Below are 537969 nucleotides of genomic sequence, written 5' to 3' on the forward strand. Positions count from 1 at the left end.
AGCAGCCAAGCCCAGAGGAATCAGCCACAAACTGTGATTTGCTTTTAGCTCAAAAAGGCTGCTGAGGGCCACATGTGGACCCCACCTGACATTGGCTTACACCAGACTGAGACATCAGAGTCGTATCCAAAGGGAGAAACCAGGAGGCAAGCACTAAACTCTGCTGAGACAAAAGCACTTGGTTCTTTCTGCATTATTTTTCCTTTTTCATTGCCTTTATATATAGCCTTTTATTTTTATATATGTTTTTTTTTCTTTTTAATCTACTTTGGGTGTTCAATTTTCTATTTCATATCTTTTGTTATACTCTAACATTTGATTATTCCATTGTTCCCTTCTTCTTACCTTTCATTCTTTTTCTTCTTCCTTTTCTGTGTTTCTTCTCCCCATTTTCCTCTTTCAAATCATTACTAGTATTAGTTATTTTCCCTTTTCTCATAATCACTTTTCTTTCTTTTGGTATTCTCATATTCTTTTTCCTTTCCCCTGTCTCTACTGATCCATTTCTCTTTCTGCTTGTCTTATTTTAACCCTTTTGTCATTGATATTGCTGTTATGGGTAGGGTGGGTTTGTTTGTCTTGGTGTTGGTTTTGTGTCATTTTGCTTTGTTCTGCCAGCACCTATACGCCATTGTACAGGACAGAATATGGGTTGAGCCTCTTAGTCAGCCAAGGGGAGTTCCCACCAACAAATGGGCCAAAAACAATTGGGACCCAAATACAACAGGAGAGTTCACATAGACACACAGAAGACATTCCTAGACTACCCAGATCAGGAGACTGCACCACTGGATCAAATAGAATCCCTACCATGTAAGGCCACACCACAAGACAGAGAGGTAAAGCAGATCAATCTAATACATAGAAACAAACACAAAGAAACAACTAAAATGGGAGACAAAGAGACAACCCAAAAACAAAAGAAAAAGAGGAATCTCCAGAAAAAGAACTAAATAAAATTGAAGCAAGCAATTTATCAGACATAGAATTTAAAGTAATGGTTGAAGGGATGCTCAAAGAACTTAGTAAGAACTACAAGTAACTTAATGGGAGCTATATCAGCATAAAAAGGACACAGAAACTATAAATAAAAACCAGGTGGAAATGAAAAATAAAATATTTCAAATGAAGAACATACTAGAAGGAATTGAAAACAGGCTAGATGAAGCAGAGAATTGAATTAGTGAATTGGAACACAGGTAGAAAAAACACACAGGACAACAAAATGAAAAAAGATTTGAAAAAAATGAGATAGTTTAAGGGAACTTTAGGACAACATGAAACATGACAATATTCACATAATAGGGATACCAGAAGAAAAAGAAAGAGAGCAAGGGCTAGAAAGTATGTTTGAAAAAATAATGACAGAAAATTTCCCTAACTTACTGAAAAAAAGACGTCACACAAGTTCAAGAAGCACCGAGAGTCCCAATCAAGATGAACCCAAAATGGCCCACTGCAAGATATCACCATTAAAATGGCAAAATTTAAAGACAAAGAGAGAATATTAAAAGCAGCAAGGGAGAAATAGCTAGTAACATAAAAGGGAGTGCCATAAGACTAGCAGCTGACTTCTCAACAGAAACATTACAAGCCAGAAGTGACTGGCACAAAATATTCCAAGTAATGAAAAGCAAGGACCTGCAACCAAGACCACTCTATCCAGTAAGGTTCTCATTTAAAATGGGAGGCAAAGTAAAAAGCTTCCCTGGTAACAAACAAACAAAAAGGCTAAAAGAGTACATCTCCACCAAACCAGCACTCCAAGAGATGCTAGAGGGACTGCTTTAAAAAAGAATTAGAGAGAAAGGAACTCTGGTACAAAGGGAAAAGTGGCAATGAATAAGTACCTATCAATAATCAAATGAAGTGTAAATGGATTAAATGCTCCAATCAAAGAACGGTTAGCTGAACGGTTAAGAAAACCCAACCTGCATATATGCCTAAGCGCTGTCTACAAGAGACCCACCTCAGAACAAAAGACATATACAGGCTGAAAGTGAAGGGATGTAAAAAAAAATATACTGTGCAAATGGACATGAAAAAAGAAAGCTGGAGTAGCAACATATATCAGATAAAATTGACTTTAAAACAAAGGCCATAACAAGAGACACAGAGGATCACTACATAATACTTAAGGGGATATTCCAACAAGAGGATGTCACTCTTGTAGACATATATGCACCCAATATAGGAGCACCTAAATATATGAAGAAAACATTGGAGAAATAGATAGCAATACAGTCATTGTAGGGGTTTTTAAAACCTCACTGTCAACAATGGATAGATCTTCCAAGCAAAAAATCAACAAAACTATTGCAGTATTGAGTGACACTCTATGTCAATTGGATTTAATTGATATTTACAGAATATTTCACTTCAAAGAAGAAAAATATACATTCTTCTCTAACACACATGGATCATTCTCAAAGATAGACCACATGGTAGGACACAAAGCAAACCTTAACAAATTCAAGAAAGTAGAAATTATATCAAACATGTGTTCAGATCACAATGGATTGAAACGAGAAACCAACCTCAAAGAAAAAACTCAAAACATTCAAATACATGGAGGCTGAATAACATTTTATTAAATAATGAATGGGTTAACAATGAGATGAAGAAAGAAATCAGAAAGAAACAAACGAAGACGAACACAAAACAAGCCAAAACCTATGGGACACAGTGAAGTTAATCCTGAGGGGAGTTAATAGCAACAACAAGCCTACCTAAAGAAGATAGACAAATCTCAAATAAACAACCTAAACTTACATCTCAAAGAACTAGAGGGACAACAACAAACAAAGCCCAGAGCAAGCAGAATTAAGAAAACAAGATGAAAACAGAATTAAATGACATAGACACTAAAAAATGAATTCAAAGGATCAATGAATCCAAGGGCTGGATCTTTGAAAAGATAAACGATAGATACAGAGAACGCATTTGATCAAATCCAGCACCCATTCATGATAAAAACACTCAGCAAAGTGGGAGTAGAGAAAGCATACCTCAACATAATAAAGGCCATATATGAAAAACTTATTGCCAACATCATACTGAATAAGCAAAAACTAAAAGCATTTTCCTTAAGATGAGGAACAAGAGAAGGGTGTCCACTTTCAGCACTCATATTCCACATAGTACTGAAAGTCATAGCCTCAGTGATCAGACAAGAAGAAATAAAAGGCGTCCAAATTGGAAAGGAGAAAGTAAACTATCATTATCCATAGACAACATGATAGTGTACATAGAAAACCCTGTAGTCGTCATAAAACAACAACAACAACAACAAAAACTCAACCCAATAAGTGAATTTGGCAATGCAGTAGGATACAAATTCATTATTCAGAATATGGTGGCATTTTTGTACAGCAAAAATGAACTATCAGAAATAGAAACTAGAAAATAATTCTACATTTACTATAGCAAAAAGTAACATAAAATACCTATGAATAAATTTAACCAGGGAGGTAAAACACTTGTACTCAGAAAACTATAGAACACCAAGAAAGAAACTGAAGAAGATACAAATAAATGGAAGCATATACCATGTTGATGGATTGAAACAATTAATATCATTAAAATGTCCATATTACCCAAAGCCATCTATAGATTCTATGTAATTCCTATTAAAATACCAAAGGCATACTTCACCAATCTAGAACAAATATTCCAAAAATTTATATGGAACCAAAAAAGACCATGAATAGCTTCAGCAATCTTGAGAAAAAAGAACAAAGTTGGAGGGATCACAATACCTGATATTGAACTATAGTACAAAGCAACTGTAATCAAAACATTCTAGTACTGGCATAAGAACAGACACATCGATCAATAGAACAGAAGAGAGAGCCCCCAAATAAACCCATGTCTTTATGGTCAATTAACATTTGACACAGCGGTCATGAGCATGCAGTGGAGCAAAGACAGCCTCTTCAATAAATGGTGTTAGGAAAACTGGACTGGTACATGGAAAAAAATGAAACTAGACCACCAACTTACATCATACACCAGAACAAAACTCAAAATGGATAAAAGATTAAATATAAGTCAGGATACTATAAAAATCCTAGTGGAAAACATAGGCAGTAAAATTTCAGATATCGCACATAGCAATATTTTTGTCACTATATATCCCAGGGCAAGGAAAATAACAGAAAATAAACAAATGGGACTACATCAAATTAAAAACTTTGCATGGCTAAAGAAACCATCATCAAAATGAAAAGGGAACCAACAGTGAGAGAACATATTTGCCAACAACACATCAGACAAGGTTTTAAACTCCAAAATATATAAAGAACCCATTCCACACAACACCAGGAAAATAAACAATCTAGTTAAAATGTGGGCAAAGGACCTAAACAAACACTTCTCTAAGGAGGACACACAGAGGGCCCAGAGACATATGAAAAGATGCTCAACATCACTAGCCGTCAAAGAGATGCAAATCAAAACCACAATGAGATATCACCTCACACCTGTCAGAATGGTATCATTAATAAATCAACAAACATCAAGTGCTGGAGAGGATGAAGAGAAAAGGGAACTCTAGTGCATTGTTGGTGGGAATGCAGACTGGTGTAGCCACTGTGGAAAACAGTATGGAATCTTCAAAATATTAAAAATAGAACTGCCTTTTGACTGAGCAATTAAACTGCTAAGAATATACCTGAACAACCCTGAAATACCAATTCAAAAGAATTTATACACCCTATGTTCATAGCTGCACTATTCACAATAGGCAAGATTTGCAAACAGCCTGTGTCTCCATCAGTAGATGAGTGGATTAAAATAAACTGTGGTAGATTTATACAATGGTATGATATACACCAGAAAATTAAAGGAATTCCTACCTTTGGCAACAGCATGGATGGAACTGGAAACTATTATGCTAAGTAAAATAAGCCAGTTGGTAAAAGACAAGTACCATACGATTTCACTTGCAAGAAGATTCTGATGAACAAAATAAACTAATGAGCAAAACAGAACCAGAAGCATAGAGTCATAGAATAGATTGACAGCAGTAAGAGGGGAGGGGTAAAGTGGTAAAAGGATTAGTCAAAAAACATACAAGAAGTCCCATGGATATGTACAAAGGTGAGACGATTGACTATGGAAGTGGGGGGTAGGCTGAGGAGAGGTGGGTAACGGGGAAAAAATTGGGACAATGGTAATAGTATAAACAATAAAATGTTAAAATCTAAACAAAAGTCAATGATTTAAATACCCAGGTTAAAAAGTTAAAAAAAAGATCAGTACATTTATTGCAAAGTCACTAATGACAAAAATCCAATACAAAAGCGGGAATGGACAAAGCTACAATGTTGGTTTTTGAAAGAACACAAAGTAATTTCCATATCATTTTATGAAAACTACATATTTTGATCATAATCTGGTAAGAACAGTATTCTATGTTGGGAAGGTTTTGTTGTTGTTGTTGTTTTGCTTTTTATTTTCTGTTTTTAAGGCCCAAATGTAATATATCCCTGTTAATGATCATTTGGTTAGTTCTATTGTTTGGGTGTTATTTAACCTCTAAAGATACATCTTTTCTTTTAATAAATTTATTTTTTATTGTTGTTAAGTTACAGTTGTCTTGCCTTTTCCCCATTGCTCTCCCTTACCCCCCCACCACCACTCCCACAGTCAATCTCCCCCATTGCCCTTGCCCATGGATTCTCTATTCCTGGCCTTTACTTGTCCCTTCCCCTTCTTTCTCCCATTACCCACCCCTGCTCTGGCCACTGTCAGTTTGATCTTTATTTCCAAGTCTCTAGTTCCATTTTGCTCACTTGTTTGATTTGTTCATTAGGTTCCACTTCTAGGTGAAATCATATGGTGTTTATCTTTCACCTCCTAGCTTATTTCACTTAGCATAATGCTTTCTAGTTCCATCCATGCTGTCACAAAGGGTAGGAGCTCCTTCTTGCTTTCTGCTGCACAGTATTCCATCATGTAAATGTACCAGAGTTTTTTGACCCATTCATTTACTGATGGGCACTTAGGCTGTTTCCAGTCTTTGGCTATTGTAAATAACCCTGCTAACTTAATTTTTGTTTAAAATAAAAAATATCAATCATTACTATTTCCTTTGCAATGGTAGTTCTATGAATATATTAGTTATACACGTCACATTTGACTTATCTGGAAACTTCATAAACATGTATTAAAATGCTGACTAAAATATCAGATGATTAATATATGTTTTTAATTTATTGATACATTTAAATATTTATAATTTTATGGCTTGAGTTGCATACAAATGTATTTAATATATAAATTTTTGATATATGAATTTATATATATTTATATAAATATATAAATGTGTTTATATATTTATATATATGATTTATATATATAAATTGTTGTATATATTGTTGATGTATAAAAGTTGTTGATATATAAATGCCCTCTAAATGTGAGATAATTATCTTTCTGTTTGAATATTCCAACTGAATAGCAGTACAGCATAGAGATAAAGAGGTTTAGATTGAAAGCCAGACTGAGATGGATTAAATCCCACCTGTGCTACCTCCTGACCTCAGGAAATCAGGCAAGTTACTTAAACTCCCTGTGCCTAGCTGACTTTATCTATAAAAAGAGATAATCATGGTACATGCTTCAAACTGTTGTTGTGAAGATTCAATAGTATAACATATATAGATTTATCAGACTACAATTGTGCAGTATAACTGTTCTCCCTTGTATCCAGTAAATGCTCACTAAGTGCTCCATAGTAGTTATTATTTGGTAAACACATTCAGATGAAAAGAAAACCTGCTGAAACTAAGAGACTCAATAATATAGTGGCTTAAGAACATAAAATTGAATTATCTTTCATACACCTTTTCCCAGGTAAGTGGCCCAACCTGGTCAGGACATGTAGAGACCCAGGTGCTTCTCACCATGTTGCTTTGCCACTTGTTAAGGCCTTATTTTTGTCTGTGAGGTCAAGCAAGGTCACAGACATGGACATGTTCCAGCTGTGAGAGACAAGAGTGCATGGGGAGTATGCCTTCAGGGCATTAAGTCTCACAATTAGAAGGATTCATAGCATATCCTTTTACATTCCATGGCCAAAAAATGTTACATCACCACATCTAGCTCTAGAGGAGTCTGGTAAATGCAGTCAATTACTCTCTTACTCAAGAAGAAAGGGAGAGTGAATTTGGGTGAAATCAAGCAGCTTTGGTCATACTTGGTACATACAATATGAGGTTGTTTCCCTTGGATGGTTATAATGGGTAGTATCAATTGATATAAGAAAATGTTCTGACAACTTTTCCCTCTGGCCCCCATTTTCCGTTCCCACCTTCCCTCTGGTTACTTTCCATTTGTTCTTAATTTCAATGTCTCTGGTTATATTTTGCTTGCTTGTTTGTTTTGTTGGTTAGATTCCACTTACAGGTGAGATCATATGGTATTTGTCTTTCACCACCTGGCTTATTTTGCTTAGCACAATGCTCTCCAGATCCATTCATGCTGTAGCAAAGGGTGGGAGTTCCTTCTTTTTTTCTGCTGTTTAGTATTCCATCATGTAAATATACCATAGTTTTTTGATCCATTCATTAGCTGATGGTCACTTAGGTTGCTTCTAGCACTTGGCTATTGTAAATTGTGCTTCTGTGAACATTGGGGTGCATAGGTTCTTTTGAATTGGTGTTTCAGGATTCTTAGCGTATAGTCCCAGCAGTGGAATTGCTGGGTCAAGAAGCAGCTCCATTTTTAGTTTTCTAAATTCCATACTGTTTTCCACAGTGGCTGCACCAGTCTGAATTCCCACCAACAGTGTACTAGTGTTCCCTTTTCTCCACAACCTGGCCAGTAGTTGTTGTTTGTTGATTTATGATGGCCATTCTGACTGGTGTAAGGTGGTATCTAGTTGTGGTTTTAATTTGCATCTCTCTGATGGCTAGTGATACTGAGCATGGGGGTGGGGGTAGGATGGAGAATGGGAGGTGGGGGTGGCTGGGGTAGCGGGAAAATGGAGACTACTGTACTTGAACAACAATTTTAAAAAAAATTTTAACATAAAAAAATAAAAATTAACAGTATACTCAAATGATAAAAAAAAAGCAAATGTCTCCCTAAGCAAGTATTTCCCAGATCACCAATACTTAAGAAAATCTTTATAAAAATAAGAGGTATATAGGAGAGATGCAGCCCAAGGTCAAATGCAATTAATATCAGTCTGTGCACAGTAAGGTACTGAAAAAATAGAAAAAACACCTACCATATAGACAAAATCTTAACAGGTGTTTAAGAAATGATAAAACACAATTTCCTCAAATTTACATAAATAAGAAACCTTTCTCCAAAACTTATTAATAAGCTCCACAACTGGGATTTTTATGGAACATATTTCAGAAACCTGCTCTTAGTTACTGCCCTGCTTTCCAATGCCTTTTTTTTTAGTTTTATTTAGGTATACTTTATTACTGCTTTTCTAATATGTATTAATATATTTGACATATAACATTGTATAAATTTAAAGTGTACATGTTGATACATTTATATGTTATAATATGATTGTCATTGTATAATTAATATAAAAATACACATATTTAAGTATACAATTTGATGAGTTTAAATAAATGCACACACCTTTAATACCATCACCACAATAAAGGCAATGAACATATCTGTCATCTTCAAAAGAGTTCTTGTGTCCCTTTGCCGGTTTCTTGTTTGTTTGTTTGATTGATTGATAAGAAAACTTAATATAAGTTTTACCCTCTTACGTTTGTAGGCGCCCAGCATGCAGGGGTCAGACACAGGCCCTGTGTTGTGCAGCAGGTGCCTAGAACTTAATTCTTCTCACACAACTCTGACGTTCCCCTATTGAGCAATTCCTCTCCCTTTATTTTTGCTGCATTCTAGAATTCTCCCCAGAATAGCAGGGAACTCAAGTCAGCCCCTGCAGTTTCTAGAGCCTGCTGCAGAATGTGCTTGATTGCATTTTATACCTCACCAGGGAAAGAACATATATTTATGTCTGACATGGGCTGCTTTGAAGATAGACTCCACGTACAGGCGCACACATATCTAGTATGGGTTTATAACACTTACTAGGTTCTGTATTTTATGCTGTTGTAAATTTGTAGAAGCCTTGTGACCTTTAAAAATCGAGTTTTCATCCAGAGCACATAGGCTAGAGGAAAAAATAAAGCTGTTTGTTGTTGTAATTGTCTGGGTTTAGGTTATTACTCATGGGAGCACAAGCAGCAGCAAGGAAAGATGGAAAGGGGATACTGACAGAAGAAACCAGCAAGACATCAGAACTCCCTCAGTGACTAAGTTAACCTGGGTTCACCACAGAGGTATCTTAACAGCAGATCTCTGTGCTATAAAGAAAGGTTGCCAGTGGCTTAAAACAGGCTATCTTTACATTAGTTCACATTTAATCATAGGATTGCATCCAAAATAAAATAATGTCAAGGATATTTTATAATAGTGATTTTAAATTGTTTTAATTATTTTTGTTTGAGGATGTATAAATTTGCAAATTTGGACTTTATTAAAATTAATTGCTTCTGATGACATTTTAATTAAGAAATTTTTTTGAAAGTTAATTATTAACGCATGTCATTGTTAATGATATTTCATATCAAAATATAATACAATATAGGGTTATTGTTTTCCTCTGACCTGAAAAGATGCAATGTTCTATTTTTTCCCTTAGGAAATATCTTAATGTCTACCTTTAAGGTGATTAATTAATGTTAACATTATCTAATCTAAGTTGTATTCATGATTAAAACTAAACTCTTTAAATTCTCAGTGAGTAAAGAATTAGGAATATGAATAGAAACTAGTGCTGACTGGGGAAGGTTGTGGACTGGAAGCTGAGATATGGTATTTCCCATTTCTAATTTTCTGAAGTTAAATTTGGAACTCAGATATGTTTTGTGACCTCAGAAATTTCAGTAACATTGTGGCAACTGTGCATTTGGCAGGAAGTTGTTCTAATGTTTTTTTTTTTTTTTTCCTGCAATGCTAAAGTTAATTTAAGTATAGCAATCGAAAATGGTGAACTTTATACTAAAAAAATAAAATTGCCACAGAAGTTCCCATAGAAAAGGTTAAAAGCAAGGCCAGCGCTAGACACAGCAGTGGCCTAGCAATGAGCTACCAAAAGAGATCTGCCCATGAATAACAGCATCTGCTTTATCTCAAACAGCAACTGTTTCTTTCATAAACGATACACTTTCCTGGGCGGAACAGCCTCTGAATTTAAATTTACATAACTGGTGACATAACATGAAATGTTTTTACCCCAAAGACGAAATGATATGATTAAGCTCACATGCATTCCCGTTATAAATTTTGCAGTGAAAATATTTAAAAACTCATACCACCTTTCTTAATATAAGAATTATTCATATTTTATTAAAATTCATTAAGAGTGTAAAAGCTGAGCTTTTGAAAACTGAACATGGAAGTAAATTAGTCCATTAAAAATGCAAGTAATTGATCTTGAACAAACAGATACAATGGGCAAATTTAGAGCATCCAGGAAAGGGGTTGATTTGGGGGATGGTTTCAGTTTCATTAACAATTGCTAGGTATACGGACTTGGGAGTTTCCAGAAAAGCAGTAGAAGGAGAACAAATTATTTCTTTTCCTTTTTTATAGCTTCTGGTCCCCAAAACTTGGGGGACAGCTTGGGTGACGAGTACAAGGATTTCACAGAAGTCTCACTTTCCAGAACAATTGAGAGAACTGAAGCACGTGCCCTGTGGGTCAGAGTGCTTCAACGGGGAAAGTTCGTCAGGGTTCACTTCCATCTTCTCTTTTCCTCAGGGTTCTGGTGTGTGGCTGCCTTTCTTGGAAACTTAGAAAAAAAAAATGTATAAGGTGAAACACCTACAAAAAGGGAAATTAATTACTAGAAAAATTTTAGGACAGAAATATCCTAAAATTATATTTCAGATATGTGTGCTTTTGAAATTATATATTAATCAATCTTTTAAAGCATTATTTACCTTTAGTGATGTTTACAAAACTACGAGCCAAATACATAAAGGATTCCCAAGAGGCAAATCTGAGGACAAATTAGGTAAGCTAATTATCACACTTAAATATAATGACTAATACTGCACCAAAAGGCTTTCTCTGGATCTAAAAATATTGCTTTAGGAAAAAAATATATATGTATATGGAAAATCAGATATTAATGCTTTGTTAATTGATAAAAACCCAAATACTCATACATTAAAATAACAGGTTTCTTGTTTACATGGCTTTTTAAGAGCAGTTATGATACATACATTTAAACAATTACTCTCAAACCAAATAGTGCTTATCTCACAGCCTCATAGCACATCAGTTCTGGAATGCTCAGAACACAAATTGGAACGCTCTTCAAGATGCAAAACTGTATGTATGTAAAATGTAAAAATGCATATGCACCTTTAAAAAATGCTTGACCTATAAAACAAGGTGTATAACTCAGGAAAAAGCTGAGTCACTGATGCCTTTCATAATCTATTTTGGGACATAGCACTGTATATACTGCTGCTGTGACAAAATACATAATTTCTCTATCAATCACTTACATATTCAAATGAATATAGACTTTCTCTGCAGCTATTTACTTGGATTAATCATCCTCATCATTGAAGCCGCACTCCCAGGGACACACGTGAATATGTTTCCCACAATGTGAAAGCATTATTTCATTTTGATTTAAAAACAATTAAGCAACTATAAAATAATGTAAGAAAGCAGACTTGGAACCAGAGCCCTGTTATGTGATCTTGGATATGAACATAACCTTCCTGAGCCAAATTTCCCTCATCTATAGAAATGGAATGCCAGTACCAATATTTATCTCATTGAACATAAATGTTTATAAGGATTAGGTAAGATAATATAGGTGAGCCCAACTTTCAATTTTAAAAAGACTGCATAAGGTAATAGCAATAATTGTTACAATTATCATTAAAATAACACCAACTCCCTTCAAACCCTGAAGTTCTTATGTAAGGCATCAAAATTTACAATCAGTAGTGTTCTTTGATGATGAGAACAATGGCACTGAGCCAGCTGTGTTAAATATTACTCAAATTTAGGAAGGCAATTGCCCTGGCCATTGCTACTGATTCAGAGACTTTCTATGGCCATCACCTGTTTGGATGAAGATCAGACCAAAATCTGACTTAAGTTTAAGGGTTGCATCACCAGTTCAATACACCGTCCTGCCAGGTGTCTTAGGCAAACAGAACTGTCTAGGAATGAGTGAAGTCCTGAGGCTTCAGATAGGGATATTTGTGCAGACAAGATGGTGTTAAAATCTTTGAACTCCATAAATCTCCTTGTACCTATTTTGCCAGCAGAAGCAACCCCTCTCTACCCTGAAGTAATTAATCTTCCCTTACATCAAAACTTGGCAATGAAGTCACCTGGAGAATTATCCTCAGTCAACGTATTGATTCCCTTCAGGATTCACCCTTAATGACAGTAAGATCCAGTGGAGCCCAGACAGAAAAGATTGAGTGAAGCTCTCGGAAGGGAGGCTACACACCGCAGGCATTGCAAGACCTTACCATATTTGTGTGAAATAAGTATCCAGTTTTCTATCACTAGCAATGTCCATTAGGTATGTCATACCCAAAATTTTAGTTACTAATAAGTAAGTAAAAATAATCCAGAATGATATACATGTCTATATTTTTCCTTCCATGCTCAGAGTTAAGTACCACTCACTGTAGTGCTTTATAAAGTTCTAATTACTTGATGCTAAGTGTTTAGAAACCTCTTTTGAGGTTTATTACTTAATAGTTAAAGACAGAAACCCATATACATTGGAGAAACATTTATTTTTTCTGCTGCAGTAGAAGCACCTGAAAGAGTATATTGAAACATAATGCCTTTCTTTCTCAACCAAGAATGTTGGAAATCTCATAGAAAACAGTATTAAAAGTATGAAAAACAAGTATTAAAAACACACAAAGTGAAATGTTGATATACAATTGAATGAACATATAGGCATTTGTAACATCACTTTGGTTATTATACCTACTAGAATCTACTTCAACAATGAGAATAAAAACAAATTGTGTGTGTTTGTGACCCAGCCAATCACACCAGGTTGAATGACATGCACCAGGTAAAGCACACACCAGTTTTAGAACATCATTTACTGGGAAAAACCTATAAAGGCAGAAGTAGCAGGTACAGAGTTCCCCTTTTGCCTGTTTTACTTTGAAATAATGGAATGAATTGTAGCAAAGCTGGATGTCAGATTTTGGTAGAATGACCCTGGTATTTGAACTATGGAATTTATAAAACCTGTGTTTGGAGAAGCACCAGATCCTCTCTCAACAGTAATTAGAGGTTACAATACATCATACATTTTTGCTGGATAGTGAGAATATTGGCTTGTTTACCTCTTCAGCATCTTTACCCCCCCCTTCTGGTAGTATAATCAGAGAATAGGTCCCAAACCATCTAGATGAAGCTGTATAATATGGTAAACCAGTGTTTTCAAGACCTGATCCACCACCTACCTCATCATCATATTAGGACTAATTACCTCAAGCACTAATTGTGGCCAATTATAAGGGAGAGGATTTTAGCTCGTAAATAAATGGTTCTACCAAAGAGATGGCTAACTCCTTCTGTGAGAGGGCAGAACGTAGGGCCTCAATATTGGGCACGTTAACCTCTCAGGGAGACAAAAGGAAAAATTTACGCAGAAAATGTACACTCGACATTAAATTACTTCCTTAATTTAAAGAAAAATGTTTTGTGGTAAAACTTTTTTCTCCATTGATGGACCAGCTCCTTTAACTGAATCAAAAATGATGAAGGTGAGAAACTTAGGATTCTGGTCCAGATGGAGGCACAGGCAAATGTGGTAATCATGTTCTCCCACAACCACATCAAAATTACAGCCAAACTAAAGAACAACCATTATTCAGAGCTGCCCAAAACAGAGCTGAATAGAGGAACTGCAAGTAAAAATATAAAACAGAAGCCATATTTAGACTGATAGAATGGGCAGACACAGAGGGTTCCACACTCATCTGCGGTGGTTAAAAATCAGGAGAGTTATCTCACCCTTAGAGGTTTCTTGTGATGAGCTAGGGGTCTCAGCCCCATACCGGGCCACCCAGCATAAGGTTCCAGTTCTGACAAGTCCTCATAATTTCTGGCTGTAAAAAACAGAAGCAGGGATTATGGCTGAGTGAGAGGAAAGGTTGCTAAAGTCCCGGGTAATCCTCTTAAAGGGCCTGCAATTAGATTTACTTAGACTCACTTGCTGTCAGTTACAGTGCACGGCAGCAGCTCAAAAGGCACCAGAAACATACAGGAAGAAACTGAGCAGTCTGGCATTGAGGTGATAGCTGGATGGGTAGCTTTCTCCCAGATGGAAGTTCTGGCAGAGGCCATTGTTCCTTTTCTGGGCCCTGCCTCCAAAGAGCCAGACAACTGGAGCCGTATCTGACTCTACATCAACCTGGCTAACATTGCTGGCCCCACCTTGGTGATCCCCTGAGACCTGCCCACTGAACTTGAGGGCACACTCAAGTCATTTCCAGTGGCTTTTCCATAATAATGGTCTGTCTGGTCTCATCCTTCAGACTTTTCTAAAATTTGTCAAACAAGCAACATCTGGTCTCAGAGTACCCTGTGCCCCTTGTTAAGTGACCCTAGGCCTATCATAAGCAGCAGCCAGCCTTGGTTCTCAGGTTGGCCTCTCCTAGGGACCACTTAGCCCAGTACAACCAGAATCTACAGATTGCTTTGTAGCTCATTCTGGGTGTCCTTAGACAGAGAATATGAAATAGCAGAAATTTCATACCTCCTGGGAGGCCTAGGGCCAATGCACCCAGTGGACAACTTCAGATAATGTTGAAGCACCACCTAACCACCTCCACAATGACATAGTCAAGTGAACTCACCAGGCAGCAGAGACCTGGTGAAGTAAGCACTGCTTGTGGGGTCAGCCCATGCACAACTGATCCTCCACAATGGTTGCAGCCAGTCCTCACAGACAATCAGCCTCAGGGTAAGTTGTTCCCATTGAGGTGGCAACAGTGATAGAAACTCAACTACAACAGGAGCCCTAACAGGAGGCCTACCAGCGGTGCCCAGCTAGGGTGATCAGGGGGGCTGTGCCACAGGACTCTACAGGACACCTACTACATAAGGCCTCTCTAACAAGCACAAGAAATGTAGCAGCTCTTTCAAAACATAGAAACAAACACTGAGAGGCCACCAAATGAGGAGACAAAAAAAATGTGTCCCAAATGAAAGGACAGGACAAACTTCAAAAAGGAACTAAACAAAATGAAGAGAAGCAAACTACTAGATGCAGATATAAATGCTGGTTATAAGGTGTTAAATGGACTTAGAGGAAGACTAGAGGAACTTAGTGAGAACTTCAACAAAGAGATAGGAAACATAAAAACAAAACTAGAAAACATAAAAAAGAACCAGACAAAGATGAAAAATAAACTAACTTAAAATATACATTACAGGGAATCAGCAATGAGGTAGATAAAACCGAGGATCAAATCAGAGATTTAGAAGAAAAGAAAGAAGAAAACACCCAATCAGAACAGCAAAAAGAACAATAGTGTCCACCAAAAAGGAGGGTAGTATAAGGAGTCTCTGAGACTACTTCAAACATAGCAATATTTACACAATAGGGATGCCAGAAAGACAAGAGAGAGCAAGGAAATGAAAACCTATGTAAAAAAAAATAATGAAAATGATGAAAAACTTTCCTATCCTGGTGAAGAAAATAGACATAGAAATCCAGGAAGTGCAGAGAGTCTAAAAAAAGATGAACCCAAATAGGCCCAGACAAGACACATAATTAAAATGCCAAAGGTGAAAGGCAAAGAGACAATCTTAAAGGCAGCAAGAGAAAAGCAGAGTTACCTGCAAGGGAGCTCCCATAAAACTATCAGCTGATTTCACAACAGAAACTTTGAAGGCCAGAAAAGACTGGCATGAGATTTTTTTTTTTTCACATTTTCTACCAAATTTTATACACTAACTTTCATATAGTATCTCCAAAAAATAGACAAATCACTTCTTCTAGTTTACAAAGAGATGTTAGAACAAGTAGACAATATGTTTTTTTAAGGTTCTTTTTTTTATTCTTTTTTAAATTTTTATTTATTTATTTTTATTCAGTTACAATTGTCTGCCTTTTCTCCCCATCCCTCCACCCCACCCCAGCCAGTCCCACCTCCCTCCCCCACCAAATATTTAAAATGATGAAAAACAAGGACCTACAACCAATATTACTCTATCCAGCAAAGCTGTCATCTAGAATGAAGAACAGATAAAGAGATTCCCAGATAAGAAAAAAGATAATGGAGTTCATCGCCACAAAACCAGAATTACAAGAGATGTCAAAACATCTACTGTAAGAAAAAATATAAATAATAAAAGGGCAACAAATATGTATCAACAACTACTTGAAATGCAAATAGATTAAATGCTCTAATCAAAAGACATATGGAGGCTGTATGGATAACAAAACAGGACCCTTACACATGTTGTCATAAGAGACTTACTTCAGATCAAAAGATACACAGAGATTGAAAGAAAATGGATAGAAAAAGGTATTTCGTGAAAATGGGAACAACGAAACAAATAGCTGGGGTAGCAATATCTACAGCAGGCAAAATGGATTTAAAACAAAGGCTATATAACAAGATACAAAGAGGGACCCACCAATTCCACAGCTGGGTACTTATTTGAAGCAACCCAAAATGCTAAATCAAAAAGGTATATACATCCATATGTTCATTGCAGCATTATTTACAATAGCCAATATATTGAAGCAACATAAGTCCCTGTCAATAGATGAAGAAGTGGTGCATATATACAATGGAATATGACTAAGTCAAAGAGGGGGGAAAAAGCAATAAACTTGCCATCTGCAACAACATGGATGGACCTAGAGGGTATTGTGCTGAGTACAGTAAGTCAGGCAGAGAAAGACAAATGTCATATGATCTCACTTACATGTAGAATCTAACAAACAAAATAAACAAACAAGCAGAGCAGAGTCAGACTCAAAGATACAGAGAACATTTTAATGGTTGACAGATAGGAATGGGTTTGGGGTGAAGGGTGAAAACGGTGATGGGATTAGAAGTACAAATTGGTAGGTACAGAATTGTAGTGGGATATAAAGTACAGCATAGGGAATATAGTCAGTAACACTGTAATGACTATGTACGGTGTCACATGGGTACTAGATTTAACAGGGTGATCACTTAGTTATGTGTTTAATTACTAGATTATACAATATTATATTATGTGTAACTATAACTGAAAAATTAAAAAATTACTTTAAAAAGATATGAAAATAAGTCAAAGTATTTTGTTTAAGCCAATTAAAAATAAGTAATTTAGCACCTATAGACAATTTCTATTTCAACATCTACTTCAGTCCCTTCAAAATTAATTATTTAGCTATTGTATTGTCTATAATGACATTCTGACTTATTTTTAATAAAATTTAATATAAGAGAAGTATAACAAATATTTGTAACAAGGTAGATAAATATAAATAAATACTAATTATTTTGTGCCACACAATATTTGCTGGTTTTCTTTACCAAATGCTTAAAGCTCATGTTTATATATTTTCCGTCTTCAAAAAAGAAAAGTTCAAATTTTTTAGCTTTATACACAATAAACAGTGATTGAAAATAGTATATTAGTTGATTGTTTAAGAAAACTAAGCAATCATGCAAATATATGTTAAAATAAATATTAATTATAAAATATGTAAGTGCATAGATACTTTTTGAAAATAAGTTTAGAAAAAACATATTAAAAGCATTTCTATTTTCATATCTTTTCTGAAAAAATATATCAACCTATAAAAATTCACAAGTGTACATTTCAAACAAACTACTTATAAATGACTTCAAACCATACACAATTACCTCATACAATATGAAATTAATGCAAAATGAAGCATAGATATAATTACATAAAAGAAAATTATAAAATTGCTAGAATAAATTACTGGAGAAAATCTTTGTAACGTTAGGTCAGGAATGATTTCTTAGCTCTAACACCAAAAGCATAATATCAAAGAATATAATAATTGATTGTACTTCTTTTGAATTATTTTTTGTTTTCAAAAGATTCAATTGAGAAAATGTAAAGATAAATTACAGAATGGAAGAAAATATTTTCATATCATCTATGTTTTAAAATAATTGCATCCAGAATACAAGACAATAATATGGAGACTACAACCAGATATTTACAATTGGCAGACATTTTAAATAAACATTTTATAGAAAGGTGTACACAAAGAGCTAATATAAACATGAAAAGAGGCTCAACATTATTAGATATATGATAAATACAAATTATAATGACACCGCCAAATAGCTATAATCAAAAGTTTGATAATATCAAGTGGTTACCAAGGATATAGAAAAACTGAAACACTCTTTCCCTGTTGGTGGGACTGAGGTGGCATATTGACTTTTGAAAACAGTTGGCAGCTTCTTAAAAAGTTAAAAATATAAACAAAAGTTCAAACACGTATATCCAGCCATGGGAAAGGAGGATATCCTGACATTTGCAACAAGGTGTTTGGACCTTGAGCACATTATGCTAAGCTAGATAAGAGAGAGAAGGATAACTACTGTCCAATGATGGTTTATTAGAGGATAGGGGTGGAGGGAAAAGATTGATGTTGCTTAAGGATACACATTTGCAATGAGTAGTAAATAAGCCACAGTGATCTAATACATGGTATTAATGAATATAAATAATAATATACTACAATTGTGTAATGTAATAAGTATTGCTACAACAGTAACCATACTGTTAACCACAAAAGTGGGGTTCAGCTTTCCACCACCCAACACAGGCATATTCTGAAAGCAAAGGTTGATGGGGAAAGAAAAAGGTCTTTGTTAAAATGTTGCACAGGAAGAACCCAAGATGGTGGAGTAGGTGGAAGCAACACTAACCTGCTCCCAGGACCAAACTGGAATTACAACTAAATTATAGAAAACTCATCCTGAATAATCAACCAAAAACTAATTGGAGTTTGCAGTCTTATAACCAAGGACAAATGGAAGAAAACACTTCACCACAACGAGCCTGGTAGGAAGTGTATTGGAGGCACAAGAGGGTTGGCAGGGTGCACAAGAGTGGCTCTGAAGTTCTGGTGGGATATTTCAGAGGCCATAGGGGGGGTTTCCTGAGACTTGTGAGGTCTAAACCCTAAGATGGGATTCCCAGCCAGAAGTACCAGAACCAGGAAAAGAACCCAAATAACATCCTGCTGTGAAAAGTAGTGGGGTTTCTCTCAGCAAGGGAGAGAGGGCTAGAGATGCAGAGAGCCTCTTAAAAGCCCAATGAACAGAATTTAATTTGTAGCCACTTACCCTGGAATCTGTCAGAACGAGGGCAGAGTAGACTAGAGTGTAAGGAGAGTCCGGGGTTGGTGGCTCTGGGGATAGAGCTGAAGGAATAGCTGCCAGGATCCCTGTGCTTAGTCATTCCCATATGCAGAGGCCATCTCTCTCAGGCAGAGCACTCCTCTCCAAGTGACATCAGCTTGAGGGGAAGCAATGGCCCCACCCACAGGAATATCTCTCACCCCACCCTGTGGAGTTTAAGCCAGACTGCTGAGTACAGCTGGTGGCTATCTCAATGACAAATTCTAACAGCAAAATTGGATCTCTGGGAGTTCTGAGACTAGCTGATGCTCCCACAAGCCCAGTGCTGATAAAAGCCAGCCTTCGGGCAAAGCTCAGTCCTTTCTGCACACACCCAACCCCAGAAGAAGTAGCCACAAGCTTTGGATGACTGATAGCTCCAAGCAGGTTGCTCATGGCAAGTCACAGGCAGCGTCTGAAATAGGCCTGCACCGGAGTATTTGCAGATCTAATATACAGGAAGCAAACACTAGGAGAAAGACAAAATGGGAAGACAGAGAAACAGACCCCAAAAGAAAGAACAAAAAAATACTCCAGAAGAAGAACTAAATAAAATGGAGGGAAACAATTTGTCAGACATAGAGTTTAGACTAGTGACTATCCATAAAGATACTCAATTGCAAAAACACAGACATAGAAACCATAAAAAAGGGCAAATCAGAAACAAAGATTGCAATATCTGAAAAAATAATACACTGGGGAAAAAAAGTAGGCTAGGTGAAGCAAAGGATCAAATCAGAGATTTTAAAGACAAGGTAGAAAAAACTACCCAAGCAGAGCAGAAAAAAGAAAAGTACATTTTTAAAAAGGAAGAGAATCTTTTGTGACAACATGAAGTACAACAACATCCAAATCATGGGAATACCAGAAGGAGAAGAGAGTGAGCCAGGGACTGAGAACCTATTTGAAGAAATTATGACTGAAAACTTCCATAGTTTAGTGAATGGAAATGAGTCTCAAACAAATGGACCCAAAGAGGCCTATACTGAGACACATTATAACTAAAATGGCAACGGTTAAAGATAAGGAGAAAATTTAAAAACCCACATGAGAAAAACAGTTAGTTACCTACAAAGGAGCTCCAATAAGACTGTCATCTGATTCCTAAACAGAAACATTTCAGGCCTAAAGAGATCAGTATGAAATATTGAAGGTAATGTAAAGCAAGAACCTACAACAAAGGCAAATTTAATCAGCAAAGCTATCATTTAAAATTGAAAGAGAATTAGAGCTTCCCAGACAAGAAAAAGCTAGCTGATTTTTACCACCAAACCAGTATTGCAACAAATATCAAAGGGCTTGCTTTAAGAAGAAGAAAAAAAGGGGGGGGGAGCAGAGGAAAATAGTTAAATTAATAAAATGGCAATAAATATGTATCTATCAATAATCACCATAAATATAAATGTCTTAAATGATCCAACTAAATGACATAAGGTAGCTAAATAGATGAGAAAATAAAACTCATATATATGCTGTCTCCAGGAGACATATCTCATATTGAAAGATAAATAATGACTAAATAAAAAGGGATGGAAAATGATATTTCATACAAATGGAAAGGAAAAGAAGCTGGGGTAGCAATACTTATATCTGGCAAAATTGACTTTAAAACCAAGACTATATTAAGAGACAAAGAAAGACACTACCTAGTGATAAAGGGAACAATCCAACAAGAGAATTAACCCTAGTAGACATTTATACACACAACATAGGAGTACCTCATATGTAAAGCAAACCTTGATGGACATTAAGGGAGAGTTCCACAGAAATGCAAGGGATTTCAGTACTCCATTGACTTCAATGTATAGATCTTCCAGGCAGAAAACCAACAATGAGACAGTGAACTTAAATGACACTCTGAATCAGGATCCAAGATGGCGGAGGAGTAAGCGAAAGCTGTACTAACCTCCTCCCAGGACCAATCTGGAATTATAACTAAATCGTAGAGAAAGCGTCCTGAATAACCAGCTGACCACTAGCTGGAGAGAAGCCTTACAACCATGGACAGACTGAAGAAAATACTTCATCACAACATACTGGTAGAGAGTGTGGAGGAGACACAAGAGGGCAGGCTGTGCTACCATGGGTGGCAGCTGAAGTGCTGGAGGAATATGTCAGCACCCAGGGGGTTCCCCCCGAGAATACGGGATGATCTAAACCCCAAGCTGGGCTCCCCAGTCTACAGCACCAGAGACAGAAAGGAACACAGATAACATCCAGCTGTGAAGAGCAGCAGGGGTTCTGTTGGCCAAGGAGAGACAGCTAGAGAAACAGAGATCCTTTTAAAGAGCCAAAGCACAAAATTTTGTTTGTAGACACTTACCCTGGGAGCTGGCAAAGGAAGGGGAGAGTGGAGTAAAGACACTTGAGGAGAGTCTGTGGTTGGTGGCTCTGGGGAGATAACTGAGGGAACAGCCTCCAAGACCCATGTGCTGAGTCATTCACCAAACTGCAAGATCCATCTCTCTCAGGCTGAGCATTCTTCGCTGAATGGCATCAGCCTGAGAGGAAGCAATAGTCCAGCCTGAAGGAATTGCTCTGCCCTATGCAGTGGTGCTTAAGCGTTACTGCTGATATTACAGATCGATTAGATTAACAAATGATCAGTGTAACTGCTGATTAGTTTAACATCTAAGGAAGGAAATACAAAAAAGCAGCCATAATGGGAGGACAAAGAAATAGGCCTCAAATTAAAGAACAAGAGATTTTCCAGAAGAAATAGATGAAATGGAAGTAAGCAATTTATCAGATAGAGAGTTTAGGGTAATGATTATAAGGATACTCAGCAGCATGAAAAAAACATAGAAACCATAAAAAAGGATCAGTCAAAAATAAAGAATGCAATATCTGAGATACATAATACACTGGAAGGAATCAACAGTAGGTAGATGAAGAAAGGATCGAATCAGTGTTTTCAAGGAAGAAAAAAAATGACACACTAGATCAAATCGATTTAATTGATATCTTCAGATCATTTCATCCCAGAGCAGAAGAATATACATTTTTTTTTCAAATGTGCATGGAACATTTGCTAGGTTAGATCACATCAGGACACAAAACAAGCCTAAATAAATTTAAGCAAATTAAAATCATATCAAGCATCTTCTCTGACCACAATGCTATTGAACTAGAAACTAATCACAAGAACACTGAAAAATACACAAAGATATGAAAATAAATAACATGTTATGAAACAATGAATGAGGCAACAATGAGATCAAGGAAGAAATCAAAAGATACCTTGAAACAAATGAAAATGAGGAAACAACAACCCAAAATCTTGAGATACAAGAAAGGCAAGTCAAAGAGGGAAATTTATAGCACTCCAGGACTATCTCAAGAAACAAGAAAAAGCTCAAATAAACAATCTAATTTTACACATAAAGGAACTTGGAAAATAAATACAAAGAAAGCTCAAAGTGAGTAGAAGGAAGGAAATATTAAAGATCAAAACTGAAATAAATGAAATCAATCCAAAAATTAATAAAAAGATCACTGAATCCAACAGCTAGTTCTTTGAAAAGATAAACAAGATTGACAAACCTATAACTGTCGGGGGGCTTTAACGCAGCCCCCCCCCCCCCCCCCCCCCCCGTCCACCACGGATGAAGAAAAAGACTACCAAGACATGATCTGCTTGGGGAGGAAAGGTGGCCGATCTCTCAAAGGAGAAGGGCCTTGATCCTTTCCCTCCATGGGCTTTTATTAGGTTCATTCACATAGGAATGCAGATAAAGCTCATCAATCATTGTCAGCCAGTAAGGGTTAAACAATACAGGATTTACAGAGAACTTTGAGGGCTTATTCTGAGTTACAGCCAATTAGTTAGAGGGCCATAAAACTTTAGGCACCAGACTCATCTCAGGTCTCCACCCTTATCTCTTAAACTGAGGGTACAAATTAAGTAGGTTTCACAGGAATGTACTTATTTTTCTTAGGCCTGATTCCCCAGGGAATCCGCCCCTCCCAGCACAGGACTGCACTGCCCTCTGTTATTGCTTCAGGCTCAAGTCAGACAGGGAAGTAAAGCAACCAAGAGATTAGGAGACTTCTTGCAGACTGAATGAGGACTCAGGCTAATTCAAAGCCGAGGGGCGAGGGTCCATCACCCCCTTTTTCCACAGCCCCCCGAGTCCTTCCCTGCGAGCTTATCCCTGGTGACCAGAGCCTGTCTTAGGTTGATCCTCCCTTGAGGATTCTTACCCGTCATTGGCCAGCTGGCCAAGCTCAGGGCCAAGCAGGGTGAAGTGGCAGAGGTGGCACTTCTGCCAGGGAGATAAGCTTTGTCTCCTTAGTGGCTTATGGTCCCAACTCTGACTCAGCCTTAACCATGGGGGGTTACAGCCTCTGAAACCAGGCAGGGTGGTTCCCAACAGAACTCCTCACTTCTGTAGAGTGGGGTGTATATAGAAACTTCTTTTCAAAGAATACAGCATGGAAACGTGGGGGTAGAGGATGTAATTTTACAGTGGAGTTACCTGGCAAATACTAGCTCGCCCAGGTGATAAAGGTCAACATCAACAGATATAAATCACGTTGATAGTATGTACCCTTGACACGAAGTGATGAAAATGGCACTTTATCTCTATGACCTTCTTCTCAAAACTGATAACCCCTATTAATTATAAAAGAAAAAAAAAACATACCTGCCCAGTGCTCCTAAAAATTGTCACTGTCATCAAAAACAAAGTCTGAGAAACTGTCACAGTTAAGAGGAGCTTAAAGAGAAATAAATGCTAAAGCTAATGACGTAATCTGGACAGAGAAAGACACTAGGAAAAAACTAATGATATCTAAATAAATTATGAATTTAAGTTAACGTAACAGATAACTATCAGGTAATTGCAACACACGTAGCAAATTAACATAAGCCAGAACTAACAGGGGGAGACAGTGTGCAGGACTTATGGGAACTTTCTGTACTATGTTTGCAGTTTTTCTGTAAATTCAAAGCCTTCCTAAAAGTAAAAGATATTAAAATTTGTCCAAAATAAAAATTAACCAAAAAATAAATACAACCCATTAAATATGTATTAAACATAATGAAAAATATCATCTATAATCTCACCATCCAGGTAGAACCACTGCTAATGTCCCCATGTGTTTCCTTCACAATCCTTTATTCACAAACAGGTGTAATTTGTTTCAATTTGGATCATGTGTCCAATGCGTAAAACTGAGCATCTTACTTTTGCATAAAACTTTATATTTTAGGTATTTTACCATGCCATTGCATAGTCTTTAAAACAAAATCTTAAGTGCATAACACTGGTTGGGCTCATGTATTATAGCTGATTTAAAACAAACACTATCAGACAAGAGAAAATTTTCTAATTTTAATTAATTTTAAGAGGATAATTATTATTCCAGTACAAAGATGTTTACCTAATCTACAATTACTTCTTCAGTACAAATTCTGACAGTAGGTTACTACATCAAAGAGTAATAACATTCGACATTTGATAGCCATTGCCAAATTTCTTCCCAGAAGGTTTATTTCTCCATTTACGCTTGCCATTTATGAGCTTTGTGTCCTTATTTTTGCAGTTTTTACTAGTGAGATAGTTAAATAGCAATATCATATAGGTTTAATTTTTATTTATTTGCTTATTAGTAATGTTAAGTAATTTTTTTATTTCCCCTGTGGAAATTACCTGTACAAGTTCTTCGTCTCTGTTCTTTTTGTTTCTAACTAAAAATTGGCGTTTTTCTGAGTTTTTAATAATCTTTTATGTAGTAAAGACCTTAACTTCTTGAAATTCATGTTTATTTCTAGCATCCGATCATAAATATTTTAATTAAATTTATTATTAAATTTGTATGTAGTAAAATCTAACAGTGTTTTCCACTTCTACTATATCCATAAATTTTGTATTAAGTTATTTTCATCATAAATTTTCATAAATATTTATTTTATACTTTTCTTTTCTGCTTCACTTATTTTCTATTTGTCATTTATTCTTTTTTCTGTTTGTTGATTTGTTTATTTGAAAGTGAGAACTAAAGTATTAAGTTTTATGTAGCTTTTTGTTTGTTTGTTTAGAGAATCCAGACCTAGTTCAGAATGGACAGTTTTTGCTAGCTAGCTGAATTAATGTTGTGTAAAGAAGTTCAAGGGAGAAAATATTAAACTTAGGTGGACAACTTTCTGTGGGTTGTCATTATTTGTAAGAATTGGCTTAGTCCTCTGGAAGGAGTCCGTGAAGCTTCCGATTACACTCTGTCAAAAAGAGAACTAAAGGGCTTGAGGTGAGAAAAGTCATGTATTTTTTAAATCATTTTTTATTGTTACTCTATTGTCTCAATTTTCCCCCTTTGCCCTCCTCTGCCAATCCCACCCCTGCATCCTGTCCCATGCTTATTCATCTAAAACTTGTAAATTCCCCAATCTTCTTGGCAAAAAGCAGAATTTTTGCATCAAAAATTTGCATCAAATTCTCCTATTGGATGTAGCCTTTTCATTCATTCACTTGTTCTTCCAAGACAGGATGGGCAGAAATTTCTCCAGCCACAAGAAACTTCCAGTTTTCCTTTATATGATTTTCGGCCTCTGACCTAAATTCTGAAGCAATATTTCAAACTTGGAAGATCCTCTCAGCATTAAATTTTGGTTTCTGCGATCTTCTACCACACATTCATCTCTTTGATTTCATCCCACTCCTGCGTTACTTGCAGTTGGGTCCTAGGACACAGAATACCTGTATCTTCAGTCACAAACTCCAGTCTTATCATTCTCTGATTAGGACCTACCATGCTAGCTGAGGACCTACCTGTACTTTAATTAGTGGGAATTATACCTGGTTTTTGTAAAGGAGAGACTGCTTAAAAAAAATTGATATAACATTACATTTGACATTCTCTTATTTTTATAATTTCTTTAATTTAAAAAAAAATTTTATTGTTCAATTAAAGTTGTACCCCTTTTCCCCCCATTACTCCCCCTGCCCTATCCACCCCAACCTCCCACATTCAATCTTCCCCCCACTCCTGTTGTCTTTGTCCATGTGTCCTTTATACATGTTCCTTGACCCTTCCCCTTCTTTCCCTTTATCCCCTCCCACCTCCCCTCTGGTCCCTGTCAATTTGTTCTTTATTTCCATATCTCTGGTTCTATTTGCTTGCTGTTTGTTTTGCTGATTAGGTTCCACTTATAGGTGAGATCATATGGTAATTGTCTTTTACTGCCTGGCTCATTTCATTTGGCATAACACTCAGGAAGAAAAGTGAGGGAAACTCAGACAAACTGATTTTAGAAGTTCATTTTGAATTTTGAAAATATTCAATACATATTTGCATAAGTAATTTTGTGTATATAAATGACACTGACATTTCAATATTGTATAAAAATTGAAATATTTCTATACATGATATTTGGAAACGTACACTATCATGATGTTAACAAATTAAAACCTGAAAGTTATAAAAGATTCATAGACGAGCAATCCAATAAAACATTGTTATAAACACTATAAGTACCCCAATTAGTTTCTCAGCCATATTAAAAAAAAGGACAACTTAGAATAAAATCTAGAGCTGTTTTAAAGAATGAAAAAAATGACATAAATTTACCACTATTTGATCCTTTTCAATGTGTTCTTTTATGTCTGAAGTCTGACCCATGGACAGGGCAATAAGGTGGGGATTGAATACGGGAGCCAGGGATGGACGGGACAGGGGAAAGTGATGAGGGAAAAATTGGGGCAACTGTAATTGAACAACAATAAAAAAATTAATGAGTTACCCTCAAAAATATATAAATTAAATTAATTTTTTAAAAAGAACATACAAAGACTGTTTTATTGATCTTGATGCTGTTGATGCAGTATTAAGTCATCTTATGCAAAATATGTTGCTAAGTAGTAATGTTATGTCTCATCTTAAAGGAGTTGATCTTTGACAAGTTCTAATGAACTGTAATGTATTTGAACCAGTTGGAATGAAGCTAATCAAAAATAAGAAGGAATTGGAATTTGAAGATTTAAACAACAGTCTTGTCAGGTTTCTAGGCAATAGATCATCTTATGTTTTTTACAAAAGTAAAAAAGATGCTCAGAATGAGTTAACACAGGAAATAAATGCAAAGGAATCTTTAAGGTTAGTATTAATTGAGATACTGTAATGCATTGTGTTTAGATGCTGGCAGAAGAGTTATCATTGAGTTAAACTTGAATGTTATGCTTTCAGTTTTTTTCAGAAGTCAATAAAAAATACCTTTGTAAATTTTTTTAAAAAGAGAAAGAAAGTATAAAATAATGAATACTTCTGATAAAAATCCTATTTTTTAATTCATAAGGATATTCTTGAATACAATATTATAAACTCACATGTCCTTCATGCCCCTTGATACTGTCTATGACATTAAATACTCCTGTTGTCTATTCAAGAAATGAAGAAAATGTGACCTACTGCTCATAAGTGACACTTTCTAAAAGACATAAAACCAAATTATTTTTTTGAGTTAGTATTTGATCTATATTTCTATACATTTCTTAAGATTAACCTAGACTACTTGGGCAACCCTGTATAACCTATTATTTCTTATCACTCCTTAATTATCAGTAGGCATTTGTATAGAATGACCCTGTCTAGGAAGATTCTCTCTCTTTCACCTTTGAAAGTTCTGCATATTAAACATGCCTATACGCATCAGTTTTGTTGGCAGAGAATGTCATTTACAGCACTCACCCTCTGAAAAATTTCCGATTTTCTTTTAAAATTCAATTTAAAAGTCATCTCTTCTGAAAAATTTCCTTGTAATATCTTCCCAACACATTTAATCACTTCTCCTCTTTCCCGTCCTTGTAATACACATGCATCCAATATTGCATTCATTATATTGTGTTGCAGTTTATAACTACACATCTGTATTCTCTCTACTAGCCACACCTTTAAAAAAGTACTATGTCCTTTTTTTTCTGTTTCTCTGAAGTTTAACATACATTCCAGAAGAACACTGGGTATCTCATCTTTCTGGTGGGTAAGGCATCTTGGGATAAGAAATTGTAAATCACAAGATTCTTTCTTGATGAACAGAAAGCTAGAGACTCCTTGAGACAGATCTACCTGTCTGAAGCCTTAAATTAGTAATCCAGAATCAGAAAATTTCTTTCTGAATAGTGCTTAATAAGTTGGAACAATTCCTTGATTAAAATCATCATTTTCTAGACTTTTAGAAGATCCTGTCCAATTTGTTAACAAATTATTATCCTAAGAATTTATTTACAAGATAACTTATGCATTTATAGAGGTTTCTTTTTACACACATTGTATTCTTTAATTTGTTTATTTTTAGAGAGGGGAAGGGAGGGAGAAAAAGAGGGAGAGAAACATCAATGCGTTAATGCTTCTCGTGCATGCCCTCTTGGGGACCTGGCCTGCAACCCAGGCAGGTGCTCTAGACTGGGAATCTAACAGGCGACTCTTTGATTCACAGGCCTACACTCAACCATTGAGCCATACCAGCTAGTGCTGTTTCATTTATTTTTTTTACTCATACCCATTATATTCGTTTAAGAAATTGTGCTATCTGGATTAGATTAGGAACAGATTTAGTCTTCATATTGAATTCAGGAATCTTGTCCTTAATGGAGGTTTCTTATCAAGTATAAACAGATATAAAGTATCTATTTATATTGTGGGTTGGTTTGTTCTTTCTTGATTGGTAGAATAATGTTCATTTTCGATTATTGCAAAGACATAAAAATAAACACACGTAACGTTATCACACTAGACCAACCACTTTTAGCACTGTGGTAGCTTTATTTCCTGTCTCTTTTTTTCTTATGCACTTTATTTTTATTTGTGATCTAATTATCCAATTCTCTTTTTGAAAAATCTCAACATTATATAATAACTACTTTTACATCATTAAGAATCATAAATAGAATTTCAAAGGCTTCCTATTATTGACTTAAATTGACATGTAGTAATTTCCCTATCCATTAAGCATTAGGTAATTTTTTACAATATATTTTTATCACAAATAAAACAGAAAAATATTTTCACATATTATTTATATTGACTTTGATTATTTATTTACTGTAAAAGAGAACGGGGATCACACAAAGATTATAACCAATTGATTAATTAGGAAAGTTATACTGGTTACATTCTCTCATCATATATTTATCTCATCACAAAATAACCAGTATTGAATATTAAATCTAAAAGATGTGCCAATTTAAGAGCATTAAACAACTCTGTTTGGCCTTTATTTCTTTGATTACTAGTGAAACAAAACACCTTTATGAATGTATTTTTATAAAATTGTGTTACATATGTATATGTGCCATTAGGGCAACATGGTTAATTACCTATATAAGTTCTCTATATATTTTAATTTCCTGTTCTCCAGTTTGTAAGTATTTTTCTCCAGAGACTATTTCTTATAGAATTTCTTATTTCTTGTTTTTCTTATTTCTTATATGATTGTTTTATTATGATTGATTGATCTTGTCTATATTATGCTAATGATATAAAAGATGTTGATCTTCCATATTCTTGTACTAATGTTTCCTTAACATGTTTCCAAAATGAAACAGCACTGTCAGGAAGTTGATTATAGTATTCTAAGGACTATTTATTATAAACTTCTAATATAAATTTTGATTGACTTATCAGACAATTCTAGTAATCCTTTGCAACTTAATGGAATCATATGCCTTCCTTACAACCCCCCTAACACTGTCTTACACATCTAAAAAAGATGCCAAAATTACTATAGTGTATTCTCCTATTAGTGAAATAAAATAAATATATTAATTATAATTTCTAATAAATTGAATTAAGCTAATAACTATAAAGTTAAAGATAAATAATCGGAACAGGATTTTAAAATGACAAATACATTTTGGTTTACTATTACTGGGTGATAATTTTAGTACATAACCATGCATACATCCAATATATAAATAAATATTTCAGGAAAGTACATGGCATTATTCCTGCTTTGGGAATATACCCTAAGAACCCTGAATCACCAATTCAAAAAAACTTATGCACCCCAATGTTCATAGTGGCACAATTTACATTAGCCAAGTGCTGGAAAGAGCCTAAGTGCCCATTGTAAATGAGTGGATCAAAAATCTGTGCTACATTTACACAATGGAATAGTATACACCAGAAAGAAAGAAGGAGCTCCTACCCTTTGCTACGGCATGGATGGAACTGGAGAGCATTGTGCTAAATGTAATAAACTAGTTGGTGAAAGACAAATACCATATGATCTCACCTATAAGTGGAATCTAATGAACAAAATAAACTAATGAACAAAATAGAACCACAGATATGGAAACATGGAACAGACTGAAAGTGACCAGATAGGAAGGGAGAGGGGGACAATGGTGGAAAGAAGAAGGGAGTAGACAAAGAACATGTATGAATGACCCAGGAACACGGACAACAGTGTGGGAATGGACTACAGGAATGAGGTGGTGGGATGGGTGGAGAAGGGAAAAGGGGGGGAAATGGGAACAACTGTAATAGAATGACAATAAAAAATGATACAAAATAAAGTAAAATGAATTTGTATTTCTTTTTCTTTAATTTCAAAAAATTTGAAAAGTATTGCTAATAATTCTTCAAATGTTTGGTAGAACTCACCTGTGAAGACATTTGGTCCTGGATTTCTTTTATTCAGAAGGTTTTTGATTACGGATTCAATCTCTTTGCTCATAATTGGTCTGTTCAGATTTTCTATTACTTCATGATTCAGTCTTGGTAAGTTGTATGTGTCTAGGAATTTATCATTTTTTCTAAGTTATTTCATCTGTTGGCATATTATTATTCATAGTAGTCTCTGATGATCCTTTCTATTTCTGTGATATAACTTGTAGTGTCTTTTTATTTATTTATAATTTTATTATTTTCAGTCATCTCTTCTTTCTTCATGTAGCTCAGCAATTCTAAACAGGTGAGACACAAGAATGTTTAAAATGTGCAACACTTGACTGTTTTGTCAGGGGCACTGAGCTCTTTTTTGTTAGCTGGTCAAATAAAACAAATGACAACAGCCAACACAACAATAGCCATCTTGTGTGAATACTCTGTCTTGAACCATAAATATATAGATCATATAATAGAGTCGTATCTTATTTTGTCACATAATATAATAAGGTGCATCTGATTGGTTAATTTTTGGTATCAAAAACGCTTATAGACAAGTATAGGCTCCTAATTTTTTAAAAAGTCACTTAGGAACAAAAAGGATAGGTGGTTACTCATTTTTTTAATCAATGGAAATTATACCTATTTTTTAAGATTAGCAAAAATATATATTTTGGTGTACCTCAGAATTTTAGTCATTAGTTTATGTGTTCCATGAGATAAAAAGAATGTAAATCATTTGTCTAGCTAAAGATTTGCCATTTTCTTTATCTTTTCAAAAACCAACTCCCAGTTTTGTTGTTATTTTCTATTGCTTTTCTGGTCTCCATTTAATTTATGTCTGCACTAATCTTTATTATTTCCTTCCTTCTAAAAAGTTTGGACCTAGTCTATTTTTCTTTTTTCTATGTCCTTGAGATGTAAGGATAAATTGTACATTTGAGATCTTTTTTCTTAAGGAAGGCATTGTCATTATAAACCCCCTTCTTAAAACCATTTTTGTTTTATCCTATAAGTTTTAGTGTATTTCCATTTTTGTTTGTGTCAAGACTTTTTAAAAATTTCCCTTTGTGACCCATTGGCTGTTTAGAAATGTGGTAATTTCCCCATATTTGTGAATTTTCCAGTTTTCCTAGTGTTATTGATTTCTAGTTTAATATCATTGTTGTTTGAAAAGATAATTGATATGATTTCAGCTTTTTAAAATTGTTAAGTCTTGCTTTGTAATGTTGATGTATCCTGGAGAAAAGTGTGTATTCTACTGTCACTAGACGGGATGTTCTTTGTATGTCAGGTCTATTTGATCTGAAGTATAGTTGAAGACCATTATATCCATATTAGTTTTCTGTCTGAATGATCTATCCATTGTTGAGAGTGGGGTATTGAACTTCCCTGATATTATTGCATTGTTGTCCATTTTTGCTTTCAGATCTAACTCATTTTACATGTCCAGCATTACCCTGATAACAAAACCAGATAAGGACACTGCAAAAAAAAAAGTACAGACCAGTATTCTTGATGAACATAAATGCAGAAATCCTCAATAAAATGCTAGAAAATAAAATTTAAGAGCACATTAAAAAGATTACACATCAAAATCAGATGGAATTTAACCTTGTGATGCAAGAATGAATCAACACATGCAAATCAATCAAAGTGATACAGCACATCGACAGTATGAAAGATGCAAATCATACAATCACCTTAATAGATGCAGAAAAGCATTGGAGAAAACACAACATTATTTTATAATAAAAACTCTCAACAAATTGGGTGTAGAGGAAATGTACCTCACATAATCAAGGCCATAGATTGAAAACACCACAACTAATATCAAACTTAACAGTGAGAAGTCAAAAGTCTTTTTTCTAAGATCAAGAAGAAGACAAGGATGCCCACTCTTACCATTTTTACCAAACATACTACTGAAAGTCTTAGCCATAACAATCAGGCAAGGAAAAAAATACCAAAATTGAATCATAAAACTATCTCTGTTTGCAAGTGATATAACCTTGTATATAGAAAGCCCAAAAGAATCCACCAAAAAAAAACTGTTAAAACGAATGAAGGATTTTAGTAATATTGCAGGACACACAATAAATATGCAAAACCAGTTATGCTCCATGAATTAAGAAAAAACTATCTGGAAAAGCAATTAAGAAAGCAATCTCACTTATAATAGTAATGAAAACAATTAAACACTTAGGAATAAATTGAACCAAAATGGTAAAAGACCTATCCAAAGAAATTGAAGAAGACACAAATCAATGGTTAATATTTCATGTTCTTGGATTAGAAGAATTAAAATTGTGAAAATGTCCATACCACCAAAAGTGATCTACAGATCAGTATAACCTGTATCAAAATTCCAATAGCATTTTTCACAGAAATAGAAATAAAACTATCCTAAAATTTGTATGAAACTCCAAAGACTCTGAGTAGGCAAAACAATCTTCAGAAAGAAGAGCAAAGCTGAAGGCATCACGCTTTCTGATTTTAACCTAGTTTATAAAGGTTTAGCCATTAAAACTCTATGGCATTGCCATAAACACAGACACATAAACTAATGGAACAGAACAGAGAGCCCAGATATAAACCCACATATAGACAGTTAATATGCAGTCAGTACACAGGATTTTGACAAGGGTGCCAAGAACACACATTAGGAAATAAATAGTTTATTCAATAAAAGGTGCAGAGAGAACAGGAGATCCACATACAAAATAGTGAAATAGGACTCATATCTTATCCACTCACAAAAATTAAATTGAAATGAATCAAAGACCTGAAACTGAAAACTTATGTAAATCGCTCCTTGACATTGGTCTTGACGGTGGTTTCTTGGGCAAGTCACCCACACCCACAGCTAAAATGAATCAGTGGGAGTACATCAAACTAAAAAGCTTCACTACAACAAAAGAAACAATCATTTAATTGAAAGGACAAACTACAGAATGGGAGAAAATATTTGCAAACCATATATATATGTATATACATATGAAATATATATTTGATATCACTTTTATGCTCTAAATATATAAAGTTATTTGTCCATTACTCATCAGTAAACTTGGAATACATAAATTAATAAAGCATATCACATATAATATAGTATATCACATATAATAATTTGAAAATTCAAATTAGTTACCCTAGCAATGGTTAAGTCTCTCAGCTCTTATTATTGAGATCACCTCTCATGTTCATTTGGTATATCTGAAATCTTAAACCCTTAAGTACCTAAACCTTTATCATCAACACTGTTGGGAACTGCCCTGCCTGGTTTCAGAAGCTGTAACCCCCCAAGGTTAAGGCTGAGTCAGAGTTGGGACCATAAACCACTAAGGAGACAAAGCTTATCTCCCTGGCAGAAGTGCCACCTCTGCCCACTTCACCCTGCTTGGCCCTGAGCTTGGCCAGTTAGCCAATGATGGGTAAGAATCCTCAAGGGAAGATCAACCTAAGACAGGCTCTGGTCACCAGGGATAAGCTCGCAGGGAAGGACTCGGGGGGCTGTGGAAAAAGGGGGTAATGGATCCCCTCGGCTTTGAAATAGCCTGAGTCCTCATTCTGTCTACAAGGAGTCTCCTAATCTCTTGGCTGCTTTACTTCCCTGTCTGACTTGAGCCTGAAGCAATAACAGAGGGCAGTGCAGTCCTGTGCTGGGAGGGGTGGATTCCCTGGGGAATCAGGCCTAAGGAAAATACATACATTCCTGTGAAACCTACTTAATTTGTACCCTCAGTTTAAGAGATAAGGGTCCAGACGTGAGATGAGTCTGGCGCCTAAAGTTTTATGGCCCTCTAGCTGATTGGCTGTAGCTCAGAATAAGCCCTCAAAGTTCTCTGTAAATCCTGTATTGTTTAACCCTTACTGGCTGACAATGATTGATGAGCTTTATCTGCATTCCTATGAGAATGAACCTAATAAAAGCCCATGGAGGGAAAGGATCAAGGCCCTTCTCCTTTGAGAGATAGGCCACCTTTCCTCCCCAAGCAGGTCATGTCTTGGTAGTCTTATTCTTCATCCGTGGCGGATGGGGGGGCTACGTAAAAGGCCCCCCCCCGACGTCGCGCCTTCACAGGGACCTGCGTGGACCAGAGGCTTCAAGCCACCATCGCCATGGATGGCCTTCATCCGTGGCGGACCGGGGGGCTGTGTTAAAGCCCCCCGACACAACACCTCATTTAAGATGCCTTAAAAAGGGAAACTTGAACTAGAAAAAAATAGCATTCTAACCATTAATCCATTTGTACATCAAATTATAAAATTGTGTAATTAATTGAATCACTTTGTTTTTAATGTCTGATAAATAAAATACTAATCAAGAAAGTTCTTACTATCAATTTTGCAAGGATCTAAACTGGAAGGAAGACCTCCAATTGCATGAGGATTTGATCCTAACACTTCTTTAGAGAATTTTGAAGGACATCTTGAAATAGTTTAATAATCTTAATAAAATAGCTTTAGTATAAATGGAATATTTCCAAATTAGATAAATTCTTATCTTAGTTGTTTCTTTTATTTATCAATTAAAATTCAAACCAACTTATTTGCAAGTGAGTTTTTGAGTGAAATATTCATATATAAATATACCTAGTATGATAATGCATCTTATATAGGAATGCAATTTTAATTGTGATTTTAATTATTGACCTCTAAAAGTGTAAAATTTTAATGACAGTAGATAGCTCAGATAATATTTAAAAGATAATAATGCAGCCAACATCAGAAAACAAAACCTCAAAATATGGCAACTTTCCACACTTAAATCCAACTTACTGACAAAATAATTATCCACCTTATTTTCAAGTATCTCAAATAATTGAAAGGCCAGTACTTCTCAAGGCAGGACACTTTTTCCTGGATGGTTCTGCACATAGAAATAAACATTCCCACACTCAGTGAAACTGTCTTCCTGAAGCATTTGGCACACTGATCATTTTCCTAGAACGTGGTGGCTGCATTCAGTAAAATTTCTCTTCTTCATGACAGCCCGTCCAGATTACTTGCTTCTCCTCTCCCACAGTAATTCTTCTGGACTAAACATTACTTAGTCTGTATTTGTTCCTATTTCTAGAGTAATCACCACCTCAATTGCTCTTTCAGTACGGCTAGCTTATCTACATAGATCTTAAAATGTGGGGCCCAGAACTGGAGACAATATCTCTTGCAATGCAATCACATGGGTTATTACATCCCTCAGATAAGATACTTCTTTATGGATTGAATGTTTATATCCTCCCCAAATTCATATGTTGAAAGCCCACTTACTATTGTAATAATATTTAGAGATAGGAATTTTATGGAGGTGATTAAGGTTAAATGAGATGAATGGGGCACTAATCTCCTAGGATTAGTGTCCTTATAAGACCATACAGAAGAGAGCTCCCCCTGTTTCCTTCCTCTACATGAGGCCACAGCAGGAAGGCAGCATCTGCAAGCCCAGAACAGCCCACACAAGGATCCAAATTGCCAATACCCTGATCTTGCTTTTCCCCATTTCCAGAACTGTGAAAACAAAACTAAATTAAATTCTGTTGTTTAAGGCATCTAGTCTGTAATATTTTGTTATGGTAGCTTGAGCAGATTAAGATAATATATTTCTTCTTTACCTAAAGTGTCAAAAGAATATACTGAGTTTTTGGTAATCATATTATCTAGTTATACCTATCAAATTAGCAATCACATAAAACCTTTATGCCTGATCCATACATGTTATTACTAAGGTGTGTGTTCTCTATTCTAGATTGATACTTGTTTATTTTCCATGGAGATCTTCTGAGTACTGACCTATCATCCTGTATTTTTGAAAACTCTTATTCACAGCTAATGAGTATTCCTTTACTTCTTCATCCAATTAATTTGTAAACATGTTCAATATACTTGAGAACAGAGATTCCTGGAATATAAGTAGAAAGTATCCAACAGGTAGGCATGAACTTATTAATAAAATTTTAAATTAGTAGTATCAAGAAGATTTTCATGGCTTATAGGCCTTTAAAATTTTGTTTATTTTTAGCCAGTTTTATACTGTTTTGGGTCATGGTAGGAAGATGCTGCTGCGCTCCTGCTGCTGTGGCGGTTACTATTGGTAACTGCAGAATGCCTTAGCAAAGCTTCTCTATGGGTATTAAACATCTAAGAATAAGAACATAATTTGTTAACTCTTAAATTTACAGTGTCCAGAACACCATGACATATAATAATAAGTGCTCATTAACTATTTTTGAAATTCAACTATGTGTTGGATATCTCTAATGATTCCACAGTAACAATCTAATTGGAGGAATTAGTACTTATTAATATAAACACACAATGTGGATAATGGTAGAAGTGCCCACAATTGTTTCTTAAGCACTTTGAGGTAATATTTTTATTTTGAAGTTTCACTAATATGTAGTCGTCTTTACCTGCTATCATTTTACTGGAAGTTCAGTGAATCATTAAAAATGGAAAATTTAATTTGTCTTTACTATTTATTTTATTCCACATATTTCAAAAATGATTAAGATGGTTTACAAGAATGCAAGTAACTCAGAAAGACATAATGTACATTTAACATAAATATGAAAAATGAGGCAACGGAAACACAAAATTTGCAAAAGTAATGGAACTAGAAATGAGGTCGATATACTAAATGCATACTTTCAGTCAAATACTTTTTGGACCTGTGCCACAGTTTGTCTCTGATATTGGAGCAATCGACAGAAACAGGAAACTTGATTCACAATACAGTTCTTATCAACCAATGCTCAAATATTTCCTGTCTCAGGATTTGGCACCAACCACCCATCCAGTATGATAAAACTGGCACGGGAGGAGGTACTTATTGTAGTACCTCTGTTACACTCCATATCTAATCCATCCCCCAGCCCTCTAAAATATCAGTCTGGGTAGTGTCCTCTCCCTAAACATCGCTTTCTAACCTGGACAAATGCAATAGCCTTGCAACTGATTTCCTCACACCCGTGGTGACCCGATCCCCAACCCCGCTCTTACGCACTTTTCATGTTTCAGCTGCAGTGAATTTTTAAAATTTTATTGCTCTCAAGATAAAGCCTCAATAAGGCATGAAAAGTCTTAAATAATATGCCTCCCCAATGTTGAACCTATGTCAGGCAACCATTTTTGTGGGGGATGGGAGTTAGCTAAATGGACCTTAGTTTAGTTCCACAAAGTTACCCCCGTTCTTCCCAACTCAGACCCTTTGCACTTGCTGTTCCCTCTGCTTGACTGTTTGTTTGTTTCACTAGACAAACATCATACATTTACTGGCATCCAGAATCATTTCAGGTAAACAGATACCAGAACATTCATCTACGGCAGTGACTTTCAACCTTTTTTGTCTCTTGGCATGCATAAGTTAATTACTAAAATTCTGTGGCACATCAAAAATTATATATTATTTGCTAATCTTACAAAAAAGGTACAATGTTGATTGATTTACAAAAAATAATAATAATAATAATAGTAATTACCTACACCTTTTGCTCCAAAGCAACTTTTTAAAAAATTAGGTGCTTATATTTGTATACAAGGATTTCTGGTACCAAGAATTAACCAATTAGATGCAACTTTATTATGTACCATGACAAATAACATGCAACTCTGTTATGTCACCTACATGTATTTAAAGTTCAAGACAGAACATTCACACAAGATGGCTATTGTGTTGACTGTTGTCATTTTTTAATTTGAGTCACAAATTTTATTTTAAAAAAATTCTTGCCAGCACATCAGTTGAAAATCACTGATTTATGGTTTACATTCAGTTGCTTACATGCTATACAACATATATATCTTAAAACAAAGAAATAATTTTTAATATGTAGGATAATTTTTTATAAATGTATAAATAGTTCATATTGACTAGGCTGTCTAAATAATGCTAACACTTCAGAACTGTTAGTTTAACTCTACATTATCAACTCAAAAAGTTTCTCTTTTTCCTTAGTGTAAAAAAAAATGTTCTGCATTACAAATTACTACTTAGCCTAATAAAAATATCATGCTTACATATCATAATTATGAAATTTTGAATGCTGAAATAATAGTGGAAACAAAAATATTAAGAATTCAAAAACTGATTTTGGACATACAGAAAAATCTGACATTCTATAAAAGTAAAATTTATTTAACAATCGCTTTTCCTACTGCTTATTCTATAGACCTATAATTTAAACTTCCTATTTTATGTCTTTCACCTTTATGAAGTAATCATCTAAAGATGCTTTGGGGAAGACAGACTATAAAGTCTCTGAGCTCCACTCAAACAACCCTATAAAACTCAAGGTAAATCTACTTCTAGTCGCCACGCCGAAATGACATGTAGGAAACACAGGCGCTAACAGCCCATTGTCTTTCACAGAGATGGTTACAATTGTTAGTAATGGTCACCCTTCTAAAGTTGTATTTCTTAAACTATTTAGTAAAAAGGTAGTAACAGTAATAAACTATGATTTTTGTTACTACTTTTACAATGAAAAATGTATTGTACCATAACGACATGATGTTTTAAAAGCACAAAGTCAGGGGAAAATGTAGAGTTTGCAAGCTTTTTTTTACAGATGGAAAGGGAATACCACTTCAAAATCAAATGTTAAACACAATGGATTTAATAGTCTTATTATCATATTTTATTCTACAAGAGAATTTTCTTGAAAATTGGGTTCCTGATCGATTTACACAGTCTAAGTAATGTTATACCAGTCAATATTAAAGAAGACCAATTAAATGTACACTAGAAAATTATCAAAAATGTGAATAAGTTTTGGAGTTTGAAAGGTGTACAGGAGGAATGGAGGAAAGTAAGAGAATGAAATTAGCAGTAGTTATCAGTGCTCAAAGAAAACATTTGTATACAGTCGGAAGGCCATATCAAACTTGATTACTGGATCTTGGCAACTGTGGTTTGTCCGGGGGACTTTAACGCAGCCCTCCAGTCTGCCATGGATGAAGAAAAAGACTACCAAGACATGATCTGCTTAGGGAGGAAAGGTGGCCATTTCTCTCAAAGGAGAAGGGCCCAGAGCCTCTCTCTCCAGGGGCTTTTATTAGGTTCATTCGCATAGGAATATGGATAAAGCTCATCAATCATTGTCAGCCAGTAAGGGTTAAACAATACATGATTTACAGAGAACTTTGAGGGCTTATTCTGAGTTACAGCCAATTAGTTAGAGGGTCATAAAACTTTAGGCGCCAGACTCATCTCAGGTCTGGACCCTTATCTTTTAAGCTGAGGGTACAAATTAAGTAGGTTTCACAGGAATGTATGTATTTTTCTTAGGCCTGATTCCCCAGGGAATCCGCCCCTCCCAGCACAGGACTGCACTGCCCTCTGTTATTGCTTCAGGCTTAAGTCAGGCAAGGGAAGTAAGGCAGCCAAGAGATTAGGAGACTTCTTGCAGACAGAATGAGGACTCAGGCTATTTCAAAGCCGAGGGGCGAGGGTCCATCACCCCCTTTTTCCACAGACCCCTGAGTCCTTCCCTGTGGGCCTCTTCAGTGACCATGCCTGTCTTAGGTTGATCCTCCCTTGAGGATTCTTACCCGTCATTGGCTAACTGGCCAAGCTCAGGGCCAAGCAGGGTGAAGTGGGCAAAGGTGGCACACCTGCCAGGGAGATAAGCTTTGTCTCCTTAGTGGCTCATAGTCCCAACTCTGACTCAGCCTTAACCATGAGGGGTTACAGCCTCTGAAACCAGGCAGGGCGGTTCCCAACAGTTGTTGTTGATACCAGTATGTGATCAAAAGCCACTCTTGATCAAAATAAGAAGACAAGTCATCTAACAGTAGACGGTGGATTTGCATTTGAAAGTACTAAGTGAGCATGGTAAAAATAATTGTACACACACAGAAGCACACATGTGTTAGAGATCTTTAATCACAAAATTTTTGTCTGTATGTTAATGAACCTTGTATTATTTCACTTAGCTCACCGATATTTGTATTATAGCATTAGCTGGAGAAAAACAATGCAAAATAAACAGAAGTTGCTCAGAATGGATATGTGAATATTGATCACATATTTTACTGCTATATTAGCAGGAAACATCTCCTAAGCCATTTCATTAGCCAGAAAATGATCCCATTCATGTAAATCAAGAGTTGGAGAAGAATTAAGTAAGGAGCTGTGGTCAGGTAGGCAGTGCTGGCTTTCTCTGCTATTGTTTCCAGCTGCTGCTTTGCCCCCTTCAGTTCCTCTCTTCAACAGTCCATTATTTTAACCATGCTTAGTGTGTGTAATCTACACCAGCCCAAAGGGAACTCCACAGAAATCCAAAATAATGACAGCAGAATATTTAAAAGTTGCACTAGTTATAATGATCATAGAAATATTTAAAATAATATACAGAAGTGAGTATTTCTCTGTTAGGATAGTAATATTAGGGTGGCTTTTTTCTATTTCCAGAACATAATATTATTACATCACAATTTCAGCACACGTAAATAAAATGACTATGTGAATTCACCATTGCTTGGATTATTCCTAGGGTTTCACTCCATTAGATAATTCCATTTAGACATCTCTGACATCAGATAATTAATAAGAGTGGGGAACACTTAGCAGAAGTATGGTGACTTTAATGTATGTATGCAGGAATTAACAGATTACATTTAAGAAAAAAAGGTATCCAAATCTGAATAAAATGAGATTTTTACTGCTTGGCATTATAAACAACTTGTTGTTTTTACCATTGATGCTTGTGTTCTTTATTCTATGCCTTAGGTTTATCTGTTTCTTTTTTTTTCCCACATTTTTTATTGTTGCTCAAGTATCTGTTTCTTAATTGTTCTCTGCTCCACAGGGTCTCCAGTGAATCCCTGAATAACTGAAAACATTTATGCCCCCCGTGTGAGCTCTAGTCACTGCGGAACTGAAGCAGCTCAGTACACTGGTCGTTGTTTTCAGGTAAAGGTGTCAGATTTTAAGATGGATGGCACAGCATCGACGCTGTGACCTCCTTTGACTTGAGATAATTACTTTAAATCATTTTTATGCCATGGTTTTTGTCTCTAGTGATAGTTATGATAAGTTAGGCATTAAAATCTGACATAGATCTGATGTGGTGTCATAGTAATAATTCTATCTCCCCAAATACAGAAGTCCTCAATTTAACCCCTAAATAATACTATGTAACTAAAAATAGATGGATTATTTTAAAATGTACCGTTGCCAATAGGATGATCATAGAGCAGAATTTTAAAGGAAGGAGGTGAAACGAAATATTATTAATCAGAATCAGGAGTCTAGCAATGATATTTGTATGATAGGATTAAACACTACAACAGGCTAAAGCTAGAAGACAGAAAAATAGCCAATTATATATCCATGTGCACTTCTATTTTCAAAGATAATGTCTTTAGGACACTATGCAGACCTTTCCCTAGAAATAAGAAACCTTTAAAATATTTGTTTATCTTATTTTATCTCTGTAATAAAAAGAGTTATAAAATTGAAATATACTTTAAAGTAGAGAGTTGACTTTCTAAAGTTTGCACTTAAGCTAGGTGGAATCTAGCTCTATTTCACTTGTTTTAAACTTTGAAGAAGATTAATGGCTAATTTTTCTTTCTGAATTCTTTAACATATACAATTAAGGCTCAGGCAAATAAGAAGCTTAAATTATGGAAATAACTACCACTTTAGAAGTATCAGAAATTAATTGTTTAAAGTCAGAAAATCTATATCAGAATGTTAAAATGTCATTGAATAGACAGAAGAACCCAAACAGAAGGAAAATAGAAAGATTCAATTTTTTAATTTTTCAATCATAAAACAGCTGTTACTATTAATCAGTTATCAGTAAAACCTTGGCCATGTAATCTGAAGGTTAAAAATATTATTAAAAATAGCTATAGAAATCAAGGTACAATTCAAACTGTAGTGGAATTAAATTAATTGTAAATGGATTAAATTATAGTTCACATAATTGATTATAATTTTATGATTAAAATAACATTTAAAAATTACAAAATAATTTTTGTAAAAAAATTTATACAACATAAAATATAAGAAAAAAGTTTTAAAATCACTTTTAAAATTTAATTACTCCTGAGATAATAGTCAAAACTTTAGTGAACATCCTTTCATAAATCTATTTATGAATTATATATAACTGCATAAATTTAAGTATATGTCATATGTTCTGTTCTTATAAGGGACAACTATATTTTGCTTTTTCCCTTTCCTCTCCCTTCCCCACCTCCCATGCTCTACACTTCCAACTACACTCCAGGTTACAACGGTAAATAACCTGGTGTGAATCCTTCTATCTTCTCTCTAAATATGCATTTTATCACAAATATACATGCATATATATGTTATATATAAACTGTATGTGTGTGTATGCATGTGCAGTATATAATATATACACACAATATGCATATTAATCTACATGTCTATATATGTGTGTGTATACACACACACAGGCCTTTTTCAGAGTTTGTATTACAGAAATTAAATAATTGTATATTAATGTCTCTGAATGTTGATTTTCTGGTTCTAGAAAGAAGAGGCTAGAAACCCCTCTATATTTGTCATTCCATTGTATGGAAGTGCCACAATTCATGTAACCATTCATTTTCTTTACAGCCAGCCTTTCTTTCCCTCCATTCCTTTCTTTATTATCCCCTTCCTGTTTGTTAACACTAAAAATGCTACAATCAATATTTTCCCATATATAATTTATGCACTTTTTCTTACTGGGTGCTAGCATAGGACTTGGATTGCTGCACCAAATTATATAGGAGCTTTTGTTGTAATAGATGCAGCCAGATTGCTGTTGAGTATAGTTGCAGCGATACCTAATTTCACAATTGATGTATGAGTGTCATTTTTTTTTCAGTACAGTTAGTACTCTATAATTTATGTAGTACATAGTGTTATTATTTTTTTAATTTTTGTGTTGGCTTGCAAACTAAGGAGCTTCCCAGATGAAATGGACACTGCCCCCCCCCCCATGCATGTAGGCAAGGAGAAACCTCTAAAGGTAGGACTCCCCGTCGGTAGGTGGCAGGTTTAACGAGTGAGGGAACTTAGGAGGATTGTCTCTGCAGATGTGAGATAGAAGATCTCTGCACCTACTCAACAGAATCTTAAAAGTTTATGTAGAGGTTTTAACTGGATTCAGCCTCATATTCAGTCCAGATGATCCCAATAGCTTATTTCTTGCTCAAGGCTGAACCTTTGAATATGGATCCCACTGAAGGAAGGGCGGTGGGGGCAGAGGAAGAACATACATTCCAAGGACAAGGGAGGAGTGAGGTGCTAGATTGCAAGTTATCTGGCAATGTCGTTATTATTTTCTTCAACATTTTGTCAAACTACCAAATGTGAATGTTACCCTATAAGGTCACATCTATTCATCACTTTAATTTGTATTTGCTCCAGAAGTGGAGCACCTCACTATATATTTTGCACCATTTTATTTTTTCCTGAATCGTCTATTCTTAGCATTTTCTTGTTGCTCTGTTAGAATAATCAATTATAAGAACTTTTTAAAATTATATTTGTATGTATCCTTTAAGTAACATGTAAACATTGTAATTTATTTAGTTTCACTTTGTTTATAGAATTTTGATATAACATTTGATATATAAACATCTATCTTTTATATATTAGTTTTACTAAGTTGAAAGTTCTTTCTAAACCATAGATAGTAAAATAGATTATCATAAATTATTTTAATTGACCTAAATACCCCAATTATAGATGGAGTTGTCAGAGTGGATTTAAAGAAAAAAAAAAAGGATGAAACCACATGTTGTGCTGCTTATAAGAACCCAGATTAAAAGTAATGGGATAGAGAGAGATACTAGGCCAGCACTAGTCAAAACAAAGCAAGGTTTGATATTTAATATTCATATTTAGATAAGCTGTACATGGAAAAATCGTAATATTGGATTTCAGTTTTTTAACGCAGAAAACATTAAGTAAATTTTTTATTTATTTTAGAGATAGAGAGGAAGGATTGGTTGATTCTTGTATGTGCCTGACAGGGGATCAAACCCACAACCTTAGTGTATCTAGATGACACTCAACCAGCTAGGCTACCCTGCCAGGGCTGAAATTATTTTTTAAATGTTTTTTTTTTTAATTTTTAAGTTACAGTTGGCTTATATTATATCAGTTTTATGTGTACAACCACAAAATTAAAGTTATATAACTTACAAAGTGATCACGTTGATAAGTCTAGTACCCATCTGACACCATACACAGCTATTACACTATTATTGACTGTCTCTTGTGCTGTGCTTCACATCCCATGACAATTCTGTAACCGCCACTTTGTCCTTCTAAATCCTTTCCTCTTTTTCACCCACCCTCCCCAAGCCCCCCTCCCTCCTGGCAACCTTCAGAACGTTTTCTGCATCTGTGAGACTTTTCAGTTTTTCTTGTTTGTTTATTTTGTCTTTTAGGTCCCACATGTAAGTGAAATCTTACAGTATTTGTCTTTCCCTGTCTGGCTTATTTCACTCAGCACAGGACTCTCTAGGTTCATCCACGCTGTTGCACATGGTGAGGTTTCATTCTTTATTTTTTTTAGAGCTGAATCATATTTCATTGTATATATGCACCACTGCTTCTCTGTTGATAGGCACTTAGTAGATTCCATCTTAACTATTGTAAATAATGCTGCAATGAAAATACAGATGCATTGCCTTTTCCATCCAGTGTTTTGAGTTTCTTCAGATAAATATCCAGCAGTGGAATTGCTGGGTCCTTTTTTGACCATTGTTTTAAAGTCTATTTTGTCTAGTATAAGAATAGCTACCCTAGCTTTTTTGTTTGTTTCCATTTTCATGAAGTATAATTTCCATCACTTTACTTTCAGTCTGTGTGTCTTTTGATGAAGTGAGTCTCTTGTAAAACAGCATATGCAAATGTATTGTCTTGTTATCCATTCATCCACCATATGCTTCTTAATTAGAACAGTTAAACCATTTGTATTTAAATTAGTTGTCAATAGATATGTATTTATTCCCAATTTTATCATTCATACTTTTTAATCTCTTCTTTTTCTTAAAGAAGACCCTTTAACATTTCTTGTAATATTGGTTTTGTGGTGATGAATCTCTTTAGCTTTTTCTTGTCTGGGAAGTTCTTTATCTGACCATCAATATTAGATGTCAGCTTTGCTGGACAGAGTGATCTTGGTTGTAGGTCCTTACTTATTATCACTTTGAATATTTTGTGACAATCCCTTCTGGCCTGCAAAGTTTCTGTTGAGAAATCAACTGACAGTCTTATGGAAGCTCCCTTGTAGATAAGTAACTACTTTTCTCTTGCTGCTTTTAAAATTTTCTTTTTGTGTTTGAATTTTGGCATTTGGATTATGTGTTTTGGTGTGGGTACATTTCAAATAAGTTTTCAATTTCTTGCTCTCTCTTGTCTTCTTTGGGCATTCCCATGACGTGAGTGTTGCTATGTTTGAAGTTGTCGCAGAGGCTCCTTAAAATATGCTTGTCTGACTGAGCCTGTTCTGTTTCCTTATCTTCTAAATCACTGATTTGATTTTCTGCATCATCTTCTCTACTGTTGATTTTCTGTAATGTATTCTGTATTTGAATTATTATATTTTTTTATTTCTGATTGGTTCTTTTTTGTGTTTTCTAGTTCTGTTTTTATTTTTATGTTTCCTATCTCTTTGTTGAAGGTCTTAATAGTTTCCTCTCCCCGTATGTTCATGGAGCATAATCATAACCAATCTTTTGAAATCTGCATCTGAAAGATTGTTTTTCTTCCATTTTGTTTAGTTATTTACGTGGAGTTTTGTTCTGTTCTTTCATTTAGGAAGTGTTTCATTGTTCCCTTATGCGACTGCCTATTTGTGTTTGTTTCTATGCATTAGGAAGAACTGTTATGTCTCCCAGTCTTGGCAGAATGCTTTTTGTAGTAGGTGTCCTGTAGAGCTCAGTGGCACAGACTCCCCAGTCAGCCGAACAGGTCACTCCAAGTGCGCCCCACATATGGACTGTGTGCACGCTCCTGTTGTAGTTGAAACTCCCCTGGAATGGATTTTCTCCCAGGTTGATTGACTGCAAGGATTGGCTGGCACCACTGTGTAGGACCTGCCGTCCAGGGCTGACCCCACAACACAGGATTTGCTTCAGTGGAGCTCTGGTGACCTCGAAGTACACACATTAAGTATGTTGCTTATGGAGTCTAAATCTCTCCACCAGGTATACTCTGAGGCCTCTTTGGAGGTGCAGATCAAGGTCAGTGGCTACCTATGCCCTGCCCAGAGTCACATAGAATGAGGTACAAAGTGATCTGCAGATGGCTTTTACTTGTACTGGGCTTGAGGTGCCCATGAGTGGCTAAGCTCTAGACCAAAGCAGGCTGCTGCTAATGCTAGACCTGGGGCCACTCAACAAGAAGTACAGCACACACTGAAGCCAGATGCTGCTTATTTGAGAGATTTTAGGAAAGCCTGAAGCTAAGACAGGCTGTTTGTATGGAAAAGCCACTGGAAGTGGCTCGAGTGGGCCCATAAGTTTGGTGGAGTTGCTCCTCAGGGAATCACCAAGGCAGGGTGAACAGAATTAGCCAGGTTGATTAGCCAGGAGACTCAGATACGGCGTCCATCTATCAAGTCTGTGGCGAGAGGACTTATTGGAAGAACAATGACCTCTGCCAGTAGTTCTGTCTGGGAGAAAGCTGTCCCCCCAGCTCTTGCCCTGATGCCAGATGATTCATTCCCTCCCCTTATATCCCTGACACTTTTAGAACTGCCCCGGTGCTGGAGTTCAGAGAGAGTGAATCTGAGTAAGTCTCCGTATTGGCCCTTTAAGTGGATCACTTGGAACTCCAGCAGCCTTTTATCTCGCTCAGCCACAATCTCCCTAGTTTACACAGCTAAAAGTCCCTGGGAACCTCTCTTCCTGGCTCTGGAACCCTGGGCTGCAGAGCCTGGGACAGGGCTGGAACCCCTCGCTCCCTGGGGTGTGACCTCTGTAGCTGAGATACTTCTCTCATTTTTTTTTTTAAAGTTGTGTTTACTTTTATTTTTTTAGAGAGAAGGGAAGGGAGGGAGAAAGAGAAGAAGAGAAACATCATGCACTCTGACCAGGAATCGAACTGGCCAACTTTCAGTTTGCAGGCCAGCACTCAATCCATGGAGCCACACCATCCAGGGCACCCTCCCTCTTTTTAAACAACACAGGTGGTGTAGGCCAGCCCAGTTGGAGTCTGCCTTTCATATCATCTCCATGTGGTTTCTGCTTTATTTCCTTAGTTATAGAACTTCTTTTCAGCTAGATTCTAGGTGGTTCTCAATGATGGTTATTCTGTAGTTCAGTTGTAACTTTGTGTGGTTGTGGAAGGATGCAAATACTGCGTTTACCAAAATGCCATCTTGATCACAGGCTAAAAATTTTTAATCTGTTAAATATATAGGAAGAAAAGTAATTAAGTTACAAGATATAAAATATCACATTTTATATTAGCAAATATATCTAACTAGAAAAGCAGATAATCTGACTACATCAAATGTTATATTTTGTTATTATGAAATACATTTTAACACTTAATATATTATTTAACTATAAATAAAATGAATAATCTGACAAAATATTTGTAGTATCTTTATTATAGTTCTTAATTTTTCTCTTAATTCTTTTCTTTTTTAAAAAATATTTATTTGTTGTTCAATTACAGTTTTCCCACTTTCCCCCCATTAGTCTCCCCTGCCCTACCCACCCCCCACCTCCCACACCCCCATGGGTCCCTTATGTATGTTCCTTGACTTGACCCTTCCCCTTCTTTTCCCTGTTATCCCCCCCCTCCTCTGTGGTCACCATAGGTTTGTTCTTTATTTCCATGTCTCTGGTTTTATCTTCAGGCTTTTTTTTAACAGATTTTAAAAAATATTTTATTTACTTATTTATTTTTAGAGAGGCGGAAAGAAAGGGAGAGAGAGAGAGAAGCATCAGTGTGTGGTTGCCTCTCATGCATCCCCAAATGGGGACCTGGCCCACAACCCAGGCATGTGCCCTGACTGGGAATCCAAACTGGTGACCTTTGGTTCACAGGCCAGTGCTCAATCCACTGAGCCACACCACCCAGAGCTCTTAATAGAATTTTTAAAAATTAATATCAACATTCATTACAGGTAACAGGTAGTTTCATGAATATCAAATGCTACTGTGAAGTATAATGAAGGATTTAATGTTGACTATTAAAATGAATTCAACAACAAGAAAAAAATCATTTCATAAAGGGTCACCTAACAGATCAAATTTTTATTGAGGCAATAGGAAATCAGTCAATAATCTGTTTTATAAAATGGTAATATAAATATTTTATGACAAAAGTCAATGTTCTCCTTCTGACAAATGACAATGTCATTGTAACATGTGCTTAGATCTAAGTTCGAGGGAATATGTGGCTTAAAGTTTACCTGATTTCAATATGAAGAATTTTGAGTCAATTTCCTAGTCCTTCATGCAGACAGCACAAGTTAGTATTATCTTTCTGTAAAAATAATTTAACATTTAGTAACACAGGCAATATTTTATATTCTAACACGAGATGAGTCTTCTTAGAATACTTTGAGTATGTGAATTATTGAACAATCTCAATTTTGGCATACTTTTACAATCCAGTCAGAACAAGAACTGAGAATGGTTTTATAAAGGAGACATATATTATTGTTATTCCCAGAGTGTTACCAAATTAGTGAATATCATCAAAAGATGTCTTTGATGTTTTCTTTCTGAACCAGAAAGAAAATGACATTATATATTTTTTTAATTTTTAAAAAGATTTTGTTTACTTATTTTTAGAGAGTGGAAGAGAGGGAGAGAGAGAATCATCAATGTGTGGTTGCCTCTCGTGTGCTCCCTACTGGGCACCTGACCCACAACCCAGGCTTATGTGGCCAAGGCTGGGAATCAAACCAGCAACCTTTTGGTTTGCAGGTCGCTGCTCAATCCACTGAGCCACATCAGCCAAGGCAGAACACCACATTATATTTTTAATTTTAGGTATTCCTTTACTGTCATTTATATTTTGTAAACAAGTATGTAGGCTTTTTAAAAATTAGCAAACTGGATATTGTTGTGTAAAATATGAGGAAACCATCATTTGAAACTCTCACTTTATATAAAGTGTTTGATACGTATTTTAAATGATTTAATTGCTGTGGAAATAGAATAAATAGTCTTAACTGCATCCTCACAGCACTGAGTTCTTACCTTCATTGTGTTTACTGTACTGTATCTTGTACCACAGATACACAAGACATGTATGTCTCTCAGCAGAGCTGTTTTATACATTTTGAAATTCTCCCCAAAACACAGCATCCTATATTATAGGTGTCTAATAATGATTTGTAACTGTATGACAATGGCTGTCACTCTTTCTCCTTTAGGTCACAGTCTTTATGAAGAGGCTCCTGAATTCTGTTTTGGATAGTGTGTGTTTTGCATCTAGCTACCGAGACAACTCGTGAATTCTTCCTTCACTTTCCATCCCTTTCTTCATCTATGAATAAGATATTTTGCTACGTGCTATAAAGCAGAGCTTCTCAATAGCTCAATGTTGCTCTGTGAAAGACATAGATATGTCCTAAGATACTGACTTCAGTCCTGGAGATGGACAAGTAGGGCTTAGAAATTTCCAGAAACTCCTTGGACAGCATTTCCAGATTAAAGTACACTGGCCCCTGACTTCTCTGATGAAGACTGGGAATATACTATCAAACTAAACTATGCTTATAGGCTGTGAGCATATTGAAGATAATGAGTACTCACTGCTCAGCTACAAACACTGAAGGTACTGAAGACAAACACCAAGGTGTTCTTCCACATGGCTGTTGCCTTAGCAGCCAGCTGCACAACACACACTATCTACTACAGAAGGGGGCCTTTGGAATTTCTCAAAGAATCCTCTTCCCAGTCCCCATGGAGCTTATCCCTCAGCCCAAAGTACTGACAATGGGGGACCAGAGATCATGGAAGTAAAATGTGGCTCCTGACAGGTGACTCTTCAGGTGGCCATTCCCAAATTTTAAGATTACATATACTGGACACTTTTGTCCCTTTGCAGTTAATGTGTCTTGCACTTGGCTGTGGAGTGGCTTCTCCAACAATGCATGGGCATTCTGTAAATCAAGAATTACTATTTTTAAATGGTAGGTGGAAAATAGGGGGAGGGTAAGAATAGTACAGGAAATGTAGAAGCCAAAGAACTTATATGTGTGACCCATGGACATGAACTATAGGGGGGAATGTGGGAGGGAGGGGGTGGGCAGGATGGAGTGGAGTGAAGGGGGAGAAATGGGACAACTGTAATAACATAATCAATAAATATATTTAAAAAAGAATTACTATTTTGAAATGAAAATCTTTCAAAACTTTTATGTTTTATTTAACATGAAAAACTTTGATTATATCTAAAATCCATACCCATGGTTACAAGAAAGTTCAATATAAAGTTAATTAAGAAGACTTAAGTTATCTAATAACATCAACTTGGGAAAAGTATTAAATTATTATTAAATAAACAGCTCATGTTTTTTATCATCGACCTCTAAACAAAGTGTCTCAAAGATGAGATCTAACAAAACTGTAAAGAGATCACAACTAAAAGTTGTGAAAAATTGCATTTAGCCATTCAATGCATAAAACATGTTTTTCTTTAAAAAACAATGTTTGCAAGAGATCAAGTTTCTCCTTTACGTAGAAAATACTATTTTGAAGTTTGATATAATTCATTATTTACTATTTTCTTTACTACTCTGTAGTTAATTACTCTTTTTTTTAAAGATTTTATTTATTTATTTTCAGAGAGAGGGGAAGGGAAGGAGAAAGAGAGGGAGAGAAACATCAGTGTGTGGTTGCATCTCTCGAGCCCCCTACTGGGGACCTGGCCCTGACTGGGCATGGAAACAGTGACCCTTTGGTTCACAGGCGGGTGCTCAATCCACTAGGCTACAACAGCCCAAGATAATTATTCTTATAATTATTTAACTTATTGAACAGTTGATTTGCCCTTTACCAAGTCTACTATAGACACCTTCAAAAGGTGAGAGGGCCTGGTTCAATGACACAGAATCAATCATAGGTGCACCACTAGCTTTGATGGACCTTCACCTTTCAAAAATTATGCAAACATAAACGGAAATGTCTGCAAAAAGGTGTGAAGCTAGAAGTACCTGGGTGCTATAGAGATTCAGACAACTGAGTGATGACATTTAGGGTGGGAATCAGGAAAAGGGTGAGGATAAGGGGACAAAAGTCAAGGGAAAAGACAAATACAGAAGAAGAAAAAGAGCCTGCTTTCAATTTTGTAAAAAATGATGTAGTTAAAAACAAAGAAGTGGGCGTTACTTTGTCCATTTCCACTGATTTTCATGCCCTCGTATTTTATTTCCTCTCAACCCACCGAGACGGGTTTCTGTCACTCACTGACAAGCTAAAACTTCTTTTGGAACTTTATTAATAGTTTTTCACTTCTAATGAACAATTTTCAGACTGCAAAATTTTTTTTATCTCTGTAGCATGTGGCACAGTTATTATTATCTTTTTTTTACTGGAAATCCATGACACCATTTTCTCCTGGCTGTCCTCTTAGTCTGAGTTGTCTTTATCTTCCATGGGCTTTTTTTCTTTCCGCACTCTGTCTCTCCAAACTAGGTTCTCGGTCCTCTTTTCCCTCTATACACCCTATCCTTGAGTTTCCTTGTCCCTCCTATCGTAAGAAATATCATAGTTAGGCTATTTTCCCCTCAATTTCCAAGTCTGATACAGATCTCTCAGCTGCGCCTCACATCCACTACACCATATTCTATTGCCAAGTGAACATCTCCATTATGCACCCCTCAAGGTAATCAACAAGTCACACATTTTTCATTTTTTAATTCTTACGTTGAAACACAGTCATAAACCCATTCACTCAATCCAACAGACATCTTTTTTTTTCCCTCTTGATCTCTAATTTCTATTCCCTCAGTTCAGCTTGTTTTTCAGTCCTACCAATATTATCTCTGAAATTTGTTTCTCTGTGCCACTTCAATACTAAAAATGAGAAAAATCAGTTTATAGAAGTTTAATATGTGGACATATCCAGAGGGTGAAAACACAATCAATATGCTAGCTGGCCATATGTCCATTCATATTGCATGTTATTTTTTTTTTAAAAAATAGTGGGATTTGTAGAGTCTCAAAGGGTGATGGATCACTACTAGTGATGCCATGAGCCCTTGCTTTGTTCTAAGCATTTTTGAGTAGCTTACATGTGATAAAAATCTTTCAAGGTGGTCAGTTTTATAAAAACAAATTCTTTAAATAGAATATTTACAGTTCTTTGTAATGGGAAAATGACTGCCTATACAAATATTTATTATGTCACAGAGGTTTTGTTATTTATTTAGAGCAAATTACTTTAAAGGATTGGAAAACATTTTTTTTTAAAGGAAGTGCTCAGAATGTGCTGAGCCATTAAATCAATTGTCGTCATAGGATATTACATAGCAGATTTTTAAAAAATATTTTTGCCAAATATTTAGACACAATTTGTCCCTTAAAGTATAGATGATACTTTTGCCCTAGAAAAAAGCAACTGCTTTTTGAAAAAAACTACACTATAGAAATATAATTTAGAAAATTAATGCTTTAGAGTGTTTTCATGTGGGTTGCTGCAAAATGTGCCTGGGTCTCCTACAAGTCCAATTCACACATTTGAAAAAACTCAGGAATATAATATTCAAATAAACAGTCTCCATATATTTTAAATCTCTTGTAAAGCAAGACTTCTACTAGAATATAATTTAATAAAAGATTTCAAGACATAAACTTTGAATAATTAGTGAATTGGATCCAAAACTAAATGTGGAGATTTATTTTTTTGTGACTTGTTTATCCATCTGTACCTGTATGTCTTTATGGTGCATCCTCAACTTTGGTAGCCATGAAAACCGGAACCAAAGCAAACCAAAAGTATAAGCAGATCTTAAAATACATGCATCATAAAGTATTAAAGCAAAATTTCAAGACTAATAAAGCATATTTGATCACACTGCTCTCACAAAAAGTCAATTAAAAATACAATAATATAATGCACATAATGTTATTAGAAATTTATTAACAGTATAAAAATGGTGTTATAGGGAAAATTGAAATATTTAATTGATCAAAATAAAATACACTAGAAATATTTACATCTTATCTTTTTTTGATCTTTATTGTTATTCAATTACAGTTGTGTGCCTTTTCTCCCCATCCCTCCACCCCACCCCAGCTGAACCCACCTCCCTCCCCCATCTCCACCCTCCCCCTTGCTTTTGTCCATGTGTCCTTTATAGTAGTTCCTATAATCCCCTCTCCTCACTGTCCCCTCCCCACTCACCCCTGCCCATTGTTAGATTGCTCTTAACTTCAATGTCTCTGGTTATATTTTGTTTGCTTTTTTCTTCTGTTGATTATCTTCCAGTTAAAGGTGAGATCATATGGTATTTGTCCCTCACCGTCTGGCTTATTTCACTTAGCATAATGCTCTCCAGTTGCATCCATGCTGTTGCAAAGGGTATAAGCTCCTTCTTTCTCCCTGCTATGTAGTATTCCATTGTGTAAATGTACCATTGTTTTTTGATCCATTCATTTGCTTATAGGCACTTAGGTTGCTTCCAGTACTTGGCTATTGTGAATTATGCTACTATGAATATTGGGGTGCATAGGTTCTTTTGGATTGGTGTTTCAGGGTTCTTAGGGTATAATCCCAGCAGCAGAATCGCTGGGTCAAAGGGCAGTTCCATTGTTAGTTTTCTGAGGAAATTCCATACTGTTTTCCGCAGTGGCCTCACCAGTCTGCATTCCCACCAACAGTGCACTAGGGTGCCCTTTTCTCCTCATCCACTCCAACATTTGTTTGTTGATTTGTTTATGTTGACCACTCTGACTGGTGTGAGATGGTACCTCATTGTGGTTTTAATTTGCATCTTTCTGATGGCTAGTGGTGCTGAGCATCTTTTCATGTGTCTCTGGGCCCTCTGTATGTCTTCCTTGGAGAAGTGTCTGTTCAAGTCCTTTGCCCACTTTTTAATTGAGTTGTTTCTCTTCCTGGAGTGGAGTCGTGTGAGTTCTTTATATATTTTGGAGATCAGGCCCTTGTCTGAGGTATCATTGGGAAATATGTTTTCCCATACTGTTGGTTCTCTTTGTAATTTGGTGCTGTTTTCTTTACCCTTCCAGAAACTTTTTATTTTGATGAGGTCCCATTTGTTTATTCTTTCCTTTATGTCCTTTCCTTTAGGGGATGTGACTGTGAGGATGTTGCTGTGTGGAATGTCTGAGATTTTCCTGCCAACGTTTTCCTCTAGGACTTTTATGGTGTTACGACTTATATTTAAGTCTTTTATCCATCTTGAGTTTATTTTTGTGTATGGTGTAAGTTGGTGATCAAGTCTCATTTTTTTTGCATGTGGCTGTCCAGATCTCCCAAAACCATCTGTAGAAGAGGCTGTTTTTGCTCCATTTTATGCTCCTGCCTCCTTTGTCAAATATTAATTGACCATAGAGACTTGGGTTTATTTCTGGGCTCTCTGTTCTCTTCCATTGGTCTATGTGCCTGTTTTTATGCCAGTACCAGGCTGTTTTGATTACAGTGGCCTTGTAATACAGTTTGATATCAGGTATTGTGATCCCTCCTGCTTTGTTCTTTCTCAAAATTGCTGCAGCTATTCAGGGTCATTTATGGTTCCATATGAATTTCTGAAATGTTTGTTCTCTATCTGTGAAATATGTCATGGGTACTCTAATAGGGATTGCACTGAATCTATAAATTGCTTTTGGTAGCATGGCCACTTTGATAATGTTAATTATTCCAATCCATGAGCATGGTACATTTTTCCATTTGTTTGTGTCTTCCTTAATTTCTTTCTTCAATGTTGTGTAGTTTTCTGAGTACAGGTCCTTTACCTCCTTGGTTAAGTTGATTCCTAGGTACTTTATTTTTCTTGTTGCTATATCAAATGGGATTTTTTCCCTGATTTCTGTTTCTGCAGTTTCATTGTTGGTATACAGGAATGCATTTGATTTCTGAGTATTGACTTTGTATCCAGCTGTTTTGCCAAATTCATTTATTAGGTCGAGTAGTTTTTTGGTGGAGTCTATAGGGTTTTCCATGTACACTATCATGTCATCTGCAAACAGTGACAGTTTCATTTCCTCCTTTCCAATTTGGATGCCTTTTATTGCTTTTTCTTCTCTGATTACTGTGGCTAGGAGTTCCAATACTATGTTGAATAGGAGTGGTGAGAGAGGACATCTTTGTCTTGTTCCTGATCTTAGTGGGAAAGCTCTAAGTTTTTGTCCATTGAGTATGATGTTGGCTGTAGGTCTCTCATATATGGCCTTTATGATGTTGAGGAATGCTCCCTCTATTCCCACTTTGCTGAGTGTTTTTATCAGAAAGTATCTTATCAAATGCCTTTTCTGCATCTATTGATATGATCATGTGATTTTTGTCTTTGCTTTTGTTTATGTGGTGTATGATGTTTATTGATTTGTGAATACTGTACCATCCTTGCATCCCTGGGATGAATCCCAGTTGGTCATGGTGGATGATCTTTTTAATGTATTGCTGGGTGCCATTTGCCCATATTTGGTTGAGGATTTTAGCGTTTATGTTCATCAGCAATATTGGCCTGAAGTTTTCTTTCTTCATTGTGTCTTTATCTGGTTTTGGGATTAGGATGATGCTGGCTTCATAAAAAGAGTTTGGGAGTCTTCCATCAGTTTGGATTTTTTCGAATAGTCTGTGAAGGATAGGGGTTAGTTCTTCCTTAAATGCTTTGTAGAAATCTCCTGTGAAACCATCTGGTCCAGGGCTTTTGTGTGATGGGAGTTTCTTGATGACAGCTTCAATTTCCTTTGCTGATATTGATTGGTCTGTTCAGGTTTTCTGCTTTTTCTTCAGTCAGTTTTGGAAGATTATATTTTTCTAGAAATGTGTTCATTTCACCTAGGTTTTCAAATTTGTTAGCATACAGTTCTTTGTAGTAATTTCTTACAATCCTTAGTATTTCTGTGGTATCATTTGTAATCTCTCCTCTTTCTTTTCTGATTGTGTTCATTTGGATCCTCTCTCTTTTTTTCTTCATGAGCCTACTTAAAGGCTTGTCGGTTTTATTTATCTTTTCAAAGAACCAGCTCCTGGATTCATTGATCCTTACAATTGTGCTTTCAGTCTCTATGTCATTTAATTCTGCTCTGATCTTGGCTATTTCCTTCCTTCTGCTTGCTCTGGGCTGTCTTTGTTGTTGTTCCTCGAGTTCTTGTAGGTGTAGGGTGAGGTTGTTTGTTTGAAATGTTTCTATCTTTTGAAGGTAGGCCTGTATTGCTATGAACTTCCCTCTCAGGACTGCCTTTGCTGTGTCCCATACGTTTTGGGTTGTTGTAAATTCATTTTCATTTGTTTCCAGAAAGTTTTTGATTTCTTCCCTAATCTGGTTCTTGACCCATTCATTGTTTAATAGCATGCTATTCAGTCTCCATGATTTTGAGTGTTCTGGGTTTTTTCTTTGGGGTTGGTTTTTAGTTTCAGTCCCTTGTGGTCAGAGAAAATGCTTGGTATGATTTCAATTTTCTTGAATTTGTTGAGGCTTGCTTTGTATCCTATCATGTGGTCTATCTTTGAAAATGTTCCATGTACACTTGAAAAGAATGTGTATTTTGCTTCTTTGGGATGAAAAGCTCTATATTTATCAGTTAAGTCCATTTCCTCTAGGGTGTTGTTAAGTGGCACAATATCCTTCTTGATATTTTGTTTGGAAGACCTGTCCATTTTTGACAGTGGGGTGTTAAAGTCCCCTGCTATAATTGTGTTGCTGTCAATATCTTTCTTGAAGTCCTCCAAGATTTTCTTTATGTATTTGGGTGCTCCTATGTTGGGTGCATACATATTTACAATGTTTATGTCTTCCTGGTTGAATCTTCCTTTGAGTATTATGAAGTGACCTTCTGGGTCTCTCTTTATGGCCCTTCTTTGGAAGTCTATTTTGTCTGATATGAGTATTGCTACCTCTGCTTTTTTTTCCTGTCTGTTTCCTTGGAAAATTTGTTTCCAGCCCTTCACTTTCAGTCTGTGTAGGTCTTTTGTCCTGAGATGGGTTTCTTGTAGGCAGCATATGTGTGGGTCATGTTTTCTTATCCATTCAGCTATTCTATGTCTTTTGATTGGATCATTGAATCCATTTACGTGTAAGGTTATTGTCGATAAGTAGTTATTCATTGCCATTTTTTCGTACCTGTGATCCACTCTCTTTCTCTTTTCCTTCTTTTCCTTAAAGCAGTCCCTTTAGCATCTCTTGCAGAGCTGGTTTGGTGGAGGTGTATTCTTTTAGACTTCTTTTGTCTGGGAAACTCTTTATTTGGCCTTCTATCTTAATTGAGAGCCGTGATGGGTAAAATAGTCTTGGTTGCAGGCCTCTGGTTCTCATTACTTGGAATATTTTGTGCCATTCTCTTCTGGCTTGGAGCGTTTCCATTGAGAAGTCAGTTGCTAACCTCATTGGGGCTCCCTTGTATGTTACTTCTGGTTTCTCCCTTGCTGCCTTTAAGATCCTCTCTTTGTCTTGGAATTTTGCCATTTTAATTATGATGTGTCTTTCATTTGGCCTCTTTGGGTTCCTCTTGCTTGGGACTCTCTGTGTTTCCTGGATTTGGGTGACTTTTTCTCTCCTCAGATTAGGGAAATTTTCCATAATTACTTTTTCAAACACGTTTTCTATCCCTTGCTCTTCTTCTCCTTCTGGTATTCCTATTATACGGATATTGTTACGTTTCATGTTGTCCTGCATCTCCCTTAATCCCTCTTCATTCTTTCTAAGCCTCTTTTCCTGTTTTTGCTCTTTCTGGGTATTTTTTTCTACTTTGTCCTCCAGTTTGCTGATCCGATCCTCTGCTTCATCAAGTCTGCTTTTGATTCCTTCTACTGTGTTTGTCAGTTCAGAAATTGTATTCTTCATTTCCTCTTGGCCCTTGTTGATAGTTTCTATTTCCTTTTTCATGTTGATATAGTTTGCAGTGAGTTCATTGTTGTTTCCCTGTAGTTTCTGGTAGTTCTCTGTGAGCTCAGTGATCTTCCTGATAAGTGTTGCTTTGAACTCAGTATCTGATAGTTGACATGCTTCTTTTTCAGTTAGCATTCTTTCTGAGGCTTCCTCCTTTCCTTTCACTTGTGGATTGTTTCTTTATCTTCTCATTGTTTGTGAGACTCTTCTTGTTAGCCTCTGCTTCTTAAATTGATCTGTTCTGACCCCCTGGGTTTATGGCATAAACTTCTATGGTAGAATGCCAATGGGATTCAGTGGTGCCGTGTCCTTAATCTCCTGTGCTCACTGGTCTTGAGCTGACGTTTATGGGTCTAACACAGTCTAACTCTGGTCTTTTCAGCACTCTACGTTTTATTGTCTCACCTGTGGGAAAAAGAGAAAGAAGGAAAAGAGAAAAAAAAGGAGAAGGGAAGGAGGGAAAAAGGCTATAGAAAAGGAATGGAAGGAAGAAGGAATAAAAAAAGATTGGAGGAAAGATAAGAAGGAATTTTAACAAAAATTATAACAAAAAAATAAATAAAAGAAGGCAGGAAGAAGGAATAAGAAAGGTAAAGGATGGAAGGAAGAAGGAATAAAAAAAGAAAGAAGGACAGAAAGGAAAAAGGAACTTAGGGGGAAAGGAGGAAAAAGAAAAAAAAAGGAAAGAAAAAAAAAGTCTTCTGCTGGCTTTAAATCAGTCAGGTTAGTTCTCCTGGTCTTCCTGTCTGTGAAACGGGAGAAGGTGGTTGGAGGGATTGGTTTCACTTTTCTCCCTTCCTGAGCCACAGTCTTTGCTGTTTTTCAGCCTCCAGTCCAGTTCCTCAGGGTCCTTCTGCTCCCCACTAGGTCTTTAGTTCACCAGTTGTGCTGTCCTTGAGTTGCACCAACTAAGGGCAACTCACACTCCACCTTCTTGCTCTTTGCTGTCTTAGATGCTAGGGGCTCTCGGCGCTTCTATGGGGTAGTTCATTCCCCTACTGGATCAAGTCTTTCCGGGGACTGCAGTCTCCCCTAGTCCTGCAGCTCCCCTCTGCTGGGCGTTCTGCCTTCCTCCTAGAGATCCAGTAGGCCCTGCAGGGCTCTGTGTGCAGGGGCTAGGTGGGAGTTGTTCAGAACCAGTGCTTTTAAGTGTGGTCACTTGCAGGCAGCCAGGCCGTTGATTAGGTTGTGCTGCCAATCTGTGGCTTTGGGCCTGTGTGTGGGGCAGCCAGCCACTGATACAGGTGCACACCCACCCGAGGTTACAAGTGTGGGCGCCCAGGCCACTGATGGAGGTGCACACCCACCCAGGCACTTTGTGCCTGTGCACCCAGGCAGCTGGGCTACTATCAGGGTGTGCGCCCACCTGTGGTTACAGTTGTGGGCGCCCAGTCCGCTGATCTTGGTGCACACCAACCAGGCTTCAGGTGAGCGCCGTAGCTGCTTATCCCGGGTTCACAGTCCAGGGGCTGAGAGGGAAGGGGTGGCAGAGGCCACGGCTGCTGCGGAGAGTTCTCTAACTAGCCACTGAGTGCCTCTATTTTCTCTTTTTCTTTTCAAGAAATTCTTCTTATTCAAGCCTCTCTGGTCCAAACAAGCACCTGGCCTCTCACACAGCCCAGCCTGGCTCTCTCCCAAGAATCCTGCAGCAGACCCTGCACTCAGGCCGGGCCTTCAGCCGCCCTGGTCCCCGTGCTGATCCCAGGGGCCTTATTGTCCTTAAGCACTCTTCTTACCGTCAGATCTTTCAATGTCCTCTATCTTTGGTCTCTGATCTTCATATACACTGGAATACCGTTGGCTGTTCGCTCTGTTTCTCAGGTCAACTAGGTGTTTCACTGGTGCCGAGGGGAAGTGGACTCAGCTCCCACCTATCTCGCCACCATCTTCTGTTCTCCACATCTTATCTTTTAACTTCTATATTTTCATGGTTTAATGCCCAAATGCATTAATATGTTGGGGTGATAATAGTAAATAATTTATAAATTCTACTAAATATATATTTCAGTGTATGATGACTTTTATTTTACTAAGAAGGGTACATAAAAATTTGCATACCACTATCATGTCTATGCAATGTTAAAAATCTCTCATAAGGTAGAGGGATACCCAGGATAATTGTGGCTTCTTTTGCTACATTCTACCTCACCCAAGTTCCAGCTTACACTGTGCACATAGAATAAACAGCCTAAAGGACATAAAGTCTACCATTAGAAAACATACAACTACTTGAACTCATTTTTATAGCCCAGCTGATCCTCAAATGTTTCCACTCATCTGATGTGTTCCTCCAATGTCTGTCTTACGAGAGATTTCACTTATTTGATATGGATTCTGCTCCAGCCAAGACATGCTGCATGCTTTTATGTTTCCTTTCGATGTGTTTTGGCTTGTTTAATTTTGTACACTTTATTTCCTCCAGTTACAAAGCAAATTTCATTTTCTCCACTAATCTATTAATCTTTACATAGGGTGTGAAGTGATTTTATATATTATATACATAGTTTTTATTTTCTTAGAAGGTATTTCATCTTCACTTACTTGTGGCTTTATGAAAGGATCTCCCAAGTAAAATTTTACACTGTACAGAACAATCAAGTATTTTACTTTTGTATAGTACATATCTCTACCAACAAAATCCCTATGAGAAATCTAGGTTTGAATTTAATTTGTAGCTACACTCCACTATTTCAGATAGTAAATAAAGGAACAGTAGATATTATTAATCTATTTTCTCATAAAAATACATAAAAGTGTAACAAATTTGATATAGTATTAATGTGCAGGAGTAAATAAGGCAAAGATTTTTACCCCTGTGATTTGAAAATGATGTTTTTATGCTTACAAAAAAAAGCAGCACAGACCAATTTTTTAAAACTTAGAAGTACATAGATGTGGGAGGGGACAATGGGGTTAAGGTGGAATGGTTTTCAGGAACATGTGTAAAGGACACATGGACAAACCAAAGGGGTGTGGGATCAGGGAAGGGAGGTGAGGATGGCTGGGGCGAGGAAGAATGGCGAGGGGGAAATGGAGACAACTGTACTTGAACAACAATAAAAAAAAGTTAAAAAATAAAAATTAAAAAATGCAAATTACATATTATCTCACATTCCACAAATAATGATGAATAATACTGTTGTGGAGATCCATCTAATTTTATATGCAAAATTATATTATATATGATGTTATAATATGTACTTTCCTACTAATACTATTTTTGTATTCTTCTAGAATAAAATAAAGATATTTAATAATCAACTTGAACAATACGTCTGGAGGTGGTAGTGGTAAAGCCATAAAAGTTCACCTATCATTTCTGCACTGTACTAAGAGTTGTGCTTGGTTGGCAGCACACGTTGCACAAGAAAGCACACAAGGTTTGTGAGCAGAGTCGTCTGGAAAGGAAAGTTATTATAGCTCCATGTTATTTTGTTAAACATGTATGCAAAATATATTGTCACAGCCAAGGATATTTTCTTTCTTTAATTTTTATTGTTATTCAATTACAGTTGTATGCCTTTTCTGAAGGCAGTTGGATAGTATATGATGAAATACATACCACTTAATCCTCTTAGGTGCTAAGAAAGGAAGGAAAAAATCAGAAAACAGGAGAGAGGATGTCCAGTTGAGGACTTCAACCAACACACTGGGATACATGTGATTAATAATGGGGGAGAGGGTAACTCTAGTGTCAATAATTTGAGTTGTTTTCAGTATCAGCTGGTCACATAGCTGAGTTAGACACCTGTACTTCCCTATTTTTAGATTTTCTCCTTCCTAAACAAACAAATATATCTACTTGTTAAATGAAAGAAATTAATGATATTGGTCTAATTTTGCTACCATGGCATTTGTGTTAAATTAGTCAATACTAACATTTCTACAAATATGCAAATGTACTTAATATTTATTTCATTACTGGTGTATAAGCTTCAGCATAAGTCAGAGCCCAGGCAAAGATAACAGGTGCAAATCAACTAAAGGAAATTAAATAGAATAGTCATGAGAGCACAGGCTTTAAGCCAGAATGATGTTGCTTTGAGCCCTGCTGCACCGTTACTGGCTGTGTGACATTGGGCTGTTCACTTCACCCAAGCTTCATCTTCTCATCTCTGAAACAATGCTAGTACAAGTTAAATTGAAGGACTGTTTTAAGAACTAAAAATTACATTTATATCATAGTAGCTTCATAAAGGACTATTATAACTATCGCTATTAAATTGTGCAAGGCTGAATTAAATTTTAAAATATCAAATATGTATTTTATTAATGTGCTTAGTGTAGATGCTTAAGCTGTAAAGCCCAGTATAATATCAATTTATACAACCTAAAATATCATTTTTGAAGGGTGCGATTATTCAAGAAATTTCATAAATTCTTCAAAAACTACCTATACATGCTTGAACTTAGGCAAAATTGATTGTGATTTCATTATTAGAATAAATACAATAGTATTTGTTAATAAATAAGGTGCAGGGGATATGTGTATCTCAAAACTCCATTTTTGTATCACTTGCTAATTTATTTACCAGATATTTATTTAATGTTTACACGCACCAGGCTCTTTACTGTCTGGTTTTATTCAAACTTCTGAGCTTTACTAGCTACTAACTCACATTATGATTCCTATCTCTGGGCTACTCATTGCTCCTAACGCACATCCACTTCTTCCCTGCCTAGAATGCTCTTAACTAGTGAAAACCTTCCAGTGTTTTAAAATGAAGCTCATATATTTCCCATCATGCTTTACATGGCCATTCCTATCCCAGAACTAGCACTGGGGTAGGGTAAATCAGTGATTCCTGCCTTGAAGATCACAGGGTTTGCAACATACTTTTTGTACTCACTTGTATGTATGTGTTTATGTACATGTGCCTGTGTTTGCAATTCTTTAAATGTAAGGAACAAAGACCATAATAGATAAAACACTTTTTTATTCCCTTATGATAGATATCATGATCCCTAGTAAATGCTCTACGAATACAGGGTGAATGAATGAATGAGTGAATGAGGGAAAGACTGCCAGGTCCTACTTGGCACCTCCTTTCAATTACAGTGACCCCAGAGAGGAATGAGGAACATAAAACAAGGAAAGTAATCTTTTTGGTAATGAGGATTCTGTCCTCCTAGAAGAGAGAATTTATCAGCATTGAAGTCACACACAGCATCAGTTTCATGGAAGGACCGTGTTGGGTAGATAGATGACAAAAGATTAGTCAAGCAGTTGCCACAGGGCAAGATTAGTGTGCTGATTTCAAGGTTGACAGACTAAAAAGGTAAAGTAAGGCACTCCATGAGGCACTAGGGTATTCTTCCCACTGCTGGAAAGTGCAGGAAAATGTGAAAATTTTAAAAAGTATCAGTTCAACTGGGGAAAACACAAATACATTGAAAAAAACTAGGTCCTGCCAAGAAACGTTTTAGCTAATAAACACATAAACAAATGTATTAAATCACTGATACTATTCTGGATAATGCACTGGTCTCTTATAGGGCAAACGCCGTAAGTACTGTCATCTCTGTATACGAATGTCTGTATGGAAGCCACTGTTTTCCAGGCATGCGGATAGTTAACAACAGACATGGCTTTTCAGGAATCCCCAGCAGGTGAAAACAAAAATATGGGATAAACGATTCAAACATTTTTGGAAAACTTAAAGGCTGACACCATAAATAAGTGTATTTTACTTGATTATGGGAGAACCAAGTTTACCACTGTTGGAGAGAAATCATGAGTTGTTCTCATTACATGAAGGAGAGCAATAGGGCTTCTATCTATATTTTTAAAATCATCATTGTGATGGCATAAGTTTAACAATGACGTTTTCTAACACAGTGCAGCTATTCCTCCTTTTGATACCTAAAAAGATAAGCAAGAAAGGAGGCTAGAATTAATTTTGTAGTGCAGAATTTGAGTTGCAGTTATCGGTATGAACTCATGCTTAGTTGAATACATACACAGACAGAGAAACAATACAGACATGTATATATACATAGGTTAGTACCCTATGTTTGTCTTATGTGAGAACCTGGGAGCAATGACAACCCAGTAACAATGAACACACACATTTTCCAGATTTTGATTTTTAAATGACACTCTCCAGCAAAAGGAAACAGGACTTCTTTAAGTGTCACACTAAGGCTAAAACAGAAAATGCACATGATGACCATACTTCATGACTCACTAATAGCGATACTTCGTAACACATTTTAACCAATAGATGGGTGTTATCATGACTGATGTCCATGAAAATAACATGGATCCCCTTGGACTTAGGTGAAAAAGACATTTAACTTTTACGACATTATTATCAAAAATTCATAACCTCAGTCTAAGCATGAAGAAAGAATCTAGCAAATTTAAATTGGGAGACATTCTGCAAAACATCTGACCAATATTCACCCAACTGTCAAGGTCATGAAAACAAAGATGATGAAACTGCTGCCGGACAGAGGAGACCAAGGAGCCATGACAACCGAATGCAGGGAAGTGTCCCGAGTTGGGTCCTGGAACAGAAAAATGTGCAAATGAAAGAAGTGGTGAAATCCAAATAAAGTTCACAGTCAAGTTGATAGGAACATGCTAGTATTGGTTTCTTGGTTTCAACAAATGCATCAGAGTGATGTGAGATGATAACATTCAGGGAATTTGAAATTAGGGAGAGTATGCAGAGACAATCTGTGGTATCTCTGAAAACCTTCTGCAAATCAAAACTTATTCCAAAATGAATTTTACTTTAAAAACATTATGATTTGGTTTATTAGCATATAAATGAGACCAAAGGGGCTTCTGTCTTTTCCAAATGATCATTTTGATGACATGGATTTAATAGTGACTGGTAATAATATAATACAGGTATTATTCCTTTCGCTACCTTAATTTTCTCAACTTCAGCCAATCTTCTAGTTGGCTCCTGAAAACTTTTGACATAATCTTAGTACTTATAATAGCTTTCTTGCTTTCTGTTATTACCAAAAATTTTCCAGGGGTACCTTACAATTTCCTTCCTTGAGTTGGAATGAGTAATTTTTCCAAGGAACTCTGGTGTCTTTCAGTAGAAAATGGTATTAGATACTATCAACTGTACATGCAGTGCTTATTTTAAATACATTACTAATTTTTTCTAAGTCTTTAATGTATAGATCCAAGGAATACATATTTTATGGAATATATTAAATATACTAAAACTTCCAGTTCAAATTCAGAATTAGCAGGCTTTTTATTTATCTTTTTCAATCTCAAGATATATCATCTTCCTCTAATGTTTTTTCCAATAAAGAAAGCATAATAATTTACTTGATTTACACAACAATATATACCTAACAATCTCAAAATAACAATATTAATATGAGCATCAACAATATGATTAGTGAAGTCGGTGTAAGTTGTGTTTTTTTGTGATTATTTTTGTCTTTAGGAGCTATCCCACTTGGGAGGATAAGCCAAAATTTTATTTTTTTAAGTAAATTAAATAGTGCAACTCTGAATAGCTACGGAATGTTTGATTCTTTTTGCCACTCTGATTTTCTGTTCCTCGAGGAAATACTTCTCCTTTTAGATAAATGCTACTGTGCCACGCTCTTGTCTCTGCCTTGCTTTTTCTCCCCTAGCATGTCCTGGAGATCAGCCTGTTGTGGTATCCAGAGGCACTCCTTTTTCCGTAAATAACTAACTATACAACATCCCACTCTGTAGATACACCATAGCTTAGCAAGAGAGCCTCCTCTCGATGAATGTTCGGGTTGTTTTGTGTTTTGCTATAATAAATTGTACTGTAATAAAAAGCTTTGTGCATGCACTTTCATAATTCTGCTAGTGTATATTTAGGATAGAAACCTACAAGTATGATTTTAGGGTCAAATAACTTTTATTATTATTTTCTTCACATAGTCATTTTTAACCTAGACTAATTTCTGCAGTTTCCATATTTCTTTTCCTGTCTCCAACCTCATTGTATATCACTTACCACACTTACGCCAAGATTTTGGCTCTAAAATAAAAATCTGATCATTTTACCCCATTGCTTATAGACTTTCGTGATTTCTCCATCCCTGTGAGACGAAGACCAAACTGCTGAGTGAGACAGATCATAACCGTCTCTCTTTGCTTTCTAGCCACACTTCCAGCACTTCCCCATACAACTTTAACTCCAGTTTTACCAAACTTTTATGAACTCCTAGAAACTCCCAAATATTTTATACATATTTTTCTCTCCCTCATAATGTCTATACACCAATAAAAATTTAGCTCAACTTTCTCTTTGTGAGTTCTTCCTGAATTCTCTCAAAATCAGCATTAAACTTCTTATTTTGCTCATATGGCACTCTGCACCTCCCTCTACTGGAGCCTCGATCACATTTTTAGCAACTCATTATTAAACAGAATTGTCTATGATATGCCAGAGCTGAGCTGAAGGTTTACACATATATATATTCTATCAGAACAAAAAAATTAAGTAACATATGCAGGGTACAATAGCAAGGAAGGCAAGAGCCTGTACAATCTGAACCCATTTGTTATTTTTTTTAAAGCTTGAGACCTTTCTAGTAGACCACACCACTTTTCTAAATGTTGTGGATTTTTCCAGTTTATTTTTCAGCTTCCAGACCCCTCACTGCACCTTCACCTCATTAACTCAGCAGATGTTAATTAAAGACAGTATAGTCTCTGGAATCACACAGGCCTGAGTTTTATCCCTAGCTCTTAACTCTAACGTTTGCTAATAATAAAATCACGAGCAACAATTTTAACCTTTAGATGTATTTCTTATTCAACATAATAGTACCTACATTTTTCTGTAGCTCAAGTGATATATGTAAGACCTTAGTGTAATTCTTGGCACATTAATGAGGGTTCATAAACATCAGGGAACTTTTAATAATAACAGGGATTTTTGCTTTGTTCACTTTTATATCTTAAGCATTTGGACAGTAATCACAGATGGTAGGTGGTCAGTATATAACTGTCTGTGTGTAATTTAATTTAAAAAAACTCCACAAAACTATTCCCCAGCAAACTTGCTCTTCTTCCTAAGTTCTTTTTCCTAATTGAATATATCTCCAACCTTCTGATCACTGCAACTTCTATCCAGAAAATTCAACTTTCAAATGTGGAGATAACACAGACCCTAAATATGACTACACTCCCCCACGCCCCCCCGCCCCGAATTAGCTGGTGAGTGCGCCCTGTCCATTTTGTCTCAGCAATGATTTCTCTCTCTGTCTCCCTCATCTTGTTTCTTTTCTATGTCCTACTCCAGTCTCCAGTCCAGTCCCATATCACCTGCTTTTCTGAAAGTTCTGCCTATAAATTAGTCTTGGATCCTGCCTTTCCTGGTCTATGTCACCAGCTCCTCCCCCTACCTCCACTAACAAAAAAATGTTCCCTTTTAAATACGTGGACTTTCCGTCAAGATGAAAGCATAGGTAGACACTCCTCACACAACCACAAGAAGAATCACAACTAACCTCAAAACAAAAAGCACCCAGAACTGTCAGAACATCAAACTGTATAGAAGTCAGACAACCAAGGGTTTAAAGAAGCCATATTCATCCAGATTGGCAGGAGGGCTGGAGCTGGGGAGCCAGGGTGGAGAGGAAGCGCTGTGGCACCAGAGGGGTGGCGGTAGCAGTGGAACAGGCAGTCCCACATTCATATGTGGTGAAAAAGATTGGGGGGATACCTTGGGAGTGAGGGGTGCCAGCCCCAGGCCAGACTATGCAGCCCAGGGTTCCAGTGCTGGGAAAATAAAGCATCGTAGCTTCTGACTGTAAGGGCTAGTGGGGGTTGGGGTGGTGGAAGAAACTGCCAGTCTCTCATGAGAGTCTGTTAAAAGGGCCTAGGCAATCTTGGAATGTATCCCAACCCACCCACTCTGGGGCACACCACCAGGGCTACAGCTGGAAGGGCACCGGTTGCATACTGGAAGTGGGTGAAGTGACTAGAAATGGGGCCAGTACCAGGCTGACCTCCAGAAGCCAAGCAGTGGTATTGTCCCTGTTCTGACCCCTCTGCCACACACAAAGCCATAGAGTAGTGAAGCAGTTTGTCCTGTCTTGGCAAATACCTAGGGCTCTGCCCCTAACAACTTAACAGGTGTGCTAAGACAGGGAGTCAAAGCAACTCTACCTAAAACACAGAAACAAACACAGGGAAACACCACATTGAGGAGACAAAGAAATATGGCCCAAGTGAAATAGCAGAGCAAAACCTCAGAAAAAGAACTAAATGAAACATAAATATAGCCAACCTATCAGATGCAAAGTTCAAAACACTGGTAATCAGGATGCTCGGAGAACTCACTGAGTACAGCAAAAACATAAGGGAAGACATAAAGGTTACCTTAAGTGAAATAAAGAAAAATCCACAGGGGACCAACAGTGAAGGGAAGGAAGCCAGGATTCAGATTAATGATTTGGAATATAAGAAAGAAATAAACATTCAACCAGAACAGAATGAGGAAACGAGAATTTAAACAAACAAACAAACAAACAAAACAATGAGAGTGTAAGGAGAATCTGGGACATCTCCAATAGAGCAAATATCTAAATCATAAGGATGCCAGAAGGAGAAGAGGAAGAGAAAGACATTGAAGACATTTGAAGAAATAATGAAAGAAAAATTTGGCAAAGGAAAGAGACATACAAGTCCAGGAAGCACAGAGAGTACCAAACAAGTTGGAACCAAAGAGAACCATACCAGGACACATCATAAGTAAAATGCCAAAGGTTAAAGATAAAGAGAAAATCTTAAAAGCACCAAGAGAAAAGCAGAGTTACCTACAAAAAACTTCCCATAAGACTGTCAGCTGACTTCTCAAAAGAAATTTTTCAGACAAGAAGGGACTGGCAAGAAGTATTCAAAGTGATGAAAAGCAAGGGCCTACAACCAAGATTACTCTGTCCAGCAAAGCTATCATTTAGAATTGAAGGGCAGATAAAGTGCTTCCCAGATAAGGTAAAGCTAAGGGAGTTTACCATCGCCAATCCCTTATTACATGAAATATTAAATGGAGTTATCTGAGGAAAAGAAGATTAAAACTCTGAGCAGTAAAATGACAACAAACGCAATTATTAACAATTGCATTTTAAAAACATACAAAAACAGGAACAGAATCATAGATAAGAAGATCATTTGGAGGGTTATCAGGTGGGAGGGGAAGGAGGAGAATGGGGGAAAAGGTACAGGGAATAAGAAGCATAATTGGTAGGTACGGAATAGACAGGGCTATGTTAAAAATAGTACAGGAGATGGAGAAACCAAAGAACTTACATTCATGACCCATGGACATGAGCTAAGGTAGGTGCGGTTGCTAGAGGGAAGGGGGTTGCTAGGCAGAGGCAGCAGGAGGGAAGAATTAGTACAACTCTAATAGCATAATCAATACAATATACTTAAAAAATAAAAAAACCAAGAAGTATCATACCTGATTATACTATTAACCTCTAATATATATCAGACAGTTAACAAAACACGGTTCAATATCCTAAGCACTTTTTTCAATTTGCTTCATAATGGTCCAACCTGACTTCCTGTTCTTATCACCCTCCACATGCTCAAGTTTGCACTCTAGAACACACTAGCAGCATGTACTTTATACTTTCAGGCCCTTGGACACCTTTTTTCCTCCTAGAAATCTCTTTCTCTCTCTCTCTCTGTCCTCTATCTTTTCTTTCTGAAAAATCTAGACAAAGCCTTCTCTGGTGCATTCCACGTGCTGTTTCTCCTCTGCTTCTTGACAGTGATTCATTGACTCTGTGTGATCATATTCTGCTAACTACGTGAGAATTTTGAGTCCGAGGTTGTGGCATGTTCCTTACAGAAGCCCCGCAGCATTTGAGCCTTTCCCATTGCAAAACTGCCAAATGCTGGCTGAACTGACTTCACAAGATCAGAGGTTTGAGGAGTTCTAAGGGATCTTAGAAATTTCTGGTATGATAACTTCATTTAATATATAAGAAATTTGCAGTTCAGAAAATTGTGAAAATATTCACTTAGAATAACACAACAGCAATAAAATAAAATATATATATGTCCTTGGTTTTCCCAGCTAGGAATAATTCTTTGAATTTTTATACTTATGTAGCATGAACTCTTACCTCTCCCTTTACAAATGCTCCAAAGAGAGGCTCAGGTCATTGCTTTCTATATGTAAATTCACAGTTGAGGATAATAAGAGGTCACAAGTCATATTTATAAAATGGTTCAGAGGACCATACACTCAGGATTAAAAGTCCAGATGTTTCTTGTACCACTACTACTCCTAGTCACAGTTTTATTCTTCACTGTTTTGTCTTCAGCATTGTTTATTATTTGTTCTGTTATTTATGATTGCATATAATCTACCACCAGCCTCCACTTGTCTTCCTCAGTACTCCAGCTCCAAAACTGTGTCATTTTTGGTGTATGTAAAAGACAGGTATGACATGAGGAGATTTCTATACAGATATTCAGAGAAAGGTAACAGATTCATAAAGTAAAATGGAGGTTTTAATTAAATGGAAAAATGGAAATTCCAAAAACCAGATTACTGTCTTAGAAAAATACAGTTGTGCCATTCGTGGTCATATTAGCTGAGGTGCTATCATGGCAATTAGATGAAAAATAAAACGTGTCTTGCATTTGTTTCGATGGTGGCATTACACCGTATGAAAACTCAAAGCTTTCAGTTTGGAGAAGAGTAAAAGGTAATAATTACCTCTGTGCATTAGGCAGAACTTCACTGCTGCTCAACTAGGTGATGAGTTTAATGATTTGGTGGGTTTTGAAATTTTAATTCAACTTAAATTCAACTTGGGTTTTATGTGGCCTATTGTATTTGTTATTTTATTAAAAAATAGAATGACATTTCCAGCCTTAGTCTTTACACTGACAAAAAAGACAAAAAGAAGACATTTCAAGTCCCACTTGACTTGCAAGACTAAACTGTTATAAGCTGAAATGACAAATGTATGATTTGTGTAATCCAATTACTCACAATTAGGTTGTTTTTTGTCATAACGATCTGTGGTGAAATGTAACAGGAAAGTGGATAAACAACAAAAAAAGATGTGATTTTAAGAGCAAAATTCAGAACTTGGAAAAACTCTCTGAGGAAAAACACCCTGAAGTTTTAGTGGGGAATATTAAGTATCATCTACAACTACAAATGCATGTGATATCTAATTAAAGGAGGCTTGACGGAGTAAAGGTAATATATGTTTCAAAAAAAAAGTCTTTATCAGATCAGGCACATGTAAGACTTCCACATTAATTGAACCATTGTCCACCTTGTTCAAATGTTACATCACATGAACATAAGCACTAGCTGTCTTCCCCCTCTAATGATTCCTCAGAAGCTTTTGTTAAACTGATGCAACCCAAGGTTCTGGGCTTTAAAATGGCTTGATGCAACCAATGACACCCAAAGAACTGTAAAGATTTAAAACACTTTCTCTCTCATAGTTGAATGAAATTGAGGACTTGTAGCTACCGTCTAAAGCAAGAGAGCTCAAACGGTAGAGAGGTATAGAAACCTGTCATTCATTGCTACCACAGTCAGGTCACTCTGCTTTCGGACTCCATCCAACAGTCAGGTGAAATGAGGTCGTAAATGTGACCTGGAGAGGATGTGACATCATAGCTCCAAAACTTGCTAGCATAATTAATATTATTCTGCCCAGTCAGAACAACTAGTGACATTAATGTGTTGCTTAAGACTTCTGGGAGGGGTGTGGAGTAGAGTATTCCAGAGGCCCAGCTAGCAAAAAATGTGTGCAGAAAAAAATACCCTGCTTTTTCTATCAGACTCTATGCCTACTGTCTCAAGCACTAGCCATCCTCCTTCCTCAGCCCCTGAACTGAGTCCCCAGACTCCTGAAGTGGGCCACAGCAGTAGAGAAAATTTGTCCTGAATGGAGACTGGAAAGAGGAGTCTTCAGTTACTCTTTCTGCTTGACACTTCACACTGTTCTTAATTATACTTGTGCTTCATGTCTATCAAAGAATATGTTACAGGACCTCAGTTTTCATTTCTCAGGTTCTTCTTTCACATCCTGTTCATTTCCCTAAACTTTGCTATTTCAATTAATTTTTTCTTCCTTCCTCCCTCTCTTCCCTAGGATGTTTCAACTTCTCTGGTTGTCTTCTCTGGCCTTATCTCCTCCAATTCTTTCCTCCCGGGTACCAGACCCTTAGACCTGCCCGGGCTGCTTTTTGCCGCCTTTTCTCCTCCTCTCCTTTCCTGATCCCATTCACCTCATCCGTTCCGGTTTCAGGCTCTCCAGCTCTCCAGATTCTCGGGCTGTTTGCTGATGAGAAATCTGCTGCAGCGCGGACCTGAGTCCCCCGCGCGCAGCCCAGTGGCAGAAGAGGGCGAGGCTGAGAGACAGGAGAGGGCTGTAGGGGAGGGAGGCAGCCGGTCCTCCCCGCGAGCCTACGAGAATGCAGCAGGGGGCCGGGGGCCTGGGAGGCACGAACTCCCCGCGCCCCTGAGCCGGGCTGCAGACCTGGCCCGCGGGCCAGTTTCCTGCCAAGTGCAGTCGAGAGGCAGAGGCGCCGGGAAAGCAAAGAGAGGGGCGCTGAGAGTGTTCGTCCCCAGAGCAGGCCCTTCTTCGGACAGGGGAAGAAGAGAGGAAGGAGCCAGCGAGTGGTAAGGAGACCCAAAAACCCTTTTCCAGAATGGTTCACGGGCGTCGGGAGAATAGGGCACCTCGATGAGCACCCAGAGGTGCAGCCGGCCGAGCGGCGTGCGAGGGGCGCGCGAAGGGAGAGCGGCGCGCTCGGGGAGGGGACGCGAGGAGCACGGCGATGCTCGGGGCTGCTGCAGGCTTGGTGGGCACGCGAGGCGGTGCGAGCGGGGGAGCGCGTGCGGCGGCCCCGGCGCCAGCGTCCGTGTGTTTGTGAGAAAACGAGGGGCGAGCGCGAGTGCGAGAGAGGCAAAGAGAGAGCGCATGTCTCATCCCTGCAAGCAGCCACTAGACGCTCCACCACCATCTTTTGCATGTTCAACATTTGCAGCCGGACAGCAAACCTCTCCCAGAGCTATGGAGACTGCGGGAAAAACCTGGCAGCTCGCGATGGATTGCTAAAGGGAAAGAGTCAGAATTAGAAACCACCCAAACCTCTCTCCTTACCCCCCCTTTTTTTGTTATTGTTTTTAATTTTAGCGCCATCGTCTTCAATGCCTCTCTGAACAGCGTTTAGGAAGAGTGCGAGAGAAAGAGCGCGCGCCAAGGAGAGGAGACAAGAAGATGAGGATTATTTGCAGACAGATTGTCTTGTTATTTTCTGGATTTTGGGGACTCGCCATGGGAGCCTTTCCAAGCAGCGTGCAAATAGGTAAGCTCTGCCCCGATGGGGTGTGCCTGTGGGTGGCTGTAGGAGATATCCAAAAGTGAGTTAAATGAGTTGCTGATAAGCAATTCAGGGGAACCTTCAGCGGTTCCTTTCCCCTCTGCTCCTCTTTTCTCCCCTTTACAAGGAAAAAAAAAAACCCTGCCTTTTTGGTTCAGGTTCAATTGAAATATACACAGAACTGCCCACCTTCCATCCTTTCAGTCCGTGCTCTCCATTTCTACCTTTGGTTCAAGTCACTTAAGTAGAATTGGAATAAGTTGGAAAAAACCTCCACGGTATATGATTACATTTTATGTGATTTTTTTTCATCCATTTCTATAGAGCATGAAGGGATGTCGAGTTTGTTTTTAAAAATACACTTCTTCTCATGCTGGACTCCGCATCTTTCTCTCTATTATAGAAAGAGACTGTTCCGGGGAAGAAAAAGCGTTTCCACCTGCAACCCCTGCCTTTGCTTGCTACCGGTTAACCTAACCAAAGTTAGATCTCTTCCCCCGAATTTTCTCTCATTTTATTTTGTTTTCTTCTTGTATCTTTTGACCTTATTCCTGCATCTCAACTCTGCTCCTGGTGAACTATCCATCTTTGGCTTTCTTGCTTTTCTCTCCTGTCTTAATGGGACGCAGCTATTGAATTCCTTCCAGCTAAACCCAGCCTCAACACTGCATCATTTCTCGTGGACTGTGCACAAAACGGAGCTGAGCAGGCTGAGTCCACCAGCTGCAGAAAAACAAAGTTCACGTCTCCTTTCTGATTTCCCTCTTCCCTGAATGACACCACATCCTTTCATTTCTGTATTTTAATGCAAATCCTCTTTTCTGTTCATCTGCATGCATCTTCCAGAGAAATACCCCAAGCTGGCTGATGTAGCAGTGTGCTGGGAATCATGGGGAGGGTGAGAGAGAAAAAGGAAAACACACTAAATGGTCTCAGAGGTCATTGTGATCATGACAAATTGGGACAGGGAAAAGCTGAGCTGTCCTAAAGACTAAAATACATGCTTAGTATTTTAGTCTTTAGTCTTTAGGACCTCAGGGACAAAGGCCAGTCTCCCAAGATGTGTCAGGGATAGGTCCTTAATCGGATGTGCTGGGGAATGGCAGTGCATTTGACAGTGCGTGGGGCAGCAATGGCATTTATAAGAGGAAACATTGAATGTGCTTTTCTTGTTTTTAATAGGTGGTCTCTTCATCCGAAACACAGATCAGGAATATACTGCTTTTCGATTAGCAATTTTTCTTCATAACACCAGCCCCAATGCGTCGGAAGCACCTTTTAATTTGGTACCTCATGTGGACAACATTGAGACAGCCAACAGTTTTGCTGTAACAAATGCTTGTAAGTAAAACATAAATTGTGGATAAATCAGAAGAGAACTAAAATGAAGCAATTGAGTGCCTTTTCTCTTTATTATTGTTATTTAATTTTTTTTTTGGAAAGAAATTCAAGCATCCCCCGTATGGCTGGTTCCAGAGTAAATCAGAGTTAAAATCAAGATTTTTTCTTGAGATATTAAAATCACTCTTCCTTCCTTTCTCTCTCTCTCTTCCTTCCTTCCTTCCTTCCTTCCTTCCTTCCTTCCTTCCTTCCTTCCTTCCTCCCTTCCTCCCTTCTTTTTTTTTTTTAATTTCTTGTCTGGATAATTCAAGTTAATTTCTCCTTTAACATTCAGTGTTATTTTTTACACGTGAATGTCAAGTCAGTGAAAATTGTACTCAGTCTAGTTTTAGTTCTGTTCCTTTGGTTTTTCTTATTTGTTCACTTGAGTAAGCATATAGCTTGCTGTTAAAGTAGACATATCCTCTCTTACACTGCTGAAAGCAATGGAAGGTTTGCTAACAGTGAGAAAGAGAGGGAAGCAGTGATATGGAGGGTATATATTCTCGAGGGTTGGCTGACGCTGCAGATAATCTGGTGATGTCACTGGAGGCTGTCCTGCCCTTATATTCTGGGTTGTAAATGTCTCTTACTATCACGTAATGCACATATCCTGTGGGTATAACTCCGTGAATCCTTACCTTGGTGCCAAATCACGTTAGTTTCCAATCCATCTGAATTCACAAAACACGTTGAAACTTTAATGGGTGACCTCACCTAATGCTGTAACGAAAGAGTTGTACAGTGCTCCCCTACCAAAATACTGTATAACTTAATGTAATAAAATTATAATCAACTGTTGGTTAATCGAAAACTCTTTAAAATATGATCAGTCAATATAACATTTACATTGCATTTTCACTGTTGAAGGAAATACATGTTTGAAATATCTCCTCAGCTTCACATGCCAATTTACTAACTGCTCAAAATCTCTGTATTGAGATAATGGTTATATATTACATAAGACATTTAGGAACAGTTCCTACATAAAATTTTGCACAAAGGCATTAAAATGTTTAATCTGATGTAGAGTATTTTTATTATATCAAGTTGGTGTATTTTAATTTTCAAAGCTTTCTCTCAGTTCAAGAAATTGTACTAAACAAATAAGTGAAATTGAAAGCGAAGTTTTTAAATGTTTGGAGGATATCTGTTTAATTTATTTTAATTCATATTTATTTGCCATTAATTCATTTAACTGATAGTGTGATCAATTGTTTTCTTAATTTTTGGCACCTAACCATTACTTTATTTTAGAATTTGGTTTCATAAGGAGGTCAAAGCATTTGATATTTTGTAAAGTGACAAACTTGTATTATTTTGCAGGAATGCTATAGCTCCTATGAACACAACTTAAAATCATTTCCTATTTCATGATAAAATCAATATTACATTATAGAAGGAGGGAGTTATTTTTAAGCATAAATGCACATAAATTAGACCTAGGTTTGTGGATTTTCATTTTTGCAAATTTTACAAGTTACTAGTTTTGTTTTGAAAGGGATGTCAACAATTCAAATAATTCTAGGTATAAAGCATTCTCCTTTGTATATCAACATTATGTGTTTATTTAAAATTTTTTCTCATGTTTTCCTGATATTCTATGGAGAAAAAAAATTACTAACTTTGAAAACAATTCATGAGCCCAGTATATGTAAAGGGATTTTGTCAACAGTAAATTGCTATTTAAACATTAATTTTTTGTTATTTTTTGAGAGACTTTCTTAAAATGATAAATATATTAGTTTTGTTTTGCTTTTACAAACTAAGTATTTAAGTAACCTAGAATTTGTATTTTGTCTTTCAGCTATATAAACCATAAAGTAATAATCCTTTTTTCCTCCTTATCATTTTTAATCTCATTAAGGATAATTTTAATTAAAATTATTCTATTTATGTATTGAATATATTATGTAAAATGAAGTGTTACTACTAACACTTGATAGAAAGCTGCACACAGAATTAAAAAGGTATAAAATATAAATAATATGCTACTCTTTCACATTTAAGGTTGAGAAAATTGAAACTAAGTAAACTTTGTTTGCTTATTTTGAATTCAATTGTAATACAATGTTAGGGATGCCATATTTTTTCATAATCACATTAATTGATTTTGCACACAAATTTAAACTACCTTTTTAAAGATGCATAAATTTTAAGAGGACAAAATATATTTTCTACTGATAAAAATGAATTTTGGGGGTGAAATGGGCATGCTGAATGTTTGTAAGGCAAACCTAAGGTGAATTTGGGAAAAGTCAGTTATCAGAGAACATGGGTCAGGTGACTTGTGTTTGTTGAATGGGCTGCCCCTGAGCATATACAGCCTGATTTTCCGGTCTCCTTAATGGGGAAATGTAAGCAGTAAGTATGAGACATTTTTATTCCTTTGGGTACAAAAGGATAAAAATAGTATTCTGGAAAATTAACATGGCAGTTATTCTTCACAGTGATACAGACTGGGTTTTTAGATTTTTTAATGTTGTATTAAATATAAACATATAATATGTGACTGGCCAGGTTTCCTTGAATTGGGATTTCCCTGCAATGGATTCTTGTAAAACTGCAGGATCTAGTCTGTCTGAGAATTAAGACCATTAAAAAGGATATGTTTATTTTATGGAATGAATAATCAAAGACAAATAGCAGGTTAAAGGATAAAAATTATTGGTTATCTATTGGACAGATATAATTTAATGCTTGTTCTTCTGTCTCACAATCAATTTAACACTCTCATATTACTTCAGGCCATCTAAACATACTGTGATAGAGTTTATACACTGCTCAAGACTAAACCTGATTAACACAAATTTACCACTTTTGGTATAATTTCTCAGAATCTAAGGGAGAAAAAACAATTTTAGTTTATTGTTTTAATTTAGTTTTAACAATATTTGTATAAGATTAAATTCAAATATTTTAAAAATCATTTACATTGTTGGAAAGTCACACTTTGCTCAACGTAAAACTGAAATGATAGGAAATACAGAGAATATAAAATTATGACCTATTTTAATAGCAAAAATAGGTAGCTGAAGTGTTAAAATTTCAAGGTGTAATTAAAGGTATACATTTATTTGCTGTGATATATCCAAAGATGGAGAATAGAAAAATGGATATTTTAAAAAGAAATTCAATATGGTCAATATTCTTCAATAAAATATACAATTGACCCAAGATAGCTGCCTTTGCAAACAAACATGTTAGTTCAATTGGTCTGCAAAATATTTGAGACAACCTGAAAGCAGACTGTTTTCTTATAATTTTCCAATAGTTAATTAATGGAGATTTTTTTGGAGGACAATGTATATTAAATTTGACCAGAAGGAAAAAAAAACAAAATACTAAAGTAATCTATCACCAAATTTTCTAAAAGATAAAAATATTAGAGATGTTGAAATTATCAGTTTATTACACTTACATTAGAAATCTGTAAAAGAATTAGCCCTTTAATAAGGCAGTCCTTCACAATATAAACACAAATATTCAGTTTCTGAAATAGCTTTTCTAAATCTCAGAGGAGCAATAGCATATACATAATGAAGCAGATTAATTAGTAACATGTTGTCACTTTGGTGAAATAATAGAAGCATTTTATGGAATATTTCCATTTTTTTAACTTGAATAGGAAGATCCACATAATTAATAATTGTGTTTTTAATGGTGTTTTTTCCTTTTCTTTTCTATCAAAAATCTGTCAAATCAGTGGTTTAAAAGATGATGAGTTGGAAAGTTGTAACAATAACAAAGAGACTGGAGATTGGATATTATATCCTAGTAAAGATGAAAAGTTTTGTTTTGTTTTTTAAGTTAAATATCAGTTCTATCTGTGGTCAATTTACTTGTCAACTCTAAGTATTCAAGATGACTGTTACATGTACGAGTAAGTTGTTTAGTAAATCTAAATACACTGAAACTGTGACACTGTATCAGTAGGTTCTGCTCATTTTCCCACTTACATACTTAGTAAAATCTCCTTGAGTATAATGGTGCTAAATGTTAATAATCTTCTGGCTTTGATTCAAAAATATTTAAGCATTGTACATACTCTCTTTCAGAGACACAAAGCCAAAAAAAGACATTCTAAAAGTTAACATGGCTAATATAATAATTTTAAACATGCTAAAAATAAAATTCTGATGGTTTCACTTGCAAAGCTATTAGAGATACATTAGAATAAATATTGTTTTGTTTTTGACTATTTTTAGGAAAATAAGTGTTGTAACTCTACTATAACTCTCATTAGGCTTCCTTATTTTAAATAGATAGCAAGATTCTATGTTAATTGAAATAATTCTTTAGTTTTATAATATTCTTTCTCTTTGTTTTATTTTCCATTGTGAAATTAGTGACAAAGATGAGTCATAATCCTGTGCTTTTTTCCTTTCTAAAATGGTAGGGTGATCTATAATTTGCATTGATCTATTTCAGAATTATCACAGGATTATTACATCTTCCTAAAACTATTAGAAAAACTCCCTAAACATTTTTTTTAATCTGGATTTTTCCGAGTGGTATTAATTCCTAAAGAGGAAAATTTTTACTTTCTGATGTAAATTAGAAAATATTATGTATCTTATTTACAGAATTTTATTTTTGTTCAGGAATTTAAACTGAAAGATAAATATACCTTACATTTATGACAAGATGTAGTTTTTAAATGCTTTCATATGCATTTTGTTATTTGACCTCAAACTGATCTTGCATTACGACAGTCTGAGAAGAAAGTCATTATTTTGTAGTGCAGCCGATTTTGGTTCAAAGGACTTATTTAACGTGCCCGGGATTGTATGGCTAATAAGCTGCAGAGTCAGGGTTTGAACCCACGTCTTCTATTTTCCTAGCACTTTTACCAGTAGGCCATTGGGTGTGGAAAACACATCCATATTGATATTACTTGAATTAAGAAAGAAAAAAGCAGAGTTGTCATTAATCTTTTCTTCTAATTTAATTGCAGCATTTTGAACAAAATAGAACAAGACTTTTCTGGGCAACTTATTCATTAATCATATGACATTGAGTGATATAGCAAGGACTGAATTCATATTACTTAATGAATTTACCCATTCATTCACTAGATTAGATAATGAATGTATCCATTAATCATTAAACACACTTATTAAGGGTATTTAAGACAGTATGCTAGAGATGAGAATCCAAAAACTCATAAGAATAGTTGCTGCCCTCAGGAGCTGATAGTCCAGTGGAAAAGATAGACAAGTTAGTTATTCCAAGCACAGTAAGGTTAAGTGCTATGACAGAGAAGCAGAGTGCTATGACTAAGATGCACACAGGAAGGATAATAATGACAAACTTGGCATGACCTCTTAGGGGAGATGACGCCTGATCTGGGTATTAAGGATCTAGTTGAGCAATTCAAAAAAGAGAGAAGGAAGGCATGCTTAACCAAAACAGCAACATATGACAGGCACCGAGGTGTGGGAAGGCCAGGTGTGTCTGAGCCACTGGTGTCTGAGCCACTAAGAAAGATTTAGTTTGGTTGTAGATTGAGTATAAGAAGAAGGAGAGGTGTGTTAAGGGGTGAAGCTTTGCAGATACCCAGAGTGTTGTAGCTGCTGTAAGGAGACTCCTGAATTTAAAAAAGGGGCCCGCAAATAATTTAAACACAACAGTGATGTGATCAGATTTATATAATAAGATGAACAGGCTGGTTGCAAAAAGGAGAATGAATAGGAAGGGAACAAAACAGGAAGAAAAGGACCAATTAGATGAGTTTTGAAGTAATGCAATTTAGGGTGATAGGCGCTTAAAAGTAGAAGCATGGAAGAGAGAGAAAATCACCTAGATACAAGAATGCAGAACTGTTGTCAGAACTTGACGATGGATGTGATGTCTGTGTGGGAGGGTGGGAAAGAAGTGTAACAAGAACAAAAGATGATTTCTCACCTGGACAAATGATAGTGATTGCACTGATTAGGAAGGGTCACACAGGAGAAGGGGCAGATTTGAGTGGGGAAGGTGACTGTAGTGTGAATATACTGCTTTTGAGTTAAGAGCCATCCCAATGTACATATGCAGTGTAGAGAGTTGGACATGTGTATCTGGAGCTCTGGGGCCCGGTTTGAACTAAAGACAGACATATGGTGGTGATTGAAGCCATGGATGTGCATGCGATAGCCCGGAGAAAGAAAGAACTGTGAAAAAACTGTTGAGGACAAAATCCTAGGAAATACTGTAACTTGAGAGGCAGAGAGAGAGAAAACAAGACTAAGGGAAAATGGGTCTGGGAGTTCAGAGTAAAATAAGGCAAGAGTAATTTCACAGGACCAGGAGGTGGGGAGAATTTCAAGTAAATAGTGATCAACCTTGCAAAGGCTGCAAAATTTAAAAAAATGAATGCAAGGATAATTGTAACATCTTTAACAATCATTTCTTCTCTTTTCTTCTCTTTTCTTTAGAGTGTTCTTTTGTGTTTTGACCAGGGAGGGGAAACAGTATTGATTAATCCCACATGGATGCTATGAATATATACTCTTGTGTATATTTTGGCTTGGAATATTCTTATCTTTTTATGTAAGGGTAGGAAGATGGAGTCTTTTTTGTACTTTTGAAAGAGGTGGTCTTGAATTTATAATACAATTGGTGGATAAGTCACTTAATACATTCAAAACTCAGTTTCTTCATCTTTTAACCCGGGGAAATAATACCTACCACACATGAACTTTATGAATATCAGAAAAGTGTTTGGAATGTATTCAGCATACAATTAGAATTCAATTAAATTCAGTTGTGTTACATTTTCTGTGTCATATGGAATATTTATTTCTGAGTCAGTCTTAACATTTCAAGAGTTATTTTTATTTTCTGCTTGTGTTTTTAAAGGTAATTTATGTTTTGAATAAATACATTTTGTTGGTATTTCATAGGAACTTTCTTGACCTCTCACTGAGTTTTTAACTTTATGTGCATGAGTCTAAATTCATATTTGTTGAAATTATTTCTAATCCTAAAAGAGGATAACTTTATCTGGGATTTATGGGCCATTCAGGGAAGATTGTTTCATGAACAAATTAAGGAGGTTGGTGACTTCTACCTCTATGCAAAATTTGCTGCGTGTGTCTGTGTGCTTACAGAGATGGTCTAAACTTGTAAAGGGCTACCCCATGAATTGCAATCACACAAAAAGGCCCCCTACCACAGCCCTAAAGAAGCTACACCTAAGTTAGATAAACAAACAGCACTTCATTCACTAACTTCATTTTAATAGAAGCCAATTGAATTTTTTCCTTGTAACCAACCAGGAATTTTTACATAAAACCCATCTTCACTGGCTTCAGTGTGTCCTAGCTGGCAAAATCCTTGGCTTGGCCCTCTGCCTCTCAAATTGTAATGTTATTATATGTATCCCTTCTCTTAATATCAGATGTTCTACGTATTCCACATCAGCTAATTCTATTTTCATCATAATTACCTTTTCCCTTTCCACCACCTCTCCTGGAATGTTGTGTTCTTGAAGGTCACCAGTGACTTAAAAATTAGTAAATCCAATTGTTCCTTAGTCCTCATGACATTTTCATAGTTTGCAGGATTTGAAATTGCTAACAAATCCCTGTTCCCTGAAACTTATTTCTTCTCTAATAATAATAATAGTAAGAGCTACTAAAATGGGGGACTAACTACGTGCCAGGGATGCTTCATCACCTCAATTCTCACCCCACTCTAAGCAGCCGACATTCTTCTTATTTTATGTGTGGAAAAAGTGAAGATGTGTCATTAAGAAAATTTGTATAACCATAAATTGTCCAGGCCATCAGACCCTAAAGTCAGATTTGTCTGCCATTCTGCAGAATTTTGGTTAGTACTGGATCCACAGGATACCCATCACGTGGAGTGACAGCAGCTAGGGAACTCTTAATCTAAACAGAAAGATGTTTTACTCAAAGCTATCTCTTTAACGCTTTTCGTGTATGCATAGCATTTTACATTGGATATCAGTTCTTCTATGTGCTTTGTAATGCAGCACAGAAATTTAAGAATTCCAAACAATGACACTCCCATCACTTTATATTGCCAAATTCTTGTCATATATACCACCATGTGGAAAAATGACTAAGTGACTTTTTTAAATGTTATGCAAACAGCAATGGATAGTTCATTAGTTGGCCAACTCACATATTTGTTATAGAAATATTATTTGATTTCAGAATGACTACAGCTATTTGTAACAAATTTCCCTAAATCCTTTACTTTAAGATTTGCTTGGCTGTCAATCAGTCTCTTTCACATTCCCTTTAAGAAGTTTTTAAATTGGTGTTTCAAGATTCTTAGGGTATACTCCCAGCAGTGGAATTGCCGGGTTAAACGGCAGTTCCATTTTTAGTTTTCTTGAGGAAATTCCATACTGTTTTCCACAGTGGCCTCACCAGTCTGCATCCCCAACAATGTTCTAGGGTTCCCTTTTCTCCACAACCTCACCAGCACTTGTTTGTTGATTTGTTTATGATGGCCACTCTGACCCATGTGAAGTGGTGTCTCATGGGGGGGTGATGGGGACAACTATAATTGAAGGACAATAAAAAAATTAAAATTAAAATAAAATTTAAAATATAAATTTTTGGATTCCAAATAAACATAGTAATGACTGCTTTAAAGAGCACCACCTTCAGTAAAAATTGCTCTAGTCTTTAGAGTGTCGTCACTTGCCTCCAAACTTAACACAACTAATGGTGTCATCAGTTAATAGTTCAATGTTATCTTAGAAACCAAGGGGGAAAGTTGAAATTTAATACTTTCTTTGAATAAGTCTCAATATTTCTGAAGATACAGCAAAAATCACACCAGAAGCTGTAATCAGTGTTTGCTTATTTTGTTGCTCATATGCCTATTCCAAAATGAGGAGTGTTTTATCAGTGACTTTAAATATTTTATGCAATGTGTTCTTTCCATTTTTCATATTTTTATATTTAAAAAATTAGAATACTTGTGAAAACTTCAAATAATTCATAAATCTTAACAAGTCAAAATAGTCTGCAACCCCACATTTTAGAGCTAATCATAGTCAGCATGGTCTATAGATCTTTTTAGACTTTTTAAAAAATCTATATAGACCTAGATAAAGAGTACTATAAACATAAGATGCTAGTGTACATTGAGAAATAAAAGCATTTAATAAAACTTCCCTGGCCAGGTCGCTCAGTTGGTTAGAGCATTATCCCAATATGCCAAGCTGGTGGGTACCATCCGCAGTCAGGGAACCTACAAGAATCAACCAACGAATACATAAATAACTAGAACAACAATCCGATCTTTCTTTCTCTCTCACACAAAAAAATCAATCAATAAAAAGTATTCAATAAAACTAATACTCAAAACCTATATTATATCAATGTTTTGTTACACATTTTCCATAAAAAGTTTTCTGCTGGTATATAAGAGCTATCTCATTTTCTTCTTCTACCACTTATTATGTCACTGTGCAAAGGAATTATAATAAATATACTCAATACCCTCTTGATCAACATTTAGGTAGTTTCCACATTTTGAATATTACAAAGAAAATAGCAGTAAAACTACTTGTGTACCTGTGTGAATACTCCTGTAGAAGTAATTTCCAGGGAACAAAATAACCATATCAAATAATGCAGATTTCTCCTATTAATAGATATTGTGAAATTTTTCTCAAAGAAATAATATATACAAATACCAGGATGTGAGAATAATTGTTTTTCTATGACCTGACAACACTAGCCATTATCAGTCTCTTGAATCTTCACTTGTCCTAATGGGTGAAAAAGGCATCTAATTGCTACTTTAATTTGCATATTTTTGATTAATAATGAAGCTGAGAATATTTTCTTATATTTTTAAGATCAGTGTTCTTTATTTTCTGTGAACTGTCATTTCTTTTCCTTTACCAATATTTTCTTCCTTATTTCTGAAATGTTTTATATGCTATAGAAATTAACCCTTTGTCATCTATATTGGAAATTATTTTTCCATTTTGCCTTTGGCTTCCAGCTTCATTTATGATGTCTTTTGTTGTATGGATACCTTATGTAGTGAAATCTATGAGTCATTTTTATGGCTTCTGAGTTTTGTGCTATGCTTATAAAGATATCCTTATTCTTAAAACTATAAAAAATATCCCATAATCTTAATACTTTTAGGATTTTTAATTTTATATTTATAACACTATCTCTTTTGACAATGTATTTTCTTATGGTATAAGAATTAATGTTTTGCTTGCGTGTACCCACTATTTATTTGAATAAGCTGCTCTCTTACAAGTGCTTTGAACTGATAATGTGAACTGATAAGTTCTGCCCTTCCTTAGCTGAATTTGGTCTTGGGCAGAAATTCCTCATTTGATTTTTCCAATATTCTCCTATTTGCTGTTCTTCATCTACCTTTTTCTGACAGTCCCTCGTGGATATGCTACTAGTTTTTACATTTCTATTATCTGCTTTCTTATTCCTTCTGTTACTTTCTAAAAATTTTTCCTTAGTGTCACACACCATCTGACCAAGTTCTCTTTTTTCAGCTCCAAAGTACATCACACATATTGCCACCATTCTAGATTTTTTACCCCACCATTCTCGTTCAAGTCAATTGTACCTTTCTAATAACTTAATGATTAATTTCCTGCTTCTACTTATCACCTCTCTCCATCCATTTTATATACTGAAACTTAGGGCATCGCTCTGAATATGTAAATCAGAGACTGACGCTTCCTTACTTAAAACCCTCCAATGGTTTTTCATTCTCTTTAACATGGTCCTTCCTGACGTGACTCTAGCCCACCTCTTTGCCCTTGCACAACCTAGAGTCTGCAAGGTCTTTTTGATTCCCGAACATGCTTAACCCTTTCTTTTCTCTATGTCTTTGTTGTTGACATCCCCTTTTGTTGGACTCCTCCAATCCAGCTATTGGTTTGCCTAGCTTTCTCTCACACAGGTAAACGTCATCGCCTCAGTAAAACGTTTCTAGCCAACCCTACTAAAATAAGCCCTTCCACCCCTAACACTAATGATTTTACCAACCCCATGATCCTCTTAGCTTTTATCATAATTTGTGATTATTAGTTTAAGTATTTTACTTATTTATCATATATATTTCTCACTAGAATATAAACTTCCGGAACATAGAGCATTGTTTGTCTTGTTAAACAGTATATTCTCATGACCTCACAAAATGTCTGGTACAAAGTAAGAATCAGTAACTATGTTTGTATGATGAGCTAGCAGTATATGATGAGTTTTCACTCATTTGGGGGGGCATCCTTAGGACAGTTAACACCTTTTATGTGTTGTCTTAAATAAAATCGAAGAGAGGCTATGGAGACAATGAGGTAGTGTATCCAAAATAAACGCTATGTAATTTTATCTTAAGCATGTTTTATTCTCATTTGTTTTTGTTAGATTCAACTTACAGGATGGGCTAAGTAAGGGAGAAAATAAGCCCTGCAATGAAGAAGGTGGAACTGTTAATGCAATTGGTATGCATTGTCCTGGCCAAATCGCTCTTTGGTAAATTTAAATCTGATAGGAGAGAACTTCTAGGTGCTTATAACATGTGTTGTCTGCCAACAAAAGAACTAGAAAATGCTGACACAGCACACTTTCAAAGTAGGAAAAAGCCCATTTGAGAAGCCCAGGTGAATTAGTAAGCACAGTCAAGAGAAGCCCGTCTGTTCGGACATTGACTGCTTCCTTAGCACTTCTTAAAGTTCGTGGAACTAGAAGAATTGTGAAAAAGGGAAGTTGGAGTCAAATGTACCATGTTATTCCTGTCAGTTCTTGAGTTTTTACAGCGCACTACCTTCTATAGCAAATTTCACAAACAATTTGTGAGTTTTTATGACCCTTTATCCTTCTCTCTTTTGAAAGTAGATTATATTTGCTTAAAATACTTAATTCAGCTACATATACAGTCTTACCTAGGCAGGTTTGCCAGGCATTTTACCACTCTTTGCTTCAAATGTTAAAATCAAGAGAAATATTGTATTTTATTTCTTGGAAAAATACTTATGCTTCCTTCGTTTTTAATGGAAAACTTGTAAATCAAATTGTTTCCCTATTTGTTCCAATAGCCAGAGGTCTCAAGTCCATATTTACTATTCAGTAACAAATTATTTCCCTTTTTAAACATTTTATATTGTTTTTATGTCCATGATTTTTCTAAAATTATATGTAATATAAATATATTATGTAAATACTATGTATTACATAAACATACCTTATAAGACTGCACATCATTTCAGGACACTGGCTCCGAATAAAAAGTCTAGATGATGTTTCAGTGAGCACAGATGTTAGTCAGCTTTTGCTTGAATAGCCAGATTTCTTGTTTAGTATTTCCCGTATGTTATATATACCCTGGAAGGTGATAAGCAGATAGATAGATGATAGATAGATAGATAATCTGTCCACTCCATTAGACTGTGAGCTCCTTGAAGACACAGATGATACTTTATTAGTACTTCTACTCGGGGGCCTATCGCGGTGCCTGGAACATTTATGTTCCACACTCAATAAATGTTTGCTGACTGATTGAGAGAAAGGAGAGCAGAAACCCATTTTTTGGTTGGGTATTTATAACAAGTAATTCTTAGCCAGAATTGAATAAAACAACACTAATCTAGTTTATTTTCTAAATGATTCAACCCCTTCATATTTTTTGAAAATACTTATTACATGTCCCCTTTGTGTGTTTCTAAGCTAAATAACACTCATTTTCTTATGCAACATAGTTTCTAAAACTTTTAACATCCAAGTTCTAGCATTCTAAATATCCTTTGGATACAAATTTACCCCATATTCTTGTCATGATCGGTACAAAATTAAACTTCATTAAACTTCACATTGATGACACTCAAGACCATGATCTGGCGTGACCTGTCCTGGTGAGAACAGCAATTCCAATGACTTAAACAGTATACACTGTAATTTGTCAGTTATATCGCTCTGTTTGTTCATGTTAAGTTCATAGTTAATTAAAACTTAACACTTAGCTATTTTTTCCCACAGGAACTGCTACTAATCAACCACTTCACAGAGCCCATAGACTGTTTTATTTTTTTAATTCAAAATGAGAGATTTTTACATGTACGCGAATTTCTACTTGTTTGGAAACATCAAGACTATTTTAATTCATTTAGTTACAAACTATTTTCAGTTCCAAGTAACTACTACAGGATTATCCGTATTGATTATTACAATTAAGAACAGGCTGTGAAAGTTTAGATACAGGATGACACCAGGTCACAAACCAATACTTTTTATGTATTTGGTCAGTTAAACGTGCATTCTGCTAAAATATTTTGTTTGAACAAATTTCCCCATATTGTTCATGCAGATTGTCATTTCATAGCATTTTCACTTTTTTAATAGTAAAAGAAACTCAGAAGTTATCAATTCTTGAGAAACTGTCTTATGGAACTATACTGGAGAAAGAACACATGCACCTACACACACACACACGTGTGTCACTGAGACGGAAAAGAAAGGACAAAAGATATGCAACAGAAAATTCATATTGGAGAAAAATCTAGTAAACAAAATGTAAAATATATTTAATCAGAGAAAAACAAATTAAAAAGAGGTATACAGTTTTACATAATAAATTAGCATGTTGGCAGTAAAGATAAAGAGAATTTTATTTTATTTTATTTTATTTTAATTTTTATTGTTATTCACTTACAGTTATCTGCATTTTCTCCCCATCCCTCCACCTCACCCCAGCCAAACCCACCTCCCTCCCCAACCTCCACCCTCCCCCTTGATTTTGTCCTTGTGTCCTTTATAGTAGTTCCTGTAATCCCCTCTCCTCACTGTCCCCTCCCTACTCCCCTCTGGCTATTGTTAGATTGTTCTTAACTTCATTGCCTCTGGTTGTATTTTGTTTGCTTTTTTCTTTTGTTGATTATCTTCCAGTTAAAGGTGAGATCATATGGTATTTGTCCCTCACCATCTGGCTTATTTGACTAACATAATGCTCTCCAGTTCCATCCATGTTGTTGCAAAGGGTATAAGCTCCTTCTTTCTCTCTGCTGCATAGAATTCCATTGTGTAAATGTACCATAGATTTTTGATCCATTTGCTGATGGGCACTTAGGTTGCTTCCAGTACTTGGCTATTGTAAATTGTGCTGCTATGAACCTTGGGGTGCATAGGTTCTTTTGGATTGGTGTTTCAGGGTTCTTAGGGTATAATCCCAGTAGCAGAATTGCTGGGTCAAAAGGCAGTTCCATTTTTAGTTTTCTGAGGAAAGTCCATACTGTTTTCCACAGTGGCCTCACCAGTCTCCATTCCCACCAACAGTGCACTAGGGTTCCCTTTTCTCCTCATCCTCTCCAACATTTGTTTGTGGATTTGTTTATGTTGGCCACTCTGACTGGTGTGAGATGGTACCTCATTGTGGTTTTAATTTGCATCTCTCTGATGGCTAGTGATGTTGAACATCTTTTCATATGTCTCTGGGCTCTCTGTATGTCTTCCTTGGAGCAGTGTCTGTTCAAGTCCTTTGCCCATTTTTTAATTGGGTTGTTTCTCTTCCTGGAGTGTAGTCGTGTGAGTTCTTTATATATATTTTGGAGATCAGGCCCTTGTCTGAGGTATCATTGGCAAATATGTTTTCCCATACTGTTGGTTCTCTTTTTATTTTAATTCTGTTTTCTTTAGCCATGCAGAAGCTTTTTTATTTTGATGAGGTCCCATTTGTTTATTCTTTCCTTTATGTCCCTTGCTGTAGGGGACATGTCTGTGAGGATGTTGCTGTGTGGAATGTCTGAGATTTTCCTGCCAACGTTTTCCTCTAGGACTTTTATGGTGTTATGACTTATATTTAAGTCTTTAATCCACTTTGAATTTATTTTTGTGTATAGCATAAGTTGGTGATCGAGTTTCATTTTTTTGCACTTTTTTTGCATTTTTGTAGCTGTCCAGATCTCCCAACACCATTTGTTGAAGAGGCTGTTTTTGCTCCATTTAATGCTCCTGCTTCCTTTGTCAAATATTAATTGACTGTAAAGACTTGGATTTATTTCTGGGCTCTCTGTTCTGTTCCATTGGTCTATGTGCCTGTTTTTATGCCAGTACCAGGCTGTTTTGATTACAGTGGTCTTGTAATACAGTTTGATATCAGGTATTGTGATCCTTCCTGCTTTGTTCTTCTTTCTCAAAATTGCTGCAGCTATTTGGGGTCGTTTATGGTTCCATATGAATTTCTGAAATGTTTGTTCTATATCTTTGAAATAGGTCATCGGTACTTTAATAGGGATTGCATTGAATCTATAAATCGCTTTGGGTTGTATGACCATTTTGATGATGTTAATTCTTCCAAACCATGAGCATGGTACATGCTTTCATTTGTTTGTGTCTTCCTTAATTTCTTTCTTCAATGTTGTGTAGTTTTCTGAGTAGAGGTCATTTACCTCCTTGGTTAGGTTTATTCCTAGGTACTTTATTTTTCTTGTTGCTATATCAAATGGGACTTTTTTCCTGATTTCTGTTTCTGCTATTTCATTGTTGCTATACAGGAATGCCTTTGATTTCTGAGTGTTGAATTTGTATCCAGCTGTTTTGCCAAATTCATTCATTAGGGCGAGTAGTTTTTTGGTGGAGTCTATAGGATTTTCCATGTACACTATCATGTCATCTGCAAACAGTGACAGTTTCATTTCCTCCTTTCCAATTTGGATGCCTTTTATTGCTTTTTCTTGTCTCATTGATGTGGCTAGGAGTTCCAATACTATGTTGAATAGGAGTGGTGAGAGAGGGCATCCTTGTCTTGTTCCTGATCTTAGTGGGAAAGCTCTAAGTTTTTGTCCATTGAGTATGATGTTGGCTGTAGGTCTCTCATATATGGCCTTTATGATGTTGAGGAATGCTCCCTCTATTCCCACTTTGCTGAGTGTTTTTATCAGAAATGGGTGCTGTATCTTATCAAATGCCTTTTCTGCATCTATTGATATGATCATGTGATTTTTGTCTTTGCTGTTGTTGATGTGATGTATGATGTTTATTGATTTGCGAATACTGTACCATCATTGCATCCCTGGGATGAATCCCACTTGGTCATGGTGGATGATCTTTTTAATGTACTGCTGGATGCGGTTTCCCAATATTTTGTTGAGGATTTTAGTGTCTGTGTTCATCAGTGATATTGGCCTGAAGTTTTCTTTCTTCGTTGTGTCTTTATCTGGTTTTGGGATTAGGATGATGCTGGCTTCATAAAAAGAGTTTGGGAGTCTTCCATCAGTTTGGATTTTTTCGAATAGTCTGTGAAGGATAGGGGTTAGTTCTTCCTTAAATGCTTTGTAGAAATGTCCTGTGAAACCATCTGGTCCAGGGCTTTTGTGTGATGGGAGTTTCTTGATGACTGCTTCAATTTCCTTTGCTGATATTGGTCTGTTCAGGTTTTCTGCTTTTTCTTCAGTCAGTTTTGGAAGATTATATTTTTCTAGAAATGTGTCCATTTCACCTAGGTTTTCAAATTTCTTGGCATACAGTTCTGCATAGTAATTTCTTACAATCCTTTGTATATCTGTGGTATCATTTGTAATCTCTCCTCTTTCTTTCCTGATTGTGTTCATTTGGATCCTCTCTCTTTTTTTCTTCATGAGCCTACTTAAAGGCTTGTCGGTTTTATTTATCTTTTCAAAGAACCAGCTCCTGGATCCATTGATCCTTGGAATTGTGCTTTCAGTCTCTATGTCATTTAACTCTGCTCTGATCTTGGTTATTTCCTTCCTTCTGCTTGCTCTGGGCTGTCTTTGTTGTTGTTCCTCCAGTTCTTGTAGGTGTAGGCTGTGGTTGTTTGTTTGAAATGTTTCTATCTTTTTAAGGTAGGCCTGTATTGCAATGAACTTCCCTCTCAAGACTGCCTTTGCTGTGTCCTATAAGTTCGGGGTTGTTGTGAGTTCGTTTTCATTTGTTTCCAGAAAGTTTTTGATTTCTTCCCTATTCTCGTTCTTGACCCATTCATTGTTTAATAGCATGCTATTCAGTCTCCATGATTTTGAGTGTTCTGGGTTTTTTCTTTGGGGTTGGTTTCTAGTTTCAGTCCCTTGTGGTCAGAGAAAATGCTTGCTATGATTTCAATTTTCTTGAACTTGTTGAGGCTTGTTTTGTGTCTTATCATGTGGTCTATGTTTGAAAATCTTCCATGTGCATTTGAAAAGAATGTGTATTTTGCTTCTTTGAGATGAAAGGCTATATATATATCAGTTAAGTCCATTTCATCTGGGGAGTTTATCAGTGCCACAATATCTTTGTTGATATTTTGTTTGGAAGATCTGTCCATCTTTGACAGTGGGGTGTTAAAGTCCCCTACTATAATTGTGTTGCTGTCAATATCTTTGTTGAAGTCCTCCAAGATTTTCTTCATATATTTGGGTGGTCCTATGTTGGGAGCATATATATTTACAATATTTATGTCTTCTTGGTGGATTCTTCCTTTGAGTATTATGAAGTGACCTTCTGGGTCTCTCTCTATGGCCCTGTTTTTGAAGTCTATTGTGTCTGACATGACTACTGCTACCCCTGCTTTTTTTTTCCTGTCCGTTTGCTTGGAAAATTTTTTTCCAGCCCTTCACTTTCAATCTGTGTAGGTCTTTTGTCCTGAGTTGGGTCTGATAAAGAGAATTTTAAATCACTACAGGGATAAAGCATTTAAAATTGATACAATGTTTATGAAAATCAATTTTTTTATGATTTATCAAAAATCAAAAAAGGTGAATAATTTGAATTCATGAAAATACTCATTGAAATATTACTTAATCATATTTAATTGTGGAATGGTTAAATTCATAATGCTCAGCTTGATTGTTTAAGAAGGAATGTCAAACATGACAGTCCTCTAGCTGATGTATGCTAACAGTTCTGAGGTAAAGGAGTTTCTTCTATGTATCTTAAGACTCTTTTTATTTTCTCTTCTTATTTTTTGTTATGTCTTTTTTTTTTTTGGCAGAAAAGCAGTGTCATAATAGGGGGAAAAGGTGTCTAGTAAAATGTAAAAGAAAACAAAAGATGTCCTCAAAATGTTATAGTAATTTATGGAGTCGATAGAGCTAGTTGAGTGATTTTTTTAAAGAATTCATTGTTTAGAGGAGCTTGAATTTCCCACAGCAGTCCTGGCTCATAGTCAGGTAAAGAGAGCCACTGATGGTAGTACACTGCAGGATTCTGTGTAGATACTTGGAAATTCTAGTCAGTAAATGATATGGGAAATCACTGTTGTCGATTTTGCCCCAACCTCTTCTCTATGCCTTCCCTTTACCTCGCATCCTCCCAAGCACAGGTGTTTTAGGAAGATTAGGATAATGTGATAATCCATGTGAGTCTTAAAAGATGCATGAGATTTTGCCCTGTTCTAAAAAGAGATAAAAATATTACAGGCAAATAAAAGAGCATCATAAGAAAAATGTAAAGGTGTGCAGACGACTTTGGGGATCAGTAGTGCCACAGGAAAACGGAGGCAGAGATGGGGCTTGGGGGTCTGTAAAGTGGAGGACTGAGGGGGAGGGGTGAGCACACTACAGAGGCACGGGGAGCCTTGCAAACGGCCTTGTAAGCCAGGATAAGGATTTTGCATTTTATTCTGGGCCAGAAAACAGGAATCATTTTAAGCAGTTTATGAAATAATTATGTTTATGTTTTAGGAAGAATTCTAGCACCACTGCTCATCATTCACACATATAACAAACCGTGGTTCCTTTCCCACACCAAACACACTAAGAAACCATTTTCTAGATAAGAAATGCCATTTGCTACTTCATTGCTGTTTGTGGAACCCATTATTGTATGTAATTCAGCTCACTGTTTTCCTTTGGAGTGGTTCCTTCCAGCAAAAAATACTCAGTTTATCATCCCAACCACATTTCTTAAGACTAAAAACAAGGTCTTTTATGATAACAAACAGGTCGGAAAAGAGCTGGTATTGGTGGCAGAAAATAAGTAAATAAACAAACATCTTTATAATATCTATAAAGGCAATTACATTTTCTTACAGATTAGTATCATTGCTGGCAGAACACTACATATTTTATTCTGAAATAAATTTCAGATTATCACTTTTTAAAGTTATTGCTCTTGGTAGAAGTTTAAATTATTTAATTTAGTTGGCACAAATAAACATGTATATTAAAATTGTGACTTTCCACTCAATTATGTAGTATAGAGTAGTAAGAACTAGTTTAATAAAAGTGAGTGAGTTCAACAACTGTAATACTAGAATAATAATTAGTACAACTACCATCGTATGTACGTATGTATGTGTGTATGTATGTATATAGACAAATAGATACATAGATGCATACACACACCAACACACATGACTGTATACACAGACTTTACCAAAGGAAAAATACAATGAAAAAGTAGAATATATAATTTGTGGGGTATGGTGTTTTCTTGCCTTCAAAATACTGAAGTATGAACTTTCATGTACATACTTTTTCCCAGTACTACTTACATATTTATTTATTTTTGAAAATTAAAAAAGCAGCAAATATATATACCAGAATAACTTTGTAAATAAATTTATATTTGTTAGTTATATAATACAGTGCATAATTTAGAATCTGTTTTATCCATATTGAATATACATATGCATTCACCCATGCCTTTAATATTGATCTTGCTGTTTTCACAAGATTTGGTAATCATAGCATGTTATGGAAACAAGTGACTCTGAAAATAAGCTTTGTTTTACAGAAATGATTAAAAACCAAGTGTGAATATTTTATTGAGAGAGGAATTTTGCTGAAATGTTTTTATTTTCAAAGTAATAATGTGTTCACCTCTCCTATACTTTTACTTTACCTGTTTATTTCAAAGAGAAATTATTCATTTAGTGTTAGTAATATCATGCTTTTTAATCATTGTACTACAACCAATGTACTATCTCTCTGGAAGAATAGTATTTAACTATAAAACATCATGATTTAGAGACTTTTAATATACAAGAAATATATAAGATATGCTGGTGAGAGAAGAAAAGATAGGTTGTCTTTTGATTTTAATTTTATAAGAACTCTAATATATGAAAGAGATTGAAGAGACTATATATCAAAATTCTGATAGTGATTATTTTTCTTTAGTATCATGCAGAATTTTTATTTTAATTGACGTATTTCTGAGTTTTTTACATATTTCCAAAAAGTGTATATTTGTACTTTGCTTATTAACAATATCTAAAGAAAAGAAAATATAGTAATATTTTTCATTGAATTTACTGAAATGACATTGCTTAACAAAACCATATAGGTTTTGAGAGCACAAGTCAATAAAACATCATCTGCACACTGTATCATGCTCCATGCAAAGTCAAGTCTCTTTCCATCCCCATGATCTCCCCTTTGCCCTCTTCCATCTCCTCCCACCCCCTTTCCGTCTGGCTATCACCATACTGTTGTCTCTGTGTGTGTGTGTGTGCGTGCATATATATATTTATTTTTTTGCTTAATCTTTCACTTTTTTTCACCCAACCCCTCCCCCCAACTCTGAGAGCTGTCTTTCTGTTCTTTGTATGTATGCTTCTGTTTATATTTTGTTTGTTAAATTATTTTGCTCAAAATGTAGTAATCTCACCACCATTGAGTTTGTCTTGATCTTTCCAAATGGGACAGATTGGAGATCTTTAGACATCTGAGCCAATATCAGGACTTGTTGTCAGAATATCATGTCCACTTAGCAGTTGTCATGTTTGATCTCTTTGCTTACATACTTTCATTATTTTAAAATGAAAATATCAACTTTAATTAAAAGTATTAAATTGAGTCATTTTATTTATGTAGTATAGCTCACCTAAAGGAGCCAAGAGAATGACTGGTAATGACAAGCATTTTTCATTGCCAATTGAAATATATAACTTACCAACTCTGATTGCACACATTAATTTTAATTTTGTAGAAAGCATATAGCTGCAGAAGGGAGTTGGTGGCTCTTGGATATCTGGTCACTGTCTCTGGAGTCTTTTACGACCACCTTAAGCTGGCTTAAGCTCTGCTTTGCCATGATCCGTGGCACCCTGAGCTTACCTTGTCAATAATAGTATCACATGTTTGCCTGGGATGCGAGCTCCTGGATGACTGGATGCCGTTGAATCTGTGAGCAAATCCCTAGTGCTTGGCTCATGGCGCAATGCCTGACACTAAATTAACATCTGCTGAGTATATATGAATATCAGAATGGAGGAATTTTGGAATTGATGGTTAGATATTAGTTTTAATTAATATTTTGAGCATCCACTAAACAACTTGTTTTAGATTCCTTATTAGTGACTGTTGAAACTATAAAAATAAAAAAACCAATTTTTACGGACTTCATATGAGTAGGTGACTGATAAGGATTGTAAAGAGTATTGCTCATTAAAACACATGCCTTCGGGGCTTAGAGGCTAAAAGTCCAGTCATGAGAGTCTCTGGGTGAGAAAGGACAGTCATACAAGCTGCCTTCCATCCTTCCTCTCAGTTCAATGTCTCATGAGGATTATGTCACCTGAATGGTGACGCTGCCAGGATGCTAGCCCCTGAATAGGGATGCCACAGCTCTCCATTTAAAATTCTAATTCAAGCATCAACATTTCTCACTTCTACCCCCAACCTTGTCTTTTTTATTTTATTTTTTTTATTGTTATTCAATTACAGTTGTATGCCTTTTCTCCCCATCCCTCTACCCCACCCCAGGCGAACCCCCCTCCCTCCCCCACCTCCACCCTCCCCCTTGGTTTTGTCCATGTGTCCTTTATAGTACTTCCTGTAATCCCCTCTACCCACTGTCCCCGCCCCCACCCCCCACCCCCGCCCTGGCTATTGTTAGATTGTTCTTCAATGTCTTCAACTTCAATGTCTCTGCCCAACCTTGTCTTTTACAGAGCAACTAGACCCACTAAAATCCTTTTATTTTTATCTAGTTGCAAAGGCCATTTTTGTATGTCTACAGTGCCAAGTAGTATTCCACTCTGGGGACAGAAGCCTCTTTGTTCTTAATCAGCACACTACCCAGTGATGACTGCCGAAAATCTTAGTGCAATGTGGCAACTGCTATGGATATATTGGGGAGGAGGCAACTATCTGCCTGTGTTAGTGTCTTTATAATGCACTTCCAAAAGCATTTTCTTTTTGCTGTCCGCAAGAGCCAGAAAGACTGTTTGATTATCTCTTATAAGGCCAAGATAATAGGTTAAAGAAAAGGACTCTACATTACCCAGACTAATTTGATTAATAAAATATGATTGGGTTAATTTCCTTAGATGCTGAATTTATATGTAAATAATGAAAAATAAATCCTTTGTCAGACTCTGGTTAGACTCAACATTTATGAATTGAATCACTCAGAGAAATCCAATTAATTATCATTTGTATATTCTATATTCCTTAAGCATCTATGTGTTTGTTACTAAGTTATTCGGCTCCTACTAAAATCAGCTTTTAAAGTGTTCCATTGTCACTTTAGTTAATTGAATTCTCATTTGGCAACTGACTTGCTACCTTTATTGTGTCACACATTTTGTTGAAAAGAAATATTAGATGTGATGTTGCACGTTTAAAAGCTTATAATCTGGTAGAAATGCAGAAGTCATTTAATATGAAATAAGAGAATAAGTTTTAAATTAGAAGGTATAGTGTAATCACCAAAGAATGAGTATCAGAAGAGACTACAGTTCATAAACATAAACCTTAATAAAGTAGAATTTAATTTTGTCATAAAAGGAATGGAGTGGAAAGGAAGAGGCATAAAGAGAGTTGCACAGAGCAAGCATAAGCACTAACCTAGAAAATGGGGTGGGATGGCACAGCTAAGTATCTCATTGGATCTGAGAAGAATTTGAGTGAGGGGAAGCTGGTATAGGGAAGACTTTTATAAATTCAGGACTATACAAGCCAATAAAATAATTTGATAACTAGGAGCATTTGAAAGTTTAGGTAGGGGACTACTATTATGAAAAATAGAAGTCAAGGGCCATTATTCTGGCATCAGTATGAAGGATCGACTTTGAGAGAAAAGAGGGCAGATGCAAAAATACAAAATGAACCCCACCAAAGTCCCACTCATCTCTCATTATGTCTCATTGTTCTGCATTCTTTTTGTCTATAGTTTTAACTGATGTCTCATCTCTTCAGAAGATGAGCTCTTTATTTATTAAAGATCGGCTCTTTATTTATACTTCTCACTTTCTAGCCTCTGCTGTTTCTCACACCCAGTTTCAAAGATAACAGCACTGCTCTTGCTGGGTGGCTCAGTTGGTTGGAGCGTTGTTCCACAAACCAAAAAGTTGTGGGTTTGATTCCCAGTCAGGGCACCCACCTAGGTGTAGGTTTGGAACCTGGTTGGGGCACACATGGGAGACAACCAATCAATGTTTCTCACATCGATGGGTGTTTTTTTTCTCTCTGTCTTTTTCTCTTTCCCCCTTCTTCTTTCCAAAATCAAGAAACATATCCTCTGGTGAGCATAACAAAAATGATAGCACTGCTTTGAGCATCTTCCCACCTTCTCTCCACATGTAGAAATACTTCCATTCTTCCAAACTGAGCTCATTGGTGAAAGGAGAGAACACAGGCTGTGGAGATAGACCCAGATTCAATTCCCAGGTTTGTTGCTCACTAGTTATGTGAATTTTTGGCAGGTTAATGAAATCCTTTGTGTTTTAGGAGACTAAATTATACATTGGAGAGGAAAATACTTAGCTTGATCTTAATTCAAAATATGTAAAACAATATGCATTAAAATACATCATATAAAGTGTTTAGATATTGTCCTCTGAAAATTAGTGTAACCATAGTAATCATGGATATAATTAAATAAATCATTCACTCAGCCTCAAGTGTACAAAATAAAATGCAGATTTTTATGGCTGACGGAAGAGAAGAGAAGGATGTCTCTAGAATTGTGACTTAAAACACAGTGGAGTGTGTGTTATAAAGATATGGAAGGAAGATGGAATAAGAAGCCCTAAAGCAGTATTATGCATTCATTTTAGATCTAATTTTGTCAGAAATTTCTGTCTAGTGAATTTCTATACTCAGTTGAGTATTCAAGTTGCTGTAGAAATATCTGGGATGAAGGTGTGGCTTTTGGAATTATCAGCGTGTAGATGACAGTTAAAACAATGAACAAGAAGATTGTCAGAATATATACATTTCACATTAAAAAGTAAGATTTCTGGGGAAGATAACATCATGGCAAGGAAACTACAAAAACTGTGTATTGTTTGTTCCACAAGACTTTAAAAAATTAATTTATTTCCCTCCTAAAAATTGGTAGCTTGTACATAAAATTTTGGATTTCTGACTTTTCTAGAAAATTAGAAAATCCTTATTACAATGAATCAGAATTTCCTAATGGCAGCAACTGGTTGGAGCTTAGTAGGTGGCCCGGAGTTAATACACAATGGAATACTACACGGCAGGAAGAAAGAAGGAACTCCTCCCTTTTGGGACAGCATGGATGGAACTGCAGAGTATTATGTTAAGTGAAATAAGCCAGGTGGCAAAAGATAAATATCATGTTATCTCACCTATAAGAGGAACCTAATGAACAAAACAAACAAATGAACAAAATAAAATCAGAGGCATGGAAACAAGGAACAGACTGACAGCCATCAGAGGGGGAGGGGAAAGGGATAAGCAGGGAAAGAAGAGGAAAGGCCTAGTCAAGGAACAGGGGAACAGGTATAAATGACACATGGACATTGACAAGAGGGTGGGGATTGACTGTGGAACTGGGGGTGGGGGTTAGTGGGTGGGTGGCACAGGGGAGAACAACGGGGAAAATTGGAACAAGTGTAATAGAACAACAATAAAAAAGTCATCAATAAACAAATAAATAAGGTCTGCTTTCTCTAGCTGGGTCTTAGAAACCCGAGGCCTACTTGCAGTATTTTTATTTTCTATTTAGGCTTGTAAGCATTTGACTTTGTGATCCCTGACAAAAAGAACAAATTAATCAAAGGATACTTTTTCAGAAGTCACCAGAGAACACATGACTCTGGAATATGCCTCAGACAGGGGTGGGGGGTAAGGACTAAAGTATCTTTGATTAGCGGGAGATTTCTCAGCTTTTAAGATATTTGCTGAGACAACATCCCACTAACACCTTGCAGTATTTCAAACAAATCAGAATATAAACATAGAAGCTCCATGAGGATAGTAACCCCGCAATGTTCTGTCTTATATTTTCAGTATTATGAGGAACTTTTCCATAGTTGCTTAAAGATGACTAAATGACCTTAATAAATTGATACACTTTAAATAGAGGAACTTTACTATTCCACTTATATGTACTTCTGTTTGAAGTAGGCCTTAAACTTAAGATTTTTTATGAACACGCTTTTCACAACTGACAATATTGTCATCTATTTGAAGTTTTATATATATATATATATCCATCTAAAGTATTGTTTTTTCTCACAGTCAAATCCAAAGTATCTGACTTTAAAGTATAAGGTTACAAATTATCCATAAATTGCAAATCTGCTCAGTAGACTATAAGCAAGCTTCTTAAGGACATAGTCTCCACCTATTTTCCTTGCATCCCCTGAACATAGAACACAGCATCAGTTAAATCATAATAAACTCTGAGTAAATGTTTCTGGATGTACATGTGCATTACCATCCAAGCTGTGAACCCACAGGTCAAGTGTAACGGCACTGGCATTGAGACACTATTAGGAAAAACAAACTTCTCTGCCATGACAATGCTTTCTTAGGAGTGGTCTCCAGATATCACTTATGGAACCAATTGAAGCCAGTAATTGCAAATCTCTTGGGCCACAGAAATCCAGATTCTACAAGTCAAAAGAGTCATATTTCACACCTAGTTCAGTAATAAAATTAGAATCCCAGACCTGGAAGGCACTTTTGGAAATCACATAAATAACAACCAGTTTATCATTTACAAAACCTTGGATAATAACCTATGTGATTTGATTCTCAATACAATCCTGAGAAATAACTAGAAATATTAGGTTGGAACTCATGATTCTAGCAATAGCCTGGTGCTTTACGTCCTTAGGTCACAGATGGATTCTGCCACATCCTAGACATCATGATCCCAGGCAGGTTATTCTGAGAACCTTTCTGAGTGTCAGTTGTCAGAAATGCAAAACAGGGACAACAGTAGTAAACCAAAGGGCTGCTCTGAGCTTTGTTCGAGATCTAGCCTGTGAGGTGTCTAGCACAGTGCCTGCTTCGTATATCAATCAGGCTATCACTCGGGCTGCTTTGCTACTTGCCCAATGTCCCTCAGCCAGGAAGGAACTTCAAATTCAAATGTTCTTTACTTCAGTTTCCAGGCCGTTTTCCCTATTTCATAATAGACTACACATGCTTAATAGTTGCTACTTCTTAGTGTCTCAGATTCTGACATTCCCAAAATTTCCTAGGTGGCCTATATTGACTTACTATGTAATATATGGGCAGTATCTTCTGGACTGGCTGCATGATTGTGATAATAAAAACTTCTCAGTTATAGTCTTTGTATAAATGAATGTTGGAAATGGGTTTTTTAAATCCGTTATTAGAAAGTACACACACTGTAGAGTATGCATCAGTATATATTAAATGATTTTAGAGTGTGCAGTTTGGGGAGGGATTTGACAAGTATGAATGCCTTTGTCTGTATACCTATGATAATAATCCCTCACACACATACAGTGTTTCAAAAATGGGACGTTAAGAAATTAGATGACATATAGGGTTGCTGATGTGTCCTGATAGTTAAAACTATAATTCGTCTCTTTTTTTTAATCTGCAATCAAATATAGGACTCTTATATTGTAATATTCTCTAAAATAATGGTATCAGAGATATCAGAAATAAATTATTTTTAATTTTCTTTAGAATGCAAAATAGAACTGGAGAAATTAACCTATTAACCTCTCTGTAGAAAATTAACCGCATAAAGGTAAAATAAAAATGTTAGTATTTGAATTACAATCACACTAAGAAAGTTCAGTGTAAATATGTAGTTTATGACTTGGGAGCAAGCGCCAGTATTTGAAAAGGGGAAGGCAATACAAAGATCTGTCCCAGTGCCGAAAAATGACAGTTCCACGGTAAGTGTCAAGCACAGAATATATGTGATAAATTTCATTGATTTTATTTTAAGAGAAGTGACTAAGTAAACTTGATACTGGAATTGTGGAAATTACATTTTTGACAAAGGAAAACACTATGAAGGACATTTTTTAATTTCTGCGAGGCTCACAGGGGTGAGTCTTGTCCTGGATTCATGCCATTTCACAGATCATTAGACGCACTAGAAGACACTGCTCCTTCTCCCCATGAAAAGCCTCCCAGCCACATGGTCCCCTCGAGTGACCCGCACTATCACTGCACTTGAAATTGTGTCATGGCTAAGAGAAGACTTTGACCTTGAATAAGGACCAGTATTAACTAATTCTCATATTTTAATTTATAATTTAATTATCACAGTAAAATCTAACCTTATTTATTTCCATTATTCTGCATAAACTCAAATCCTAAAGAAAAAACATATATATATGAGCATATACTCGTGTGAGCACATATATGAGCAAGGTAGTTTAGAAACAGGAAGGTATTGAAGACAATCTCTGTAGTCTGACAGGGGACGTTGCCAGAAGACCCAGCAGTTAAGTATTCGCATCAACCCAGAGGCAGCTACTCCTCGCACTTCTGTTACTACGCATGTGTGTTGATTTAACAAACCGCTTTTAATTATTGAGTATATTTATAATCCATTACATGTGAATCAGCTTTAGAATACAACCCGAGCAGCTTCCAGTGCAAAGGAAACAAAAGACAAGTGCCTTCTTGCTTTTCATCAATTCAGTTTTTATTCATGTTTCCCCATATAGAATGCTTAATAGTATAAAGTCTTCATGTTACTAAAGGCAGGCAAAAATATTCAAGAAATGTACATATTAAGACAATGGTGAACCAAATTTGCAAAAGTGTAGATAGTACAATTTTTATGTCTTTCTTATAATTTCCTGTTCTTATCCCTCAAGGATTCTTTGCCATTTTTTCTTTTTTTTTTGAAGTTTAGTCTTTTAAAGTTCAAAGTCACTTTTCATTGAGTCCCATTTTCTTTTGTTACCCCACCTGACCCACATGCCAAATCAAAACATCCTATGATTTCTTCCATTTCCCTTCTCCATAGACATAATACATAACAAACCCCCGCATTACCAAGGCTAACATGGAAAAGGCTAAGGCCCCCATTTTCCCTAGTATCCCCAGGATTCAGAAGTCCATGATTACAGTCTAACCCCATTCAGTGCATGGGGTGATGCTTCCTCACTGTTATGATGTCACTGTAAACATATGCTTTAGGAAAAATGATGCTTATTTAATCCACGAACTCTGTAAAGAGCAATCCTAAAACAATGACAGTATCTCTCCACAATGAATCACATCAAATAAAGCACAGAGGCAGCGGTGCATCCTTCTAACTGAACGTGGCTAAAATTGAATCAGGACACTATCTGTCACAGCCATCAAACCATCCCCTTCCTCTCGGGCTGATGTATTTGAATCTTACCACACGATGATTCAGTTTCTTGACTTCTCAGCTGGTATTACTATAACAGTGACCTCAGCATGTATTAATACAAAACAATGGTTTTTTAATGTGAAATCTTAAGTGTAGAGACGGAGAAGAGTTTAGAGCATTTTTAAGATTAAAAACTGTACAAAATGCTATTTAACTGATATTTGTACTCCCTACTATTGTAGAGAATATAATCGACCATTTGGAAATATTTTCCATGAAGCTAGCTAATCTTAATGGTATGAAGAATAAAGAGAGCTTTGTTGTCCATAATGTTAGAAATGGAGATACATATTTAATTTTAACGCATGTTTTAACAATAGTATTCTACACCTGTGACTTTTAACAATCCGTTTGCTTACAACAGCATAATATAAAAACATTTATTTTAATATCATTGCTATTTTAAAAGTAAATCTTTTAAGGTGGACTGAATTTCTCTGGGGAACATCTCTGCATTTTGCACATATCATATAATATGAATCATCTCAGAAAAATATGCATTTGTTAACACAATTACTTATAAATAGTTACTGAATGTCTACCAAATATATCATTCCATAGTAGGCGCTGTGGAAGATTCAAAGAAAACCAGATTCACTGCCCTCATGAAGTTCAAAGTCTGAGAGGAGAGATAAAATATGTGAATAGGTGACCATCATATAAACTAGACAGCAGGAAGCACCACAGTGTGCTCTAAGGTTCTAAGGACGGAAAAAAAATTCCAGCCAGGAGAATAAGGCACTTGTCTAAAACCTAACAGGTTTTTAACAACTCATATTTGAGTGTTATTATAGCATATGGTTTATTCTAGAATGTAGGTAAAATAAAATGCAGCTTTAACATGAAGTTTCTTAAAAGCTAATCCACATGAAAATGATCATGAAGGAAATGGTTCATCACCAATGAAGTACTAGTTCCAATTAATGTGGATATCTGAGATTCTGAATTCTTATAAAGGTTTAGTTTTGCTACCATCATGCAAGTTTGAACTAATTTTTCTGTGTCACTTGATAGATGATATTGATTGCCTCTTCTGAAAGAACTATAGTAGCTCTTAGGCTGAGTTCTTATGCAAGAGTGAACTTGTGAAGAGCTTCCCCCAAAGAAATCCTGCAGTTGTCCATTGAAACACTAATGAAAGCTGTGCAACACTGACAGTGATTGATGTGAAACCAGAGCAGCAGAAAGATCATGCTGCTATGAACAGGCCGAGATGCTGTGGAAGACATGGATTGAAACATTGTGTTAACTACCGGCTATCAAGCCCCGGGCACCTGCAAACAATACCCAAGAAACAGAGTGTATGCGCAGCTACCTTGAATCTCCTGAATACCTGTTGCTCTAAATCACATTTTTCTATTCCATCAATAATACATATAGCCATTTTTAAGTAAATTTGAAAAGTATATAGTAGTGATGTTATCAAATACTTTTCAGGAGTCTGTACTTTTGAGGATGTGTTTTTCACCCATGATTTGTTAGTGCATATTATTTGTACCCCTTTTTAAATAACATGTTTGATAATATAGCCTGTTTTTAAATTAAAAATCATTATTCTTGCCCTGGTCAGTGGAGCTCAGTTGAAAGAAGTGTCATCCCCTAGACGGAAAAGATGTGGGTTTGATTCCCAGTCAGGGACATACCCAGATATGAGAAGAAAACCGATTGATGTTTCTCTCTTCTCTCTTCTCTCTTTCTCTCTTTCTCTCCCCACCCCTCCTCTCTCTCTAGAAGCAATAAAAAAGAAATCTTGGGTGAGGATTTTTAAAAACCACTATTCTTACCCTAATATTTCATAGTGTCTTTATTGAACTTGGGTTTTTTTACACTTTTACCCCCATTAGATACCTTATGTTTATGTCCTTTAGAGAATCGCTCCTTTCCTTTGTTCATCTTTCTTTGAATTATTAGAACTCACTTTCTTCTTCTAACTTTGCAGGATAATATTCATGCTTCCTTTCCTTGTCCTGTCATCTTCAACCTTTTTTATTAAGTGAAGCTGTCTCTATATCCTTTTCTACTATCTATTCTCAGTTTTCAAATCAGTGTAGTGCACATGGTAGATAATGAACAAATGTTTACATAGACTCAATATTTCACTATTTTCTCTTAAAACGGTAAACCTACCAAGAAAACAAGCACATCAAAAATCAATATAAACAAATCAGTAAATACATCTCATCTCCCTCTTACTTGGGAAGGGAATGCTCATTTAGTCTTATTAAGTCCACGGGAGGAGGGAAAGTTGCGCCCTGCTAAACGTAATTTAGTGTTCACTCTCTGTCTCCAAGTTGAGTACTGCTGCATTCATTAAGTTCATTGATTAGCTTTAGAAGAAAAGTTTTTTTCAAGTTTATTAATGGAACAAGTACCTGAATAAATAAAAAAGTATATTTTTGAATTCTGTTTAAACAGATGTTACTAGTTGTATGGATGAAGTGCACTTATGGCATCTTTCAGTGGCTGTAAAATGGACCAGAGGCCCTTAGTCCTATGGAGGTCTCAGCATCATGTCACAGTCATATGTCCTGTTGATGGCTGGACTCAACGATTTCTGTGCTTGACAGTATTTATGAAAGGAAGCAAAATAATATCATATGAAATAATTCAAAGCAATTCACCTTAGAAAAATTGAGGACATCCCTCAGTATTTTACTTCAAAGTTGTATAGTGTATAGTTTTAATTCATAATCATGGAACCATCATATTTTCCACAATATAACCATGATAATCCAAAGCCATTAAATTGAAAGGGAACTATTAAATGAGGCAGTTTCTTTTAGCAGGAAAGCTAAGTGAACTTCGTAAAGTCACATGCCTCCTGTATGATGCAGCTGGGACTGTTCGTCCCTGTCTCTTCAGTTGATTCCAAACGTCCCCCACTGTTCCGCAGTAACTTACTAATATAAAGATAACAACAAATCATAACGTTTGAAGATAGCTATTGGATTATGCTTTCTGTGCCCTTCAGTTTACAGACTGCATCTTAGTCTTCACTTAAGTATGAAGAAGAAAATGAGCGCATGTTTCCTGTATTCGTGCGCGGCTTTCATCGTAGGCAGCATTTGTCCCCATTGGACCTAATTCCACTAACAATGGCTACAGGTGTGAAATGTTTAACATTTCATAATTTTAAAAATGATAGAACTATTGCAATAAATGATTCGTGGAGAATATAGGTAGATAATTCTTTTTATTATTATGAGAATTTCGACATTATATTAGTAAAGAACATGTTTCAGCTTTTGCAATGTACTCGGAGGTTTATCTGTGATGAAAGGTCTGGTGCAAATTGTTCCCTAACGTTCAGGAAAGGTAAGACATTTGCTTTTACTTAAGAAGTTGGATGTTTCATAAGAATTTCAAAATGATAGAAATGCAAAATATAATTTACACTATCCTCGTATTCTCACAATTCCTTAGCAACACATTTATAGTTGGTGCTCTATCTTGACAAATATTTTAATCGCCAAGGTTATGTGACTGGCAGGCAATTTGAAAAATATACTTAGACTAAACTGTTAAAATCACAGTAATCTTGCCACTGAATAAAGACATATATATACTAGTTTTACTTTTATAAAAACACTTATTTTTAACATTTTTGTGCTGTTTTGGGTTAACATTTTATTTTAGGCATTTTCCCAATAATTGTTAAAAATACTATTTTAATTTTCTATGTAATAATTAAGTTTATGGATGTTAATAATTTAGTAAATTATTTTTAATTGTTTTTGGTTTTTCTGGTGTTTAACAGTTGTAAATAATGATTTTATTATATTTTTACTTATCTCCATTGGATATGTTTCTAGGAGAATTCCTGGATGAGGGGGCGGGGGTGTTTTAAAGGCTGCTGCCATACTCTGTGACACTGCTTTCCAAATAAGCATACATAGCCATCGGTAGCGAGAGATGACGCCCTTTTCACCACACTTTGTACTAACTTTTATTCACTTTTAATTAGATTGATGACTAGTCACAGCTAATTGTTTTCATTTTGTTTTGCTTTCTTTCTAACATGTCTTAAAATTATATTTCTTTTACTTATTTTTTACTTTTCTATTCATTTAACACGTAAAAAGCCCCAAACAGAACATGTTTTGTAGCATTATTCTTCCCTTAGTTGTTATATTCACTGTAAATTCTATGTTTAAAATCATGAACATTGCTTTGTAAGATTTTAATGAGCACTTACAAATGTTTATGAGTGTTAATTTATCCAATATCTGTTATGATAATACTGAATTAAGTAAAAGTAAAATAAAATATGACTTTAATTTACCATTTCAATCTGAAACTTTATTAGCACTTAATGAATAAGTAATACAAAAATAATTATTACTTCTATACATTTAATAAAATTCTGAATTTAGCAACAATATTAACTTTTAATCTGTGAGTTATAGAGTTTAGATCTAGTGGTAGTTTAACCTAAATTGCTCTATTATATTAGTCTTTTCCTCTCTACTCACCCTAGTCATTATCCTTTCTTCAGATTTTGTTGCCCAGCTCAGGCTTGTCATTGGTGTGCATTTTAGAACATACTTGAGCAGAAAATTGAGAAGAATATTTTTGTTTAATGATTTAACTAAGACTAGTATAGACAGCATTTAAATGGCAACAGACTTGGTAGGTAAGACATTTCTGATTTTGGAGATTTTTTTTGATCTCTCAAGAATCCTTCAATGTAACAAGATAGAGAGTGTTTTCAAACATATGGGCAACCATATGATATCATTCTACGTCATTCCTAATTTTGGTCATGTGAATCCCAAGGGACCTTTCATGCCATTCATCACTTTCACTGATAGCCCAGGCCACTGTAGCCACCTCTCTATCCTCCAGTACCTTGTAGGAGGAAAAATGTTCTCCAGTCCATGTTAAGCAGTGTTACCTATGGTCTGTTTCCTACGAGACATAAAACTACCCTTTCCAACCCTTCTTCTGAATCCGCATTTGAGGGAGGAGAAGTGGGCCGGAAACACACTGAGAACACACAGCTGAGTCACTCATGGAAACTCACTATTCATGAAACAAACTGTTCACCTGAACTCTGTTAAATATTATGGTGACACTCTATCCATGCAGTTGGGTCACACCCAATCCTACTTGGAAAGATAAGGGGCGGCCCTTATTCCTAAGACTTGACAGTCATGTAAAAGTGGCAAAGGCATTAACAGGACTACCACCAACATAGCCATTCTTCTGCAGATATCTAACTGGTACTGGAAGCCTTTCTCCCCTTTCCACCCAACCACTAAAGTTTTAAGGAAAAAAAAATGTCTAAAGTACCTGGACCACATGTCCTAGATCCTAAGGAGATATCGTAAGAGCACAATGGCATAAGATAAACATAAAATAAAGAATTTTTTGTGCTGAAATAAGGAAATGGTAGCCCATACAACAGGACCATGACATGCTGCAGGTATTGCTTTACCCAGGCAAAAGAGGATGAATGCAGCCCTTGACGCATGTCACCCAAATTGATAGGAAGCTGAAATGTATAAGAAACATGAAATTGTTTCTAGGAGCCTCTACTAACAAAATCTATGTAGATGTAAGTAAGGCCTGGGGGTTAAGCAATGGGTGGCCCCCAAAAGAAACAAGACACTCTTCGCTTAAGACTTACACTCTACGCCAGCCAGAGAATTTCAGGTGCAGCAGAGCTGAAAGGAGGCAATGTAGTTATACTATTTTGGTTTGCAGATTCAGCTTCTTAATCAGGAACTATGGCATGAAGGCAAAGCTGAACCAGAAAAGATACAGACAAAAAGAAGCAAGGCAATAAAACTTTGTAGCTGCAAAAAAGAGGACTGCACAAGTCCAGTTAAAGAGGATTTTGTGACATAATATCTTCCTTGATTTGCTAACTGTGCCAAAGCTGAAGGATGAAAACAATCCAGTTATGCTCCTGTCAGATGAGTCAACCGATTGGGGAAGAGTATGGGCAGAAGTAACAACTGGAATGCAGCTGTCCTTTGCCTCAAGCCCTGCTTCAAGCAACGGGGTAACTAAGCAAATCCCCAAGTTGAAAGAATAAGGGAGAGATTCCAAGAACATTTGTTTAAAAAGGGAGCAGAAATAAATGACAACCCATCAAAGCTACTTTGGGACAATTAACAGTATTGGGTGGAACTTCCCAGATTCAGAAGTAAAGAATACAAAAACAACAAAGGCAAAAAAAAAATCATGGTAAATCTAAATTTTTTGGTTAAAAATACATAAAAGGGAATATAGCACATAAAAGACAAATGAAGAGTATGTACTTAAATGTATATCCTAAAAAATTAGAAAATATTATAAAAGCAGGTTTTTGACTTTTTAAGAAAATCACAGACCATGAATTCTGCACAATGGATTACAAACAGAAACAAGAGACTTCCAGAGATGAAAGGAAGCAGGCAAAATTAAGTAAAGCATTTGATGAGAAAAGTAAAATCATTTCAAAGTTTAACCCACATTAGCAACATCAGTGAGTAGATTAGCATTTTTAAAAAGCTAAATAAAATATAAAGAGAATAGAGTGGAGAAAATAGCACACACTATAGAGCTACTGAACCTAAGTAATGATAGAGTAGGTATTATAGCTTTGAAAGATAACGTTGATTGAATACATAAATAAAATAAATGTCATTTCTGAATGCAGGGAAAAATGCAATAATTGGAATAAGAAACTGTATCTGGGACAATATTCCTAAGAAACTATCTATGTAAAGAGTTTGTTTTTTAAAATATATTTTATCAATAATGCTATTATAGTTGTCTCAATCTTTTTCCCCTTGACCCCTCCACCTAGTACCTCCCATTCCCTCTGGCAATGCCCCCTCCTTCATCCATGTCCATGGGTCATGCATACAAGTTTTTGGCTACTTCATTTCCTATACTGTTCTTAACATCCCCCTGCCTATTCTGTACCTAGGTATTTGTGCTTCTTAATCCCTGTACTTTTCTCCCATTCTCCCCCTTCTCCCTCCCAAATGGTAACTATCCAAATGATTCTGTTTCTGTTTGTCTTGTTTGGTCAGATTGGTTTTTAGATTCAATTGCTGATAGTTGTGAATTTATTGCCATTTTAATATTCATAGTTTTGATCTTTGTCTTAAATAAGTCCCTTTAACATTTCATATAATAATGACTTGGTGATGATGAACTCCTTTTGCTTTACCTTTACCTTGTCTAGGAAGCACTTTATCTGCCCTTTGATACTAAATGATAGCTTCACTGGATAGAGTAATCTAGGTTGTAGGTCCTTGCTTTTCATCACTTTGAATACTTCTTGCCAGTACTTTCTAGCCTGCAAAGTTCCTTTTGAGAAATCAGCTGACAGTCTCATGGGAACTCCTCTATAGTCAATTATTTGCTTTTCTCTTCCTGCTTTTAAGATTCTCTCTTTACCTTTAACCTTTGGCATTTTATTTATGATGTGTCTTGGTGTGGGCCTCTACATCCATGTTGTTTGGATTTTCTATGCTTCCTGGGCTTGTATGTCTATTTCCGTTGCCAAATTAGGGAATTTTTCTTTCATTATTTTTTTCAAATAAGTTTTCAATTTCTTACTCTTTCTCTTCTGGCAATCCTGTGATTCAAGTGTTGGTATGTTTGCAGTTATCCCAGAGGCTCCTTAGCCTATCCTCATTTTTTTTTTTTATTCCTTTTTCTTCTTGCTGTCCTGATTGAATTCTTTTCTTCCTTGTATTCCAATTCATTTATTTGATTCTTGGCTTCGTCCATTCCACTGTTGATCCCCTATAATTTTTTCTTTATTTCACTTAGTGTAACCTTTATTTCTGCCTGGGTCTTTTTTTATGTTGTTGAAGTACACAATGCGTTCCTTGAGCATCCTAATAACCAGTGTTTTGAACTCTGCATCTGATAGATTGCTTATCTCCATTTTTTTAGTTCTTTTTCTGAAGTTTTGATCTGTTCTTTTATTTGGGCCATATATCTTTGTCTCTTTATTTGGACAGCCTCCTGTTTTCCTTTCTATGTATTAGGTAGAGCGATCTTGACTCCCTATCTTAATAGCATGGCCTCAGGTAGAAAAGTGCACCTTTAAGTTGAAGGAGGTGGAGCCTTAGGTAATTGCTGGGGAAGGGAAACCCATGTGAACCAGGAGATGGAGCCTCAGATATGGTGTTTCTGCTCTGTGTGTGGGAGGGCCCAGAGAAGGGACAATGGTTGCTGCCTAGCCTCTGGAGTTTTTTCTGGGAGGGAGCTGCTTCCCCAGCACTCACCCTAATGCCAAATACTTTAGTTTCTCCCCATATGCCACTGGGGACCTTCCAGCTGCTGCCATGGTGCTGGAGCCCAGAGGGAGTAGGTCTGTATAAGTCCTAAGTTTGTTGAAGACCCTTTAAGAGGAAACTCCTAAGAATCTCACAGTTTCTTCCACTTCCACAACCCCCACTGATGTTTACAGCCAGAAGTTATGGGGATTTATCTTCCTGGCACTGGAACCCTGGACTGGGGGTCTGGTGTGGGGTTAAGATCCCTCACTCCCAAGATATCCCTACCAATTTTTATCCACCACATATGGGTGTGGGGATTCCCATTCCACATCTTGGTGTTTTTGCCCCTCCCACCTATCTGAGTGAATGTGATTTCTTTAATTCCTTGGTTGTTAGACTTCCATACAGCTCAATTTTCTGATGATTCTGGGTGATAGTTGTTTTGTAGTTTAGTTGTAATTTTTCCTGTGGTTTTGAGGGGAGGTAAGCCATGTTTACCTACACCTCCATCTTGACTGGAAGTCCAGGAGTTTGTTATAATTTAAGCAAATTTAATAGAGAGTGGCTGAGGCATACTCTGGTCAACAGTTTGAAGCTGGGGTAAAGAAATATTCCTGTCAGCCATGAGGAAAAATGAGGGAGGTTATCTATAAGGAAAAAAGTATCCCAGATTAGTCTCAGACATCTTCTTACCTATATTAGCTAAGAGAAAGCATTGTGACACAATCTACAGGTATTGAGGGAAAAACTGTTAGTTAAGCATGTGTTACCAAGCTATGTGGTTACTTCGATATACAAAGCATATCAAACATGCAATAATTTGGGACATAAATGACCAGTTAGCTCTTCCTAAAAATAATATCGGAAAATAAATTTCAATAAAACTTTATCAAATATTTAGACTTAGTAGGAAACTTATGGTATTGAAGATATGTAGGTAAATATAATTATTTAAATAATATTAGTCATGAAGCTCTAATAATTAGTGTTGAGAATGGAAACAAGTTTAATCCTTGAAATATGGTATAAATTAATATTAAAGATATCTCACTATTGCAAAAAGATAATATGTTTACAAAAATGGACAACAGAAAGGAAATGACAGAGTGAAGTACGATAATAGACACTGTTAATAACTGAAGTCAATACACTGAGAAATAAGCATATTATGTGGAGTTACAAAGGTAATGACCAGTTCATATTTCCTCCAGGTTACTAGTCAGGAAAAGGCTAGAGAGTATGTAAATCATAAAAAATATAGAAAATATTAAGAAAATCAAGGAAATAAGAATATGGCAATATAAACTGGACATTTTCATAATAAAATATTATATAAGCTGTTTTATACAATGTATAAAAATAGTGCTTTATACTCTGCATAAGACAATGTATTCAAATACCTCAGAGAGTTTAGAAAGATAATACTTGAAAACGTATCAGGAGATGCAAAGAGAAGCCAAGAAAGGGACGATGGAGGGAGAGAGTAAAGGATTCTGGAAAAGAAAAGGAGGAGAAGTAAGGAGGGTGGGAGGGAAAAAATTATAAATTATAACAAGGAAAACCAGCATGGATGCATCACTTTTGTAAGCTTTCAGCCTGTGCCTGATAGCTCATTTACTTTTTTTTACCCCTTGAATAGGGACTATTATCATTGGCATCTTACACACTGCAGAATAGAGAGCTAACGGATTTGCCCAGGGTGTCGCAGCTAATGGAAGGCGGGGCTGAGGTCCAGTTTAGGCATCCTGATCCACCCCCCATGCTCTTCACTGCCATGCTTACACTATGATGGTTATCAGACAGAGTCGATGTTATTGCAAAACAGCATTTAATAAGATAAGAAAGGTCCAGTGAGCTCCATCAGAGGTGGGAGCAGAAAGCAGACCCAGAGAGCCCTGACCCATTGCACCAACCATCAAACTTGGAGAGGATCCGCCGCCCAAGCTGGTTAGAGTCACCATGACCGCAACAATGAGCAGCTAAGTTGGGACCCAGCAGCAGCACACCCTCCAACCTCCGCACCCGCACAACCCCACCCTCAGCAATGCAGACACCAAGCCGTGTACCTGTGGACAGCAGAAATGGATTGGAGGCCAGGAGGGCTCATATACCTCGTATGTGGCACCTGCCAGGATTACAAGGGAGTGAGAGAAACAAGATGTTCATTGAAAGGCAGGATTTGGGAACAGTAAAATGGTTTCATGTAAGAAACAGATATGATTTCATCAACAGGAATGACATTAAGATGTATTTCTACACCAGCTGCCATAAAGGAGAACAATCCCAGAAAGTACCTTGTAATGTAGCAGATGGAGAGACTATGGAGTTTGATGTTGTTGAAGGAGGAAAGGGTGGAGGCAACAGATTACAGGCCCCGATGGAGGTAGAGTACAGGGCAGTACATATGCAGCAGAACGTAACCCTTATAGACACTATGCATGTCTGCAGGGGTCCTCCTCCCAATTACCAGTAGAATTATAAGAATTTGAGAGTGGGGAAAAGAATGAGGGTTTGGAGAGTGCTCCAGAAGCCCTGGCGGAACTGTGTCAGCCCTCAGCAAGTGAGGGTTCCCACCTTACTACATGTGGAGACCCTGCGGGTGTCCCCCACAGTATTCCAACCATCCTGTGCAGGCAGAAGTAATGGAGGGTGCTGACAACCAGGGTGCAAGAGTACAAGGTAGACCAGTGAGACCATACATGTATGGGGCTATGGACCAGGTTCCACAGGGGCCCTCCTCACCAAAGACAGCCTAGAGGGGATGACAGTGAAGAACGTAAGAAAAAGGAGATGAGGCCCAAGGTCAGCAGCCACCTCAATGTCAGTAGCATGACAACTTCAATTACCGAAGCAAACCCCCAGTGCAGAAAATCAAACCACAAGATGGCAGAAAGACAAAAGCAGTTGATCCACAAGCTGAAAATTCATCCTTTCCCCAGGCTGAGCAAGGTGGGGCCGAGTGAATGCCGGCTTACCATCTCTACCATTACCCAGTTTAGTCACCCAACAAGAAGAAAGTACTATGAAATCCAGCAACAGGAAATTAACAAAAGATTGGAGCAGAAGGCTTTGAGTGCTTGCTTTTTGCCCATTGACCAGGTAACTAGAATTATCTGCATTATGTTTGCAGCATGAGGTTTTTTTTTATTTTTTATATGAAAACGTCTCTTTTGGGCAATGACATTTTGTTTTAAGGCCTGCTTTTTCTCAATGCACCTTTAAAAAATGTAAAATTGTTCCACATCTGGTCAAGTTCAGATTTTTAATAACCTTATTTTTAACTTGTAATAAAAGATTACAATTTGATTTTTTTTAAAGTGAGCAAACTTCAAGCACCTGTTAATAATTCTTTTTTAAAAAGATAAGAAAGGTCACTTGCTGATTAGAACTGTATAATTATAAGTCACAGTGAAGTTCTTCTCAATCTTCATACACCAAACATATTATTGGCATATATAAGGCAAATAACTATAAAATAGATTAGAAAGAAATTAATATAAATGCATTAGTAATAGTAAACCATAATAAATTAGAAAAAGAATAAAGCTTTAATGTATTTATATATATATATGTGTGTGTATATATATATGCTAGATATCTCTGAGACCATTTAGCATTTTCATTTATAAGGTCTTTGAAAAATTCAGAATAGAACTTAAATTCACTTAGAAATCAGTGTGTGTCATTAGAATTATTTCACCCAATTCTTAGCCTCTGATTGTATTTTAGTAGTGTTTATTATTCCATTGGCCTGACAGTTCTATTTGACAGACAAGGTTTAGGATAGAAAGAAAGTGCTTTGGCTTTCTTTTTGTTATACATTAACATTAGCCCATGAATGCGACCTTTATTTTTTGTCACATAACTAAAAATAGCCTGTGAAAAGGCACATGCCTATTTATAACAAATTAACTAAATCCAAAAAAGACTGTACACTAAGGCTTGTGAGGTATCATACATTGGCTTTATCATGCACTAATAGGGGAAGTTTAAATTAGTTTTAGCTTTCTGAAAAACAATTTTATTTATCAAGAAATTTTAAATATCCATAACCTTTGCAAATAAATTACTACATACTTCAGCAACATGGAAGTAGATTTCCGCATTATCTATAATATTGAAAATTTGAATGCAACCTAAAGGTCCAAATATAGCAGAATTACTGTTAAAATAATGAATCACCCACACAGTCAATTCATATGAAAACACTGAAAGGATGATACCAATAATTTTGTATTATCTAAGAAAATAGCTGTTAGAGAAAATATTAAAATAAATATGAAACTCCAAAAAATGTATATAACATTGTCTCAACTATATAAATGATTACATGAGGAGAAGCCATTTAGGAAAAAATGAAAAATTATTCACTTAGTTTTTCTGAATGTTAGGACTGTAAGTAAATGATGTTTCATTAAACTATTCTACAAATGTTAGAAAATTGTAATTTGAATATAGTGGAAATATTTTCTTTTGTGTTTGTAAGTTTTACCTTTCTGGAGAGAGGGACTGATTTTCAGATTAAATGAAGCAGATTGTTCTATTTCCATGCAGTGAAAATTCCAAGCATCTACAGTGCCTTTTAGGCTTCCTTATATTTAAAGTAATTGCTGAGAGTGGAAAATAGGACACCAATTATGAAAATGTATAAGATTTTAAATATTTTATTATGTAACAACCAAAAAGTATAAAACAAGTTTCCATTATTGAAAAAGACAACAACATAAAACTCTCAAACATCAAGACAAATAAAAACTTTATAGTCTGAGCAAAGAGTTTCAACTTTTAGTAAACTTAAGAATCTGTGGATGGAGTGGAAAGACACTTTTCAATACTATGAATTCCTCAGCTTAGCCTCAGATACATTGATTCAGCTGGTCTGGGATAGGGCCCAGGGACTAGAATTTTTAATAAGTATTTAGGCCACTTATTCAGATGGTGCATGAAGCACATTTACTTTAAACTTTCAAATTTCAAGCTTGTTTTTCTTGTAGAAATCTCAAAAAAAAAGAATATTGTATATAAATATCTCACTAAAATTAGACACTGTGTGAATAATACACAAATTATCTTCATCATACCTCTTGAATAGCAAAATCATTATCAGTCAGTAAGAGAGACACAATCTGGAAAAATGGATGGCTATTAGAGCAAAAATTTTGCAATTTAACTGACTGAAACCAGAAATTTATAAGAAATCCAAATCTTATGACTTTTATATTTTAAAAATGAAGTTTCATTTCATTTTTAATGAAAATGAATTAGTAAATACAAGTAGGCAGGTCAGTAAATACAAGTAGGAAAAAATATTTGCATTGGTAGACACACAAATTCACAAAATATGAATTTTCATGCTTAGCTAATAGTCAATGAAAATACTATTCAGCAAAGGCGATCAATGTAAATACTTCAAATACTACTTTCTTTAGATGCCACTCTTTGAATCAGCCGCGCGCCTTTGCAGCGCAGCTACACTGAGTGAACTGAGGCATGCATAGCGTGCACTTACATTCTAAATTTGCGGTTCCCAAACCTGCTTCACAGTCACCTGCGATATTGATACAAATACACAGATACATCAATTCAGAAACGTTGGCGAGGAAGTGGATGGAAGGAAGGAGAAGGACACAAAAATTTCAACTCCTTTTTAGAAAAACTTCCAGATAATTTGGGTGATTGGTCATGTTTGAGGACCACTTTTCTAGATTTAACTTGCTGGGATGTACTTGATCCATTTAAGTCCGTCCCTAATGAAGACTCACATTTTGGCTTCGTACAGTAGAGAGTTTATCAAATTGTTTATGACACCTGATAACACTTTATATCGTCCCCATGTCACTGCAGTGTTTTCCTCAGCTCACTTCTGTTTGGGGCTGCATCAATTTGGCTCAATACATAGTAACAATTTTAGTAGCCTGTTGTCATTTATCATTCCCATATCAGCTTCTCTGTAATGTGAATTGCTACAATGCCAAAAGAATGATTAATGCTAGTCCCTGAGCTAATTAATGGGAGTGTCACTTTGAGTCCAATATAGTAATTAAGTATTGCTGATGAAACAGCTCCAGATTTCACACACAAAGCGGGCCATTTTACCAACCTTTAACTTAATTTGGATCTTCAAATAATATTGATGCCGGTTCCACAAAGGAGGGATTAACTGTCTTGATTGTTTACAGTTATTATTAGGCATAAAGATTCCTTTTCTGTAAGGGACACTAAGACAATTACTGAAAAATTCTATGCCCTTAAAAATGAATTGAAATTTAATGATATTTTAAGAGATACATTCAACATCTCATTGTATTGAGAACTCAATGTTTTTTTTTTAATTTTTTATCCTAATTCTTTTTTTATTATTGTATTTTTCCATTACTACTTAGTTGCCTTATAAAATGCGCCCCCCGCCCCCGAAATCACCACACTGTTGTCCATGTCCATGGTCCTTTTCCCTTTTTGCTCAGTCCCTCCACCCTTTAACTTTCCTCCACCCTTAGCTGTCATCTTGCTCTCCATCCATGAGTCTGTCTCTATTTTGCTTGTTAGTTCAGTTTGTTGGGTAGATTCCACATATGAGTGAAATCATGTGGTGTTTGTCTCTGTTTGGCAGGCTAATTTCACTTACCATAATGTTCTCAATGGTTTTTTTAAATCAATAACAACAAGCATATAGCACATAATGACACTTCAGATCACTCTGAGTTGAACTAGGAAAGAAGAGAAGAAAAAAGGAAAATGGAATGATTGAATGACAGCATTCCTGGGAAGACACAAACAACTGAGAGAGTATCGCTAGGGCCTCATCAGGCTCCTTATCTAGGCTGTGCTTCTCAAGAACTTAATTTATGTCTAGGTGTTTTCCATTTTAATATAGGCTTCCAGTGTAACTAGTAATACGAGGACACCCGCTCCTAACTCTGAGGGATTCTTTTAAGTATATGTTTCTTTACTTGTACTTAAACTGAATGAGAAGAGGAATGGGCTACCCACTCAACAGTTTTAGAAAATTGGTTCTCCAGGTAATGTAAAGCCTCCTCAATTCTGAGAAGTTCAGAGAAAAGAAGCGGGCTACTTTTTAATACAATATTAGGTCATGTTTATTCGTTTGTGAATCCACAGTATGGATTCATTCAACATTATGCTATACTGACAGATCAACCGGGTCATAGTCAGCTGAATGTCCATGAGGATTTTCCCAAAAAACCTTCCTGGGTGAGCCTAGTACAGCCAGTGCTGGGATAGAAAGGTATCCAGGACATGAAAATGCTTGGATGGAGGAAGAAAAGGTAGGAAGCATGATGTCAGGCAAAGCATCCTAGAGGTAATATATTTAAGTCTTGGGGAATGAGTAAAAACAAGTGGGTTGAATAGGTGGTGAGTTAGAAGTGTTTTGAATTGCTCTTTGTTTTTATTCCATTTTCATGTGTTCATTTCCATTTGTAGAAAAAACAATGGTTTGAAAACAATAAGAATAGTATGAACAATAATGTTATGTGTTAACAAAAGATTATAAACTATATTGTTCACAGTGCTAACTTCTTTCTCTACTTATTCTAGCTTTTGGGGGGTGGATTTAGCAGTCAATTATGACATCAACTTGGCAAAATTGCCCATCACCCAACTCACACATCCCCAATGTCCTAGTCCGGGTTTTCTTCTGTGCAAGAGTGACCACCAGATAAACCAGCGTGGACTGTGTACCTTTCTTACAAGGACTGAGAAAACCCTCAGGAGAAGTGACGGGTCTGAATATCTAGTAAATGCCTGAAGAGCAAGGCTCAGTACAGACACGTAAATCCAAGCTCAGGAGCACTGCCGTTTGTCCTTGTCTCTTGTCCCACTCACAACCCCCTGACAGACTCCTCTTCTGTCCTCTCCAAGGTGGAACTACCTAGATCGTTTATACTTCCTTCCCTAATATATTTATTTAACTTGCACTTGGCTTTTCTGTTTCTAATGTCATTAATAAAAGGATGGGTGCTTGAACATGGCAACCAGCAGGGGGTTTGTGCAACCAAACTTTGTAGAAATCTTTTTCCCAATTGCGACAAGGGCAATATTCACATTATTTAGTTCTCTGGTTATTCTGTCCACATTACTATCACTCTTTTCCCTTTCTAAATAGGGTTTTATTAATAATAGAAGTATAATTTACAAAAGACTTCTTTTTATACATACAACTATAATTATTCTTTTAATACAAGAGTATTCTTGACTATTTGTATATTACCACAAGGGAAATAACTGTGTAAATAACAGGAATTATTGTGACAGGAATTTCTGCATTACTAAGACTTTGGTAGTCACATCTGTTCTTTTGTACAGTAAGAGACAATTTCTTTAATACTTTTAGATTTTATGTTTGTGTTATTTCCCTCAAAGTCAAAGTGTTTCCAATTAATGTAGGTATTGAGATTCCTCATTGCAATTAGTTTATCAGAAATAGGTGTGTGTTTACTGTTTGTGATGTTTTCTTTAAAAAATAATATCCATGTGTGTTTTATATTCTTAATCATCCAAAGAGGAAACAACCTGATTTACAAAGAAAAAAATTATATGCTGGATTGAATTGGTGGTGGAAGATTCTCTATCAGAAAATACGTGCTTATTAATTCAATAATGAACCGGAGAGAAGAATGTATACGCTAAGGGTTCACTGATAATTGAATAAAATGGTTAGAGTCCTGAGTATAAACTACCATTTGATCTGTACATTTAAGAAAATAGGTTTCTATATGCAGGAATAAAAAAAGCAATATAAATTAATGAAGTGCAGGCTTTAAATCCTAAAGGCTAACAAAGGCTGTAGAAAATGTACAGAGAAGCGAGGAAACAAGACTGGTGGGTGTGACCACCCTCAGTTCCAGAGCTTAAGTCCAAAATAAACAAGTCTACCCTAAGAAAATAATTATTAGTTAGTGTAAGCTTAAGTTTTTCCATCTCTCTTATTTGCAAGAATTATATTATTAAAAAATATTTTACAGCTCCGGCTGGTGAGGCTCAGTGGATTGAGTGCCAGCCTGCAAACCAAATGGTCGCTGGTTCAATTCCCAGTCAGGACACATACCTGTGTTGTGGGACAGGTCCCCAGTTGAGGGCACATGAGAAGCAACCACACATTGATATTTCTCTTCCTCTTTCCTTCCCTTCCCCTCTCTGTAAAAAGAAATAAACAAAAAGTCTTTAAAAAATATTTTACAAATATTGAGATGCATTTTTCTTTTCCTTAGTTAACAAAGGAATAATGTGGTTCTTAGATGTATCATTGGCCCTCTGTTTATTTGCCCTTCGTATTATTGGTTAAGAACTGCTAACCCTGATGTTAGAAATGATCACAAAACCCGGAGAACAGGTGCAGGGTCTCATCTATAATGCTGCTGGAAACAGCCATTACTAAGGCCTCTTTATTTACTATTAAATCATCTTTCCAAATCCCTTGGAAAATCAGCTCAGATGTGCCTCAGAGTATTCTGATTGCTGCAACACTTTCCAGGTATACAATCAGCCACCCACTAATGACATCCAGCAACGTTTCTAGTTCCCATCAGACTGCCTGAGACATAAAGTTTGTGATCATATCCTGCCCTGAAATGTATCAGGTAGATGCAACAATCTGAAATCTGACTCTAATACTATAAGTATAAAATCTTAAAAATGTATTTTATTTATTTAGGAGATATCTAGCACATTATCATAGTGGCATTATTGACATTGTCCATCAATTTGACATGACATTTTTATTATGAACTTGTAAGAGTCAAAAGTCTTCACATTTTGACTTTGACGATTTGTTTGCATGACTAAGAGAATTCAGAGTGAGTAGGACTGTGTTCCACTGTTTCTGTCCATTTTTTGCTTTTGTTTGTCTTTATAAGGATCTATTTCTTACAACTTTGATATATTCTTGAGACTTTCCACCAAATAGTAATTCATAATTTCAGAAAATTAATCCACTGATTCCAATCAACAATAGTTTTATCTTTCATTGGAACAATGGAACCCTGTCACCCAAGTGACTCACTGGCTATGTGAACTGAGAACTAGAATTAGGAAAAATATATCTCATGTTCGATACATACAACACAGTTCTCTTCTTCAAGAAAGAGAAAGATTTCATTTGATTATTTATGTTCTTTTCAGCAGTTTTCTCCTAGACGTGTAAGTATATTTGGAGAGCAAAGTAGCTGCTTTGTCTGTTTACAATGTGTAAATACTGACATTTTGTCACATAGAGTTACTTCATATTCTGTTTTGTAAAATTCACATTGAGAAGGTATGGTATATTCTAAATGAATGTGTGTGTATATATATGTACATATATATGTGTGTATATATATGTATATGTGTATATATGTGTATGTGTGTGTATATGTACATATGTGTGTATGTGTGTATATGTATATATGTGTATATATGTATGTATGTGTGTGTGTGTATATGTGTGTGTGTGTGTGTGTGTATATATATATCACATTGTAATTATAACACTTCAGTGTGTTTTGGACAGCCACAAAGTAGAGGACAGTGAAAAGCAAGAAGCAATGAATTAGGGAAAATACAGAAATATATGGACTTTATTTTGATGAGTACTAGAACCTAGTTATTGTTTACTGTTGTAAAACTCTTCATCTATAGGGAACGTTTACCTTCAAAGGCTTTGACTTAGAACCACAGTTAAGGAATAAATGATCAAGTAGTGGCACGTATATTATGTAGTGGGTGAACAACATATGTGGGTTCATATTAGACCTTCTAACTGAGGTTTGGCATGAGCATCAATTTATTTAAGTCTAAATCAGAGCAGTGTACCTGAAAGGAATATGTTTTTTTGTATATGAAAAAATTATGGCAACAAATATGAAAAGAAAAAATAAGATTCAGATATTAAAAGAAAGTATAAATAGAAGTCATTTTCTTTTTCATCAAAAAAAATTTTAGATTTTTATTGTCTTCTAAGACAATTATCTTTGTTTACAACTATCTTAATAGTTTCTCATTTTAAATATTATTTTAGACAAAATGCTACCTAGCATATTTCATAAATATAGTAGAATATAAAAAGTTAAAGAATATTAATGTGAATGTCACATAATCTCAACTTTAAAAATGTTTGAGTATCTTGTCTTTCCTAGTTTCCAAGTAGTAAGTAGTATTATTGGAATATGCATAGAAATCAATATGATACATTTCAACATACAAATTATGTAGTGGACATTGTCATCATGTCCCAGAAAAGATAAAATTTATTAAACAATTTATTCTTATTCACATAAATTTTCAACTTAGCGTTAACTACATAAATATTTCTAGTGATGAAATCATTGTTGACCTGTTTGAAGAAAATCAGCAAACCTAGTTTTAAACAGTACAAAACATTCTGTAATTTTTGAAACTATGTTGAATTTATTATTTTCAGCACTTGCTTAGGAGTATAGAAATGTTTTAAAAATTACACTTTATGCTGTGCATATATCTAGAAACCTGAAACATTTGTGCAGTGGGAGGTAGCTGAGCTTGGACTAACTAATCCTTAGTAAAAGAACATCATGATTTTACACAGAAGAGTACCATTAATACAACAAGCTATTTCAATAAATTACAAATATTGGTTCTTAATATTTAAACACCACACTTTTTAGGTTTAAGTCATAGTAATAGGGATGAAATATGACTTTAGATCAATTAACTACTTGATGTGAGTTTATAGAATAAAGAAGCTCAAATAATTGAATTTTTATTTTTCATACTGAATATTTTTCAAATCTGTAGTCTACATTGTAAAAATAAGATTCAGAATGACAATTAACTAACTGAACTTTAAGCAGAGTATTTAAAATAGCTTGGAATTTATAAAATGATCTATTTTATCACAAGGAAAATCTTTAGTATGTCTAGAAAAAGAAAAGAGAGTTCACTCTTTTATATAAAAAGACATAGACATAAGGTTAAGAGGGGTGCTTTCTATGGGGATAAACAGGTAGAGGTCTATGAATCCAATATGAGTAATTTCATGCAGAAAGAAATAAGGGCAATATGGGAAAATTAGTCATAAATTAAAAAACCGGTGAAATAAATTATTTTGGCAGTGACATTTGGCAATGTTGGTACAGGAAGAAATTTATAGGAATATAAGACTCATGTGTGATATGAACAAAGACTTTATTGGGCCTTTGTAAAATTTTCTGAGGAACTTTCTAAGATGTTTTTGTGGAAAAGTAGCAGCCTGTAGTGAACTCATAATTTCCTCCTTAAATGTAAATTATAAACATTTGTGAGTAATCAAAACTGCTGTTATAATTGAATTCTGAACTTCCAGATCAAAATGATAGACTGAACTCATGCATTAATCTCTTCGTCAAAAACCCTAACAAAATGATATTCAAGTAGTAATATGACATAAATCCACATTAATGAAGATAATAGGAAAAAGCCATCACTAGATCTTATGATGTTCACAGAAACATGCCAAGAGTGAGCCAACAAACTCAGCTCAACTCCAAGGAGATTCATGAAACAAAAGTACCTGGGGGTCCAGAATATTAGGTGGTTCCTCACTGAACCCTCATGTGACAGCTGTAGTGGGTTGTTTACCTCAAAGTCATCCATGCCACCACCAGCTACTCCCTGTTGGCAGGGCTTGGCTGTCACCATCAAGGCTTGAGGTGTCAAATACTCACTTCTGAAGACTCTTTATATCTTGGCAACGGTGTTTCACCCAACCCTGAACAATTAGATGTGACGATGTCTTGAAATACTTCTGGAAAAGGTTTATCTAAGGTTAAACGAAAGTCTTAGAAGGAAGCACCCTTTTTCTTCACCCTATTTTTCATGTCCACCTAGGATACCTGGAATTTTTATAACCATTTTTGAATAAGGGACAAGCCTATGAACTTCTACTTTAAATAGCATCATTGAATTTATGAATTAAACCTGGAATGGCCTACTTCCATGTCTACAGATGTTCCATACTGTTTAAGCCACTTTGTTTAATTATTCTGCTACCTGAGGCCCAAAGACTTCTGACAGACAGCCTCAAATAAAGCCTGTCAATTAATAAGCTCCTACTATGTTCACTGAGACCCAGGATTATGTTCTTACCTAGTTCTAAATATGAATAGGAAAGCATCACCAGGCTTTTGGGGAAAGCCTGTAACATAAGACTGAAAAAAGAATTGGAAAACTTACCATAAAATAAAAGGGGGTAATTCAGTGGAAAGAACATAAATTTAAAACTGAAGACTATAATTGGGGAAGAAGGGGTTAAGCAAAGAAAAAAAGAAAAGGCTCCTTGAGACAGACAACAGTATGGTGGTTGCCAGAGGGAAGGAGGGCTTGGGGAAGGTGAAAGTAAGTAAAAGGGGGATAAATGCTGATGGAAGGAGACTTGACTTAGGGTGGTGAACACACACTATGTCATACAAAAGATGTATTATATCTGTGTGAAGATAGAATTGTATGCCTGAATCCTACATAACTTTATTAACCAATGCCACCCCAATAAATTCAATGAAAATAAATTAAAAAATTTCATTGCCTCTAGAACTTGTCAAAATGAAGAGACTGAAGACACAAATAATTAAATGTAATATGTATTATGTGGATCTTGTTTGGGTTCAGATTCAAGAAGCCTTTTGAAGTAAATAGGAAAATATAAATGTGGGCTGAATTTAAGATGAAATCAATGAATCATGTTAGGAAAGATAGTGGCATCACATTACATAATAAAAATTTTCATATTTTTTAAAGAAATTCATGCTTAATTCTTTTTAGGGACTGGCATATAATATAACAAAATAACATTATTTGGACCTCATTTTTAAATATAGTCTAGTTGATACAGGGAAAGAAAGAGAAGGGATAAGTAGAAAAACAAATTTTTGATAACTATTAAATCTGGGCAATTGATATGGGGAAACAATATTTTGGAAAAAAAATGACGAGGGATGGGGAGAAAATGCAGACAATTGTAACTGAATAAAAAAATAATAAATTAAAAAAAACATAAAATTAACCACTACACTTTTTATCTGCACATTTGCTCAGAATGAATAACATCTGTTTAAACCAAACAGTGATGTGGAAACACAAGCAAAAATAAACATGAATATAAAAAAGAAAAAAATGATGAGATTTTTTATCATTATAGGACTTTCTATATTATTTTATTTTTGAAAAAAATGCTTGTATATTTCCATTTAAAAAAACCTTAATGAATTAATTGTTGCAGTACAGCCATGAAGGAACTACAAAGTTGAGGTAAGATAAACCTTTCAGCCATGAAAATGTGTGTGTGCGGCAAACGAACGTTAAAAATACTGCTCAGTAGTAGTTAACAAGGGTAAAAGAATGTGATGTGACAAGTCAGGCAAGACTTAGCAAAGGAGATGAAATTTTATTTGAATCATAAAATAATAATGGGTCATGTACATATTGGCTAGCCTATACTTGATTAGAAATTTGATGATCAAATATATCATCTTAACAAACCCTTATAAATATCAATTTTATGAATGAGAAAACTGAGTCAAGTGAGTTGAGTATTTGCCCAAGTTCACTGATCTTCAAGTGGAACAGGAAGTCAACCCCAGGTCTACTGCTTTGTAACCCCATGCTTTTTCCACTACTAGAATAATCAAGAAAAAAAGGAACGGAGAACTGCATTTTATGACAAAGGAAAGCATGGACACATGCAGTGCCGGAGATGCACCTAGCCTATGGCAGGGAGTAGGACAGCGTGGGAAGTAAGAAGGCAAACGGACCCAAGTAGAGAGAGGTCAAGATTGGCAGGAAAGGGGAATCTACCGAGTTATGGGGCAGAGCCACGGTGTACAGGGCCATAGTAATGTGAAAGTACTGAATTTGGGGGGATAAAAGTGTTACTCTTCATTCATTCTGAAGTAGTGTTTTCAGAAAGATGGGAAGTATTACATAATAATAAAGCAAATGCCACATAACAAAGAAAGGATCCATTACAGAAAGATACTTTGATGAAAGTAAATGATATGGGAGAAAGCAAAATATTTTTTAAAAGGTGCTGGTTAAAAGCAGTTCCAGGCTGAGGCAGAGGTTTTGTCAAAGTCAGTGACAGGAATGCTGGACGAGCCCTCTGTTCTCTAAACTCCAGATACACGAATCAGTGCAGCGGCACTCATTCTATAGCTCAAACCGAGTTGCCTGCTGCTTTGCAGCTAGACACAGAAAACAAAACACACCAGATAATAGTATCTAAAAAGTAGTGGACAGGAGCAATTTTGCCAAAAAAGTCACATGGCAGATATCCAAAATATTTTTATACTTTATAATGAAATGTCATACAATACCAATAATTATACTCATGCCTCTGAAAATAAAAATATTTTAAAAGATAACTATCTGAAAAACAAACTATATCAAGTCCATCGGTTTACTCAATTTTTAATATATAAAAGTGTATGTAGTATAATAATACTGATAGATATATAGATGTGTTATAATGCTGACATACATATGCACATATATATAATTTTCCTCATGCACATATGTGACGCACGTCAGAGGGAGTTATATGTGCAGGATCTGGAATCAGACTGTCTGGTTTAAATCCTAGCCTCAGGAAAATATTAGCTGGGAAAACTGAACTTCCCTAAGCCTCAGTTTCTCCTTTTGGAGATAATCAGAGGCCTGCATTCAACAGGCTATATTGTGATGTAAATGAGGTGGTCCATGTAATGTGCCTGGTGTGGGATCGAGCACATAATAAGTGCTTAGTTAAGGTTAGCTGTTACAATTATCATTGGAATCAATCCCTAGAGTTGGACATTCCTGGAACAGCATCTTTATCCTTATATTTTGATAGGTGCTGTCAATTGCTCTCCAGAAATAAAACCAAGTTACACTTTCCCTGAGAGTGCCATTTGACCCTCACCTTTACCAACACTGGATTTTTTTTTTTTTTTGCCAATCCAGTAGGGAAAAAAAGTTACTCATTGCTGTTTTAATTTGCATTTTTGGATTACTTGCAGGACCTTTGATTGTTTTCCAGCCATTTGTATTGCTAAAACGTAATTGCTTGTTCATCTCCTCTGTCTTTTTTCCTTTGGAGTTTGAGATTTTTCTGGCTGTTTGTGCACATTTAGGATGTTAAGCCTTAATCTAATATATATGGTGCAAATATTTTATTCTAAGTTGTCATGTGCCTTTCAACATTTTAAAATGTCTATTGTTTTTAGAAGTTTATATTTTTTATTAGTCAAATTTGTGAGATGCTTTTCTTGTGGCTTGCGGATTGTGCCTTCTTTAGAATAGTTTTTATTCAGGATCTCTATACACATTTGGCTTTTCTATGTAGAGCTGGGTCATTCCTGGTTTGAGCATACATGCACATATATATACATACAATATCCTCTTGGACATTGTTACAGCCTGGGCCTCCCAAGAGCTCTCGCTGTACTGTATGTGTTTTCTAGCTTTGATTCACATTGCCACTGTTATTACCTGGCTCTCATGTGACAGAAGCAGTAATAGTCTTTTCTGTTTGTAAAATAACTTGCTAAAACACCCAATTAACAATCTTATTACTTAAACTAGTGTGATTCAGTTGGTCCACTATTCTGGCCAGTTCAGAAAAGAAATTATTGCAGGAACAAGTGGTTGTATCAGTAAGATGTCAAAGAATCTCAGATACAATTATTTTTGTGGGGTGAAAAATAATCTTATTTTAATTTTTTAAATATGCACCTCACAACTGAATCAACTAGGTGATTTTCATTTTGTTTAATGATGCCCCAAGGATCCAAAGATTTGATTCTATTTCAAAAATAAGTAATTATAAGAACCACTTTCAATTAATTTATTCAAATTTAAACTGGCACTATTTGGGAGATAATTTGGCAAAATTTGGGAGATAATTCTAAAGGAATTAATTTAGGGTAGTGACAAAATACCTGCCCATAACTTAATTAAAAATATTTTTAACTTTACTCAGCAGCTTCTAAAAGGAAACATATACTCTGATATTTATAAAAAGAAATGTTTGAAATTTTCTGTCATTGATTTTATGAGAGTTAAATTATGATATAAGACAGCTTATTGGCTTCCTAATCCTTTTCTCAATATCAGAAAGTACCATCTTGGTATTATTATAGAATTAATGATTTTTGGGCTACTTCAGTATTTTTATCTTTTTATGTTCTAATGTATCAGTATAGCAAATAGACTCTTTGCTGTAGCAAACTTTTGTTGTATCATCAAATACAGGTCGATAACAATAGCACAGGCCTGCCAAGAGAGGTAGTAGGTGATCACATACCCTCGATCTGTAGGTACTTAAAGGGAAGGCTTCCGGGCCTCCCACGACCCATAAACTTTTCTAGAAATGTGGTCCTTTAGCATAAGAAATAAATCATTGATTACTATCTTTTATACATGTAAACAGGTAAAATATGTTCTTGTGAATTCTTTCTCTGAATACTTATCTGGAATAATAATGACTAAAAACCGTAAGATTCTTACTGTGTACCAAACATCATGTTAAGTGTGCTACACATACAACTTTAGACTCACAACTATCTTATGAGATATTTTTATTTCCATTTGACATAAAGAAACTGAGCCTCTCTGTTTCAATAACTTGTCCTACTGACACACGTATTAAATGGCAGAGTCAAGATTTGGACCAAATATGCTGGCTCTGATCCCAGGTTTTTAACTATTAGTCTATCCTTAGGAAGGATTGGCCATGGAGAATGGGACAGGTGGCAGACTTGGTGGGACTCTGCAAGTAGCCAGGGCGTAGTGTGAGGCGCTGGCAGCTGGAAACAGAAGGAGCCCAGAAGGTAGGAAGCACAGGCATGACTTGATTTGGTCAAGTATAATATATAAAAAAAGCCACGATTTCATGTGTTTAATAGAGCCCAAATAAATACATAATGTACTGCTATGATCTCAATTCTCACTGGAATTTAAAAACTCCCCTTAGAGGAAAAATTTATGTCAAAATGACCCCATGGGTATTTGAACAAAATTAAGAATATGTTAACACATCATACCTATTTGTGATACAATTACTACAATAAATTTAATGTTGATAAAACATTTCCACAGAAAGAAAGTAGCTCAAATTTTGTCTCTAGGCCACTTTTCAAGGGACATTTATGCTCACTTGCATACAGGTGTGTGATGGGTGGCTGCTGTTGGCCAGGAAGGATTCTGGTCATAGCTTGCACCTGGGCAGGAAATAATAACTAGTGATCGGCCAAATGAAATGCAGTTATTCACCAACCGAGTGCCGTTCCAATTTGTATATATGATTTTAATGTTTTTCTGTAGAGAGGCAAAGTAGTAGCTATTAATAGGTGAGGCTGTGTATTGGATAATTTTGAACCATATCCTGAGAGTTTTTTAAATGTAGATATTAATGACAATGTATTAATGACCATTGTATCTCTATTTAAAAAGACAAAAAAATGAAAGAAACCCTTTTAGTTAAATTTAAATCTCAAAGAACAATTTATTATTTTTATTTATTCTACCTTACTTTTTCACTAGTCCATTTAAACAATATTTGTTGCATACCTATTATGTGCCAGGTCCCATGATATTGCAAAAACATATTTCTCTAAATATTTATATATATTTTTTTCTCTATGGAAACCTGGGAGCAGGAGGTGGAGATAACAAAAAATAAATTATATTTTATCAAAGAGTCAATCATGTAGATAATATAAGTGCATTCCTTCTTGATTCTTTTTAAGTATTATTTCTTTTTTTTTACCTTTGAAATTTTTAAGTTTTTTGTTTGGTTTTTTAATCTTTGTTTTTATGGTTGTTCAAGTACAGTTATCTCCATTTTCCCACCACCACTTCCCCCCTTTGGCTTTGTCCATGGGTCCTTTATAAATGTTCCTTGGTGACCCTTCCCTTTCTTTACCTTTTACCCCCTCCTCCCACCCCTCTGGTTAGTCAGTTTGTTCTTTATTTCAATAACTCTGGTTATATTTTCCTTCCTTATTTGTTTTGTTGATTAGGTTCCACTTGCTTATAGGTGAGACCATATGGTATTTGTTTTCCATTGCCTGGTTTATTTCACATAGCATGATGCTCTCCAGATCCATCCATGCTGTTGCAAAGGGTATAAGCTCCTTCTTTCTTTCTGCTGTGTACTATTCCATTGTGTAAATGTACGAGAGATTTTTGTTCCGCTTATTTACTGATGGGCACTTAGGTTGCTTTTAGCACATGGCTATTGTAAATTGTGCTGCTGTGAACATTGGGATGCATAGGTTCTTTTGAATTGGTGTTTCAGGATTCTTAGGGTAAAATCCCAAAAGTATTTCTTTTTAAATATTTTATTGTTATTCTTTTACAGTTGTCTCAATTTTCCCCCTTTGCTCTACTCTGCCCATCCCACCCCATGCTCCCACTGTCAAGCCCCACACCATCGTCCATGGCCATGGGTCATTCATACGTATTCTTTGACTAGTCCCTTCCCCTTCCCGCTCCATTCTGGTCCCTGTCAGACTGTTCTATGTTTCCATGCTTTTGGTTCTATTTTGCTCATTAGTTTGTTTTTGTTCATTAGGTTCCTCATAGGTGAGATCATGTGGTATTGATCTTTAATTGACTGGCTTATTTCACTTGACCCAGCGATTCCTTCACAACCTCTAAATTGACTGGACAAGTTAATTTTTATATGAGATAATGCACATATCTAACTGCAGCAGTGTTTAGCGTAGAGTGAGCTCTCAACAAACATTTGCTGCTGTTTTTTGTTGGCATTATTCTAATTGTATAATTAAATTACTGAAGAGAATTCTTTTGGTATGTGTTTTTTTCAACATTTTTGATTTAGCTATTCATGAAAGAACAGCTTAGCAAACACTGTGGTTACCTTACCTGAATTATACTGGATTTCACTATTTTGTTGTTTTTTGTAACTTCTTACACTGATCATCTCTCTTTGCCTTACAGTAAACATTATTTAATTTCCACCTTTGTTTTTACTTCTAAACATTGCTTAATTTTTGGTAATGCTTAAACTTTCAAGTCCTTAAGTGTCTCCCTAAATCAGGAAGGTGCTTTCTCCACTGCGTATGGAAATAAATACAGGGTGTTGGGATCCTTTACTGTCTTCATTTGCTCATGTGGCCAAACAAAAGGCATGAAGTGATTCTTACGCGGGGCTTCTCTAGCTATGTGCAGAGACTTTCAAAGCCACATAGCACAACTGCACATATTCACACCTACTGCAAATACCCATACCCTAGATAAGGGAATGCAACTTCTTAATATTTTTAATTAAGAAAAGCCCCAGCAACTGTGTACCTTGTACTGGATTTTTCTAGCTCCCAGCAGAGGAAACAATAAAGTACAATTTATAGAAATATGCTATGTTTATCTTCTCTGGATTTAATGTTTATTAGAGGTTATGATAAAAACCACTATGGTGATAAGCACAGTGTTGACAACTGGAAAAGGCAGTGGAGGCCTAGAAATCATAGCGCTGCAGAGTGGAGATGGAGAGGAAGCTGTCAGACAAGCCTAGCCCCTGTCATCTGAGAAGACTGCTTTGAAAAACAGCTCAGAAAGAAGTGGCCCTTTGTATTGTTCGTTCATTTACTGTTTTGAATTATACAACTAATCCTTTAAAAAATTTTAAATATTAAAGAATACCTAGCATACATATAACATGACATATATATATATATATATATATAGTCATACATAGGTGTTTATACACACATATAGTTCGTTTACCCTACCATTACTTTCAAAATTATTTCATTTTCCTCTTTAAACTCAGCCATATGGGATGTGTAGTCACACCACAGTGCCTTTATTCATGTTGTCCTTTCTGTCTGTAATACTTTAACAAAACTTTTTTTTAAGGTTGAGCTTTTTATATGATGGTGATGTGCTCTCCGGGCTTGGAGATAGGATCTTGAAGAGTTGGGCTGAACTTTTCAAGGGACTGAGAAGCTTGGGATCCTGGCTAGTGTCAGGCCTCCCACAGTGTCAACTGGGGTCAACGCCACTGAGAGGCAATAGGGAGATGAGGTAGGGAGGAGAGGTGGGAATGTGGGGAGAGGGAAGGGAGGTGGTAGAAATGGGAGCAGAAGGGGTGGGGAGTGAGGGAAGGGAAAGGAAGGGAAGGAGTGGAGGAGAAAAAGGGAAGCAGGGCCTGGCTGGAGCTGAAGCCAAGCTAGAGGTGGTCAGGTTGGCAGCAGGGGAGGCTCAAAAGGAATCTTCCTGGGAAGTTCAGGAAGCCACGAGGGCCTGTTTCATCTGCTCATAGGTAATGGACATCACCACATTCCAGGAACCCAAATGGAGAAAGGAGGGATGAACCCTTTGTAGAAGGCTCAGAGACCCTCCTTGTGGAGCTCGGTGAGGGCGCAGTGGCCGGCACAGTGGCCAGCGCTGCTGTACTGGTCCAAGGCAGAGTTCATCTATCCTGTCCTGACTACATCTACAGGGAAGGCAATGATGTGGTGTAGAAGCTTGCCTCAAAGGCAGAAGTGAAGTGAAAAGGAAGGCCATCTGTCACAAGTTTGGCCTTTAGGAGGGCATCCTTGATGAGGTCGTAATCACCAGCTCAGCACAGTGGACGATAACATTATGAGCAATATTGGGAGAGGTCCCTTTGCAAAGTTCCTGGAACCTTCCTCTTGGGCAATGATCTTCTAGTAGGCATCAGCAATGCTTTGGTATCTCTGGCTACCTCCAGCCTGGGCTTGAACCTGGAACAGGACCTTTACCACAGCTGGGGGCCATGCCACAGCCACAGCCAAGGCACCTGTGGTGCTGGCTGTCAGGAGGGGCCTCCCAATGCAAGCAGCTCAGAGCCCTTGGTGTAGAACTGTTTGCCAGAGACTTGGAGGCCTATGAGGACAGAGGCGAAGCTCATCTGCCCCTGCAGACTGGCAACCAGTCAGTTGTAGAGGCTGCAGGGACAGTCCGTGTGCACCAATGTCATGATGGTACCCGGCACACCACAGTACTGGACACTGGCTGCAGCTCTCACCGCCCCCTGCTTTTCTCCGCGGATCTGCAGCCAGACTTCAGCAGTGTCCAGGAGAAAGGTGATGAGATCTGCAATGCAGACAGCTGTGCCAGCCACCGGGAACTTCACAGGAGCAGTAGGGAGCACATCTGTCGCCTTCAAGCCAACCGCAGGCTGATTTCCTGCTACCTCCCAGGAGGTGAAGAAAAACTGGAGAAGGGTTAGGCTCATTTTCCTCTTTAAACTCAACCATACAGGGCATGCGGTCACACCTCTGTGCCTTTATTCACGCTGTCCTTTCTGTCTGGAAAACTTTTAGACAAATAAAATTGCATACGTTCTTTCACAAGTCCAGCTGCTCTTCCTCAGACAGCAGGTTTTGGTCATCTCTCACAGGACTAGTCACACTGCTTGTACTTCATGGGTCACTTATTGGTCTCCCCAACTCTATTCCCTCATCAGACTTGGAGATCAGAGACTTTGCACACATGTGTATGATGTACATTCTTCTGTATGCCAGGAACCCAGCAGACTGCCAGGTCGTAGTGGGGAAGTACTGTTGGTGAGTGAACAGTCTGTGTCAAACTGTTTTGTGTACCACTTGACTTTGTATCGGTAGTCTCTAGTCATTCTTAAAGAACTTTCTTAGGTGGGATCCAAGATACACATTTTGCAAAGCTGTTTCCACAGGCTTCTGAATGTGGATGAATATACCTGTTTTATATACTTTAAAAGTCTATGTTTCTATACCCAAGAGAATTGTTTAAAAAACACCCTGAGGACTCCCAAATAATGACCTGTCTTCCCTTGAGATGAGATAGTAAATATAAGACATAATACAAACTTAAGACAACCTCCAGAAAAATTTACTTCTAGATTTTGGGCAGGAGATTAAGAACCTTACGATGTGTTGTGCCTTCGTATTCAAGTACACCATGCACATAAAGTCCTTCTGTTGTGTTTACTCTGATTTATTTTAAGGCAATTTAATTCCCATGGATAATTTACTGTAATATTTAAGCATGTTACATTTTCAGAACATTTTAAAGTTCGTACGTTACCTTTGTGTGTATTGTCTCATTTTAAGCAGAGCCCCTAAAGACGAAGGCTCTGCATTATCATATTGACCTTCCAGGTGAGAAATGATGTACACAGAAAGTGCAAGCGTGTGGCTAAGACCACCAAAGCTCAGGTAAATGATTAGGTCTACTTTTGATTAGTTCTCCCTCTGTTAATATATTTCAGTTCCTTAGCAGTTAACAATGTATGCAACAAACATAATTTTGGTGATAAAATCTTCAGTGCTAAATACCTTTGTTACTTGCATTGATACATTTGTTATAAATATCTAATAACCTTAGCTAAAATTTCAAAAGTTGAATTGGTAGTAACTATAACATCTTTTTCTCATGACAACTACCAGTCATATCAGTATTTGTATTCTATATAAACAAATATAGGTGGAATCAAAGCCAATGCCTTCTATATTTATTTTCTATTTCTGCCATAACAGGTTATCAAAATTATTATTATTATAGTTATATAATACAACTATATTATAATTTAGTGGCTTAAGACAGTAAAAATTTCTTATAGCTCTCAGAGAAGAAGTCTGATAAGGGATCTTACTGGGCTAAAAATCAATATTTTAGGAGGGTTTTGTCCTAGAAAAGGACAAAGAGAAGCCCTAGAGAAGGACCTGTTTAGCTGTCTTTTCCAGCTTCTAGAGACCACCTGCAGCCCTCAGTTCCTGGTCCCTCCTCCAGGTTCAAAGTCAGTAACAGTGCATCTCTGTGTCGCCCTCTGTGACCACATCTTCAGTTAAAGAATTTTTGCTTTATGGTTTCATGTGATTAGATTAGGCCCATCTGGCTAATACAAAATAATTGCCTTGTCTCAAAATTGTAATCATTTTTGCAAGATCCCTTTTGTGCTGTAAGATAAGATATTCACAGTTCCCAGGGATCAAAATATAGACACCTTTGTGGAATCTTTTTTATATCTACCATTCCTTCTTATCAAAATAGACCCAGAAATGGCTTGGGGAAGAGTGAGAAGGAATTTAAAACATCATATAGAGGAGATAGTCAAACAAGCTTTCATTTTTCATTTTTATAATAGATCAAATGAGGTTCAAAATATGAATTAAAATAACTTCAGAATTAGTCATATAGTCAATATCATCATATTAGGGGAAGAAAAGTTAGACAAGATAATGATTGCAATGTAACCTATTCTTTAGGAAATATTTATTAATATTAGTAAAGTTCTATTCCATTATTACAATTGATATTGAGAGGCTCTGTTCAAATTGTACATCCTCAGACTTCCCCCACCACAGAAGGCCTTTAATGGAGTTGAGGATTTTGCTGTCTAAGGGGAGTATCAGGTGATTTAGATGACTGTTCATTTACCACCACATGTCAAGATATGCTGCTATAGTATTAATTTCTCTACCACTGGAGCTAGACAGCTTAATTACTCTACCTGGAATTTAAACCTCTGACTCTAGTGAACATATATTACTCAAAACTGATATTTAGTATGAAATAGCACAAAATGGAATTTTAAGTTAGTGTAAGTAGAATGATTTAGAGTTATGAAAAATACAATTTTTTATGAGTTACTACAATTCTCTTATCATTCAGGTGTGTATATAATTAAAGTGAATTCAATAATCATACATTTTGCCTTTTATTTAAAAGCCAGTCATTCACTCTCCACTACACTCACAGACTGGGCCAGCTGCTATGGGTCGATCGGATGCGTATTCTCAGTAGCCACATTTTTAAAATGCACACTTAGTCTTATCCACTCAGCTTCAAAGCTAAGGAAAAAAGATGTTCTTTATGTTAATGAAAAATGAAGTTAATTACCAAAGAAAATATTTGTTTTAATATTACTGTATTTGGTTTACTATAAATATAATACAAATTGAAGGACACTTTCTCATGCTAAAAGCCAACTTTGAAACTTTTCCAGACAGACAAGTCCAGTGGCCCCAGAAAAAATAGATTGACTTTTTAAACATAAAATTGAGAACAACTTTCCAACGCAGAGCTCACTATTAACCTGTAATGCCAATGATAATGGCTTCCTCAAAGTGAAATATTTGGGTATAATTTTACTTTATTGTATTATCACCAGTTATTTTAACCCAGAGATGCAGCCATCACCCTGAGTTAGTTCACCTGGAGTATTTTAAGAAATAATATATGTTAATTAATCCATTATTAGGAAAATAAAATTACTTTTGTCAATTTTATTAAACAATCTAAAATATGCTTATTATTATATTTTTCTTATAAAATTTTCAAACACACATATACATTAGGTATGTTATTAAATACCAGAATTTACGCAACATTTTATTTTTTGAGTAGGTTGCACATTTTCCTATAGCTAAATTAACTTTCCTATTTCAAAATCAGATTACACACTTCACTTCCCTGATTGAACCGTTCTAGTCTATCTCCTTGGCTTTTAGAATAACTCTAACCTGAACATGGCTGAAAACGACTGTCGCATCTGATTCCAACTCACCTCTCCAGCTTTACTGAATACCATTTACCTCCAGCCACCTATGTTCTAGTCATTTTAATTCATTTGTTTGATGCTATATTCTTTTTTACCTTGCCTGGATCTATGTGTATGCTTTTATATGCCAAGAACACTCCGCTGTTTCTCCAAATCTTTCCTGTCTACCTGTCACTCAGGATATAAGTTCAGGACTCAACTTTGTATTCTTAAGGACACCCTCCCTTTCACACCACATCCAGATTGGGACCCACCCACCTGTCCCCATGGCCCCAAGGCACCTGCTCATATTACCTATCTCATTGTATTGTACTTGCCTGTCTTGCCCCCACACCATAAGTTTGTTGAAGACAGAAACCAAGAATAAATTAAGTGAAAGTAATGCTGTCCCCGGTGCAGGAGCCATAGAGGCTAAGACGAGCCTTTCACTTGGAAGTTATTTAAATAATAATAATAATAACAATAATGTGTAAACACACATTAAAGTGCCAGATTGTGATATTAACAAAAAACTATAAATACATAAATATGATATATAAATCTAGATAAATTTACTGGCCTTTGCAGCAAAGTTGGGAAAATATAAAATCAGCAGGAACCCCTTTTTAATTTTTTTTGTTTAATTTTGAAATCAGTTTCATTTTTTTAAATATTCTTCACATTGAGATAGATAAAGCATAAAGCCTTATTTAATGTGGAACATTAAAATAAGACATTGATTTTAATCCAAAGCATAAGGAGGAATTAGAAGTTAATCGAGATTAAACATTAGGTTGGAGGAGGGTGACGGTTGGTGCGGCCTCATCAAGGAAAGGCTGTGCCTCCAGGAACTGCCCCCCTCCAGCACGCTCTGAGTGGGGTCTTGCTGACCTCTCCCTTGGAAAGCTTTTCTCGATCAGATAGAAACATTGTTCATCCTTCAAGGCCCCTTTCACAAACTGCTTCCCTCTGAGGCTCACTCAACCTCACGGTTTCTCTTCCTTCTTGGAGGAAATTAATCTCCTCCCTCCCCCGGGGGCTCCCCGAGAACGGTGCGCTCTGACGGTAGCGCTCTTTATATGGTCATATAGCTAGTTGTAAAACTGTGCTCCTCGCCAGGTTTTAATTTCTGCAAGGACAGAGAATACTGCACACTCTAAAGTTTTAAGGTTATTTTTCTATTATAAAAGTAATATATATTCGATAAGTGAAAATTTTAAAAAATGCAGAAAAGTTCAAATGAAAAAGAATCTTTTCATTGATCCATTGCCCTAACACAGTCAAAGTTTAGAAGAATATGAAATAATTCATCTAATGTTCCATGGTGGATAAATAAATGTTGAGTTGGAAGACGTTGTTGATGCCAGAAGGTGCGAGACAGCTTTATCTGCGCACTGAAAAGGTGTGTTGAAAGCAAACACTTTGAGCACAAACCTTGGCACTTATTTACCTCGAGAAGGAACCCCTTTTTAAATTGATGCAAAGATGAATGTTTTAGTCTGTATAAATAAAAGCAGTTTTACCCTTTACTCTTCCTTTCTGTAGGACTTGGAAAGGGCTTTATCCGTTCACTGGGAACTTCATTAACTATGACAAATGGCAGCGCTTACCTTACCCTCTTATTTTTTCCTGCCTCCATCGCACATGAAATAACAGTATTGCATTTATTCAGTGGTTATCCATTTTACTTAAAAATAAAATTTGGACACTTAACCAACATTTATTTAATAAATTAAAGATAAAATATTTAAAACACATATGCATCAAGTATTTATTAATATATTCAGAAAATTTATCACAGATAAGACTATTTCTTAAGGCTATCCACATCAAATTGTCAGGTCAATTGAATATCATTTTAAAGACAAAAATATTAAGTAAGAAAATTGTATCTAACTTTTTACTGTTACTGGGTTTTATTGTGTTCCAGGATTTTTTAATTTGCAGAGATTTAAAGAAAGATGTTCTTAACAACCATCTACATATGCAAGCAATCTTAAGTTCCATTTTTATATCTGAAGTACAATGGCTTACTTACCTGAGAGGCACCTAAAACATGGGGAATGCATGTGAAAATAAATAGTTAGCATTTTTAATATTTATTTATTTTATGTAATGGTGAAATACTTTTCTAATTTATTATAATCATGTTTATGGAATGTGTGCATATTTGATAGCCTGTGTATTTCATGGTGTATTAACATTTTACCATGCAAATAAATTAATTTTGTAGTTAATTTTGGCAATGTTGCTTTGGGATCGGTTTAGCAAAGTAGATGATGTGTGTGTGAGTGCATGAAGGGGACAGGCTGATTTTTAAGTTTATTCCAGTAGTCAAGGTCACATCTTTATAACATAATAGCTGTTAGATGACTTAGAAACCCATCTGCCTTGGATAATTTTTTATATTATTAGCTGAAAGAAAAAGGACAGAGCAGACAATCTCTGAAGATAGCAGTAAGACTGGCCAAATATAGGCTATATTATAATTCTAGACAGGAAAAAAAATATGAACTTCTGTGTGGTTGGATGGCATGGCTTCACTATGCCAGAAAACTTGAAATTGTTGGCATAAGCAGTAACTCAATTATTCTAGCCTTTCCATTGAGATAGAATGTCTGTATACATTTAATTACCATAGTTATTATTATTGGGAATTAAAAATGTGCATCTATAAGAAATCCCAATTTTCAAGTTTAAAAAAGGATTATTGCACAAAAAAATGGAAGGTTACTTTATTATCACTCTCTGGTAATACAGAACATTTTTTTTTACCCCATGAAAAATAAAACAAATGCCGATCAGGCGATGAGTTCTGTTGTAAAATCAAAACCTCAGTGGTACTAGGCCAACATCTTGCCGATAAAAGTATTAACCCTCTTTTCTTAACCCTCAGAGACTTGTAAAGAATTGAAGATATAAGTGCCTATGTAAAAAAGGATATCTCTGCCTGGAGACCATTTTTCAAGGATGAAAGAGCTCCTTGGGGGATTTGTTCTTACAGTAGCTGACAGGCAGAAAGTTCATGTTCTTTTCAGGATGTTCATTACAGCTGAAACTCAGGAAAGCAGTCAATTAATGGCACAGATTTCAAGTTGCTTTTTGTTTTCAAATATTTAAGTAGGAACTGATGGCCATAGAGAGCAATTCTCAAGAATAATGGTTTCCCCTTGTGACGACACTGTATTTGTTAAAAGCTACCTGGATTTACGTATATGAAAAATAGAAAATTGGTGTGAACATTTGTGAAACAAGTTTTCTTAAGTCTTCTGCACATTTTGAATTCCACAAAAATGTAATTATTTGAGCCACCTGCCTAATGACATGGTCAAGGAATAGTACTTCCAGTATTTAGGATTCAAACCATAGTTAGTTTATTGACTAGTAAGTTTAATTAATTTTTAGAGTTCCTTTTTTGCTTAATTTTAATAGAAAACTGAAGTAACATAATTTGACCTTTAAAAAATCTATCTCACGTCATATTTTGCCCCAAGAAGAATTCAATTTTATATTTGAACTTTTTTTGAAAGAATAAGATTTAGACTGATCTATATAGAAAATCAGAGTCATTACCCAGTTAGTTTTGGGGTTTCCTATACTCTTGACTTCAGCAAGTCTGTGTCTCTATAATGCTTGATTGCTTATAGTAGCTGGTAGGAATGATTCACCATGCGTTGTGTTTTATTTTTTCAGAATCCACAAACTATTTTTAAATATTTTGTGGTTACAGTTTTTGGCAAACCTGATAATTTACATATTCTGATCTTTATATTTAATTATACAACTTGAAAAATGAGAAAAATAGAATATAGACATATTTCACATACTTTAAATCATTTTATTTGTTTCTTGGCTAACTATAGTGATTTCAAGGATATAATTACAGAGCAAAATATTATCTATAAAAGTTGATTCTTTCACATTAACAATCTCACATATATAAATCTATTCATTTTTTCAATGAGTATTTAATGAACACCAGAGAGCCAAGTAAAATATATTCGGCAGAGGGGATGTGTTAATAAATAAAACAGAGAATTTTTTAATGTAGTGTATTACAAGCATATTAAATATTGGAATGAATGAGGAAATGGATAAGTGCTTAAAATACCGATGGATATAAAAATTGTTATAGCCACTGTTTAAAGATATTTTGTAGTAAATAACATAATTAAAAATACATGCATATTCCCTAGGAACCAGCTTTTGATGTCTGTTCTAGAAAAATACCTGGTAAGTCCATAGAAGGCAGTTTAAGTATTTTACTGCAGAATTGTTTGTATTAGGAAAAATACAGAAACAAACCAAATGCCCTTTCATCAGAAATGGCCCAATAAATTATTTCATACCATTACATTGAAATACTATGCCACAATTTGAGTGAATAGAAGTTTCTTTTAGTTCATAGAAAAAATGAATTCGATAACATTTGTAAACATATCTACAAAAACAAATTAAGATTTCTGTAGGTTGTACCGGTGTGCATAAGTGCATAGGAGGAAGTCAGTAAGTGTATACATGACTGATAATAGTTACTTGCGGGGAAAGAAGTGGGTATGTGGGTGAGGCTAAAAGTGGATTTCAGCATTCTTTTTCTTATGATAATGCCATATTTATGAAGTCAAAAATAAATAGCAAAAATAAAGTTTAATGTTATGAATTCAATTATAGGAGCATAAAGGTTTAACATGAATGGAAAACAGAAATTAACTAATTTTGAATAACTCTAGAGAAAAGAAATCTTTACATTACTAGTACAGTAGACATTCAGTAAGTTCATATATAACTCTATATGTGATACTCTCCACAGTATCTGTTAACAATTTATATTTTTCAAAATTCATTTTAATTGTTTTTTAACTTGTGCCTTTGAAATTAAATTTATGGTTCCAAAGTTTTTATCACTAGGGTTAGAATAGTAAGCTTACTACAAACTTGGCCAAAATTAGAATAAAATTTTTTTTTGGTTCTTTGTTTTTATTTTGTTTTATTGTATTTTATTTTTAATTTCACCCATCACCCTGACTTACCTCTTCTTTAGCAACCATCAACTTCTTCTCTGTACCTGTTTTTGTTTTGTTTACTTGCTTTTTGTTTCTTTTTGTTTCCAAAGCACTTTTTTTATTGTTATTCTATTACAGTTCTCCCAATTTCCCCCCTTTGCCCTCTTCTGCCCAGCCCACACCCTGCTCCCACAGTCAATCCCCACACTGTTGTCCATGTCCATGGGTCATTCATGTATGTTCTTGGACTAGTCCTTTCCCTTCTTTCCCCCATATCTCCCTTCCCCCACCCTCTGGCTGTTGTCAGTTTGTTCAATGTTTCTGTGTCTCTGTTCTATTTTGATTGTTAGTTTATTCTGTTCATTAGATTCCTCTTATAAGTGAGATTATATTGTAGTTGTCTTTCACTACCTGGCATATTTCACTTAGCGTAATGCTCTCCAGATCCATCCATTCCTAGGGAATAGCTGTTGCAAAGGGTGGGAGCTCCTTCTTTCTTTCTGCTGCATAGTATTCCATCTTATAAATGTACCATAGTTTTTTGATCCATTCATTTACTGATGGGCACTTAGGCTGCTTCCAGCACCTGACTATTATAAATTGTGCTGCTATGAACATTGGGGTGCATAGGTTCTTTTGAATTGGTGTTTCAAGATTCTTAGAGTATAATCCCAGCAGTGGAATGCAAGGTCAAAAGGCAATTCCATTTTAATTTTCTGAGGAAATTCCATACTGTTTTCCACAGTGACTGCACCAGTGCATTCCCACCAACAGTGCCCTAGGGTTCCCTTTTCCTCACATCCTCACCAGCACTTTTTGTTTGTTGATTTGTTTATGATGGCCATTCTGACTGGTGTGCAGTAGTATCTCATTGTGCATTTAATTTGCATCTCTCTGATGGCTAGTGATACTAAGCATCTTTTCATATATCTATGGGCCCTCTGTATGTCCTACTTGGAGAAGTGTCTGTTCAGGTCCTTTGCCCATATTTTAATTAGATTGTTTGTCTTCCTGGTGGTGAGTCATATGAAGTCTTGATGTATTTTGGAGATTAAACCCTTGTCCGATGTTATCATTGGCAAATATGTTTTCCCATAGAGTTGGTTACTTATTCATTTTGATTATGGTTTCTTTAGCCATGCAGAAGCTTTTAAATTTATTTTTTTCCTTTATTTCCCTTGCCCTAGGAGACATATTGGCAAAAATATTACTACATGGGATATCTGACATTTTGCTGCCTTTGTTTTCTGCCAGAATTTTTATGGTATCACAACTTATATTTTATTCGTTTATCCATTTTGATTTTATTCTGTTGTGTTAGCTGGTGGTCTAATTTCAATTTTTTGCCTGTACAAGTTCAGTTCTCCCAACACCATTTTTTGTAGAAACTGTTTTTACTCCATTGTATGCTTTGTCAAATATTAATTGACTATAAAGACATGGGTTTATTTCTAGGCTCTCTATTCTGATCCATTGATCTATGTGTCTATTCTTATGCCAGTACCAGTCTGTTTTGATTACAGTGGTTTTGTAATATAGTTTTATATCTGGTATTATAATCCCTCCAACTTTATTTTTCTTTCTCAAGATTGTTGAGGCTATTCAGGGTCTTTTTAGGTTCCATATAAATTTTTAGAGTTTTGTTCCAAATCAGTGAAATATGTCATTGGTATTTTAATATGGATTGTATTGAATCTATAGACTGCTTTGGGTAGTACAGCCATTTTAATGATGTTAATTCTTCCAATCCATGAATAGGGTATATGCTTCCATTTATTTGTATTTTTCTCAATTTCTTTCTTCAGCGTTCTATATTTTTCCAAGTACAGGTCTTTTACTTCCTCAGTTAAATTTATTCCTAGGTAGTATTTGTTTTGTTTTTCTTTATATTCCACAGATAAGTGAAATCATATGGTATTTGTTTTAAGATATAAATTGTAGCAATTCTTATCTTAAAGTTTCCATAGAGATATGAAAGAGGGTTTTTACCTTAGGTATTGTTTACCTCGGTCTCACATGACAGATTTTAGAAATTTCTCCCTCTCCACCAACCTGGCCCTGCCCAAGCTGCTTCCTCTTTGGCACTTTCCTTCCTGTCCTGTGATTCTCATGCAGCCCAAATCTTCTAGCTACTGTACATGACCCTCCCACAAGAGTGTAATTTGGAGTTAAGTATTCTATCCCCTAGCCTGCTACTTTCCATATACAGAAAAGCTCTCCCTGGAATTCTAGACACTGGGATGGTTCACCGTTATACATTGCATGGGCTAAACATTGTGCTGGCTACCAAATGAGTCAGATGTAACCCATCTTCAAGAGACTTTATTTTTAGAAGAAGGAAAGAGACATGTCGACAACGTACTGGACCAACATTGCGCAAGTATGTAGAGAGAAGCATGTAGAAAGGATACTGACCACAGAGGAAAACAGATTTAAATGACAAAGATGGAAAAGTTGCATAAAGAATGTGACATTTTAAGTGAACTTTGAATGAGTAAGTGATGCTTTTTCTGGGCACTGGAGCATGAGCTGTATGGCTCAACTCAAAGGAAGATATTTTAAAAGCCACAGAAATGTTCAAATATTTCTATTTGCTAGAGAAGGAAAGTCTTGAGGAGCAGAAATAGAGGGAGTGAATATTTCCCTTTGCATATCTGCTACCGAATGCTTCGTTATTACAAATGAATAAAAATAACTTGTCTATGTTACATTTTAATAAGAAAACCTGAATTCAGTTTTCAAAATTCAGTTATACTAAGTATAGAATGTATAAAAGCACAAAAGTAGCTTTATATAATATTATTGTCAAATTAAAATACATGTAAAAATAATTAGGGTGAAATTATTGCTATTAAAATTTCCAAAAGAGTGACAACCAAGTGATCAAATTTTTTCTAACTTTTATTTATCTTCAGAATAGTCACAGATTCATAATTAATCTATAAAACCTGAAGGATAAAGTGCCTTTGAGCAATCACTGTAACTCTCTGGTGTGCGCTCTGGTGAACTAAAGAGAAGGACAAAGTGATACCCACAGTCAAGCAATGCACTCTTGAAACTTGTAATGTTAATTGAGCGAGAGGTTAACTGACCGAAAATAAATTGATGTAGCATTGTCCTAATTTTTCTGCACCAGAAAACATTCCTAATGAACTACATGACCAGTTTATAAAATAACAAAAAGAAGATGCCAAAAAAATCCCCTGAAAGTAGGCACTTCAATAGAAATAGTAATTATTTTCAAATGAATTCACAAATTCAAACAAAAAGGTTTTTCCAGGTATTTCCTCCCTAAGAAAAAAGAAAGCAAAAGCAAAACTTTAATTCAGAACATGAGAAAGTGCTGGATATTGTATTTATCTTTTTTTTTAAATAATTTAGTCTATAATAATAATTTACTCACCTGTCAGACTTCATATCTTTCCTATGTGGTATTGATTGCCCTTGAACTTAAAAAATAGCACAGCCATATAGGAATTCAAGTATGAAAAAAAAGATAACTTTTGAATGGAGACCTAAATGAGCAGAAGGGACTAGCCATGCAAACATCTGCAGAAAAAATTCTAAGTTCAGGGAAGAGCCTTTACAAATGTCGATGTGGCTAGCATGCACAAACAACGGGGATATCCCTAAATGATCAGGTCCATAGATTGAGTGTGTAACTATATGTTAATCATGATAAGGACTCTGGATTTGTTGTACCGTAATCACCTACTTGTCTGCATCTCCCATTAGCCTGTCTATGAGTTCCACGAGTGCCAAGGCCATGTCCATCTCCTCTCCTGGTATATCACTGAAGCTTCACCCTGTGCCTGTCACTAGGTAGATACTCAATAAACACTGGATGAAATGATAAATGAGGAATCTCTTATTTAATTTGGTACTTGCATATACAATTCCTCTTTGAGTATGCACTTTTAAGAAAACATGGTAGTATACGTAATTCATAGCCTGGGAACAAGCTCTACTTAAGCCAGGGTTTGTGTTACGAACAATAACTGAAAAGTCCTCCATGAGAATATGTAAAGTTCATGTGGTGCCCAATAATGCCTGTGCATTATAATTAATCTATTTCAGCATTTATGATGATGCTTCCTTTTTCACTTAGAACTGTAATGGGCCTTACCCATTATCTTGATCATTTCTGAGCAAACATTTCAGGATATTAAAGAGGGTAGTGATAGTTGAAAATTTCCTCCCTTGTTTTATTCATTGTAATTTTATATTTAATTGGAGAAGCTAGTGCTTTTCTATTTCAGCTTTCTATTCATAATTGTTGCCCCATGAATGCAATATGGTTCTGACACTTTGTGTAGGCAGCACTGATTTTGTATTCTACACATATTTACACAACTCTGATAACCTTTAGAGATTACACACAGAGCATAAATAAACTCTATGTGTAATCTCCAAAGTTTATGTCTGGATTTTAGTCTTTGAGATTAATTTCTAAGTGTTTTTCCACAGGAGCCTCTCTGTGAAATTGCATTCAGATTGATGTTAGTGAAGCACATCAAGAAATTACGAGCAAAAAAAGAGAGAGAGAAAAAAGGAAAAACAATATGACTAGAGGACACCCTGAATAAGCCATTGCAGGATAATTTTATCAAAAATGTTTGATCTAAGAGCATATTATTTCCAGAAAAATAAAATGAAGCTAATAATTAATCATAGAAGGTAAGGTGTGGGGTTACTGGGGATAGAGGTCATAAGTGAAGGGAGAACTGCAGTTAATTTTCTGACTTGAACAGATTCCAGCTCTGTGTTATCAGAATGCTCTGATGAATATTTTAAAAAAGAAAGAAAAAAGAAAAATAAATGAAATTTATGAATTCCACTAAAGTAATTCTGACTTGGGGGAGGTATTAGGGTTCTCTAGAGAAACAGAACCAATTCTAAGGAATTGGCTCATATGATTATAGAGGCTGGCAAATTCAAAATCTGTAAGGTGAACCAATAGCCACATTGCAGTTCAAGCTGAAAGGCCATCTTTTGGCAAAATCCCTTTTTGACTGGAGGCCAATCTTTGTTCTATTATGGCTTTCAATTGATTGAATGAGTCCCACTCACATACTACAGAAGTATTCTGCTTTACAAAGTCCACTGATTTAAATGTTAATGTCATCCAAAAATCACCCTCAGAAAAACCTCCAGAATATTTGACCACATATCTGGGTAAATGGCCTACGCAAGTTGACAAAAAAATTAACCATTACAAATTCACCCCATGTCAACTGGGCACCTATATGCATCTCCTAACCCGCATTTTAGTCCCGAATAACAATAACAGGGTCATACAGCTCTGCCTATCATGATACAACTGTCCTGCATACAACCGAAAAGACTAGCCCTTCTCAGAGGAAAGGATGTCACCATCACTTATAAGTTGTATTTCTTCTTCCCTTTGATATCCTATAACTTAAATTTTCTGATGTAAAGATAGCAATGCTTGAATATCATTATGGAAAGTCAATGAATCTTGTTACATGATAAGAGGCTATGAGAGAACAGAAAACAAAGATATTATATACATATAAACACACAAATGTGTATGCACAGATATTCATGACATAATAAAGAAAACCTCATGACAATTACAGCCTTTGTTACTGTAACTGATCATGTGGTCACAGCAAATATTTACCTCAGCAAGCACTTCAGCTGCTCAAGATTCTTCATCTGGTGGGGTGACCCACACTAAAAGAAAGAAAACCTTAGGTGATTTTATTTTCAGAGAAAAAGTAAGTTAAATGATGTAACAGAAAAAAAATCAGTCTTCCTTAATCTTATTTCAATGGAGAAAGGAAAGAATCTGGTTTACATAATCCCCATCTATTCTAAAGGTAGGTGCTTTGCAAATGACATTATCTGTTTAAGAATTGTCATTATTGTTTTCATTGATGCGTTACTATTTTTAATGCACTAGAGAACAGTACATTGACTGATGTTCTCATAAAGACAGCATATTTTAAAAACATAATCAATCTTACCAACTTTAATTGTAAAGATGACTTAATGCTTGGTGTATCCTTTATTTCCTATAAGTCATGTGAAGATTTGGAATTTTGAATAACTATATGTATTGATTCCTTTGGTGGGTAAAAAATAATATGAGTGGTCTCCTGGATATAAAAGGACAGTATTCTTAGTATGCCTGGATAGCAGTATTTGGGATTAGATAATGCATCTGTTTTTTGACTACCTGCTACCTGGATTCCTTTGAGTTAGTGGTTTTGTCACCAAAGTCCTGGCAAGATACACAGAGAGAGAGAATAAAGATGAGTTCCCCTTCTTCATACACCCAGAAGACTGAAATATGTCCACTGCCTGCATGATTTTTCCCTTAAAATGCAATAGTTTTAGCTGCTCCTTAATGTTTCTACAAATGTTTATAGTCACCTTTATCAATATTTAGTTCTTTTCACTTTCTCTTTATTCCTACCATAAGCACCAAGAGATCCATTTGTTGTTAAAGAAATGATATTTTTAGTCACCATCCCAGAATGAATTCATATGCAACCCTAAATAGAGAAGAAACTGGCCTTATGAAGAAACCAGGGAGTCCCTTAGGTTTACTTTCACCCTAAATATTTATCCCTCTCTCCTATCTATATATGAGACAGAAAATATATGGGACACAAATATGTGCACCTGATATATTGAACAGATCTTCACAGTCTCTGGTAAAGAATAAAAAAGGATGATGAAAATAAAGTGAAATAAGAAATTAATCCATCCTTTCAGCAATATACATTAAGCCACGAATATGCAACATGGTTATGTTAAGTGCTAGAGATACACTGGTTACTCAAATAGAAAGTCACATTCTCATGGTGCTTGCAATCCATTCATCATTCTTGCAGCACAGCTGCACTGCACACATCTGTTATGAAAAGGAGTTTCTATTGGCAGGGAGTAGATAGTAAACATAATATACATAAAATACAATATTAGCAAAGATGGTGGGGCTTGAAAGGAAAACTCTCAGATGATGTTTATATCAAGGGCATCTGACCTAGTTCAGGTGATCATGTCTAATGACGAGGCACATAAGCTGACACCTGAAGACTGACTTAGCCAGTGGATAAATTGTGACCAGAATATTCTGGGCAGATAAACAGCAAGTGCCAAAGAGTGAGAGAGACAGAGGATAGATGTTTCGATTTTCTCCTTATATATGACATTATTCAAAATATAAGATTATTTGCTACCTTTAATCAATACATGTATTTTTTCATGAAGATGTTAAGTGGTTCAATTATTCATAACCCTGGTTGTTTGGAGGGCCACAAAGGAGAGATGGAATTTGATGAAGTTGGAGGTACTGTAAGGACAAAAGGAAGAATGTATTATGTTAGGGGACAAAAATTCTCATTTAAGATACAATGAAAAGGCCCAAATGACTTTCTCCAAGACCTTGCCTCCTCTCTGATGCCAAAATTTAAGCCTTTGTGCCCCTACTGAAAAGCAAATTCACCAGTGTGTGAGTTGTATATATCTTTCCTGACCCATTTTATGACCCAGAACTTGGTGTCTCAATTCTAGTGTAAAACCACACAATTTTGAATTAAACTGAATTTCAGATTAATTTAACCCAATAGCGTACTTCTCTTACTATAAACAGCTTTCTAAAATTCTCATTGTCATAATTATTTTTTAACTTTTTTATTGTTGCTCAAGTACAGTTAGTTTTAAGCATATTTAAAATTGCATTGCCAAGGTATTATCCTATTACTTACAGAAGTAAGCTATAATGTATATCAAGAGAGTACCACCTTCAAAAGCAAAGTTTTTCAAAAATATTGAACAGAACATTTAATTTTCTAATTAAAAATGCTGGTCTAGTTACACCTCAGTTACAACTGTATTTTCTTCTCTTTTTTTCTCACTGTCAGCAAGTCATGTGATACAATCTCTCTCACTGTAAACAGAACTCCAGCTTCTCCAGCAGCCAGCTTTTGCAGAGTAGGGCCTCGTGAGGTCAGGACCTGTAGATACTGGAAAGCACAATTATTTCTTAACTTTGAAGCTTAGTCCAGCTTCACTGAAAAGCCATCAAGTTCTTGCCAGCAGCTCCTGGGTACAAGTTTTTAATTAGTGCTTCTCCTTACACCTTAGCTAACCTCCTTATCTACAGTGGCCTTCTGCTAGCCCTGGCAGAAGAGTCATTTTTTTGCATTTTCCCTAGCACTAGAGCCTATCCTTACATCTTTTTTCTTCAAAGTCAGAAATAGGCAGACGGAGAGAGAGAGAAGAAATGCAATGTCTCCATTCTTCTTGATCCCATGTCTTTTCTGCCCTGTCTCAAAGTGAATATACTTTGATATCTATGGCAACTGCACTGTTCCTGCAATTTTACATTTTAGCAAGTTTACATTTTACTTTCCCTTATATTTAATAGAGTTGACACTATTTTTCTTAACCCAGATCATGTTCCTTTGTTGACAGAAGCTGCTTTTTAAAAGATCTAACAGTTTGGGGGCAACTTTAACATTTGACCAATCTGCAATACATATGTGGTTAGATTCGCTCTGTGTAGGTTAATATAGTAAGTAGTAACCAGTCACTTTTATCCTAGTGGAAATTAACAAACTCTGATGAGGTTACTCTTAATAGAATTAAGGGGAAAGAGGGTCTGAATAGGGTTGAACAGGAAGAAAAAGGGACTCATGGACAGGGACAACAGTGTGGTGAGTGCTGGGGGAGGGGGTGTAAGGGGACTAAATAGTAATGGAAAAAATAAAACAAAGATTAAATTAAAAAGTACATTCCTGAAATAAGTGTTTGCAATGAAGGGATTAGGGATGAACATAAAGTTTACTTCACAATATTCTCATGACTTCTGTGATCAAGATATTTCAATGATAGAAATATGTAACTTTACATGCTTTACCTCAGAATTTCGAGAGTATTCACCCACCCACCATAGAGAGTCATTTTCTTGCCAAAGCTGGAGATTGATCTAAGAGACATTTTCCAGAGATTAAAAAACCTTCAGATCCTAAAACTAAAAATGAGGTTATGAAAGAATAATAATCAACTCTAAGATTAAGTACTTAAACTATGTGGGTAAATTATTTTGCCCAACAGTTTTTTCTTCATATTTCTTTGTGTGAGTGTATCTCATATTCAATTTACTTCCTCGTCTTTTTTTAAAGATTTTATTTATTTATTTTTGGAGAGAGGGGAAAGGAGGGAGAAAGAGAGAGAGGGAAACATCAATGTGTGGTTGCCTCTCACGTGCCCTGCACTGGGAACCTGGCCTACAACCCAGGTGTGTGCCCTGGCTGGGAATCAAACCAGCAACTCTTTGGTTCACAGCCCGGCACTCAATCCACTGAGCTACACCAGCCAGGGCTACTTCCTCATCTTTAAATGAAAATGTTGAATTTGTCATTGGATCCTGAGGTTTACATGGAGATCAGTCAGAACTGGCCTCTTATGACATGGTGTGTGTGTGTGTGTGTACATGTGGGGAAAAAATCATTGTTACCATTTTTATATACAAATAACTCAATTTTCTTCAATATAAAGAATTTTTAAAATTCGGTTAGAAATATAAATAGATGAATGCATATCTTGGGTGAAGCATGTCTTCCCTGTATGCTAGGTCTGCACTTGAACAGCCAAGGACAGAGAGCTGAGATCAAGAAGCCAGTCAGTAGAACCCTGAGGGAAATAAGCTAAATTACAGGCATCCTGGAGAGTTTGTACTGACTCAGGAGGAAACAGCCACGGCACTGGACAAAGATGAGAGGAAAATCCCGTACACCTTGTCCTTTGAGGGGTTTTATTTTTCTAGTGACTTGGTTGGTTGGTAATGGTTGGCTAGTAGTTGGTTCTTCGGTTTAAGAGCAGCATGCTGGGAAGCGCACACAGGCATGAACCTGTGATACAGATTTTTCTAAGTCAGTTACAACACCCTAGGTAGATTGACGCAGCTCTGCTGAGGGTGACGAGATAGGTAAACAAGTAGACAAACAGTGGTGTTTAAATATAGAAAGTAAAAGTGAGGAAATCAAAGCAACACACAATGCAAAAAAATAGAAATATATATAATATGCTAATATTTCCCTTGTATAATTTAGCCAGGAGAAATTACATTTTTTATGAAAATCAAACTTGAAGTTTATAAAGGTGTATAGATAATGAAAAGTTTGCTTGACTTTAGTTAAAAGGCTTTCAATAACTATATCCATTTTCTCATCTGTAGAATGAAGGTAACAATAGCATCTTAAATCTGGTTAATTTTGTTTATCAGCAAACTGGCAGATGTTATCTGGCCAAGGGAGGTGGGGAGACATTGTTAGGGGTTTAGGATTTCTAAAATTGGTAATTGAAAAAATTCAATCAGTGGTTTTGATTTTTATAATAGAGTAAGTTTTTAAATGTTAGATTCTAGAGCATTTTTAAACTTTTTAATTGTTTTTCAAGTGCAGTTGACTCCATTATTCCTCCTCTACTCCTCCTCACCCCATGCATCTCCACCTCCCACACTCCATCCTACCCGCTTTGGCTTTGTACATTTGTCCTTTATACATGTTTCTTGATGACCCTTCCTCTATTTTCCCCATTATCCCTCTTCCCCTTCCCCTCTGGTTACCATCAGTCTGTTCTTTATTTCAATGTCTCTGTTTATATTTTGCTTGCTCATTTGTTTCGTTGATCAGGTTCTGCATATAGGTGAAGTCATATCATATTTGTCTTTTACTGCCTGGCTTATTTCACTTAACATAAAGCTCTCAGATCTATCCATGCTGTTGCAAAGGGTAGGAGCTCCTTCTTTCTTTCTGCTACATAGTATTCCATTGTCTAAATGTACCACAGCTTTTTGATCCACTCATTTGCTGATGGGCACTTAGGCTACTTCCAACACTTGGCTATTGTAAATTGTGCTGCTATGAACATTGGGATGCATAGGTTCTTTTGATTTGGTGTTTCATGATTCTTGGGTTATAATCCCAGCAGTGGAATTGCCAGGTTTTCTGAATAAATTTCATGCTGTTTTCCACAGTGGCTGCACCAGTCTGCATTTCCACCAGCAGTGCACTAGGGTTCCCTTTTTTTCCACAACCTTGCTAGCACTTATTGTTTGTTGCTTTGTTAATGATGCCATTCTGACCAGTGTGAAGTGGTATCTCATTGAAATTTTAATATGCATCTCTCTGATGGCCAGTGATGCTGAGCATCCTTTCATATGTCTCTGCATCCTCTGTATGTCCTCCTTAGAGAAGTGTCTGTTCAAGTCCTTTGCCCACTTTTTAATTGGGTTGTTTGTCTTCCTAGTGTAGAGTCATGTGACTTCTTTATGTATTTTGGTAAGTCACAATACCATAAAAGTCCTAGAGGAGAATATGGGCAGGAAAATCTCATATATTGTACACAGCAATATTTTCACCAATATGTCCCCTATAGCAAGGGACCTAAAGGAAAGAATAAACAAATGGGACTTCATCAAAGTAAAAAGCTTCTGCACAGCTAAAGAAAACATCAGCAAAATGAAAAGGGAACCAACCACATGGGAAGATATATTTGCAAATGATACCTCGGACAAGGTTTGGATCTCCAAAATATATAAAGCAACCTAATTGTTTTTTAAACTTCAGAACTTAAAAAAAGGAGGATGTAAATATTCCTAAAGATACGCGTTTCCTGATGGTGGCCAGAGGAAGAATCTGGCACGTGTTCCTGTGTCTTCACACAGGCAGATGTTCTTTTTGGCGCAGTATTACACTCTTATGTCTTATAATTGCTCATATTATACCCGCTTGTTCATTGTAAACCTTAACACAGTGCATAGTATTTTATATCTCCTTCCTTCCTTTCTCCCTTCCTTTCTTCTCCTCCTTCACTCCCTAGTACCTTCTTTCCTTCCATCACTCCCCTTCTTCCTCCCTCCAGAAGCATGTTCTTATAGTTACCTGGCCCAGACCTCTACTCTCCTGGTTCTGAGCACTGTAAAGCACTCTGTGCTGTGCATTCACTACTTTTACTCATTCCTTCTCCATCGGAAGACTCCCAGATTGCCTCTAACTGTAGGCTAGTCCAGTTTCTGGATGCAGTGCCCCACAGTATAGGAATCTAAGTAAACTTTAACTGCCTATGGAAAACAACTTTACTCAAAAAATACTTAGTGAAGGCCATCTATGTGCCAGTTAATCTTTGAGATGCTAAAGATAGTAAAATAAAAAAGATGGAAATTCCTGTCTCCTGATCTTTATATTTTCCTAGGTTGCTTAGAGGATTCAAACTTTGAGCTAACTCTCATTTGTAGTGCCATGGTATTTGTTTTTTAATTCAATTTACAGCACTTTCTAAAATTATAACACATTTTTAAATTTTAGCACTCATTTACTTTGAAAACTGCTCTATCTTTATGTTTCATCAACTTAGTTAATATTAACTGAGGGATTATAATAACCATGCTCTAATTTGAATGTTGCAGTCTTAGAAGTAAATAGAATATTGTGCAACCTTTGGCAAATTATTTAACTTTTTCTAAGTTAAATATATATATATATATATATATATATATATATATATATATATATATATATAATGTGGATGATGTGCTCTATTTGACAGTGCTATTTTTTAATATTCTTTAAAGATTTTACTTACTTTTAGAGAGAGGGGAAGGGAAGGAGAAAGAGAGAGAGAGAAACATCAATGTATGATTGCCTCTTGCGCATCCCCTACTAGGTACCTGGCCCACAACCCAGGCACGTGCCCTGACTGGGAATTGAACCAGCAACACTTTGGTTCAAAGGCCCATGCTCAATCCACTGAGCTACACCAGCCAGGGCCTGACAGTGCAATTTTGACGATTATAAATATTGTATGAAAAAGATCTAGAGCAGGAATCAGGAAAATAAAGTCCATGGACCAAATCCAGCCTGCCACTTCTTTTTGCAAATAAAATTTAATGGGAAAACTGCCGTGCTCATTCATTTATGCACTGTGTATGGCTATTTTCACATTACAAAGACAGAGACTGGTTGTTACAATATTGTTCACAAAGCCGAAAATATTTCCTATGTGGTCTTTAAAGAAGTTTTCTGATCCATGGTCTATAGAATTGCTGAAGAGACTTACTAACTGGTAATTATATTAAATTCTGAATATTTTAGTGATAACTTATTTTGCATAGACCAGCACTCTGTAATAGAAATATGAGAGTCACCTTTTAAATTTTCTAGCAGATACATTTTAAAGAAGAAAACAAGTTAATTTAATATTTTATTTAACTTAATATTATCATTTTAATATGTAAAATATTATTTCAATATATAGTCAATATAAATATTTTTAATAAAATACTTTACATTTTTTATACTAAATTTTCAAAATCTGGTGTGTATCTTACACTGCCTGCATATTTCAATTCGGATGCCGAATTTTCATTAGATGAAAGTTTTCCTTTGTGGCCAGTGGTTACTGTATTGGACAGAGCCATTTTAGACAATAGAAGATTTCATTTTTTCTAATTAAAGTAACAATAATAGCTACCATTAACTGGCCACTTAGTATGTCACAGATTCTAAACAAATAGGGAATCTAGGTACTAAAGTCAACAACATAACTTGTCAAGGGTGCATATCTAGTAAGTTCCAGATCTCATCCCAAGATCTTGTTTTTTCTCATCTTTCCTCCAAAGATCAAACTCTGAAGCCTCCAGTTTATGTACTGCATGATTAAGCATACACTGTTTTATTTGAACTGAAAATCTTTAGGAAAAAACATATTAACCACATATTTCCCAGCTGTGTATCAGCTTTTCAGAGCACTGTTTTTAGCATCTCAGATTTTTTGGTTTTAAGTTGTTTTGTCTTGCTTTTGAAATACACAGTTACAGACCTTTTATATCTGCCATCTATTCTCAACCGTTTGTCCTATGTATTGTGATTATCTGCCAGTCACAGCCCTGTCGGTCTTGCGTGGAATGGCTTCGTGGCCAGTGTTACTGCTGCTCCACTGCATTGCCTTCTTTTCTTCTGTTGAGCTCCTTGCGTTTTCATGCTGGGGTGAAGGTGAAGGAGAAGGCTGGGCTGGGTGTAGGGGGTGGAGGGGGAAGGTCTTGCCTTCTTGCTAGTCCCATTTTTCTTACTTTATTTTGAAAAGTGTGTTTTTCCCTAAACAACACCAGTTAATTGATGTTACTTTACCAACCTGCAGGGAACCAATCTATAACTCTTTGGAACATAGCCATAAAGTCCTTTACTCTTTATAGTCACTTTCATTTGTTTTTGTTTGCTAAATGGCTGTTTATTTGACAGCAAATGGGAATTTAGTTTAGGACCCTTATTTGACTTATCTTTTGGCTAGGAGACATTTCTTAGACCTAAAGATTACAGAATCCAAACTCTAGAGGCCTAAATTCAAACTAATTTTTACTTAGCTATTAACTTCTAAACACTTCAAATATTGGATAGCATTGTATTCTTGTTACCAATTTGCATCCCCTTGTTTAAAAATCTTTTGTAGATTCTCATTTGCCCTCTGAATAAGGGGCAAGCAAACTCTTTTAAGTGGCATAAAAACCGAATCCTTTATCATTCAGTTAATCTAAAGAAATGTTTTGTTCCTTGAAGGCATCAACTTCCCTGAAATGTCTGGACTTTATATTGGCGACCCCTATTTCTGGGTTCATTGATTTCTAATAATCTTCTCTCCATCCTATCTCCCTTGGGTCTGTTTCACTCACACTGGTCAACTCAGGAGTCTCTTCTGCTCTGAAGGTTCCCATAGCCCCCAAAGACTTGTTAGGCTTTTGATCTTGGTTCATATAGGACCCCAAGTGTACTTTCAGAGTTAGATGTATACTTTGTATTTTGGTTGCCTGTGTCCAACACTGGATAGAACCCTGAGGAAAGTGTTGATGTCTTATTCCTATTGTACCTCAACTCAAAAATATACTCCAGAGCATAACAACAAAGGAAGACTTTGTAAATATATATTGAGTCAGTTAAACTGTCTTTAACGTGTAAAAAAGTTCTGTTGAATATAGCCATTATATCCTACTCGTGGGTTTTCTAAAGGAAATCAGAATGTATCAAAATGAATTTTGTCTATGAAAGTGTTTAAAATTTAATAATAATAAGCACTCTTTAGTTTAAAGGATAGTACATCTTACTAAATTTAATTAATTGAAATGCTTGCACCTAATAAAAATGCTTAGTTTCTTTTATTCTGCACAAAATGCAATAACCAAGAGAAAAAAGAATAATGTTTTATTGTTGTTATTAACCTATTTCCTATTCTAAATAGCTACTGGTCATATTTTCTAGCATAGTTATTACTTAATTATTTTCTGAGAGGAAAGAAATGAAAACAAGCACTTCAAAGAACACAATGCATAGCTCTTTGTTGATATGTGAAAACATATTTAAAGGTAGTTCCACCTGTGATGGAACACAGCATCTTTTGAAAAATTAATGAAAGCAACACACTACTTCCAGCCAGGATGGAGGTGTAGGTAGATACATTTTGCATCCTCACACAACAACCAAGACAGACAACAACCAATTTACAAACAAAAAATAACCAGAACTGCCAGAAAATCAAACTGTATGGATGTCTGACAACCAAGGAGTTAAAAAAGAAACATTCACCCAGACTAGTAGGAGTGGCAGAGATGGGCAGCCTAGGTGGAGAGGATGCAGGGCAAGGCTGCGGCTGGAGCACCAGGCAGGCACTGGCGGTCCCACATCTGCATGCAGATAAACTGGGAGGAACAATGTGGAGCAAGACAGACCACATAACCCAGGTTCCAGCACAGAAAAAGAAAGCCTCAAAACCTCTGGCTATAAAAACCTGTGAGGGTTGCCACAGCAGGAGAAATTCCCAGCCTCACAGGAGAGTTCCTTGGAGAGACCCACAGCATCCAAGATGTACACAAACCTATCCACCTGGGAATCAGCACCAGAAGGTCCCAATTTGCTTGTGGGTAGCAGAGAAGGTAGACTGAGGTAGAGGACTGAAAGCAGAGAGCCCTGCAAGTGGCATTGTTCCCTCTCTGACCTCTGCCCCACAAACAGTGCCACAACGCAGCCACATAGGTTGCCCTGCCTATGTGAATGAGCAAAAACACTTTTGCTCATTCACTTATCTACCCATTCAACTAAGAAACATCTATTTGGTTTCCACTGTGTACCAAGAACTGTGCTAGGAACTAAAGAAGTGTGGGGAGGTGCAATTGTGGAAGGACAGTTGTTGTTTAAAACTAGGCAATCATTCTGTGTTTCTCATATAAACTAGCAAATCATGCTACAAATAAGGAAAATAAATCCATTTGTTTAGAAATTTCTGTCTACAGTGCACTAACTTTATACCCAATAACCATTTTTCATTCATTATTACTATCGATACTAAGTGCACTAACTGAACTTTTAATGAATTCCAGAACCATAAAATATAATTTAATTATATTAATAGTAAATTACTGTAATGAAAGTTATTAATGTGGCATATAATCAATGCAGTGCAGTAATAGTGTTAAGGTTATGGTTTTAAGCATCATAATGGTGCCCAAAATAGGATGAATATTTTCAGAGAAATTTAGTGAAAAACATGGCCTCCGTTGATTCCTCCGAAGTTATTTATCTTCATAGGAAAGTCTCCAGTTAAGATAACTGTCTGAGTATCCAGTCAAACTCAGGTGGTTGCAGGTAATTGTAATTCTGTGTGCCATGCAGCGGGACTCAGACTCATGTCTGCTTCTCTAGTAACGTGGGTCTCCTTCACCATGAGCTGCAAGGGGGGACTTTGATGAAATCAATGTAGAAGTAATCGTAGCCTCAAGTAAACTGCAGTGAAATCATGGAAAACTTTTTGTATATAATCAGTCAGAAAACCAGAGACATTCATAAATAGTCACCCTGGAAATGGGGACACAACACTATGAGCCTATGATGTTATCTGCCATACTTGGGATGACACTAGACACTAACTGGGATCCATGTGCAGGTGTGGCTGAAAGACCTAGTGGTGAACAAGGGCCTACTCACTCAGCACATGCCATCATGATTCTGGTGATTGGCAGCTGCAACAGATATTCACAGAACATGCTGTTGTTTGAAGGGCACCCATTCAGAGGTGAAGGTGGTCCCAAAACTGCAAAAAAGAGCCCCCCAGTTCCTGCATGTATGCCATGTCATTTGGTCTGTTTTGAGTTATCCTAACTTCCTACACCTATGTCATAATTTTGAGAGGATATACAAAGCTTTCTCAAGTACTCTACCCTTTAGTAATACTGAAACTGACCAGAGTTATGCTTTCATGAAAACCACTTAAAGTCCGAGCATTTGTTTTCCATTCATTTGTTATCCATTCATTTATAAAATAGTGGTTGAAGATGTACCCTGTCTCTGTTGCTTTCCATATACTACATGCTAAGAATAGAGCAGGAAGAAGACAGCATCCCTGAGCCCTGTTTTCGGTTGCTCCAGACTTGCTAGTTGATTTTAAAATAATCTGTGAAAAGGTTGATGTAATTGCTTAGTAAACTAGGTGTGCTCTGCAGGACAAGATCATATCACATTGTAATGGTGAAATTTGAACATAAACATAACTTCAGGTATTGTCAGCCTTGTACGTCATGCGGACGTGGATACAACATTGATGTCATTTGTACTCCAGTTCTTAATCCATGTTGTTTCCCAATCAATTCTTCCAGAAAGAATACCATAACTTTTTCTTTATATTGACACCTTCCATTTTCTATCACTTTATTTCCTGTATTAAGATATAAGATTCTTGAGGGCAAGGGCTATGTTTATTCACCTTCATTACCTTGCTAAACCTTGCCCAGAACCTGCCTCTTACACATGTATATATAAAAGTTCTTGCTGTTCCCTGCCCACAAGAATAGGTTCCCTCTCTGAGCCCTTAGAGACTCTTCCTTGCTCTTCCTTCTGCCTGAAACCCTTGTCCCATTGATCTACATGACTCATTCCCTCAGCCTTTTACTGGGCTCAAACATCACCTTACTAGAGAGGTTTACCATAACCATTCAAACTAAATGAGAAACTAGACAGCTCTCTTATCCCACCACTGGCCATACTTCCCACACTCCTTACCATGCCTTATTGTTCTTCACAGAGCACTTATTACCATCTGCCACATTCATCATCTCTCTTCAACAGCCAAAGCCCTGTGAAGATAGGAACATTGTCTGTTTTATTCCCAATGTCCAGGGCCTAGAAGCTAGCAGGACACTGGATAAATACCTGTGGAGTGAATGTTATAAATCCATACATATCATATACTGCCTAACAAAGCACAAAAATGTAATAGTTTATTATACGATACTGGTACTACTTAAAGAGTGCTTGTACATACTCTTGTAAGTGTCCTTCAGGAATGACGACACAGCTCACAGTAGAAAAAACATTTTTTACAACTATTTTCTTAATGTGATTCATTAATTATGCAACTGCAGAGAGGAATGAGAGAGAGAGAGAGAGAAATGAATCAGTTCATTACTGGTGTAACAACTGAATCTTCAATAAATGAAAATATTTCCAAAATTTTACCACGTCATGTTGGTCTTCCTTACCTAGTGAGACAATTGCTTTGGCAATTGCAAGCTGATACCAGGCACATCTGGTCTACCAGGAGTAGATCACTCCTGTTAGTAGTTCCAATCCCATGTGGCTTAATTAATTTCCTCCATATTTAAGCCTCACTGCCAACAAAAGTGCTCTAATCCCATGTGACAGTTAGACAGATCTTGGCAAATTTTCAATGACTCTGTCAAATGCCACATTCAATCCCTCTTTTCCTTTTCTCTCATTTGTCAGCAGATGTCTATACATTAATGGCAATGGTCATTTACACACCTGCCCAAGCCAGAAGCTGGGGTATCATCCTTGCCTCCCCTCTTCTTCACTCCCAAAATCCTGCATGCAAAATGCCACGCAGATCCGTCTTGAAATTGCCCCTTTCTTCTATTCTGTAATGACATTAAATTAGTTTAAGCCACCATCACCTCTTGTATAGACTACTGCATTAGCCCCTCATAGGTTTTCCTGCCACCGCATTTTTCTCTGTTATGAGAAAACAGAGAGATGTTTTTCTCTCCACTGCATTCTCCGAGCAGAATACGAGGTCTTTCAAAATCTGTATCGCTTCTCATTATTTGCAGAATAAAGTCAAATTGTTCAGCATGGCATGAAAGGCCATTCATGAATAGACACCCACCTCATTTTCCAGCTCCCAACTACTCCCAACCCCTTTGAGCTCCAGTCCTGCTGAGCTACCTGGGGAATCCCCAGGGAAGTTTTGCCCTTTCTTGATGCTACACTTTGCACATGGTATCCACTACACTTGGTAAAAGTTTTTCTTCCATTTTAGTAGGTTTTAGTCCCCCTTCTAGTTTCAGCTGGAAGATTATCATATCCAGAGAGTTTTCTTGATCCCCTGAGACTGAATTAGGCATGTTTTATCTGGGTCAATTTGTCACGCTGTGATCGCTCCTATCATCAGATTTATCACACGGGGCTGAAATTGCTTCTTTCCTCCCCCTCCACCCACTAGTATTTCTTCTATGCTCAACAAAGTGCTTGGCAACTAGTAAGTGTTCAGCATTATTTCAGCATAAGTTCTTGACCTCAAAGGAAGAGTATTTATACATCTAGGGATAGTACAGGGTATGTCTTCATGTTACATCTTCAAAATCACTTTTAGAAGGTCACCAATCCCTGAAAATAGTCAGGGAGTTTTAAAATATGTACCTATATGATTTTAAAATAGAACATTTCTTTATTTCAAAGCAGGGTGTACTAATGAATGTGATCCAGAATTTAATCCCATAATTGGAGAGACTCTGTGTGATCATATGAATAAGAAATAAGGTTTATTTAAGGTATTGGCTGGTACTTTCAGCAGGTGTGAGGCAAACATAAATTTTAACCTCCTTAAATGCAATTAAACAGTGTGGGAAAATCATTGATTGAGATTGCACCTTTCCTTGGGCTCTTCCATCTGAAAAGTGTTAATTGTTGCTTGTGTGACAGCAACATAAAAAGGAGGGGAATAAATTAATAGGCATAATACACATTCAGACCTGATACTATAAAATTTTAAAGTGACTCCCCTTAAGGTAATGTGTGTAACTTAAACTGTCATTTTTAAATTTATGTTGTTTCCTGAATATATATTTTATCACAACTTGTTGATTTTTTTCTTTAATCACTTTTTAAAATTAATATTCAACTTATTAAAGTTACAATTGTTAAAATACTAACTTTTTCTTAGGCTTTAAGTGTAGGTCACAAGTCTATTGTTTTTCATTTTTAAATTCAGCAGATACTAGCAATTTCTTTTAAGGGATCTTTGACAAATAAAAGTGCTTTTGTACTTATACCAAGGTTTTTATTTCTAGTTATTGAAGAAAAGTTAACTTTATCTATAACTTTAAAGATAAACTACAATATGTTCCAATTAACTGAATAGAAAATAAAACAATTGAAGATACAATTCTACACTCAAAGTGATTGAGATGATTCTGGAAAAATATAAGAAAATACAAAGGTAAATTGATACATATAATTGTATGAAATTTTAAAAATATAGTTATATACCTATATAATTAAAAATCAAGTAAAGTTAAAATAATAATAATGATAAAATAATAAGAAAAGTCAAAGAATGAGAAACATATACAAAGTAATGGGTGACAGAAAAAGGAATGAAAAGAAATCCAGATAAAAATAATTTTTAAGTATTAACAAATCTCAGTAGGAATAATAAATAACATATGCAGTGTTTTTTTTATATGCAATGTCTTTAAAATTTGTATTGAGATGTAACTGACATTAATTTTCTAAGACTAAGATGGAAAACATTGATTCAATGCATTCATATATCGCAATGTATTTACCACCATAGCACGACCTAGCACCTCTATGGTGTCACATAACTATCATTTATTTTTCGCAGTGAGAACAATTAAAACCTGGTCTCTTAGCAACTTAGAAGTTTATAGTACAGTATATTTTATTTTGTATAATCACTATGCTGTACATTAGTTCTTTAGGACTTAATTTATCCACTGGTTACAAGTTTGGACTCTTAACCAAGCTGCCCTAATTCCTCCATTCCTCAGCTCCTGGTAGCCACCATTCTACCTTCTGTTTGTATGTGTTTGGCTTTTTTACATTCTACAGATAAGTGATATCATCCGGTATTTATCTTTCTGTACAATACCTGACTTATCTCTCTTAATACAATGCCCTTGAGGTACAGCCACATTTCACAAATATCTGGATTTCCGTCTTTCTCATGCTTGAGTAATATTTCATTACACACACACACACGTCCTTTTTTTCCATAAATCCATTGATGGACATTTAAGGTGTTTCGATTTCCTAGCTATTAGGTATTGTGAATAATGCTGCAGAAAACGTGGAAGTGTGTGTATCTCTGAGATCCTGTTTTCATTTCCTTTAGATATATACACACAAGTGGAATTGCTGGATCATATTGTAATTACATTTTAAAGTTTTTGAGGAATCTTTATACTGTTTTCCATAGTAGCTGAACTAGTTTATATTCTCGCCACTGTGCACAGGGTTCCTTTTTTTCATATTCTCAATGATGGCCATTCTAACAAGTGTGCAGTGACATTTCATTATGGTTTAAATTCTATTTCCCTGATAATCAGTGATGTTGAACATCTTTTAATGTACCTGTTGACCATTTGAATGTTTTCCTTGGAGAAATGCCTACTTAGTTTATCTGCCTATTTTTTAATCAGATTATTTTATTTTTGTTATTGAGTTGTATGAGTTTCTTGTGTATTTTGGATATTAAACCCTTATCAATTATATGGTTTGCAAATATTTTCTCTCATTCCACAGGTTGCTTTTTCATCTTGTTGATTATTTATTTTGTTGTGCAGAAGATTTTTAGTTTGATGTATTTCAATTTATTTATTCATTCATTCATTCATTCACTCACTTATATAGCTTGTACTTTTGGTGTCATAGTTAAAAAAAAAAGTGGCCAAGACCAATGTCAAGGAACATCTTCCTTATGTTTTCTTCTAGTTTTGTGGTATCAGGTTTTATGTTTAAGTCTTTAATTCATTTTGAATTGATTGGGCTTGCCTGCAGACCTGGTAGGGAGGTCCTTGGTTTAGGTACTCCCAGACACTGACTCATGGATGGAATTCCTGCTGAACTCCTGAGTACAGTCCTGAGTACAATCAGTAGGAACTACTTCCTTTTAATGCCTTTTGAAACTCTTATCTTCTTATCTTCACTTCCCTATATTCTCCCTCTTCCTAATAATAGAGGTCATACTTCAGTATTCTGGGTGCTGCTGAGGCAAAATGGGTTTCTCCAGCTGCACCACACACCACTAGAGTAGCTGGGCACTCACAGCTCTCCTTATCCTCTGTGAAGGAGGTCACCACTACTGATAGTCCAGTCCCTGGAAGTGTTGTCATGTTACCTTGGGAGGGAGAGGGCAGCACTGGTAAAGTTCTTATCATTTCCACTGCGTCCAAACTCATGTATACACACGGGATGGGCAAAAGTAGGATAAATTATCAGCCATCATTACCTAAGAGATAAATCATAGGTAAGGATGCAAAATAATAACAATAGTAAGAAAAGGAATAGGACAAATAATACAATAATGAATAAATAATAATACAATAATAAATAATAATAATGGTGCTTCACATACAACTGTAAAACCTAATTTGGCCACTCATGTGTGTATATACAGGATGGGAAAAGGTAGGTTTACTGATGTAAGTACAAGAAAGAGTTTATTCTCATATTATCATTTATTATTTTGTTATTATTATTGTTAACCTATCTTTGCCCACCCCTGTGTGTATGTGTGTGTATGTAGAGATGTGTGTGTGTGTGTGTATATAATTTCACTTCCAGTGGCGCGCCAGATTCTTCATTAGGGGTGCTGGACTTTGTGATTTCTTTCTCATCTGTGGGTATCTACCCATGTGAATACTCTCCAGGTTTCTTCTCAACCACAGCAAAAGGGGCTCGATCAAGTTCACTACTTGGTTAAGTTCACTGCTTACTGGTTTCATAACCCAAACTTGGATCTGCCTGCCTATTACTGGATTCACAAGAGGGCAAGACTCCTCATAAGTTTTTACTGCACTAGATTCCAAACTCTCACAAAGGTACTTTCATTGGTACATAGGTTTCTGATTCTTTGTTGAAAACGTGGGGACAAAAAGGAAAAATTTTATGGGGCCATGGTGCTGATGTCACACATATAGGGTTTGCTGTGTGTCAGGCACTGTTCTAAACACTTTACATATATTAATGCACGTGATCTTATATGATATGTGATATTATTGGGTGGGCCAAAAAGTCCATATGGTTCTTTTCCATAAAAATAAAAGACATATTTTTTATTTTCCCCAATTACTTTATTGATTTGGACATTTTCAGTATGTCAGCTATCTCCCACATGGTATAACATTCATTGTTCTCAATTAATGTATCAATTTGATCACTATCGACTTCAACTGGTCTACCCAACCATGGAGTATTGTCTAGTGAGAAATCTCCACCATGAAACTTCACACATCACTTGTGACACATTCAATCAGTCACAGCATCTCTTCCATACACTGCACAAATCTTTTTTTGCATTTCAGTTATGTTTTTACCTTTCTTGAAATAATAAAGCATAATATGCCAAAAATGTTGCATATTTTCTTCCTTCTTCAATATTAAAATGGCTACACAAAAATTCACCAATTTTGGCATTTCTTTTAAAATGCATGCTAAGCCCTGGCTGGTGTGGCTCAGTAGACTGAGTGCCAGCCAGCGAACCAAAGGATCACCTGCTGCTTCCCAGTCAGGACACATGCCTGGATTATGAGCCAGGTCCCCAGTAGGGGGTGCTCAGGAGGCAACAACACACTGATGTTTCTCTCCCTCTCTTTCTCCCTCCCTTCCCCTTTCTCTAAAAATAAATAAAATCTTAAATTAAAAAAAAATCAGACTACAAATGTGAAGAAACAGAATAAAGTGACAAGAACAAATAACTGGTAAAATAGTGACTTCTTATAGTTTTCTTGGAGTATTATTTGATAATAAAACAAAAGCATTTTATTTTATCCTGTGATTCATAGTGTCATTTCTCATAATTTACTTCAAATAAATAATTTTAAAGTTAAGTAGTTTTGCACAGACACCATAGCATGTTAGGATGTGGAGGGCAGTCTGGCAGGGCTTGGCGGTTGCAATGCTTCTTATGAAATAAGGACCTACAACACCTGAGGAATGGTGGGATAGATGGGAGGTGTTATGTACTGCCATATAAACGATGCATTTCCAAATCCAAAGCAATACTGAAAAGTATTTAGGAAAACATATTGACAAGACAAAATACAATTTTTTAAATGCACTCTTATTACAACTATGTTAAAGCTACGTATTCCAACAAATAAATATCAGGAGTAAAATAAAAACAATAGTTATTTCACATTAAAGATAAAATGATAAATTATTTAAAGGTGTCCTTTTTAATATTTTAAATTTATTTTAAAATAAATTTACTTTTGGATGCATCTACAAACAGAAAATTAAATTAAAACAATGGTTTTATTTTCACTTTGCCAAATTATGAAACCCATTATGCCTTGTGCACATTATGCATAGATTCCAAAGCCTAATGTGATAAATAAAGAATGGACAGGTTCTTAACAATTTTTTAAAGGATGAATCTACATCATTTTACATTTAGGCCATAGTGCATTCAAATGCTAGCAATTCTTTTCTGTGAAAATAAAATTAAAATACTAGTTTTTATTTTTTACATTTTTAGTATTTTTCATCTTTCAATTACAGTTGACATACAATATTATATATTTCAGATTTGCAACCAAGTGATTAGACATTTATAACTTACTAAGTGATCATCCTGATAAATTTAGTAACCATCTGACCACACACATGGCTATGACACTATTATTGACTATATTCCCTACACGGTACTTTACAACTCTGTGACTATTCTGTAACTATCAATTTGTACTTCTTAATCCTTCACCTTTTTCTCCCATACCCTCAATACCCCTCCCATTTGGCAACTGTCAAAATGTCTTTATCTTTAAGTTTGTCTCTGTTCTACTTGTTCACTTATTTTGTTTTTAGATTCAATTTTATTAGGTGTGTATTTATTGCCATTTTGTAGTTCATATTTTCTTATTTCTTCTTCTTCTTAAAGAAGGTTCTTTAACATTTCAGTAATACTGGTTTTGTGGTGATAAACTCCTTTAGCTATTTCTTGTCTGGAAAGTATAGGTTCTTAGATTCTAAATGATAGCTTGTAATTTTTTTTTTACAAATGTATTGACTAGAAATTCTGAAATATGTAATATGTGTAATAGGATTGAGCAAATATATTGTGGATATTAAAAACTAGGTTACAAATAAGAAAAAGGCAAAGGCTAATTGACTTGTCTGGTGTTGGACTGAAATTAGAGGTGTAAGTATGAACACATTGTTTTTAATAAATAAAGTTTTAGATATAGAAATAAATACAAGTGTGTATGTTTGTGTGAGTGTCCATACATATATTTTCTGCCTGTGTTTACGGAGAGGGCTTAGAAGCAAGAACATCCTAGTAGTAACAAACATACTTGCCATCCAGATCTTAATTTCTGAATACCATTCTCTAATTAAAGGAGACAGTGAGCTCTAGAAAAATGACTAATTAAAGGCTAAGTTAGGGAAAATATAAGATGAGACAGGATTATTTTGTGGTGTCAGAAGGTAAGGAAGTGTTTATGAAATTATTTTGAGAGGCATGAGGATTCAGGAGCCAACTTAAATAAGTTATCAATGTCCAAATCTGGGACAATATAGGTAAAAGAATAAGCAATGGTCATAATGTATGATGACCATAAAATAAATATCCATGTGTCCAACATATACAGATGAATAATTGAATAAATAAATAAATGGGGTGAAGAAGCAGGAGTTTCTTACAATAAAGTTGCAACAAATAATGTAAAAAGAATTATGGAAACAAAATCACAGTTAGGCAAACACTAGTCATAATTATTTAGGAAAGACTAACCAATGGATGTTAAAATCAATAGGTAAAAAGCAAGGTGTTGAATAGTCTCAAAGTGTTTCTGTACAAAATACTCTTTGATTATTAAGGAAAAAATTGTAATGTGACAGTGGAGAAACCTGGCAGACGCCATTTTAACCAAGTGATTGAAGATAATATCCTCAGTAGTGAAACATATCAACATCATGTACCTCCTCACTGAGAAGGGCACAGCGTCAGTTGTGTGGTATGTCTGCCACATGTGAAAATATCAGATGCCCAAGTTAGGAAACATTCTGGAAGAGAGAGAGAGGGAGGAGAAGGGAATGAGGAAGATGGAGGAGGAGGGGATGGAAGGAGGAAAAAGAATAACTATTGATGGTGCTTTGGATTAAGATGTTCTGGATTAAATGGAGATAGAGAGAGGTGGAGGGTGAATTAAAAAAAATAGTGAGTCAACATAGGATGTGAAGCGGTGGGCTCTCGAGATAGTAGAAGGAGATTTAAGGGTAGACGTCAAGATTTGTTGGTTGCACAACAGATGGATGATTTTAATATTTATTAACTAGGGTACATTAGAGGTGATCGAGTTTTAGTGGGAATTATCCACTAACTTGGACAGACAGTCAATTCATTAATACTGCCATTCCAAATATGTAGTGTATCCTTACTAATGATGTATTCATTTTATTTCACTTATTATTGTTTTTTAATTAGATCCATGTGAAGCTAGTTTTTGACTGACAAAATTCATGCTGGCAGGCAAACTCACCTTGGAACATTTGCCTTCATGAGGCCAGGGGCCAATGCAAGTGAAGTCCTATTCACCCTGATTTATTCTTTGTAGTATGAAGAAGCGCTTTTTCTGCTTCTCTTTGTTACTTCAGTAATATGTAGGAAGCATTAATGGTTTCAGACATGTCATGTGTGATACCTCTAAAATGAGTTGTGGTCTTATGGTATGATACCAGAAAAATCCCTGGCCCCCGAGCCCACCACCTCAGAAAGTTTTATTTCTGAAACATGTGAAGGGAATGTTGACCAAGATGAAACTCCTTCAAGGCAAGCATTTTGAAATTTTGAAAAAAAAATTATGAAAAGATTGGCCAAAGAACATATATGCATATGTGGATACTCCATATAGTCCATGGATGCAGACAACAGTGTGCTGAAGGCTGGTGGGGTAGGGATTTTGGGGGGAGGGGAGCAAAGAAGGGGAAATGGGGATACCTGTTATATACAATAACAGGTATCAACAATACCTGTTAATATTGTTAATATTTTTATCAACAATAAAAAATGAAATAAACATAAATAAATAATGATTAAGCTGTTTAAATCAGAAAATGTTTCAGGGGTTAAAAAAGTTTTTGCTGGAACTTCCAGTCAAGACAGCAGCATAAGGAAAAATGGCTCACCTCCTCACACAACCACATCAACATTACAACTAAAATGTAGAGCAACCATCACTCAGAACTCTAAAAAATCAAGTTGAATGGAAGTCTGACAACTACGGAATTAAAGAAACCACATCCATGCAGACGGGTAGGAGGGGTGCAGATGCAGAAGGGGCTGGTCTCACATCCACATGTAGTGAATAAAAATTTGGTAGGGATATCCCAGGAGCAAGGAATCTTAGCCCCACACTAGGCCCCTCAGCCCAGGGTTCCAATGACAGGAAGATAAGTTCCCATACCTTCTAGCTGCAAAAACCAGCAGGGATTGAGTCAGTGGAAGAAATTTCTGGAGTCCCAAGCAATTCCCTTTAAAGAACCCACACATTGACTTACTCAGACTCATTCCCTTTGAGCTCCGGCACTGGGGTAGCAGCTTGAAAGGCACAGTGGCATACAGGGAGGAACTGAAATGTCTGGTATCAAGGTGGAAGCTGAGTGACAGCTTTTACACAGACAGAAAGTTAGACAGAGGCCACTGTCCCTTTTCTAAACTGGCTCCACACAGAGCCACAGATCCAGCAGGTGGGTTCAAATCTGAAACTCTGTCAACCTCGTTAACACTGTTTTCCCCACTTTGAAGATCCCCTGAGACTCTGTCCCATCCAACTTGTGGGCCCACCCAAACTGTTAAGGTTGACTTTTCCATATGAATGGCTGGTGTTGGCTCATGCTTCACAACTTTCTAAATCCTGTCAAAGAAGCAACAGCCAGCCTCAGTAAGTCCCCTGCCTCTCTACCACTTGCTAAGTGACCCCAGTCTCAGCACTAGCAGCAGCCAACCTAGATTCACAACTTGACTTCCTCTATGAATCTCCAAGCCCAACACAAACAGCAGCCACCTCCAATTGTTCTATACCTCATGCAGGGTGGCCACGGACAGAACACAGGTGGGGGCTGACCTTAATCCATGCCACCTAGGAAATCCCAGAGCCTGCACACCCAGTGGGCAGTTAAAGACTATTTTGGAGTACTACAACCCTGCCCCTGCACAGCTGATCCTACACAGATGGTGGAGGTTGGTGGTTAATGGTCACAGCCTGTACTTCTAGTTGACTAGACTAAGTAAATCCCTCCCATTGACCTGCCAACAGCAATCAAGGCTCAACTACAAGAGGAGGGTATACTCAGCCCACATGAAGGGTGCACTTGTGTACCCCGCTTGGGTAACAGAAGAGGCTTTGCCACTGGACTCTACAGGACACCTGGTGTATTAGGCCACATAATCAAGACAGGAAATCATAACAGCTCTGCCTAATACACAGAAACAAACACAGGAGGGTTGCCAAAATGAGGAGACAAAGAAACATGGCCCAAAAGAAATAACAGATCAAAACTCCAGAAAGGGAACTAAACAAAATTGAGACAAGTAATATTTCAGATGCAGAGTTCAGAACACTGGTTATAAGGAGCTCGAAGAAATTAGTGAGGGCCTCAACAGCGTAAAAAAGTTCCAGTCAGAAACAAAGGATACATTACCTGAAAGAACGAACAATTTACAGGGAAACAACAATAGAGTGAATAAAGCCAAGAATCAAATCAATGATTTGGAACATAAGGAACCAAAAAAGTACCAATCAGAACAACAAGAAGAAAAAAATCCAAAAAATAATAAGAACAGTGTAAAGAGCCTCTGGGACACTTCAAGCATATCAACATTTGCATCATAGGGGTACCAGAAGGAGAAGAAAAAGAGCAAGAAATTGGAAATCTATTTGAAAAAACAATGAAAGAAAACTTCCCTAATTTGGTGAAGGAAATAGAAATACTAGTCTAGGAAGCACAGAGAGTCCCAAACAAGATAATGTGAAGAGACACCTTAATTAAAATGCCAAGGGTTAAAGATAAAGAGAGAATCTTAAAAGTGGCAAGAGAAAGGCAGTCAGTTGCCAACAGGGGAGTTCTCATAAGACTGTCAGTTGATTTCTCAATAGGAACTTTTCAGGCTAGAAAGGATTGGCAAGAAATACTCAAAGTCATGAAAAGCAGGGACCTATAGCCAAGATTGCTCTACCCAGCAAAGACATCATTTAAAATCAAAGGGCAGATAAAGAGCTATACACTCACTCATGCTTTGTCAGCCTTTTAATTTACTTGTTTTAAAATCTTATTTGTATGAGAAAATACCATAGAACTGAAAAAGGGTAAATAATGCAAAATTTATTCCCAAGAAATCGAAAATTACAAAGTCAATCAGATTTACTTCTCAATAAAAATATTACCCCCACACCTCAGCAAATTTTATTTTCTGTGGATAATTTAAAAAATTGCATTACTTGTCCCCTTACTACACTTTGTGAATCTTTTCCACAGTTTTTTTTTCATAACATTGAAAAGTTTCTGAGTATGTTATCTATGAATAAATCATTGCAGTCCAGATTTAAAAGTACATTGGCCTTGTACCATTTCTTATAACTAGTCAGTAATGCTCTAGAATTGTGAATATAATGGCCACAGATAGAAACTAAACTTTCAGTGGTGAGCATGGTATAGTATATACAGATATTGAATTATAATGTACACCTGAAACTTACATAATGCTGTCAACTATAGTTACCTTAATTTTTAGAAATGTGAATATAATATTCAATAGAGAAGAAAATATTTTTAAAAAGCACTGGAAAATGATTTTACAAAGGGAAACGATATATTAAATTTAAATATATTTTAGAAAGGTAAAAGTTAATGTTTTTGTATATGATGAGATGTTGAATTTCATAAGGGAGATATAAAAATAAGTACTTATATTTAGAAATCTAAGCAGAATTCTTCTAAGTAACAGTTTCTATTACATATAATATAGAAAAAAATTGAATGCATTTATTGTGTATGTATGGATGCTCACTCAAAGGAAATGCACACAATGAAATTACTTGTTTAAATGATGACATTATTCAGTCTTTTTTCAAATTTTTCTCTAATGCTTTCATTAAAGCCCTGCTTAATTTACAAAAACACCATCCTGCATTGTATATTCCAATTTTACCTACAAGTGTTTGCTCTTTCCTGCATGATCTGCGAAGGAAAGAATTGTTCAATAGATTTTTGACTACTTGATTTTCTACCTTGTGCAAGAAGGTTCTTAATTTGGGATTGTTGTTAATTACTCAGGGAAAATATTTTAGAGATTATTAATATGTGTTAATTAAAAGAAAAAAACTATTCTAAAGATGCACAAGCAGAACCAGAATGGAAATTAAGTAGCTTGAGGCCATTGGAGAAACAAAAGGACAATTTAAAAATTATTCTTAACTGGCCCAGAGGACTAGTAGTGGGTGTAGCTGCAGAGAAAGAATTACTGTGCACTGGCAGGTTTGGACCTCGTGTGGGACTTCAGGGAGCGCAGCTGTGCAAAGCTCATTTTGTTTGTTACCATAATAAAATAGAAACGACTGAATTTAGAAAGGCCTTGATACAAAGACTACACGATTTAGGTTTTCTTTGAGCTTCTTGCATGTGAGAATTATAGAAATTATGCCTCAACTTTCAAATTTAAATTTACAGAAACTTTATCATTTTGAGGCTGCATTTGATATATAAACTAAAATTAATTATGCTTGTTTTTTAGGAATTAATTATCTCAAGCTTATTTTAGTAATGTTTAAACTAGGGATTACAAAAATTAATTGGGAAATACTCTAAATTTCTAAGAACAACTAAAAATGAAATAAACCTATCGAGATAAAGTTATCTAATTTGTATGTAAAAGATATTTTTCTAGAGAATGTCATATAATTAGACTGTATTGAGTTTCTTAAAATTTTAATGACCTGATGCCACTTTTATATAACCTGGTTGATTGCGTCCCTGACAATAAATAGGTGGACAAGTCCTCATAGTACAATAATTAGCAGTAACCTCAATTGACAGTTGATCCTGGTACCTAAATATCACCAGACATAAGACTAGTATAATCTATTTTATTCTTTAAATCTTATTTATTTATTTTTAGACAGAGGGGAAGGGAGGGAAAAATAGAGGGAGAGAAACATCAATGTGTGGTTGCCTCTCACGTGCCCCCCCACCAGGGACCTGGCCCACAACCCAGGCATGTGCTGTGACTGGAAATCGAACCAGTGACCCTTGGGTTCTCAGGCCAGCACTCAATTCACTGAGCTACACCTGCCAGGGTAGTATAATCTATTTTAAAATAACATCAATCATCTTACAAAATGTAAATGGCTCACATCTAGTAAACCCATTTGAAAGATGTATTTTTTAAAAAATTATTGTTTGAGATATACCAGGAACCTATATTGCTCTAAGTAAACATAACAATGCATATAATAATTTAACTGTAATATAACATTTGTTTTAGAAATGTAATAAAATTATGCTTTACAGAATAACTCTCATCTTAGGCAAATTTTAGGCTAAGTTGGAATACACCCAGAAATTCTGTGTGTGTGTGTGTTTTTGTGTTCATGGCCATTTCAAAAGGGGTCTTTGAGAGCTTTCTATTAGTAAAGAGTGTAGATTAGGTCTCTAATGTCCAAATATAGTAACAGTCAAACCATCTGCTTCTAGTCTCCAATGTAATGCATTGGTCATCAACCAACTTGTCATCAAGGTCAGGCTCCATGAAAATCACAACTAATTGCTGTGCAATTCTTATTTAAAAAATAAGAATTTTTTCTTGTGGTGCTTGCAGCCTATAAAGCATCCCTGTCATCCGCCTTCAGCTGACAGGATAAAAAGTAAAAATACACATGGGAGATGAAATGTGTTAAGCCTGAAAATGGCTCAAATTATTGTGCTCAGTTTCCACTGGGAAGGACTTATCCACTCAGCCACCAATAACTGCATGTGAGGTCTAGAAATGTAATGGAACTGAGTGCCAGGAAGAAGGGGAGAATCGATGTTTGTACACTCTGCCACAAATATTAAAAATAATAAGAGACTAGTCAAAGAACATATATAAATGACCCATGGACGTGACAATGGTATGGGGATGGACTATGGGATTGGGGGGCAGCCTGGGTAGAGTGGGCTAACAGGGAAAAATTGGGACAACTTTAATAGTATAAACAATAAAATATTTAACAATAATAATAATAAATTAAATTTAAAGTACAAATAATCTTAGTTATTGTAAAAAGCATTTTTATTAGGCAACGACTATAATTTCCTTATAACTTTCTTACTCATTATAACTATCTCTTTTTCCACATATGCAGGACTTTAGTTATACACTAAAGTTTTCGGAATCTTTTGAAAGATCCTAGATTGACAGGACACCATTCTATACTGTGGGACATATTTCACTTATGATTAAATGTAATTTCAGTTACAGCATAGAAGAGAGGCAATAAAAATATCCTGTTTACATAATAAGTAAAAAATCTTTTGCTACAGTTCATTTGGTAGCATATATATTTCAAGTGACTTTCAGAGGATTTATTTATAAGTGAATTCTCAACTTTCTTAATTTTAATAATTTTAAGTGGTCATAAAGTGGTTAAAACAGAATGGGAAATTGAGTTTCTTAAATTAAAATTATTGCAATCACTGAAAACCTAAAATGTCTATGCCATGACAGAACGTGATGTGCGTGGCTCTGGTTAGAAATGGGTCAGTGGGCAGCTTCCCAGAGGCCTCTGTACTGTACGTCTTCCCTGCACAGACGTGTGCATTGTCTGCACATTACTACCAGCATGTCAGTGAGCCCCAGGACAATCCCCTAGAGAAGAATGCTTGTGCCATCAATGCTTCTTTCACTAGACATGTCATATTATGAGGTTTTACAACTCAGCAGAGATATCTGTATGTAGCAAAAGGCAAAAATGAGGTGAAACTGAGGAGCGATTGAAAAATTCACACACAGATGGATTGTGAGTCAGTACTGAACTAGAGAAAATACCATATTATAATGTAAATTACCTTGTTGCATTACTTTCAGAAAAGCAAATTGTTCTCACTTTTTACTCTATAAAATAAGCATCTCTGAATCTTTGCTTTTCCCTACTCTCTGTAGCTCTCATTATTCAGTTTTTAGATAGATGTCTATCTTAGCAAAATCTCCATGATGTTACTCATTAATCTATGGAATACCTAAAACAAGTGATTACTTTCCCCATTGTTTGGAAAATAAGGTTGATATTATCTTTAATCCCATAGAAGGAGCCACTACAAAATGAAGACTGGAGCTCAGAATTCCAGAAATGAGAGACTAAATGTGTCCAATCCCCTAAGCCACCTTCTTAAATTTTATTTTCCACGCCAGACCACGGCAAGCTCCACGGCAGACGAGGTTTCTGTGTGACAATAAGAGAGTATGTTTACCTAACGAAAGGTAAAAAGAAAAAATATGTAAGGGGGACTTCTGTTCTTAACTGAGCTACTTTAGCAGTTACTTTATGAAAGAATCCTTAATTATATAAACCTTTAGAAAATGTGAAAGAAAGCTAAAGTTCACTCCCTCCTCAAGCAAGATTCTGCCTAAGAGAGATGTTCTTTAATTAATCCAATGACGTGTTCCAAATTCCTAAAAAAGATATCATTACAAATTAGGTTCTTATCTTGGAAAAGAGAAGTAGTCATCCTGGGGGAGAGAAATGCAAATCCTAACGAGAATATATTTTCCCTGTTTGCAAGCCATCTCACTGAGACGCACAAAAAGAGGAGACACAGAGTGGAGGAGAGCTGACTACAGCATTCAAGTGCAGCCATTATTCTCCTGAGACCAATGTACTATACGGTTTACCCCGAATATGAACAAAGTAAACGTAGTCTTGAAACACTAGAGGGTGACAGTACTTGTGAAATCTGTGTACAAAATTGTATCATTACACAAGTATATAGAATACATATGTCGTACTGACTAAGGGAAAAATCAGTTGAGCTTTGCCAAGATTTCACCAGTGCAGTTATTTAAAGGGGTGTGATTGGGTCCATGGCAAGTTCACAGATGACTGAACTTTGTACGAGGCCCCATGCAGAAGCAACAACCATATGGTACCATAAGTACAATCACTCTCCCACCTCAGTTGTCGATGCTTTGCACAAATCAAATGTCAACAAATTTGGTTGGATGGATGGATATTCAATTCAACGCTTTAGTCAGGTGAAGAAGATTTCAAAGATTTTGAAGCCAACATAAATAACAATAGGAAACTTGCTGAACCATGAGAGCACATGTAGAAAAGCATGAGGAAACTGTTCAGTCCACTGCACACGGAACAGTTACCTAAAAGTTGCCTGACATGCAAACACGCTTCTTGAGACATAGGATGCAAAGCATATACTAACTATCAGTGTCATTATCTTTCAAAGAAAGTATGGAAGATGCCACAGGTAGTAATAAGATACACTGCCATTATTCATAAAAATTGATAGCTAGAATCTTCAGAAATAAAATATTTTCCTCTTTGAGGGATTATCAATTTAAAAAATATATAGGTAACTCTATTAAAATCTCTTTTGTATACTATCTACTACAATGAGAAAGCCATTTATTAAAATAAAATAGCAGAGAATAAAAGTGACCAGCCATGTGAAATGGAACTGATTATTTTCTTATCACTTCTTACGCATATTTAAGGTCCCAATGAGGTCTCTCTTTTTTGGTTTTGGTAGGAGTGGTTGTTTTTGATCTAGTTAACTGACACCTCCTAAAAGAAGCTAACCTGGAGGCCCGAGTTTGCTGTTCGCGTGGGTGCTGATGGCAGGAGGAGCGCATGAGTGCCTTTCCATTCCATCGCTCTGTTGGCAGCTCGTTCCTTTCAGCTACCAGGGTATTGAAATGGAAAAGATTTGTGCTTGCTGACGCTCCTGGAGCAGAATTCTTGTGCATTTTAATCAGCTGTCTGCTTAGAAACTTGGAACCAGCAAGGGGGCACAAGGTGAAGAGTTACACAATGGCGACAATATATCATAGGTACTAATTTGAGCTTCATATCTGTGTCATTTACAGTGTTGTGGCCCTTATCTTGAAAAGTTAATCTCTCTCCCTTTCTTCCTCTCTCTCTCTCTCAAACATCTCACACTCTGAAGAATTGACAGTTTGAGTCATTATTTAAAAGAAAGCTGACTGACCACAGTTTAACTGCATGGCATTGATTTCTGAACCCGACAAGCTGAACCTCTTTAGACAACGATACCTAGTCTTTGTACTCTATTTTCAAATTGTAAATTTACAAAGTGCTGTGAATAGTGCTGTTGTTCATCCACAGGGTAGGAATGACTAAGTAGAATTCTCCATTTTCCCTGTTATTCACTGTGTTTGTGGGAGGGAATTGTGATCCGCATTAAGAATCACCAGAATGATTTAAGTAACTGTAGAGTTTTCCCATGAGATGCTATATTTTGGGAAGTTAGGCTTTCTTTCTGGTCTGTAATGAACATAACTCTCACCAAACCAGTAACCCTTATTTGTGCATATACCTGCTTTTAAGTTTTTGTAAATATTTGAAACATGTCATTGAAGAATCCTGAGCAGGCAAATGCGTGTATAATTATGAACCGCTTTAGAACAGGAACTCAGTAGGCCTCAGGGCGTGGCATAGTGGGCAGCAGACACATGATAGGCATTCAAGACAGAGTGTAGAGCCCTAGCCAGGTAGCTTAGTTGGTTAGAGTGTCATCCTCATACCCCAAGATTGTGGGTTTGATCCCCAGTCAGGGCACATACAAGAATCAACCAATGAATGCATAAATAAGTGGAACAGCAAATCAGTGTTTCTCTCCCCTCCCCTACCTCTTTCTCTAAAAATCAATAAATATTTTTTTAAATTAAAAAAAACATGTACAATCAGTTTATACTGAAAACTAATGAGGACACTTTCATCACTCATGAGCTTTATTTCTTGAGGTCCCTGAGTAAAGAGATATAAATATATACCATAAAATCATTTCACTTTTTCTTTTCAAGTGACTCAGCTGAGTTTTGGCTAAGTGGGAGGGAGAAAGTTGATGGGGAAAAAAAGAACAAGATTGGGATGGATAATATTCCAAATAATGACTATTAAAGCATTAGTGGAGTCTTTTCTGTTCTATAGTGTATTTTTCACAGCAATTAAACTCCTTTAAAATTGCATTTCCTCAGATTACCATAAAAATCTGCCAGTTAGTGTTTTACTCAGATTATTTCATCCTGAGTCTCCTCATAAGTACTAACTATTCTACTTTGTTCTTTTTTAAATTTATTTTGTATTGTATTTTTTCCATTACCATTTATCCCCCTTATGCCTTCTTCCACCTTCACCCAACCCTCTCCCACCACAATCACCACACTGTTGTCCATGTCCATAAGTCCTTTTTCTTTTTTGTTCAATCCCTCCACCCCTAACTACTCCCCAGAGCTGTCAGCCTTTAATGTGTTGTGAAATATACTCACCTTCCATCTGTGAAAAGAACCTCTTCTGATTTTCTACACCAAAGATGTAAAATTATGTCAATGTGCCAAATTTGACCTCCAAATTTGTATTTTCTTTAACCAACTGTATTTTTTAAATTTTAATTATGGGTTAATATTTTTTAATTGTGAGGTTTCTCATAAAATTTCAAGTTCCTGGAATTTCTCAAAGTATTTTAAGCTGCAACATTACTGGTCTTATATATCTGCATAAAAGTCATAAGTCACAGCAAAGTAGCATCAAATGTCCTCAGACAAGCAAACATTTTCCAAGAGCCTGGTGCCACCTGCCATTCTTTTTCAACTGTGTGTTTCTTAAAGTAAACTGGAAAGTGAAATGCTTCTTTTTTTTTTCATTTTTAAGTATATTTTATTGATTATGTTATTGTAGTCCCATTTTTTCCTCACCTTTATCTCCTTCTGCCCTGTACCCCTCTTCTCTACTGCATCCCCCCTCCTTAGTTCACATCCATGGGTTGTACATATAAGTTCTTTGGCTTCTCCGTTTCCTATACCATTCTTAACCTCCCCCTGTCCATTTTGTACTTACTAATTACGCTTCTTATTCCCTGTACCTATACCTTCAGTCTCCCGCTTTGCCCTTGTCACTGATAATCCTCCTCGTAATCTCCATTTCTTTGATTCTGTTCCTGTTATAGTTGTTTCCTTGGTTTGTTTTTGTTTTCATTTTTATTTTAGGTTCAGTTGCTGATAGTTGTGAGTTGGTTGTCATTTTCTTCTTCTTCTTTTTCTTAGATAAGTCCCTTTAACATTTTATATAATAAGTGCTTGGTGATGATGAACTCCTCTAACTTGACCTTATCTGGGAGGCACTTTATCTGCCCTTCCATTATAAATGATAGCTTTGCTGGATAGAATAATTTTGGATATAGGTCCTTGCCTTTCATGATTTTGAATACTTCTTTCCAGCCCTTTCTTGCCTGTAAGATTTCTTTTGAAAAATCAGCTGATAGTCTTATGGGAACTCCTCTGTAGGTAACTCTCTTCTTTTCTCCTGCAGCCTTTAGGATTTTCTCCTTATCTTTAATTTTGTATAATGTAATTATGATGTGTCATGGTATGTTCCTCTTTGGATCCAACGTGTTTGGGACTCTCTGAGTTTCCTGGAAATGCATGTCTATTTCTTTCACCAGATGGGGGAAGTTTTCCTTCATTATGTTTTCAAATAAGTTCTCAGTTTCTTGCTCTTCCTCTTCTCCTTCTGGCACCCCTGTGATTTGGATGTTGGAATGTTTAAAGTTGTCCCAGAGGTTCCTAAGCCTCTCCTCATTTTTTTTTGAATTCTTATTTTCTTCATTCTGCCCTGGTCCAAATATTTATTTCTTACTTTTGTTCCAAATTGTTGATTTGAGTCCTAGTTTCCTTCCCTTCACTCTTAGTTCCTTGTATGTTTTTCTTTATTTCACTTAGTATGGTATTCAGTTCTTCCTTTATTTTGTGTCCATATTCAATCATTTCTGTGAGCATCCTGATTACAGTGTTTTGAACCCTGAATCTGATAGGTTGGCTATCTCCATGTCACTTAGTTCTTTTTCTGGAGTTTTGATCTGTTCTTTCATTTGGACCATACTCTCTGTCTTGGTGCACCTGTTAGGTTGTAAGGGGCAGAGCCTTAGGTATTCGCCAGGGTGGGGAAACTCACATGGCTGTGTGGTGCCACAGTATGTGCTGGAGGAGTCAGAGAGGGAAGAATCCCACTTGCTCCACTCTCGTCTCACTTTCAGTCACTTCCCCCACTACCCACAACCAAACTGGACCCTTCTGCTGCTGATTCCCAGGTGGGTGGTTTTGTCTAAGTTCTAGGATCTTATGGGCCTCTCCAATGAATTCTCCTATGAGACTTGGAGTTTCTCCCACTGCCACAATCCCCACAGGTTTTTTAGAGTAAGAAGCTTTGAAGCTTTCCTTCCCAGCACTGGAACCTGGAGTTGTGCAGTCTGTCTCACTCCCCATTTGTTCTGGTTTATCTGCACGTGAGTGTGGGACCGCCCAGTCCACCAGCCACTGCCTTTCCACATATCCTTTCCAACCCAGCTGCCTCTCTCCACCCCTCCTACCAGCCTGGATGAATGTTTCTTCTTTAACTCCTTGGTCATCAGACTTCCATACAGTTCAATTTTCTGACAGTTCTGGTTGTTTTTTTGTTTTTAAATTGGTTGTTATCCTTCTTTGGGTTGTGTGAGGAAGTGAAGCATATCCACCTATGCCTCCATCTTGGCCAGAAGCCCAAATGAAATGTTTCTTATACCTATGATTATATCCAACATGAGAATAAAAAGGATAAGGTCTGGGAAATTATGAGTTGTTTTAATGTAAAAAGACATGTATCTTGGTCAAAATGAAGAATGTGTAAGTGAAATGTGTCCATGTCTAAAGAGCATATTTTTGCTGTCATTAAGGACCAAGTGGAGTTAAGAAGTTGGCTGACTTGACTTACAAACACATTGCTTGATTTAGTCGGCTTGCTAGGTCTCTTAGGCATATATGTTTTCAACTGATTCATTAACATAGATCTTGGTTCCTGTGTTGTCCAATGGCTATTCACATTTCTGAGAAGTGTGCAAAAGATTAGGTAAATGGAACTCCAATCTGTCATGTGACAGAGATACTGCAGGATTGCATGTCACAGATTTGGGCTGCAGAACAATTGGAACAATTTGATGTATTGTCCCAATACCTTTAAGGGATATCAGGAATAAAGCATATCTGGGGATTACCTGGATAGAAGCTCTTTAGAGGTCAATAGCCTCCAGCCTTTATCCTAAATTTTAAATAGAAAGAGATGCTAGGTCCCAAAATTCAAGTGAGAATGAGGCCATCTTACCTGAAGGATAGTTTCACAGAGTGTATTGTGTGGTCATTCTTGAGATCAGAGCCTTATTCCTGGAATTGGAGTTTTCATCCGGCATTAAGAAGATTGGGCCGTATGTTTAGGTAATCTCCTATGCTAGCTAAGGGACTCTTTGAGGTTCATTGCATAAATGATCATTTTAAGAACAGGTCACTATTGAAGTTAGAACAATTTTAAAGAGGGAGAAAATTACAATTCTTCTGTTGGTGGTTTAGGTTTATTTCTGAGTATCACCGAACAACCAAAAATGACATTGTCCGCTTGTTTTCCAGTCTGCCTGAATTTTCATTTCCCATTCACCTCTCTCCTTCATTCTCACAAACTGTCTAGGAGAAATAACCAGATTTGAGGTTTGTTATAGTTTAATTTCTTCTCTCAGCATAACATTTGGACACATGTGTCTGTTATTTATAAAAATAATCTATGAATCTGGACTCAAAGAAAAACATTAAGGAATATTCTATAATTATATTTCTGTCATTGATTCTACAAATGTTTATTAATGGTGCAAAGCACTGTGCAAAGAGTTCTCTATAGATTTCTGCAGATGTCCCTGCCCTAGTGGGTTTACAACCAAACAAGAAAGAAAAACTTAATTAAATAAGTAATTGTACAAATTATTCATGGAATTATTAATCTTGACCTTTATAATTTCATCCTTCTTTCTGGAACATTCTGCCTTTAACTGTTCCCACAGTAAGCTAAATTTCATCCTCCAAATCATCAGTAATGGACACAAAGAGCTTATGTGTCCCAAGGTACTGCCTCACTGAAGGTGAGGAGGGTTTTAGTCTTGAGATCAAATATTGTTTACTCTTTATGAAAGAACCAGTCATCATATTCTTGCATTCAAAGTAAAGCTTTAAAAAATTTTATAAACATAATGAATGTCAATTATAGTAAATGGCATAAAGTGGAAATTATAAAAGAATATATTGTAATTGTATATACTTGTTTCTCAAAAATAACTTTTCTTGATATTTTGGCATTCTTCTACTCTCTTTTCTAACTTGAAATCATATTTTATATTCAACCATAAAATCTTTCACTATTAGAAAATTAGGTAGTTTTCAACTTCCCGCTACTGCTGTATTATTGAGGTGAGACAACTTTGTGTTAGTCTTTTAGGATGGCTTCCCAGGAACTACTTGGCAAGAAGGCTTTTAAGACATTTTACTGGTACTCATATATTGTGTTCCTTCTAGGTTATACAGATTTATTGGTAGTAAACACAAGTTCCCATCTCATCATGCCTTTACCAATATTGATTATTAGTATTTCTTAAATTTTCTTTAATTTCAAATGTTAAAATAATATGATTTATTTTGTAATTTCTTATAATTATATTTAAAGTTTTCACAGCTGTATACAGTATTTGTATTTTATTAATGTATCATAACTTTACCACATGTCCATTGAATTATACATGTAAAAAAGTAAAAATTTAGCTAAATTTTCAACTCAATTTAATGTTCAAGGTATTTTTATAATGAAATATCACCACTAAACAAATATTATAATCACACTCTTAGAATCTGTCACTATTATAAATCAACTTATTAAAATGAATATTTCTTCTTTAAATGATTTTCACTTAATTACATATAAAATCTTTTAGAGATACAATAGCTCAGTTTTAGTGACCCCATGATTCAGTTTCAGGAAGAAGACAACTGGGCACTGGAATCAGTCAATGAAAAACATTGAAGAGATAGACTGCTTAGAAGAGAAAGAGGGAGAGAAAACCCTCTTAATTATACACAAATGTCTCAGCAGTGAGCAATTATGAGAAAGGAAATGCTAGAAAAGTACTTGACATTTAAATGTCAATTTAATCAAATCATACATTTTTAAGAATGTGGCTGAATGTAATAGGCTCTGAAAATTGTTTAAATCATGCCTTTTTCTAAAACGGTCCATGGACTGAGCATTTAGTTGCCTTAAGTTGTCTTTTGAACTAATATCCTTAAAGAATGACGTACTGAATTTTACCATACTTTTAAAATAAAAATATTAATTTTATATTTTTTCAAGAATAAAATATGACAACATATCTAATGAAAAATAATGACTGGTCAGCATGTATAGTAAGCTAATAAGATGATGTTGCCCAGGACAAATTTAGAGAGTTGAGGTACATAAACTTTAAGAAGGAAAAGTATCCAGACTATGAAGAAGGCAGGACACAGTGTCCTCACTCTCCACTAACCTATTTCCCTTAATTTTAGTGGGAATTAGCCTTAACCCCAGCTCCCTCCTCCTCCCTACTCTAGACCATTCACTGGACAGAGAACCAATAATTATCTCACACAGACTTCCAATGTATCAGTTTTTTGTGGAACTATGAGAAATAGGTAGAAAATAATCAGGAAAAGATACCCAGTAAAATAGTTGATTCAGTTTGGACCCAAAGCTCAATAAAACTCAAACTTTGGATCTGAATTCTAATGATACAGAGAGAGTTTGTTTGTTTTTTCTCTCTCACTCAACAGTCAAATATAATTCCTAAGTTGTAGGGGAAGAACATTGAATAAAAATCTGTGCTTGTTCATATTGCTGTCACAAAAATAATAAAGAGGATGACTGTAGGTGCAGTTAAAAGCACCAGAATTCAATGTCTGGATTTTACTATCATCTCTACTACTTAGTCTTGCAAGCTTTGACAAACCTATCTCTTTGAACTTCAGTTTTCTCATTTGCAAAATGTGGATAATCAATACTTTATAGGATATGTATGAGGATTAAATGCAATAATACATATGGAGTAATTAGTACAGTGCCTGAATCATTTAAGCAGTCAATAAATAGTATTTATTTTTTCTTTTTCTTTTTTTATTTTTTTCAAGTACAGTTGTCTCCATTTTCCCACCACCACTTTCCCCCACCCACTCATCCCCACTTCCCATCCTCAATCCTTCCCCCCTTTGGCTTTGTCCATGGGTCCTTTATGCATGTTCCTTGATGACCCTTTCCTTTCTTTTCCCTATTATCCCCTTTCACCCTCCCCTCTGGTCACTGTCCATTTGTTCTTTATTTTAATGTCTCCGGTTATAATTTGTTTGCATGTTTGTTTTGTTGACTAGGTTCCACTTATTATTATTCTAACAGTGTTATTAGAGCAAACAAAAGAAACTAATTCCAGTTTACTCAAGTCAAAAAATAATTGATTAAAAAGTTACTAAGTACTTCCCAAAATTGCCAGGAGACCTAGTTAACTAGATCTAATACAAGAAGACATGAACATTGCCGAAATTGACCCCAAAATCGTCCAGTGAGGATACGCGTGTCATCGCCTCATTTGAACCCTGCACACCACCCACATGCAGCCCCTTGCCCAGGAACTCATTAAGGCTGAAACCTGACTCCATCACTGAAGGCGTCATGTGGAGGTTGCTTCGACACATCATTAACACCTGCTTGGATTGGCAGAATCCAGATGACCATCTGTATCAGTTAGAGTCTAATCTGAGTCAGAAACTACACAATTTATTTGTGGGGCTGGGGGTTACTATAAATAATTATTGGTAGGAGGAAGTTAAGAAGGAAGTAGAGTCCTTGTAAGAAGATTCTAAGGTTTTTAGAATTAGTAAGTGCAAAATAATGGCAAAGATCCCTAGGTTGACATAGAATGAACATTAGAAATTGATGACTAAGAGAGTGTCCCCTGCCAAGGGTGAAATTCAGACCTCTTTGAGGAGAGTGTAGCTACCATAGGAAACTGTAGCCTGAAGGGGGCAGAGAAACTTGTCAGATTTCACAGGCCAGTGCTAGTTTGTAGAAGTGGCTGAGTAGGTATGTTGAATAGATGGTGTGAGCCAACCGAATCAGATTTCCAGAAGCATTCGAAGCTGCTGTTGTGTGGAGGGTATTCAAATTCGTAGAAGCAGCTGTGGGTTACTGAAGGGTTCTGGTGGGCTGGAGAGGCTTAGAACCTCTGGTGGGGAGAGTGTGGCCTGATGGTGCTACTGGAGCTCTTCAGAGAAAGCTGCTGGACTCCTGAATGAAAAAATAATAATGTGGGACCAAACCCCAAAGAAAATGTCTGCCTGCTATTACCACTTTGTAACTTAGCTATGGCACCTTCTGTTGATCTAACCTGGTATCCTATCAGCGGGCAAAGGAGAATAGGAGAATATTCACAAGGTAGGAACCAGCACAGGTATCACCCCCTACCCACCAAAAAAGTAGGTTTGGAGCTGAAGAAAATGAGTTCATACCTGACTCATGATTTTCAGGCTTCAGGATGTAGGAAGTGGTACATTTTCTAAACCTAGGAAGAATTTCTGGTATCAGGAAACCAAAAAAAAAAAAATTAAAAATGACTAACATCCATTATATAGTACTTTACAATTTACACATTGCTTTCATATTCATCATTTCATTTGATGTGTCTAAATTTTCAAATTGTGTAGCTCACACATAAACATCTTTTCATACCCCATTTTATACTTTCTTTTTTGTGTCCAAATCAATGTTGATGAGTAAATTCAGAACATGAGCCACTATCTTTGCCAGATACAACATGTACCTTAAGGCATTATTCTAAGTTCTAAACAGTTAATATAATACCTCATTGTTATAGAGTTACCAAAGTCTCAGAAAATAATGATAAGCGATGATATCTTCAGTATCACACTATTAGATGAAACACATTATTCAGTTTACTGCATATATGTGTATATACACACATATATATAAAAAATAGAAATGAGAACTCCATATACATGATACATTATGAAACTGAAGTTTATTTGCAAGTAGACATTAATTGCCTCCCATATAATGTTTAATTGATGCATTCTTTGTATCATTAAGGATTTCTTCCTCTCATTTATTGGTTTCTCTTTGGTTGCCAATAACTTCTTTCCCTGTACTGCTTGATGTCCCACCACTACCTCACCAGCATTTGATAGTAATGACTTCCTCTTTGTTTTGAAGCATTTTTTTGTGTTAAATTAAATGATATCAGATTGTGCCGTTTTTCTCCTTATTCTTATACCTTTTAGGGTGAGGCTATTTCGCTAGCCTCAGTCTACATGTTTTCCCTAAATGTTTGTTTCTGCTCCTCTAAATTTATTTTTTTATAAATCTAAAATGTATGTACCCAGCTATAGATGATGTACCAGAGGGCCGAATTGGCATTTCTCTTTTAACTTTCTCCAGGCATCTATAACTCAATAGGTACAACCTGGCCTCTCTAAACTGCCCACTTATTTCACCTTAGTGAATGGTGAACATACCTGCAAGCATTTCAGCAGTTGCTTTAGTGAGAGACTAAGACATAAGTTTTGCCTAATGCTCATGTGTAAGTAATTATTAAAACCTATTGATTTACTTGATAAATATGCCTTGAGTCCATATTTGGGCTTCACAGACTCTGAATTCTAAACCATCAACTGTTCTTGCCTGGGCTACTACAATACTGGCTCCCAAGTTCTTCAGGACCCAATAATTGCCCTCTTTAATTAATTTTCCAAATAGTAGCTAGGATCACAAAAGCACAAAGCAGATTATTTTAGAATCTGCTTCAGAACAGGAGAATGGCTTCCCATTGCTCTTAGGATAAAGTCCAAAAATCCACAGTTCTGTTTTTTTAATCATTTTTTAAATTTTTCATTAACAGTTGACATACAATATCATATTAATTTCAGGGGTACAGCCCAGTAATTAGATATTATATGGCTTACTTAGTGATCATCTGGATAAATCTCATACCCATCTGACACCACACATACTTATTAGAATATTATTGACTATACACCCTGTGCTGTACTTTACATCCCCATGACTGTTCTGTAACTACCAATTTGTACTTCGTAATCCCTTCGCCCTTTTCATTGATCCCCTCCGCCACCCTCCCATCTGGCAACCATCAAACTGTTCTCTGTATGTTTGAGTCTGTTGCTGTTCTATTTATTTGTTTATTTTGTTTTTAAGATTCAGTTGTTGACAGATATGTATTTATTGCCATTTTATTGTTCATATTTTTATCTTTACCTTTTTTTTCTTATTATTCTTAAAGAAAACCCTTTAAAAGTTTAGGTAATTCTGGTTTTGTGGTGATGACTCCTTTGGCTTTTTCTTGTCTGGGAAGCTCTTTATATGTCCTTTAATTCTAAATGATAGATATGCAGGATAGAATAATCCAGGTTGTAGGACCTTGCTTTTCATCACTTGAATATTTCTTGCCAATACCTTGTTGCCTGCAGTGTTTCTATTGAGAAATGAACTGATGATCTATGGGATCCCCCTTGTAAGCAACTAACTGTTTTTCTCTTGCTGCTTTTAAATTCTCCCATGTTCTCTAATCTTTGGCATATTAATTAATATGTGTCTTGGTGTGGGACTCTTGGGGTTCATGTTCTTTGGATCTCTCTGTGCATCCTGAACTTGTATGTCTATTTCTTTCCCTTTCAGATCAGGGAAGTTCTGTCACAATTTTTTCAAATAGGTTTTCAATTTCTGGCTCTTTCTCTTCCTCTTCTGGCATGCCCATGATGCGAATGTCGGTATGCTTGAAGTTGTTCCAGAGGCTCCTTACACTTTCCTCATTTTTTTGGATTCTTTTTGCTTTTCTGATGTTTTTTTTGCTCCCTTATATTCCAAATCACTGATTTAATTCTCAGCTTTATCTACTCTACTTTTGATTGCCTATAAATTATTCATTTCAGTTAGTGTATTTTTTATTTCTGACTGGTACTTTTTATGGTTTTCATGCCCTTTTTTACACTATTGAAGTTCATCTACTGTTCCCCTAAGTTCATTGAGCATCCTTATAACCAGTGTTTTGAACTCTGCTTCTAGAAGGTTGCTTGTCTCCATTTTGTTCAGTTCTTTTTCTGGAGTTTTGTTCTGTTCTTTTATTGGGGACATATTAGGATGGATATTGATTTTACTTAGCCTAGGGCTACCTAGCAGGAGTTACAGGGCACTCTGAGGCCAGATGTTGCTTATTTGAGAGATTTTATAAAAGGTTGAAATGGTCATTTGTATGGAAAAGTCACTGGATAAAGCTTGTGTGGCCCCACTAGTTGGGTAGGGCTTGGTCTCAGGGAATCCCCAGGGTGAGCCAACAGTGTTATCCAGGTTAATGGAGACTAAGATATGGCACCCACCTGCTGGCTCTGTGGGAAGATGGCCCAGAAAAGGAGCAATGGCCACTGCCAACACTTCTGTCTGGGAGAAAACTGTCCCTCCAGCTGTTGCCCTGATGCCAGGTAATGTTCTCCCCCTATATGTTCCTGGCACCATTTCAGCTGCTGCCTCAGTGCTGGAGCTCAGTGTGAATCAGACTACATTTGTGCATGGGCCATTTAAGAGGAACTTTCTGGTACTAAAGGAGCCCTCCATCTCATTCAGCCACAATCCCTGCTGAATTTTTCAGCCAGAAGTTATGGGGACTTTATTCCTGACACTGGAAGCCTGCACCAAGAAGCCTGATGTGGAGCTGTGGACCTCCGCTCCTCAGGGGGAACCTTTGCAGATGAGATATTGCTCCCAATTTTTATCTGCCACATGTGGGTGGGAACCAGCCCCTTTCATGTCTCTTCCACCAGTATCAATGTGGCTTCTTTTCCATATCCTTAGTTGTAGGACTTCTGTCATCTAGATTTCAGGCAGTTCTGAGTGATGGTTGTTCTGTACTTTAGTTATAACTTTGATATGGTTGTGGAGTTTCTGAGTACTGCATTTAGCTGCAACACCACCATGACTGGAAGCCTTGTCCACAGTGCTCTCCAAGACCCATACTTCTTCTTCAGCCTTATTATTTACCTCCCCAGGCACCAGTTAAAATAGTCTTTCTTCAATTTCTTTAGAGTTCTTTGTAATTTTCAATTTTTATATCTGAAAAAGTGTTTCCCCACTTTGTGACTGGCATATTCTTAGTTAATACTCAGATTAAGTATATGTGCAGATTAAAATGATAAAGTTTAAAGATAAAGAGAGAATCTTAAAAGCAGCAAGAGAAAAGCAGTGAGTTACCTACAAAGGACTTCTCATAAAACCATCAACTGATTTCTCAAAAGAAACTTTGCAGGCAAAAAGGGACTGGCAAGAAGTATTCAAAATGATGAAAGGCAAGGACCTATATCCTAGATTACTCTATCCAGCTTATCATTCAGAATAAACGGGCAGATAAAGTGCTTCTCAGATAAGGTAAAACTAAAGAAGTTCATTATCACTAAGCCATTATTAAATGAAATGTTAAAGGGATTTATTTAAGAAAAAGAAGAAGACTAAAACTATGAACATTAAAATGGCAACAAATTCCCAGCTATCAACAACAGAATCTAAAAAACTAAACTAAGCAAACAACCAGAACAGGAAAAGAATCACTGATATGGAGATCATTTGGAGGGTTATCAGCTGGGGGGAGAAGGGAGAGAATGGGGAGAAGGTATAGGGATTAAGAAGCATAATTGGTAGGTACAAAATAGACAGGGGGGATGTTAAGAATAATGTAGGAAATGGGGAAGCCAAAGGACTTATATGCATGACCCATGGACATGAACTAAAGGGGAAATTGCTGTAGGGGAAGTGGGTACTGGGTGGAGGGGGTATAGGAGGAAAACTGGGACAACTTCAATAGCATAATCAATAAAATGTATTTAAAATACAAAAGTAAAAGAGAAAAATCAATTGTAAAAACAAAAATCTGCCTAAAGACTTAATATATTGGACCATGCTTATTAGTCTGTCTGCCTGTAAGTGAATAGAAAAAATAAGGAACCCATTTGTCTTAATCAACAAAAGAAAAAGGAGAACAGTTTATGTAGCATAAACCATTACTGATAAAATATTTGAGTAATTAAAATGTACTCAGACCCAGAATTAAAATTTATAGAAGTATTTGTCATATTCTCTGAGCTCAACAATTTCATGAAATGCAGTTTAAGTAATACCAGGACACAGAATTGTGTACACTTTCTTTGCTCATACATGTTTTCCCTAATCTGTAACAAGTAATACACTCTATAACTTTTAAATACCTATTGTTTTATAGGTTGGATCTGGCTATTGAATTGTTCCCCTCATGTAAATAAACTTTTTAATCTCTAAATTTTGTCTAAGCTAAGTTTGCCTACTTTACTTTTTCTGTGTCTCAAGGCCTTAGGCAAGTGACTTTATGTCTTAGAAATTCACTTCCCTCCCATGTAAAAGAAGATAGTCCATCTGGATGGTCTCCAAATTATCTTCCAGCACAAAATTGCATTATCCAAAAAAGATATTGTCTCCTTAACACTAAATAGATATACACTTAAATACTTACACGTACTTTTTAATATTGACAATAAACAACTCAAATTGATGTGTATCAGGTTAAAAAAATGAACACAGAAAATTTAATTCGGCAATATAGCATTAAACCTAAATGAACAAATGGCAAACATAGTTCCACAAAACTCAATTCTAGGCAATATGCTGCCCACAAATAAAATGTGTCCTGATAGAAATCATGTTTTAATTGGTGTCCAACATTTAAAAAGTGAGCAGAATATTCACCAATATTTATATGCTGTCAAAAATTCAGGATTCCCAGCTACATTGGGCCATTAGTCCCTCTTGGCAGTAATTACTTAGAGATGAGCGTAGCTCGCCCTTTTTGGTGGCTAAGTACTCTCAAGTTCATTGCTGATGTCACCACCCTTCCCTAGGTCTGGTTCACCCATTCACATACCCTGCCTAGCCCTTGTGGGGTTGGATTTTACAGTCTTCATTTAGAGGAAGTTAATGTTAGGTAAATGATCAGGTGGCTAAAGATTCATATTGAAAGAAGACACATTAATTCTAGACCGCTCTAAAAAAGAATAGTTGGATATGTTAGAAAACAATTCTATTTGAAATGTTTGTTGTTATTCTAAAATTATATTATTTCTGAAATTTGTTTCTTTCAAAGTATGCCAAATAATTAAGTTGTTTAGAAAAATTTTAGAATCTCACTGTATAATATATAGTATAATACACATGTCTGTCAATCTCTTCAATGCTTGATGTAAATTATAAATATAATGAAACAGTATTAACTATTTTTTCTTTAGATAGAATGAATAAATTTATCTTCATTTTATTTGCTAAGAAACAGATATACATAAATTTCAATTTTTTTTTCAAAATCTATGTTCTAATATAAAGTCTACTTTTTGGTCATAAGGGATTTTAACTATTCTAAAAATGTTATTAGAAAAAAAATGCTCCTTTGGTATAAAAGCAAGGAAATATATACTTCAAGTTTAACGCTTTTAAAAGGATTGTGATGATGGTGATTAGTACACAAAGGCATATTCTAATTTTACAAAACCGAAAAGCATCTTCTATTTTCACCACATTCAGACGCACGCTCAGTTGTAGACACAGATGCAGTCAGAGCAAGTTATTAATAGTAGCCTTTGAATAAAGAATTGTGGTTTAATACCAGCAAGAATGAAATGGCATTTTTATTAAGCATCATTCTGTTTCATAATATCCTAATAATTTACAAGAAAGAAGTAAAAGTCTTTATAAATCAGAGTTTATTTAACTATGAAAACTCTGGTAATGGTTCTGAGAATTCAAAAAGTTTAAAAATATAACTCTGACAATGTAACTAGAGTGGCTCATCATTTCTATTTGTGTTTTCTTCCCTAATGTACAGTCTGGATGTCTGACGATTGCTCTTGACATTTGAATATAGACAAAATAATATATCACAATGCACAATTAAGCCAGCTATTTTGTGATTTTACTAACATCTGGCTAATGGTTCTAATATTACTTTTTAGAATGGAAAAGGGTTTTAGTACCTGTTTTTACATATGAGAAAACTAAACCATGTAAATGTTAATATTTCCACCTAGTCATGGTTACCTGTAAATTACCTCAGGATTTTGAGCAGTGTGTTTTACAGGACACAGTTACACATGCACAAACGAAATTGAAACACTGGATACGGCAATTTTTGTGTGAGTTATACAAGTGTTTATCCTTTTCAAATTGACAGCTAAAACTTTGTTTGCTTTAAAAAGTGGCATTTTAACAAGAAATCTGTATTTCATAATCCCTTAAGAACTACTTCCACTTCCATGAAGTGTAAGTATTCTTACAGTGCCTCTTCCCGTAGCAATAAAGGTATAGTGGCTAATATTCCTTCAGCACAGCAGGATGGAAGAAGTGCTTAGCCAGTAATTTTCTTTTCAAGTGATAGAGTAAAATGAGCACAGCCTTTGGAATAAGACTTGGGTTAAAAATTGCTCTTTCCCCACTTCAATGTATAAACTTACACAAGTTGTATAACTTCACCAAGTTTTTAAAGAAAAAGAAAAATGAGGAGAATGATACCTACCTCATAGGGCTATCATGACATCTGAACAAGGTAATGAATGTTATGGAGCCTGACACACAGCAGGTATTTAGTAATTGTTTTCTTCCTTTCCCCTTTCCTAGCTAGCTGCCCGGATAGCTCCCTCATGCTTAGGACATGGCATTAGCGCATTTGTGTGTATATCCTTAACCTATAGCCCAGAGCAGGCTATCCCATTAAAAGTATGTAAGTCGTGAATTCCAAACAAGTTGGATGAAGAAATTAACTTTGGTAAAATTGTGTCATATTAAATACAATGAGGCATTATTATCTTTTGTAAAAATTTTATACTTGAGATTTGCTTCAAATGACTGCTAGTTTCATTCAAAAGATTGATTAGGCCAAATACCTTCACAAATCTCAAACACCTTTCACACATGACCTCGTCTTTGCCTCCAATATACATACACAATGGAATACCACTCAACCATAAAAAAGAAGGAAATTTTACTTTTGCAACAGCATGGATGGACCTGGAGAACATTATGCTAAGTGAAACTAGTCAGTCAGAGAAAGACAAATACCATATGATTTCACTCATAGGTGAAATCTAATGAAGAAAATAAACTAGCACGCAAAATAGAAGCAGAGTCATTGACAGCAAGATGACAGCTCTGGGGTGGGAGTTCAGGGGTGGAGGGCCTGAGCAAAAAAGAAAAAGGACTCACGGACATGGACAACAGTGTGGTGATTGGTAGGGGGAGGAGAGTGGGTGGAGGTGGAAGAAGGTATAAGGGGGATAAATGGTAACAGATAAAATACAACAATTTTTTAATAAATAAATAAATAAAACTATCTATTGACTATAAACTCTGTGCTAAGCATTACACTGGATACTGAAATAAAATGTGATGACTGGTGTAGCTCAGTGGGTTGTGGTCGGCTCCATCCCCAGTCAGGAAACATGCCTGGGTTTCTGGCCAGGGGGCGGCACAAAAGGCAACCCATTGATGGTTCACTCGCACATGGATGTTTTTCTCTCTCCCTTTCTCCCTCCCATATTCTCTGTCTAAAAACTAAATAAATAAAATCTTTTTAAAAATATTGTGATTAAAGCAGAGAGTCCTTGCTTTCACAGTTACGTGTAGTAGTACACACAGATATTAAACAAATGTCACAAATTCTGCATCCAAAATAAATGATGACACTTCAGTTATTCAGAAAGCCTAATATTCATGAGAACAGTTGTTTCTAAAACCCACTCAGATATCTGCCAAATATTATTTCATTCCATTTTTAATTGATGTTACCCACTTTCATGATGTATTTAAATGCTTTTCAGGAAGACAGCTGCATCTACTCTGATGAAGAAAAGCTTTCAACATATTATTTAGACTTTTGAAAAAAGTGTCTCTCTAGCATAAAAATTAGAATCCTACCGCAATTATGGGATACAGTTGTATAGTATATACAATATAGATGATGAATTGAATGTTTCCATTAAGGAGCCAGTTAAAGATAAAAATATACTCCAAGTCCTTGAATGCTAAACAGTAAATCCAGCGGTACCTTTCCCTCTACACTGCTTCATGATTGGAAGTTGACAAAAAAAAAAAAAAACTCACACACCTGTTACAACTTAGGTGCTTTTTAGAATTGGTTTCTATTCTCCTCTCACCTTCCTTCCTTCTAAAGGCTCACTTGTTGGAGTCCTTATGTTTGTATATTAGCAGTGTGAAAGAATGATATGATATTTGCAGGCCCCAAATTACTGCTGGGTAAGCCAACTCTACATTGAATAGAATTTTGCTTTTCATGCTGAGTATTGTAAATAGCCTTCTGCTTATTCCTTTTTGGGCCTTGGAAGAAAAATGAGCCATGTGTTTCCATTATGATGGTCTGTCTCTGGAAAGAAATGTGCAAACAAGCCTGTATATTTTTACTGAGCTCTCAATTAGTTTAATTGAAAATTGAAATGTGCTTTCTAGCTGAGATGTCATGAAACTGAAGGGACGCGTGTGCAGGGCTGTGCAAGTGCCCCCCTCGTGATGGTATCTTGTTGTGGTCCTCGGTGGCATTGCCCAGACCAGAGCATCTTTGGAGCAGACATCTGAGAAAGTGAAAGTACTTACTTCATTGGGACAGAATTAAGGAGAAATATTTTTTATGCATTTCAACTTATCATTTATGGTGATTAGCTTCAGTAACTTCATGTACTGTAGCTAACCACCATTTAGAAGTCTAAGAAAATTAGCTTTTACATATTAATAACCTATGATAATGCCTTACGGACATAAATTAATGAATTCTGGGCTCAGCGTGTTCTATCCACCATCTGATTGAGCCTTCTCAAATCTGAGCATGAAAAGCTTATCATTTAATCAGAGAAAGAAAGAAGATGCTTAACTAAAACTTCCTGACTTTGTAAAGATTTCAAATAAATTGTTGGTGTTTTTATAGAAATTATTTAAAAAATCTAGATGGGTGATAAGATTTCTTTTACAAGAAAGATAAATGGCAAGATTCTGAAAATTAGTAGGTATGAGTTAGATAAATACAGAGTGGAAAACAATAAGCACACAACCTAGGACCAGAGACTATTCAGTGGGGACTGTGCAGTGGGGGGCTGTGTAGTGGGGGATGTGCAGTAGGGGGTTCTGCAGGGGGAGGCTGGGCAGAGGCTAGAAGACCTGGAATTAGCATTTCACATACAGCTGCGAACTCTATGCTGCTGGACAAATTCACAGCTTCATCATAGTCTGTGACAATTAAATATATAAAAATGACAATATAACATCATCCTGATAAAAATATAAAATATGGATTTTTTCACTTATAATGAAGATGATTGTTTCATTGCCTGATTTTTAATTGTTAAAAAATTAATACAGTTATTAATATATTTATTTTTCTTATAAAAATCATTAAATTTCTATGTAACAATAGCTGGCAGTTTTCAGAAACTGAGCTCTGATTAGAATCTAATGGTGAGATGGTGCTCGGCTGAAATGGGGCAGAGGAGACTGCGTGAAGAGATAGGAAGTAATTGCCTCCACTCTGGGTGGAAATAAAAACTTTAACTGCCAGAGAAAACTCAGAAACCAAAAAGCAGATTTTTTGTCGCTTTCAGACAGTCATTCTACACTCTCCTAGTGTCTCTTCTTTCCTTATTTCAGAAATGAAGTTTTACCAGAAACTATGATTTCATTCATTGAACCAATATTAATTGAGCATTTTCTTAATGCCAACTTTAGAGCCTGAGAATACATCAGTGAACAAGTCAGTCAAATTCCCTCTCATGCCAGTGGAAGTGGTTGGGTTTGCAGCTTACTGAGGAGTGCACACTCCACCATAAAGCATTCATATTCAATTAAAACAATTTCTTAGAAACCAATAAAGGTCATATTCCCTAAATACAGGGTATCAATTGGTGATATCTGCTGTAGATGTACTGTCACAACTCATAAACCCTGTTACCTTAGCTCAGAAAATGGCAACTCAAATGTGTCATATAAGTATATAAGTCATGTACAAGTTGTATATGTATATATATAGACATATACAGTATAACTATATATTTATGTATATGTATATATATATATATATATATATATACAGTATAAAATATAATTTAAAGAGTTTGAGCAGTTGTTTTCCTTTTCTGTTCTGCTCTCCTCATTTCCAAGACCCAGTGTGACCATATGCCATACATGACACTGTTAATTCTAGGTCAGGCTTTGTGTTTTGCTATAGTTTTTATTGACTCCATCCAATTGACACTGTTTCCAGCTGCAGTTCCTACACATGTTTCTGTTGCCATAGATAACAGTGAATTTCAAAAAAGGAATAAGTAATTAAGACATTTTACAAAAAAATCCCACAATTTTTAAAAAATTGTATGTACTTTAACCTAACTGACTCAATAGGAAAAACAGAGCAGGCCCAAAAAGAATAATTTTAAATGTTAGATAAATTTCTATAACCTATCTTTTCTCACACTAAGAAATAAGTAAATTTTTTTCTTACAAAATGTAAGTGATAATGATAACAATAATAAAATAACAATAATAATGAATCAGGTAGTATATGTGTTCTTTTTGAAATGTAAATATCTATATAAAGGAACGTTGTTGTCCTTTTTTAATCTTCTGCCTACATATCCAAACCTTTCCTAGTGGCAAAAAGGGCTAGGGGAATTAGTCACAGCAGTAGACTTCCACAGCTGCTAACAACTTGAACCAATTTACCAAAGCCGTCAAAGCAGAAGAATGTATTCACTTTTGGGTGCTAACCCGTTTGAACAGGTGAGGCAACATGGGAGTGCTAAACATCTATTATGTTTATACTGAGTAACCCATGAGCAGGGAGAACCAATAGACCTGCAGGCCAAGACAATATACCCAGCACCATGCCTTCTATTTTCCTTTACAATCCTTATACATGTACCTATATTTGTGCACAAACTCATCTCAAACTCCTCCCTATTTCTATCTGCAAAATACAGTTGCTAGTTCACACATTGTTCTAATTACCATTTTTAACATTATTTGCATTGGTAAAATATAAGGAGGAGGCTTATAACCATGACGACTAAGAATTGGGCCTGTGGAGTTCAGTCTACATTGAAACTTTTGTCCAACTTGATCTACTTTTAACGTATTCTTAGATTCCCTCACTGCTCTAGTCATAGGTACGTTCCGTAGTTCCCTCTCTTCTGGCTTCCTGCTTCTCCTTAATGTTTTCCTGACTCTTTTTCCCCTGAGTGTATTGACTCAGCATATTCTCTTTCTGGTAACTAAGATTAATTCATTTCCTTCCTCCAATATTAATAGACAAGATGTTTTATTAATAGTACCCAATTGTTGCTGCAATATTTTAAAATATATATATTTTTATTTTTTAATTTCAGTTGACATGCAATATCATATTAGTTTTAGGTGTAAAACCACTTGATTAGACTTTATAACTTACAAAAAATCTAATTCGCATCTGACACCATACATAGTTATTAGAATAATACTAACTGTGTTCCCTATGCTGTGATTTATATCCCCATGACTATTCCATAACTTTCAATTTGTACTTCTTAATTACCTTCCTCACTCATTCTCCCAACCCTCATCCATCTGGAAACCATCATAATGTTCCCTGTATGTATTAGTCAGTTTCTGTTCTGCTTCTCTGTTTATTTTGTTTTTTAGATTCCACATATTAGTGAAATCATATGGTATTTGTCTCTCTCTGCCTGACATATTTCACTCAGCATAATACTCTCCAAGTCTATCCATGTTGCTGCAGATGGCAAAATTTCATTCTTTTTTGTGGTGGAGTAATTTTTCATTGTACAAAAATGTATGCACACTTCTTTTTAATCCATTCATCTATTTATGGACACTGAGATTGCTTCCGTATCTTGGATACTGTAAATAATGCTGTAATAAACATATGGATGCATATGTCCTTTTGGTTTAGTGATTTGGGTTTCTTCAGATAAACACTCAGCAGTGGAATTGCCAGGTGCTTCATTGTTTCTTCTTATAGCCTTTGTTTTAAAGTCCAGTTTGTATGGTATAATTATTGCTACACCAGCTTTTTTCTTTGTTTATTTGCATTTTCATAAAATACCTTTTCCATTCCTTTACTTTCAGTTTTTGTGTGTCTTTCGATCTAAAGTGAGACTCTTCTAGACAGCATAGGTAAGGGTCTTGTTTTGTTATCCATTCAACCAACATATAGCTTTTGGATGGAACACTTGAGCTATTTACATTTAAAGTTAATGTTGATAGATATATATTCATGGCCATTTTATTGTTCATATTTTAATCTTTTCTTTTGCTTCTTCTTAAGGAAGACCCTTTAACATTTCATGTAATACTCATTTAGTGGGCCTGAATTCTAGCTTTTTCTTATCCAGGAAGCTCTTTTATATTTCCTTCTTAGTTGAAGGTCCTTGCTTTTCATCATTTCAAATATTTCTTGCCCATCTCTCTGGCCAGCAAAGTTTCTGATGAGAATCAGCTGAAAGTTTTATGGAAGCTCCCTTGAGGTAACTGTTTTACTCTTGATGCTTTTAATATTCTCCCTATGTCTTTGGCATTTTAATTATGATGCATCTTGGTGAAGCCTATTTGAGTTTGTCTTGTTTAGGCCTCTCTGCGTTTCCTGGACTTGTATGTGTATTTATTTCCTTCACCAGGTTAGGGAAGTTTTTCAATATTAGTTTTTAAAATAGGTTTTCAGTTTTTGCTTTCTTCTCCTTCCAGTACCCCCATGATACAAATGTTGGCATGCTTAAAGTTGTCCCACAGGCTCCTTAACACTATTCTCCTTTCTTTGGATTCCTTTTTCTATTTGCTGTTCTGACTGAGTGTTTTCTGCTTCCTTATCTTCAAAATCACTGATTGGTCCTCTGCTTCATTGAATGTACTGTTGATTCCCTGTAATATATTCTTCATTTCAGTTAGTATATTTTTCATTTCTGACTGGTTCTATGTTTTATATCTGCATTTTTATGTTTACTATCTCTTTGTCGAAGTTCTCACTAAATTCCTATACCCTTCTCCTAGGTTCATTTAGCATCCTTATAACCAGTGTTTTAAGCCTGTGTCTGGTATACTACTTGTCTCAGTTTTGTTTAGGTAATTTTCTGGAGTTTTGTTTTGTTCTTTCATTTGCCACATTTCTTTGTTGTCGTTGTTGTTGTTTCATTTGGCTGCCTCTCTGTGTTTGTTTCTATGTGTTATGTAGAGCTTCTACATCTCCTGGGCTTGGGAGAGTGGCTCTGTGTAGTAGGTGTCCTATAGGGCTCAGTGGTACAGGGCTCAGTGGTGCAGCCTCCCAGGTCACCCAAGGTATGCTTTCCAGGTACACCCTTCATATGGGCTATGTGAACCCTCCTATTGTAGTTGAGCCTTATTGATTGCTGTTGGCACATCAGTGGGAGGGATTTATCCCCAGGTTGATGGACTGTGATGACTGGCGGGGACTACCATGGAGGATCTGCTGTGCATTGTTCCACCCCATGAAGCAGAACTCATTTTTAGGGGCTCAGGTACCTGCCAACTTCACACCTTGAAAGTGTCACTTGTAGATGTGGTTGGGGTGTGATTTGAAGACAGTGGTCTGAAGCTATCCACTGGGTATGCTGGCTCTGGGGCCTCTTAGGATGAGCTACAAGGCAATATGTAGATGGCTGCCACTAATGCCAAGGCTGGAGTAACTTAGAAGAGGTATAGTAAGGCCAGATGCTGCATGTTTAAGAGATTTTAGAAAAGTCATCAACATGAGCCAAGTTGAGCCATTTGTATGTAAAAGCAACTATAAAAGGATTGGGTGGACCTGCAAGTTGGGTGGGAAATGATATCAGAGAATCACCAGGGTGGGGTGAATAGTGTTAGCCAGCTTGATGGAGACACAGATATGGTGCCCTTCTGCCCACTTTGTGGGACGAAGGTTCTGCAAAGGAACAATGGTCTCTGCAGCACTTGTGTCTGGGAGAAAACTGTCCCTCTTGATGCCAAACAATTTAGTTCCTCCTCATAAGTTCCTGATGCTTTGTTTTGAGCTTCTGCCCCAGTGCTAGAGCCCAGAGCCAGTTAGCCTGGGATGGACTTCAGCAGCCCTCTGGCTCACTTATCTACAATCTCCACAGTTTTCTTTTTAAATTATTTTATTGTTCAGTTATAGTTGTCTGCATTTACCCCCCACCACGTAGTCAGAATTTATGGGGACTTTTCTTCCCGGCACTGAAGCCAGGGCTCGGGGGTGGGAGTGGGGGGATTGGTGTGGGGATGGGGCCTCTTGCTCCTCACAGGAACTGTCCACAGCCAAGATAACTCTCCTGATTTATAACCACCACACGTGGATGTGGGACAGACTTGTTCTGCATCTGTCCTTCCTACCAGTCTCAATGTTGCTTCTTCTTTGTATCCTTAGATACAGAACTTCTGTTAAGATAGATCTCTGGTGGTTTTGTATGATAGTTATTCTGTAATTTAGTTGTAATTTTGATGTGGTTATGGAAAGTTCTAAGTACCGTTTTTACGTCATATGCCGCCATCTTGACCTGAAGCCCTGTAATATTTTTATAAACATTTATGTAATCTCTAATCTTAATTGTATATATAATCCTAGTAATTAAGTGAGAAATCAGTAGTTTTATTATAATACAGTAATAATAATAATAAGATTTAAAGTTTCTGAAACAATAATAGATAAGATTAAATAAACAACAATTTAAAAAATATTATTGTAAATTATTCATTCTCTTGTTCAGTCAGTTAATAAATGCATTAGGGAATGTAAGATGAACAAGCCTCCAAGAAACTCATGGCTATTGCTAAGGACAGACAATATAAAAAATAATTATGAGGAGTACGGTTAAGGAAATTCAGTTTTTTAAGAAGCTCACAGGATTGTTGATTGTTGACTCAGGATTGTGGAGCTGAGATTACCATACAGACCATACTATAATCAGTGACAAAACATAGCCTTAGTGCCTTGCCAGGAGTTCTGCACACAAAAATAATAATAATGATCAGTCATGAGAATTTTTGCATAATTGTCTACTCTTGTGTGAGTTTTCTGTACAAATTTATACACTCTGAATTTTCTAAGAGCCCATAACACACACGTGCACACCCACACCACACACAACGCATTGGGGTGCTTGGCAGAGTAAATGCAAAAATCGCAAAATCACTTTGGAGAAATATTTCTCCAGAACAGCTTTCTCTAAGTTCTCATAGGTAAACTTTGCTAAAATGAGCTCACAATTCAAAGTTATGAAACAAATATGTTGACAATCCACATACATCCAAATTAACATACAAAAAGGAGTGTTAAATTACCAGGGTTTCAGATCATGGAGATATCCAACAGCGGCTATAATTACTTAAAATGATTAAACTTATATGGAACTATACTATTGGGACAGCAAATACCATATGATCTCACCTTTAACTGGAACATAATAAATAGAAGAAAAAAGGAAACAAAATATAACCAGAGACATTGAAGTTAAGAACAATCTAACAATGGACAGGGGGGAGTGGGGAGGGGACAGTGAGGAGAGGGGATTACAGGAACTATTATAAAGGACACATGGACAAAATCAAGGGGGAGGGTGGAGGTGGGGGAGGGAAGGGGGTTCAACTGGGGTGGGGTGGAGGGATGGGGAGAAAAGGCACACAACTGTAATTGAATAACAATAAAAAATTAAAATTATTTTTAAAAATATTGGACAACAATAACACATATTATAGGAGGGCAATTTCTAAGGTTAAAATGCTTAAATGCCCTTGCATTATTCAGATGGATTGTGGAGATAGTTATCAGTATTGGAATATCATGACTAAGATGGGGGGTAGGAGCCCCAGACCTCTGTCCTTCTATAAAGAACAACAATTAGGCAGCCATTCACAGACAGAATAGCTCTGGAAGACCTCAGGAAGCCACTAACAAAGTTTCAGTGACAGGTAGAGTTAAAAAACCTAAGAATAACCACACAACAAGAGTAGGAGAGAAAGTTAAATTCTGTGTGCATTATCCTGTGTACCAGGCCAGCACTGTTTAATGCCAAGAGAGAGCTCCTTAGCCCCAACACAGTTCTCTTGTCTTGGAAAAGGAGCACAGGGTGAGTCACCAGGAAAGGCTTCGCCAGCCTTTCCGGGAACTGCATGAAAGACCCAGTTCAGTTTCACCCTACCCAACGCCAGCCAAGCCAAAACATCTAAAAACCACTAGGAAGAAGTAAGAAGGAAAGGATCTACACAGTATCAGCCATGCATGGGAATGAACTTGGTTTCAGGTAGCTTGATTGTCAGGGCACCCAGTATGTTTCACTGCTGTAAACCTCAGCAGCTCTTACCAACACTGCAGGCCCCCACAGCTTTCGTCACTGAGGACCTCATGAAGACCCCAGCAGATGGCTCCTTTGAACACAGCACATTTCTCTGCTAAGAAACCAACAATTAGAGCATCCACCACAGACACCTGCTTAGGTTTTTGTCCTCCAGATTTTCACATTCACAGATGCCAATACTCTGAGTCCCTCCTTCCTTTCTCCTTCTGCTGGAACCCAGGCTCTGCACGGACAGCCAGTCCCAGCCTCTGCAGCTAAGCACATGTAAGATGCCTGCGTAGCTCCCTGCAGCCATTCCTGCTGCTGTGTGCACGCCCTTGACCAGCCCTTTCAGCCACACACACATGTGCCCACTTGCAAGCAAGGCCTCCACAGCTGCTTATGGGCCTGGATCTGGCACTGACCACTGCCACTGGCTGGCACTGCAGTGCTCGCTATATCTTGTCCCTGTAGCTATGTACCTAAATGCCACCAGTCTTGACTACCATTCAGCCAAAAAGAAAAAAGACACGGATGGATGGAACTTTAGGGCACTATGCTAAATGAAATAAATCAGACAGAGAAAAATGCTGTATGATGTTACTTATAGATGGAGTCTAAAAGAGTCAAACTCAGAGACACAGCAAATTGTTGGTTGCCAGGGGCTGCAGGTGGAGAAAATATAGAGCTGTTCTTCAAAACTTACACTTATAAACTGAGTAAGCTCTGAGATGAAATGTACAGCATGCGGACTATAGTCAACAATATTGTATTATATACTTAAAAGTTGATCAGGGAGTAAATCTTAAATGTTCTCACCACCACAAGAACAAAATATGCTAATTATGTGAGGTGATGAATGTGCTGACTAACCTTAAAGGAGTAATTATTTCACAATATACACGTATTGAGTCATCATGTTGTATACCTTAAAGTCACACAATGTTGTATGTTAATTACACCTCAGTTAATGTGGGAAAAATTCATAAATTTATGACAAGTATATAAAATTAGAGGTAAGAATAAATTGAAGAATAAATATTGCATATATATTTTTCTAAACACTAAAGGGGAGAAAGGACAATTTTAAAACTTCTTTAACCACGTAGTTGGTATACTATTGAGAGAGATATGTTAGTACATAGCTGTGGAAAGAAATGTAGTGATATTTACCAAAAGCCTTCAAAAAGATTCATATACGTTACTTCATAATTTCACTTCTAGCAGTTTACCTTAGTGAATAATGCTGAGAGATTGTTGTCATGAAAGCATTAGTCAAAATAGCATAAAATCCAAATATCAATATTAAGATTTCTAAAAATAAACATTGGCACAAATATCAAACATTTCTTAAAAATTTCTCTATAAAATATTTATTGAATACTTATGTGTAGGCACACCCCCAAGTACTGGATACAAAGATTGCTTCAGTTATTTGCTGCTGGACTACAAACTATCTCAAGCTTAGAGACTTAAAACTGCAATGATTTATTTTTCGTATGCTTTTACAGTGGGGGCAAAGCTTATTCTCTGTTCCATGCAGCGTCAACTAGGGTAATGTAACTGAGGGCTCAACTATCCATATCCAAGGTGATCCCTTTATGAACTGTTGAGTTCATTTTGACTGTCAACCCAGAACTTAGTTGGTGCTGAGGGACAAGAATAGTGGTTCCTCTCTGTGTGGGCCTCTCCATGTCATGTGGTCTTCCTCACAGCATGGTGGCTGAATTTTTAAAAAATGTGTCTCCAGAGAGAAGTAGCCATAGTCTCAGGAGTCACTAATAATCACTTTGTCATACTTTATTAGCTAAGGCAGTTACTGAAGCCAGATCAGGTTCAAGTTGAAAGATCAGACTCCAGTTCTGAATAAGAGTATCAGAGTTCTGGAATATAAAGTGAGATAGGAAATAAGCTATAACCATTTTAGAAAATTCACAGTAGCATGGAAGTGATGAAGGATGCAGATCTGGGGTTCAAGAGAAAGATTTGAAGTAAATGGTACAATTTGAGGGATCATGATTACATAGGTGGTAATTAAAACCCCAGGACTGGTCATTTTCAATGGAATTGTATTGAAAGTAAGAGGAGAATTTTAAGATTTACCACCTTTAAAGGAGCAGAGGAAAGGAATAGTCCAGACACTAAGAAATATTTTGAGAGAAGGGAAGAAGTCTAGAGCATGGTGTTAATAAAGCAAGGGAAGGAAATACTTGAGAGATGTGTTCAAAGTTTCAAAGACAGCAAAGGATTCCAGTGAGACAGGCACTACACTGTAAAATTTAGGATGTAGTTGGTCATTAGCAAAATTGATGAGTGGTTTTCCTGGCTACGGAGTGTAAGAGTCAGATGAATTGGAAACTGTAAGTACAAAACGCCTTTAGTGTAAGTGACTGAGAGGGGGTAGAGAGATAGGAAGCATTGGATCAAGAAAGTTTGATGTTTTATAAAGTGGAAAAGGCTTAAGCTTGTTTGAAGAAGTTTGAGAAGCATTTAGAGAAGAGGGACGTTGGAGTGCAGGGAGAAGGAAAGGGCGAGAGGCAAACAGTGGCCAGTTCTCCCTGCCCACGCTGCAGCGGAGATCGCTGTCAGGTCCGCACCTAGCTCTCCTGTCCCACGACTTGAGGAACTGAGCGAAGAACATGTCACCTGACTTGTGTGTGCTATGGGGCTATAAATTATCATAAACTAGACAATAATTTCACTTGGTTTGGCATCTGAAATATAGAATCTGCAATGAAATTGGATGACTGCTTGACGAGAAGACATTTATTTATATGACGCCACCACGTACAAGATTATTACCATGTTTTTATTATGGGTTTTGCTGCATTATACAAGGTCCAAGTGATCTCGTTAGTGAAGCAGAATATAGAATATGCAATTAAGATTATGGCTGCATTATTTCACTGAAAGTCTTATCTTGATTAGTGTTTATATCCCAAAATATGTATCTATGATATTATTGCATGTATTTAGTGACTGAGCATGAATTCTCGTTTATTTTATTCAGCTATTTATATAAGATTCAGTTTATTCCCTTTTTGTACTCTGAACACACTAGTATTCAGTTTAGCTTACTCTAATTAATTGATGTATGCATTTATATAGTTTAAGTTGCATTGTTTGAATAACTATTTGTATGATAAAAACAATAAATCTCATAAGATATAACCAAGCAAATTTTGATTGGAGTATTTTCAAATCTAGATTATAATACTAAATATGGAAATAATTATATTTCAAAATGTAACCTATGAGACTAAAGAAGATACTATCCAGGGTATCACACTGAGATAGTAACATTGAATATTTGACTGACAATCTATTTACACACATAGCAAATTCAATAATTCTCATGTGTCAATCATATAATCTAGATTAAATAGGCCAAAAATAGTTCAAAAGGATAATATTAAAACTGGTCATTTGCAAAGGGCGACTAAATTGTGAGTGACATAAGAAGGGCAGAAGTTATTAATCTAATACTTAAACTGCAGTTTCAAAATTAGTTTATTAAAGGTAAAATAGCAGCTATAAAAAGAGCAGAGATACATATTTACGGTGATGCTCATGAATGAAAGAAGATGATTAAATATCATGAAATTTTAGCATCAAAGGCAATAAATTAAAAATCAGTTAAATAGTATAGCAAGCACATAAATTGAGACTCTTTGTATTCCAAATTCGTATAGTGTATCACTCGGCTGAAGGTCCTATTCCAAATTCGTATAGTGTATCACTCAGCTGAAGGACCAAAGGAGTGGAAAGTCATAATGATATCTGAAAACATCATAGTAGGAACAAACAGTAGAGAAACTGTACAGGGCATATCAGTTATTTCTGACCTTTTTTTAGAAGCGTAATACTTTTTGCACATACAGTTTTATATTGGCTCAATATTTGAAATCAATGAAATCAGAAGCACTGATGGGGTTTTGGGGAGAGAGATATACTGCAGGAAGGGGTCCATACTTGCTCACCCATTCCTGCCTCACCAAAGGTTCTCATGCAAGGCTACACAAGTCCTCCTAGAGAATTTGTGGGGTTCCTAAAAACTCACCATTTGAACACCAAAATGTGAAAATGGTAAGTCCCATAACAGAAAGGATTTGTGAAAGTTCGTTATATGCATGAAAAACTTCAAGTGCCTGACTTGTAAATCCTGTTTGCTTACTTTTACTTGCACAATATTAAAATCTGCGCGTAGTGTCTACACCAAAGTGAAAGTCAGCATCTTAGATACGACTTCTAAAGCTCTTCCACTTAATTTTTTTCACTAAAGTAAAATAACATTTAATTGAAGCAGATTATTTACAATATAAACGTTGAAAGTGGCCCCTCAATTCTCATAAAGTCAAGGGAACAAGAAAATGTGACAACATAGAGGAGCGCCTCTAATTTTGATAAATGTGCGGCACTTACAGAAATACGTCCAAAGTCTTGATAAAAAACTCACAAGGGTAAGGCCCAGCAGCTTGATTTACCAGGTCATTTAAGGTACAAATCTAAAGTCACTTCAAACCCAAGATTCCCAAATGTTACAATATCCTCTCTCTTGTATCTTGCAAGGAAATTACAGCCATCCGTACTGCCAGATCAAACTTCCCAGGCTGGTCAGTCTGCTCAGGTGACCAAATTCTAATTCCTGGGAGAGCATAGAACCTGTACAGTATCTCTTCGAGCACATCATCTAAAGAAGACCGACAGTGATACATTCGTTTTCTGTTCATTGTTACCCGTTTATGTTATAATTACATTGCTTAGGCTCTTTCCCCAATTTCAAGAGATACAATAAACAAGAACAAAAGAAACATTCCCCAGGTTTTATTAATTTATCTTATTATGCTTCATAATTTCCTAAAACCTATTATTACTTTAACAAAGCAAAATCTAATTTCTTTGTATCACTATGAATTACTCTTAAGATATATACCTGTAGTTTATCCAATATTCTAGGCTTCTTAATGAATGTAGCAATTGTAATCAGTAACCAAAATCAGAAAACATAAAAATTTTATAAAACTAACAACTTCTTAAACTAGCTATATAAGCCAAGGAGAAATAGGACCTTCAGCCAAGTGATAAACTATAAGAATTTGGAATACAAAGACTCTCAACTTATGTGTAAATAGAAAAAGAGTATCCCCTAATTCAGGTTTGTATCCTTTAAAATATAAACTAGAAAGTCACCCAAGTTTGAACTGGAAATCAGTCATATCAAAAGAGTGATCAAAATATGACTGGGCAAGAATGTTGAGAATTGTTTTCTCTATGAACTTGCCCCTTGTCCTTGCAACAAATGGGAGGGTGGAAAAGAAAGGCAAGGTGAGACTGGTCACCTGTTTACCTTGGGTTCTCTTACTTCAGGAGAACTTGGTTCTATGGGATTTGAAAGTTTTGTCTTTGCTTTATGACCTACCTAGAGGCTACACAGGTCGGCCACAATTTCACTAAGCATCTAGGATATTCCAATAAAGACTTTCCAGACAGTATGATTTTTATTTTCAAAAATGATTCAAGAGAACTCTAAGGTTGTGATAAAAAATGAAACTAAAGGGTTTTCAGGAACATTATAAAGGACACATGGACAAAACTAAAGCAGGGTAAGATGGAGGGTGGAAATGGGGATGGCTGGTGTGGGGGCAAATGGTGGGGAGAAAATGGAGGCAACTGTACTGGAACAACAATAAAAAATGTGAAAAAAATGAAACTGCCACTGGCAAAAAATAATTTAGGCTGAGTAGCAAGCAAATGTAGTCCATTTCAAACTAGAAAAGATAAATTTATAGCTTCCAAAAGATGTCATGCTGGTAATTTAAATGTTCTTCTAAATACACTTAAAATTTTCCAAAGTAAAATATTACATTTTTACATGTAAGAAAAAGATACAGAGAAAAATTTGAACTTGTCACACTTAAAAGGTCTCTCGCATAAGATTTGCCACATTACCACAGAACACCATGTATTACTTATTTCCCTTTAATTTAAATTGGCTTCTTGAGAAAGGAAGCATTTGACCTCCAGTTATCCCAATTAATTATACACTTGACTTTTACCCTTTTCTTATATTCTTGATATGCCAATGATTCAGAGATACCTTTTTATGTCATAGGCTGTAGATGCGGCAGTTAACAGTTTTTGAGTGTGCTAAGGTTTTTTTTTGTTTTTTTTTTTTCCTTTCATTTCAGTCTGTTCCCAGTACTCTAGAGGAGTATTTGCCATTTTTGGACTCTATGATAAGAGGTCAGTACATACCTTGACCTCATTCTGCAGCGCCTTACACATCTCCCTCATCACTCCAAGCTTCCCTACGGAGGGGGAGAGCCAGTTTGTGTTGCAGCTAAGGCCTTCCTTGCGAGGAGCACTCTTGAGTCTGCTGGATCACTATGAATGGAACTGTTTTGTCTTCCTGTATGACACAGACAGGGGTAAGTCGTAATTCCACCCCTACATAAGTAGAACTCTAATTTCAACCTGAAATGGCTTTGTGTACTTGTGATTTAGCAAAATATTTTAACTCTTAACATGACTAAAAAGTCAGAAAATAGTCACTGTGTACTGTCAATACTTTTATTTTGACTCAGGGTGGGGGGAATTTTCTATTAAACAAGCTTTAAATTCACAAGGTTACTTATAAACAAACTATGCTTGGTTACGTAGTTGAAATTAAGAGAAATAATTCTTTTAAAAATTCTGTAATGGCATGTAAGGTACCACAAAATAAATAAGTCTTTTACTTCAAATGCAAATGATTTAATGTTTGGAACATCTAAAAACAGATCCTGTCGAGCCCTGGCTTTGAGTTTGAAACACAAGACTCTAAACGAAGGATCCTGACAATGACAATGGATTCGATAGTAAGCTTCTGCTTGCTGGCAGCCTTTCGCTTTGTCTTTAGCTGTAGGCTCTAACCGTTAACAAGTGATATCATGGGACCCATGTGTTGGAGAAACAAGGTTGATAACTAATGTTAAATTGCTGACAATCCATACATTTTTGTACAAAGTACTTTGATTTTTAAGTTGGAGACATAACTTAAGGAGTTCCTACATTTTTCAATTCTGTTTTTTTTAATGACTAGAATAATGACATCATGTTATATTTCAAAATAAACATCAGGGAATCACCTGTGCAGTTTTGTCTTTGGTTCTTTTTCCTTAAAGTGTAAGATGTGTGAGAAGACAAGAAGTTAGAATAAAAATTGAAACAGGCAACATTTTAAGAACACCCTTGAATAAAATTCTATCTTTGAAATTAGTAAAACAATACACAAGCAAATTCTTTGAAGATATAATTACCTTCAAAAGTCCAAAGCATAATTTTCTATACTCAGATATGAAAATTCATTAAAAGAATTTATCTCAATAAAATTCACATTTTTAATCAGGTGGGAACAGTATGTCATATAAGATGTTTCATCCACAGTGCTCTTAGCACATTACTCACATTGGATTCATGGTAAATTTGATTTTCAGAGACAAGCTCAGAAAATGTATATTATCAATGTATTTTATATGTTGGCAGAGCACACTCTAATTCATGCTTGGAAGTATAGGAACCTACCTACATTTTATGACATCATTTTCCAATAACTAACAATCTAAAGCAATCCTGGAGAATGTTTTACAGTTTAGAGATATCATCACTCTGTTTATTTCTAACTTTCGGAAGACCCCTTAAGAAGAAGACACTGAAATTTGAAAACACAAATTAAAACAGTGAGATATGACGAGGTGTCTACTAGAATGACCAAAGATCAGAGTGTTGACAGCACCCAGTGATGGTAAGGATGTAGCATAGCAGGAACTCTCATTTATTGGTGGTGGGAATGCAAAGAGCTACAGCCAACTTTGCATGTCCTTATAAAACTGAATATATAAATAAGAGTGATATGATCCAGCAATCACTCTCCTCGGTACTTACCCAAAGAAGCTGAAAACTTATATCAGCACAAAAACCTGCACACAAGTGTTCGTAGCAGCCTTATTCATAATTGCCAAAACTTGGAAACAACCAAGATGCCTTTCAATAGGTGAATGGGTAATTAAACTGTGGTATATTCAGACAATGGATTACTATTCAAAGCTAAATAATAAGGACTATCAAGCCATGAAAAGATATAAAGGAACCTTAAACACAAATTATTAAGTGAAAGAAGCACATTTTAAAAGGCTTCATACTATGTAATTCCAACTATATGACATTCTTGAAAAGGCCAAACTACGGAGACAGTGAAAGAATCAGCGATTTTCAGGGGTAAAGAGGAAGGAGGGGTGAACAGGTGGAGAATACAGGATTTTTAGGGCAGTGTAACTGCTCTCCATTATAATGGTGAATAAAAGTCATTATACATTTGTCCAAACCCACAGAATCTACACCACCACGAGGAAACCCTCTTGTCACCCAAGGATTTTGTGTGACTATGATGTGTCAGTGTAGGTTCATCAATTGTAAAGTATGAGTATCAAATACAAAAAAATTATAATTCAGTAACAACTTAAAATGTTTTTAAAAATTGAATCATGATGTCAAGAATTATGTACTGGGATGTAGATGAGATGTTTATTCCTGTGGTTCATTATGACACAGTTCAGTTTGCCACTTAGGTAGAAGATCCTTATTTGGTAGCATCTTTGTCTCATAGGTCTCTTGGAAATACTAGTGGGACCAACGTCTCCCTCTTTTCCTCTGCCCCTGTGTAAACCAATCTCTATCAAGGAGAGGGTGTAGGCATTTGTGCATCAGACTCCGCACTAAACAAGGATTAAATGTGATGTGTTGCTTTTGCACCAGTTTATACATTTTAGGGTCCTCACTCCTGTGTAGCGAGTGAGATGCTTCAACCTTGAGCCACCTCGCGTTACCGCTCACCGTGATTTCTCTCTAGTATAAGCAGACATACTGCACATAGTAATTTAAAGACTCTTGCTCTTGGTTAATTTCCTGCCTTCAAAGTTTAAAGTCCATCATGGTACAAGCACTATTTCTTCTAATATGACAACTTGTAAACTTTCATCACTTACTGACTTGCTCCACAAAGCATATTTTTCCCTTGTTATCACCCTAGAATTTAACTGTTTTGCTTCTAACTGACTAATTCAAGTCACTCTAGAATTTCTTAGGTTTCTGCAATAATTGCTTCAGGATGACTAACAAGTCCTTTGTATTGCCTTCTATTATACTAACCCAACCCAACTTTAAAACAAGCACCTTTATTTTAAGAGGTAATTGCATGAATGAAAAACAACATTTTAGGAAAATAGCCATTTCTTGATGCTCAGATGGTTCCCCCAGCCATCATACCACCATGCTTCCCAATATTCTGGGGCTTGATGAGGTACTTATAAAAGTTAAAAATAATTTTTCTCCTTTTGAAATTGGTGTGCTCATTTTACAAGTTTAGAATAAGAGGTTCAATTTATTCCCTTAGATACTGTGCTGAATTACATCTCATCATCATGAACTGATGTATGAGCCTCAGTTATGAGCATATGATTAACTCCCATCTAAACACAATTGGCTAAGAGTATCCACATTTCACATCATGAAGAAAAAAGAATACACATCAACATTAAAGATCAGAATCTTTTTTAAATACTGTATAAAACCAAGTATAATGAAATAAAATAATATAAAACATTTTGATACTTTAATCTTTTACTGTTACCATAAACTGCTTATCAACACTTTTTTCTTGTTATAAGTAGCTATCTTAATTATGACCCTGAATTTCTCCACAAAATTTAGTGGAACATGGCCTTCTGATGTATCATAAATCTTTATTTTGGAATCAGTTATTTCATTTATTCATTCAATTATTTCTGAAATCTTAATCCCTGTAGTAATGTAATGAACTCTTAAGATACAAGAGCTTTATTGTCATAACTTAAAATACTGTTTTTATATTGAATTACCATCAATAAAATAAATGACACTTTACTTCCTCTCATATAAGACCTGTGCTCTAATCCTGGTCTGCTATAAAGAGCTGCGTGAATCTGCCTATATTTTTGTCCACATCTGAAGGAAGGAAGGAAGGAAGGAAGGAAGGAAGGAAGGGAAAGAAGGAAGGAAGGGAGGGAGACAGAGAGGAAGAAAGGAAGGAAAAGGAGATGGGATGGAGGGAGAAAGTTGAACTACACTGTCTTTAAGGCCCATTCAAACTATCTTTAACGGGTATTTAAAAATTATTTTACATTCCAAATATTCTATTCCTTCCCTGGAAATGTTGGACAGAGAGAGGGTAAGTGGCATAAGTGATATCTTTATCATCAGGTGACTCCCTTATTCTGTTCATTTGACTGCCTTCAAAGAAGAAAAAAAAATAAATTCATTTATTTAGTTCAATTTATTTATTTAGCAGTCAATAAAAACTTTATAGTTCACTTTGTATCAGGTACTTGGATAGATATTATGAATGCAATGATGGACCAGACACTACTGAGCATAAATTAACTCACTTCATATGACTTTACTAGGAGATAGTACACAACACTATACTTGACAACCAGAGAGTTGTCTTCGGTACATAGCCTAACGTTTTTATAATTTTAATTTGGAACACAATTGTTTTCCAAGTAGATCAATGTCTCTGTGAAAATAGATCATTTAAATATAAATGATAAAATTTTTGATTTGATAAATATGAACTACTGAATCTGTGAAATGTGGTTTATACACTGGAGAAATTAAATTTTAAACTATGTTTCATTTTACTTGATTAATTTAAGTAGTCACATTTGCCCAATGGCTACATATTTGGACAACACAGCATATCTAACCACTGAACTCATATGCAATAATATATTTCACTTTTTTGTGAACTTTCCAAATCTCATCTTAACTCATATTGGCTAATAAGAAAATACATTAGAGAACACCCTGTGCATAATCTTTTTATAGTCATTTTCAATGTAACCAATCATATAATTCATTTGAAATAGCTATTTTTAAGTATATTTTTTACCTGTGTCTGTTGCCCAGAATTTTAAATACTCCTGATATGTTTATGGCCATACCTCACACCACAGGCCACAAAGTGAGTTTATGATCCAGGAAGAGATGAGGAGATAACAACCTAACATTTTTAAACTTCTAATGATCATTACCATCGTTTTCAAAACCGTTAAAATGGCCAGCAATTTTGACCTCATGTCCAGAGTAAGCTACTGATGTTGTTTTATTTAATCTTGCTTCCTTGTAATGTTTAATGTCACCATTTTACTCAGATTAGTGCTTTCAGGCTTATAGTGTTATTTCACGGGCTGCTAAATACCTTATATCTAACATCTTAATAAGTATTATAATATGAGGTTATTTGTTCTTAGGAAAGATATATTTGTCAAAGCATAGAGAAAAAAACTTTGGCTTATTTTGGCTTCTTTCCTTTGATCATTTTTTTTTCTTTTTAGCATTCTTGTTAACAAAAAAATATATTCTACACATCATATAACATATTTTGAGAAACCTAGGAAACGATGTTGCAGAGGGCATGATGTGTGTATTCTGCTACTCCATGCCCAAGCCAGTGAGAAAAGTGACGAGGGGATGGAAGGAGGAGTGCATTTGTGGTGGGAGGGAGGGATCTTGCTATTTTATTCCTACCTACTGAGTTTTACTGAATATGTGCCTTTTATTTTTAAACTGCCTTAAATCTTTTGCAAAAAAAGACTTGAGATTTAAATAACAGACAAAAAGGAACAAATGAATAAGAAAAGGATGAAACATCTTTAAATGGCATCTCCTTTTCTCCCAATAAATAAGTTTGTATAAATCACTCCAGAGAACTCTCCTGTCTTCCTCTTCAGTTGTCAATTCCAAGACTCTTCTCCTCTATTTTCTCTTTATATTGTGCCACTGCATTGCTCTTTCCCACTTTCTCTCCCTTCCCTCAAAACCTAGAGTGGATCTCAGGTGCACTGGGAATCTTAATCTTCTCTCGTTCATTACCACTTATGGACTCCTAAAATTCTCTTAAGCTCACATCCATGAACAACATAGGTGGATGACAGAGCAGATAACTCTAAGGAAAATATAGCATAATGACTTCAATTCCTAATGAAGTAAAATTACTGATATATCTGCTTCTTCGTTGAAATCACTTTCAGATGGGAGTGGGATAAGGAGGATCAGGGGTACACCTGTCAACTGGACTTGGAGCTCCTCAGAGAGGAACACTCAGTGTCTAGAGGGCTGATTATAAGCATCTTTTATTTCCTTGCTCTCCCCAGCTCCAGTTCCTAATTACCACACATGCTAATACTCCGCCATCACGTATCTACCATTGACTATGCCACTAAAATGCTTCTGGATGATTTTTTTAAAATTAAAAACAAAAGTAGAAGACAAGAGCAAAACAGAGTTAATTGACATACAAATTCTTCAGAAGTAAGAATCTCACATTTTAACCTGTATTATGCAAGAGGGGGTGAGTAATTATTCTCTAATTCTTGAAAGTATCAAGCCCTTATTTTCAACTTATTTCTTACCCCTGAAAGAAAAAGTGTTAAGTCTAAAACCCCTCACCAGGATGAGCAAGAATTTCCTTTTGTAAACCTCCCATAATGACCCTCAGGCAATTACCGGTGTTTATAGTGAACCCATTAGGATTTAGACTGTTTTATAGCTCATTCGAATATATTTGCCTACTGACTTTTATTACACTTATGGTCGAGCTGACAAGGCCAAATATTTACTGACTGTCAGTTGCCCAGTGTGAGCATAATCCAGTCCACCGGCAGGACAGCCTCACTTCACTAGATCTCTCAAGCAGTATCAAGAAGTATCACTGCCTTCTTGCTGCAACCAAGACTGTGGGAGAGCAAAGAAAAATACAGGTATAAAAGTAACAATGGATCTTTCTATGGAGATTCTTACTTGTAATTGAGGGAGTCATAGTAATCAGCTACAGGCAAGGCAGCTCCTGCTCCCTTCACAGCCTCTCTTTGATATCCGTGCAATGCCTACTCTCTGCCCTCATTAGCCCAGCTGCCACAGGCTCTTCCCACTGTGGGCTGGAACTAAGGGGTGATTGGATGGGATGAAGGAGCACCAGTGGGTGTGTTTATGAAGAGGTTTATATGTCAGATCCCTTTAACTCTGGTGGGAGGAGGCAAAGGGAAGTTCATGTCTGTTACCTCCCACATTCCCTCATTACAGAATGAAGGATATGAGGTCAAAGCTGGAAGCCATAGTCATATTCTGAAGGAGTGCTGAAATCAAGGAAGGAGAATGTATCAGAATAGGACTGCCAATTGAGGAGATTGGCAAAGAATGATGATATGAAGCTAAAACAAGGGCAGTCAAAGAAGACACCAGAACACGGAACAATGGGCTGTCAGGGTGAACTGGAGATGAGTACAGAAGCCCACAGTTGCTTTGGTGGTGCCAACAGCCTTCCAGATTTTCATTTGAAAGTTGGAAGAGGCCCGAGTGTGATGGCAGGGAAACACAGTATGCAACTCTCCATGAGTGCTTGTGCTGGGTTACTTCACTTGTCACTTAATAGGCACTAGACACACATTGTTGACTGACTGACTGACTGTCTGGATGCTCTTTCTTTCCCATTTCTTTCCCACTGTCAGTGTTCAGTCTCCGAATAAACAATAAGAGCAGACCTGGGTAAGACCTTTGGAGGCCCTACCCGCTAGAAAGGTGATCGTGTGATCATACCCTGCCCCATGGAAACTCAAACAAACAAATTATAAAATAAGTGTATGGGAGTCCAGCAGAGTTCTGATTTCCCCCATGGTGATCATTTCAGTGTTTTATTTGGAAATATTAAATTTGTATGATAAATATTTGCTATGATAGAATCTAGAGCATGTGCTAAATCTGTCAGTTGAATTGTTTTGCCATGCCTGAGGACCAAGGGACAGAGGGAGAACATGTTCCTTGAGAATCATTACATGGATGGAATGTGGGTATAATGTTTAGCGATTTTTTTATCTAAAACAGACAAATGGAAGAAGCTTTATTACTGGTTTCATTTTTCAGTGACCCAGACTTTTTTAAAGCAATAAGCTTTCAAATGACTTACAATTTCCTGACAACTTCTTCATTTAAGAAAAAAAAGTGTTGCTTATCTGAAGATCTGGGGGAGAATCTCTCTTTTAGAGCTCTGATGAACATATTGCCTAAAGATAACTTATATTGTCTCAATGAATTTTCCTACTATTATAAAAATGGAACAAATGAGTATGTAATGGCAATGCACAATTAAGGTGAATCCTGGGTTGTGGCAGGAGAAATTCCCAGCCTCACAGGAGATTTTGTTGGAGAGAACTACAGAGTCCTAGAACATACATAAACCAACTCACCTGAGAATCAACACCAGAAGGACCCAATTTGATTGTGGGTAGCGGAGGAAGTGACTAAAAGACAGCCAAGAGCCTAGCAAGCGGCATTGTTCCTTCTCTGACCCCTGCCCCACAAACAGTGCCACAACACAGCCACATAGGTTGCCCTGCCCTGGTGAATGAATACCTAAGGCTTTACCCCTTACAATGTAACAGGTGTGCCAAGACAAATAAATATGGCCCAAATGACAGAAAAGATCAAAACTCCAGAAAAAGAATTAAGCAATGAAGAGATAACCAACCTATCAGATGCACAGTTTAAAACACTGGTAATCAGGATGCTCACAGAAATGGCTGAGTATGGTTGCAAAACAGAGGAAAAAGTGAAGGCTATGCAAGTGAAATAAAGAAAAACATACAGGGAGCCAACAGTGAAGGGAAGGAACCCAGGACTCAAATCAACAATTTGGAGCAGAAGGAAAAAATAAACATCTAACCAGAACAGAACTAAGAAACAAGAATTCAAAAAAATTAGAAGAGAGGCTTAGGAACCTCTGGGACAACTTTAAATGTTCCAACATCCAAATCATAGGGGTCCAGAAGGAGAAGAAGAAGAGCAAGAAATGGAAAACTTATTTGAAAAAATAATGAAAGAGAACTTCCCCAATCTGTCAAAGGAAATAGACTTCCAAGGAATTCCAGAAAGCTCATAGAGTCACAAAGAAGTTAGCCCCAAAAAGCGCACACCAAGGACCATCATAATTACATTACCCGAGATTAAGGATAAGGAGAAAATCTTTAAAGCAGCAAGAGAAAAGGAGACGGTTACCTACAAAGGAGTTCCCATAAGACTATCAGCTGATTTCTCCAAAGAAACCTTTCAGGCTAGAAGGGGCTGGAAAGAAGTATTCCAAGTCATGAAAGGCAAGGATCTACATCCAAGATTACTCTATCCAGCAAAGCTATCATTTAGAATGGATGGGCAAATAAAGTGATTCCAAGATAAAGTAAAGTTAAAGGAGTTCCTCATCACCAAGTCTTTATTATATGAAATGTTAAAGGGGCTTATCTTAGAAAAAGATCAAAACTATGAACAGTAAATGATAACAAACTCACAACCATCAACAACTGAACCTAAAACAAAAACAAACTAAGCAAACAACTACAACAGGAACAGAATTATAGAAATAGGGATCACATGGAGGGTTATCGGTGGGGAGGTGGGGAGAGAATGGGGGAAAACATACAGGGAATAAGAAGTATAAATGATAGGTACACAGTAGACAGTGGGAGGGTAAGGAGAGTATAGGAAATGGAGATGCCAAAGAACTTATATATACAACCCATGGACATGAACTAAGGTAGGGGAATGCTGGTGGGAAGGAGAGTTCAGGGCAGAGGGAAATAAAGGTGAGGGAAAAGATGGGACAACTGTAATAGCATAGTCAATAAAATATACTTTGAAAAACTTTAAAATTGTTACAATGAAAACTTATGTCAAAGGTAAAGTTTACTCAGCTGATATGTTTTATAGTTTATTTACCATGTTATACATGAGGGCAATGGAAAGAAAGCATTGACTTATTATTTGATTCAAAGGAAAGGAGTTCTTAGATATAAATTCCTTAGACTTGGAGTTATGACAGCCCTGCCATTCATTTGATTGTCCAAATAAAAATATATAATTCCCACATTTTTTCAGCTCTATAGCTCAGATGTTGTCCGTGGAAGTCAGCTGTACTGTTGAACAGCTATAAGTGGTACAGCTGGAACATACATCCAACACGCTGTTAACTGATTGGATGCAAATTCCAGCTGTACCACTTATTATATGTTTGTCTTTGAGTAAGTTCCCGATCATTGCTAGATCTCAGTTTTCTAGTCTAAAAAAATAGTGTTAATAGTCAAATTTACCAGGTCACTGTGGTTTAAATGTCAAGTGCTTACAAAGTTCCTGGCATATAGTAAACTATATGTCATAGTTATTATCCTATACATGTTATTATCATTATAACTATCATCATCATGTTTAAAATCCAAAAAATATTTACTATTTTAAAATTATTAATCATGAATCAAAGGTTTAGTTAATTTTTTTATAATGAGAAACAAACTTTCATAATACATGGACATTTCTGGGTGTAAGTGCTAAGTTGATGAAGAAACAAACAAGCATAAATCTGAGATTTCTTATCCTTCTTTTCTTCATAGATCATTCTTCCCCTGACATCTCTTAAAATATTGGCATTCAGTTTGGGCTATGTCCTCAGCCACTTTGCCTCTGTAAACTTCTTAAACACAACCCTGCCTACATCCCATTCCTGATTACATTGACTTCATGGCTTTTTATTACCCTTCGTACAAAATCTATTCTTATATGATGCTCCACAATTCATTTCTTTTTTTGTTGTATTTTTGGGGTACAGGCTTCATCTCTTGATTGCTTCTCCCATCTCATTAAATAGCCCACTTCCTATGAAACACCAAGCCCCAGTGAAAACGACCTTTCTAAAGATTTTGAGCGCACTAGATTCTTTCACTTGCCAAGATAGCTCTGCAAATGTCTTTCTCTCAACATCGAATGTTTAGTGCACATCTCTTTTTCCTGGAGTAACCTCTATTCATCCTTCTGAGCAAACTTTCCTTCAAGAAGTCTTTTTTCTACACAGTTACACTCCAGTGAGTTAAACCCCCCGCTGTGTGTTCCCATAACAGTCTGTACTTTCTCTATCAAACAGTATTCCATTTATTTCATTCTATGATTTTTTCATCAGATTCTTTTAGTTCTACAATAACAGGCACTATTGCTTAAAATTATGTATCACTGTGATGATAGTTGAATGTTGATACTGTTGCTAAACACAGTACTTACTGCCATATAAAAGATTACACTCTATTTTCCAAACTTTATTTTAATGGTTTTATCCGGTTTTGATAGATGCCACATTAAGATCATAACAAGTAACCATTCTTCCCCTGCCAGAGAAAAACTGCATAAGTACCCATCTTTATAGCAGTCTATCACTTTAAATTGAAAAGTAGAGAAAGTAATTTTGTAAGGCTTATTGCTTTCTGGGCCTTCTGCATTTTTGCCAACCTAAACCCTGCCAAAAAGAATTCCATGTCGTAGAGTAATTTACATGAGTACACATTTCTCTCTCTCTCTCTCTCTCTCTCTCTCTCTCTCTCTCTCTTTCTGTCTCCCTCTCTCTTTCTTCCCCCAACCCTTTATTAGGAATCGCTTAGATTTTTCAATGCAAATTTTAGAAAAGGATATTTAAGAGGTATACTTCTATCAAATCTAACTTAGGGAATGTTTGAACTATGACTCATTTAAAAAGTTCTTCTGTTTGTAAGAACCTTAAAATACCCCTGAACACAACTTTAAAAGGTCAATTCAGAAATAGACAATAAATAGAGTATAAAATTAAAACTTAACATTTTGTCACTGATAAATCCTGAAGCCATTATTTTTTCTATCTTTTCATATTAAACTTAATGACATATGCTAATTCTTATGTACATTTTACCTGAAATGTATATTATTTGAAGTATTTTGGTTACTTTATTTTATAAATATTATATTATCTAAGTTTTTACTCGAGTATTTAAAAAATAAATAGTATATAGAATCATAGGCTCCACGTTCCTGCTAAGTCTAAAAATATGTTTCTAAAGTAAATTTATATTAGAAAGAGTTTCTCCCCCACCCACCCCAATATCTGCATTGGTGTACATAGGAACTATAAATAGTGTCCTAAGGAGTAAGCAGATTTTAAATGGCCAAAATAGCTGTTTAGCTAAAATGACAAGTGAGAGTGAGTTGTGCTCTTCCATATGAAGTATATGTTGCCTTCATATTATTGTAGTCAGGGAAAGGTGGGTTATTTTTAAAGAGAAAAACAGAGAGAAGAAGACTTAAAGAAAGGAATTTTTACTTTATTAAAATAGTCTTCTTAGTAGCACCTGGACTGGAAATCATTGTTTCTTATTTAAAAACATGGGACGAAGGTTGGTTTTTACTTACTAGATCCAAGAGACCTGTTATAGACAAGCAGTTTTACCCACTGGGCCAGATGTTACTAAGCCCAGAGTTCAGCTCCACACACTATGTAACCAATGTGCCTTCTATGGCAATAAAGAATCTAAAATATTCTCTGCGAGAGAGAGAGCCATGAAAGAAGTACAACCTTGAAAAGTGGATTCAAAGAGCATCCTATATTAGCAAAGAATATTATGCAGCTAAACTCAGTACAGATTAACACAGGGTGCAAAGTGGAACAGATCATGAAATAGTCAAGATTTTTCTAGTCTAACATAGAGAAATACTTGTATTCGGCACTGTAATTTTGTACCCAGATGTTTAAATTAAAAAGACATAAAGTAATGTTTTCAAAAATAACAATGATAGAATTTTAATGAGTTTCCAGTCAAGATGGAAGCATAGATAAATGCAATATTTGAATCTTTTCCCAACCACATCAAAATTACAACTAAACTACAGAACAATCATCATTCAGAACCAGATGAAATCTAGCTGAAAGGACGTCCTACAGCTAAGGATATAAAGAAGTCACATCAAGACTGGTAGGAAGGACTGAGACAGGCTGGCCCCACACCCATGTGGCAAATTAAAGTTGGGAGGGATATCTCCACTGCAGAGGTCCCTCCTGAGGAGCAAGGGATCCCAGCCCCACACCAGGACCCCCAGCCCAGGGTTCCAATACTAGGAAGAGAATTCTCCATAACTTCTGTTTATAAAAGCCAGCAGGGATTGTGGTTGAGTAAGACAAAGGGCTTCCGGAGCCCCAGGCATTCCTCTTAAAGGGCCGTTGCACAGGAACACTCTAGCGCTGGGACAGCAGGTTGAAAGAGACCAGGGACATAAAGTGAAGAATTTAATTGTCCAAACAGTTTTTTCACATACAAAAGTACTAGCAGCTGTTGTTCCTTTGCTAAACCCTCCACCAACACAAATGTACGGGCAGGCACAATATCTCACCCTCCATCAACCTGGCTAACACCATTTGCCCCACCTTGGTGATTCCCTGAGAGCCTGCCCCATCCAATTTGCAGGCCCACCCAAGCCCTTTTTTAGTGGCTCTTCCATACAAAGGGTCTCTCTTGACCCATGCTGCAGACTTCCCTAAAACTCTCAAACAAGCAGTATCTGGTATCATGGTATCTCATACCTCTTGCTAAGTGGCCCAGGTCTGGAAATAGTTGCAGCCAGCCTCAGTTTGGAGCTTGGCCTCTCCAAGACACCTCCAAGCCAAGCAAAAGTGGCAGCCATTTGTAGACTGCTTTGTAGTTCATCCCAGGGGCAGGGCACAGATAGTGGCAGACCTTAGCCTGTACCTCCTGGGAGACCCCAGACTGAGTGCAACCAGTAGACAGCTTCAGACAATGCCAGATTACATCTCAATGCCCTCCATGAGCAGTATGTTCAAAGGGTGAACTCGTTCACCCTCTGCCCCACTGAAGCCATTCCTGCTCTGTAGAGTCAGTCTTTGAACAGTAGCTCCTCCAGTGTAGTTGCAGCTGGTTCTCACATATAATAGGCCTGGGGATCAGTCTTTCCCAGTGATGTGTCAAAGGCAATCAAGGCTCAACTATGACTGGAGTTTTCACACAACCCACCAGAGAGGGAATGCATACTAGAAGGTCAGCTCAGGTGACTAGGGATGCTGTGTCACTGGGCCCTACAAGACATCTACTACATAAAGCCAGTCTGTCAATACTAGGAGACACCACAGCTCTACTTTATATGAAGAAACAAACACAGGGAGGCTGCCAAAATGAGAAGACAAAAAAACATTTCCCAATGAAAGAGCAGGAGAAATTTCTAGAAAAAAAGAATTAAGTAAAATGAAGGCAAGAAACTTCCAGGTAGAGTTCGAAACAATGGTTATAAGTATAGTCAAGGAACTTAGTGAGAATTTCAACAGTATAAAAAAAGGACATGAAAATTATATGAAAGGACCAACTGAAATGAAGAATATATTACAGGGAATCAGCAGAAGAGTAGATGAAGCAAAGGATCAAATCAGTCATTTGGAAGATGAAGCAGAAACAACCTAATCAAACCAGGAAAAAAAAAAATGAATCAAAAAAAAAATGAAGACAATGTAAAGAGCCTCTGGGACAACTTCAAGTGTACCAACATTCATAACATGGGGGTGCCAGATAGAGAAGAGAGAAAGCAAGAAATTAATAACCTATTTGAAAAAAGTAATGACAGAAAATTTGCCTAACGTGATGAAGGAAAAGGCATACAAGTCTAGAGAGCACAGAGTCCCAAGTAAGATGAACCCAAAGAGGCCCACACCAAGACACATCATAATTAAAATGCCAAAGTTAAAGACAAAAAGACAATCTTAAAAGCAACAAGAGAACAAAAAGTTAGTTACCTACAAGGAAATTCTCATAAGATTGTCAGTTGATTTCTTAAAGAGAAACTTTGCAGGCCAGAAGTGATGAAAAGCAAGGACCTATATAACCAAGATTAATCTACCCAGCATAGCTATCATTCAGAATCAAAGGACAGATAAAGAGCTTCCCAAATAAGCAAAAGATGAAGGATTTCATCACCACCAAACCAGTATTATAAGAAATGTTAAAGGTCTTTAAGAAGAAAATAAAAAATATGAAATATGAAATGGCAAGAAATACATATCTATTAACAATTACTTTAAATGCAAGTGAGTTAATTGCTGCAATCAAAAGACATATGGAGGCTGAATATTAACAACACAGGACCCTTACACATAATCTCTAGAAGGTACCCAATTTAAATAGAAAGACATAGACACACACTGAATGTAAAGGGATGAAAAAGATATTTCATGAAAATGAAAAAAAAAAAAGAAAGAAAATGAAACCACACCTCAGCCAGAGGTGGCTGCAGCAGCTACTGCCCTTGTCCCTGCTGATGCCTTTCCAGCCCTTCTGTGATTACCCTTCCAGCTGCTAGGCACCAGCAAGAAAGGGGAAGAAGCAAGAAACTCCCACTGACCCACAAAGACAAAGATCCAAGACGGTGGAGGACTAAGTTGAAGCTACACTAACCTCCTCCCAGGACCAATCTGAAATTACAATTAAATTGTAAAACAAATCATCCTAAATAACTAACTGAACTCTAGCTGGAGAGAAGCCTTATAACCAAGGACAGACAGAAGCAAACACTTCACCACAATGAGAATGGTAGGGAGTGCAGAGGAGGCACGAGAGGACTGGCTGGGCTCCCACAGGTGGCAGCTGAAGTTCCTGATGGATATTTTAACATCCAGGGGTTTCCCCTGACAACCCCCAAGCTGGACTCTCCAGCCTACAGTACCAGAGTCAGAAAGGAACCCAGATAACAAACATCCAGCTGAGAAAAGCAGCAGAGTTTCTGTTGGCCAGGGAGATACAACTGGAGAGCAAAGAGCCATTTAAAGGGACAACACACAAAATTTCTATTGTAGTCACTTACCCTGGGTTCCAACAGAGGGAGGGCAGAATGGAAGAGACTATTGGAGTCGGTGGCTCTGGGAAGAGAACTGAAGAAATAGTCCCTAGGTTCCCTGTAGCTAAGTCATAGAGCAGAATCCATCTCTCTCAGGCTGAGCACTCCTCTCCAAGGGACATCAGCCCGAGAGGAAGCAATAGCCCCACCCAAAGGAATTACTCTGCCCCACGCTGTGGAACTTAATCTGGGCTTGATTAGTTCAACAACTGATCCATTTCACAGCTGATTGATTTAACAGACTAACGTGGAAAAAACAAAGAAGCAGCCAAAATGTGAAGACACTACATAATAATAAGGGGAACAATCCAACAAGTAGATCTAGCGCTAGTAAACATTTATGCACCCAACATAGGAGCACATAAATATGTAAAGCAAATCTTGATGGACATAAAGGGAGAGATAGAAATAAGTCATAGTCAGGGATTTTAACACCCCATTGACTTCAATGGATAGATCTTCCAGACAGAAAATCAACAAGGATACAGCAGCCTTAAATGACACACTAGGTCAAATGGATTTAAATGATGTCTTCAGAGCATGTCACCCCAAAGCAGCAGAATATACATACTTTTCATGTGTACATGGAACATTTTCTAAGATAGACCACATGTTAGGACACTTCTAAACAAGCCTCAACACATTTAAGAAGGTGGCAGTTCCCACCAAGATGTAGGCATAGGTAGAAACCCTTCACTTCCTCGCACAACCAAGAGGAAGATAACAACCAGTCTAAAAACAACAACCAGGAGTGCCAGAAAATCATACTTCATGGAACTCCAACAAACAAGGAGTTAAAGAAACATTCACCTGACTGGTAAGAGAGATGAAGATGGGCAACTGTATGAATGGAGAGGACCCTGCGGCAAGGTAGAAGACCTAGGGGGCAAGACAGCAGACCATGTGACCAAGGCGTGGCTGGCTTAAGGGACCTGAGGCAGCACAGCGGATGGTGTCAGCAAGGTAGGTCTGGCTGAACAGGAACCTAAAGACTCAAACTAGCTGTAAACTAATGTGAGGGTTTCCACAGCAGGAGAAACTCCCAGTCTTACATGACAGAGTTCATTGGAAAATGGGGCTACAGCAGAGCGAGTGAGCTGTGCTGCTCCCTCTCTAACCCCTCCCCCACAGACAGTGCCACAATGCAGCAAAGAGGGTTGCCCTGCCCTGGCGAATACCTGAAACCCACTCCCTACAACATAACAGGTGCACTGAGACAAAGAAATATGGCCCAAATGAAAAAGACAGATCAAAACTCCAGAAAAAGAGCTAAGCAACAAGGATATAGCCAACCTATCTGATGCAAAGTTGAAAACGCTGGTAATCAGGATGCTCACAGAACTGATTAAGCTTGGTCACAAAATGAAGGAACCATCGAAAGTTACCCAAAGTGAAATAAAGCAAAATCTACAGGGAAGCAACAGTGAAGGAAAGGAAACTGGGACTCAAATCAATGATCTGGAACAAAAGGAAGGAATAAACATCCAACTGGAACAATATGAAGAAACAAGAATTCAAAAAAAATGATGAGAGGCTTAGGAAATGCTGGACAACTATAAACGTTCCAACATCCAAATCATAGGGGTGCCAGAAGGAGAAGAACAAGAGCAAAAAGTGGAAAACTTATTTGAACAAATAATGAAGGAAAACTTCCCCAATCTGGTGAAGAAAATAGGATTCCAGGAAGTCCAGGAAGCCCAGAGAGTCCCAAAGAAATTGGACCCAAAGAGGAACACACCAAGGCACATCATCATTAAGTTACCCAAAATTAAAGATAAAGAAAGAATCTTAAAAGCAGCAAGAGAAAAGGAGAGAGTTACCTACAAAGGAGTGCCCATAAGACTATCAGCTGATTTTTCAAAAGAAACATTACAGGCAAGAAGGGACTGGAAAGAGGTATTCAAAGTTATATTAAGCCAAGGACCTACATCCAAGATTACTCTATCCAGTGAAGCTATCATTTAGAATGGATGGGCAGATAAAGTGCTTCCAAGATAAAGTAAAGTTAAAGGAGTTCATCATCACTAAGCCCTTATTATATGAAATGTTAAAGGAACTTATCTAAGATATAGAAAAAGATCAAGAACTATGAACAGGAAAATGAAAACAAACTCACAACTATCAAAAAATAAAATAAAATAAAAAAAACAAAAACTAAGCAAACAACCAGAGCAGGAACAGAATCAGAGAAATGGACATTACATGCAGGGTTTTCAGTGTGTGTGTGGGGGGAAGAATGGAGGGTGAAAGGTATAGGGAATAAGAAGCGTAATTGGCAGGCATAAAGTAGGTGAGGAGAGGTTAAGAAAGGTATAGGAAACAGAGAAGTCAAAGAACTTGTGTGTACAACCCATGGACATGAACTAAGGGGAGGGGGAAAAAGGAGGTGCAGGGCAGGGGGGGATAAAAGGAGAAAAAGTTGGGAAAACTATACTAAATAAACTATAATAAATAAAATATACTTTAAAAATTTAAGAAGATTACAATCATAACAAGCACCTTTTCTGACCACAATGCTGAGACTAGATGTCAATCACAAGAAGAACAGTGAAAAATATGCAAAGATGCGGAAGCTAAATGACATGTTATTAAATAATGAATGGGTCAACAACAAGATCAAGGAAGAAATCCAAAGATACCTTGAAACAAATGAAAACGAGGATACAACAATCCAAAATCTGTAAGACACCAGGAAAGCAATCCTAGGCTTGTAATTCATAGCATTACAGGCCTATCTCAAAAAACAAGAAAAAACTCATATAAACAATCTAACTTCGAACTTAAAGGAACTAGAAAAAGAACAACAAACAAAGCCCAAAGTGAATAGAAGGAAGGAAATAATAAAGATCAGAGCAGAAATAAGTGAAATTGAGTCTGAAAAGGTGATATAAAACATCAATAAACCCAAGAGATGGTTCTTGGAAAAGATAAACAAGACTGACAAACCTTTAATCAGACTCATTAAGAAAAATAGAGAGAGGACTCAAATAAATGATTTTAGAAACAAAAGAGGATAAACAATAACTGACACCAAAGAAATACAAAGGATTGTAAGAAAATATTATGAACAACCATATGCCAATAAAATGGACAACCTTGATGAAATGGGTAAATTCCTAAAGACATACAATTTTCCAAAACTAAATCAGGAAGAATCAGAGAATCTGAATAGACAAATTACACCTGGTGAAATTGAAGCAGTAATCAAAAAACTCCCAACATACAAAAGCCCTGGACCAGATGGCTTCACAGGTAAATTTTACCAAACATTCTGAGAAGATCTAAACACCTCTCCTTCTCAAATTATTTCATAAAATTCAAAAGGAGGTAAACCTCCCAAACTCATTTTAGGAGGCCAGCGTTATCCTAGTTCCAAAACCAGATAAAGACATTACAAAGAAAGAAAATTATAGGCCAATATCACTGATAAACATAGATTCTAAAATCCTCAACATAGTATTAACAAACAAAACACACTAATGCATAAAAATATCATACACATGATCAAGTGGGATTTGTTCTGGGAATGCAAGGTTGTGGTACAGCATTCACAAATCAATAAGTATGATTCACCACATAAACAAAATGAAGGATAAAAGCTACATGATAGTATCAATAGATGCAGAAAAAGGGTTTGATAAATCCAGCACCAATTTATGATAAGAAATCTCAGCAAAGTGGGAATAGAGGGAACACACCTAAACATAATAAAAGCCATACATGTCAGTCCCACTGCCAGCATCATACTCAATGGGCCAAAACTACAAGCATTTGCTTAAGATTGAGAACAAGACAGGGATGTCCACTTTCACCTCTCTTATTCAACATAAAACTGGAAGTCCTGGCCACACAACCAGACAAGAAGAAGAAAAAGAAGGCATCCAAATTGGAAAGGTAGTAGTAAAACTGTTTTTATTTGCAGATAACATGATACTGTACATGGGGAATCCTAGACATTCCACCAAGAAACTACTAGAACTGATAAATGAAGTCAGCAAAGTAGCAGGATAAAAAATTAATATCCAGAAATCAGTTGCATTTTTACATGCCAATAATGAACTAACAGAAAGGAAAATTAAGAAAACAATTCTATTCACAACTGCTTCGGAAAGAACAAAGTACCTAGGAATAAACCTAACCAAGGATGTAAAAACCTGTACTCAGAAAATTATAAGACATTGAAGAAAGAAATTGAAGAAGATGCAAATAAGTGGAAGCACATACTGTGTTCATGGATAGGAAGAAATAACATGATTAAAATGCCCATACCACCCAAAGCCATCTGTAGATTCACTGTAATTCCTATCAAGATTCCAATGATGTATTTCACAGAACTAGAACAAATAGTTCAAAAACTTATATGGAACCACAATAAGCCCCACATAGCAACAATAATGCTAAGAAAGAAAAAGAAAGTTGGAGGAATCATGCCACGTAATATAAAACTATGCAATAAGTCCATCATAATCAAAACAGCCTGGTACTGGCATAAAAACAGACACACAAATCACTGGAACTGAACAGAGAGCCCAGAAATAAACCTACGCCTTTGTTGTCAATTAATGTTCAACAGACGAAGCAAGCATATGCAATGGGCTAAAGGTAGTTTATTCAATAAATAGTGTTGGGAAAATTGGACAGATATGTGCAGAAAAATGATACTAAACCACCTTCTTACACTACACACAAGAATAAATTCATAATGGACCAAATACTTAAATATTAGGCCTGAAACCATGAAAATCCCAGAAAAAAAAACATAGGCAGCAAAATCTACAACAATGTTTGGCAGCGATATTTTATCAGATATCTCTCCCCAGGCAAGGGAAACAAAAGAAAAAATAAACAATGGAACTCCATCAAACGAAAAAGTTTTTGCACAGCAAAGGAAATCATCAGCCAAATAAAAGACAACCCACAGAATGAGACAAGACATGTGCTGATACATCTGATAAGGGGCTAATATCAAAAATTTATAAAGTACTTATAAACTCAACACCAAATAAAACAACCAAATTTAAAAATGGGCAAAGGACCTCCTTCTCCAAGGAGGACATAGAGATGGCCAATAGACATATGAAAAGATACTCAATGTCACTAATCATCAGAGAAATGCAAATTAAATGATAGCCATTCTGACGGATGGTATCTCAGACCTGTCAGAGTGGCTATCATCAATACATTAACAAACATCAAGTGCTGGCGAGGATGTGGAGAAAAGGGAGCCTTTTTGTACTATTTGTGGGAATGCAGATTGGTGCAGCCACTGCGGAAAGCAGTATGACAGTACCTGAAAAATTAAGAACAGATCTTCCTTTTGACCCAGTGATCCCACTTCTGATAATGTATCTGAAGGAACCCAAAACACTAATTTGAAAGAACATAAGCACTCCTGTGTTCATTGCAGCGGTATTTACAATCACCAAGATATGGAAGCAGCCCTAGTGTCTACCAAGAGATGAGTGAATAAAACAACTATGGAACATATACACAATGGAATACTACTCACCTGTAAAAAAAGAAGAAAAATTTACCTTTTGTGGGAGTGTGGATGGACCTGAAGAACATTATGCTAAGTGAAATAAGCAGTCAGAGAAAGATAAATCCTGTATGATTTCACTCATATGTGGAATCTAATGAACAAACAAAGCTAACAAGGACAATTGAGAGACTCATAGATGGGGAGCAGGATGACAGCTTGTTGGGGGGAATTAAGGGGGAGGGATTGAGTAAAAAGGAAAAAAGACTTGTGGACATGGACAAGTGTGGTGATTGTGAGAGGGAGAGGGGTATAAGGGGACAACGGGTAATGGAAAAAACAATAAAGATTAAAAATATTATAAAAAGATGAAAATGGAAAGTAAAATTCTGAGAAAGCAATACTTATACCAGACAGAATAGACTAAAACAAATTCTAACAAGAGACAATAAGCACCCAGCAATTCCTCTGCTGGATATTTGTCTGAATAAACCCAAAGCACAAAATTGAAAAGACATGTACATTCATATGTTTATTGCAGCATTATTTTCAAGCAATGATAAGAAAAGAACCTAAGTGTCCATCTATAGATGAATGGATAAAGAAGAAGTAGTGCATATATACAATGGAATATGAGTCATCCATAAAAAGAAGGCAACCTTGCCATTTGCAACAATATGGATGGACCTACAGGGTATTATGCTAAGTAAAATAAATAAAACAGAGAAAGGCAAATGACAGATGATTTCACTTATATATGGAATATGGAAAAGAAAATAAATAAACAAGCAGAACAAAAAGAGACTCATAGATCCAGAGAATATTTTGATGGTTGCCAAATGGGAGGGGGACTTGGTGGATTAGTGAAAAAGGCAAAAGGATATAGAAGTACAAATTGGTAGCTACGGAATAGTTGTGGAAGTATAAAGTACAGCATAGGGTAAAATATGGTAAATAATATTGTAATAAGTATGATTTCTGGTAGGTACTAGATTTTGGGGGGTGTTCACTTTGTAAATTCTACAAATGTCTAATCATGCATTATATACCTGAAACTAATACATTGTTTGTCAACTATAATTTAAAATTTTTTATAAAGAGTTACATTTTGTTACAAAACAAAAAAGACTTGCTTCCACCACCATAGTAAGTGTAAGGTACTGATAACTCATGTATATTAGACGAATCAGAATGAGGGTGAAGGAGCGCTGAGGCCAGCACTTTGCTAAAGAAATCATTGATGAGAAAATGAACTGCTTAGTAGAAATGTAGGTGGAACAATGACTCTGAAGAACATAGACAGGACCATGTCTGCGAATTTTGCCCATGAGCACTCATAATAACTAGAATTGACCAGTTACCGCAAATTCTCATAAATTTAAGCTTTTCATCCCTAGCCTCTAGATCAGAAGTCAGCAAATTACAGCTGATGAACCAAATCTGGCCAACTTTTTTTTTTTTTTGCAAATAAAGTTTTAAGGGCACATAGCTACACACACTCATTTATATATCATCTGTGGCTATGTTCGGAATACAGTGGCAGAGTTGAGTATTTGCAACAGAAACTGTACAGCCTGAAAAGACTAAAATATTTACTACCTGACCCATTACAGAGTTGCCAACCCCTCTTAGAACTTTCAATGACAGTTGATTACTTCAATTGAATCATCTTATCTAAAAAAGGTGTTTAAATTTGTGCTTATTCTATGTATGCTTTCATTGCTAAGTAAACCAAATTTTCATAATACAAAAATATAGTTTTAAAATTATTCATAACAGTAAATCAGCATCTGTGAGGTTGATTTAAGTGTCTGTGTAAGAGTCTGACTGTGAGTGCCGTGGAAGTAGTAGCACTGTATGCCCATGATATCATGAGCACAGGCGCTTGCACCTGGCACATTACTGACCTAACAAATTCTTAGTTTTCCTACCTTTCATGATGATGATGGAGCATGCCTTTCAATTACTGGATCAATAGAACTGAAGCTTTTCTATTTAAAGACTATTTCCCATTCCTGAGGATACCCTGGAATCAAGGCCTGATCAAAGTCTCTAATGCAGAATATCAAATTTGAGAATATGCTTAATGCCAATTGTTTGTTTGCCTTTATGAAAAAGACATGTCCGTAGGGGAGAAAAAACTATTTCCCAAGGGCATCCAAGCATTTAGAAATGTTTGCTGTTCTCCTCTACATGGCAGTTAAAGTAAAACATTACAAACTATGACCTTTCATTTATCTCACACCATTTTAAGGTTTGTTTTAAGTTGCCTTATATTTTATGTTTACTAAATAGTAGATATGGACTTTGGAAGTTAAACTTGGAACCACTATAATATAAGTACACTTTTAAGTTTAGGGTAAATTTAGACATTTCCAAATCCTAATTGGGTCTGTACATATGGCTTAGTTTTGTTTGATGACTTACATAATTACTAGCTCAAATAAAAAATAGATCAAAGTCAGAGGCACCATCATCTCTAAACTGGATTATTGCCATAGCCTCTTAATTGATTTCTCTGTTTCTGTCCTTACCCAACCTATACCTTCTTAACACAAAAGCCAGGTGAACCTTCCAAAACATCCCCTGCCCAAAAGCTACCCAATGGCTTCCTGCTCACTCAATGTAAAGTCAAAGCTCTTATGACGGCATTCTAGGCACATGGTATCATGCTCTTTGTTCTCCCTGAAATACTCTCTGCACGTATAAGAAGACCTCACCGCCTCTCCCCCTTCACATCTTTTCTTGCTACCACTTTTTCAGTAAGTTCTTCTGTGACAACCTTCATTCTTCATCTAGCATCCCCTTTTCTCTTTTCCTGCTTTATTTTTCTCTAGCACATGTTACCATTCTACATTCTATATATTTTATGTACTTTGCTTATTCAATATAGGCTTCATTACAATGGGACCTTTTGTTTATTTATTCACTGCTGTACCCTAGAGTCTAGAAATGTACCTGGCACATAGAAGATGCACTGTGTTTGTGTGTGTGTCAAATGAAAATTTATAAGTAAATTGAAAATTTGGCAAGAATGATAATGAAAGTAATAAAGAACTGGAGCGTGCATAATCATCTAACAGTTATCACAGGAGAGGGTGCTGGTCTAGAGTTCCTGAGGCCAGGAATAAATGATTAGGAGTGCTCAGCATCTCAGATGTGTGGAATTCATGGAATATCTGACATCCCTGTCACTTATTCAGTTGTTTATATCTGAAACAGGAAAGCAATTTTAATTTTAGCACAACAAGTTGTTACTATTTAAGTAAGTGATATAGAATGTACTTAAAATATTCTAAAAAGGAACAAACAAAACTCTATGTTTTGTTCTAAATTCACTGGGGTTAAGCATAAGCCCAACGTGTTTTTGATAAATTCTTATGCATTTTTTTGGATAAACAAGAAGTATATGCCACAAAACTGCACATGAGAAAAGAAAACTATGAACAAGGAAAGTGGCTGATCATAGATATTATGAAAAGGACACTTTCAAGTGGTATCTGAGGTTTTTCAAGAATTTTCAATTTAACAATACTGGCAAACACTCACATAGTGCTTCACCTGCGAAGGTATTTTTCTAAGAGCTTTATATATATATATGCATAAACTCATTTTATCTTTATATCATTCTGAAGTAGGTGATATTATTGCTCCCATTTTACAGGTGAGAAAACAGAGGCCTCAACAAGTTAAATAACTTATCCGAGATCATACAGCAAGTAATTGGCAGACATAGGCTTCAAATTAGGGCAGTTTGACATCAAAATCTCTTCTTTTAACCAAAATATTATGATACCAAGGAGAACCTCCACCATTATTTGAGTCAGAGATAGCCAAAGAAGATTACAAAATAAGCAGGCCCTATACATTTGACATATATCACTATGCAGCACTGGGAAATCCCAAAGGTTCCTGAAAGACTCAAAAAAGAACCAGTCACAGACCCAAATATTTCAGCTTTAGAAATTTATCTCAGCGTGGGCGTCTGAGCCCTGCAGCTGCTGTGCATGGGCTTTTGTGTGGCCACAGGTGTTGGCTGTACCACCAGAGCACTTAATGGAGGGTGACAAGGCAAGCATAGTGGGGACTGCCAGCCCCAGGAGGTAATGCCAAGTCTAATACTGAAAGTCAAACATATGCATGTGCCAATTTTCTTCTAAATGCATTTTTATTGAAGAAAACAACGTTGTCTTCTAAAAAACATCATCTGTGGATGGATAAGGGAAGATATTGGCATAAAAATAGTAGCACTAGCAAGCTTTAAAGATTAAAAATTGGTTTTAAAAAATTAAAAACTGGAGATGATAGAGGGATGAAATTAGATAATTATATTAAGAAATGATCACTCAAATACCAAGTAAACAACAATCAGAACCTATATGTTTCAATTGTAGTAAGTCAAAGTGTGGCTACCTTTTAATGTAAAAAAAATATTAAAAAGCAAAGAAATAAACCATACCCAGAGCCTTAAAAAATAATACAGCTGGTACTTTCTATGAATGGATGCTTCGATGAACATAATAAACGATGCATGGTGAATGATGCCTAGAGCCTTCCTTATATGAGTTGAGTCATTAAACCGAATTAAACAAATATTTGTGGATGATCAGTTAAGTGTGCCATAGAAGATAAATATAAACATAAACCATAGATTTTGATACCAAAGAGAAAAAGGAACACAAATCACTGTAAAATATACACTAAGTAAGTAACATAACAGAATTACAAAGAAAATTTTGGGATTCAAACCAAGAAGATCCCATATCAGATTTGGGACTAAGAATGGACCCCAAGGATAAGGTAGAATTTGAATTTGTGCCTAAGAAGTTAATGTAGCCTTTCAACAAGCAGACAGGAAAGACATCCCAGGGAGGAGAAATTGAATGAATAAAGAGGAAGAAATGGGAAGGTAACTTTCAACACAAATAGTGAGCTGTCTACATATTCTGGAATATAAACTCCATAACCTGAGAAGCTTGAGCCTAGTAAGGGATCTGTGAACCAATGGATAAGAAATAAGTCTTACTCTAACTCCCTAGACCTCACTGGGTGACTGACATGTAACAAGTGTTTGATTAATATTAAATGAAATGAAATTGCATGTGGGTGAAATGAAAAGGTGTGTCAGTGAAATGTAGATGAAACACAATGTATAATGGTGCCTACGCAGATAACCATTACACCATGTAAACCACACTCTAACTGAGGCACATACAAGACTGTGCAGAAGTACAGGGAAGGCAGATCATTTTGCTTAGAGAGTCAGGGAGGCTTCAGAAGGGATAACATTAGAGCTGAGTAGATCTTTGAAATATCACTAGGAGATTTTGAGATGAAGTAGGCAGAGAAGGGCATGTTTTGGAGGTAACAGCATGTCCAAGAGTATATGTCATGCAAATGGTAAATCACGCATTACAGCTCACGAAAAGAGAGAATAGGAGATGACTGGCAAAGAGAATGAGCTGATGAGATTGTTTAGAACAGATGAGACAGATAAAGTTGCATTGTGTAAGCCCCATCCAAGAATTTGAATTCTGTGCCCTAGGTAACAAGATGCCAATAGTTATTTTAAAGTAGCGTACTGACATGTTGAAGGTTTATGCTTCAGAAATATACACTAAAGCAGTATGGAGATGAACTGGAGGTGGTGAGATTTGGCAGGCAAGAAAAAGCAACCAAGAAAAGTACAATGTGACACATAAACAAGAGAAAATAAGCATAGTAAACCCTATATGCATAAATGCTAAGAAAGTGTCAAATACATGAATCATCAGAGTAGGCTGGTTTTAGTCAAAGTTTATCACTTGAGATTTGAGGACAGATCTTAAAGATTCCCCACTCCCCCCCCATTTTAACTTAAAAGTAACAACAAGATTATAAATTACTGTTTACTTTTACTCAAAGATTTCTGCATCCACTATTTTTTCAATATGTACTAAAGATGCTAGTAATATTATCAATATAAACATTTTCTTTGCCATAATATATTATTTATATTACTACTTGGTGTATTTACATTATACAACTTGGAACATAGATGATAGGGTGCTCTAGTTTGTTCTAGCTTATAATACATTTAACTTCCTGAACAAGAAGGGTTTAATCTGCGACGACATCTTCCTTGTATTCAAATGCCCCCTATTTAAAGACAGGCTTTAGTTGTGAGTCTTTTGATGAGATTGTTTAGAACAGATGAGACAGATAAAGTTGCATTGTGTAAGCCCCATCCAAGAATTTGAATTCTGTGCCCTAGGTAACAAGATGCCAATAGTTATTTTAAAGTAGCGTAATTTTGATTTGACTGTGTGGCTCTGTAAAATTTTGCAATTTTATGAAAAAAATTAATTCCTTCTCTAGGCCATTATTTAATATAGACGTGTTTTGATCGATATCATTTTCCATTTCTGATGGTACATTTTTGCCAAGTTTTATACATTTTTCTCTTAGTTTTTCTAGATAGATATTTTTCAGCTCTTTCCCCACCTACACAAAGTTTAACTGTTTTAATACATCATTTAATAGCCTCCAATGTAATATAAGTTTTTAAACAACCTCAATCATCCAATTTCTTCCTACTTCCAGGATGCTAAGCAGTCCTGGAAAAAGACATAAAATAGGACCTTTTTGTTTCATTACAAACCGACCCAGACCCTCACTTCTGCTGAGCTGTCCTACTTACCTCTAGTTAAAATCTCATTAGTTTCCTCAAAGCTCTTGTTCCAAGTGTTTTTCCAATTTTTCCAAATATCAAGCTAGGCTTTTTCTACTCCCTTAATTCTCTGGAGATCAGGGTACATTTAACATGAGTTCCCTCGACATTTTAGCATCCAAAGTGTTCCGAATACTCATCCTTTCCTCTTGTGTTCTTTCTGCCTTCAGAAAATATCCCTTGCCTTCGATCAAAGCTAACCCTGCAAATGAGCCCATGTTCTCTTTCATACTAAAGCTGTTTTTCTTCAAGTATCTACGCTTCCTCTTTGACCTTCAGTTTCTTCCCCTCCTCTGCTTATACACATAACCAAAACTTTCCCAAACTATATACAAATACTCAAATACCCTTTATAATCTGAATTCCCCTGGGCCACTATTCTAAGTCTCTCATCGTCACATTTACTGACCCATAGTATACAAAGATCCTGTATCTTTACTCCTTCATCCTTTGCATTTTGGGTTCTATCTACCTCTACTCTACAGCATTTAACCTCTTCAGAAATTAACCTTAAGCTCTCTAACTCCACAAATATTCCTAATATTTCACACTCTTAAATGCTTCTTATTCTTTATCCTCTTAAATTCTTCTGTAGTATCTGAAACTATTTTGTGTTTCTTTTTGAAACATTGTGTTCCCATGATCGTCCTCAGTGCTGCATGGTCTGCGCCTCACATACCTGATCCTACAGGTAGTGTTCTCCACATTCAGTTCTTACTACCACTCAACTCGGCTCTCAACCTTCTTTCCAGAGCCATTGCTATTTTTGCCATTGCTCTAACTATAATTTTGATCTGAATGCAAAATCCCTATCTCTATATAAGCTTATACTAAAGCTTCAATCCCTTTTTTTAAACAAGTTCCTCAAAGGAAGTATAATTAACCTTTGTTAACAAACCAGATATGGATTCACTCAACTTATGTGTGTGTCTTGGTAATTCTTAGAAAATAGCATTGAAATAATTAGAAGTAAAGGGTTATGATTTATGCATTGTGCTTCAGAAAAAGAAATAAGTATGTATTGCCTATGGAATATATACAATGTGTATTTCAGATTAAATAGATAGATAGATGATAGATGTATTTGTGTATTTGTATATGTAAAATGTTAACAACATGCTAATTTGTGTAACAAGTATAGGGCTTTTTATTGTATTTTTTTCTCAGATATTTTAGAAGTTAAAACTATTTCCAAATAAAAATTACAAAGATGTGTGGAATGTAACCAAAGTTTTACTGAGAGGGAATTTTATAGCTTTGAAAACATTTATTATAAAAAAAAGAAACTGAATATAAATAAGATAAGTTTTCAACTGAACAAGCTTTAAAAAACAGACAAACATCATAAATCAAAATCAAACACACAGAAAAAAATTAATTCAGATGGCAGAAATTAATATACATGATTAATAGTAAAGCTGCAGGGAATTTTCACCTACCGATTAATGGCTAAATAGATCCCATTCCCTCCTTCACCTCCCTCACCTATTTTTTCTCCTCACCCCTTTATATTAGAATAATTAACTATGCTTTAAATGTGCTTTTCTCTGTGCTTGCTATTGAAATTGCACCATCTTTAAAGTACAATGCAGGGCACTAAAAGACACCCCAATGAGGAGATAGGACCTAGTTTGGAAATTAAAGACAGTCTTTTCTAAGGCAGTGAAGTGAGAACAATCATTTAAATAATAAATAAAGATTCTCAAGACAAAAGAAGAAAGATGGAAGACAAGCAAGTGGAAAAGTTTTGAAATAAAAAAAGTGTATTCTCAAAAAGTAGAGCAAAGAGAGAAAAAAGATAAATTTAACAAAAAGTAGCAATAATCAAAAAAAGGGTAGGGTTGAGCAACTGTTTAGAAAACCAAACAAAAAATAGCAGGTATATATTAATTTTATATAAAACAATCAATTAGACTCAAAAATGTAAATGAACAAGTTTTATAATAATTGCATTTATAATTAATATCAAAAAATAATGTTTATTCAGAAAACAATATAATATCAAATTAACATATAATCAGAAAGCTATAAAAATACAGAAAGTTTAAAATATTACTTTTGATTTTATCAATAACAATGCATTTTAAAATAGAGAATTTGAGAAATGTATTTTGTTTAAAAACAAAATTACTCCACAAAGAAAGAACACATTCTTTCATAAATGTTCATGGGTGGGGCAGGGGAGCATGGTGGGGGGAAATTGTACTTGAAAAACAATAAAAAAAATAAATGTTCATGGAACATTTATAAAAATAGACTGTATATTAAGCCCATATATACCATGACAATTAATAAATTTCAAAAAATTATAGAAGCCATATTTGCTAATACACTGTATAAATGCATATAATATACTAATAATAAAAATTTAAAGCATACAAATCAAAGTTTATGTAAATTTATAAAATAAAAATATGCAGAAAGAACTTGTGGCCAAGAAAAAATAAAGAATTCAGTGTCAAACTATCAAAAATAATAAAACCTTAAGGATGAGCCAGAACTATACTGAGATGTAAATTAGTAAAACTAAAACATTAAAATAACTCTACTACATATAAATAAAATCCACTATATATAGAAAACAAGAATGCAGAAGAAAACCGAGAAGCACAAAATAATAAATATAAAAGCAGCAATTGAAGAAGTGGGAAAAAGGTATGACCTCATTTCAAGAACTGGTTACTTTAAAAAAGCAAAAATGTTTTAATACTCATCCTGAAGTAGTATTAATGTTTAAGGCTAATGAAAAAATTCAGAGTATTGGCTGATTCAAAAGAGGTTGGCAGGAAGCAGATGCCTCCTTCTCAGATGTTAAAGTTTGTAAGGCTAAACTATTCTAAATAAACACATCCCTGAGTCAAAATATATAGACAAGGCAATAAATGTGAGCATTATATGACAGGTTAACAGGTATTTGAAATATTTCAACCTCAATGTAACCAATTAAAATGAACTACTACACACATCAAATCAGAAAAGATCTTTGCTAATGTGATACCTAACTTTAACAGGAAAGAAGCCATGTCCATTATAGCATTAATTTGCATAAGTCCTATAGTACAAAGTTACTTTAGAAAATTTGGCAATAGAGACCAGAATTTGGTAATATAGATCAAAGTCTACAATGAGAACTTTCACCCGTCAGAATTTTCTAAATTGCAGAATAATTGAAATTTGTATAAAGACATACTAAAACGGTGATGTAAATAAGATGTGTGTATAATCACTTAATAAGAAAAATGGTTATAATTTTTGAACCCTATAGCACAGACCAAGTTAGTATCTTATGAATAGTGTCAAATAATTCTATTATAAAATTTTTATTTTTCCCATTTTAAAGATGAAGAAACAGACTCAGGCGAAGAAATTTGCCCCAAATCATATAACTGCTAAAGAGTGAATCAGTGATCCAAGATTTGTACAGTCTGACAATAAAACCTGCTCACTGAATCATGATGTTAAGATATTTATCATAACAGGAAAAAATACCCCTTAAATATGCAACACCAGGATTTAAAAAATCATATTGTATCCACATGCTTGCTATGTAGAAATGAACCATATTTTAAAAATATATTGAACTCATCTCATTAACATAAAAAATGAATTGGAAACTCAGTATATTCTTTAAAATATATATGCATATTTTATATACATATATATGAGAATAGATAAAATGATAGATGGTAAAGCGAGAGATTTATCAACCAGAGATTTCTAAGCCTATGCCTGAATTTGAGGTCTACCCCTAACCTCATAAGGACTTTATGGAAATTTAGTGAGATAATTCATGTAAACTGTTTAGCAGAATGCCAGGCACATAGTAATGCTCAGATACACTCTCTCTGGTACCTGAAGGCTAGAAAAAGTTCCTTGGTGTAGAAAACCTGAATGATTTTTTAAAAATCCCCAAACCTTAAGAATTTTCTGGCTCCTGCACGCAACCTTCCATCCTTCCCACTTGGCAGAGAACCAGACGTGAAACTCTATACTAACAGAACATTTGTGAGTGGACTTCGCTGAAATGCGTGGGGTCATAGAGAGAGATCATATCAAGCACCACTGGTTTAAAACAATAATTACTGCCCCCTTCTTTTACAAAGTATCACTAATCGGAAATGGTATTTTGGACATACCTATACCAAATTCACTACTGCTAACACACCAGCAAGGGGCTGTCGTGGCCCTGCCTCCGTGGTGCCCTGTCTCACCTGGGCAGACCAGTGTGACCCCTTCCTGGAGGCGTCAGTGCCAGCCAACCCCTAGCTGTAAACACCCCCCCACACACAAACACAGAATGTTGTACATGAAAACTATGTCCTGAACATCATTAATGTTATTTGGTTTTGGAATTAAGATTATAGGTGATTTTAATTTTTTTCTTTATATTTATCTTCATTTCACAATTGTTCTTCAATGAAGACATACTGCTTTTACAACAAAAAAAACATGTTTTAAGAGAAAGAGAGGTGGTACTTAATGAATTCAAGAAAATGTTCTTTTGAAGTATATGTTTTTATTTAATTGTCATTATGTTTCAATTAGCTGACAGTTTTTATTTACATGGAAAAATTTATGAAATAAAATAAACCAATAATTGCAAGCAAATGACAATTCTAGAGAGTATCACTTCCCATGGAGGTGAAACATTCTATCTAGTATTCATATGTCTTGTCTTGTACTCTCATATTTTACATAAATAAAAGCTATATTTATGTGATAAAATAAGTCTCCATTTTAATCAGTGACTATTCAGGAAAATCTTCAAAGTTGTTTCAACGGAGACCAAAATAACACATAATTCAAATAATAAATTTTAAAAATATTTTTGTGATTCAAGAACCATTGGGATGAAACCTAAATTTTAAAAATATTTTTGTGATTCAAAAACCATTGGGATGAGGCATGAGAGAGGGGAGGGCCTGGAAAATTTTAGCTTCAAGGGCCCATCACTGTACTACAGTGACAGCCATTCATCTCAATCAGTTTAATCAAAGGAATAACGGATGTGCGTAACTCCAAAAGTCTTAGTTTTCTAACTTTTCACTTGAAAATAATAGTAAATGACTACAGTTAGCAATACGGGGGTGTCTGATCCTAAGGACACGAATACAGAGAGGATTCAGGGAGGGAAAGAGATTAAGAACTGAAAAGCTACAAGACCAGGCCGTAGGATGCTCTTCTGCTTCACCCATATTTTCAGTCAGAATTTACCTTATTTCAAGGGTAAGTCACAACAGTTACTCCACAGCTGCTGATTCGTGAGACTGAGCCAGCCTGATACAGGTTAGGTCCTCTTGGTTTTTATTCCAAATTTCTAGAAAATAGAATTCAATTTGGGCCTAGATTTGGTAAGGAATTCCACCTATCCAAACAACTAAACGCAGAGGTATCCTTGTGTAGTTTTCATTCATGGTTTTAAAAGCCTTCTCATTTTGTTACTTAACATTATTTCAATATAAACTCTTGAGAAAGAGAATCATTGTGTGCTATGCTGACATTCCTATAGACAAAGGTATGCAAATCTTTGACAAAGGCTTTCCAGTTTTATTAAGTGAATATGAGTAAAATCTTTAAGACACTAAATATAAGGGAGATATTAAGAATACCGATCAAACATAGGAAGACATTGTTAAAAATCCCATCAATGTTACAATGCATATACTTCAGCTCATGCTGCATTTATATGAACTAGTAAGCTTTCTATAGAAGAATAATGTTCACATCTGTATACAGTAGCTCCCATTTGTGGATACGTCTTTCAGTTCAGTAGCAGTTTTTTGAAAGCTATAGAATGTCTGCTTGGGTCATCAACTGACTTAAGCAATTAAGGAATTGCTTAAAAGAATAAAAGTATTAGGATAACAGCATTACAGAACGCAGGCCAGTTCTCAAAGAGATGAATGCCTCTAGTCAACCCTGATGGTCTGCTACAGGGTCTCCTCATGTGTTGTCTTCCCTTCGCTTTAAAAACCTTTCGGTTTTCGCTGTCTAACCTTTCATTATTGGGAATATACAATTCACTGCCTACCAAGAACAGGGAAAAGAAAGCCAAGTTTATAGAACACCTTTATCATTTATGTGTGACAGAGGCTCTGTTGGTAGAAGAAGAAAGAAAAGCAACAGATTTAAAGAAGGTAAACATTAAGTATTTCAGGAACCTAGGATATCTGGTAATCTAATAGGTTATTTATAACTTCTATTTTGTGGGTAGGAATATTATTCACATCGCAAAGTGGATAGTATATGTTTCTTTAATGTAGATATAAACTAAAAGCAAAACAGTGTTATTGTTAAAAGCTGAAAGCCTAAAAGTCTTTTTCGTTTTTGTTCTTATTATTTTCAAATGAATGTGTTCATTTCTATTACAAGTTCTACAAGATGAAATAAAGGAAAAATAAGTATAATCATAATTTAATAATGAAAAATTACATACTTTAGTCTGCAGGAGCTTGGTACACTCAGAACACTAACATTCTTTGCTTGCCTTTCAAAAAGTCAAGCATCCAGCTTCTACAGCTCTGAATAGTATAAAAGGACAAACGGAAAACAACAGGACACTGCTTTGTCACACCTTTATTTTTCACATCCACATACCACATTTGAAAGTTCAGCTTCTGATTCATGCCAACATTATCGAATTCGGGTCATCAGTAGCCATTACATTTGACTCAAGTTAAAAAAGGAAAGACAAAAATAATTATTTGATTTCTAAATCAGGTAAGTTCAATCTATATCCAAATTGCTAATAACTGCTGATCTTTGTACTGATTTAATAATAGCAATTTTAAAATTCATCTCTAGCCTTTCTACATTTAACATTTGCCACAAACCCTTTGGAAATGTTAACATTAGTCAGACATGGTACCCGGTTTCCCCGTGACAGCTTTCATTATTTCGTTTCCCTGGAGCGTTGACGGTGCCTATTACACCTGAAACGACGCACACGACACTCCCATTAGGGCGACAAGGGCGTGGTGGCTGTGTGGCTCCTGGTTCTGCTACTGCCTTTATTCACGCGGACACACTTCAGTTCTTTCCTTTGCCACAAGTGAAGACTAAATTGTGTTTCTATCAGAAATGAAGTTTCTAGAAAAGCAAACTGCATACCTAATTTTTTTCTACTTTTGTTTCCCAATTTCTGGGCTACATCTCATTTTATAGTGGTGATTATTTTGTTGTTCATGGAAAGTAAGAGATAATACCTCTATATAGAATTAGTTTTAGTCCCTAAAGATGAATCTAGTTTCTTATTAATATTCTTTCCATTTATAACTAGGTTTTATTCAACTCACAGTTCTTTTATTTTATTTATTTTTTATCTATGAGGCTGTTTTTTGTTTGTTTGTTTTTGTGTTTTGCTTAATCCCTTCATCTTCAACTCACAGTTCTTTTAAAAATCACGTATAATCCCTACAAGAATCAGATAGGCAATAATATACAGTGTAGCTTCTGCTTCCTTTAAAGTTCTATGAATGCGAAGGTAAATCACACTCTGGGGCCCAGAAAGAATGGTTATAAAAAGAATGTCCCCACCCTACAAAAAGGGAGGAATTCATTTTTTCCCCGTAATTTTTTTTATAATTAACAAAAGCATATCATACTTTTTAAGGAATTTTTGCTGAAAGAGGAGACAGTGCCTTCTTGTTCATTGTAAAATAAACAAATATGAAGCAGAAGAAGCTATGTAGGAAAATCCATTGTGTTTTCCAAATCATAGGTGAAAACTTGCACGCTATTCCCCTTGATGATCTTAAGAATTGTTATAATCTGGTCACAAGCGGGGCATTTGAGTCTGAGTTCTCTTATCAGTTCTTTTATCAGTAACCTTTGACCTGCCAGTTTAGACTTCTTTCCCGCAGGGAAACTTACCCAGCCTGTGCTTCATTCCCTCAGGATTATTCTAGGTATTTACTAATTAATCTCACAAATTAATTGGTGCTAACTTCTTTTTCAAATATTTTATTTATTTATTTTTAGAGAGGGGAAGGGAGGGAGAAAGAGAGGTAGAGAATCAATGTGTAGTTGCCTGTAGCATGCCCCCTACTGGGGACCTGGCCCACAACCCAGGCATGTGCCCTGACTGGGAATTGAACCAACAACCCTTTGGTTCACAGGCCCACACTCAATCCACTGAGCTACACCAGCCAGGGCCGGTGCTAACTTTTTAATGAATGATTCTGACTAAATATGTAATCTGTATTACATTAAGTAAAATAAAATGTATGTATGTGACATTAACAGAATTATTAGAAATGAAACTTTGTATCCAAATGTTTTCATGCTAAGAAATTCTCAAGTTATTATACTGAGAAATTCTCAAGTTTTTGTGATTTTTAAAATGTGTGCTTTCATTTCAATAATAATAGCAAAAAATTAATAAAGCCTTATTAGATAGCAACTTATGACCAAGTAGTACATGATTTCAGTGTGTCTGTCAACATATGAATTTTTGTTCTTTGTTACATTGGTGTCAAACCATAAAGCAAAGATATAATGTTTAGTTTAAAACTGGTGTTTCTAATATTAGCATGTGAGGTCCTGGAGGTCTGAAGATACCTTTAGCATCTGTGTCTTCTCAAGTTTGAGAAACACTACTTCAGCTTGAAGACCAAATCCAATGAAGAAGGAGGATATGGCCATGACTGGTGTGGCTCAGTTGGTTGGGCGTTGTTTCACAAAGTGGAAGGTTTCCAGTTTGATGCCCAGTCAAGGGACATGCCTAGGTTACAGGTTTGGTCCCCGGTTGGGGCATGCCTGAGAGGGAACCAGTCAATGTTCTTCTCTCACTTGGGTGTTTCTCTCCCTCTCTTTCTCCTTCCCTTCCCCTTTCTCTAAAATAAATATTTTTTTTAAAAAAAAAAGAAGGGAAGTATGGATTTAAGCACTATTATAAGTAGATCTTTGTGTCTTTCCCAGATCACACCAAGGAACTCCCACACTTCCTCTATACAAGCCCAGCATGACAGTTAACAAACAGAAACAGCTGTGCTAGGTGCTGTGGGAGGGTCACAGGGCTTAAGGTTCAAACAAAACTGGCTAGGTTTGGGTTCTGACGTTAGCACTTACTGGCTGCTTAGTCAGGTAGGGCTGAGGACTGAGAGAGATAATAAATGTAAAATTTTATCGCTAATAAATGCCTGGCTCAGAGCAGCTGCTCAGTAAAGTCTGCATCCACCTTAGTCAGAAATAAGCTTCAAACGGCAATCTTTTCACACTAATCTTACACTTTAACCTTTATAATGCTGTACTTCCATGGAAAATACATCGAGATTAAAATACTTCAGGGAGAAATGTCTTTTACTCTATTTTCCCCCTAAATACATGTATTAAAAGAAAATATATGTATTTTCTTTGCCATTGTTATGGATTAAAAAGTATTTTGAACTCATCTAATATGAACATTTAATGGCTGCTGTTCCCAAACATTTGGGAAAGTTTAAATACAAAATTAAAGGAACACAAAGTCACACAATCTCCTTGTTTCCAGAGCCACTTTCAGTCAGCCCCACACAGCTGTTACACTGGGAATTATCCAATTGCACACAGATAGATCTCTTTCCATTCATTCAGATAATTCTGAATTCCTTTCAGAGGAAGCCGAATGCCAGAGCAGAAGTACAAAGACTCAATAACCGTCACCCTAAGGAAGGATTCAACCAACTACAACAGCTGCTCAGAAATGTTGCAAAGCTTCCTTTTTCATCCATATGTTTCTTCCTGACAGTTGAAGTTTCAAATTATATTGAATACCTTTTGTTCCGACGTAGTATCAAAATATTTTCTGAATTGCGCTATTCAAAATATGCCAGGCCTTGACATAAGAAGAGGTGAAAGAGCTCTGGTCGTTGGTGCGTGTGTGCGCCTGTGTGTCAAGGATTAAAATTCTCACCCCTCTATTACAAAATTGAAACTATAAGGTACAAGGTCAAAAGACAAATTTAATTTGAGAAAATGCACCGGCATCTAGCTTCCTATTACTCAACTACATTGAAATAGGTTAATCATTCACATGATGATTTAGAAGTAAAATGCAAGTCTCCCTGGATTACATCCTGACTTTACTTCCTGTCTTCTGTCTGACCTTGGGTTGCTCCTTTCCTTAAACCGCAGCCTCATATGCCAAATCAAGACAATGATATTACCTTCCTTTTATAACTGTTTTAGAGTCCATTTATAGAATCCATTTAGATTTTATAACTGTTAATTGAGTCCATTTGTGAAAAGTGTTTAGAATGGTGCCTGAATCATCATAAACACAATATAAGTTACAGTTGTCATTATTAGTAATATTGATATTATCCCAGAAATATATTCCGATATTGTTCAAGAAATTTTATTGTGAAACAATCTGATGGTCTTGAACAGGATGAATTTGGAAGACATTTTAAGCATTTCCTTTAGACACCTCAACATTGCTATAATTTACATACAGGCTAGATCAATAGCTATTAAAATTTATTTTTATTAGTAAGATATGCAATTAAATATTAATTCATAAATGTGAGCATTGCATTCTTTATATGGCATGATTACAGGGGTCTGGCCTATCTTACTCGTCTTTGTAAACCTGGTAACTAGCGCACTGCTAAGCACATAGGGGTATCAGTCCGCATGCACTGAACGAGTGTGAGCTATTTAGTCAATAATGGGGATTGTCTCACTTTTTGAAATTTCTTATGATTTTTTTACAAATATTCCTTCTGTTGTAGCACAACAAAATATCAATTTTCTGTGAAAGTTATGCAAATTTTTAATTTTATAAGTTTTTCTTGCAATTAAACTTCTAACCATACTCATTTTGCTGGCATAAATAAGATGCTGTTTTTTTACCACAAGGACCTGTTAAAACCAAATATAACTTCTTTTGCAAGGAAAAATAATTTTTTAAAGAAGGCCAGTATCACTTATTGGAAGGACTTATTGGAAGCAATAATTCTCAAATAGGGATTCAGATTCAGTGGGTACGGGGTGTGTCTCAGGCACCCTTGACAATTCTAGACATCATGGATTGGAAAACAGTAAAGAAGCAATAAGCACTAACATGTATTGAGCATGTGCTTAATGTTCTAGCTACTGTCTGAGTGCTTGATATGAGTTAACTACTTTAATGTCCTGACCTGTACGTACTGCAGTTCAAACCCAGGCAAGTCTGCCTCAGAAATCCATGCTCTTGCTATTGAGTACCCTGAGATACTGGGGCTCAGGTAATCAGGGAAATCAACGCTAGTCTCTCAATGTCCTCATTTACAAATTCACGGTTCTTTCATTTGGGTGAGAAATACATGAGGTAAAATTCAACAACACATGTTTTAAGTGTTTTGTGTATACATATAAAGTATGCATGTATTAAATATTGCTATTAGATCAATCACATCAGTCCAAAAGACAACAAATTTTGTTACCAATATCAAATGAAAAAAAAAAAAGAGATTACTAAAGGAAAGAATTTTAAAAAGATAAGCAAATAGAACACTAGTTAAGATTGATGTAATTTATGAAGTACCAAAGCAGCGCAGCTTGTTTCTTGGGACGATGGGACTAATCAGCATCAGATATTTCTCAGACATCTTACACTTTAGCTATTCTTCAAATTACAGTCCTTCCCTGAGAGACCTACAATGTAAATCAAGCCATGCTCGTACCTTTAAGGTTATCTGCCAACAAAAAGTCATTGGTTTCATATTCAACATCTGGTAGCCAATTTTTCTGAACTGTTATCTGTTTTTACTCCAGTACTCAAATCAAATGATCGAAACTAAAGGAAATAATAGCGTACTCTTGCCACTGGTGTCAACTGAATGGGACAACAGTGTTCATGCTTAGAATGAAATATTTGCCATTTGCCAGCAATTTATAACAATGACTTGAAATATAAATGCCCTAGTTATGACACTTAAGATCACATTAAGTTGAATCTTTTATTATAATCTGTCACCGTAAGCCATGAAGGAAGACAAAACATTGTCGTTTCCTTTTAGGTTCATGCATGTTAACAAATTTTGAAATCTAATCATTTGAGCAATCTAGATTTTACTTCTCAACATATCATTGACTGGTGAAGCATTTATATTTATTGTGCTTGAATTTCTCCTCACGTGACTTTTTTAGGTTAAAGATAATGTATTAAACAGAATCCAAAACTGTCATATAATATTCATTAATTCACTTAACCAAATATGGCCATGTGCTGATATCTCGTGGGCTAGTTGCTGAGGATTAAACAATAAATAAGATAAAGTGAATGCTCTACTTTTTCTCTTCTAATTCAGTAGGGGAAAAACATCTTGCCCACAGGCAAGGTCTTTTATTAAATGAGGTTCTTTTCCTTTTTTTGTAAGGTAAGCTTAAAAGTAATGTTGCTATTACTCTGCAGGAGAAGCGCTGTTAGAACCTTTAATCTACAAAACAGTGATTTTAATTGAACCACTAGCAATTCCACTGTGAATTAGACTGCGCACATGCTGTTATGGGTATCTTGGACTTTCAGAAAAGAGGAATGGACCCCTCATGCAAAGAGAGAACTCGCTTTCACTGCAGAGTTAAACAGAAAGCTATCAGAGCCAACACTCACCCCCAAGGAGACAGAACATTGTTTTTGACTCTCCAGGTTCTTCTCAGAAAGCAGAGCTGAAAAGCAATCTTTCCTCAGTGCATGTTTTAAACATTACAGTGATTTCCATTCCTGCTACTCTGGTGAATAGAGAGAATCTACTGTGGTAGTTCAAGCCAAAAGCAATTATATTGAATATTGACTTCAGTTCATTTCATAACTTTACAAAATCTATTTTTCTGTGTATAAAGGCATTGGACTTTATGATTAGCTCATACTCAAAATAATTAATAAATGATCATATAAATCTTTCTTCTGTAAACTTGAGCTGCCTTAGTAAATGAGCAATGCTGATTATTTTTCCCCAATCAATTAAAAGTACATAAAGCCCCGTTGTTCACGTAGTGCTGTATTAGACTCTCTGAAGTATACATAAAGCATGAAACACTGTCCCTGTAGCTGGAGAGTTTAGGGAAATCTAAAGCAAGGGAAATATTATGTGAACAACACAATACAGTCTATAAAAGGTGAAGAATTCTGTACCTCGAGCTGTTTTACAAGTTCAGAAATAGTGAAGCTGATGAGGACTGGGAGAATTATGCAAGTGTTACTAATATCCTGCAAGTTTAATATTTTAAAATGGTGCTTAAGTACTACGTGTAAAATAAAAAGATGAATTGTGATAGTGCCCTTAGTTTGTTTTATTTTATTTTATTATTTGCTTTGTTAGTAGTAGCACTAAATAGAACATCTTTGCTCTGTTACTATTTATGAATTGGAATGGAATAATTTTCCATTACAAAGAGGAAATTCTCTCCCGAAATCAAAGAAAGAAAAGTACATGGAATTAGTCTATGCTTGCTCAGTAACATAACACTAAATACTATTTTGACAATAAAATAATATTTGATTTAAACATTGAAATTGAATGACTACCTGCCCAAACTATCATTTTAGAAACTGCAACATGTTATATTTAAAATAGCATTAAATTCTAAACCAACCCATTAAACTCTATGTGAAGGTCCTAAAATTAATAGAATTAAGATAATCTACAACATCACAATGACCCTCAGAGCAGCTGCAAATATCCATGCAAATACATGGTAGGAAAAGAAAGACTTTCCACTGTTCCTCAATATCTCCAGGACTGGTTAGATTAAAAACTAGAAATCAGTTACTTAAATAAGTGCAATCTATAAAGTCCTGAAAAATTCTCATAGTTCTCACAATAATATATTCGTATAAAGACCATACAGTGGCAGGAAGATTCCGCTGTTGCACGGTGAACGCTGGAATTCTTGAGCTGACGAGTTCGGGCTTAGGACTAAGTTGTCTACAGTTGATGTGGGAGGTAAACATTTCTAGCCACACAGAGGCAGATAAAGGCATTTAAGGGGTTCTACTTCATTCTGAAGGTAAAATCTGACGGAAAGTAAGCATTTGGGGGGACAAAGAACATAAGCTTTGTACAATTATAAAATGAAACTGACGAAGACCAAGAATGTGTAAAAGTCATGCAAGACAAATTAAGACGTTAATTCCTTGATGCGATGAAATACAGATCTACACACACAGTAATGGGCTTCTAGTCTAACCAATTGCATCTATGAAAGGCACCGAGTACAGAACCTTACAGCGGATCGGAGTTTATATTCGATCTCCGACTGCTGAAGAAGCTTTAGCTTTCCATGACTACTCAAGACCCCACTGAATTTTTCCCCTGAATTCATCTAGTACATGAATAATATAATACCAATTGTAGCACGTGCGTATGCCAAGTAAAGCGCATGTTTAAACAAATGTTCCAAGTGTTCAGAGACGGGTGTGTGTGTCCTACTGATCCTGCAGCGTTCTTGTAACAGGATCTGCCTCCCTGCAGACTCCCAGGGCCCCGGCCTGCCTTGCCCTGACGCCATGAAGTGCTACCCTTTCCAGCCTTTTTTTTCCACCTGGGAAATTATTAAAGTGGATGCTATCCCAGGCTCATTACAGTTCCAACAATCCAGGTTCAGTTATCTTATTTCTGTTGACATTACTTAAAAACAGAAATTAATGTTCTGACCAGTGAAAGTGAAATTTAAGCTTTCATAAGCAGATTCTCTAAATCAATGACTTTAATTTCATTGTTGCTCAGGGTGACTTTACTAACCAAAAGAAGCAGCACAAAAAATAAAATTGCTAAGTGAAGTCATTGTGGTATTCTTAACAGTCCTAAATGCCAATTTAAAGAATAGGCTGCTTCTTCTGAAGCACTCCTATTTAAAACAGAGTGGACAGCAACATTGATGGATGACCAAGGCAGTCTGAGTCACACAAGGGGACTTTATCTTTCTGCAAGTAAGGAATAAAATGCAGAATTTTTTGTATCATTCTCACACAGCTATGAAATGCTATTAGCTATTCAAAACGCAGAACTGTCTACCAAAATCTGAGAGTAGATAAACCATTCTTTCCTTCCACCTGCATTGGTAAGAACCACAGACTGGGTGGGAACTTCTCCAAATTCTTTATTCTGTCTCCCTTTTTACATCCTTGTACTATACAAACTGTTTTCTCTAGCTAACCTGTCAGAGAGACATCTGTTACCTTTATAGAAGCCAATGCACATGGGTGTATGTCATGGTTCGGTTATTCGGTGCCAATATTCTGGGGCAAATCTTTTCACCAAGCTCTGTCTGGAAACTCTCTTTAGCTCCGTCAGGCCATAGAGGCACATGTATTGCCCACCCTCAACTTTAGGCACCCGGTAGCAGGTGGTCTATGAGCTTAATTATTTTCGCCCACACTGCAAAAATGGCATGTTGCTTCTATAGCTCTCTTGGAAGTTTTAAACTGCCCTGTCAAGCACAAATAATTTAGAAAAAAATGAAGCATCCCTAATACAGCCTTAACACCCTTGGGCACAGTTCTTCCATTACTTTTCACCTTTCTGTCTCAAGCCAAGAAACTAAAAGGATTAGATGTAATGCTATAAATTGAAAAATGTGGCAGTTCATGGAGGCCTTACTGCTTATTTGCAGGCCAGAGGAGAATTGTCATGTTACTACAACACTTTAAATTTAATTCTTTCATGTATCAAAAGAAAAAGTTTGGGGTTTTTTTGAGATCCAAAGATGGTAAGAAAAGCTAAGGCCTGAAAAGGCAAGTTAACGTGGTGATCACTGCATGTGAAATCAGGTGTACTTCCATTTTCTTTTTATGCAGCTTGATCATATGCAGGCTTTTCTGCCCCAAAGTACCTTGGCTGTCCATTGCAAAACACTCTTCACATGGACAGCATTCTACCCTATTTATCATCACCCAGTGTCTGTGTCAGCAGATCTGGTGACCTCTGTGAGTGTTCCCCTCCCACTGGGTGGATGATGAGCTCGACTGTTCCATCCTGAAAGTGCTGAGGGAGCTTCCAGCCCAGATGGCCTTCTTGCTGATCATGTCTAAGGGTTGTGCTATTTTGTTATGTTTTTCTCCTAAGCTGGCTTGTTTAATGCAGGATACATCCAAGGCAGTCTGGCTGAGCCAACAAAAATAATAATATAGTTGACTTATGAATTACAGTGCTGCCTTATAAACCAATGACAGTCACCAAATTAAAAGTATTTTCTCTGGTGTTAAAGAGAAAAAAAGTGATATGTGCTCATATATATCAATAGTAAAAGGTCAAGGTGAAGTCTGCTTTGTTGTTTGGTATCAAAAAAAGAATAATTGTGCATTTAATACACATTTGCTTCTGTAGAATGCCCTGGGATTGCTTTTCTAATTCACTTTTTAAAGGTTAAAAATACTGCAGACTCAATATGCAATATACAAGGCTGCCACTGTCATTGTTAATGGAAGGGGCCCCCATTTCATTCCTCAGTTCTTAGTGGTGGTTTTTCTTTTCTTTTTTTTTTTTTTGAGTGGTGGTTTTTCTTCAACAACCACTAAGTGTGCCTTGGAGTGCCGAGTTCTAGCCCTGCCCAGTCTTCCCAACTGCCTGGCACATGTATCTGCCCAGGAACTTGTTCCTAGTATTATTAGCCACCCAGTGTTCCTTTTAACTGTTCAAAAATGATGACTGGCTCAGCTCATGGAGAACCTGTCATCATAAAAAATGCAGGTAAATGATACATGTAGATGTCAAAAGATGCTACAGCAATATGAATTTTGCTATCAGTTGAATATCCATTTGAAATTAAAATTAGAAATTTAATTCCAAAATGAATTTGAGCAATATCATCAATGACCTAAAACAGTAAAGCTTAGCAAAAGAATTTATCTCAATCTGATCCATAGGAGGTAAAGACCGCTGAAGAGATTCGCAAGGAATGTTATGTAAGAAAGTTGATTCACATGGAATTGATCTAATTTTGGCTGAAATGAAAATAGACTGAAGCAGCAGCATCACTTCCCCTTAGGTAACCGAATGCTTTTACAATATTATTTATAAATGCCATATGTTAAAGACACTAGAAAAAAATTAGGAATACCAAAGAGCAAAACTATACTGAGTTCTTCTCATATAAAAAGCAGAAATAAAATAGCACTGAACTTCATATTAAGTTTATAGGATGAAAGTCAAACCCAGGCTGTGAAATATGAAAAAAAGTAAATATGAAGTAAACAAGAAATAAAGCAACATCAAAAGCTTCAAATTGAATTATTTTTTAAATAATTTAAATCTATTTAGATATAAAAAGTAATTTGCAAGGGGAATGGCCATTGTTAATTATGTAATTTATTTTGTTTAATTTATTCAAAGAGTTCCCGTAACACAAATTTGACATTAACAGTGAAAACAAAATTCTTGCATCTTATAATTAAAATGTGTGTAACCTGAGGGAAGAGGGTAGGGAGGTAACAGAAGAAAGAAGGGAAAGAGTCATCAAGGAGCATGTATAAAAGGCCTATGGACAAAGGCAAAGTGGGGAAAGATGGAGGGTGGGAGGCGAGGGTGGGTGGGACAGGGGAAAGTAGTGGTGGGAAAATGGGGACAACTGTACTCAATCAACAGTAAAAATAATAATAATAATAAAAAGAAAAGGAAAAGAAGAAAAATAAGATGTTTGTATATTTATATCATAAATCTGTTTAGAGGTATCTTGTCAAAAATAAATTATGTACTTTGCATATGGAAAACAAACACAACTCACAACCATAACTTTAATATAAGTGTAACCTCCCCAGTACAATTTTGCATTCATTATCTGTATTTTGCAGATGTAAGTTTTTAAACTTATGTTTAACATGCCTGAAAATATTTCCTTAGTTCTTCCAATTATTAGTAAGAGCAAGGCACTTAACAGCTATACATATAATTTTTTTAGATCTGTCAGTTTTAATTTTCATTTTCATTTAAATACCTTATCTAAACTGTTTTGTTCAACAAATATGATTTCAAGGGTTAAAACATTACCTTCAATATGGTTTATAGTCCAGAGCAGGAGACAGACACTAAACTGATATTTAAAGTTTACTACATACTCAGGCATGTAGTCTGGTCTAAGCCAGTTTGTCCAACATGCAAAGATAGGTTGCGTGTCATCTCTATTGTTTGTTTGTATGAGAAATTGGAGTATTAAGACTTTAAGCAATACAGCCAAGGTCACATCAGACTCTCAAAGTTTCCCTTCATTCTCTTATTTAAGGAAGAGTTCTCAAAAGTGCACGGAAAAACAAGTTCTGTGCCAACAGGCTTTAAATCCCACTTCATTAAAATCACTTTGGTTCAGGTCAGGAAACATTTACAGACAATTACCATATCCTGGGCACTGCTAACCCTGGAGATGTTTGTAAGGCTGCGCTACTACTCGTAGGCTAGACAAGTCAGATATGAGCACAGTGCAGGGAGTCTCATGAATGCATATCTGAAGCCGGTGCCACTTCCCTTCATTTTAAAGATATTGACAGTAACCAGGACACCACACATACCCTGTCCTACCACTTGCTGCAAGGTCAATAAAAGAAGGCAGATGATGCACGTAAAGTATTGAATATTAGGATCACCATATCTAGACACAGTCCCTGCCGATTCTTCCTCCTGTGGGGAGCTAGCCCCATAGAATCCAACTGTAGGGAGTTCAAAAACTGCATATAATGCCACTTTTAAAGGGTTTTGAGAGCTCCAAAATGGTACTATGCTACCTCTCTTAAAATTGACCTTTTGAAGCAGGGTGCAGCCAAGAGGAGGGCCCCAAGAAGGGATTTGTAATGGGGTCCAGAACTCAAGGCGTCCAGGAAATATTAGAAAAATGTATGTAGGATGTCCTCACCCCCACAAGCCTGAGCCAGGGGGGATGGGACACATGGAACAGGGCCATTCAGAGCTGTTTTGGGTAGCAAAAGCTTTGCAGCTAACCCCTGGCACAGTCATTTAACATATCTATAACCTTTAACTGGTTTCATGGATGTGTTAAGTAGCTGTGGCCATGCTTTGAGCCAGGGGGATGGGACCAAATTCCACCCAAGATGGGACTGGGAAGCAACTCCCCCTGGTTACAGGGCCTGTGGGAGAGCTTGGAGATGATTGGCTCCATGCCATGGGGGCAACCTGCCCAGACTTACTATGGCAGCCCAGTAAAGCTGGAAGAATACAAGGATGCTGGCAGGTGTAACTGACTGTAGGAGGAGTCAGAAATGGGGCTGCAAAGGAAGATGGGCACTGGGATTTAAACCCAGGCACGGCAGCCATAAAAGGAGGGAACCACGAGGTTCTGGAGTAAAAAAGAGTAGACCATGCGGCTCTGAAGTAAAGAGGGAACCACGAGGTTCTGAGGGGAAAGGAAGGGGGCCACGCGGTTCTGAAGGAGAGTAGAGAGGACCATGAGGTTTTGGAGTGCTTCTTTTTGCCATGCGGCTTAGGCGGCAGGAGAGACTTTGCCAGGAAGAAAGGGGAGAAAGGACTCTTGCTGGTGGGCCTGAGAAGGTGCCTCATGGCTTTGGATTAACTGGAGATCGCAGCAGCCACACAGCTGATGGTGCCGGGAGCCTGAATCACGGACTTCTACTTCTTTTCCTGAGACATGGTACCCCGGACTGGGCAGAGGGAGAGGGAAGGACTGTGCATCTGTGGGTATTCTAAAGGACTTTAGTATCTTATTGAAGACATTAAGCCATTACTCTAAGTCTGTGTAACTTTTAAATAAACAATTCCTTTCCTTTTCATCAGTCTCTGGCATTGAGAGACGTCTTTCCTCTGGCGGCGGGCATTTTGAACCTAGCAGGTGGGCGTGGGGGGAAGGAACCTCCAGAGACAGAAAGGGGGAATCCTTTCTGTAATAATTTATCGTGAACCACCCCCTGCCCTGCTCTGTAACACTTTGAACATTCTTAATAAAGCAAAAATGGATGTTCTCAGACTTATAAGCCTCTTATAAGGTTTTCCTTCCCATAGAGAATTTGGAAGTAGTGTTTCAGTTCAGAGAGCAATGCATCTGATGGCTGAGGCCATTGTAGCTCTAGCAGAGACAAAGGGTTACGGAGTGTAGGGAAAGGAAAACAAGGACATGAATACACAAGCAGATAACTTCACTCTTGTCTGTCACCTGTCCAAAAACAGAGATATGCCCAAAGTGCTACCTGAACACCAAAATAGGATTCCTCCGTGCAGGGGAGAAGCTTTGTGGGGAGGAGGGAAGAGGAACCTTCTTAGAGTGATATCTCAGTCTTGAAAAGTTAAGAGTTCACCGGGCAATAAAAATTCAGTGAAGGAAGAATTACATTAGTAAGGATACAGAGACGTAGGCATTAAAGTTCTGTATATCAAGGAGCCCTACATGTAGCAGGCAGTTATGAAAATGTATATCTTGTATATTTTAATGGGTAATAACAATCTCTCCCAATTTTTAAATGATCTTTTGATTATCAGCCAATTAATTCAGAACTTCAATACCTGACTCTTAAAAGAACTGTTACTGCAGGTGGTCAGAGGCACTTAACAAGATCTTAGAAAAGGACAAAGCAACAGAACATTCAATTTCACAAACAATATGGTGATTAGTTAGGCACTGCTTCTCCCACCCACTGGAATAAAAGCTCCATGTCACAGGACTTTTGTTTTATTACCCACAGTTCTATCTCCAGCACCTAGAATACAAACTAGTGTATATATAGCTGTGGTTATATGGTTATATAGTAAAATTTGGGATTTAGTGATAAGCAAGACAGACCTGGTGTCTGTTTTTGTGGAGTTGATCTTCTAGTACAGGGTTTTAACTTAGGAGAGGGGGAGGAGAGTCAGAAACTTGTATAGGGAAAAAATAAAATCTTTATTTTTTTCAACCTGTAACTAAAGTTTAGTGTTAAATTGAAATATGAATATAGGCCACAAGTCACAGAGGCATTGGCAGTTTTTGTAACTTTATTACCATCAGTATCACAGATGATTTCATACCACGTTTTAGAGTTGCAGGCATCTGAAAATACCATATTGCTCGTCACAACCTTTAAGTTGTTTGCTGTTGACACGCCATTAGGTTTTATTTCTTCATACCTTACTAAAAAAGCAAGTATATTAATATGTTGTAAATTTAAGTTTAGTGAAATTATATTTCAATATAACTCATTTTTGTTGCTGTTATCCCAAGTAATTTATCTAATGTATTTAAAGCTGTTGTTTTGAGAAGATAATTACAGATCTCAATAGAATGCTAACTAGGTTCATTATATCAAAAATGTTAAGAACATGTCTAGGGGAGAAATGGAATGAATTAAACAAGTGTTTATTCTTTGATGATTAGGAAAGAGCTCTGATAGGGGAAGAATAGGATGCTACGGTTGCACATGCAGAGAAGAGATGGGGTAGTCTTGTAAGGGTTGCCAGAGAAGTCCTGCCTCTGCTCCCCTTGAACAATTAGAAGAATTAGTAGAAGAATATGACATGTTCAAAAACCTGAAGGAAGTTGGTCATGAGAGGAGCTAGAGCGTGAGTGTGTGAGTGAGGAGACTTCTGTTTGGGGGATAAGAGATGAAGCCGAAGAGGTTACACTTGGACCAAATAAGACTCAAGGGAGTTTGCACTCTATTCTGAAGTGAATGGGAAGCTATTTATGAGTTTTAAAAACTGAGAATAAAAAAAGATCACTCTGGAGAAAATGGATTTCAGGAGGGTCAAACGTTAAGCAGGGAGAGCAATCTCCATTCTTACAGTAACTCAGGAAGATTGTATGAGACAAGCATTGTTATTTTAAAAAATACAGAAATAAATAAAATCAATATGTTACTAGAACATCGATGATTATGATGTTTTCATATTTAACCTCATTAGGATCACTTTGTTATCCACAGCAGAACTTTATTCACTGTTGCTAATGCAAACCATTCGCATTTCTTTCAGGGGCTTATGTAATTCAAAGTGAGTTAGAGGAAGTAAGGTAGGAGCTTCAGCAAATGACAAATGACACTTCCGTTGAGAGTGTGCGATAAAACTGCCAGGCACAATTATGGGCTGTGGGACCCATTTCTAATCACTATACTAAGCTTCCAATTTTGACCTAGTGATTTCTGAATAAGCTATATCATTTTAAAGGACATTTATGTCAATTCCTTCTATTTTAATTTTATCTTTAGCCAAATTCTCTCTTTTCCTTACTGTTTGTTCCCAAGTATAATTTGGTATTTTCACTGATTCTGCCCAACTTATCCATTCCCCTAACACCAAATGTAGTGCATCGTTTAGCAAGATTGTCGAATTTTTGTCCTTTCCAGGTGTTCATTTCTGTGGGTCCTTTCTGTCAGTTAAATGTTAACCTGTTGTTTCCTCTCCTTCCGAAACCAATGAAGTATGATATAACGTTGATTTTTTTAAGATAAGATTATTATATATTTTATATGTCATTCATATATGATTTTTAATTATTATCTTGGAGACAATGAGTGATGAGATATAGAAACCGTGTGAGCTGGCCTCATAAAGTGCCTAGTTCCCACCGTGACCAGCCCATGAGTGCCAGTGCTCCCGCCACACCTGTCCGCATTTGATAAGCATGTGTTTCACTCCATTCACCTTTTACTGTTCGCTCTTGGTGGGAAGTTATTTCCACCAGTGTTCTGGTTCCTCCATCATCCCATGAGGTAGAAGAGAAGATGAGGAGGTAACAGGTAGTTATGTATAGTATAAATACATAGGAAACTAAAAAAATAACAATAAGAAAGAAAAGTTATCTTTTTTATAAAATAAAGTAACTCTTTAAGTAAATCAGTAGAACCTATTTTCCTTTGAACATGTCCATAATAGTTGTACCAAACTTACGCTGAGTAATGAATTCTTTTATAGCTATTGATGTTTTTGTCTTATAAAAATCTCAGAGGTTTTTGTCATTTGCTTTTCTTTTCCATACAATATAAACTTTAATATCTTATTTTGGTAATGAGATGAAAGAAGGCCAAAATAAGTTAGAGACTATACAGAAGGCACTATATCCAGAACATAAACATATAAAAAATACTAAACAAGTTGTACTTCGATGAAAAACAGGACACAAATGAAGCTCAAGATCAAAGCAAGATTATAAAATAAAGGCTTAACGAGTGCTACACACCTTTTAGAATATAATTATGGTGTATGTGTAACAAAAAAGACCAAAGTATTTTGGTTCTATAAATATGAACAATCAAGAAGCCTGATTACATAGTGAGCTTTTGGGTCTGTAATTACACTCTGACTCTCGGTTTACCACTGCATGATGTTTCAGCTCTCCTGTATTTTCCTTGGGATACCACTACAATATTATAATTTATTCCTCCATTTTACTTCTAATTTATTGTAATTAGGTCTCCAATGTCCTTCTTATCTAACTAATGCTTTGTTCCTGTAATCTGATTAAATATCACGCCATCACTCAAATCAGTTTAATCACACTACCTTTTTAAAACCATAATGGATTCTTTTATATCTTGTTCATTTCCTCTTCTTAGGTTTTATATCCTGCACCACACCATTAGCAGTTAATTATAGACCAATTTTTGCTATTTACTATTGGCTCCATCTGCTCTCCAGCCAGAATAGGAACTCCATGTCAGCATGCATGCTAAGGCACAACACAGAGCTCAGTGAGTTTATTTAGGTGATTGCTAACTGAAACTCAAACAACAGAAATTACATAAATTTTCGAAGCAAGATAATTCCAAGTCTCAATTCTGCCTCCTCTGTGTATTTATTTGTTTATCAAATATTTATTGATCACCCACTATGTGCCAGGAACTATTCCATGTTTAGCAATAAAAGCAAGACAAGTGCAATCACAAACACAAAACCACACACACACACACACACACACGTGGCAACACTACCTATACTCACTGAGTTTACATTCAAATGGAAGAGGTAGAGTAGACAATAAAAAGGATGTTTTAGGTGACAGATTGACAAAGAAAAAAATAAATCAAGGAACAGAGATATGAAGTGTTAGAAGGAAGGTGGAGTCACCCTTGGAGATAATTATCAGGAAGAAGGAAATGAGGGAGTTAGTCTTATGGGAGAGTATTCAAGCAGGAGGACCATAAATTGCAAGTACCTAAGTGAGTAAGCATCTTCTTTTTTTAATTTATAAATGCAATGCCTATCTTTTTCAATTAAATTTATTGGAGTAATATTGGTTACCGTGATCATATAGACCACAAGGGCACATCACCACGACCCAGGATCTGCACACCAAACTGTGTGCCCCCCCGCCCGAAGTCAAGTCATCGTCCATAAGCACATATTCGGACCCTTCTACCCTCTACCATCCCCCAAATCCCTATCCTCCAGTAACCACCATACTGTTGTCTGTTTGTGTCTCTGAGTCTCAGTTTTATATCCCACATACGAGTGAAATCATATGGTTCTTAGCTTTTGCTAACTTATTTCACTTTGCATAATATTCTCCAGGTCCACCCATGTTATTGTAAATGGCAGTATATCATTTTCTTCTTACGGACGAGTAGTATTCCACTGTGTATATGTACCACATTCTCTTTATCCAGTCACCTATCGAGGGTCTCTTTGGTCATCTCCATGTCTTGGCCATCATGAGTAATACTGAAACAAACACAAGGATGCATATATCTTTGCAAATACATGTTTTTGATTTTTTCAGATGGTTTCCTAAAAGAGGGATTTCTGGGTCATATTGTAGATTTTTGAGAAATCTCCATACTGTTTCCCACAGTGGTTGTACCAGTTTACATTCCCATCAGCAGTGACTGAGGGTTCCTTTTCCTCGATGACCTCTCCAGCATTTGTTATTACCTGCCTTGTTGATAATAACCATTCTAACAGGTATGAGGTGGTATCTCCTTGTAGTTTTGACCACAAAGGCAAGGGGAGTAAAGGCAAAAATAAATGAATGGAACTATATCAAACTAAAATGCTTCTGCACAGAAAAAGTAATTGGCAACAAAACAAAAAGGCAACCAACTGAATGGGAAAAGTTATTTGCAAATAAACAGCTCAGAGAAGTGGTTAGTATCCAAGATATATAAAGAATTTATACAACTCAATACAAAACAAACAATTCAATTAAAAAATGGACAGAGGACTTGAACAGACACCTCTCCCAAGAAGACATACAAACAGCCATCAGTTACATGAAAAGATGCTCCACTTCACTAGTGATTAGGGAAATCAAATCAAAATGGCAATGAGTAATCAGCTTCTTTAGAGTATCTGAGGGATAGTGAAAACCCATGTGGCTAGGAAGAGAAAACAAGCAGGAGAATAGGAAGTTAGCTCAGGCAGGTACACACACATGAGACTTTGCAGGTCTTAGTAAGAATTTCATTTCAAAGGAAAAGAGAAATTACATAACCTGACTTACATTTTAACAGGATCTCTCTCATACTGATTAAGAATGGGAGTGGGAAGAAACGTGGAAGCCAATGAGGCGACTATGGCAATAATCCAGGCAAGAAATGGTTGTCAGAAGTGGTCAAATTCTGGATGTATTTTGAAGGTAGAGCCCATAGGGCTTACTATTGTGCAGTGTGAGGGGAAAGGAAGAATCAACAATTACATCAAACTTTTGAGCTCTAGCAACCAAAAAGTAGAATTACCATTACTGAAATGAAGACAAATGGAAGAACCTTGGTGATAAGTGGAGGACAGCTGAGAATTCAACATGTTAATTTTGAGGTGATTATTGTTACAATTCTAAGTGAACCTGATAAGTAAACAGATATGTCGGCCTGGAATTCACAGAAAAGGACCAGGACAACTTGGGAATTATTAGCATTAAGATGGTATTTAAAGCCATCTCTAGAGAATGTCAGCAGCTAGACAGTGAGACTAGAAAAACAAGAGAAATTCAAGTAATGAGCTCTGACTAAGGGCGCTGTAATCTATACAGACAAATGAGATGAGAAGGAACAAGCAAAGAGACAGAAATGGGTGACTAGAAAGATAGAAGGAAAACTCAGTAAGTGTGGTAGTTTTAGATGCCGAGTATCAAATGGTTTCAAGGAAGAGTGATCACCTAGGTAAAGTACTATTTATAAGATTAGTTCTGAGAAATTTCCATTGGATTTAACATGTTGGTCTTTGGTGACCTTTACAAGAGCAGTTTCACAGGAGGAGGTAAAAACCTAATTTGAGTGTGTTCAAAGGAACAGAAGGAGAGAAATTGAAGACAGGAAGGATAGAGGACACTTTCAAGGAGTTTTGCTGTAAAGAGAAGAATAGAAATGAAGCAGTAGCTTTAGGGAAAATAGTATCAAGATATGAGAGAAATAACAGCATGTCCTTTAGCTAATAAATGATCACTAGAGAGGGAAAAACAGTGATGCTGGAAACAAAGGAGAGAATACTGGAAATGTCCTTGAGTAGTCAAGGGCAGATGGAATCCAGGGTATATGTAGAGGACTTGACTTTTTACCCAGGACCACAAATCATTCACCCATAGTAACAAAAGAAAAAGTAGAATATTTTCACACAGAATAAGATGCATGAGTAGATATAGTGATAGAAGCTTGTGGAAGTTCCTTTCTGAAAGCTTCAATTTTTAGATAAAACAAGAGTTAATGTCATCTGCTGAAACTGAGAAAGTGGAAAAGTTGTGGTATATTTGAGGACAGAGAATAAAAGATTCAAAAGTCATCTAAGATAGTAGGAAAAAGAATCAACTAGGATTGGAGGGTGATTTCCAGAAACAGTTAAAAGGAAACTAGCTGGTATGGCTGTGAGTTTTTATCAGCCACATTCAGCTATGTGGATACAGGCTCAGACTAATGAAGAATTGAATTTAATCTGGGTTATAACTTTGTCACATGAATACGGTAAACTGAAGAGAGCTAAAGGATTTGAGTAATTATGACTACCCATGATGAATTTTAAGCTAGTTTGAGAGGCAATAAATCACATAGCACAAAAAAGTAGGATGAATGGATTGATGGTTCTAATGAGGAAGAAGAATTTCTGGAGTCTGGCTTTAGAAGGAATTAATTACAGGGACAGGAGGTAAAGTTTAAAGGATGACTAATTGAAGTTGAGATTACATAGAGTCTGCAGTTTTTGTCAATGCCAAGATTATAACCATGGGAGTGCATAGACACAGTGTGACTGAGTGAAATCAAGATCACAGGGAAAAACTAATTAAACTGAGATAGCTAATTTTAGTTTTGAATTATAATTTACTAACTATAACTTTTCGCAAGCTACTTACACTTTCTGAGTAACTTACAGCTTTTTTCCCACAATATTATTTTCCATGGAGAAAAATATCTGTCAACTGAAAACTTTGAGTTATAAATAATAATAACAGCTATTATTTATTGTCTATAATACACAAGCCATTGTGCTCATTTTTAATGAGGCCAACTAGGGAAAAAACTATAGGAAGGTGGATTTTGACTCAAAGTAAGAATGACCTTTCCCACAATAAATGTAATTAAAATGAAGTGGAGCTCCTTGGTAGATTAGATTGTTCTTGTGGTCACTCGAGTTGTTCAGGGAAAATTTCATGAGATCTAAATAAGATTATCTATAATATTCAGAGTTCGATATCTAGGTACGAGTCACAAAGAAAAAAGCAAGGTTGAAGAAAAGGCCAGTGTCTGTAATGTCAATTCAAGCTAAACAAGACAAGCAATTAGTGGAGATCCAAGACAGGGAACAACTTAACGAAGGACCAGATGGGCAGGTGACTTATCTGGGTCCAGATGGACAGATGCTTCCACATCAAGGAGATTCATCAGTTTGATCGATGACCCAAAACATACTTACAAACCCAAGGGGTCTGAATTCCAGAGACTGGCAGTGGAGAATGGAATATAAGGACAGAAATTAGGAGAATGAAAATGGCAGCCAACTGGTGGAAGCTGAGTCTACTTGCTCTTACACTCAACTCAGACACTTAGCTGATCTTCTAAAACATAAACTGAACATTCAACAGAATCTTCGCTGATATGAAGTTTGGAAGCCAAGGAGTTCAAAAGGCACTTCGCAATGGGCGGTAAGGAGATTTTATAGGTGGAAGGGGAAATACCCCTTGTGTGGCACCTGTAGCCATAGAGAACTTGGTCAAAGATCACAGCTTTCAAGGTTCCTCCTCTCCCAGGGCAGGGAATCCCCAGTCCCAAGCCAGGAGTGACTTGGATACACAAAGTCAGGGAGATGCACACTATACACATATACAGTGAACAGTGCACCAATAGCAGCAGTGGCAAATGCCAACCAGGAGAGTGCCAGAGAGAGAGAGAGAGATTATCTGTCCCTGGGCCAGGAGGAAGAGGCTCGCTGCAGCCAGCTGTGACTGTGAGAGACTCTGGACTTACTGGGAGAAGTGGTGTGTGAGGAAAGTCAGACAGTGACTCAGTACTACAGTGGAAGTGCCCAGAGAGACTTTTTAAAAGGGGAGCTGAGGCGTGCTGGGCAGGAATACCACGAGCAGCTGCCCTGCAATCAAGGGGAAAGGAGTGAGGGCGCGGTTTGCTCCCACTCAGTGCAGCTGGGCAGATTGATCAGAAAGGAGCAAAGTGAGGGGATTTCTTTGCCCTGGACTGGTGCAGCAGACACAGCAGATGCTGTGCAGAGTGGAGAGTGCAGACCTCTGTATGCTACAAGGGGCATGGGCTGGGAACTGTGCATCTGAGATTGTTTAAAACCAGACAGAACACCCTTCCCTGATGGAACCTCCAGGAAGGTTGCACACAGCCCGCACCTCCTGCAGGAGCAGGGAAGATCTGCAAAACAGGCAGGGCAAGCTCAACAACCTTGCAGGGTGCATTTCCACAAGAGAAAGACAGCAAGAGGAATGCCTAAAGGGTCCATTTTGGATTTCTATCAAGGAGACAAAATACACCAGTTTCTAGGGCCCTATTTCACTGAGGCAACAAAGCAGGGAAATCAGAAAGCGATGCAGCAAGGGGGAACCAGGGCCCTGCCCAGCCTCAGCTTGCACACAGAGATGCCATGAACACCAAGTAAGAGAGAGCAGCCCCTTTTACATAGATTCAAATTGCCCCTACCCCCATGAAATGCACAGCTAATTAATTGGAAACTATACATTATTGCAAATAAACTGGGACAGACCAAGACGATTGTGGGGGGGGGGGGATGGGGGCAGGGGAACACATCCACAATTTTCCCAGAAGACTGAACAGTGCCTCCCAGGGGACACCTTGGGTCCCACCCACTCAGTCACAACAGAAGCTCCCTCTAGAGGCAAGTGAAGGTGACACAGGTGGTGTTGCCAAAAATTGGACAACCCACCACAGGACTTTGAGCTGATTAAAAAACCAGCGGGGGATCCAGAGAAGTCAGAAGGTGAACACCAAACACCTGAGATGAATTTCACCCTGCTCTTCTATAGAATTTGTGTTTTATTTCTTCCTTTCATATAGCCTTTTAATATTTCTTCTTTTGCTTCAGTTGTATTCCAACTAATTTACTATTCTTTGTATTTTATTTATTCTTTTTATTCAGCTTTTATATCACTTTTATTTTGTTATTTCAAAATTTACATTGCACTCTTCCATTGACTTACTCCATTTTGCCTTCTTCCTGCCCTTTCTTATTTTCATTGTAAGCTTTATTTTCTCCCATGCTATGCCTTATTCCTATTACTTAACCTTACTATTTCTCCTCCCTCTGTCTTTTCAAAAAGCATTCTTTCTTCCTTTAGTCAGCTCACATTCTTTTTTCACCCTCTTTTATTATTTCTTTTCCACCTTTATACATTGCAGCTTATTGGGCATGGATATTACAGTTATTGCTGTTCCTCTTCAACAGTATTCGTATTTGTCCACTATTTATTTTTTACTTCAAATCTCATGCGTTACTCTCCCTTTGTATTGCTCCATTTTTCCTTCCATCTGCCCTGGCTTATCTGAATTTAGGAATTTTTTCCTTTTCTTAGCCTGGATTACATTCTTTGATCTTATTTAATTTCCTTCCCCTATCCTCTCAAAATCATTTTTCTTTACTGTAGACATCTCATATTCTCTTTGTTCTTTTGTATAATATTCTTATTTCCTTTCCACCTTTATTAATCTTTGCTCAGCTGTCATTGATATTGACCCTGCTGTGGTTTTCCTGCAATTTTGTTCCCTTTGGTACACTACATTTTTAATTTTATTTCAAATCTCATAGTACGCTCTTCCCTTTCCTTACTCCATTTTGCCATCACCCTTCCCTGTTTTACTTACGTTTTAAATTTTATTCTCTCCCTTTCTTCAACTTGTTTCTATTCCCTACTCTTATCATTTCTCCTCCCTCATCCCACTCAAAATCATTTTTCTCTCCTTTAATCATCTCATGTTTCCTTTTTCCTATCTTATAGGATTCTTAGTCCCTCTCCACCTTTATTAATCTTTGCTCTATTGCTGTCGATATTGATGATGTGGTGGGGGTGTATTTTTGTGGCATGGGTTTGGTTTTCTGGTAATATTGCTTTGTTAACCAGAACCTCTACAACAGCACACACAGTGTGGCAGGCATTGTCATTCCCCATCAGCAAATGAGCTACCAATAATCAAAGCCCAAGTACAGCAAGAGAGCCCACATAAACCAAATAAAGGGTGAATCTATAGCATCCAGATAAGGAGACCAAAGAGACTGCACCATTGAGTCCCACAGAACTCCTACCACAGAAGTCCACCCCATGAAGGCAGGCAGGAAAAGCAGAGCAACCTGAGATGCAGAAATGAACCAAAAAAGCCACTTAACATAGGGAGACAAAGAAGGAACTTCCAATCGAAATGAATAGAAGAATCTCCAGAAAAGGAGCTAAATGAAATTGAGGCAAGCAATCTATCACACATAGAATTCAAAATAATGATTATAAGGATGCTCAAGGAACTCAGTGAGAAATATAAGGAACTTAATGGGACCTACAGCAACATGAAAAAGGTAATAGAAACTATGAACAACAATGAAAAAGAAATGAAGAATACAATATCTGAAATAGAAAAAAAATATACCAGAAGGAATTAAAAGCAGGCTACGTGAATCAGAGGACTGAATCAGTGAGCTAATTCAAGGTAGAAAGAAATACCCAGTCAGAGCAATAAAATGAAAAAATATTCAAAAAGAATGAGTAGTTTAAGAGAGCTTCAGGACAATATGAAATGTAACAACAGTCACATCATAGGGATATCATGAGAAGAAAAGGAACAAGGAATAGAAAACCTGTTTGAAAAAATAATGATAGAAAACTTCCTTAACTTTATGAGAGAAAAAGTCACACAAGTCCAGGAAGCACAAAGGGTCCCAAACAAGTTGAACCCAAAGAGGCCCACTCCAAGACACATCATAATTAAAATGACAAATTTTAAAGAAAAAGGGAGAATCTTTAAAGTAGCAAGGGAGAAGCAGCAACATAAAAGGGAGTTCCAATAAGCTGTCAGATGATTTCTCAACAGAAACACTACAAGCCAGAAACAATTGGCACAAAATATTCCCAGTAATGAAAACGAAGGGCCTACAACTAAGATGACTCGATCCATCAAGGCTGACATTTAAAATGGATGGTGAAATAAAGAGCTTCCCAGACAAAAGAAGGCTAAACGAGTACATCTCCTCCAAACCAGCACTGCAAGAGATGCAAAAGGGACCGCTATGAAAAGGAGAAGAAAGACAGAGAGAGAGAGGCAGAAACAGAGACAAAGAGAAGGAGAGGAGAAAGAAACACAGGTATAGAAAAATGGCAATAAATAAGTACCTATCAATAATAACCTTAAACATAAATGGATTAAATGTTCCAATCAAAAGATGTAGGGTAGCTGAATGGATGAGAAAACATGACCCGCACATATGCTGTCTACAAGAGACCCACCTTAGGACAAAAGATCTACACAGGTTGAAAGTGAAGGGATAAAAAAATATATATATTCCAAGCAAATGGGCATGAAAAGAAAGCTGGGGTGGTAATACTTATATCAGACAAAACAGACTTCAAAACAAAAGACATAAAAAGGGACAAGGAAGGTCACTACATAATACTTAAAGGAACAATATAACAGCAGGATATAACCCTTGTAAACATATATGTACCCGACATAGGAGCCCCTAAATATGTAAAGAATATCTTGGAGGACTTCAAAAGAGATATCAACACTACAGTCATGACAGGGGGGGTTAACACCACACTGTCAACAATGCATAGATCTTCCAAAGAATCAACAAAGAAGTTGCGGCACTGAATGACACTCTAGATCAAATGGAATTAATTGATATGTACAGAACCTTTCAACCAAAAAAGCAAAATATGCATTCTTTTCAAAAGCACATGGAACATTTTCCAAAATAGGCCACATGGCAGTACACAAAACAAGCCTCAGCAAATTCAAGAAAATTGAAATCATATCAAGCATGTGTTGAGATCATGATGGACTGAACCTAGAAACCAACCTCAAGGAAAAAACTCAAAACATTCAAATACATGGCAACAGAATAGAATGTTATTAAATAATGAATACATCAACAATGAGATCAAAAAAGAAATCAAAAAGTATCTGGAAACAAAAGAAAATAAACACACAGCAACCCAAAACTGTGGGATACAAGGGGGGCAATACTGAGAAGGAAGTGCATAGCAATATAAGCCTACTTAAAAAAGATACAAAAATCTCAAATAAACAACCTAAATGTACATCTAAAAGCACTAGAAGAACAACAAACAATGCCCAGAGTGAGTAGGCAGAAGGAAATAATGGAGATAAAGGCAGAATTAAATGACAAAGAGAAAAAAAAAAACAATTCAAAGGATCAATGAATCCAGGAGCTGGTTCTTTGAAAACATAAACAAAATAGATAAACCTTTAACCAGACTAATCAAGAAAAAAGGAGAGAGGCCCCAAATAAATAAGATCAGAAATGAAGGAGAAATTATAATGGATACTACAGAAATACGAAGGATTGTAAGAAATTACTATGAACAACTATATGCCAAGAAATTGGACAACTGGGTGAAATGGACAAATTTCTAGAAACGTACAATCTTCCAAAACTGAATCAAGAAGAAGCAGAAAGCCTTAATAGGCCAATAACAATGAGTGAAATTGAAGCAGTAAAAAAAAATCCAGGCATACAGAATCCCTGGACAGGACAGCTTCACAGGTGAATTTTACCAAACATTTAAGGCAGAACTAACTACTGTCCTCACACCATTCCAAAAGATTGAAGTAGAGGGAAGACTCCCATATTCTTTTCACAAGGCCAATATCATCCTAATTCCAAAACCAGGTAAAGACACAACAAAGAAAGAAAACTACAGGCTAATATCTCTGATAAACATAGATGCTAAAATCCTCAACAAAATACAGGCAATCTGGATTCAAAAATTAAATTAATTTGTATTAAATTAAATTAATCTGTATTAAAGATTGTAAATTAAATTAATCTGTATTAAAAAGATAATACACCATGATCAAGTGGAATTTATGCCAGGGATGCAAGGATGCTACAAAATTCACAAATCAATAAACATAATATATCACATAAACAAAATGAATGACAAAATCCACATGATCATATCAATAGATGCTAAAAAAGCATTTGATAAAATCCAGCAGCCATTTATGATAAAAACACTTAGCAAAGTGGGACTAAAGGGAGCATACCTTAACATAATAAAAGCCATACACCAGAAACCTACAGCCAACATTATACTCAATGGGCAAAAACTAAAAGCTTGTCCCTTAAGATGAGGAACAAGACAAGGGTGTTCACTCTTACCACTCTTATTCAACATAGTACTAGAAATTCTAGCCACAACAATCAGATGAGAAAAAGAAATAAAAGTCATCCAAATTTGAAAGGAAGAAGTGAAACTGTCATTCACAGATAACATAATAGTGGACATAAAAAACGCTATAGTCACCACAAAAAAACTACTTGACCTAATAAGTGAATTTGGCAAAATAGTGGATACAAAGTCAACATTCAGAAATTGATGGCATTTTTGTACAAATTAGGGGAAAAAATCCCATTTATCATAGCAACAAGAAAAATGAAGTACTGAAGAATAAATTTAATCAAAGAGGTAAAAGACCTGTACTCAGAAAATTACAGAGCACTGAAGAAAGAAATTAAAGAAGATACAAGTAAATAGAAGCATATATTGTGTTCACAGACTAGAAGAAGTAACATCATTAAGTTCTCCGTATTGCCCAAAGCAGTCTATAGATTCAATACAATTCCCATTAAAACACCAATGACATATTTCACAGAGCTAGAAGAATTATTGCAAAAATTTATATGAAACTGAAAAAGACCCCAAATAGCCTCAGCAATCTTAAGAAATAGGAATAAAGTAGGAAGGATCACAATACCTGATATCAAACTATACTACAAGGCCACTGTAATCAGAACAGTCTGATACTGGCATAAGAACAGACACATAGACCAATGGAACAGGATAGAGAACCCAGAAATAAACCAAGTCTCTATTACAGCTGATCAATATTTGACAAAGGGAGCATGAGTACACAACGGAGGAAAGAATGCCTCTTCAATAAATGGTGTTGGCAGAACTGGACCGGCACATGCCAAAAAATGAAATGAGACTGCAAACTACACCATGCACCAGAATAAACTCAAAATGGATAAAAGACTTAAATATAACTTGTGATACCGTAAAAGTACTAAAGGAAAAGATAGGCAGGAAAATTTCAGATGTCCATGTAGCAATATTTTGCCAATATATCTCCTAAGGCAAGAGAAGTACAGGAAAAATAAACAAATGGGACTACATCAAACTAAAAAGCTTATTCACAGCTAAAGAAACCATAATCAAAATGAAAAGGAAACCAACTGCATGGGAGAACATATTGGCCAGTGGTACATCAGACAAGGGTTTGATCTTCAAGATATAAAAAACTCATACAGCTCAACACCAGGAAGACAAACAATCCAATTAAAAAATGGGCAACAGATCTTAACAGACAATTCACCAAGGAGGACATACAGATGGCCCATAGGCATATGAAAATATACTCAGCCTCACTTGCCATCAGAGAGATGCAAATTAAAACCACAATGAGCTATCACCTCACACCTGTAAGAATGTCCAGCTTTGATACATCAACAAACAACAAGTTCTCAACAAGAGAAAAGGGAACCCTAGTTCACTGTTGGTGGGAATGCAGACTGGTGCAGCCACTGTGGAAAACAGTATAGAATTTCCTTAAAAACTAAAAATGGAACTTCCTTTTGACCCAGCAATTCCCCTGCTGAGTATATACCCTAAGAATCCCAAGTTGTCAATTGAAAAGAGCTTATGTACCCCTATGTACACAGCAGTGCTATTGACAATAGCCAAGTGTTGGAAACAGCTTAAGTGGACACTTAATGAATGGATGAAAATTTTTCATCCATTCAGTAAATGAATGGATGAAAAAATTGGTCATTTACACAATGGGATACTACACAACAGAAAGAAAGAAGGAACTTCTACCTTTTTGTGGACAACATAGATGGAATTGAAGAATATTACGTTCAGTGAAATAAGCCAGTCAGTGAAAGACAAATATCATATGATCTCACTTACAAGTGAAATCTAATGGACAAAATAAACTAACAAACAAAATATAACCACAAGTATGGAAAAATTGAGCAGACTGAAAGTGACCATAGCGGAGATGGGAGGGGGGCAATAGTGGAAAGAAGGGGAAGGGACTAGGCAAACAACCTGTGTGCACGACCTACAGACATGGACAACAGTGTGGGATTTGACTGTGGGAGTGGGGGGTGGGATGGGCGGAGGAGGGCAAAGGCAGAAAAGCTGAGACAACTGTAAGAGAAGTCAGACAAATGGAGGCTGTAGTTCAAGAGCAGGAATTGATCTTCAGGTAGTAGAACACCAAAAGCAAAGCCAGAATGATATGCTAGACAAGGAGATGTTGAAATAGAGATTCTTTTTTTGCATTTCTATTTAAGAACTAAGACAATCTCTCTTAGATTAGAAGAATCTGAGATAACTTTGTACTTGCAGAAAGAAAATAAGTAGGCGTACATTAATAACATAAAATCCCCAAACTTACCTCACCACATCAGTGTCCCCAGCTGTCAAGATATAGAAAGTGGGAGCTAATTCAACTCTGAGCACAAAATGAGGAAAACAGATAAAATATTTTGTCTGTTGTACTCAACAATTAGTAAAGCTATTGAGTGGTTTTCTAGATATTGCTTATTAAATCAATTAATTCTTACAAATAAAAATATTGGATATTTCTTTAATGTTGACCAGAATTGTTTTTCCTTACAAACATATTAAATACATTTTTCTTACAAAATATACCCTACAAGTTAATTAATTTCAAAGGCCATGTCATTAAAAAATGAACATTTTTAAGTTGCTTCTTTCAAAGTAGATTATTATGAATAGTTATATTTTATTGATTCATATTAGGTTAGTGACACATATTAAAAATACAAATATTATAGATATTATGTACCTGTATAAACACACCACAAACACACACATGTACAAGCATACTGGAATCTTTAAATAGTAATGTTAACTACATAATTTAATTTTTTTAGAAGCAGCATAACAAAAGAGTATGATGGGTTTTGGAATTTAGACAGAAAATAGTGTTGAATCCTAGCACTGCCATTTATTACCTGTACAAGTTTTGAAAAGTTTCTTACCTTCAGTAAAACTCAGTTTACTCATCTGTTAGGTGGTATTAATAACTCCTACTTCATTGGGTTATTGTCAGGATCAGTAGCTGATATATTATGTACAAAAATATGTCAATAAATTTGAGGTGTTTTTTGTCCTCTGGAAATCTTCTATGAGGGCTCAGGATTTAAATATGTATCACCTTCCTGGTCTAGGAGTCTGTCTTTTTTATTTCCTAAATTGTTCTCAGTTCCTTCTTCTCATGTATTCAAACCAACTGTTTTTTTTAACTTTTGACCTCCTTCCCCCATTTATCCTACAATTCCACCCACCACCTCTGGCAACCACCTATTTGTTCTGTGTATCTATGACTTTGGTGATATGTTTTTATCTGTATATAAGGGAGATAATACTATATTTTTCTTTCCTCATCTGAGGAAAGAAAATTACTTCACTTAGCACAATATCCTTGAGGTCCATCCATGTTGTCTGAAATGTCAAGACTTCGTTGTATTTTATGGCTGAACAATATTTCATTATATATATTATATATAATATATGTGCATATTATATATGTATATACAATATATATGCATATAAATATGCATAATATGTGTGTGATGTATACATATATGTGTATATACATATTTATATATATATATACGCATGCTACAATTTCTTTATGCATTCATCCATTGATGGACACTTAGGTTGTTTGGTTGTTTCCATGTTCTGGTTATATTAAGTTATGTTGCAATGAAGGTGGTGGTACAAATATCTTTTCAAGTTAGTGTTTTCAATTCCTTTTGATAAATACTTACTAGTGGATTGCTGAAGCATACAGTTCTATTTTTAATTGTTTGAAGAACCTCCATAATGTATTCCATAGTGGATGTACTAGGATACATTTCCAGCAATGGTGCACAACAGTTTGCTTTTCTCCACATCCTCCCCAATAGTTGGTTATTTCTTATCTTTTTTGATAATAGCCATTCTAACAGGTGTGAGATGAGAGTTCCTTGTGGTTTTGATTTGCGTTTCCCTGATGATTAGTGACATTAAGCATCTTCTCGTGTACATGTTGACCATCTATATCTCCTCTGGCAAAATATTGATTTTTTAAATTAGATTGTTTGTTTTTTCCCTATTAAGTTGTATGGGTTTTTTATACATTTTGGATATTAAGCTCATAAGATTTGCAATGATTTTCTCTTATACAGTAGGTTACATTTTCATTTTGTTGATGTACTTATGTATGGTTTAACATTCCTCTGACCTTATATCATAGTTACTTACATTTGAAATTTTAGTCAAGCCCTTTCAGCTAAGAAGAAAAGTAATTTACCAGGTCAGAGAAAAAATAGATATAGCTTTATCATTTTTTGCTCTTACGTATTTGTATTTGTTTCTAATTTTTATGTTTTTATTCTAGTTTACATTTAATATTATTTTGTATTGGTATCAGGCATATATCACAGTGGTTATACAATCATGTAATTTGCAAAGTGTTCCCCCTGATATTTGCAGTATCCATCTGGCATCACACATAGTTATCTCAATATTGATGACTATATTTCCTATGTTGCACCTTACGTCCCCAGGACTACTGGGTAACTAACAATCCGTACTTCTCAACCCCTTCAATCTTTTTCACCCATCTCCTCATCCTCCCTCTCATCTGTCAACCATCAGTCTGTCTTTTTTTAACTATGAGTTTGTTTCTCTTTTCTTTGTTTATATTGTTTTTATATGCCACATATAAGTGAAATCATATGCTATTTATCTTTCTCTGACTGACTTATTTCACCTAGCACAGCACCCTCCAGGTCAACCCATGCCATTACAAATGATAGGATTTTGTCCTTTCTGTGGCTAATATTTCATTTTTTATATGTATCATAGCTATCATATCCACTCATCTTTTAATGGGCACTTGGGTTGCTTTCATAGCCTGGCTTTTGTAAGTAACTCTGTAATGAACGTAGAGGTGCATATATTTTTTCAAATTAGTGATTTGCGTTTCTTTGAATATATACCCAGAAGAGGAATCCCTGGGTTACAAAGCAGTTTCATTTTTATTTTTTGAGGAACCTGCATATTATTTTCTATAGTGACTGCACCAATCTGCATTCCCACCAACAGTGCATGAGAGTTCACTTTCTCAACATCTTCATCAAATTTGTTGTTTGTTGATTTATTAACAATGGACATTCTGACTGATGTGAGGTGATAATCTCATTGTGGTTTTAGTTTCTCTGCTGATTTAGTATTTAGTATTTCTCTGCTGATTAGTGACATTGAGCATCTTTTCATATGTCTATTAACCATTTGTATGTCCTTTTTAGAGAAGTGTCCATTCAGGTCCTTCAATCTGAAATGAGTCTCTTATGGATAGTATACTTAAGGGTCTTGTTTTGTTATCCATTCATTCAGTCATCACATGTCTTTTGATTAGAACACTTAATCCATTTGTATTTAAAGTACTTGTTGATAGATATGTATTTATTTTCATTTTATTTTTCATATTTTTGATCTTTTTCCTCCTTCTTCGTAATGAAACCCTTTAATATTTCTTGTAATATTGGATGGCTGGTAATGAACTCCAGCATTTTCTTGTCTGGAAGATTTTTATCTGTCCTTCAATTCTAAATGATACTTTGTTGTATAGAGTAATATTGATTGTAGGTCTTTGCTTTTCATATCTATGGATATTCTGTTCCAGGACCTTCTAGCCTGAAGAGTTTCTGGTGAGGAGTCAGTTGACAGTCTAATGTGAGCTCCCATGTCGGTAACTAACTGTTTTTCTCTTGCTGCTTTTAAGATTTTTTTTGTCTTTAATGTTGGCATTTCAATTATGACGTGTTTTGGTGTGGGCCTCTGAATTCATCCTCTTTGAGACTTTCTGTAATTATGGACTTGTATGTCTATTTTCTTCACCAGGTTAGGGAGGTTTCTATAATTATTTTTTTAACAGTTTTTCAATTTCTTGCTCTCTCTTCTACTTCTGACACCCCCATAATCTAAATGTTGGTACACTTAAAGTTGTTTCAGAGGCTTCTGAGACTATACTCATTTGGGGGATTTTTCTTCCTTTTTGCTGTTTTGACTGGGTGTTTTCTGCTTCCTTACCTTCCAAATCATTGATTGGATTCTTTGCTTCATCTACGCTACTGTTGATTCCCTGAGGTGTATCTTCATTTCAATTAGTGTATGCTTTATTTATTACTGATTCTTTGTACGGTTTCCATGTCTTTTGTATGTGCTGAGTTTCTCACTAAGCTCCTTGCACATTCTTATAACCAGTGTTTTAAACTCTGTATCTGGTAGTTTGTTTGATTCCACTTAATTTAGTTTTTTCCTGGATACTTCTGCTGTTCTTTCATTTGGAGACTGTTTCTTTCTCTCCTCATTTTGGTTGCTTCCCTATTTTGTTTCTAAGCATTAGGTGGACGTTCTCAGTATCCCAGTCTTGGTGAGTGACAGTTATGTCATAGGTGTCTTATAGGTCCCAGTGACATTGACTCCCTGGTCCTTTAGTATGTGTGCCCCATGTTGGCTGTATGCACTGTGCAGTTATAGGTGAGCTTTGATTGCTTTTTGGCACATCACTGGGAGGGATTGACCCCTCAGCTGATTGGCTTCAAGGTCCAGCTGTGACAACAGAGGAGGGGCCCCTTTGCAGGGGCCAACCCCATGGATCAAGACTTATTTCAGTGTAGCTTTTCTGCTCACTGAGTTTTCCCCTTGAAGTAAAGCTCATGGGAGTGGCTGGGTTTAATCTCATGTGGTCTGAAGTTGTCAGTTGAGTTCCCTGCTTGGGGCCACCCAGCATGAGCTATAAAGCAATTGTAGGTGGTTGCCATTTGTTCTGGACTAGGAGGTGCCCAGGCAAGGCCAAGCTGCAAACCAAGGCCAGCTGCCACTAGTGCAGGGACTGAGGCCACTGAGCAAAGGTACAGGGCACACAGGTGCCAGATGCTGATGGTTTAGGGGTTTTAGGAAGGTCTGAAGCACTAGCCAAGACAGGATTTTTTGTGGGAAATCCACAGGAAACAACCTGGGTGGGATCTAAAATTGAGTGGGGCAGAGTCTCAGGAAATCACCAGTGTAAGGCAAACAGAGAACAAGCCAGGGTGATAGAGGCTTAGACATGGCACCCACGTGCTTGTTCTCTGGGGGAAGACTCAGCAAAGAAACAATGACCTCTGTCTTCACCTTTGTCTGGGAGACAGCTGCCCCACCAGCCCTCGCTGGACAACTCGGTTCCTCCCTATATGTCCCTAGTGCCTTTCAAGCTACTCCCCCAGCTCTGGAGCTCAGAGTGAGTGAGTTCAAGTAAGTCCATTTACAGGGCCCATTAAGAGGAATGCCTTGGACTCCAGAAGCCATTTGTCTCACTCAGCCACAATTCCTGCTGGTTTTCACAGCCAGAAGTTATGGATAATACTCTTCCTGGCACTGGAAGCTTGGGCTGGGTTGCCTCATGTGGGATTGGGACCCCCTCTGTACTCCCTCCTCTCTCCCTCCTTAGGGTGGACCTCTGCAGCCAAGATGTCCCTCCTGCTTTTTATCTGAAACATGAGGGTTTGGAATCATCCTTTCATGCATTTTCACACTTCCCACCAGTTTCACTGTAGCTTTTTCTTTATACTTTAGTTATAGGACTTTTGTTCAGCTAGGTTTCATGCATTCTGAATGATGATTTTTCTGTAATTCAGTTGTAATTTTTGATGTGGTTGTGGGAGCTCCTGAGTACTGCATTTATATATACTGCCGTCTTGACGGGAATCTGTATTTTAACATATTATTTGTATGCCTTAATCTATATTTAGCCTAGTACATTGCTTATAAAAATAACATACATTTAACATGACTTTTACATTTCTCATTTGTTAGACTGTTCTTATATGTAGCATTATGTATGTGAAAGATTACCAGAGCCTTGCAAGAGGCCAGGGATATATTTGGTATTATTTCCATATTACAAAGAAGACAAAGGCTCTGAGACTTCAGTTTACTATGAAGTCTAGAGCGTTTTTTTTAGCTAACGATACATTTAGGTGTAAATAAACACATCTTCAATATACATACATAGAGACATATACATGTAATATTTTATACATATTAGAGTCTTATGGATAATAATATGCTTCATAAAGTGTAACAAGTTATTTATTATATATGTTAATGTGAAAACTAAATTATAATCAAAAGTTAATTATTTGTTTTAACTGAATTAAGTCATAACTGAGGTAATTAAATCCTTAGGACTTTCCAAGCAATATTTTAGATCAATGTTCATGAACAGCTAAATATATTGAGATGCTACTACCATTAATATGTTTAATTAGTTAAGCAATGGACTTTGTATATTTTCCAGAAAAGAAGACTTTATAAACTCCTAATGGGCTTAGTTTGAGGTGTCAAAAATGTAAAAGATATGGCCCTGGTCTCAAAGTAAGCTTATAATAAAATTGGTAAGTTGGATATATAGGTGATTCTAATTGGGGCTATACCAAAAGGTAAAGAACCATGGTTATTAACATTTTGAGGGTCACCATTAAGAATAGCTCTGTGTTGTATATTTGGTATTTCCTCAATTTGACCAGGTAAATTTGAAGAAGAGCAGAGTGAGAAATTTGGGCATGAAAAATTAATGAACCCATTCATTTGCTATATATAGAAACTTTATTGTAAAATGTATTGCTACCGACTTATTTTTGATGTTACATGTACTTAGTTGTAGATTAGTAATCTAGTGATTCACTCTTATACACATAAAAAATGTTAACTAAACATCCTAATTAACAAATTCTTATGTAACTTCTCAAAATATATTCATCTAGACTTTTAAAAATTAAGGGGATGGGTGGGGGGCGTGGAGGGGAGAAATGGAGACAACTGTACTTGAACACAATAAAAAAAGAAAACCTTATTGAAATGAGAGTGAGATAAGAAAGGTTAGATGTAGAACATTGAAAGAGAGTCCAAATAAAGTTTGGAAGTAGGTGATTATTTGTTTAATAAGGAGATTTTTAAACCCATTATTTAATTTCTGAGTATAGTTTATTTTTCTCATATTTGAAATAAATGTGTTGGAATGGAAAAAACATGTAGGCCTGATTATTAATGTCATATTATTACTGAAGGCTATCTTTAGTTTTCCCTAACAAATAATCGGATTTCTGAACATCAAGCATTCTTGCTTCCATTTAATTCAAACACACACATACCATACCTCACACATACTAGACCAACCTCAGGAAATCACACATTCCTAATTTAAAGGGAAAAAAGCAGAATTTCCTTCTTAACATATTTTTAAGCCATGAATTGTATTGAAAAGAGGTGAAATGAATTCTGGTGTGTGCACTTGCACAGAAAATGACAGTAGCCGTGAGGAGGTCTTCATAAAGATTGTTAAAGATGTCAAGAGGGTAGCAAGGAAATAGCCAGCTATAACTGGTTAGGATCAAGGAGAAAACTATTATAAAAATAATTTTTACATTGACGATTGCACAATTTTTAAATTCTAAGTGCATGGTAGTAGCTGGTGGTACATTAATGTCTTCAATTTTTCAATCGCTTTCCTTCTCCTCTTTGGTTGAAAATTATGCTTTACTTGAAAATTAATCCTATCGAAGGTGATCATTGCAAAGGTATTTTCAGTTAAATGACAAACACAGTAGTTTGCCTTCTCCCAAGGAGGACATATCTGACTCTATCAGAAAAAAAAAAATACTGCTTGATACATGTGAGTATATAATAGAAAAATATATCTCAAAAACTATCTGTATCCTTATAAGCTAATGCAAATTATTTTAAGGGTTTTTAATTTTCAGACACAGAATGTTTACATTTGAAAGCATTTTTTACTGGATTGAAAATGTGGTTGCTAGTAATTTAAATCAGCACTTTGTTGAATTGATTGGCTTAAGCTGGCCTTTCCTCATTCCATTTTTGTAATGCTGATGTTATAACATGGTATGTGTTTGGGAATAAGTAAGAGTGCTCAGTGTAGTGTTTCATAAACCATCTGTATTACTTAGTCAACGTGACTCGTCTGTGAAGGATTATCAGGGAACAGAAGATAGAGCGAGGAAATCATCCATGATCTAGTAAGACAGCCCGCCCACAAGCAACTGCTCTTTAAAAAGGACAATAAAAACAATTAAGTCTAAAATGGGTTTCAAGTCAATATAAACTTTCAAAATGTCCAAGTAGTGGAAAGCTTAAGTGGATAGGGAAAAATTACAAAAGCAAAAGAAAATGGTTGCAGAAAGAAACACTCATATCATAAGCCATATTTTGCAAATACAAGCAAAAAGCAATAGCTAGAATTTAAGCATTGTTATAAAATAAATGGCTCAATTAAAGAGATACAAGATAAAAGCCAAAAACAAAAATTCTAAAATGCTAAAGGTCAGTGTATGTGATCAGCTGTACTTCCCTCTGGCTCTGGGCTTTCTTGACCGTAGTAATTGCTAATAGCTTGGGAGGTTATCCCATCCATAGACATTTACATTTTAATAAGGGTTTGTGATACTTTAAAAGCCTTTTAAGCACAAAGTTTATATTCCATTATTAAAGGACAGAATGTCAGACCCTGTTAAGGTTATTTTGTGGCAAAGAGCTTTCCTTAGTAACTCATAAAAGTGGCCTAACTGGAAACTAAGGTTCTGACTTAAGAGTCAATTCAATCAAGAAATTTAGGGGGAAATTGACATTATCTAAGAAGCAAAGGTGAGAAGTGAAGGATTAGATAGACCTTAATATAGTACAGAACCAAGGCAATCTGAAACTACAGAAGACAAATCCAAAGCTTTTGTGACTTTTTACTCTAATATAAATGTTATTTTTTCCTTGTCCTCCATAGGCCAAAAGCTGTAGAATTCTATTTTTTTAAGTTAAAGCATTTAAACTTCTGATTAAATAAGTGAACTTATTTCTTTACCATGATTTCTTCCAAAACCCTACTAAACTGACACTAAAAAAGATAAATGAAAGGTGAGTCCGTGGCTGTAGACCCACATGAACAGTGAGATTGGGGACTGCAAACAGGGAAATTCCAAGTATGTGACTTATCAGAACCGAGGAAGCTGATGCCTAGGTGGGAACAAGAAGATTGATTGAAAGCAGCACAATTACACAGAGCCTATCAGAAAGATTCAAGAATGGAGGCACCAATTTCAGTGAAAAGATAATACCTGGAGCTGGAAATAGGTACATTGTTTGAAAGTCTATTTCTTATAAAAATTTCAAATTCACCATTGCTTTCCTAAGAAAGGCAACTGGCATTTGCTCATCCTCCACCCCATGTAATTCTGCATGCATACTTTTTAAAGAGAACAAAGCAAAGTTATTCTAGACTTGAGGACAGGAAGCAGAGTTTAGGGAAAATGTGCCATGATGAAAACAGCCAGTGAGATGAAATCCTGAGTATTGAACAATAATCCCCTTTTAGTCTTTTTTTAGTGTCTTACTTGTAAATATAAGCAGACACTCCATGAGAAATTTGAGAAACAGCCCAACTGGAAAATCATTCACCCGTGTGAAGCAAAACAAAGGAAGACAATTTTGGTGTGAAAGATTTCAGTGCAGGAAACCAAAGAATGAGACAATTGTATGTATGAATGAAACAAGAACAGGAGACTATTAAAGAGGAATGTTCAGAGAACAACAACAAAATTTCTTGAAAAGTAAAAATAAGATAACCAAAACACCAATCATATATATGAAAAAGAAATGTAATATTAAAGTGGAACATTTGCAAAAATCTCTTAGAAGCTACAACCAAAAGACAAAGAAAGGAAAAATAGGAGTAAAAGACTAAAGAAAATTGAGAATTGATTGGTCCATAACACCCAATGTGCAAATAACAGGAATTCCTAAAATAATACAGAAAACACTAAAAATTCCATAGACTCCACACTGAATAGACCTATAGGTGGTTCAGAACAATGAATGTGTTTGGGGGGACTCAGTCTTACTTATGTTCTTTTAATTAAGAACACTGAGAATGAAAAGCAGATGTTGAAACCTTCCAGAGTAGGTAATAAAGTGTCCTAATATAAATACTTGAGAGTAAAAAACTCTATATATTTATCTTACTCCAAATCATAACGGTTTTATTAGAAGGAAGAGTATGGAGGTAAGTATGTATTGAAGAGAATGGGGATAGCTCGATCCTTACTTTTCATGGCAAAAAAAAGTCAATAGATAATATTTCACATTGAAAAAAGACCACTAAAATAGTAGTGTAAGTGTGAAATTTAAAACTTACATATTTAGATATTTAGAATACAGTCAAATATTGTCAGGAGTTTCAACTGCTTACCTCTGAGGAATGGAAACTGAGGTTAGAGAGCAAAGATCTTTTTTTCCTCAGCTTTGTAGTTGTCTTATTAAACTAGCTATATGCATAATTTTATTCATTTAATAAGTAGATGTGTTTTGATGTTAATTTCTACTGACTTGGTACGTATAGAATTCAATGAGGTCTATAATGTCTGATTTAAGCATCTTTAGTTCTGAAAAGTTGATGGGTTCTTTGTCCTACTCTATCACTCATTATAAATTCTAACTACACTCATTATTATTCAGAGACTTGGGTTATTCATAAGGTAGGACTCCATATTCTATCCCTCACTCTGATCATCTTTGCTCACAATTTCATTTCCCGGATATTTTTTTAATTTTTTTTCAATTACAGTTGATAATGATTGTTATTTTATATTAGCTTTAGGTGCACAGCAGTGTACGTAGACAATCATATATTTTACAAAGTGATCCCCCCAATATTTCCAATACCCCCCTGGTACCATACACAGTTATTACGATATCATTGACTATATTCCCTATGCTGTACTTTACATCCCTGTGGCTATTTGTAACTACCAATTTGCACTTGTTACTCTTCACCTTTTTCACCAGCCTTGCAAACCCCATGGCATATGGCAACCATCCATTATTTTCTGTATCCATGAGTCTCCTTCTGTATTGTTTGTTTATTTATTTTGTTCTTTAGATTCCATATATAAGTGAAATCATGTGGTATTTGTCTTGCACTGTCTGACTTATTTCACTTAATGTAATGCCCTCCAGGTCCATCCATATTTCTTTATCCAGTCACTATTGATGGGAGTTAAGGTTGCTTCTGTATCTTGGCTATTGTAAATAATGTTAAAATGAACACAGGGATGTATATATCTTTTTAAATTCGTGTTTTTGATTTTTTTTATAAATACCCTAAGTGGAGTCTCTGGGTCATAAAGCAGTTCAGTTTTATATTTTTTAAGGAACCTCTGTAATGTTTTTCATCATGGCTGCACTAGTTTGCAATCCCACCAACAATGCACAAATGTTCCCTTTTCTCCACATCTTTACCAACATTTGTTTGCTGATTTACTGATGACGGCCATTCTGCAATGTGTGAAGTGATATCTTATTGTGGTTTTAATTTGCATTTCTGTGATAATTAATGATTTGAACATCTTTTCATATGTTGATCATCCATATGTATGTCCTCTTTGCACAAATGTCTGTTTAAGTCCTCTGCCCATTTTTTAAACTGGATTGTTTTTGTTGGTGTTGAGTTGTATGAGTTCTTTATAAATTTTGGATGTTAACTCCTTATTAGATGTATCATTGGCAAATATGTTCTTTCATTTAATAGGTTGTTTTTTGTTTTGTTGGTGGCTCCCTTTGCTGTGCAAAATATTTTTAGTTTGATGTAGTCCTTTTTGTTTATTGTTCCTTTTGTTTTCCTTGCTGGAGGAGATATAGTCAGAAAAATATGTTACTAGGAGCAAAGTCAGAGATTTTACTGCCTATGTTTTCTTCTAGGAATTGTGTGGTTTCAAGTCTTGAATTTAAGCCTTTAATCCATTTTCAGTTTATTCTTGTATATGGTATAAGAAAGTGGTCCAATTTTTATACCTGTCCAGTTTATTGAAAACCTGACTTTACCCCATTGTATATCTTTGTATCTTTTGTAATAACAGATAAAAGATAAAAGATCAGTATCTTTTTGTAAAAGATATTGATAAGTTTAGTTAACCATATCAGCGTGAATTTATTTCTATTCTGCTTCATTGTTTTATGTGTCTGTTTTTTATGTCAGTGCCATGCTGTTTTGATTACTATATCCTTGTAATATAGTTTGATATCAGGTAACATGATACCTCCAATGTTGCTCTTCTTTCTCAAGATTGCAAAGACTATATAGTGTCTTTTGTTCTTCCATATAAATTTTAGGATTATATGTCTAGTTCTCTTAAAAGTTCCATTGGTATTTTAATTTCTGGATTTTTTACAATTATTTTCTGTAAAACTTTGAATCATCTCTACTGTCTGTTACTTATTACTGTTTCCAGTGTTAATTTTATTTGGACTATTTCAAATTTCATATTATGGTCCTTGTATTTCTAATCATATCTTGTTCAATTTTTTAAAATAACTATTTCTAAAATTTATTATTTAAATTTAATTAAAGAGATAGATTCTCCCCCACATTTTTACAGTATTGTCCATCTTTTTATGTGTGTGCTGATAATATTTTCCATGACCCTACGATTATTTTTTTTTATTCACCCATGAGTTCAATTTATTGATGTTTGTTGTGAGTTTCAATTCATCTTGAGGGCTAGTTTAAAACTCACCCCTGGATTACTGGTTGAAGCCAAAAACCCTACCCAAGTCTAGAACCATTTTGGGGGGGAGATAAACAATAAAGAGGGAAAACTTTACTATTTCCCCATATGGCCTAGGAGCTCTGAGTCTCTTTTCTCTGGATCCAAGAAAGCAAACTAGGAAACATGGCAAGCAGAGATTCATTTCCACTGGGAAAAGTTAAACCCTCTTAGTATTTGTAACAATCTCTATTATTTTCCATTGTTGTTGCTTGATCTAAAATATTTCAATTTGTATACAATAACTGAGGAATGGTAAGGTATTTGCTCATACCTGTAATTCACTCATTTCCCCAGAAATGGTAAAACCAGATCAATAGACTAATAAATTTGAACTAAGTTGATAGAGATTTTTGATAAAAATATAGTTAACTCACTTTCTCCTCAAATATGAATAAATGCCAGTGTCTAGCCTCTCTCATACATAGTAAAATAGAGGTTCAATTTATATGCCCTGAAACTTGAAAAAACTACTAAAAATCTGCTAGCTAATAAAAGTAAAATATGAATGACAATTGGGAACAAAAATAATCTGCGATTTAATTCATAGTATAACAGCAAATGTAGAAAGAATTCCAAGGGAAAACCAATAGCTTCACAAATATATGGAGTAAATGCACATATTTAAAATGTCTTATTCAGATAATGATCAAATAAAAGTGATGCTAGATATACTAGGCACTATTTTTAATAGTGTGTAAAGAGCTTGCAAGGATTTAAGGCTCGGCTTTGGTATTTGTTATAAGAAAGTGCAACTCATTGATTCCTACTTTGACCCTGTCTGCCCTGCTGATCGGTCACTGTTGACCCGTAAGAACAGGGTAGGGTAGGCTTTCCTTTGCCTTGTCTCGCACCTCTAACCTGCACCGCCTGGAGTTCAGCTTGGGGCTTCCTCCATCTTCTTTGAACCTAAACAAATAATATCCATATGTTTTTATTTTCCACCTGAATTAATAGCAATAATAATAATCATGAATATTCTAGGATAGGGATAGATTCCTAAAAACATAGCTACATGATAAATGTAAAACAGTGTAAGATTTGTCACTCATACCTTTAAAAAATTAAACGTAAATGCAGCTCAAGAGGAACACTTTTGTTCTAGGCAAAGAAAAATATTGTTTGGTACCACACTGTTAGCTAATGAATGAATGAACAGTCCTAACAGCCTGCTGTCATCATATAATTTAGTTTAGTGTCTGGAACACAGAAGACAGCTTGCCATTTGCTAACCTCTTTTTTTCCTCTCAGGGTCAGGGGAAGGGTTGGGAGCCAGACGTTGACCTGACTGAGAGCAGGGTCTGTGCTACTCTCTCTAGCCATCTGGCCGTCTACTGAAGGTGATTTAAAGGACCCTAGGCAATGACACCTGCTACACAAATCGGTGTAGTAAACCTGTCATAATGAAAGCTTGTCTGTAAAAGTCCATTCCATTTTGTCTTGGTGACATCAGTCCTCAAAAGGTACATACCCTGTGCATCCCCCTATAACCAAATAGGGTTTCTTAAGGATGAATAACCCAGGTGAGGAGGAAAAATCCCCTGAAGAAATTTTTCAAAATGTACCTGTCTCCCACCTTCTTCCTGTCACCTCTCTGAGTCTCTAAAGAAGAGGTTATATATAAACATTAAAGTTTGCCTGAATATTCAGGTAAACTTCTCTCACTATCTCCCCAGCACCTTTCAGAACTTCACTTGACACCTGAACACAGGAGATGCAGGCTTTTTTTGTGTGCATAAAACAAATATAAGCTAAAAGGCAAATGTTTGTAGGCCACCTTCTTCAAAATTATTTTCATGAGAAAATATGCAACTCTATTTAAGCATTTTTAGATTTTTTATTATTACTTGCCTTCCTTTAAGGCTGTTTCTGAAGCTATCTTGCGTGCACGGCAATACTGTTTGCAACGCTACAACTTTCAGCAAATTATATACAAACAAGATGAGATCTCGCAGATTTGAGAAGAGGCAGGAGAGGGATGAGTTAGGAGTGACGAGTCACAATTTTACAGGAGTGCCATCACCCCTTCTCCCAATTTTAGCATTACCCATGCAGGGGTCCTGAGGTGGTAAGAGGAGAAAGCAAGCCATTTCACGGCTGATGGTTTAGAGGGCTGCGGGGAATGTCGCAGTACCACCCGGAGAGTCAGTGGTGAGCGAACTGTACACAAACAAGCAAGCAAAATATAAGTAGAGACATTGAAATTAAGAACACTCTGACAGTAACCAGAGAGGAGGGTGGAGAGGGATAATGGGGGGAAAGAGCAGAGAGGGTTTTCAAGGAACATGTATAAAGGACAGAAACCAAAAGGGGGTAGGTTCGAGGGTGGGAGGTGGGGGTGGCGGGGAGTGGTGAGGGGGAAATGGAGACAACTGTACTTAAACAACAATAAAAAATAAAAACAAACACTTTGTAACTTTCAAATTTCCTTTAAGAGTCTTGGACTCTAACAGAGACAGAAATGAAAATTCGTACTGCAGCTTATTGGGAAGGCAGAGGCAGGGAAACCTTTAACCCACCTCTTCACTGCTTTTTCTCTCACCCCATCACCTGTGTTCGTCTTGTGTGTCGGCTCCCAAATGTCACATCTCCAGGGGCAGCCTGTGATGGCAGCATCTCCTCAGCCCTAGCCTGGCAGTGAACAAAGGGCTTAAATTGCTCAGTCCAGGGAGGATTCTTAACGCCTGCCTAAGTGATATTTTCAGTACACTTTATTGTTCATGAAAATAAAACTCGATTGGGTTGCCTGACAAAATACAAGACACCCAGTTAAATTTGAATTGTAAATAAACAATGAACAATGATTTTTTAAGTGTGTTCCAAATGTTACATGGGACATGCTAAAAATTATTTTTTGGTTATCTGAAATTCAAATTTATCTTAGCCTCCTGCGCTTTTACTTACTCTCTCTGGCAACCTTACACTCAGACCACGTTACAAAGCGAGGCTATGAGGAAGCAGGCAAATGACATTCAAAGCTTATATTCACTCACTCTCGTTAAGTGCTTTCGTGGAACTAGAATTAACAAAGAGCAGCACCCCTGTAGAAACCATTTGCTCCTCTCTGTCCCTGCCTCCCTTTGCTTCACCTCTCCCTCCCTCACCTTTCTGAAAGTTTCATTAGTGCACCTAGAATAGGCACCTGGACAGGGAGAGTGTTGAAGAGGAGAAAGAAAAACACCCAAAGTAAACTTTAAACAGTTTTGAATATCTTACTATTTTGCCAAGGACCATCACCGTTATGTTAGAATTATATTAGAATTATTCATTTATTCACAAATGCTTTTGAATTTCTAATGTGAGCCGGCAGTCCCTTCTTTTCTCCATTTTGCTGCCCACTTTCTTCCTCTGCCCTGTCCCGTGACATAGGGGGATTCTTTCCAATTTATTTGGTGAACACTTATGGATAAACCAGACTTCGTGGACATGTTGTGGATAATTGGCCAGTTTGGCTGAACGGGACATTTAGAAACTCTCCCCAGCCATCTCATTCTCCAGATTAGAACGCGGAGGACAGGCAGTTGTAACGCATCCTCCCTACTACCCGGTGCTGTCTTCCAGTGTGATGGTTAGGACCACGCCATGTCCGTGCTTTGGGCTCGGTCACACCTGAATCCGAATCCCATACGGCCTTATGAATCTATTTCCTTCTCTTTTAAACAGTCACAGTAATGACCTATTTAGGTTTTGGAGTGAATTAAATAAAATATGAATATCAAATAGCTACTCCAGAGTGGGAACTCAGTTTCCCTTTCTGTCCTCTCCTCCCTTATATAAGCATGGGTCACAAGTACATAATGTTGTAGTCGAAAATACTCCAGTCTTCTGATTCTTACCTTTTCTATAAATCATTCTGCTCATAAAACAGAGGCAGTTTCATGGATTTGGGAGAAAAAGATTAGGGAAGAGGACTTTGGTTCTTATTTAAAAGATCATTACAAAGAAATTAGGAATGACTAGCTAGCCTCTTCCTCCAAGTTAGGAAATACATACCAGAGTTAGCCTGAAAAGTGAGACATACTATTTTCAAAAAGGGGAAGGTGGAAGAAGAAAGGAGGAAGAATCATAAAACCACATCTAGTCTATTCATATACAGATAATGAATTAATTGGAGATGCTCAATAAGGAGGATTTTATCCATTATTTGTTTTATCCAGTAATTTGTTTTATATTTAGCAATATTATGAAGAGCTCAAAAATATTTTCAGGAACTGAACAGTTGTAATAAAATTCATGTTGTTGATACTGAATCACTAAAGTGCCAAGTGTTCTGCAAAATAAAGAGAATTTCTAGAAGTTGAAGACAGAAAAATTCCTGCTTTATACTTTATAAATGACTAGGTAGGTAAGCAATCAAAATTTTTCCCTGGTGGAAGAGTGACACGGGACACTGTTACTTAGTTTTAACTCTAATGAGGATATAGGAAACCTCCAAACTGACAAACAGTAAGTACACAGGCTCTGGAGTCAGGTAATAAGGCATCCAGTGTGGACTCTGGCACTTTCTAGCTGTGCAATATTTGCATAATTTACCTAAGCCCATCTACCTCCTCGTTTCCTTATTGCTATAAACTCAGATTCTAATACCTATCCAGCTCATAGGACCTTGTGAACAATCTTCCCATCTTCAGAAAGTGCTGAGTGCCTAACATGCACCTGGTCCTGTGGTCGAAGTGCTGGGAAACATGAGCAATAGAAGGTGGAAGCTCACAGACTGTAAGCACTGTGCAGAAAGCAAATAAGAGAGCGAGACAGGGAGTGAAGAGCAGGATGGGGGAGTGTGCTTCACATAGGTGGTCTTGGAAAGCTTCTCTTTCAGGTTGCATTTCAGCTGAGACCAGAAGGCTAAGAGAAAATTAGCCCTGCAAAAGTCACTAGTAAGAAAAAAAAAAGACAAAAACTTTCCAGAAGATGAAATAGCAAGTGCCAGTGTGCTGAACCAAAAAAAGATTTAATGTTTTGCAAAATGAACAAGAGAAGGAGGGGTATGGAAAGAAGTTGGTGAGAGAAGCAGAGCCTTCTAACCTACAACAGTTTGGGTTTCATTCAATGCAAGGTGAATCAAAGAACATACTTAAAAGGAGATGACCAAATCTGATTTATTCTAATTTGTAGTTTTTAAAAAATCATTGTGGTTGCTATACAGAAAATGAATTTTAGGGTCTGTTACATAGTAAGTGTCCCATAGTTGTTAGTAATTAATGTGATTATTACTTATTTAATAATACCTCTATTAATCACTAGTGTTGCCATTACTCTAGGTATATAATCAGAATATTAGTGACAATGCCATATATAAAATGACCATTTATGGAATTTGAATTAGTCTCTACCATTTGGTAGTATAAATTCTTTTGCAGTAAATTTTAGTTTTGTGTAGCCTTGAGCAAATTAACCTCTCTGAAAATCAGTGTCTTGATTTGTAAAAAGGTAATGATGGTAAGGCTACCTAGGATTCAAATGAGAAAATACATAAAATGCCTAGCAGAGAGGCAGATAGCAGGCAATACTACTTATTATCATCATTTTAAGTGTATACACAAAGGGGAAAAAACAAAGTTGCATACATTCTTCATCCCCAGACCCTTACTTACGAACACATGCAATATTTACAGAAACAAATGCACGGCAATTAGTGCGAACATCTATTGTTGCATATTTCTGTCCAGCTCTTCCTTTCAGTCCTTCTGCTATGAAGAGTCTCTACCAATTGGTGGAGACTGCCTTCCAAGGATTGGGTGATTGGGTATACCTTGTTCCCCCTTAACCCTGGAGGTAAGCATATGACCCAGAGTTAGAAAAACTTCCATACCCTCAGAACCACAGTGATTGGTCGGAGATGGGCATGTGACCCAAGCTTCACTAATTAGGGACTTTTATGCCACAGCAATAAGGACTTTTGCTGGAGTGAATAGGTAGATAAGGTGAGCCTGGCGCTGCCAACAATACTTTCCGTTTACTGAGAAATACAGAGACAGAGCCTTGCTGACAGTGTTTCGGCTTAAATCAAGCAATAAGTACAGCCAGCAAGCCTTTCCACGGGACATTTCTGGTTACGTGAGTTAATAAATCGCCCTTCTTACCTAAACCCGTGTCACGAATGGAAGATTCCTATCTAATAGATCACTGCAATTGAGCGCCAGTTCTGGAAGCACACTCATTCATTTTGGACACAAACTTGCTCGGTCCCCTAAACAAATTCTTTACTCGGTTTGGAAGAAGGGATTTAGAATTATAATCAGTGAAGACAAGAACTGTCTCTGTTAAGATTCTTTCATATCACAGAAAAGTAAAGGGAAATGTCTTTCATTTCCCAAAGCCCTGCTGTCCTTCCCACTCTTCAGCTGTCCTCTCACCTGACCCCTGACCTCCCTCACATGCCAGGGCAGCCCCAGCTTTGAGAGCTCGGGCTCCTTTCTGTTGCCTACGCCGCCGTCTGCTGATGCTGCTGATGCGGCCGCTCCAGCCGCTGCTGCTGAGAGCTGAGGAAGAAGCCTTCAGGTGCACTGGCAGATATTTTTAAGGGATTTGGATGAGTCCTAGTAAGATTTCTTCTTTCTTAGTTTCAAAGCATGAGCAGTTGATCATTTGGAAATAATGTCTCTTATATATAATTTTAATAAGTATTTTAGGAAGTTAAATAGCTTCAAGGAGCATATAATTTTAATGGGAAAATGTCATTCCTTTTATAAAATCTCTCAGTCACTTTAGAGTTGTTTGAGTTTGCTAATGTACCAAGATATTTATCCAATTTTCCACATGTCTCCAGGACTTAGTGAAGACATAACCCCTCCTTACCACCCAGGATCCAGCTCCATATCAAGCACACCACTTTGGGTCTGCATGAGACAGAATGATCTAGCGAGAGACCACGTAGCACAATGGAGAAAACACTTTGGATTGGCTATGCCTGGGGACCCTGCCCACTCATTGTAGGTCTATGACACTGAGCCAGGCACTTCACTTCCCTTTAATGGCTTTAGTTTCTTATTCATAAAAATAATACCTGTCCTATAAAGTATTTGATATTTAGAAATATTCCTTGTATGATTTCCAAGAGTATCTTACATGTAAGTGATCAATAAACATACAATTATAAAGTTTTATGTGCTTTTTTTCTGCTCAGTTCTAATTTTCTTAGAAACTATCCAAATTCCCATAAACTAATGAATACATAAACAAAATATGGTCTTTATATCAATGGAATCTTAGTCAGCAATACAAAAGAATGAGTACCGATCCTTGCTACAATATGGATGAAACTGGAAAACATTATGCTAAGTAAAAAAATCCAGAGACAAAAGGCCACATATCATATGACTCCATTTATCTTAAATGTTCAGAACAGGCAACTCTATAAGGACAAAAATTAGTCTAGTGGTTGCCAGGAACTGTGAAGAAGAGAGAATAGAAAGTGGCCACTACTGGGTTCAAGGTTTCTTCACGGAGCGGTGAAAAGTCCTGAAATTAGACAGTGGTAACACTGCACAACATTGTGAGTATACTAAAAACTATGGTATAGTAGTCGCTATAAAGGAGTAAATTTTAGGTGATTTACATTTCAATTGTTTTAAAAAGATAACATGTTCAAGAACAATACAACTACGATGTTGAGCTAACCAAAATCTTGTAAAGTACCTATAAATTTTACTTTAAAAACACTGATCACACTCCAGTCACATTTAAATATGTTGAAATAAAGTTGCTACTTCAGTTCTTGGAAATTTCCCACAATAACAAATAAGAAAATTAGAAACAATTATAAAGCCCAACATAGGTAAAACTAGAAAACAACAGAAACTTTAAAACAAAACAAAACAACATTCATGTATTTATTGATGAAAACTTGCCCAGAGCATTATCCAGCTGGGTTGTGGTGGAAGGCAATGGGCAATGTGGAAAAGACATCAGGGCCACAGATCTCAGACGTGCAGGAAAATCATGTGTCGTAAAGTCAGGCTGACAGACACAACCTAAAGTCTAAAACTTAATTCCCTGTCTATGACAGTGGAACTTAAGGGTGTAGGTAGATAATGCTGGCAGAAGCTTCCCTGGACTCTGTTTTGTCCCCAGAGGTAGAGAAGATGTGGCTAAGTAAGGACCGACACACAGGTGATCTGTGTTTGCAAGGAGACAAATCCCCATAGGTGGCAGGAGTGCGGATCTGGTGCAGAAAAGAGGATTTACATTGCCAACAATGTAGCATCTGTCTTTTCCCACTGGATGAGGACAAGTAAAAGCTAAGCAAACTGATAGGCAAAACCCAAGCTCTTAAGAAAAATTGCTGCTTCCCTAGAAAAGAGTTCTATCCATCTTTTTCCAATACATATTGCCTACAAATAGCGACTTCAGGAAAAACTGATCTCCTTCAAAAGTTAATCGTCGGAAAGGATACCGGGGAAGATGAGGAGGATGGAAAGGAATGGTGCAAACAAGCTACTAAAGAACATGTGTCACCGACAAATTGAATGCGGTGAAACTTACGGCAAACATTTTAATGTAAGATGCAATTTTAAATGAAATAAGAGCACAAAGCAGATACAAATGCTCAAGACTAGAGCTCAAGAAAGTAGTACAAGGAAAATAACAGAAATACAGATGAAATTACAAGGATGAAAGAGAATTGATATTCCTAAAAATACAGTATCAGTCACCAAAAGTGAGAAAAATACAATGGTTAGCTAAAAATTTTCAACAGATTAGACAGCAAACGCAGTTATGGAAGACAGGCCCAGGAGATCCACCAGCTGCATAATTAGAGTCCCAGAAGTTTAGTTAGGAAAAAAGTGATGTTTGGTTTGTAGCCCAGCAAGTTAGAACTGCCGTGGAGATGTCCTACAGAGAGTTGGAGGCACATGTCTGTTACTCAGGAAAGAGGTGAATGTAACTTCACAGTTAATTTTTTTCACATTCAGAGAGGTAGCCAGAGTAACCTTCCTCACAGGAATAACCTGTATGCCTGATGGGTAACTACCCATCATAACCACCGATACCTACAGGTAAAGAGCTCATCGCCATCTTCCTTGCTTTTTATATTATGTTTCCCCAGATATTCAGTTAATATTTTATTACACATAATAATAGTGACAGAGATACTTTAGATCAGCAATTTTCAAAAGTTTTCATTTCATGGCACATGTAAGCTAATTACTAAAATTCTGTAGCACACCAAAAAATATATTTTTCACTGATCTAACAAAAAAGGTAGGTATAATTTTGATTGATTCACACTGGACAACTATTGTTATGTTGGCTGTTGTCATTTTTTTATTTAAAAATCTAAGGGAAAAAGGTCAGTGTTTTAGTCAGGTAGTGCATGTTTTAAAAATTCTTGTGATATACTGGTTGAAATTCACTAGTTTAGATGGACGACATTCTCAAAAGGGTCACAAACTTCCTCTGAGCGAAGCTTCAGTCACCTTAAAGCACAAAATGCCTTTTTTTTTTAAACAAAATGCCTTTTGTAAGCAATTTCCTGACAAATGCAGCTTCCACATCTGACATCTTCCCCTCACGAGCACAGGACAGGGCATAATGGGGACAAAATTGTTAAAGGGCAGAAGGGGCAGCCAAGAAGGGCCTCTGCTAATAGCCATACAGAAGTGACCTTTACTCCATAGTGCCAGCAGGCATTTTATATAGGCCTCTGAAAATTGCTACAAGTTTGTTATAGGATTTTAGAAGTCAAATGCTTTATCTTTTCATTATATTTTATTGATTAGCTATTACAGTTGTCCCACTCTTTCCTCCTTGGCCTCCCTCCACCCAGCACCCCCACTCCCTCAGGCAATCCCCCCACCATTGTTCATGTCCATGGGTCATTCGTGTAAGTTCTTTGGCTACTCCATTTCCTATACTGTACTTTACATCCCCATGGCTATTCTGTAACTACCTGCTTGTACTTCTTAATCCCTTCACCTCTACACCCATTCCCCCACACCCCTCCCATCTGACATCCGTGAAAATGTTCTCCAGATCCATGACTCTGTCTCTGTTCTTTTTGTTTGCTTAGTTTATTTTTTAGATTCAACCATTGATAGATACGTATTTATTGCCATTTTATTGTTCATAGTTTTGACCATCTTCTTTTTCTTAAATAGGTCCCTTTAAACTTTCATAATATAATGGTTAGGTTATGATGAACTCCTTTAGTTTTTTTCTTGTCTGAGAATCTCTTTATCTGCCCTTCCATTCTAAATGATCATTTTGCTGGGTAGAACAATCGTGGCTGTAGGTCCCTGCTTTTCATGACTTTGAATATTTCTCGCCAATCCTTTCTAGCCTGCAAAGTTTCTTTTGAGAAATCACCTGACAGTCTTACAGCAACTCCCCTGTTGGTAATGTTTTTCTCTTGTTGCTTTTAAGATTCTCTCTTTATCTTCAACCTTTGGCATTCTAATAATGTGTCTTGGAGAGGGCCTCTTTGCATCCGTCTTGTTTGGGACTCTCTGTGTTTCCTGGACTAGCATATCTATTTCCTTCACCAAATCAGGGAAGTTTTCTTTCATTATTTTTTTTCAAATAGACTTCCAATTTCTTGCTTTTTCTCTTCTCTTTCTGGCACCCCTATGATGTGAATGTAGGAATTGTTTAAGTTGTCCCAGAGGCTGCTTATACTTTCTTCATTTTTTTTAAGATTTTTTTTCTTCTTCTTGTTGATTGGTTGTTTTTGGTTTCCTTCTGTTCCAAGTCATTGATTTGATTCTCAGCTTCATCCACTCTACTATTGTTTCCCTGTAAATTGTTCTTTATTTCAATTAGTGTATCCTTCATTTCTGACATATCTTTTTTATGCTGTTGAAGTCCTCACTACATTCCTTGAGCATCCATATAACCAGTGTTTTGAACTCTGCATCTGAGAGATTGCTTATCTCCCTTTTGTTTAGTTCTTTTTCTGGAGTTTTGATCTGTTCTGTCATTTGGGCCATGTTTTTTTGTCTCCTCATTTTGGCAGCCTCCCTGTGATTGTGTCTATGTATTAAGTAGAGCTGCTATGTCTTGGTAGTGTGGCCTAATGCATCAGGTGTTCTGTATGGTCCAGTGGCACAGCCTTCCCTATCACCAAAGCTGGGTACTCATGGTGTGCCCTTTATGTGGGCTGGGCTGAATACACCATCCTCTTGTAGTTGAGCCTGGATTGCTGTTATGTCTATGGGAGGGATGTACCCAGGCTAGTCAGCTCTAAGGACTGGCTGTGATCACTGACCACCAATCTTTATCCTCCATGGAGGATCAGCTATGCAGGGGCAGGATGGTGATGTTCCAAATGGTCTATAGCTGTCCACTAGGGTGTAGGCTCTGGGGTTGCTGGGTGGTATGAGTCAAGGTTAGCCACCTCCTTTGTTCTGCCTGGGGCTACCCTGCCTGAGCTATAAAGCAATCTGAGATGCCTGCTACTTGTGCTGGGCTTGGATATTCCCAGGCAAAGTCAAGCTGTGAACCTAGGTTGACTGCTGTTAGTGCTGAGACTGGGACCATTTTGAAATAGGTATAGGGGTTTGGGGTTTACTGAGGCCGGCTATTGCTTATTTGATAGGATTTAAGAAGTTGTGAAGCATGAGCCATGATCTGACATTCACATGGAAAATTCATGGTTGATAGTTTGGATGGGTCCATAAGTTGGGTAGGACAGAGTCTCAGGAGATCTCCTGGGTGGGGCAAACATTGTTAGCCAGGTCGATATAGTCTCAGATATGGTATTCACCTGCCAGCTCTCTGATTTTGTGGGCAGAGGGTTCAGAAAAGGACAATGGCCTCTGCCCACCTTTCTGTCTGTGAGAAAGCTGCCTCCAGCTCCTGCCTTGATGCCAGACACTTCAGTTCCTCCCTGTGTTCCACTGGTGCCTTTCAAGCTGCTACCCTGGTGCTGGAGATCAGAGGGAGTGAGTCTGAGTAAGTTCATGTGTGGATTCTTTAAGTGGAACTGCTTGGGACTCCAGAAGTTTCTTCCACTGACTCAATCCCTGCTGGTTTTCTCTGCCAGAGGATATAGGGACCTGTCTTCCCAGCATTGGAAACTTGGGCTTGGGGCCCTGGTGTAGGGCTGGGACTCCTCACTCCCAAGATATCCCTCCTGAATATTTATTCAACACATGTGGATGTTGGACCAACCTGTTCTGCATCTCTGCCCCTCCTAGCACTCTCGATGGTTGTTATTTCTTTAATTCAGTAGTTGTCAGACTTCCATTCAACTCAATTTCTGACCATTCTGAGTATGGTTGTTCTATATTTCAGTTGTAATTTTGATGTGGTTGTGCAAGTAGGCAAGCTGTGTTTACTGCTTATGCCACCATCTTGAACAGAGGTCTCCAGAAGTCATAAATTTTAAACCTAAACTCTTCTGTTTTTAATCCAGTTTCTTGTGATTGTATAAAAAAGTCAAGCTATGTGTAATAGGTTAGATTTTATGACAATGTATTGTAACAAAGAAATTAGGACAACAGAAGAATTGTTTTTGCATTTATAAGGTACATGGATTAAGTACCTTAAAAGCAGCCATTCAAGTTTGTACACTGTCGGTTCATTTTAGTGTATAATTTGTCCCTTGAGGCACGGTGAAACATTTTATGGTTTCAGGAAGAACTAGTGCTGCTAAGGGTAGAAAAAAGGAAACAGCTTTTTCTTTTATGTATGTATCTGCATGCTCTTGTTGAGAGGCATACAGGGCAGAATTCTCAAACCTGTGTCTAAAGTTATACTACCTGGTTTTGGATTCTGCCTAGCCCTCTTAGTATTTACGTGATCCTGTGCAAGGCAACTAATATCTCTGTACCTCACTTCCCCCATCTGCAAAAATGAAAATGATCATGGATCTATTTGTGTGTCAATTTTCATAAATTTACTCACAGCAGTACTCAGCATGTAGCATAAACTCATTTAATTTTATATTGGGACCTAATCAACAAGACAAACAAGTGAGCAAAATAGAACCAGAGATATGGAAATAAAGAACAAACTGACAGTGACTGGAGGGGAGGGGAGAGGGTGATAACGGGGAAAAGAAGGGAAAGGGTCATCAAGGAACATGATAAAGGACACCTGGACAAAGACAATGGGGAGCATTGAATGTGGGAGGTTGTGGTTGATAGGGCAGAGGAGAGCAATAGCGGGTAAAGGGGGACAACTGTAATTGAACAATAAAAAAAATAAAATTTAAAAAAATTCAGAAAATAGAAAGATCTGGCCAAGATAGAGGCATAGGTAAAAATGTTTCACTTGCTGGCACAACCATAAGAAAGATAACAACCAATTTAAAAATAAAAAACAACCAGAACTGCCAGAAAAATCAAACTGCATGTAAATCCGACAACTAAGGAGGAATTAAAGAAACATTCATCCAACTAGTAGGGGGGAGGGGCAGAGACATGCAGCCCAGGCAGCAAAGGCCCACAGCAAGCCAGCAGACCATGTAGGTGAAGCGGGAGATGGCTGACTGGGTGGTCCTACATTCACACGTGGATAAACTGGGGCGCTAGACAGACCGCGAAACCCAGTGTTTCAGCGAGGGAAACTAAAGACTCAAAACTTCTGTCTGTAAAAACCTGTGGGGGTTGCAGTGGCAGGAGAAACTCACAGTCCCACAGGAGAGTCCTTAGAGAGGCCCACAGGCTCCTAGAACGTACATAAACACAGTCACCTGGGAATCAGCACCTGAAAGGGCACAATCTGCTTGTGGGTGGCAGAGGAAGTGATGGCAAGTTGGGTGAGAGTCTGGCAAGTGGCGTTGTTCCTTCTCTGACCCCTCCCCCACTGACACCGTCACAATGAAGAGAGGAGGGTTGCCTCGCCCTGGTGAATACCTAAGGCTCCACCCTTTACAAGGTAACATGTGGGTGATGCAAAGAAATATGGCCCAAATGATAGAACAGATCAAAGCTCCAGAAAAAGAACTAAGCTACGAGGAGATAGACAACCTATCTGATGAGGAGTTCAAAACACAGGTAATCAGGATGCTCACAGAAATGATTGAGTTCAGTAATAAAATGAAGGAGGAAATGTAGGCTATACAAAGTGAAACACAGGATAATATACAAGGAACCAACAGCGAAGGTAAGGAAACCGGGACTCAAATCAGCAATTTGGACCATATGGGAGAAATCAATGTTCAACCGAACAGAATGAAGAAACAAGAATTCAACAAAATGAGGAAAGGCTTAGGAACCTATGGGACAACTTTAAATGCTCCAACATCCGAAACATAGGGGTACCAGAAGGAGAAGAGGAAGAGCAAGAAACTAAAAACTTATTTGAAAAAATAATGAAGGAGAAGTTCCCTAGCCTGGCAAAGGAAATAGACTTCCATGTAGTCCAGGAAGCTCAGAGAGTCCCAAAGAAATTGGATCCAAGAGGAAACACACTAACACACATCATAATTAAGTTACTCAAGATTAAAGATAAGGAGAGAATCTTAAAAGCAGCAAGAGGAAAGGAGACAGTTACCTACAAAGGAGTGCCCATAAGACTATCAGCTGATTTCCCAAAAGAAACTTTGCAGGCAAGAAGGGGCTGGAAAGAAGTACTTGATGTCGTGAAAGGCAAGGACCTACATCCAAGATTACTCTATCCAGCAAAACTATCATTTAGAATGGAAGTTCAGATAAAGTGCTCCTCAGATAAGGTCAAGTTAAAGGAGTTCATCATCACCAAGTCCTTATTATATGAAATGTTAAACGGACTTATCTAAGATACAGAAGAAGATAAAAAACTATGAACACTAAAATAAAAACAAACTCACAATTACCAACAACTGAAGCTAAAAACAAAAACTAGGCAAACAACTAGAAGAGGATCAAAATCACAGAAATGCAGATCAGATGTAGCATTTTCCATGGGGAGGGGAAGGGAGAATGGGGGAAAAGGTACAGGGAATTAGAAGCATAATTGGTAGGTACAAAATAGATGGGGGGGAAGTTAAGATTAGTATAGAAAATGGAGAAGCCAAAGAATTTATATGTACAACCCATGGACATGAACTGTGGGGGGGGGCGAATACTGGAGGGAGGCAGGGTGCAGGACAGAGGGGGATAAAGGGGAGAAAAATTTGGGACAACTGTAATAGCATAATCAATAAAATATACTTTAAGAAAGGATAGAGGACTCATGGGATGGACACTGGGGGGTATTGACTGTGGGAGTGGGGGTGACAGGGTACCGGTGAGCAATGGGGAAAAGGCAAGACTACTGCAACTGAACAAAAATAAAATATTTTAAAAAATAATAAAAATCAAAGTAAATAAAATCTTTTAAAAATAAAAATCAATCAATAAATGAGACACTTAAAATTTTTAAAGCAAAAATAACTTGCATAATTATCATATATTATATGTAAACCTCTCAACAATACTATAAAATAAATAGGTATTATTATCTCTCTTGTGGGTTGAATTGTATTTCCTTTTAAAACCATGTTGAAACCCCAATGGCCAGTATCTCGAACATGACCTTATTTGGATTTACAGTCAGTGCGGATGTAATTAGTTAAGATGAGGTCATACCAGAGTAGAGTGCCCTTAATCAAATATATGTGGAGTCCTTATAAGAACAACCACGCAAAGATGGAAACACAAAATGAGAATACCATATGACAGCAAACTTGGAGACGTAAGGTATGCAGCTCCGAGCTGACACCAAAGATTGTTAGCAAATCACCTGAAGCTAAGAAGCAGGGAAAGATACCCATAGGCTTCAGAGGGAAGTAGCCCTTCCAAGTATCCCAGTTCCTTGATTTGGGACTTCCAGCCTCCAGAACTGTCAGAAAACACATTATTGTTGTTTTAATCCACCAAATCTGTGGTACGTTGTTACCACAGCTCAAGGAAACTAATACAATACCCATTTCACAAATGAGAAAATCAGTGAAGAGGTTTATCAAAGATGACAGAAATTAGTAGGTAAGAGAACCCATGTGTTTTAGATTCAAGACCCAAACCAGCTCCTTGTCTTTTTCCATAACCCTTCACACGCCTTACAATCCAGCCACAGTTCTCAACTTAGCCTTGTTCAAACAGGGTAGGAAAATACATTTATGAACAGTCTCCTCCATGTCGGGCATCACACTGGGCAAATATCATATGTAGTGTGCTCTCAACCTGAATTGGCTTTTCCTCCATTTTCCATTTATGAAGGTCTATATTTTTCAACTGCCAAGTCAAATACTCCAAGGTTATGTTTTCAATCTACCCAGTCAGAATCACTACTTTTTCCTGTTTATTTCCACATCCTATTATTCAGTATCTTTTTTAGCTCTAATTTAATTCTGTTGTGTCTGTAGGTAATTAGCAGCTTGTAGTAGTGTTTCAACCTCACTGAATTTAAGTACTTTACAGTCAGGATAATAAATGTTATAGTTATTTAAGGAACAATAGACTGAGGTTCAGAAAATTTTATAGACCACAGAGTTCTGAAATGCAGCCCTTCCTACAAATGTTTACAAATGTTTGCTACAAGTGTCCTATTCTCCAACCCAGGAATATTAATTAATAAGCACTTAGGGAGAGAGGGAAGACTTCCATTACAGCATATGAGGTTGTTTTTGTGCTTAATTCACTCTCCATTTACACCACTCTTGACCCCGTTTTCTCAACCACATGCCTTCTGTTGCGTTTGAAATGTCACTGAATCTTTAGGAGATTCTACACTGAGAGCTCACTTTATCTCAATAAAATTATGAGATGAAAAACCTATAAAAAAAGAGTTGTATTTTAGAAAATATTTTCAGAAAATAATCTACTAGAAAATCAAATTTAAAAATTAGAATGATTTAATTAAAACTACAGAAGCAATTTAATTTTGACTACACACATTCTGAAGTAAATGTAAGCAGATCTTACTGATTTGAACTCTGTAATTTTTATTTCTTATCCACAATTTCTTTATAAAACTCATGTGAAAACAAACCCTACACACACACACACCCCACAAAACCCACTAGGCCGGTGGCTGTCACAAACCGCGAGGCACCCACAAAATGCAGCAGAGCTATTGCATGTTGCAGATGAGCTGCTCTCTCTCACTTTTCCTTATTGTTTTATTATTTTTTTATTGTTGTTCAATTACAGTCGTCTGCATTTTCTCCCCACTCCTCCATCCCACCCCAGCCAAACCCACCTCCCTCCCCCACCTCCACCCTCCCCCCTTGTCTTTGTCCATGTGTCCTTTATAGTAGTTCCTGAAAACCCTTCTCCCCACTATCCCCTCCCCACTCCCCTCTGGCTATTGTTAGATTGTTCTTAACTTCAATGTCTCTGGCTATATTTTGTTTGCTTTTTTCTTTGCTAGTCCTAAAAGTTCCCAGAGCTAGAAAAGTCCCTGTACTGTAGAAAGATTTGCATTACAAAGAGTGGTAATACCTAAAGTTTAAGTAGAACTGAAATGCTTAGCTTAAAGCCAAGTCATTTCTTTGTAGACATAATGTTTTTTAACTCTTGTAGTTTCTTTCATTCTTCAAGACAATAAGGCATCTGACAAATAATATAAGTATAGTTTCATGACTGGTATGTAATAATAACCAAGGTAAAGTTTAAATGCTAGCCAGAAGACTTTGTTAGTGTTACTGAACAAAAGTGGTATTGGGCTGCTCACTGCCAAACACAGGCATGGGATGAAGGTTGGTGGGGAAGGAAAAAGGTCTTTATTAAAATGTTGTACAATTTGGGGGAGCAGGGGATTGCCCAGCTCCAGGATCCTTTCATCTGCAAAAGACAAAAACAACCATTTGTTCCCAAACAGAATGACACCCAAAACTAAGCCTGGAGATTCCCATCCATCCTAGGCTGGTAGGCAGACTGCTCTTGGGCTTCAGCCTCCCTCCCTGGAGTGCACACATGTAGGGCCCATGCCACCATTGCCACGCTGCATTTGCTTTCCTCTAGGGGCCCAGGGCCGCTTCCAACTGCTGCAGTCAGTTGTGCGAGGGCTTTGTATGAGGGGCCCATGCCGGAGGCTGCCAGCACCTCCCTAGGACTAGAAAGCATCCAGCCCACATCCGTTCACTGAACTTAGAGTAAGAGAAGGGGTGCAGTCCAGGGCCATCGATGCAGTGCAGAGACGCGGCATCTCATGGGCCTCTGCCAGGGCATGCATCCCTGGGGCACTGCCCAGCATGCGGGACTCAGCCTCAGTGCGAGTCGGCCCTCCACTGAGCGAGCGAAGGGATGGAGAATCGGCAAGTCTCTACCCTCCCTCTGTTTGTCTCCAGACCCCAAATTCCATGAACTCTAGAAGCATCCAACTTTCCTAGCCAATCCATTCTTTTGCTAAGCTAGGCTGGTAGGTCTGTACCTCCCCCCTGTTCCAGAAGGGAGTAGGAGGTTTTTTCCCTTTGTCAGTCACCCTCGCCAGCCTGGGCAAACTCTGTGCAAAGTCTCCGTCTGCCACCGTAGGCCACCGTATGCCGTGCTAGCTCAGTTGCTGGGACAATGCGATTACGCTGCAGTGCTGGTTTGTTTAGCCTTTACCTGGGGTGGGAAAATCCGTCCTGCACCATGCTGCGGCTTTAGTCCCACCTCGTCCAGCATTTCCGGCTGCCCCTTTCTCACTCCGGGCTCTGGGCAGGCGCCAGTATCACTAGGAGTACTGCCCAAGAGTTACCCCCAAAGGAAGCAGAGTGCATCGTTGAGGAATCTGAATTCATTGACCTTTCTGTTTTGTTTTGCTTTGACTTTGGAGAATTACTTATAAGTGTGTGAAATTTAGATACTTACTATAAGTGTTTATGTAAGTCAATGTCACCAAGTAAATTTTAAACTCTTGGGAAGGAAACATGTTTTAACTACTTTTGTTTGTGTATAACATTTAGCATAATGTTGGCGAGTAGTGTGCTCAAGACGTGTCGATTTTTCCGTCCTAATCTTCCTTTTACCATATTTGCTCACATTCTATTCTATGTTCTTATAATCTTATTACAATTAAAATTTTGTTGTGGTTTGGTAATTGAGTAATTAATTAAAGTGTGATAAATTGGGACTGAATTAGTCTTACGATATGTCTTAATTAAATATCTTCTCAACATAATAATAGTATAATGGCAATGAAAAGAATGAAATCATCTAACAAAATAGATGGAGTTAGTTACTATGTCACAAAGGTATGTGACAAAAATGGATTTTTTATGGGCGTGTATATTTGGGAATTACTAGATACAATAAAATGTTGAATAAATATATATTTTTTTTGGTCAGTCCTTTTCTGTTACCTTTAATACAGTGTTGCTTCTGAGCGTTTCTATTTTCAAAATGTTCTAAGTACTCAGGTCTTTTTATCATGTATAGGCTATTCCCAATTTTTATGTTCTTTGAGAATGACGGTGTGCTAGGAAATATATTACCTCTCAATTCAATCCCATTTCATATTCCCCCATTAATGTTGTCTTTCAGGATCCTCTCAACGCAGGTGATAAGGCAGGATTCTTATCACTGCTTACGAAACTTCATTTGGTATCACAACGCTTTTTGGCAGGTTCACGTATGTCTCCCAAGGGATTTAACCAGAGCTATTTTTAACTTATTTATAAAATACATCTTGACTTACAGAGCTACCATTACCAGTTACAGACCACTAAGGTGGATTTTTTCCGCTTGTCATAACGGTCTAATATCATCTACAAGAACAGGCAAGAAATCGGTGGTTACATTCCTGTGGGAAAAAATAAGGTGTTAACCGACAAGGAGAAGAGGTCAAGAAAAGGAGAGAGGGAGGACAAAAAAACAAATAAAAAATAACATGGATAAAAAGCTTGGAGAGCTGCTGGTGTGAACTTGAGGGAGCAGGTGGTGCAAAGTGTGTTTTGCGAGATTGAGTGGAAACAGCTGATGAAAATAGTAGGGGTGGCATTCTCCCAAAATACTCTAGTTACCACTATCGTGCTTGAAATATGGCAAATAAATCTAAAATTAAATGTTATTTTCCAAGTCCTCGCATATGTACAAACTATAATAATATCTATGGCTACTGCAGTTGCAGCTGACGACCAAACATGAAGCTCCTGGTAACTATTAAACTCTATACAGTTTAAATCTGATGGATTTGTTTTGAGGTAGGATTATCATTTGAATTAAGCCATGCGTTATGAGCTGAATTGTGTCCCCTCAAAATTCATATGTTGAATCCCTAGCCCTAAAAACCCTCAGAATATAACCATATGTGGAGATAGGGCCTTTAAAGAGATTATTAAGTTAAAATGAGGACACTATTGTGGACCCTAATCCAGTCTCACTGGTGTCCTTATAAAAAGAGGAAATTTGGACTCACAGACACCAGAGATGCACAGAGAAAAATGGCAAAGAGAAGAAAGTCATTTTACTAGGCAAGGAAAGAAACCTCAGAAGAAATCAAACCCTTTGACAGCTTGAACTTGGAGTTCCAGCTTCCAGAACTGTGACAAATAAATTTATAATCTTAGACACCCAGTGTGTAGGGACCCTAGACAATTAATAGCATGCATGTAGTTTCAAATGTCAAACAGATTAGTTAGCCTTAAATACACCCGCATAATCTCTTGTTCTACCTCCTGCTGATGCCAATTTTTATTCCCATAAAGTCATCACTTTCAGCTCTTTCAGTTGTTTTTTTTTCTGTTTTTCTCCTTATTTTTAAAAAATATTTTTAATTATTTCATAATTTTTATTAGACGATACCTAGTGGTTTCCTTCTAAGGGAAATGGGGACTTAGATTTCGGCAGCTTATTCCGCTATCACTAAGCATATCCACATCCACATTTTTTCACTTCCCCTGTATGCACAATACAGATCTGTCAAATATCTGTTTACCTTTCTATGTCTATTTAAATACTCTTCACAGTTATGTAAAACACAGTGATTATAATTGTACAAAGTTTTGTTTTTTCTTGGCGTTAATAATTGCCTCATGGATTGTGCAAAAATAACACTCAGTTATCCCTCGGGGATGATTTCTCGATAAACAGTTGTAACCTTGATTTAGAGAGATTGCTGCAGTCACCTCAAGGCTACATGATCTACCGCAGGCATTTTCTGAAACACGGGACTCTCGGTTGCGCTCCTTCTGTGACGGTGAATGTGTTGCCATGGCCACACATGGGAGATGATGCATCCGTGGAACAGTGGTGGCCATGTGACTGCTATTGTATATTGATTCTATGCATCAGACATTTGTTTCCATCAAGAACACAGCAGCAAACTAAAAGCTACTGTACAAAAGCATGTACCTGGTAGCTGTGTCAAGTACACAAAGATTCCCAAACCCTAGTGGGATGCCCCTGGGTAGAAACTACCTTTTTGCCAAAGGTTTCAATAAGCAAAATCACCAGTCACAGAAATATTTCTCTCAAAGTATCATTAGCGTTGTGGGGCCACAAAGATACTAGCACGCTTACAACTCTAGCTCTGCCCACTTGGGAAAACCCTTCTGGTCTCTACAGACACTCATAGTACATGCACACAATACCAATAATATATTCTGCAGTGGAAGCCTCAAAAATAGTACATTGAATTGTCCCAAAAGGCCCTATTCATTTTAACTTTTCATCCCTTTGTTCCCACTGTGAACTCTGTCCACATACAATCAGTGGAATTTGAGTGTCCCCTCTCCCGCCAGAGCAGGATAGGATGGTAGACACCTATATCCAACAGAGCTGTGAAAGCCTGAGTCCATTCCCTCCTCAACATACATGAACTTGTACAATACATACGTACAGTTTTCAGTTCTCCTTAAGGACCGGGAGACCTAACCCAACCCCTGAACATTTTTCTCCTTAAAGCTGCTGAAGGCAAGGTGAGGTGGAAGGCAGGAGATGTGGACTGGAGAGGACAGGGCATGGGAGGAGAAAGCAACTCTGTGCCAGTAAGCTAGGTGTATTTTTTCTCAAACTCTGTTGCTGCTAGACTTTTAAACTTCTTTGGGTCAGTTTTTTATTCTCCTGTGAGTCACCTGCATCAACATTGTAAACGAAATCTATGTCAGTAAGGCTCCCCAAACTAGTCAATGCCTCATGTCTGGTTTCCTATTGGAGTTCGTCTGTCTCAGAGAAATCTACTCTGAAAGACAAAACTCCCTTAGAGCAGCCAACACTCATTGCAAAAATAAATACATACATACATACATACATACATACATACACTCTTTGACCTTTTCCTATTTTCTCTGAATATAATTAAGTTTGATGGACTGCAAGAGGTGTTAAGCCCAGTGATGGCCTTGCTGTTGACATTCTTTTTAATAAGGATGCATGCCTTCTCCACCCAATCTTTCAAGCAAACCAGCCAAAGTCATAACAATTCATTGGGTTTCTGGCCAGGGCAGTCACAAGTTGCTCTCCTTTCTATATGAGTCTGAGTGCACAACTCCAACACTTTTATGTGAAAGGAGAAAACAGCTTTCTTCCCACAAGGAAAGAATATTAGTAATGTTTGGTACAATCGTGTAGATCTGAAATTGATCACCAGATTGGCAAGGAAGTCCCCCGACTGGAATAGAGTTAAGGCGAACTGGGGAGCTATTTGGGCAGCTGTCTTTGAAACTACTTCCTGTTACTCAATCAACCACTACCCCAATTCCTTCTCATTAATAGGTAATGTAGGATCATTTGCTGCCTGGTTAACTATGTAATTTAGTCAACATTTTGCTATTGATTCCTGTGAATTTCCTTCCAATCCTGCTGATGAGCCTGTGAGACTCTTATCCTTCCACTTTCAGAGAGCCTATCTCTCAGCACCCCACCCTCATGCCACAACTGTCAAGAACTGTATAGGGTCTGAAATTTTAATCTCTCTACAAGCTAACTAGTTATCCTGCCAGTTTTATGGATGCTGGCAGAAGGCACAAGACTCCTGCATCAAAGACCAAGGACAATTCATTTCTCACAGCAGTAAGGTCGCAGTAGCTAGAGTATCATTTCTGCTCAGTTACCCAAGCCCCGATTTCCAGAGGGTGAAAGGGAGAGGGTCAGGTGACAGACACCTGCGCACACAGTAGGTTGCATCTGCAGAGAGGAACCTGAGTTTAGGAATCCTGAATCTTTCGTTATTGACAGTAAGCTGTAAACAAACCTACTCTGCCTTCTGGGGAGAGTCCATCTTTATTGTCCAAGGTTATGCCATATAAATATCCATGAAAAGATAGTCTGGAACAAAGACAGTGGGTTCTCACAAGACATGCATAAATGTGAGAGGCCGTGAAGAGTTATATACCAACAATAAGTGTGAGATAAACATTTGTTCTTGAATTAAATCTTCTGAGTAAATTATTTCAATATTCAACCCCTTCATTTCTGGGATACCTTTTTTTGTTTCTTTGGTAATTTCCTTCACTGTGTCTTCTGAAACCGTTATTCAGTAAGATTTTCTGGACTTATCTTCTAATTTTCTTATCTTTTCTTTCATCCTCCTTTTCTTTTTGTTTTACTTTATGACCAATTTTTTCAACTTTCTCTTGTAACTCAGTTATTAAATTTTCTGCTGTAATTTTTTTTAATTTCCAAGATCTCCTCTTTTATGAAGTTTTATAATGGTTCTTTTCAAAAGCTTACTTTTTTTCATGACTATAGTATTTTCTCTTAGTTCTCCGAACATATCAATTATAATGGCTTTTTTGTTTTCTAAGTCTTCTGCTCCTTGCATTACCATGTTTTCTTTAAGTTCTGGGTTTTTCTTTTTTATCTCTTTTTTTATTTTATTTTACTGTACTTTATTGTTATTTTTTTAAGCTTGGAAGTTTTCTTAAAATGTATGACATCCCTTGTCTATTAGCCTATCTAAGGTTGAAGGCACCATAAAACTGAGTAGAAGCTCTGCAGGAATACCTGGAGCTTGTCCAGTGGTTGGTCTCACTATGAAATAATTGGGCAAGAATCCAGCTATTCTGGTTCCCTAGGCCTTTCCTCTTGAGCTAGTCAATATTCCAAGAGAAGTATCATCAATCTCTTGCTTGTTTTATGTAATCCTGGCTACTAAAATTCTCAGACAAGTGCTAGAGAAAGGGACTGAGGTTCTTCACCTTCTAACATACAGACTTTCACCTTATCCCCGCTCTTCACAGTATTTGTGCTAGTGCCCTGTCCAAACAGCAACCTACCTGTCCCCTGCCAGGATTAAACTGGAAACCTAATCCATTCCTTTTCTGTTGCGTGGCCCTACCAATTTTTCAGCCTTCAGAAGTATCTGACATCTCTAAACCCTAAGACATTTTGATGTTTTGTAGCTTTATTGTCTTGATTCTTGCTTCCGCCACTGCAGACATGTAGCTTACATCTTCCTCTGCTTTTCTATGTATGCTTGTCACCACTCGTCCATCTGCTTTGCCGCTTCCAGGGTTTTGTTGACATCTCTGGTGTGCTCTCTTATCTTCTCCAATTTGCTATGCTTTTATGGTGTTTTACCTTAGTTTTATCCTTTACAATGTCACTTTAGTTGGATTTCAGGAGAAAGGAAAATTATGTATTTGTATTCAATCTGCCATATGTAACCAGAATAAGGTAGACTTTTAAGGGGAAGGATCGATGGAGATAGAAAAAAGCAGAATAATAAAGAGTCTCTGTCCCCATAGTTGAAACAGGGGCTTCATATGTTAATTGTGCAGCATTTGTTTGTAAAGCTCCAAAGATACCAAATATCAATTTTTTGAGCCCAGCAATTATTTTCAAATAATGTAGGAAAATATCTAGTCTCCCACTTTAAAACATGAAGTGAAATGGTTTTCAGGCTTGAGTAATTCCAAATTATTTCAACTATTTACTTGAAATTTGAGTAGGTTATAAAAATATACACTCAAACCATAATAAAATGATATTTTGTCATATGCAAGTATTAAAAATAAATAAGGAAACAATTTAATCAATAAAAACAAACTTTTTTTTAACATTTCATGAAGTGAGCAGTCTCCATTCACAAGGGTTCAGAAATCTACAACATGGGGCACGGGCAGGAAGCTTTTATAGGACAAAGAATAAGGACCAAGGAAGAGAAGAGCTGAAAATGAAGAAGGAACAAGGACAGAAGTACGGAACCAAGAGTTGCCTTGGCAGTTGGGGATGGGCTGACTGGACACGCAGAGTTTCTGGGTTCAGTGCAGCACTTCTGGAGACAGGAAAGTTGTCTAAGTTTTGGTTTGCTGAGATAGCACCGCTGGCAGGCGCAGCTCCATATTGGGCCTAGAAATTTATTTCAACACAAAATGCCAATGTCAGTGACATAGTTTTACTGGTATTTGTTAAATCACATTGTTGATTGATTACTATTAAGCAAAATAGAAAACATTTACAAGAGAAAGAATGAACTTTGTAAATAACATAGTTAAATTTCAATTTCAGAAAATTTTCTCACATGAAAGCAACTTATCTTAAAAGCAATCTCCTTCATTTTATAGGTTTACTAAAACATTCTATAATTTAGTTTTATATTCAGAAGATCACAGAATAGGAGAATGGTGTAACTATTCTGGTACCACTATCTTTCACAAAAGGGAAAGATAATGAGCTAAAAAAAGCGTTTGAAATTTTCTTCCATCCATCAGCGCTACAGAGTTAGACAAGTACAGCTATATGATGTTACTACTGATTAGTTTATGATTTTTTCATCATCAAAAAAACAGAAGAAAACTTAATGAGGACACCAAAAGGAAAAATATGCCTTTATGAATAACATTACACTGTATAAATATTTTTAATCCACCATTTTTAGTTAAATCAATAGAGTATTAACTAAATTTGCTTTCTTAAAAATTCAGGGATTAAATAATGAATCATGGATTCTGACAGTCCGGTATGTTTCTGGTGTGAAGAATTTCAGTGCACATGTGAAAAGACCAGTGCTTCTTATCTCTTGGGCTTTGTTAAGATACCATCAGTGAAACAGGGCTGCTTTTTCCATTAGAATTTTTATTGTGACACTATTCTTAGTGATTAAAAACAGGTCCACCATGATTTCACTCACACGTGGAATATAAAACAAAAAGTAACAAACAAGTATGACAGAACAGAAAGGAACACGTGCATACAGACTGTGCAGTGGTTACCAGAGGGGAAGAGGGGATGGAAAGAAAGCAAAATGGATAAAGGGGGTCAAATTAATGGTGACAAATGGAAACTAGACATTTTGTGATATTCATGCAATAGATTATACAGATATTGAATTAATATGTTGTGTACTTGAAGCTTATATAATGTTAACCAATGTTATCTCAATTTAAAAGAAAAAATGTTATAGTGAGTTCTGCAAAAAAAAAATAGGTCCACGGACTTTTATTTTGACCTGAAAATTGACATCACAAATGCAAATTAAATCAGGTTAGTCATTTTTCAATACAAGTGAAGGGGAAAGACTCTGATATTTCAAACATATTACTGTTTCTCCTCCACAAAATTTAATTCGATTCTTAACTGAATGAGTGCCTCTAGGCATTTGTACAGGAAAAATAAAATTTCCCAAGCTGTTTTGTTCTATAGAAGAGCCTCTGTATTCATGCTAAACCCAGAAGGATTTTAGAGGTGGACAAATGACACAGCCAAGCTTACATTTCTTATGCATGAGAAACTGGTTGGCGCAGTAGCCACCACCGACCCTGCATGTGGTGTGTACACAGATGATTCCATATGTTGGACATTCTACCTAAGCACTGTTGACAGTTCCTACCTGGGACAGCCAATGCCGGATACTGTCTGAGGCTACCAAAACAGATTACAATTATATTTGGGAAAGCCTGTGCTTCCCACTCACAATTCAAAATAAAGAGAGACTTAAACATGGTATTTTGCCGTTTAGCAGACTTTCTAGAAGATGAAAGATTAGTGAAACAAAGCCCAGTGTTTTCATAAAAAGAGTATAAATCTTTTGCATTTTCAATTTTTGTGTACCCCATGATTTGATTTTTCACACATGCTATAACAAATTTCTCAAAGTGCTATAACACCATTCTTGAAGAATAGTTTATCTTCCAGAAAGTTCCTATCTTTATGGACTGCCTCTTGTTCCATGTGGTGTCACAAGATGTGAATTTTGACATGGGATTGCTTATATTCATTTACTTACAATGCTTCAAATATTCAGAGACAATTTTCAGATTTACCTCAGAGAATAGCTTGTTGACATTACAAATTGGAGACTAGACAATGGGGAGAAGAAACAGAATCCCCAGTAATTCCAAACAGACCTACAATAGGCAAATCCATGGTCACAGAGTGGCTGTATTTACTGTGTGCTATGTCAAGTGAGGTGTACACACATGTACATGTGCACATACACACTGACCCCCACATACATGCATGTAGTCTGATAATCTCTAATTCTCAGTAGATATCATTACAACCCTTTTACAGATGAGAATAATGAAATTCACTGAAGCTCAGCAACTTATGGAAGCTTATCTAATTAGTAAGGTAGACAGATATTCAAACTGAGAACATGTCTAAAATGAGGAACCAAGATGTCAAGTCCTTTCTGAGATGACTCCCAACTTCTGGTGCGAGAGCAATCACTAGATATTTATTTTAATTTTATGTTTTATTGATTTGAGAGAGAGAGAGAAAAACATTGACTTGTTGTTCCACTAATTTATGCATTCATTGGTCGATTCTTGTGTGTGCCCTGACCAGAGTTTGAGCAATAACAAGCTCTTTAGCAGGAGCTACATGGAGTTGAGAAATGTCTCTTGTGTTTAATCTTCTTATTCAGTCAAACTGCTACAAATTGAGAAGACTTCAGGGGTTGAATGATTTTAATTGCCAGCCTCATATGCCAGTGACAGAAGTAGCAATGACTGTTGGTCTCCAGGAACACACCCTGCAATTGGGTTTGTAGAAAGTGAAGGGACTTTGCCAGGCAGTTTAAATTAAAACATGATCAACTACCCACTGAGAGTTTGTCCTAGTGCCAGCGGGACCACTTAAAGTGTCCCAGTTTTAAGACATATGTCCCACTCCATGTTAACATGTACTAACATAGGTGCTGATATCTGTTTGGGCAGATGTTTGAAGAAAAGGGAAATATTATCTGATCCATTGGGACTGGTTCTACTTTCTTCAGATAATAGAAATTGAAGGGAGAGAAGTGTTTTATATGTGTAAAGGTAAGCGTAAAGTTATGAACTCAAAGAGAGATAGGTATAGGGACAGCTGAGTTGGAGACACATGTGACTACGAGTGTGAATTGGACCATAAGCCAATATACAGATAAGAATGGAAAAGTACGTGAAAGGCCTGCAAAAAATTATTTTAGTTGCTGTGAACTATAACTAGAAGACTGGTAGAGCTGTTTAAAATCCAAAGCAATTAATAGGTGTACTATTTAGAGGATAGAAAAGACATATTTAAATACTGCTTTATTTTACTACCCTCCTCAAAAACCATCATACAGTCCATATTCCCTGTTGTATAAAAACCAACCTCAATCTAACAATAGCCAGAGGAGAGTGGGGAGGGGACAGTGGGGAAAGGAGTTCACAGGAACTACTATAAAGGACATATGGACAAAATCAAGGGGGAGGGTGGAGGTGGGGGAGGGAGGTGGGTTCCACTGGGGTGGGGTGGAGGGACAGGGAAAAAATGCTGTAATTGAATAACAATAAAAATTAAAAAAAAAAAACAATCTCCTTAGCCTGACACCCAAGATCTCCCATTATTGTGCTGTTAACAGTTAATCTATTTTGTGCATTAAGAAATTCAGTGGCAAGTTTTCCAACTGGGAAGTGGGAAGTCAGATTTGTGTTGTAAAAATATCACTGGCAGCAGAATGGATTATTAATGGAAGGAAATAGAAACTATAGACAGTATAACTATTTCAGAGTTGAGAGTAGTGGTTAGTCTCAAAATTGAAAAGGAGATGAACTGAAATAGTGGAAGTGAGAATGGAAATGGTGCTGTGCTTGAATTTCAACACACCAAGATTCATCCAAGTTTTCTCAGCTGCAGAATGTTTAGTCTCAGGGTTATTTGAATAAAAATCTGGAGGATCCACATGAGATAAGGATGTGGGAAAAGCAAAGCAAACTCCTCCATGCTGTATCCGTGCTCCCAAAGAGGTGATGAAGACACTAGCCCCACAGATTACAAGCTACCACTCAGCAGGTTTTCTGATCTTATAGACAAGTGACCAGACAAGAGACAGGGTCTCTACATAGAGAGTCAAGGTGTTTGAAGCTTCTTAACCTTAAATTTCATTTACTTTCTTCAAGTTTTATCTACTCAATTAGACATGAGCATAACATATAAAAGGATAAACAGAAGCTTAGATTATGAGATCCATTTTCCACATTCTCCATCAGGGTCAGGTCCAGGTTTCATCTATGGAGCATTCTCATCTTGCCTTAACAGATGGTTTTACTGAATATTGCAAAGAATTGTCTTGAAACTAATTCAACCAAAAATGTACATACCACTTTTCGCTAATGGTCTTCTTCGCCTTTACCTTAGGCCTTTTAAAGAGGTGAATTAAATACATGCTCATCAGTACACACACACACATATGTGCACAAACAGTTTTATTTATCTTTCATTGGGTAACAAACTACCCCACACTTAGCGACTTAAAAAAAGCATTTATTATTCTTAATAACTTTTGGCGGTGGGTGACTTGCTCAGCTGGGTAATTCTTCTTCTCCCTGTAATGGTGAATGGGGCCATAGTCATGTGGGAACTTTACTGGGCTAGACTGTCCAAGATGTCTCATTCACACAACTGGCAGGTTGATGCCAGCTGTCAGTTAAGATTTCAGCAGGCTCTATTGAGCAACATGCCTTGGTTCTCCTTTTTGTATCTTTCTTGAAACTTCTCAGCTGATTCTAAGGAGGAGTGTTTCCAAATGGCAAGTCCCAGTGTGCGAACATCGTGTTTAAGGCTTAACGAGTTTTCAGTTGCATCTCCCTTGGTAACATCCCATTGGCCAATGCTAGTCACAGGATCAGCACAGACTCAAGGGAAGAAGACAGAAGCTCCACTTCTTTAATTTATATCTTTTACTGTATTTTTCCTATTACCGTTTGTCCCCCTTATACCTCCCTCTCCCCAAATCACCACACTATTGTCCATGTCCATGAGTCCTTCCTCCTATTTGCTCAATCCCTCCACCTCCTAACCCCCACCTATAGCTGGCATCCTGCTCTCTATGACTCTGTCTCTGTTTTGCTTATTAGTTCAGTTTGTTCATTAGATTCCACATATGAGTGAAATCATATGGTATTTGTCTTTCTCTGACTGGCTTATTTCACTTACCATAATGTTCTCCAGGTCCATCCATGCTGTCACAAAGGGTAAAATTTTCTTCTTTGTTACAGCTGAGTAGTATTCCATTATGTGTAGGACCATAGTTGTTTTATCCACACATCTACTGATAGACACTTGGGCTGCTTCTATATATTGGCAACTGTAAACAACACTGCAATGAACACAGGAGTGCTTTTGTTCTTTCAAATTAGTGTTTGGGGTTCCGTTGTATACATTCCTGGAGGTGGGATCCCTGGGTGATCACAGGGGCTGCACCAGACTGCATTCCCACAACAGTGCAAAGGGGTTCCCCTTTCTCCACATCCTCACCAGCACTTGTTGTTTGTTCATTTATTGATGATGGCCATTCTGACCAGTGTGAGGTGATGTGAGAAGCAGCATGAACACATGGGGAGAGGGAATTGTTGAGGGTTAACTGTGGAGACTCTCTACTAAACACACATACATACACACTTGTATACAGCGTCAAAATGTGTATGTTTAAATTAAAACAAAAATCATCCTGCATTGTAATTTTTACACATAATAATCCATACTCAGAATATTGTCCTCTACTTATCAACTAAAGGTAGACCATGATAAAGTGTCATAAATGTTTAAGAGGACCTCTGATAAATTGAGAATTGTCCTCAGACTCTTCTCCATTGTCTCTGTTGTAGAAAATCAAGAAATTAGTGACTATTGAGACAATGGAGCAAGAGCTTGAGCTGCTGGGAGGGCTGCCGTGGTCAGCCATTCAGGCTGTACACTGAACAACATTGGCTCCATTCAAAGACAGCGTGAATGGCATCGCTTAGTTGTGCAGCAAAAAAGCATCCACTACATCCTTTATTCTATAGTTTCCAAATTGAAAGACTATGCAGATAGTGATATAATTAACTGAGACAGAAAACCCAGGAAAAGAAATTAAGTGTAGTGGAGAAGAAAATGAATTTTATTTTGGACATGGTAGGCTTGAGGTGCCTGTCCACCATCTATATCTAGCTGTGTGATGGACTGTAGGAAATGTTCAACTGGAACAGAGTAGGCAGGGGAATAGATGATGTCATCAAAGGACAACAGGTTTAGAAGAAAAAGGAAGGGCTGAAAGAAAACCCTGAAAGGATGGGAGCCAGTGAAGCATTCTGAGAAAGAGCAGTCCAAATAATGCAGCATCCTGACACGTATCTGCTAGAATGAGACAGATTAGTAAAAACCATTTTCTTACAACACACCTCAAGATCGCTGCTTTCAACAGTGACAATGAACTTTCTATCATTGTCCTTACACAACCTTTCTGAGGGTCTTCCAGAGACAAGGCATTAATTCACAGGAAAGCTGCTTTTTCTTTTTCCCTGCTGTGGTGCATGAAAGATGACCTTAAATAATGATAAAATTGCCTCGTGTAGTGATTTACAGTTTAGAGAGCATGTTCACTCATTTAACCTAATTTGTTCTCTATCATCACCTCTGAAGTACACAGGGCAGGTATTAGTATCCTCATTTTACAGATGAGCAAACTGAAACCAAGAGAAGTGATTATTCCAAAGTGAAACTCCATCCGCTGACTCCTAATTCAGTTCTATTTCTGCTGAGCCACTTGATTACATCAAAGATCAAGTCCTTACTTCTCAATTCAGGCCCCAAGATGCCTAAGTTAGGAGTGTTCTGTCTTGGAGTGATAAGTCTTGACAAGAAAGATGTGGCAGGGGCTGGGACTCCCAGGTGACTGAAACCTGTCCTTCTGCATTTCTGTGGCTGTGCATTCCATTTTCTCTCTTTCTGTGACATGAATTTCAGAGTAGATGCTATTTTTTCACATGATGAAGAAGAAATTTAATTGGTTATCTCTGCATCTAGGAATGCATCTGAACAAGACTTACAAACAAAAACTCAAACATGCTTTTTTGAATTAAATATGAGAAATACCTCTTCTTATTTCCTCAATCCCCAAATTTACATAAACATTTTTAACAGTTTAAAAACAGTCTTTCCTTTAAATATCTTTAAGCAACACCCTCTTTTAGAATTCCCATATCAAAACTTAGTTCTGAGGGTGTTCACTGCTTTTATCTGTACCTTTAAGCAGAGTTTTTCTTTCTCACCACTCTTGCAACAAATATTTATTGAATTTTTAGCAAGTGTTAGTCACTCTGTACCATTCTCGGGTTATAATTCAGGGTAATATTTGCTGAACATTATTTCAGCTATTGGTAGACAGATAATATAGGAAGATAGATAATCTCCATATTCCTACTCCACATCTCAATTCTTCTGTGTCTTGTAACCTTTTCATTATTCAACATACTAATTATTAACCTTGCAAATTAATCTGTATAAATATAATTAAAAGTATATATGGAGATAATTTTACAAATTTGAATTCAAACACTAATGCTATTTTTATATACAAAATTAATAATAATTCTACTTGAATTCATTAGAACACAATGAAATATGTAGTTGATGAACCTCTAACAAATTTCCTATGATAAAAGATATTAGTTTCCACAATATTCATTAATATTAAGAGAAAGACTTTGAACAATATTAAGAGTCTGGAGACACTATAGTTGTTTTTGGTTTTGTCTTAGCTACATGTTTCTATTTTAAAGGTGCTGATTGGCTCTACGCTACATCAGATGTTGGAAAATAGTTCCCTTATATTTTCTCCTGTCTTCCCATTTTGTTTATTATTTTTGCATGATTGATATTTACTACAATCATATTGCTTTTCTATAGCCATAGTTCCTGGCTGGTAAGTCTCCGTTGTTTTCAATGTCCTTCAGAGATCATTTTACTATGCCTTTCTAGTACAAAATACTTTATCTTAACTCATATGTTGATTAGTTGTTTCAAGACAGTCAATGTAAAGCAGAGTTATAATAAAGTTCAGTAGCTCCCCCCAATCCATGGTTTTGCCTACCATGGTTTCATTTACCCATAGTCAGTGACAGTCTGAAGATGTTAAATAGGAAATTTCATAAAGAAACAATTCATAAGTTTTCAATTGTGTGCTGTTCTGAGTAGCATGATGAGATCTTATGCCATACCTTCCCCACCCACCCGGGACATGAATCACCCCTTTGTCCATCAGATTCATGTTACACATGCTACCTTTAGTCACTTAGTAGCCGTCTCTGTTATCATCAGATCAACTGTCTCGGTATCACAGTGCTTAAGTTCAAGTAACCCGTATTGTACGTGATAATGTCTTACTCACCTTACTTCACCTGTCACAAGAAGAAGGGTCAGTACAATATGACAGGATATGTCGAGAGAGAGAGAGCACATTGGCATAGCATTAATTCTAGTGTATTGTTATGATTGTTTTATGTTATTATTGTTACTGTTTTACTGTACTTTATAAATTAGACTTTATCATAAGTTTGTATGTATAGGGAAAATAATATATACAGGGTTTGGTACCATCTGTTGTTTCAGGCATCCACTGCAGGTCTTGAAATGCATCCCCCACGGATAGGGGGTAATGCTGTAAGTGAGTTGCCATGACTTTGGAATTACCGAACACCATGGCATGGCAGGAACGTCTAAGAGTAAGTCATAGATGAAATGAGAGGAAGGAGAGAAGAGCTGACGTTGGTCCAGAAGTTGCTGTCTTTGTGCCTCCAGGCAAATATATAGGTAGATATAAATACTCCATATTTCAATCCTTCAATCTTTTATAATATCTAAATTACCAGACAGTTATTATTACATGGTAAATTAATCTGTGCAAATATAACAGAAGACCAATGGGAAATTATTCAAGGACAGTTGAGGGCTCAGAGCCCAATTATCCCACACATGCTGCCCATTCACCTGGACCCGCGTGTTACCCAGCCCTGGCCGTTCCATGTTGAAATCAGGGTGGGTGTTGTAAGAGTACCACATCACTAAACACAGAGTGACATGGGGCATGCTGCTACACTTGACCCCACCAATGAAATGTGTTTTGAGAGAGCAATGCTAGTGTTCTCTGTAGGAAGTACGCTGGCATTTTTAGTGTAAGAAGACAAAAAGGTCTGAAATGAATCAAAGAATTTTTGAAAGATTTTATGTGACTTTCACATAAAAATATGCAGTGAAATATAAAGAATGACTTAAAGAAACTTTCAGATGTAAGTATTACTGACCTGCTACAGAAAGACCTTTTTTAGCTACCACGCTGTGTGGCGTGAGCTGATAAGTTCAGTTCCCTGTGGGTTCAAGCAGACATCCAGGCCTTAAGCATGCCCGCAGCAAGTTCATGTGTGAACAGAGAAAACCTATTCGGACTAACTGTCTAAATGTCAGCCTACTACAAACAGTCCTTAATACATTCCAACATTGCCTTTGTTAATGTAGCTCGTTAGTATAATGCATTTAATTCAAGAGTTTCTGCTCAATGTCCAGGGTGGGACAAAAGTAGGTTTACAGTCGTTTGTGTGGAAAAATAATACAATAATAAATAATAATACAAGGGTAAACTCTGTGTTTCATGCGCTCACAACTGTCTGCCTACATTTGCCCCACCCTGTATGTGTAAGATCAGGGGATAATTAAGATTTCCAATTACTTATATTTTGTTATAAAATTTGAATGAATCTTATTTGTAAAAATGTTAAATTGAAAATCCCAAAGACCTGAAACTTATTATTCTTTATTCCATGTCCTTCATAACGCACGTAATGATTTATTTTAATATTTTATTTTATTTTATTATTAAATGTTGATTTAGTTATTTTAACATTTGAGCAGACCAAAGCAAAACACAATACATTGTATTGCCAACTTTTAAGCAGAGAATTTTCTTCATCAATTAAAATGCCCTTTCATTAGATTTTAAAATCTGATTTACACATGAGGAATTCACTATTGCATGACATTGCCTTTACTAAGATATTTGTAGAACACTGTGTTATAAATTGTATAAAGGTCCAAATTCATGCAAACAGATATAATGATGTAATTTCTATTTAATTACACCATACTGTGGTTTTCCATTCTCATCCTCTATTATAATAAATAAGAAATATATCTATGAACCCATAGTGGACAAAGTCAAATGGTGATGAAATGCAACTTTGTAAAGATCTGAAAAACCATGGTTTTTATTGATTAATTAGCAGTCTGGCTTGTTGGATTCCCAGGTGATACATATTAAACTCTTATTTTTATGGCTTTTAATCAACAAGAAAAAGTGCAAGTCATAGATTTGGAAAAGCAGAGACCATCCGTGATATTTGAGAGAGCAGCGGCATTAAAGTGGGGCTGCGGGATAAAGAAAGTGGGCTGAGAGGAAATGAATCCAGTAGATATATGCTTGTCATTTGAGATTTTTTTTAATGAAAGAAAGAAGAAAAATAAGACAATAATTAATAGGGTAAGTCAGATAGAGTATAAAACAGTTTAACAAGACAGAAGAGTCTCAAGTCTTGGTATGTTTGAGGATAGAAGGCAAGCACCAATAAAAGAAGTAGACTTTGGATATCAAAGAGAAGAAGGGGATAGAAGTGATAACAAAAATGTTTTGTGAATTAACAGGATTTCCGTTCACTGATTGTTGCCTTAGCTTGTCTCAGCAGCAAGGAGTTTAAGCCCGTAGGCTGGTAAAAGAAAAAATAAGTAGGCGTAGCAGTGTGGGGCGCTTGAAGTGGCAATTTTGTTGTACTCTCTCATCCTCTTCCCCACCAGGCTCAGAACCAAGAGAGGGGGTGAAGGTTGGGGGAGAAAGTACTGGATGCTTACTAGCTCTATTTGACTCACTTATCTTGCAGGCAGTTGGGAGAGGAGCTAATATTGGGACCACCTCACTTAATTGCAGTGTGAAGGCTGTTTGGATAGATGTTTCATTTTGAGGCGTCTGACTCAAAGCCTTTAGTCACTCAACTGGAAATAATGACGAGGTGACTGATGCAGTGATATGAGGAGCAGAGACCAGACTAGCTAATGGGTGGAGTTCCTATTCTCCCCATCAGGCCACCTGCCCTCTGTTTACTCTGGGTTCCCTGCCTTGACACGTCTTCCTTTATTTTACAGACATTTTTCCTCACTTTAGGCTTCAACTTTAGAACACCCATAGCTTATACTATCTCTGCCATAATACTAGCTCATGTCTCTCAAACCGTATTTCCCATACAAGTCCCATGGAAAGCTTGTGAGTCCTAAACACAGAGATGCCTATTCAGTAGGTCTGATGTGGAGCCCAGGAATATTCTTTTTAACAAGCACATTAGGTGGTTCTGATGTAGGTGATCTAAAAATCGCTCTGAAAAAAAAAGCCTTAAGTAATGTCTGCGGATGAGTATGTGTGTGCATTACTTCTAATACTGATGATTTTGAATTTATATTATACACACACATATATAAATTCATACTCCAAACAATATTTGCATGATACTCTTAAACTAACAGCAGGATGACTCAAATGACATGTTTGAAATTAGTGCTTCCTACTATTGAAGATGTTCCCACAGACACCTTACAACCACACTGGACCTTCACATGCTGGCTCCAAGACACAGCTGGAGTCACTGGCAGTAGAGAGCAGCAAGTGTCATAGCCTCATCATTACTGAAGAAAGGGTAAGGACCACAGTGTACATTCAAGTGTTTGGTAGTGCTTAAAAGTAAAGGAGACACATCTTTTCAGATGTCCTTTACCTTCCCAGCCAGGTAGAACAGAAAGGGCAGCTGCTGAAGGTAGGATCAGCACAGGACAGAGGGAGACTAAATGTGGAAATCAAAAAGAGAAAAGGAAGCACCCAGTGGAACTCAACTGGAAATCAATAAGTGGATTTCATACTAGCATGAAATAGTTTCTCCTGATACGAAGAAATTTTCCAAATCAGGAGTTCCTGAATTTTGCGTGATCTTTAAATTCTAGTATAATATTTGTTATATCATCTTTTAAGTCAAAAATATTGCAAATTTGAGTGTTGGAATATTATGATTTCCAAACAAGAACTATATCACTGTGATGTGCAGTGTTAAATGAGAACACGGCGGAGTGATTAATTCTGTTTCTAATACAATCGCTTATCTTCCCAAAACACTCGTAATGGGACTCGAAAGATAAAGCCAACTCTCATCTGAAGACACTTTACTTAGATTGGCTTCAAAATTATTGACCTACTTTTGGCAATTTTCAAGTTTACACTAAGGTTTTGATAATTAAAATAAATTAAACTTTGATAAAAAGCTGATTACAGAACTCAATATAAATGAAGTTAAAAAAAGAGTATTTAACATTAACATTATTTTTCAATAAAGATAAAATCACCTAATCAAACAATTACAGGTCTGTTTCTGTGAGTTAAAGTGTTTTAAGTTTTAATAAAGCCTGGGAGCTCCATTCCTACAAATGAAGCAGGAACGTCAGCCCTTTTTCTACATGGTGATGCAGCACACGCGCCTACATAGAACCACCACAGGCCTGTTTCATTCTGTGAAATAAAATGGGAGTTTCTTCTACTGTGGCTTACAGAACAGCCTATTACTTTATAATTACATACATTATACTACCCAGGCCCAAGTAATTGCTTGACTGTGAGTTCTGGCCCTGGCACTGAAGACTGATGCTAAAACACTACAGCCAAGGTGACACTCGCCTGGCCTCTGAGGCAGTCCTGAGCTGCCCAGGGCAGGAGCGCTGCCTCCCATGTCAGCTTAGAGAACCACTAGACTAAAGAAGATGTTGCCTCTCTCCTGGGGACAGACAGGATTGTGACTAATAACACACCCTGAAAACCTGACTGCTCCATGAAATGACATGCAGGCTCCCACTCACACAGCTCTCTTCTTTGGGAACTCCTCTGGTTCTTGCTGCCAGCACTGTTTCATCGGCTTCCTCAGTGTCTCCAGTGCTCCCACCCATTTAGACAGACAGGGCCATCACCCCACCCCACGCGTACAGGCCTCCTCCAGCCTGCCCTGCCGCCATGGCTGGGTTCCCTCTCTTTCTCATGTTATGAAGTATACCTATGACAGATTCTACTAACTCCAGAAAACGAGACATTTTTGTGGTTGATCTTTTACAGTAGTGTATTTGGAGATCTCGAATTATGTCTGCTCCTCTCTGCCTTCTACAGAAATTATGTACAGGTCAGCTTTCCTACTACATGCAGTGGGATTGCCGCCTCTCCTAATGGAGTGAGCTGCTCTTGGGCACGGCCGGTTTGGTTCTTTTGGCAAGTCTAAGTCATGGTACCTAAATACAGAAAGGTATTTAACAAATATGTATTAAAAATTAGCTCCAAAGAAATAAAATTTTCTCAATTCTTATTTCTATTGTGATAATGAATGCCTTTTTTTTACCTCTTTTAGATCATTTAATCTCTATCTCATTTTATTTGACTGTAAAGTGGAGACGATGTCACTTTGAAAATGTATTGCATGTTTGGATGAGATGCTGTATCAAAATCTTATATAAGCACAATTAATAACTTTTAAGAATGCATAAACTAAAAATTGAAAAGAAAGATCCCAAATTTCACAATTTACCCTATCTTAAGTTCATTACTAATGATTGATACTTAACTCTTACAATCAGCTTCTTGTGAAATGAGAATAATCATAACTTCCTACATGCCCTGTATTCAGAGGTGGCCTAAGGATAAATATGCAGGTATGAATTAACATATTATTTGTTTTTTAAGACTATTTTTAAAGGTCAAATATTGTAAATTTAGTAAAAATAATGAAGATACAGTTCTTTCTGATACCTTCAACTTTACTAATACAAAAGAAACATAAATCAGAATTATAGGACATTTTAGCAAAAATAGCATTTTATGTGTACATAATCAAGCATATTCAATAACATGCTGTTGACCAACAGTTAAGAACAAATAAAATTCCTTAGGAGTCTTCCATAGTGTACATAACAATTATTTATAATTGCTGTAATTATTGTTTTACACAGAAATGTTTCTCCAGTGTATTTTAACCAGGATATTATAATTTTTATAATCATCTTGTAAAGAAGTATTTCCAAAGTATATTTTTAACCATGATCAACATGTTATGTTTATAATATTTTATTAATAACTAAGGGAAACATAAACCTAGCGCTTCCTTATCTAAATGTTTTTAAAATGTCGAATTAGTGAAGTCTGCAATAAGTAGGTCTTTCTAGATTGTTCATGTCATTACTGACAAAACAAAAATTATATATCTTAAAACAATTTGACTATTCGGCAAGGTTTTATAGATGATATTACTATATTTCAAACCTTATTTACTTTAAATGGTAGATTAAAATCAATGACAGCTTTTATTCATTTTAGGGTCCATACGTGTTTCTTTTTATAAATTGAACTAAAGTTTTCTGCCATATAAACTCTAGGACACGAGCCTTTCCTCATAGCTCTGTCCGAAATCTTCAATAGTCAAATTATTACCCATGACAAAGTGTATCATATTATTGACACTAAAATATATTTCTTTTTACACGCTGTATGAGCCGTTAATAAATGCTCCCAAAGTATATCATTTCTGTTTAAAATGCCAAGACTCTTCCCCAGATTAACGGCATAGCTTATGGGGAATTTAGTATAATGATAGAGGAAGGAAAATTATTCATTTGGACAGAAACCTCCTAATATTTGGCATTATTTGGCATTTTAGAATGCTCTATTGACATATCAAAATGCCTTTCGTCATGCTGTGTAACACTGGTGGTGAAATGCCAGGTCCCCCTGTACTTAGAAGCTTTGAATAATGCAGTTTCTCTCTGTGTTGTAAGACTGTCTGCAGGGTGCTCTCAGACAATTCCAGTCTGGCTTCTTTAACTTTTGACATAAAAAATACAAACATCTTAGATACTCAAAATACGATGTGAAACGTACTTCTATTATAAAGCCAATCTTGTAAAGAAACTGAAATCTGCCTGTCCCTCCCTTTTAGTGTGGCTATAGCTTTATAAATTGTCCCTTGTTATCTATTACTAACCCAAAGTTTTGACCTTTTCTTACCTTTGTGGATCTTTTCATAATCAGCCATTCTAAATCCTAAAAAAAAACACTGCTGCACCCAGAACTTGAGGGAAGCTCTAAAATCAAGCAAGGGAGTTAGTCTATGTAGAAATGGCTGCTTATTTATTAAGAAGCTGTAAAAATTTGAATTTTATTTTGGGCTTCTATAAGATTCCAGTTCACTCCATGGCAAAATTTCAATTACTAGCGTTCCTCCTATATCTTTTGATGATTTTTTAACTCATTTCTCGACAATATAATTTTTTTCAAATAAGTCAGCATTCAGACACTTAAACTGAAGTCGGGGTACAGAACATGTATTCCCAAGAAAAGTTCTTACATCTTTTAAAATTTTATTCTCATTTCTGTTTCTACATACAAATCTTGACCCCAGGACTTTTTCTCAAACCCATTTGTCTTTTGATGGCAAAATGAAGGCACAGCATTGTTCTCTGTGTGGCCTTGCAGGCGGAGGGAGCTGGCTGTGCCTCTGGACACTGGGACTCCTGCACGCCGGGAGAGCAGGTCTGGAGTGCGAAGCCCAGGTTTCTTAAGAATCCACCTTCCGGGGCTGGCAGGAGAAAAAAACAGTCAGGACAGCACAGAGAGCTTTCTCGGAAACAAACTTTTCAATTTGTAGAAATGTTATTTATCCTGATTATATTTTCTTACTCTCTTAAAATTAAAATGTTTTCCTTCTTTAAAAGTATACAGATATAGAGGGTGGTTATAAAATTTTTGTGTATTTTTTTAATCATCCTCACTTGTTAAAATAAAAACTTGGAAAATTCAAGTAGGTTCCCCCATTTCTGTGTTTGCTGTTATTCCAAAACCTGCAAAGCCCCTGAGTTCAAAGTCCTTTCCGTTCTGAATATGCAGCCCTCAAATCTGCACAAATGAACTTACTCTTCCCAAGAGAAGCTACAGACAAGGGGAGGTGCCTAGTGCTGGTAACTAGGAATGTCACAGATGCTGGGGGCATCGGCCACTGTCCTTCATTCATGAATTAATATTTATTGAATGCCTACTATGTGCTAGGAACTGGGGATATAGGATTTACTATTTGATTTAACTTCTTAAATTTAATTTTTGAATGTGGGTCTCAGGAAGGTGTCACTGAGAATGTACTACCTGAGTGAAACTTGAACCAGGTGAGAGAGCCCTGTGACTTTCCGGGGGGACGGCATGCAAGGTAGAGGGACCTGCATGCGCAAAGCCTTAAGGAGAGAGTATGCCTTATATAACTAAAGAGTAGCAATGAAATCAGTTTACTTGAGCAAAGTGAGCAACTTAGTGAGAAGAGGTCCAAGAAGTGTACAAGGGAGAGGACAGTGCCATTGAAAATCTTTTTCCCCTTAGTGACGTGGAAAGCTATTGCAGGACTTGGGGCAGAGATGTAGCATAACATGACTTTCAATGTAGCGGGATCAGTCTGCTCACTGTGACAAAAATAGACTGGAAGGAGACAAGGGCCTGAACAGGAGGAGCTGTTTGCAGGCTCCTGCAGCTGCTGAGGTGAGAGGTGATGGAATGTGGATCAGGGCAGTTATAGTAAAGATACTGAGAAGTTTCCACATTTATTTTGGAGATAGAATCAAGAGGAGTTATTGTACAAGATACAATAAGATTAGGTCATACTTTCCTGGTATATATGGGTAAATGACTTCCTAGGTCATTCCACCAAGAAATACTGTATCTGTAACTTTCTTAAGCTGGTCATGAGACAATCACATGATAATTCTCAGTCCACATTGAGGGTTATCTTTTTATCTTTTCCAAAGATGTTACAGCCATTTTTTTAAAAGAAGTCAAAGACTGAAAGCAATGAAATACAATGGAAAGTAGAATTTCAGTTCCACTGAGTCTGAAACCAACCAATCATTAAAGGATTGAAGAATTCTTAATGTCAATCCATTGCTAGAATATGATGCTGAGGAGAAAGAGAACCAAACTTTTGGATAATCCTTAAGTGCTTTTCAAAAGGATTTATTCTAATTGGAACTCACTAGGCATAGTCTTATTTTGTTCTTTTTCTTTATTTCTTCTGTTTTGCCCAAAGCTTATGGGAGTTTATATCTTCTTAAAGAATGTCAAGTTCTCAGCTTTGCCCTGTCCAGATTTCCCCAAGGACACGTACAATGTTGTCAGAGACACTAGAAGGACTTTGTAGACCCTTCTCTGCCACCAACTAGCTCTTCCCATGACTAGCTTTCGGCTTTGGACAAGTCATGTAACCATCTGATCCAGGTTTTCTGTCTACAGTACGTCAGAAGTTTGATTAAAATGCACCATGATTCCTCCCAGCCATAAGTGCTTTAATTCCACATGATTACAATTCAAAGTGGAATTTGCTTACCCAGTGGGGTCACTTGATCTCCAAATCTAGTAGTTCATGCTGTTTTGTATTAAAAAACAACAACAACCCATAATGTTTATTTGTTAACACTTAAATAGATTTGAAAAATATAAAACATGCAATAAACAGGAAAATTCAATAAATAATGTGTTAAAGTCTATGTTTAAATACTTTCATGTGTCTTTTCAGGAATAGAATTCATTGAACTTACTCAGTAACCAAAAGCACCATTCAGTGTCTTCCCAAACCGAGAAACCCTGGCTGGCCTTACAAGGGAATGCCAATGGAATTCCAATACCTACAAACACGGGCATCCAGAATTCTCTGATCTCAAACACCAGCTCCGAGTTCCTGGCACCCAGGTCCAGACATCTCACAGAATTTCTAATATTATAAGGTTCTGAGGTTTAAAAAATTGAAGTGTTGAGAGGATCAAATGTAACTCCTCAGAGACACGGATTCATTGACCTTTGGCCAGAAAAGAACAAGTAAAACAATGAGGGAGACTCTGGACAACCAAGACCTTTTCAGAGATAATGCCTCTGGACTTTCACATGACCTCTCCCATTGGTCATCTTTTCTGGCAATTTTTTATCAGTTCTCAGTTACAACATAGAAGGAATTTGAAGATTATGAGCTGTTTGCAAGCAGTACCTTATTTATTTCTATTCTTCCCTCAGGACCTAGCCTGGTCGCTGGCCTATACATCTTGGTTTGCCTACACAGTCCTGTTTTACACCCGATAGCCTAGTATAATGTTAACGGTGCCCCCTTTTTACACTTGAAAGTGTCTCAGTTCTTGTGATAAGTTGTACAGTTACTCTACTTATAATAAGCAGTCAAATTTAAATATGTTGAGCTAAAAACTTAATGAAATATGTAACCTCCCCTTATAATTCTTATAAAGTAATCAGTGCAGTCTGAATGAGTTTGAGAAACAGGTCACCTTCAGCCATGCTTGAAAAGATTTCAGATTATTCTGTGGGCAAATAGTCTATTATTAAACATGCCCAGTGGTTTTCTTGTTTATATTCTTCTCCTCCGACTTTATCAGACTCCAAGAACCCCTTCAAATAAAATATTAAGATCTAGTAAGTAGAAATTCTAATGAGAGTTATGTTTTACAACTATAAATCCCAGACCCCAAATGCCCTTGAAGGGAAGAAAATAAGAATTAATGAATGGCAGAGAAATCGTAAAACAGGACCTTTTGTGTTAAGAACCAACTATTTAGTAGCAACTTTTAATAAGCTAACTATTCATCCATAGCATAATGTAGTCTTTGTAACTCCTACAATTTACATTACAGGGAAAATGCATTAATGATATAGAGATTTCTCGAAAGATACTAACAGTTAAACCTTCCACTAGGTGCTTCCCTTTATCTAACACTTTTTGAAAAAGGGTACTCACTGCAGGTTATCCAGAGCGTCTCTGTGACCGCTCCTGCCACCACTGCTACTGCTGCCTCTGCTCCACCCGCTTCATCCCATGTATCTGTACGCAAAACCTGCACTCCGCGGTACAGCCTGTAGAGGGCAGTCGATAGGATGCGGAGTGCTGTAGTGATGAAAAGCGCAGGTGAGGAAGTAGGACAATCTACATGTGTGTCCAGCCTCTCCCTACTAGCTGTGTGGCTGTGGTCACTGTTCTGGTAATCTATTGTTGTTTAATAGTACCCCCAAATTTAATGGCCATCATTGTATTACTGCCTCATATGGTTCTGGGGGTGACTGGGTAGCACTGGAGTGCTCTTAAGGGCTCTGTCCCCTCGAGTCTGGTGGATGGTTGTGGTCGTCAGCGGGAACTTTATCTGGGATCGTCTCCTGTTAGTACCTGCATGTTCCCTTTGCTGTGGCTGCCTGGGCTTCCTCACACCACGGTATTCAGGTTCAGAAGCAAGCATCCCAAAGGAACCAGGTGGAAGCCATATCGACTTTCATGATTTAGCCTTGGAAATCACTGGCCTGTCTAGATTCAAGGGGAGGAAACTGACCCCACGTTTCAGTGTGGTAGGAGGATCAATTTCACATTGTGTGAAGATGTGTGAGAAGGGATATTTTATTATAGCTATCTTGGAAAACACAATCTGCCACTAAGTTTGCCAATTTTGTTTTTTCACCTGAAAAAATGTGGCTGAATACCTATTTAATTTTGTTGTTTTAAGGATTAAATAAGAAAAACCCACATGAAGCCCTAAGCACAGTGCACCATAGGCACTCAGTAAAGGTGCATGCAGTTCCTTCCTGGAATGCTTTCATTTGTGTAAAACCATTCTGAAGACAATATATGAATATTTGGGGAATCTGTATATACTACTTCTGTATATAATATTCTTTATTAATTTTAAAAGTTAGAAAACATACTTGATATTAGGAAAACAAAGTCTGTTTTTTAATTACTGATTTTTCTAATGGCTGTTGCTAATAAATTGTTTTGAAAATGACCTTAGTTAATTTTGAAGAAGAGAGGGGGAGAGGTATTGACTAAAATAACCTCAGAAACTGCTTCTGTATGTGTTTATACCTTGACTTTTACAAAATGGAGCTAGGCTGGTTTTATAGTGTAATGATGGAATACAGTATATGCATAATATACTGTAAAATGCACATTTATGGAATATATAGCTGTAACTACACACATATGTATATATGCAGTACACATATATCTAAACACTAAACACACCAATATGTGAATTATGTTAAAAGAAATAGAAGCCAAAAGCATAATGAAAAAAGAAAAAAACCATGCAAACACAAGTTTTTAAACAATTATAATGAGTGAATGTAATACTTACCCTGACCTGCTTGCTATCAGTGGGGTGAGGGAGGAGACATTACGGATTGTGTAACTCCTGTTACCACAAAATATTGAGTTTACAAATTTCCCAAGAAAAATTATCCTGATGAGGAAGTCATAAAGAAAGGCTAAATGTGAGGCTTTATTTGAGGGACATTGGGTAAAAAATATTTTCTTTAAAGATATTTACAACGAAAGCAGAAACTGTCTATATAACATTGCCAATTGTAAAGACCTCCAGTAAAAGTTGCAGGTATAGCATTATGGCGCACCTCGTGCACGCAGTGAGTTCTGCAGGTGATGCCCAGCAGGTGCCATCTGATAACCTACTTTAGCACAGACTGTGAAGGAGGTAAGCACCTAAAGAGGAAGACTCATCCCTTTTCCTCATCAGCAACTGGATGACAAAAGGCTTTGTCTTTTCAGACTATATTCGTCTCATACAAATGATGTATCACTAACAGAATGGAGAACATTTGCTTATCATTTATTATAAATAGACTTTGTCTAAAATGTAAAAGAAATGCAAGATTATTAACGTACAACCCCAAAATAAGGAGGGCCAGAATATAACCTATTTTGTTCTCTTTAAAGTTGTAAACTACTGTGTTACATCCTAATTTTTGAAGCAATGTCAAAACGCAGTATATTTGGAAGTGGTGGTATCTGAGGACATAGCCATAGGCTTTTTCTGACGACAGAAAGAAATGCTAACACAGTGAAAGTTACAAGCTGCCTCGTGCAATTTATGGAATTTGTATTAAAGTGAGAGATATAACAGGATAGGTAGAACAATGACACTTCTAAATTTCTTCTACCAAATAAGTATTTCTTCGGACTCAGATCTACCTCTGCTTTGCTATCCTCATGAGAAACAAATGGTGCACTGTAACTGGGTGATTGCCAGGGTCTAAAGGTTTGTGTCCTCACAACATTCCTATGTTGAAATCCTGGCTCCCATTGTGAAGGTATTTGGAAGTGGAGCCTTCGGAAGATGATTAGGTGGTGGTGGATCCCTCATTATTGGACTTAGTACCCTAAGTAAGAGAGACATGAATCCAGAATTCCCATATCTCAAACTGTCTCCCTCCCTCCCTTCTCACTTTCTTCCCCTCCCCTCTCTGTCTCTCCCCCTCCATCTTTGACGATGGTTTTCTCACTGTAACCTATAACCTTATGTGGTAAAAGGGGGATGGGGGCGAGTTAGCTCTTCTGGGTCCTCATTTCATGGGTGACTTTTTATACTGTCTATTCTTCAGGTACTTGTTTTTCCATTGACTTCTTGAGAAGTATCTCTCATTTCCTCTCCCTAACGTTAAATTTTCTTATCGGGAAGATAAGATTTGAGTAATTCTATCTTTAAACGTTTATGATTGCTAAATATGATTATAGTACCCAGTCACATTAAGTACTCAGCCATCTTCAATTATTTTAAGTTCTTTTCCTAGAGGGCTGGTACATCTGTAAACACACTTCCCCATTCTCTACTCTGACACACTTGTGACAATTAACTTACATTTGGTAACATAACAGCTGCCCACATTTAGGGCAATAATATGGGGGAAATGGTATTATTGAACAATAGAATTATATTCATCAGGAAAAGATACACCTTGACTTAAATCTTCACTTTTATCTTTCTTGGATTCAAAGGAAAAACGAGCTATGATTGGCAAGACATGTATTCATGTCATCTTACAAAAGGATCTAAATTAGGAGGATCCAGGTTGGGATCTTGATTAAGAGAGACAAACTTTTCCTCTGCATTATAAATTTTACATTCTGCATTATGGAAGAAACATATCAGGAGGTTCTCTCTTATACACAAGGAATATTAAAAATGCATGGTTACTTTGCAAAATATCTGATTCTAAGGTCTAAATAAATAAATAAGACTTATGTCTGGGAATTACATCTTTGAAGAATAGCATATCCCTTAGATCACCGTCCTCAACAATTGATGAATTTGCACTTTGCTAGGAACCAGAGACAGTAGTATGCGCAAAAGTATACTAGTTTAGGAGTCAGGAGACTTTTGCTGAGGCCTCTGTGTCATCTCGCATTTATATCTTGACAAGTCATTGGGGAGGGTGGGGTATTCATTTCCTCCACTTAAAAAGCAAGAGAATCCTTAAAGTCTCTTTGGGCTGCAAATGGTCAATGAGCTTTTAGATTTGCTAGGGGAGTAGGAATGTGTCAACTACTCATTCTCTATTGCAGCGAGAGTCTATATGCTGTAAGTAAAAGAGGAACAGATGGCAAGCTGACATTCTGTTAAAAAATTCAGAAACCCAACTTACACTCTCTTCTGGATGTAAGATCCCCTCACATCTACAAAAAGTGAGTCCAGGGTAAAATAAAAATCCTTCGAACTCTGGAATTCTTCAGTTTCATTTGTAAGAAAAACTATTTCTTCAGATTACATTGAAATAATGCTTAAGAACAGTCAATCTACAGAAATTGCTAGACTCCTCAAAGATGGAACGGGGAATTATACAAAAAGCAACCCGTGCTTCAGGGTTAGCAGTGTTCGGGGAACATCCCATGTGAATGCTCACTTACCTCTAAGCATGTGTATGCAAATGGGCACATTTTCAGAACTGGACTAAAATATATTTTCACAAACACCTAGCACTAAAAGCTTATCAGAACAAAGACAGCAGTTGAATTTAACTTTTTTATAATTACATTACTAACATTATGACCTTGAGGAAGGAGTTGGAGATTAAACTAATCAGAGAACATAACTCAAATTTTATATTTTAAAAAGCACATAACAAAGAAAGTGGTTATAATTATACAGAATGTGTTATGTGATCACAACTAAAAAATAAAAGTCAAATTTACAACTTGATAGTGACATTGTTTTCATCAAAATGAACCTTGAAAGTCTCACTGAGTTTCAGTCAAGTTGCCAGTGGCCCCTCGTGTAGGCTGCTGATTCAGAAAGCAAAGCAGACATGGATTTACTGACTTATTATAAATATTTTATGAAAAAATAGTTTGAATTGACATTCCACCCTAATAATACAAACCTGGCTCAAATTTGTTACAATATAAGATTGTAAACAAATATTTCTATATCCATTATCATTTTCAGGCAAATTTATCTAATTAAAAATCAAGTACCCCTTGATTTTACTATCCTGATTCCTGTTCAGAGACCTCCCCTACATGAACCCCTGCATCAGCAAAAGCCGTTCCATACTGTGATTCAAATAAAATTTTTGAAACAGTCCTGTAGGGTTTATGACTCTTTCTAAAAGGGAAGAACTTGGGCAAGCATATAAGTAGATTTAAGTGGAAATTCAAGAGCTTTCTACCAGAGTTGACCTAATTCTATGATTTAATGTTTGATATCCTTACAGAGAGAAAGCGGTTGATTGTATGGCCTCAGCAGTGCTAGGGAGACATTAACTGAATTGACCACAGGGCAGCATTTGCAGGCTATTGTGAAAAAAGAAACTTTGTTCATTATTGTAATGTTTTCAGTGGCTGTGACATTTGGACCAGATCTGCCAGAGACTACTGGGGAGTGGGCACGGAAGGGGAGGGGGCTCCCTCCCCTGTGAAGCTGCAGTTAAAGCAGCCAGCGCATCCCAACAGGAAGAGCAGAGCCACAGCTCTCCTCAGAAACACCTACAGCACCCAGGAGTGCTTCAGCACCGGAGATATTTCTGGGCAAAAAATGAATTCTTAATAGGGGGATATAAGTAGCCCACACAGATGGAATTTAGTGCTCATTGTATTACAGTCCATATTATAGAAGAATATAAAAAGAAGGCTTTAATGTCAGACAGAACGAAGCCCTATCAATTAACAGCTAAATGACCTTGGCCAAGTAACACCATGCCTGTAAAGCACTTAATATGGCACTTCTTTGGATTACGTAGGCCTTTAACAATTGTTAGTTATTTTTGTTATTATCTTTATTGTTATAAGCTTGATCAAATGGGTGGTTAATATTAAAAAGGCAGGATTTTTACCCTTGCCATCCAATTCAGCCTGACTCTTATTGAATTTATTCTTTTATTTGTGTTAGGAAAAAAAACTAAAGAAACAAAAATGACTAAGAAGTCATCTCATACTTTAAAAGGTCTAGGCAAGTAAACTAACAATTAAAATTACTATAGTTCAACATACTTGACATGAGTTACTGACTCACTATATACTTAGTACTTTCTAAATGCCATATAGTACTTACCTGATAAATAATTTAATTAATTTAATGAGACATGAGCTGTGATTACTGTACAAACAGATATCTAGGGGGATATAAAGAAAAAAGTCGACTGAGCTTGAGATCAGAAAAGTCTTCTAAAATCCCCTAACACTAAAGCTAAGGTTTAGAGTAAGATTGGAAGTTGCAAGTGAGCGTGAAGAATCCAGACTTTCTTAGCACAGGGAGTAGGCATTGCAATGCATTAAGGTGAGAGAGCACCTGGTTTATTCATTGAACTATGAATCTTCAGGGACCTGAGGGGTGCTCCCTAGGATAGACAGAGAGAGATTGGTGTGGGAGGGTCACCACTCCCATCATCACTGCCAGGCATTTCTGTCCCATTCTTTCTCCATTTTTGTTCATAGCGCTGACCACCTACCTGTTGTCATGATACTAGCAATGTATCTGTGTGTTTGTTTATGGCCTGTCTCGGCCACTGGAGGGTAAGCTTCATGAAGAAAGACACGTTTTACTGTTTTTATGATTTCTATGTCTGCAGTCCCTAGAAAAATGGCCTGTCAGAAAGTCCACACTCAATAAATATTCACTGAATGAAAATTGAAAGAAAGACTAAGGAGGGAGTTGCTTATAAAATATTTTAGATATAATATTTAGGAAGAAATGTCAGGATGACTTGGGGTGAGGGTGAAGGAGAACAAGGAACAAATCCAAGTATCTCCTGGGTTTCTGACTGAAGTGCCTGAAGAAATGGTTAAGAACCACGTGGGAAATTTGAAACTAAGAGTTAGGTTTTTGTTTTTGTTTTTGAGAGGGTGGGGGAGGTTGTTATACATTATGATTCCTCCAGAGTTATGGGGGTGAACTCCCACACCCACCAAGAATGCCCACAGTGCTTCCCTCAAATGAACAACAGCATTCTACATTCACTCTACCATGGGGAATGAAGCTGGTTTTTATTAACAGCTATAGAGCAGATTACTATAACTAATAAAGTCCTACATTAATCATCATCATTGCATAGAAGTCAAAAGTAAATTATATAAGGAATTCAAATAACCTGCCTCAGACCCATATCGCTGAAATAAGAACCACAATTTTTGCCATTGAAAGTAAATGAGTTTACCCTGAACCCATCATTTGTCATCTGGCGTGCTGTTCAAGAAATCACTCCTTATTTAGGTGATCACCCCAGAGTCATTTCCCCACTGAAGAAATTTAATAGTGAGTAATCAAATGTATTCACTCTCACAGTCACTGACAGGAGTTTGCAATTACATCTTGGAACTGAGCTAGCCTGAGTGGGATGTAAAAATTAGACTAATCATATGGTGAATACTTACTTCATCCTGTATTTGCTCCTGCTAGGAACAGAAATTGTCTCCGTGATGGTATGCAAAAATCCTTTCACCAGAACCACCGCAAGAAAATTATGTACTGCTACTCCTTTTCTAAAGAAAAGACAAAAGGAACATTTTAAAATATCACTTTCAAATCAACCAAAATGAATGCTTTTGGCTTTGTGTATAAAAGCCAGATCCAAATTAAAATTATTTACAGTACACAGTTTGGCATGTGAATATAACAAACTGGTAGTTACTGTGTTGTGGAACACTCCTGTGTGTTTCGTTGCTAGTGATTGCTTTCATGATTAATTAATGAGCTCTACTGGGCTCAAAGTTCCACATAGGACAGAATAAATTAATTCATCTTTTAAGAACCAGAATTCTATATAGAGCATTGGCTATCTTGCACCCTCAGCCAATGAACAACTTTTCCACGTTCGCAGAGGATTTGTTTTTACAAACCAAAAGTATTTCTGCTTTTATCATTTAGAATAGAGCTCTTTCTAAAATCGATTTCACACTTCACTTAATTTTTAGATTTTTTAGCTTGTTTTAGCTTATTATTAATGTCTCCAGATGGTTGCTATGAAGATCGATAATGAAAACTGCGAGGACTTGCTGAGGTATGTTGGACTGGACTTGGTTCCTACAAGTCATGACTTCCGTCTGCCCCGGTTTAGAAGTTTATCTATCACATTCCTTGAGGGTCAAAATGTATAAGTTAAGTAGTTTTCAGGCCACTGTAATTCCACCTAATATTCTTTATCATAAGCTATGGTAGCTATAAGCTATGATATCTTACAGCTTATCCATAGCTATAAGCTATGATAGCTATAGTTCAGAAGCTATCTCTAGGTTGAAACATAAGACATTGTTGAAACGTGAATATTTTAGATGAACAAAAATAGCAACCTCATATGACTCCACCTAATGTAATGAAAAATCTCCTGGCTCTTGTACAGATAGGTACAAAATGGAGGAATAATTATAGAATTTATAGTATTAACATTTTCCTTTCTTCCTTTTGTTTCCAGAATCAGTCCACATTAGAGGATTCATTGCATTATACTTGCATTAACTGTAGTGACCTCCTGTTTGGATTATTCCACTTCTTCCTTCTCTTTCCAGTTGAATCTATCATTTCCACTAATATGATGAAAAGAATTTTATAAAGCTGCCTCTTCACTGCTCTAAAGCCTCCAGTGTTTCCCTGTTGCCAAAGGAGTAAAATTGAACTTTCAGTATTTAATTATTCAGAAGTATTTATTGAGGGCCTTTTCGTTGCCAGGCACTCTTCTAGCAGAGTAGACAAGACCAAATCTGCCTTCATTATCTTACATTCTAGTGGGGGCAATAGACAACAAACAAGATAAGGGAATAAAAGGTGTATTACGTCAGATGGTGGTATTAGGGGAAAAATAAAGCAGAGATGGGAAATAGGAAATCCCAGGAAGGGAGCTGAAATTTTAGAGCAAGTGGCCTAGGACAGCCTCGCTGAAGAGGGGGAATGTAGCTAGAGACCTAACGGAGGTAAAAGAGTGACAGACTGTCACAGCCACAAAGAGGCCAGTTAGCTGGTGATGTTTGAGAGCAAGAGAGCAGTAGGTGAGACCAGAGGTGTGGGCCACGCAGGCCCTGGAAAAAGGCAAGGAGAGAATTTTGAGCTCTGAGTTATATCATCTGCTTGCTGGCAGCTCTGCTATCGTAGTCTGGAGGGGACAGAGGCGGAGAGAGGACACCTGTAAGGAGGTCATCGCAGTAGCTGGACAAGAGACAGTGGGGGTCTGGGCCTGGGTGGTGGCCGTGCAGATAGTTTCTTGATATGTTTTTAAGATAGCACTGACAGAAAATGCTAAAACAAGAAATGTATTGAGAGAGAAAGGGTTGATGATAACTGTTACTTAAAGGTTTCCGCAACACAACTTCAACCTTCCTTTCCCATTTCATCTGCTGTTGGCTAAAGTGTGGTGAAAATGTCCCTAGACTTAATTAAGCATAAAAGGCCTGAGTTCAAATTGTAGCCCTGTCACTTATTAGGGCTATGACTGTGATATATATCACATAGCCCATCTCTGCTTCTTCCCTGTAAGATGAGGATACTACTACTTCACAGGGCTCTTATGAGGTTCAATTATATGGTAAAAGGATAGTAGAGCATGGTATAGCTTATGAATTCACTACTCCAGCAAACTCATCTATTAATTTTTCTTACTGTTGTTCAATTACAGTTGTCTCCATTTTCTCAGCACCACTTTGCCTTGCCCCACCCCCCCTCCCACCTTCAATCCTACCCCTCTTTGGCTTTGACCATGGGTCCTTTATATATGTTCCTTGAAGACCCTTCCCCTTCCTTCCCCCACCATCCCCTACCCCTTCCCCTCTGGTTACTGTCAGTTTGTCCTTTATCTCAATGTCTATTAGTTATTAAGAATATGTTAAGTGTTCCTCAGTCTCCCTGCCTCTCTGCCTTTGCCTTATGCTGCATACATAGCTCATCCGTGAAAACCTCCCATCTGCTAAAGACCACGTCACATCCCTCTGGTGAAGTGTTTTCAATACAACACTTTTCCTTCCCAAAATTTTGTCTTGTTGAATACGTTTAACGTGCAAAAGTAGGTCTCGTGTACTTTAAATGCTTAATATGAGACAAACATCGTCTAGGTGTCTGTTAACTCACAAATGTATATTTTAATCCCCTTATGAGGATACAACGTTACATTTTTATGCTTTTGAATTGTGAACTTTATACAGTGTGATGTCAAAACAGATAAAATTGGAATTCTGAATTTTACATGGGATAATATAAAATATTTGTGAGAAAAATAATATCTACATGGAAAAGTTATACATAAAATCAGCATTTAGTTGTTTGATTTTAAAATCATGCAAAATTTTAAAGAATGTCTTTCTTGCATAAAGAAATTATTTTCTATTATAAAAAGATATGAACAGATACACATAGTGCTGAAGAGATCCAAAATGTTGGAGGCAAACTTGAAAAGAGGTTCAGTTATTCTTAGGGAATACTCAAAATCTACAGAGATGACCTCTGGAAGAATTAATGTCTCCAGATAAATTAATGTCATGACTTAGCACACTGCTTTGGGCCGTGAAGAAGTTGGCTGCAAGGACTGTACCATCAGGAGCCAGTTGACACCTGAAATCCAAATAGAAAAATATGTGCTTCTTCAAGAGATAAAAAAAGGATCAAGAGACCCTTCCTTCTGAAAACAAAAGCAGAATGACCATCAGTAGCACAGGTGTTGGTTATGCACAAATCCTCCTTCTCCTCATCCCTCTGCTTCATCAGTCACCAGGTTAATTCAGCCTGCCCCACATTCTAGAATCTACTCTCACCTGCATTACTTAAAGATGGTCTCCTATCTGGGTGTCCCATTTCTTGTGTTAAGTTCATCTACTGTATTTTCCAGAACTCAGCTAAATGATCAGACTAAGACAAATACAGGCTTGTCACTCTCTCTCTAAAGTCCCTGAGGAGTAATGGCAAAATTCTATCAGCAGGCAGAGAGGGTCTTTATGATATGTGCCTTGGCTGCTTAGCTCTCCAGCCTTCGAAGTTCTTTTCACAGATGACACCAAGTCTCCACACCCTCCTTGTTTCTGCAAACACACCAGACAAACTGAAGTGTCTGAAGTTCCTGAACGAGAATTGCCATGTTGCTTTTTACTTCTAAGATGTTTAACATCCTGATTCCTCAAATTTCCAGTTAATTTATTCATGAATTCAAACAACTCTACTGAGCACCCACTGGACTAGGCAGTGAACACAGAAATAGAACTTACCTTCATGGAACAGTGTAGTGGCTGGAAAAGACACTAATAACATCGTTCAAATGTGTAGTTAGAAGCTACAGTCAAAATACTTAAAGAAATATACGGAAAGTTGTAAGAGCTTATATGACAGACAAATGATCTGGTCAGAAGGTATGTGGTGTCTGAGATAAAATATGAAAGAAGGCAAAAGTGGAGGGAGCAGTATCATGGGCAAAGGCACTGCGGTGGAGCTATATGGAACCTTCTAGAACATTTGAGAAGGCCAGTTTTGCTAGATGGTAGGAAGGGGAGGGCAGTGGTATAAAACAAGTCTTTAAAGAGGCAAGGGACAAATATGACCAGATTTTGATATTTATCATGAAAGATGAAGAAAACATTGAAGTCTTCATGCAAGGAAGTGCTACTGAGTTTCAGTCTACAAAGATCAATTTAGTTGCTCTGTGAACAGGTGCATGTATAACTTAATGGGCTCACCCATCCTTTGTACTGAAATAAAATTCTCCGGTGACCCAGTTTTAGGAAAGCCCTGAAGACGTAAGTAAAAATCGTGTTGGGGCATGCTTGAGAAGAGCTGTTGAGTGCCTTGAACCTGTGGCAAATAGTTGAAACGACTTGCCGCATGCCTGTAATAAGAGGGTTAGATTGAGTTGCAACTGAAAGAAAACTTTAAAAATTTAAAGTACCAAATTCCCTTATATGACGTCCGCTGAGTTACATGTGAACACTGCAATGTAAGAGTCAGGAGACACTAAGTGTTATTGTCAGAAAGTATAAGGGGACTTAAGGAAAAATCAGTACCCAGACGACCTTTGGAGGCGGACTTCCTATTGTTACTCTTGATTACTTGTAGAAAAAGAAAAACTGAAGAGACTCCATCTCACCTTCGGTTTAAGTATATGGCTTCAAACTGTACAAGATGGAATATCTTTGCTTATTTTCACTATGCGCTTCTTGAACTATGGCTTAAATAAATGTCAGAGCCACTGCTGCAGGTGATTTTATCCAGCCACAATGTCAGTCACTCCGTGTGCGTGCCGAGACCTTAGAGTCCAGACTGCAGCCCTTCAACGTGTTATTTTAGAACCTAAGCTGCTTTGGAGACAGTCCAAACTAAATGGTTACTAAATCTGCTCCACAGTTCCAGCACAGCGGCGTGGAATGTGGTGAGGATTACAGATTCCTATTCTCGCTATGGCTGAGGTTGCACACAGCATGAAGTACACTTCCAGACATAACACGACCTTCTCTCCAAATGCACTGATTTGGGTTGCTGGTGTTTGTGCCAGACCGGAGAAATCAATGGTGTAGTGGCAGGGACCTGCATAGCAATTTACAAATTTAATGAGCGAGGCTCTAATCTGAGGAAGTCCACACTGCTGCTACCTCCCTTTGTCACTTCTTTTTAAGCTCTGCCGCTCTTCCTGAGCCCCTCCCCCCTCAGTGCTCTCACCCAGGCCGGCCGGGTCCCACAGCCTGATGTGTCTTTGTCACATACGCATCACCACAGCCGGCTCCTCTCGAGCCTTCATGACCCGGATGATGTTCTTTGATAGCTTCTCCCTTCTCACGTCCCATTTTCTCCTCAATTTCTCACTCTTGTAAAATATGACTTCTCTACTCAGCATTCTACTGAAGCTGCTTCTGCAGAATGCACCCATGACCTTCTAATTATAAAGCATTATGAACACTTTTCTGTTCTTAGCTAAATGAAGTTTCTTTATAGCACGCGGATAACCCCCTTCTTTGTGAAATTATTTCCACCCTGACATAAATTTCTCCTGATTCTTCTCCTGCGCCTCTGTGCCCAGATAGTCAAATCAAAAGAGAACATCAAATAAGTAAGCTCAGCTTGTTGCCAGCGGCCGCGGCTCTGGATGGCATCACTCATCCAAAGTAGGTCATTATCCAGGATGGCACTGAAGTGCTGACGTGTGAGGGCGCAGTGGCTCCAGACTGCTTGTATCACTATGATTCTATTGAACATAATTGATGATATGATTGCATGACAGAATAACATTTTAAAAATATTTGTGTGTGGAATTGACAGTGTTATTTAGTAACTATGAAAAAGTCTTTAACTCCTGATTGTAATCCCATAATGGGATCTTGTATACACTATGCCCTCATTACTCTTCGAATAAAATCAGTTTGGTTCTTTTGAAGTTATTTATACAATACCAAATAACCTGCGTAATAGTTGGCTACCTAAGTATCAGTTTTGCTAGACAGCTAATTCCTTGTGGAATCAAAATCATGTCTTGTCATACTTTAAAGAATCTTGGATATAGAAGGTTTTCAATAAATTAGGTTGTATAAAATGTTAGATAGCATTTTTAAAGAAGACTTAAAAGATCCTTTATAGTATTTCCCATTAGTCTTGTAATATTCACCTAAAACTACAGTATCTATTTTTCCGGCCAACAATATTGCATTACATATTGTCTAATAACTAGGAGATACAAATCATAGCCTGATGTAAAATTAGTACAACCTGACTTGAGATTTTCCAGTTTATATAACAGTTAAGTTACATAATCATGGATTCAACAGCAGTATTTTCTGTGATTTACGAAGTATTTCCAACTATCTTAGTAAATAAGTAAGGCGCACAGATCTGAGTAGCAATGGAAAAGAAAGCATATTAAAATCAAACACAATTTACTAAAGAATTCAAGTTCTCAGCCAAGTTCTGATACTGCAATTGTGTGTCCTTTGCACTGCATTGAAAACATGCCATCTACTTCTGATTATGATTAATGGTTCTTTTTAGGCAACCAGCTTTCTTTTCTGTGTAACAACGATTGTATCTTAGGGTTTTGTCTTATATCAGTTACAATGTTATTTGTAAATCTGAAATATCAGATAACAAAATGTGAAATTTGTAATTTTATTAGAATAAAAGTTCTGTAGGCAGGCAAATGACAACCTGGATGCCTAATACTCACAGGAAGCCTATAAACCACACGATGGGGCTGGGTCGGGCGGTGGGGAAGCACTAACTAAAGGACTGGGCCAAGCTGGGAATGCTCCCAGAGAGCAGGAAGCTACTTTGATGTGTGGCCAATGTTTACCATTTTTACAACATGCCAAAAAAAAAAAAAATCAAACAAACAATCTTTTTGGTATGAGAATAAGTCAAAGGAGAAAAGAATAGAAAAATGTCAATCGGTATTTTAAAAAAGCATGTTCATAGGTGTCAAAATGAATAAAAGGAACATTGCCTCACTTGCTACCAGAGAGCAAGTCCCAGTAACAGAATAAATGAGGCAGGAGCACGCATAGTAAGATAGGACTCAGCATCGTCCTGCACAGGCAGCAAATAGGGAACAAGGGAAAGCGTGCCGGTTTGAGGTGGGGAGGAGGGGGTAAACCAAGCAAGATTTGAGAAGATAATTACAGACATACACGACAAAAGGAAAGTGGAGCAATAGATACACCAAAATTATTATATAGTAATTAACATGCCCTCTTTATTTCTCTTTGGGGAATTATTTTTTCATTTAGATAAAAATGAATCCTGAGTGCCACAATATTTCATTTGGCAGGATATCAGGCAATTTATATTTCAAATATGATCTCACCATCATATCCATCTGTTGATATTAACAGAACACTGGTAATGTTTGAAACTCTGACTTGTAAAAAACAAATCTAAAAATCAGAAGCTTTGAATCTGAGACACACACCAATGAAAACTGACAAGTGTGTCCTTATCTTACATATGTTGTATAGTCATTTTCAGTCTTCACTTGTTTTTAAAGATTATTTATTTATTTTTTTAGAGAGAGGGGGAGGGAGGTAGAAAGACAGGGAGAGAAACATCAACGTATAGCTGCCTCTTGCACAACCCCTCCTGGGGACCTGGCCCACAACCCAAGCATGTGCCCTGACTGGGAATCAAAGCAGTGACTCTTTGGTTCGCAGGCCGGCACTCAATCCACTGAGCCACACCAGCCAGGTAGTGTTCACTTTTAATCCACCCATCCCTCCACTCTTAACTCCAGAGACCAAAGCAGGGAGAAACTGTAGGCAGCTGCCACAGAATGATCTCAAAGAAGAGTTAGACCTTTAAAAAGGCTAGCATATTTTGTATGCCAAGCCACAGTGGAGGGAGGTGGGGAGAGCTGGTTAACAGGCTCTGATCTTAACCAGTCCTTGTTCAAGGGCTCTTCTTAGATTCAAATAATCTTTTCATTTTCTTTCACATTTCATTTTAAAACTGAAAGCTGGAAAAAGTAAGAGGGCAAGACAATGTTGGCGTGAAGAAGTACTCTAAGTGCTGGACTCACAAGTTTGCCCCTTTGTCCTTAACCCAGACCCTAAGACCTGTGACTTCCCTTCCACATTCAGAGAGATGTGGACCAAGTACAAGGTAGAGACTGTCTAATCCTCTCTGGAAGCCAGTCTCCAGCTAACAAGCACCCCTCCTTCCTCAGCGTTCTTGGATGTGCCTTCTCAGCCTTCAAGACCCAATTCAAGTTGTTTCTCCTCCATGGTATATTTCCTTGTCTCATCCGGGCAGAGTTAACCAAACTTTCCCTTGGGTCAACACTTTACCTTGTGTATAGATATCATTGTGCTTTTTAAACTGATGTACAGCTGTGCATTTTAATGTCTATTTCCTCTACTAGATTGGGTGTGAGTACCCAGTGCCCACCTAATGTGTCATTCAGTTTATCCCCATTCAACATTATCCTCATGCCATAAGAGGAGGAAGAGTTAAGTAATGCCTTCCCCATTTACAGTGGTGGGTCCTCTCTAAATACTGTCGCACTGTTGTAACTGAAAACACAGGTTCAGCTGCCTGCAGCAAGGAAATTAAATTCGCAAGACACGTGCTGCTGCAACAGGGAAGTGCAGTGACCTGGGAGAATGGTGGACTCCTGTTTCAAAGAGCATCCCCCTTCCTGCTCAAGCTCAGTTCTTATAAGGATAGGAAGGGGAGGGCTTGGTTCTCTCTCCAATCATATTCCTAGCTGTCAGCACCCTGGGGCCCTGTCCATCCATCTTCCTAGCTCTTGGTACACTCAGTATAAGAACCTACCCCTGTACCATCCTGGCCAGTGGGGGAGACTCCCTGGTGCTCTACCTATGGTAACACCCTTCCTTTTAATCTTATATTCCGCAGTTGAACTAAAAAGTGCTCTTTCTACCTCGCCCAAAGGAAGAGTGAAAGCATATGTTCAAAATTAATTCTATCTAGTATGTAAAATTCCAAAAAAACACTTAGAAAACTGTTATTGACCCCTGGTGGTATTGTATTTGGTTTTTGGGTTATAGTATCAAAAATGTGTCTGAAGCAATGTAATATTCTTCAGGAGAGAGAGATTTTGAAAGCTCATTCAAAATAGGATGTTGCTACTTCATTTAATCAATATTTTAAAAGATGTTGTTGCCCTGAATAAGCAAAACCAAAACCAATGATTTGCAAATAACCACTCTAATTTTTAAATTTCTAAACATCTATTGTATATTTTGAAACATAAAAATGATGCGATAGAGTCAGTGTCTGCATACATTATTAAAGGGAAGTAAAAGGATGTTTTTAGTAACCCATCTGAATTTTTTTACCCACTAGGATATTCAATACTTCAAGCCATCATGGAGAAAGCAGGACAGAATGGTTGGCATGTCAGCGCTATATGTGTGGAAAATTTTAATGATGTCAGCTATAGACAACTTCTAGAAGAACTTGATAGAAGACAAGAGAAGAAATTTGTAATAGACTGTGAGATAGAGAGGCTTCAAAACATATTAGAACAGGTAAGTCCTGGATTTTATATTATTATTAACCTGGACCCTATCGGCATCTTCTTCCAACCATTTAGTTTGAAGTGTGCAGTTAGGGAGTTTTCATTCTATGGTTTGTCTCCACACTAATTTGTAGTCTTCTGTCACCGAGGCCATTTGCGTTCTTCAGTCTCAGTGCGGGGAAGACCACAAGTTCTCAGGCATTTTAAGATCTACGCCACAAAGAACATTTGTGAGGCTCAAGACCTCTTGGCCTCCAGTCCCCACAAACACTAATTCTGAAGATTAGTGCCTTCTAAAATATTTGAAAACTGTAATATTAGTGACTGTGTGATTTCCCTAACCTTTAGAGGAATGGCTACATGAAAACAACAACATGAATTAGTAAAGCAATGAGATAAAATAGAACTAAGTGGCATGCTGTGCATAGCAGGTTTTCTTCTAGATGCCGTATGTAAATTCCTTACCACCACAGGAAAGGGGGGTTTCAACTCTCCACACAAAAGAAGATACTTGAATAAAGCTTTCAACATATATTTATTCATTTTCTTGGTAGGAAATTAAAAAATAGAGTTCTGTCATTGTGTTAAACGATGGAAAATATCAAATAATGGATAGCGTTTGCCTTCCCTGTAACCTGTGTATCCCGATACAGCTTTGAAAGCCAGTTTGTGGCCAAAGTCACTAGATGGTGAATGATCGCCATCTAGTGGTTTCAAAAATGTTTGTCCATTTTATCTATAGTATGTTAGGTTGGCTAGACAATCAATACCATAACATGATGGGTTTTGTTGTTTGTTTTTTTGTTAGTTTGCTTCATATACGTTATCTACATAATTATATACTTTGATCTGCAGTAGTAAGTTTACCGATTAGCAGGTTTATTTATAAAAATAACTTAAATATGCAACTATTCAAAACCAGCATGTGTTTCAGATCCTCCTGATTACAGAAGGGCACTAGACCAGAGACCTTAAGTTTCCTTCCTCAGCTACATTAGATTTTGTAAACGTTAAAAGTACAAAGGAATGTGGTATCTCTCTCAGAGGGCTAGCGAGGCCAGAGCATGCTGTAAGAAGGAATGTCAGTGTGTTCACCTTCTGTCAGCCTTTACAGTGGGGAAAAAGCCCACTTGACTGAAGAAATACGTTTATATTATATTGGAAAATATTAATTATAACCATGTACATTACTCAGGTTTATTCCTGAGAGAGTCCCCAATTATTCAGGTTGCAATTTAAATGTGTATTTACGGAACCCAGGGGAAAACTCTCTCACTACCGGACCGCCACTTCAGCTCAAACGCTCACTCTGCCTCTCTCCCACTCCTGCCTGTGTCGAGAGTTTGGGTTGTTGGACCTGGACAACTGAAGCTTTGTAAATAATTCCTCATGAATCCCAGAGAGCAGTCAATTCTAAGAACTGCCTGGATTGCCAAGTTCCTGTCAGATCTTGAGTAAGGCTCAGAAAGACCCTCCACTTAGCACCTGTGCTTCAAAGATCCTGTCGGAAGGAAGCAATTGAGTGCCCAAAGCACACTGACCCATTCCGGAGGCTTCTCTGTTTTCTAAGAAAGTCGACACACCCGAGAGATTCGGATTAACTCTCTGAATAAGCCTTAAATAAACTCTTGCTAAGGGAACTGTACATCTCAATTTCTCTGTCACTTCAAAGAAATTATTTTTGCCAGCCTTATTAAGATATGAATTAGGATAACATCGGGTAAGTTCAAGGTGTACGACATGACGATGTGATTCCCTAATAAATGGTGAAGTGATCACCACAGTGAAATTGGTTAATACGTTCACCACTTCACATAATTATCGTTTCTTTGGGTGGATGAGGTCATTTAAGGTCTATTTTCTTAGTAACTTTCAAGTATATAATACGATATTGTCAACTATAGTCACCATGCTGTACGTTACACCCCCAAAGCTTAGAAAACTTGACTGTCTACCTTTTCTATTTCTAATTCTATGTTTATTATTCCTGCTGAATCTAAAAGGTTTCCATCATGACTGCATAGAAATAATGAGACTAGTAATAGGCTCTTGTCCCTTTAAAATACCTCTCAGGTATAAATCTCATAAATTATAACAAAGTCTACTGTATTGTGAGACTATAATGTACTCTTAATTGTCCCATAAAATTTCTCTGTAGGAAAGGCTTATTTCTGATTCTGCAATGATTTTTTTTACTTTCTATATTTTAATTCATTGTACTTCTAAGCAAAATCACTTTTATTGCTTCTAGTTTTACCCTTGACTCATCTAAATGCAAGAGCTAATCCATATTTTGTCAGGAATCTGTGAATACATTTCATTACCTCTGCGATTCAACATCTTAAATAAATGGGGATAACAATAGAAAACAGTTGTAAACAACCAATCAAAGCATTTTTTAAAAAGCAAAACACTAAGGAATCTCTATCAGAAAAATATATCCCTCTCTCAGGAGCTGGTGAAATTAACACAATAAAGATTAGGGCAGATTTCCAGAAGGATGGGCGTCCTTCATATTATCGTAGCATGCTGTTAATAAATCCTTTTTTGATGTTTCAATTTGTATCAATTTTCAACATTATAATGTAACTAGCTTACACAATTCTCTCTCAAAATTAATAGTGGACAACTGCAGTTAAAGAAACACTCATCTTCAGCATATGTTTTCCAAATTATTTTTATTCAATGAACTAATCAGTTCTTTTTAAAATTTAATCTTTATTTTATTTTTTCCATTACCTGCTCCCCAGCAATCACCACACTGTTGTCCATGTCCATGAGTCCCTTTTCCTGTTTTTCCTGTTTGCTCAATCCCTCCTCCCCCTAACTTCCACCTCCCAGTAGCTGGCGTCCTGCTCTCTATCTATGAGTCTGTCCCCATTTTCCTTGTTAGTTCAGTTTGTTCATTAGATTCCACATACAGGTGAAGTCATACAGTATGACTTTCTCTTACTGGCTTATTTCACTGAGCATAATGTTCTCCAGGTCCATCCACACTGTTGCAAAGGCTTATAAATGTGCTGCTATTTAAAATAGCAATTAGCCGCATCCTCATTCAAACATTCCAAAAAACGAGCCTCAAAACAGGTATTCGAAATTGTAGTTTAAGGTATATTGGGAAAAATGGAGGAATTTATGCAAATATCTCTCACTGAGATATTTAAGGGGACTAAATGGTAATGCAAAAAGTACAATACAGATTAAATCAAAACCTAAAGCAATAGAAAATAACAAAACTGCAACTTTAGATTTTTGTCATTTTGTTTGAATCAGGCTCCATTAAAACCAATTTTATTTTTGGCTCTCTAAATCTAATAGATATTTTGGTCTACTCATCATCAAGGAAAAAAAACTTTGAAAAGTAACTTACAACTAAAAATATTTTTTATTATTTTTTGAATTGTTGATCAAATATTGAAAGAAAGCATCTTAATTTTTACTAAAATTAATATAATCTTTTTGGACAATGGCATCATTCATCTTACCTTGTTTTCTTGCTATAAAAATACATCAGTTATTTTATAGAATAGCTCATAATAGCTTCATATAACTAGGAGCAAATCAATTGTTTTCATATCAAAATAAGTGGCTTATAGTAAGAGACTGTCAAACATTATCTTCACATATATCTATTAATTTTAGGTCTGGAACTTCATTACTAGAGAAAAGTCTCTGGGGACTCCATCTGATACCTTATCAATTGAACACTGAAGTGCCAGACTTCGATTCACATTTTTAACCCAGTATCAAACAAAACCTTGATATTCATCTCTCTAGCATCAAAAATCATTTGAGCAAAGTAGCACTTGAAGTTAACAGCTGCTCACAAGTTTACTCCACCACGAACACAGCCGGGTTTCTGTGGCCTTGCTGCCAGGGAAAGCTAGCTCCCACGGACACTCAGCCCATCCTCTGAAATTTGCAGGCATCACGATGGGCAGTGGGAGGGCTTGTGTTCTTCTATTGCATTCTTTGGTCAATTCACTTATTGCCTCAAAATTATAATTTTTCCAGAAAAGATATAGGTTTTTACTTTTTCGGGGGTGGGTAAGAAATCCTAATTGTTTATTTTTCGAAAGTGAGTGAATCCGTTAACACATGATTCTTCTCCTTCCTTACTGTAAATGGGGAGCACTGGGCTGAGATGACCCAGAAAAGCCTTGCTCACTCTAAAAGTCAATAATGCTATTTGCAATGAAGACTTTCTGATAATTGTGTTTGATCCTGAAGCAATATACAATTTTACACATGGGGGATACGCTGAAAAGAAGCATACAGGTTAAACTTCAGTCAAGTGGCCTTTTCTGTGTATCCACTCATTCTACAAATATTTATCGAGTGCCCACTTCGGGTCAGGCCCCGTGCTCTGCTGAAGATAAAGTGATGAGCAAGGGAGATACATTTTCTGTTCTACTTAGTGACTCTTACCTAGTTAACCGTGGTTTAAACAAAAAGTATTTGCTCAAATCCTGCTAAAATATATTCTCTCCTTTAAAAAAATAGTACATAAAAAGTGATCAAGACTCTCATTGCCTCAAGGACTTTGCTCTGAGTGCCAGTTCTTATTGAAGAGGTGACGATATCGAAGGCGTTAGATAGACAACTGGAACTATATTGGCCTTGGGATGTACCATAGACGTACTGAAGGAATCCAACCAAGAAAAACAAGTCGTTATCAGGAGAGATGTCAAGAAGTGACCTCATGGCACAAAATAGTCATTTATCAAAGTAATGGAGAGAAATGGCCCTAGAATTGGCTCATGGTGATCTCGAACTGTCTCTAGCACATACCTCGAATTTCATGGTGCCCCCTTTGCCAGCATCCCCACTTTTGCCACATGAAAGAGAAATTCAGTGTTCCATCAGACACAATGAATCTCAGATAATTAGCAAACCCAGTGACCTTCCCTTACCATTTGCAAATTAATCAGAAAAGCTTAAAAGTCATGATTGACCTTTTAGAGCTTTATTGCATCACACAAGGAAGCCAGTAATCCTTCCTGGGGGCACAACTAGAAAGTGGAAAATTCCCCACAAACAGAAAAGTTGCCATTTGCACATGGGCGGTGAAACAGGGACAGGGCCCTAGTTAACTTGTGCCTAGTCCAAGGCGGCCTCCCTGTCTGGCGCCACGGAAGTGCCACGTCAGGCCTCAGACAGGGCTTTTGGCAAATTGCCAAATGTGTGGTAGTGCTGATTAGCAGATAAAGCCTGTTTACCTACAGCCTGCATTTATAAATTTTCAGAATTCTGTAACGTAAGGAATTGTACTAAATCTAGAGCTCTACCTGGTCCACATATGTTTCCCAAAACATATCGGACACTGAATAAAACCTCAAAAAGAACCAAAGGCCTAAAAAGCCTGCCTCTGTGAGCCATATTTGGTTGAGCCATTCATCATCTAGAAGGAAAGGAGAATTATAGTTAATAGCTAATGGCCATAAGTTCATTTTTTTTCACACTGAAACATAAAAAAATAAACCCTCTAAAAAGTAGGAGACAAGATACAGAAGAGACAAAAAGAAGCAGCAAGAGAAGAGGAAGCCAGTTATGAGCAGTCATTATAGAGAGATGATAGCTTCAATGATCTGCATCATCTAGAGGAAGATTAAGCAGCATATATCATGATAGTAGGAAGGAGCTACCAGCAGGAGAAAGGACAATTCGGGACAAGTCTGCACTGACTCCTTATTTATTCACTCAACATCTGTGTGCCAGACATCATCCCAGGTACTGCAAGGCTGTACCAAGAGGAGCAAAACACGGACCCTGCACTGGGAACTCACAAACATAAATAATTACAACTGCATGTGTTCAGAAACAGAATTATTGCCAAACGTATCACGAACCCAAAAGGTGTGGTGACTAAATATAACCAGAATGCTTCCTGGGGGGAGAAAAGACATTTAAATGTAAAATGTACTGTATTCTCCCAGGAATGGAAAGGGGTGAAAGTATTCCAGACAGAAACTGCAAAGGCAAGGGGGTCTGAAAAAGCTCGGAAGGAAGAGACCAGTTCCATGGGATAAAAATTGGGTACAGGGCAAAGGTGAAGCTATAAAGACCAGAGGTAGCAGGAACAAGGATTAATGCTTGTATTGCATTAATTTAGCGATCTGCCTTTGCTGTTGAACCTCTCCAGAAAGCAGGGTCAAAGTTTGTCATTTACCAATTTATTCCTAGGGATATGAAAAGAGATCAAAATAATTGCTGAATAAATGAAAGTCTGAATGAGCTTCACGTGAAGACACAGGCAGGAGAAATATCTCTTCTATGTGTTTCAGGGAAGAGCACCCAGTAGCACTGGAAGTTGTGGAGGGTAAGCCCTCAGTCATCTGAGATCAGGAATGTAGGCTTCCAGAGTTTGTTGTATAGGCTGAAAAAAAGCACAGGAGATTTCACTTCCATATATTAAAGTAACAGCGAATGAGATACAATGGGAACAAACCGGGCACTCAAATAAATTACTACAGCAAAGAAATCATATCAACAATTTTCCGCACTGCAGTACTGGCAGAGCTGGCTGCTTTTACGTCATTATAAAGCTACTTTTGCATACCAAGTGTGGCTCGATCCGGAGCTGCAACAGAGTAAGAAAAAACTTGAAAGACGTGAGATTATGTTTTAAAAGGCGAATTTTACTTCTTTAATCTTACTTTTTCTTTTTTAGCTGAGTTGATTTGAATGTGCAAGTCCCATTATGATGTGCTGAGTTTGTTGTTTTCACAGAAAACAGAAATACCTTTACAGATCTCAGCCAGGCAAAGGAATTGGTGGGAGTTATAAAGGCTTCTCTAATTATTTCTTAGCAACTGTTTCCATGGCTGCAGCTATTCTTCATTCTTATGATGTAAACACACTAAAATAAAAAGAAAAGTAAAGAAGACAAAATATATAAGATTTTTTGAAGAAAAGAATATGGTTGTCAGAATAACATTTGTTTTAGTTGATACTGCGAGAACCGTATTAGAATAGTTGTCATTATTATTGTTGACTTGAACATTCAAAAATTCAGCTTCTTAATTTAAAAAGATAAAGGAAAATCTGCTTGATAATTTTAGATATATAAAAAAATTAGTTTTTCTTGCCTTAAGTAAAAGTCAGCTGCATAGACTTCTCTACTATGGTTTAGGAATAGGTAAGTAATAGTCCTCTTTAAGTAGAAAAAAGAGTATAATTTCATAATTTATTTCACTACGATTTTGTAGCTACTTCTTAAATGAACAAAAGGCAGTGAGACTAACAAGAAGGAAGAAAACCATTTGACAATACCTTTGAGGACACGTTTCTGAGTCTTGTAAACATTACAAATACAACTATACTTTATAAATTCTAGAGTATTAATATTAAACAGCTTAGTAATCGAGTGTACTACCTGTTAGTAAATGAAGTGATACATCCTTTTAGAAAGATAATGGAACAAATTCACTCCTAATCCTCTCCTTCAGGTTAACCCATAATTGTTTGAGACTTCCTGCCAATTGTCTGCATTTTCTCTGAACTCATATAACTGGTATCAAGTTTGAGATCAGATTGTAGAAGGAAATTAAAGCAATGTCATTTTTACCAAAGTAAGTAAGTTTTACATAATCACTGACAAATGGAAGAATGATCAAGACTGTACATAAGAAATTTACTTTCCCTTTTTTAAGGATCATATATAACACATGATTGTTTCTTCTTCCAAAGTCCAGGCTTAAATTGTCTCTGTACTTGCCCTATGTCCTCCCTTTAAAGCCACAGAACATATATTGGAACATATAAATATACATGTATGAGGTCTGTCCGGAAAAAGTTCAGCCATTGTTAATATAACAAATACAGTTTGTGTGACATTGATGTAGCCTGGCAGCCAAGGAGAGTGGACTGGAAAGCACATGCATGAACAATGATGACTTCCCTGTAATAGTCTGTGGGGTGCTAGACACCACTGAGCTTGCGTACTGTGTGGCCATCACATTCAAAAAGACTGAGTGAGTAGAGCAATGAATCTGCATCAAATTTTGCATTAATCTTGAACATTCTTCCATGGGAACTATTTGGATGATTCAGAATTCTGAAGCTATGGGCAACTGGTGATTGGCAGCTTCATCAAGACAACATGCCCACTAATGCATCGTGTCTTGTGCAGATGTTTTTGGTGAAACATCAAATCACCCAGGTGATTCAGCCCCACTACAGCTCAGATTTGGTGCCCTGTGGCTTCTGGTTTTTCCCAAAACTAAAATCACCTCTGGAAAGGAAGAGATTTCTGACCTTTGATGACATTCAGGAAAATACGATGGAACAGCTGATGGTGATTCTAACAAAGGATTTTGCAGTGTTTTGAATAGTACAAGAGACACTGGGAGAACTGTGTGAGGTCCCAGGTACCTACTTTGAAGGACACCGAGGCATCATTGTAATATGTACAATGTTTCTTGTATCTTGTATCTTCTTCAGTAAATATCTCTATTTTTCATATTACATGGCTGGATACTTTCTGAACAGACCACATATATTTGAATTTTATTTTTATACTTAATTTTTGTTCATTTTTCTGATTGTTATAATATCAAGTAAAGTATTCTAATATAATATAATATGTAGCATCTTGCAAGTAACACAAGAGGAACAAATTGTCTTGTCTCTGCCCACCCCACCATTTATTTTCCTTCCTTATAAATGTATTTGACACTCATCCATTTGCTCATTTATTCAACAAATATTTTTTCAAATCTAATGGACATTGTATATAAAATTAAATCAATCTCAGTGCATCCCTTGAAGAAATTTCAAATGCAAAGGAAAGCAGAGGAACACAAGCAAGTAATACAGCGCAATGTGGAAAGGTGAAATAAAGATGAAAGTAGATCATTGAAAAATGAGTTAGAATTCCCTAGTAAGAAAACCTGGGAAAAGACATTCAAGGCATGTTCGGAGCAGGGCTCTGGGGGAGAAGCCACCTGTGTAGGGAAAGGAAGTGAGTGTGGTTTGTCTACCACTTATGGAGTTCCTGTCTTCAAAGAGAACATCACAAAATGTTTTTAACACTAGTATAGTTAGAATGTATTTGACTATATTGTACATAGTTTAACCTTTAATTATCAGTTTGAGCTTGTCTCATAAACACAATTACCTATTCTGTTGAGTTGAATTGGCATTAAATATAGGATATATACTTGAACTGTCATTTTAAATGTACATCTGGTAAAGTACAAGCTGTACAAAACTGAATCTGAATTGTTTAAGCCTATCTGATAATTAGCTTTATTATGGGTATATAAAAAAATGGGAAACCTAGACTTGGATGTGGTACATTTTACCTGGTAATTCTTCATCTGTGTCTTCTTGACCAAGTCTAGTGCAAAATGGAATTAGCAATACCTTGCATATATGTTTTTACAGCAATAAAAAATATGTTCAGACCCAAGATTATTTGAAAAAAAAAGAACTGTGTCTTTGTTTCAGTATGAGAAATCTAGTTATTCTCATACACAAGTTTGGCATCATCAAAAATCTAATGTCAGAAAGAATGTCACTCTCACGAGTATCTGTATTATGCATTTTGCTATTATGAAAGATGGATTACTATTGAATTGCTATGGCCTAATAAAGGCAACAGGGTGCAATAAAAAATGATGAGAAGTGTAGTCAAAAGACCTGGGGTGAAGTCCCAGCTTCATCACTTACTGCTTGTATTTATTTAATGCATTTGTTAATGAGAGCACAGGATTAACCTCTCCACCTATATCTCATTAGAATGATTTTTATATTGCTTCTTACAAAATGTCTCTTTAATTAAAGAAGAACATGCTGTTCTCTGGTTCTTTCAAGCTGTTATGTGAGTTTCAAATTAATAATTACAAATTCCATAGAATCTTTTGTGCCTCTTTGCAAATATTTTAAATCACTAAATTAGAATGCTATTAACTCAAAATGGATCTCTGCTAAGAGATATTCAGAGTTAACATAATGAAAATTATACTACTATTCAGGATGTGTGGATGTAGAATTTTTGAACCACCATAACTGTCAGAGATAAGGACATACAGGTGTGTCCTACCATGGGTTTTTCTGTAGCTGTTGGCAGTTCCCCTGATGGGGTGGAGAGGCAGAGCAGAAATTAAACACCAGAATTTCAACACTTGCTTTTCACTTATGGTTCTACTACCCTATTCAAATCATATTGCTCTCTGTGGGGGGGAGGTATATATAAAGTTATCTACATTCTTTGATCTGAAAGGATAAAGCTGAAAGAATTTTTCATCATTTAGAATAAAGTTGAAGAAAGAAATAGCAAACCAGTGCCATACATGGGTACCCTTAAAGATTATAAGACAATGTGAAGGGGAAAATCATGTTTCAGGAATATAAATAGTTTATTAGATAAAGATACTGATTCATTCCTATTTCAGTATGTAAGAGAATAAACACTCCAAGCCAAATTTACATATCCAAATAAGAGTATTTGGTACAAGTCGAGACCCTGATTATACATAGAGATTAGGGACTCAGAATATAACAAAGATGGGTTACACTACAGAGATGGAAAGCTTGGGACAGTCAGTCAACAGAAGTGTTTTTACATTATAGATTACACTACCACATTGGTAATTATTTTTAAACTGGAGGCTACCTTAGTTTGGCTCCCCCCAGAAGCAGACCTTAAGGCAAGAATTGGTATGTACTCAGTTTGCTAGGTGAAGAGCACCCTTGAAGCCGAGTGGGCAAACGCAGTCAATAAAAGGTGCAGCACTTATTAGCAAATTACTAGATAAATTACTGTGTGTGTGAAAGGGGCTTAATCTCATTTGAAATTAGTATAGACTAATTACTAGAGCTAGTATAGAACGTCCATGTCAGAATCGTCTCGCCTGTGGGGCAAGGGGTTTAGACTAGGTGTGCACCGGTTCCTGTCACCATTGCAGGAGTGCTGCTGGGGAAGAGGACATTAACCTCCCGACTCTTCTGACCTGATCCCCCCCCACCCCACCCCTAAGGGCAAAGCATGCTCTAGAGACCAGAGAAGACCCTGCGTCACGGAAACACAGGCGCTGCCCGTTAGCAGTCATAAGTCAGTGTGCACTAACATGGTAAGAGGAGAAGCACGGTGGGGCACCAGCAGTGTCTATTACAGCGACTGACATACAGATACAGAACTTTTAAGTCTGTATACGATTCTAGAGTCCAAAGAACTCTACTGCAACATCTTTTATTGGTCATAAGTCAACTTTTGCTGCATCCTTCCAGTGAGAGAGATCATCACTTTGAGAGGTAGCCATTCCCTTTATGGGCAACTCTCTTCCCCTCCCTTTCTCCTAAATAACAGTTTGTCCTAATTAGAAACCTTTATAATTTCTAACATCTCCAAGTATTGAAAAGAATAAAAATATATGTACACACACTTGTGTGTGCACATGGTACTTCTGTCCCTTCAAACATTTGATGAGAGCTCTCATTCCCTATCTTCTCTCTTAATCTCCTCTCACACTGGGCAGCCTTAGTTCTGTTTGGTCTGGGCTCTTTGTTTCCCTCTCCCCATGTGTTCATCCCACGCTCTAACTAAAGGTCCTTCTGTTATCTTACAAGATTGTAGTTTAAGTCCACAGCTTGTTTGCAAAAGTCCCTTTCCTTATATATATATTTTATATAGAACTGAATAAAACAAACTAAAACTGTGGTGTTTATCTATATTAAAATGTGTTGAAGCATCTTTAAAATCAGCATTCAGGGGACATCTGGGGGGTTGACATTTCTATAGAATACGAAGGTTAGAGAGAGTGGCTGCCCTCATTACAATAATTCTCCAGCATGTACCAGGCATCGTGTCTCTAACACCACCAAAATGTTGTATTGTTTTCTCCATGTCACTGAACTCTCAGGAACGTGGTAACTGGGAGAGATATTTCCAGCTAACGTGCAAAATCCATCTAAAAGGGAAACCAAAATCATTCACATTCACACTCAAGAAGGCCACTGCAGATCTTCAGCTTAAAGACAGTGCTTAATATAACAATCACAGCTTCATCATAACAGTTTCAGGTAACACATATCAGCTCTTATCTCAAAAGACCCCTGTGTGATACATAAAACCATTGCTGATACATAAAGAACTGACATAAAACCTGATTGTGGATTGAAGACTGAGCTTTATTCATTTTCAAGTCTCAAATTGATCTTAATATACTAGTGTTTGTGATATTTATATTCTCGTTAACTTCTTTATTCATCCAATCAATATTTAGTAGGACTAAAGACTCTCTCTTAAAAACTACCTTGTTGAGGAACCAAGATGGCAGCGTAGGTAGACACACTGCGCCTCCTCGCACAACCAGAACGGACAGAGAATCGAACAGCAAGGGGGACCAACACCAAGGAAACAGAAAATAAACATTCATCCAGACTGGTAGGAGGGGTGGAGACGGGCACGGGGTGGAGAGCCCACATTTGCACAGATAAACCCAGAGGGCTGGACTCAGAGTGGCGGAGAGTGGGGCAGGCAGAGTGGCGGGTAGCACCCTGCGGCACCACATTCGCCCACAGATAAACCTGACGAACGGCGGGCCCCGAAGCAGACTGCTGCGCAACCCAGGGCTCCAGCTCGGGGAAGTGAAGCCTCAAACCTCTGATTGAAAGCGCCCCTGGCGGTTGGGGCAGCAGCAGGAGAGACTCCCAGCCTCACAGGAGAGGTCGTTGGAGAGACCCACAGGGGCCTAGAGTGTGCACGGGCCCACTTACTCGGGAACCAGCACCAGAGTGGCCCAGTTTGATTGTGGGTATCGGAGTGAAGGATTGAAATCCAGAGGAGAGTGAGGCAGGCGCCATTGCTCCCATTCGGCCCCTCGCCCACGCACAGTGTCACAGCGCAGCGACCAGCATTACCCCGCCCGGGAGAACACCTAAGGCTCCGCCCCTTAAAGTAACAGACGCCCCAAGACCAAAAAAAAAAAAAAAAAAAAATGGCCCAAATGACAGAACATTTCAAAGCTCCAGAAAAAATACAACTAAGCGACGAAGAGATAGCCAACTTATAGGATGCACAGTTCAAAGCACTGGTTATCAATATGCTCACAGACTTGGTTGAATCTGTTCGAAAAACAGATGAAAAAATGAAGCCTATGCTAAGAGAAACAAAGGAGAATGTACAGGGAACCAATAGTGATGAGAAGGAAACTGGGACTCAAATCAATGGTATGGACCAGAAGGAAGAAACAAACATCCAACCAGAAAAGAATGAAGAAACAAGAACTTGGAAAAATGAGGAGAGGCTTACTTAGGAACCTCCAGGACACCTTGAAACGTTCCAACATGCGAATTATAGGGGTGCCAGAAGGAGAAGAGGAAGAACAAAAAATTGAAAACTTATTTGAACAAATAATGGAGAACTTCCCCGATCTGGCAAAAGAAATAGACTTCGGGAAGTCCAGGAAGCTCAGAGAGTCCCAAAGAAGCTGGACCCAAGGAGGAACACACCAAGGCACATCATAATTACATTACCCAAGATGAAACGCAAGGACCTACATCCAAGATTACTGTATCCAGCAAAGCTATCATTTAGAATGGAAGGGAAGATAAAGTGCCTCTCAGATAAGGTCAAGTTAAAGAAGCTCATCATCACCAAGCCCTTATTATATGAAATGTTAAAGGGAGTTACCTAAGAAAAAGAAGATCAAAAATAGGAACAGTAAAAATGACAGCAAACTCACAGTTATTAACGACCACACATAAAACAAAAATGAGAGAAAACTAGGCAAACAACTAGAACATGAGGGTTGTCAATAAGGGAGTGGGAGGGGGAGAGGGGGGTAAAGGTACAGAGAATAAGTAGCATAGATGATAGGTGGAAAATAGACAGGGGGAGGGTAAAAATAGTGTAGGAAATGTAGAAGCCAAAGAACTTATAAGTATGACCCATGGACATGAACTATGGGGGGGGAATGTGGGAGGGAGGGGGGTGGGCAGGATGGAGTGGAGTGGGGGAGAAATGGGACAACTGTAATAGCATAATCAATAAATATATTTTAAAAAAAAAACTACCTTGTTCTCCTAATCATACAATACTATTTCTTAAAATCCACGCTACTCCCTTTATTCTGTTTGAATTGCAGTCATAATAAACATCTTTGTAACAGCAGCACTGACTTACTTATCTTTATAACCTTTGGCTCTCCTGACCCTAAATTTATACATGAGACATTTATTGCACTACCTTTATTTAAAGGTAGAGGCAAGATGAAAAAGTGTCCTGGACTCATTTTTCTCTAATTTTAATAAATAAATAAAGATTTAAAAGTCCCAGTCCCAGTCCCATTCATAAAAATTGATTATGCCATAATTTGTTAATAAAACTTTTGCAGTGATGCCACCTGGCATTTACCTTATTGAGACACATAAGCCTGATTTCAGAATTGAATCATTTGACCATCACCATGGCTGTTGATAAACAACTGTTGATTTCCTAAAAAACAAACAACAAAAAGTAACTAAAAGAATCAGTTAATCACTTTTCTTGTTTTTTTGTAAACACGGGCTCACTTGAAAGTGTATCATCAGTGCAACTTGTATGTCCTTCCTAACCCACTCTTAAAACTCTACTCCAGACTCTCGATCATTATTCTTTGTTTAATTTCATCCTGGTTCCTTTAAGAAGGTAAAACATGAAAATGCCAATTTGCTACTTTTACATTTTTCTGTCTTTATGGAAAGCCGTCGTTAATTATTGCAGCCAAGTCCTCATCCTAGGCAGTGTTTTCACATGACAACTCAGTCAAAACACTTGAGTAAGTGTAGTGCTATTTGGTATTCATATCATTCACCTCAAGCTGTTTCTTTCCACTCTTTATAAAACAATAGCATCAGAGATACTGAGACACAAGGTTTTTTCTACATTCAAATCCAAGTCACTCAGATTTTTTTTACGTAAGACAGTCTTTACTTCGGTTGACATAATGGAAGATGTAAAACAACACCTATGATGTCAATTTTACACAATCATTTTTCAAAAATTTAATAAATAATATTCTAGTATAGAATACTTTACTATGGAGTATAAACTCGATTTTTCTCAAAGAAACTTCAATCTCCTGGTGGATACTTGGCAGAAAGACAAAGATCTTGCCTTACACTATGGCCCCCCTCAGGTCAGTGTTTATCACACTCACTGTACACACTGAGGCCTTTGCAACGACGTGCAGTACCTTCCCTTTTTCCCAGACAGGACCTGGCTCAGCAAAAACCGTATTCTTTCTAGCATCACCAGCAAGGTAAATAAATCTGCAGATCACTGCTCCCTGAGGCCCTGGGTTTGCAGAATGTTGATGTATATCAAGCTCTGTAAGGCCTTGGCTGCCAGGATTTTTGTCACTTTGGGTTCTTTGTGGTTTCTATAAGTCCTCAACCCTTGAAAACGTATTACATAACCTTTAGTTTATTATTTTTCTTTGCCAGGCAATCTAGAACTGACAGCGATTTCTTTACAGAATTACCCAGTGAGAATTTCCACTGATTTCACACATTTCCAAGCATTTACACTTTAAAGTGAATTTAAAAGAAAGCAGAGGTTATTGATTGAGGCCACACACAAATCACAAGCTGAGGGTGTTGAGAGACAAGAGGCAGAATGAGGGTGAAGCCTTAAAGAGAGTGCAAAAGGGCTTAAATAGCCCCAACAGAGAAAGTTATGGTGGGTCAGTAAGAGAAATATAACGGAGTGCCCAGTGGCAGCAACCCCTGCTGAGGTCAAATAGTACAAATCCCTTTAGTAAACTGAATAACGGTATGCGGTTTCCCAGCTGAGCATCAACTACCGTGTTCCTTGATAACTGTCTTTGAACAAGCAGTACCTGAGATGACCCCAGAATAACAGGGCTTCAAGCTACTCAGTCCATGACAAGCCACTCAGCACTGGTTTACCCATTATGATGACTACTTAAGCTATTTCTTCACTGAACTTTCTTTATACTCCCATCTATTTATTGCTTGTCATCATCTGTATGGTGAGATTGTTATGGGAAAATTTGTTTTAGATAAATAGTGGAGAAGATAAATCTGACAAAATAAAGCATATAAAAATGCTATGTAAAACATTACAAACACATAGCTGAGCTTCCAAGAAAGTAAAGAAAACCTTCAGGGGCCAAGAGTAAAGATGACTGCACCAAGGGAAGTGGTCCGTCGGACAGCCTGACTGGGGATTTAATGCTCACCCAGGAACAGAAACTGTGGGCTCAGTCAAGGCAATACATTTATACCTTAGATCTCAGACTAAGCCAGACTATTGATGGGCAACATCCAATAAAAGAACAGAAGAAAGTCTGCCACCTGTACAAGGAGTCGACTGACTGCTTTCTGACTCCGTGTGGGTTTAGTGCTGTGCGGGATGTATCTTCTATGAGAATTTGTCGTCACAGATTGTATTTTTGATTTATATACACTGTGATTGGAGAATCTGGAAATGAATACATTATCATAAAAATGGCTCTACATCAGTAATATCAACATTGCAGTACCTGTTAAAAGCAAACACAGAAACACCTTTGAAAGGATTTTAAGGGATTTTGGTCAAGAATTTCCCAGAATTGTTAAAGAACAATCCTCATAGTCAAGAAGCACAACAAACCCTAAATATTATAAACAAAAACTTAAAAGTAAAAATCCAAACTCATTGTAGTGAAACTACAGAAACTTAAAGACAATGAGGTCTTAGATGGGATCAAAAAGAAAAGATGAGATGAACAGAGATTCCATCTCACCGAGAGCCATACGTGTGAAACTGTTTCCCAGCACAACTCATAGGTTATGGGTTTAAATAGAGTTTTCCTGTATTTCATACACAAGTCACTAGTTTACAAAGAACTGTTTTAGAGGATATTAAAATGCTAAAAACAATTTAATTTTTTTCTTTGATGATGAAAGTATATGAAATGTTACTTTGTGTTGTTACATTTGAGGATACCAATAAGGTTACAAAGCTGCTCATTATTAACTGTCATTGGATTTCCTTTCACTGAAATAAAATTTCAGTGTTAAAATAAGACTTTTAATTTTTAGTGCAGAAATAAAGTTGCATATTTTTTAAAGATTTTATTTATTTATTTTTAGAGTGGGGAAGGGAAGGGGAAAGAGAGGGAAACATCAATGGGTGGTTGCCTCTTGCACATGCCCTACGGGGACCTAGCCTGAAACCCAGGCATGTGCCCTACACCGGGAATTGAACCGGTGACCCTTTGGTTCACAGGTTGGCACTCAATCCATTGAGCCACACCAGCCAGGGCTAAAGTTGTATTTTTTTAATCCTATCATTTTTTCTTAAAATTTCAGCATTTCCAATTTTTTTAAACTTTCTAAAAAACATCCTTAAGGGAAAAAGTGAACCTAGCAGAGAAAAAAGTACCTTGATGATGTCTTCTCCTTATTTTCTTTATTATAATAAAATATTCCTATATCCATAAGCAGGTGAAAATTAACTAAGTATTCTGTGGTATCAGAAGTATCTAAAAACAGAGATTGGCCTTAGAAAAATATCACTTGCTGCTCACAATAATAGTCCAATTTACTCATAGAAAATCACTCTTACCGGTTAAAAACACCTAATAGTCTAGCATGCGTTTCTATAAATTATCAGTAAATTAAATAAATCTAAATCTTTAAGAACAAAATTATTTAAGCTTTTTATGTTAATCTGTATTTTCTATAGTAATATATATAAACTGTTGATTTTTTTTGTAACATTGTCATTCTTTGGGGGGGATTACAGCATAGTAGTTTTTTTGAAGAAGGTATAGTGAAATAATTGGTCATTTATATTTACAGTGTGCTTAAAATTAGAGGGTTTTTTTTTTACTTTAACCACTTAACTTTTAATGTGGCTTATGAATTTATTTTCCTTAAGATAAATCACTTTTACAAGGAAAACAATATTTTCTCATCAGTGTCTACAAGGAATTATGCTGAAATAGTTAAAATTCTACTTTTTAAAAGTACAATAAAGTTAAATTGGTTTTCTCTTATTGCCTTATATCTTCACAGATTGTGAGTGTTGGAAAGCATGTTAAAGGCTACCATTATATCATTGCAAACTTGGTAAGAACTCTTTATTTTCTATTTTTATAAGAATTTCTCAAGCATTCAAAATTACTTCAACTGTGCCTTAAACTAATGTTCCAATCAATGATTACACTACATTACTTACTGAGCTTTTTATGAAATAGGGTAATCTTCTTATTCCAATGATCACTATATTTGTAATGTAGAATTCAATATATTTAATACAGATCAGCTTAATATCTGCCAAAATGACCTTTAAAACTAATTACAATGTTTGTTTTACTATGGTATCACTTGGCAAATTAAATAATGGCCTTTTCTCTGTGTAAATGATAAATGTGCCACTCTGTGAATAAAGATTGCCGATACTTAAGGGGCATTACAAGAATGCTGAGAACTGGTGCTGCATGTTCTCTAATGTTAAGAAAAACAAGATAGAAGTAGCTATTTAAGAAAGTTTTTATTGTAATTCAAATATTTAAAATTATGTCAGCTATTCATGTTTTTATTGTAATTCAAATATTTAAAATTGTCGGTTATTCATACATTAAACATAGTTGGTTATTGAACTAGATATATGCATTAGTATAAAATCCTTAAAGGCCTAAGGCAGGTGCTCTTAAATTCTTGGCAAGACTTACTAGGTGTTTCCTGTTAACTCTGCCATGTAGGGGGTAAGCTAGCCAAGCGGAAGGCCATTCTCCTTGTTTTTATTTGAGGACCATCTGCCCCAAGGATCTCAAAAGTGATGTGTGGTAGAGATGGTCAGAATGTTTTCTTCTTTTTTCTTTTTTCCCGCACATATTTCTTTGTTCAGGACCTTGTCCTTGAAGAAGGAAAAGAACGAAATGCTGCAAAAAGATTGAGATCTATCCACTATAACCATGTGGCAAGCAGGCCATCTTAATTTGAGACAGCAATTTTTCTCCAGTGAGCTCGGTTTCGCTATGGAGTTGAGATATTGAAATGCAGCAATAGACTATAAAGTCTTACTGTATTGTATTTCTTGAATAAAGTATAATTATGCTACTTAAGGGTTATCATTGAAATAATGATAAATTTTGGCTTATCTTCTCCATTACTTTAGGTAGGTCCATACTCTGAATGTTTTAATATAATTTATAAAAATATAAATACACATAAATCTTAAAACTTGTATATTCTGATATTAATCACTGTAAGACAAAGAAATCTTATGAGATATCTGTATTCACAGTATTATACAAGGAGATTCTAGCAAATAGAGGGTTTTGACATCAATTCTTTCTAAACAAAAATTCAGAAAGAGAAAGTCGACATGCATTGTCATGCCATAAATGAATTTCTGACATTGCTAAACCAATAAAAATGGAAATAATGAGTAGTTATAACATCCTAATGGGCATCACAGCCTGTATTAAACAGCCTCAGTAGATGGTAGCATATTAAGTTATCTGTATAATGACTAAGTAACAACATATGATGTAGAAAAGATATTGCCTGTTTCACTCTCACTAAAATAACCAAGCTTTTACCATATGTAGCTGGTAACATATGGCTTACCATAACACATGACTAGGCCAGTAATTCATGCATATCTATATTATAATATAGTTTATTAACATGGATTCTACTGACTTATTCTTTTGTCCCTAAAAAACTGAGACTTTAAAAACCAGAGTGATTTTTGTTACATTGGGCCAATCAATAGCTATTTCTTTAGAACTATGTGCAGAGAATTCCCACATGTGAAGTCAAGTCAGTATCAAAAGAGAGATTATGTTAATATTATACTTAATATTGAAAGACTGAATGATCTTCCACTAAGATTAGGAATAAAACAAGGATGTCCCTCCCATCATTTCTTTTGAACATTGTACTGAAGTTTCGAGCAAGTGATATTAGGCAAGAAAAATAAATGAAAGCTGTCCAGAATGAGAAAAAAGGGGTTTATATATAGAAAATCCTAAGAAATCTACTAAAAAACTCTAAGAACTTATAAGTGGGTTTAGAAGGGTTGCAAAATATAAGGTCAGTATACTAGCAACAAACATTCTGAAAGTGAACTTAAGAAAAGAATTCCAGCCCTGGCCAGTATGGTTCAGTTGGTTGGAGTGTCAACCCATACACCAAAAGGTTGTGGGTTCAATTCTCAGTCAGAGCACATACATAAGTTGTGGGTTTCATCCCTAGTCGGAGTGCATGTGGGAGGCAAATAATCAATGTTTCCCTCTCACATCAATGTCTCTCTCTCTCTCCCTTTATCTCTCTCAAATCAATAAATATATTTTTAAAAAAGAAAAAAAAGTATTCCATTTATAGCTTACAATTACAATATTCAATTAGTGGGGCTGCTACTTAACCAAGTCATCAAGACTGATTTAGTTGGATGGATCAAGATGGAGACATAAGAAGCTCCCGAACATCCTTCATCCCACAGATGCACACATGGAGCAGCCCCTCAGAGAGAAATGCAGAAAGTACCTGACTCCTACACATCAGGCAACTGAAAACACTAACCCATGTCAAAATGGGTAGGAAAGTCTGAGACACATTCTCCATAAACACTACCCCTGGCCCAGTGCCATGCAACTGTGAGGAAATCCCCAGCTTCCGACTTCTCCATGAAGAGCAAAGATTTGGACTACAAATTTAGCACCCTTGCTACTTATGATACAGACTCCCCCTAAAAAATATCTGCCTCTAAAAGCCAATGAAACATGAATTCACAAGGCCCAGAGGACTATGAAAATGAAGAAGCCATTCTTAATGGGCACATGAGCACTCAATGTGGCTATAAAGACAAGCTTCAGTGCAGAGGGAGAAGGCAAAAGTGCCCATCTTCCAGTCTTATCCTGGAAGAGGATTGACCGTTTACATTTAACCTGCTGCCTAACAGTCTGTCTTCAAGGGTCTAGCTTCCTCCATTGAGGTGCTGGCTGTAATCCCCCATGGAGCCCAAGGGAGCTGGTGAGCATTTATGCCATTTTCTTTACTCCAGCTTCCTCTAACTATAAAACCAGGTTGCCAACAGGACTCTAGAATGAGCTTGTACACACGCCCGCCTTGTGCTTGTGCCGCCCAAGGGACAACTGAAGCTGATAGCCAACCGAGCTTGCATTCACAAGTCCGACAGCACTGCAGCAAACAATAAAGCAGATCTTAACACGTGATGCATGAGAGTACTTGCCAAGGCTATCTCCTCAAGGCTCAGTGTAGAGGTGACAGGCAAAATGCCCATTTTCCAAACTTTTCTTAAATAGGTTTGACCACATACTTTACAAGCAGCTGCCTAAGGGCCAGGCTTATAATCACCTGATCCTCCCTTTTGGGACACTGGCAGAGCTTGGTACACCCTCAAATACTGGGAGCCACTAAGAACAAAGAAGGCAGCTTAAGGAATCACATAGGTTTTAAAGGTGACTAGGAGTTTAGTCTAGACTGGTCTGCCCAAAATGAGAGTTCAAAAAAACATTCATAAAGATTTTCCTGAGGTCAAGAAAGCAACACACACACAAAATGAGAATTTCAACAAAGGAATAGAAAATATAAAAAAATACCAACCATAAATTACAAAGCTGAGGAACACAATAACTAAACCACAAAATTCAATATAGGATCAGCCGCAGACTAGATTAAGTGGAAGAAAAGATCAGCTAACTTAAAGCCAGGACAGTGGAATTCAATCAGATAAGCAAAAAGAAAACAATGAAAAAGAGTGAAGATAGCTTAAGGAACTTACGCTACACCATCATATGGGTTAATACACACATTATAGAGGTCCCAGAAGGAGAACGGAGAAATAAAGGGGAAAAAAGCTTGTTCAAAGAAATGATAGCAGAAAATTTTACTAAGCTGGGGAAAGCAACACATGTCCAGATCCAGGAAGACCAAAAATACCAAATAAGCAGAATCTAAGGAGGCACACTCTGAGATGCATTTTGATTAAATAAAATAAAAACAAAGAGAACATTAAAATAAGTAAGAGTAAAGCAACTTGTTATGTACAAGGGAACCACCACAAGACTATCAGTGTAGTTTTTCAGCAGAAATTTTACAAGCAAGAAGAAAGTGAGCTGATATATTCAAAGTGCTAATAAACAACTGTCAACCAAGACTACTTTACCTGACAAAGTTGTCATTCAGAATTGAAATAGAGATAGTTTTCCCAACTAACAAAAGTTGAAAGAGTTGATCCTTATGAGTGATCTTACAAGAAACATTAATGTTTCAAGCTGAAGTTAAAGGACACAATTACTAACATAAAAACATGAAAGTATAAAACCCACTGGTAAAGGTAAATACACGGACAAATTCAGAATATTCCGATATTGTAATGGTGGTGGGTAAATTACTTCTAATTCTAATAAAAAGGTTAAAAGATAAAGTCATGTAAAAGGATTATAACTACAATAATTTCTAAATGGACACACAATATAAAAAGATGTAAATTATAAAAGAAAAGTATAAAGTGTAGGAGGGAATATTTAAAATTGTAGAGCTTTTGTAGGTGTTCAAAGCTTAGTTGTTATAAGCTTAAACTGTTATGATTATAATATGTTTTATATAAGCCTCATTGTAACCACAAAGCAAAAACCTGCAGTAGAACACAAAAGATGAAGTGAAAGAAATCAAAGCATATTACTACATAAAATCATCAAATCACAAAAAAAAGAGAGCAAAAGAGAAAGAAAGGTACAAAGGACCTGGGGAATGAATCACCTGGGGAAAAATTAACAAAATGTTAATAGTGCCTTGGCTAATATGGCTCAGTTGGCTGGAGCATTGTCCCATAGATGGAAAGGTCATGGGTTCAATTCCTGGTCAGGACACATACCTAGGTTGTGAGATCAATCCCGAGTTGGGGTACATGCAAGAAGACAACCACTGGATCTCTCTCTCTCTCTCTCTCTCTCTCTCTCTCTCTCTCTCCATTCCTTCTCTCTCTATAAGCAATGAGAAAATGTTTTCTGATGAGCATAAAAATAACTTCTTAAATGTCAATAGTAAGTCCATTTTTACCAATAACTTTAGATGTGAATGGATTACATTCTCCAATTAAAAGACATGCAGTGACTGAATAGATAAAATAAAGAAGACCCAACTATATGCTGCATACAAAAGACTATTTCAGACTTCAGGGCACACACAGACTAAAAGTGAAGGAGGAGAAAGGATACTCTATGCAAATGGAAGCTGAGGAAAGAAGGAGAATCTATACTTATATCAGAAAAAAATTAGTCTTTAAGTCAAAACTAGAGACAAAGAAGTTCATTTATGATGATAAAGGAATCATTATCAGTAGAATATAACATTTACATTATATAATATAACATAAATATATATCCAACATGAGAGCATCTGAATATATATAGCAAATATTAACAGATCTGAAAACAGGAAAAGACAGCAATACTACAATAGTAGGAAACTTCAATACCTGATTTTCAACAATAAATACAGGACATTGAGACAGAATATCAATAAGGAAGCATTGGACTTAAACCACTCTTTAGACCACATAGACCTACGAACACCTACAGAACATTCCATTCAACAACAACATAGTACATTCTTCTCAAGCACACTTGGTACATTACCCAGGATAGAGTATGTGTTAAATTATAAGACAAGTCTTAATCAACTTCAGAAGTTTGAAATCATATCAAGCATCTATCTGAATACCATGGCGTGAAACAAGAAATCAACTATGGAAAAAGACAACTGAAAAATTTACAAATACGTAGAGATTAACCAAATGTTCCTGACAACCAATGAGTCAAAAAAGAAATCAAGAGAAATCAAAAAATGCTTGGAGACAAATTAAAATGGAAACATAACAAACCAGAACATATGGAATGCAGCCATTTTTGTGAGAGAAGCTCCAAGGGGGAATTTTATAGCAATAAATACCCACATTAAGAAGAAAGGGAGGCATCAAATAAATAACCTAACTTTACAGCTCAAGGAAATAAAAAAAGAACAAACTAAGACCAAAGCTAGAAGGAAGGAAATAAAGATCAGAGTGAATATAAATGAAATAGACACTAAAAAGACAATAGAAATCATCAATAAAGCTAAGAGCTGGGGTTTTTTAAAAGTAAACACTATTGACAAACTGTCTAAGACTGACTAAGAAAAAAAGAGAGACGACAAAATCAGAAAGAGAAGATACGTTACAACGGATACTATACAAGTAGTAAGGATCTTAAGAAACTGCTCTGTGCAATCATACGCCAACAAATTAGATAACCTAGAATAAATGGGTCAGTTCCTAGAAACATACAATCCACCAAGCAAGAATCGTGATGAAAATGAAAATCTGAACAGACCAATAAAAAGTAAGGAGTTTGAATCAGTAAGCAAATCTTCCCCGCAAAATGCCTAAGGCCTGATGGCTTCATGGGTATTCTACCAAATATTTAGAAATAATGAAGACCAATCATTTTTGAATTACTCCGATAATTAGAAAAGGAGGAATGCCTCCAGACTCATCTTACAAAGCCAGTGTCAGCCTGATAACCAAGTCAGAAAAGGACAATACAAAAAAGTGATTTGCAGGCTGATACCCTGATGCACAGAGGTACAAAAATCCTCAACCAAACATTAGCAAACTAAAGTCAACGATCCATTAAAAGGATCATACCATCTAAATAGCATGACTGTGCCTCATGTCTAGGTGCACGGACATGCCCCATCCCAATTCTTGAAATTTTTCTGAGATTGTCACTGCCACTATCATTAACGATTGCATATTAAGATGGAGTAGAATTCACAAGAAATGAAATACTGCTGCAATCTTTCTTTTCTATGTCCTGTTTATCATTTGTGCACGGGTGCACATATGTTTTCTTCAGACAGACCCACCATCTAGAGGTACTGGAGAAAGCACATGGTATCTCGATGGGTTAAACTCTACTCCAGAAATTTCCCAGAAATGTAAAGGCAGGAAAACTTTATCTAGCTCTTGGCTCACTGTAGTCTGTTTTTCAGAGATTTAAAGAAAATTGCTTCCCTGCTTTGCCACTAGACTTTCTCTTTTCCAATTTTCTGTTCACTTTGCTCCCTGCTATTTTTTAGAGAGAGATAAGAATGAGATCATTTCCCTGTTTAAACTATTTCATTGGCTCTAAGCTGAAAATACAGTAGAAGAATCCAGGCCCTTCATGAAAGGAAAAGACCTGTGGTCTTTCCAACCCTACCTGCTAATACTTGTCACCTCACCCATCCACAGAGCTTCTGTCCATTCTCCAAAAACGGCAGGCTGCCATTGCCCCAATGCTCACCATCTTCTACTAGAGTAAGCATTCTGAATCTAAGCTCCCTGCTGCTAAAATGCATTAGGATACAGTATCTACACTATTTACCTGAATGAACAAAGCCCTGTAAGACTTAGCCCTGCTTAACCCCAGAGGCTCTTTCCCACTCCACCTCTCACGTGTCCCTTCCAGAAACCAAACTAATTCCCAGGCACTAATACTGCTGTTTTGATCTTCCCAGCTTTAGTTTACGTGTTTGCTACACCAGGAGGCACTTACCCTACCCAATCCTAATTAACAGTCCCTTCTAGGAAGCTGTTCTTATATTCCCAATCTGCTAAGCCCATTACTGGGTTCACGTATCACCCTGGACACTGATAGTATAGAATGCACTCATTCTTTTTTTATTCATGAAATCACTATTTTTTATTTTTTGAATTAATCTTTATTGTATTTTTTCCATTACTATTTGTCCCCCTTATACTCCCTCCAGCAACCATCACACTGTTGTCCCTGTCCTCGAGTCCTTTTTCCTCTTTGCTCAATTCTCCCACCCTGTAACCTCCCCTGCACTAGCTGTCATTTGCTCTCCATCTATGAGTCTGTCTCTGTTTTTTCTTGTTAGATCAGTTTGTTTATTAGATTCCATGTAAGAGTGAAGTCATACGGTATTTGTCTTTCTCTGACTGGCTTATTTCACTTGGCATAATGTTCTCTAGGTCCAACCATACTGTTGCAAAGGGTAAAAGTTCATTGTTTCTATGGCTGAGTAGTATTCCATTGTGTAAATATTACATCACCTCTGTACTAGGTATTGTCCAACATTTTGTGGCTCAGCTGCAAATAAGACATTAATACACTGCAGGCTCATTAAGTCGGGAATAATGTCTTTGTTGACCTGAAGCTTACATCACAGTATTATTTTGTTCCTGTAATTGTTCTAATTAATCCTCAGAATAGATGTTTATTTTACATGTTGTAATTTATCTGAGATCAGAGGGATCCTAAGTCTCAAAAGTAAGACTGAAACTCTGTCTTATCTGCTGCCAAACAATAAATCAATTTAAATAAATAAATTCAAAATTAGTAAACAGCTTACCTAGTTACAATGTGACCATACATTTAAGTGTCTCCTATACCATCCTCAAGGGGGGATCTGGCCTTACACGCATTCTCTGTATTTTTATTTAAATCTTTCTTCACCCCTCCTCCAGCCATCAGATGATTTCAACAGCCACCAAAAAAGAGTAAGGAGAAACTGCTGACAGTTGTTCCACGGACAAGGCAAACTGTTAAAATCCTGTTATTTAGATTTTTAATTTTTTAAATATATTCAGTTTACATCTAGGAAAATACCTGGATTTGTCATAAAGAAGTATAAGACTATAGAATGCTTATAGTATATCACTGAAGATTAACTAACTCTATTCCTTATCTAACGCTCACCACACCGCACACAGACACACACATGCACAAACCATTTGTTCCTCATTGATAAGGTGGGAAAATTAAGGTGCAGAGAGTAAAGTGGCCTGTCTACATTTAGGCATCTGGTTAGTGTTGAATGGGAACTAGAACTCAGTTCCCAAAATTTGTAGTCTAACACACTCTTACTCAAATGCAAGCGCCCTAGTTAAGAGACCATGAACTTAAAGACATCAGTTTACCTTTTTCTTTGTGTTTCTTATATTTTCGACTTTTCTTTTTTTTTAATATATTTATTGATTATGCTATTACAGTTGTCCCATTTCCCCCCCACTCCACTCCATCCTGCCCACCCCCCTCCCTCCCACACTCCCCCCCTATAGTTCATGTCCATAGGTCATACTTATAAGTTCTTTGGCTTCTACATTTCCTACACTATTTTTACCCTCCCCCTGTCTATTTTCCACCTATCATCTATGCTACTTATTCTCTGTACCTTTACCCCTCTCTCCCCCTCCCACTCCCTTAATGACAACCCTCATGTTCTAGTTGTTTGCCTAGTTTGCTCTCGTTTTTGTTTTATGTGTGGTCGTTAATAACTGTGAGTTTGCTGTCATTTTTACTGTTCCTATTTTTGATCTTCTTTTTCTTAGATAACTCCCTTTAACATTTCATATAATAAGGGCTTGGTGATGATGAGCTTCTTTAACTTGACCTTATCTGAGAAGCACTTTATCTTACCTTCCATTCTAAGTGATAGCTTTGCTGGATACAGTAATCTTGGATGTAGATCCTTGCGTTTAATCTTGCGTAATGTAATTATGATGTGCCTTAGTGTGTTCCTCCTTGGGTCCAGCTTCTTTGGGACTCTCTGAGCTTCCTGGACTTCCCGCAAGTCTATTTCCTTTGCCAGATTAGGGAAGTTCTCCTTCATTATTTGTTCAAATAAGTTTTCAATTTTTTGTTCTTCCTCTTCTCCTTCTGGCACCCCTATAATTCGCATGTTGGAACGTTTCAAGGCGTCCGGGAGGTTCCTAAGCCTCTCCTCATTTTTCCAAGTTCTTGTTTCTTCATTCTTTTCTGGTTGGATGTTTGTTTCTTCCTTCTGGTCCACACCATTGATTTGAGTCCCAGTTTCCTTCTCATCACTATTGGTTCCCTGTACATTTCCTTTGTTTCTCTTAGCATAGGCTTCATTTTTTCATCTGTTTTTCGAATAGATTCAACCAAGTCTGTGAGCATATTGATAACCAGTGCTTTGAACTGTGCATCCGATAGGTTGGCTATCTCTTCGTCGCTTAGTTGTATTTTTTCTGGAGCTTTGAAGTGTTCTGTCATTTGGGCCATTTTTTTTTTTTTTTGGTCTTGGGGCGTCTGTTACTTTAAGGGGCGGAGCCTTAGGTGTTCACCAGGGCGGGGTAACGCTGGTCGCTGAGCTGTGACGCTGTACGAGGGGGAGGGGCCGAGTGGGAGCAATGGCGCCCGCCTCACTCTCCTCCGGATTTCAATCCTTCACTCCGCTACCCACAATCAAACTGGGCCACTCTGGTGCTGGTTCCCGAGTAAGTGGGCCTGTGCACACTTTAGGCCCCTGTGGGTCTCTCCAACAACCTCTCCTGTGAGGCTGGGAGTCTCTCCTGCTGCTGCCCCAACCCCCAGGGGCGCTTTCAATCAGAGGTTTGAGGCTTTATTTCCCGGAGCTGGAGCCCTGGGTTGCACGGTCTGCTTCGTTGCCCTCCGTTCGTCCGGTTTATCTGTGGGTGAATTTGGTGCGCGGGGTGCTACCCGCCGCTCTGCCTGCCCCACTCTCTGCCACTCTGAGTCCGGCCCTCTCGGTTTATCTGCACAAATGTGGGACCGCAGGGTCTGCTAGTGCTCGGACTGCCTGCGCCATTTGTCCCACACTCCGCCAGTCTCAGTCCTGCCACAGCCACGCGAGTCCTCTCCACCCCTGTGCCCGTCTCCGCCCCTCCTACCAGTCTGGATGAATGATTATTTTCTATTTTCTTGGCGTTGGTCCCCCTTGCTGTTCGATTCTCTGTCAGTTCTGGTTGTGCGAGGAGGCGCAGTGTGTCTACCTACGCCGCCATCTTGGTTCTCCCTCGACTTTTCTTCATTGAATATATCCTACTCCACCAGCTATCTACTTTGACCATCAAAAATGCACACGTTAATCAACTTCGTGACAACCTAAATTTTAAGCATGAATTTAAGAGTGAATCTTTTTCATTCGACTTGACTTTCCTTCTGTTAAAGCTCTTCTGTTAAGAGCCGCCTCAATGATTTAGATAACCAGTGAGCCTGAAAGGCAAAACAGCACAGGTGTTTTCTGAGTTAAGTTTAAGCTTCCTTCTTCAAGTGTAAGATAAAACTTAAAGAATGAATGTTTATCAATAATAATAAACATTATGCTTATTATATCATAATGTTAAGTAAACATTATGATACGATGGACCTATATAGGTTTGTTTTGGTTCTGGCTTATTTATTTATTTATTTATTTTTGGTAAAGGGCTGGTATATTATTCTTTTTTTTTAAATATCGGACCTCTGTAGGTTTATATCAACAGTCATCAGATTATCTGAAAGCCTATAATTCATTAATTTTCTTTTTCCCCTTTTCCCTCAGAGGATATACGGAAATGGAAATTAAAAGGAAAACCAAACTGAAAGATAATCTTTCTGTAGGAGGTCACTAGCCATCACGATATGCAAGCTTTGTTGAGCAACAAGTAGGAAGCCTCTTCCCTGTCCTCCCGGCTGCCAGCTTAAGCGGCATCGTTTATTCAGTTACTTAGCCTCCCCTTATGTAGAATTACAATTTTATTACAATGTTACTGAGAACTTTCAGTTCCACAATATTCTCTGGGTAAAAACAGAAATCTCAATGACCACCTCAGTGACTGTTTACGAGAAAACTGCTTCACAATCTACGTCAGAAATTTTCAACCTTTTTCAACTCATGGCACACATAAACCGATGACTGAAATTCTGTGACAAACCAAAAAATATATTATATTTTTTGCCAATTGACAAAAAAATTGGTATAATTTTGATTCATTCACACTGGACAGCTGTTGTTGTGTTGGCTGTTTTCATATTTTTATTTGACAATCTAAGGGAAAAGAAGTCTGTGGCTCCTGACTAGTAGTCAGTTATTGCATGTTTTAAAAATTCTTGTGGCGCGTGGGTTGAAAATCACTGGTCTAGGGCAGGGGTGTCAAACTCATTTTCACTGGGGGCCACATCAGCCTCACCCGCTGTTGCCTTCAAAGGGCTGAATGTAATTTCAGCTCCTTAACTGTTAAGGAGTAGTTACATTTATACAGCCCTAAAATTATTTCTGTCCTTTGAAAGCAACCGCAAGGCTGATGTGGCCCCAGGTAAAAATGAGTTTGATACCTCTGGTCTAGATCCTATAAATTTTCTATATAAAATTATTTTTAAATATACAAAATGAAAAAATATCATCTGTACTCAAACAGTCAAAGCTGAAATTAACTGAGCCAGCCACATTTCATTTAGATCATAACTGGAAGGAGTTTGTCATCAGATGTGACAATATTTTTTCCCTTTACCGTCATGATAGCAGCAGGATGGAATCAGAGAAATGTGGATTATTGTTTATCAGACTTTCCATCAGGTGATTTTTCTGAAGGCTGCAGCTTTGCCTGTGCGTCTTGCAGCTGTGGGATAAAGCAATGAAAGGAAGCTGGCCAGGCTTTCTATTTTAGCCACTGCAGAAAGGAAATAAAAATGTCATCAATTAGCAACTAATGCAATAGTTGAATCACTGTGGCTTTTAGAAAACTGAAATCACTTGCTTGCCTGTGGGTTTGCCCTATATTCTCGTAGAAGCAAACAAATGTTCAACTGACATTTTGCTAGCTGGAGATTGATGGACAGTGTTCTCCCCATTTCAAAAACATAGATTTGCTTTCTGGCATCTAACTTCTTCCCAGTGAGATGAGAATATTATTGATGAGCTCTCCGAGTAGCTGGCACATAACAGATAAGAAATAACTGTTTGTTGAATGAATTTATTAATAATAGTTAATATTTGGTGAAATCAAACAGATGTGCTAGCTACTTGAGCATCATCATTCTCATTGTCCGTGTGGGAAAGGAACTGAAGTGGGGTTCAGAGCCTGGACCGTTTTCCACAGGATCACTGCCCTGCCTCTCCTAGGGACATTATGAAAATACCAAAGTTCAAAACACACATATTTGTATGAGAATACACGGAAGTGTGGGATTAAAAAGGCAACCTCAAGTGTCATCTTGGCTCTAATACATATTTGCTGGATAAACCTGAATCATTTTGCTGTAGCCCGCTGAGCCTAAGTTTCCTTACTTACAAGGTGAGGCTTATAATAGGATCTACCTCATAACCTCGTTAGGAGAGCTAAACTACATCATTTGGGTAATGCGCTTAGCAAAGTGCCTGATGCATAGGAAGCCCAGCATCAATACTACCTATCAATACACACTCCTGGGGCTTTCCATAGCAACGTAGCGGAGGTGCTGATGGACTCGTCTATTTCCTTTTAGGTAGCGGAACAGTAATGTGTATGTATTGGCTAGTGAGGCAAATTTCTTTGTTATTAAAACAAACAAACAAAAGAAACCCAGAAGTTTCCAAAAACATGTCTAGACACATTCTAGAGGAGAGGCAACACCAAGTCATTGTCTTCTCCCTGATTCCTGCAGATTCTTGTTATAACTGCAAGGTCCCTGCTGCTTATTTTACTTTCACTAAAAAAAAAAAAAAGAAGATAAAACATTTTCTCTTTGTTCCTACAACACAATCAAATCAAATTCACATTTTCAAAAGAAATTTTACTAAATCTAAGAGAAAACTAAATAATGCAAATACAGGTGTGAAAACCCATGTCCGTGTGTGTTGTTTACTTTTCTCTACGCTAGTATCTTTGGTTTTATTAATTCACTTCCCTCACATTTTTTTGCCCTCTTCTTGTAATGTTTATGTTTTACACTTTGTATCATGTATGTATTTTTGTAAGTCACCTTAAATACTTATAGGGGTAAAACAGGACCAGGTATAAAACAAATAAGATAAATGATAATAGATAGGTAGGTAGGAAGATAGATAAATAGAACATAACTTTTCAGCATTATTAAAATTCAGTTAACTTTCTCTAGACAAAAAGAATTAATACCCTTCCTTTCCAGCATCTTCACTCCACCTGGCGGACACCACCTTTCCTCCTACCACACACGAGTCCATGAATGGCCTATCTTGCTCTCTCTTCCCCTGCCATTTCCAAGAATTTCAAGGGTTGTAGTGACTGAAAGTATCAAAGCTTTTACCCTCCCAGGCTCAAATGATCAGTTCGATCTGCTTTTAAACTACTTTGTCATGAAACCGCACCCTAGACTCATAGTACGACAATGCCTGGTACCCAGGACGTGTTACGTTCATGTAGATGCATTTCTACATCTCCGTCCCAAAGGGCCATCATGTTCTCGACAGGCGACTTGTTGATGATATCACATTCATTTCCTATATCCACCCCTGTATTCTATAAAATGCATTCAGGGGAATTTAAGAAATACTTTTAAATTAAGTTCAACTGAACTGACAAACACTTAAGTACTTTTCTCATGTTTTAGATTTTGAATGACAGAACTTAATAGCTAAATTGACATAATTGGATCTTCTGCCCATTTCTAGTCATCACTTTACTAGAAATCTAGTTATATACACATTGGTTATTAATTTGTTACCATTGAAGACCTAAGATGTATAACAGTGAACTGAACTTAACAAACTGTCATACTGATTTTTATAGGGATTCAAGGATATTTCTCTTGAGAGGTTTATACACGGTGGAGCCAATGTTACAGGCTTCCAGCTGGTGGATTTCAATACCCCTATGGTAACCAAACTAATGGATCGCTGGAAGAAACTCGATCAGAGAGAGTATCCAGGATCTGAGACTCCTCCAAAGGTATTCGTTTGTTTTTATCTTATGCATGTTTAGTATTTTTAGATTTTAAAGTAGAAAGCTCATGATGCAGTTTTTCTAGTAACATTTTGTCAGACATAGTGTGGCAGGCAGAAGCCTTTTGTCACTGTCACTGTGTTGCACAAGCCATTAATAATTTCTAAATATCCATACTTAAGAGTAGAATTAGTAGTTATTACCTCAAGCAGTTTACTATTATTATTATTACTTTATATATGAATTTTCATGGATGATATTGTATGCTTTTAAAAATGTCTTTGTTAACTAGAGATTTCAATTTGAACAACATTGGTAACTATACCAACCAGGAAAATAAAACCGTATTTTCAAAGTGATTTAAGTGAATATATAAATTAGGAAATTGGTAGAATGTAAAATGTGCAAGCTTCTCAAAAGTTTATCTTTCAAATGAACAGTAAAAGGCCAGGTTGTTTAGTTTTTTTCAACAGACATTGTAGAAGTATGTTATTGGATTCTGCAAAGGAAGCTGGTAAATTTCTGATCATAAGCACTTTTCTTCTCACCTGAAAAGATATATGACTTCCTTGGAGATTGTGTAAATAACAACATAATATTTCTTAAACTCTGTCTCAGTGGTTTTGAGCTCCCACACAATGTCATCATCATTTTAACAACCTTCACTAACCTCTCACTGAGAGTGTATTCTAGTAAAAAAATTTCAAAAGGAATTCAGAAATTTGAGCCAAGACAACTACAAGCTAGCGGCAGAGAGTCTCAGTTTTCCCTCCCCTAGTAGCTGTGTAGTGTCATCTCTCTAATATAAGAATTGGGCTAGTTATATCATCTTCACTACTCTAGAGAGTGGAATTTCAAAGCAAAGCATTTATGAAGTGCCTCCTGTGTGTCAAGCACTAGAATCCAACCCTTTAGTTTTCTAGATTAATAAATGCAAGACATTAAACGGCTATCCCTGAGTCTAGGACCAGGTGTGTGCAGTTCCAGGGATCAGATCACAGGCTTCCCAGGGCACAGACAAATGCACCGTCCACACTATTGAACCACTTCTCATGCTCAGATAACATGTATGAAAAACATCAAAAAGCCAAACATTTTTTTCAAGACGAAAATCATCTTTAGAATTAAGAGAAACTTGAGAATTCTTTTGGTCTCTCTATTGCCTTCCAGAGATAAATAATGCCAAAAGCTCAATTATATTGTGATAATACACAAAGAGAAGACCGTAAAGCCTCCTTTTGAATACATTTCAGTCTAGATGGTTTGCTCTACAGCATATTCCCTTCAGTCTGTGAAGAGACTCTCTTCCTCGTGAGATGCTCTCATTTCTTCCTTCATCACACCTCGTCTTGTCAGACTGTGATTTACGTCCGCATTTCTTCTGTAAGCCATCTGTTCAAGATTTTGTTGCCCTTCGGCCTCTAGTAACTAGAATGAGCTTCAAACTTCCTGGCAGAGTTTTGTAGTTCTTTGTGACTACTCCTCATTTCAGCGGTAATATTGAGTGTCCACTGTGGTCCCCCCACCTGGACACTTTGGTGTCATTAGTCTTGCCTTGCCTTTAGCCCATCCCAGTGTCTCCTACTTGCTAACCTGTAACTAGACCGCCGTATCTATGCCCCCCCGCCGCTTTGGGAACTTTTTATGCACTGCTATAAATGCATATAATTTTCTCATCTTTCACAGTTCTTAGTATGATGCTAGGCACTCAGTAGACATTTAATAAATACAGGGATGGGCATAAGTAGGTTTACAGTTGTTCGTATGAAAAGTACAATAATTAATAAATAAGAATCCAACAAAAAACTCTGTTTTGCGCACTCACAACTGTACACCTACTTTTTGCCAACCCCTGTATGCACAGGCAGCTCTCACCCCTCACGGTAGTTACGTTCTGTGAGGCTGTGATGACCTGGATGTGTGAGCACTGGTCCTTGTTCCGAGGGGAAAACAGGATCGGGATCCTGCAAGCCTTCCGCTCACATTTTTATCAACTGATCCACATAGAACACATGTTTCTATTTGTTTTTATAAAATATGCCCTATTTAATACATTGTTGATTCATTAACATGGATTTCATGGCCAACAGCACTATCGCTCAAGCCTGAATAAAGCTTACCTAACACGCGCTCATCCATAAAGCATCCGCTGCCTTCCTGGACTGAGGCACACTAAGACAGGACTTCGGCGTTACACTTCTGAGCCATTTCAAACAGTGAAATCACCAGCAAAAAGTACAAGACTGTGACAAACCTGGCACTAAACAGATCACACAAGGACACTTTTTTACCATAGGAGAACTGAAACAGGAAGGCAGGTGCCGCCATGTCTGCCCGCGGCTGGGGAACTCAGGTTTTCACCACACTGCACACACCTGCGCGTGACCTGTTGAGATGATTGATTTGGGGATCACAAATTTTAGCAAGTAGGCAAACTTGCAAATATGAAATCCATGAATAATTAGAATTATATGCACTCAATTAAATTATACTTGATTTTTTTTTAGTGTAACCAAGATTTAAAGCAAAATTTCTAATCTTGTCATGCCCTGCCTTTACAAAAATCTTCTGGAGTAAAGATTTTCTTTCCAGTCTTTCCAGTTATATGTCCCTGTACTCTATGTCTAGCCAGAAAAAAATTAAATTAAATTTTTCTATTCCGTATCAGTCCCTATGCTCTTGATCCACCTCAGCTGACACCCACCTTCATTTCCACCTGCTCGAGCCTTTATCTCAAACTCACTTTCTCTAGGAAGCCTTCTCTTAGTCCCCCAGTAAATATGATCCCTGTCTTCTTTGTAATCACCTTCATATTTGATTGTGTACTTCTCACAAAGGACACGCCATATTTATTTGTCTATTGGGTTGGCCAAAACATTCACATTTTTTTCTGTAAGATGCTTGTAGCACTTAACTGTCCTTAACTTCATTCGAGACAATTTTGTTAGATTGTATTGTGACAGCTGTCATATCAGCATGCATTTAAAAAAGCTTATCAAAATTGGTGAGTTTTTGTGTGGCCATTTTAATATTGACGATGGTAGAAAATATGCAACAAATGTAACTGAAATGCCAAAACAAGATTTGTGCAGTGTATACAGAAGGTGCTTGTGACTGATTGAATATGTCAGAGGTGGTTTGCAAAGTTTTGTGCAGGAGATTTCTTGCTGGACAATGTTCCATGGTTGGGTAGACCAGTTGAAGTTCATAGCAATCAGATCAAGACATTAATGGAGAACAATCAACGTTATACCACACAGGAAATAGCTGACATTCTCAAAACATCCAAATCAAGCATTGAAAATCATTTGTACCAGCTTGGTTATGTTAATCAACTTGATGTTTGGGTTCCACGTTACTAAAGCAAAAAACACCTTCTTGCCCATGTTTCCACATGTGATTTTCTACTTAAACATAATGAAAACATTGCATTTTTAAAACAAATTGTGACAAGCGATGAAAAGTGGATACTTTACAATAATGTGGAATGGAAGAGATTGTGGGGCAAGTGAAATGAACCATCACCACCCACACCAAAGGCCAGTCTCCATCCAAAGAAGGCGATGTTGTGTGTATGGTGAGACTGGAAGAGAGTCCTGTATTATGAAATCTTTCTGAAAAAAAAAACAATTAATTCCAACAAGCACTGCTCCCTTAGACCAGCTCGAAGCAGCACACAATGAAAAGCATTCAGAATTCATCAACAGAAAATGTATAATCTTCCATGAGGATATCATAAGACCACATGTTTCTTTGATGACCAGGCAAAAACTGTTAAGTGTGTGGCTGGGGAGTTCTGACTCATCCACTGTATTTACCCAACACTGCACCTGTGCATTTCCATTTATTTCGGTCTTTATAAAATTCTCTTAATGGAAAAAAATTTAATTCCCAGGAAGACTGCAAAAGGTACCTGGAAGAGTTCTTTGCTCAAAAAGATAAAAAGTTTGGGGAAGATGGAATTATGAATTTGCCTGAAAGAATATAGAAGGTAGTGGAACAAAATGGTGAATATGTTGTTCAATAAAGTTATTGGTGAAAATGAAAAAGGTGTCTTTTATTTTTACTTTAAATCTGAATGAACACTTTGGCCAACCCAATATTTATTGTCTCACTTCTACAAGTGCCTTTGGTCAGGAACCATCTATTATTATGCATCTTTGTAGTCCAGTGTCTAGCACATTTTTCATAGAGCTCTCAAAACTACCACGGGGGGTGGGGGGAGGGGAGGTTGCTCTGTTGTGTGTTCCATAGCTGAAAAGTGTACTCCACATTCCCATAAAACTATGTGGAGCACAATGAGAATCCATCCATTTCTTTCTCCTCCAAGCCCATACTCTTGCTACTGCCCTATGATTTTGCCCAACTGTCTTATCTACAAACCTTGGTAAACAGAATTCATGTCACCATTTGAACCACTGGTTAAAACAATGAATAACTCTAGGCCAAGACCCAGTCTTATCCTGCCTAAAATGAAGTGTTTAATAAGAATTTTCTAGATGTCACCTAGAAGGGTATGTGCCCAAAATGACTTCTTGAACTTTAGCACAATAAGACATGGGGAAAAGAAAGAAATCCTTTGGAAAGGCCAAGTCTATTTAGACTACTGCTTCCTTCCATCTGTCAACTCAGTGACCTGTCAAAAGCCTTTGCTCCTCTGGCTGAGAGTCTGCTGTGCTCTGCTCACTCTGTATGATATCTCTTCTTTCTCTCTCTCTCTCTCTCTCTCTCTCTCTCTCTGTACTTTACCTGTTTCATGAGAAGGGATGGACTTTTTAAAGCACAGCTAGTGTATTTGCTCTTTGGTGTCATCTCTTCCCAGCTTTTTTCTCCTATTAAAAATAAAACAACATTTTTTTTATCTTCTCTTGATCCTAAAATACTAGCATTGCATTTTTCTCTTGCCCTTTATGTCTTTAGAGAGTTCTACTTTATTTTTTTTGTTTTTATTTTCTTGCTTTACCAAAAGATGATCTGAAGGCTTTCTCTACTCAAAGATATGTTGGTCTAAGCAGGTAAGGTGGTATACATTCACCTTTGGTTTATCACCTTGCTGTAACACCTTCATTTCCTTCAGCCACCCTGTCTCAGCTGTGAGGGCCTATGTCGGTCCTTTAGCCTATGTTGTCATGTCCTTGAAGAACGTGTAGCAAGGCGCTGAATTTATGTGTCTAGCACATCTTTCTGATGAAGCTTTTCAAATTATGTTCTCTACCATTGAAAGTTTCTTTGTTAGAATTTATATTCTCTAGCTTACCTATGTTTTAATTCTCTTTCACAGAATGCTGGCTCCTATGTCCAGTAGTTATATTGCCTGTTTACTTTCTATGATTCAAGTTTTAAATTATTTTTCTTTGTTTATTAGCAGCAAATCATGGATAGCATCTTCTATATTACACAGTACAAAACTACTCCTAGTTCAAGTTTAGAATGTGTTAATTACGTAGACTTGACCACATGGAATTCCTGAAAGAGATCATGTAGCTTTTTGTCATGATCGGTAGCTGTTCTGCCATGCTTCAAAAACCAGTGCCATATTTTCCATGTGATTGGGAATTCTCTGATCAAACTCTATAAGGATTCCCTGTTTTGTTTTGTTTTTCCTCCCTTCCTCTCCTAACCTTAATAACCTTTTCATGAGAGCTCTGTCTTTTCTCAAAGAGAAGCATTGGGTGATTATCAAAAAGCAGATACTCTATACCTCACTTCTCCACTTTGATCCTAGGTTATCATGGGAACTTAGAGAAATGGCTTTACCTTCCTGAGCATACTCAGTGGGCATAGACATAACAATGCTCATTCCTATTTAGTACCGTGGCCAGTGCAAACATATTTGTTAGATAAGTAGATGCTTTTTCTGGCGTCCAATATCTGAATAACAGTAAATATTCCCACTCATTCTTCTGACGAACTGAATAAATATATACACTTCATGTCAATAAACATAGATTAAGTCTCAAGGATCCCTGCTAGGAGTTTTGGAAGAGGAAAAGAGTGACAGGCCCCAGCCCTCCTGAGGCTACAAGGCACTTAGCTTCAGATCCTTCAGTGTCCTGCTTGGGGGCAACAAAAAAATCTTGCCTGAAGGTCTTGCTTACCCTAACTGTTGGAGGACTGTGCCTTAGAATTTCTGTTTTTCAGTATCTGTCGTCTCCTCTTTCAATCAGAGTCATAAGATTTGGTATATGGTCTTTGTAATCAAGTTATAATAGAAATTTCTGAAGCTAGAGGCAACTAATTATCAGTAATTTAACTGTGCATCAGACAGACTGGTAATCATAAACCCACAGAGCCTCCAGACTATCCATGGTGATTGATAAGATTTTAGCATTTACCATCATAATTGCTTTAATTTTGTTAGTACACATCTGCTCTGACTTATGATGGAGTCCTTGTGATGGCTGAAACTTTTCGAAGTCTAAGAAGGCAGAAAATTGATATTTCAAGGAGAGGAAACGCTGGGGATTGTCTGGCAAATCCTGCGGCTCCATGGGGCCAGGGAATTGACATGGAGAGGACACTCAAACAGGTAACTCACAATTTGTTTTCAATTCAATTTATTTCATACTTCTGTTTACGTGAATTATTCAAGAAAACAGAATAATTTATCTGAAAATAAATACGTACGAGGTCTTTCCAGGAGGTATCCAGCCACGTAATATGAAAAATAGAGATATTTAGTGAAGAATACAAGATACAAGGAACATTGTACATAGAACAATGATGCCTCAGTCCCTTCAAAGTAGGCACCTTGGAACCTCATATAGTTCTCCCCATCACCATCAGCTGCCCTGTCGTATTTTCCTGAATCTTATCAACAGTCTGAAATCTCTTCCCTTTCAAAGGTGACTTTAGTTTCAAGAAAAGCCAGAAGTCACAGGACACCAAATCTGGGCTGTAGCGGGGCTGAGACACCTGGGTGATTTGATGTTTCACCAAACAACTCTGCTTGAGACTTGATGCATGAGCAGGTGCATTGTTGCAACGAAGATGCTAATCACCAGTTGCCCACTGCTGTGGCCTTCTGAATGATCTGAATAGTTTCCACAGAGGAATGTTCAACTTTAATCCAAAATTTGATGCAGATTCATTGCTCTACTCCTTCAGTCATTTTGAATGTGACAGCCACACAGTACACATGCTCACTCAACAGCCTCTACCACCCCCAATGACTAGTACAGTGAAGTCATCAGTGTTCATGCAAGTGTATTCCAGTCCACTTTTCTTGGCTGCCAGGTTATATTGATATTGTGCAATCCATTCTCATTATATTAACAATGGCTGGACTTTTTCCAGACAAACCTGATATACACAACAATTGACATTTTAATGTATCAAACCATTATCATTTTTGAGACATCTCTAAAAAATAATACTGGGTAGAATACTGGTGTTTATTTCCCATATAGATGTGTAGTCAGGATAAGATAGCTTATGTTGAACTAACAAACAAGTTCTGGTGGTTTACAACCATAAAAGAGTGCTTCTCACTCACACACATACTAGATTAGCAGAGACACTGCTTCTTGTAATCACTCAGAAACCCAGACTGACAGAGCAGCTATCATCTTGAATGTCACAAGGAGAAAAAAGTTGTGGGGAAGTTTCAAATTGGCAATTAAACTCAGGCCCAGTAGTGACACTCATCACATTTGCTTACAAATCATTCATCAGAGAGAGTCACATAGGCCTCGCTGATCACAAGGAGCTCAGGAACTGCAAGTTTGCCTGGGGCCCAGAAAAGAACCAGAAATATTGGGCAAACACTACTGCGGATTACTTCAGTAGATCTTTAAATTGTCTTGCAACCTTGGATTAAATAATTTACTTATTATTGTTTTTTATGGTTATACTAACACTATTTTTCAAATGTTTAATATGTTTATATTTTTAACATTACATTTTAAATGTTCTGAAATACCATTGGTTCATAACATGTTATATAAAAATGAATAAAAAGAAAATGTAGAATAAAATACATGTGAATATTTTCAAGATATATTTATATCTTGAACTTCTTAAATCTTCATGTTAATGTGAACAGGAAGAAATATGATTTGGTGGGGTTATCAGGGCTATGTATTATGTGGATCTGTGGATAAAGCTGAAAAGTAACTATAAACCAACCATATTTCTATTCCTATACGCAATACTTCAACACTGAGAAAATTTTGTCAATTACAGTGGAAACTTTATAACATAAAAAACAATGAAACATATTCATCTTCTAGGTATATAGTAGAATTCCTTTGATATTTCTTTTTCAGACTCTATCCCAGTAGCTCAAATACCCCATGGAGTTTCAGTGAGTCGCTTACAGAGTAAGGTTCCGCCCTCATATGCAGTCATAAGCCTAGCAGATGAGGTTGAGATTTCCGCAGATGAAATGGCAAATGAATATATGTTTGTTTGTCTGTCTGTCTGTCTGTTTGTTTTCACTTACAGGTCCGAATTCAAGGGCTGACAGGGAATGTTCAGTTCGACCACTACGGACGTAGGGTCAATTACACCATGGACGTGTTTGAGTTGAAGAGCACAGGGCCTAGGAAGGTGAGCCACCCTCGAACTGTTTTCTTACTTTGCATTTGATATATTTTAAGCCTTACAGATGAAAGGTAATTCTACATTTTTAATGTGTGTACTTACAAATAGTATCTTCCTGATAATCTGCACTGAAATAAATTTTTGTGTCATGCGTCATATAACATATTTAATCGTGGGCCAAAGCTGAAACAATCTACATGGTCTGGCACAAATAATGCCCCTTTTTATTACAAAATCTCTTATTAAAAAATCATAAGCATGTAATTCTGTAATATAACTTATCACACTCAAGCACACCATGTGACATTTTAGGTGAAATGTTCAAATTAAAACTATAAATTATTACACCGATATTGTTACCCTACCAGCCACACTCAAGCAGGCGGCATTACTTCTGCTGGACCCTGTATATAATTTATACACTCTTTATACCTTTATCCAAATGGAAGCAATATATTTTTTAAAGCCTTAGCAAAAAGAATCCCACAAGAAATACAGAAAAGAAAACACAGTGCCTCCATGCAACCATTTGTAAAAGACAACAAAGAAATCTGTTTCTAATGGGTGGGCATATTCCCAACAGGCTGAATATTCTTGAAGTGAACACATTGAAATGAGCAAAGGAGAGAGCAGATAGAAGAAGAGATTATTAAGATTAGTGTTAGGCTGAGGAAGGAGAGAAATACCTAAGATACTCCAATTGAGAGGCCGTGGAGGTTGGTCAGGAAGCTGTTTGTGACAAGATCCTTGGATTTTAGAAGGTAACTCTGCTCGTTTTATAATGTGACTAGACATATCAGCAGTCTTCCCAACATCCAAAATATGTATAATGAAGCTATACAATTCCACCACAATAACTGCCTATAAACATTTTATTCACATGTATTTAACACACATAGTTTTTAACATTTTGTTTCTCTAGGATTAATTAAAATGCTCAAGAGATATTCAAGTTACTTATTTAAAATCTTTATTTGCTTCATCACTTGGCTGTTTAAACAAAAACATTCCCAAATAAACTTTCTTCCTTTAATATAATGATAGCTACAGCTTATGAAAAGGCTGCTGTGTCCCAAGCACAGGACTTGGTATAATTTAATCCTAACAACCATATAATGTTAGTAGTATTATCTGCCTTTTCCAATAAGAAAATTTTGGTCCAATAGGTCCTGCTTACTTGCCCAAGTCCTGTAAGTGAGAAAACAAAGTTTTTAATTCAGATATGTCTGACTTCAGAAACTTTCTACATCATGATCTTGCTTAAGTAGACACTGTCCTAAAGGAGTTTATTTTTTAGTAGGGTAGAATACACTAAGCTTCATGTGATAGTTAAAAAGGAGACGTGGAAATTCCAGGGAGGAAGAGATAACTTCCAGCTGGAGGAAAACAAATCAAGGAAGGCTGCATGGAAGAGGTGGGATTTAATGTTAGCCATAAAGTTAGACTTTGAATAGGTAGAAATGGAAGAGGCAAGAACCTGAACACAAGTTTCAGAAGGACAATTAAGTCGTAAATGGGAATGGTAAACACTTTCTGAGCTGTGTTTGCTCCAATCTTTCATAGTGTGGGCTTCTGCATATTTGTGAGGGAGATTTGGAGCTGCCGTGAAAACCATCTCCACCTGTTCCGCCTCTTGTGGCACCTCCTTAAGTTCAGGTTGACAGCTACCACAGGTGTGCTGGAGCCTACCTGACCCAGATCAGGTTGGCCAGGAAATGGACAACAGCTGGGAAGCCAAACTGTATGGTGGTGGGCTCCTTTAAGGACGCTGCCTGCCACAAGGGACTGAGACATACGAGTATTCCAATAAGCCATTTGGGGGGTTCCATGTGAACACCGACTTTACCCACACTGTCAGCTGTGGAGCAGACAGGGTACTTCCCAGACTACAATGTTCCCAGGCCCCTAGAAACATCGGCTAACTGGTGGGCAGAGGTAAAAATACGTACACCTTCCTGCTACAAACCAGATCTTGCAAAATTGGCCATAAGAGAAGAAGCTTTCTAAAATGCAGAAGAAAACTCCATGTTTCACCAAACAGTATGTACAAAAAGTAAAATGATCATTCTATAAAAGAAAGAATAACGGAAAAACAGATGCTGGCAGAAACTGGTGGTAATATCGAGTGGACTGTTTACAGTACTGACTCCTTTCAGACTACTGAACCACGCTAGGGACGAAAATTAAGCTTTTTTGAAGTGAAAGTGAAAGAGTAAGTTGGGAGAGTGAAGAACAACACATCTTCACACTCATCTGACCTCTAAGACTCTTAAAAGAAACATGACGTACACAATCATGCAGACTCACCTACCTTCGGTTTCCTGTGGCAATAATCAACTCGGGCGTTCTGTCAGGAATATTGAACTTAGAAATGAGCTGCTATGAGAAACACGGTGCTGGTGAGGCTCAGCAGCATGTCTGAAAAATGAGCAACATTCTGTAAATTGAACACTTGCCAGCAAGGGAGCTGTTTTTGGAAATAGATCAGAGCCGACCCATCAGTTTGTCTGACTTCTGTTAACAGGGACACAGATCAAAAGTCTCCTTAAGCAGAAGCCACAAAGCTCTTTCTGAAGTCCCAGTTCTTCAGTACAGTAGGATCTTCTTGTCATCCTGGTGACCCCAGAGGGAACACTCCAGGACCAGACTTGCATGGTTTCAGAAATTCTGAATTGTAAAAATTGTATTTCTAAAGCAGTTCGTATCCTAGACACAGTACTGGAAAATTAATGTGCATTTTTGTATTTAATCCTCACAACCACTCGAAAATAAGATGCATTTTTCTAATTTTATACAATGGAAGAGGAAGACTAAGAGAAACTAAGTCACCTGCCAGGGATATTCAGCCAGAGAGAGATGGAGCTGCAGCAGAATCCAAGGCTCACCCAGCGTCAGATCTCACTCTCTTGACGGCTAAGAAATATTACGAGTCCCAGGGCCCAGTCAGGTTCTCTCTAGGGTGAGAATTAAGCCATATTTATTAGGAAAAGTCTGATCAAATCAGCTCTCAAAAAAAACCAACCATGAGTAGAACATGGGCCGCTCATGGATCCTCAAATCCTACCCTATTCCTACCTTGCAGGCAAAGTCCACCATAAATACACAGATGTTTACTGCTACCTTATATTATAATTAGGTTTGCACAAGATTCACCTTTACAAGTACAAAAGAGACAAATATTTTCCTGACACTCCTTGCCAGTTTAGTGATTAAAATGTTTCTGTATTTTTGTTCTAGCATTACAAAACTATTTCTCACCCAATTTTCTGTCTCTAGGAAAAATGCCTAGATTTCTATCTGGGTAAATAAGATCAGGCTGGGGGAAAGTTCTTGTATATTGTAAAATGTTATGGAGAACTAGAGAAACTCCATGTCATGTGAGATTCTAGGTCAAAACTTTCAGATTCTCTTTAGGAAGTGAACCTTGTATCACTGCCCATTCCAGATAATCTTACTTTCTGACAAGTCCACAGCCCACATGAGATCTACCATTCATTGGTCCCACATCACAAACCATGGCTTTTTTTTTTTTTTACCACAATTGCAAATAGATATACTGCAAAGAGACACAGTTGGGTAAAATTTCGCTTATTATTTTAATTTGTCAGTACTCTAAACCACTTACCTTTTGGAGAAAGGTAGTTGTGAACCCACAGGTTGATTTTAAACGCAAAATGTCAAGGTCTGGCCAACACGTGAGGACTCTCCAGAAGGCATCCCAGATCTGTGGTTATTCTGCCGTGGGAACTGACTAACAAAGAAAAATTGTCTTCCTGAGAGAACAGGCTGCTGAGATCGGGAAGGTGGCTGCATCTTTTCTAGTGTTATCCCCTCAGTCCCATCTGCCTGTCAGACAACTGCCACGTGGGAAGGAGAATTAAAAGGAAACGACTGATAGGGGTTTTTTTATTTTTTATTTTTAAGTACATGTAGGAACTGAGACATGGTAGGTCCCAAAGGCATACATGTTTTTAAATTTAACTTTTAAATTAACTTAAAAGCTACAAATGAATTCATATGGACAACTGAGAATATTGCTGAATTCATACACACTCCTAATTTCAAAGCACATGAAGAATTACAGCAAGCCATATTAATGAAAATTATTTTTCTCATCTATTCTGGTGGTGTTATACATACAATATTTGTGAGTAATATAGTGCTTCTTTCTGACATGTTAATGCTTAGTTTATTTTAATATGTGTACAAATTTTATGTACAAAATTTATGTACAAATATTAACACAGTTAAGAAACTTGAAGAACACAAGAGAGACTTCCAAAACATATTAGAACAAATAGTGAACAGACCAGTAAACTATTACATACATTTTACTGGACACATGAGTTTTATGAACTGCATCCAGAAATTCAAGAAAAAAATTTGGCAGGTATTAAAAAACACCCATTTTGGGAGGCTGTGTAGCGTAATAACAAAGTATATGTGGATGTGGTGTCATGAAGACCTGAGTTTTGAATTCTGGTCTCACGAGAGTATAACCTTGTGAAAATTTATTTAACATTCTAATACGGGTTCTCATGTTTACAATATAGACAATAACTGCATTACTTCTACATTCGCTTTGTTTATAAACTTTAAGATGCATATTTTAAAGGCACCGAGTGTGGCCTGGCCAGTGTGGCTCAGCTGGTCTGGTGCTGTCCCACAAAATGAAAGGCTGCAGGTTCTGTTCCTCATCGGGGCGCACGCCTGGGTTTTGGGTTCGGTCCTGGTTGGGGTGTGTGTAAGAGGCAACCAACTGATGTTTCTCTCTCATACTGATGTTTCTCTTTCTCCCTTTCTCCCTCCTTTCCCCTCTCTCTAAAAATAAATAAAATCTTTAAAAAGCACTGAGAACAGGGTCTGTCACAGGGCAAGCTGTCAGTAGATGGTGGCTGTCATCTGCACCACATATAGCCCCCTAACTTTCCCCTAAGACCCCATCAGTTAAGCACTGTGTAAAGTATCTACATTCCTTTTGAACCCCTCATTCCTAATGTTTTGGCTACTCCACAATAATAAATGGTGAGATTGCCAAAATATATAATCAGGCAGTTATCATTAACATCAAGAAAACTGGCTCATTGTCAGTTTCAAAAACTTCCCATTACTTTTTTTCAATACTTTTTAAATTTGTTTGTTTTTTTTCATTAATATCACTCATTGTTCCAATAAGAATCAGAGAAAACTCTTCTAAAATGTGTTTTCATCGATTTTCTCTATTTGGCAGGTTGGTTACTGGAATGACATGGATAAATTAGTCTTGATTCAAGATGTACCCACTCTTGGCAATGACACAGCAGCTATTGAGAACAGAACAGTGGTTGTAACCACAATTATGGTAAGTTTCAGTCTGTGCTTCCTGCTATTCCGTTTTGTCCACAGGCAGTTTTAACTCCCCAGCTGCGGTGAACAGTGAACAGGGTGGGCGAAAGCAGTGGGGACGTGGGTGTTCCGATCCACAGCAGTCTCTGGGACTTTAAGTACGTGTGTCCTGAGCTTTAAGTACATTTAGTACTTTTATTTGTATTATCTTCTGCTTCATCGTTGTTCCTGGAAAAATGCTCAAATGTCAAAAAATGAAACTGTCAAGCTCTAGTTGGAAATGTGTGAAATGCTAAGATTCCAAAGGACAAAGGAATGAACATGGAAAAGATCAACAATCGATAGCATAAAATATCTGGTAGCAAAGACCATATTATTGTTATTATATTTTAAAACATCAATGTAAAAATAGTTATTGGTGTTTAAAATTATAACTTTCAAGTAGTTCAATTACCGGGTAATGATGTGTATTGTCTGTTTGTACTGGTGGAGATATGAATGTGAAGATTTTAATAAGCATGTTTTATATAACTGGATGCTTTAGAAATAAATTTTGTTTGATATCTATTTTTAATGCAAAAAGAATCTTTGCACCGATTATTTTTCTCATTGACCAGTGATAAATACATGATTTATAATTTATAGGACTTCTAGGAATTAAGAAAAATATGATTGCTTCATTCAGTCACATCATCAAAAGAAAAATATTTTAAATTTTAAGGCTGCTTTTTCAAAGAGATGTTCTCAGAAATACCTTTTAAATAATAAAAAATCGTATATATTTTTCTGTTCTAAAGTCAAGCATGCCCTTTAGAGTCAATGCTCGTCAAAGGAGATCAACAATCGGTGGCCCTTGCTGTCTAGTTTACCGTTCTCTGTCCTCATCTCATTGTCTCGTTAGGCAGAGCATAGTTTCAACTATTTGTGGAGCCTTTACTCTAAATAAGGTGGACGTGTTTTACGTAACTGAATTTTAGCTTATGCGATTTCAGTTTTAGTAATGTTATTTCCAAAATGTTGACACTGAGGTCAAAGCATGAAAATGCCAGAGAGAAGTTTTCCTATGTTGCAGTTAGCTTTATCTGTGTTGCATCACCAGCCTTGATCAGAAGTTTATTATTTTAGAATGAAACCAACCAACAACAGTGTTCGTGCAACAGTGCAAAGTATATACCTTCCAACTTAATTGTGTGATGTTTGCATGGGACTTGAAAAGCAATACGTACATATGTATATATTTCTTTTCCTAAAAAAGACACAATAATGGAAAGTCATACTTCAGTGCAGTCCTCCTCTTTTCAGCCTCCAATGAAGAATCCTATTTTAAGAAATTGATCAAGAAAGAAGTGAGTTCCGCGCTGTTCGACCATTCCTAACAAGGCTCAAGTCTTGTTCTCCTGTGTAGTAGATTTAATCTAATTTTTCATGTGAGATTCTTCCTGGATGACCAACTCTGGACTGTCAGGAAAAAAATGTTTTTAAGTTCTGTGACTTTTCTGAGAAACAAGAACAAAAGAAGGATTAATTCTCATCTTTCCCAAGAAAATAAATAGATGTTGAAAAAGAATCACTTAGCAATTCTGACATAACAGTTCCCGTACCTTGAAATGAGGTCATTGTGTGTAAATAATGGAATTATATCAGTCCTAATTCCAAGTACATTTCTACAAGTGAATATCTATGAATCTGTGTCTTGTTTTCTGAATACACAACATTTTCTTTAAAGATTTTTTTTTTAATTTTGCCTGTTCTGTGTGAAATAAAGTGTCTTAATGTGCATTATAGGTATAATGTAGAGAATCTCCTTTCTATCCCTGTTAAGAAAGGGACTGGAGATATAATTCTTAAAACAAAAATATTGAATTAATTTTGAAAGCATGGCTAGTTTTTTGGAAGCATGCTATCAACAAGGAAAATTGATTTAAAAATCCAACCGGTTCCTATATATATAAAGAATAATCTGTAAAGTAATCTGTTGTTTGACAGTAATATTATCAGTATTTTTGCCATCAGAATAGTGCAACCCCAGTATCCGTCTTTTGTATAAAAATGTAACCTTCATATACATAATACCTCTGGTCTTTGCAACTGCATAGTTGTTCAGTAATTCAAAATAATTTATACCTGAATCCTTTCCCCATAAGTTTTTCTTGTATTTGCTTTTATTGAAAACGATAGCCTGGGGCCTGTGACATCTTTACCACCTCGTTTTGAAAAAAAATAAGGCTCCTTGTAGATGAATGAGATATAGGCATCTGCATGTAATAATCTCCCAGATTCAATTGGAAACTCCCAATACAGATGGATTTGGTTAGACACGTAACGCGTGCAAGATAGATCCCCAGACACAAAAAGGACTGAGAGTTGTGGCACTGGAAATCATTCATTCTGATTGAATTGATATGGCATTGCTGTTCTCCCATTTGTCTTTCCTTTGTGTATGTTTTTATTTATATGTTGCTACACTGTAATGATATATGCTATTGTTAAATAAAATTGATTGATAAATTTATTTATTCATTCATTCATAAATATTTATTAAGCGTCTGCTATGTGCTAGGCACAGTTAGAAGTCTAGGGATATGTAAGAAAACAAAGAAGACAAAAATCCTGCATTCAAAAAAACATATTCTAATGAGAGAAAGCAAACAAGAGACATAAAAAATGTTACATATAATTTTCAATAAAATGTAGTCTTAGTGTTTTGTACTGTTGAAATTCATTTTTATAACATTGTGTGTATGTATAATGTGATCTTCATTTTAATATCTAATTCATTCTGCCTGAATACAGTCATACTGAATTTAACTTAGCTAAATCTAAACAAAAAAGTAAAATTGATAATAACATCAAATAGGAGTCATAACTACAGTGTTGAAAGGTCTCAAGTCTTGGATTTGGAGGCTCGTGGATTTTTTTATCTTAAGTCTTAGTGACTAAAATTTTTATAAAATCTATAAAACTTATGAGAATGTCACCATACTGATTTAACTTTTTACATCCAAAATAAAAATTTCTACAGACCACCTAAGGAAGCCAAATACGTGTCGTGTGGTTTGGACAAGGGCAGCAACTGAGGAAAAGGCAGCTGGCCGTAGGCCTTGGGGGAAAGAGAGGGTGCTGTGCTCTGTAACCTCACTACTTTCTTTGCCGGCTGACCTCTCTGGAAAAGGAAAAGTGAGGCAATGATATTTCAGCCAAACCCATTTCCCCCCAAATCTTTACTGCTGAAGTTTAATGATGCTTATGATGCATTATTCAACTAGAAAGTATTTCTTATCATCTTATAAACATAACAATCTTTTAGGATAATTTTCCATAAATCCAAATGTATTCACTATAGTATCAGAATTATTTTACAAACCTAAAAGCCACTTTATTTATCACACTTGATCCTTCTGGGGTTACTTTTCATACTTGATGAGAGGTTCGATACTTTACCTTCTCTATGTAGAATTTTGTAGTATATGTTAGTATACATAGATACCTGTGACATACAACAATCTACATATGCATATATATGTATAAATATGTTTATGTATATAAATGGTGGGCAAAAATAGTTTTACAATCATGAGTACATGAAACACAGAGTTTATATTCATGTATTATTATTTATTAATTATTGTGTCACTTTCCATACGAACAACTGTAAACCTACTCTTGCCTGCCCTGTATATGTAGAAAATACAGATATATTTATTTTCTTTTGTGTACCAAATATTAATGTTCCCCATACATATATGTGCCTCTGAAAGGATTATAACTCAATTAGTTTTCAAATAAGTTATTTTAAATAAACTTCAAATGGTGCAGCCATTAAATGTATTCATTTTTTCCTGAATTTAATAATAATCTTCAAATTTCCACTTTTAAAATTTTACCCATGGGATAAATTTTCTACATCTACTGAGATTCTTTGTAGAAAAGCAAATAATGTCAGTTAACACTATTGATTTTATTAATTGTATACAATTTATCAATTGTAATTCTAATTATTATATTTGTGATGTTTAGAAAAGTTAAAGATTTTTTAATAAGTATCTATTTCATTGGTTTCACTTTTGCTGAACACAGTAATGAAGAAACATTTTCTCAGTAGGAAAAGGACACTTCATCAGTTGAAATTCATCTTAATTCATTTACACAAACATTTTTTAAAACAAGCCCTAACATAACATCTTTAGACAGAGATTTTTTTTTCTAAAATAGCAGAGCAAATGTAGACAATCTTCCATTCTGTAAATTGTAGTAATAAGCTCAAAATTACTAAGAAGTAATGAACTTAAAATAACTTCTAAGGCATTATTGTCCCACAGGTCACAGTAGTTGATAATAAAGATGGCAGGTTATACTCTTAAAAATAAGGGATTATGTTCCACTTCTGTGATCATTCCATTTTTAGTCACAACTGAACACCTGAAACTCCATAAGGCTATTTATTAAAGATGCTCCACAAATCCCTGTAATGATTAGCTAGAACTCATTTTTTTATTATATTGAGAAGACTTGGTATTTTCCTCATCCATACTAGCCCCAAAATTCTGTATTAAATCGCCCCAAGTATGCAGTATTTGAAGGGCTACTTGTGGACAAATTGTCAGATTGGAGCCAGGGCAAGAGGAGGTTGGGAGGGTGTTGAGGATTTGCTATTCATATGGAAAAGGAAACTGAGACCCACTCAGAGGAAATGGGGAGAGCTGAGCAACCATGAGAGCTGTTGGTTAAGAAAAGCCAAGCCTTTCCTCCCTTCGTCCTTCCACCTCCCAGTGTTCCGTTCCTTATTTCTCTTGTGCTGCATACACCACTCACCTGAACCTCAGGAAGCCTGCAGACCCCTGGCTGTGCAAACAGCCTAGCGAAATGTCTCTTCAGGGTCTTCAGGAAACTGAAGGCTCTTCTAGCTTTTGTTTGTTTGTTTGTCAGGAAAACAAATACAAGACAGTCCCCTGGTGTCAAAAGGAAATTGAAAATAAAGACACTAAATACTTTTTTAATTTATGTATACATATGCCTGTTTCTGAAGAGGTGACCTAGCATTTGTTAATGTTTACTTTCTCTTTGAAGACCTGAACAAAGTTCTAATATTATTACTTTGCTAGGATATTCCTCTCTAGGAAGTCCTGATAGATCAGATCTTCATATTTACTGAGTGCCTTGTGTATACCAGACGCTACGAGGAGGTACAGAAAGTTTTTATCTACATGGTTTACGCAGGATTTCATATAAAGAATTTCATTCTCTAAAGAAACAGAAATTCACTTATCTAATTTCGTCCCTTTTCTTGTTAAACCATATGCTGAAATAATTGCACACATTTTGACAGATGCAGTAACAGTTTCAGATATTTCAAAATATAGGTTCAACTCCCACTTCTGCTGGTTCTGTGAAATTGAACAATTTGCTTAACCTCCTTGAGCCTTAAGTCCCATCTGCAAAATGGGAAATGCCTACCTCCAAATGTCCGGGTCAAAAGTAAACGAAAGAGCACAATTAAAGAGCTTCGCATTGTACCTGACACAGAGTAAGCACCAAATAAGTAAGAGCTATTGCTTTCACTACTCTATTTTATTAGCTCCCCCCACACTCCCACTCTTTTATTAAAAAGAATTTAACCTTAATTAATCACAAGAGGACATGGGGCACGTTTTATTGACTTTTATACCCTTAGTTCCCAGCAAACTCAAACTGCCCTGCACACAGTAGGGGCTTAATAAATGTTTGAGTAAATAATAAAAATACAGCTTTTAATGAAGCAACAGCTCACAAAATAATGTTGAGGGGATTTAACAAGTTAAATGATATTACCAGCTAGAGAAATTTCTGCACACAAATACATGTATACATACATATTTGGTGGCTAAAATTCATAACTGTTCAAATATTTCCAGACACTAAAATAGATCTTCAGCCCTAGTACCAAATGTGAGCCTTACTATACTTCATTTGTAAAACTGTTAGTTTTATTGCATGAATAGTTATAGGAGATAGCTATATAGCCATTTCAGTTAAAATATTAAGCACTTTATAAATGGGCGATTCTTGCTTTTTTCTGCATATTCTTTCATATTTTAATTAGCTATTACAAGAAAAGAGAACATTTAAAAGACTAGCTCATTTTAGCTATTAATATTTTATAGCATATCTAAGAAATTAACAGTGCTTTGCCACAATTCACCAATTTTCATAAACACATTTATAATTTGTAATACTTTATACTTAGAGACTTTTCTGTAAACTAATGGTTTTCATCTATCTAAAGAAGAAACAATTAGTTGCCTTAATTTTAGATGGGTAAACTTCCCAGTGTTAAAATATTCATCAAATTCATTGTAGAGGACAAGTAAGAGACTCTGGGTCACTTAGACATGTCAGCCTAGGGCAGAATTTAAGAAAATAATACAAAGACTAATCCTGGACAATTATCCACAATAAGGTTCTTTATTGTGGCATTTCTATGAGAATATCATATATCATGTGTTTTACATTCTTATTAAATTTTTATGTAGTTTCCACATTCACAAAGTTCTTCGAAAAACAATTAGTGTAGACTGTCACATTATATAAAATAAATTACCTTCTAACTCAGAGTTCCAGGAGAAAGTTAGACCTTCACAATTACAGATTTGCTCGGATAAAAGAAAGGTTTCATATCAAAATTACTAAAGGAAGGTTATCATGCAATTTTGTAAAATACAAAAACATGATTTCAATGATGTTGTAGCCAAACGTGATCATTCCTTGTCTGCAAATAACTACAATTTCTGGGGTGTGACCAGGAGTTCTCGATGAATTGCATGTTCCTCAGGGCTACCTTTTCATTGGTGGCTTTAGGTTCCATTTATAAAACCTAAAGTGTTTTTGCTAACATGTCTTTTAGTTCGCAGCCCTCCAACGGTTTGGATTAGGGGAGTGAGTGTATGTGTTTGTGTGTGCTGTAACCGAAAATTGTCCAGTTAATATTAGCCACCAGTAAGCTTTCATTTTATATGGATTTTGACAATAATTCTTAATCCAATTTTCTTGCTTATGTGCTTCAAAAACTAAGTGGGACTATCTCTGGATATGTGTGATAGACACAATTCAGGGAAAGCCATTGGCTTCTGTTGGAGACATATTGGGTAATAGAATAAAAATTCATGGAACAAAATCCTAATTAAATCTAAAATATTGGACAATTTGACAATTTTAGGCAAGCCTATTTAATCCAAATAGGTATATACAATTTTAAACTATTAATTTATTTCTTCTTTGAATTTGCTAGTACCTGCTCTGAGAAAGGCTTATTGCTAAGTGCTAGAGAGCAAAGAAAAAGAAAAAGAAAGATCTCGCTCTTTTCCCAAAGGAGGTCACAGCTGACTGTGGCTAAACAAGATGCAGAACATGGAGACAGATGGCCTTAAATTAGTGTTTTACTACATGAATTTGACTACTAAATAGTCTTCAACTTCACATGACAGTTTGGGGCTAATGATTTTATTGCAAAAGGTGATAACTCTCCTTCTCTAGATGATTATTAATGGATATATTTCCTGTCACAGTTACAGTACTGGGTATGTCATAATTACTCAAAGAAAATGATTTTAAAGACTTCACATCTAGTATCTAGTGTAAAGCAATGTAATGTACTTCTAAGCATATTTATATATTCATCTATTTTACTAGTGATCTCTAGCCACACAAAATCAATGTGTATACAATACTAAATAGAATATTTTTGTCATTCTGAAACTGGAAAGTTACATATTTTTGAATGTTTTATAATTTCTCCTTTACAGTTCTACTTCTCTCATTATAGGAATCCCCATATGTTATGTACAAGAAAAATCACGAAATGTTTGAAGGAAATGACAAGTATGAAGGATACTGTGTAGATTTGGCATCTGAAATTGCAAAACATATTGGTATCAAGTATAAAATTGCCATTGTCCCTGATGGAAAATATGGAGCAAGGGATGCAGACACAAAAATCTGGAATGGGATGGTAGGAGAACTTGTTTACGGGGTAAGCAAATTGATTTATTGAAGAATTTACTTACATAAACCTGAAACTTTTTATGAACTTGGGCACATATCAATTTTTAAGCATCTATTACTGTTTTTTTTTAATTTGCAGTTTCATTCCAAGAGACATATATGATGGTCAACTGTTTCTCTATTTCAATAATAATGCAATTCCAAACAGTGAGAGAAACTAACACTTGATAACTTCAAAATGAGAAAAGAGATACAAAAATTTAGAATATGATGTCCTATTAAAAAACACTAACTTCAGCATCTTTGATGATTATTCTTTTAAGTTTGATTGTTCTATCCCATAGATATATTGTTTGGAGAACTACAAAACAAATCCACTAGTAATTTGCTAATTGATAACTGTAGGAACAGATTTCCTCAATAGCATAAAGTTGCACCTCACTTTAGCTAGTTATTTATGTCCCGGTTGGTTGTAATTACTGGTAAATATTTTTAAGTAGTTGGTGAAGTGGTTAGTAAACCACACTAGCATCTATAAAATATTCACCAATAAGGTGAGAGTCTTACAATTTTGCTGAACGCAGTAAACTTAAGCTTTATGCAATGTCATCATTGTTTTCATACCTAGAAAACACAAAAGCTAGAATTTATTCCATAGTGGGCCTCACATGAAAGTGTGCCCTACCCTAACTCGTGTGCTCACTAGATAGTGAGTGCACACATTCATGCCAATGGCAAATTCAGTGTAGACGTCCCTCCTGAGTCAGAACAAGATCAGTCTCTTCAGCTACCACAGCAAAGCATTTCAGTCAAACCAGCAGTTATCAAATGCCGTGTGAGATTTCCAGTCCAGGAACCCGGCACAGAATAGTAAGTTTTATTCATTGAGTAATAATAAATAAAAGCCACATACACTTGAAATATATTCTGAAATTTCCTATAAGCCAATTTATATTTTATAAATGTCACCTTCAAAGCACAGTCTGTCTGATTAATACTCACAAGACCCCTTTGAAATGAAGAATTATATGAAAGTCATCCTTCCCCAAAAAAGAATAAAGGTAGAATGATTTAGAACATAAATCTTCTGAAGTCTTACACAGAAGCTTACTTTCCAAGCCAGACTGCAATTCAATACTTTTCTGATTCTGCAACCTGCTTTTCGGACCATGGAGCAATAAGCATTTTCCACACAGTCCTGGAAAAGTCCAGGGTAGCAGCTATAATCTCAGCAGCAAGAGGAAACTTAGTCATTAAAGAGTAATCAGTTTTATATCTATTTGAAAGAACTGCTGACTAGTTAGGTGCCTTAAATGAGGGGAGGAGAGGAAGCTGTAAAAAATCAAAAAGTATTTTACCACTGAGCTCATGCTCAATTTGATATTGAGCTTTAAGTTCCAAAGGAAAAGGATTCCTAAAGCTTGTATTCCTTGGTGATATTCTTAACTTTCAATACAATAAGCTTATTTGAAATTTAAACATTATTCAAGTTGTGAGAACTACTGTAATTTATTTCCTTCAGAAATCATTATTGAGTATTTCATCTAAAAATACTAGATTGCCAATTAGTTATATACGGGAAAACTAACCTGAGTTACTTTCTAAGGCATTTGGACATATATCTCCTCTGGAATCCCTACCACTTGGGCAGCCCCAGCTCACCCCTTTGCAAGGCTTCTGACCACATTTTATTAGGGGTATGCAATGAAAACAAGGGATATGAAGAGAGCAGCGCAATTAAAAACAAAATTTACCAATAGTACACATGTCACATTAATCAGTCTGCGGTTAGGCAGTTCCCAGAGATAAAGAATACAACATAGTGGCTATCGATGCTCCTTATATTCACTCATTCATCAGCTAATCTGGGAGTATTTAAATATCCCCATCACTGCCACTTCAATTGTCCACCTTTTTCTCAAAAGAAATCATTTTCTGTGTCTCTTACACTTTTTGGAGACTTTTGGAGTATTTTCCATTCCTGGTTCTGCAAAACACATATTTGCTCCCCATCTTTCTTTTTCTGTCTTACTGCTAAGACATACACAGATGTCCAGTTCCCAGGGCCCTGGATCAAACCCCATCCATTCTCTTCCACCCAACAAAGCCTGTTAGACAACATAATGACTAACTTTGAATTCTTTTTTTTTAACTTTATTCTTTGCAACCTTTGTTACTGTCATTGTTAGGAATAGTTACCTGTGAAACACCTGTGATCTCAGCACACCAGCAGGTGGTGACTCAGAAGCTCAGAACCTGCTTTACACACTCAGGTCCTTTCGGGCTATCACACCTGCTTCAGTCCATTCTGTGATCTGGGGTGCACTGTTCCAGGGCCTTCTCCTGGCCCCTGCCAAACGTGTGTGTTTCAATCCAAGGGGATATGTCTGAAAGTATGTTCTATAGCCTATAAGCGCCAGAATTACCTGTGGTATATGTTAAAATGCTGGTTCGTGAATCTCACTCCAGTCATCCTCAAGAATTTAAATACTACCAAGCTCTTGCAGGAGATATTTTACCTTAACTTTGGGAATCGCTGAGGGTAATGGAACAAGGCACGCAAAACACACCCAACATTAGTAGAGAAAGCCCAGATGTATCTCCTCCATTCACTGGCCTTTTTCAAAACTCCAATTTGAAACTTCGAAAGTGTTGTCATGGAACATTAGTATCACCACCTTAATCCAATGTTTGTCTTCCTTTGCATATAGCTTATTTATGCTGGAGACTCTTTTTTTAAAGATTTTATTTATTTATTTTTAGAGAGAGGGAAAGGAAGGAGAGAGAGGAGAGAAACATCAATGGGTGGTTGCCTCTTGCATCCCCCCACCACTGAGGTCCTGGCCTGCAACCCAGACATGTGCCCTGACTAGGAATAGAACCTGCGACCCTTCGATTTGCAGGCCGGCACACAATCCACTGAGCCACACCAGGCCATAATCCAGGGCTTATGCTGGAGACTCTTTTATTTCTCTCCATATTTCTTTCCTTTTAATGTTTCTACCCTCATTAGTGGTCACTTGTATAATATAAATAAAAATTTCAAAATATAGATACTACACAGATTAATGTAGTATGTAAAAAGTGACATTTCAAATCAATAAAAAGATGCATTATTCATTTATTACTGTTGAGACAGCTGAACAACCACCTAGAAAATTAACAATTGTGTAACACATCATCATGCAATATACCAAATGCGTTATAGAGAAATTACAGTTATAGGTGCTGGACTAAAATATATATGATTTAAAAAACAAAAAATAAAATATATGCAATCAAGATTGATCATATGATATGAGGGTTTTTCTAAGCATGAAACCAAAGGCTGAAAACACAAAAAGATAATTTTATATGGCTTCAACAAAATGTAAAACATATATATTACAGTAAAATACCAAGAACTGAGTAAACAGTTTCCAGCTGGTGCCCCACAGCACCCTGGTGTGCAGCAAGAGGCACTGACCTTTTCCTCCTTAGAGTATCAAAAAAAGAAAAAAGAACCGACAAGAACCAACACAACAATAGCCATCCAGTGTGAATGAATAAAAATTATATCTATTTTTGTCAGATCTGCAAAAAATAGAAAACTTTTGGGGGGTGCGACAGAATTTTAGTAACTAGTTTATATGTGCCATCAAATGAAAAAGGTTAAAAATTGCTGATCTAGTTATGGAAACAAAACAATTAATGAATAGGGAAAATATTTGTAACATACATGGGAAATAAGAGAATATTTTGAAAAGTTTTAAAAACACAAATTAGTAAGTAAAAAAATGAATACCCCGTATGTGATAAAGGAACAGACGATAACAGGTTATATATAAAAGAAGCAAAAGTGGCTATTTGTTTAATAAAAACAAATTCATCGCTTCTCGGCCTTTTGGCTAAGATCAAGTGTAGTATCTGTTCTTATCAGTTTAATAAAAACAAATTCAAATTGGTACAGTGCAATCTAATTTGCCATGTAGCAAACTGGTGGAGATAAATAAGAATAAAGATAGACTGGGGGTGTCCAAGATTTAAAGCTGCAGGTGCATTCACACAGCGCTGGTAAAAATAGAAATTTTGCACGACCTTTTAAGAAAAGTTGGACAAACATATTATGAGTATTAAAAAGATTTTTACCACCCTGGCTGGTGTGGCTCAATGGATTGAGTGCCGGCCTGCAAAGCAAAGGGTCACCTGTTTGATTTCCATTCAGGGCACATTCCTGGGTTGCTGGCCAGGTCCCCAGTAGGGGGCGTGCGAGAGGCAACCACACATTGATGTTTCTCTTCCTCTCTCCCTCCCTTCCCTTCTCTTTAAAAATAAATAAATATATAAAATCTTTATTAAAAGAAGATTTCTTTAAAAAAAAAAGATTGTTACCATTTAGACTAGCAATCCCATTTCTAGAAATTTATCTTAATTAAGACATGTACAAGGATTTGTCTTCAAAGCTGTCCACATTCTTCATGTTGTAAGTTGTATAACACTGGAAACAATACAAATATCCTCCGAAATAATAAATTGAGCAAATTATGATACTTTCACATATTTGCAATCATTAAAACTAATTTAACGTGTATTTTGAAATGAAAATAAGTTTATCTTATTCTTTTAAGAGGAGAAAAAGGATTGTAAAATATAATGTTCTTCATTATCTCATTTTAAAATAAGAAAAATATTATTTATAAACAATGTCTAGGAGGGCATATATAATGAAAAATAATAGCAGGAGAGGGAAATGGAGATATCTTTTCTTAATTTTCTAGTTCTGTATTTACATACTCATGTTTCTGTATCTAGTTCATATATCACTTGTGTAAAACAACTACTGGGAAAATATTTAATAACCTCCCAGGAGTGATTCTGGCTTTTACACTTGTGGGCGTTTATGATGTGAACTGGGTTTACTCCCACGTGGAGGCACGCACAGTGAATTCTCAGTCACCCCGCAGACAGCACAACTGCCGGAGCCCAGTCCCCAGCCTAACCGCCCAGGCGCCCTTTTATCACACTGCTGCCATCTCATCCAACCAGGGGCCTGAGGATATGCAGGCGTGAATGTGAGAGGCAGCCTCTACGTAAGAACGTGTATGTCCGGGTATATTTCAGATTCCATTTTAATACCAAATACTTTCAAACCTTTTTTCTTTTTCATTTTTGATCATGTAACAGCTTACAGTTTTTTTCACCACACTTCATTTCATTTGATTTTAGAGATAGCGTGATTTAATGGAAGAACCACAAGATTAAATCGCAGCGTAGCCATGATGTGTGAAGCTCACCTGAGTCTCAGTTTCAGCATCTAGAAAACAAAGAAACACAAGATTGTTAGGAGGTTAAATTGGAAGCTACCATATTTTCCCATGTACAACACGCTCTCGTGTGTAATGTGTACCCACGTGTTTGGCCCAAACTTTCAGGAAAAAAAATCTTTCATTTTAATTTTTTAATTCAATTTTTTGTTTATATTCAGAAACAAAACCAATTATCATATCCCAAGGTATTATTTTGTATGCAGCTATTACTGTTGCTTTCTAGAGTAACACTTTTAACACATAAGCATAAGTAAAAGAATTAATAACATTTATATAGATAGGGAAACTAGCACTACCCATGTATAATGTGCATCCTTATTTTTCCCTTAAAAATTTGGGCAAAAAGTGCACATTATACATAGCAAAGTATGGTATTAAAAATATCTAGATTAATGTCTATAAAAAAGATTGTTATGAGGGTTAAATGGGAAAGTACCTAAAATATTTAGATTAGTGTCAGACACATTAGTGTCCCTCAATAAATGCTCATTGTTATTTTACTAAGGTTTTTTAATAGACAATCACAATAATACAATGAGGTAAAAGAAGAAAGTGTTCTCATTTTAGAGATACGGAAACAGACCCACAAAAATAGCTAAAATTACAAAACAAAAATGGAAGCTGGCGTGTTATGGTCATAATACTGAGAATTGAATCTACTGTTTTCCAATACCTTTTTTAGAAGCTAAAAGTGAAAAATCAAAGTATGTGAATGGGAAGAAACAAATACCAATTTCCAGATTTTTGTGTGTGCACTTAATTGGAAAATGTTATCAAACAATGGGTTTTTTCTAGCCTACAAAACAGATTTTATGATAACTTTTCTCATAGCTGGGAAGGAATAAAAAAGAAAGGACTGCTTGAAATTTGCAATGCATAATGTTGAGGGATGGCCAAGTCTGAATCAGTGGCAACATTTCAAATGAAACAGGAAAGACGGCAACATGACATTCCTCGCCAAGAAATTCAGAAATTCGGCCATATGGAAAAGCTTTTAAGTCTCTTCCTCCTGCTGTCCTAGATCCTTAAAGACTAATACAGTAATTTAAGTTGAAGTTATTTTAGCCTATGTCTACTATTTCTCCATTTCTTTTTCTCTTATCTAAGCATTAGGACCAATATAAATAACTTGTGTAATTTAAGTGATATATTATCTCACAAAAACAAGTCAACTGTTTGTCTTTGTATTTACCACTGGCCTTACTCATTGTTGGCATTTGGGAAAGAAATTGTAGCATTGATTGTAACTGGTTAGCTTTGAGTGGATCAATCCAGTGCTAATCGTTTGATGACATCCATTAACTTACGTGTTTTCATGTGTGTTTTCTCTTATAGAAAGCAGAGATTGCTATTGCCCCTCTGACAATCACTTTGGTCCGAGAGGAGGTCATTGACTTCTCTAAGCCCTTCATGAGTTTGGGCATATCTATCATGATCAAAAAGCCTCAGAAATCTAAACCAGGAGTGTTTTCCTTCTTGGATCCTCTGGCCTATGAGATCTGGATGTGCATAGTCTTTGCCTACATTGGTGTCAGCGTTGTCTTGTTCCTAGTTAGTAGGTTTAGTCCGTATGAGTGGCACACAGAAGAGCCAGAGGATGGAAAGGAAGGACCCAGCGACCAACCTCCCAACGAATTTGGCATCTTTAACAGCCTCTGGTTTTCCCTGGGTGCTTTTATGCAGCAAGGATGTGACATTTCACCCAGGTTAGTTTCAACAGTTCTTTACCCATTGCCCAGTAATTCTGTGTTGTGCAGTACATCTTTCTCCATGGTCCCGCCCCCTCCCCCTCGCAACCCAGGCAGAGCATTACTTGAAACACAGAAAAAACTAGCAGTTTTCAAATTAATCTAAGTATATCCATGGCCACATTTTCAAACTTACCATAAAATATGCATACATCCCAATGGGAAATTAACATAAGCAACCCATCAGAACTCTCAAAAATACTTAGTATTAATATTTTCTTCAATGGTTCGGCAGATGGAAACTAAAATATAAATTGTAAAAACAATTCATTTTCATTGCATCAGCTCTTCAAAATCAAGTGTTTTTGCTATGGTTGCTATTCTTAATTTTAAAAAATTAATTTTGAATTTGATTAACATCCCGTGTACCCTAAAGGATATTTCCGCCACAGCATGATCTAAAAACGGAGTCGGCCTGGTAGGTGGCAGGTAGACACTGTTCTGTACGAGAGCACATGACCAGCTAAGCAGCAGGCAACGAGTCAGCAGTGTCAATGCTGGATTAGTCTTGTGGAGATGGTTCGCACTCTCTGGGGAGTCATAGCTCACTTTCTTTGGATGCCACTAAGGCTTATGGGGGGCGGGGGGCATTGCCAAAAATGCAACCAATCTCCTATTGCAGAAAAACATATCAATTTTGCCCATAGAAAAAGTAGATGAAAAGAGGAGAACTGAGGATTAAATCTAAATAGTGACTTTTATTAGCATTGCAAATATATGGCGGGGGAGGGGGTAGAAGAAATGTACAGATTCTCATAAAAATACAATTTAGCCACAGTACAGTTTGTGTTCCTTATGACCCTGGGAAACTATAAAAGTGCTTCAATTTCAACACGGAAACAAATCAATAACTCTCAATTAATGAATTGAAACAAAATCAAAGGAAATTGAGTAATGGTTTTTAACGCCAGAATTAAGGAAATACTAAGTTAAAAAAAAACAAGGTGCCACTTATCTTGTAATGGTTAAGATGAGAGCATTTCCAAGCTAGAAATGCCAGAGAAAACATGATATTTGTCCTTTCATTTTAAAAAATACAATTTGTCACAGGAATTTAAAAACTTTGGATGCTCCCGACGAGTGAGAGCAATTTTGACTCTGCCCTGAAGTTCTCATTCATTCCTTTCTCACTTTCTCTCTGCACTCACAGTTACCCACACATCCCCAATAAGCCAGAGAAAGGGTCAAAAGAAAACTTTGTTTTTTGAGATTTAGCATCAGTTTTTAATGTTGTTGTTACACATTAACAAGACCCGAACTTTGGTCTCATGTAGGCAGTGACAGAGAGGACATTTTTATAACAGTGTGTAAAGATTCTCTAGGACATAACTCATCTTTCACTCCCATAAGAAATGGGTTATCAACAAATCCACAAGACCAATTACTTTGAGAATAATCCTAGATCCTCATCCGGTCCAGCCCCCCCTTGGCCTATGTCCCATCCATCCATCCTGGCAGGGTTCTGATTTAAGATAAAAACAGAAAGGTATCTACCAGATTGTATCAAATCTAGACCTCATCCACTCCTAAGATGTATTGCTATTTCATGTACCACCAAGAGAGAAACAGTGCTGCCAATGAAGCCACAATACTGTGTTTCATCTCAGCTGTAGGCTTCATTCTAATATCAGACATGCTAAAATGTTAATAGGCATTGAGTTCCACATTTCTGCCAATTAAACAATAAAAAGTAAAAGGTTTTCATATTTTCAGTGGCATTTAAACATTTGATATACCATAAGCAACATCAACATACACAGAAATACTAGAATCATTGCTGATTAAATTATCAGAAAATAAAGTATCGCAAATGCTATTTTTAAGCATATGTGGTGAACTGAAGGTATTTTTTCTTTCTCTATCTGGTTAGAGAAAGGAAAATGTGCATTATCTTATCCATGTTTAGATCCCTTTCAGGTCGAATTGTTGGAGGTGTTTGGTGGTTCTTTACGCTCATCATTATCTCATCTTACACGGCTAACCTCGCTGCTTTCCTGACGGTGGAGCGAATGGTCTCCCCCATAGAAAGTGCGGAAGACCTGGCCAAACAAACAGAAATTGCCTATGGAACATTGGATTCAGGGTCAACAAAAGAATTCTTCAGAGTAAGTTAAGGAAACATCTAACAATGAAGTGTTCATAATTTTGAAATTCAGGCAATTTTGCCAACAATTATATTATGGGCTCTAGCCACGGTAGCTTTTGCAAACACAGTGGTAATTTCTATGTTTAATACTAATACTTCTATGTGGATTTTATGATCACTTTAATTTTCAAAAACTAACTGATTTATTCGCATTGCAAGAGGGGCCCTCCCTAAGGAAGAGTAACAACAAAAAAGGTAATTAAAACAACTTCACAACATAACCTATCCAACGAAAAGATTCCACTGCTGGTAAAGCTGTGATACTGCGTCTGGCAAGTTTGTATATTTATGTGTGCTTTGGGGCTAAGGGCCTAAAAATAAAAGCAAGTCTTTAAAAAAACACTACATTTAACTTCCTACATATGCAGCCCCAAACCTTAGTTGGAGGTTGTCCTCCCTGTCTGAGGTATATAATTCCAAAATCTCTTCTGTAACAATGGGTTTCCTTTTTTTATTTTTAAAAGATTTTATTTATTCATTTTTAGAGAGAAGGGAAGGGAAGTAGAAAGGGAGGGAGAGACATCAATGTGTGGTTGCCTCTCATGCACCCCCTACTGGGTGCAGCCCAGGCATGTGCCCTGACTGGGAATCGAACCCAGTGACCCTTTGGTTCGCAGGCCAGCACTCAATCCACTGAGCCACACCAACCAGGTGAATTTCAAAGCAATATATTTGCATTCTCACAAGATAATAGTGGCAAAAACTATTAAGTTCTGGGCACCTGTGTGAGACATTGTATGGAATTTTGTGCTTATTTCTGTACATGGGCAGATAAAATTGTTCAAATTGAAATAATTGCACTTTACATATGGATATGATCCCTTTGGCTTGCCATCGGGATTGCAGGTATTTTGTTTTTGCTTTTATTTTTATAGTTGCTTGTTTAATTATGAGGATGAATTTTTTAATCAATAATCTCTATTACTCTGGTTCTACGTAAATCCAGAGATACACACTTGGTAATGTCTGACCAGAGAACAGAATTCATTTTTTGACTTCAGTACTAAAAAATTAAAAAGGACTCAGAGTGACATTTTTACAAATATGGAACTAGATACCAATGAAGACATTTTGTGTTACTTTCAATTGTTTAAAGAAGACAAGATATATTTTACTTATTTCCTAAGCCTTTGTGGAAAAATGATAGCCCTTTAAAGAAAGTTTCATGTGTATATACAGTACTTGAGAGATTACACGTTCATTTTAAATGTATATATTTATCATTTTCCTCACTCATCTTAGGAATTAAATACAGCAAAATGTTCCACTCCTTAAGCAAGCCTTAACTTTTATGTACTAGAATTTCAGTACGATAATTCTCTTTTTAAAAATGATTTGATTATAATATCCTCACATATTACAGATAATGTTTACATAATGTTTACATGTGTTTACATTTATGTTTACATAAATCTGAAAACAAGCCACTCAAAAGCTCAGTCGCAACCATCACTGAGCCCTGTTTTAAAAAGACACGGGGCAATGACCAACGTCCTTGGCAGCAGTGTGAAGTGCGGCTGGTAGAGATAACATAAAACTTGTAAGTTAATTACAAAGTAGTTGTAGACTTTTCTAAAACTGTAAATAATAGGCATGGCTATAAATTTTATTAACAATATTCTGTGAATAGACACCAAGCACAATGAAAATATTTATTTCTAATTTTTATAGTTTTAAAAAACCTGCTCGAGTTCTAAAAGCTGGTGGGAGAGGCAGCAGACCATATTGACAAGAAATAGGAGAATAGGGACAGTCGCTCCCTGGATTGACACAGCCTTTCTTACAGGCTGCGCGCTCACCAGGCCCTGTGACCTTTCGCTCCCACCCAAGTTCACGTTTCAAACTGAAAGAATTTTCTATGTGTAGGTATTTATTGTTGCAGGACAGTCTGAACCTTAATGGGAGAAGAAAATAATTTTCCCTCGTGTCCTCTTTTTGCTTTTGGAATGCATAACTTTGAGCTCTGATTAAAATCTCAGCCATTCTTTCCCCTGTGCCCTCCCTTTCCCATGCATGATGACCTGGTTTAAATAAGCCATTTGTCTAACAGGTTGAGGAAACAGAATGTGAAGGGTATTTTTGTACTTGTCAAAATGTTTTCTCATAGGAACACAGTAACGGTACATCTATCAGCCCCACTCAACTGCCTCAGGCGGTGACCTGTACTCTGCGCTCCAAAAAATGTCGTAGCTACAACCAACTGCGAAAAGAATTAGGCCATGGGGGGATATTCATCTGAACTCCACTGTTGCCTTGGTTTTGTTTCATTATGAAACTTGACAGGACCACGTTCAGTGCATCTCAGTTAAGCATAAACATAGAGATACTCAAAGAAAGTCTGTACTTGTCACTTAATGGCAGTCTTGCTGTTTAGGTATTTTGTTATTATTAGTTACCTTATTTGAACACACGGATTTTCACCTCAGTGTAAATCTTATCCTGCACCCATTTCAGCCATCAGTAAAATTAGGAACGCATGGATGTGGTAGACTACTACCTCGGCATTGTAATACTGTCAGGTAGTGCATTGATGAGCTCTTGCTCGGTCTTGCTGCTTAGGCTACTAGAAGCAGGAAATAATTTACTTAACAACATAAATATTTACCATAATGAATCACATTTGTACATATTTTCTGTTAAAAGCAGAAATGGCAGAATGCTTAACTTAGGAGAAATTAAAATGACAGCACCTTTTTAATACTTGTTTCTAGTAATGAAATGGTGCTTTATATCAGAAAGTTTCCCATGCATTGAGTTTAACGATAAAGTTGAAACATATAAATCTGAGATTAATTTTCTAATTTCAAAAAAAATGACCTTTATATTAAGATTGCTTATTACCTTGAGTCTAGTTACTCTCCAAACCTGATCTTTAAGTAAATAACACAGTTGAAATTTTTAGGGACTTGAAAGTTCCATTGTCATTATATTTATAAGCTTGCTGGGTCTGCGGAAATGTCCTTATTTTAGGCTGTCTTATCAAATTTATAAAGATTTGCTTGTCCTCACTCCTTAGCAAATGCCCTCTTGAAGTCGCAGATAAGGAGAAGGGGTGTTATTTCCAGCCCTACAGGTCACCATGTGATTGTGATCTTATCTGAGCTATGACTTCAGAATTTCTAAATATGAACATACTGATAAATCGTGTGAATGTTTTTCCAAAAAAAATTGCTTCCATCTTTCCATCATTTTCACTAGGAATCTGTATTTTACCATTTCTATTAATACCTAAGGCCTGCTAACTTTAGCATTACCACACTGTGGATTCGTCTTCCAGATTTTAGGCAGTTAATTCAACTTCTTTTGAACTTAAGATTTATGCAATTCAATATATTTAAACAAATGCAGCAATAATATATAGAAATGGACTTCAAAAAAGTATCAGTGCCCTAATTATTTCCTTTAATGTATGCTTCATTCTATAGTTAAATTATCTTCATAATCACCAAGCTCTAAAAATACTTTTTTCCATTTTGCTATGTTAGTTTCCTTTAGCTATTCCCTGTTCCTTTAACAAAATACTGAATAGTAACTGAGAAATTGTCAAGTAACTAGCATGGTTTCGAAAAATATTTTTAAAACATTTCAATTAAAATAATACCCACATTGATGTCATTTCTTTTGTTTTCAACATAGTATATAATATGAAATTACAATATATATGCAACTCTATCTTTTTGGGTGAAACTCTCAAGTTATAAATATTTTTTAAAGTCATTATATGCATAAAGGATATGTAGCAACCCTTCCCTAAATTGAAATGATCAAAGCAGGTGTTTAAGGACAACCTGTATCACGTGACCCAGAAAGTTTTTAATTTTCAGAGAAGGAAACTTGATGTACAATGAAAGAATTACTTCTCTAGAAGAGAGTGCAATTATCAAAGCTGAAACGAAGAGGCCTGGGAACACAGCCACTGTGGCGGATCCCATTCTGAACCCAGACCCTCCCCTACCCTGGACGCACATGGAATCTGCAGCTGAATCATAGTGGTTGCACGGAACTTCCCAATGGGAGGATTTCTGTAGCCAGAGGCAGCCTGTCGTTGCCTAAACACACACACCCACCACAGTCTCTATATCATGAGGTGTTTTTTCAAGTGTTAATGACATAAAACATTTTGTAGGACACCACAGGATGCCTGTATCCCATCTCGATATTTATCGCCATTTGAGTATCCATTAATATAAGATATCTGGGGTTTTGTGGGGGAGGGTATTCAAGTAAGCACATCTCTTATTGTGAGTGGATTATTGTATAGGTTTATGGACTTAATTTCCCTCTTACAAAAGGAAAATTATGAATATGACTGTTATTAGCTTCTCTCTTTGTCCACCTGGATGATTTGCTTTGCCCTAAACCACACGTTCTTCAGTCTGCTATTCAGGATACTTGGTTTTTGGAGATCGGGTTCTTGTTGAATTTTATATTCTGGGAAACAAAAGAAGGTCAATGTAAATGAATGCACATCCTAATCAGGGTTTGGCCTCATGCATAGATTTAAGTCTGCATGAAGTCCCCCTTACTTTTTATTTGGACCCAGATGCAAAATTTCATTACCCAGTGATTGGACAAATGCAGCTGCCCCAGATAACGGTCCGCATGTGTGACATTGTCATACCAGACATCAGACAGAGTCAGCCGTTTCTATCTGATCAAATGTATTCTTGGGGGACGTTTGAGTTCGTTTGGATATATTTTCACGTTTAAAATGTCTATGGGGATGAAAAAATTCTAAATCAATGCAGATAGCAGCAAACAGATCTGGGTGAAGTAAGTAGTGATGGTAATGCAGATAGAGCCCAAATGGACAAAAATAAACAACACTTTTGGCTAAAATCAGGGAATCAGAATGACTAACTCCAAAATATGAAGTATAAAGTGGAAAAACAGGGATCACCTCTCTTTCATGTTTAATGTATGTTCTATTTGGAGATTTTGTTAGGAAAAGCCTAAAAATGTTTTGGTAGACCGAGAGTTTGATTCTTGTGTCGTGGACATTTGGTTTGTAAACTATAGTCGTTTCTTCTCTCGTGCTCAACTACTGACTTGATACAGACTGCGCTTTCTGCAAACGTCTCATAAGAATGGTTTTCATTAAAACTCTGAGGCATGAAGAAAGATAAACAATACAGCAAGTCTTATTTGTTATAATTCAAGTACAGTATCAAAAGGTATTTTACAAAGCTAAAATTAAATCTTACCTGGTCCTTTTCAAGTTTCCATAAATGTGACACAAAATATGATTTTAAATGTTCAACTCTCTTTATGGCTTTCTGCATTTAAAAATGTTGTTCTTTAAGCAGTTGATTAATATAATTATTATGACAAGAGGTATCAGCTTCTTCAAATATCACTTTTAAATGTCATTTCGGTGACTTCCTTAAAGAGCTGTAAAAGGCTATTCTCTAATTACAAAATAATAATGTTATGACAAGATGGAGTGAGAGGGCAATGGAAAGGTACTAAAGGGTTTTATCGTTTTCTTAGTTCTATCAATAATAACATGCTGTTCCCTTCTTTCCTGTATTTAATTTTATTTTAATTTCCTCCAGAGATCAAAAATAGCAGTGTATGAAAAGATGTGGACCTACATGCGATCCGCAGAGCCGTCGGTGTTCACTAGGACTACAGCGGAGGGAGTAGCTCGCGTCCGCAAGTCCAAGGGCAAATTTGCCTTTCTCCTGGAGTCCACTATGAATGAATACATTGAGCAGCGAAAGCCGTGTGACACGATGAAAGTGGGAGGAAATCTGGATTCGAAAGGCTATGGAGTAGCAACGCCCAAGGGTTCCTCATTAAGGTGGGTGGAATAGTATAACAATATAACATGTGTTGTTATAGTATTCCACCTTCCCTGATGTCCCTGAGAGAATTATTTTGTTTTGTTTGTGAACATGGTATGTTTGTTTGTTTCTTTTGTTTTTCTCCATTTCATATTTTTGGTCAACAATCAGGTAATTTTTTTCTATCGTAGAGTAATAATCATAGTTGACATATATTTTTTAAGGCCATATAAAAACCAAACTGGTTGAACACTAGCTGTTTCCAGTGGGCCTAAAATATGGGTAGCCTATGCTTCTATACCTCATCAGCTTTTTTTGGCCACTAAAACCTACACTCTCATTGTGTCGGTAATAATTCTACATTTTATCATTATTTTTTAAAATTATGCCTGCCTATTAGTTTTTGAGTAAGAAGACATCAACCTCTTCTCAGTAAACTCCTTTTTTTCCATTTCAATGTTTCATTTATTATGGCATCCTTATATTTCAGATTATCCTGAGGTTGTACTGGTGCTAACTCTGTAAACACATCTGTTGATAAATGCAATCATGACCAGAGGGAAAACTGGGCTCCAGTTTTGTGGCGCTTACTCAAGTCACACTCTGGCCTGTTGCAAAGGGAGTGTGGTGTAAGTAAGATCCATAAAATTAGACCCGATGGCAATCCAAAATTGTGCACACATAGACCCCTAAAATGTGATTCTTGAGCAAAGCATTACACATGTAGATAATCCACACCTGTTAAAAGTGACTTTCATTCTTACGGAAATGTTGGTGAAATCTGCCCTTTTCACCCTTTTGGTCCTGGACATAGAGAATTCACATGTTTATGTCCAGGAGGCAGAATTTCCTATTTTCCTTAAGCAATAAAGGCTGCTGTTGAATTACTGGGGCTTCAGTAAAGCCGGAGGCAAAGGCGGTGACTTACAAATCACTCTGGTCTCAGTGCTGCTGGGGAGAGATTCATACAAAGCACAGATACAGATTCAAGAAGAAATCAGAATCTTTTCTAAAGGACTTTTCGAGAACCTGGTCTTGAAAAATGATGTCTCTGGTAAGCCTTTGAAAAATGAAGGTAATGAGACCTGCGTTATTGCCCAGCAGGAATGAAAGCAACATAAAAATTATATGATTGTTTTCATTGGTTTCAGAAAAGGAACTGCAATGTTTGGATATGTGTTGGGCGGAGGAGGGGTTGAGACAGATATAAGAACAAATGCTATTGCTGGCAAGGTTGTGCTAAGTCAGTATTTTGTGTTTGCAAGCTGCACTGTAACAATTAGTGAGGGGCTTTATGGTATGTTCATAAGGGACAGTTTTAAAAAGAGACAGAACAAAATTAGCCAAGGAAAACAAATTTGGGTGTGGACTTTGGCAATTCTGAAGTCAGGTTTACATGACTATCCCTCCCATATGTATCTGAAGAAATGTGCGGGGAGAAAGCCAAACTGACAAATCACCCATGACAAAATTCTACCCCAAAAGATTTCACCATTCAGAAACTGAAACTGGCACCAGGATGTCTGGTCTGCGAGGGTATATTTTATATGATACAATGTGAAAACATGTAAAGTCAATTAGGCCAACTAGCAAACCAATCTCTATTGAAACAGTAGTTATAAGAGCATCTTGGCATAAATAATTTAAGAGAAATAGGAGGGGAGAAAGCAATGGTGGTTGATATGTAGATCAGTGTTCGGACTATTGATTACATTCACTGGATGTCGCTTCTGCTCTTAATTAATTCTCTGTGGTTGTAGCCGCCTTGTCTTCTGTCTTGTGTCTACTGATAAAGTCAAGTCCCAGGGACTGAATTTGGCCCTCATACACGGGTGCGCCGGACTCACATTGATGGCGAGAGTTCCCTCTTAAATGTGCCACTTTGTCAAATCCACACTACAGGGATTGTTTGGGGAGAAGCTGAAGGGCTTCATCTGTCTAGAACTGTATAATAATCAGCTATTGGCTTCCCCCTCTTTTCCTGTCCTTCCCTGGATCTTGTTAATGAGGCAATTGTTAACCTCGGCTTCCTGGATGGAGACTGGTTTTATGTGCTTTGTTTTATCTGTGCCACAATTTCCTGAGCAAGCTGGCCCCTGCATGCCAAAACCACGGTCATTTTGTCCGTCTTTGAGAACATTGGAAGGACACTGAAGGCTAACCAGCGCTCACCTAACCTCCTCACTCCCCTACCCCGTCCCACCTAAGCAAGTTCATTGAGCTTAAATTCTAATTCTTATTTGACTATGATCTGCCTGTTCCTATAAAGGCAAACTAATATAGAGATGGACTAACAGGCACCTTCTGATGCAGAAGCAAATTCAAAACAATTGCATTCATCAGAGCAGGATCCAGAAGGCACACATACCTGTTTCAAGGGCGCCTTCGAAACATTTTTGCCTCATTTGTTCAGTAAAGACGAAGTCTGTTTTTCTTATAGGATCTACCTTTTTTAATCAGGCCTTTAGGTTAACAGTTATGCATAAAGTGAGTCTTGTGTGTTTCGTTGTCATTAATTGTGGTTTTCTCAGAAACTCTGCTGTTTTGATTCATTAGGCAACATGAGGCTTTAAGAAAAGGGAAACAGTAATCTTTCCTCCTATATAAGCTTAACCAGAGAAGGCAGGTAAATGACTAGCGGTCTTCTGTTGGTCCAGGGTGTGTTAAACTTCTAGACTTTGCTGTTTGGTCAAACGCTTCAGAAAATAGGAAGAGTATGATAATAGAATCAGGATAAAGTGTCAGGACTTGGGTTTTAATGCAGATTTTTGAAACAAATGCAATCAGGATCATCACAGAGAGTATTTCTGTGACTGGTATAAAAATGTGACAACAGGGACAGCTAGCGCCCATCTTGATGACTGAGAATGATACTCACAGCGCTCTTTATTGTTCAAAGAGGCTATTTTTCAAAGAGACTTTATTTCAGACTAGTGTGTTCTGGGCATATACGGTGCAATGTTAAAATGATCGAGCTATCGCTAACAGCTCTCGCAGGAGGTTAATACTACACTATGTTTTATTGGACGTTGACATAGGTTCTCCAGTTTTTAGGTGATAAAATGATGATAGGTATACTGAGGCTGTTACAGTTAGTATTTATAGATTTTAATGTAAAAAATGGAGGTAATTATCAGTAAATGCACAAACTATAAATATCAATGAGTAAAAGAACTTAGATATTACTGTCATTCTTACTTATTTTTCAAATTACCTTCTAAAGAAAACTTTCATGTCATATGAGATTTTAAAAAGGGTAGAATTTCTTCTTTTATATTCTCTCTCAGCTTTCGTCATCCCTTGATATTTCTCCTGACTCTCCTTTCCATGTGCGCAGTGTAACTCACACGACTGTCCCTGTCACCTCTTCCCTTCCCGTGCCTTCTTCAGCATTTGTGACAATCTTTCTTTGGCGGAGAAATGTTGAAAGCTTGTTTTAAGTATATATACTTTAGATGGAATTGCAATGGACTGTGAAGTTTGGAAGACAGAGGAAGTACGTTTATTTTGACTTTACTCTCAACTATACTATTGTATAAATATCTCCCGTACAATAGCATTTATTGCCCAGTAAAGTTGCATACTTTACTATCAAAATACTGTATTTACTTTATCACCTATATTACATTAGCTACTATACTCTCAACTTTACTATGCAATAAATAAAACTGATAAATGTGGTTTAAAGCGAACCATAATTTAGTTAATACAGATGTATTGACTACTAAATACTTGTTAGATGAGAATACCCTACTTGAAGATATTCATAGTGTCTGGTATCTGTTAGTACCTCCAGGAACAATGCAATGGATCATATCTGAAGACTTCCCCTGGAGCTTTGTAAGGATTTGTGTACTTGACCCTAATATTTGAAGCAGGTTTATAAAAATTAGCCTCCTATAATTCCCATTAAAATTTTGCCTTCTCTAAAGATGTTTGTGGGACAGTGTTTAAAATAAGAAAAATGTTGTCACTGCCCCCCACCAAAAAAAAATGATGTTTCAAAAGAAAACAGTTCCAAAAGAACTCGATCAGTAGTTGACCTGGAAAAAATGAAGTTCCTGGGACTTGCTGATGCCCGTTAGCAAGGTGGCAGGAACCCATGACAACAGGAGCTGACCCTCTGAAACCAGACACATCAAACTCACTTTATAACAGGCAAGTCAGAGCCCCAAAGTAACAGCCTAACAGGGGAAGGAAGTACTAAGGATGAGCATTAAAATCACACATCTTTCCCTGGACTTCTTTCAGCATTTAACACAATCGCTGCCCTCACAGGACACTTGGCCCAAGTCTAGATCTGTATGAGGGTAAGTAGAGTTCTCTGTAGGAAATGGACTTTGGAGGATTTGTTAGAGCATTAAATGTAATATTCAAGTTCATGTATGAAAAATATATTATCCCTAAGGAATCACTTTCCCATGTGAAATTTGTGAGACATATTTCACCCTCAGTTCAGGTGAACGTGGAAGGTTTGGAAAAAAAGGTTTTCTGGATGTTGTATGTGAGAATAATCCTGTAGTCTGTGTTTGGTGTTAGTAATAAGTCAACTATTAATCCTTGATGTAGACACTAAACAAACAAAATTGCATAGTTTTAAAAATGGGTACTTAATATTACTGAGCAGCATTTGGCCTCAAAGTGAGTAAACGTATAACTTGTTTTCTGGAAAAGAGTTGCAGGTGATTTGTACACTATCTTCACTTTAACTATTACAGAAAGAGATATTTTAGCTCATGAACATCCTTCATTTTTTTTTGGTTCCATATTAGAAGATGCTACAGATAACTTACTTTTCATGATCCCATTATGTTTTGGAATGTAGTCTATTGGACTAAGGGTTGGAAAACACACACAACACAAAATCAGTTGCACCTCTCAGCATACATACACAAAAATACACACAATCCTCATGGCTGTGATATGCTGAGACACATACTCGGTTTACTATTAGAGATGCTGATGTTTATAGTGGATACCAAGTATTTTGCGTTCACAGACTGAGATGTTCCATAGCGAACATATCGGTGCTACATGTGTCCCAGGGAAAAAAGCCCCTCTAGAATTCAAGTACTTCATCCTTCCCTTTCTAAGTGTTGAATACAATAGGAAACATAAAATTTCCAGTCCCACTTAAAATTCTAGATTTTTCATTAAGCTCTTTCTTATAATTGAAAGTTTCCCATGAAATGGGAAAAATGCATTTTTCTGCATTTCTTTAAGATTCACCAGGCATTACACATTGTTGCCATTCTTCCTACTAGGAAAAAAAAACAAAGCTGATTTCCCTTCACGCATCTGCCAATTCACTCAGCAGATCGTTTCTGAGCTGCAGCCGAGCGTTCTCCGGGTAGGTTGTGAGTTGCTCACTGTGCAGGGGCTCTGTGGGTGCTGTGGGTGACAGCGCCGCTGGAAAGTTTCTAAGTTCAATATTTACCTCTGTGTACCTTCGTTCCACTGGGTTTAGAAACTGTGTTATAGTAACTCGACTAAGAAAATAGGTAATTTGGGGCCATTTTAATATTTATTACTTCAAAGAGAATTAAATTAACAAGATAAAACTGCTACAAAAGACGTTTAATAGTTGAAGCTCTCACAGACTGATCTGATGACAGATCTAAGACACGATACCAATTCTGACTGCTCTAAGAAAAGCCAAAATGTCAAACTGTTGTTCCTTAGTTCCACTAACTGCCTGATAAACAAATTCTATAAAGATAAATAGTCTTCCAAAAAATATCTACATCCTAAACAATTCAAAGTAATTCAGTGTCATCCTGCAGCTAAAGTGAATGCAAAGCTGTGACCGAGCAGCCAAGCAGCCTCCCTTGATCCATACACACCACGTGGGCTTAGGAAGCAGAAGGTGTATCTAAGGCCAAGGTTCGTAACCTGATATGTAACAAATGCGTTTTAGATGAGCTTATGTCTACATTAGTAATGTATTTAAGAGTTTTCTCCCGGTACATGTCTGGTAGCTAGACAGGTTCTGTATTGTGTCACTCGTCTTCAAGATTCAGTTCATTATAAGGAATGACCTTCAGGAGCAATTCCAGTGCTAATGATCAGGTTAGAAGGGACACAAAGGAACAGCCAAGCAAGTGCACGAAGGTCCTTTGAGTTTGGATCCCCCTTTCTGGGTTGGTGGGTAGAAACCCAGATGCAGGTTCTAGAACTAAACTAAAAACACCGGGGCTGGAAAGGAAAATCACCCCCCTGCCAAGGCCCTGGCAATGCTGAAATCTAGAAAGAGGCACAACTAAGATACCATAGTAAGAGGATGAAGTCCAGGTATTCAAAGCAAATTTTCTTGAAGAATCTCCATAGCAAAAGCACTGGCTGCAGGGAGAAGAGCTAGAAGGGAAGTTTATGGAACTGGGAATCCTGGAACTAGGAAAGTAGCAAGAGCAGCAAGTTAGTGTGCCTGGAGCTGGTGCTTCTGTTTTTATACTGAAGCCGATAAGTTGGGATGAGGCATATGTATAAAGTCTCAGCAGTAGGGCAAACACTTGACACCAGAGAAATTATCTATGTGGGGCTTTCAATGTCCCCAACACTGCCTGGCAAGCATTGAGTTGACAGTGTGTGACAGCATAAAAAGCCTTCACTTCCATGACAGGAAAGGACACTAAGACAATTTTGTGTTGTCACTGTGATAGTATATTCAAATCAAAGGCAAAGAGTTAATTTATGCATGGAGCTTATGTGTGGAGGACAGAATCCAATGTAGGTTCAAATACGTCGGCTTCAGTGTTATTCCTTTCCTGTTGGGTTTGAATATTTCCTCATATTCAGCATTCTCTGGACCAATATTTAATTTCTCCCCCAAAAATGTTGTTCTGCTGTGCTTAATGTAGCTTTTGATGGTAGCTACAAAGATGTTCTTTGGCTCCATCAATACTCAACTAATAAATAAAATGTGTCAGATTAATTTTCTTTCCTATAAGACCTTAGGCTATAGGACGATGACTTCTATAGATAGTAAATGCCCCTGAACTTTACAACTATAAAGTTGCCTGTATTAAGCTTAGGAGTAGTGTTAATTTATCCTCAGAAGAGCAGCAGGGTCAAATGATCAGGGGGGGGGGGGGGTTGGGGGGGGGTTGGTTGTTGCTTTTACTTTTTTGTACATTGTTTGTGTAAGATCTTATTCACTAGATTTACCTTCCTAATGGAAAGGACACTAGGAAAATTGCAACCTGCTAGACCTCAGCATGGGCCGCAGGGGAAGGAGCTGTTAACGTTCTCAGAGAGATCATAGCTCTTACCATGCACAGTTCTGTAGGAGCAAGAGGAGCATGCAGAGTAGATTCTTACCCTTATTGTCCCAGGGCCCTCTTAGATGAGAGAGTGGAGGGAGGGTGGGGAGGGCCTGCAGAAAAGAGGGAAGAGAGGGGATCTTTCTACTTGGAATAATTAGTTATATAAAGAATATTTTAGAAAACATACACAGAGAGGACTTCGGACGGACTATGGTAATCAGTTACCATAAAACTCCAAAATACCTATAATAAAATGCTACAAAGCTCATTTTATTATGGAGATGTCATATACTCTTCAACACAGAATTCTATACAATGCTGCTTTAATGCAGTTCTATACTAATAATAAACATCTACTTAAGTATATCATAATAATGGTTTTCCATAAAAATGAAAATGTATCCATTTTTTAGCATAGTATATAAGAAACCACTCATCCAGAACTTTAGAAATTGTTAGATTCCTTTTGTGTCTAAAGAAAATATCAGCCAAGATGGCTGGTTCACGACTCGTGTTTAAGAAAAGGAAAATAAAGTGCTTGGCAGTCACTTGTAATCAGCTGGAAAAATAGGAAAGACCCCAGTTTAGAATTATAGTTTATTTTAATTTAGCCGGGAATAAGAAACTTAGCTCATTTATTTTCATTTTCCCCCCACCAACTCAGTCCCGCAACTTTTTTCCCTGATAACTTTTCCACAAACAGAATTATATGCAACTGGCAACACCTGAGTAGAAAAATCACCACTTTACTTTCAAAAATGCCCAGTCCTGGCCCCAAGCCTTCTCAGGACAAGCATTACATTGATTATGAGAATATTTTATAAATAATAATTATACTAACAGTAGTTACAAATACTATGAACTCATAGTATAATCTCCTTAATAAGAGAAAATTGTTTTTCATGATTAAAGTTAGTTTATTTTAAATGGACAGATTTCACACTTTCTAAAAACCCAAAAATCATTGTTACAACTCATCCACAGAACGAAACACACTTTCAAAATTGTGGAACCATTTCTAAACGCCCCTCCAATGTCACACAGCTCAACACTAAAGAAAAACTAAAGGCCTAAAAACATTCCTACCATCCAGGGAGCCTTTCAAACGGTGCCATGCTGAACTGTGGGAGAAATCTACCACTTTAAATACCACCGACCTTGCGGTGGCGGAGCACATCGCATTGAAATAAATTAGGCTTCACTTAGCTTACTTTTTCTCCTGGGACCCTCAGTGAAACTGACACACTGACAATATTTTACAGAAATGTTAAAAGTTCCATCTGTTTTCTCTAAGTGTTAAATATTTGGGAGTTAGCCAAATAAGAATTAAATTGGAGTAAATCAAACAAATGCGACACAAAGAACTCCTCACGTTCACGGAAACTGTGAGTGGGTGTCGCCCCTCCACTGTAGCGTCACTACACGGAAGACTGCATAAAACTGCCCAGAACTGCGCAGGAGACAGGCCTCCGCTGTCATAAAATCCCAGTTGTTTCATATTTGGAGCTGACACATATGCAACCTCTGAACACCCTTTTTGAAATGATAAAGGTCAGAATCCTATTAGTGACTGAGAGACCACATCATTATGTCTCCAGCCCCTAGACTTCCCTCTTTTCAGGCATTGGCAACTAGGACTACAAAAAAAAAAAAAATCAGAAAAACATTACCATCAAATATAGCTGCTCAGTGTTGCTAGTGCCTTTAGCATAAAAAGAAAAAAAAACCCGTGAGGAATAGAAAACTTAAAAGGAAAGCAAGTATCTAGAGCCCTAAGTCAGTATTGTAATCTTTGACATATATTTGAAGCTAGCTGGAGATAAAGAGAAGTAAATAGGATCCAAGAAAATCTACCTTGGATTGTCTCCCAGAGTAAAAAGTGGAGATCATAGGGAAAAAAATGCTTTCTATTAAATAACATAGCAATGATTATATCATATACAGCAAAGAATCAGTTAATATAAAATCTAGTGTTCCTTATAGTTCCATTTTATGAGATGATATTTAAATTTGGCTTACTATGAAATGCTAAAAAATACTGAGCAGTATATTCCTAAAGTGAAACAATAACATTACCAATATAGCATTATAGCTTTCAAACCATTTCCATATATATTTGTTTACTTTCTCCTTTTAACCCTGTTATAATGTCATTTTATTATAGAGGAAGGGGCTACAAATTAGAGACGTTAAGTGACTTGCCCACAGTCCCACAGGTGAGATTAAAACTGAGGTCTTCTGACTCTCTCCAGTGCTCTTACGGAAAAAGAATTATATATATATATATATATATATATATATATATATATATATATATATACACACACTATATATAAATATATGTAGCTTACATTGAGAACTTACTAAAAAATTTCTGTCATTCTTCCATGCTGTGACTTCAGCAACATTGACAATTTCCAGGCACATTGAAAATACCCATATAGAGTTCAAGAAACTATAATGTTTAATTTATATTAAAAAAGAAATAAACCCTTGTTAAGCTGAGAAAATTACACACAGGGAGATTTCAGGTCAACACAAAGAAAGATTTTACAATTAAAAATGGTCCCCAAAATGGGAGAAGTTGGCTATGACCCCCAACCATGAGTTGTTCAGGTCGAAGTAAAGGGTTTTGAACACCTCATAAGCACACTACGCCAATGACATCTAAATTCCCTTCCTCTTTGAGAGTCTGACATTCTGAGTCATGTCCTGAACTATCTTTAGCGAAACAACCAAAGAATTCTCTTATACCTCTTTGAAGTTGTAGACAATAAGACTGGGGAAAAATTCACTCCCAGAGCTGAAGTAGAAGCTGGTGCTGTTTTGGAATTCAATAAATCATTTCTTCAGTGAATAGCTGCTTTTGTCACAGTCTGTCTACATTGTGAAGTGAAAAGGTATTCAAGGACAGCACTTCCCTGTAGAAACCACAGAACTAGAAACAGACACAGGTCTTGCATGCTTATATACAGACATTTAAAAGTACCATAGTTTTTGGACTGTATGATGCACCGGACCATGAGATGCACCTAGGTTTTAGAGGAGGGAAATAGGAAAAAAAAATTAGAAGGAAAAAAATGTGGTCCTGCTCCTGCCTCCTGTGAACCCCGCTCCACCACTACCCCCCGCCCAGTGAGCCAGGTAAGCTACATTCAGACTGTAAGACACACCCCCATTTTCCTCCCAAATTTGGGGGAAAGGTGCGTCTTATAGTCTGAAAAATACGGTATATACCAACATCAAACTTTTGGCAAGGTAGAAATCTGACAAAATTCATTGGGTTGTATAGAAAAGGGAATAAAACAGCACAAGTAAAGCACATGCACATAGAAGGACTTGCTTTGATTTTTGGAATAAAACATATATTTTCATATTTAGATATGATAAAAAGTAGTCCATGTAAAGTGGCATCCTGTAGTGTTTGGATATGTCATGCTTGAGAGGGCGACTTTTAAGAGCACCATAGTAACACCAACAACTTCAGTGCCATTTAATTTCTTTTTCATTCTTCCCTCATCACAAATAACAATCATTTTATGCCCTGAAGCATGAAGACCGCACAGCGCCGCAATTTTGCCCAATCCAGGCAGTGTACACAGTTATTCAGAGATTCTCAGATCATTTCAGAAGATAAAAAGACATGTCCTTCAAGTTCTGTCATATACGTGGTTTCCGTGAACGAAGTGGGTGTTTCATGAAACACAATTCACTCTCTTCCATTTAGAGCACAGCTTTACAATTTCTGAATGTATTTGTTTCAGAAAAAAAAAGGAACTGCTCTATTTCTGAATGTATTCTTTGGACTTTATAGAGTTTACTAGATAAAAGTCCGGTTTATGAAAATAAACCACTTTTAGAATGTTCGTTAAAGAAAATGAATGAAGTCAAAGTTCCCACCCAAGGAAGAACAAGAAGGAAACGTGTACATTCACAGCTGGAGGAGTTTTATGATGTAACTTCAAGCTGATTAAAGTTTATAGGATGAATGTGACACTAAACAAATGGTAACAGTAATAGAAGTATAACATAGAACCTGCCGTAGAGTGTTTTATTCCTGCACCTTTTCATAATGGCCATTAACGATTACAACATCCTTCATTTTGACATCTCTGGAACATATTGTGACAACCCAAGGTTCCAAAGTACATCCATTTTCTCACCTGATGTCATTTTACTTGATAAAGAATTTTAATAAGTTACCCAAAGTTAAATAACAATAGCACATGATCTTGTATGGGTTCAGGCTCATTCTTGGTCTCCACTTTCCTTCATGTCTCACGGAATTCAATCAATTGTCTGGTATTTTGTTATGGGAACCAGTCACTCTCTCTGAAATTATGCCAAAGGGTAATTAGGAACTGACTCTAAGCTCAATTAATTAGACAGTAGTTTCGAAAGAAAGAAAGTAGTTCAAATAAGAAAAGAGTGTATCAGAGTTCACATAAAGGAGAAGGAAATAAAATTGAACAACTACTCCCTAGCAAGAATGCGGATATGAATATATTTCCCCCCATAACTTGACATCGCTGCTACCACCTTCAGCTGGACAGATGCTGCTGCTGAAACTCAGGTCAGAGAACTGCTGAGTGATAGAGCTGGAGTAGAGGCCCATCACTGTTTAAGTCCCAAATCCACGCTCCGTTCACTAGGCTGCCTTGTTTCTCTCCAAAGACATTAGGAGTCTTTTCTTTTTAATTTATAAAAATAAATAAATAAAAATCCCCCCTTTATCCTACCTATGATTTCCTGTTTAAAAAATAAAACAAGCATATGGTTTCTGATAACACCCATCTCTCAGATTTATTCCTAATCCTTCCACCTAATCACCCCTTAAATTTTTTCATTTTTATAATGATTCTTGTTCATATCGATTTACTGCTGCTCTTCCAAACATGTTGTTGCTTGTAGCACTATCATTTTATCTCAAAGACACAGAGAACATCAGGGAGAAGAGCTGGAACACCACGGCACGCCTCCACCTGAAGGAACTCTAGGTGTTCCCCACCATACGCCCCCACAATTGATTCCGGCTGATAAATATTGCCCAAATGATGCCCTTCCTTTAATTCCCCTACTCTTCAGTTCATTCCCCTTTGGCCTAATCCTTAAAATGGATTTTAAGTTCAATTCAATGAATGCCCCAGTATACCAGGCAGTTGGTAGTGTCTTGTGAGACCTGAGGAAGGGGTTGGCCAGAACTGAACTTGACTTTAATACAAGACCATGTTCTATTATTGTTTAACTTTGGGTATTTCTCCCCTAGGAGGAGGACAGAGGAGAACTAACCAGCTCCAGGACGAAGGTAAGAGGGGAGTTTTCTTTCAAAAGAATGGGTTCCATCCATTTGAAGGAAACCCCTCCCCCACCTGTTTTTTAATTCCTTTTTCTTTATACCTTTATACTTTTTAACCCACCAGCATTAGCAAAATAGCTTGCTATCTGTGTCTGTAGTTAATCGAACATCCACTTACAAATGTTATAGCAGGAGAAAAAAATAAAACCTTCAGACAAGTCATATCAGTTATATGCTAATACATTTATTTATATTTTCCATCATCATTAAATATCAGTGCCAGTCTTCCATTAAAGATTAGATTCTTGTATAGGCCTTAGGAAATGGTCATCAACTATTAATTTCTCTGTGTGTAGAATATTGATAATAACTGGCAATCATACCATAACAGTATTGGGATTGCAAAATGTTAAAACTAAAATCCAGTGTTTCTATAAAAAATATGTCATTATAAATACAATTTTTATGAAAAGAATCAGCTGCTTTAATTTAAGTGATATATAATTTTAAAATATAAACAATCAGGCTGGGCTTCTGGTGTGAAGTTATATAGACTTAATTAGCTTTTTAAGGTACCATATGAAAACTATGGTTAGAAAAATAAAAGAAAAAGTAAGTAATGTTGTCTTGAGCAGTATTTCTTCATGCTTATAGATCCTCTTTCCAGGCCTCTTCTGTTGCTTTTAAAGGTTTCCATTGTTACCTCTCACGTTCCATGTTGTTGTCCATGGAAATCATCAGTATTGCCTGCCTTTGGCGCTCTATTCAAATTGCCCTTCCACAGGGAAAAAAGCCAAGGTCAGAAACAAGTTAGGTCATTTACAAAGCACCCAGAATTTGAAATATCAGAAGAAAGGCAGGCCATATGGATTATGAAGGGACCGGCTTCCAGATGCCGTGCAGCTGTCGTTCTTTGCTCTCATTCCCCTGCAAAGAGGCTAGGTCGTCTGTGACTGAAGTAGATTTTAGGAAAGCTTTGGGTCAGGTAACTAAGACAATCAGGGCTCGAGAAGAAGGAATTTTTAGGAAGAAGAAGAAATGTGCATAAAATAATGATAATTCAGGCAATTTGCTCCCAATAAATAGCAATCATCTTTCAGAAACACAGTTCTGTGGTTTTATTACAAACATCCTTGAATTTGGCATCACCTTAAAGTTGGATTGTTGATATTTTAATGAAAGAAAACCATTTCAGAAGGGTATATTTTTGTTAAAGACCACTGTCTTCTGAACAGGAATCATAGTAGTCATATGCTTAGGAACATACACGAGAGGACGCATGAAATAGTAGGCAATTTTTATGTCCACACACACTGCTGATGTAGATAATGATATTGCAATAGTCCCCAAACCCAGAGACCTAAGCACTGGACTCCTTGCGGATAACACAGTTTGTCGTCTGATCTCAAACAGAACCTAATTTTGACTTTCTCACTCACTGGCCCTTCGGTGAAAAGTATAGGATGTTTCTGAGGCACATTGTTCATTCCTGATTTATTCACTCCTGAATTGTAAGATATCAGATGTACGGATTGTCTAAGCGATCATTCAAGAAAAGTGTCTCAGTACTTTTAGCAGACTATTTATGTATTAGAATTTGATATCCGCACAAACATTAGTCACGTCAGGCAGATTTGTTGTGTACTTTAAATTCTTATGAAATATTTTGTGGGAATCTCATTCAGGGAAAGAACTGATGGTGGTTGCGTAGTGTCTTAGTGCTTTTGGGTAACCTGAAATTGAAATGAACACCATTTTCTGTTTTGTTTTGTTTCTCAGTAAAGTGAAAAATGGTAATCTTATATTAATTGTATTCAATTTGTTAGGTATATTCAAATAGTTAATGATGGTGGCCATATTGGTTATTTGAGAAGTACCCAACTTCTGAGGAGAAACAAATAACTGAAAGACTATATAATATATCTTAGCATTAACATAACAGAGGCAAATGTAGGTGAGGCTATTTTAAGAATTTAAACATTTGGTCATTTGTTCTTATTTAAATTGTTTAATAAAAAATCAATGGAGGTCAGAGAATATTTCTGCGTTGAAATATGATTATAAGCCCTGTTGCTCTTAAAGATAAAGCAGCTTTGTGTTTCACTTCGAATGGCAAAGATACACGGACTGAGAATTCTTAGGCGTCAGCTATTTTCAGAGAGTAACAGAACAATGATATGCTCTCTTATTATGCGCTCCCTTAGAATGGCAGGTTCAGACAGCTTCCTTTCAAGACCACTTAGTTAGCAATCCCTAGATTCTTAATACCTATTTTTACCACTCAATTTTCCTTTTTATCTGTGCTATTCTCCCACCTATGCAAAATCCATGCCAGAAGTTAGGATAGATAAAACTAGATCAATTAAATCTGAAAACTTAAATAAGAAAGAAAAATTGAAAGTTTATTTTTTTCTCTCAAGAACTTGATGGGAAATTTAAAGTATTTGCATATGAACATTAATTAGACACATTTAGTGAATTAAATGTATATTTAAATGTAAAGTAAAATCTTAATCAAGTTAAACCAAACACAGTTGGCATTTAATATGTGTAGATGATAAATGTAATTTTTAATTTCTAAAAATGTGCTGACTTATACTATTCTAAGTAGTAAATTTAGTTACAGAAGTATTTTCTAAATGTGACACAGTTTATTTACTTCACATAAGTAGATTAGAACTGAGTTGTAAATTACCATTATCTGGGAATTTTCATCTTACAGTTTGGTTAGAAGTATCAGATTTTCCTTGATACTAATAACAAATTTGTATTTGATGTTTTCATTTAGTATTCTTTTCTTGTCCACCCTTTTGTTTTAACTATCTATGATCTCACTGAAATACCTCTTTAGATAATTTTTATACAATGGACCAAGTTGCTTGCTCGTATTCATAATGATGCAAGTATCAGTAATCTTATGTCCTTCTTGCCAATGTTTAATAGACAGTTTTGAAGCTTTCTGGTTTTTATTTATTTTATTTTCTTTTGTTTTAAAATGCTCTTTACACAAGATCTTCTCAAAATTCATTAGGTCCAATGGTCAAAGGATTTCCTTTTATTGCCCAACACACTATTCTTCCATTTTAGTAAGTTACTGGAAAAAAGGCACATGTTAACTCACAGAGACATGAATTCCACATGTAGTCATTGCATGCCAACTATATTTCTTGTCTTGTGTTAGGACTGAGAACGGTATTAGGTACCATAAGACACAGTTATTGTCCTCTATGAAGGAGAAAAAAATATACAGAGACAGCATTGTAAAAACTGTGACTGAGAGCAAATGTGAGTGCTCCAGATAACAGACCATTTAAAGAAACAGGAAATAAAAAAGAATCTAGAGTATCTGGGAAACACTCCATAAAAAAGGTTTAGAAGGACTAGTTAATAAATATCGATTGAATGATAAGTCAAGGACTGATTACTGGAAAATGATAAGAATTTCAGAGGAGCTAAGAAAGATATAAAGGAATTCCTGATGAAGTTTCTATCACTTAAGATCAGAGGCATTTCTGTATAAAATACCTCTGGGACTACAAGGAAACCAGGAGCCTGGCTGGAGGGAGAGAAGGGCTGTTTGGGGAGTTAGAGTGGCTACAAGCCTGGCTCTGTAGGCAGACCTGGGTTCCAGTCCCACTTTTGTCTTTATTAGCCATGTGGATTCAATGAAGATTCAATGAGAATGTGAAGAACCTGACACAGTGTCTGGCTCAATAAACTGTAGTGAAATTATACTTTGAAAGGTATGTGTAAGCTGAATTGTTGGGAAGTCTTGAATGTTAGAAAAAATAGAATAGAATAATATCTTGGAGGCAATCATAGATCACTGAAGGTTTTTGGCAAAGCACTAAAAAAACAAGCAGAGGCAAAGTTATTCTGATACCAGGCAGCTGAGAATGGATTGAGAAGGTCAGTGGATCTTGTCTCAGATGATAAAGGCTTTGACTAAGGTAATACCTGTGTAATAGTAATGAAAATACAAATTTGAAAGACGCTTTTCAGAAACACTGTTCTTGATGGATAATTGGCTATAGGAAGGAAGAATAATGAAAATTCAAAAATGAAATTGAGTTTCTGCGATTGGCTCTGTTATTTTATTATTTGTTTTTACATTTCTATTTCTTCTGTGAAAATTTGTCTAATCTAACATACTGAAGTTTCCTTATAATGCTATTCTTGGGGATCCATGGTTATATATCCTAAAAGATTAGAACTTAAATCACCAAGAATCTTGAATGTATGAAAATACATTTATTGTGTTTTAACCTTGGAAGAAAACGAATATTACATTCTAACCAAGTCATCTTATAGGTTATTTGTATTGTTTTTTAAAGAAAGTTATCTACTGTACTTCCTTCTTGAGTATTTAGAAAGAATCACATCAGTTGACAAGATTACCTGCCTTTGAAGTTTTATCTCAGCTTAAAGGGTATTTAGCCAGAGAGGACAGAAATTGCCATTTTACTAGTAAGGGGAACATAGGAGTCCAAGCTTAATTAGGCATAACCCCTACCAAGCCTGACAAACTTCTCAGGAAAAAGCAAAGTTCCCTTACAGGGATGAATCATAGTTTAACTAGACAGAAAATGGTAATAACAAAAAGCAAATGTACCCTAGTGGGAAAGAGCACTGGACCAGAAGGCAGAAGACCTGATCCCAGCTGGGATTTGGTGAGCAAGTCACCTAACATTCATTAGACCCCAGTGACCACATCTGTAAAATAAGAAAGAAGTCCACCTCTAAGCCACATTTTTGACTAAAAAAAAATTCTAGGACTTTAGTTCTTTAAGGCAATTAATGGGAGTTTCTAAGAATCAGCAAAGGATGGAAAATGGAAACATGATCCATGGCCCACAGAATGGTGTAGAATTCTGGAAATCATACAAAGAGAATAAGCAGCATGGACTAGGAGGTGGAAGAACCGAGTCAGGGAGGGGCGGTCCACACAACGCACTGTAGCCCAGGCCCAGGTGAGGCATCTGGTGAAAAGCCAGCGCAGCTGACCAGCTCACATTCACTGACTGTAACAGACACCAGCTCTTGTATTTTTGAAATTTTATTTTAGAATAATAATAATCAAGAATTTTTAAGTGAATGATATTCATAGATAACCTGAAGCACATCACAATCCAGGGAGCAATGGTCTCATCTTGAAACAAAGCCCTCTTTTGTATGATTGGTTCACAGATGAGGATAACAACAGAGTGGTTGGGGCAGAGACTTTATCCCGTAGCACCTCAAACAGGACCCTGAGGTGACCACAAAAAAATAAAATTTATATTATTTAATATGAACAGCTACTGCTTTCTCAATATTATGTAATGGTAACTAAAAGAGTTTTTGACAGTTTTATTTTTAATTTTTATTGATTTAACATACAGTCTTTTAAGAATCCCCACACATCATATGCTTGCAGAATAATTGCAAATCGAGACTAGTACCGAAAGTTTCTTTCTACCAAAGTACAGTCTAATAACCTCTTCTCTATTATGATCCTGGGGCTATCATGGTTGTAGAAATATTTTTATTTCTTTTACCTTTAATAGCTATACTTGAAAGTAGTCATTAATTGATTTTAGAATAACTGTTATTAGAATCTAGAACAGATACTTATCTGTGTTCATGATTGCCCTTCCAAAGTCCGTGTATCCCTTGAAACTGTATGCTAGTCTGTGGTTTCGTAAGTTTGTACCTTTCCTGAAAAAGTACCCATGGCTCTCACCAACTTCCAAAAGAGGTCTGTGGCCCAAAGGAGGATAAAAAAACTCTACTCTGTGACCAAAAATTGACAAAAGTCATAAAACTAAACTGCATGAAATACTCGTTAAATAAAAAAAATGCTCCACACTAAAAATATAATTAAATTTTTTATTTGTCATAATCTCTAGCTAGTGCTCAAATTAAATACATGGTAGGCATCCTCACAAAAATCGCAATGTTCTGTCAGAGAATCACATTCTTCAGACCTAGTTCTCACATAGAAATTAGTCAGGCAAATTCCAAATAACATTCAATTTAGAGACAATGTTTGGAATCCAGCCCAGTATCTACTTAATCTGTTCTCTCTATATACTAACTTAATTGCCTATGTGTCTTATCAAAGTGGATTTCAAATGATCATTCTATAAATCATGTTGAGTCTGAATTGTCTTTCCACAGACAAAAAAAATTTCCTCCTAATTTTGACACTAAATTATTGATCAATAGTGCTATGTAGGTAAGTCTTATAATAGCATAAGCAAACTGGAGTGGAAACTTAGTTTCTTTCCTAAAAAAAAATGTTTGCATAGTAATTTAACTTAAATTCTGCTTTTGGAAATGAGTGCACAAATCCAATGGAGCAAGAAGAGTCTGGTGCTTGTTTACTGGAAGGAATAATTTGGGAAGAAAAATAACAAGGGAGCTACAAGTTAAGTGGAAAACTTAGTGGAGCATTGATAATGCTGAGAACTGGGTACTCTCCAGGCTTAAGTAGCTGCCGGAGGGTGGGACTGTGAACCCGAATGCCTTTCCTTTAAGATCAGCCATATTTGGTCTTTAACTCTTTATCGTTTCACAGCCTATTGATTTTTAATTTTTACATTTTCTTATGATAAAACTTATTTTTCTCAGTGTTATTAATTCCTTTTATTCAAAGTTCTTGGATTTGTTATAAATTCTCAGTTTTTCTGCTAATTTTTCCTGTCCACCTTTTTTGGGGGGATGTCATTAATTCAACCACAAAAGTCAAATTTCATGTGATTTTCCACTTTCTTGCCTGTGTGTACAACACTTGTGACAACACTAACAACCCAACCACATTTAAATAACAGAATGAATAGCATACGTAGAGGTATTTTTTTTTTTATGAAATCACTACTTTCTTATTAGAATAGTCATGAAAAAAAAATTCTTCATGTATTTCCCTGCCAGATAACAATGTTTAAATCAAATGAGTTTTCCAACCTGGAATTTTACTTTAAAAAAAAAAACAGATACAGTGAATATGTGGAAAGTCTTCAAAAACAGAATTTTTAAAAATTGTTTCAAAGAATTGAAATACACTTTTTCTCCTGGGATCTCTAACATAGTTTCCAGGCAGGGAATATCTTTTTCAAAAAACAGAGATATGTACGTTATTTTTAATGGCCCACTTAGCAGGACTCAAGTCTATTCACCGTCACAATCATTTAATTCAGCTTTAGGGAAAAAAACTCAGCTCCTCCATGTAACTATGTGTGAAAACATCAAGTCTCCTCTCTAAGCCACTGAGAGTTCCATTAACCTCCTGCAGATCCTATCTAACAGGGGAGGTCCTCGAATATTTCTCTGCCTGACCTGTTCCCCACAAAAAGGTAGAACTTTGGTAGAAGCCAAATTTATCATAGGTCCTCCAGCCTGTGGCTAGAGACACAAAACCAAATGGTACAAAACAAACCACATCATCAGAAGCAATGAATCTTTTTCTCAGATTCTTAAGTGATTCTTAAAGTCTACCTCTTCCTCAAGTTTTTAATTGAAAATAAAATATGTATTTTCATTTGCATAACAACAATTCTATTGATATTATATTATAAAATAATTGAGAAGGCTTTTTTTTTTACTGATTATTAGAGTATTACTTCTCATTGTAGAAAATTGTGGGTGGGTGGACAAATTTAAAGAACCAAATGCAATCAAATTAATTATAATCCTTCCATAGCTATATTTTCCATTAAAATATATAATATTTTATTCTCAAGTAAGATCACAATGAATATACAAAGTTTCCTTTTTTCACTTAACATTATACTATAAGCATTTTCTCTTAATATTAAAAACTTTTTATAGTTGTAAAACATTCAGTCATAAGGATCATTACTGCTTATAAATACTACCACCTAGGGCGCTCTGTAAAAATGTAGAAGCACTGCTCCAAATTCAGAAGAATTGGGTACAGCATCTGTTTTACTAATAAGTGGTTCTGATACTCAAATTAACCTTGAGAACCACTGCTGTGCACCAAAATCTCATTGCTTCTCCCCTTCTGTCGGGTATGTCAATTGCTTCCAATGTTGTGCCATGTAAGTGTACTATGAGATTCATTATGCTACTTTGTCAACATCATTGATTAATTTCTTAGGACTGACTCCTCAAAGGTGAACTATTGTCAATGATTATCAAGGGTAAGAATTGCTTTTAAGCTTTTATTGTATAAAGCCATTATTACTTCTTTCCATTTTTAATTCTATCATCAATATATGAAGACACCCATCTTATTAAACCCTTGATTATATTGAACATTATCTTTACCTTTATCTTTCCAATATGAATGGCAGAAAAATGAATTTGTATTATTTTAATTCACATTGTTTTAACTCCAAGTAAGGTTGGATTGTTATTATATGATTTGTATTTCTTCTTGTGTGAATTATCTGCCAATGTCCTTTTTATATTTTAAAGGATTTCCTTATTTTTTTTACACAATTTCTTGTTGATTCACACAATCTTTAAGTTTTTTAAATATATTAAGATTTATTGGGGACTATGAAAAAAATCCTAGCATGATTCAAATAAACATTCTGGACATTTTAATACCTGGTATTTAAATTTTATAGAGTTTAGTATTAAAAGAGCACTCCAGTTAGGCCAGCACAGACCTCAAACTGAGGAAACTTTCTTGTGTTTATATAACTAATGGATCCTCTCTTATAAGGATAAAAAAGCACTAGCAAAATTATACAGTAGTTTAAACAAATAAACTGGATTAGGTCTATACATTATTGACATCTTCACCAGCAATTAAATGTTAACATTATTAAGTAAAATGTAATTGAATTTGTTTTAACCAGACTCATATAATATTATAAATTTTTTGCTCTACAAACAAAATATTTAATATTCTGTGTGCAGACATTGACTAAATCTAGGGTTTGTACAAGATCTGTCCAGAAAGTATCCAGCCATGTACTATGAAAAATAAAGACATTTATTGAAGAAGATACAAGATACAAGAAACATTGTACATAGGACAATGATGCCTCAGTCCCCTTCAATGTAGGCATCTTGGGACCTCACACAGTTCTCCCAGTCACCATCAGCTGCCCCATCATATTTGCCTAAATCTCATCCATGGTCTGAAATCTCTTCCCTGTCAAAGGTGATTATAGTTTTGGGAAAAGCCAGAAGTCACAGAGCACCAAATCTGGGCTGTAGTGGGGCTAGGTGATTTGATGTTTCATCAAAACCTCTGCATGAGATGGGATGCATGAGCAGGCTGGATGAAGCTGCCAGTCACCAGTTGCCCATAGCTACAACCTTCTGAATTATCCAAATAGATTCCTCAAAAGATGTTCAAGCTTAATGCAAAATTTGATGTAGATTCATTGCTCTACTCACACAGTCAGTTTGAATGTGATGGCCACACAGTACACATGCTCACTCAATGACGTCTACCGCCCCCACTGACTAGTACAGTGAAGTCAGCTTTGTTCACACATGTACATTCCAGTCCACTCTCCTTGGCTGCCAGGTTACATTGATGTCATGTAAACTGTTCTCACTATATTAACAATATTTGGACTTTTTCTGGACAGACCTCATATATCAGTTCTTTACAATAATATTCACAAATCCAGGCAAATCATAAAAATACTTTACCAAGCTTAAAATTTTAAATTTTTTCTTTTACTTAAGTAGTCATTTCATCAGATGTAAGTTTTAAAACCTGACCAACAGAAAAATTACACTATAAAAAATATGGTCTAGAAATAACTATAATGAGTATGGCATAAAGTAAGCATAAAAACATGTTCACATCTATAGATTTTAATGATAAATTATATGGGAAGATAGAGGGTAAGAGGTTAATATGTAGCCTGAATTAAGTATGCCTATAATATCTTAATTTGCACTAATTTACCCAAAATTAAAAAATTGAAAAGTTTAGTTCTCTTAGGTCCCATCCCAAAACTTTTGTTTTATGTGGTATTTCAATAAGATCATTGGTAACAAAAATGGGTTTCAGTTGCTAGGGTAATAAGGTATGGATTTTAATAATCCCAAATTCAATTAAAGAAAATTTTAGGAATAAAAATCCTTGGAAGTTTTCCAGAGATCCTGGAATTTGTCGAAGTGAGGGTTTTCTTTCCATCCCTGAATCAAGTTCTCCATCATCTGAGTATAAAGGAAAAAGCTGTAAATAGGTCTGTTTGGTTGTTTTAAACCTAGAATTCCCCTGTGGCATAAGACAAAGGCAGATAAGTAAGTTACCTGGGTCTTGTTTCAATCTGTAAAAGGTCATTTTCAGTACACATGGGCTCTTAAGTGTGATTTAACATCCAGCAATAATATGGCCACTTGTTCTTCTTCTCTTCAAATGGTAATTGAAAACAATCCATTTCAACTGAGTTTATTCTGGAAAGGCTGCATTTAGTAGAATAAAAGGAATCATTAATGTAAGAAAGAACCCACAATATTTTCTTCTCTTTATCTCCTTGGCATATCACTATTACAGCTTCTCTGATTCTTAATAAGGACAAGAATTTCCCTTATTATCAATATGTTTTTCTGAAAACTATGTCTGAAATGCACAAAAGGGATTCCGAAGGGATCAGAAAATGCACTGAAGCAAGGACCTGCCTTCTATGCCCCTCATTGGCCTGACTCCCTATGACTGCCTTAGGCTTGCTTACGATTACCCCTTCTGAGTTCCTTCTTCCTTTTGCCTGGATAAGTCAAGGATAAAAAATTCTTTTTAATCTCTTTTAGTAAAATAAGTGAAGTAACTTTATATATATTTTTAAGTCATTTGATGATTCTTATTATTAATAACACATAAAAACATACATTCCATAAAACAGAACACATACTCTAATGGTCCTTACATAGGTGGTTTATCCTGCAGTTTAAATAGCAATTTAAAGAGGCCGTTAGACATAAACTAATTATATTAAGAAATTACATCTTCAGACAATTGTAGAAAACAGGCAGCTTTAACAAGCAAGGAAATCTTGAAATACTGAAGACTATCTTTAGTATTAATTACAAAATGCTTTTTATACACCATTAAAGAAAAACGAATTTTACATTTGATAGTATAAAATGGACTTTTTTGAGGGACCGCATTTTCTGGAAGGAAAACGTGACGTAATTGTGAACCGGGCAGTGAATTACCTATTGGTCAAGTGCGTTACACTAACCAACTACAGGTACACATGCACACACACGTGGATAGCAGTGTGAAACTGAACTGTTTTTACATGGCCTATTAGATGATATCAGAAATACAATGTCTTAGAATAATTTTGTAGAAAGCTAATTCCAAAATATTTTCTCAATGTAAAGCTTTTTTTCTTTATCCATTCCTTTATTTTGCTTTTTTGTTTTCTATTGTGCTGTGAAACTGTCTTTGGATATGGCTAATACCCCTGTTAAATAACCCTCTCATGGAATGATTTTAGTTCTATCAAAGGAGTGGTCTCAACCAGCACATAAAATTATTGGGATGTCATTTTATTTTTTTAACCTAACATGAATATTAATGCTAGAAAAGTGGATTCTAAAAATAATTTTCTCCAAAATAAAAAAAATTAGCAGTTAGGTTTAAATCATTGAAAGACAATTTTAGTTTCTTGTGAACACAAAAGAAATTAAAACTTCTTTCACCCAGCAGCATTTTTTTTTGAAAAGCAGATGTCTCCATCATCATCGACTATTCCTCCAGCAGGTCAGTCTGGTCCTTTTGGTGATTAAACTGACAACTTGATATTGTTTGCTTTAGGAAGTATATTACTTATTTTGTGCCACTAATGTGGCAATTATTTGGGAGTGTGGGAATAGCTGATTATTTAATTAACATTTAGTAAATGGCAGTCCAACTCTGATAGAGTTAATACTCTCAAAGTGTGTGGTTTACCAATGGGAAATGTTGACTCTCCAAATGGATCAGACCATCACAACATAAGCATCATGGAAAATGAACATTGATTACTTGAAATATTGCAAAAACATTTTAAGAGAATAAACACATTAATAGGCTGATTATTAGTCAAATAAGCAACACTTATTAGTCTGCTGAATGATCAAGTTCAAATGTTACTCATTAATATGGGGTTATTTTGTTTTATTTTTTATCTCATTTGGCATTAAGTAACCACCAAACTCGGTATTTATCAAATAGCATAGTAGAAACTGTGCCCAAATTTTCTCAGTATCTCAGTCATCCTCTAGATCTAACAGGAATTACGTTAAATGCTGGGGAAAACTCTTGAAAGAGACAGCTCATTTTAAAACTGTAACTTGAAGCAAGAAAGGAACCAAATGCTTGGGAGGCAAAACCCCATGAACATTTTAATAAATCCTTTTAGAGAATAATCAGAATAGGTTACCTCTATCCCCCTGTAGAGATTAGTTAACATGGAGAAAATCTAACATAGACAATTTCTTTTACAAAGTTCACATCACATGCACCATGACTTCCTAGAATTCAATTACTTAATTTAAACAGTCAAATTGGCTCTATGATTTGTTTTCTAAACAGCATCTAATGACTTTAAGAATCAACACAAAAGTCAAATAAAAAACTTTTCCCTGAAAGCGCTACTACCTCTCTCTTAACAGTCCTGCGACTTCTAGCCAGGACACTGAACCAATCATGGAAATCCTAGGTTCTGAGGCCAACTACATCAAGCAAACAAACTAAGCTCACAAAAGTAATAAAGGGAATAATAATTAAGCCGGACTCTGTTGTCAGAAAATCTGTTTGTTGGTTTTTTATGCCATCATGCTTTTCCTTCTGGGAACGAATTTTCATTTCAGTCTCTTTTAGATCATTGACATTCTCGGCAAAGGAATTCAAGGCCAAATTCTTTCTCAATTACTAGTAAATTCAAGTTATTACTGTTTTGAAAAAAATCCATGTAATTGGTCGGTGATATCGGTTATTTGACAGGAAATGAACTGTGAAAGTAAACAGCACTAAATACCACATGTCTAATACACTTTGAAATTAGTCACAATTGCCTTTGGTTTGCACTCTGGTGGAAAGGGCTGCAGGATGGCAAAATGAGAGGTTTATTTAGCATCTGGGAGAAGCTTTTAAAAGAGCTTAAGTCCTCATTCCTTCTAACATCTTAACAGCTGTGCAGTTTCTTACAAAATATGTTTTATCGTTTCAAGAAATGCTGTTAACCTCGCAGTTTTAAAACTGAATGAACAAGGCCTCTTGGACAAATTGAAAAACAAATGGTGGTACGACAAAGGAGAATGTGGCAGCGGGGGAGGTGACTCCAAGGTTAGCCTCAATGTCACCAAAAGCGGGTAAACAGTATGTAAAGTAATAGGTGCATCTGCTGGGAGACTTGCAGTTTGGACCTACAAATACCATCAGAATTGCTAGTCAAGTCCCTTCACAACCGAAGTATGCAATTACTGTCAAAGCAAAAATATTTGCAACCATTATCAGTTTGGGGACAAACTAACAAACTTAATTAAAATAGTCGCCGAAAATCTCTAACTCTGAAGAAGTCATGGATCAAATATTGTAGTTCTATAAACTTTGGTCTTCAGAAATCAGGAAGAGATGCAGTTTTTGAAAGAGCAATTTGGCAAAGAGAAGAGAGCAGAGAGGGTACGTCTTTCTTGTTCACCAGAAGTTCAATGAAAAGTTTTTAAGTGATAGCAATAACTTTACTCCACCTAGATCTGCATGTGCAGCAGGAAATTATTTCTCCATCGAAACCCACAGGCTTCCATTAAATAATAAGTTAAAGAAAATCAAAGGTAATCATATGAACTAGAAATTTGGGGCCTCCCGTAAATGGATCAAACCCCAACATGACCATACTATAAAAACAGGACCAACTCAGTTTGTTTTTGTTGCCTCAATGTAGTATTTCCAGCTTCATAAAATTATGTGGGTTTTTTTTCATTTCTAAACAGTGTCAAAGGAAAAAAAGAGGCATACAATGAACAGAACATACTACCTAGTGTCCAAGGGCTTTTCTTCACTACAAATAGCCTTAAAACAGTCCAGAGATGGGAATAAACTGACTGAATTTTCTTTTCTTACATACCTCCAGTTGGTATATAAGAATATTGAAAATATAGAAGTATACAGCCTTGTATTCCTTTTAAAATCTAGAGAACAGCCCAAAACAGTAAGTCCTACTTCTCTTCAGGTTCTTAAGTGGAACATAAATTCTCTCACTTGGCAACCCAACCCAAAAAATATGCTGTTTTCAGGGAGTACCTGTCAGATAGATGGCTGCTAACTTTACCCTCTTTCAATGCTTCCCCCCTCTCCCCCTCACTCCCAATCTGAAGAGCCTTTCGAATTCAGCTCACTTATATGTTCCCATCCGACAACCAGCCTAACTGCAGGAGGAGAAAGGATAAATTTTGACAAATGAATATTCTGCCCACAGAGGGAGGCATGAAAGCAAAAGAAACAGCAGAACTGTGTGGACCCAGTGCTGGTCATCCATCTCCTTATTCTGAGCGACGATCCGAGTTCCTGGAGAAAAAGAGAACAGAAAGGCGGGAGAGAGTTCTTAGTCCTTTGGGATGGTTCGCCTTCAACGGTATCTCCATTTGAGGCACCAACCATGTTTTTTCTTAAGAGATATTAACTCTTTCATATTTTGGATCCCTAATTTTCCAAAAATGTTTTGATGATTTCCATAAAAACATAAATAGTTGTGTGTACATATAAATATGTATATATAGAGAGAAAATTATTCCCATTTACACTAACAATCTATTTCTTCATGCAAATTAGAAATGTATGAAAATGTGCTCTCATAGCACCAGAAAAAAACAAAAACAAAGATATTGTATTCCATCAGAATAACTTTACTTGAAAATTTTATTTCTTTTTATCACAAATAGAAAAGAAGTATAATGCTGCTTACCAGATAAAATTTTCCCCCAAAAAATGAATAATGAAGCCCTATTTTTAGTATATATTAAAGGCCCTTTCCAGAGGAAAAAATAAGAAAGCAGAAGCAGAAATGTATACACATAGTAGAAAACTATATGCAACAGAAGTCATTTTAATTTATTTAAATAAGGTGGGACAACTCAGATTTTAATCTGTTTGCATCTAACACGTTGTTTGGTACATAATGGACACAAAGTAAATATTTGCTGACCAAAGAAATAAATATGAATTTAACCCAAAATTCAAATTGCTTGCTCTCATAGGTATTTGGTACACTACTTTCATCAAACAAGAAGTACAAAATGACATTCTAAAATGCTATTTCAAATTTTAACAAAGAATTTTCTTAAATACTATGAAAATTTAACCTAAAATGCTCCCCCAAAGGAAACTGCATTATGTTTTATTTTCCCTCAGGAATTTTGTTTTCATACTAAAAGACACTCCTAGTAGCTTGTATATTGACATACTGTTTACCACCAAGATACTAGGTGGTTACAGTCTAAATGCAATAATGCCCAACTCTTAATTTGTAATAAAAGGTGATATTTATATGGCTGCTTGACCTAACTTAGTTCAAAGTAAATTACCGGGAGGCAGTTTTTGCTTTGCATTTTTGTTTTGCACCCTCTTCAAAAGAGGCAAATAAGGAGCAAAAGCGCCGACTTAGAAAATAAAGATAGATTGTAAGCCTTCGTTGAGTGTAAAGCCAAAGCAGAAGAGCTACTTAAATACTGTCAGGGGGAAATGCCCATTCAGAGATCTCAGCACAGGCGCCCTGGAATCAGTGTTATCTGAGGTCCAAGTACAGAATCTCGGTAGCAGAAAACTAAGGGGGAAACCATGGAAAGCTGTTCCACATGGGAATAGGTTTAGCTTACGAGGAGACAGTTAACTCACATTCAGAGGATTGTAGCTACAATGTTCAGCCTTCTATTCAGCAGCAAATATGAAACCTCTGCTTTAACTGGGTCATGGCACCAGTATCTTTGAGGAAAAAGAGAATTACCCACCGTCCTTCCCCTCAAGGTACTTATGATTTAGTATAGCCAACAGCTGAACTATTTAGAGTCACTGTGGCCACTTCCAGTCACAACCTGAAGATGCAAAATAATTAGCATCACCACTCTCGTGAGAGACACTTCCAGGGCATGAAGTTCTGAGCAAGGCAACCCTCAGCCAAGAGTCTTCACATTGAAATTAAAAATTTTACAAAAGAAACAAGGAAAAAGGTCCTACTTCTTAAATGAAATAACGTGGAAAGGGATGAGTTGGGGGGTACTTATTCATTTGTTTGAAAACCCATTTGATGTTGTTAATATTATTGCAATGTGGTATTTTTTTGATGATCACAAGAAATTCATACTAATTCTTCTGAATAAAATAACAGAAATTTACTAATTGACAGTGAGCCAATTTAAGTGAGTTTAGGCCACCAATTTAAGCCAATTGATAGTGAGCCAATATCATTACAATGTCTAAAACTCACTTTGTCCTGTGATTAATCTGATATGGTTTAGACTGAACACAAACCACATGCAGAATTTTATGCCAATTTTTTATGTGAGTTGTTTAATCCTGGTTCCAGTAAGAAAATTTGGCTAATACCTGTATTCACCTGTGATCTATAAAATTATTGAGTTTTTGTTTGTTTTATACTTTATTCTTCTTGTATGTATATCAAAGTAGTCACACACATGGATGTGGATATTCATTTAAAAATCATTTGGTAAGTGTAATTACCAAATAACACATCCTTCAGGAATTATATTAGATCACATAATACCCAGTTGTTAATTTAGCCCTTTGAAAAATACAGCCCATCCCTGACTTTAAAATATGTTATACTCATTAATGGCCTACTTCCCTGCACCACAGAAAGGGGGCCCAAAGCAAGAATAAAGAAATTGTTATGGAAAATGTGAATTCACAAATGGGAAAATGTGGGAAGCGAAAACAACTAAGGGGAGCCAACCCTGGAGAAGAGAAGGGGTCTCCCAGTAGTGAATTCCTTGCTCAGTGCCTGACATTCCGCCGCTTGACCATCGAGTTTGGTAAATAATAAGCATCTATATTCAAAATTCCAATCTAATCTTACCTCTAAAACCAGGCTACTGAAGTGAATAGCAGAAGGGACAAAAGACACAAGGGAAAAATAAAGAGGGTTGGGAAAATTAAGACTTGAAGAAATAGAGATAAACTAAAGGCAGGCTTTATCTGATCCTCAGTTTTGCCTTTATCCCCCTCCCCGCTCTAGAAGCAACTCGGAACTGCTTTTATTTTCTCTCTCCTCTTCGGCATTAAGTCCTCCTCCCACTGTACCTATTCAAGAGGGGACTATAGGCTAGTACAATGTACTCACACAGGTTTAAAAAGGCTTTGGCAAGCTGGCCTGGGAACATAAATACTCTCCTAGTTTCAGCTAAAGGAAAAAGCTCATTCTCGATTCAAAATAATGTAAATGTAGCAACTTTACAGAGCACTTACTCTCATTGGGTACCCTGGTAAAAAAACTGTTCTATAAACATAAATGACACGTGGCTTTTGTTTTCAAGGAGTTCACAGTTCACCAACCAACCTGAAGCTTAGTTTTGTAATAGTCTCTTCACAAAGAAAGGGGAGGGGTGAAGTGTGGAGGGGGAGGTTGTATAGAAAGCCTCTAGGTTGGGGCTAAATTAACCATAATCCTCACCCTAAATTAACTGTAACCTTCCCCACCCCAAATTCAGCTTTTAGAAGAAAGTGTTAAATCATGCTCATGTTCGATTTTAATCCACAAAACAATATTCCAAGAATATGGCAAATTCATTATTTAGAAATCAGATAAATGAAAAGGAAAATATATTTTGGAAACACTATCAGAACCAACAGTATAAAATGAATAGGTTTTAACTGCTTAGTTTAACTGTTAACCAGAAAATTCATATAACCAGAAACCCCATTTCCTGAGTCTTCTTGTTTTTAATGGTTTTAACTGCACAGCTATGGAGTCAGGCTATTACAAAGCCCGCCTATACTGCTTGGGCTCATCTCTCTGTGCCTTGCTTCCTGGTTTGTAAAATGCAGGTGGTAATAGTAACTAAACATGTAAAATGCTTTAACAATGCCTGGCATGTAGCAAGTGCTCTGTAAATGTTAGCTGTCGTTATCATCATCATTAGAAATAGTTTCGTAGGTAGGTTTATGGAATTCATCCCCTGATAACCATATAAATGCAAGTTATGTTTCTCTGAATGCACTCAGCATTGCCTAGAAGAGAGGCTTTAAGACATATAGCCAGGCAACATGACTGTGGCAACCTCAGAAATGTCGAGAGGAATTCAACATGTCTCTCTCTGAATGTTTATAAAACCAAACCAAAACAAAACAAAACAAAAAAACCCACACACAAAAACAACAACAATAACAACAAAAGATACTAGGAGTTATTGCTTCCCATCCATCTTCTTACCCTTTATTTTATATACACAGGGGTTAACGTGGGAATGAAAACGAAAAGAACTCTTAGCTTCCTTGGAACATTGATACTGAGTGATGTCTGACCCTTTTCCCCTTGAGACTCCCTATAAAACATTTAGTGTTGAAAGACTCAAAGATAGTAGAAAAGAAAAAACAAACAAACAGGATTTTACAGTACAGGGAGTTTGTTTATTCATCAAAATCTCGTTTACACCTAACCTACCAGGTTTTTATTGGTAAGACTTAGTGAAGTACAGAACAGTCGCTTCCTTTTGCACTTCGAGTAGATTAAGGTGGTCCGCACAAGGTGGGTGCAAATTGCTTCTGGTGCTATTACATAAGTTAAATACTGACCTTCGGAAGGAAAACATCAGCATGGACTTGTCCTTTAAAATAATAATTTACATGTTTCTGTTTATAAGGACCAGTATGAGGTGGAGTCTAGTAACATTTGAATCACCCTCCCCTTTCAATTGGGTCCTGGATGAGAGAGGTGAAGGAATCTATTTAACGACGGACCCTGAAGACATCCTTTTTTGCATAAACTAAAATCCCTCTATCTGATCATAGGGACGGTGGGAAAGGAAACCAGTCCTATCTAGCTTCTACTTAAGGTTGTCTCTCTGTCAACCGCAGCCACTTCCATTAATTTTGAAAGAGGACGAAAGCAGCTCTGGATTTTGAATGGCTCCCACATTCTTGTTGGGAAATTATAAATGCTCAAGAAACCAACCCAGGCCAATAGTTTTGGATTCACAGTAATTGCATACATTTTATTTAAAAATCCTCCCTAGCAGTATGTGCCTGTTACCTAAAGCGATGGAGCAGGCCCCAGTTTTATGTCTGATTCTAATCCTGGGCCTACCATACAAGACATAGCAACCACTGTGGCCTCTGCTCTGTCACTTTGCCATGCGATTCTAATGTAGTTTTACTTGAATAACATAAAATAACATATATAATGTTATTTATGTTATTTTCCACGTGAAGAACTCCTGTAAACCTTGCCGTTTTGAAACTCAGTGAGGCAGGCGTCTTAGACAAGCTGAAAAACAAATGGTGGTACGATAAAGGTGAATGTGGACCCAAGGACTCTGGAAGCAAGGTCAGTCGCTGCAGTTCGGGCCTCCTCTTGTGTTCACAAAGCAGTAGACGGGAGCGGTTGTCAGAAAAGTATATGGACTCAGTAAAAATTGAACATTTCCCTATACGCTATACCTAGATTTGAAGCCAACGTCATAAATTTCAGCCGCAGGGACAGTCTTTTCCAGAAATTGCAACCTGCTCCCCAATATAAGGCTTTTAAATAAATTTAAATTAACTACAAAAATATATAAAATAATAAAAATTCCTTATCTTATTCTCAAACTTACGTACCACTAATAAAAGAGTGCTTTTGAGTTAAGGTTTTGATTGTTTTGGAGGCAAGGACCATGAGATATATTATTTCAAGAAAAGATGTATTCTCAAAATAAAAAATGAGAAATTAACCAATAGTCATTCAGAAAAAGACTTTAAATATTAAATATATCTTATTCAGAAGTTCATTCTTTTGTCACCATATTGCCAACCATTCCACTTTAGTTTGAAGAGACCCTATTGTATTTTTGTGCTGACAAATCAACAGAGTGAGCCTTTCAAATCTGTTTTATAAAAATGACTTAAATAGATCAATGTTTATGCATAATAACCTCAAGTTCTAATATCTTTTGTTCATAAAATTGTTTCTAGAACAATGCAGGAACATATAGCCCTGATTCTATTGAAAATAGCATTAGAAACGTTTGCGTTTTAATTCTAAAGAAAAAAAGTAATTTATCAGTGAATCTCAATACTGAGTAAATTATACAAATTAATAGAATGTAGTAACAGTGCCTGAAAGCCATTGTTGAGGATTCTCAGAATCTTATTTTTTCTGTATCTTCTTTTAGAAAAAAAATAATAGATAGATAGATAGATAGATCTATAGATAGATGATAGGAGATAGATAATTCCAAGACCAAACAAGTGACTGGCTTAAATGGGAGAGCCTCAATTATTCAACAAAGAGACAAAGTAATGTTAATAACTCCCTTTTCAGGGCTTATCCCTATATTTCAATCACACCTGTCTGCCTTTAAACCAGAGTGGAATGAGACAAGCTCGGCCCAATAATAACAGAGTCATCTCAAATTCTCATGTAAAATCTGAGAAGCGTAAATACTTGAGTGACTATTTTAAAACTGGAATTACCCTAAACTTGTGGCCCAATCATTTGTTGTCATGATTAGTGGACAGTGTACACAGTATGTCTTTGGAATTAAACTCTCTCCTAATAAAATTGTTTGTGTCTAAATCACATTTTGCACAAAACATACCACTGAGTAGATGATGGCCACGGGGCACCCTCCATGTAGTCTACCGAAAATACTTTTCAAATAGTGTTATGTAATATGTATTTTTTATAATTTATTTTAAAGTTCTGAATTCTTGTTATAATTTTAATATCCTCCAAACATATGCCTGACTATTTCTGAATTTATTATGAGATAATATATATAATAAGGCTCTGGGGAATAATATGTCTAAAATATTAACTAATTAAGCATTTTTAAGTGGAAATGGAATATTTTTAAATCAATAAAAATAGTTATAAATTTGTCCATACATAATTTATTTCTCAGTTGACCACGGTAACTTGTGTATTTTAAAAACTTATCTTTAAAAACTCACTTGTGTGATGCATATGTAATTATTCCTAAATAGTAGGTAGCATGTAAAATAACACCTTTCAGAAAATTTCCCATATGGATGTGACTGAAAGGCCCATCTGTGTGCCTGAGCACAGTATTTGCATATATTTGGTAAAGTATTGATGAACAAAATGTGAAATTGCTAGCTTAAAAAAATAAAACTTAGTTCATTAATTAGGAAATGTGAAGTTAGATTTATTCAAGAGAAATTTCAAACATGAAAATATGGTTTAATGGCAGGAAAACCCAAAGAGGTCCCCTTTCCATGTAATTGTGTTTTAAACATGTCATTCTCAAACTTAACAATAAAAAGCCCATTTCCACCATCCTATGTAAATATATAAATGTTTATCATGGCAAGTATAGTGGTCTTCGTTGCATAGTTAATAATGATAAAATGTCATAGATTTTATTGAATGTATTTACTCCCAATTTATTGGTAATCACCATAATTTCACTTCTGAGCACTATAAACTTTATGTTTAAATATAGAATGTATATCAGTGATTTATCCACGTATATAATTTCAGGTTAAATTGCGCATTTATGTTAATTAGCTATTTGGATTTCATGTGTTCTTTTACCTTTGGATGTGACATTTCCACAGTTAACTGAAGCGTGTCTATCCCCCGCAGGACAAGACGAGTGCCTTGAGCCTGAGCAACGTGGCAGGCGTCTTCTACATTCTGGTTGGCGGATTGGGCTTGGCAATGCTGGTGGCTTTGATAGAGTTCTGTTACAAGTCCAGGGCAGAAGCGAAGAGAATGAAGGTGGCAAAGAGTGCACAGACTTTTAACCCAACTTCCTCGCAGAATACCCAGAATTTAGCAACCTATAGAGAAGGTTACAACGTATATGGAACCGAAAGTATTAAAATTTAGGGGTAGGATTGAGGGCCCACTACCGTGAGTGGGCGATGCACCCTGTCAATGCAGTGTTGTGACCTGTCTGTCCAGTGTGGTATTGCTTGCTTCTGGTTAGAGCTTTATATTTTTGGAAGCCTCAGTGCAAAGTGGATGGGTTTTCTTTGGCTGCACTGTTGAAAACTTTATGTTGCCAATAGATATCTGCATTGAAAGGGTCAGAAAGACAAAGCAAACCAGTAGAATTGCTCTGTGAAATGATTTAAACAGCGTATTCTACCCAAAATTTGAAAGAAATTGGAAATTAGATCTGGATTTCCTTGTAGGCTAATATTCTCTGGAACAATCAAATTTTAAAGTAAGTGTTAGCAAAATAAGCATAAAACCGGATTCAAATGATCAAAGCTCATTGTTTCTCAGATAAGGATTTCTGAGAAATAATATGTGTAAAAGTTCCAAGGCATAGAGTCAAAGCTCAACAAATTTTAACTCCTATTCTAATTTGCTTTCCATTAGCCCTCATTCTATATTGTTAAAGAGTAGAACCCAGCTGTTGGCTCATCTGACAGTAGTCCTTGAGCCAGACCTTGAGGCAGGAGGGATGACCAGGATATAGACTATAATTCACATGTATTAGATGAAATTCAGCTTTTATGTTCACAATATCACTAAGGTAAGCAGACATTTTAGGCAATACAGCAGTTTCTCCATCACAGATGTCAGCAATATGTGTTCCTTACTAAGAGAGAAAAATTGTCATGAGTCGTTCTGGGTGTTTTCCTATTGTGTTCAAGTAAGCTGGGTCAGCCCCACTGACATGCTCTCATTGTGTCACAATGAGAAAGAATTCTAGGCATTCAGGGAAATATAGGAGATGGAGACCATTTTTTAAGAATCTGAATGTCCACTACTTTTTTCCTCTAGTGTTTGAAAGTGGTTTTAAAATAAGATCTAAAAGCTTTTGTTATTGCTCTTCCTAAAATCGGGTCTCTAAAACACATTTTCTAAAATTGTATATAATAGCCAACTAAATAGGCTGCTCATTCTGACTAAAATGACAAACGAGCCTTTAGACACACAGGAGACATGCCAAACTTTATGTGCCTTGAGGTCAAAAACCTAACATAATTTTCATAATAAGATCTATGTAATCTGAGCTTATGCCAGGTAAACGTGCTTGATTTTAATATTCATTTATTCATACGAAAGCTATTGAAATACCTATACCTTATCTAATTGCTTTTATGTGTGACCTAGAAATCAATGACTCTGTAACTGCACATAGTAAGCTCAAAGTGCTTCTTTCTCAATTTTGTGGAAAAGAATTAAAAACAAAACCCTCAATTCACTCAGATCAGAATGTTTTCAGCATGATTTTGAATAGCAAAACAACAAATTAGGATGACGTCAAAGTCTCTTGGCCTTCATAAGAATGCTTTCATCTTAGTAGTTACAGAATTGAGGAGAGGTTTTCCCAAACTGAGAAAAACAATATCTGACAAGTTCTCAGAGCTAATTATTTAGATTTCATTTTGAGATAAATTTTATAACATGTTTTATATAAGATTTTTAACCAGTTTATTAAAACTAATTTTTCTTCTGCATACCAAAAACATTCCCACCACCAGCAAGGTCCAAGGGCAGAGAAGCAAAAAAAAAAAAAAAAAGAAGAAGAAGAAGAAGAATATTAGAAAATTCAAGAAGGAAATACTCATGGATGTCAGTTTATTACAAAGTTCTGGGGAGTTGTTAAAAAGAGATGTGAATTCCCAGGTTATGTACATACGATTTACATATAGTTATGATTTTGGAGTCAGAACCTGGCATCGCAATTCCTCACGTGAGTGCCTCTAGAGCTAGGTTTTCAGACAATAAATTTCATATAAAAATAAAACACTCATGTCCATATGACTTGAAAAGGCTCTATAGAATTCGGGGTAAATGAAATGAGCTGCACCTGTGTAGAGAAGCCTTGAAAGTAAATTATTTTTGTTACACTTTCATATTAAATGGCTTTTTTCCTTTCAAACACTCTACTGGCCACAATTATGCAAATATTTTATAATTTAGATAACATTGTCCCAAAATCTCAAAAACAAAACTTAGAGCCTTCATCTATGGTAGAATACAACTGTAAAAAGGACCGTCCCTCAAGGACAACACAAACAATTAAGGCCATAGCCATTAGTCACAGCGTTCCAACCACACACAGACCGTACGGAAGTATTTTTTGACCACATAGGAATTTTTAAGAAAGTTTCCCAGTTTGAGCATCCTCGATAGATTCATATCCACATGAACAGAAGTGACCTTTTATGGAAGAATTGGATGATACAGTATAGGAAATAAGAAAGCTGAGAACTAAGAATGGTGAGATATAAAGAGAAAATAAGGAGTTGGCCAAGATTTATTAACTAACACACTTGGTTGCATTAATCTACAGAGAAGGAGAGTGCTCAAAACTATGTGGAATCTTTCCTGCTTTGGACCTTTTCCTTTCCTCACAAAGGCAGTCAAGAAAAGAAAGGAAACAAAAAAAGATTTTATGGCAAAAGCCTTCTGCAAAAATTCCATCCAAAAATCACACTGCCTTTATTCATTGTATTTTAGTATTTTCTCTTCAAAAAATGTAAATAAAACAGAAGTAAACTACTAATTAAAAAAATAATTATCTATTTTACTTAATATTAAGTGTTGAAAGGGAATCTGAAGAAACAAATTCACTTTGGTCTTGGTTTGTTTTAATTTAGCAATAAGTGGGTTTTCTATAAAGATTTTATCCTCACTTCTGATTATAAGATAGGAATTACTAAGACTGTTCACTAAAGCAGGACTGTGATAATAATCTGGTTTTTATCATAAATATGTCATTACCTAGCAATTTGACTTCAGCTTTCTAAGTTAAGGTGACTGATAAACCTTTTCATCATAACAGTTTTAATCCAATTATTAATTTTATTATGCAATATATAATTATTTAAATATGTAAATTTCATGGCAGAGTAAATACAGGATGGGACTTCCTAAAGAATTAGGCTACCTTAAGTTCACGATAGGGAATTAAGATACATTATGTGGTATGAGAAAGTTAGGATCTAAGCCATAACAAATTTAGGCATATCTTGTTCACCTTACTTTCCTCTTGAGTTAACACTAAAAGTCAGCTCTAGAAAGAATGTAAAGGCAATGAGGGAACAGTAGATTTAGATAACACGACCTGTCTCCCCACTGTGCCATACTATCTGCTACCTAATATGACAGAGGACAAGAATTTAATGAGAATTTCCGAGACCTGACCCCGTAACCTCAGTCTGGGAAGTTCCCCAGTGATGACCACTCATGAGGTACTGAAATGCACCCCCTTTCAGTGCATCTCCTTTAAGCACATACAGCTTCTTAACGAGGTTTCCCTCCCATATTAGGCATAGAATGAACTTTAGGTCACGAACTGTGCTGTTCTGGGTCATGTCCATAATGGGTGTGAATGAAAAGTGTTTGTGGATAGATCTGTGTTCTGAAAACAGGGAAATCTATCATGAACATTCTACGTATATAATTTGTGTAGACAATTCATCACAATTTTAAGAGTATACTCCTTGCAAAGGATTTTATAAAACCTTGTAAAGACAATTCAGAGCAAGACAAAAAGGCTCAAAGGAGCTTTTATGCTGGACTAGAAGAGCTAGTTAAAAGATGTGCCCTACCCAAATTCACTAAACAAAACCTAGTATGATGATTTTCAAACGAGTTCTTAAACAGGAGGACCACACATTCTAAACTGATTCATTCCTCCCTATAGTTGAGCTTTTCCCCCCCACGATACCAGTTTTCACATGACCAAAAGAATACGGAAAAATGCAGATGTCTAATATTGATATTTTGGTGTTTGTTGTGTCATACTTTGTTGGGGAAACAGAAATATTGTAACACTCCACATTCTTTCTGTTTCCTTTCCATGCAACTCAGCTGACCTTTTCTGAAGCCATAAGAAACAAAGCCAGACTATCCATCACTGGGAGTGTGGGTGAAAACGGCCGTGTCTTGACGCCCGACTGCCCAAAGGCTGTACACACTGGAACTGCAATTAGACAAAGTTCAGGATTGGCTGTCATTGCATCGGACCTACCATAAAAACCAAAAAAATAATTGAGTGCCTTAATTAAACTGTGTACGTGACAGACGGGAACGCAGCCCGGAGGGACACGCCTAGCGCGGGTCTTGGCTAATCCAACCGACCTCGGCTGAGAGCGGGAAGTACGTCCCAATGCCCCAGACAGCAGCGGCAGCAGCAGCAACGTGTGCATGAGCTCAGCTCGGAAACCCAAACTCAGATTTTACATCAGGAAAACTCACAATTTAGGTTTTCTCGGGGAGTGGGCGGGGGGATCCGGGATGGGTGTATTAACAGCAACAAATTTCACTCGAGTGGACTTAAAAACTAATCAGACTTGTGAGTTAGCACATCAACTGTGAAGTTCTTGCTCAGAAAGGCCTTGTTCTTCATGGCACCGGATGAAATAGTTGCAGAAGTCAGCGAACATGCTAACTGTGTCTCCAGAACACCCATATAATCAACGGAAGACCATCCAGCTGAGAAAACAAATCTCTAAACTGTGATAAGAAAATGATAAACAAACATGTAAATCCTGTGAAAAAAAAATTTAAAGGACGTATTTACACTTACTTTGGAGAAAAATACTGAAACCTGCTTGCTTTTTAACTGATGTAAACTCTGTAGAGGACAACACGATTCTTTTTTCTAACCATCTTAGGGAACAACACATTGCAATAATTGATATAAATGTCATCACTGTAATAAACTTTAGAGACTTTTTTTTAATAAAAGGTGTTGGTCGTCTTGTTTGCTGTAACCTTCACTCTGTCACATGAATCGGTGTCCACAGGTTGCATTCGTCTCACTACCAGGAACAAAAACAAAACGAAGACGACATTAACATAAAACCATCAGTCCGCAACGTAGAATCCAGAGACTACGGGTCACTCATGGTATCAATATTATTTATACTCTTGTTCTGTGTACAAAATTGTGATTTTTGTACCCACCAAAAAGAATAAAACAACAGATGTTCTTATAATATCTACAGAGCTTAAAGTTTTTTTCTTATCATTATAAAAGTTATTTGAGAAATTATACAACTATAGGAGGGGTTGTAAAGTATGGGCCATATTGGAAAATATAGCTAGCCCTTATTATTTTTGCATACTAAACTACCCTCTTTTACAGATCTTTGCCTCGTTAGCAGGTTAATGTCAAAGGTGGAGTGTTTGAATTGGGGAATTAACCATCGTCATAACAGCAACTCATAATAGCAACATACTCTGTAATTGTGTTGAAATTTTACTTGACTATATTTTGCTGCATAAAATGATGTGTCCCATTGGGCTTCTGCCCCCATTTTCATTATTCCATTTAAATCATTTGAAGGCATCAATAATAGTTCGTGGTAGATAACAAATGAGAAATATGTCCTTGTTTTCAACTGGAAATTGTGAAGAAAATTATACCATGTTTATTTACAAAAGGCACCTTATGTAATGAATGGAGTAAATTAACACAGTACAAAAGAAGTTGCAAATCATTTGAAATAATAAATAGTACTATAATACAAATAAACATCACAACACTTAGAGATCACAATACTTGACAGAAAGCACAAGTTAGGATTATTTTGGAAGTCTGGTCTTGAAGGATGAGTTGAGTTTTCATAGGTGGAGAAGGCCTTAAGAGCCTTGTGGGTGAGCAGTGGCCCAAACTGTGCATGTCAATGGCTTGTTTGCTGAATAGACTGGAGAGAGCACGTGTCTTGGAAAAGGTAAAGGACTGATCACTTTGCCTTAGCGCTCAAGATTCCCCTCCCCCATTCAATCTCTGCGCTGCAGTAAGAGCAATCTGTAAAGAAGTTAAAATCTATTAACACACACAGACACACACGCACACACACCATTCCCTCAGGAAAAATTCCAAGCTCTTAAGCAGAGCAAATGAGTCTCTGTATGACCTAGTCCTTATCTGTCTCTTGCAAGACTTCTCTCAGCCCTGCCAAACCTTTCTCCCCTGCAAATGAACCTCACAAAGCAGCACACGGGACACTGCATTTACTATTTCTTCAGTGCGGAACTCTTTCCTGTCTCCTCTTTTCCTGATTAACTTGTACTCATCCTTCAGCACTCAAATTGAATTTGACCTGCCCTGGGAATATCTCCATCCACCATCCCCTGCATACAAGACTGAGTTAGGTGCCCTCTTAATGTTTTCTCCCCATTACTGCACTTACCATACTGCATTGTAATTGCCTGTGTACATGTCTGTATAACTACTAGACTGTAAGCTCCTTGAGGGCAGGGACTGTGTCTATTTTGTTCACAGTTGTATCCCCAGCACCCAGCACAGTGCCTGGCATATTGTAGGTGCTTAATAAAATATTTGTTGAATGAATAAATGAACTGAATTGAATCAATTTGATTAAGTGGAAGCAGAAAGACACCTTTCCTCATTAACAGTCCCCAGAGTGTGTGTTAAGTATATAATGAATCAAAATGAAGGCTGAAGTTTGGCTTATATCATGACCTCAGAGCTACCTCACTGAAAGGAGTAGCTAGAAAGAGACAGAAAAGAAAAAAGAAAGAAAGAAAGAAAGGAAGGAAGAAAGAAAGAGAGAGAGAAAGAAAGAAAGAGAATAAGAGACAGAGATGACCTGATGAATTTTCTGATCCAATGAAAGAAAATCCATGTAATTGTATTTAACTGTGGAAAAATATGTTTAGCTAGAAAGATTGTCCTTAGGTAATTAAATAACCCCAAACAGGGCTTTGCTTTGGTTTTTAGTCATACTCTGAAAATATCTTCCATTTACGTCTGAGTGAATTAGTGATGTCAAGTTAAGAAATTCTATTTCTTATAGTTTTATTTCTATATTGGTTATAGTATTTTATGCTAAAATTTGTACATTTTTATAGAACAATTTTACCAAAAACAAATTTACATTTGATTTTAGTAAAGAGATGGCTATCTGAACTCCAGTCTGAGGAAATGCTACAAAGCTAGGAAATGTGATTTTAAAACATTTATGTTTAAGTTAAAAACATGTTAAAATATTTATTTCCATGAAGTAAAGAACTCAATTACTAAGCAAACAAGATCACCATCTACTGCAGAATTTCCTGAATATATCAGGCAAAGCCAATGTTGAAGCTATTCCAGCTAGTTAACAGTATATAATGACCACATTTGAAAGATATAAAGAGTCTCACTTGATTCAATAGCTGCTCATTGAAAGTGCCAGCCTCACTGTCCCTGCGCTAGCTTTAGCATTGCTTCTGGCTGTTCCTTGGTCTCCATACCTATAGACTCAACTCAATCCATTTCCCTAAAGTATAGCACATAGTAGTTCTTCAATGTAGATTTGTCAGTGCATAAAAACAACTTTATACATTAAGTCAGTATCAGTGAAAAAAATGTTCAAATAATATTCGCAGAGAACAGAATACCCCTATTGTAACACCAATGAAGTGTTAATAGGAATAAGAACTAAATGAAAGTGATATCCAGGAGAGTTCTGAAAAGACAAATTAAAATTGTGCAGATTTATTTTCCTTATTAATATGATGCTGCATGAAAAGTGTGCCTTCTCGTGCACATTGATAAAGAGGTTCTAATTTCAGCTAGTCCAGCACGCGGGAGTACTTAGCATTTGTAAAACAAAATACAAATGTGATCAATGGTGTGTTTACATATTTTCTAAACAGCACTAGTGGTTGTTTCAAAAAAGAACTATTCTTCTTTAAGAAAAAAATTTGATAATTTTTGAAAAGAAAGAGATGAGATTTGGACATTGTATCTCAAAAAACAACAGAGAGCTAAGTTACTTTCAGGAAATAAGAACAACTTGCTTTGATTTTATCTTTTTTGGGGGGAAATGTTGGCAGAGGAATGAGGGAAAATAAAGTTAAGGAGAAAGATGAGATTAAAAAAGCAGAAATCTTGGCCATAGGATGCCCCTGAGTGGTCAAAAGAATACGTGAGAGCAGGGATGTTTGACATATGATTTTTCATTGTTGGGTGTGTAATGTTTGATTTATTCCTCTTCCCATGACCTGCATACCTCCAAGTTAAATTTTCCTACCTGCCACAAACTGCTATTTATGGTTGGATTAAGGTAGGGAGTCAAGGAGAAAATTCTAAGTCCCATGTTTGAAACTAAGCCAGAAATAATCCTAATAATCCTTTAAGATTATAATCCTCCTCTCCACAGAGATGCAGAAATCTAGATTGGGACTCATCCTCCTACATGGCAAAAAAAAATTCTCTTGATTTTTTTCTAGATCTGAACAGGATGGTAGGTTAAAAGGAATACAGAACTGTTTTTTAGCCACCTGTGCTGACTGCAAAGTGCTACAAACAGCAAAAAAGCATAAAACATAGATTGTTATTTAATGACATATAAGATCATTAAATAAATATTCTGTAATTATGCCTAATTCATGGTCTGAGTGAAGGAGTTATGTAGGAGTTTTATAATCCTGTGATCTCAAACACAGAGGATCTGTTTAAGTATATTATTATGGTTTTCTTCACAGATTTCCTACATTTGACCAACACTTCTAAAATTTCTAAACATTTAGTAATGGCTAAAAACTGTAGAAGTTATTTCTGAAGTTGAATAGGTCTGTAGTCATTGGCGATCAATGATTCAATGTATCATTGAATGAACTGATTGACTGCATGAATAAAGGAATGAGTGAATGAAGACCCTCTAAAGAAGTTAGTCATCCTGACTTGTTGACAGTAAGTCCTCAATAAAAATTTGTGGAATGAATTTTAAAAGTGAAATAAAAAATAAAGAAGTTGATCATTGCCGGTTTAGAAACTTCTGCCAGCACCTTGAGCTAATTTCCAGAATAAATGTGAATGCTTTCAACATTTTTTAACAAAGAAGGTATTTGGAACAATTTAGGACATATCTGCTTCCATCTACAGATTGCCTAATCTTCCTTCAGGCACCTAAAACCGTTGCTGTTTCTAACTTCTAGAATGTGAGAATTGATGAATTCCATTGGCCTGAGACTTTCTCAGAGCCCCACTTCCCAACAATATTGCCTTTTTAACTCTAAGCACAATCGAAGCCTGTCACCATCATTAATCGAAGTCCACCATTAGAACTGGTCAGATCTTCTGAATCTTTGGGCCTCAGACCTGCACAAGAACTTTTGACATTTTGATTTGAGTGTCACTTGAAACTTGCAACCCAACAGGCCTATGTACATGTCATCGTTGGTCACAGCCTCACTTTGAAATCATCTCAATATCATCTCTCTTATCCCATATTCTTCTGCCAATATTTTTCTGCACTTCTTATCTCTCTCCCTTTTATCTTCCCTCTGCTTCCCTTTCTCCCTGGCCTTGCCACCATTCTCCTTATTGCCCTCAATATAAAGTAAGGAGATTTCCAACATCCTCAACCATTTCCTAGTGCATTGTCCAATCTCCTGATAACTTCACTCTCTCCTGATTAATCACTTTATATGCTACAAATTTAGTGGGGGGAAAGGAATGGCAATTCTTACAATTATACTTTGACACATAAATAACCCTCCCCTCCTCTTTGAAGTGCATGCCACCTAAATAGTGTCAAAATGCACTGTCTACTTATCCATTTGGCCTTCTGACTTCTGTCTCATTGCCTGACATTTGTCAAGGACTATGGCACTTGGCTTATTTTTTTTTTACACCCTAAGTTTTATTATCATCTTGAGTGACTTCAAGATCAATGCAGTTCCTAGGTTCCCATTGGTCTTTGCCCCTATCTTATTAGGTCACCCATACCAATAGACATGTAGCAGGCAATGTGATTATTTACCTTCTCCTCTTACTCTCGATGATGACTCAGTTCTCTCCTTCCTTTCTTACCCTAGTCACTGAAAGAGTGGCCTTTAATTCCATATTTAACCCCTGTATTTGGTTTCATCACTTCACCAAATTGCCCTTCCCAAGGACACAATAAGCATCTTGTACCCATATTAACTAAGCATTCTCAAAATGCAACTAAACCAATTGTTATTTTCATTCTTCAGTCTTTCCGCTAGCCCTCTGTTCTTCCTTCTCAGTCTATTTTTTGTTCCTCCTTTCCTCCAACACAAACTTACATGTTGATGTTACTCAGGGTTGTACCTTATGCCCTTTCTCCTCTCATAGGACATATTTTACCTGGTTGATTTCACTATTAACAAGATTTCATTTGCTTTTTTAGAGAGAGGGAGGAAGGGAGAGAAACACTGATGCGAGAGAAGCATGATTGGTCGCCTTCGTTTTCAACGAGACTGGAGATTCCCGCTGGGACTGGGGATTGTACATGTCTGTACCGGGGGTCGCACATGCCCGTGTGTAGACTAGGGATGAACCCGCAACCTAGGCATGTGCCCTGACAGGGAATTGAACCTGCAAGCTTTCAGGTATCTGGCAACGCTCCAACCACAGAGCCACTTGGGCCACGGCAGATTTTATTTATTTATTTTTACAGGGAAGGGAAGGGAAGGAGGAAGAGAGGAGACTGCTCCACGCACCCTAGCCTGGGACCAGCCGCAACCCAGGCACCTGTCCTGACAGGGAATGGAGTGCAGTGACCTTCGTCTTTGTGCGAGGACACTTACTCAACTGAGCCACGCCAGCCAGGGCCCCTTTTGGTCCATTTTCTACAAGGCTGCCAGAGTGATTGTCCTACAGTACAAATACGATCCTATCACCTTTCTCACTAATATAATTCGATGTCGATTACATAAGGCCTATGAACATCTCTAGTAACTTCTTACCTACTTTCCACCCATTAACATCAAATTAATATTCATAGCTTCGGGTGTCAGAATGCTTCCTATTTTTTTCCTTTCTAAATTTTGCCAATTTTTACCTCTACTTGGATTGCCCCTCTTTCAGACAGGATTTCTAACTATAACCAACAGAACCTACTCTAGTTCAGCTAAGCAAAAAGTAAATTTATTAATGTATACTAGACAGTTTTACAGAAACTCTGGGAAAGAGAATTAGGCCTAAAGGCAGAGCAGCAGAGAACAATGCCCAAATTATGTCACTGAGCCACGCCCACGCCATGTCCAGCATCCAGGGAACAAATATATCAGAGCAAGGACACTGAACCAGGGACACTGCTGCCGGTGCTTCTGTTTCTGCCGCCTCTGAAGCAGGGTGCCTGTCCAGCAGGCTCTCTTGTGTTCTCAGTAAATGGGTTCCAGGTGTGGCCTTTTTCCAAGTCAATCATTAGGCAGGAGTATCTAAATGGTGGTGCCAAGGCCCAGGCCTGTGACCTAGATGCCAGGGAGAGAGGGAAATAAAATACTGGCTTATGCAATAGGGAAGCATAATATAAAGCGAGATATCTGAAAGAAGCTTGAGCGGGCAAAGGTGTTGTATATATCTTACATTACTTTATACCTAATTCCTATTCATATACCAAGAAGCAATCTAGAAATCATCTTCTTGGGTAGGCATTCGTGATTCTCAGTTTGAAAATCCTTTTTTAGTTTTCCTATGTCCTGTGCTAGTCTATAATAGATACTACTGTTACATGATTATTTCTATAAATTTCTCTACTTTATCTCTCTACACATTGGTTTCAGAGGAACAAGGAATAGTGAAAAGAGCTTTAGAATCAGAAAAAACTAAATAGAAATTCTTGTTCTGGCACTTCCTGCCTTGCCTCTGGAAAAAGCCTATTGCTGCGTATGTAAAATGGGAATGAAAGTACCTAGCATTTGATGTTGCTGTGAAGTTGAGAATGAGCGCCTATAGATCGTTCATCACAAAAGCTGGTAATAGGAGTTCAATAAAGGAAGCTGTGTTTGCTTCATCTTTGTAGCCATGGGTTTCTGCTTATGCCTAGGAAATAAAAAGCTGCATAAAAGTCACGTTCACCCTATCAATGAAAAAAAGCCAAATAATCTACAAAATTATAACTTTCCTTGTACTAGAAGAGAAATGTTCATGATATCATTTTGGTTACACCGAAGTAGTAATTTTACTAAAGCAATCTTTCACAGCCTGCCTGACATCAAAAGTGCTGAAATTATATCACTACACTTAAAACTGGAAGATAACTTCTTTTTATCAGTTTGTTTAAATGCCTACCCACTATTTCCAACAAAGGAGAGGTAATCTCTCCAACTTCTTGATAGATGACATCAACTAGAAATGTTATTTGCACATGTAGGTGATTTTTTTTAAGTTTAAACTGTTTTTACAACCATTCAAAATTTTATAACTAAAATTATACTCAAAGGCTACAACAAATCCTTTTTTGTCGACAAGTGTAATGTTAAAAGTTCTCACTAAAATGTGAACGGATTTGAATCCAATCAAACTGTCTCATACCAAGTATTTTAATATAATGATGCTCTGTTTTGAAGAATGCGCATGCTTTCCTGGAGCAGCCACCCGGACGCTGTCCCGGATGCCCTTGAAAAGCATTTGTGCCCCAAAGGGATGGGAGAATCTAATGGACGTTTACAAGGACAGAGGTTCTTCGCTGCTGCAGCTAAGAGCTCTGCTTTGGAAAGCCTGTCTTCCCACTCCACTAGACCTTGCACCACAGCAAGACCTTGGGTGAGGTGCAGTGACCTTGGGAACCCCCTGCAGCAGTTTTGGGATCCTCTTGTGTAATATGGGCCGTGTGACACTCTTCAGTGGGTTACTAAACTAGATATCCTAAGGGCCAGCCTCCTTGGCTTCATTTATACCCATCGGCAGAGCAGCAGGTGCCAGGTGAATCAGCAATGACTATGGGACTTGCCCTCAGAGATGTCCCTAAGGAGGCAACTCCTGGTTTGAGGCCCTTCGTCACCATGTCTAGAGCTGAGGTACACTTGTAATCTATTCATGAACACCTACTATGAGTCACTGCCCTACAAGTACAATTATAATGCCAGATGCTAAGAGCAACCCACATGACATCCTCCTAAATCCCTCTAACAAATAAAACAGTAACAATGGGGGTGATGGTAATTGCAGCAAAACCTGTTATGGTCCCTCAATATCTATTTTTCTTTTGGAATAATTGAACCCAAATCCTTGATTTTTATCTGGGCACATAGCCCACTTCCCAGTTCCTTCTGTGTCATGATTCTGTCACTTCCCTGTCACTTGAAAAACTGGGTGTCTCCTAAAGATATAGCTTCCCCTGTAGCCCTCTCAAATAAGGCATTTGCTCTCCAATTGAGTCCAAAGGTGGGATGCATGTCTCTCCCTCCTTATTGTTGCCACCAGATCATTAGTCCTTTTTTTCTTAAAGTATGTATTTCTTATTGATTATGCTATTACAGTTTTCCCATCATTTCCCCTTTTATCCCCCTTCTCCTGCCCCCCCAACCCTCCAGCATTCCCCTCCTTAGTTCATGCCCATGGGTTGTACATATAGGTTCTTTGAGTCCTCTGTTTCCTATATAATTTTTTATCTCTCCCCATCTATTTTATGCCTACTAATTATGCTTCTTCTTCTCTGTACCTTTTCCCCCCTATTCCTCCCTTCCTCCTCCCCACTGAAATCCCTCCATGTGATCTCCATTTCTCTGATTCTGTTCCTATTCTAGTTGTTTGCTTAGCTTTTATTTTCATTGTTTTCTTTTCTTTTAGGTTCATTTTTTGATAGTTGTGAGTTTGTTGTCATTTTACTGTTCATATTTTTTTATCTTTTTCTTAAATAAGTCTCTTTAACATTTCATATAATAAAGGTTTGGTGATGCTGAACTCCTTTAACTTGACCTTAACCGAAAAGCACTTGATCTGCCCTTCCATTCTAAATGATAGCTTTGCTGGATACAGTAATCTTGGATGTAGGTCCTTGCCTTTCATGACTTGGAATGCTTCTTGCCAGCCCCTTCTTGCCTGCAAGGTTTCTTTTGAGAAATCAGCTGATAGTCTAATAGGAATTCCTTTGTAGGTAACTGTCTCCTTTTCTCTTGCTTCTTTTAGGATTCTCTCTTTATCTTTAATCTTGGGTAACTTAATGATGATTTACCTTGGTGTGTTCCTCCTTGGGTCTGGCTTCTTTGGGACTCTCTGAGCTTCCTGGACTTCCTGGAAGTCTATTTCCTTCACCATATTGGAGAAGTTTTCCTTCATTATTTGTTCAAATAAGTTTTCAATTTCTTGCTGTTGTTCTTCTCCTTCTGGCACCTCTATAATTTGGATAGTGGAATGTTTCAGGTTGTCCCAGAGGTTTGTAAGTCTCACTTCACTTTTTTTATTTCTTGTTTCTTCATTCTGTTCCAGTTGGATGTTTATTTTTTCCTTTTGTTCCAAATTGTTGCTTTGAGTCCTGGTTTCCTTCCTGTCACTGTTGGTTCCCTGAATATTTTGCTTTATTTCATTTTGGGTATCTTTAATTTGTTTTTTCATTTTTCGACCAAGCTCAATCATATCTGTGAGCATTTTGACTATCAGGGCTTTAAGTTCTCCGTCAGATAGGTTGGCTATCTCCTCATTGCTTAGTTCTCTTTCTAAAGTTTTGCTCTGTTCTTTTATTTGGGCCCTGTTTCTTTCTCTTGGCGCAGCTGATAAGTTGTAAGGGGGCGGGGCCTTAGGAATTCACCCGGGCAGGGAAATCTTGCTGCACTGCAGCACTGCCTGTGGGGGAGAGGCCAGAGAGGGAACAATGCAGCTCCCCTGCTCATCTCTAGCCCCACTTTCCAAAGGATTCTCATGTGAAACTGGATTTTCTCCTTCCATGGCAACCTCGCACCATAGTCCACAGTGAGCCCTGAGGCTGTTTTGCCCTCAGCCAGCCCCGCCTGCCCAGTCCGCCACCTCACCGGGGTTTTTCTGAGCTGGCCCTGCCCACATGGTCCACCACCTTACTGATTTTGTCTTTAATTCCTTGGTTGTCAGAGTTCCATGCAGTTTGATTTTCTGGCACTTCTGCTTATTTATTGATTTTAGATTGGTTTTTATCCTCCTTTTGGTTGTGCAAGGAAGTGAAGGGGTTCTACCTATGCCTCCATCTTGGCCTGAATTCTTTATTCCTTTACTTCCTAAACATTCAGCTCCATTGAAGCACATGCCTTATGATTATACCATCTTTACCTCCATTTATTGCAACCAACAACCATCTTCCTGGCCACGTCTCATGTACTCAAGAGGTATTTTAGCCCCTGACTTTCTCTTCACTTACGTTCTTTTCACCATTCTTAGTGATTTCAGTAATGCACCTAGAGAAGTCATTTAATCTGTGGCATCTCTGGCCCTTGTCCTCATCTCCATGGTCTTCTTTCCAGCACATGGTGCTGCCGGAACAGTCGTGCAGTCCATGTTTTGCAGTCTTCAGAGGCTATAAGGAACACCACACCCTACAGGCTATAGTGGTCCTCCAGAACAGACAGATGTCGTTCCTTCACGATGAGCTGTCAAACTAAACACTGTGGAAACATCTAACCTTGGACTTTTCATAGAATTATAAATTACCTTATTGATTGAGCTTATTGTTAGTTTTCTACTTAATTGCAGTCAAAGGCATTCTCAATGATGCAAAACATAGGTGAAACAGATGTATCGCCCATTATGAAGTAACACCCAAATCTGCATTAATACAAAAATCTCCTTCATTGGAAATGAAGGATTGGAAGTAGTGCATGAGTTCAAGTGAAATAATGTTGAATTTGGGATAGTGTGCTGACAGTGGAAATGAAAGTGTACAGAACAAACAATCTTTAGAGGTAAAATACACAAGACAACATGATTGGATTTCTGTGTGAAAATCACAGATGAGTCAAAGATGAATGTCAGGCTTCCAGCTTGAAGACCTGGGAGAAGGATGTTATTATTTAATGAGTTCAAGGTTGGATTCGTTGAGTTTGAGGTGTCTGTGGAACACTTGAAAAGAACAGAGTAGAAATCTAGGTTAGAGGTTTGACTTGGAGAGTTGGTATATAAATAGTAATTGAGGCCATTGGAATGGCTGAGCATCTAGGTGAAAAGTATAGCGCTATAGTTGCCAAACCTTAGTGTGCATGAGAATCGCCTGAAGAACCTACTTATAGATTGTTGAATCCCATCCCACTTTCTGATTAAGTGTGATGGTTAGCTTTTGTTAACTTAGTTAACAATCTGCCCCATGCTCTTTCCTACCTTCTGGTAGTTACCAGCAAGGACATTCCTTGGCTTATAGTTGTATCATTCCAATCTCTGAATCTAGCTTCACACAGGGTCCTCCCCAGCGTGTATTCCCATATCCATGTCTCTCCCTCTCATTCAGATACCAGTCATTGGATTTAGGCTCCACCCAGATCCAGTATGACCTTAACTTGATTACATCCATAAATACTATTTCCCAATAACATTACATTCACAAGTACCTGATGTTCAAATTTCAACATCTTTTTGGGAGATAGTTTAACCTACAACATATGGTTTTGGAGAGTGGAAGAGGGTAGACTAAAGAACCAGAGTAAGATTGGCAGACAGTGTTGACAGCCCAGAGGGCTTCTGAATCCAGAGTATCACCAGTCTACCTGGATATGTGAATTAGGAGGAGTTAGACTTCAAGTGCTGAGGATGATAAACACTTGCAGTAAGCTGGGAGGCTTGGGGATTGTAGTCACTGAGTTGGTGTTTGAATTAGTTATTATAGAGGAGAGGTAGCTCGACCCAGAATACTGAGACAGAACAAGTGATTGAGATGAAGTGGAGAAGGTGGAACTGGTTATGAAGACACAGAACTAAGTGGCCAAAGCTTTCGGGGATTCTTCATCCGGACACTAAAATTACCTGAGAACTTCCTAGGATGACCAATGGTAGACAGATGAGTCAATGAATGAGGGTGGCTGAGAACAGTAATGAAAAGAATACAGTGATTTTGGGTGTCCACCTCAAAAATGCAGGGCTTTTTCTTTTTTCCACAAAGGAATGAAAGAGCAATAATCTGGAAAAAGCATAGAAAGCAAAGAGAAACTAAACCCAACAACTGATCCTGAGTCTCGTAGGAGGGCACCAGAGCATGCAGTGAATATATATGAATTTTTAAAATCCTTGTCACTCTTTTTATGTATAGAATTACCAAGAGAAACATTAGGTCTAGGTCAGGACATAGATCATCTTCAATGCGAACGAGAATCCTCCAAATAGTAGTTAACTCAGGGAATGCCAGCCCATGCCGAGTTCACTTCTGGTGCAAGAGGACACAGTACATCCAAAGGGACAGACTCACACGGTACACACACGGCTGCCACAGGCACTCCTATGGGTTAGGGGCAGCGCTCAAACAAATGAGGAGTGAGTCATAAGCTGAGCAGACTGATGTTGACTTCAACATATTTATTCAAAAGCTCCCCAAGGAGACTTTGGAAGACATAATACCAGTTTTATACTCCAACTTTAAATGTTTCAGTTAAATATTCCAACTTTATTCAGCAGAATTCATTTTAATATTTGTAAGTTATGGTAGAGAATGGCAGAAAGGATCAAGTCTCTAGATCTGGAAAAGCTTTGCTCCGTTCATTGTCACGCTAAGACAGAAAATGGGAAGGTCAAGGAGGAAAGCAACATGATCAAAGAAAAAGGGAAGAAAAATTAGTGGACTAGTTGGGGAGCAGCTCAACAAGCATTTAATTATCTTGGTAAAAGAAAATCTTAAACAAAGCAGGACTTTATACTTGATACAAAAGGAAATGGGAAACTAATTTCAGGTAGGACACATTTGTATTATCTTTAAGCTGCTTTCTAGTTTCAAACTGCATTTTCTTATTGTTATTGCATACACAGTGAGAGTTAAGCGGGGCATATATATTTGATGTAATAGAGAACAATGAGGCTCAGGCACCTACTGTCCTGCATCACCCAGCTGATAAAGTGAAGCTGGGACTGGACCTGTGATCATTCCAATGCTCTGCTCCTCTTCCACTTCTTCATGCCCTATTTATTCTCACAACACAATAAAAGCATTATTTTGGGGAAATCTATTCTGGAAAGTGTCATACAGGGAGGAGTAAGAAGAGAGGAGCCTGGACGGAAGACTGCTGAAATACACCTTGCAAATGCCACCACGCTAAGGACTTCACAGGAGGTTGGAGAAGGTTGATCTGAAACGTCAAAAGACAAGACAGGACTTGATGGACAACTTGGGTGGAACGAGGAAGGCAAAAAACCATGAAGCATAGGTAGGCCAGGTATCACTCAGCCTATTTTATAGATGAGGAAATCAAATCACAGGGCAGGTTAAATGACTTTCACAAGTAGTAAGTGGCAAAGCTACAACATCTAGCTACACCTACAAGCTTTCACTACAACTCCTCCTTAGAGCTCTTATACTAAAATCTTGGGTCAGGACTGATATGTCATTTTTCAGGCATTTAGTTAATTAACAAGGAAGTTTCCTTTCTTATGAAAAGCAGGCATAAGATGACTTAGCTCAGGGGTTGTTTTGAGGAATAAAATAATGTATGAAAAGCACACAGCACAACGCCTAACAGGAAAGTTAGGCCCCCCACCCCCATTCACCATGATAAGGCTCTCTTCCAGGCTCAACCCGCATCACTTGAAATAGCCCACAGCATCACTTGAAATAAGCTTTCAGATAGTTAGTGTAGGCAAATTTTATTTCTAGGGTAGAAGCATTTATTTCAGTTATAGAAAAATAACACTATTTCAAAGTCAAGGTAACTAAACAGAAGCATATTTTTTCTTTGTATACCCATATTTCAATACCACATGTGATTTCAAGACATTCTTAAATTAACAAGGAACAAATGCAGAATCAAGGTAATATCTGTCAACAGAAGAGATGTATTAAAGCTACATATGTATCAGCCCTGGAAATCAGAAAGTACAAAGTGATCTCGTGCAGTGATTCTCAACTTTAGTGTGCATTAGAATCACCTGTATTGTGGAAAAGCACCTTCAGGGGACTGAAGGCAAATCACCAGGTTAAGCAAGTCCTTGGTCTCAGAATAAATACCAACGGGACTGAAGATAAAAACTCTGTTCCTCGGGAAGGGACAAAGACAAAATACACAATACATGAGATCAGCCACTTATTCACTGTGAGACTTCTCTGAGCCTCAAATTAAGGAATAAGAGTAGGTGCTATTCTCAAGAATTGTTCTACAGACTAGGTCAGACAGTGCACAGTAAGTGCTTCCCTAATTCATAACACACAGCTACCATCATAGTCGTTTCATCATCACCATCATCATCATGACTCAGAGGACATTCTCCCCCCGCCCCCGCCCCCAAACAGCTGTTATTATTTATCTTAAAAGTCAAATAACCACTCATTGAGTTCAAGCTCATGGATGATTGGTACCATTTTCTTATCATTTTCACTAGCTTCAACCCATTCACTCACCTGAAGATTTCAGTAGATGGTTGAAAAGACAAGTGTTTTTTATCTAAGCTATGAAAATGGATTCCAAGAAAAAAGGGAACTAAAGCTTAAAAAGTATGTGTTGCTTCTGAAGCATCATTACTTAGATGAATGAACTGCTTTTCAAAGTGACTCGTTTTGGACAATCTCTGATGTTCCCTGTATTGTTTTCCAAATCGGGTGATAGATAGAAACATGGAAATAAAATACCTATAGTCGTCATCACTTCCTAAACTCTATCTACTACACAGTAATGTTTCATAAAGTTTTTTGGCCATTTAAGTAACTACCCACATAAATATCTGAGGCTTTAATATTCTGAAACTATACACCAAAGCTACAGAGGTGCACAGTCAGGCCGGGGTAGGGTTTCTCACCCTCAGCAATACTGACATTTTCAGGTGGACAATTCTTTTTTGTGGGGCTTGTCCTGTGCACTGCCAGATGCAGGCACCCCTGGCCTTTACCCACCACATGCCAGCAGCAACCCACCCCACTTCCCAGTGTTGCAACCAAAAATGTCTCCGAACATTGCCAAGTGTCTTCTGGGGGCAAAAATCACCCCCCAGCTAAGAACCACTGAGCTAGAATTTTACAGACATAATTGTAAACTCTAAGTGCACAGATTATACACACTCATGTAATTTTACTAATATAAGGAGTACAGCGTAATAGTTCCTGCTATACCGTTTACACTAGGGCACATATTTTTATACAATATACTACTTAAGTATATACTGACCCACATATAACTATCTTTTCCTACTGAAAACACTGACATTAAACAAGGGGGGAAAACAGCTAATCCTGTGACCATTTTGATATTATCTGATATGGAGGAAAACCTATGGTTTACGAACATTCGTTAAAGGAGACCTACAGAAATCACTGCAAGTGTCCTTCCTTCTGAATTCGAAGTCTCTCTTTCTCTACTTGTAAGCGTTCCTTTTCAATCTGCAGCTTCTCCGATTCAAATTTCAAAAACTGTAACCTATCTTTTTCCAGTTGCAAGCGTTCTCTCTCGAGTTTTAACTTCTCTGTTTCTATGTCCTGTGGCTGAAGTATGGACTTTTCTCCTTGACCAAGTTCATTTTCCAAAGACGGTTTCTCTGAGTTGACTATCTGTAACCTCAGCTTCTCTCTCTCAATCTGCAGACGCTCCTTCTCCAGCTGAAGCCGCTCGTGCTCCATGTCTAAATGCCGCAGCCTCTCTTTCTCAATCTGCAGCCGCTCCTTCTCTACCTGCAGTCTCTCAGCCTCGATATCCAGCCGTCGTTTTTCCAACTCTAGTTTCTGTTTCTCTATGTTTACAAGCAAATGGGGCTCATCGTAGGCAGACCTCGATGGTGCTGAGTTCAGAGTAAAAAACTCATCAATGTGGGGGAAATCAGGAAGTTCATTTTCCCTCCTGGAATCTGGTATGACTGATGACAGTATTTCTTCCTCCTCCTCAATTTCAAACTGAAAAACAAAAACAAAAAAAAACAGAACAATTTTCAGTATTACTTCTATTTCATGGTTGTTAATTTAAATATTCCTTAAAATCTTTTTGTACTGAGGATATAAAACCATTGACTTTGAATTTTGAATATTTACAATGAATTAGCTGATGTCACTAACATATAATTGAGAGAAGTATATTCAGGTAAAAAGATTAATGATATAAAGAAAAAATTGAACGACTTTATATGCTAGTTCTAAGTTAGCTTGAAAACCTGGGAACTTCTTAGCTGCTCCTGCACTATAATTAACTCACACATCAGAACTGAAGATATTCAATGAATAAAAGGGCTCATAGGCTAATACTTACTTCAGGACTCTGGGGATCTCTTTCTTCCTCTTCCACTTTGACCTCGGTCAAGGATCCACCTGCGTCCCTAAAATCTGCCACATTTTGCCAGTCAAAATTTGTATCATTTCGGAATCCAATCTTTTCATCTATCTCTTCAGTCAGAGAGTCATCTAAATCGGATGAGGGAAGGGGAAACCCAGAACCCACCAGCTTAATGTTCGCCTTCATCCTCTTTCTCTTCATAAGTGCTCGCCAGTCAAGGTATCTTCTTTTCACTTCTGTCCCCGTCCTCTGCTCCCCCTCTCCCACAGCATTCACGCACTGCGCAATCTCCTCCCAAGCCATTCGCTTCATCACGTTAATTGTTGTATTGAGCTGCTTGGAAAAAATGACTTCTTTCCTTTTTGTAATTTCCTTCAAAAGAGTCTGAGTTTCTTGAACACTAAAATTGCTTTTCCTTTTCCTTTTCAACTGCTTCATTTTTCTAACTTAAATGCAGTTTTTACTGTAAGAGAAGATGTGACGAGAATTTGAGGAATGCCACAAAGTACAAAACTCAAGGACAATCCCTTGTTGGCACTTTAAGTCAGAGTTTTCTGTCCATTAGTAGCAAAGGCAGCCTGGATGATTCCTAAAGAGAAAAAAGTAAAAATTAATCAATCTGTAACATCTGCAATGTACCTCAACCCAATAAGCTATATATATAGTTTTAAAATATTTATTTATTTTTTAGAGAGAAGAGAAGGGAGGGAGAAAGAGAGGGAGAGAAACATCGATGTGTGAAACATCAATCCTCTTGTACAGTCCCCAGCCAGGGACCGAACCCACAACCTAAGCACGTGCCCTAATCAGGAACTGAACCAGACACCTTTCACTTCGCAGCACGATACCCAACCAAAGAGCCAAACCAGTCAGGGCAATATACCAAACTTTTTTAAAAAAACACTCTAAATATGGCTCAAAACTGCCTGCATTTATTTCTGTCCCTGCCAGCACCGCCATTTCCCACCTGGGCTGCTGTAATGATTCCTAACTAGTTGCCAATATTCACTCTTACTCTACTACCCACTTCGCCAGCTCCTTCTCCCACGCTACTCTCCCCAATCTATCCTCTCTATTCCCACTACTCTGGCCTTCTTTTAGCCACTCACTCTCGTCCAGCTCTTCCCCTCTTCAGGGTATTTGTACACACTGTTCCCTCTGCCCAGGAAGTGGACTGTTTCCTTCTTGGCCTACAATTCCTCCTTATGCTTCAGCTCCCAGATTAGACATCCCTTCCTCAGGGAAGCCTTTCCTGACACGTCACATCACACTAACAAAAGCCATGACTACAAACCTGCCTTTCTTGTCTAAATGTTACCTTTGTGCTGACACATAGCCAAGGGTCTCTCTCTTCCCCATTGTGCTAGAAGTTTCATGAAGGTGGCAAGGTTTCTGCTCACCGTCATCTCCCCAGAGCCTGTGCACACAGCATAATTTTTTAACAAAGGAATGGGCCACTTTGCCAAATCATCACTAGTTTGAGATATCAAAAAGAAAAATTCAGACTCTGGAGAATAATTTTTGAGGAACACTAAAAGGCTGTGCTACAAAATCAATAAAATTCAGAAACGACTTCAAGGCAATGTCATTTGGTCAAAGAAATGGCAACTACTTACATTTTATTATTTCCCAAATAATTAAAACGCATGTTTAGGTTAAGCCTACACATAAACTCTAAGCTTGGAATAAAATTTCCCAAAACAATGAAAGCGCTTGAAGGAAACAACAGAATTAAAGGGGTAACATAAAAGTGGCAAGGATTTTCCCCAGCCACCCCACCTAATTAATCTGTTAAAGAAAAAGATCACCAATTAAATTAGAATATATATATATATATAATTCTTAAACCTTGTGGAGACCAACACACACTTTTGTGGTTTGCCATTGAAATTCTGCCCCTCGATGCTCACCAAATCCTCCCCCTCCTTCAATCCAAACCACCTAAACAAAAGCTCCTAACCCCGACCAAAGCAAAGTTGAATACTATATTTGTTTCCAATTAATGCCTGTGATTATTTGCCTTTCTCTGAAGAACTCCTCAGTACTTTGTCATGTCCTGCCTTTTGGCGTCTCTGGGCCACATCGGAAGAAGAGTTGTCTTGGGCCACACATTAAATACTAACCAAAACTAATAAGCAAAAAAAAAAAAAAAGTTTTTAAGTGTTTTAAGTAAATTCACGATTTTGTGTTGGGCAGCATGCCGCGGGTTGGACACCACTGTGAGACCAAGCCAGTTTAACAGCAAAGTTGAAGATCATGATATAGGCAAGTCACCTATGCTTGGTTGGATACACCATGAAATTAATTTTAAAATATTCATGTCAAAATTTTAATATAAATTCTGAATGGGAAAGATCTTCTTGTAAACATTTCTCTTAGATGGATGCAAGACAGAATGCTTCTCCAATTCCAGAACTCATAGTGTCAGAGCATCAAAAAGGGTATACGCACCTGAAACTTGTTAGAAAGATTAACTTTTCAGGCTTGCCCTAGACCAACTGACTCACATGCTAGTAATCTGTGCTTCAATAAGCCTTCCAGATGATTCTAACGCATGCTAAAGTTTGAGAACCGCTAGACCCACCCCAGTATAAGGCAAATACTTAACACACCGAATCTCTCGGACAATTTGATTTCAAGCCTGAAATAAGTGCATGTGATTGGCAGAATCTAGAGCACAGCCTAAATCCCTCATTACAATGGTGATGAAAATGTGGTTTTCTGTGTTCCAGCCTTTGCATTACGGGAAGGAAGAGTATGAAGTTGGAAAAGATGTTGAGTAAATCTTTTCCTTAGAAAAGAGATTTTAAAAGTAGGTAATGGGAGACAAGGGCTCAGAAAGAGTAAGGGTTATACACATAAACCATGTTTTTTACTTCACATTCACTCACTGATCACTGTGACAGAGCCGACTTTCCCCCCCTACAGAGAGGGCCCTTCCAGCTCCATCACTGTGTGATCATAAACACTTCCTACCAACATGAAGTACTCACACCAAATATTCGCTAAGCCTCATGTCCTGTCATTTAATCCCCACCACAGCACTGAGTATGAAATACTAGCATTTGTAGTTATAAAATAAAATTCAGAGAAGTTAAATAATTTGCACACCTCACAGCCAGTTAAATGATAGAACTTACATCCATATTCCCTTAGGTCACACCTCCTTCCACTTTATCAGCAGCTTGTGATTGCTAAATCCTAGAAATCTGTCGCTAGATTTTCAGATTCAAGTCTTTTAGTAGATGTTCAAAAAGAGCAGATTCTTATGTATGTGGAAGGTTTAGATAAGGTCTGTGTATAGGCAGAAAAACACCTCAAAGCTTCAGCTCGTTAGGTTTCATTCTACACTGGTTTGTAATATTGGCCAATTTAAATTTTTATCAAAGTGAAAAATATTTCTCTCGTAACTGACAATTCAAGTAGTATCTTATACCAAAGCAAAATATAACAATTGAGTAAGGCTAACTAAATTTAATTGAAAAACTACGCAAATATTTTTTATCATTGTTTGAGTCTTTTCTGTTTAGGACTGAGAAGAGGACACAAATTCTTTATTTCTAAACTCAAATAAAAAAGTATTTTATATGATTTCACTAAACTTTTATGCAATTTTTCCTTTTCAAGTTCCCAGTAGTCTTTGTTTAACTGATTCTGTATGTATCTAATAACATCAGCAAAAATATGAGCAGAAAATGAACTTTCAAAAAATCACTGTCAATTTCACTCTCATAAAAAAGGGCAAAGCATGCAAAAAAAAAAATTGCAAGCAAACCAATTCTAATGTAGACTTCCAAAACTTCCCAAAAGATATTTAATAAAATTGAAATTCACTAAATTGGAGCATATAATCAATGGCAGCACTTCTGATCTTGTCTTGGGCAAATACTGCACTTATAGTCGAATATAAGCCTCTTGTCACTAGACTATTAAGTAAATATATTCATAAATTAAAAGCACCAAAAGAGACAATGTGTATAGTGGTTCCAAGCACAAAGTTAGACCTTCTGGGTTAGAAACCTGGCTCTCCATTTCCTGGCTGTGTGGTCTTAGTGACTTATGCCCCCACGCCCTGTACAATTTCATTTGTGAGGGAACAGTGGCACTTCATAGAGATACTGTGGATTAAAGGATTTACTAAAGTATGGAGAATAGTGCATGGCACACTCTAAGAAAGTAACGTTAAGTTTGACAGTACTGCGTCAAAAGCAAACTCTAAACAATTTTGACAAAAGAAACAGGAAGGTCACAATAATACTGGTATTATTGTTACTGGTTCTAGTTCTTAAGCCAAGTGGTAGGTCCATGGGTCTTCTATGCTTCATAATATATATGCAACAATTAGGGGTACGTTGGAACTTGCTGGTGTGAGCTGACGAAAGCCAACTGTGCACATCCCTTCCCAATTCCACATTCAATGATGTCATTCATGTTGGAAGCTATAGAAACTGGCCAAAATGGCTGTATTTACACCACAGAAATGGACAAATGTTACAAACGAACTTATTTTGTTCAGTGGTCAGGGTGCTGGTGTACTAGTACACTTACAGCTAATTATTTTTGCACATCTGAAATGTTAATAAAAATTAATAAAGTTCAATGTTTTAACATCTGATCCCAAGTCAATTTAGTGAACATTCTTGAAGATTGGTGATTTTAGAGGACCACATTTAATTAGCGCTCTGGCCTAACATTCCTCAGCATTATAAGTCAAGTGATCAAACAGGCTGCATAAGTATTCAGCTTTTTTCCCGAGGAGACCGAAGAATCCTCATGAGGTACAATGTTTATGAGCCACATAAAAAGATAACTGAAGCAAACTGATTTATAAATAATTAAACCAGCCCAAACATGCTTTTTATTGGTATGTATGTTGCAGTATACCTCAAGGAATTACTGAATTCAAAACTTGATTTTTTGCTTCCCCTACCAATTGCTCCACCACTGTGTGGGTCTAAGGTAGCCCAAAGCCAGTGTTCAATACATACCACTGTGCCTAACAAGTAGGAGGTAAAAATATAACTTAAAATAAGAAGGTGATTGGGGGGTGGGAAAGAGTGGAATGTGAAACAAAGTAACCCAAGGAAGGTACGGTAGCAAGCAAAACTGAAACTTCTATGGGGGAAGCATATGCTTAAAAAGGCAGCCCAAATTGATACAGGCCAGAAGCAGTTTATGGAGATTAAGTAAAAACTTTACATAAACTACCCACCCTATAACAATGCCAAAGAACGTTAACGGTCAAGTCATACAAAACCTGAATAGAAAATCTCAAGTAAATGGGTTATATTGCTACTTAGGCAGTATGGCTAATGATGAGCAGGTCATTAGATACATTTTTAAATGGAATCGGCAGGCTAGATGTCCTTAAGAATAAAGGAGTTAAAGTTATATCAAATTAAATACTTACGATGTATTAGGGATGATTTTTTTGTTTCCAAAGATATAAGAGGTCTCAGACTATTTAGTTTATTGAACCATTTACAAAGCACTATCATATTTTTAAGGCAAAGGCCTGGTAGAAGTACAAATATTCATCAATAGGTGACTCATGAATAAACTACACCACAGCCACATAATGGAATATATGTGATAGATGCCATGTGAGAGTATGAATATGGCTTAATGCAACATTATTCCTGTGCAAATGCCAGAGTTAATGCAAGCCAACAAAATCAGAAAGGGAAGATGCATGTACGTCTATGTGTGTGTAAACACTCAAAGAAGCTCAGTTTTCAACTTCGGAACATTCACTGCAACAGGCTACTGCACTCTGCCAACCACCAGCCCTAGGGATCACACGCAGTCATTTCTGTCTCAGCCACGCAGCTGTGGTAGGCCAGAGTACAGTGGTTTTATTTTACTTTGAGGTGATTAACATTGTATTACAAGTATACTTATGAGGATTTTTATTACAGAAACATACCATTTTTAAAGCCCCACAAATACCCACAAATCTTTGTTGACTTTAAAAAAAGCAAAATACACGTATCTGGTTAGAAAACCTATATAAAGGCACAAAACAAAGTGGAAATTTCTCTCTACCACCAATGTAATATTAATAATTTCCTGGGATTCCAGAAAATCATATATTTGTAACGGCACACATGTAGCTATGAACACACATTGTGTATTACATATTACACGAATACATATCAATTCCATTCACATATGTAACTTAAAAAGCAGGGACTGCTAAAATGTAGAGGTGTAAAAGTACACAGAAGTGAAAGAATTCACTGAAAGCAGAAAAATAATATGTCTATAAATGATTCTATAAAGGAAATCAAGAGTCAAAGAGGGAATCATCAATGTAAAAATTTACCAGCCTCTATAATAAAAAAAGTCAAGAAATAAAGAAAAATTATGAAACTCCGAAGATATTGCTAGAGCAGTGTCTCTCGAACTTTATGTTTATGAATTGCCTGGAGCTCTTCTTAACATAAGATTCCGATTCAGCAGGTCTGGAGGGGGGCCAGCAATTCAACGTTTCTGACAAACTCCTACACGATGCTAGTGCTACCGCTCCTTGAACTACACCTTGAATAACAAGGATTACACTAGTGTAGCACTATCCAATAGAAAAATGTGATTTTCACACACACACACACACATATTTCACATACATACTGATAATTTAAACTTCTTCTAGCAGCCACAGCAAACCAAAAACAAAAGGTGGAATTACTTTTAACATATTTTATTTATTTAACCCATATACTCTTAAGCCAATTAAGAATCTCACAAGGCCAAAGATATAGTAAGTCCTAAACAAATACCAGCTATTATTCATCTGCTAGTAAAGTGTGGACATAGTAAGCGAATATTTCATCACTGAATAAATAATGTGAATATAAGAAAAGTACAAGAGAAATACTAACAAAATACACTGGTGTTAAAAAAATAGAAATTTTTGGTGGGATCAAGGATATTGTCAAAAGAAATCTGCATTTAATTTGGATCTTATAAAAAATACATTAATGAGGGACAGAAATAAAAGGGAGAAACTAGGTTGGGGCCAAACGTCAGCATATCTTTAAGGTCGGCTTAGGGAAACCCTATACTTTGCTAGTAGAAAACTTACTACAGGAGCCAAATATATGTGAAAATTCACTTATTTTTGGAACAAGCAGATTATCTTCTATATGGAGGTAATGTTACCATACTGTGTATCATAATATACACATTATAATATATAAGTATATAATAATAAATAACGATTACAGTTGCCAAGAGAATCCTAGTTTATGCAGATATCCACCATCAGATTTTGCTGCTCTTAGATGATGAGATCAATTTAGTAATGGGTCTGTGGCAAAATTATTGGTACCTGGCAGCAATAACAGTCCTCTTAAAACTATGCCTGAGTCAACACATTTTTTAAATTTTGGCAGCAGTCATTGTCATTTGCATGTCCTATTTTTCCAACAATTTGTAACTCCATTCTACCTCACTGAAGTGGTATCCCTTTGTCCCTCCCCGCCTGTTCTATGCTAAACTGGACCATTTCATTGACCAAGTGCACTTTAACACACAGTTTTAACCTCACTGAAATTGATATTAGGTTGTATCTTAGGTTTCTAGTCAGTCATGGCTTAATTGTGTAAAACTCCTTTGACAGCTTCTGATTAATGTTAGAAAATTCCAAAATGAATGCACCTTGAGTTTAAATTTGGCAGCTCTGCTTGCAGGGATAGAAAGTAACCTTTATTTCCAGGAATGTGCTTTTTTCCTATCCTCTTCTTTACATTTTGGTACTCATAAAACAGAGCTTGGGTTTTCTGTCATCTGTTACCCAAATATTTGTTGAGCTGCTACTATATGCCAGGCTAATATTCTTGGTGCTGGGGCTATAATGCCTCATAATGTGTGAAGATGCTCTTTTAGATGCCAAATACTATCCCTTTTCTATTGGTGGTCGTCCCTACCTTTACAGAAGGTAGTTGCAACTGCTAAAAATTTACAGATCTTCCATGCCCCACCGCAGAGAACAGCCACCTTCCCTAACCCCATTTCACAGTCATTCTTTACTGGGTGCATATGAGTATAATAAGTAGTTCACTTACGTAATCCTTATGAAGACGATGTACCTCCAATGGCATATTATATAACTAGGCAATTTTTTTTTTTCAAGAACACTGGAGAATGAAGTTCCTAAATACTGTATAACAAGACAGGATTAAAAGCTCAGAATAACATCAGGCAGTAAATTCTGGGTCCAAAAAAATTGGGGGGGGGCGGGGAGTAAATTCATTAGTCTATTCAAGAAGAAAAGCATCACAAAATCTACGCCCTTCCCCCCTGCCACCTATATTCTTATAGGACAGCGATTTTTAACGCGTGTGCTGGCACAATGGTGTGCAGCAAGAATTTTTAAAACATGCAATACCTGACTATTCAGTCAAGGGCACTGGCCTCTTTCCCTAGATTCTCAAATTAAAAAGAAAGAAAGACAAGACAAGACAGACAACACAACAGCTGTCTGATGTGAATGAATCAAAATTATACCTACTTTTTTTTTTGGTCAGGTGAGCAAAAATATATTTTTATTTGCTGCAGAATTCTGGTAGTTTATATGTGCCATGAGATGAAAAAGGCTGAAAATCACTGTTGTAGGAAATTAACTTCCCTGCTTAATAAAATGCTCTTTCCTAAAACTTGTGGTAGTTAAATAAAGTTTACTTGAGGTCGCTAGTTATAAAATTAATGAAGCATCCTTCACTCCCTCCTTGCTGCTTCCCTTGGGACAGCCCAGCCACAATCCCTGGGAAGAATCCAGAAAACTGTATTCCCAGGAGGCCTCCCAGGATCGGGGGGGAGGGGGGGGCGCACCTGACTCGGTCACAAAGCTGCGGCTGCACCTGGTGGGAGATGGGGCAACCAGCAAAGAGTCCTCTCTCTAGACACTGAATTAGAGACCGCATTAAGTGTTGGCAAACTTCTGCAGCCCCGTTTCAGCATCCTGGGCCCTGCCCACCCTCCCAGGTCAGGCTGCAGCCCCAACTGGTACTTCTCCCTAGCGTCGTAGTCCTGCTACGCCGCAGAGCCAGAGCCTGCAGCTGTGTTGGGGGTAAGGGGACAGCCACCTGCCGCTGACCCCGTCCGGACCTTCCCCGCTGCGAGGGCACCCACCGTCCAAGGAGCCTCCGCGTCCTCTGGGACGGAGCAGCACACCTGCACCCTGCGGCACCACCGCCCGGTAGCCTCTAAGGGGATAGGAAAAAAAAGATGCTTCATTGATTCCCCGCCCCCCTACTTGCCCGCCCCCTTGCCACCGCCTATTGGGTGGCGCGGCTGCTGCTCTTTCCATACGACTCATCCATTGGGTCATTTGGTACAGCCTTTCTGGCTGACGGCCCGCCTCAGGTTTGGCCTTACAATGGGAGGCGAATCCCAAACCGGTTCCGGGTTAGTGCCCTGGAATTCCTGCCCCTAGTGATTCACTGCCTCCGCTATGCGCTCAGTCTTTGGTGCCCAGCCATGTCAGTCAAGTGTACTCTAGCAAAGGATTGGCCTTTACGATCAGCCTGCTTTGTTGCTCTGCGTGATTGGGACACCGGCAGCTCCATCTCCAAACTCTGCTCTTGTCCTTGACCCTCAACTTTTAAAAGGGCAGAGAGGAAGTGGGACCCTGGCGTTGCTGCCACTGGTACCTTGCATAGCATCTGCTCAGTCAACTGCAACCTAGTTTGTCCTCAACCATTTCTTGAGGCTTCCCTTCCCAAGGTCACTGGTGATTTTCTTACAGATGAATCTAGGCATCACTTCTCAGTCCTTATCCTACTTGACTCCTCAAAAAACATTTTGACTTGTTGACTGTTTCTTCATTGTTTCCCATAATGTATGCTTCTCCTGGTTTTCTTCCGTCTAGGTCCTCTTTCCTGTTCCCCTTTGAAGTTGCCTCTTTTGTTGCCATCTCCAGTCCTCCTGTTACTAATGGGTTTGCCTCCCCATTGCCTTTATTCAGAGTTCTACTGAGCTCCTGAGTTACAGCAGTAGCCTTCTTACTGGTCTCAGTATCCTGCCTGCTCCTCTGTAGTCCATCCTTCACACTGTAGCCGGAACAGGCTGCTTAAAGTTCTTTAATGACATCACACTCATCTTATGATAAAGTACGAAGTATGTACAGAAGTGTCTTCTGCTTTTCCCTCAGGCTTTATCTTTCACTAACATTCTCCCACTTCCTCCTTATTTTTTCCTTACCCCAATTCCTTTGCCTCTTTCAGTTCTCACTGACAGTTACTTTGGGACTTAGTCTGCATTGCATTGGTTCCCCCGGAAAGATTTCTCTTCCCTGCTATGCCTAGGATTCCTTTTAGAAGTCAGTTTCTGAAAGAAGTCTCTTTATTTCCATTCACCCTACCTCCACTTCCAAGTTTTCCCTCTCATGTAGGTTTATGAAATAAAAGACAGGATGCTCAGCTAAGTTTGGTGTTCAGATAAACAAATAATTTTTAGCATAAGCATGCCCCATGCTATTAGTCATGTGTATTTTTATTTGCTAAATCTGGCAACACTACACCAGGATGCTTCCATCACAGTCAGTACCTTTTCTCTGACAGCTTTGTCACATGTTCCATGGGGGGGGGGGGTCTTTCTTGTTCACTGTTGTAATTTCTTTGCCTAGCACAACACCTGGAATATAATAGACAGAAGAGATAGGGTAAATAAATAATGGAACATTCTGGATGAGTGGTGAATCCTTGGTGGATATTCCTGGAGGAACTCTCTTTAAAAAATAAGAAGTACTTATGAAATACTCTTTTTGAAATGTAGTGATTACTTTAGTCTTTCAGATTTTTACATGACTTTATGAATGAAGCATGTCTATACTTTTGCCTAAGTAGAACAAAAAAGAACACTTTTGTTAGAAAAACATGAGAACCTGTATATTATAATTTTGTTTTTTGTGTGTGGTGGATGGTTTTTGGGTGAGTGCCATCAGATAGTAAGGGAACTATCTATCCCCATTATGCCCAGACACGTTCTGCCCCCTTGCACAGTGTGTTCACCACTTCAATCTATTTATTTGCTTCAAGAATAAGGATAAGGCCTAGAATGAGTAAGTATTCAGAACCTTCTGCTTTTATATCATGAACTCGTCAAGCTCTCTCCTATTAACGCCAGTCTCCTTGCCATTTGCAAGACCTTTTCCAGACACCCTCACTTCTAGCTGTATCTTGTCTGAGTGGATATGGACCAACAAGGCAGATTGAAGGTAATCCAGAATGCCTAATATTAGTGCCCCATTACCACCTGATAATCTGTTCATTGATGTGGTTTTTGTTAATATTAATTGTAGGCTAGAGATCTGACCCACACTTACTCTAGAACTAACCTGTCCGAATGCAGCTGCCACTAGTCCGATGAGCTGGCACAACCAAGTAACTGAATTTAAATTGTATTCTATTTTAATTAAAAAACATATTCAATTCAGTGACTAGACTACTTCTGAGTATGTTTGAAAGACTTGAATTATGTAAATCTATTTTTTCAATTAAATTTTTTTGAAATCCAAGTACAGATCGAGTATTTCTGATAGATAAAAAATTACCATCTAAATTGAGATGTGTTGTAAGTGTAAAAATACGCAGGATTTTAGAGATTTATAAAAATGTAAAATGTATCATTGATAATTATTATATTGATAGTAAATTTAAATATAATATTTTGTGTAATTGGATTAAGGAAAATATATTATTAAAATTAATTTTACCTGTATTTTTTTTTACTTTTTAAAATGAGGCTAACAGGAAATTTAAACTTGTACATGTGGTTTATATTAGATTTCTATTACATGGTTCTGTTCTAGACTGTGCCTGGCTATAGCTTATTAAAAGTCTTAGAATGAGAATATAATAGTTAACTAAAATATTTCTATATCATAGCTTATTTAACCAAAGGGAAAGAAAATAAATCACTTTCCCATCTTTTCTTCAAACTCATTTTAGTTAAGAATAAAACATTATAACTTATATACTGGCAATTACACTTACCTGCATCATGCTGTTTTCAGTCTCCATTTTTGCTGTTGCACCTGCTTTTTTCCCCTTCCTTTGACATGCCCTGCTTCTTCCTTGTCTTGTCCGTATGACACAGTCTTATTCCCCTTCAAAACCTGCTCTTCCCTGACAACCTTCTAACAGACTTTCCTTTTTCAAATGAATTTTATGCTTATACATATTCTATTTAGATCGCATTCTGTGCTGCCATTGCCTTTTACCTTTTTATCTCTAGCACCCAGGACATTACCTGTCACTTAGGCTGGCAAAAATATATTTGATGAATTGAACTGAACACTGACAAGATAAAACTTACTCTGTCCTCCGTGGTGTTCCATCAAATTGTTTGCAATTTTTATCATCAGGTAAATTATCATGGTTTGTACAATGACATTGAAAACTTGTCACCAGCAAATTTCATGTTTCTAAAAAATTTACATTGAGTGGAAAGACTCAATGAGTATGGCTCCTATAGACATTGTTGCAATTATTTTTCTTTAGATTTTATTTTTCTTGTAAATGGGAAAAATAGGTGATGTCACAACATGAGTTATTTAAAAATGATAATATTATACTACGAGGCAGCATTGGTCGACTCTAGTTTCAAAGGTCAGCCTCTTATCAAATTGTGAGGAGTCAAAGTGTCCTTGCATTTCAACCAGCATCAACTATGGTGAGTTTGCCATTTTTGTTTATGGCGGGAGATTTGATTTCTACGGGAATAGTATATGAAATAGTATGGACCAGTGGTTATTAGGAGAATCACTAACAACATTTTTTCGAAAACTCATCCTGTTCTTTTCAATACCTATAAATAAAGTTGCCCATGGAAGAAATAGAGCAATTGTAAATCTATTCTTGCACTTTGGAACATGTGCCCCGGTGACTTCCTATTTGAAGCTCATTTTTAAAAATCACTTTTGGTAAATATACAATTTTGGTTTCTCTCTCCTTTGGCAGTCAAAGAGGCCTCTTGTTGCATAACAATTTTAGCAATTTTGTAGGATGACCACCTGTTTCTTTGAGTCCCCTACAGAATGAGTTTTATTTATGCAAAATAACCTGTATTTTAGACCACTCCATCATATACATATATCTTGCATATTTAGTGAAAATTGATGTAGCCCTCTTTACATTATGTGTCAACAGGAAAACATATGCATACATTTCATTTTAGTAATAAAGATCATACTATTTTCTTATTCTGAGAAATCACTGTGACTTTTTGTCACCTCTTGGTTATGTTTATGCATGCACATTCCTGAGTTCTTTTCATAAGAATTGTACAGATTTTTGAATTAGGATCATTTCATTTATTAGCCAGATCTTTTTCTTCAACTCACATTAAAAAATAAATATTGAATACTATTCTGTGCAGAGTACTGATCTGAGGGCTTCATATACATTAATTTATTTAATTATTATAAGAACCTTATGTAGGAATTACAAGTATTCCTCACATTTTTAGATGAAGAAACTGAGGCAAAATGATGTTAAGTTCTTTTCCAAGGTTGCACAGTTAGTAGATGGCAGAGCTAGGGTGTAAACTAAGACAGTCTATACACTTAAACCCGACAACGTACTGTCACTCAGAATGGATGTGCTTGCTGCCTACAAGAAGATTACTTTAGAGGCATCCAAAGCATTTGAAAAGATTTTAGTGGAGAAAGGGGACAAAGAAACTCCCTACACAAAACATTGTCTTTCTCCTAACATTTGTTGGACTGTGTTGTAAGCTCCTTAAAGGCAAGGATCATGTCACTTGTCTTTCTCTTATTCCCAGCACCTAGCACAGACCTTGCATTTACTGTTTATTCCCAAATAAATTTAGATTTGGGGGTTTTAAAATAGACAAGTCATATAATTTCTTTGAACCAGTAGCCTTAGCCAATGAACCTATCATTGGTTAGCAGCTTACTGAAAGCTTTTCTCTACCAGATTGTCCATTGCTTTTACTTCTTCACCAATAACCATGGAATAAGATTTACACAACAGCCTGCTTTGTCCAGAAGCAAAGTTCTTTCTTTTTTAGTTTTATTTTTATTGTTTATGCTGTTAGAGGTACTGCTTTTTCTCCCTTTCGCCACTTCCACCCAACCCCACACTCTCCCCACCCCAAACCAATTCCCATATTGTTGTCTGGATCCCTGGGTTGTGAATAATGTTCTTCGGCTAATCCCTTCAACATCTTTCCTCCCATCCCCACCCCCTCCTTTCCTACACCTGTCAGTCTGTTTTATATATCTAAGCTTCTGTTACTATTATTTTCACTGATTTATTGTGTCCATTAGATACTACATATAAGTGAGATCATATGGTATTTTTCTTTTACTGACTGACTTAATTCACTTAGCATAATTTTCTCCAGGTCCAGAGGCAAAGTTCTTGATTTTTTTTCTTTTTATAAAAGTATATTTTATTGATTATGCTATTACAGTTGTCCCATTTTTTTCTCCTCTTTATCCCCCTCTGCCCTGCACCTCCATCTCACCAGCATTCCCCACCCCTTAGTTCATGTCCATGGGTTATACATATAAGTCTTTGGCTTCTCCATTTCCTATGCTATTCTTACCCTTTGCCTATTTTGTACCTACCATTTATGCTTCTTATTCCCTGTACCTTTTTGCCCATTCTCCCCCCTTCCACTCCCCACTGATAACCCTCCATGTAATCTCTATTTCTGTAATTCTGTTCCTGTTCTAGTTGTTTGCTTAGTTTGCTTTTGTTTTTGTTTTTTAGGTTCAGTTGTTGATAGTTGTGAGTTTGTTGTCATTTCACTGTTCATAAATTTGATTTTCTTTTTCTTACATAAATCCCTTTAACATTTCATATAATAAGGGCTTGGTGATGATGAACTCCTTTAAGTTGACCTTATCTGGGAAGCACTTTATCTGTCCTTCCATTCTAAATGACAGCTTTGCTGGATAAAGTAATCTTGGATGAAGGTGCTTGGTTTTCAAGACTTTGAGTACTTCTTTCCAGGTCCTTCTACCTTGCAAGTTTTCTTTTGAGAAATCACCTGATATTCCTATGGGAACTCCTTTGTAGGTAACTGTCTCCTTTTCTCTTGCTGCTTCTAAGATTCTCTCCTTATCTTTCATCCTGGATAATGTAATTACCATGTGCCTTGTGTGTACTTCCTTGTGTCCAAATTCTTTGGGACTCTCTGAGCTTCCTGGGCTTCCTGAAAGTCTATTTCCTTTGTCAGATTGGGGAAGTTCTCCTTCATTATTTGTTCAAATAAGTTTTCAATTTCTTGCTCTTCCTCTTTTCCTTCTGGCACCCCTATGATTCAGATGTTCAAACATTTAAACTTCTCCCAGAGGTTCCTAAGCCTCTCCTCAATTTTTTGAATTCTTGTTTCTTCATTCTGTTCTGGTTGAATGTTTATTTCTTTCTTCTCCAAATTGTTGATTTGAGTCCTGGTTGCCTCCCCTTCACGTTGGTTCCCTGTACCTTTTCCTTTATTTCACTTTGTGGAGCCTTCACTTTTTGCTCTATTTTGTGACCCTACTCAACCATTTCACTGAGCATCCTGATTACCAGTGTTTTGAACTCTGCATCTGATATTTTGGCTATCCCTTCATAAGTTAATTCTATTTTTGGAGTTTTGATCTGTTCTTTTATTTTGGCCATACTTCAGGTCTCAGTGTACCTGTTACATTGTAAGGGGTGGAGCCTTATGTATTCACCAGGGTGGGGCAACCTACTTTGCAGTATTGTGATGCTGTACATGGGGGATGGGTCCAAGAGGGAATAATGCCACTTGCTCAGCTCTTGTGTGGCTTTCAGTCACTTCTCCTGATACTCAGAAGCAAATTGGGCCCTTCTGATGCTGATTCCCTGATGGGGGCGGGAGGTGTGTACATTCTAGGACCCTATGGTTCTCTCTAATGAACTCTCCTGTGAGGCTGGAAGTTTCTCCTACCACTGCAACCCACACAGGTTACTGCCAGAGGTTTTGAGGCTTTCTTTTCCCACACTGGAACCTTGGGTTGCGTGGTCTGTCTCACTCCCCAGTTGTTCCTCCTGATTTATCCGCACTAAAATGTGGGACCACCAGCTGCCACCTTGCCAGCCCAGTGTGCCAGGCACCACCTTGCCATGTGTCCTCTCCCCTCCTGCCAGTCTTGATGAATATTTCTTCTTTAACTTCTTGGTTGTCAGACTTCCATACAGTTGGATTTTCTGGCAGTTCTGGTTGTTTTTTGTTTTTAAATGTGTTGTTGTCCTTCTCTTGGTTGTACAAGGAGACAAAGAGTATCTACCTATGCCTCCATCTTGGCTGGAAGTTCTACTGATCTTTTTTTCTATTCAGATTATTTGTCTGTGGGGAGTCATAGTGGCTGTGATCAATATACATTGACAATAACACAGATCTAAATATAAACCCAAGTTGGCTTAGCAAATCAGCCTTTGGTTTCTTAATTCATTTAATTCTTAAGAGACAGAAGATGTCACTCCTGGGAAGAATTTTTGGTTGTTAAACTATAGAAGCAAGAGAAAAGTCAAAGGGGGCACAGACAAAGTGGAGAAAAAAGCATTTCACAGGACCTAGAAATAGTGAATACCTCAAGTTTTAACCTACAAACACTGTCTTTATACCATTTAACACATTATACCACATATATATATATATATATATATATATGGTATATATTATACCGTATATGTTATATATACCATATACCATATATATAATACATATATAATATATAAATTAATCCAATTATGAAAATACAGACTTAAACTATAGTTAACAAGAAATATGGGGGATCATGGTAATGAATCATTTTTCAAAATAATTTCTACGTTCCTAATAAGATAAATCAAAAGAGTATTTTGTTATTATGCTTTTATTTATAACCTGTATCCTTTTATTTCTGTTCCCAGGACATCTTTTTATCTCCATTTTACAAAAGACAAAGCAGGTCTAGAGTGGTATGTGACTTACCCAGTCAGCAATTAGTGGTCAACCTGAGGCCACATCGTGACTAGCTTCTGCCCTGAGTTCTCTTCACCATACCGTGTTCTATCACTTCAAATAGTATGTTCTTCTATATCAAATCACTTGATATCTTGAAAACTTCATGACTTGAGAAACAAAATGTAAAAAACAAACAAAATAGAGTCACATTGTATCCCATTCCCATAATTCCTAGCTTGGAAGTATAATAACCACTGTACTTGGTAAATGCTTACTAAGTACTGGACACTATTAAGTACTTTGCACATATTATCTCTTTAAAGGGATTTAATGTTAGGGAGATTTAGGACATATGGTAAATGGTAACCACCATTTTAGGAAAAAGAAAAATGAAGCCCAGGAAAGTTAGGAGGCTCACTCAAACCACATAGCAAGGAAGTGGGGGAACTAAGATATCTCCCTTCAGCTCCAGCCCTGTGCTTCACCTAGCCATTATGAACACTTTCTGAGCAATTTTCCTAAATTACTATAGAGCTGAATAAACTTTCAGACATCAATGGCAACTTATATAGCTGTTGATAATTCCAAAGTTGATAATATATCAGTAACCCCTATAGCCTAAGCTATAGGTCATATAAAATATCCCTCTCAGAAATTTGGGTTCTGTCTCTTTCCATATCCCTCTGTCTACCTTTGCATATTTTTTTTGATTCTTCTTATACTACCCCTAGTTCTATTACATTATGACTAACTTTCTTTTTTAATAACCCTTTTTTTACACTGCATTCTCACTACTCTCTTCTTATTTTAAGATTTTATTTATTTATCTTTAGAGAGAGCGGAAGGGAGGGAGAAGGAGAGGGACAAACATCAATGTGTGTTTGTCTCTTTCAAACCCTCTACTGGAGACCTGGCCTGCAACCCAGGTATGTACCCTGACTAGGAAGCAAACCAGTGACCCTTTGGTTCACAGGCCAGCATTCAATTCACTGAACCATACCAGCCAGGGCTACTCTCTTCCTATTATTCCTTGTAAATCTCTTCCTATTTTTTTCCATTAACCAAAAATGTATAGCTGAAGTATGTTTCTACTATTACAAATAATAATTTAATAGTAATGTAATAATATACTGGTTTCTAATCATAAATGTAAAAGTAGATGAATAGATCATAATAATATTTCCTTAAACACAAGAAGCTCCTCAAATTCCCAATTTCTTTACTAATTTTTGTGGCTTATAATTGCCATTATTTTACTGTTTATTTCTCCTAAAAGGAAATAAAAATGGTTTTCCTTATTTATTAATATTTGACATTAATATCAACATGCCATAAATTAAAGCTATTTTATACATGCTTAAAAAGCTGATTTTTAATAACAAAAGAATCACTTTACTTTAGTTCTAATTTAAGGTTTTTCTCTATATTTTTCTAATTTTTAAGCATTTTTCAATTTGATTCAAGTACAACAAAGTGTGTCTCATCTATGTCTTAGTTCCAGAAAACGTCTTCATACATCACATGCATAAAGAGTACTGGCCCCCCCGCTTTCATGGGGGCTTCAAAGGGGCTTTATTTTATTAGAATTTGGAAATGGTGTCAAAATCTAGAGTTTCATTACTATAGCAACAGAGAATGGGAAGACTAAATGTCAAACACATTCAATGTTGCCATAGTGATAGCCAGTTGCTTTACCAAATATGTTTACTGTTCCATTCCGGTCCGTTTTTAAAATATGCTCATCCATATGAATGCTCAAAAGGGGAGAAAAAGTACAGAATCACTTAAGAAAGAAAGAAGCCCTTCAAGAGATGAAAGCAATTTGTTTCACTATTATTCAATAAGAAACTCACAGAGTTCACAAAAAGGCTACAAGGGAAATAGAAATTCTGATTTCTGTTCAAAAAAGTATTCTTCCTATTTGCAGTCAGGAAAATTAAAGCATGGAGTTTAAGGCATGTCTGTATTGTCATTTCATGCTCTTTCAAACCATTTTCCCTGAGCTTATGAAAATTGGGAATTCTGCCACTTTGAAATGGAAAACTTTTTAAGCGGTAGCACTTGAGGGCACATGGCTGCTGAGAACTGAGCCCTAGACAAGATCATTAGAGCAGGCAATAATTTATTCTAGCCCCTTATCTTCCTTTCCTTTCAGCAGCCTCCTCTCCTTGCTGATAAAACATTCCCATTGTAGTAACTCATCAAGGCCCTCCCCTTCCCACAACTTCAGAAGTGGCCTTGATTTGTACCTTTCTCTTCCTCTTCCCTTAATTATTCACACAAGACTAAAGCTGGGAGGACAGGAACGAGGTTCACTTTCACATTTAAAATATATTTCCTAGTACAGTGCCTGGCTCATAGTAGGACATAATAATTATTAATTGAATGAATGAGCTCCCATCAAATGATGTCTTTTGTTTTAGTCTTTCTAAGTCTACTAAGTGGCTCAAAACAAAATTCAAAGTAATGTGTGAATAGGCAACAATGGACTCATGGGTCACCTTTCTGGAAGCACAGTCTACTTCAGAAATGACTTGTATTTATAGGTTCATTTGAAAGGTGGTTTTTGGAAAGTCAAGATGCAATTATTCTACAGAAACATTGTGCTAACTATTTTTGTGTTGACCAGCAAAAATAAATACAATGCCAATTGTGCCTGAGCTATAAAAATAACAATACCACTTCCATAATTTCTAGTCCCTTTTATAAAATAATTTGGATTATTTAAATTTAACTCCCATTTTATTTTAAGATTTTGACAGCTTATCTCCACCTGACGATAATTGTAATTCTGGCAACAGAACACATTCTTGGTACCAGTAATGTGTTGGCTAACTATATTTCTGTAGTAGGCAGGACAATGTTTTCTGAAAGATGTCCACATCCGAATTCCCAGAGCATAGGAATATGCTTACATTATCTTATGTGGTAGAACAGACTTTCCACATGTGATGAAAGATCTTGCGGTGAGGAAATTGTTCGGGATTATCTTGGTGGGCCTAATTTAATTACCAGGGTCCTTGTAAATTAAAGAGGGATGAGGAGTGTGTCAGAGAAGACTTGGCCAACCATTGCTGGCTTTGAAGAGGGAGTAAGGGAACCATGAACCAAGGAATGTGGGCAGGCTCTAGAAGCTGTAAAGTGCAAAGAAATGAATTTTAACATGGTAACTCCAATGTTGGAATTCTGACCTCAAGAACTGTAAGAGGATATATTTGTATTGTTTTAAGCCACCAATTTCATGCTAATTTTTTACAGTAGCCATAGGAAACTAATGCAACTTCCACATCTACATAAAGGAAATGAGCACTCTAAGAGCAATGGTTCTAATTTTAATTTGGCTGACTTCCATGTTAAAATTCTTCCCTCAGCCACTATAGCTATCCTTACTTTTTACTGAGCAGAAGAACTTCAATCACATTGAAAATGTACAAAGTAACAATAAAAATGTGAAATAGCAATCATTAAAAGACAAAAAAACAAAAATAAAAAATGTATAAGTATTAGCAAGTTAATAGCAATCAAAAACCACAACCAAGTCAAACCAACACAAATGACTTACTAACAGCTTTCCCTCTAGAAAACATTGGTGATTCCAATGATCTGCATTTGACTGCACATAAAAAGAAAGCTGGCATTGGGTTGTCCAAAAAGTTTGCTTGGGTTTTTCTGTGAGATGGTTCTAGTAGTGCTTAGTTGTCTTTAACTTCATTCAAAACAATTTTGTTAAATTGTATTATGATAGCTGTCATATCAGTGTGCATTTTTTAAAAAATATCAAAATTGGTGAATTTTTGTGTAGCCATTTTAATATTGAAGATGGAAGAAAACATGCAACATTTTCAGCATAGTATGCTTTATTATTTCAAGAAAGGTAAAAACACAACTGAAACATAAAAAAAGATTTATGCAGTGTATGGAGAAGGTACTGTGACTGATGGAACATGTCAAAAGTGGCTTGCAAAGTTTCATGCTGGAGGGTTCTCAATGGACAATGCCCCACAGTCAGGTAGACCAGCTGATGTTTATAGCAATCAACCTGAGACATTAGTTGAGAACAATTAACATTATACCATGCAGGAGATAGCCAGGATACTCAAAATATCCAAATCAATAAAGTTATTGGTGAAAATGAAAAATGTGTCTTTTATTTTATGGAAAAAACTAATTGGACTTTTTGGCCAACTGTTGGAAACTGTCCTGCCTCGTTTTAGAAGCTGTAACCCCCCATGGCTAAGGCTGAGTAAAGGACCTTGGGACTATAAGCCAATAAGGAGGCAAAGCTTATCTTCCCAGCAGGAGCACCGCCACTGTCCCCTTTACTTCACCCTGCTTGGCTCCAGGCAGATGACTGGTTAGCCAATGACAGGTAAGATTTCTCAAGGGAGGGACGGCCTAAGACAGGCATGGTCTCGATGGGGGCATTAGGGAAGGACTTGGGGGACTATAGAAAAAGGGGGTGATGGACCCTCACCCCTCAGCTTTGACAGAGCCTGAGTCCTCATTCTGTCTGCAAGAAGTTTCCTAATCTCTTGGCTGCCTTACTTCCCCTGCCTGACTTAAGCCTGAAACAATGCCAGAGGTGGGTGCTGCCTTGTGCTGGAAAGAGTGGGTTCCCTGGGGAATCAGGCCTAAGAAAGAATGCATAAAATCCTGTGAAACCTGCTTTGCTAAGAATGCCCTCAATTTAAATGAGAAGGGTCCAAGCATAAAATGAGTTTGTTTCCCCAAAGTTTTATGGCCCTTTAGCTATCTGATCCTGACTGAAAATAAGCCCTCTGAGTTCTTTGAATGTTATCTATTGTTTGATCATTACTGCCTGACAATGATTGATGAGCTTTACATATATGCCCTGTATTCCTATGCAAATAAATCCAATAAAAGCCCATTGAGGAACAGGCTCCTGGCCCTTCTCCTTTGAGAGATCGGCCACCTTTCCTCCCCAAGCAGATCATGTCACATCCACAGCAGACGGGGAGCTCTGCAGGCAGAGCTCCCCCACATATTGTATTTACAGGTACTAAAGACATCTAATCACTCAGATCAAAGAAATCCCTATACTAACATTTATCTTATTCATGTATCAGCTACATTATAAGAAGTACAGTGTTTTCTTGACTTTTCAAAACTGATAGTGACAGCTAATAGTTGTAAAGAACTGTGCAAAAACAAAGGGCTCTATAAAATTTAAAGACAATCATATTATGATTTTCATGTTATACTTATTTAGTGAGATAACTATTTCCAAAATTAGTTAAAATAAAGGAATAGCCAGAGTACTGAAGTCCTAGTGCTACTTGTTGGGTGGTTGGACTACAAATGAATAGCAAAGGCTGACTTGCACATTCCGTAATCAGCTAGTTTTATAGATAAATAAATGGAGACATGATCAGAAACAACTTGTTAAAAGAGTAGCTGCTGGTGGGAAGTAAAACACATTGGAGCTTACTTTCAAAATATACTGCTTTAGTAACATCCTGTTTCATTCTGCCCTAAAGTTACATAGAGCCACAACTGTAATAATATGCGGAAAAGTGAAATCATACTTTATTTGCTTCTGAAATAAATTTAATCTTGATGAAGAAGATCAGACACATTCATGCTAAACAACTGTCTTAGGGCTGCTAGAAAGCCTTACCTTTTCCAGGTAGGTCTGCATGATGACTGCAGGGTTTTCTCAGCAGGTTTCTGCTAACCAGTTGCCACAAATCCTCAGACATTCTGTGAATATAAGCTTTAGTTTGGGGTCATGCTGTGTGTGAAAAGCAAAATCTTAAAATGTAATCTATCAGGATTATACAAAAATATCTTCCATTTAAGGGAGAAAAATGCAAGTTAACAATGTTTTTTTTTTATCTGCTTTTGCCATACAATTATTTTAGTAATCCAAGTAATAACTTTATGAAATAATTACCCTCTACTGTTTATTATTAGTATTATCATTAACATTGGAGCAACTCATAATTACTGAGTACTTGTATGTGCCAGGCATTTCCTAAGGACTTTATATTTTTAATTCATTTAATCTGTGAAACGAGTATGATTATTCTTAATTTGCAGGATAGAAACTAAAACTGAGGTACACAGACAGTAGGTAACTCCAGAAAGCCTTACTCCAGGACACATACTGTGAAGCAATATCTAAACAGCATATCACATTGGCTCCCAGTGCTTTGGTATAATTATGAATTCTCTAGTAGTGGAAGATGTCCTACAAGTGCCCATTACCAAAAGTACAGTAACCTGGTATTCACAAATGAGGTGTATGACAGAAGAACACCATCGTGACTAAAAACATCTAACACTTCATGAATCCTACAAATGCCTCTACTTTTGTCCACTGTGTGCTGGAGATAAAGCTGTAGAAGCAGCCAAGTTCTCAATAACTAATAGGTAATGTTAGATAAAATATTAGGCCTTTTACTTTCAAAGTATTCAATCAACAAACTAATTACTACAACCTGCTTTTTTAAAAAACTTTTCTTCTCTCATGCATTTTCCCTTCCTTTTTTTGTTCTCAAATTTACAGTAGCTATTTCATGTTTGTTTTGCACACTCTTCTTGATTTCTGTAGAAAGTTTTTTAAAAAGGCACTGGAGAGTAAGTCAAATAAATCTACCACAAGATGGACTGATAGAATGGTTGCAAATAGAAAAATGAAGACGTTCTAAACCTTTTTATAAATATTAATTTTTCAGACTCCTTTTTATAATTTCTTATTCATGGATCAATCATTTCAAGACTTTAATAAAACTATGAATTTATTAAAAGTAAACAGTATTTTTTTATAATGGTAAAACACTAAATCAGCCAATAAAAAAGTGAACCTCTGAGCAGCTGGCACCCACCTTCCTGACCATGTGCTTGAGAATACTCAGGGCGAGACTCTGCTCCTTTTTGCCCAGAATACTTGCGCTTCCTCCAGCTGCCACTCAGAAACTCCACGACTAGTTGAATTATACAGTTTAATTTTAAACATTGCCCTTTCAGGGGGCTGAAATTAAAATAACATAAAAGTAAATACTATTACTATTATTACTACTACCACTAAGCATAATAATAAAAGCAGTAACTACCATTTATTGAGGACTTGACTATATGTCAGAACAGCCTTAAGTACGTCTCTACCTGCTTTCCCAGCCCCCATGCTGCCTGTCTGTTTTTCTCATATATGTATATGTATGTTTGTATGCATATGTATGTGTTTGTGTATATACACAGTACATTAAATCACTGAATTGTTATCAATATAAGCTAGATACTGTCTCATTTTATAAACAGGAAGTTGGGGCTTAGAGAGGTAAGTACCTTGTTCAAGGCTTCAACTCACGCCTAATCCTAAAATGGGAAACCTTAGCTTAAATAATTATGCTATGAAGTATTCTAATGGCGATCTCTGTCTCTCAGTGACATTGCCTTTTTACTCATCCTTTCTATCTCCTCGGTAATAGAAGGAAGGTCAAGAGGTGAGATGACATAGGCTCTTGTCCTACTACCTGGGTGTTCTTGAAAGTTCGGGCTAGTATGGAGAGTTCTACAAGGTGCTTGGTGAGGATGTCCCGAAAACAGCCTTTTCGGGAGTCCTCCACTTCCTTTTCCATCAGGAGCTCCAGAATGACTGTGCGCAGGGCCATGACAGGCTCCTGGAAACTGAAGTCACTGTCTCTGAGCAGCTGGGAGTGTTTCTGCCACTTTCTGTACACTGCAGAGGGCTGCTTATCCACAACTGATCTGAAAGCAAAATCGCAGGATTCAGGTAAACAAGAAAAATGGAAACAAATTGTCGTTATGCAGATTCTAAATTTAAGATAGAACACGAAGGTGTTTTTATGGTAACAAGACTGGAACTTCTAAATAATCCAAAATAAGGACCAAAATTTAGAAAACTACAAAACTGTCTGAATTTGGAGGGTCGGAAGAGAGACCACAGACAATGAACATTTTAAAAGATTTCTTAAAAATACTCAGACTTCACAAAAAGCAGCATTTTTAAATACACTGTCTTCTAAAATGAGAACACACTCATCAGGTCCGTCATACCAGACACCTAGACCTCTCATCCTGCTTCACTGCTCCTTGTGGTAAAAGAGGACATGTCAGCAAGGGATTGAAATCAACCCACTAATCACCACAGTACCCGGCCGGCAGAGGGGATGACTCTATATGTTACTGCAGCTGTTAATAAATCACAATCCAGGGATGGAAATGATGGCAAAGGTTTCATACACCAACACTATTTATTAAAGGAAGAGAAAATGCATGTTGTACAATTAGTTTACATGAACAGTACCCTTCCCAGATATTTATACTAGGCGATACTGTCTAACCCTTTGGGACTACTGCATTGAGAGAAATTAAGATGAAGCAGGGAGATAAAGAAGATGACAAGGCGCTGACTAGTAAATGAAAGCGCTTTAGTGCTTGATAAAGAAGGACACGGTGACACCAATTCATAGGAACCAAAACTAATTTCTCCCAAGATGATCCTAGAGCAGGAAGTGTCAAACTTTTAAATCTCAGGAATCCCTTTACATTCTTACAAATTATTGAAGACACTAAAGAGCTTCTGTTTAGGATTATATCCATTGATATTTACCATATTAGAAGCTGAAACTGAGGAAGAATCAAATATATATTAATTTATTTAAATAACAATAATAAATCTATTATGTATCCTATATAACTTTAAAAATAACCACAGTTCTCAAAACAAAATTTAGTGATAAAATGGTATGGAACTGGATTTCTGCAAATCTCTTTGATGTCCAGGTTACTAGAAATAGCTGAATTATCACCTTTGCTTCTGCATTTGGTTTGTTGTGATATGATGTATTGGTTCAAGTACATGAAGAAAACTACCCTCATACAGGTACGTAGTTGGAAAAGGAAGGAGTATGTTAATAGACTTTGCAGATATGTGAAAAATTTTCTCTGATACCTCAAAAACTTCATTCTACATCACGAGAGAATGAGAAAAAAAATCTTACTGTAAGCGTAAAGATAATTTTGATTCACGGACCCCCTGAATAGACTTGGGGACCCTCAGGAATCTCTATGCCACACTTTAAGGACTGCTGTTCACCAGCTCATCAAACTTTCCCTCTGCCTCTCTTCCTTTTAACTCCCTATCAGAGAAAGAGTTGGAATTACTCTCCAGGAGTTTCTTAAGGACTCCTATCTTCTTTAGTTGAAGACATCTTTTATTCAGAGGGAAAGTTCCTACATTTGTGACTCTAAGAATTACCAATATCCTTATTAATAAAAGCAGAAGGCAGTTTTGTTCCTTCATTCTCTAGTTAAGAGAAGCCACACCAATAGCTATGTCTTTGACTACGCAATTTTGAAGCACCATATTATTTCCTGACTAAAATGTCCTTCTTTTCTACTCATAAAGCATATTGATTCAGTTTAGCATAAAAGTATGGTGACCTTAGTAAATAACACCCTCTTTCCTTCCTCTTGTAACAATAACAGTGACTCAGAATGACAGACCTACAGGGGCCCAAGAGGCCATCAAATATAAATCCCTCATTTTAGAAATGAGGAAAGTGAGTCCCCCCCCCATATAAGTGACTTTCTCAGGGTAACAGAATCCAAACTGAGATCTGCAGTGTCCAGAAGAGCTGCTTTAGCTCATTTTCCAATATTCTGGATCACTTCCTTCTCACCGTAAGAAGAACCAGTCTCCTCTACATACCTATTCCAAATTCACTGACAGTCACTGAATAAAGACAACTGAATGTTTAGTACGACCATTCAGTACCATACAGTATGAATCAGTCAACAGGAAAATGCACTGGGGATACAACAGTAAACAAGAGAACGGGCCCCACTCTTAGTGAGCCTCCAGTGTAGCATGGCAGAGTCCCTCTAACATGGCACTAATGCCATTGCAGTGCTAGAATGGAGTATAATATGCTACAGAAAAAAACCCAAGGAAACACTTTTATCTGGGGCAGAAAAGGTAAAACTCTATAAAGAGGAAAACACACATAAAGCTAAATTTTAAAAACTTGAATTTTTACATTCAATATTTTTATAAATGTTTATTTTAATAAGACCACAGTTCACTAGACTAATCAATTTATATCTTGATAGAAAGGAAGAAACAAACCTACTGCTGGTCTCTCTTTTGATTTTTAAAATCACTGCTGGCAACAGAAAAACCACATTTGAGGATGACAAAGCCATATGAGTCACTGCTTCAAGAAGAGCTCCTGGGTGTTTTCGAGCTCCCCCATGGCCTGCGATCTGCTCAGTGTGGGGCAGAGTGAAAGCACAGACTCGAGGCTGCCCTTCCACAGCTCTCCCACTTGTTTCACTCTAGTGGCAAAAATGACTAAACGGCTAGAAAACTAAGAAGAGGTTTTCAGGAAAGCCAAAGTTCAGATCTGTCCTCAAAGAGCTCTGATCGTAGGCTCTGATTCTGATCTAACAATGCTAATATTCGCATCCCCAGTTCAACGCAGTGAAACCGAAGTCTGAAATCTGACAGACCCGGATCCGAGTGCCAGTTCTGCCCCTTACAGCTGCATACCCTTGGGCATGTTACTGTTTCCTGTGAATCTAAGCTCTTCCCTTCCAGAATTACTATGAAGATTAGAGAATACACATGAAAGAGCCTAAGAGGCAAGGACACAATAAGCACTTAAATGGTAACAACATTACTTCTGTAACAAAATACAGGATATAATAGGTAACTAGCTACCATTAAACAACAACAAAAAATGGTACAATTGTTTAGTCTATTACAGGTAAGTACTTTCTGGTGCAATGTCTCATTTGTGCCCTATAACAAGTCTGTAAGTATTGATCATTAGTGACCACTTTATTAAAAAGAAAAAAAAACCCACTAGTACTAAGAGAGGTAAATTCCATACACCTACTAAAGGAGACAAGATTAAAACTCTCAGCATACTGGTCCAGGAAGAACACAAAGGAGTGCTAATTAACAAAACTTTCTTGAGAGTTCAGCATAAAAGTATGACTGGGGATCCCAAAGAGAATTTTTTTTAAGTTTTTAAAAAAGATTTTATTTATTTATTTTTAGAGAGAGAGGAAGGGAGGGAGAGAGAGAGGAAGAGAAACATCAATGTGTGGTTGCCTCTTACACACCCCCAACTGGGGACCTGGCCCGCAACCCAGTCATGTGCCCTGACTGGGAATCAGATCTGCAACCCTTTGGTTCACAGTCCAGAGCTCAATCCACTGAGCCACACCAGCCATGGAGAGAATTTTTTTAAGGTAAAATATATTTAAACCACATAAACAAAGGGAAATGTATTGCATTAGAAAATGTAACTATTTATGTAAGTACCTAATATATGAGCACACTCCTACATATAAAACAATAATAAATAAATAAATAAAACAAAGAATACTTTTTTCAAGATACAGAAAAGAATTGTTAAGATAGGCACACCTGCAATTCTTGTTAAAACATGATGCAGAAAATAAAACTCATCTGAGCACTCGTTTCTTGGATGTGCATAAGCTATAAAACTGTTAATCACTGAATATCGCTCCCCTCATTTTCATTGTTTGAGTTTTAACACTAATTTGTATGAATTTTTGTTATACAAGGAATTGGCTTTTTTGGTTTTTTAAAGTATTTTTTATTGATTATGCTATTACAGTTTTCCCAATTTTCCCCCCTATATTCCCCCTCTACCCTGACCCCTCAACCCTGCAGCATCCCCCCCACCTTAGTTCATGTCCATGGGTTGTACATATAAGTTCTTTGAGTCCTCTGTTTCCTATATAATTTTTTCTCTCTCCCCGTCTATTTTATGCCTACTAATTATGCTTCTTCTTCCCTGTACCTTTTCCCCTGTTTTCCTCCCTTCCCGCTCCCCACTGAAATCCCTCCATGTGATCTCCATTTCTCTGATTCTGTTCCTGTTCTAGTTGTTTGCTTAGTTTTTGTTTTCACTGTTTTTCTTTTCTTTTAGGTTCAGTTGTTGATAGTTGTGAGTCTGTTATCATTTTACTGTTCATATTTTTGATCTTCTTTTTCTTAGATAAGTCCCTTTAACATTTCATATAATAAGGGCTCAGTGAGGGGGAACTCCTTTGACCTGTCCTCTTACTGTTTTGAGAGGAGGGCAGGAATGACAAGGAAAGACCTGGACAACAGCCACCAAGTCCCTATCCTGCTTCACCAGTGCAAATCCATACACTGAAACCATTTGTCAAGTTTTCAGACAAATAGCTATGACAGTAAATGTTAAAATACAATAACTTTATTTTATACTACCTGGCATATTTGAGACTTTCTTAAAATATGGAGAATTCTCTGTCTTTTAGAGACTGCAAAGCATTCTACAATGATTCTTTGTAACTGGCTGTTTCTAGTCCTTTGCTGTGAGATTACTTTAAAAATAAAAGAAAAAGATTTTTTATAACAAAAAATCTTAACATTTGCATGTATAAATAATTTCACCAAGAGACAAAATTTTAAAACTAAAATTAATATTTCTCCATTATTTTAAAAAAGCATTTCTAGAAACTTCAGTACAAAACACAAAGAGTTAGGGATGGGTTGGGAGAAAATGCAGACAACTGTAATTGAACAACAATAAAATAATTTAAAAAAAAGAATTAGGTCATTTAAATTCTTCAAGGAAAAAAAATAAATTTCTCACATATTGTGCCTGGTTCTAACATGTTATAATTCTCACTTATTTATTCTGAAAACACCTCCTGTGTGTCAGGAACTAGGCACCTGCTTCTAGATGCAGACAAGTCTTATCAGGACAATAGAAAAGAAAAATACCAGGTAGTGACAAGGAACATGCAGAACATTAAAACAGTAACAAAAGAGAATGACTAATTTACAATGGGTTGTCAGGAAAAGTCTCTCTGAGATGTGACATTATTAAATTAGAATCTGAATGACGAGAAACCACACACATGATAACAGGGAGGAAAGACACGTGGAAGTAAGGCCATTAGGCAGAAACAGAGAAAGCCCACGGGGCGGAAACAGAACAGGCAAAGGGAAGAACAGCACCCTGTGATTTACAGAGGCAGGCAGGAAGAGCTCACAGACTGAAATGTTTTAAAAATATGAAAGCACATATCTAATTTTGTAGCAAACTTGATAGTTTCAAATTTGAAAGATATTCCAATTAATGATTTAATTTTTTGTTGTTTACATCTTCAAAAGACTTTTTAACATAAATACAAAATATTTTATTAATTAGGTATTTGGCTTGTCATTCAGAAAACATGGTGATCTTACATATAGGTTATAACTTTTATCTTCCTGTTTTAGTAATTTAGCAACATTTTTTATAAAGAATATTTCATAAATAAAGATAAACAGTCTTCCATGTACCATTCAGCAAATAAAAATGCTCTCTAACTAACTAAAATGTTTGCAGCAGAGAGTGAGGAGGGAATTGCCTATATTCTTCTTTAGATTTATAAATACAAATGAGAAAATTCTCATGAGAAAATGCATTTTATATTTCTATTTTCAAATATACTTGGGCCCTGGCTGGTGTGGCTCAGTGGATTGAGCCCCGACCTATGAACCAAAGGATCACTGGTTTATTTCCCACTCAGGGCACATGCCTGGGTTGCCAGCCAGGCCCCCAGTTGGGGGAGTGCAAGAGGCAACCACACATTGATTTCTCTCCCTCTCTTTCTCCTTCCCTTCCACTTTCTCAATAAATAAATAAAATCTTAAAATATATATGTGTGTGTGTATATATATGTATATATATACACACATACACACACACACACGTGTGTGTGAGTGAAGGTAGACTTGGCCTAATGGAAGAGAGTGAAATTCCAGCCTAGGGACATTAATTGCTTTCTGCTATCTTATTTAAGCATTTAGGCATATCTATAGCTTGCAAGATCTCAAAATCATAAAAACTGCCCACTGTTTTACAATTACATTCATAGAGCAACATTTTAAGAGTGTTTCATTTATAACAAGAGAAATGACAATAAAAAATGCCAGAGTTCTTCTTACTTAACAGAAGTGCAGTGGTCCCATTGCTTATTGCCCCATGCTGCCTGGTGATGAAGTTCCTATAGTTCAGCACAGCGCTCTTTATTTCCATGAGCTAATCCTCCTAAACAGACAGAAAGAAGATGGCAGAGTCCCAGGTTCTGCAGGGCCTGAGTGGGAGTTTAAAAAAAAAAAGAGTAAGTAATCAACGGAAAACTAGAGAAACAAAAAAACAACAATCACCATGAAAACTACCTTTTAAAACATTTTAGTGGTGCATAATATACCACTTAAAATTCCAAAATATTGGTTGCTGTGTCCCCCCATAAACACAAAGACAGAGCTCAAAGGACTCTAACATTTGATGGAAAAACAGGTAAAATACATTAGCCAGTAACAGACGTGATGTCTTCTGGGCCCAACTCTGATGCAAAATGAGCAACAGTTTACATGAGATTATCCAGGTGAAGGACTTACTCACTACCTGGCACATTGTACACGGTCAAGAAATGTTTCCTTCTGTTATTTGTGATCACAAATCTACACTCTCTGTTAGGTCAGTGCCCTGTCCGATTTACCTGTGCATCCCTCTGACGTTTTAGCCCAATGTCTGAAAAACAATTAATTTTCTGTTTGATACCTAGAATTTACCTGGCTATATAAATACTCTCTGAGGTACTGAAATAATCTCAGCACTGCACTTGTAGTGCTTTTCCAAGGCAGAAAAATAGAAGCCCCTGAATTCTTCCTTCCTGGTAGGGTGATGCAGAGATCGCCGATTCTAGGGCATATGTTACTGGGACTTTCTCCCACACTGCTTCATGTTCCTATGATCGCAACCTGTAATTAAAGATTTCAAATACCTTTGAGTTCCACATGCATGTAACTCCTTTACAAACAGGATCCCAATACCATTACCTAGAAAAATGCAACTCACCTGGTCAGGGGTTGTAGAATTTTCGCCCTACCACAGCCACACAGACTATCTGCCTCTCCTGTGCTTACGTAGATTTCTGAGAGCAGATCCTAAAACCATGGAAACAACAAAAATTAGAGAGGAAACCTATCACTCTATGAATTTAGCAAACTGAAAATTTACCAACATGTAAATCCAAACTCTAAATGCTATGTTATCAACTAAAATATGATATTGAAATATATACTCAGGGTTAGGGTTAGCAACACAAAAGGATCCCAGATAGCAGAATGACAATGTCATACCTGAGAAGAATCTGTCACAATTTCATAAGAAATAAATCTCAACCTACCAGGCTTTTCATGCATGCAAAAATAATCATTAAAAAACCAAATGATTCTATCAACAGCTAAAACTCTAGATGGGGAAATGATGTTCTGAAGCAAAGTCTGACTCTTGAAAGCAGAATTTGGTAAAAATAATCTTCATGAGTTTTTTTGGAAATAAAACTTAAAATTTTATTGTTATAATTGCATGGTAACATGTAATATGGATAAAGAAGTGCTTTGATGGTCAAATCTTTGCTGTAAGATTTACAAAGAAAAAAGTAATTCTGTTTAAATCATCTCAGTAAAATACTAATAAAAATTGAAAAAATGAAAAACTGTATTGAATAGAAAATTGATCAGGCAATTTAACTACCTAAATGGTGGTTGTTCTGGTTGATATTTCATAAATAAAACTTCATTGATATTGACATCATTCTACAATTGTAAATAAACTGTTTCTATTCATAAACATGAACTGGAGCCCTTGTGTTGGAACACAAGGAATGTTCCCTTGGTGTTGGAACATTCAGGGCTTTTAAACCTTAGCACAGTTCCTGGCACACAGAAAATATTCCGAAAACTCTGTAAAAGAGGATAAGACAATAAAGAAGCAAAAAAGGAAAAGACAAGAATTGGTAGAATGGAATTTTTAAAAAGTTAGATAGAACATATTTCAAGGAAGGCATGGTTGATGGCCTAAGTGTTAATGAAACATTGACAAACATGTTGGATGACAGGTGACCACCGGGTGCAGTGACATGCAGTGTATAGGGGACACTAGTAAGTGGATAGAGGGGAAGGGGAGGAAACAGAGACACCAGATATAAATAACTCTTTCACAGAGTTTTGCTGTGAAGGGGAAGGGAAGGAAAAAGAAAATAACAGCAAAAAGAGGAAGAACATAGGGCCAAGGGAAATGATTTTATGTTAGTTTGAAGGGAAATGTTTTTAATAGGAAAAGTTTAAAGATGTTTGGATATGTTGAGAGAAGGCACAGCACAATAAAAAATAAATTTTCTGAGAAAGAGTTGATGAAAAACAACGTACGAAAAGAACTCACAGGAAGGAGGATTAGTATTGGAAAAAAGGAGGTACTATTTCTCTACTTTAACAAGAGGAAAGGGTACAACATGAGCAGAGGCAGGGAGATTTCTATGTCTCATAGAGGTTGCGGCGGGATTTCCTATCTATGTTGCCTGTTTTCTCCAGGAGCAGGAGGCAAGCAGAAAGCAAACACAAAGGGAAGATCAGACGTTTAACCAATGTGAAGAAGTTGCAACTATCACTTCAGAAGAATGAGTTGATGCAAGAAATGCAGTAGAAATTGGGCAATTTAAGGGTAGATATTAACAAATTTGTAGAAAAAGCAGTATTCCCTTTGTGACATACAATAAATAAGCAAACAAATAAATATGTAGTTATAAATATTAAATTCTATAAGGAAAATAAACGGACTGTGGCAGAAAATACATGGTATACAACCCCAAAGGAAAAAACCCAAAACACTCAAAATCATGGAGACTGAATAGCATGCTATTAAACAATGAATGGGTCAAGAACAAGATTAGGGAGGAAATCAAAAACTTTCTGGAAACAAATGAAAATGAACTCACAACAACCCAAAACCTATGGGACACAGCAAAGGCAGTCCTGAGAGGGAAGTTCATAGCAATACAGGCCTAACGTAAAAAGATAGAAACATTTCAAACAAACAACCTAACCCTACGACTACAAGAACACGAGGAACAACAACAAAGACAGCCCAGAGCAAGCAGAAGGAAGGAAATAACCAAAATCAGAGCAGAACTAAATGACATAGAGACTAAAAGCACAATTCTAAGGATCAATGAATCCAGGAGCTGGTTCTTTGAAAAGATAAACAAAATCGACAAGCCTTTAAGTAGGCTCATCAAGAAAAAAAGAGAGAGGATCCAAATAAACACAATTAGAAATGAAAGAGAAGAGATTACAACTGATACCACAGAAATACAGAGGATTGTGAGAAATTACTATGAAGAACTGTATGCCAAGAAATTTGAAAACCTAGGTGAAATGGACACGTTTCTAGAAAAATATAATCTTCCAAAACTGAATGAAGAAGAAGCAGAAAACCTGAACAGACCAATAACAGCAGACGAAATTGAAGCAGTCATCAAAAAACTACCAACACACAAAAGCCCTGGACCAGATGGTTTCACAGGAGAATTCTACAAAGCATTTAAGGAAGAGCTAACCCCTATCCTTCATAGACTATTCAAAAAAATCCAAACTGATGGAAGACTCCCAAACTCTTTTTATGAAGCCAGCATCATTCTAATCCCAAAACCAGATAAAGACACAACGAAGAAAGAAAACTTCAGGCCAATATCTCTGATGAACATAGCCGCTAAAATCCTCAACCAAATATTGGCAAATGGCATCCAGCAATACATTAAAAAGATCATACACCATGACCAAGTGGGATTCATCCCAGGGATGCAAGGATGATACAGTATTCGAAAATCAATAAACATAATACATCACATCAACAACAGCAAAGACAAAAATCACATGATCATATCAATAGATGCAGAAAAAGCATTTGATAAGATACAGCACCCATTTATGATAAAAACATTCAGCAAAGTGGGAAGAGAGGGAGCATTCCTCAACATCATAAAGGCCATATATGAGAGACCTACAGCCAACATCATACTCAATGGACAAAAACTTAGAGCTTTCCCACTAAGATCAGGAACAAGACAAGGATGCCCTCTCTCACCACTCCTATTCAATATAGTATTGGAAGTCCTAGCCACAGCAATCAGACAAGAAAAAGCAATAAAAGGCATCCAAATTGGAAAGGAGGAAATGAAACTGTCACTGTTTGCAGATGACATGATAGTGTACATGGAAAATCCTATAGACTCCACCAAAAAACTACTCGACCTAATAAATGAATTTGGCAAAACAGCTGGATACAAAGTCAATACTCAGAAATCAAAGGCATTCCTGTACACCAACAATGAAACTGCAGAAACAGAAATCGGGAAAAAAATCCCATTTGATAGAGCAACAAGAAAAATAAAGTACCTAGGAATCAACCTAACCAAGGAGGTAAAAGACCTGTACTCGGAAAACTACACAACATTGAAGAAAGAAATTAAGGAAGACACAAACAAATGGAAGCATGTACCATTCTCATGGATTGGAAGAATGAACATCATCAAAATGGCCATACTACCCAAAGCAATTTATAGATTCAATGCAATCCCTATTAAAGTACCCATGACATATTTCACAGATATAGAACGAACATTTCAGAAATTTATATGGAACCATAAATGACCCCGAATAGCTGCAGCAATTTTGAGAAAGAAGAACAAAGCAGGAGGGATCACAATACCTGATATCAAACTGTATTACAAGGCCACTGTAATCAAAACAGCCTGGTACTGGCATAAAAACAGGCACATAGACCAATGGAACAGAACAGAGAGCCCAGAAATAAACTCAAGTTTTTACGGTCAATTAATATTTGACAAAGGAGGCAGGAGCATAAAATGGAGCAAAAACAGCCTCTTCAACAGATGGTGTTGGGAGATCTGGACAGCTATGTGCAAAAAAATGAAACTCGATCACCAACTTACACCATACACAAAAATAAACTCAAGATGGATAAAAGACTTAAATATAAGTTGTAACACCATAAAAGTCCTAGAGGAAAACATTGGCAGGAAAATCTCAGACATTCCATGCAGCAACATCCTCACAGACATGTCCCCTAAAGCAAGGGACATATAGGAAAGAATAAACAAATGGGACCTCATCAAAATAAAAAGCTTCTGCATGGCTAAAGAAAACAGCACCAAATTACAAAGAGAACCAACAGTATGGGAAAACATATTTGCCAATGATACCTCAGACAAGGGCCTGATCTCCAAAATATATAAAGAACTCACACGACTCCACTCCAGGAAGACAAACAACCCAATTAAAAAAATGGGCAAAGGACTTGAACAGACACTTCTCCAAGGAAGACATACAGAGGGCCCAGAGACATATGAAAAGATGCTCAGCATCACTAGCCATCAGAGAGATGCAAATTAAAACCACAATGAGGTACCATCTCACACCAGTCAGAGTGGCCAGCATAAACAAATCCACAAACAAATGTTGGAGAGGATGCGGAGAAAAGGGAACCCTAGTGCACTGTTGGTGGGAATGCAGACTGGTGAGGCCACTGTGGAAAACAGTATGGAATTTCCTCAGAAAACTAAAAATGGAACTGCCCTTTGACCCAGCAATTCCGCTGCTGGGATTATACCCTAAGAACCCTGAAACACCAATCCAAAAGAACCTGTGCACCCCAATGTTCATAGCAGCACAATTTACAATAGCCAAGTACTGGAAGCAACCTAAGTGCCCATCAGCAAACGAGTGGATCCAAAAACTATGGTATATTTACACAATGGAATTCTACGCAACAGAAAGAAAGAAGGAGCTTATACCCTTTGCAACAGCATGGATGAATCTGGAGAGCATTATGCTAAGTGAAATAAGCCAGGCGGTGAGGGACAAATACCATATGATCTCACCTTTAACTGGAACATAATCAACAAAAGAAAAAAGCAAACAAAATACAACCAGAGACATTGAGGTTGGGAACAGTCTAGCAGTGGCCAGGGGGGAGTGGGGTGGGGACAGTGGGAAGAGGGGATTGCAGGAACTATTATAAAGGACACATGGACAAAATCGGGGGGATGGTGGGGGTGGGGGAGGGAGGTGGGTTCAGCTGGGGTGGGGGGGAGGGAAGGGGAGAAAAGGCATACAACTGTAATTGAATAACAATAAAAATTTTTTAAAAAAGAAAATACATGGTATAAATTACTATATGATAAAGGTGGTTTTTCATTAATCTTTTTGAGAAAAACAAAACCTCAAGATTAGAAAGGTTAAGTAACTGGTACAAGATTATACAGTTTAGTGGTAGGGTCAGTATTAGAAGTCAAGGTTACTCCAAGGCCTTAGCTGCAAACTATATATGTGACACAGTCCAAACAGTAAGTTCAGTTTAAAAATCAAATGACATCAATACAGGTTCTATAACAAAATAATCCAATGTATAAAATAAATATTATCACAAATAATAGGGCCTACAACATTTGCCGGAAAGTTTATTCCAGTTTTTTCATTTTTTTCACCCAAGCTAGACACAGTTGTACTTGGGCTTCTTTCTTCAAATGCAGGATTTCAGTTGGTCACGGAGCACTTCTTTTAATGAGAAAATACTGTTTTGATGTTTGTGAATATATATACTACAGACTTTGATGGAAAAAGTAGGAAAGATCACAAATAAAATATAGTTAACCATTTTATACTTTAAAACTTAATAGCACTTAGGCCTAGAATGAAAAACAAATTTGTAGAATTAATTTTTCAATGAGAATTACATTGTAATAACTATGTCATATATGGGAAGGCTACACACAAAATATTCTTATTTATATAGACAGGCTCGTTTAAAAATAGAGCAGCTGACCCCAATACAGTTCTGACTATTCTTCCAGTGGTTTTAAAAAAGTTCAATCTCATTAATAATCACAGGCACACAAATTAAGATCACACTGAAACACCATTTAACACCTCATAAATTGGCAAAAATTAAGATGTCTGATAATATTAGGTATTGAGAAACCTACACTCAAGATAATAAAAATAGTAAGTGACAGTAAGGATTAGAATTCAGATTTGTCTGCTCCAAGGCCTTTGCTTTGAGCCATGCATTTATATATGACATTCAGCCCTCTAAATACATAGAATCACAAGTCTGAAATCATGCCACCTACACAGTGTCTATACATGTGCCCTGGCCAGGTCGCATGGTTACTTGCAGCGTCCTCACATACACCAAAAACTTGCAGGTGCATACCTGTTTCCGGTTAAATCCCTGGTCGGGGTGCATACAGCACAAAAGGGTACAATCAACCCGCGTTTCTCCTTCACATCGCTATCTATCTATCATCTATCTATGGTCTATCTATCTATCATCTATCTATCTATCTATCTCCCCCTCTCCTCCTTCCTCTCTCTAAAATAAATAAACATATCTTTGTGTGAGGATAAAAAATACTATATGTGACAGCATGTATTCTTTTTTTTTACCTACAAACTTATTTTAGTTTCTTCTTTACTTTTTTCACCCAAACTAGAAATAGTTGTACTTTGGCTCCCTCTCTTCTTCAAATGTAAGGTTTCTTACCAGCCCATCTCCTGACAAAAATCACTCATGAGAAGTTTGCAAATTGGTATAACCACTTGAAAAAGTAATTTGGCACTATCTTATATGGTTGAAAGTTAACACACTCTGCAACCAAGTAATTCTACACTTAGGCATTTATCATTAACAGGGGAAGGGACAAATTAATTCTGGCATATTCTCCCACTGGTGCACTATGTGGCAGTGACAAATTGATGAACTACAGCAGCGCACTAGATAAATAAATCTCATAAATACATTAAATGAAAAAACTAGTTGTAGAAAAGTACACATGTAATTTCTTAAAGCTCAAAAATAAGGAAAACTACCATATACTTGGGGGTTCAAACTCACATAACGATATCACCTAAACGAATGATAACCACAAAAGAGAAGATAACTTTGACCCCTTGGAAGGAGCACGGAGAGGTGGGACAGAGACCACTGACTGACATGACGGTACTGACGACATTCTCCCTTGCTTCGCAACCCTTGTACGCAGGTATCACGTAGATTTCCTAACTGGCAAGTCATACAGAAAGAAGTTTTTAGAGCAGAAATTAGGAAAGTAGGAAAGACGATATTACTCTAAGATTGTGACTCTACGTCTAAGGCTGTAATTCATTCAGACAAAATGGAATTGGCAGGACTTTTGTCACGAACGCTGAAATGACTGAGGTTTTAAACTAATGATACTTTTTGTCTAACTCCTGTTTGAAGAAGTTTTGACTTCTCTCTAAAAAATATATGGTTATTAACCTTTGAAATCTCATACTTTCTCAGGAACTATTTACAAGTAAATAAAACTTCATATGTATTTTGGAATACGTAGTATGGAGGCATTCTGCTGTTAAATATCTTGAATAGAAAAGTTAAGAGAACAATTAATTTCCTGGACCTGACTGTGTTTGTAAACTGTTGATTAGTGTTTTGCTTGCAGCTACTCTTTTCCTGATCACCCTAAATCCAGGAAGTCCCAGTTCACCTGAGTTACTGAACAATACCGGCATTCCCTCCACTCTACTCTCTTCCCTGGAAACACGGAATAGGCAGTCCCACATCCACATGTGGTAGATAAAGATTGGGAGGGATACCTCAGGAGCAAGGGGTCCCAGACCCAGAATAGACCACCTAGCCCAGAGTTCCAGCACCAGGAAGATAAGTCCCCATAACCTCTGGGTGTAAAAATCAGTGGGGGTTGGGGCAATGAAAGAAACCGCAGGATTCTCCTCTTAAAGGGCCTGCAATGGAATTAACAGTCATGCAGAGCTACCCCCTTTGCGATTCAGCACTGGGGCAATAGCTGGAAGGGCACCAGTGGCACATGGAGAGAAATTGAGATGGCTGGTAACAGGGCAAGTGCCAGGAGACAGCTTCCTCCCAGGCAAAGCTCCAGAGCCAGGCAGTGGCATTGTCCCCTCTCCAAATCCTCCCCCACATAGAGCCATAGAGCAGTGACACACATTGCCCAGCCCTGGCGATCACCTAAGACTGTGCCCCATACAACTTACAGGTGTGCTTTCCTAGAATAGGCCACCCTATTAAGACAGGGAGTCAAAGCAGCTTTACCTAATACAGAGAAACAAACACAGGGAGGCTGCCAAAACCAGGAAACAAAGAAATACAGCCCAAATGAAAAACACAACAAAACTTCAGAAAAAGAACTAAATGAAATGGAGATAAACAACCTATCAGATGCAGAGTTCAAAACACTGATTATCAGGATCTCACTGGGTACTTCGCAGCATAAAAAAGACTTAGGCAGAAATGAAGGTTAAATTAAGCGAAATAAAGAAAAATCTACAGGGAACCAACAGTGGAAGGAGTGAAGCCAATAATCAAATAAACAATTTGTAACACAGGGAAGAAAAAAGCATTCAGAAAAGCAAAAGGAAAAAATAATTTAAAAAAACAAGGATAGGCTAAGGAGCACCTGGGACATCTTTAAACATATCAATATCTGAATCATAAGGGTGCCGGAAAAAGAGGAAGAGCAAGAAATTGAAAACTTATTTAAAAAAATAATGAAGGAAAGCTGCCCTAATCTGATCCAGGAAGCACAGAAAATCGCAAACAAGATGGAACCAAACAGGACCACCCAAGACACATCATAATTAAAATGCCAAAAGTTAAGGATAAAGAGAGAATCCTAAAAGCAGCAAGAGGAAAGGAAAGAGTTACCTACAAAGGATAAAGCTGTCAACTGATTTCTCAATAGAAACTTTGCAGTCTGGAAGGGACTGGCAAGAAGTATTCAAAGTGATGAAAAGCAAGGACCTACAACCTAGATGACTCTACCCAGCAAAGCTATCATTTAGAATGGAAGGGCAGATAAAGTGTTTCCTAGATAAAGTCAAGTTAAAGGAGTTCATCATCAGCAAGCCAATATTATATGAAATGTTAAAAGGAAATATATAAGAAAAAAAAAGATCAAAATGATAAATTCAAGGCAATAAATTCAAAACAGTAAATTCAATGGCTGCCAGCCAAGATGGAGGCATAGGTAGATACACTTTGTCTCCTCACACAACCAAAAGAAAGACAACAATCAATTTAAAAACAAAAAACAACCAGAATTGCAAGAAAATCAAACTGTATGGAAGTTTCACAACCAAGGAGTTAAAGAAGAAACATTCATCCAGACTGGTAGGAGGGGCAGAGACAGGAAGCTGGGGCAGAGAGGACGCACAGCAAGGTGGCAGCTGGCAGATCTGGCAGTCCCACATTTGTGCACAGATAAACTGGGAGGAACAAATGGGGAGTGAGACATAGACTGTGCCACCCAGGATTCCAGTGTGGGGAAATAAAGGCTCAAACCTCTGACTAAAAAAAACCTATGAGGGTTGCAGCAGCAGGTGAAACTGCCAGTCTCACAGGAGAGTCCAGTATTGAGACATATAAGGTCCTAGAACATACAAAAACCCACACACCTGAGAATCAGCACCAGAAAGGTGCAATTTGCTTGTGGGTAGTGGGGGAAGTGACTGAAAGTAGGGTGAGAGCTGAGCAAATGGCACTGTTCCCTCTCTGACCCCTGCCCCACACACAGTGTAATAATGCAATGAAGTGAGTTGCCATACCCTGGGGAATACCTAAGGCTCCACTCCTTACAATGTAACAAGTGTACCAATACAAAAAAAAATATAACCCAAATGAAAGAACAGATCAAAACTAAGCAATGAGGAGATAGGAAACCTATCAGATGCAGAATTTAAAACACTGGTAATCAGGATACTCACAGAAATGATTGAGTACAGCTGCAAAATAAAGAAAGAAGCGAAGGCTTTACAAAGTGAAATAAAGAAAAACATACAGGGAACCAACACTGAAGGGAAGAAAACTGGGACTCGAATCAATGATTTGGAACAAAAGGAAGAAATAAACATTCAACCAGAACAGAATGAAGAAACAAGAATTCAAAAATATGAGGAGAGGCTTAGGAATCTCTGGGACAACCTTAAATGATCCAACATCCAAATCATAGGGATGCTAGAAGGAGAAGAGGAAGACCAAGAAATTGAAAACTTATTTGAAAACATAAGTAAAGAGAACTTCCCTAATCTGGCAAAGGAAATAGACTTCCAGGAAGTCTAGGAAGTTCAGACAGTCCCAAAAATGTTGTGCCCAAGGAAGCACATGCGGAGGCACATCATAATTACATTACCCAAGATTAAAGATAAGTAGAGAATCTTAAAAGCAGCAAGAGAAAAGGACACAGTTATGTACAAAGGAGTTCCCATAAGACTGTCAGCTGATTTCTCAAAAGAAACCTTGCAGGCAATAAGGGGCTGGGAAAAAGTATTCAAAATCATGAAAGGCAAGGACCTACATCCAAGATTACTCTAACCAGCAAAGCTATCACTTAGAATGGAAGGGCAGATAAAGTGCTTCCCAGACAAGGTAAAATTAAAAGAGTTCATCATCACTAAGTCTTTATTATATGAAATGTTAAAGGGACTTATCTAAGAAAAAGAAGATCAAAACTATGAACAGTGAAATGACAACAAACTCACAACTATCAACAACTGAACACCCCCAAAATATACAAAAACAAACCAAGCAAACAACTAGAACAGAAACGGTATCACAGAAATGGAGATCATATGGAGGGATATCAGCAGGGAGGGGGTGGGGGGAGAATGGGGGAAAAGGTACAGGGAATTAGAAGTGTAATTGGTAGGCACAAAATAGACAGGGGGAGGTTAAGGATAGTGTAGGAAATGGAGAAGCCAAAGAACTTATATATACAACCCGTGGACATGAAATAAGGGTGGGGGAGAATGCTGGAAAGAAGAGTTACATAGGGCAGAGGGGGATAAAGGGAAGAAAAAAATGGGACAACTGTAACAGCATAATCAATAAAATATTCTTTTAAAAAATAACAGGGCAATAAATTCACAAGTATCAATAATTGAATCTAAATGACAAACTAAGCAAACAAGCAGAACAAGAACTGACTCATAGATATGGAGATAGATCATTTGGAGGGTTATCAGTTGGGAAGGTATGTTGTCACCCTTCAAGGCCAGGCAGGTTCATGGTATTCATGCAGACGGAAAAATATTCACGGAGCCGTTGGGATGTCTGCCATGCCTTTATTCACGGGTGGACAAGCCATGCACACTGCAAGCTGAATGCCTATCTGTGTGTCTCATGTCATGGCCCCTGCTTCTCAGTGTGGCACCTGTCCCCTTGCATGTCTCTCATCATCATCACTGCAAGCAGGGAGTCCTTACCTGTTTAAATACTAGAAGGGAACAAAGCGGAAAAACTGCCAGACCATTACACAACATAATTCTGCACATGCGAGCCCACTTCATGTTGTGGGAACAGATTACCAGACGCAGGTCTGAAGGCTATGAGAACACTAGTTATCAGGCCCCTCACAGGCTATGGGAACACAGCTCCCCTTAGTTACCCAGACACCTGGGTGAGGAAGCCAGACTGCCTCCACTTACCCTACAGAAGGGGAAGGGGGACAATCAGGGAAAAGTTTCAGGGATTAAGAAGCACAAATTGGTAGGTACAAAATAGACAGGGGGATGTCAAGAATAGGATGGGACATGAAGTAGCCAAAGAACTTATATGCATGACCCATGGACATGAAGTAAGGGATGGATTGCTGGAGGGAAGGGGAGTACCTCATAGAGGAGGGCAAAGGGGGAAAAATTGGGACAAGTATAATAGCATAATCAATAAAATATATTTTTAAAAAATAATTGAGTTCAAAATGAAATAAGAGTTTAAAATGTTATAACTCAGTGTGCACAAGGTTACATGACTAGTTTTATTAATAGTTTGTATCACCACGAATTTCACTAAGACCAAACTTATGTTTATGATACATTAAAAGTGCTATTTCAGTGATGGGTATATACCCTGAAATTAAAGTGGTGAACACTCAATCGTACATTTCTTAGTCACTCTATGAAAAGAAAGTGTTAAACAGGAACGTTTCTACTGAAGGACAAGCAAGAGGTCCTAAATATCCTTCAGAGAGTACTTTCGGTGGAATCTTGTTATGATGTCAACATGGAAAAAGGGAGAAATCTATAGGTCATCTTACATTTCACTGGAAGGGGGTTATAATACTTAAACTTGCTATGGAAATAAATACTTGCTTGTTGATTTCAATACCTAATAACCACACCCCAGAGCAACAGCTTTTATGGGATCAGAGTCAGGGGTTCTTACTCATGAGAAAAAATGCCTGTAGTAAGAACTCCTCCCTTCCCCAAATGAATCATCACTTCTCTAGGCTACCTATGTCTCTCAGCTTTTCCACACTACCGTAGTTAGAAACACAAATCCCTTGGATTCAGGAAGTATAGTTGTGATTATTTCTAAAAAATGGTTAAATATTAGTACAACACTATTGAAGCAACTTGATATTCCTATCCCACAGCCAAAAGAACTGTTCTAGAACAGTGAATATTCAATAAACATTTATTATTTGAGAGACCTTTTCCCTTGATGTTCTAAAAGGGTGTAGATAGACCAGCATGGGGTCAGTTGTCGTCTTGTAAATCTCCCAGAAAGTATGACCGGTCTTCGTGGCTAAAATGTTTTTCAAACAGGTAACAGCAGCTGATCTCACTTCGACACTGAAAAACAGATATAATTCAAAAGCCTATAAAATATATCAACTATTATTGATAAATATTAAACAATCTCCAATGAGAAAAATTAAAATATAAAATGTATATCATTAGGAAGACTTTACATTTACTAGGAAATTTTACATCAATAAAATCCTATTACATCCCAGCCAAAATTATCAAAGGTTTTTAAATATTCTTTCCGTAACCTTGAGGTACTAATTACTGCAATAGCAATGCCCTTCATTCAATAGAGTTTATATTCTGACTACTAAAACTTAAAAGATCTCATAAAAATAAGTAAAATAACAGTAATAAAAATGAATAATGAAATGACATAATTGTCATTCACCTGAGAAAATATTTCAATAATACTGTTTTTATCAAAACAATATTTTGATAATAAAAAATAATATTTCCCTCCACATGATAAAATTATTGTTTGGAACAATTTTAAACAAACAGTAAGTGCACACTTCTTGTGACCAGAAGCTACCTGAGAATCACTACCTAAGGCAGCTAAAGCCTCTGATAAACATAGAAGGGCCTTATCTTTTGCAAAAAAAAATTAAGAAAAGAAGGGATGCAATGCAAGAGGATGAAATTGTAACAGCTGACCCCCCAAAATGTCACAAAGACTGATACTGTAAATGGTGATGAACTATCAAGTACAGGCTGAATTCCTTTTAGGTTTCTCATCTTAAGACACAGAAGCATAAATCCTAAACTTGGACTTATCATTTACTCCTCTCTGTTTCCCTACTCCTCCATATCCAATTGGTCAGCAAGTCCTGCTGTCTCTACATTAAAAATACACCCTGGTTCCATCCACTTTCCATCTCATCTCCATTACTGCCAACCTAATCCAGGTCGCCATCATTTGTCCTCGGGACTACGGCCACAGTTTCACAACAGGGCTTCCTGTTTCCACTTTTGCCCTATCACAACCCATTTGCCATACAAAAGCCAAGTAAAAATGTAAGCAGCATCATGACAGTACCTTGCTTAAAACTCCATGGCTTCCTTACACACTTCAAATAAAATCCAAATGTCTGTATCAGAGTAAATCCTACCTTTCTAATTTTGTTTCATGCCACCTTTTTCCACACTACGTTCCTTTCTGTTCCTCAAACACACCAAGCTTATTTCCACTCCAGATGTTCCCCATCTGGAATGTTTTATCCCTAATCATCTTCCAGCTGATTTCTGATCAGTCAGATCAGCAGGATGCCATTTCCTCAGCAGGGCCTTCCATGACCAACTGTTGTGGGAATTCCTTGGTCAACAGCCCTCCATTGACCTGAGGGGCTGTAAACCTGTAATGGTATTTTTCCTCTTACAAAAACATAGGAGTAATAAATTGTACCTGCCACCTAGGCCTCTCTCAAGGTTAAGTCAAACTAATATATATGTGAACTTTTTTAGAAAAAAAAACAATTGTACATTATTATGTAACAAATGAAACACTTAATGCATGCAAATTTTTTGTGGAAAATCTCTTCAAAAACCATGTCAGATATACTTTAAAGTACATTTTTAAAATGAGGTGAATTAATAAATAGATAGAGGGATGGCTAGATATGACAAAGCAAGGATAGTAGTAAAATATTAATGGTAGAACCTAGTTATAGACTAAGTGGTAAGTATATGGATGTTATCGTAAAATTCTTTCAACTTTGCTCTATGTTTGAAAATTTTTATAAAATGTTGGAGGAAAACACGACAGCCTGTTTATTTTAACAACAAAAGAGAGAAGGATACATGTCCATTAAATCCACAATGAAAACATGGCAGGTAGACATTACTGCCAATCATTTATTTCCTTTAGAAAAAGGAGGGAGGGTTTGGAAGGAAACAGATGCAAAACACCTACTGACCTTAGATAGATACCCAGTTGTGGGCAAAAATTCTTTGAACTCACACTCCCCTCAAAAAATAGTGATGAGATGCTCAACTATACCAAAAATAAATAAATAGATAGATAGGGAAATGGGAAATGGGGGGAAGAAACTCAAAGTAATCTCATAACCAGCAAGCCAAAATTATTATATGTGTTGCAATTTTGTTTTGCAGAGACTAAATGGGTAAAAAAAAAACTCCGATTATCTTAGGAAATTTTTGAGTTGTGAAATTTGTGCTCTATGACATTTTATTTTGTTATTTTTTTAGATTTTATTTATTTATTTTAGACTGAGGGGAAGGGAGGGAGGGAGAGAAACATCAATGTGTGGTTGCCTCTCCCATGCCCCCTACTGGGGACCTTACCTGGTCTGCAACCCATGCCATGTGCCTTGACTGGGAATCAAACAGGCCATGACCCTTTGGTTCTCAGGCTGGCACTCAATCCACTGAGCCACACCAGCCAGAGCTCTAAACTTATCTTAAAAAGATCAAATAGTCTAGCCAAGAAGAACTGTGCATTTGATTTCGACAAATGCCCCCAATATCCCAGTTTGCATTCCCCTATCTTAATGTCCTATGTAGAACCACTTGGCAATTTTCTTATTATTTATTGTCTAGTCTACTCTCACCAGAATTTCAAATGGACCTTGTCTAGTATATTCATCATTATATCAAATGCCTGCTATATAGTAGGGTTTCAGTAATTTTGTGCACTAATTAAAATACAACAATTTTCATTAAAATACTTGAGATGAAAGAAAAGTATGGCAACATAAAAGGGAAAGCTTTAAAGTTATTGGAAAAGTTAATTTATGTGAGGTATCACTTACTTTGAATGTCATATTAAGTAAATGTTACCAGAAATAAACTATCATTAAGTACTCACCAGTCCTCCACCAGTGTATTATTCAGGTAGGTCAGCAGTGTGAGGGTCCACTGAAGTTCTTTAGCTTCAGACGACTCAAGGGCCTGGGTACAGGATGTATCTTTACTATGCTGTATAGCTATCATAGAGACACCTATAGGACCCACTTCTCCCAAACAGCTTCCAACAGCCTCTATATGTAGAAATTACATTTCAGTAGAGTTACGGCAAAGAGAGTATACATACAACAGAAATTGCCTGATTTCCCAAATATAAGGTTGTTTAGTCATTCTTGAAGAGTTCATTGTTTCTCAAAGATTATGAATAGATTAAAGAAGCTGCAAAATATTGTATCATTTCCTTTACATATCATCCATGGGAACAATATTTTCCCCTATAAAAATTGTATTCAAAGTTTAGATTAAATAGTAACAGAATACAGATATTATAAGGACCACAAACCTTGAACACTCAATCCAGTGAAAACTCACACACAAAGGTGCCCATGCACACGTACATAATATATTCCCCACGTGTGTTATCCATCCCCAGATGAAAACAGAACGTTTTCTGCATGCCGGAGACTCCTTCATGCTCTTTCCCAGACATGGTGGAATTTATCAAAATCTGTTCACAAATTTTTTGATAGTTCTCCTTTCAAAAGGTAAAGCCTAATTCTCCTCTCCTCTTGAGTATGGGCTGTCCTTAGTGACCCACTTCTAACAAAGGGAATGTGTACAAGGCTTTCACCTCCTTGGTTAAATTTATCTGCAAGTATAATTCTTAGGTGCTATTATAAACTAAATAGTAAATGAAATGCAATTTCCTCTTTGGACTGCTCGCTGCTGGTCACAGTCAGGCTACTGAATTCTGTGTGTTGATCTTGTGTCTTGCGCCTTCGCTACATTCACTTATTTTCTCTATTACAGTAGCTTTCTGGTAGAGTATCTGGATATATAAATAAGTGAATATTTATTTTTATTTATATTATTTATGTACATAAACATATTTATTAATATATATATTTATAAATATTTAATTTTAAATATAAATGTTTATATAATTATTTCTATGGCATCATTGTGTATTTATGAATATTTTTATTTATTTATAAATATATACATTCACCTGTGAATAGAAATGATTTTAATTCTTCTTTTCCAATTTGATAATTTATCTCTTTTCCTGGTTCAATTGCTCTGGCTCAAACTCCTGATAAAATGTTCAATAGCAGAGGGAAAGTGGGCAAACTTTTCTCATTCCTGATTTGAGGGAGAAAACATTCAATTTCTTACCATTAAGTATGATATTAGTCGTGGGTACAAAGATTTTCTGCTATGCGAGAAAGTCACTTAGGGTTCTTGTAGCAAATGCAGTTTGTCCCCAGAACCAGTAGTACTATGGAGAAAGGGGTCAATGTCTTGCTTAAAGAAAGTTTCTAGGGTGCTGGAGGTTGTTTCTTGGTCTGAGGGCTAAATGCATAGGTGTGTTCTGCTTCTGAAAATTCTTCAAGTTATATACTTATAATCTGTACACTTTCCTAATATAAGATATTTTTCAATAAAAAGTATTACCAAAAAAGTAAGTACCCTAGATACTAGGTCCCCGATGAGAAGTTAAGAAAGACTCCATAGAAAGGTAGTAAGGTCTGAGAAGCAGCTCTTACTCTTCCCACTTTTCTTACCTGAAGCACACTAGGATGAAAACTTTAAGCTGACTTTAAAGTGATATTTCCCTCCTGTGATCACCAAACCCAAATATCTACAGTAGGCAGGATATTGGCTGGTAACCTTACATTAGGGTACCCCAAGTGGTGATAGTAAAGGACTTGAATAGAGTTTTAATATTTCATTTTAATCCAGCACTTCAAGTTCTCATTCTTATTTCTGTTATATGAAAGTATATAAAGTGACAGTCCTTTATAATATATGCCAGACTTCGATTTATGTACAACTTTGCTATAATAGGTATATTTGATTTTCCTAAATATTTACTGGGCATTGTTTTCAAAGGACAGTTTTGCACATGTGTGAGTAATGTTTTATTTCATATATGTATTTGTACACATATATATATATACACACACACATATGAATGTCTAAGAAAGAAAAATATGAAAATGGGTGGCTTTGGAATACTTGAACTAAACAGAAATATTACTTAGCTAGCATCTCAAAGTTCCCAAATATCCCAAATGACAAACTTTTACTGATATTGAAAATATTATGAAATGACCACTCAATCAAAAAACTCAGAGCTCACAGTCATTCAGCCAAAGAGTTTACTTACAAATTCCCTTTTGCGAGGTGAGTTGATTCCATCTTGGATAACGGCCTCGAGCTGACAGAGAGCCTCACCATTGTGCCATCTTGTGGGTTATCTGGGAGCCATTTAGAAAAAAATAAACTATAATGGCCATAGCACTTTTCTTACAGTATGCTTACATATTAAAATGATCTGATGAGAAAGCTGATATAAAATCTTTTGAAAAGGTTTTAAACCATGAGCCCTTTAAAAATATTAAGTGATATTAAACATATCCTCTAATCATAATGCTTTGAAATTAGAAATCCACTGCAAAGGGAGTGGAAAAAACCACAAATATGTGGAGATTAAACAACAAGCTATTAAAGAAAACTGAGTCAAAGAAGAAATAAAAAGTGAGATCAAAAGACTTTAAAAAATGAATGAGAATGACAATGCATCATACCAAAACTTTTTGGATGCAGCAAAAGCGGTGGTAGGAGGGAAGGTTATATTATTACACGCCTATATCAAGAAACAAGAAAAATCCCAAGTAAATAATCTAACATTATGTGTTAAAGAACAACAAAAAGAAGAACAAAAGGAGCCCAAGGTCAGCGGAATAAAGGAAATAATACAAATTAGGTCAGTCCTGCCTGGATGGCTTGCTTAGTTGGAATGTCATTCCATACACCAAAGCGTCATGGGTTCAAGTCCCAGTCAGGGCACATGCCTTGGTTTCAGGTTCAACCCCCAGTCAGGGTGTGTAAGGGAGGCAACCAGTTGATGTTTCTCTCTCACATTGATGTTTCTCCCTCTCTCTCTCTCTCTTCCTTCCTCTCTCTCTAGAATCAATAGGCATATCCTCAAGTGAGGGCTGAAAAATAAAAATAATAATAATAATTAGAGCAGAATTAAATGAAATAGAGAACAAAAAAACTATACAAAAAATTAATGCAAAAAAGAGCTGGTTCTTTGAAGAGATTAATAAAATGGACCAACTTCTAACTAGACTCACTAAGGAAATAAGACAAAAGATTCCAATAAAACCAAAAATGCAAGAGGAGAAGTTACCACAGACACCACAGAAATGCAAAGGATCCTACAAGGATACTATGAAAGACTATATGGCACCCAATTCAATAACCTAAAAGAAATGGGTAAGTTCCTAGAAACATATAACCTTTCTACACTGAATCACAACGAACTGGAAAATCTAAATAGGCCAATCAGCAGTGAGGAAATTGAAACAAACAAAAAGTTAAAGTCCGGGACCAGACGGCTTCACTAGTGAATTATACCAAGCATTTAAAGAAGACTGAATACCTATCCTTCTCAAACTCTTCCAAAAATGTGAAGAAGAGGCAATGCTTCCTAACTCATTTTAGGAGGTTAACATAACTCTACTACCAAAACCTGGCAAAGATAACACAAAAAAAGAAAACTATAGACCAGTATCTCTAATGAATACAGATGCAAAAATCCTAAACAAAATACCAACAAATTGAATACAATAATACATTAAAAAGATAATATTCAATACAACACTGATCAAGTGGGGCTCATTCTAGGGGTACAAGAATGGTTCAACAAATGCAAATAACTTTATGTGATATACCACATTAATTAAAAAATAAAAGATAAAAATTATATGATCATATCAATAGGTGCAGAAAAAACACCTGACAGGATACAACCTCCATTTATTATGAAAACATTCAATGAAATGGGTAACCAGGAAAGTCCCACACCTAATAAAGCCATATATAACAAACCCTCAGCTCATATCCTGCTCGATGGTGAAAAGGTAAAGCTTTTCCTCTAAACTCAGGAACAAGACAGGGATGTCCACTCTCACCACTGTTATTCCACACAGTACTACTGGAGTCCTAGTCAGAGCACTCAGGCAAGAGAAAGAAATGAACAGCATCCAAACTGGGAATGAAAAAGTAAACTTCTTCATTGTCACTTCTTTGCAGATGACATGAGTCTTTATGTAGCAAACCCTAAAGACTCCACCCTCTCCAAAAAAAAACTGTTAGAAACAATAAACCAATGCAGTAAATTTGCAAGATATAAAATCAGTGTATAGAAATAGATTGCATTCCTCGCATTGGTTGAGGAGGAACCTGGGCAGGCCTCCCAGTTAAGGGCAGCAACAAGAAGAAGCAAGATGGGGATCAGCTTGGCTTCTGCTCAGTTCCCACGAGGAAAAGCAGTGCAAGTACTTGACCGGCTTCCAAGGCGCGCCGTGGAGCCGAAGAAGGCTGCCCAGGGGGAGATCAAGCAGCAGCTCAAGCAGGACAGAAGCAGCTCTGGGAGGAGGGCCACCAGAAGTGCTTGCAGAGGCCCGTGAGGGCGGGGTCCAGGAGGAGGTGAGGAACTGGACCAACTGGTGACAGCAAAGTCAGAGTCAGTGTAGTATGACCACCCAAACCGCACGGTCCTGTGACCACCGTCAGCAACCTGGACTGCCCTGCCTGAGAAAGGGGCTGGGCACAAGTCTGAGGAGGGGGTGGCATCCCAGGAGAAGCTGACCAAAGCCTTCCTCAGAAGTCCAGGGGCCCCCTGCTATCCCAGTGGATCTTCTCTCTCAGGGCATCTGCATCCGTGCGGCACACAGTCGCAAAGAGTCAAAAGGAAACAACTCCGACAAGCCTAGGACTCCAGGAAGAAGCCCCCTCACCAAGACCCAGCGTCATCCACCTGCAACGCCCCAGGCAGGGGAGAATGAGCTCAAGAACCAGGTCAGCTCTAGCCTAGGCTGCAAGGGTCTGCAAGGGTCCTGTCTCCGCTTGGCTGTCCCGGTAACCCAGTCTGCACAGAGGCCAGGGGCTTTTACCCCAGAAATAGTAGGCAGCTGAGAACTACCCTCCTCAGTAAGAAGCTCCAGGGCCAAATTTAGAGCATCCTCTTAACTGTATACCCCACTGGACCTTTCTCAGCCTTGGGAAAAAATCCCAAAATCGCTGCATTTCTATGTACTAGCAGTGACATTTCAGAAAAAGAAATGAAAAAAAAATCTTTTTGCCATTGCAACAAAAATAATAAAATGCCTAGGAATAAACTTAACAAAAGATGTGAGGTACCTATACACTAAAAACTAGAAGACAATATGAGAGATTGAAGAAGACACAAAGAAATTGAATGGTATTCCATGTTCATGGACTGGAACAATCAACATATTTAAAATGGCCATATTATCCAAAGCAATATACAGATTTAACACAATCCCCATCAAAATCCCAATTGCATTTGTTAAAGAAATTTTTTAAAAATCAGCAGATTTCTATGGAACCACAAAAGACCCTAAATAGCCAACGCAATTCTGAGAAAAAAAGAACAAAGTTGGTGGTATCACACTCCCTGACTGCAAATTATACTATAATACAAAGCAACAATAATCAAAATGGCATGGTCCTGGCAGAAAAACAGAAGACACATGGACCTATGGTATGGAGTGAGAACCCAGAACTAAACCCCATATACATGGGCAAGTAATTTTTGACAAAGGAGCCAAAACATACATTGGAGAAAAGAAAGCCTCTTCAATAAATGGGGCTGGGAAAATTAGAAAACCACATACAAAAGAATAAAACTAGAGTACTGGTTTCCCCATATAAAAAAAATTACCTCGAAATGAATCAAAGATCTAAATATAATACCTGAGACAATAAATTATATTAAAAAATAGGTACTAAAGTATGGACCTTAGTCTTAGAGAAGATTTTAAGAATTTTACCCCAAAGGCAAGGGAAGTAAAAGAAAAAAGAAAAGAATGGGACTATAGCAAACTAAAAAGCTTCTGCACATCAAAAGAAACCATCAACAAAACAAAAAAGCAACCAACCAAATGGGAGAAGATACTTGCAAACAACAGTTCTGATAAGAGGTTAATGTAAAAAATATATAAAGAACTCATATAACTGAACAACAAAAGAAAACAATCCAATTAAGAAATAGGCAGAGGGCCTGAACAGACACTTCTCCCAAGAAGACATACAAATGCCAATGGATACATAAAAAGATGCTCAACTTCATTAGATATTAGAGAAAGGCAAACAAAAACTACAATGAGATACCATCTCACACCTGTTAGAATGGCCATTATCAACAACACAAATAATAACAATTGTTGGAGAGGCTGTGGAGAAAAAGGAACCGTCCTTCTCTGTTTGTGGAAATGTAAACTGAGACAGCCACTATGGGAAACAGTGTGGAGGTTTCTCAAAAAATTAAGAGGAGAGTTACCATATGACCCATCATCCCCTCTTCTGGGTGCCTACCCCCAAAATTAGAAAACACTTATTCCAGAAGATACATGCATCTCTGTGTTCACTGCAGCATTCTCACAGTGACCAACACATGGAAACAACCAAAGTGTCCCTTGATAGATGACCGGGTAAAGAAAATGTGGTACATTTATACAACGGGATACTACTCAGCCCTAAGAAAAGATAAAATACTGCCATGGATGGATCTTGAGAATATCATGCTAAGCAGAATAACTTAAGCAAAAAAAGTCGAGAACTCATATGTGAGATATGAGTTTTGTAACTGAAAGCAACAAATGAACAAACAAGACAGAAAAACAAAAACTCAAAGACACAGGCAGCAGTATGGCAGTTACCAGAGGGAAGGGGTGTTGAGGGGATGGTGAAGGGAAGAGGGGGTTGAGTATATGGTGACAGAAGCTTTGACTTTGGGTGCTGGGCACACAATGCAATATGCAGATGATGTATCATAGATAGAATTGCACACTTGAAACCCATATAATCTTATTAACCAATGTCATCCCTATAAATTTAATAAAATAATAAAAAAATAAGATGAAGTAAATGCATTTGAACTTCCCCATAATAAAATCATGTAAAAATGATCAGCAACATTTAGCAGAAAGAGGAAAATGTTTTAAGTTGTACAGAAAAGTTAATACCTTAGCAAAACCACAAAGAGAAACACAAAAATCATTCAACATTAAGCTAAAAAAAAAACCTTAGGGACACACTTGTCTTTTAACCTCTAGCATTTAGTCTACACCAGCATTGTCAAATAGAATTTTCTACAATGATGGAAATATTCTATAATATTTCCAATGACAGCAACTTAGCTTCATGTTGCTACTGAGAACATGTGCTAGTACAATGAAGAAATCAAATTTTAAATTTTATTAAGTTTTAATTCATTCAAATTTAAATAACTCCAAACAGCTAGTGATTGTATAAACGTGGCACACCTAGACAAATAAAATACCCCCCAAAATGAGAAAAAAGATAGAGTTGTTCATATTATATGTGTGTGTATGTATATACATATACAAATGCACTAGAAACTGAATTCAGATGGTTTAAACGAAAAGTAGCTTTAAAAAATACTTAGGCCTTGGCTGGTGGGCCTCAGCGGATTAAGCAGAGGCCTGCAAACCAAAGGGTCACCAGTTCGATTCTCAGTCAGGGCGCATGCCTGGGTTGCAGGCCACGTATCTAGTAGTGGGCACGTGAGAGACAACCACACATTGATGTTTCTCCTCCTCTCTCCCTCCTTTCCCCTCTCTAAAAATAAATAAGTAAAATTGTTTTAAAAAAGTACTTAGGATAAGGAGAACACAATAGATATATGAAATTAATGGACACAGGAAGATGAAAATCAAAACATAAGTACAAAAAGATTTCCCCCAAGTACAATAGCATAACATCAAAACTTAAATTTACATAAAAATGTTTTCTTAAGTGAAACAATGCTAGAAATATATGTACAGATGTGTGTATATAAACACACACATATATACATACAAATAACACACATACTTAAATGATGTTTAAAATGAGACAAATTTCTTCTTTTATTTCAATAAGTTGGCAAAAAAAAAAAAAAAAGAAAGAAAGAAGGAAAGAAATTGGAGCAGTAGGCAGACACAGATTACCTTGTGTGCCTGGCTCTGAGGAATTCATGTTCCTTTTAGGCAGCAGGATGTTAACACTTTTTAAGCAATAAAATAACATGACCATGTTTGGGTTTAGAGACATTCTGATGGAGGTGTAGGATGGATAAAGTGAGAGTAGTTCAAGGTAAGGAGACCATTAAGACTTTTGTTGTTAGATGAGAAACGATGAGGGTCTGAACTAAATGATGAGAGTCTAGGTTCACGGCAATTAAACCCAGAGCAAGAATTTAGAAAAGATTCTTTCAAAAAGGAATAGGTACAAATAACCTATGTCATTAAAATTAGTAACCTGAGCCCTGACCAGTGTGGCTCAGTTGGTTAAACATTGTGTTGCAAAGCAACAGATCATGGGTTCGATTCCTGGTCAGGGCCAACAATGCAGGTTTGATATTTCTCTCCTTCTCTTTCTCCCTCCCTTCCCATATCTCTAAAAAACAAAAATTAAAAAATGAACTTCAAGAAAAATAAAAAATAAAACAAAACAATATTAATACCCTGAGATGCTCTCACAAGCTCCATCCTTGGATCTTTGTGTTCTCATGGTTGTGTTTGAAGATCCTTCAGTCCTCCAAGTCTTGTCAACTGAAGGGCGTCAGAAGCACTTATTAACAGAAAATGGTTAATTTCCTAAAAGAGAAATTAGTTAAAAATGGAATTGCTTTTGGCATGTATTAAGTCTGTGAAATAAAACTTTTAAAAAGTTACTAAGTGCCTTTTACACACACTGACTCGTCTCACTGTCATTACCAACAAGTTAGAAGTAAACGATTTCTTCCATTTCAAATCCTACAATGTTGTAATTTAAATTCTAATAGACTCCCTCATTATGCTGTAGTTAGATTTTTAAAATGTCATAGCATATTCAATTAGAAAAAAAGCTTAAAGTTCTATTTATTTAGTACTGTAATTCTAGTTTTAGATCTTAATGTACTTACCTGTATTGTCATACTGATACTTAGCAAAATACAGTTTCATTCTTCAATTATAATAAGATTTATGAGAAAAAATATACCTGAATGTAATTTTGAAGTTCATAAAGGTTAAAACAGAACTAAAGCCTCTTTAAAAAGTTAAAAATCTCTAATTCAAACATTAAATTGTCCCTTAAAGAATCAGATGGTAACTTTAAGATACTAATATATCTCATACATATAAAAATCAAGCATATATTATACCACATCTCTTTACTATTTAAATTCAAATGTATACCAAGAAACTTTGATATTTATAGTTTTACTGCAATGCAAGAGGATATATTAAGATTCAGGGATTTTTTTTTTTACTTAAGAGGGTTGATCTCATGCTGTCTTTTCATGATATATATATATTTCAAAGTTTTTCACATTTAGAGCATTAGAGGTTTTCAGAAGGTACTACTGTCTATCCTTTCTAATATAAAGTAGTAAAATGATGGAATAAGTATTACCTCTGATAGTGAAAAGTGTCTTCTACTTCCTGAGAGTTGCCTGAAGGCTAGAAAAGCTACAGGCATTGCTTGATACCATTAAGCTGGCCAACCAACCCACAGCTGCCAGGGGCAAAAGAATATTGTTGGGGCATACAACAGATTGCCTAATGCCTCGGAGGAAAATTTGGGGAGAGAGCTTCCTTGGGTAACTGGAGTGCTCAAAATCACCCATACATTTGGGGAATTTAGAAAGCCACACACATGCCCAGGTTGAGATGCTTGCTCAAAAATTATCTTTGAAGACATAGCTTTCACTTTGGGCTGGTCCCTAAGGCTCCATGCAAGCCTGGCTAAGTGTTGAGGAAGAGTCCTAATACAGCCAACCTGCAAAGACTATGAAAACTTTACTCTCTCTTTTAGTGGCTCCTAGTATTCAAGGAAATCTTTGTCAAAACACTCCCTGTATGTAAGTTCAGGAATAGTCTTCAGTGACCATTCATAGCAAGAAATACATTCTCTGTAAAAACAGTTGAGCAAACACCTGAAAAAAAATATGGACTACCATAGCCTTCAACAATAACAACAACAACAACAAAGGTCAAACCTGGACAAGGGGACAATCTCATTTCCACAGTTACATTATAATAGTAAAACATCATATTTTCAAGTAGAAAATCATAAGGCATTAACAAATTAGGAAAGAAATTAGGAAAGTATGGCCCATTCATAGGAATAAATGTACTAACTGAAGCAGTTCCTGAGAAAGTTCAGATAATAGAGGTCCAAGACTTCAAACAACGGTCTTAAATATGCTGGAAGAGCTTAGAAACCAAGAAGAATGAAGGCATGACATATCTTTCTTATGGGATGCAGAGAAAGCAGTGCTGAGAAAACATATGTAGCAGTAAACACTTACATTTAAAAAAAGACTTGAGCCCTGGCTGGTGTGACTCTGTTGTTTGGAGTGTCATCCCATAACTAAAATGTTGTGGGTTCGATTCCTGCCCTGTCAGGGCACATACCTAGGTTGAGGCTTTGTTGCCAGGTCAGGGGGCTAATGGGAGAAAACCAGTTGATGCTTTTTTCTTGAATGAATGTTTCGCTCTCTCCTTCCTTCTTTCTAAAAAGCAATGAAAAAATGTCTTTGAGTAAGGATAAAAAAAGAAAGAAAAAAGATGAACACTATCAAACACTTAAGAAGAATTAACTTTGATATTTCTCAAACTCTTTCTAATAGAATAGAAGGGAATTCTTCCTAACTCATTTGATGAGGCCAGCATTTCTTTGATACCAAGGCCAGAAAAAGACACCACAGAAAAAGTATAATATCCAATACACTTTATATGAATATAGGTGAAAAACTTCTCAACAAAATACTAACAAACTGAATCTGAAGCATATAAAAAGATTATATACCATGAACAAGTAGGATTTATCCCAGGAATGCAAGAAGAGGTCAATATAAGAATATCAATCCATATAATACACATTAATGGAATGAGATTATTGATCACCTCAATAAACACAAAAAAGACATTTAATAAAATCTAACATTCATGAGTAAAAAAAAAAACACGGAGATAAACATGAATAGACAGGAACTTCCTCAACATTGTAAAGGTAACCTATGGAAACCCCACAAATAACAACATAACGTTGAAGGACTGAAAGCTTTCCCACTAAGATCAGGAACAAAATGAAGATGTGTGTTTTCACCACTGCTCTTCAACATTATACTAAACTTCTGGCCAGAGCAACTAGACCAGAAGAAGATACAAAAGCCATCCAAGTCTGAAAGAAAGAAGTAAAACCATATCACTGATGGCATGATTGCATAGATAGATATAGATAGATCTCCTGTCAAAGAATCCACCATAAATCTACTAGCGGTAACAAACAAATTGAACAAATTTTCAGGTCATAAGATCAACATGCAAACATCAGTTGTGTTTTATACACCAGCAATTACAATCCATAAAGGAAATTAAAGGACAATTCCATTGTCAATAGCATCTAAAAGAACTAAATTCCTGGAAATAAACTTAAACAAGGATATGAGAGACTTGTACTCTGAAAACTATAAAGAATGGATGAAAGAAATTTAAAATGTCCCAATAAAGGGAATGGCATCCTGTATTCAGGGGCTAGAAGACAAATTGTTGAGATGTCAGTACTGTCTAAATGAGCGCATATTCAATGCAATTTCAGTCAAATCACCCTTTTGTACATGAATAGAAAAGCTGGTCATCAAATTCGCATGGAATTGTAAAGAGCCAAAATCCAAAGCAATATTTAAAAAGAGCAAAATTGGAGGGCTCACACTTCTGATAAAGGATATATACCTATTTGAATGCTTAGCATAAAAAACATCCTAAAAACTGTCAGATCTTTGTGGCATGTGAACAAACTGTGCTAAATTCATACAATGGAATACTACTGAACAATAAAAAGTAACACAATGTTGTTTCAAACAACATGGGAGAATCTCAATTAAATTATTCTGAGTTCTTCTAAATTATCAAATCTAAACAGGTAGCTGTGCCCCTGCTTCCCTGGGGGGCTGTGCAGCCCACGCAGAAGTACTTGTGCAGCACTAAAGATGGGGAGTCTGTCAAGCTGAGGGGGAGCTTGGTGTATCAAAGGTCCTGGCCCAGCCGCCAAACACAGGTGGCAGCTTTGACATGAGCACCTGAGAGGCCATGCTATACACTTTTGTCCCTACAGGTCACACATATATTGCACAATGTAAGAGAGAAAGTAGTCCATCACATTTATCCAGATCCTTTCCAATTCTGTTTCTCTCCCTTCATTTCTGCAGTTGCCAGCTTCCTTTTTCCCCAGAAAGACCATGAAGATTCCCACTTCTTATTAGCCTGGACCACCCCTTCATTTCCAACCTTCTATTACAGATAGTACAACCTCTCAGACCCCAGCTAAAGAGAAGTACATTTGAGAGATCCAACTCCCTCTTCACCATTCCCTGGCCACTGAACAAAGTCTGAGCTGCGATGCTGACTTGGGTTTCATGATTGTCTTCATGTCACCTCGCAGACAAAAGACCCTGCATTGGGGCTCAGACAGAGGGCTCAGTGCTTTGGTAAGGACTCGGTTGATGGCCCAGTGGTTTTATACAAAGCAATGGTAGGGCCTCAACAGAAGGCTCTTCCCACTAGAGCCAGAGAGGAGCCCCTAAGAGAAGAGCTAGGGAGGTGGGGTGGTGTCCATGGGGGTGACCTCAGTGTCACAGGTGGGCTGGGCAGCCTAACCTGTGGATGTGCTTGTGGATGGGCCCACACTGACCACTGAAGTGATTGGTAGGCTGGAGGTCCTACCAGTCCTTGCTGTGCCCATAGCAGACGCGGGGTAGCTGGGGATTGAGTCTGAGACCCACACCCCACTAGAGGCAGCCTGGCTGCTGATGGTGCTGAGTCCTCCACTGGGAGGATGGGTTGACTGTGCACTGTGGCACCTCCCAGGATGGGACTTAAGGTGGAGGTAGTGGTGCCTCCAAGCACAGGGTTGTTCTGAGGGTTGGGGCCTATGGTGGTTATGAGGGTGCCCTGGTAGGAGTGCTTCCGGGAGTTTTGTCCTGAGCTTCCCCCACAGTGCTAGTGGCTGTGCTAGAGGGGCCTACAGTTGAGGTGGCAGCAAAGGCTGGCCCAGTGCTGGGCTGTGTGGTGCTGCCCGGGGCTGGCTGGCCTGGAGAAGGGGTTGGGGCCTGGGCTGGGGCTAAAGCTGTCTGTTCTCCACCTCTAGAATCAGGGGGAGCCCCTGAGAGAAGATTGTAGGTAGGTAAAATGGTGTCCATTGGGGTGATCTCCATGTTGGTAGCTGGCTTAGGAGCCATGCCTGCAGTTGTGCCCACTGAGGGGCCGGCACTCCCTGCAGAGGTGACTGGCAGGCTGGGGGATGAAAGGGTGCTGGGAATAGCGACAGGAGCAGGCATTGCAGCAGGCTTCAGGGAAGACCACAAAGGCTCTGGAGCACCGCAGTCTGAGATGGCCTCCACCTCACTCCGCAGAGCACTGTGCATTTGCTGTCACAGTGCTCGCTTCTCTGCATCGATGTCTTTGACGGTGACTCTGTAACCCAGCTGAGGAGGCAGGGGCATCCTCAGAGATTCTCCTTGCCTGTGCGGCAGCAGAGGAACCTTCCGCCTTTGGGGCCTGTCACAGGCAGGTGAGTGGTTAGGGGGTGGTCTCTACCTGTGGGTGTCACTTTGGTCCTTTGCAGACTGACTCTTCTTCTGGGCAATCACAGCATCTAAGGAGGGAGCCTGAGGACCCTGCTGACTCACTGTCTTTGTGAACCTCTGGGGCAGCCTGGCATGGCCAGTGACAGGCTGCTTCCCCCTCTCCACTGGTGGGAAACCCCAAGTGGAGCTATGGAACTGGTGATGGCATTCCTTTGGGAACAGAAGCTCCTCACAGAGGCCTGGGGTTTCCAGTGGCACCCGTCATCTGGGCTCTGCACATGGAGGATTCTCTGCTGAGGCTCAGGCCTGAGCACAAAGAAAGAGAAGTCTCCCTGGTCCCTCAGGGGGCTGATAGCAGACTCTGCTTCCCCAGAGCCATCAGGACCCCGTCCCTAATCAGCCTGCCTCTCTGGGACAGCAGGGTCTTCCTCCTGCTCAGCTATCTTTTTTCTGTTCTTTCCATGGGCCCTCTGATAGTGAGGCTTGCAGATTGAGCTAAGGATCCCCAGGAAAAAGCACAGGGTCTGAGGAATCCTGAAACACATTCTCAGGAATGCTGGAACAAGGCATGGAAACCAACTAGGTAGATATCCTTATGGGATGGCCTTGGAGCAGATGGAGGTGCATGGACAACTGGGTGCTGCTGGTGCACCCATGGAAGACTGTGGGAATGGTGAGCTCGGTACTGGCCACCAGGTACCCAGGGTTGGGACTGTGGGCAGAGTATGCCCAGGTAACAGCCCATTGGGTGCTTGGGTGAATTCTGTCCTTGAACAGAAAAGAACGAAGGGCAAGATACCAGCAAACTCTTTCAGCATCCAACAAATGTTGAAAGCCAAGAGCTGACTGTTGGGCCTGCTGCTAGGATACACTTGGAACTGCCAGTTGGGTGGGGCAGGGGATGGGCACGATGAAGGGACACCCTTACCAAGGTTCTGCCAGAGGAGCTACTAACAGTCAAAGATTCTGGGGGGAGGGGCACATGCAGAGGGCCCTGCACAGAGGATGCCCCAGGACCCAGGGCCAACAAAGGTAGATCCACCCTGGACCCTCAGGTACTTCCCAATCTGCTCAGGGTTGGCCGTGTTGGCTTGAGGGCCATGAGATATTGACAGGCTGAGGTCCTTGTCAATATCCCTGCTTCCCTGGTTGGACCTGCAGCCCTAGGAAGTAACTGTGCAGCGCTACAGAGAAGAGGGGTTCTGTCAAACTAAGAAGTAACTCCAGAGGAAGCAGGGGTCCTGGCCCAGCCAAACACACACAGGTGGCAACTTTGGCATCAGAACCTGTGAGTCCTCCTGTCATTTACAGTAGAGACACTGGAGAAGGAGTGTGAGAGCTGCTAAGATCAAAAGTGCCCGTGTTACCTTAAAGGGTCAATCAGAGCTGGGGAGTCTCCCCCATTAGCCAAGAGGGCAGCAGGGGGAGGTTCTTACACTAAGCGCCAAAACCTAGAAATATGAATGGATAAGGTCTGACAGTGCCAAAAGCTAGTAAGTATGAATGGATAGGGCCTGAGCGAGCTAGAAGCTAGGAATATGAATGGATGGGAACCCCCTTTCAGCTTTCACCACCCATCCCCCCCAGCACACCAAAAGCTAGCAAACTAGATGGTAAGATAATTGGATGGGGTGGGGGGAAGCCCTCCCCTCCCTATCCCTATAAGAACTGGGGGCTTGAGCAGGAAGATAAGATGGTCTTTGAGTCCACCATTCTCCCAGGTTATGCAGCACCTGAATAAAACCTTTCCTTTTGCACCAGCACCTGCCTGGAGTTTGGCTTTTGTTGTTGTCAGGCAGCTGAGCCTCCGTTTTTGTTGGGGGGGGGAGCGAGAAGGATGGCTGTTACACCCACATCACTCATTTCCCCTGCGGTGACACTGAAGTGACAGCCATCACAGGTTGGGGGCATAACATATGATCCTAAAATTCATTAAGGATGTTGGCCTACAATTTTCTTTCTTTGTAATGTATTTGTCTGGTTTTGGAATTAGGATAATGACGGTGTGTAAATGGGTTACTTGCCTCTGCTTTTTTTTACTCCCCTGATGCTCCATTAATTTCAGATGCAGGATCCAGGACTCTTAAATCACTCTTAAATGACTCTTAAATCATTAATGAGAGGGATCATCATACACAAGTGGAATTTTTCATATCTGACCGTCCCCTTCTTATCTGCAAATATGAATAAGCTGACTCCTGCACATTTTCTCAAGTCTGTTCTACTTTGGTGAGGATATGTGCTTGGGGAACTTATGAGAAATGGTAATCACACCCAATTTACCAGGTGAAAAAGTATTAAAGGACTTCTCTGAGTGATGATATCTGACAGTTTGCCAACATGGCCCATTACAGAAGATTGGATACATATATCAAAGTGAGAGGTTATTGAGAAAGAAATGTTAACTTTGTTCAAAGATTTACCCACTTTTCTGCATTGCAGTTTGTGAAATAAAATATTCAATAAATTCGAAATTCCTTGTAGACTGCTAAGAGCTCTCGCCCATTTTGTGATCACTCTCGAGTTCTGTGACCTGGTAGTGTGACCCCTCCACTCATGTGTGCAGGAGATCTGGACTTTACTCTCCATCTAGCGTCAGCCACAGGAGCCACGGTTGAACTTGAGAGCTGCAGTTCGAGGAACAGAAGGGGATTCTCACCCGGGTAGTGCAGATGTAGAAGCCAATGAACTTACTAAGGCTTCAGTCCCTGAGAGAGAGTGAAAATACAAAGGGGGCCAAATTGAAAGTGTTAGCAACAGAGATCAGGGAAAATCAAATCTGGAGAGATTCGCAGAAGCAGCCAGATACTCGGTGAGTGGAAGGAGAACGTGGAACACATCTGATTTTCTTGCTATTATGCCCTCAATCCTAGAATGTAGTAATGACACACAGGAGAAGCTCAAGAAATTGTTGTTGAATGGGTAACTGAGAAATCCATGGTTGGGCCTAGAGGGAATGTTTAGGGCCAAGTCAAAACTAAACTGTGTATTAGGCACAGTTTTACTTTGTCCTGTCCATTCCCTCTGTCAAGATAAAATTGGGTACTTTTCAGATCTAAAATTTTGTCTCTAATTGTAGAATGTAAGACTGTGGTAGCATGTTGGAGAGTTAGGAGAAAACGCCTTCTGCTGAAATTAAACAAGAAAAAAGAGAGGGAGGAGACAGACTTTTACTGAACATTTTCCATTGCCCCGTACTGTGCCAAGCACATCACAGGCATTATTTGATTTAATTCTCACAATAAGACTTTGTGGGATGTATAACTACTATTCCAATTTTACCAATAAAGAAACTGGAGCACAGATTGTTTAAGTAACTTGCCCAAGCTCACACGGCCATTAAACTACTCTCTATGGTAGAACTAAGATTCAAACGCATACCTGCCTGACTTCAGAACTGGGTTCTTAACACTTATCTTAGGATGCTTCCTAACTTGCTCACCAGTAAGAATTATTTGCACAAGTTTTAAAAATATGAGTTCCCAGGACTTGAATCTAGAATTAACTAAATCAAAGTTCCCAAGAATGAGGTCCTAGATTTGGTATTTTTAGCAGACACCATATGTCTGTTAAAAAAGATGATTAAAAGATGATTACTTTTTTGAAGCAAGTTTGAGGGACACTACCTGATGCTATATTGTGGTAGACAAGCCATTACAAAAAGTATCAGTTAGAATTTTAGCATTTCACTTATCAATGGAAGGAATGTAGATGCTTTAAACTTTTAATAATTTTCTTTATAAAAATTCTTGGAAACAAGAGTGCATATTAATTTGTGCTTCTAAGAGAAATGTGTACCATATTTAAATGAAAGAATACTGTGGCACTATTCACTCCTGCAGGAATAGATAGAAGGTAAATACTATTTGCAAAAAAAAAAAAAAAAAAAAAAACCCAACAAAAACTTTACTGATTTGTTAAAAGGTTGTTTTAAAAAAGCTATAAATAGTTTGAATTCCAATTAATGTTTCATAACACAAAAGAGTGGTTAATCTCTAGAAGAAAAACATTAAGGTTAATTGGATTTTTAAATCTGAAAAGCCTAAAGGCAAAGACTTTCCTTGATTAAAAAATTTAAACTCATTTTATCGCATACATTTTGGTCAGGGTTAGGGAAGGGTAATTAAATTCCCATGGAAGATTCATTAATTACCCCTAGAGCAAAATCAAGTTCAATAAGCCCTGAACTTAAAAGAAATGCAAAATTATTTATCAGGTGCAGGGAAGTCTAACACTGTAAATACTAGGATGGGCTTGTCTCATATTGATGCCTACATTCCATTGTAAGCTTGGTCCCACCGACTTCATTAGTTTCATTAAGCCTACAGAAGTCTTTAAAGTTACAAAATTCATTAAGTGTAAAGAAACTCTTTTCTGGAGACACAGATTTTACAAAGGTATTTAACAGTACAATCTGACATTTTAATTAATTAATGTTCATTGGGTAGATTTAGTGCTGCATTGCAACAAAATTCAACATTTTGTAGTTTCAAAAATCTCAAAACATTTCATAAACATGATTTTGAAACTATATTCACAGTAAAAAGAGTATTACTTTTTTAAGAGTTTATTTATTTTTAGAGAGAGGGGAAGGGAGGGAGAAAAAGAGAGAGAGAAACATCAGTGTGTGGTTGCCTCTCATGTGACCCCCACTGGGGACCTGGCCCGCAACCCAGGCATGTGCCCTGACTGGGAATTGAACTGGTGACCCTTTGGTTTGCAGCCTGCGTTCAGTCCACTGAGCTACAGCAGTCAGGGCAAGAGTGTTAATTCTTAAGAATTACTTTCTCTGGAAAATATACATAATATAAATCAAGTAAAATATGTATATTGGCCAACTGCTACAAATATTTTTTGACAAAACTATTTGCAAACTATTTTCCAAATGCATAAGAGCCTGCAGCACAATATTAAGTAAATCTTAATGATTTGGAAAGGGGACAAACTAGTAATTTATAATTTGCTCTTTGCAAATTATTTTGTTAGTATGGAGGGTAAATTTTGAAGAGAGGCTTTCCCCTTTTTTCTCCTGCAGTGGGGAGAAAGGGGCGAATTCAGGCAGGCTCAGCTTTCAGGGAGAGAACTTCAAGTGTGCAAGCATCAGACTGAGATTACTGACTGTTCTGTTTAATGACTCAAGAGGAAAGCTTCACTGCGTGCCTGCGACTATTAGAATGTTGACTGAGAGAGGAGACCTCCGATTTGAGGGGAGCATCCCTAATGACGTGGTAACAGGCCAGCTCTTTCGCTTCTAGTAAACTTACTCA

The 537969-nt window shown here is 36.8% G+C and overlaps 2 protein-coding genes and 3 pseudogenes across 7 annotated transcripts; 3 read left to right on the top strand and 2 right to left on the bottom strand.

Moving 5' to 3' along the window:
* The first annotated feature begins 73471 nt into the window (after positions 1–73471).
* GRIA4 (glutamate ionotropic receptor AMPA type subunit 4) lies at positions 73472–456874 on the top strand. 5 transcript variants are annotated; one of them, XM_024570807.4, is made up of 17 exons: positions 73472–73704; positions 74222–74393; positions 75591–75749; positions 210048–210287; positions 346285–346469; positions 364469–364522; positions 378963–379121; positions 385477–385644; positions 387561–387665; positions 392890–393000; positions 400783–400989; positions 407603–407973; positions 409922–410120; positions 415717–415964; positions 447854–447968; positions 450231–450365; positions 454425–456874. In XM_024570807.4, exons 2-17 carry the CDS (start codon positions 74306–74308, stop codon positions 454587–454589), a joined length of 2709 nt encoding a protein of 902 aa, XP_024426575.1. In that variant the 5' UTR covers positions 73472–73704; positions 74222–74305; the 3' UTR covers positions 454590–456874. The 5 variants fall into 5 exon arrangements, with proteins under 5 accessions (XP_024426575.1, XP_045060041.1, XP_024426574.1 ...); XM_045204106.3 differs by lacking the exons at positions 73472–73704; positions 447854–447968 and adding an exon at positions 441643–441757 and having other exon boundaries at positions 73985–74393; positions 450231–450478; XM_024570806.4 differs by lacking the exons at positions 73472–73704; positions 447854–447968 and adding an exon at positions 441643–441757 and having other exon boundaries at positions 73985–74393.
* LOC139440890 (Y-box-binding protein 1 pseudogene) lies at positions 114560–115478 on the top strand (annotated as a pseudogene).
* LOC123480794 (dicarboxylate carrier SLC25A8 pseudogene) lies at positions 133726–134725 on the bottom strand (annotated as a pseudogene).
* Positions 404829–404937, top strand: LOC128781153 (U2 spliceosomal RNA; annotated as a pseudogene).
* A 10989-nt stretch (positions 456875–467863) lies between the features above and the next one.
* On the bottom strand, positions 467864–480914 carry MSANTD4 (Myb/SANT DNA binding domain containing 4 with coiled-coils). 2 transcript variants are annotated; one of them, XM_045204120.3, is made up of 4 exons: positions 480801–480914; positions 479735–479829; positions 471645–472257; positions 467864–471295 (listed from the first exon to the last, which is right to left on the bottom strand). In XM_045204120.3, the coding sequence occupies exons 3-4, from the start codon at positions 472104–472106 to the stop codon at positions 470720–470722; spliced, it is 1038 nt and encodes a 345-aa protein (XP_045060055.1). In that variant the 5' UTR covers positions 472107–472257; positions 479735–479829; positions 480801–480914; the 3' UTR covers positions 467864–470719. The 2 variants fall into 2 exon arrangements, with proteins under 2 accessions (XP_045060055.1, XP_024426650.1); XM_024570882.4 differs by lacking the exon at positions 479735–479829.
* Positions 480915–537969: the final 57055 nt, after the last annotated feature.

This window comes from Desmodus rotundus, chromosome 5, assembly GCF_022682495.2.
Source record: "Desmodus rotundus isolate HL8 chromosome 5, HLdesRot8A.1, whole genome shotgun sequence".
Lineage (NCBI taxonomy): Eukaryota > Metazoa > Chordata > Mammalia > Chiroptera > Phyllostomidae > Desmodus > Desmodus rotundus.

Bases quoted from the DNA above. Each gene is read 5' to 3' on its own strand.
- GRIA4 (XM_024570807.4), top strand. From the start codon at position 74,306: ATGAGGATTATTTGCAGACAGATTGTCTTGTTATTTTCTGGATTTTGG. The intron at 379,122-385,476 runs GTATTCGTTTGT...TAATTTTGTTAG, and splicing joins GATCTGAGACTCCTCCAAAG to TACACATCTGCTCTGACTTA. The intron at 400,990-407,602 runs GTAAGCAAATTG...TTTCTCTTATAG, and splicing joins TAGGAGAACTTGTTTACGGG to AAAGCAGAGATTGCTATTGC.
- MSANTD4 (XM_024570882.4), bottom strand. From the start codon at position 472,106: ATGAAGCAGTTGAAAAGGAAAAGGAAAAGCAATTTTAGTGTTCAAGAA. The intron at 471,296-471,644 runs GTAAGTATTAGC...TTTGTTTTTCAG, and splicing joins GAGATCCCCAGAGTCCTGAA to TTTGAAATTGAGGAGGAGGA.